General features: G+C 41.7%; 4 protein-coding genes, 1 long non-coding RNA gene and 3 pseudogenes across 10 annotated transcripts; 4 read left to right on the forward strand and 4 right to left on the reverse strand.

Annotated features, from left to right (window-relative positions):
* The first annotated feature begins 29,143 nt into the window (after positions 1 to 29,143).
* Positions 29,144 to 29,660, forward strand: LOC128594077 (myosin regulatory light polypeptide 9-like; annotated as a pseudogene).
* A 15,754-nt stretch (positions 29,661 to 45,414) lies between these two features.
* Positions 45,415 to 45,779, forward strand: LOC128594836 (60S ribosomal protein L36a-like). The gene has a single exon (XM_053603683.1). It carries the CDS (start codon positions 45,415 to 45,417, stop codon positions 45,733 to 45,735), a length of 321 nt encoding a protein of 106 aa, XP_053459658.1. The 3' UTR covers positions 45,736 to 45,779.
* Positions 45,780 to 49,916: 4,137 nt separating this feature from the next.
* On the forward strand, positions 49,917 to 50,799 carry LOC128594080 (serine/arginine-rich splicing factor 10-like). Its single transcript, XM_053602613.1, has 2 exons — positions 49,917 to 50,488; positions 50,722 to 50,799. The coding sequence occupies exons 1-2, from the start codon at positions 50,000 to 50,002 to the stop codon at positions 50,782 to 50,784; spliced, it is 552 nt and encodes a 183-aa protein (XP_053458588.1). The 5' UTR covers positions 49,917 to 49,999; the 3' UTR covers positions 50,785 to 50,799.
* A 19,507-nt stretch (positions 50,800 to 70,306) lies between these two features.
* LOC128594068 (casein kinase II subunit alpha-like) lies at positions 70,307 to 71,736 on the reverse strand (annotated as a pseudogene). The gene has a single exon (XR_008382481.1). The product of XR_008382481.1 is annotated as a casein kinase II subunit alpha-like (transcript).
* Positions 71,737 to 99,036: 27,300 nt separating this feature from the next.
* Positions 99,037 to 127,737, reverse strand: CCDC198 (coiled-coil domain containing 198). Of its 2 annotated transcripts, none has more exons than XM_053603154.1 (7): positions 127,393 to 127,737; positions 126,662 to 126,887; positions 124,283 to 124,365; positions 115,825 to 115,911; positions 110,040 to 110,138; positions 109,132 to 109,291; positions 99,037 to 103,484 (listed from the first exon to the last, which is right to left on the reverse strand). In XM_053603154.1, exons 1-7 carry the CDS (start codon positions 127,432 to 127,434, stop codon positions 103,249 to 103,251), a joined length of 933 nt encoding a protein of 310 aa, XP_053459129.1. In that variant the 5' UTR covers positions 127,435 to 127,737; the 3' UTR covers positions 99,037 to 103,248. The 2 variants fall into 2 exon arrangements, with proteins under 2 accessions (XP_053459129.1, XP_053459128.1); XM_053603153.1 differs by having other exon boundaries at positions 126,656 to 126,887.
* Positions 127,738 to 176,946: 49,209 nt separating this feature from the next.
* Positions 176,947 to 463,690, reverse strand: SLC35F4 (solute carrier family 35 member F4). Its single transcript, XM_053603574.1, has 8 exons — positions 463,325 to 463,690; positions 210,725 to 210,910; positions 206,028 to 206,325; positions 201,702 to 201,921; positions 192,717 to 192,842; positions 183,862 to 184,054; positions 179,338 to 179,427; positions 176,947 to 177,400 (listed from the first exon to the last, which is right to left on the reverse strand). Exons 1-8 carry the CDS (start codon positions 463,425 to 463,427, stop codon positions 177,159 to 177,161), a joined length of 1,458 nt encoding a protein of 485 aa, XP_053459549.1. The 5' UTR covers positions 463,428 to 463,690; the 3' UTR covers positions 176,947 to 177,158.
* LOC128594633 (uncharacterized) lies at positions 248,553 to 278,034 on the reverse strand. 4 transcript variants are annotated; one of them, XR_008382617.1, is made up of 5 exons: positions 277,897 to 277,974; positions 277,002 to 277,107; positions 252,476 to 252,563; positions 251,300 to 251,361; positions 248,553 to 248,893 (listed from the first exon to the last, which is right to left on the reverse strand). It is a non-coding gene; the product is annotated as an uncharacterized LOC128594633 (long non-coding RNA). The 4 variants fall into 4 exon arrangements; XR_008382618.1 differs by having other exon boundaries at positions 277,049 to 277,107; positions 277,897 to 277,968; XR_008382616.1 differs by lacking the exon at positions 277,002 to 277,107 and having other exon boundaries at positions 277,897 to 278,034.
* Positions 463,691 to 475,165: 11,475 nt separating the features above from the next.
* On the forward strand, positions 475,166 to 475,321 carry LOC128594979 (uncharacterized; annotated as a pseudogene).
* The last annotated feature ends 101,395 nt before the right edge of the window (positions 475,322 to 576,716 follow it).

Consider the following 576,716-nt stretch of genomic DNA (forward strand, 5'->3'; position numbering starts at 1 on the left):
TCCCTGAAGGCTGCACAGTCCCAGGTCTCTGTTCCCCGAAGGGTCTGTTAATTGAGGCTTGTTCTCGTGGGTAAAAGTTCATCTGCTACTGTCTCATCCTGAAAAGTGGGTGCTTTGAGAGCTTAGATACCACTGGCTTTGTATGTATCTAGAAGCAGTCTTGTAATTGGGACGCTGCCAGGGGTTTTTTTGAAAAGCACTTCTATGATTGATGGGCTACTAGAGTGTAAAGTTGGCAAAAGCACAGGAGTTTCCAAAGCGACATCTGGGTGGGCATCTGGTGTGGGTGTAGCTGTTGAGAGTTAGCTGAGCCTTGTCCTGAAGGGCTGTGGTGGCAGCAGCATTCCAGAGACGTCTCAGCTCAGAACCACTGTGTGTAGGAACAGCTTTAAATTGACAATAGATTTTAGGCAGGCAACTGCTGTAGCATCTAACCAGAGTTGTCTAAAACAAGCTACCTTCTCTTATCAAGCCTGTATTTCAGATATGAGCCTTTTCAGCTTCTGGGAATCCGTATTGTCATCATTCCTGCCAGATACTGCCAGGAGAATGTTAGCATCAACTGGAATGGCCCCTTGTACTATTCCTAGGACAAAGTCCTCTCCAAGCATCTTCCAGAAGTTTCATCTGTGTATAATAGATGTGTAATATAGTGTGTGATTTATACATTTATAAATAATTTTAATATGTAAATTTCCATTATTTTATTTATTTTTATTTTTTTATTAAGTCATGTACACATAGATCATGAATACATTTATGCATATGTGGGGTACAATGTGTTGATTTTTTTTATACAATCAACATATCTTTTGCCTCATTTACTTGATTATTGTGTTAGGACATTTATGTTCTACACTTGACAGATTTGACTTGTACCCTTGCAATATGCTCCATAGGTGTGGTCCCGCCTTTTACCTTCTCTCTGTCAAACCTCCCTCCTCCCCTCCCTTCTCACTCCATTTCTCTTCTTCATCCTGGGCTATAGTTGTGTTCTATCTTTCCTAAGAAAGTGTGAGTAAATATAAGTTGGTTTCATAGAAGCACTTTTCCTCCACTTTTCCTCTCCTGAGATACTTTACTCAGGAGAATATGTTCCAGGTCCTTCCATGTAAACATAAGAGAGGTAAAGGCTTCAACTTTTTTTAAGGCTGCATAGTATTCCATGGTATACATATTCCACAATTTATTAATCCATTCATGGGTCGATGGGCACTTGGGCTTCTTCCATGACTTGGCTTTTACGAATTGAGTTGCAATGAATAATCTGGTGCAAATATTTTTTTTGCAAAGTGATTGAAAAGACCCAACAAGAAAAGAAAATTATAGACCAATATCTCTAATGAATATTGATGCAAAAATATTCAACAAGATCCTAGCAAACAGAATCCCAGCAACACATCAAACAAATTATACACCACGACCAAGTGGGTTTTCTCCCAGACTCTCAAGGCTGGTTCAATATACGTAAATCTATAAATATAATATATCACATAAAAAAATTAAAAAACAAAAACCATATGATTCTCTCAATTGATACAGAAAAGCTTTTGATAATATCCAGCATCCATTTATGATCAGAACACTTAAGAAAATAGGTATAGAAGGGACATTTCTTAAACTGATAGAGGCCATCTACAGCAAACTTACAGCCAATATTATATCGAATGGAGTAAAATTGAAATCATTTCCACTCATATCAGGAACCAGGCAAAGTTGCCCACTATCTCCACTGCTTTTTAACATTGTAATGGAAGTCTTAGCTATTGCAATTAGGCAAGAGAAGGCGATGAAGGGTATCCATATAGGGTCAGAAGAGATCAAACTTTTACTTTTCACAGATGATATGATTGTATACCTGGAAAACCCCAGGGACTCAACCACAAAACTCTGAGAAGTGATCGAGGAATATAGCAGCATCTCAGGCTACAAAATCAATACTCATAAATCAGTAGCACTCATATATACCAACAATAGTCAATCTGAAAAGACAGTAATGGACTCTATTCCCTTTACAGTAGTGCCAAAGAAAATGAAGTATCTGGGAGTGTACCTAACAAAGGATATGAAAGATTTCTATAAACAGAACTATGAAACTCTGAGAAAAGAAATAGCTGAAGATGTCAACAAATGGAAAAACATACCATGCTCATGGCTGGGAAGAATCAACATTGTTAAAATGTCCATACTATGCAAAGCAATCTACATATTTAATGCAATTCTCATTAAAGCACCTCTGTCATACTTTAAAGATCTGGAAAAACTAGTACTTCATTTTATATGGAAATAGAAAAAACGAATAGCCAAGATGTTACTCAGAAATAAAAACAAATGAGGTGGAATCATGCTACCAGACTTCAGACAATACTATAAATCTATAGTGGTCAAAACAGCATGGTACTGGCACAAAAATAGTGAGGTAGATGTATGGAACAGAATTGAGAAACAAGAGATGAATCCAGACACTTATCGTCATATGATCTCCGTAAGCCCATTAAAAACTTAAATTGGTGGAAAGACTCTCTATTTCACAAATGGTGCTGGGTGAACTGGCTGACAACTTGTAGAGGACTGAAACTGGACCCACACCTTTCGCCTCTAACAAAAATTGACTCTCACTGGATAAAAGACTTAAACCTAAGACATAAAACCATCAAGATTCTTGGAAAGAGTACAGGGGAAACACTTGAAGAAATTGGCCTGGGAGAAAACTTTATGAGGAGAACCCCCCAGGCAATTAAAGCAATACCAAAAATACATTACTGGGATCTGATCAGACTAAAAAGCTTCTGCACTGCCAAGAACACAGTACGTAAAGCAAGCAGACAGCCCTCAGAATAGAAAGGATATTTGCAGTTTACATTTCCAACAAAGGTCTGGATTCCAACCAGAATCCACAGAGAACTCAAACTTATTAATAAGAAAAGAACAAAATTGCATTATTTTAAAAAGTGTTTTAAGGCCTGTTTTGGTAACTTTCTTGCATATTCTAGCTTTCCCTTATTTTTCTCATATTTTCCTTTTTGAAAAGGTACCTGTAGGTAGGCAGATGCATTTGAGAGTCAGTCATTCCAATTCCACAAAGCTTGCTTCTCTCAGAAAAGGATTTACCCCTCTTGTCCTTATATCTACCCATTCATAACCCCTAGAAACTTCTCTGGAGATATGGGCTTTATGAAATTGAATTCCCCTCATATTGAGTACTGATAGGAACAGGGTTGGGGGGATTCCCAACTAAGCTTGCAGGTCTGGCCTCACTCTCCCTCTTCTGACACATTGGTGAGTGCCGTGGGTTTTACGTGTGAGAGTGTGTGTGTGTTAGGAGAGTGAGCACACACACACACCCCAAAAGCAAAGATCCCTCTGAAGGAGCGTTTCCCATTCAGGAAGGAAGGCCACAGCCCTGCCTGCTGCTGGGAGTGGTCCAAGTTTGCGGCTTGTGGGAAAGCCTTGGGTGGCCCCTGGAGACAGTGCACCAGCCAAAGGGCTGCCTTGCTCATGCTTGTGCTCTTCTCAGAGCAGCCCATTGTTGCAGCCTGGTTGACAGAATATGTAAAACTGAGCTGACCTACACCTCTGAAGGGCCAGAGTTCCCCAGAGCGTTGGCCCAACCTTTGTTGAGACTGCTATCAACTCAGCATCCCTCCCTTCTCCACCTGGCTTCCCAACAGCAGGCTGATTGCCTCTCAGGGCCTGCTGCAGCCTGCAAAGCACAGACATGTCTGGAAGGGCTGGGGGTTGCAGAGAGACAGAGGCCTTTCTCATAAACAGCCCCAGTAATAGCCATCTTTGCATTTCTTCCTGTTGGGGACTGATGGGACACAAGAGGCTGCAGCAGGTAAACTGGAGCTGCTGCCAGGGTAGAGGCTTAGGAACAGGGCAGTGAAAGGGCTCAGCACGTCAAAACTCAGTGCAAGGGTGGGGAGCGATGGCTCAGACCTGTAATCCTAGCACTCTGGGAGGCTGAGGCAGGTGGATTGCTTGAGCTCAGGAGTTTGAGACCAGCCTGAGCAAGAGTGAGAACCACATTTCTAGTAAAAATGAAAAACTGAGGCAAGAGGATCCCTTGAGCCCCAAAGTTTGAGGTTGCTGTGAGGTATAAGACCACAGTCTGAGGGCAAAAAAATGAGACTGTCTCAAAAAGAAAGAAAGAAAAAACGAAACAAAACTGAGTCCTGAGGTTGAAACCACTACTTCAGAGTCAGAGGAGAGATTTGAGTTCATATAATGTCTGATTTTTGGATGAGTTATTTAAATACTTTAAAACCTCAATTTTCTTATCTGTAAAATAGAAATAATAAGAGTTAATTTGGCTCGGGGGAGGAGGAGCAAGATGGCGGCCGAGTAACAGCTTCCTTGCAACTGGGCACAGTGAGTCTGGGGAGACAAGACTGCAGCATCTCTGGCTGATGGGATCTGCCCATAAACATCCCTTTGAGGACACAGGGAGTCAGTGAGAGACTTCTGGACCCCACAAGGAGGACAAAAGCAGTGGAGAAGTGGCAAGTGGTTGAGTGTGTTCATTTGGTCAAATCCTGTCAGCAGCTGTAAGTATAGCAGCAGTGAGATTGCACACTGGAAAGGCCTTACCTGTGAGCTGCTTTGATTTTTTTTGGACTTGGCACTCAGTCGAACTACCTTGGGAGAATTTGGGCAAGAGTGCAGAGGACTTTAAGCATTGTCTAGGGTCCAAGACTGAGCCTCTGAGGCAGACAGAGCTAATAGTGTTCAGCTGTGGGCCGCACGGAGCCATTGTGGGAGAAGTACCCTGGCAAGTTCCATCCTCAGGGTCACAGAGCAAGGATCAGGTGGGAGCTAGTAATATAGTGACTGAGCAGCCTAAAGGTGGGGACTGAGACACCTTGCAGCCTTAGCCCTCGGGGCATAAGCGAGATCAGTTTTGGCACACTGCTTAAGTGGATAGCCACTTCAGGAGTGATCCCAGTGACAAGCACTTTCCTGGGAAAGCTTCTGCTTAGCCAAGTTTACCAATTTAAAGTGCCTTTTACATGGGCTAAGGAGAGATTTAGGGTCTTTAGACTCTCCACCCTGGGGGGTTTGAGAAATCAGCAGAGGCCTCCAGTCTCCATCTTGTACAGGTTTATCAGCATTGTGATATCTCATAAACCAGAAGATCACCTGTTGCCCAGACAATATTCAGCAAGAGAAATATACTGCTTCTTTCTTTTTAGCTGTTATTATTGTTGTTGTTGTTTTTTAATTTCAACAATTTTCTCTATAGATTTTTCTTTTCTTTCTTCATTTTTCTAGTTTGAATATAATTTCCCATTGTTGCCTTTTCAACAATTACAACTTCATTTTTGCTAGTGTTTCTACCCCCATTATTTGGTTTTCTCCCCAATTTTATCCTGTAAAGTTTTGGGTTTGCTTGTTTTGGTTTGACTTATAGCATTTTTGTCTTTCCTCTCTACTTGGTGGAGGTGGGGTACTGTGTCTGAACAGGTTAGAGAAAGCTGCTAACCTCAAGGGAACCACCGAACCCGGCACCCCCAGAGGTTGGGGGTTTTTAAGGTTGGGTCAAAGTACCCTACTGTACACCTATATTGCTCTGTCTCCCTCTTTCTGTGCCCCTTTTCTTTTTGTCAATATTGCCGTTTACCCACCCCCTCTCCTTTCTCTTTTTTCCTTTTTTTTTTTTCTTTCTTTTTTCTCTTTTTGCTCTTCAACCTCTTATCCTTCTGGTCCTGTACCAAAAGGACTTATCAAAATCCTGGTCCAGAGGCATGACAACTTAAAGAGCAAGAGGAAGTGAAAGGCAAATTAGACCAAGGAAACAGATAAAGGAAATCACTCATGAGGAAGAATCAGCAGAAAAATCCTGGCAATATGAAAAACCAGTCCAGAGCAACCCCCTCAAGGGACCGTGAGGTAACTACTTCAGAGGATTCCACCTATAAAGAAATGTGAGAAATGACAGAAAGGGAACTTAGAATACAGATGATCAAAACAATGAAGGAAATTATGGAAACTATGAAGGAAACTGCTGATAAAGTGCAAAATAACCAAAAGGAAATCCAAAAACAGAATCAAATAAGAGATGAACGATATGAAGAGTATAAAAAGGATATAGGAGAGCTGAAGGATCTGAAGCAGCCAATTAGGGAACTTAAAGATGCAATAGAAAGTATCAACAACAGATTAGACCATGCAGAAGAAAGAATCTCAGAGGTAGAGGACAAAGCTCTTGAGATAACTCAGATAGTTAAAGAGGCAGAAAAGAAGAGAGAGAAAAGAGACCTAAAAATAGACCTGCCATTCGATCCTATAATTCCTTTACTAGTTTTATACCCAGAAGACCAAAAGTCACAATATAACAAAGACATCTGTACCAGAATGTTTATTGCAGCCCAATTCATAATTGCTAAGTCATGGAAGAAGCCCAAGTGCCCATCGACCCACGAATGGACTAGTAAATTGTGGTACGTATATACCATGGAATACTATGCAGCCTTAAAGAAAGATGGAGACTTTACCTCTTTCATGTTTACATGGATGGAGCTGGAACATATTCTTCTTAGCAAAGTATCCAGGAATGGAAGAAAAAGTATCCAATGTACTCAGCCCTACTATGAAGCTAAATTATAGCTTTCACATGAAGACTATAACCCAACTATAGCACAAGACTATGGGGAAGGGGCCAAGGAAGGGGAAGGGAGGGGGGAGGTTTTGGTGGAGGGAGGATAATGGGTGGGGCCACATCTATGGTGCATCTTAGAATGGGTACAGGCAATTGCACTAATGTACACAGCTATGATTTAACAATAAAAAAAAAAAGGAGAGAGAAAGCAGAATGTTCACTGACAGAATTATGGGACTTTATGACATGTTCAAACATATGAGTTATAGGTTTCCCAGAAGGGGAAGAAGAATGCCCCAGGGGAATGGAAGCCATACTAGATAATATTATAAATGAAAATTTCCCAAATATCACCAAAGATTCTCACATACTCCTTTCAGAGGGATATCGGACCCTGGTCGCCTCAACTCTAAACGAACTTCTCCAAGACACATTGTGATGAACCTGTCCAAAATCAAGACAAAAGAAAAGATTCTACAAGCTGCCAGGAGTAAGTGTCAGTTGACCTACAGGGGCAAATCCATCAGGGTGACTGCAGACTTCTGTAATGAAACTTTTTAAGCAAGAAGACAATGGTCATCTACCTTTAATCTACTTAAACAGAACAATTTCTAACCCAGAATTCTATATCCTGCTAAGCTAAGCTTTAAAAGTGACAGAGAAATCAAATCATTTACTGATATACAAACATTGAGGAAATTCGCCACAACAAGACCAGCTCTACAGGAAATACTTCAATGTGATCTACACACTGACCATCACAATGGATCAACAGCAAAGTAAGAACTCAACAAGTAAAGGACAGAACCTAGCCTCCACACTGATGTAAAAGATAAAACTAAGCAATGGACTCTCCCCAAATAAGATGAATAGAACACTAACACACTTATCAATTACCTCAATAAATGTTTGAATTCCCAACTGAAGAGGCATAGATTGGTGGACTGGATTAAAAAACACAAGCCATCCATTTGCTGTCTGCAGGAAACACACCTAGCTTCAAAAGACAAATTAAAACTCTGAGTTAAGGGTTGGAAGGCAATTTTTCAGGTAAACAGAATTCAGAAGAAAAGAGGAGTTGCAATCTTATTTTCAGATACATGTGGATTTAAAGCAACTAAAGTAAAAAAAGACAAAAATGGTCACTTCATATTGGTCAAGGGACAAATACAACAAGGAGATGTTTCAATTCTAAATATTTATGCACCCAATTTAAATGCTCCCAGATTATTGAAACAGATCTTATTCAGTCTGAGCAATATGATATACTGTAACACCATGATAACAGGGGACTTTAACACTCCTCTTACAGAGCTGGACAGATCCTCTAAACAGAAATTAAACAAAGATATAAGGGACTTAAATGAGACCCTAGAACAACTGTGCTTGATAGATGTGTATAGAACACTCCATCCCAAAGAAAAAGAATATACATTCTTCTCATTGCCCCATGGAACATTCTCCCAAATTCATATCCCAGGCCACAAAACAAACCTCATCAGAATCAAAATAATTGAAATTTACCTTGTATCTTCTCAGACCACAAGGCACTAAAGGTGGAACTCAACTCCAACAAAAACATTCAACCCCACACAAAGGCATGGAAATTAAACAACCTTCTGTTGAATGACAGATGGGTGCAGGAAAAAATGAAACAGGAAATCACTAACTTCCTTGAGCATAACAACAATGAAGACACAAGCTACCAAAACCTGTGGGATACTGCAAAGGCAGTTTTGAGAGGAAAATTTATCGCTTTAGATCCTTACATTTGAAAAACAGAAAAAGAGCGCATCAACAAACTCATAAGCCATCTGATAGAATTGGAAAAAGAACAATCTAAGCCTAAACTCAGTAGAAGAAAAGAAATCTCCAAAATTAAATCAGAGATCAATGAAATTGAAAACAACAGAATCATTCAGAAAATTAATAAAACAAGGAGTTGGTTTTTTGAAAAAATAAATAAAATAGATAAACCTTTGGCCAGACTAACGAGAAATAGAAAAGTAAAATCTCTAGTAACCTCAATCAGAAATGATAAAGGGGAAATAACAACTGATCCCACAGATATACAAGAGATCATCTCCGAATACTACCAGAAACTCTATGCCCAGAAAGTTGACAATGTGAAGGAAATTGATCAATATTTGGAATCACACCCTCTCCCTAGACTCAGCCAGGAAGAAATAAGCTTCTGAACAGACCAATCTCATGCACTGAGATTAAAGAAACAATAAAAAAGCTTCTAACAACAACAACAAAGAAAATTGCCCTCGTCCAGATGGCTTCACACCAGAATTCTATCAAACCTTCAAGAAAGAGCTGATTCCCGTACTGCAGAAATTATTCCAAAAATAATTGAGGAGGAAGGAATCTTTCCCAACATGTTCTATGAAGCAAACATCACCCTGATACCAAAATCAGGAAAAGACCCAACTAAAAAGGAGAATTTCAGACCAATTTCACTAATGAATATAGATGCAAAAATTTTTAACAAAATCCTAGCCAATAGATTACAGCTTATCATCAAAAAAGTCATAAATCATGATCAAGTACATTTCATCCCAGGGATGCAAGGCTGGTTTAACATATGCAAGTCCATAAATGTTATCTACCATGTTAACAGATACAAAAATAAAGACCATATGATCCTCTCAATAGATGCAGAAAAAGCATTTGATAAAATCCAGCATCCTTTTCTAATTAGAACACTGAGGAGTACAGGCATAGGTGGCACATTTCTGAAACTGATTGAAGCTATATGGCAAACCCACACCAGACAAGGTTGTCCTCTGCCACCACTACTTTTCAACATAGTGTTGAAAGTTCTGGCCAATACAATTAGGAAAGACAAGGAAATAAAGGGAATCCAAATGGGAGCAGAGGAGGTCAAACTCTCCCTCTTTGCTGATGACATGATCTTTTACTTAGAGAACCCCAAAGACTCAACCACAAGACTCCTAGAAGTCATCAAAAAAATACAGTAATGTCTCAGGATATAAAATCAACATCCACAAATCAGTTGCCTTTGTATATGTTAATAACAGTCAAGATGAGAAGCTAATTAAGGACACAACTCCCTTCACCATAGCTTCAATGAAAATGAAATACCTAGGAATATACCTAACAAAAGAGGTGAAGGATCTCTACAAAGAAAATTTTGAAATCCTAGAAAGGAAATAGCACAGGATATTAACAAATGGAAGAACATACCATGCTCATGGCTGGGAAGAATTAATATTGTTAAAATGTCTATACTTTCCAAAGCAATCTACCTATTCAATGCCATTCCTATTAAAATACCAACATCATACTTTCAAGATTTAGAAAAAATGATTCTGTGTTTTGTTTGGAACAAGCAAAAAACCTGTATAGCTAAGGCAGTTCTTAGTAATAAAAATAAAGCTGGGGGCATCACCATACCAGATTCTAGGTCTATTATGAGGCCAGAGTGGTCAAGACAGCATGATATTGGCACAAAAATAGAGACATAGACATTTGGAATCAAATAGAAAACCAGGAAATGAAACTAACATCTTACAACCACCTATTCTTTGATAAACCTGACAAGATCATACCTTGGGGGAAAGATTCCCTATTCAATAAATGGTGTTGGGAGAAATGGATATCCATATGGAAAAGTCTGAAACTGGACCCACATCTTTCCCCACTCACAAAATTTGATTCAAGATGAATAAAGGGGGCGGCGCCTGTGGCTCAAGGAGTAGGGCACCGGTCCCATATGCCGGAGGTGGTGGGTTCAAACACATCCCTGGCCAAAAAAAAAAAAAAAAAAAAGATGAATAAAGGACTTAAATTTAAGGCATGAAACAATAAAAATCCTCAAAGAAAGCATAGAAAAATCACTGGAAGATATCAACCTGGGGAAAGACTTCATGTAGAAAACTGCCATGGCCATTGCAACAACAAATTGGACTTAATGAAACTAAAAAGCTTCTGTACAGCTAAGGAGACAACAACCAAAGCAAATAGACAACCTACACAATGGGAAAGGATATTTGCATATTTTCAATCAGACAAAAGCTTGATAACTAGGATCTATAGAGAACTCAAATTAATCCACATGAAAAAAGCCAACAATCCCATATATCAATGGGCAAGAGACATGATCAGAACCTTCTCTAAGGAAGACAGACGAATGGCTAACAAACATATGAAAATATGTTCATTATCCCTATATATTAGAGAAATGCAAATCAAAACCACCCTGAGATACCATCTAACCCCAGTGAGAATGGCCCACATCACAAAATCTCAAAACTGCAGATGCCGGCGTGGATGTGGAGGGAAGGGAATACTTTTACACTACTGGTGGGTCTGCAAACTAATACAATCTTTTTGGAAGGAAGTATGGAGAAACCTCGAAGAACTCAAGCTAGACCTCCTATTTGATCCTGCAATCCCATTACTGAGCATCTGTCAGGAAGGAAAAAAATCCTTTTATCATAAGGACACTTGCAGTAGACTGTTTATTGCAGCTCAATTTACAATCGCCAAAATGTGGAAACAGCCTAAATGTCCACCAACCCAGCAATGGATTAACAGGTATATGTACGCCATGGAATACTATTCAGCCATTACAAGAAATGGAGACTTTACATCCTTTGTTTTAACCTGGATGAAATTTTGATATCAGGACAATTAAGGACACGGTGGGGGTGGGGAAAGGGGAGAGCAGAGAGAGGGAAGGAGGAAGGGGAGTGGGACCTTGGTGTGGCCACAACTTTTGGGGGCAAGACACGATTGTAAGAGGGACTTTACCTAACAAATACAATCAGTGTAACCTGGTTTCTTGTACCCTCAATGAATCCCCAACAATAAAAAAAAAAAGTTACTTTGGCTCGGCACTTGTAGCTCAGTGGTTGGGGCACCGGTCACATACAACGGGGCTGGCAAATTCGAACCCAGCCCAGGCCTGCTAAACAACAATGACAAAAAATAACCAGGCATTGTGGCGGGTACCTGTACCCAGCTACTTGGGAGGCTGAGGCAAGAGCATCGCTTAAGCCCAAAAGTTTGAGGTTTCTGTGAGGTGTGATGGCACATCACTCCACTGTGGGTGGAGTGACATAGTGAGACTCTGTCTCAAAAAAAAAAAGTTACGGGCGGCGCCTGTGGCTCAGTGAGTAGGGCGCCAGCCCCATATGCCGAGGGTGGCGGGTTCAAACCCAGCCCCGGCCAAACTGCAACAACAACAACAAAAAAATAGCCGGGCGTTGTGGCGGGCTTCTGTAGTCCCAGCTACTCGGGAGGCTGAGGCAAGAGAATCGCGTAAGCCCAAGAGTTAGAGGTTGCTGTGAGCCGTGTGACGCCACGGCACTCTACCAAGGGCGGTACAGTGAGACTCTGTCTCTACAAAAAAAAAAAAAAAAGTTACTTCACATATTTGTAGTATGATTAAACAGTCAAATTTATCTTCATTATCATTATTATTATTTGATTCTGGTATGTTTAGAGTCTGTTTCACACAGGGCAAACAAAGGCACTTGGAGGAGGCATCAGCCTGTTCAGCTCTCTAGGATCTGAGACTACAAAGGTAGAACCCAAATGTAAGAATATACAAGTGGCAGTTTCACCCTGGGATAGACCTTGACCCTGTACAGTCAGTCTCCTTGGAGTGAAATGTGGCTCCCAAAGTCTGGCCACTATGGCCTAGATGATAATGTTTTACAACTGGAGAGTTCTACTTATGGGAATGTGTTCCTGGGAGGGAAGCCTGGGACAATATGGGCCTGCAGGCCTGCTTTCAGGAGCCAGGGTCTCAACTCAGTCGCCCAGGCTAGAGTGCAGTGGTCATTATAGCTCTCTGCAGCCTCTAATTCCTGGGCTTGAGCAATCCTCCTGCCTTAGCTCTCCAAGTAGCAGGGACTACAAGTGCCTGCCACAATGTCCGGCTAGTTTTTTCTATTTTTGGTAGAGACAGGGTCTCATTCTTGCTTAGGTGGTCTTGAACTCCTGACCTCAAGCATTCCATCCACCTCAGCCTCCTCGAGTGCTGGGATTACAGGTGTGAGTCACTGCACCTGGTCTTAAAGAACTATTTCTTCATCACCTCCTTTAGGTAAATGCAGAGACTTTGTAGCATCTGAAAGGTTCCTAGAAAAGGAGAGCCAAACAGAGTGTCCTAGAGAAGGAGCATCTGTGCTCAGCGAGCCTAGAGGGCAGGCTGAGGGAGTCCATGACTTTTGTGTCGGAGACCAAGAAACCTTGTGGAAAAGAATATCTCAGGACATTAGAGAGTGGTCAGTTAAGAAATCTGGTCTGAGGACCTGCATGAAGCATCAGCTGATTTTAACAGAGCGTTAACATGTGGTGTTTCTCAGGCTTTTCCTAGGATGGGTTCATGAGCCAAAGCAGAGAGGAGAGGGAAGGAAACCACATCAAGCATATGATTTCTTCTGTATTAAACAGCCATCAACCCCGTTTTCCCGAAAATAAGACATCCTCCGAAAATAAGACCTACTTACAGGAACGATAAGACGTCCCCTGAAAATAAGACCTAGCGCATCTTTAAGGGTATGTGGTGTCTACATCCTTCTCTATATGTCACAATCCCTTAACATTTACGTGGGTCACCATTTCTGTCTTGCCTGCAAATCTAGTAAAACTGAGGTTCTAAGAGTTGTGCCACCTACACTTAGCCACTTTGCAATAGCAGGGAGGCAGCCAAGGGCCTTACACAGGGAGTCAGAACCACAACCAAGGTACCTTTTACTTGCAAAGCAGCTCTTCTTTTTTTTGGTTTTTATTTAGGTGGCTTCCTAAATTTGTTTTCCATTTGGGCACCTGTTGGCACCTGTGGACTCTCCTGAAAACATCATTCTGGATTTTGGGGGGAGCCAGTGCCCCAGTTTGAAGTGCATAGTCTCAGGGCAGGCCTTTCCCCTTATTCTAATTTTAGGTCTTATGGACCTGTGTCCAAGTTACTGATTAGTCACGTAAAATCTCTTTCACCAAAGTGTTCATTTCTTAAATTGAGTTCATGAGAGCTTGAGGATCAGGAGCACTGCCATATTGGTGCAAATGAAGAGTTCTTGTTCCAGATTGGTGCAAGTGAAGTGTTCTTGTTCCAGACTGGTGCAAGTGAAGAGTTCTTATTCCAGACTGGTGCAAGTGAAGTGTTCTTGTTCCAGACTGGTGCAAGTGAAGGGTTCTTGTTCCAGACTGGTGCAAGTGAAGGATTCTTGTTCCAGACAGGTGCAAGTGAAGTGTTCTTGTTTCAGACTGGTGCAAGTGAAGGGTTCTTGATCTAGACTGGTGCAAGTGAAGAGTTCTTATTCCAGACGGGTGCAAGTGAAGTGTTCTTGTTTCAGACTGGTGCAAGTGAAGGGTTCTTGATCTAGACTGGTGCAAGTGAAGTGTTCTTGTTCCAGACTGGTGCAAGTGAAGGGTTCTTGTTCTAGACTGGTGCAAGTGAAGGGTTCTTATTCCAGACTGGTGCAACTGAAGGGTTCTTGTTCCAGACTGGTGCAAGTGAAAGGTTCTTATTCAGACTGGTGCAAGTGAAGTGTTCTTGTTTCAGACTGGTGCAAGTGAAGGGTTCTTGTTCTAGACTGGTGCAAGTGAAGGGTTCTTATTCCAGACTGGTGCAACTGAAGGGTTCTTGTTCCAGACTGGTGCAAGTGAAAGGTTCTTATTCAGACTGGTGCAAGTGAAGTGTTCTTGTTTCAGACTGGTGCAAGTGAAGGGTTCTTGATCTAGACTGGTGCAAGTGAAGTGTTCTTGTTCCAGACGGGTGCAAGTAAAGTGTTCTTGTTCCAGACTGGTGCAAGTGAAGAGTTCTTATTCCAGACTGGTGCAAGTGAAGGGTTCTTGTTCTAGACTGGTGCAAGTGAAGGGTTCTTATTCCAGACTGGTGCAAGTGAAAGGTTCTTGTTCCAGACTGGTGCAAGTGAAGGGTTCTTGTTCCAGACTGGTGCAAGTGAAGGGTTCTTGTTCCAGACTGGTGCAAGTGAAGGGTTCTTGTTCCAGACTGGTGCAACTGAAGGGTTCTTGTTCCAGACTGGTGCAAGTGAAGGGTTCTTGTTCCAGACTGATGCAACTGAAGGGTTCTTGTTCCAGACTGGTGCAAGTGAAAGGTTCTTATTCAGACTGGTGCAAGTGAAGTGTTCTTGTTCCAGACTGGTTGCAAGTGAAGGGTTCTTATTCCAGACTGGTGCAACTGAAGGGTTCTTGTTCCAGACTGGTGCAACTGAAGGGTTCTTGTTCCAGACTGGTGCAAGTGAAGGGTTCTTGTTCCAGACTGGTGCAACTGAAGGGTTCTTGTTCCAGACTGGTGCAAGTGAAGGGTTATTGTTCCAGACTGGTGCAACTGAAGGGTTCTTGTTCCAGACTGGTGCAACTGAAGGGTTCTTGTTCCAGACTGGTGCAACTGAAGGGTTCTTGTTCCAGACTGGTGCAACTGAAGGGTTCTTGTTCCAGACTGGTGCAAGTGAAGGGTTCTTGTTCCAGACTGGTGCAACTGAAGGGTTCTTGTTCCAGACTGGTGCAACTGAAGGGTTCTTGTTCCAGACTGGTGCAACTGAAGGGTTCTTGTTCCAGACTGGTGCAAGTGAAGGGTTCTTGTTCCAGACTGGTGCAACTGAAGGGTTCTTGTTCCAGACTGGTGCAAGTGAAGGGTTCTTGTTCCAGACTGGTGCAAGTGAAGGGTTCTTGTTCCAGACTGGTGCAAGTGAAGGGTTCTTGTTCCAGACTGGTGCAAGTGAAGGGTTCTTGTTCCAGACTGGTGCAACTGAAGGGTTCTTGTTCCAGACTGGTGCAAGTGAAGGGTTCTTGTTCCAGACTGGTGCAAGTGAAGGGTTCTTGTTCCAGACGGGTGCAAGTGAAGGGTTCTTGTTCCAGACGGGTGCAACTGAAGGGTTCTTGTTCCAGACTGGTGCAACTGAAGGGTTCTTGTTCCAGACTGGTGCAAGTGAAGGGTTCTTGTTCCAGGCTGGTGCAACTGAAGGGTTCTTGTTCCAGACTGGTGCAACTGAAGGGTTCTTGTTCCAGACTGGTGCAAGTGAAGGGTTCTTGTTCCAGACTGGTGCAACTGAAGGGTTCTTGTTCCAGACTGGTGCAACTGAAGGGTTCTTGTTCCAGACTGGTGCAAGTGAAGGGTTCTTGTTCCAGACTGGTGCAACTGAAGGGTTCTTGTTCCAGACTGGTGCAAGTGAAGGGTTCTTATTCCAGACTGGTGCAAGTGAAGGGTTCTTGTTCCAGACTGGTGCAAGTGAAGGGTTCTTATTCAGACTGGTGCAAGTGAAGGGTTCTTGTTCCAGACTGGTGCAAGTGAAGTGTTCTTGTTCCAGACTGGTGCAAGTGAAGGGTTCTTGTTCCAGACTGGTGCAAGTGAAGGGTTCTTGTTCCAGACTGGTGCAAGTGAAGTGTTCTTGTTCCAGACTGGTGCAAGTGAAGTGTTCTTGTTCCAGACTGGTGCAAGTGAAGGGTTCTTGTTCCAGACTGGTGCAAGTGAAGTGTTCTTATTCAGACTGGTGCAAGTGAAGGGTTCTTGTTCCAGACTGGTGCAAGTGAAGTGTTCTTGTTCCAGACTGGTGCAAGTGAAGTGTTCTTGTTTCAGACTGGTGCAAGTGAAGGGTTCTTGATCTAGACTGGTGCAAGTGAAGAGTTCTTATTCCAGACTGGTGCAAGTGAAGTGTTCTTGTTCCAGACTGGTGCAAGTGAAGGGTTCTTGTTCCAGACTGGTGCAAGTGAAGTGTTCTTGTTCTAGACTGGTGCAAGTGAAGGGTTCTTGTTCCAGACTGGTGCAAGTGAAGGGTTCTTGTTCCAGACTGGTGCAAGTGAAGGGTTCTTGTTCCAGACTGGTGCAAGTGAAGGGTTCTTATTCCAGACTGGTGCAAGTGAAAGGTTCTTATTCAGACTGGTGCAAGTGAAGTGTTCTTGTTCCAGACTGGTGCAAGTGAAGTGTTCTTGTTCCAGACTGGTGCAAGTGAAGAGTTCTTATTCCAGACTGGTGCAACTGAAGGGTTCTTATTCCAGACTGGTACAAATGAAAGGTTCTTGTTACATAGTAGTGCAAGAAGTTCTAGACCACAGAATGAAAAGGCAGCAGAATATGCCGTTGACAAGGCAGAACACCTGGAAGCACATGTGGGACACCCCGGGACACAACTCTCATACTCATGGAAGAATTAATTCAGAAGGGGTTAGGAGACAAAGTTTACATTATCCTTCAGTTACTGGTGACCCTGATGTGCTTCCGTCTCCCCAGGATGCTATGGATTGAGCACAGAGCACCTTCAACTTCTTTTATGCTCCTAATTTGTTGCAGTGGAAACATTCAGGATATTCTATTTGACATATTCACAAATTCACCTTGGGAAGAAAGCCTGCTGATCAATCAAAAGTCTTAATATGGATGTCTTTAGAACCAGCCTGTCTGTTCTCAGGTAAGCCTGCTACGCATGGCAGCAACCTTGTAGTGAGTTTATAAGGGCCGTAGCTGAGGCAGTGTGATAGCACGGGTTCTGTTCGCTTGTGGGGGATCCTGAGATAAGAAGGGATCTTAAAGAGACTGGCTCCCACCTTCCCTGTTTTACAGATGACAGGGAGAGGTCCAGACTTTGTGATAGTAAATTCTTGGACTGGAGTGATTTCTAGCAGACTTTTCTGCCCTGACACCCTCTCTCAGATCTACTATGGAGGGGATGTAGTTACAATGAAATAATTGCAAAAGAAGAGGGGAAAATGCAATAGTCCTAAGAGAAAACAGCAGTCAAACTTAGACCTAGGATATATACAAATGATACGTATCACATCCAGAGCTGCTCATGACTTATTACTGCTCATAAATGACACATTAAAGTTGGCAAATGCTTCATGAATTAGAGTCAATGACATCTCTCTAACAACGTCACTGAAGGGCTCTTGATTTTGATATCCTTTCCTGTGTAAAAGAGAATTGGATAAGGTTCCAGCTGGTCCTCCAGAAATGAACCAGGAGTATATCACACTGTTAACCGTCATCTACTGAGTATCAAAGCTGAAAAAGTGTTTGAGAGCTCCTGGGAACAGTTCTTTGCAGTACTGCAGTGCCCTGTTCCACTGGACTGAGCCATTGTGCTCCTTAGAGGGGGGTCTTCCACAAGATAGATGCTCATTGCTTGCTTACTTATGGAAATGAAATCTTTCCTTTTATGTTTGACCCACTCTGCAGAGTTAGCACCTCTTCAATAAAGCAAATGGCTGGCAATATTTTTTAAATTAAATTTCTAATTTCTGAGGGTAGAGTGTATATATTTCTTAAAACATTTTATTTTGAAATAATTTCAAATTTATGGAAAATTTATAAAAAATTTTCAAAGTACTATAAATCTCTCCCACCAAGACTTCCCTATTATTAACACTTTACCGCCTTTACCTTATCATTTTTTCCCAATATTATATATTATTTTCCTGAACCATTTGACAATTATAGACCTAATGCCCCAATAACCTTAATACGTCAATGTGCATTTCCTAGAAATAAATGCTCTGTGTTACATAACCACAGGGAACTAATGTCAAATGATACTGTCACCCTCCTAACCCATAGAACCTGTTAAAATTTGGTCAATTGTCCCATTAATATTGTTACAGTTCCACAATGCAAACTGGGATCACCTATTTGCCATTTCTTTTTGCCTTCAGCTTATTCCTTATTAGCCTCTTCAAGCTGGTCCTAGGTCCTGTGACATGTCTCCATCATTCTCTGAGTCCTTACTTTCTTTTTTTTTTTTGGCTGGGGCTGGGTTTGAACCCGCTGCCTCCGGCATATGGGACTGGCGCCCTACTCCTTGAGCCACAGGCGCCGCCCGAGTCCTTACTTTCTGATATAACAAGATATTCAAGGCTTATTTGCAATTTCCCCATCACAGCCCTGGAATCTGTCATTTCTTTTAAGGAGTTCTGGTTCCTTTTAGTGTAGAATGTTACTTAGAAACCACGATCTCAGTGCTCATTGTTCTGGGGTGTCACTGCTTACAGGGCTTCTCAGAAGACTGGGGATATGTTTCTGTACACACACACACACACCTGTGTACATGTACACACCTGTATGTCTGTGTTGAAACATGCTGCCATTAGCCTTAATATGTTGAATATGCTGCCATTGAAATCTGGCTGCCGTTAGCCTTAATATATTTACCTAAATAGCCAATACTTCTGTGTGACCAATGTCACGACCACATAGGCTGCTTTACCCCCACTGACCACAATAACTACACCAGCCAAATTCTTGGCTCTGACTAAGGGAAATGGAAAGGGAAGAGAAGGTGTGTTTTTTCTTTAATTGATCCTAAGTAGAACTTCTGTTACAGCAACATAAAGTGTTTTTCCTATTTAATTTTAATTCAAAGTTTAAAACAGACAAGTAAAACACTAAGAGAGGTTCATAGCCAGTGTCGCCGCTAGTGACTGACATGACAAGTGATCAGCTACTCTGCTTATTCCTATTATCAGACATTGACATAATACCCCATGGAAGTCATTAAAGTCAATCATTTTATTGTATGATGGAAAGATCTACTCATTTGAGTTTGATGTGCTTGATTAAGGTGGTTAGAAAAGCCAAAGATCAGATTATGAGATCTTTTGCCATCAGTTTACATTTCTCAGATTGCACACATTTTTGATCATAACTAATATTTGGGAATTCAGCATTTAAATATACTTACATATTATCCTGGCTGAAAGTATCTGTAGTCTCTATTGTATAAGAGTCCTGACATTTAAGTTCATGAACTCATCCTAGAAAACGTGCTACCTACCTCATTGCTGACTAAGGTCACCTTCAGAGTGCTCTTCTTAGGAAGCTGTGCACCAATGCCAACACCTTGTCCATCCTTCAAAGCAATTTTGGAACTCTTTTCTGGAATGGCCATCAGAGATGTATTTGTATTAACTCTGATGTCTTGAATGTCATTAAAATGTCTTCCTTTAAGTATTTCCTTTATCTTTGGGTAAAGAAAAAAAGTCACTGGGAGCCAGATCAGGTGAGTAGAGAGGGTATCCCAATATTGTCTTTTGTTAACTGACTAAATCCCCCTCACACAGACAGTGCTATGTGAGCTGGTGCATCATCATGATGCAAGAGCCATCAGCAAAAAGATTAGGTTGTTTTTGTCTAACTTTTTCATGGAGACTTTTTAGCACTTCCAAATACTAAACCTGGTTAACTGTCCAGTGGTACAAATTCATCATGAACAATTGTTCTGATAGCTAAAAGGTTAGCAACATCATTTTGACTCTTGATTTGTACTGACAGAAATTTCTTTTTTTTTTTTTTTTTATTGTTGGGGATTCATTGAGGGTACAATAAGCCAGGTTACACTGATTGCAATTGTCAGGCAAAGTCCCTCTTGCAATCATGTCCCGCCCCCACAAAGTGTGACACACACCAAGGCCCCACCCCCCTCCCTCCTTCCTTCTTTCTGCTCCCCCCCCATAACCTTAATTGTCCTCATATCAAAATTGAGTACATAGGATTCATGCTTCTCCATTCTTGTGATGCTTTACTAAGAATAATGTCTTCCACGTCCATCCAGGTTAATACGAAGGATGTAAAGTCTCCATTTTTTTTAATGGCTGAATAGTATTCCATGGTATACATATACCACAGCTTGTTAATCCATTCCTGGGTTGGTGGGCATTTAGGCTGTTTCCACATTTTGGCGATTGTAAATTGAGCTGCAATAAACAGTCTAGTACAAGTGTCCTTATGATAAAAGGATTTTTTTCCTTCTGAGTAGATGCTCAGTAATGGGATTGCAGGATCAAATGGGAGGTCTAGCTTGAGTGCTTTGAGGTTTCTCCATACTTCCTTCCAGAAAGGTTGTACTAGTTTGCAGTCCCACCAGCAGTGTAAAAGTGTTCCCTTCTCTCCACATCCACGCCAGCATCTGCAGTTTTGAGATTTTGTGATGTGGGCCATTCTCACTGGGGTTAGATGATATCTCAGGGTTGTTTTGATTTGCATTTCTCTAATGTATAGAGATGATGAACATTTTTTTCATGTGTTTGTTAGCCATTTCTCTGTCGTCTTTAGAGAAAGTTCTATTCATGTCTCTTGCCCATTGATATATGGGATTGTTGGCTTTTTTCATGTGGATTAATTTGAGTTCTCTATAGATCCTAGTTATCAAGCTTTTGTCTGATTCAAAATATGCAAATATCCTTTCCCATTGTGTAGGTTGTCTCTTTGCTTTGGTTATTGTCTCCTTAGCTGTACAGAAGCTTTTCATTTTAATGAAGTCCCATTTGTTTATTTTTGTTGTTGTTGCAATTGCCATGGCAGTCTTCTTCATGAAGTCTTTCCCCAGGCCAATATCTTCCAGTGTTTTTCCTATGCTTTCTTTGAGGATTTTTATTGTTTCATGCCTTAAATTTAAGTCCTTTATCCATCTTGAATCAATTTTTGTGAGTGGGGAAAGGTGTGGGTCCAGTTTCAGTCTTTTACATGTAGACATCCAGTTCTCCCAACACCATTTATTGAATAGGGAGTCTTTCCCCCAAGGTATGTTCTTGTTTGGTTTATCAAAGTTTAGGTGGTTGTAAGATGTTAGTTTCATTTCTTGGTTTTCAATTCGATTCCAAGTGTCTATGTCTCTGTTTTTGTACCAGTACCAGGCTGTCTTGAGCACTATGGCTTCGTAGTACAGACTAAAATCTGGTATGCTGATGCCCCCAGCTTTATTTTTGTTACAGAGAACTGCCTTAGCTATACGGGGTTTTTTCCGGTTCCATACAAAACGCAGAATCATTTTTTCCAAATCTTGAAAGTACAATGTTGGTATTTTGATAGGAATGGCATTGAATAGGTAGATTGCTTTGGGAAGTATAGACATTTTAACAATGTTGATTCTTCCCATCCATGAGCATGGTATGTTCTTCCATTTGGTAATATCCTCTGCTATTTCCTTTCTGAGGATTTCATAGTTTTCTTTATAGAGGTCCTTCACCTCCTTCGTTAGGTATATTCCTAGGTATTTCATTTTCTTTGAGACTATGGTGAAGGGAGTTGTGTCCTTAATTAGCTTCTCATCTTGACTGTTATTGGTGTACACAAAGGCTACTGACTTGTGGACATTGATTTTATATCCTGAAACATTACTGTATTTTTTGATGACTTCTAGGAGTCTTGTGATTGAGTCTTTGGGATTCTCTAAGTATAAGATCATGTCATCAGCAAAGAGGGAGAGTTTGACCTCCTCTGCTCCCATTTGGATTCCCTTGATTTCCTTGTCTTGCCTAATTATATTGGCTAGAACTTCCAGCACTACGTTGAATAGTAAAGGAGACAGAGGACAACCTTGTCTGGTTCCAGTTCTAAGAGGAAAAGCTTTCAGTTTTACTCCATTCAGTAAAATATTGGCTGTGGGTTTGTCATAGATAGCTTCAATCAGTTTTAGAAATGTGCCACCTATGCCTATACTCTTCAGTGTTCTAATTAGAAAAGGATGCTGGATTTTATCAAATGCTTTTTCTGCATCTATTGAGAGGATCATGTGATCTTTATTTTTGCCTCTGTTAATATGGTGGGTAACGTTTATAGACTTGTGTATGTTAAACCAGCCTTGCATCCCTGGGATGAAGCCTACTTGATCATGATGAATGACTTTTTTGATGATAAGCTGTAATCTATTGGCTAGGATTTTCTTCAGAATTTTTGTGTCTATATTCATGAGTGAGATTGGTCTGAAATTCTCCTTTTTGTTTGGGTCTTTTCCTGGTTTTGGTATCAGGGTGATGTTTGCTTCATAGAATGTGTTGGGGAAGATTCCTTCTTCCTCAATTTTTGGGAATACTTTCTGCAGTACAGGAATAAGCTCTTCCTTGAAGGTTTGATAGAATTCTGGAGTGAAGCCATGTGGACCAGGGCATTTTTTGGTTGGAAGCTTTTTTATTGTTTCTTTGATCTCAGTGCTTGAAATTGGTCTGTTCAGGAGCTCTATTTCTTCCTGGCTGAGTCTAGGGAGAGGGTGTGATTCCAAATATTGATCCATTTCTTTCACACTGTCAAATTTCTGGGCATGTAGTTTCTGGTAGTATTCAGAGATGATCTCCTGTATCTCTGTGTTGTTATTTCCCCTTTATCATTTACCTGTTTATTTAAATAACATTTATCTGTTATTTCCCGTGTTATCATTTATCATTTCTGTTATTTCCCCTTTATCATTTCCCCTAATCAGTTGTTATTTCCCCTTTATCATTTCTGATTGAGGTTACTAGAGATTTTACTTTTCTATTCCTCGTTAGTCTGGCCAATGGTTTATCTATTTTATTTATTTTTTCAAAAAACCAACTCCTTGTTTCATTAATTTTCTGAATGATTCTTTTCTTTTCAATTTCATTGATCTATGATTTGATTTTGGATATTTCTTTTCTTCTACTGAGTTTAGGCTTAGATCGTTCTTCTTTTTCCAATTCCATAAGATCTCTTGTGAGATTGTTGATGTGCTCTCTTTCTGTTTTTCAAATGTAGTCATCTAAAGCGATGAATTTTCCTCTCAAAACTGCTTTTGCAGTATCCCACAGGTTTTGGTAGCTTGTGTCTTCATTGTTGTTATGCTCAAGGAAGTTAATGATTTCCTGTTTTATTTCTTCCTGCACCCATCTGTTATTCAACAGAAGATTGTTTAATTTCCGTGCCTTTGGGTGGGGTCGAGCATTTTTGTTAGAATTGAGTTCCACCTTTAGTGCCTTATGGTCTGAAAAGATACAAGGTAAAATGTCAATTCTTTTGATTCTGTTGATATTTGTTTTGTGTCCCAGGATATGATCAATTTTGGAGAATGTTCCATGGGGTGATGAGAAGAATGTATATTCTTTATCTTTGGGATGGAGTGTTCTATATGCGTCTATCAAGCACAGTTGTTCTAGGGTCTCATTTAAATCTCTTATATCCTTGTTTAATTTCTGTTTAGAGGATCTGTCCAGCTCTGTAAGAGGAGTGTGAAGGTCCCCTGTTATTATGGTATTATCAGATACCATATTGCTCAGACTGAGTAAGGTCTGTTTCAAGAATCTGGGAGCATTTAAATTGGGTGCATAAATATTTAGAATTGAAATGTCTTCTTGTTGTATTTTTCCCTTGACCAATATAAAGTGACCATCTTTGTCTTTTTTGACTTTAGTTGCTTTAAATCCACATGTATCTGAAAATAAGATTGCAACTCCTCTTTTCTTCTGAATTCCATTTGCCTGAAAAATTGTCTTCCAACCCTTGACTCGGAGCTTTAATTTGTCTTTTGAAGCCAGGTGTGTTTCTTGCAGACAGCAAATGGATGGCTTGTGTTTTTTAATCCAGTCAACCAATCTATGTCTCTTCAGTGGGGAATTCAAGCCATTAACATTTATTGAGATAATTGATAAGTGTGGTAGTATTCTATTCATCTTATTTGGTGAGAGTCCATTGCTTAGTTTTATCTTTTGCATCACTGTGGAGGTTAGGTTCTGTCCTTTAATTTCTGAGTTCTTACTTTGCTTCTGATCCATTGTGGTGGTCAGTGTGCAGAACAGGTTGAAGTATTTCCTGTAGAGCTGGTCTTGTTGTGGCGAATTTCCTCAATGTTTGTATATCCATAAATGATTTGATTTCTCCGTTAATTTTGAAGCTTAGCTTAGCAGGGTACAGAATTCTGGGCTGGAAATTGTTCTGTTTAAGTAGATTAAAGGTAGATGACCATTGTCTTCTTGCTTGGAAAGTTTCATTAGAGAAGTCTGCGGTCACTCTGATGGATTTGCCCCTGTAGGTCAACTGGAGCTTACTCCTGGCAGCTTGCAGAATCTTTTCTTTTGTCTTGACTTTGGACAGGTTCATCACAATGTGTCTTGGAGAAGCTCGGTTAGAGTTGAGACGACCTGGGGTCCGATATCCCTCTGAAAGCAGTGTGTCAGAATCTTTGGTGACATTTGGGAAGTTTTCTTTTATAATATTCTCTAGTATGGCTTCCATTCCTCTGGGGCATTCTTCTTCCCCTTCTGGAATTCCTATAACTCGTATGTTGGAACGCTTCATAAAGTCCCATAATTCTGACAGTGAATGTTCTGCTTTCTCTCTCTTCTTTTCTGCCTCTTTTACTATCTGAGTTATCTCAAGAACTTTGTCTTCTACCTCTGAAATTCTTTCTTCTGCATGGTCTAACCTGTTGCTGATACTTTCCATTGCATCTTTAAGTTCCCTGATTGACTGTTTCAGATCCTTCAGCTCTGCTATATCCTTTTTATATTCTTCATATCATTCATCTCTTATTTGATTCTGTTTTTGAATTTCCTTGTGGTTATTTTCTACTTCATTAGCAGTTTCCTTCATTGTTTTCAACATGTGTATTCTAAATTCCCTTTCTGTCATTCCTAACTTTTCTGTATAGGTGGAATCCTCTGCAGTAGCTACCTCATGGTCCCTTGACAGGGTTGTTCTGGACTGGTTCTTCATGTTGCCTGGAGTTTTCTGCTGATTCTTCCTCATGAGTGATTTCTTTTATCTGTTTCCTTGCCGTAATTTTCCTTTCACTTCCTCTTGCTCTTTAAGTTCTCGTGACTGTGGGCTAAGGGTTATAGGACCAGAGGGGTGAGAAGGTTGAAGAGCAAAAAAGGGATGAAAGAAAGGAGAACCGAGTGATAAGAAAAAAAAAGAAAAATAGAGAAAGAAGAGGGGGTGGGTAAAAGGAATATTGACAAAAAGAAGAGAGGCACAGAAAGAGGGAGACAGAGCAATATAGGTGTACAGTAGGGTACTTTGATACAACCTTAAAAAAAAAACACCTTCTGGGGGTGCCCAGTTGGGTGGTTCCCTTGAGATCAGCAGCTCTTTGCTAACCTGATCAGACACAGTACCCCACCTCCACCCAGTAGAGAGGAAAGGCAAAAATGCTATAAATCAAACCAAAACAAGCAAACAGAAAACTTTATGGGATAAAATTGGCTGGAAAAATCAAATAATAGCGGTAGAAACACTAACAAAAATGAAGCTCTAATTATTGAAATAGGCAGCAATGGGAAATTATAATTAAACTGGAAAAATTGAGAAAGAAAAAGGATCTGTATGGAAAAGGTTGAACTTAGAAAACAAAACAACAATCAGCAACATCAAAATAAACAAAAAAAACAACCAAACCCCCCCAAAAAAACACAACCAAAAACAAAGTAGTATGTATATGTCATTGAATATTGTCTGGGCAACACGTGGTCTTCTGGGATATGAGATGTTAATCACAGTTCTGATATGACTGGAGGCTGCTAGTTTCTCAAACCCCAGCAGGTAGACACCCTAAATCTCTCTTCAGCCCACTTAAAAGGCACTTTGAACTTGTTCACTTGCTGAGCAGAAGCTTTCCCAGGGAAGTGCTTGTCGCTGGAATCACTGCTAAAGTGGCTATCCACTTACCCAGTGTGCCAAAACCGGTCTCACTCTGCCCCTGAGGGTTAGGGCTGCAAGGCGGCTCAGACCCCGCCCTTAGGCTACTTGGTTGCTGGGTTACCAGCTCCCACCCAATTCTAGCTCTGCGACCCTGAGGGTGGAGCTTGTCGGGGCAGATCACTCACAATGGCTGCCTGTGACCCAGAGCCAAAAACTGTTAGCTCCGTCTGGCTCAGTGGCTCAGACTGGGGCCCTAGACAACGGCCAAAGTTCTCCGCACTCCTGCTCAGGCTCTCCCCAAGGCAGTTCAGCTGAGTGTCAAGTCCAAAGACACCAAAACAGTTCACAGGTAAGCCCTTTCTGGTTTGCAGTCTTGCTGCTACTGAACTTACTTTTGCGGGCGGGTTTAGATGGATTGAACACATGCGACCACTTGCCGGTTTTCCACTGTTTTAGTCCTCCTCTTGGGGTCCAGAAGTCTCTCGCTGACTCCCTGTATCCTCTCAGGGGTGATGATAGGCAGATCCCACCAGCCAGAGATGCCTGGAGTCCTATCTCCCCAGATTCACGGTGCCCAGGTGCAAGGAAGCTGTTACAGCACAAGGCAGAACTATGCTGGTGCTCATGTAGAAAGTATTTATACCAGCCCTGCCAGAGGGAGATCCTTCATTCTGAAATTCAAGTTCTAGTTAGCCCCATCATTGGCTAACAAAAAGTGGCCTGGGGCCTGAAATAAATTTATAAGGTAATCAGGCCACAAAGGCCACAGTCCTTAGCAATTCCTGCTGCTCTGCTGTTTGGAGCCAGCAGACTTGGGCTGCACATGACCCAGTGAGATACTAGCTGTGGTAGCTAACCCTGTTTTACTCTTCCCTTGACTCCAGACAGTGCAGGAAGGGAGAGTCTTCTTTCACTTTGGGAAAGGAAAAGGAAGAGTTTACAGGACTTTGTTTTGCAACTTGGATACCAGCTTAGCCATAGTAAAATAAAGTACCAAGCAGACTCCTGAAGCCTCTGGACAGCATTTTTGAACCTACTCTGGGCCAGAAAGAAATATGTTACCCTGATGGAAAGGACCAAGTCCTGGCAGGATTCACCTCCTGCTGAGTAAGGAGCACTTGGGCTTTGAATAAACATCAGAGGTAGCCAGGCAGCAGTCACCATAGGCTTTGGGTGAGATTGGCTGACTTTAAGTGTGACCTGGTACTGGTGGCCACAAGGGAGTGCCCACATCACTCCTCCCCTAACACCAACATCCAAGCACAGAGCATGAGGGAAGGAAGTGAGAGACTTTGCCTGGTAGTTCAAGATCACCAGTGTAGTATCACCAGGAACCTGCAAGCATCACAGCATTCCTGGGCTTGGGGTAGCCCCAGGGCTGCTATGGCTACAGTGACCAAGGAGTTAGATTTCAACAATCAATTCCATTTTAATATCTGGAAGGCCTTCTCAAGAAGGATGGGTTCAAACAGGCCCAGACAGTAAAGATTAAAATAAATACCTCATGGTAGCTCATGCCTATAATCCTAGCACTACAGAAGGCTGAGGCAGGAGGATTGCTTGAGCTCAAGAGGTCAAGACCAGCCTGAGCAGAGTGAGACCCCATCTCTAAAAAAATAATAATAATGATAATAAGTAAATAAATAAAATACTGAACTCTTCAATGCATAGGCACCGATGAACATCCATAAGCTTCAGAAACATCTAGGAAAACATGACCTCACCAAATAAAGTGAGGTATCAATGACCAATCCTGGAGTGTTGGAGATGTGTGACCTTTCAGACCAAGAATTCAAAATAGCTGTCCTGAAGAAGTTTAGTGAATTTCCAAGACAACACAGAGAAGGAATTCAGAAGACTATCAGGGAAATGTAACAATGAAATAAAAATAACAACAACAACAAAAACAAAAACAACAAGTAGAAATTCTGGAGCTAAAAAATTTATTTGACAAACTAAGAAATGCATCAGCGTCTCTCAACAGCAGAACTGACCAAGCAGAGGAAAGAATCAGTGAACTCAAAGCAGGCAATTTGAAAATACACGGTCAGAAGAGCAAAAAGAAAAAAGAATAGAAAGAATGAAGCATGACTACAAGATACAGAAAATAGCCTCAAAAAGGGAAACCTGAGAATTATTGGCCTTAAAGAGGAGATAGAGAAAGAGTGATTGGGGCAGGAAGCTTATTAAAAGAAATAATAACAGAAATTTCCAAACCTAGAGAAAGATATCAGTATTTAGGTACACAAAGGTCAAAGACAGCTAAGCAGATTTAACCCAAACAAAACTATGTTAAGGTATTTAGCAATCAACCTCCCAAAGGTCACGTATAAAGAAAAAGTTCAAAGGGAAACAAGAAAAAAGAAAAAAACAACAACATATAAAGGAACATCAATATGTTTGGTAGCAGACTTCTCAGTGAAAACATCAGAGGTAGCCAGGCAAGATTTTCTCAGTGAAAATCTTACAGGCCAGAAGAGTGGCATGACATATCAAAATTGTTGAAGGAACAATCTTAAAATATTATGTCTTACAAAAATATCCTTCATACATGAAAGAGAAGTAAACACTTTCCCAGACAAAGAAAAGCTGAGGGATTTCATTAACACCAGACCTGTCATATAAGAAATGAAGCAAAAGAAAATAGTGTTAATGAACAATAAAAAATTATCTAAAGGCATACAGCTCACTGGTAACAGTAAGCGCACAAACACAGAATATGCTATTACTGTAGCCACATGTATAAACCACTTGTATCTTGAGTAGAAAGACTGAAAGAGAAATATATCAAAAATAACTACAATAATTTTTTGACAGAATTTCTGTCCTTTAGATTTGTTTCTCTTTCCTTGTTTGTTTGTAGACAGAGTTGCCATATGTTTAATATAATTGGTTGTAAAATGTTTTTTGTGAGCCTCATGGTAATCTCAAGTCAAAAAACCTATACCAGATAAACAAAAAATTAAAAAGCAGGCAGCACCTGTGGCTCAAGGAGTAGTGTGCCCGCCCCATATACCAGAGGTGGAGGGTTCAAACCCAGCCCCAGCCAAAAATTGCAAAAAAAAAAAAAAAAAAAGTAAAGAAAAAAAAAAAAAAGAAACCTGAAAAGCAAAAAATTAAATTACACTACCAGGAAAAAAAAATCACTTTTGCTCAGGGTAGATGGATAAGCTTCAGCAAGGGCATCACTGAGGTGCTCAAATTTAATCACCACCATGTCTAGTAAAAGGGAAAAGACCAAGACCACCAAGAAGTGCCCTCAGTGTGTGATATCAAATGTATTTGCCATGTTTGACCAGTCAGATTCAAGAGTTCCAAGAGGCTTTCGATCAAACAGAGATGGTTTCATTGACAAAGATTTGCATGACGTCCTTGCCTCACTGGAGAAAAATCCAGCTGATGAGTATCTGGATATGATGAATAAGGCTCCAGGACCCATCAGTTTCATGATGTTCCTCACCATATTTGGTTGAGACGTTAAATGGCACAGATCCAGAAGATGTCATCAGAAATGCTTTTGTTTGCTCTGATGAAGAAGCAACTAGCACTATTCAGGAAGATCACCTGAGAGAGCTGCTGATAATGATAGGAGATTGGTTTACAGGTGAGGAAGTGGATGAGCTGTACAGAGAAGTACCTATTAACAAAAAAGGAATTTCAGTTACGTGCATCCTTAAACATAAAGCAAAAGACAAAGATAACTGAAAAGAACTTCAAATTCCAGACAAGTATTCTTTGGGTGTTTCTGAGATTTTCTCTTAGAACCTATTGCATGTCCTTAGCTTTACAGCGTTTGCTTTTCCTGTTGTATTTATTCTCAGCCATTTTGGGCATATGTGCCTTTGTAATCTTACTGGGATGGGACTTTTTGTTACTTTCAGAATAGAAAATATAGTAATTTAACTTATAAGCCCCCTAACCCCCATAACTGCAGTCTCCAGAGTCATAATATTTTTTCCAAGAAAGTTATTCACTCAATTTTTTTCTGAACCATAAATAAACCTTACAATAAAAAAGAAGAAAAAAAATTACTTAAAAAAAAAGGAAGACAGGAAGGAAGGATGAAAGAGATGACCACGAACAACCAGAAATCAAATAATAGCATGGCAGCAGTAAGTCCTTACCTATCAATAATAACATTGAATGTGAATGGACTAATTATGTATTTATGAAATACATAAAATGGCTAAATGTATTTTTTTTAAAAGAGCCAATTATATTTTGTTTGCAAGAAATTAACTTCACCTATAAAGACACACATTGACTGAAAGTAAAGGGATGGAAAAAGATATTCCATGAAGATGGAAACCATAAAAGAGTATGCATAGCTCTATTTATCTCAGATAAAATTGATTTTAAGACAAAAACTATAGAGACAAAAAGGCTATTATAGGTTATTATATAATGATAAAAGGGTCAATTCAGCAAGATGACATAACAATTATAAAAATATATGCACCCAACACTGGAGTACTCGGATATATAAAGCAAATATCAGAGCTATAGAGAAAGAGAGGGAGAGAGAGAGAGATAGATATCTCAGTACTATAATTATTGGAGACCTCGACATTCTTCTTTAGCATTGGACAGATCATATAGAAAGAAAATCAAGAAACATTGGATTTAATTTGCACTCTAGACTAAATGGACCTACTAGAGATTTACAAAACATTTCAGTCAATAACTGTAGAATACATTTTATTCTCCTTAGCTCAGGGTCATTCTCAAGGATAGACCATATGTTAGGCCACAAAAAAAGTCTTAAAAAATTAAGAAAAATGAAGTCATATCAAGTAATTTCTCTGATTACAGTAGAGTAAAAATGGAAATCAGTAACAGGAGGAACATTGGGAACTATACAAAGACACAGAAATTAAATAATTTGTTTCTAAATTACCAGGAGGTCAATGAAGAAGTTAAGAAAGAAATTGAAAAATCTCTCAAAGCAAATGAAAATGAAAACACAACATATCAAAACCCATGGGATACAGCAAAAGCAATAAGAGGAAAGTTTATAGCAATAAATTCCTACATCAAAAAGTAGATAATCTTCAAATAAACAACCTAATTATGCATTGCAAAAGACTATAAAAATAATAGCAAACCAAATCCCAAATTAATAGAAATAATAAAGATTAGAGCATAAATAAATGAAATTGAAAGGAGAAAATGTAAATGATCAACAAAATGAAAAGTTGTTTTTTAAAAAAGGTGAACAAAATTGACACATCTTTGGCCAGACTAATGAAGAAAAAAAAAGACCCAAATAAAAGTTAGAGGTGAAAAAGGAGACATTACAACAGACAGTACAGAAATCCAAAGGTTCATTAGAGACAACTATAAGCAAACCATATGCCAATAAATTGTAAAACCTAGAACAAATGGATCAATTCCCAGACACATATAACTACCAAAATTGAACCAAGAAGAAATCCCAAACCTGAATAAACCAATAAGTTTATAAGTAATAAGATAGAAGCCGTAATAAAAAGTCTCCCATCAAAGAAAAACCTGGGGCCTCATGGTTTCACTGCTGAATTCTACCAAGCATTCAAAGAAGAACTAATATCAATCCTCCTTAAACTCTTCCAAAAAATTGAAGAAGAGGGAATACTCCTCAACTACAAGATCTGTATCCCTGATACAAATATCAGGCAAACAAAAGACAACTATAGGCCAGTATCTCTGATGAACATAGATATAAAAATCCCCCTCAAAATACTAGCAAACCAAATTCAATAATGCATTAAAATTATTATTCCTCATGATCAAGTGTGATAGGATGGTTCAACATACACAAATCAATGCAATATATCATTATCAAGAGAATAAAAGACAAAATCCAGAGGGTCATTTCAATTGATGGTAAAAAGCATTTGAAAAATTCACCACCCCTTCATGTTAAAAACTCTCAAATAAGTGGGTATAGCAGTAATACAATAAAAGCCATAAACCATAGTAAGGGTCCAAATGGGAACAAACTGAAAGCCCTTCCTCTGAGTTCTGGAATAAGACAAGGATGCCCACTTTTCCCATTGTTATTCAACATAGAAGTTCTAGCTAGAGCAAACAGACAAGAGGAAGAAATAAAGGGCACACAAACTAGAAAGAAAGAAGTCAAATTATCCTTTTTTAGAGACTATATGTTCTTATATCTAGAGAAACCTAAAGACTCTGCAAAAAACTATTAAAACTGATAAATTCATTAAAGTTGCGGGATACAAAATCAACATATAAAAATCAGCAGAATTTCTATATGCCAACTGTAACCAATCTGAAAAAGAAACCAAGAAAGTAATGACATTTACAATAGCTACAAATAAAAAAAAGTACCTAGGAATAAACCAAAGAAGCAAAAGATCTTTATAGTGAAAACACTCATGATAGAAATTGAATAGGACATACAAAAAGAAAAGATATTCTATGCTTCCAGATCAATATTGTTAAAATGTCTATTCTACCAAAGCAATCTACAGATTAAATGTAATCCTCATCAAAATACCAATGACATTCTTCACAGAAACAGAAAAAAAGTATCGTAAAATTTATATGAAACCACAGACGACATAGAATAGCTAAAACCATCCTGAGAAAAAAGAACAGAACTGGGGAATCACATTACCTGACTTCAAATTAGAGTACAAAAGCTGTAGTAACCAAAACAGCAGGGGGAGGAGACAAGATGGCTGACTGAAGCCAGCTTTCCACAGAGGCTCCCATCCAGAAGGAGGGTTAAAGGACAAAAATTCAGCAAGTAACCTGGTGGATTTGAGCTGCACTAAGAGAGAAGGTTGTAGAACGCACATCAACCCCGCTGAGGTGAGCTGCGACAACAAGGATACAAACAAAAGGTACAAAATCCATCACCAAGCGGACGGGAGTCCCCTCTCCCATGAGAACGGCTCAGAGTGCCCCACAAACAACCGGGCAGAGTGCAAAGGTCCTCCCACTACACTCCACGGGAGAGACCCTCTAAAAACTGGACCTACCTCCCCTACTAGGGTGCCACGGCGTCCTCCTGCCAGGCATAAAACTGTATAAACTGTATATAGTCTCTACCTGGAATTTTGAGCTCCCAGCGCTCCCCTTCACTCACACTGGGGTCTGGAGGCCAGTCCCGGTCGGTTGGCGGAGAGGGGACTGCACTGGAGTGGCAGTTCCCTGAGGCACAGTATGACAGCCATCTTTTGGTTACAATATGGCCAGGCATAAAACTGTGTAAAGCTGTGTATGTTCTCTGCCCACAACCCCAGGCTCCCAGTGCTCCCCGCACTCCCCTCTGCTCTCACTCCAAGGTCTGGAGGCCTGTGCCCCAGGGGTCCAGACTCTTGGGCGATTGCTCGAGGGGTGTAGACAGTGCTGGGCTGTAGCTGGTTGGTGCAGACTCTGGGGTACGGGAGCAGAGAGAGGATGGTTGGCTGGAGGGGAGCTACACCAGAACAGCAGTTGCCTGAGCCACAAAGCAGCAGCCCTCTTTTGCTAGCAATACGGCTCACTACCGAATATTCTGAAGCCACACCCCCTGTCTCCCTGGGCAACCAGACTCTGAGTTTGCCTGAGGCAACTCCAACTTTCAAACCAGGGAAACTCCCAGGGCGGGGCTGACCCAGAGGTCCGCTTTACTAAACCTAAGACACACCTGGCCCTCAGGGGATTGTCAGCCTATAGACAATACAAGAGCAAAGACAAGCTGATTTGGAACTCAATTCAGCTTCTCTTCCCCAGGGGAACCACAGAGTTGTTCTATTCTGTTCTATCAGGTCCAGGGGAGAGACTGGAACTGAATGAAAACCCCTCAACCTTCATCAAGTGCCCAAGGTTGTCAGGCCTCACCTCCTCCTGCTGGAGAGAGGCAGAGCACAGCGGCCTAGCAGACTTCCTAAACACCTGGAGTACGGATTCAATACAGGCAACTGGGTCAGCCAACTGCAGGGCTATCAGTGACTGGATGTGAAGTGGTGCAAGGTGGGGAAGGAGGCAGCAACCTTCCCAGACTGATTTATTGGCTGGGTGGCTTCTCCTGACTCCACGCAGCACTGGAGCAAGCCACACCAGAGTAGTCACCAGACCCCTGTGACCCAGTTCCCAGAGACCTCTTAAACTCTCTCACCCGAGACAGGTGCAGACTGAGACAATTGATTTGGACCTTTTTGAACTGAACCAATTGCCTGAGGAGAAATCAGGTGGTGCCCTGGGTGCACGGTGGTAGGAAGGTTTGATTTTTCTTTTCCGATTGTTTGCCAGTGGGGGGCGGGGTGACTTAATTGCTGATATTTCTCCACAGCTGAGACTTCAATCCAAAGTATCTGTTTCACTAGGGTGGAACAGAAACCAGCTGAAAACAAGACAGAACCACTTAGCACCACCACACCAGACAGGGCCCCAGTTTCTCAGGCCACAACACTGTACAGGCCCTCGACAAAGCCCCAGGGGAAAAAAATCAGAGGGAGTAAAACAACCATGGGGCAGAATCAGCAGAAAAACTCTGGTAACATGAATAACCAGAATAGATCAACCCCCCCCAAGGAAAGACATGGCAGACGTAATTGAAGATCCCGTTCATAAACAACTGGCTGAGATGTCAGAAATCGAATTCAGAATTTGGATTGCAGACAAGATTAACAAAGTGGAATTAGGAATTTGAGGAGAAATTCAAAAGTTGTCTCAAGAATTTAACGAATTTACATCCTTCGTATTAACCTGGATGGAAGTGGAAGACATTATTCTTAGTAAAGCATCACAAGAATAGAGAAGCATGAATCCTATGTACTCAATTTTGATATGAGGACAATTAATGACAATTAAGGTTATGGGGGGGAAGCAGAAAGAGGGACGGAGGGAGGGGGGTGGGACCTTGATGTGTGTCACATTTTATGGGGGCAAGACATGATTGCAAGAGGGATTTACCTAACAATTGCAGCTCCCAGGAGAAAGAAAACCATTACCTTCAAAGGGAAGAATATTATAATGACTGCAGATCTCTCTGCTGAAACTTTTCAAGCAAGAAGAGGGTGGTCACTGACTTTTAATCTCCTAAAGCAAAATAACTTTCAACCCCGGATCTTGTATCCAGCTAAACTGACTTTCATTTATGATGGAGAAATGAAATACTTTAATGACATTCATATGTTCAAGAAATTTGCCATGACCAAACCAGCTCTTCAGGATATTCTCAGACCTATCCTCCATAATGACCAACCCAATCCTATACCACAAAAGTAAACTCACTCAGAAACCTCAATCAAACTCCAATTTCCACACTGGCGAAAGGATTAAAAATGCCCACTGGACTTTTGAAAATCTCGATATCCAAAACTTCACCAGACTTATCAATATTCTCCATTAATGTGAACTGCTTAAACTGTCCTCTAAAGAGGCATAGGTTAGCTGATTGGATAAAAAACTCAGGCCAGATATTTGTTGCATACAAGAGAGTCACATCTTAACTTAAAAGACAAATACAGACTCAGGGTGAAAAGATGGTCATTCATATTTCGGGCAAATTGTGATCAGAAAAAAAGCAGGTGTTGCAATTTTATTTGCAGATACAATAGGCTTTAAACCAACAAAAGTAAGGAAGGACAAGAATGGTCACTTCATATTTGTTAAGGGTAATACTCAATATGATGAGATCTCAATTATTAATATCTATGCACCCTACCTGAATGCACCTCAATATATAAGAGAAACTCTAACAGACATGAGCAACTTGATTTCCTCCAGCTCCATAATCGTCGGAGATTTCAACACTCCTTTGGCAGTGTTGGATCGATCCTCCAACAAGAAGCTGAGCAAAGAAATCTTAGATTTAAACCTAACCATCCAACATTTGAATTTAGCAGACATCTATAGAACATTTCATCCCAACAAAACTGAATACACATACTTCTCATCAGCCCATGGAACTTACTCCAAAATCAATCACATCTTCGGTCACAAGTCTAACCTCAGTAAATTTAAAGGAATAGAAATTATTCCATGCATCTTCTTGGACCACCATGGAATAAAACTTGAGCTGAGTAACAACAGGAATCTGCATACTCATACAAAAACATGGAAGCTAAATAACCTTATGCTGAATGATAGCTGGGTCAGAGATGAGATTAAGAAAGAAATCACCAATTTTTTGGAACAAAACAACAATGAAGACACGAACTATCAGAGCCTCTGGGACACCACAAAGGCAGTTCTAAGAGGGAAATGTATAGAACTGCAAGCCTTCCTCAAGAGAACAGAAAGAGAGGAAGTTAACAACTTAATGGGACATCTCAAGCAACTGGAACAGGAAGAACATTCCAACCCCAAACCCAGTAGAAGAAAAGAAATAACCAAAATTAGAGCAGAATTAAATGAAATTGAAAACAAAAGAATAATACAACAGATCAATAAATCAAAAAGCTGGTTTTTTGAAAAGGTCAATAAAATAGATAAACCTTTGGGCAACCTAATCAGGAAAAAAAGAGTAAAATCTCTAATCTCATCAATCAGAAACAACCTAGACGAAATAACAACAGACTCCTCAGAAATAAAAAAAATCCTTAATGAATATTACAAGAAACTTTATTCTCAGAAATATGAAAATCTGAAGGAAATTGACCCATACTTGGAAGCACATCACCTTCCAATACTTAGCCAGAATCAAGTGGAAATGTTGAACAGGCCCATATCAAGTTTGGAAATAGCATCAACCATACAAAACCTCCCTAAAAAGAAAAGCCCAGGACCAGATGGTTTCATGTCTGAATTCTACCAAACCTTTAAAGAGGAATTAGTACCTATATTATTCAACCTGTTCCAAAAGGTAGAAAAAGAAGGAAGACTACCCAACACGTTCTATGAAGCAAACATCATCCTGATCCCCAAACCAGGAAAAGACCCAACAAGAAAAGAAAATTATAGACCGATATCACTAATGAATATAGATGCAAAAATATTGAACAAGATCTTAACAAACAGAATCGAGCAACACATCAAACAAATTATACATCATGACCAAGTCGGTTTTATCCCAGGATCTCAAGGCTGGTTCAATATTCGTAAATCTATAAATGTAATCCAGCACATAAACAAATTAAAAAACAAAGACCATATGATTCTCTCAATGCAGAAAAAGCTTTTGATAATATCCAGCATCCCTTCATGATCAGAACACTTAAGGAAATCGGTATAGAAGGGACATTTCTTGAACTGATAGAGGCCATCTACAGCAAACCCACAGCCAATATATATTGAATGGAGTTAAATTGGAATCATTTCCACTCAGATCAGGAACCAGACAAGGCTGCACATTGTCTCCATTGCTTTTTAACATTGTAATGGAAGTTTTAGCCACTGCAATTAGGGAAGAAAAGGCGATCAAGGTTATTCCTATAGGGTCAGAAGAGATCAAACTTTCGCTCTTTGCGGATGATATGATAGTATATCTGGAAAACACTAGGGACTCTACTGCAAAACTCTTAGAAGTGATCTAGGAATACAGCAGCATCTCAGGTTACAAAATTAACATTCATAAATCAGTAGCCAACAACAGTCAAGTTGAAAAAACAGTTAAGGACTCTATCCCATTCACAGTAGTGCCAAAGAAGATGAAATATTTGGGAATTTATCTAACAAAGGACGTGAAAGATCTCTATAAAGAGAACTATGAAACTCTAAGAAAAGAAATAGCTGAAAATATTAACAAATGGAAAAACATACCATGCTCATAGCTGGGAAGAATCAGCATTGTTAAAATGTTTATACTACCCAAAGCAATATATAATTTCAATGCAATCCCTATTAAAGCTCCACTGTCATATTTTAAAGATCTTGAAAAAACTTCGTTTTATATGGAATCAGAAAAAGCCTCAAATAGCCAAGACATTACTCAGAAATAAAAACAAAGTAGGAAGAATTATGCTACCAGACCTCAGACTATACCACAAATCAATAGTGATCAAAACAGCATGGTATTGGCACAAAAACAGAGAAGTAGATGTCTGGAACAGAATAGAGAACCAAGAGATGAATCCAACTACTTACCGTTATTTAATCTTTGACAAGCCAATTAAAAACATTCAGTGGGGAAAAGATTCCCTATTTAACAAATGGTGCTGGGTGAACTGGCTGGCAACCGGTAGAAGACTGAAAGTGGACCCACACCTTTCACCATTAACTAAGATAGACTCTCACTGGATCAAAGATTTAAACTTAAGACATGAAACTATAAAAATACTAGAAGACCCTTGAAGAAAACCCTTGAAGAAATCGGGCTGGGTGAGTATTTTATGAGTAGGACCTCCCAGGCAATTGAAGCAGCTTCAAAAATACACTACTGGGACTTGATCAAACTAAAAAGCTTCTGCACAGCCAAGAACACAGTAAGTAAGGCAAGCAAACAGCCCTCAGAATGTAAGAAGATATTTGCAGGTTATGTCTCCAACAAAGGTTTAATAACCAGAATCCACAGAGAACTCAAATGTATAAGCAAGAAAAGAACAAGTGATCCCATCGCAGGCTGGCCAAGGGACTTGAAGAGAAACTTCTCTGAAGAAGACAGCCACACGGCCTACAGACATATGAAAAAATGCTCATCATCCTTAATCATCAGACAAATGCAAATCAAAACTACTTTGAGATATCATCTAACTCCAGTAAGATTAGCCTATATCAAAAAATCTCAAAACCAGAGATGTTGGTGTGGATGTGGAGAAAAGGGAACACTTTTGCACTGCTGGTGGGAATGCAAATTAATACATTCCTTTTGGAAAGAGATATGGAGAACATTTAGAAATCTGAAAATAGAGCTGCCATTCAATCCTGCAACTCCTCTACTAGGCATATACCCAGAAGACCAAAAAGCACATCATAACAAAGATATTTGTACCAGAATGTTTATTGCAGCCCTATTCGTAATTGCTAAATCATGGAAAAAGCCCAAGTGCCCATCAATCCATGAATGGATTAATAAATTGTGGTATATGTACACCATGGAATACTATGCAGTCTTAAAGAAAGACGGAGACTTCACCTCTTTCATGTTTACATGGATGGAGCTGGAACATATTCTTCTTAGTAAAGTATCTTAAGAATGGAAGAAAAAGTACCCAATGTACTCAGCCCTACTATGAAACTAATTTAGGGTTTTCACATGAAAGCTGTAACCCAGTTACAACCCAAGAATAGGGTGAAGGGGGAAAGGGAGGGGAGGGAGGGAGAGGGGGATTGGTGGGATTAACACCTGTGGTGCATCTTAGAAGGGTATATGTGAAACTTAGTAAATGTGGAATGTAAATGTGTTAGCAGAATAACTAAGAAAATGCCAGGAAGGCTATGTTAACCATTGTGATGAAAATGTGTCAAACGGACTATGAAGCTAGTATATGATGCCCCGTGATCATATTAATGTACACAGCTACGATTTAATTTAAAAAAATAAAGAAATATGAAAATCTGAAGGAAATTGACCAATACTTGGAAGCATGTCACCTTCCAAGACTTAGCCAAAATCAAATGGAAATGTTGAACAGGCCAATATCAAGTTCTGAAATAGCATCAACCATACAAGATCTCCCTAAAAAGAAAAGCCCGGGACCAGATGACTTCACATCAGAATGCTACCAAACCTTTAAAGAGGAACTAGTACGTATATTACTCAACCTGTTCCAAAATATAGAACAAGAAAGAAGACTACCCAACACATTCTATGAAGCAAACATCATCCTGATCCCCAAACCAGGAAATGACCCAATAAGAAAAGAAAATTATAGACCAATATCATTAATGAATACAGATGCAAAAATATTCAACAAGATCCTAACAAACGGAATCCAGCAACACATCAAACAAATTATACATCATGACCAAGTCGGTTTTATCCCCGGGTCTCAAGGCTGGTTCAATATACATAAATCTATAATTATAATTCAGCACATAAACAAATTAAAAAACAAAGACCATATGATTCTCTCAAGTGATGCAGAAAAAGCTTTTATCCAGCATCCCTTCATAATGAGAACGCTTAAGAAAATTGGTATAGAAGGGACATTTCTTAAAGCCAAAGTGACCAAAGATATGGACATAATGATAAAAGAGATAGCAGAGCTCAAGGAAATGAGAAAGTTATTTGAGGAGCTCCAAAATACAATAGAATCCCTTAGTAATGCAGTTGACAAGGCAGAAAAAAGTATCTCTGAAAGCAAAGACAAATCTTTTGAAGGTTCCCAAATGCTGAAAGAGGCAGACAAATGGAGAGCAAAAACTCATCATTCCCTGAGAGAGTTGTGGGATCACGCCGAAAGATCAAATATTCATCTTGTAGGAAATGCCTGAAGGAGAAGAGGATGGTCCTAAAGGTACAGATGCTCTATTCCAAGAGATTATGGAGGAGAATTTCCCAAGCATTGCGAGTGATACAGAAATTGAGATAGTTGATAATTTCAGAACCCCAGCAAGTCTCCATCCAAATAAAATATATCCTAGACACATTGTGATTAACCTTGCCAAAGTTAAGATGAAGGAGAAAATTCTGAAAGCATCCAGACGTAAGAAAAGCATTACCTACAAAGGGAGAAATATCAGAATGACTGCAGATCTCTCAGCCGAAATCTTTCAAGCCAGAAAAGGAGGGCCATCAACCTTCTAAAACAAAACAATGTTCAGCCCAAGATCCTGTATCCAGCTAAACTGAGTTGCACTTGTTATGGAGAAATCAAATACTTTACTGACATAAACATGTTGAAGAAATTTGCCATACTAAACCAGCTCTCCAGGATATTCTCAGTCCCATCCTTCACAATGACTGGCACAATGTTCTAACACCAAAGTAAACTCACCCAGGAATTTTAGAACAAAACCAACTTCCACAGTGGTGAAAGGATTAAAAATATTCACTGGACATCCAAAAAACATGACACCCTAAACACTACCAGGCTTATCAATTCTCTCAATTAATGTGAATGGTTTAAATTCTAAAGAGGCACAGGTTGGCTGACTGGACACATAAACTGAGACCAGATATCCACTTCATTCAAGAATCTCATCTTACCTTAAAGGATAAAAATAGACTCATGATGAAGGGATGGACTTCTATAATACAGGCAAATGGAAATCAGAAAAAAGCCGGGGTTGCAATTTTATTTGCAGTTACAATTGGCTTTAAACTCACAAAGATAAAGAAAGATAAGGATAAAGATAAATATGGTCACTACATATCTGTCAAGGGAAACACCCATGATGAAGAGATTTTAATAATTAACATTTATGCACCCTACCAGAATTCTCCTCAATTCATAAAGCAAACCCTAATGGATATGAACAACTTGATATCTTCCTGCACTATAATAGTTGGAGATTTTAACACCCCTTTGACAGTTTTGGATAGATCCTCCAAGAAGAAACTAAACAAATAAATTTTAGACTAGAATAAATGGACTTTACAGACATCTACAAAACATTTTACCCTAATAAAACTGAATATACATTGTTATCAGCCCACAGATCCTCCTCCAAAATTGACCACATCGGTGCCTCATGATCGCATTAATGTACACAACTATAATTTAATATTAATAAAAAATTTAAGAAGAAAATATGTCAAATGGTCTATAAAACTAGTGTATGGTGCCCCATGATTGCATTAATGTACACCGCTATAATTTAATAAAAAATAAAAATAAATTAAAAAAAAACAACAACAACAAAACACAAATTGACCACATCTTAGGACATAAGTCCAACCTCAGCAAATTTAAAAGGAAAAAAATTATTCCTTGTATCTTCTGGGACCACCATGGAATAAAAGTTGAACTCAACAGCAATAGGAATCTTCATACTCAAACAAATTCCTGGAAACTAAATAATTTTAGGCTGAATGATAGCTGGATCAAAGACACAATTAAGAAGGAAATCACCAAATTTTTGGAACAAAATGACAATGAAAACATGAATTATCATAACCTGTGGGTTACTGCAAATGCAGTCCTAAGAAGAAAATGTATAGTATTGGAAGCCTTCATCAAGAAAATAGAAAGAGGGGAAGTCAATAATTTAATGTGTCATCTCAAGCAACTGGAAAAGGAAGAAAATTCCAACCCCAAACCCAGCAGAAGAAAAGAAATAACCAAAATTAGGACAGAATTAAACGAAATTGAAAACAAAAGAATCATTTAGAAGATCAATGAAACAAAAAGTTGGTTTTTTGAAAAGATTAGTAAAATTGATAAACATTTGTCCAACCTAACCAGAAACAGAAAAGTAAAATCTCTAATATTGTCTATCAGAAACAATAAAGGAGAAATAATAATAGACACTTCTGAAATTCAAAAAAATCCTCAAGTATTACTACAAAAAACTCTATTCTAAGAAATATGAAAATCTGAAGGAAATGGACCAATACCTGGAAGCATGCCACCTTCCTAGACTCAACCAGAAAGAATTAGAAATTTTAAATAGACCTATATCAATCACTGAAATAGCAACAGCTATACGACGTCTCCCAAAAAGGAAAAGTATGGGACCAGATGGCTTCACATATGAATTCTATCAAACCTTTAAAGAGGAACTAGTACCTATATTATACAACCTTTTCCAAAGCATAGAAAAAGAAGCAATGCTTCCCAACACATTCTATGAAGCAAATATTACCCTGATCTGCAAACCAGGAAAGGATCCAACAAAGAAAGAAAATTATAGAGCAATATCATTAATGAATACTGATGCAAAAATATTCAAAATGATCTTAGCAAATACAATTCAACAATACATAAAAAAATCATACACCATGATCAAGTTGGTTTTATCCAGGGTTACAGGGTTAGTTCAACATATGCAAATCTATAAATATAATACATCACATCCATAAAATAAAAACAAAGACCATATGATTCTCTCAATTGATGCAGAAAATGCTTTTGACAATATTCAGCATCCTTTCATGATAAGAACACTTAAGAAAATAGGCATAGATGGGACATTTCTTAAACTTATAGAGGCCATCTACAGCAAACCCACAGCCAATATCATATTTGATTGAGTAAAATTGAAAACATTTCCACTCAGATCAGGAACTAGGCAAGGATGTCCACTGTCTCCCCTACTATTCAACATAGTAATGGAAGTCTTATCCATCTCAATCTGGCAAGAGAAGGCAATCAGGGGTATCCAAATAGGGTCAGAGGAGATCAAACTCTCACTCTTTGCTGATGATATGATCCTTTACCTGGAAAACCCCAGGGACTCAACTACAAAACTCTAATAAGTGATTAAGGAATACAGCAGTGTCTCAGGATGCAAAATCAATACTTATAAAACAGTAGGTTTTACATATGCCAACAATAGTCAAGCTGAAAATATAGTCAAGGACTCTGTTCCTTTTACAGTAGTACCAAAGAAGATGAAATATCTGGGAATTTACCTAATGAAGAACATGAAAGATCTTATGAAGAGAATTATGAAACTCTGAGAAAAGGAATAGCTGAATATGTTAACAAATGGAAAAACATACCATGCTAATGGGTGTGAAGAAACAACATTGTTAAAATGTCCACATTACCCAAACTGATCTACAGATTTAATGCAATCCCTATTAAAGCACTGTTGTCATACTTTAAAGAGCTTGAAAAATTAATGCTTCATTCTATAAGGAATCAGAAAAACCTTGAATAACCAATATATTACTCAGAAATAAAAACAAATCAGGAGGAATCTCAGACTTCAGGCTATACTATAAATCTATAGTGATCAAATAGCATGGTACTGACACAAAAAACAGAGAGGTAGATGTATGGAACAGAATACATAACCAAGAGATGAAGCCAGACACTTGTCATTTGATCTTTGATAAGCCTATCAAAAATATAAATTGGAGGAAAGATTCCCTATTTAACAAATGGTGCTAGGAGAATTGGCTGGCAACTTGTAGAAGACTGTAACTGGACCCACATCTTTTACCATTAACAAAAATTGATTCTCACTGGATAAAAGGTTTAAACTTAAGATATGAAACTATAAAAATACTAGAAGAGAGTGCAGGGAAAACACCTGAAGAAATTGGCCTGGGAGAATATTTTATGAGGAGGACCCCCTGGGCAATTGAAGCAACACCAAAAATACATTACTGGGATCTGATCAAACTAAAAATCTTCTGCATAGCCAAGAACACAGTAAGTAAAGCAAATAGACAGCCTTCAGAACGGGAGAAGATCTTTGCAGGTTACACTTCTAACAAAGATCTGATAACTATAATCAACAGAGAACTCTGAGAAAAGAGGTATATTCCTAGGTCTTTTCTTTTTTCTCTTTTCTTTTTTTCTTTCTTTTTTTTTTAGATAGAGTCTTAAATTGTCACCCTGGGTAGAGTGCTGTGGCATTATAGCTCATAGAAACCTACAACTCAAGATCCTCTTGCCGCAATTTTTTTATTTTTAGTAGAGGTAAGGTCTTGCTTTTGTTCAGGCTGGCCTCAAACTCGTGAGCTTAAGCAATCCTCCCACCTCAGCTTCCCAGAGTGCTAGGATTACTAATCAATGAGAAAAGAAGAAATAACCGCATTTCTACATGGGCAAGAGACTTGAACAGAAACTTCTCAGAAGACAGGTGCATACAAACACATGAAAAAAATGCTCATCATATTTAATTATCAGAGAAATGCAAATCAAAACCAGTTTGAGGTATTACATAACCCTAGTAAGATTAGCCCACATAATAAAATCCCCAAACTACAGATGTTGGTGTAGATGCAGAGAGAAAGGAACACTTCTATACTGTTGGTGGGAATGCAAACTAATATGACCTTTATGGAAAGAATTTTGGAGAATACTCAATGTACTAAAAGTAGACCTACTGTTCAATCCTGCAATTCCTCTACTATGTATATACTCAAATGATCAAAAGAATTTTTTTACAACAAAGACATTTGCACCAGAATGTTTATTGCAACACAATTTATAATTCCCAACACATTGAAACAGTGCCCATTGATCCATGAATGGATTAACAAATTGTGGTATATGCACAACATGAAATACTATGCAGCCATAAAAAGATGGCTACTTCACATCTTTTATGTTTACCTGGATGGAATTGGAACATAATTTTCTTTCTTTCTTTTTCTTTTTTCTTTCTTTCTTTTTTGCAGTTTTTGGCCGGGGCTGGGTGTGAACCTGCCACCTCTGGCATATGGGGCTGGCGCCCTACTCCGTTGAGCCACAGGTGCTTCCCAGAACATAATTTTCTTTCTAAAGTATCTCAAGAATGGGAAAAAAGTATCCAATGTACTCAATACTAGTATGAAATCAATATATAATCACCTACACATTCATACAAATGGTAAAACATGACTATAGTCCAGAAAGTAGAAGAGAAGATGAGAGAGGAGAGGCAGGAGGAGGGAGGGTATTTGGGTAGATCTCACCTAATGTGCAGAATGCATTTCAAAACTATTTTAAAAAGAGTATAAGTTGCCGCTAGCACTCGCGCAAACATGGTGAATGTTCCTAAAACCCACCGGACTTTCTGTAAGAAGTGTGGCAAGCACCAGCCCCACAAAGTGACACAGTATAAAAAGGGCAAGGACTCTCTCTATGCCCAGGGAAAGTGGCGTTATGACTGGAAGCAGAGTGGCTATGGTGGGCAGACTAAGCCGATTTTCCGGAAAAAGGCTAAAACTACAAAGAAGATTGTGCTGAGGCTTGAGTGTGTGGAGCCCAAATGCAGATCTAAGAGAATGCTAGCTATTAAGAGATGCAAGCATTTTGAACTGGGAGGAGATAAGAAGAGAAAGGGTCAAGTGATACAGTTCTGATCATCTTTTGTTTTATCATGAAGACAATAAAATCTTGAGATTATGTTAAAAAAAAAAGAGTATAATTGTCTTGCCACAACAAATAAATGAGGTGATGAACGTGTTAATCAGTTCAATGTCAGCATTTCACATTGTATATCAAATCAGTACACTGAACTCCATAAATGCATCAATGTACACAGTTATGATTTAATAAAAAAATAAATTAAAAAAAGATTAGGTGGCTGTAAGATGTTAATTTTATTTCATGATTTTCTATTTGGTTCCAAATGTCTATGTCTCTGCTTTTGTGTCAATATCATGCTGTTTTGATCACTATGGCCTTGTAGTACATTACAGAGTAAAATCTGGTTTGCTGATGCCTCCCCACTTTGTTTTTATTATAAAGAATTGCTTTGGATATATGTTTTTTATTTTTTTTCTGGTTCCATACACAACAAAGTATTATTTTGTTCAAATCTTGAAAGTGCGATGTTGGTATTTTAATAGGGATGGCATTGAATCTGTAGATTGCTTTGGGAAGTATAGACATTTTAACAATGTTGATTTATCCCAGCCATGAGCATGGTATGTTCTTCCATTTGTTAATATCTTCCACTATTGCTTTTCTCATGGTGTTATAATTGTCTTTTTAGAAGTCCTTTACCTCGGGCGTGCCTGTGGCTCAGTGAGTAGGGCACCGGCCCCATATACCAAGGGTGGCGGGTTCGGACCCAGACCCGGCCAAACTGCAACAGAAAAATAGCCGGGTGTTGTGGTGGGCGCCTGTAGTCCCAGCTGCTCGGGAGGCTGAGGCAAGAGAATCAGGTAAGCCCAAGAGCTGGAGGTTGCTGTGAGCTGTGTGACACCACGGCACTCTACCAAGGGCAGTAACGTGAGACTCTGTCTCTACAAAAAAAAAAAAAAAAAAAGAAGTCCTTTACGTCTTTTGTTAGGTATATTCCTAGGTCTTTTCTTTTCTTTTTTCTTTTTTGAGGCAGAGTCTTAAATTGTCACCCTGGGTAGAGTGCTGTGGCATTATAGCTCATAGCAACCTACAACTCAAGATCATCTTGCCTCAATTTTTTATTTTTAGTAGAGATACAGTCTTGCTTTTGTTCATGCTGGTCTCAAACTCGTGAGCTTAAGCAATCTTCCTACCTCAGCTTCCCAGAGTGCTAGGATTATAGGTGTGAGCCACTGCTCCCAGCCAGTATTTAATTTTCTTTGAAGATACTATGAAGAGAATTGTGTACTTATTAGCTTCTCATCTTGGTTGTTATTGGCATACACAGAGGCTTCTGATTTGTCAACACTGATTTTATATCCTGAGACATTACTATATTTTTTGATCACTTCCAGGAGTCTTGGGGTTGAGTCTTTGGGTTTCTCTAAGTATAAGATCATATCATCAGCCAAGAGGGAGAGTTTGACCTCTTCTGCCCCCATTTGGATGCCCTTTATTTCCTTCTCTTGCCTGATTGTATTGACTAGAACTTCAAGCACTATGTTCAATAGTAGTGCTGATAGAGGACAGCCTTTTCTGGTTCCAGTTCTACATGGAAAAGTTTTCAGTTTTACTCCATTTGGTATAATATTAGCTGTGGGTTTGCTGTAGATGGCTTCAATCAGTTTAAGAAATGTGCCACCTATGCCTATTTTCTTCAGAGTTCTAATTAGAAAAGGATGCTGAATTTTATTGAATGTTTTTTTCTATATCTATTTAGAGGATCATATGATCTTTGTTTTTGCTTCTGTTGATACGGCGAGTTATGTTTATGGACTTACAAATGTTAAAGCAACCTTGCTTCCCTGGGATGAAATCTTCTCAATCATGATGAACGACTTTTTTAATGTGTAGCTATAATCTATTAGCTAGGATTTTATTGAGAATATTTGTATTTATATTCATTAGTGAGATTGGTCTGAAATTCTCCTTTTTAGTTGGGTCTTTTCCTGGTTTTGTATGTTTGCTTCATATAACATGTTGGGAAAGATTCTTTCCTTCTCAATTTTTTGTAATAATTTCTGCAGTATGGGTGTAAGCGCTTCTTTGAACGTTTGATAGAATTCTGGTGTGAAAGCTTCTCGATCAGGGATTTTTTTGTTGTTGTTGTGAGAGTTTTTATTATTTCTTAGATCTCAGTTCTTGAAATTGGTCTGTTTAAGACTTCTATTTCTTCTTGATGAAGTCTATGGAGAGGGTGTGCTTCCAGGTTGGTCCATTTCCTCCACATTGTCAAATTTCTGGGCATAGAGTTTATTGTAGTACTCAGAGATGATCTCTTGTAGTTCTGTGACATCTGTTGTTATTTCCCCTTTATCATTTCTGATTGAAGTTATTAGAGATTTTACTTTTCTGTTTCTAGTTAATCTGGCCAAAGGTTTATCAATTTCATTTATTTTTTCAAAAAACAAACCTTTTATTTTGTTAATTTTCTGAATGATTATTTTGTTTTCTGTTTCATTCATCCCTGATTTAATTTTGGTTATTTCTTTCTTCTCTTGGGTTTGGGATTAGATTGTTCTTCTTTTTCCAATTTCATAAGATGCTTTATGAGTTGTTGATGTACTCTCTTTCTGTTTTTTGTTTGTTTGTTTGTTTGTTTGGTTTTTAATGTAGGAATCTAATGCAATAAATTTCCTTCTTAAGACTGCTTTTGCCAGGCGGTGCCTGTGGCTCAAGGAGTAGGGCGCCAGTCCCATATGCCGGAGGTGGCGGGTTCAAACCCAGCCCTGGCCAAAAAAAAACAAAAAACAAAAAACAAACAAACAAAAAAAAAAAAGACTGCTTTTGCCATATCCCACAGGTTTTGGTAAGTTGCATGTTCATTGTTGTTATGTTTGAGGAATTTAATAATTTCCTCTTTCATCTCTTCTTGAACTCAACTACCATTCAGTATAAGGTTGTTTAATTTCCATGTCTTTGTTAGGATGAATGTTTTTGTTGTAGTTGAGTTCCATCTTTATTGCCTTGTGGTCTGAGAATATACAAGGTGTAATTTCCATTCTTTTAATTTTTCTGAGGTTTAATTTGTATCCTAGGATGTAGTTCATTTTGGAGTATGTACCATGGGCTGAGAAGAAAAATGTATATTCCTTAGTTTTGGGATTGTGTGCTCAATATATGTCTATTAATCCCATTTTTTCTAGGGTCACATTTAAGTCCTTTACATCTTTGTTTAATTTTTGTTTAGAGGCGTGGTTCTCAACCTTCCTAATACCATGACCTTTTAATACAATTCCTTATGTTGTGATGACCCCCAACCCTAAAATTATTTTCGGATAGAGGAATGGTGTCTTGGTTCCTAAGGCCATTGGAAATATGTGTTTTACAATGGTCTTAGGTGACCCCTGTGAAAGGGTCGTTCAACCCCCAAAGGTATTGCAACCTACAGGTTGAGAACCTCTGGTTTAGAGGATATGTCCAGTTCTGTGAGAGGGATGTTTAAGTCCCCAACTATTAGTGTTATGGGATATCATATTGCTTAGTCCCATCAAGATATGTTTCATAAATCTGGGATCATTTATGTTGGGTGCATAAATATTTAAAATAGAAATGTCATCTTGTTGTATTTTTCCTTTGACTAGTATAAAGTGTCCATTTTTGTTTTCTTAACTTTAGTTGCTTTAAATCCACTTGTATTGAAAATAATATTGCAACACCTCCTTTCTTCTGATTTCCATTTGCTTGAAACACTGTTTTCCATCCCCTAATGCTGAATTTTGATTTGTCCTTCAAGGCTAGGTGTGTCTCCTAGGGACAGAATATAGATAGCTTGTGATTTTTTATCCATTCAACCAGCCTGTGCCTCTTCAGGTGTGAGTTCAGTCCATTGACTGAGAGAATCGATAAGTGTGGTGGAGTTCTAATCATTTTATTTTCTGAAAGTTTGTTGTGTAGTTTTATCCTTTGCATTAGTGTGGAAGCTATATTTTGACCTTTAACTTCTAGGTGTTTACTTTGCTGGTGGTCTGTGTTGAGAACAGGTCTAAATATTTCTTGTAGATCTGGTGTTGTTGTGGTGAATTTCCTTAGTGCTTGCATATCTGGATAAGATTTGATTTCTCCATCAATTTTGAAGCTTAGTTTAGCAGCATACAGAATTCTCTGCTGAAAATTGTTTTCTTTATGAATGTTGAAGGTGGATGACAATGCTCTTCTGGCTTGGAAGATTTTAGTTGAAAAGTCTGATGTTGTGTATGTCTGAGGATCTCCCACTGGAACTGCGGACGGTTTGCTAAGCCCATTAGTGCCCTGGACCAAGACTCACCCCACGCCATCATGTCCCACTACCTGTGTCCCCCTAACATGTCTCTGTTCATCCAGAACGTGGCAGACAACACCAGGTCTAAAGATTTACGACGTGAATTTGGTCATTATGGTCCTATAGTTGATGTGTATGTTTCACTTGATTTCTACACACGCCATCCAAGAGGATTTGCTTATGTTCAATTTGAGGATGTTCGTGATGCTGAAGATGCTTTGCATAATTTGGACAGAAAAGGGATTTGTGGACGTCAGATTGAAATACAGTTTGCACAAGGAGATTGGAAGACACCAAATCAGATGAAAGCCAAGGAAGGAAGAAATGTGTACAGTTCTTCACGCTATGATGATTATGATAGATACAGACGTTCTAGAAGCCGAAGTTATGAAAGGAGGAGATCAAGAAGTCGATCTTTTGATTACAACTATAGAAGATCCTATAGTCCTAGAAACAGTAGACCGACTGGAAGACCACAGTGTAGCAGAAGCCATTCCGACAATGATAGCCAAGTAAGCAAGAAGAAAAATGAGAGATAATGCTTCAGTGAGAGAGGAAAGGTGCTACATACAGTATGCGCTATTAAGTTGCAACCCAGGGAAGAGACCTGGGAACTATTGTATTATTCTCTTGAAAATTTGGCCCAGTAAGTTGCTATATCCAGTTCAACTAACAAAATCCTGTATACCACAGAGAAGAATAAAGAAAACCAAACTGACAAACATCCTTCTTTTATTTAAGACCAAACTGCAGCTGGAATACCCAGTACAATTCTGCTTACTACACTTCAAGAAAGATCTGAAAGCAGATAAGGAACCAAAGAAGGGCAGTTCAAGCGACCAAAGGGTGGATGGAAGGTGCTGCAGTATGAATACTGTATGAATATTTTGACTCTGGTCTGGAAAGATAAAAGAATGTTATTGAAAACTACATGGAATAATTGAAGTCCCTTCAAGTTTGAAAGTAAGCATTTTAGGACAAATAAAAGGAAATTCAACTTTGTACTTGTGGAAACTAATCCATAAATATGAATAGGTTTATATTGATTCATGGGTAACAGGTCCAAAATAAATTATTGGAAACTAGAATGTCTGGATATCAAGGAAGACAGCCATAGTCTCTTATAGTGTCTCTATTGGTCTGTCTCAAACCGAATTGGGTGGGGAAAAGGTATGGTCCAATATAAACTTTCTTAGTTGTTTCTTAAAAGTCAGTTCTATTTTCACCTTTATTGGCAAATCTTGCCTTTGTTTATTTCGGTGCCAGTGTTTTCACTTAATTATTTGGTTTGTTGGCATCTGAGTTTACTTATACACCACATTCAGTTTACATCTTCCTTAACTACTCTTCCCCAGGTAAATTCCGATTATACCTGACATCCAGCTAAGAGGGCCCATCTCTTCTCAATTTCTAATCAGTATGTTTAGCAAATATTTATTGATCTCTTACTGTGGGCAAAACATTGTACTGGATAATTGGGGAGAAAAATAGGTAATTCCCTTATTCAATAAATGTCTACTAAGCACAATCTAGTGAATCATTATAGTATGGCCTCATTGTTTTGTTTGAGGTGTATTAGTCATAAAAATATTTTATACCGGTCATATCTTGTAATTATAAAGCCCAGTATACTTTCAAAAATAAGTAATTTTGTGGTTATCCGCCATTTAAAAGTATCCAGTGTTTGTTTGCATCCCATTATTACAAATAATGAAAAATGTTTTAATCTGTAATAAACTGGTTTATTGTGCAGTGACTGTAATATACTAGAGTTATATTAAACTGCTAACTCTGCCTTATCAAACACATATTAGGAAATAATCCCAAAATTAAGTATTTAACTTTGCATTAGAGATCACAGAGACACTGGGTGCTATAATTAGATTATTTTGAGGCAGACAGCTGTTGTCCCAACTGATTTAGTATGTTGTGTAATTGAGAAAATGTTCACCAGATTATACTTTTTAGTGATTTGCACATACATTTATAGGGGACATGTTCTGTGTATAGTGAATAAATAATTTTTATAGTATCACACACACACACACACACACACACACACACACGAAAGTCTCATGTCATATTAATGACTCTGCCTCTGTAGTTCAGTTGGCACTTACTCCTGACTGCCTGCAGAATTTTTTCTTTCATCTTGACTTTGGACAGGTTCATTACAATATGTCCTGGAGAGGCTCTGTTTGAATTGAGATGACCTGGGGTTCCATATCCATCTGAAAGGAGTGTGTCAGTGTCTTTAGTAAAACTTGGGAAGTTTTCCTTTATGATAGTCTCTATTAGAGGTTCCATTCCTTTGGGACAATCTTCTTTCCCCTCGGGCATCCTTACTATTCATATATTAGAATGCTTCATGGAGTCTCATAGTTCTCTAAGTGTCTTTTCTACTTTCTCTCTCTTCTTTTCTGTCTCTTTAACTACTTGGGTTAACTTGAAAAAAACTTTATCCTGTAGCTCTGAGGTTCTTTTGTCTCCATGGTCTAACCTATTTTTGTTATTTTTCTACTGCTTCTTTACGTTCCCTATTGTCTCCTTCATTTTTCTTAAGTTCTGCCATATCCTTTCTCCATTTTACATATCTCTCATCCAATTTTTGGTTCTGTGTTTCCATTTTCTCATCCATTCCTTTTATTATCTTTATCATCCATATTTTAAATTCCCTTTCTGTCAAGCCCATTAATTCTTTATAGGTGGAGTCTTCTGCAGTAGCTTCCTCATGTTCCCTTAGGGGAGTTTTTCTATTTTGGTTTTTCATGTTGCTTGTATTTGTTTGTTGGTTCCTCGTCAGATGTTTTTTCTTTGCATTCATCTTCTTGTCCTCCTTTTTACTTCTCATTGCCTTCTATGTTTTAAACAAAAGTCCTTGCTCTTGATGACAGTATGTTGCAATGTGTCAGTGGGACAGCAGGTGGCGGTGTGGTTTTACAGGAGAAAGAGCACAGCCAGGAATCTCTATGGTCCTTATTCCAAACTTAGTTGCCTTTGGTAATCACCTGATTGTTTCCTCAGCATTCAGACCCTGTTGGGTTGGTTTTTTAAAGCTCACAAGAGGCTCGGCGCCTGTACCTCAGCAGCTAGGGCATCAGCCACATACACCAGAGCTGGCGGGTTTGAACCTGGCCTGGGCCTGCCAAACAACAATAGCAATTAGAACAAAAAAATAGATGGGAATTGTGGTGGGTGCCTGTAGTCCTGTCTACTCAGGAGGCTAAGGCAAGACAATTGGTTAAATCCAAAAGTTTGAGGTTGCTATGAGCTATGATGCCATAGCACTCTACCCAAGGTGAATAGTGAGACTCTGTCTCAAAATAAATAAATAAAAATAAAGCTTACAAGAATCTTTAAGGGTAGGTCTCATAGTGTCCCCTGACAACAGTTCCTATGGGGTGCAGGAGTCCCTCAGCCTGTCCCTAGAGTGGAATTCTGACCCTGGAAGGCAGAAATAGACAGCCGTGCTTTAGGTTCCTGCTAAGACCTTCTCCTGACCTCACAATAGCAGCTCTGTGGTCTCCGAGACCTTCTCATTATGGCTGCCTCTCCATCTACCAAACCCATGGCAAGTCCATTCAAACTGGCATTCACATCTGGGTGCCATATACAGATTGAGTCCACTTACTCTTCCAAGCTTTCCATTCAGCACATAGATTTCCCCAGCAACTGCAGACTGGAAAGGCTTCCTCCCATCCTGAGCCCCTGTAGGAAACCAGCTGATACCACTCACATACAATCACTTGCCTAACTCATCAGATTCCCCCTGTTCTAGATCATATGCTGTGTGCAGTCAACACCTCCTCACTGTGCTCCCTGAGCTATGATTCTGCATAAGGTCTCTGCACTAGGTATGGCTGTGTTCTCTCTTTTCCTCCAGTCATTCTAGGACAGCTTAGCTGAAAAATCCTTCTGTTCTGCCATCTTGCTTCACCCCCACCCCCCAAAGTATATTCTTTATCAATCATTTGGTTTGCTATAAAAAATTATGTTTGATTATGTTGCTGAATACCATAGAGTGATTTTTTCCTGCTGTTTATCACTATCCTGTTTGGACTCCATCCCCACACCCAGCTCCACTTTACCCTTCTTTGCTCTTTCCCCCACATTCACAGTTTTTAGAGAGGAGTTCACAGAGCCCTGGGTCTTCACTTCCCACGGTGGGGAGAGAGCCAGTTTTAGTTAGGCAGATTTTAAGCATATTTTATTTCTGAAATAAAATTATTTTATAATTTTTAAAATAGATAGGACCATTTGGGTGATTTCACAAGAAGCTAGGATCAGCCTGCCACCAGAGGAATACGGTAGGACCCATCACTTCCAGTCCAAGCTGCTACTTTAATATATACCCTGTGAGCTCCTTCCAGCTTCTTCCCTCCAGATCTCAGCCCAGGTGCCCTACTGCTGGTGTCAGTGCTCCTTTTGTTCGTGGACCTCAATGGCAGCACCATGTTCCCTGCAACCTCAAACTCCTGGGCTGAAGTGATCCTCTTGCTTCTGCCCCTCGAGTAGCTGGGACTATAGGTGCCCACCACAACACCTAGATAATTTTTCTATTTTTAGTAGAGACAGGAGTCTTGCTGTTGCTCAGGTTAGTCTCAAACTCCTGAGCTCAAGGGATATTCCTGGTTCAGCCTCCCAGAGTGATAGGATTACAGGTATAATCCATCACGCCTGGCAGGTTCCAGTTTTTCTTTTTTGGTGATGGTTGTTTTGTTTATTGTTTTTGAGACAGAATCTCACTCTCTTGCCCAGGCTGGAGTGCAGTGGTGTCATAGCTCACTGCATCCTCCAACTCCTGGGCTCAAGTGATCCTCCTGCCTTAGCCTTCTGAGTAGCTCAGACCACAGGCATGTGTCAACTTGCCTGGCTAACTTTTCTTTTTTTTTGTAGAGAGAGGTCTTGCTCTTCCTTAATCTGGTTTTCAACTTCTTTATCCTTAAATGATTTTCCCATCTCAACCTCCTAAAGTGCCAGGATTACAGGTGTGAGCCACTGCACCTAGCCCAGGAGTTTTTTTTTTTTTTTTTGTCAATTCATTTGGATTTTTCATATTGATTAGCATGCCAGCTATAAACCAAGACAATTTTATTTCTTCCTTCTTAATCTGTATACCAATTCTTGTCTTATTGCATTAGCTAGGTCTTCCAATGTGATGTCAAGATAGAACATTCTTTTCTTGTTCTGATATTGGTGGAAAAACTTCAGGTTTCTCACTATTAAGTTTGATGTTAATTATAAACTTTTTTTTTCTTTTTTTTGCATTTTTTGGTCAGGGCTGGGCTTGAACCCACCACCTCTGGCATATGGGGCCAGCACCATCCTCCTTTGAGCCACAGGCGCCACCCCTAGTTATAGATTTTTTATAGCTGTCCTTTACTAAATTGAAGAAGTTTATTCCTAGTTTATTTCTAGTTTGCTAAGAATTTTTATTATGAAAGGGTAAAGGGTTTTGTCAAATGCTCTTTTTTTTTTTTTGCATCTAATAATATGATTGTGTGGAATTTCTTCTTTAGCTTGAAGATTTACATTAACTGATTTTTTTTTTTTGAGACAGAGCCTCAAGCTGTCACCCAGGGTAGAGTGCTGTGGCATCGCAGCTCACAGCAACCTCCAACTCCTGGGCTCAAGCGATTCTCCTGCCTCTGCCTCCCAAGTAGCTGGGACTACAGGCGCCCACCACAACGCCTGGCTATTTTTTGGTTGTAGCCATCATTGTTGTTTGGTGGGCCTGGGCTGGATTCGAACCTGCCAGCTCAGGTGTATGTGGCTGGTGCCTTAGCTGCTTGAGTCACAGGTGCCAAGCCTACATTAATTGATTTTTAAATGCTGAACCAGCCTTGCATACCTGGTATTAAATCCCACTTGATCATGATATATAATTATTTTCATTCATTGTTAGATTTATTGTTGGATACATATTTGTTAATATTTTGTTGAGGATTTTTAAATCTGTGTTCATGAGAGATAGTGATTATAATTTTCTTGTAATGTCTTTGTCTGGTTTTAGTGTTAGGGTAATAATGGTTTCATATAATAAGAAGTATTCCCTCTGATTTTATCTTTTGAAAGAGATTATCTCTACAATCTCCCTTAAATGTTTGGTACAATTCACCAGTGAATCAATCTGAGCTTTTTACTTTCTGTCTTAGAAGGTTATTAGTAATTCAATTAATTTGATAGAAATAGACCTATTCAGATCGTCTATTTCTTCTTATGAGTTTAGGCAGACTGTAACTTTGAAGGAATTGGTCCATTTCATGTAGGTTATCAAATTTGTAGGTATAGAGTTGTTAAATAATATCCCCATTAGCCTTTTAATGTCTATGGGATCTGCACTGGTATCTCCTCCTTCATTTCTGATATTGGTAATTTGTGTCCTCTTTTTTCTTAGACTGGCTAGAAGATTGTGACTTTTATTTATCTTTTCAAAGAATGAGCTTTTGCTTTCATTGATTTTTCCCTATTAATTATGTTTACAATTGCATTGATTTCTTCTCAATTTTTATTATGTTTTTTCTTCTGCTTGCTTTAGATTTAATTTGCTGTTCTTTTTCTAGTTTTTTATAATGGAATCTTAGAGCATTGATTTTAGATTTATCCTCTCTCTCTCTTGCTCTCTCTCTCTCTTCTTTCTTTTTAGACAGAGTCTCACTCTGCTGTCCAAGCCAAAGTGTCCTATCATCACAACAGGACATCTTATGTCCTAGCTCACAGTAACCTGGGTTCAGTGATCCTTCTGCCACAGTCCCCTGAGTAGTTGGGAACACAGGCACCCACCACAGTGCCAGCTAATCTTTTCTATTTTTTGTAGAGACAGGGGTCTTGCTCTTGTTCAGACTGGTCTCAAATACCTGAGCTCATGGGATCCTTCTGCCTTGGCCTCCCAGAGTGCCCAGCCTAGACCTTTCTCCTTTTCTAACATTTGCATTTAGTAATAGAAATTTCTCTCTAAGCATTGTTCTTTTTGCATCTCCCAAATTTTAATGTGTTGTGGTTTCATTTTTAATTTTTCTGATATTTCTTCTTTGACACCTATGTTATTTAGAAATATTTTGAGATTTTAATGCTATTTTTCTGTTACTGACTTTCATTTCAATTCCACTTTTGAAAGTAAATATTGTATAATTTCTATTCTTTTAAATTCGTTAAGTTGTGTTTTATTGCCCAGAATGTGGCCTTAGTCAATGTTCCATGGGAGCATGAGAAGAATGTGTACTCTACTGTTGTTTGATATAGTAGTCTATAGATGCCCATTATATCCAGTTGATTGATGGTTTGTTGAGACTAACTATGTTCTTATTGATTGTTACTGTTATATATATTTATGATAAAGGGGTACTGAAGTCTTCAACTCTAATGGTGGGGTCATCTATTTCTTCTTAAAGTTCCATTGGTTTATGCCTCAGGTATTTTAACATTATGTTGTTAGGCATATTAAGATTTGACCCCTTTATCATTATGTAATGTTTTTGTCACTATCCTTGCTCTGCAGTTTGCTTTTTCTAAAGTTAATATAGCTATTAATTTTGTTGATTAGTAGCTATATTATATATTTCTTTATCCATTTGCTTTTGATCTATATGTGTCTTTATATTTAAAGTTTAATTCTTGTAGACAACATATAGTTGGGTCTTTTTATTTTTAATCCACTCTGATGATCTCTGGTTTTTTTTTTTTTTTTAGCCTTTAATGGAGAACTTCATATTTTGTTAAGGGTTAGAGTTACTGAGTAGGGTTCTTTTTTTAATACTGAAAGACTCATGCTTCCATTTCTATTCCTCATGTCTTTACTACTAATGATTCAGCTTTTTCTTTGGGAAAGACTAAAACTTTTTCATTTCTGCAGGAGAATGTCACTAAATAATGTATTCTTGCTTGAGATGTGTTTATTTTTTAAGCACTTTGAATGTATCATCCCACTGCCTCTAGCAGGCAAGTTGTCTTCTGAAAAATGTACTTAGTCTAACATACTTTCTTTTGTATATGACAAGTCTCTATTTTCTTGTTACTTTCATGATTTGCCTTTGTCTTCGACTTCTTATGATTTGTTTCTATTATATCCCTTTGTGAGTGTCCTTGGGTATCTGCAATTACAACAGTGCAGCCATGTTTCTTGAATTTGTATATGCAGTTCTTTCCTCAAATTTGGGACATTCAAATGTGATTTCAGTTGTATGTTTTCTCCATATGAAATTTCCATAGTTTGTATATTTTTCCATATGAGAGTATCCCCAAAATCTATACGTGTTTCTTTGCTTTTCATCATTCTTTCTTTTTTTTTTTTTTTTTTTTTTTTTGAGACAGAGTCTCATTTTATCATCCTCAGTAGAGTGATATGGTGTCATAGTTCACAGCAACCTCAAATTCTTGGGCTTAAGCGATTCTCTTGCCTCACCCCCACCCAAGCAGCTGGGGGTACAGGTGCCTGCCACAACGGCCAGCTATTTTTTGTTGTTGTTATACTTGTTTTTGGTAGGCCCCGGGCTGGGTTGGAACCTGCCAGCCCCGGTGTATGTGGCCGCTGCGCTAGTTGCTGAGCTACAGGTGCCGAGCAGCATTTCACATTTTTGTGTTCACCCCTTTTACAGACAAATCCCAGGCTTTTGAATTAAATTACTAAAATTAACCTTATTATATTTTTATTTATTTATTTTTGAGACAAGAGTCTCATTCTGTCACCCTCAGTTGAGTTCTCTGGCGTTACAGCTCCCAGCAACCTCAAACTCTTGGGCCCAAGTGATCCTCCTGCGTCGGCCTCCCAAGTACCTGGGACTACATGCACCCACCACTACGCCCGTCTACTTTTCCTATTTTAATAGAGACGAGGTCTCGCTCTTACTCAGGCTGGTCTTGAAACTCCGAGCTTCCTCCAAAGCTTTCCCGAGCACTGGGATAACAGAGGTGGGCCACACACCTGGCCTAAAATTAACTTTAATATCAAGAACTTTATTGGATCCAATTACTGCCTCACGTCGACCCCCTCAGACAGGTCTCAGTTCCCTCTCAGTTCCCAGAGAGCTCTCTTAGTTCGGCCTCACTGGTGTCACCTCCAAAACCCAGAAAAGAGCCATCGCAAGAACAAAGCAGGGGTGGGAAGTCCCAGCCCGCCTGCCGCCCGGCCTAGAGCCCTGCCCAGAGCCCCGCTTTTGGCCCAACCACTGCGCGTGGGCTCCACCCAGGCCTGATCTCTGTTTTTTTTTTTTTTTTTTGTAGAGACAGAGTCTCACCGTACCGCCCTCGGGTAGAGTGCCGTGGGGTCACACAGCTCACAGCAACCTCTTAACTCTTGGGCTTACGCGATTCTCTTGCCTCAGCCTCCCGAGCAGCTGGGACTACAGGCGCCCGCCACAACGCCCGGCTATTTTTTGGTTGCAGTTTGGCCGGGGCTGGGTCCGAACCCGCCACCCTCGGCATATGGGGCCGGCGCCCTACTCACTGAGCCACAGGCTGATCTCTGTTTTTTAATTGCTGCATGTAGGCTGACATTTACAGTGATTATTGGTATAGCTGGATTAATATTTACCATTTTTGTTGCCTTAGTTCTTTCTTCCTATTTTTGTCTTCCACTCTTTTTGTGTCTTTTGTGATTTTATATGATATTTTCTCTCCTTTCTTAGCTTATCAGTTACACCTCTATTTATTTAGCTTTATTTAGTGGTTGTCCTAGAGTTTGCAATATACATTTACAACTAATCCAAGTCCACTTTCAAATAATACTATACTGTTTCATGGATAATGTGACTATGTTATAATAACGAAATAATTTTAATTCCTTCCTGTTGTTCATTTTATTTATAAATACAAGGTCAGACAATTAAGTTTGTGAATGCACCTTATGAAAAATGCTACATTCCTCACTGTTGAATATAACTATGATCACCAGATGGCCAAGGGGAGTTGGTAGTGACATTCGGCAATGAGGTATGTAGCAATTTTTCTAGAATGAATCCATGAATTTAATGGCCCAATCTCGTATGCATACATAATACACAAATCTATCATTTCAAATAACCAGATTTGTTGTTGCTATTATTATTTTGGATGACTGTTTTCATTTAAATCAATTAAGAAAAGGAAAAAGAAAATATTTTATTTTACCTTCTCTTATTCATTCTCTGATGTTCTTTCTTTCATTATGTCATGCCAAATTTCTGACCTATTTGATTTTCTTTCTGAAGAATTTTTAAACATTTCTTGCAAGGCAAGTCTACTGGCAAAAAATTCCTGCAAAGTTTGTCTGAGAAAGTTTTCATTTCTCCTTAACCCTGGAAGGATAATTTCACAGAGTATCGAATCATAGACTGGTGGTGTTTTTCTCTCAACACTTTAAATAACTTGATTTCATTCCTTTCTTGCTTTTGTGGCTTCCGAGAAGCTGGGTATAATCCTTGTCTTTGCCATTTTATAAATAAAGTATTTTTTGTCTTGGCTTCCTTCAAGTTATTTTCTTTATCTTTGCTATTCTGTGGTTAGAAAATGATTGCCGAGGGGTAGGTTTTTTTTGTTTGTTTTTTTGTCATTAATCCTTTTTGGTGTCCTATGAGGTTGTTAAATCTGTGGTTTTGTCCATGGCATTAATTTGGGGAAAATTCTCAGTCATTATTAGTTCAAATATGGTAGAAAGTTTCTTTCTCTCTTCTCTTTCTGGTATTCCCCGTATATATATTTATACATTTCATAGTTGTCCTACAGATTTGGATATTCTTTCCTATTTTTTATTCCTTTTTCTCTTTGCTTTTCAGTTTAATAAATTTCTATTGTCATCCTCAAGCTTAGAAATTCCTTAGCTTTTCAATTTATTACAGTGTTCTTGATCTCTGGCATTTATTTCTTTCTTAGAATTTCCATATCTTTGCTTAGATTTTCAATCTGTTTTTACATGTCGTTTGCTTTTTTCGTGAGTTCCTAGTCTGATAATTCATAGTTTTAAAAAATTCCTGATCTGATAATTCCAACATTTTTTTGCCATTTCTGACTCGGATTCTGATAGTTGTTCACTCTCTTCAAATGTGTTTTTTTGCCTTTTACTAGGCCTTCGTAATTTTCTGTTGGAAAGAGGATCTGCATTAACAGGCCATCAGTAACACAGCGATGAGGTGCAGAGGAGAGGAGCATGCTGCAGTCCATGATTACCTTCTCAATGTTTCCCTGACCTGCATCCTTGCACCGTGAACTTCACTGGCACTTTGCAGTCCCCTTCACTCATGTAGGACAGGGTGGCTATAGGGGCAGAGGTTGAGTAATTTCCCTTCCCCGACATGGATGGCTAGAGAGAGCTGGATTTGGGTATTTCTCTTTCCTGAGGTAAGATAGGCTCTGATGAAACCCTGTTAGGTCAGGCTCTGGTAAAAATAGTTTCTCTTGAGAGCAGGCCTTGTCAAGAACAGAATGAATTCATATAACAAAATACATCAGGAATACATTTTGACAACGTTTACTTTTTCTGGTCCTCTAGCTGAAAGCATGAGGGTTTAAAAAATTTTTTTTTAAACATTTTATTATGAAAAATTTCAAATATATACAAAGTAAACAACTTTCAAACATCTGCCATTCTTATTTCATCCATATTTGTCTGACTCCCTGTCCTACCTTCTATTTGATTATTATTTTAACAAGTGTTTTTTCACTTTATTTTTTACTAAGTTAAAACACATAATTTACCATTTTACCTTTTTTTTTTTTTTTGTATTGTTGGGGATTCATTGAGGGTACAATAAGCCAGGTTACACTGATTGCAATTGTTAGGTAAAGTCCCTCTTGCAATCATGTCTTGCCCCCATAAAGTGTGACACACACCAAGGCCCCACTCCCTCCCTCCCTCCCTCTTTCTGCTTTTCCTCCCCCCCATAACCTTAATTGTCATTTATTGTCCTCATATCAAAATTGAGTACATAGGATTCATGCTTCTCCATTCTTGTGATGCTTTACTAAGAATAATGTCTTCCACGTCCATCCAGGTTAATACGAAGGATGTAAAGTCTCCATTTTTTTTTTTAATAGCTGAATAGTATTCCATGGTATACATATACCACAACTTGTTAATCCATTCCTAGGTTGGTGGGCATTTAGGCTGTTTCCACATTTTGGTGATTGTAAATTGAGCTGCAATAAACAGTCTAGTACAAGTGTCCTTATGATAAAAGGATTTTTTTTCCTTCTGGGTAGATGCCCAGTAATGGGATTGCAGGATCAAATGGGAAGTCTAGCTTGAGTGCTTAGAGGTTTCTCCGTACTTCCTTCCAGAAAGGTTGTACTAGTTTGCAGTCCCACCAGCAGTGTAAAAGTATTCCCTTCTCTCCACATCCACGCCAGCATCTGCAGTTTTGAGATTTTGTGATGTGGGCCATTCTCACTGGGGTTAGATGATATCTCAGGGTTGTTTTGATTTGCATTTCTCTAATATATAGGGATGATGAGCATTTTTTCATATGTTTGTTAGTCATTCGTCTGTCTTCTTTAGAGAAGGTTCTATTCATGTCTCTTGCCCATTGATATATGGGATTGTTGGCTTTTTTCATGTGGATTAATTTGAGTTCTCTATAGATCCTAGTTATCAAGCTTTTGTCTGATTGAAAATATGCAAATATCCTTTCCCATTGTGTAGGTTGTCTCTTTGCTTTGGTTGTTGTCTCTTTAGCTGTACAGAAGCTTTTCAGTTTAATGAAATCCCATTTGTTTATTTTTGTTGTTGTTGCAATTGCCATGGCAGTCTTCTTCATGAAGTCTTTCCCCAGGCCAATATATTCCAGTGTTTTTCCTATGCTTTCCTTGAGGATTTTTATTGTTTCGTGCCTTAAATTTAAGTCCTTTATCCATCTTGAATCAATTTTTGTGAGTGGGGAAAGGTGTGGGTCCAGTTTCAGTCTTTTACATGTAGACATCCAGTTCTCCCAACACCATTTATTGAATAGGGAGTCTTTCCTCCAAGGTATGTTCTTGTTTGTTTTATCGAAGATTAGGTGGTTGTAAGATGTTAGTTTCATTTCTTGGTTTTCAATTTGATTCCAAGTGTCTATGTCTTTATATTTGTGCCAGTACCACGCTGTCTTGACCACTATGGCTTCGTAGCACAGACTAAAATCTGGTATGCTGATGTCCCCAGCTTTATTTTTATTACTAAGAAGTGCCTTAGCTATACGGGATTTTTTCTGGTTCCATACAAAACGCAGAATCATTTTTTCCAAATCTTGAAAGTACGATGTTGGTATTTTGATAGGAACAGCATTGAATAGGTAGATTGCTTTGGGAAGTATAGACATTTTAACAATGTTGATTATTCCCATCCATGAGCATGGTATGTTCTTCCATTTGGTAATATCCTCTGCTATTTCCTTTCTGAAGATTTCATAATTTTCTTTGTAGAGGTCCTTCACCTCCTTTGTTACGTATATTCTTAGGTATTTCATTTTCTTTGACACTATGGTGAAAGGAGTTGTGTCCTTAATTAGCTTCTCATCTTGACTGTTATTGGCGTATACAAAGGCTACTGACTTGTGGACATTGATTTTATATCCTGAAACATTACTGTATTTTTTGATGACTTCTAGGAGTCTTGTGGTTGTGTCTTTGGGGTACTCTAAGTATAAGATTATGTCGTCAGCAAAGAGGGAGAGTTTGACCTCCTCTGCCCTCATTTGGATTCCCTTTATTTCCCTGTCTTGCCTAATTGTATTGGCTAGAACTTCCAGCACTGTGTTGAATAATAAAGGTGACAGAGGACAACCTTGTCTGGTTCCAGTTCTAAGAGGAAAAGCTTTCAGTTTTACTCCATTCAGTAAAATATTAGCTGTGGGTTTGTCATAGATAGCTTTAATCAGTTTTAGAAATGTGCCACCTATGCCTATACTCTTCAGTGTTCTAATTAGAAAAGGATGCTGGATTTTAACAAATGCCTTTTCTGCATCTATTGAGAGGATCATATGATCTTTATTTTTGCCTCTGTTAATATGGTGGATAACGTTTATGGACTTGCATATGTTAAACCAGCCTTGCATCCCTGGCATGAAACCTACTTGATCATGACGAATGACTTTTTTGATGATAAGCTGTAATCTATTGGCTAGGATTATGTTGAGAATTTTTGCATCTATATTCATGAGTGAGATTGGTCTGAAATTCTCCTTTTTGGTTGGGTCTTTTCCTGGTTTTGGTATCAGGGTGATGTTTGCTTCATAGAATGTGTTGGGGAAGATTCCTTCTTCCTCAATTTTTTGGAATAATTTCTGCAGTACAGGAATAAGCTCTTCCTTGAAGGTTTGATAGAATTCTGGTGTGAAGCCATCTGGACCAGGGCATTTTTTTGGTTGGAAGATTTTTTATTATTTCTTTAATCTCAGTGCTTGAAATTGGTCTGTTCAGGAGCTCTATCACATCCTGGCTAAGTCTAGAGAGAGGGTGTGATTCCAAATATTGATCTATTTCCTTCACATTGTCAAATTTCTGGGCATAGAGTTTCTGGTAGTATTCAGAGATGATCTCTTGTATCTCTGTGGGATCAGTTGTTATTTCCCCTTTATCATTTCTGATTGAGGTTACTAGAGATTTTACTTTTCTATTTCTCGTTAGTCTGGCCAATGGTTTATCTATTTTATTTATTTTTTCAAGAAACCAACTCCTTGTTTCATTAATTTTCTGAATGATTCTTTTGTTTTCAATTTCATTGATCTCTGATTTGATTTTGGATATTTCTTTTCTTCTATTGAGTTTAGGCTTAGATTGTTCTTCTTTTTCCAATTCCATAAGATGGCCTGTGAGATTGTTGATGTGCTCTCTTTCTGTTTTTTGGATGTAGGCATCTAAAGAGATAAATTTTCCTCTCAAAACTGCTTTTGCAGTATCCCACAGGTTTTGGTAGCTTGTGTCTTCATTGTTGTTATGCTCAAGGAAGTTAATGATTTCCTGTTTTATTTCTTCCTTCACCCATCTGTTATTCAACAGAAGATTGTTTAATTTCCATGCCTTTGGGTGGGGTCGAGCGTTTTTGTTAGTTGAGTTCCACCTTTAGTGCCTTATGGTCTGAGAAGATACAAAGTAAAATTTCAATTCTTTTGATTCTGTTGATATTTGTTTTGTGTCCCAGTATATGATCAATTTTGGAGAATGTTCCATGGGGTGATGAGAAGAACGTATATTCTTTATCTTTGGAACGGAGTGTTCTATATGCGTCTATGAAGCACAGTCGTTCTAGGGTCTCATTGAAATCTCTTATATCTTTGTTTAATTTCTGTTTAGAGGATCTGTCCAGCTCTGTAAGAGGAGTGTTAAAGTCCCCTGTTATTATGGTATTATCAGATATCATATGGCTCAGACTGAGTAAGGTCTGTTTTAAGAATCTGGGAGCATTTAAATTCGGTGCATAAATATTTAGAATTGAAATGTCTTCTTGTTGTATTTTTCCCTTGACCAATATAAAGTGACCATTTTGGTCTTTTTTGACTTTAGTTGCTTTAAATCCACATGTATCTGAAAATAAGATTGCAGCTCCTCTTTTCTTCTGAATTCCATTTGCCTGAAAAATTGTCTTCCAAACCTTGACTCGGAGTTTTAATTTGCCTTTTGAAGCCAGGTGTGTTTCTTGCAGACAGCCAATGGATGGCTTGTGTGTTTTAATCCAGTCAGCCAATCTATGTCTCTTCAGTGGGGAATTCAAGTCATTAACATTTATTGAGATAATTGATAAGTGTGGTAGTATTCTATTCATCTTATTTGGTGAGAGTCCATTGCTTAGTTTTATCTTTTGCATCAGTGTGGAGGTTAGGTTCTGTCCTTCAATTTCTGAGTTCTCACTTTGCTGCTGATCCATTGTGATGGTCAGTGTGTAGGACAGGTTGAAGTATTTCCTGTAGAGCTGGTCTTGTTGTGGCAAATTTCCTCAATGTTTGTATATCCGTAAATGATTTGATTTCTCCATCAATTTTAAAGCTTAGCTTAGCAGCGTACAGAATTCTGGGCTGGAAATTGTTCTGTTTAAGTAGATTAAAGGTAGATGACCATTGTCTTCTTACTTGGAACGTTACATTAGAGAAGTCTGTGGTCACTCTGATGGATTTGCCCCTGTAGGTCAACTGGCGCTTACTCCTGGCAGCTTGAAGAACCTTTTCCTTTGTCTTGACTTTTGAGAGGTTCATCAGAATGTGTCTTGGAGAAGTTCGGTTAGAGTTGAGGCAACCGGGGGTCTGATATCCCTCTGAAAACAGTGTGTCAGAATCTTTGGTGATATATGGGAAATTTTTTTTTATAATATTCTCTAGTATGGCTTCCATTCCTCTGGGGCATTCTTCTTCCCCTTCTGGGATTCCTATAACTCGTATGTTGGAACGCTTCATAAAGTCCCGTAATTCTGACAGTGAACATTCTACTTTCTCTCTCTTCTTTTCTGCCTCTTTTACTATCTGAGTTATCTCAAGAACTTTGTCTTCTACCTCTGAAATTCTTTCTTCTGCCTTGTCTAACCTGTTGCTGATACTTTCCATTGCATCCTTAAGTTCCCTAATTTACTGTTTCAGTTCCTTCAGCTCTGCTATATCCTTTTTATATTCTTCATATCATTGATCTCTTATTTGATTCTGTTTTTGAATTTCCTTTTGGTTATTTTCCACTTTATTAGCAGTTTCCTTCATTGTTTCCATCATTTCTGTCAATGTTTTCAACCTGTGTATTGTAAATTCCCTTTTTGTCATTCCTAACATTTCTTTATAGGTGGAATCCTCTTCAGTATTTACCTCATGGTTTCTTGGTTGGGTTGTTCTGGACTATTTCTTCATGTTGCCTGGAGTTTTCTGCTGATTCTTCCTCATGAGTTATTTCTTTTATCTGTTTCCTTGCCCTAATTTTCCTTTCACTTCCTCTTGCTCTTTAAGTTCTCGTGCCTGTGGTCTAAGGTTTCAATGAGTCCTTTTGTATAGAAGCAGAAGGATGAGAAGGTTGAAGAGCAAGGAAGGGATGAAAGAAAGGAGGAACGAGCGAAAAGAAAGAAAAAATAGAGAAAGGAGAGGGGGTGGGTAAAAGGAATATTGCCAAAAAGAAGAGAGGCAGAGAAAGAGGGAGACAGAGCAATATAGGTGTATAGTAGGGTACTTTGACACAACCTTCAAAAAAACCACACCTTTTGGGCGTTCCCAGTTGGGTGGTTCCCTTGAGGTCAGCAGTTCTTTGCTAACCTGATCAGACACAGTACCCCACCTCCACCAAGTGGGGAGGAAGGACAAAAATGCTATAAATCAAACCAAAACAAGCAAACAGAAAATTTTATGGGATAAAATTGGGTGGAAAAACCAAATAATAGCCGTAGAAACACTAGCAAAAATGATGTTCTAGTTATTGAAAAAGGCAGCAATGGGAAATTATAATTAAACTGGAAAAATTGAGAAAGAAAAATATCTGTACAGAAAAGGTTGAAATTAAAAAACAAAGCAACATCAACATCAAAATAAACAAAAAAACAACCAAACCAAAAAAAAAAAAAAAAACACAACCAAAAACAAAGCAGTATGTATATGTTGTTGAATATCATCTGGGCAACACGTGGTCTTCTGGGGTATGAGATGTTAATCACAGTACTGATAGGACTGGAGGCTGCTAGTTTCTCAAACCCCAGCAGGTAGAACCCTAAATCTATCTTCAGCCCTCTTAAAAGGCACTTTGAACCTGGAAACTTGCTGAACAGAAGCTTTCCCAGGAACGTGCTTGTCGCTGGAATCACTGCTGAAGTGGCTATCCACTTACCCAGTGTGCCAAAACCGGTCTCACTCTGCACCTGAGGGTTAGGGCTATAAGGCGCCTCAGACCCCGCCCTTGGGCTACTCAGTCATTAGGTTACCAGGCTCCCACCCAATTCTTGCTCTGTGACCCTGAGGGCAGAGCTTGCCAGGGCAGATCACTCACAATGGCTCCCTGTGGCCCATAGCCAAACACTATTAGCTCTGCTCCCGTGGCTCAGACTGGGGCCCTAGACAATGGCCAAAGTTCTCCTCACTCCCACTCAGGCTCTCCCCAACGCAGTTCAATTGAGTGCCAAGTCCAAAGACACCAAAACAGTTCACAGGTAAGGCCTTTCTGGTTTGCAGTCTGGCTGCTACTGTACTTATAGTTGCGGGCAGGTTTAGACCGACTGAACACACGTGACCACTTGCCAGTTTTAGCCCCCCTCTTGGGGTCCAGAAGTCTCTCACTGACTCCCTGTATCCTCACAGGGATGATTATAGGCAGATCCTACCAGCCAGAGATGCCTGGAGTCCTATCTCCCCAGACTCACGGTGCCCAGATGCAAGGAAGCTGTTACTGGGCCGCCATCTTGCTCCTCCCCCCTAGCATATGACCATTTTATCATTTTTAAGTATACAATTTAGTAGTAATTATACATTCCTATTATTTTTTTTTCCCCTTAATCTCATTATTTCCCCTCACCTTTCAGGTTCATAGGTATTTTTTTTTCCTTTCTTTCTTTTTTTTTTTTTTTATTGTTGGGGATTCATTGAGGGTACAATAAGCCAGGTTACACTGATTGCATGTGTTAGGTAAAATCTCTCTTGCAATCGTGTCTTGCCCCATAAAGGTGTGGCACACACCAAGGCCCCACTCCCCTCCCTCCTTCCCTCTCTCTCGTCTTCCTTTCCCCCACCCCTCCCTCCTTCTTTCTCTCTTTGCTTGCATGAGGGTTTTTTCCCCCCTAATATTTATGGTGAGGACTGTTCAGAGTTCCAGGACGTAAAACTCAAAAGAATATGGTGTTTCATTATGCTTGGGTCCCTTCTGGAGTTTTCAATAACTGGAACTTTGCAAATAATAATAAAACAAAAAAAAAACAAAAAAAAAAAACTGAAGCTAGCTCATAACCAGACAGGTCAACATTGTTTTCTAAGAAAGGGTGATAAGGAATGCCTGGCAGCTGACTCAAACCCCTGGGAAGAAGGAAGGCAGGAAAGAAATGCTGTAGTGGGATAAAACATCCAGGAGCAGAAATCTCAGAAAAAATTTTCACTTTTCCCCAGGCTTTTGTGGTTAATTTTACTCTGTTTTAAACTAAGGAGTACACATAATGAGAATAGTCAGCAGGGGCCCTTCAAGTGAACACAAACACTGTATAATGGTCTTATGGGATCTTTAAGCTTTTGGTTCTTTTTCCTGTAGATCTGTTTTTTAATTTTTTTGATAAATAAAACCAAACGTTTATTTACACCAAAGAATTCCAACACTGGATCTTTCACATATAAAGGACAAAGTATTATATATACACACACAGCAAGAGGTGGAAGGGTTGTAACAAGAGAGTTTATAGTTTTCCCACAATTACAGGTCTACCATTTCAGTTTCACTGGAGATAGTGGCTCTGCTCCTACTTAGGTCTTCTCACTGGATGGCATGTGAAGCAAAGGGAAGGTAGGAGGAAAAGAAGGTAGAAAGCTTAAAATGGAACTCAGTGTGACCACATCTCCCATTAGCTCTTAGATTTGCTAGCATGAACCCTATACAAGACAATGTTTGTTTCCTTTGCAAAAAGTAGTTAAGTTATGCCCAGTAACTAACTGAATTCAAAGTGGTTAAGTCAAAGACAACAAAGATTTTGCCTTCCCCCTCCTGCCAGCTATGAGTCAGCATGTTTGGAGATGAAGGAGAAAAAGACCAAGGTAAAGAGCCAGAGAGGGAAGGTATCAAAATTTTAAAATAAACTAAAACTAAAATCATAAGTGAATGGTTTAGGGACAGGTCAGTAAGACATGATTCATAGTGAACAGAAGGTTTTAGGATCTGTTGGCATTTTGGGTAGATTTTCAACATCTCAATGTAATTAAGACATGCTTCCATTTAGAGTCAACAGGATAACCCCACTGGAGCACTTTTCCAGTAAAATACCAAGTGACTAGCTGTAACTACACTGCTCTATAGATTGGGTCCTCCCTTCCTTTCTTTCTGCCTCCGTCCTTCCCACCTCCCTTGAGAAGCTACATTTTTGTAATCTCTGGAGAAAAGCATGAGATACAACCCCCCCAAGGTCTGGAATGGTGGAGGAGCAATGGTGAAGATGGGAAGAAATCTCCACCCAAACGCAGTAGCCAGGATTGAGGCTTTGGGTTTATCTTTGTTCTTTAGTGATGAGGAACTAAATTGGAAGGGGAGAAAAAAAATCTGTCAGTGAAATATTCCACCTGCAGGTAATTTTTCAGGGAATCCCCTGAGTTATGAAAAGTTTGAGTTAAAAAAAAAGAAAATCAGCCTGTTATGATTTTTTTTAATGACTGAACTAATATAAATCCACGAGCAATAGTTTAGACACGGTGCTTCTGAAGTGTTTCATCCCTCCCCACCAGGCACAAGCTGCATCAAGGAGAGGGTGGACTCCCCCACCTCTGCTCAGGCATCAGGAGACAGATGGGGCCACTACTGTTGGGCACCAGCAGCAGCTGGAACAAGCATCCCAAGGGGGTTGGCAGAAGCAATCACTGGCGAGCCACAGGTCCAAGAGGTGAAGGAGTTGGCACTGAAGAAATCCCTGACATCATGTTGGCGCTGCTGACAGACGTACTGCTCCCTGGCATGCTAGCTGAACCCATTTGAGCCTGGTCCTTCACAACAGTGTAGAAATAAGGATGCTCCATGGCCTCTCTTGTGGTAAGCCGTGACTGGTAGTCATATCGCAGCAGCTTGTCCAGGAAATCCAAGGCTTCAGGGCTCACAAGGTGCTGGTTTTCACTGTGGACAAAGCGTTCCCATCACTTACGAGAATGTCTGCCTAAGATATCATTGAAACGTGGATCTAATTCAATGTTGTATTTGTCAATATAGTCATATAAATCTTCTGTCCCCAGAATCTTGGCTGTCCTCACCAACTGATCATAATTGTCATGTCCATGGAAAAATGGCTCCTTCCAAAAGATCATATTTGCCAGCATACAACCCAAGCTCCACATATCCAAACTGTAATCATACATCTGATAGTCTACAAGTAGCTCAGGACCTTTAAAGTATCGGGAAGCAACTGGGACATTATATTCTTGGCCAGGATGATAGAACTCAGCCAAACCCCAATCTATTAGCGGTAGCTTTCTGTGTTCATGATCAATCATGACATTATGGGGCTTCACATCTCTGTGCATTATTCCCATGCTGTTACAATAATCTAGGGCCTTCAAAATCTCATACATGTAAAATCGAATATCAGTCTGGTATGTAAAATCGAATATCATAGTCTGTTAACGTCTGGTACAACTGCTTGAAGTCTGTGTTGTTTATGTGTTAAAAAACCAAGGCAGGGGTTCATGACACAGGGTCTTTTACAATGTCTGCCAATGTGATGATATTGGGACCTCCTCTCAAATTCTCCAAAATCTTTATTTCACGCTTAACTTTCTTCTTTTTTACTGGCTTGAGAATTTTAACAACAACTTTTTCATTATTTGTGATGTTGACAGCTTCAAATACTTCACTGTATTTACTCCGGCCTAATTTTCGAACTAGCTGGTAGTCATCTTGACTTCCCCATTCCACCACATGTGATTCATAATCCCAGTATTCTCGGGAGTCTGTGCGTATAAACATCTGTGGAAACTCTGGCCCTGCCTGGCACGGATCCCGACATGTCAGACAGGTTGGCGGACAAAGCTGGACTTGATGTTTAGAGATCTGGCAAGTCACCGTGTTCAGAGGCAGCTAGGGGTAAGACCTTGTTTCAGACTTGTTTTCTTCAAACTGTGGTGGTAGCGGCAGCAGTAGCGGCCGCTCTCCCCTCTCCTCACACAGACAATATGGCGGCGGCGGAGGAGACGCACGGCTCGGCCGCCAGCCGCAGGGACCAGAGCTAGTTCTGTTTTTTAAAGAAAAAATAAATAAACCCTGTCCCATCTTACTGGCAATAGTTGCAGAAGGCTACGGACTTCAGTGTACGGCTCTGGCATGGAATTATAATTGTTAGCAGTATTTCTTGGAGAATAAGGTACTTCAGCAAAAGGTCAGTAGGTGGCAAACTTCTACAACCCTTAGGATGAAGGAGGCCTGCAATGAGTAATTCCCACTCCGGAGAAATCCTGGCGGCTCTAAGGACTAGTGGTATTTGGCGCGCGCGCGCGCGCGCGCGTGTGTGTGTGTGTGTTATGTTGTAAAAAATGCCAAATGAAAAGCAAGTCTATTTTCAAATAGTTTTGAAGACATTTAGTAATTAAGCTAAATCAGAGGTAACAAAATGAGTTGGTCAGTCTCTGTCTTGGTCCATATAAGTGCTGTGGTTATTTCAGCCCTTGTGGGAGTGATGGTGGAATCAAAGCTTCCTAAATTCTCCTTCAGTCCCAGAGCTCTGTGATTGGAGGTGTTCTATTTTGACCCTCAGTCAGGCCTCCCAGTGTGCTATGAACTGGAAGTAGGTGTACAGAGTTCTCAAGTTGACATTGGTGGGATTTGATACATTTTAGGGAGAAGTTTTTTGAGGAATAGCTATCCTTAATAGTCATGTGGGATCTTTGAGCTTTTGGTTCTCTTTCTTGTTGAAGGATAACAGGAACATCTAAATAAGTTAATTGGGGTACAAAGGATATAATACTGTAAAACCACCTTCTCTTTTTATTGAAGACCTGGACTTGACGTTAATATTTCTTTCTTCATTCCTGGAATCTCGGAATTTAGGTTTAGGTTGATAAATTCTGGGGCAGAATTATTTCTTTATATCTTCTCTTGATTATTCAAAGAAATTGTTTAGAGAACTAGTCCATACTGAAAACCTCCTGTCAGTCTCCTCAAACCTTGCCGCAATGTTCTTGGGTTGGGCTGTGCTATTGCTATGCTCTACACATGTGCTAGAGAGGTGGCCAGGCCCTTACAGTCATTTGGTGGTGGACACCTGCTGCTTTTATTCAGTGCCCTGGGATTCCTTCTTTGGGAAACTGACCATCAACTCCATGTGATTCCAGCAAGACCCTTAATCACCTTCCCAAACGTAGGGATATGACTCAGGGGAGCCATCACATATTTTCATGCTGGGAGGGCACATGATATGTGATCTTTTATTTTGTCCCTGCTAAATTGGAAAGATATATAACTTTGGCTACTAATGGCAATCATTCCTGTTATATACTCTATAGTCTGCTTTGTCTACTATTGGCAGACCCTCAGGCTTTCTTTTGATTAGTGTCCACGTAGTCCATCTTGTTCTATTCTTACACTTTTAACCTACTTGTGTTTTTATGTTTATAGTGTGTTTCCTGTAGATAGCACAGAGCTTCTGATAACTCTTTTTTCCCCAGTATAATCATGTCTGTATTTGAATCATATTGACCATTTATGTTTAATATGATTATTGATATGATTGGCTTTAAATTTGCCACTTCATTTTTTGCCTCTTCTCTTTTTTCTACCCTTCCTCTTTTTCTGCCTTTTTTTGGGATTAATTTTTTTTTTTTTGAGACAGAGTCTCACTATGTCACCCGCAGTAGAGTGCCTTGGCATCGCAGCTCACAGCAACCTCCAACTCTTGGAGGCTTAAGTGATTCTCTTGCCTCAGCCTCCCAAGTAGCTGGGACTACAAGCGCCTGCCACAATGCCCAGCTATTTTTTGGTTGCAGTTGTCATTGTGATTTAACAGGCCCAGGCCAGGTTCAAACCTGCCAGCCTCTGTGTATGTGGCCGGCACCCTACCCACTGAGCTACGGGCACCGCCCATGGTGTTAAGTATTTTTTATGATTAATTTGATCTCCTCTTATTGGCTTGTTAGTTAACATAGTATTAGCTATGGCTCTTTTATTTTAGTGCCTGAGCCTCCAAGTAGCTGGGAGTACAGGCACCTACTACCATGCACAGCTAATTTTTCTATTCTTGGTAGAGACGAGGTCTCCCTCTTGCTCAGGCTGGTCTCAAACTCGTGACCTCAAGCAATCCTCTCACCCTCGGCCTCCCAGAGTGCTGGGATTACAGGGGTGAGCCAAGATGCCTGGCCCATCTTTCAGTGTTTACCTCTTTCTTTCACATTCTTGAAGAGATTTCCTTAGACAAGTTTTTCATCTCATTAAATTACTCTCCCATATCAATTACACAATTCAGATCATCAATTGAGGTTTTTATTTAATTATTTTTTCATTTTCAACTCTTGAATTATGTTTTTTAACATGTTTGTAATTATAAACATTTGTTTCCCAGATTATTGCTTTTGTAAAATTGCATTGTTTCCTTTGTATTCAAATAATTATTTACATATTTATTTCCTTGGGAATAGCCATATAAATAGAATATTGAGTAAACGGGCATCAAGAAGTTTGAAGACTTTTCTAGAAGTTTCTAGTTTACTTCCTGGAAAAGTAAAATCATGCTATTACCATCTGTCTATTTATTCAAAATAAGAGTAATTGAGTGTATGTTGTGTATGGCTATGGCAGAAATGTCTTTTTGCTGTACTTTCCCCATCACTAAATACTGCTGATTAAAAAAAATCATGCATGCTCTAGCATTTAAATTAAATATTCTCCAAAATAGTCCTATAGAATTTTGTGGTTTTACTCCTTGCATTTAACAGCAAAACATTTGGAAAGTAATACATTTGGAAAATACTTTGCTAGCTGTATGAGATAAAGTTTCTACTTTAAAAATTATATTTTTCATTTTCAAAATCTCAAGTTCTTTTTCGACCAATACATTTGTTAAATTGTGTTTTTTCTTTAAATTTATACTTTTATATATGTAAGACTATATTTTAGAGTTAACTCTTTTTAAATATTGAGCTTTTAGTTCTTATCTTAGTTACTCAAAAATTATTTTTATTAATTCATCTGAAAATTATTTTGTCCTATGAATAGCCAATAACTGTCCATGATACAAAGCTCAAAAGCCACAGAAGCATTTAGTGTGAAAATTTAGTCTTCCTCCAACTTCTATTCTCTGGCTTCTCATTTTTCCTCTTTAGAGTCAACCACTGTAACCATTTTCTTGCATATTTATTCAGGGAAATTCTATGTGTATGAAAACGTATATATTTCATATTTTATAGATAATATATATTATTTCTTTTTCCATCTCTCTTTTATGTAAAAGGTATATACTGTATTATATATGATCCTTGCATGTTTCAGTTTCTCTTAAAAATCTCTTGGTTAGTCTTCTGCAGTTTCATTTTTTATAGCTGTATAGTGTTCCATTATACAAGTGTTTATTTAACTAGTTTCCTGTTGATAGACATTAGGATTATTGCCAATAATTTATGATTGAAAGCAAAACTACAGTAAATATGTTTGAATTTGGCTTTGAATGAATGTCATTTTGTACATGAAAATATATCTATAGAATAGATTCTAGTAAGCAGCCTTACTACAATGAGTATTTGCTCTTAAAATTTGATAGCTATCTCAGAATGTTTCTCATGAAGGATTAACACATTTATGCAGTTTCAGCAGACAGGGCAAGTCCTCATAATTATTTCTACTATAATTCCTTTATACATCCATCTGTATATACTCCTAGATAAATTTAGAATTGTGTTTTCAATCTTCCCTCTCTCCCCAGTCCTGCTGGGGATTGGCATCCTTCAAATATTCTGAATTTCAACACAGGAACTGGTTTTTCTTTCCGTTTGTTCTAATATTCATGTATTTTTTTTGTAGTTTTCTTCACATATGCCTTATGTACCATATTTTTGGTAGCGTTATTCATAAAAAGTTTATGTTCTCCGTTGTTGTTATGAGAAATGTGTTTTCTGCTTTTTCACATGACTGGTTATTGTGGGTCATTTTTGTGCATCTTTCTCATGTGTCCTCCACTGGAAATTCATAAACATCTTCCTCTGAGATGGCCACCTGATTTGTGGGCTTGTGGTCAAGTCCAAAAAGGTCCCAAATGGACCTTCTCCTTCATAAAGGGATCTTTCTCTGGCTGCAAGCTAAGAGATACCATTGGCTTTTTTATTAAATTTCTATCATTTGATCACAAAAGTAATAGATGTTTGATGCAGTGATTTAAATCACACTGAAATACTTAAATCAAAACGAATCATTCCCTCTTAAAGCATAGTGTATGCTGCCTCTGACCCTCCAGTTCCACTTGAATACTTTCTGCTATTTCAGCATGGCCTTTCTTTGGGTGAATGTGTTTATTTCCAATAGCCAACACCAGAGACTTTTCTTCAGAGGGCTTCCTTGACTTCTGGAGCTCTTTGTTCCCATGAATAGAGGCCTTTACTCTCCCCTGAGGCATCCCAGAGCCAGTGACTGTAGGTGGCAGGATTATGAACACCCAACTCCCTGGTGTCAGTCTGGACAACTTTGAGACCTAAATCATACCCTGGCATCACCTGTGAGGCACTTTCTCCTCAGAGAACCTGAGAACTCTTTAGAACAGGCATCCTCAAACTGCGGCCCATGGGCCACATGAAGCGGTGTGAATTGTATTTGTTCCTGTTTTGTTTTTTACTTCAAAATAAGATACGTGCAGTGTGCACAGGAATTTGTTCATAGTTTTTTTTTAAACCGTAGTCCGGCCCTCCAACGGTCTGAGGGACAGTGAATTGGCCCCCTGTTTAAAAAGTTTGAGGACGCCTACTTTAGAACTTTGCCTGAAATTGCACCTTTGTTCGGGTTCTTCCTCTTATTTCTTCTGCCACTTTCCACTTTCTCATTATGTTTTTCTTGGGAACTCTAACAAATCACTTGTTCCCAAATCCTGATCTCAGAGTCTGCTTCTTGGAGACCTGACCTAAGATATGCTTCAAAACCACCCTAGTATAGAAACTGTTAATTTGAAGTATTTACTCTCATTCTTTTGCTTTTGCAAAATGTCTAGACATGAAAAAATGTTTATCCTGTTTTACATATCATCTTATTATATGCCTTCATTTTTGTCATTTAGTAATATAGAAATCTCTTTATATCAATACGTGAAAATGTGAATTCTCTGTTTCTTTTCTTTTTCTTTTTGTTTGTTGTTATTGTGAGATTAGGGTCTCACTCTGTCACCCTGACTAGAGTGCAATGCTATCATCATAGCTCATTGCAACTTCCAACTCCTAGGTTCAAGTGATCCTCCTGCCATAGCCTCCTGAGTAGCTGGGACTATAGGTACCACCATGCCTGGCTAATTTTTGTATTTTTTTGTAGAGACAGAGTCTTTCTATTGCTCAAGCTGATCTCAAACTCCTAACCTTAAGCAATCTTCCTGCTAGGATTACAGGCATGAGCCATCAGGTCTAGCCTGAATTCTCTATTTTAAAAGTTAATGGAAAAACTCATATGCAGAAGAATGAAACCAGATTCCTATTCTTACCACATACAAAAGTCAAACCAAAATGGATTAAAGACTTAAAGGTAAGACCTTAGACTTTGAAACGATTAGAAGAAAACACTGGGATAATGCTTCTAGGCATAGGTTTGTGCAAAGATTTTGGGAGTAAGACTCAAAAGCACAGGCAACAGAAGCAAGAACAGACAAATGGGATTATATCAAGCTAAAAAGCTTCTGCACAGCAAAGGGAACAATCAACAAAGTGCAGAGACAACCTATAGAATGGGAGAAAATACCTGAAAACTTTATCTAAAAGGGATTAATAACCAGAATACATAAAGAACTTAAGCAACTCAGTAGTAGAAAACCAAATCACCTGATGAAAAACTGAGCAAAGGATGTGAATAGATATTTCTCAAAAGAAGACATGCAAATGGCCAACAGGTATATGAAAAAATGTTCAGCATCATTAATTAACCATAGGAATGCAAATCTAACCATGATGAAATATAACCTCAACCCTGTTATAATGGCTATTTTCAAAAAACAAAAAATAACAGATTCTGGTGAGGATGTGTAGAAGGGAGAATACTGTTGGTGGAATGTAAATTTGTGCAGCTACTAGAAAGAAACTATAAGGAGTTCCTCAACAGACTGAATATAGAGCTCCCATATGATTCAGCAATCCCACTGTGTGGGTGTATATATCCAAAAGAAGGGAAATCAGTATATTAAAAAGATACCTGCACTCCCATGTTATTTCAGCACTATTTACAATAGCCAAGATAATCTAAGTGTCCATCAGTGGGTGAACAGATGAACAAAATGTGGTGTGTACACACAATGGAATATTATTCAGCCATAAAAGAAGGAAATCCTGTCATTTGCAGCAACATAAATGGAACCAGAGGGCATTATGTTAACTGGAAATAAGCCAGGCACAGAAAGATGGATACGACATATTGTTACTCATTTGTGGGAGCTGTCAAAGTTGATCTTCTGTGGGCAGAGAGTAGAATTGTGGTAATCAGTGATAAGAAGGGTAGGGAGGAGGAGGGATGAAGAGAGGTTGGTTAATGGGCACAAAAATACAGTGATATAGAAGAGATACATTCTAGTGTTTGGTGACATGGCAGAGTGACTATTGTCAACAATAATTTTTTTGTATGTTTCAAATTAGCTAGAAGAGAGATTTAGAATGATCTCAACACAAAGAAATGATAAATGTTTGAGCTGATGGATATTTCAATTGTTCTGTTTTGGCCATTACACATCGCATGTATGTACCAAAGTGTCACACATGCCCCTTAGGTATGCACAATTATTATGTATCATTAAAAATTAAATCAACTTGATCGAGGTTCTATCATATAGATACAGTTTTTCAATCTTTACTATAGTTTAACATTAACATTGTTTCAAATTTTATGCTGTTGCAATAAACTTGGGACACTACTTTTCTTTTTTTTTTTTTCTTTAATTTTATTGTTGGGGATTCATTGAGGGTACAATAAGCCAGGTTACACTGATTGCAATTGTTAGGTAAAGTCCCTCTTGCAATCATGTCTTGCCCCCATAAAGTGTGACACACATCAAGGCCCCACCCCCCTCCCTCCGTCCCTCTTTCTGCTTTTCCTCCCCCCCATAACCTTAATTGTCATTTATTGTCCTCATATCAAAATTGAGTACATAGGATACATGCTTCTCCATTCTTGTGATGCTTTACTAAGAATAATGTCTTCCACTTCCATCCAGGTTAATACAAAGGATGTAAAGTCTCCATTTTTTTTAATAGCTGAATAGTATTCCATGGTATACATATACCACAGCTTGTTAATCCATTCCTGGGTTGGTGGGCATTTAGGCTGTTTCCACATTTTGGCGATTGTAAATTGAGCTGCAATAAACAGTCTAGTACAAGGGGACACTACTTTTCAATAACCAAAGTCAGGCGCCTGAGAGAGAAGGAGACTTTTGCATTTTGAAAACAGCCTGATGTAAAGTCTCCAACCTGGATGGAAGTGGAAGACATTATTCTTAGTAAAGCATCACAAGAATGGAGAAGCATGAATCCTGTGTACTCAATTTTGATATAAGGAAAATTAATGACAATTAAGGTTTTGGGGGGGAGGAAAAGCAGAGAGAGGGACGGAGGGAGAGGGTGGGGCCTTGGTGTGTGTCACACCTTCTGGGGGCAAGACATGATTGCAAGAGGGACTTTACCTAACAAATGCAATCAGTGTAACCTGGCTTATTGTACCCTCAATGAATCCCCAACAATAAAAAGGTAAAAAAAAAAAAAAAAAAAACTGAGCCTGAAAGTCTTAGAACATAGAGAAAAAAAGATTTAAGTTCTGAACACGGGGTAAAGAGGTGGCCAGATGATGACTTAGGACAGACTTCCTACCACACAGGAGAAATAAAGTTTCTTCTTAGGAAAAAGCTGGGAGACGCACGTGAGCAGACTCAGAGCCCGGCCTGGAGCCTCCTTCCTGCCCTCTTCTTCAGCACCCAGTGCTGGGAGGAGGAGTCAGAGCACAGAAGGGGCCGCAGAGTCTCATTCTGTGTGGTGGGAGGGCTGTGCTGGAGCTGTGGATGGGTTGCTGACCACACTAGGAATACAGTTAAATATTTTGTCTCTCTACTTTGAAGATTTCTTGATTTAAACCCCGAAAAGGTTATGTCTCTGACTGCAGAGTACACAGAGATGTATATTGAATATCTTCTTTAGAAAAATAATAAATTCTTTAGATTTTTATCTTAAGATAGTTTTATCTTTAAGAAAATTAGGCATGAAAACCAATATTTATTAGGAGAAAAGAAGTTTTAAAAACATTATAAATCTTTAAAAGTTCACGAATATCACAGAAACCAGAAAAACATCATGGTGTTTTCATTAATTAACTGCCTGACACGCCACATCCAGACTAGCTTTGGGTGCTATTTAAAACTTTGTTTCTCTTCCGTAGCTACTTGACCCCAGTGCTGGGGCCTCTGGGATAGTTCCTTCTGGGGCGTGGCCGCTGGCCTTCCACCTTTGTCCTATCTCTGGGCACGTCAGTGGGCTGCCCAGCCGTCCTTCTGCATGCTGGTTAGCAGTAACAACTATACGTGGAAGTGGCTGTGAATTGCATAAATTTATCCTTGCCCTCTGCTCCAGCCAGGTATAGCCCCAACTCAGCTCTGCTTTGCCTAGATTCCCAGTAGTGCCTGACAAGGCGGGAAGTGTGATGGAGAAGAAATTGGAGGAGAAAAGCATGGCAGCCTGAACTGAAGTTCCTTTTTATCTTTATTAGACTTTTTTTGAGTTTTAGTTTTAGTTTCAGAGCAAAATTGAGTGGAAGGTACAGATTTCCCACATAGTCCCTGTCCCTACACCCACACAGCTTCCTTCATTATCCTTACTGCCCACCAGACTGGTCCACTATTACGGCACTGCCCCACACCAACACATCACTGTTACCCGAGTCTGCAGCCTGCCTGACAGCTCACCCCGGGTGGTGTGCATTCTCAAGGTTTGACAAACATGTAAGGACACCAATCCATGACTCTAGTAGCCTATGGAATAGTTCAATTTGCGCAGAATTCCTCTGTGTACCACCTGCCCATCCCTTCCTCTCCCCTCATCTCTGACAATCACTGATTTTGTTACTGTCCCCATAGTTTGCCCTAAAATTACTTTTGCACATTTTACAAAAATATATAGCCAAGTTGTAGGAAGATGCCTTCGTCCATCACCTTGCAGGCTTTAATTTGGCCTGGTCTTTGTGAGCATCTGTACCTTGAAGCCTGAAAACTTTCCTCAGCAGATAGATCTGGGAATACATGGCACTTGAGAAGTGCCAGGAACTAATTCACCTTCCCCCAGGCCCTGGCAGTCATTACCAGCAACTGACCTGAGGGTGTGTGTCCCCTCACCCCCACCCCACACACTCCCCTCTGTATGAGGTAATTCCAAGGCATGGAACTCCCTAGTAGAACTAAGCTCCTGGTGCACTGAAGAGCAGCTTTCCTGATCATGGCCCTCAATGGCTGCGTTCCTCGTCTTGTCCATTCCCTTGTTGGTATCTCCTGGAATTGTCTCCTAAATAAACTACTTGCACTCTATTCTTGTCTGCTCCTGTAACTAACACTCATGTAAAGAAATTGCTAGGCCCCTTCTAGGGCAGAGGCATGTGCAAGAAGGTGTTTGAAGCTTTAGTTTCATAAGATTTGTGGCACCTTGCCACCACCTCTTTACTACTTCCGGAGAGCAATGTCTGTGGGTTGCAGAGTAATAATGACAACAAGACATGTTTTGACAGAGAGGGCCTGGGGTGCCCCCCTGCTCCCCACCCTGCAGGTTGTGGAGAATATCTGAAATTTCCAAGGCCTGCAAAGAGGATGGGAGGGAGCTGAGTTCTGAGAGCTGTGGGGACTCTGGCATAGCATGTGGTGTGGACAGCCCATCCTTGGGACTGTAGAGAAAACATAGCTGATTCTTAAAGGATGAGCAACACTCTTTTGAACTGGTGGTTGCCGAGTAGGCACAGGAAAACCACTGAACTTGCTCCGGAGCTGTCATCATACAAAGGAATTTCCCACACCAGGACAGAGCTGTAACAGGCCTCTGTGTCTTTCCCCCAAACGTGGACCCTGGCTAGGGAGGAAAAAAGGGTGTGGGGGAGAACGCTAGGAGAGTGCATTTTAAGCTAGGAACGATGGAAGTACTTTGAACTGCTAAGAAGGCAGTTCTGAATAGTAATGGAAGTGGGTGCTTGAGGGCTAGAGTTATAGAGAAAGAGTATCCCAAGATAGTAGGTACCTTGACACATCTCCCTTCTAATCAGTGCACCCACTGTCCTTGAACATTTTTCTTTGCACATTAATATTATTCTGTTGGATAAATTCTGAAACACGGTTTGCAAAATCTGTTGATTTTAAAATAAATTGCTTTTGTCCAAACATCTATTTAATTCCATTATTAATGCTAAAGATTTCTAGGTGGTTCCTTCAGGTAATTTAGGCATATAATCACATCATCTGTGAAATCATGATAAATTTGTTTTCATGGTTCCATAGTTATATACTTCTGGCTCTTGGTTTCATATCTTGTTGAACTGAACAGACTTCTAGAACCACACACAAATTCTTATTTCATTCCTAATTCCAGTGGTAATAATTACTGCTCACTGACTAATATGTATTGAGTGTTTATTATTGTCAGGCACTGTGCTAAGCAATTTATGGGTATTATTATATTTAATTATCCCACACACTGTGGGGTAGGCATTATCCTTATCCCTGTTTTACAATAAGGATGCTGTGGCCACACAGGCTAATTACCTCAGACAAGAAGCAGCCTAACTGGGATGTGACCTCTACATTAGAACCTGGTGGTCTTTGCCTTAGTCAGGTGTGCTGGTCAACAGTCAAAACCAGCTCTCAGAAAAAGCTTTGATTGGGATGGTGCCTGTGGCTCAAGGAGTAGGGTGCCAGCCCAATATACCAGAGGTGGTGGGTTCAAACCCAGCCCTGGCCAAAAAACTGCAAAAAAAAAAAAAAAAAAAAATACAGAAAAAGCTTTGATTGTAGCATTTGCTAATTTTTGTTGTGTAAATACTCCCAGCATGGTCAGCATGGTATCACTGAACATGGATGGGGAAGAGGTCTTCACAGTCCTTCCAGGAGCCAGGGCTGGCCACTCTGGGTAACCCAGCATAGCCTCTGGGGTTCCACTGCCAGGCAAGGAGGTGGCTGCTTTGGTGAAACAGGTGTTCTACCTTATGGTGCCTATTAGGTGAAACAGAAGTCAGCTGGTGCTGGCCCATGTGGAAGGTGGTATGTAGTCTAAGATACAGTCTCAGAATGAAGCACAGAAGACATTGGCGCCTTGGAGGGGCTTGCCATGGGGCCACATGTGCTCTTCACTTTGTTGCTGCAGGTCAGAGCTCTCCATCTCTGGCCCACAGGGCAGAACGCTGCCTCCCACTGCTCCTGAGCTTCCTTGGTGAGCTTCCAGCCAGTAGCAGAGAGCAAGGCCGGCTCAGTGGTGCAGTCAGCCCCAGTTTGGGAGCTGTAGCCATGTGACTTCCATGGGTATGTTTGCTGTTGTTCATTATCAGATTGGAGATCTCATTCTACACTAGAACTGGCCCTTCTGCCTCTAGAATTGCCCAGTTCTTCAAACCATGTTCCATGGCCCTCTGAGATTCCCCTGCCTGGCCCCTGCCCATCTTCCCAATGTCATCCTTGTTGATCTCCCCTTTGCTCACACTGCGTTCTGGTCTGTGTGCTTGAACATTACAAGCTCAATCTCACTCTCCCATTGTCTAGGAAGCCTGTTCTGTGGATATTCTCATGACTTACACCCTCCCTTTGTTTAGGGCTTGTCCCCAGAGTCCTTCCCCACGCGACCTGGCTCAGACAGTCCCCTGCATCCCTGGCTGTCCTCTTTCCTGCTATCTGCTCATGACCTCCACATGGGAATGTAACCCCTGGGGACAGGTCTTGTCTATGGCCGTATTCTTAGCATCGGGAACAGTGCTTGCCATGTAGTAGACACTCAAAACTCGTTTGTTGAATGTATGATTAAAGGAACGAATGAGTTGCAGGTTTACTATGAAGAGATACCTAAAATGAACATTAACTATTGACGTGGTTTCCAATTATGTTATTATGTATTTTGTACTTCAGTAAGTAGGATTTCTTTAAAAATGAGATGTAATTCAGCTTGGTGCCTGTAGCTTAGCACCTAGGGCACCAACCACATACACCAGAGCTGGCTGGTTTGAATCCAGCCTGGGCCTGCCAAACAACAATGACAACTACAACAACAACAAAAAATAGCTGGTTGCTATGGTGGGTGCCTGTAGTCCCAGCTACTTGGGAGGCTGAGGCAAGAGAATCACTTAAGCCCAAGAGTTTGAGTTTGCTGTGAGCTGGGACGCCTTAGCACTCTACCCAGGGTGACAGCTTGAGACTCTGTCTCAAAAAAAAAAAAAATGAGACATAATTCAAATTTTAATGGTCTGACCTTCCCTAAACTACCCCTCAGCCTACTTTCTCAGATACCTTTCCTACAGTAGTCTAAATTAGTGAGGGCTTTGCAGTAACATCTGGAAATAGGGTTGTTACATGTATTTATTCAAGGCAGGAAATAGTTGACTTTAATTATAATTTGATGACCTGTACGCTTCCTTGGTAAGAAAGAGACCACAAAGGGCTGGTGTTCTATATTCTGGTCTTATGCAGAAAACATTATCCATTAGGCAGAAAACAGTATCCAAAAATACAAGGCTCTGTCATAGATGACTCCTGCAAAAGTCATCCTCAGTTAAGTCCCAGTGCAGTAACTCAGAATTATTATTAAAATAAGTAGATGGGAAAAAATATTTGGAAAAAAGCTGAGAAAAGTATATTGCCTAAGTATACAAGGAAAAAAAAAAAGGTATCTAAAAATTTCAGGACAAGAGGAATATTGTTTTTACAGGAGAAGGTACACATTTGGTCATAGACAAGCTTTCTTTCCAAAGCAGGAAAGAATTTCAGTTGAAGAAAATTGACAACTTTGCCTCTAGGAAGAATTTTATAGTATTCACAAGCAACAGCTGTGTTTATGATGGCTGTACATTGCCCTGAACAAATTCAAGATTAACTATAAGATTGGTGTTCTCAGACAATTACTAACAAAATGAACATTTCTTTTACTCTTTTCTGGAGCTTCAGGCCTCATGTTCTCAGAACTTGTTGTTTTTAAAAATGGAAGTAGATGTGTCCTGGTGAGGGGGACATGCACATTGTTAAATTTCGGCCATAGGTGAACATTAGATTCAACTGGAGAAAAAACCCTACTGACTCAATGCCAGAGCTCTGCCTCAACCCAAGTAAATCAGAAGGCAGGGCCCAGACATCTTGGCTGTTATTTAGGTTTTTTTTTTTTTTTGAGACAGAGCCTCAAGCTGTCACCCTGGGTAGAGTGCTGTAACATCGCAGCTCACAGCAACCTCCAACTCCTGGGCTCAAGCGATTCTCTTGCCTCAGCCTCCCAAGTAGCTGGGACTACAGGTGCCTGCCACAATGCCTGGCTATTTTTTGGTTGCAGCCATCATTGTTGTTTGGCAGGCCCCGGTCTGGATTTGACCCACCAATTCAGGTGTATGTGGCTGGCGCCTTAGCCACCTGAGCCACAGGTGCCGAGCCTGAGTACATTGGATACTTTTTCTTCTTTTCTTTTTTTTTTTTTTTATTAAATCATAGCTGTGTACATTAGTATGATCATGGGGCACCATACACTTGGTGCATAGACAGTTTGACACATTTTCATCACACTAGTTGACATAGCTTTCGTGGCATTTTCTTAGTTATTTTGCTAAGACCTTTACATTCCAGATTTACTAGGATTCACATATACCCTTGTAAGATGCACCGCAGGTGTAATCCCATTAATCCCCCTCCCTCCACCCACCTCCCCCCTCTCTCCACCTCCCTTTCCCCCTTCTCCCTATTCTTAGGTTGTAACTGGGTTATAGCTTTCATGTGAAGGTCCTACATTAGTTTCATAATAAGGGTGAGTACATTGGGTACTTTTTCTTCCATTCTTGAGACACTTTACTAAGAAGAATATGTTCCAGCTCCATCCATGTAAACATGAAAGAGGTAAAGTCTTTCTTTAAGGCTGCATAATATTCCATGGTGTACATATACCATAATTTATTAATCCATTCGTGGATTGATGGTCACTTGGGCTTTTTCCATGACTTAGCAATTATGAATAGGGCTGCAATAAATATTCTGATACAAATATCTTTGTTATGATGTGATGTTTGGTCTTCTGGGTATATGCCCAGTAAAGGGATTACAGGATTGAATGGCAGATCTATTTTTAGATCTCTAAGTGTTCTCCATATCTCTTTCCAAAAGGAATGTATTAATTTGCATTCCCACCAGCAGTGCAAAAGTGTTCCCTTTTCTCCACATCCCGCCAACATCTCTGTTCTTGGGATTTTGTGATAAGGGCTAATCTTACTGGAATTAGATGGTATCTCAAATTAGTTTTGATTTGCATTTCTCTGATGATTTGCATTTCTCTGATGATTAAAGATGATGAGCATTTTTTCATATGTCTGTAGGCCATGCGCCTGTCTTCTTCAGAGAAGTTTCTCTTCAAGTCCCTTGCCCAGCCTGCGATGGGATCCCTTGTTCTTTTCTTGCTAATGTGTTTGAGTTCTCTGTGGATTCTGGTTATTAAACCTTTGTCGGAGACATAACCTGCAAATATCTTTTCCCATTCTGAGGGCTGTTTGCTTGCTTTACTTACTGTGTTCTTGGCTGTGCAGAAGCTTTTTGTTTAATCAAGCCCCAATAGTGTATTTTTGAAGCAGCTTCAATTGCCCGAGGGGGTCCTTCTCATAAAAAACTCGCCCAACCCAATTTCTTCAAGGGTTTTCCCTGCACTCTCTTCTAGTATTTTTATAGTTTCATGTCTTAGGTTTAAATCTTTAATCCAGTGAGAGTCTATCTTGGTTAATGGTGAGAGGTGTGGGTCCAGTTTCAGTCTTCTACAGGTTGCCAGCCAGTTCACCCAGCACCATTTGTTAAATAGGGAATCTTTCCCCACTGAATGTTTTTAATTGGCTTGTCAAAGATTAAATAATGGTAAGTAGCTGGATTCATCTCTTGGTTCTCTATTCTGTTCCAGACATCTACTTCTCTGTTTTTGTGCCAGTACCATGCTGTTTTGATCACTATCGATTTGTAGTATAGTCTGAGGTCTGGTAGCGTGATTCCTCCTGCTTTGTTTTTATTTTTGAGTAATGTCTTGGCTATTCGAGGTTTTTTCTGATTCCATATAAAACGAAGTATTTTTTCAAGATCTTTAAAGTATGACAGTGGAGCTTTAATGGGGATTGTGTTGAAATTATATATTGCTTTGGGTAGTATGGACATTTTAACAATGTTGATTCTTCCCAACCATAAGCATGGTATATTTTTCCATTTGTTAACATTTTCAGCTATCTCTTTTCTTAGAGTTTCATAGTTCTGTTTATATAGATCTTTCACGTCCTTTGTTAGATAAACTCCCAAGTATTTCATCTTCTTTGGCACTACTGTGAATGGGATAGAGTCCTTAATTGTTTTTTCAACTTGACTATTGTTGGTATATATAAAGGCTACTGATTTATGAATGTTGGTTTTGTAACCTGAGACGCTGCTGTATTCCTTGATCACTTCTAAGAGTTTTGTAGTAGAGTCCCTAGTATTTTCCAGATATACAGTCATATCATCTGCGAAGAGCGAAAGTTTGATCTCTTCTGACCCTATGTGGATACCCTTGATCGCCTTTTCTTCCCTAATTGCGGTGGCTAAAACTTCCATTACAATGTTAAAGAGCAATGGAGACAATGGGCAGCCTTGTCTGGTTCCAGATCTGACTGGAAATGATTCCAATTTAACTCCATTCAATATGATATTGGCTGTGGGTTTGCTGTAGATGGCCTCTATCAGTTTAAGAAATGTTCCTTCTATACCAATTTTCTTAAGTGTTCTGATCATGAAGGGATGTTGGATGTTATCAAAAGCTTTTTCTGCATCGATTGAGAGAATCATATGGTCTTTGTGTTTTAATTTGTTTATGTGCTGAATTACATTTATAGATTTATGTATATTGAACCAGCCTTGAGATCCTGGGATAAAACCGACTTGGTCATGATGTATGATTTGTTTGATATGTTGCTGGATTCTGTTTGTTAGAATCTTGTTGAATATTTTTGCATCTATATTCATTAGTGATATTGGTCTATAATTTTCTTTTCTTGTTGGGTCTTTTCCTGGTTTGGGGATCAGGGTGATGTTTGCTTCATAGAACGTGTTGGGTAGTCTTCCTTCTTTTTCTACCTTTTGGAACAGGTTGAGTAATATAGGTACTAATTCCTCTTTAAAGGTTTGGTAGAATTCTGACGTAAAACCATCTGGTCCCGGGCTTTTCTTTTTGGGGAGATTTTGTTTGGTTGATGCTATTTCCGAACTTGATATGGGCCTGTTCAACATTTCCACTTAATTTTGGTTAAGTCTTGGACGGTGACGTGCTTCCAAGTAACGGTCAATTTCCTTCAGATTTTCGTATTTCTGAGAGTAAAGTTTCTTGTAATATTCATTAAGGATTTTTTGGATTTCTGAGGAATCTGTTGTTATTTCGTCTTTGTTATTTCTGATTGATGAGATTAGAGATTTTACTCTTTTTTTCCTGATTAGGTTGGCCAAACGTTTATCTATTTTGTTGACCTTTTCAAAAAACCAGCTTTTTGATTTATTGATCTGTTGTATTATTCTTTTGTTTTCAATTTCATTTAGTTCTGCTCTGATTTTGGTTATTTCTTTTCTTCTACTGGATTTGGGGTTGGAGTGTTCTTCCATTTCCAGTCTCTTGATGTGTCCCATTAAGTTGCTAACTTCCTCTCTTTCCGTTCTCCTGAGGAAGGCTTGCAGTGCTATAAATTTCCCTCTCAGAACTGCCTTTGTGGTGTCCCAGAGGTTCTGGAAGTTCGTGTTTTCATTGTCGTTTTGTTCCAAAAATTTGGCAATTTCCTTCTTGATCTCATCTCTGACCCAGCTATCATTCAGCATAAGGTTATTTAACTTCCATGTTTTTGTGTCAGTATGCAGATTCCTGTTGTTACTCATCTCAAGTTTTATTCCATGATGGTCCAAGAAGATACATGGAATAATTTCTATTCCTTTAAATTTACTGAGGTTGGACTTGTGACCTAAGATGTGATTGATTTTGGAGTAAGTTCCATGGGCTGATGAGAAGCATGTGTATTCAGTTTTGTTGGGATGAAATGTTCTGTAGATGTCTGCTAAATCTAAATGCTGGATGGTTAGATTTAAATCTAGAATTTCTTTACTCAGCTTTTTGTTGGGGGATCGATCCATCACTGCCAAAGGAGTGTTAAAATCTCTGACTATTATAGAGTTGGAGGAAATCAAGTTGCTCATGTCTGTTAGAGTTTCTCTTATAGATTGAGGTGCATTCTGGTTGGGTGCATAGCTATTAATAATTGAAATATCATCATATTGAGTATTACCCTTAACAAATATGAAGTGACCATTTTTGTCCTTCCTTACTTTTGTTGATTTAAAGCCTATTGTATCCGCAAATAAAAATGCAACACCTGCTTTTTTTCTGGTTACCATTTGCCCGAAATATGGATGACCATCCTTTCACCCTGAGTCTGTATTTGTCTTTTAAGTTAAGATGTGACTCTTGTATGCAACAAATTTCTGGCCTGAGTTTTTGTATCCAGTCAGCTAACCTGTGTCTCTTTAGAGGGCAGTTTAAGCCATTCACATTAATGGAGAGTATTGATAAGTTTGGTGAAATTTTGGGTATTGAGTTTTTCAAAAGTCCAGTGGATATTTTTAATCCTTTTGCCATAATGGAAGTTGGAGTTTGATCAGAAGTTTCTGAGTGAGTTTACTTTTGTAGTAGAGGATTGGGTTGGTCATTATGGAGGATAGGTCTGAGAATATCCTGAAGAGCTGGTTTGGTTATGGCAAATTTCTTCAGCATATGAATGTCATTAAAGTATTTAATTTCTCCATCATAAATGAAACTCAGGTTAGCTGGGTACAAGATCCGGGGTTGAAAGTTATTTTGCTTGAGGAGATTAAATGTTGATGACCACCCTCTTCTGGCTTGAAAACTTTCAGCAGAGAGATCTGCAGTCATTCTAATGTTCTTCCCTTTGAAGGTAATAGTTTTCTTTCGCCTGGCCGCTTTGAGAATTTTCTCCTTCATATTAACTTTAGTGAAGTTAATTATGCTATGCCTGGGGGATGTCTTATTAGGGTTGAGTCGTGCTGGGGTTCCGAAGCTCTCTGCGATCTGAATTTCAGGTTCTCTAGGCATGTCTGGAAAATTCTCTTTCATAATTTCATGTACAAGGGCCTCTGCGCCCAGTGAGGCCACTTCATCTGTTTCAGGAATTCCTATGAGTTGGATACTTGCCTTCTTCGAGTTATCCCAGAGCTCTCTGAGAGAGTGATCTATTTTTGCTCTCCATTTCTCTTCCTCTTTGAGAGTTCGGGAGCATTCAAAGGCTTTATCTTCAATGTCGGAGATCCTTTCTTCTGCTTGGTCCATTCTGTTGCTAAGGGATTCTACTGTATTTTTCATATCTTCGAGGGCTGCAAATTCTTGCTTCAGCGTGTCTAAGTCTTTGGTGGTTTTGTCTTTAAATTCGTTAAATTCTTGAGACAGCTTTTGAATTTCTCCACCAATTCCTAGTTCCATTTTGTTAATGTTGTTTGCCATCCAAATTCTGAATTCGATTTCTGACATCTCAGCCAGTTGTTTGTGAATGGGATTTTCAATTACATCTGCTGTATCTTTCCTTGGGGTGGTTGATCTATTCTGGTTATTCATGTTACCAGAGTTTTCCCACTGATTCTGCCCGATGATTGTTTTACTCCCTTTGATTTCTCCCCTGGTGTTTTGTCGAGGACCCGTACAGTGCTGTGCCCTGAGAAACTGGCGCCCTGTTTGTTGTTGAGGGGCTAAGTGGTTCTGTCTTGTTTTCAGCTAGTTTCTATTTGACCCTAGTGAAACAGTTACTCTGGATTGAAGTCTCAGCTGTGGAGAAATACTAGCAAATAAGTCACCCCACTCACCACAGGCAAAAAATGGAAAAGGAAAATCCAACCTTCGTACAACCACACACCCAGGGCACCACCTGGATAGTCCCCAGGTGAGTGGCTCAGTTCAAAACGTCCAAATCAATTGTCTCAGTCAGCAGCTGCCTTGGGTGGGAGATCTCAAGAGGTCCCTGGGAACTGGATCACAGGGGTCTGGTGACTGCTCTAATATGGCTTGCTCCAGTGCTGCGTGGAGTCAGGAGGAGCCACCCAGTAAATAGATCAGTCTGGGAAGATTGATGCCTCCTTCCCCACCTTGCAGCTCTGTCACACCCAGTCGCTGCCAACCCCACAGGGCTGTGACCCAGTCAGTTGTCTGCAGTAAGCAGATACTCCAGGGGTTTGCACCTGCCTAAGTCACAGGGTAGTCTGTGTCTGCTCATCTAGGCCGCTACTCTCTGTCTTTATCCAGCAGGGGGTGGTGTGGCCTGTCAACCTCAGGCACTTGATGGAGGCTGGAGGTGTTCACTCAGTTCTAGCCCCACCCTTAGTTTATGTTACTGGGTGAATGGAACAACCCTGTGGGAGTTTGTTTCTGACCCTGCTAGATTCTTCTGCAGAGGAAAGGCTGATTTGAGTTCCCAGAACCTGGGCCTCAGGCCCTGTCTTTAGTCCTGCGGGTTTGTATTCGCAGCACCATCAGTTGTCAGCTATAGCCTCTTGGCCTCCTTTGTCTATAGGCTGGTGATCCCCTGAGGGCCAGGTGCATCTTAGGCTCAGTAAAGCAGTCCTCTGGATCAGCCCCACCCTGGGAGTTTCCCAGCTCTGCGGGTGTGTTTTCTAGTCCCCGTGTTCCACCCAGGTCAGTGCCACCTAAGGCAAACCCTTTATTCACGGGGCCTGTGTTTCAGTCCCAGGTCTGTTCCAAGGTGGTTGCCATCTGAAGATGCTCGGCCTCATCTGGTTGCCCAGGAAGACAGGAGGAGAGGCTATGGGATATCTGGGGGTGGGCCTTGTTATTGCTGAAGACAGCTGTTGCTCTGCACCTCGGGGCACCACCACTCGAGTGTAATTCCCTCTTAGCCGACCATCCTCTTCTCGCTCCTTTGCTACAGAGTCAGCACTGGCCAGCTGCAGTCCAGGTCCTGTCTACACCTCTCGAGAGTTCACCCAAGAATCTGGACTCCTGGGGGGGCAGGTCTCCAGATCACGGAGTGAGAGTGGAGGGAAGTGTTAGGAGCTCAGAGTTGCAAGTCGTAACACCAAGCTCATTGAGACCAAATGAACAAACAAACAGATAGAAAGGTTACCAGGCACACGGGCCCATAGATACAAAGATAGATGGAAAAACGTAGACATACAGGTAACAGTCACGACAACAGCAATATAAGAACAACTGCAATAAAAATAGTGATAATCATAAAATAATTGAAAGAAAGGAAAAAAAGAGAGAAAAAGTGGTGTTAGTAGGAATGTTAAATGAGGAGAAAGAAGAAATTAAAATTAGAAGACATAGAAATAAAAAATATATCTTTATAAAAAGTAATAATAAAAAATTATCAAAATGGGCAGAGCAAGATGGCAGCCAAGTAAAAGCTTCCTTGCATCTGGGCACCGTGAGTCTGGGGAGATAGGAATCCAGGCATCTCTGGCTGGTGGGATCTGCCTATCATCACCCCTGAGAGGATACAGGGAGTCAGTGAGAGACTTCTGGACCCCAAGAAGAGGACTAAAACAGTGGAAAACTGGCAAGTGGTTGCATGTGTTCAATCCGTCTAAACCCGCCCGCAACTGTAAGTTCAGTAGCAGCGAGACTGCAAACCAGAAAGGCCTTACCTGTGAACTGTTTTGGTGTCTTTGGACTTGGCACTCAGCTGAACTGCCTTGGGGAGAGCCTGAGCGGGAGTACGGAGAACTTTGGCCGTTGTCTAGGGCCCCAGTCTGAGCTGCTGAGCCAGACAGAGCTAATAGTGTTTGGCTCTGGGTCACAGGCAGCCATTGTGAGCGATCTGCCCCGGCAAGCTCCGCCCTCAGGGTCGCAGAGCTAGAATTGGGTGGGAGCCAGTAACCCAGTGACCAAGTAGCCTAAGGGTGGGGTCTGAGCCGCCTTGCAACCCTTACCCTCAGGGGTAGAGGGAGACCAGTTTTGGCACACAGGGTAAGTGGATAGCCACTTCAGCAGTGATTCCAGCGACAAGCACTTCCCCTGAGAAAGCTTCTGCTCACCAAGTGAACAAGTTAAAAGTGCTTTTTAAGTGGGCTGAAGAGAGATTTAGGGTGTCTACCTGCTGGGGTTTGAGAAACTAGCAGCCTCCAGTCATATCAGAACTGTAATTAACGTCTCATACCCCAGAAGACCACGTGTTGCCCAGACAATATTCAATAACGTATACATACTGCTTTGTTTTTGGTTGTGTGTGTTTTTTTTTTTTTTGGTTTGGTTGTTTTTTTTGTTTATTTTGATGTTGTTGATTGTTGTTTTGTTTTTTAAGTTCAAGCTTTTCCATACAGATCCTTTTTCTTTCTCAATTTTTCTAGTTTAATTATAATTTCCCATTGCTGCCTATTTCAATAATTAGAACTTCATTTTTGTTAGTGTTTCTATTATTTGGTTTTTCCAGCCAATATTTATCCCGTAAAGTTTTCTGTTTGCTTGTTTTGGTTTCATTTATGGCATTTTTGTCTTTCCTCTCTACTTGGTGGAGGTGGGGTACTGTGTCTGATCAGGTTAGCAAAGAGCTGCTGACCTCAAGGGAAATGCCCAACTGTGCACACCCAGAAGGTGGTTTTTTTTTTTAAGGTTGTATCAAAGTACCCTACTGTACACCTATATTGCTCTGTCTCCCTCTTTCTGTGCCTCTCTTCTTTTTGTCAATATTCCTTTAACCCACCCCCTCTCCTTTCTCTATTTTCTATTTTTTTCCTTATCACTCGGTCCTCCTTTCTTTCATCCCTTTTTTGCTCTTCAACCTTCTCACCCTCCTGGTCCTGTAACCCTTAGTCCACAGGCATGAGAACTTAAAGAGCAAGAGGAAGTGAAAGGAAAATTAGGGCAAGGAAACAGATAAAAGAAATCACTCATGAGGAAGAATCAGCAGAAAAATCCAGGCAACATGAAGAACCAGGCCAGAACAACCATGCCAAGGGACCATGAGGTAGCTACTGCAGAGGATTCCACCCATACAGAAAAGTTAGGAATGACAGAAAGGGAATTTAGAATACACATGTTGAAAACAATGAAACAAATGATGGAAACAATGAAGGAAACTGCTAATAAAGTGGAAATTAACCAAAAGGAAATTCAAAAACAGAATCAAATAAGAGATGAACGATATGAAGAATATAAAAAGGATATAGCAGAGCTGAAGGAAATGAAACAGTCAATCAGGGAACTTAAAGATGCAATGGAAAGTATCAGCAACAGGTTAGACCATGCAGAAGAAAGAATTTCAGAGGTAGAAGACAAAGTTTTTGAGATAACTCAGATAGTAAAAGAGGCAGAAAAGAAGAGAGAGAAAGCAGAACGTTCACTGTCAGAAATATGGGACTTTATGAAGCGTTCCAACATACGAGTTATAGGAATTCCAGAAGGGGAAGAAGAATGCCCCAGAGGAATGGAAGCCATACTAGAGAATATTATAAAAGAAAATTTCCCAAATATCACCAAAGATTCTGACACTCTGCTTTCAGAGGGCTATCGGATCCCAGGTCGCCTAAACTCTAAGCGAGCTTCTCCAAGACACATTGTGATGAACCTGTCCAAAGTCAAGACAAAAGAAAAGATTCTGCAAGGTGCCAGGAGTAAGCTTCAGTTGACCTACAGGGACAAATCCATCAGAGTGACTGCAGACTTCTCTAATGAAACTTTCCAAGCAAGAAGACAATGGTCATCTACCTTTAATCTACTTAAACAGAACAATTTCCAGCCCAGAATTCTGTACCCTGCTAAGCTAAGCTTCAAAATTGATGGAGAAATCAAATCATTTACGGATATACAAACATTGAGGAAATTCACCAAAACAAGACCAGCTCTACAGGAAATACTTCAACCTGTTCTGCACACTGACCACCACAATGGATCAGTAGCAAAGTAAGAACTCAGAAATTAAAGGACAGAACCTAACCTCCACACTGTTGCAAAAGATAAAAGATAAAACTCACAAAATGAGACGAATAGAATACTACGATGCTTCTCAATTATCTCAATAAATGTTAATGACTTGAATTCCCCACTGAAGAGACATAGATTGGTTGACTGGATTAAAAAACACAAGCCATCCATTTGCTGTCTGCAAGAAACACACATGGCTTCAAAAGACAAATTAAAGCTCCGAGTCAAGGGTTGGAAGACAATTTTTCAGGCAAATGGAATTCAGAAGAAAAGAGGAGTTGCAATCTTATTTTCAGATACATGTGGATTTAAAGCAACTAAAGTCAAAAAAGACAAAGATGGTCACTTTATATTGGTCAAGGGAAAACTACAACAAGAAGACATTTCAATTCTAAATATTTATGCACCCAATTTAAATGCTCCCAGATTCTTGAAGCAGACCTTACTCAGTCTGAGCAATATGATATCTGATAATACCATCATAACAGGGGACTTTAACACACCTCTTACAGAGATGGACAGATCCTCTAAACAGAAATTAAACAAAGCTGTAAGAGATTTAAATGAGACCCTAGAACAACTATGCTTGATAGACGTATATAGAACACTGCACACCAAAGATAAAGAATATACATTCTTCTCATCACCCCATGGAACATTCTCCAAAATTGATCATATCCTGGGACACAAAACAAATATCAACAGAATCAAAAGAATTGAAATTTTACCTTGTATCTTTTCAGACCAAAAGGCACTAAAGGTGGAACTCAACTCTAACAAAAATGCTCAACCCCACCCAAAGGCATGGAAATTAAACAATCTTCTGTTGAATAACAGATGGGTGAAGGAAGAAATAAAACAGGAAATCATTAACTTCCTTGAGCATAACAACAATGAAGACACAAGCTACCAAAACCTGTGGGATACTGCAAAAGCAGTTTTGAGAGGAAAATTCATCGCTTTAGATGCCTACATTCGAAAAACAGAAAGAGAGCACATCAACAATCTCACAAGAGATCTTATGGAATTGGAAAAAGAAGAACAATCTAAGCCTAAACTCAGTAGAAGAAAATAAATATCCAAAATCAAATCAGAGATCAATGAAATTGAAAACAAAAGAATCATTCAGAAAATTAATGAAACAAGGAGTTGGTTTTTTGAAAAAATAAATAAAATAGATAAACCATTGGCCAGACTAACTAGAAATAGAAAAGTAAAATCTCTAATAACCTCAATCAGAAACAATAAAGGGGAAATAACAACTGATCCCACAGAGATACAAGAGATCATCTCTGAATACTACCAGAAACTACATGCCCAGAAATTTGACAATGTGAAGGAAATGGATCAATATTTGGAATCACACCCTCTCCCTAGACTTAGCCAGGAAGAAATAGAGCTCCTGAACAGACCAATTTCAAGCACTGAGATCAAAGAAACAATAAAAAAGCTTCCAACTAAAAAATGCCCTGGTCCAGATGGCTTCACTCCATAATTCTATCAAACCTTCAAGGAAGAGCTTATTCCTGTACTGCAGAAATTATTCCAAAAAACTGAGGAAGAAGGAATCTTCCCCAACACATTCTATGAAGCAAACATCACCCTGATACCAAAACCAGGAAAAGACCCAAACAAAAAGGAGAATTTCAGACCAATCTCACTCATGAATATAGATGGAAAAATTCTCAACAAAATCCTAGCCAATAGATTACATCTTATCATCAAAAAAGTCATTCATCATGATCAAGTAGGCTTCATCCCAGGGATGCAAGGCTGGTTTAACATACGCAAGTCCATAAACGTTATCCACCATATTAACAGAGGCAAAAATAAAGATCATATGATCCTCTTAATAGATGCAGAAAAAGCATTTGATAAAATCCAGCATCCTTTTCTAATTAGAACACTGAAGAGTATAGGCATAGGTGGCACATTTCTAAAACTGATTGAAGCTATCTATGACAAACCCACAGCCAATATTTTACTGAATGGAGTAAAACTGAAAGCTTTTCCTCTTAGAACTGGAACCAGACAAGGTTGTCCTCTGTCACCTTTACTATTCAACATAGTGCTGGAAGTTCTAGCCAATACAATTAGGCAAGACAAGGAAATAAAGGGAATCCAAATGGGAGCAGAGGAGGTCAAACTCTCCCTCTTTGCTGACGACATGATCTTATACTTAGAGAACCCCAAAGACTCAACCACAAGACTCCTAGAAGTCATCAAAAAATACAGTAATGTTTCAGGATATAAATCAATGTACACAAGTCAGTAGCCTTTGTATACACCAATAACAGTCAAGATGAGAAGCTAATTAAGGACACAACTCCCTTCACCATAGTTTCAAAGAAAATGAAATACCTAGGAATATACCTAACGAAGGAGGTGAAGGACCTCTATAAAGAAAACTATGAAATCCTCAGAAAGGAAATAGCAGAGGATATTAACAAATGGAAGAACATACCATGCTCATGGATGGGAAGAATTAACATTGTTAAAATCTCTATAGTTCCCAAAGCAATCTACCTATTCAATGCCATTCCTATCAAAGTACCTACATCGTACTTTCAAGATTTGGAAAAAATGATTCTGCGTTTTGTATGGAACCGGAAATAACCCCGTATAGCTAAGGCAGTTCTTAGTAACAAAAATAAAGCTGGGGGCATCAGCATACCAGATTTTAGTCTGTACTACAAAGCCATAGTGTTCAAGACAGCATGGTACTGGCACAAAAACGGAGACATAGACACTTGGAATCGAATTGAACACCAAGAAATGAAACTAACATCTTACAACCACCTAATCTTCGATAAACCAAACAAGAACTTACCTTGGGGGAAAGACTCCCTATTCAATAAATGGTGTTGGGAGAACTGGATGTCTACGTGTAAAAGACTGAAACTGGACCCACACCTTTCCCCACTCACAAAAATTGATTCAAGATGGATAAAGGACTTTAACTTAAGGCATGAAACAATAAAAATCGTCCAAGAAAGTATAGGAAAAACACTGGAAGATATTGGCCTGGGGGAAGACTTCATGAAGAAGACTGCCATGGCAATTGCAACAACAACAAAAATAAACAAATGGGACTTCATTAAACTGAAAAGCTTCTGTACAGCTAAGGACACAATAACCAAAGCAAAGAGACAACCTACACAATGGGAAAGGATATTTGCATATTTTCAATCAGACAAAAGCTTGATAATCAGGATTTATAGAGAACTCAAATTAATCCACATGAAAAAAGCCAACAATCCCTTATATCAATGGGCAAGAGACATGAATAGAACTTTCTGTAAAGACGACAGACGAATGGCTAAGAAATACATGAAAAAATGTTCATCATCTCTATATATTAGAGAAATGCAAATCAAAACAACCCTGAGATATCATCTAACCCCAGTGAGAATGGCCCACATCACAAAATCTCAAAACTGCAGATGCTGGTGTGGATGTGGAGAGAAGGGAACACTTTTACACTGCTGGTGGGACTGCAAACTAGTACAACCTTTCTGGAAGGAAGTATGGAGAAACCTCAAAGCACTCAACCTAGACCTCCCATTCGATCCTGCAATCCCATTACTGGGCATCTACCCAGAAGGAAAAAAATCCTTTTATCATAAGGACACTTGTACTAGACTGTTTATTGCAGCTCAATTTACCATTGCCAAAATGTGGAAACAGCCTAAATGCCCACCAACCCAGGAATGGATTAACAAGCTGTGGTATATGTATACCATGGAATACTATTCAGCCATTAAAAAAAATGGAGACTTTACATCTTTCGTATTAACCTGGATGGACGTGGAAGACATTATTCTTAGTAAAGCATCACAAAAATGGAAAAGCATGAATCCTATGTACTCAATCTTGATATGAGGACAATTAATGACAATTAAGGTTATGGGGGGGGGAAGCAGAAAGAGGGATGGAGGGAGGAGGGTGGGGCCTTAGTGTGTGTCGCACTTTATGGGGGCAAGACATGATTGCAAGAGGGACTTTACCTAACAATTGCAATCAGTGTAACTGGCTTATTGTACCCTCAATGAATCCTCAACAATAAAAAAAAAAAAAAAAAAAATTATCAAAATCTCCTCTAGGAAAATGGTGAGGAAAAAACAGACAAAAACAAAACAAACAAAAAAAACCACGAAAACCGAAAAAAAAGAACAAAAAAAAAAGGCACCAACTACAAAAATATTCTTGCGTGCAAAAATATACCTATATATAGCTATATGTCTGCTGTAGGGATTAAGTTTCATAGGAATATATTAATACTGCAATATACTTTCTGGACAGCAGGTGGCCCAGTGAGTGGTTCCGAGACTTGTACCTGATTTACAATTTATACTGTTACCATGGTAACCACCTTCCATGGCCCATCGCCATTTTAGAATTTCTGTAAAAGTTTGTCGCCTAAGAATTGTGTAACCTCGGCTGTTCTTTTCCGGACAGCACTTGCGACCGACCTTCCCACTCAGTGCAGGTGTCCACGCTTTTTAAGTCTTTCCACTCTGTTCCCAGGTGCTCCTAAAAATTGGCGACTGCAATCAGCTGTAGGGGCAGTGGTGCTGAGTTCGCGCAGTCGTTGGCGGGCTTGCGGTTTTATCTTCTGTAGCTGGCTCCCGGGGCTGAAGCCAAGTCGCGGCTTTAGCAGCTAAAGCCGGTCCGCCGCTTCAGTAGCTTTGGGGCTTTAGCAGCCAAAGCTGGGTCCACAGCTTCAAGCCGGTTCCCGTGGTTGGAGCATTCGGGGGACTTATTCTGGGTTTTATGGTTCAGAGTTTCCCTTTTGGATCGGCGCCCGCCAGTTCGCAGCGCAGCCTGAACCGCCAGCCCCCTCCAACACCTGGGGGAAAGGTGCCCGCCCTTTTGGGTAGTTCAAAATGTCTGTTACCTGGGCAGGATCTCTTCCCTTCAATTGTCCAACAGTTTGCCCAGCTCCCCGTGGTTTTGAGTGGCTCTCCTTTCGGATGCCTCCCTCAGTTCAGGAATAATTATTTGTCAATTGGGTTTTGTCAGCATTTACAAGCTGGGGACCTCCATAGGGGAGGGGCCTGCTGGCCGGCATGGCCAAGCAGGGAAGAATCTCTACAACAGAGTCTGTGATTTTAAATTACCCCTCATATATAGCAATCTGCCAGTTCACTGGGCGTCTCCAGCTGTCTGTCCACTCCAATAATCCACACACAGGAAACGTCCAGACCACCTTTCCTCTCACCTGATGGCTTGGGAGAGGTGGGCTACACATCCATCCTGTCCGCCATCATGCTCCACCCCCTCTTCCATTCTTGAGATACTTTACTAAGAAGAATATGTTCCAGCTCCATCCACGTAAACATGAAAGAGAAACATGAAAGTCTCCATCTTTCTTTAAGGCTGCATAATATTCCATGGTGTACATATACCACAATTTATTAATCCATTCATGGATTGATGGGCACTTGGGCTTTTTCCATGATTTAGCAATTATGAATAGGGCTGCAATAAACATTCTGGTACAAATATCTTTGTTATGATGTGATGTTTGGTCTTCTGGGTATATGCCTAATAGGGGAATTACAGGATTGAATGGCAGGTCTATTTTTAGATCTCTAAGTGTTCTCCATATATCTTTCCAAAAGGAATGTATTAATTTGCATTCCCACCAGCAGTGTAGAAGTGTTCCCTTTTCTCCACATCCACGCCAACATCTCTGGTCTTGGGATTTTGTGATAAGGGCTAATCTTACTGGAGTTAGATGGTATCTCAAATTAGTTTTGATTTGCATTTCTCTGATGATTAAAGATGATGAGCATTTTTTCATATGTCTGTAGGCCACGCACCTGTCTTCTTCAGAGAAGTTTCTCTTCAAGTCCCTTGCCCAGCCTGTGATGGGATCCCTTGTTCTTTTCTTCCTTATACGTTTGAGCTCTCTGGATTCTGGTTATTAAACCTTTGTCGGAGACATAACCTGCAAATATCGTCTCCCATTCTGAGGGCTGTTTGCTTGCTTTACTTACTGTGTTATTGGCTGTGCAGAAGCTTTTTAGTTTGACCAGATCCCAGTAGTGTATTTTTGAAGCTGCTTCAGTTGCCTGGGGGGGTCCTCCTCATAAAATACTCACCCAGACCAATTTCTTCAAGGGTTTTCCCTGCACTCTCTTCTAGTATTTTTATAGTTTCATGTCTTAAGTTTAAATCTTTAATCCAGTGAGAGTCTATCTTAGTTAATGGTGAAAGGTGTGGGTCCAGTTTCAGTCTTCTACAGGTTGTCAGCCAGTTCACCCAGCACCATTTGTTAAATAGGGAATCTTTTCCCCACTGAATATTTTTAATTGGCTTGTCAAAGGTTAAATAACGGTAAGTAGCTAGATTCATCTCTTGGTTCTCTATTCTGTTCCAGACATCTACTTCTCTGTTTTTGTGCCAGTATCATTGTGTTTTGATCACTATCGATTTGTAGTATAATAGTCTGAGATCTGATAGCATGATTCCTCCTGTTTTGTTTTTATTTCTGAGTAATGTCTTGGCTACTCGAGGTTTTTTCTGATTCCATATAAAATGAAGTATTATTTTTTTCAAGATCTTTAAAGTATGACAGTGGAGCTTTAATAGGGATTGCGTTAAAATTATATATTGCTTTGGGTAGTATAGACATTTTAACAATGTTGATTATTCCCAGCCATGAGCATGGTATATTTTTCCATTTGTTAACATTTTCAGCTATGTCTTTTCTTAGAGTTTCATAGTTCTCTTTATAGAGATCTGTCACGTCTTTTGTTAGATAAACTCCCAAATATTTCATCTTCTTTGGCACTACTGTGAATGGAATAGAGTCCTTAACTGATTTTTCAACTTGACTATTGTTGGTATATATAAAGGCTACTGATTTATGAATGTTGATTTTGTAACCTGAGACGCTGATATATTCCTTGATCACTTCTAAGAGTTTTGTAGTAGAATCCCTGGTGTTTTTTTCCAGATATACAATCATATCATGTGCGAAGAGTGACAGTTTGATCTCTTCTGACCCTATATGGATACCCTTGATTGCCTTTTCTTCCCTAATTGCGGTGGCTAAAACTTCCATTACAATGTTAAAGAGCATTGGAGACAATGGGCAGCCTTGTCTGGTTCCTGATCTGAGTGGAAATGATTTCAATTTAACTCCATTCAATATGATATTGGCTGTGGGTTCTCTTTGTTCTTAAATAAAACTTCTCTTTGCTTTACTGAAGTGGTGCGTGTGACTTTTGCTTCCTATTCTTGCTGCCTGTGTGGCTGCAGTTTTACTCTGTGCCTGCCCACTTTCACTTTTGATTCCCACTGTGCCTGGGGCGAACTTTCTAGTTTTGCTAAGCAATCAAAACAGGTCAACTGGGTTTGGGGAACCAGACCCCAGCACCCAACAGTAAATAAAATAACGTTTGGACTGGACATTTTTGTGATTCCTTTTAAGTTTAAAGAGCTCCAAATTTGACATCATAATTTAAGAAGTATTACCATGAACTTTAATTCACAACAGTCTACATTCTGCCTCTACCGCCTCTATCCTGCAGTTGTTACGGCTAACTCATAAGACAGTGAGTTGTGTCTAATGTACAATTACTGTGACTTTTCTTTAAAAACTCACTTTCATTTGTATCAAATTTACTCTGCCATCTATTTCTTTTATATGATCAAATTTACCTTGTAACAATGTGTTGTGGTTATAGCTCCCCAAGATGTTCTCCAGTGGCCCATCACGTAGTTCCCTTGGCATTCACATAGTTCCCTTTGCACTGACTACAATCTGGCCTGTGACTTGCAGAACCCATAGAATGCAGGGGGAGTGAGCAGAGCCAGTTCTAAGACTGGACTTTAAGAGGATTGGAAGCTTATTTCCTCTTCTTGGGATATTTGTTTTCAGGAATCCCAGTGAAAGAAAACTCACTACTCTGCTGCAGAGGTCATGTGAAGAGGCTCTGAGGCTATATGGAGAGGGGGCAAGGTCCAGCTATCCCAGTGTACTAGTCAAGCCTCCAGGTGACTCCAGTCCTACCTGCCATCTTATTTCAATTACATAAAAGGTTTCAAAAGGGACCATCAGAAGAACCATATAGCTGAGCCCAGCAACTCACAGAAAAGTGAGACAATAAAATAGCTGTTGTTTAAGTGCTTAGGCTTTGAGGCAGTTAGTAATGCAGCATTGGTTAAGAGCATGCAGGACAAACTTGTTAACTGTAAGACTCCAAATAGTATTTCTTTTTGCCAAAGTGAATTGCCTTCCTCAAAATAATTTATGTGTTAGTTTGAAGGATGGTGACAGAAAGCAAATTTCAGAGCACTCAGTATCTGGGGAAGTGAATAGCATTCTTAGAAAAGCATTCTTATTCTTGATCAAAAAACTCATCAAAACGCGGGATTCTTTCTGTCCTGGTCCTCACCAGTGCTCGTGGTCTCTTCTCATCTGTCCCCAACTCATCAGAGTCAGAGCTAGAGCTGTTCCAGAAAAGCTGTCCCCAGGCCTCTTGTTCACGCAGCCAGGTCTCCATTTTGCCCACTTTCTGGGGACAGTGGTCATTCACTGCATGGTGTTCCAAAAATTCTGCATTCTGAGAATTTTCTACAAAAAAGGTAAAAGTTCATTTAATTGAATTTTTTTCCCTAAAAATTATTTGCTTAGTAAATGTCCATTTTTTTTTTTTTTTTTTACAAACACAGAATAATCTCCTTGGTGTACTTTCAAACTACATACAGCATATAGTTTGAACATCCCCCTGGTCACTATGTATACTACGTAAGCCTCACAAACCAGAACCACCTCTACCCGCCTCATCACCATATGACGAATGCCTGGCACCTGGCATGTGTTTATTAAGTATTTACTGAGTGAGTAAATGAATATATGAGTGGACAAACAGTGATCAGAGAATTTTGGAAGACGGGAAGTTGGGAAGTATTGAACCTGGGAAAGGCTTCATTCATTGGGATTTGGGGTGTCAATCATCTCTGCAAATGAGCCAAGAACTATTAACAGCATCACTCAGATTGGGAAGAGGAATTTTCTAGAACATCCAGCTAGCAGAATAAGCTTTGAAACAGAAAGAGAATGTTTGCTAGTGGTGGGATCTAATGTTATATTAACAATGTTATGATAATTCAGGTCTAAAGTTAGTGTTTGAGATAAAATTCACATGTTCAGTTTTATCTTCAAAAATCTGTCTCTTGTCATTCAGAGAGTATTATATACATAGTTTTATGCACATAGTGTTAAAATTTGAGGACTTTCAAGCTAGATGTTTTATTATTTGTTACATTTTTCTAAGTCCCTGTTTAACTCTTTATAGTTTATGGACTTAAAAAAAAATAAAAACAAAACCTCAAAAAACCTAAATGGGGTTTGTATGAGCAAAGTAGAGGAAAGTGTATCCTCTACTCTGAAAAAAAGCCACTGACACCAGCGGGAGAAAACAGGAAGCAATTTAGGTTGCATGAGGATCACATAAAGCATGAAAAATGTTTAATGCTTGGGTATCTTACAGTATGTATTTTAGAAAAATGTATCACTACTGTATCAAACCCATAATTTCACAGTCATTTCACAGACAAAGGTGTGCTTTAAAAAAAAGAACAAAACAAGGTATTTTATAGAAAACTAGTGCAAGTGGCCAGATAAGACCAGAATTGTGAAGGTGAAATTTAAATGGATTTAGGGTGACAGTTCACTGAAGCATACAGTTTTTTTCACTATAAGACATTAATTTCATTCTTCAATTTGTCCTTATTCCCTTATTCCTTCTATGGCAGTTTACATTTTATATGTACTTTTACACATATCAGAATAATTTTTACATAAACCCTATGTATTGATGATCATTTACTCTCATTTCACAGATGTGTAAACTGAAGTTCACAGAAGTTAAGTAACTAAGATTTAGCTGTAATCTCTGCCTATACAGATTATAGACAGAATATATGGGAAAATGTATGGTTAATATTTATCAAGAGGCTGCTATGTGCTAGCAGGCCCTATTCTAGGAACGCGGACAGGTGTCTGCTGTCACGGGAGCTTGCTCGAGGTGAATGCACTGCTGGGACTCAGCGAGGGGCTGTGACTCCAGTGCTCTTTCTATTCAGTGCACCTGTCTCATGGCTTCTGGGCAGAGCAGGAGCCAATAAACACATTAAATGTTCACCAAAAAGAGTGATGTTTGTTTTCTCTATGTTATGGTTAGTTATATGATAGTACGGGTGATTCCTCATACACATGTATGCAAAATATATGTTAAGGCCTGAGTGATTTCCTTTTAAAGAGGCAGCAGGAGATAAGGACTGACTTTGTCTCACGGAGCACTCAGGCTTTCCCTCACCTTCCCACAGGGGAACAGAAGGGGGTGCGGCAATTATCTCACAAGCGGAAATGCTCACCCGGAGCCTTCATGTCTAGACCCACCTGGCAGACTGCTCAAGTCAGGAGAAGCTCTTGGCTACACTCCACTTTTAGGAGAAAGCAGAGCAAATTACTTTCAGAAAACAGGGAAAGAAATCAGAGATGCTCTCTGGAAATAGGGAAAAAGGGATCCTAGCTAGAACCTGAGCCACGTGTGGGGTGAGGTCTGTTGCTTTGGAGTCAGGCGCCCTGTGTGTGCAGTGCTAAGCAGCTTCGCCTCTCGCTGGTGGCTGTGACCTTGTGTGTGACATGGCCTCTGCACCAAGTCTCCTACCGGGCTGCACAATGAGAGTCACAGCACACAGCAGAAGGTGAACAGTGCACATGCTGTGGCCTCGCCACCATCCAGCACATCTCACTTGCCTTCCTTCCGAGTGACCATGACATCGGTAAGAGGCAAAGGAGTTGATGCAGATGTCGCTCCTTCCACTAGAATCTGATTAATTGTGATTTCATCATAATGGGAGGAATTAGAAAGAATTTCCTATCTCATGCTGGCAAAACCTCCCTTTCCTAGTCTCATTTTGTCCTGTCTATACATACACACACACACACAGTCATGACAAATAAAAAGATTCTCATAGAGTTGAAGTGTCGAAAGAGCTCTCAGGGGTTATCTAATCAATCATAGTTGGACCAATCTGCAAAATCACTTGGGGGAATTTTAAAAAGTAGAATTCTTTCACCCCCAGCCTAGAGACTCTGATTCAGTAGGATGAAGTTGGGAGCCAGGACTGGTGTTTTTGGAAAGCTCCCCAGGTGGTTTTGCTGGTGACCCGGGCTAGTCACCACTGATGCAGGGACGCCTCCTGACTGGCACTTGGACTGGCTTCTGCCTGAGTTACTCCTTCCTTCTCCCTCTCCCCACCCCTGTCACTTCCCTGAGGACGTGCACACTGACGTCTGCTCACACGTCCTCTCAGATGGCACCGAGTGGGGCTTACTCTTGGCAGGTGGAGACAAGCGACTTTCCCAGGGCTGTGGTTAACCAAGCCCCAGGTCCTTGGTGTCCCAATAAGGCCACATGGGAGGGCAAGTCAAAAAGACCTACCTCGAACCCTGGCTCTGTCAGCCCAGGCAGACAGTAATCCTGCCGTCTAGGCTGTGTGAGGGTCACAGGAGCTGAGGCATGCTAAGGGCCAACCACAGGACCTGGTTTACAGGAAGCACTTGGCAACCCTCAGCTGGAACCAAATGAAGTAACTTTGAAAAGTGTCAAGACAGCAAACCCCCTTCTCCATGTGACAGACTGTCTTGGTCCCCTCCAAGCCTGGGGTGTCTTCCATAGATCTCACTGATGCTGGTTTTCGTTGGCCTTCTCAAGAGGTGACTCCAACTGTCTAGCTTCAGCTGAGGCTCTTTTTGTGGTGGTTCTGCCCAAATATCTTAAAGGCATTTTTTTTAAATTATGGAAGTTGTTTGTGTGACTACAAAGCATGTTTCATTCTGAGTCTTGGGAGGACAGGTTAAATAGAGGCCCAAGTAGATTTTCAATTATTCAGCCCTTTCTTATTTAATCAGCTTATTGATTAGGCGTCTTGTTCCTCTGCAGGGACTGTGTCTCTTTCAGTGGCGATTTTGCATCTAAGAAGCTCCAGAATTCGAGGCTGAGCAGCGTTCCAGCAGCTTCCAGAGGCCAGTCCAGGCGGCCTCTGTGCGTGACCAAATTCACACCTTTGCAGCTGTCAGTTTGCTCCAGAGGAAATTTCCTGGGGCTCCAACTGGTGGTGAATGGTGGCATGGCGGGGAGGTCGTGGGTCTGAGAGGGCAGGGCAGTCTGGCCGGCTGGAGTGCGGAGCCAAAGCTGCAGCTGGGAGGTGGGCACAGCAAGGTCTGGAAGGGCCTAGAGACCCATAGTTAGGAGTGTGGACTTCGCCTCAGGCTGACGGGGAAACCACTGAGGGTTTTTTTTTTTTTAAGTGGGAGAATGCCATGGGTAGATGTGCATTTTATAAAATTATTCCAGTGTGAGTTTAGTGCTCCCTGAACTTCAGTGCATAGAAACTTGCCTGGGGATCTTGAGAAAACACAGGTCCTAATGCAGGAGGCCTGGGCTGGACCTCAGAGTAGGCTTCTCAAATAAGCTCCAGGTGGTGCCGACCCTGCTGGTCTGTGGGGAAGACTCTGATTCCCAGATAGAGTTCAGAAACACTGCAGGGGAAGTGTTTTTAAACTTTTGGGGTATTTAATCACCTGGAGGGCGATTAAACCCAGATTACTGGGTCTAACCCCTAGAGCAGTGATTTTCAGCGGGGGTGCCGAAGCACACTGGTGTGCTGTGAGAAGATCTTAGGTGTGCCGTGAAAATTTTATCATTAATTAAATTATTTTCAAAAGAAGTTCAAAGCACAGTAAGTATATTCCTTTTTTTACCCTTTTTTTGATCGACATAATTTAAATGTGCTATGCAAGTTTAACTACAGGTTCAAGTGTGGCATGATATAAAAAAGGTTGGAAAACATTACTTTAGAGCAGTGGTTCTCACCCTTCCTAATGCCTGCTAATGCCCTGACCCTTTAATACAGTGCCTCATGTTGTGGTGATCTCCAACCATAAAATTATTTTTGTTGCTACTGCATAACTGTAATTTTGCGACTGTTATGAATCATAATGTAAATATCTGATATGCAGGATGTATTTTCATTGTTACAAAGGGGTCACGACCCACAGGTTGAGAACCCCTGCTTTAGAGTTTCTGATCCAGTCACTCTGGCTGGGGCCCTAACAAGTTCCCAGGGAGTCTGCAGACCACACCAAGAGCCACCAGGTGAAGAGCTGCTGGATGCAGAGTCAGACCTAAGAGGAGAGGCCTCCTCTAGAGTCCTGATGTCAGAGGACGTGGGCGGGACCTAAGGCAGTGCTGCTGGGAATGGAAGGGAGAGGGTAGGTTTCGGTGCTAGGTGATGTCAACAGAACTGGGTGAATTACCACCTGCAGGAAGGGATAGAAGGGCTGAAAAGCCCCCAGGTTCAGGCCTGAGCCACATGATGTGTGGAGGCCTCCCCCCTGTGACAGCAGACACAGCAGCTGGGGAAGCCTGGGGTGGCCAGTGGTGCTGGGCTCACTTTAGACCTTCCAAATGTGCCAAGGCATGTTGGCCTGTGGAAGACAGGGCACGGCAGGGGAGGGGAGTCTGCACAGGGCCCCTCCTGGCTGGCGCAGCTGTGTGGGGTGACCCCAGGAGACCAAACACATCCTGTGTGTGCTTCACTCTCTAATCACAAGATGAGGCTATTTTGCCTTATATCCTTCTGGGGATGAGCCAAGGATTACAATAATGCATGCAAAACATATTAAACCCATAAAAAGAAAGAGACATTTTATTACCAAGCTTAACCTTATGTCTTTTCCTCTCAGCCATCCAAAATTACAAGACAATGTGCCCATGATATTCTGGGAAATAAAATTCCAGCAGGAACCCCAGGCTGTTTGTTGTCTTTTCAACACACCCCCATCCACCCTCAGAGTTTATTTGATGAAGTTTAAAAAACACTATAAATTTTTCAGTTTTTGTTTTTTTTGAGACAGTGTCACTCTGTTGCCCAGGCTAGAGTGTTATAGCATCAGCCTAGCTCAAAGTAACCTCAAACTCTTGGGTTCAAGCGATCCTGCTGCCTCAGCCTCCTGAGTAGTTGGGACTACAGGTGCCTAACTAGTATTTCTATTTTTAGTAGAGATGGAGGTCTCTCTCTTGCTCAGGCTGGTCTCCAACTCCTGAGTACAATGGGTCCTCCTGCCTTAGCCTCCTGCTGGAATTAAAGGTGTGAGCCATAGGGTCTGGCCACTTGAAATACTTTACTAAAAAATGTATGTGACTCACCTGGATTTCTAGTCAAGGTTTCATCAAGCAAGGTGGTTAGAAGGTCATGGTCATTATTCCTTGGGATGCCTTCAAGGATTTTCTTGGCTTTATGATCCCTCAGATTTTGTTTATTAATTCTTGTCTCCCCGTGAAGAGTTTTCTTCAACTCCATTTGGGCCTGCAAATAATCAGCTATAAATGATTAATGTTCTTCCCAAGCCGGCCTCACCAAAATTGATCAGTAGATCAGCCACTTTGCAAGGTGCATGCTTATCTGCAGATGTCTGCAGTCCCCTAATCAGAACATGGTTTGCTTTTTTTCTATTAGAAAGCATGGAGATTTCCTTTGTTCACAGGCTTGTTAGAGGAAAGGCAAGTGTGCCCCAAATCTCAGTTTGGCTCGACTAAGATGAGGACCCTTATAAAAATGTTTTTAGCAGGCTTGCTGATATGTCTGGAATTGCAGAGGACAGTAACTGCAGGTTCATTTACTGGAGGGAGCAACTTGGAGTATGGTGGCTACAGAATATTATTAGTAAAGAGGTCTTATAACTTAATGTTGCCTTGAATTATGGAGAGAGGCGTAGGTATCAAAAAAAAGACCAATTCACCCACCTCCCTTTTACTAAACCAATCTAAATAATCCAGGCCCATTTTCCTATGTCCAGAATGTCATAGGAGCAGCCTATTTTTAAAAAGGGAGACTTTAAGAGGACCAAAAACAGAGTAAAAAGTCAGCAAGGCTGTAAGCAGAAGGGATCTTCCTGATTCTTTCCAACTCTAGTAGTTGAAACTTCAGCTCCACTGAATAAATTTATGCTAAGTACAGGGTGGCTATGCATGTTTGACTATATTCACGTGCCAGGACAATGATTACGCAATGTAAATTTGGGAGATGTGGTGCTCTTCTTTCTTTTCATGTTTACCTCTTGTCTTTTACGGTTCATTTCCAGCATTTGCATCTTATGCAAATATTGCCTTTTCCCAGAAGGATACATTGGAGTTCGCATTTTCTTTTCCAGTTCCTGATATGAAAGATGACACAACCATTAGTACAGGGGAGTTTGCCACTAACTCTGCAATCCACTACCTTAAATCCTTTTGGAACAGAGTGAGAGCTGAGTCAATCAATCATAGTCCACAGAGAGCTCTGTGATGACAAAGGTGGACACGTCCACATCTCACTTTTGTTAATATACCACTTTCCCCATTAACAGCTGCTTGTTACCATCTGATTTGATGTAATCGTCCTCTTTCTCTTGGCCTCTTTTGGCTGATTGGCTGGCTATGCAATGAGAGAGGAGTCATGAAGAGCTGAAGGGACCTAGTTCCATAGAGTGTGTCTCTATATGTCAACAGAAGCCTTGGAAAATGCTGCAGTGGAGGGAGAATTTGAAGTTGATTGTTCGTGACTCTGGTAGTCTCTGCTGGTCTGTCACAAGCTCCAGTGGGACAGTGCAGACAGGCATTGAGGGCAACCCGAGGTGACATACTTTCATTTGTCATTTGCTATTGCCAGGAAAGAGGAGGCGTGTGTTCAGAGATACGTTCAGTGCTGCCCAATGGTCAGTGACTGCAACCGAAGTGAACCTCGGCCGGGGCCATCTCCACAGGTGCTGTCAGCCCCTGAAAATGGCCGTTAGAATATCACAGTACTTGGACACCTTTTACCAAGTCAGCCAGCCACACTGAAGCATTGGGCTGGCTCCAACTGAATTTAGGGGTGGAAAGTATTGAAAATCTACTCCCACTACCATTACCGTTAGAAGGTAGGAACGAAAGGGAAGAGTCATGCTGGATTTTTCACAGATTTAGAAACTTCTAGAATCACCAGTTTCCAAGTAAAATTTCTCTCATGTACATTGCCCTGTTTTCATCATGAAACAGAAAAAGGCCCATGGATGACAGCAATTCCCAACTAGAGGCAGGCATAGGAGAGAAGGGACGGCTGTGAGAAGTCCTAACTCTGAGTCACCCTAACAGTTTGACTTGTCCTTGAACTTTTCTGTGTGGGAACTACATGAGAAGGCCTCTCACCCCAATCCCAGTGACCCCTTACCCCAATTCCTGTGGCCCACTCACCTCAATCCCTGTGGCCCCTTACCCCAATCCCTGTGGCCCCTCACCCCAATCCCTGTGGCCCGCTCACCCCAATCACTGTGGCCCCTCACCCCAATTCCTGTGGCCCTTCACACCAATCCCTGTGGCCCCTCACCCCAATTCCTGTGGCCCTTCACCCCAATCCCTGTGGCCTGCTCACACCAATCCCTGTGGCCCCTCACCCCAATTCCTGTGGCCCCTCACCCTAATTCCTGTGGCCTGCTCACCCCAATTCCTGTGGCCCCTCACCCCAATCCCTGTGACCCCTCACCCCAATCCCTGTGGCCCGCTCACCCCAATACCTGTGGCTCTTCACCCCAATCCCTGTGACCTGCTCACCCCAATCCCTGTGGCCCCTCACCCCAATTCCTGTGGACCCTCACCCAATTCCTGTGGCATGCTCACCCCAATCCCTGTGGCCCCTTACCCCAATTCCTGTGGCCCCTCACTCCAATCCCTGTGGCCCGCTCACCCCAATACCTGTGGCTCTTCACCCCAATCCCTGTGGCCCCTCACCCCAATCCCTGTGGCTCTTCACCCCAATCCCTGTGGTCCGCTCACCCCAATACCTGTGGCTCTTCACCCCAATCCCTGTGACCTGCGCACCCCAATCCCTGTGGCCCCTCACCCCAATTCCTGTGGCCCCTCACCCCAATTCCTGTGGCATGCTCACCCCAATCCCCATGGCCCCTTACCCCAATTCCTGTGGCCCCTCACTCCAATCCCTGTGGCCCACTCACCCCAGTACCTGTGGCTCTTCACCCCAATCCCTGTGGCCCCTCACCCCAATCCCTGTGGCTCTTCACCCCAATCCCTGTGGTCCGCTCACCCCAATACCTGTGGCTCTTCACCCCAATCCCTGTGACCTGCGCACCCCAATCCCTGTGGCCCCTCACCCCAATTCCTGTGGCCCCTCACCCCAATTCCTGTGGCATGCTCACCCCAATCCCCATGGCCCCTTACCCCAATTCCTGTGGCCCCTCACTCCAATCCCTGTGGCCCACTCACCCCAGTACCTGTGGCTCTTCACCCCAATCCCTGTGGCCCCTCACCCCAATCCCTGTGGCACTTCACCCCAATCCCTGTGTCCCGCTCACCCCAATTCCTGTGGCCCCTCACCCCAATTCCTGTGACCCGCTCACCCCAATCCCTGTGGCCCCTCACCCCAATCCCTGTGGCTCCTCACCCCAATTCCTGTGGACCCTCACCCCAATCCCTGTGGCCCACTCACCCCAGTACCTATGGCTCTTCACCCCAATCCCCATGGCCCCTTACCCCAATTCCTGTGGCCCCTCACTCCAATCCCTGTGGCCCACTCACCCCAGTACCTGTGGCTCTTCACCCCAATCCCTGTGGCCCCTCACCCCAATCCCTGTGGCACTTCACCCCAATCCCTGTGTCCCGCTCACCCCAATTCCTGTGGCCCCTCACCCCAATTCCTGTGACCCGCTCACCCCAATCCCTGTGGCCCCTCACCCCAATCCCTGTGGCTCCTCACCCCAATCCCTGTGGCCCCTCACCCCAATTCCTGTGGCCTGCTCACCTCAATTCCTGTGGCCTGCTCACCCCAATCCTTATGGTCCCTCACCCCAATTCCTGTGGCCCCTTATCCCAATTCCTGTGGCCCCTCACCCCAATCCCTGTGGCCTGTTCAACCCAATCCCTGTGGCCCCTCAGTCTAATCCCTGTGGCCTGCTCACAATCCCTGTGGCCCCTCACCCCAATTCCTGTGGCATGCTCACCCCAATCCCTGTGGCCCCTTACCCCAATTCCTGTGGCCCCTCACTCCAATCCCTGTGGCCCACTCACCCCAATCCCTGTGGCCCCACACCCCAATCCCTGTGGCCACTCACCCCAATTCCTGTGGCCCCTCACCTCAATCCCTGTGGCCCGCTCACCCCAATCCCTGTGGCCCCTCAGCCCAATTTCTGTGGCCTGCTCACCCCAATTCCTGTGGCCCCTCACCCCAATTCCTGTGGCCTGTTCACCTCAATTCCTGTGGCCTGCTCACCCCAATCCCTGTGGCCCCTCACCCCAATCCCTGTGACCCACTCACCCCAATCTCTGTGGCATGGTCACCCCAATCCCTGTGGCTCCTTACCCCAATTCCTGTGGCCCCTCACTCCAATCCCTGTGGCCCGCTCACCCCAATCCCTGTGGCCCCTCACCCCAATTCCTGTGGCCTACTCGCCTCAATTCCTGTGGCCCGCTGACCCCAATCCCTGTGGCCCCTCAGCCCAATCTCTGTATCCCGCTCACCCCAATCCCTGCAGCCCCTCACCCCAATTCCTGTGACCGGCTCACCCCAATCCCTGTGGCCCCTCAGCCCAATTTCTGTGGCCTGCTCACCCCAATCCCTGTGGCCCCTCACCCCAATTCCTGTGGCATGCTCACCCCAATCCCTGTGGCATGGTCACCCCAATCCCTGTGGCCCCTTACCCCAATTCCTGTGGCCCCTCACTCCAATCCCTGTGGCCCCTCACCCCAATTCCTGTGACCCGCTCACCCCAATCCTTGTGGCCCCTCAGCCCAATCTCTGTGTCCCGCTAACCCCAATCCCTGTGGCCCCTCACCCCAATTCCTATGACCTGCTCACCCCAATCCCTGTGGCCACTCCGCCCAATTTCTGTGGCATGCTCACCCCAATCCCTGTGGCCCCTCACCCCAATTCCTGTGGCCCCTCACCTCAATCCCTGTGGCCCGCTCACCCCAATCCCTGTGGCCCCTCAGCCCAATTTCTGTGGCCTGCTCACCCCAATTCCTGTGGCTCCTCACCTCAATTCCTGTGGCATGCTCACCCCAATCCCTGTGGCCCCTCACCCCAATCCCTGTGGCCTGCTAACCCCAATCCCTGTTGCCCCTCACCCCAATTCCTGTGGCACGCTCACCCCAATCCCTGTGGCATGCTCACCCCAATCCCTGTGGCCCCTTACCCCAATTCTTGTGGCCCCTCACTCCAATCCCTGTGGCCCCTCACACCAATTCCTATGGTCCTCTCACCCCAATTCCTATGTCACGCTCACCCCAATCCCTGTGGCCCCTCACCCCAATTCCTGTGAACCACTCACCCCAATCCCTGTGGCCCCTCAGCCCAATCTCTGTGTCCGCTCACCCCAATCCCTGTGGCCCCTCACCCCAATTCCTATGACCCACTCACGCCAATCCCTGTGGCCCCTCAGCCCAATTTTGGTGGCCTGCTCACCCCAATTCCTGTGGCCCCTCACCCCAATTCCTGTGACCCACTCACCCCAACCCCTGTGGCCCCTCACCCCAATTCCTGTGACCCGCTCACCCCAATCCCTTTGGCCACTCAGCCCAATTTCTGTGGCCTGCTCACCCCAATTCCTGTGGCCCCTCACCCCAATTCCTGGGGCCCCTCACACCAATCCCTGTGGCCCCTCACCCCAATTCCTGTGACCCACTCACCCCAATCGCTGTGGTGACTCAGCCCAATTTCTGTGGCCTGCTCACCCCAATCCCTGTGGCCGCTCACCCCAATCCCTGTGTCCCACTCACCCCAATCCCTGTGGCCCCTCACCCCAATTCCTGTGGCCCCCTCACCGCAATCCCTGTGGCCCCTCATCCTAATTCCTGTGTCCCGCTCACCCCAATCCCTGAGGCCCCTCACCCCAATTCCTGTGACCCACTCACCCCAATCCCTGTGGTCCCTTACCCCTATCCCTGTGGCCCCTCACCCCAATCCCTGTGGTCCCTTAGCCCAATTCCTGTGGCCCCTTACCACAATCCCTGAGGCCCCTCACCCCAATTCCTGTGACCCGCTCACCCCAATCCCTGTGGCCCCTCACCCCAATGCCTGTGGTCCCTTACCCCTATTCCTGTGGCCCCTCACCCCAATCCCTGTGGTCCCTTAGCCCAATTCCTGTGGCCTGCTCATCCCAATCCCTGTGGCCCTTTACCCCATCCCTGTGGCCTGCTCACCCCAATCCCTGTGGCCTGCTCATTCCAATTCCTGTGGCCCCTTACCCCAAACCCTGTGGCCCCTTACCCCAATCCCTATGGCCCACTCACCCCAATCCCTGTGGCCCACTCACCCTAATCCCTGTGGCCCCCAATTCCTGTGGCCCCTCACCCCAATTCCTGTGGCCCCTCACCCCAATGCCTGTAGCCCCTTACCTCAATCCCTGTGGCCTGCTCACCCCAATCGCTATGGCCCCTTACCCCAATCCCTGTGGCCCGCTCACCCCAATCCCTGTGGCCCACTCACCCCAATTCCTGTGGCTCCTCACCCCAATTCCTGTGGCCCCTCACCCCAATGCCTGTAGCCCCTTACCCCAATCCCTGTGGCCTGCTCACCCCAATCGCTATGGCCCCTTACCCCAATCCCTGTGGTCCTCTCACCCCAATCCCTGTGGTCCACTCACCCCAATCCCTGTGGCCCCTCAGTCTAATCCCTGTGGTCTGCTCACAATCCCTGTGGCCCACTCACCCCAATTCCTGTGGCCCCTCACCCCAATCCCTGTGGCCCGCTCACCCCAATCCCTGTGGCCTACTCACGATCCCTGTGGCCCGCTCACAATCCCTGTGGTCTGCTCACCCCAATCCCTGTGGCCCGCTCTCGTTAACCACCCTTCAGTTCCTGCCGCCACTCACCTGTGCTCTGTGCACCATCCCAGCATCTCTCTGGCTCTGAAGCCTTTTAGAAGTAATTACTTGTGGCAAGTCCATGGGCTCAAGCTTCTAGAAGTTCAACATTTAGATCAGTCAGCATTCCTCATGCCATGAAAAGGTGAAACACAGTAAAGCAGACATTAAACTTCTCGGGTTCTCTGTTGGTCTGTTGCACTGTTGCCAATGACTTACTGAGTTAAAAGACTAAGAATAGTCTTTATAGTCTGCACTGAGGAACCATGTCCAAAGTTACCTAATGGCCAGGGCCTTGGAATATGAGTGATAAAAGAGGTACCAGAATGTTACTCTATTTTACTCATCCTTTAGCCACCCAGGTGAACTGCTCCAGACCTTAGGGCAGTGTCCTGTTTGTAGGATCTCCAAAGCAGCTCCCTCGGGTCTCCTCAGTGTCAGTCACCGTGACTATGAGACACAGTTACGAAGGAAGTGCAGTGTGCTAACAAATCTTAGTGATGTCTTTCTTTCTCCAGCAGGAGCCTGGTTCTATGGGGAGGTCATGCTGGAGACGCCATGGCTCACTGAGAGTGGGCAGCCATTCGTGTGAACAGGTCTGCCTACAGCCCTTCTTACATGATCCGTCAAAGGAAGTGAAAGAATCTGAACAGCTTCAGTTCCTAGTGAGGGAAAGGGTGTCTCAGAATGAGCCTGGGGAGGTTAGGCAGGGACCAGGTCACACAGGGCCTGAGGGGCCATTCCAAAGCTGTTGGTCCCTCAAGGGCAGTGGGAAGTCATTGAAATGTGGTGAGCAGCGGGGTGAGGTGGATATGTTTGCTTTCAGAAAAATGATCACTCTGCTGCAGTGTAGGAACCATATTAGCAAGAAGCAATTATGGATGTGGGGCAATCGGTTAGGACAAAGATGATGGAGTGAGATTGAGGAAGGGAAATTGATGGACTCTACAAATGTCTGAACCTGACCAGATAAGGTTTGTATGGTTGGTAAGAGGACATGGAGTGTCCAAATGACCAAATGACACCCCATCCAAGAGATGATGGTTTTTCATTCCTTGGAATGGGGAGTCCTAGGGGAAGACGTGGTTTAGTGGCACATAGAAAAATATCGAATTTCGTTTGGAGCAGGTTGACTTTGAGAAACCTTTGGGACATGCCAGGGTAGATGTTGAGTAGACAATTAGTCATATAGGCATGGGGCTTAGAGGGGCAGTCTGTGCTGGGTCATGCATGCATGGGGCTCAGAGAGGCAGTCTGTGCTGGGCCATGCAGGCACAGGGCTTGGAGGGGCAGTCTGTGCTGGAGATGTTTGGGAATCATCCCTCGGTATCCCTATAGATTATAGGCAAGGTCAAGAAAGAAGATTAATAGTAGTAAGAGAAGTTGCTTGTTCCCTGGCTCTCAGCTGTACAGGACGTGAAGATGCAGGCGGAGGGGGCCACTGGCATGGGAGGCAGTGGGGGGGGACGCTGTCACAGGGGGGGCACTGGCATGGAAGATGGGGGTGGGGGTACTGGACCAGGAGGTTGGGGGTGGGGGCACTGGCCCGGGAGGCAGGGACGTGGGGGCGACACTAGCATTGGAGGAGCAGCTGTTGCAGCCAGCAAGAAAAAGACTAGAAAGAAAGGGAAGGGAGACTGAGGGGGAGGGGACCCTCCAGACACCTCTGGGAGGAAGAATCAGCTGTGACTGAAGGGGATTCCGAGGTGGGAGAGATGGAGAAAGTGTTTGTCCATCCTCTGAACTAGGATTTGGTTTTGATTTTGCCCATAGGACTTTGTAGCCATTGCTACCTATCATGCCCAAAGTTTTAAATATGTCATCTCATTCGATCCTTATGTGAGCCCTGTAGTCATGATTCCCTGTTTCAGAGAGCCCAATGGCTTGTCCAAAACTGCACAGCTAGAAAGTGTCACCTCCAGGATTCAAGCTCTGGTTTGTCCAGTTCCAAATCCCATGCTCTTTTCCCCACTATTTATTCCCCAAAATGGTTTATCATCAAAATCTCCTGGAATTAAAAAAAAAAATTCTGGGGAATTCACTGGAGATTGAGGTTCAGCAGGTTTGGGTTATGTCCTGGGGATAGATAGTTTGCACAAGTCTCCCAGGGACTCTGAGGAATTCTTTTTAGGTTGGAGTCCATTAACTGCCACAGCGTCGCAAGTAAGTAAAGGAACTACATTAAAACAGACTAACAGAAACTGAGCCTGACAAAACCAAGATTTTTTTAGCTATTTAAAATCATCTAGCCATAATTTCTTAGGCTAGGTTGTTTTCATTTTGATAATCTGAAAATATAATTAATCACAGACCCCTGTCTTCTGTCCTTAGGCTATTTAAATACTGTTCTTACAAGGGTGAGGTGGTAGCTATCTTTAAGGACAGGCAATTGCTTTCTCTTCAGGCTTTTGAAAAGAACTGAAAGAATCACATTATTCCTTCACAAAAGCCACTAGATGGCAGCAACCCACACTGCAAACCTGATCTTGCTGTTAAATCATTTGTACTTGGTCTGAGAAGCACTGCAGAAAAACTGTTGGGAAAATTTGTCTTCAGCTAAATAAACTAAATGAAGTTGCCTCTGAATTCTGGGTTCATATGCATGTTCCTTTTCGCTGCTTGGGAGGGAAGATGCCTCATTTCATCTTCAGAGAGAACATAGGCCAAGGATTTATTAGAGGATCCACAGAATGAGCCCAGTTTTTCATTTCATAATATTAAAAAATGTGTTCTGTAAAGACTTTGGATTATTTGACTTCTCAAACAAAACAAATGGTAAAAATAGTCAGTTGACGTGTCTTCTGACTAAACCAGCCACAGACCGTAAGTTACTGAACTTGGTGACAAACTCTGACCTGAGGTGGTTATTTCTGTTTGCCAGCAAGAAGAAAAAGGTGGGCCAGAGCAACTCAACAAAACAGTAACATTTATCTGGCACCATGGCTTAAAATGGTGTCTTTTAAGGTTCTGAGAAGCAGGGAAAGGTGTCCAGGACTGTCCTGGAGTGAGAAATTACACAGCCAAGGGATTATTGATAAGGCATTGTAAGGAGTTCATATTTTCAGTCATATTCTTTGCTCCAAAGATATGGTCAGGATTTAATATAAAGTAAACATCTCCAGAAAACAGAACAGAACTGAAAATATTTGAGGGAAGCTGATTCATGAGGCACTTAGGGCTCCTGATGGCTAGAAGTTATTACTGCTAGTTAAAGGGGTCCTAAAAATGCTCCACATGGGAGACTAGAGCCAGGCTCATAGCTTGAAGTCAGGGGCTGAGTTGTTTTCCACCCCTCTGCCCAGTAGAAAAGAGATGCATTCAAATGTGACCTTAATAATATGTTATTATTAATAAGCATTATAAGAAAGCTGAGTATAAAGAAGATAAGACTTTATAACAAAGAATTAAAAAATGCAGGTAAGTGGATAATTTCCTGGGAAGATACATATTAGTAAGAAGAAATAAGACACCTAAATTAACTAACAACCATAAAAAATTTTAGTTAGCAGGAAAATTTCTCACTGTCCTCAAAAGTCCAAACAGCCAAAAATATTTTTACCAAACTGTTGAGAAACAGATAAGACCTGTGTTACTGTGAAAAGAGGGAAAGGTAATCAAAATTCACACAACCTTGGTGGCAAAACTGGAAAAAACAGTATAGGAAAGTTACAGCTACTTATTAAAATAGATACAAAAAGCCTTAGCAAACTAAATTCAGCAATGTATTTATGTTCTTATCTCATGACCAAGTACGATTTACCCCAGGAATGCAGATATCAACATCATAAAATCTATTAGTGTAATACATTGTTTCAACTGGTTAAAAAGAAAATCTATGTGATTCTTTTAATGGATGAAGAAAAAAAGCAATAAAATTTACCACTCAGCCTGGAGAAAAACTCTTAGCCCCAAGGAATGAAGGGAGTGTCTACATAGAGGCCTGTGTGAGTGTCTTCGGTTTGTTTCTCCAGATCAACTTGCCACATTTTCCTAGCCTGCTCACTGCCTGTGAAGACTACGCAGCTTTTCTACCGAGAAGCCCTGGCAGGAAGAAAGATAATGAAGTCAGGGTATTTGTTTGTCTACATGCCTGCAAAGTCATATCTGGATAGCTGTGTCCATTTGAAGGTCACTGCTCCTCTCAAAGCAGCTTCCTCTACCACGCTCTCTGCTGAGTTCCAGAAATTTCTCCCTTTCCTAGTTCCTTGAGTGAGAGGTGGTTTACTAGCAGTTATTGCAGTATCTGTTGAGGTTTCCCTAATTCAAACCTCTGTAAATAGTTAACTCGTAAAGAAAACTTCCTTAAATGATTGTATAATTTGAGTGTATAATTTGTGTCCGTTGCCTTTTGAGACTCTGACTGGTACCAACATCTACCCAAATCCTATTGCAAACATTGTACTGACTTGAGCACCAGTCCACCTACTGTTATAAGACAAGGATGATCATTACCATTGCTTGTCTTCAACATTGTAAGGGAAGTTCTAGCCGATGCAAAAGCTAAGAAAACAAGTGCAAGGAACAAGAATTGGGAAGAAAGAGAAAAAAAATTATTCTCATTTATAGAAGCTATTGTCTACATAGCACATTTAGAAGAGTCTACAGATAATTAGAATTACCAAGGTATTTCAATAAAAGTGTAGAACAAAAAATTCAGTATACAAAAATTAATAGTTTTCTTTTTAATCTGTAATAATCATTTGGAAAATTAAATGAGAAAAAACTCATTCAAAATAGGGAGAAAAAAACACTAAGGTATTTTGGTCGTCAGTTTTATGTGCCATTTTGGCTAGGCTACAGTCTTGAGTTATTTTTTATTTATTTTTATTTTTTTATTGAGACAGAGTCTTACTTTGTCAGCCTTAGTAGAGTGCCGTAGTGTCATAGCTCACAGCAACCTCCAACTCTGGGGCTTAAGCAATTCTCTTGCCTCAGCCTCCCTACTAGCTAGGACTACAGGCACCTGCCACAATACCTGGCTGCTGTTGTTGTTGTTGTTGTTGTTTAGCAGGTCCAGGCTGGGTTCGAATCCACCAGCCCTGGAGTATGTGACCAGCACCCTAACCACTGAACATGGGCACCCTGCCAGTCTTGAGTTATTCAAAGACTAATATGGGTATTGCTGTGGAATGATTTTGCTGAATTTAAGTAAGGAAGATTGTTTTACATATTCTAGGTGGGTCTGATTCAATCAGTTGAAATGTCTTAAGAGCAAAGCTGAAGCTACCTTTAAAAAGAAGAAATTTTGCCTGTGGACACAGCCCAATCCCCCAGCCTGCCCTTTATCAGTCCTGGCCTGTGGATTTTGGACATGCCTTGCCAGCCTCCACCATTATGCAAGCTGATTCCTTGCAATGTCTCTTGTCTAATACCTAAAGCAACATAATGAAACTGTTTCAAGTCAGAACCACCCTCCTTGTCTACCAGTAGATTTATACTTGTATTTCTCTCTTCTCCAATTTGTTCATTCACTTAATATTCAACACATACTTATTGATCACCTGTTACATGCCAAGCATTGTTGTAGACACTCAGATACACAGGTGAACACACACACAAATCCCGCCCCCCCATGGGATGGTGAAGAAAGTGCACAGTGGACATAATGGATATGTGTTTGGTATGGTAGGTGGAAGTCAGCCTTCTGGGGAAAAGAAAAGATGGTGGTGGGCCTGGGGCATCATGAGTGCTGCATGAAAGTCACCATCCTCAGGAGGTTGCTCGGAGTAGGCCTTAGAGGGACAGTGGGATTTGAAGAGCTCTTCCGAGATAAGGGGGCTATCCAAGGGGCTAGACTGAGATGGTTTGATGAGTAAGTGACCAGCTAAGGGGACAGTGCTGATCAACTCTCCAGCACAGGCCTAGGCACACTGGATCCAGTTCCCAGGCAAAGAATCAGATCCTCTCAGCACCAGGCTATAGAACGCCAGTCCATGACTCAAGGAGTGGGTGCTCAGGAAGTGGAGAGTGCCAAATATGTGGCTAAGTTATTAGGGTGCAATTAGGTTTGGTTTAATAATTAAAAATACTTTTAGAATTTTGTTAGGCTATTAATTAACATGTCATGAGGACCCAGCATGCATTATTCTCTCAAAAACCCATTTGTAGTGAAAAATGTACTGAGCCCCCGATGCAAAGATAATTATAGTTGATCTCTTTGGGAATATCTGCCAAGTTCCTAGTGGTTTCCCTCTTCTCTGGGAGCCAACTGCACAATCAACAGGGTGACACTGCCCACATATTTATTCCATCAGCATATCCTTTGGCCATAGCTCATTGGAACAAAACTGAAATCATGAGCAAAGCTGAGCCAATGAGATCTTTCCTCCCAGGAATTTGGAACTGGAGCCAAGAGGGTAAGACTAATCTGTCCATTTGACTGAACTGTAAGATGCAAGCTCAGGGTAGCCAGATGCCACCTGAGGAGCACAGAGAGCTGAGAGGCTGGAGCAGACACTTAAGAGTGTTCTTCTGCCTTCTAGATTCTGAGGCACAATTCTTCCTGGAAGTCCAGGTGTCTTCCTGCTTTTGGGTTCAATAAAAATTCCTATATACTTCATAATTAATTGTATTGGTTATTTTGGCTGGTGAATTGGATTTCTAATACAGTGATGTCACAGGCCCACAAAAGAAAGAAAATGCCTTTGAGTGTTTTTCTTCCTCCAGGGGGTTGAATGATCTCATTTTGCATTTACGCATTTATTTCACTCATAAACATTTGTGGGGTACAGATTAAGTGTTAGTGGTGGACGATAGAAGACTAAATAAAACTTGATCTTCGCACTCAGATAATTCACTTGTCTTGATTCTACATTTCTTTTTTTTATTATTTGGGATTCATTGAGGGTATAAAGAATTAGGTTAGACTGATTGCATTTGTTAGATAAAGTCCCTCTTATACTTGTGTCCTGTCCCTGAAAGGTGTGCCATACAAGGTGACCCCCCATCCCCTCCCTCCCTATCTACATTTTGTTAGATAGCCCTTCTCCCCTCTCCCTGCTCCCTCGTCCCCTCCACCCCCACCCTTGGTATCAGCTCATCTACTGCCTTCACACTGGAATTGAGTACACCCGTGATTCTACATTCTTAAGGTGGTGTTTGGGGTGGGTTGGGGTGTAGTTTTTTACTCTGAAATACAAGAGTTTGCTTTTTGAGCTTGATTGACTGAGAGAATCAAAGCCTAAGCTTATTTATCTAGGGTTGATGGAATAAAAAGTTCTTTGTGAACTATAGAGTACTATACAAATATTTTTCACTGGTTATAGTAATACCTTATATTTGAGTTAATCAGCTTAGAGGTTTTAAACAAACAAGCATTAAACACTTCTTGGAAATGAAGCATTTGATTTAGGAACAAAACAAGTTTTAAAATTGTCCATTTAGCTAGATATATACTTAAAAAAATTAAAATTATATCTGTCTTATATTTACCCTTAGATTCCCTTAAAGGGAATTTTTGATGTTTCTCATATTTTGGGAAAATATGCTCTTTGGGGCCCAAAGGATATAATCACCTCAAATAATGATTATGAGCTTCTACATAAGACAGGTAAATAAAAACCAACTAAAACAGAAATAATCCCCAACAAATGAGCTCCAATATCCCTGGGATTGGTCCAGGCATCTAGGTAAATAGTGTAGCAGGTAGGATTTGGTTTCAATTCCCTTTTTCAAATGTCAGAGACAGATACTGCTCTCAGGAGGGCCTAAACCCTCCTTTAACTCATGCTCATTTTCAATGGCCCACTCCCATCTCCTCCCCTTTCTAGGGTGAAAATTCTTAGAATTTATAGCTTCCTAGAGGAAACTCATTAAATGCAGTTAAAGCTTTTGCCTTGCTACCTGGAAATCCAGTGTCCCCTGTTACAATGACTGGTTAACACAGAACAAAAAAAGTTAAGGATGAAAGGACTAGCAGAGATCACTTCTGTGGATGGTTAAGGTACAGACTTTGGAGACCTGGCTGGTATCTGGGGCCTGTGTGTCTCTGGGCAAGTTACTTTACTCTCTGAACCACATGTATAATAAAACAGAGATAATACTGCCTTTCTCACAGGGGGCTAAGGGGATTAAATGAATGACATAGATCAAGTTGCCTACTATAGTGTCTGACTTGTAATAGGTGGTACTTAAACACTAGTAGTAGTTATTGTTGTTATTTATTACAAGTGATTTTCCCATGTCCCCTGACCAGTCAGTGCTATATTCTTGTCGTCTGAGTTCCCTCTTGCCCATGTCCTAGGTACCATACTTGCTTCTTTTGGTGGTGCGTCTTAAAGTTAAATTATTACTAAAAGAAACCCTAAAGTAGTATAATCTTTGCAACTGACAACATTATCTTCAACAACATTCTCATTAACAGCTTGGTCATTATCAATATTCCTCTTTTATGATTCTAGTTTAAAAAAGGCGTGTTACCGTTACATCCAAGAAATTCCTTTTATGAAGCCTTTTAAATTCCTCTTACTTGAAGTCTTTGGGGTGGATGCCTCTTAATAATACTTGTTTCTCCTTGTTCCAGTGGGATGTCAAAATACATGGTTCTGGATGCTTCAAGGATTGGGGGAGAAATAGAGATAAACTACTAAATGCAATTTGCCACTAAGTTAGTTGATTGTTAGTTATTGATGTCGTTAACATGATTTTTGTACTTTTTTAGTTATCACTTTATGTCTAACCAGTGGGTTGAATGTGGGGAGGAAACACAAGAAGCAGGGCCCTGGGTTAATGCAAATGGTTAATGCAGATAATGTTATTTTAGCCTCCTCCTCAAGCTCATATCCAGAAGAAGAGCTGCAAAATAAACATTGTGTTGAAAAATGACAAATGTTACTCAAGCAGGATTTGGCCTGGAAAGTAGAAATCTATTGATTTGTTTTAATTCCATGAAATCTCCTCCGCCCAAATATAGGAAATCAGAAAAAAATAACTTTTAAGAAATGAAAATAAATTACCATCTCAGATGAAATAGATCCTAGGTAGATGGCTAGGTGATCAGACAAAAGGAGGTGATAAAGAAATGGAGGGGCGTGGGACAGCAGTGCAGAACCTGTGATGACAGTCAGTCTCCCCAGCAGAGAAAGCATTTCCGCAACAGACTGCTATTATACAACATACCTGTGTTCTTTTCTGAGGAAACAAGCCAGGGATAGAGTTAAGCTTCTATCAGGAACCAGAGAGGATCTCTGGATTCATTATGCTTTTTAGCTTGATTATCCTGGGCTCTTGGAATTGCCTCCATGAAGAATCATGAATGAAGTTCTTGTCCTTTGCATTTAATCTGGACACAGTCTGATTTCCAGATTGCTGCTTAGACTATGCTACAGTCCCACTTTGCATTTTAAATGGAAAAATCCCTGGGTAATTATGTGTCCTTAAGACATTTAAACGGCCACTTGAAGGACTTTGTTCTCTCCAACTTTCAGCGGATGGAAATTGCATCCCTATTTCCCTTCAAAAGGTGCATATTGAGCAGGGCAGAAGCAGCAACAGCAAAAAACATTGGACTTTAAAATGTGAATATTGTGTCAGTAAATGTTTTCTCAGAAGTCTGACTAGTCCTATTTTTATATGATTTGAGTGATACTGCTCATTATTTAATTAGTTTCTCTCAAAATGGCATAGGCTGTTATTAGGCATTTATTTTTACCCCTGATGATGGGTGAAGAAAATTCGTGAAGTTACTTCCCCAAGACCAAATGATTTGGTCTTTGTGGAGCTGTGATTGGAATGCTCGCCGTGCCTGGTTATTTATTTTTAACATGATTCTGTCTTTTGAAACATAAGCACATTTTCCAGTTGGGACTTCAAAACACTAGAATCAACTTTTATAATTCATTTACAAAAATCTTAAAAGTCTGGATAGGGAGTTTGGATAAAAAAAGGGATTCCTCAATGAAACTAAGAGGAAAATTCCCACTCACATGCTTAAAACTTGGAGACCACAAAGGACAGGAGAATAGCCATATAGAAACAATCAAAGTTGGTCAATCCCTCTAGATGGGAGCCATGAAAATCAGCCCCGGGGAGGATTTCTAGGCACCAAGAGGGAATATACAGCTTTCTGCCCAACTTGTCCACTAAGGGAAACTTATTTGTGTCATTGATTCAGAGTATGAAGAAAGGAGAAAATGACACACGTTAAACACATGCAAAACCTTCCTAACAGATATTTCTCTTTCCAAGTTAGAATGTCTGTTTAATTATCATTGCAGTGGTCATAACACATTTTACATGTCTTATGAAATATTCTAGGATAATTTATAGCCACTTTAGGTTCAGAGCTTCCAATCACAATGGGAAAGAACTCTCTTAGTCCAGCAGATGACCCTGAAGAATGCAGAGTTGGGGAAAGAGTGATTCATCCAATCATCTGTACTGCAACAAAGCAATTCTGTTTAAGATGATTTCAAAATCCATGTTAGAATGAATTCTCTGCTAAAGTGCTGCTCTCAAAACCACAAAGCCTGATGCATTAAACTGTACCAGAGAGAATGATTTAAATTTAAAATCTAACTGAAATATATGATTGTTATCATTTATCACATCCTTATCCATATAATTTTAACGGTCTGGCAAAATAAGCATTGAAAGCAGTATATAAACTATGCCGAAACAAAATGATTTTTCCTTGTCACATGGAACGGTGCAAAACCCTTTATGAAATAGTTCACACATCTATTCTAATGTGCCCAGAATATTTTCAATTAACAAACACTCAATCCCATTGAATGATATTCCTTTACATTTCAGTAATTTTGAAACTTTCTGAGATTATGGAGACAGTCAGGCAAATCACCAGCCCTCCTCCACCCAGACACCCTCCTCCACTGGGTCTTACCTTTACCTGCAAAGTATCTTCCATACCGGGTTTCTCGCAGAGGCGGCAGCCGCCCTTCCAAAGCTTTACTCTGGTCCTGTGGCCTTGCCAACAAGGGTGAACTCTTTCCTTGCAGAGTCTGATTGAGTGTGAAGTCCACGGGGCCGACCACGGGAGTCTCTTCCTCCTTGCTTTGCAAAGGTGCTACTTTGGTCACCCTAGGGCGAGCCTTGGAGTAGCTCAGGCCCATTTCCTATGAGGACATACAGAGGAAGACCACGAGGAAGTAGTGTGGGGGACTTTCACGAAGCTTGTTCTAACCAAGGTATTTCAGAAGTTGGCCCCAGCTCTGCAGAGCAGACATCTCCTTCAGGACGTCTTTCTAGCTCTATTTCATTACAAAGTGGCCTCTCTGGCCACCTCCCGGGAGGCTGGTTTCCATGGAGACCTCCCTTCAGCTCCTACTTTGCCATTTCAGACCCAAAGAATTCAGTTAAACATTGACTTGATTATGCAACTTTATGAAAAACTCAGTGGTAGGAATGGAGAACCCGCTATTGATCATTAAACACTAATCCTGGGAAGGCCCTTGACAGAGTCATAGAGCAGGGGCTCAGAGAAGTCTGACTCTTGACTCTTTCATTGCAAGAAACTTTGTAGGAACTAATACCTGTGGATAGCTAAGTCAGCTTTGTAAATGAGGGGATGCATGCTAACCCTGAAGTCTTGTTAATATTTAATTTGTATAAAGAATTTACCTTCCAAATAGGAAAGGAAACAGTAGAGCACTGAAGCATCATTTTTTTTTTTTTTGTCAATAACTTGAGCTGCCTTAGGAGATGGATATGTTGCAGGAGGCCAGGAAGACAACAGGAACTCTTTTCTGGGAATGAGAGGACAAACGTTTTGAATACATGGTCTAAATAAACTTAGAGTTTTCAAATGTAGCTTAAGCTTATTTATTATGTTTTTAAAAAGTGGGAAAGAAGAGGCGGCACCTGTGGCTCAAAGGAGTAGGGCACCGGCCCCATACGCTGGAGGTGGTGGGTTCAAACCCGGCCCTGGCCAAAAACTACAAAAAAAGAGGTGGGAAAGAAGACTGGAGGGAAATGTGCTGGCATGGTGAGTAGTGATTTCTAAATATTGGGTTATGGGTGATTTTTGTTTTATTCTTTATACTTAGAAATAGGATTCACTCTCAGGTTTTAATTGTTCATGACCAGAGATTATATTTTTACCACATTCTCATAAAGAAATTCAAAGAAATTCATTTTTCATTTTTGCAGAATCCACTTGTGAAGGGGCTAACATGGTATTTGGAAAGTCTTGCTTGCCAATAGCATTCATCTAAAACAATGTCTTTGTTTAGTTTTTTCCTACTTACTATCTTTGCTTATTATACATAATTTTCTCTGCAGCAGAGAGACTTATAAGAAGGACTCATGTTAACAGTATAGACTCGCAGGTGTCCTCAAACTTTTTAAACAGGGGGCCAATTCACTGTCCCTCAGACCGTTGGAAGGCTGGACTATAGTTTAAAAAAAAAACTATGAACAAATTTCTATGCACACTACACATATATTATTTTGAAGTAAAAAAACAAAATGGGAACAAATATCACACTGCCTCATGTGGCCCACAGGCTGCAGTTTGAGGACCCCTGGAGAGTCACTTAATTATAAAGGTAAAAGTACTTCAATAGTACCTAGTTGGATTTATTTTTGTTTTTTTCTCTATTTTCTTTTAAAAATATTTTTGTCTTTGCTCACCATTGCTCTTACCAAAGTCAGATTTATTCTTGAATACAATCAATTTAAGTATTTCTAAGGGCAGTAAACTAACAAATGAACTGGAAATTATACTGAAAACCATGAACTTTGTGGTTCTGGATCAGTGAGAAGGATTCAGCTCTTATTGTTTTGGTATTATTTGATTTTGAAAAATTATATCTGTGGAGAACATTGGTTAGTTGTTGAAGAAATAATGAAAGAAACAAAGATACATTTCTGTGCTTGCTTCTCATTCCTAGCCACTGTCAGGCTTTGTGATCTACATGGATTACTCAGTTTCCTAATCTGTGAAATGGGGTTAGTAATAATACCTCACAAGGAATGAATCTACTGACTCCATTTACAGCTCTCAGAATAATGCTCAGCTGCTGTGAGTCAGTGGACATAGGCCAGCTATCTTCCCTCCTGAGGTGGGAGATGCTATATGTCTACCCGTACATAGGATGGTCCTTGGTGGGAATCCACTAACAGAGAGATATTCCTGCCTAATGGAGATTACACCTAAGTATAGAAAAGACCAATAGGAAAAGGATGAACTGTGTCTATTTAACTGGGAGAACAGTAGCGCTTAGATTTCACAAAATCTTCATAAGCTTAAAGGATTTTATTAAAATGATGATGAAAAATGTCAGGAGAAGAAGGAGAATTTAATCTCACCTATATAGTTAGGTAAAAGATATCATTTCTTAATTACTAGAGTTGTACACCAGTAGAAAGCCCTTACCCACCAAAACCTCGACCACTCCCTAAACTCTTTGTGATAATCACTCTGTAGTTCAAGAACAACAATGAACACACATTATTGTGTGTAAAAATGATAAATATGCTGTTCTTTTTAATAAGTGGAATTTGCAAACATGAAATGAGAATATTAATTTATAAATCTCTCAAGATGAAGCTCAGAAGGGATTAGCAAAACTTTCCTAAAGCGAAGATAGTGGCCAGAGAAAAATTCATTTAGTCCTAGGACACAGAGAAAAGAAAGTTGTGAGGTCCCAGGGGGGATGGCAGGGGCAGGAACTGCCCAGTGTGGATTTATGCAAGTGAGGGATCAAAGTCCCCAACCTGCAGCAGTTCCACAGGCGACATAATAGGACCAGGCTTGCTCAAGCTCAGGGCGCTGGGCCCTTCCTGCCAGTGTAGGGACCTTTTCTGCCAGGTATAGGGACCGTCTTCCTGTAGGGCTACAAGGTGAGCTAGGAGGAAGGGGAGACAAAAGCTACAATCATGCCTTTGGAGTCTCAGCTTCTGTTCTTGGTTCATTTCTAATTAGGGCAAAACCATTAAGCAATCTTGTTTAGGGAATTTAAATTGTAATAGAGAACAGTGGCATCATCATACCTCCCAGCAACCTCTAGCTCCTGGGCTCAAGCGATGAGCACAATGCCCAGCTAATTTTTCTGTTTTTAGTAGAGACGGGGTCGCACTCTTGCTCAAGCTGGTCTCAAACCCTGAGCTCAGGGGATCCACCCACCTCAGCATTCTGGAGTGCTAGGATTACAGATGTGAGCCACCGTGCCCAGCCAAAACAAGATTACATTCTAACTATTCACCTATAGATGTTTTTCTCAAGAATTCACACTAAAATTTAACACGTGGTATCTTTCTGGTCTACACAGTCTCTCAGGATATAGACCTAAATCAAATAATGTGCATTTTTCTCCTAAAGCAAGTAGAAGATCTTACTGATGCTTAACTAAAAACAAACCTTTGCATTTTATCCCTCTTTTTGAGAAATTTAAATTATGGACCCAGAAGTGGAGATGGCAGCTATTATCTTCTAGGTCAGTGCTAGTCCCAGGACAGTGCTAGCTAGAACTCCAGAAATCTCAATTTTCAGCTGTGTGTTTTAAAACACATCAGCTCTGAGTCTAACCAAAATTAAGATGTGTCGCTGCTCTGGGAAAGTCTGTACCTGAATTTTTTTTTTTTTAAGTAGCATTGAGATGAAATTCAGAGGGCACCAAATGAAGAGCCCAGTCAGAAAGGTTTCTCTATCCCTCAGTCCTTTCTTCCTCTTTGTCAAACGCAACCCCAAGCAGTATGGAGAGTCTGCCTTCCTGCTCTGACCCTTTCCTTGCAGTGGGATTATTCACTTGTCCAGGTGGTCCAGTGATGTCAGGTCACTTGGCAATGCAGGGAGGACAGAGGGTTCTCTGTTACCTGTGCCTTGGCTTCTGTAGCCACAGTCAGGTGGCCGCTCAAACCCCATTTACTACCTTCCTCCGGACAGAATTTACGTGTCCATGATGACATCCAAGCCTGACTCTATATCTCTCTTTCCAACTCTGCAGGGAAAGTTCTGCTTGTTTTCAGTTTTGTTTCTTAAACAGAAACAGAAAGCAAATCGGTGTGCTCGCTAAACAAAGGGAGAGAGGCAAAAGAGCTGCTGATTTTAATCTTGCTTCTCTGCTACCAACTTGCAGCCTGGTGTCAGACACAGACCTTGGAGCACCCAGGCTTTGGAGCAATGGAATGATAAAACAGTAGGCTCACTCTGATGATCCCCCCTACTTCTCATGAGAAGTGAGGACAGAGCTGCACAGAAGTGTACAGGCGTCTCAGGTTTCCCCCAAGGACCGTCCACCGTGATACCGGCTTGGACCCAGCGCTGTCTGAAGCAGCGCCAAGCGCAGACTCGGAGCCGCGCCCCACCTGCCTCCCTGCTGACTCACTCCATCGCCGGTTCAGGGGTCCAGCTGCTGAGGAGAGACCAGGGGAGGGCCCTCTCCGCGTCAGTGCCACCTTGTCCCCTTTCCAGGGCTTTCTCAGCCACCCTGCCGGAAGGAGGGCCCCTGAGCGGGGCTCACAGGCAGCCGGATGCTTCGGACGCTTTCTCACACCTTCGTTCGTTCTAGATGTTTCCTGCTGTGTTACTGGCAGGATGCCCGCCGCAGGATTTCGCACTTAGATTTCAGACATCTCCAGGAGAAAGTGACAATTTCTGTGTAACAACTATTTGTTGCGGAGGAGGCTCGGTCGCTTAGGCTCTGCGTGGCAGGGCCTCTGGGGTGGCGCCTGGTGGGCGGAGGTGGGGAGGCTGCCCCCGAGGAGTGGCTGGAGGCGGCCGGCCACGCTGGGCACCCCTCCGGGAGCGTGGGGGGTGAGCACACACAGCACCGACCGACCGGCCTCCTGGATCCGCAGGCGGGATGGAGCTGTTGTCTCTGCAGGGACGTTCGCAGCTGCCTCTGCGGAGTCTCCAACGCTTCCCACTGCCCTTTGGGGCAGACGCAGACTCAGCGACGCGGTTCCTGCTTTGGGTCCCTGGGACACAGCTTTGGTGCAGGCGGTGGTTTGGGAGGTCGTCCCGGGAAACAGAGGCAGCCGGTGGGGTAGCGCTTGGGGGGAAGGGGAAAGAGTAAAGCGGGTGGATCCAGCTTGCTCCATCACGGGTGAGCAGAGTTCAGCCCTGTCATGGGGGTTCAGGAACAGCGTAGACTGTAGCCTTCAGAGGTCTCCCCCCCAGAGGGCCAGGGAGCAGAGGGAGCCACAGCCCACCTCCTGGAGTCACTGAGGGGCGGGGCGGGGCGGGATCTGAATTCTCTGGCCCTGCAGCCAACAGGCCCGAGGTGGGGTTGCTGGGTCCTGGCAGAGCCCTGGAAACGGGTCTGGCCAGGAGACCAGGCGCTGGGCGGGAAGGCACCCCAGGCCCGCCGGCACGCCGCCCCTCTTCCCACACAGCCAGCTGCTGGCTGCTGCTCCGGCCTCCCCACAAACAGCGTGTCCACCAAGGGGTCTGCATCTCAGGAGAGGACCTAGCCCTTGGGAGGGGTTCGGTGTCGCTGTGTGGAGAAGTGGGCAGGACGCCAGCACAGCGGCAGCCCAGGGTGACCTCAGGGACGGCTGGTTTCGGCCCACCTCCAGGGTGGAGCCAACAGCTACAGCGCAGTTCACGAGCACTTAGTATGCGCCACGCGCTGCGCCAAAGGCTGTCCTCTGGTTCCCAATCTCCACAGCAGCTCCGGGAAGCAGAAGACATCATTCTACTTCTGCAGGGAAGGACTTAAATATCCGGGAAGTTATTTTTCTGAGGCCACATGCCTGTGTGCGGTGAAGACAGGTTGTAAACCCCGCTTTTCCCAGGTCTGGGGAGAGGGATTTATGACACTTTAATCTCCAGCCATCCTCCCACTGTTTCAGTGCCACTCACTTGTTGAAGGGACTGTGGAATCCATGTCCCAGGGAAGTCTGGGGATTCGGAGTCCATCTGGTGGACAGGGTGGTGACAGTACTGAGAGCGGTCAGGGTGGTGACAGTCCTTAAAAATATTTTAAAGGAGTCCTTCCACTGCAAGGCTGCACTGGCCCCTGTCAGTCAGCGAGCAATCTGTAGAACAATGTTTCCAAAGCCTGTGCTCCTAACACAACACAACAGGACTAGCTCAGTGCCAACACATCCAATTATACTAAATCCCACATCTGTCCAGGCTCCAGGCCCAAACCAAGATAGTCTCGGACTTCGGACAACCTCTCTTTTACCAAGAAATGAAAGAGAGGCCAGCTGGGTATACCCCTTCACACTTCCCCAGACCTAGCCAGGGTAGAGGCTTTACGACCTTACCTTCTGGGCTCCATGTGGAGGTAACAATTAGGCTCTTGCCAGCTGCAGACATAGAGCAACAAGGAGGCCAAGACAGGAGATGTTGGCACAAAGCTCTCTACCTGAGGACATCAGCCCACAGCTCCTGCCTTCCTTCCTGCCCAGTGTAGGCGCAGCCCCTCATTTCCTGCACTTACCCAGGTTCATTCCAGATGCCACTGAGCACCTCTTGGTTTCTTGTGCCGGCTGCCACCACAGGTCCCACACAAGCAAAGAAACTGCCAGCTTCCATTCCAATTATGTCAAATGAGCCTATGATGCAATCAGATCTGGTGGATCCCCAAATAGACCCCACAGCACCAAGTGATATGAATCCATCCCCAAACACTCTGTTCTCAGAGCCTGGCCTAGGGAGCTGCTCTGGGTCATCCAGGTGTGCCTTAGGGTCTGGAGCTATCAGGGACAGCCCAGGAGCCATAAGGCAGGCTCCTCCAACAGTGCCACCATCACCACATTCCTCTGACATATGGGGCTAGGGCAAAAGCCCATGGGTCCCTTCATTTAAAAAAAGCAAGGTGACCAATAACAATAATAACTGTGGTTTGCCATGAAGGACAAGCACAGGAGTGTGGGGCATTCGAGCTGTCTGAGCCAACTCACCTCAAAAGACTTCCAACATCCCTCCCCTCCCATCCCCTAAACTTGCCAGGGCAGCAAGGGGCATATGGAAATACTTCTAAGAAAGGAAAGTAGTTGCTCAGACTTTTGGTCAAATTTCTGGTCTTCTTTAGTTCCTGAAGTGCGGGCCAAGTTCTGCATAAAAGAGACAAGTTTTAAAGAAATATTTTAAAGGCATATTAAAAATGGAGACTCCCAGGAGAGGGGCAAGATGTTGCCAACTAGAGGCGACTCTTGGCAGAGGTTCTGGCTAGGAGGAAGATTGGAGTGGAGTGAACATGGAGCAGTTGAGTAGATTGCAGGGAGAAGAAATTAAGGCATTCAGCAGCCCCACTGAGATGGACTGTGAGGACAAAGATGAGGAAGAGGAAGGGAGAGAGAAGAGGGTGGTTACAGAATGGACCAGATTCTGAGGAGTCTGGAGCTGAATAGGAGGGGAAGGAGGAAACCTCTCCCTCCCAGGAACTCTCCACATCCAGCAAACCACAGAAACACTCACCCCATGGAAGAGTGCCAGGATGTACCAGAGACCCAGCTTTCCTCCATCTGAGTGTTGTCCCCTCAGAACTCCCCTCCTGCCCGGCAGAATAGAAGCAGTTTTGGTTCCAGTGGCCTTATAGCCACAGACCATTCCCTCTCACCCCTTTAGCAAGAGGCCTCTGCACTGCATGGCCTTGATGGTTGTGAACTAGGAGCGTCCCCCCTCGCTCAATTATGCTGACAGTGGGGAGTCTGGTCCTGGGGCCAAGCATGCCCCCTGTCCTGTGGGATCTGTCCCCACCCTCTGGGGTGATTCAAATGGCCCTTTGCACACTGCATCCAGCCTTGGGACTTCCCCTTGGTGCTGCCCCCAGCCCAGCTTGGAGAGGTGTGAGCCAAGCCTCAGGAGGCAGACTACAAACTGTGGATTCCCCTTCCCCAGTGACAAAAGAAAGCCTTGGGTTTTTGAGTCTGTTGTTGGTGGGGCTGACACTATGGTTGTGTCCAGCTCTCACATTGCTGGCTCTAGCACCACCCTCTGGGGCAGTTAGACCCTCTTTCTGTGAGCTGCCCCCAGCCTAGCAGCATCACTTGGAGGCCCTGCTCCCAGACCCACTTACCTGGCTTAGAGAAATAAAGGCTGGTCCTCAGGGACCCCCACATCATGTATCCCCCAAAGGCAGCTTTTAGAGGCTGTGTGTGGGAAGGTCTACAAGAGAAAGCAGTGGCTCATATAAACTGTCAGTGGTGAAGGGGAATGGTGAGCTCCACATCCTGGGGGTCTCTGGATCTGATTCCAGCCACCAGTTTTAATTTACAAATGGTCTTAACCCCCTGATGAATGTTGGTGTAACAGCAAGCTGGCACATTGCTCTGACAGGCCCTGGAAGTGGCATGGTAAACTCTACACCCCAGGGCCCTTGAAACTGATGCAGCCCACCTGGTTTAGTTTCCAAACAGCCCTAACTGTGTAGCAAGCAGCTACTTTGTTCTGGCAGTTCTTGGAAGGGGTGGGGTGAGCTCAACATCCCAGAACCTCTGAACTTGACATTAGCCCTTCAGATTATGTATGTAACAGTCTCAATAATCTGAGCAGTTGACAGAACAAACAGCCACTTTGTGTCAGATCCTGGAATAGATGTGGACAGCTTTGCCTGCAGGGGCCTATAAAACTGATACTAGTCCACTGGATCAGCCAAATACCCGCTGAGCACCTGGTGGAAAAAGGAGCTGCCACTTCGCACTGGCAAGTCCTGGAAGGGGCATAGCAGGCTCTGTGTTTCAGGGCAGCTGGTGCCATCAGCAATCTTCCTGACTGGGCAATCAAACAGCCCAAGAGCCAGGTGAGCAACACCATTGCTGGAAGACCGCTGTGCCACTTGGTCGGCCTAGGTTCCACCTCCAGTCCCTAACTATCTCCTGTGATCTCCTTTTTTTTTTTTTTTTAGGAGACAGTCTCACTATATTGTCCTTGGTAGAGTGCTTTAGTGTCATAGCTCACAGCAACCTCAAACTCCTGGGCTCAAGAGATTTGGGTTTTTTGGCCAGGGCTGGGTTTGAACATACCACCTCTGGCATATGGGGCCAGTGCCCTACCCCTTTGAGCCAGAGGCACTGCCTGGCTCAAGAGATTCTTTTGCCTCAGCCTCCTGAGTAGCTGAGACTACAGTCACCTGCCACAATACCCAGCTATTTTTAGAGATGAGGTATTGCTCTCGCTCAGGCTGGTCTTGAATCCATGAGCTCAGGCAATCCATTGACCTCAGTCTCCCAGAGTGCTAGGATTATAGGCGTGAGCCACCTCACCCAGTCTCCTGTGATTTCTTTAAGCAAGCCCAACCAGAATATCTCTCAACAATGACTTAAGGACACCCTAGCTTTTTAGTTTAAAATTAAATACATATATACAATAAATTGAAAATATATATGGGGAAGAATCAGCAAAAGAATCCTGGCAACATGAAAATTCAAAGCAGATCAACTCCCCAAAGAGATACAGCTGGAAATGCCATCCATAAAGAAATTGTTGAAATGACAGAAATAGAATTCAGAATATGGATGGCAAATAAGATGAATGGAATTGAAGAGAAGTTAGAAAAAGAAGTCCAATAACTGTCTCAAGAAATCAATGAAATTAAATATAAAGTCACTAAAGATCTGGACTTAATTAGGAAGGATATAATGGAGCTTACGGAATTGAAAGAGGTATTCAAAGAATTTCAAAGCACAGTTATAGAGTAGAACATGGAGAATAAATAATCTCAGAACTCAAAGACAAGCCTTTTGAACTAACCCAATCATTTAAAGAGGCAGAAAAGAAGAGAAAATGAAGAGCAATCTCTTAGAGAGATCTGGGACTACACAAAGTATACAAACATACAAATTATAGGTATCCCTGAAGGAGAAGAGAGTCCTGAAAGCATGAAAAATCTACTTCAAGACATCATTGTGGAGAATTTACCAAGCATTGTGAGAGAAATACAGACACTAGATAGTTTCAAAACTGGATGACTCAAGGCAAACAAATCATCTCATAGACACATTATAATTAACTTGATCAAAATCAAATGAAAGAAAATTCTACAAACATCCAGGTATAACTAATATCTTACCTACAAGGAAGGGCAAAATCATTAAGGTGGAAAAGGACATTTCTGCAGTAACTTTACAAGCCAGAAGAGAGTGGTCCCTTGTCTTTAATATTCCTTTTTTTTTTTTTTATTGTTGAGGATTCATTGAGGGTACAATAAGCCAGGTTACACTGATTGCATTTGTTAGGTAAAGTCCCTCTTGCAATCCTGTCTTGCCCCCAGAAGGTGTGGCACACACCAAGGCCCCACCCCCTCCCTCCTGCCCTCTTTCTGCTCTTCCTGTCCCCACCCCTCCCTCCTTCTTTCTCTCTCTGCTCTCCCCTTTCCCCATCACCACCATGACCTTAATTGTCATTAATTGTCCTCGTATCAAAATTGAGTACATAGGATTCATGCTTCTCCATTCTTGTGATAATTTACTGAAAATAATGTCTTCCACTTCCATCCAGGTTAATACGAAGGATGTAAAGTCTCCATTTTTTTAATGGCTGAATAGTATTCCATGGTATACATATACCACAGCTTGTTAATCCATCCCTGGGTTGGTGGGCATTTAGGCTGTTTCCACAATTTTACAATTTTGGCAATTGTAAATTGAGCTGCAATAAACAGTCCAGTACAAGTGTCCTTATGATAAAAGGATTTTTTTTCCTTCTGGGTAGATGCCCAGTAATGGAATTTCAGGATCAAATGGGAGGTTTAGCTTGAGTGCCTTGAGGTTTCTCCATACTTCCTTCCAAAAAGGTTGTACTAGTTTGCAGTCCCACCAGCAGTGTAAAAGTGTTCCCTTCTCTCCACATCCATGCCAGCATCTGCAGTTTTGAGATTTTGTGATGTGGGCCATTCTCACTGGGGTTAGATGATATCTCAGGGTTGTTTTGATTTGCATTTCTCTAATATATAGGGATGATGAGCATTTTTTCATGTTTGTTAGTCATTTGTCTGTCTTCTTTAGAGAAGGTTCTATTCATGTCTCTTGCCCATTGATATATGGGATTGTTGGCTTTTTTCATGTGGATTAATTTGAGTTCTCTATAGATCCTAGTTATCAAGCTTTTGTCTGATTCAAAATATGCAAATATCCTTTCCCATTGTGTAGGTTGTCTCTTTGTTTTGGTTGTTGTCTCCTTAGCTGTACAGAAGCTTTTCAGTTTAATGAAATCCCATTTGTTTATTTTTGTTGTTGTTGCAATTGACATGGCAGTCGTCTTCATGAAGTCTTTCCCCAGACCAATATCCTCCAGTGTTTTTCCTATGCTTTCTTTGAGGATTTTTATTGTTTCATGCCTTAAATTTAAGTCCTTTATCCATCTTGAATCAATTTTTGTGAGTGGGGAAAGGTGTGGGTCCAGTTTCAGTCTTTTACATGTGGATATCCAGTTCTCCCAACATCATGTATTGAATAGGGAGTCTTTCCCCCAAGGTATGTTCTTGTTTGGTTTATCAAAGATTAACTGGTTATAAGATGTTAGTTTCATTTCCTGGTTTTCTATTCGATTCCAAGTGTCTATGTCTCTATTTTTGTGCCAGTATCATGCTGTCTTGACCACTATGGCTTTGTAGTACAGACTAAAGTCTGGTACCCCAGCTTTATTTTTATTACTAACAACTGCCTTAGCTATGTGGAGTTTCTTCTGGTTACATACAAAACACAGAATCATTTTTCCCAAATCTGGAAAGTAGGATGTTGGTATTTTAATAGGAATGGCATTGATTAGGTAGATTGCTTTGGGAAGTATAGACATTTTAACAATGTTGATTCTTCCTATCCATGAGCATAGGATGTTCTTCCATTTGTTAATATCCTCTGCTATTACCTTTCTGAGGATTTTATAATTTTCTTTTCTTTTTTTTTTTTTTTTACTTTGCCCACTCTTATAACTTTCTTTGTAGAGGTCCTTCACCTCCTTCATTAGGTATATTCCTAGGTATTTCATTTTCTTTGAAACTATGGTGAAGGGAGTTGTGTCCTTAATTAGCTTCTCATCTTCACTATTATTGGCGTGTACAAAGGCTACAGACTTGTGGACATTGATTTTATATCCTGAAATATTACTGTATTTTTTGATGACTTCTAGGAGTCTTGTGGTTGAGTCTTTGGGATTCTCTAAGTATAAGATCATGTCGTCAGCAAAGAGGGAGGTTTTGTCCTCCTCTGCTCCCATTTGGATTCCCTTTATTTCCTTGTCTTGCCTAATTGTATTGGCTAGAACTTCCAGCACTATGTTGAATAGTAAAGGTGACAGAGGACAACCTTGTCTGGTTCCAGTTCTAAGAGGAAAAGCTTTCAGTTTTACTCCATTCAGTAAAATATTAGCCGTGGGTTTGTCATAGACAGCTTCAATCAGTTTTAGAAATGTGCCACCTATGCCTATACTCTTCAGTGTTCTAAGTAGAAAAGGATGCTGGATTTTATCGAATGCTTTTTCTGCATCTATTGAAAGAATCATATGATCTTTATTTTTGCCTCTGTTAATACAGTGGATAACATTTATGGACTTGCGTATGTTAAACCAGCCTTGCGTCCCTGGCATGAAACCTACTTGATCATGATGTATGACTTTTTTGATGATAAGTTGTAATCTATAGGCTATGATTTTGTTGAGAATTTTTGCATCTATGTTCATGAGTGAAATTGGTCTGAAGTTCTCCTTTTTGGTTGGGTCTTTTCCTAGTTTTGGTATCAGGGTGACGTTCGCTTCATAGAACGTGTTGGGGAAGATTCCTTCCTCCCCAATTTTTTGGAATAATTTCTGCAGTACTGGAATAAGCTCTTCCTTGAAGGTTTGATAGAATTCTGGTGTGAAGCCATCTGGACCAGGACATTTTTTGGTTGGAAGCTTTTTTATTATTTCTTTAATCTCGGTGCTTGAAATTGGTCTGTTCAGGAGCTCTATCTCTTCCTGGCTAAGTCTAGGGAGAGGGTGTGATTCCAAATATTGATCCATTTCCTTCACATTGTCAAATTTCTGGGCATAGATTTTCTGGTAGTATTCAGAGATGATCTCTTGTATGTCTGTGGGATCAGTTGTTATTTCCCCTTTATCATTTCTAATTGAGGTTACTAGAGATTTTAGTTTTCTATTTCTCATTAGTCTGGCCAAAGGTTTATCTATTTTATTTATGTTTTCAAAAAACCAACTCCTTGTTTCATTAATTTTCTAAATGATTCTTTTGTTTTCAATTTCATTGATCTCTGATTTGATTTTGGATATTTCTTTTCTTCCACTGGGTTTAGGCTTAGATTGTTCTTCTTTTTTCCAATTCCATAAGATGGCTTGAAAGTTTGTTGATGCACTCTCTTTCTGTTTTTTGAATGTCGGCATCTAAAGTGATAAATTTTCCTCTCAAAACTGCTTTTGCAGTATCCCACAGGTTTTGGTAGCTTGTGTCTTCATTGTTGTTATGCTCAAGGAAGTTAATGATTTCCTGTTTTATTTCTTCCTGCACCCATCTGTTATTCAACAGAAGATTGTTTAATTTCCATGCCTTTGTGAGGGGTTGAACGTTTTTGTTAGAGTTGAGTTCCACCTTTAGTGTTCTATGGTCAGAGAAGATACAAGGTAAAATTTCAATTCTTTTGATTCTGTTGATATTTGTTTTGTGTCCCAGGATATGATCAATTTTGGAGAATGTTCCATGGGGTGATGAGAAGAATGTATATTCTTTATCTTTGGGATGGAGTGTTCTATATGCATCTATCAAGCACAGTTGTTCTGGGGTCTCATTTAAATCTCTTATATCTTTGTTTAATTTCTGTTTAGAGGATCTGTCCAGCTCTGTAAGAGGAGTGTTAAAGTCCCTTGTTACTATGGTATTATCGGATATCATGTTGCTCAGACTGAGTAAGGTCTGTTTCAAGAATCTGGGAGCATTTAAATTGGGTGCATAAATATTTAGAATTGAAACATCTCCTTTGTTTTATTTTATTTTTTTCTTTTCTTTTTTTTTATTGTTAAATCATAGCTGTGTATATTAGTGCAATCGCCTGTACCCATTCTAAGATGCACCATAGATGTGGCCCCACCCATTACCCTTCCTCCACCAAAACCTCCCCCCTCCCTTCCCCTTCCTTGGCCCTTTCCCCATAGTCTTGTGCTATAGTTGGGTTATAGTCTTCATGTGAAAGCTATAATTTAGCTTCATAGTAGGGCTGAGTACATTGGATACTTTTTCTTCCATTCCTGAGATACTTTGCTAAGAAGAATATGTTCCAGCTCCATCCATGTAAACATGAAAGAGGTAAAGTCTCCATCTTTCTTTAAGGCTGCATAGTATACCATGGTATACATGTACCACAATTTGCTAGTCCATTCGTGGGTCCATGGGCACTTGTTTTTTTTCCATGACTTAGCAATTATGAATAGGGCTGCAATAAAGATTCTGGTACAAATATCTTTGTTATATTGTGACTTTTGGTCTTCTGGGTATAGACCTAGTAAAGGAATTACAGGATCGAATGGCAGGTCTATTTTTCGGTCTCTAAGTATTCTCCAAACATCCTTCCAGAAGGAACATATTAGTGTGCAGTCCCACCAGCAGGGTAGAAGTGTGCCCTTTCCTCCACATCCATGCTAACATTTCTGGTTTTGGGATTTTGTTATGTGGGCTACTCTTACTGGGGTTAGGTGATATCTCAAAATACTTTTGATTTGCATTTCTCTGATGATTACGGATGATGAGCTTTTTTTCATGTGTTTGTAGATCTTGCGTGGGTCTTCTTTAGAGAAGTTTCTCTTCAAGTCCCTTGCCCACCCTGAGATGGGGTCACGTGTTCTTCTTCTTTTTTTTTTTTTGGTTTTTGCTCGGGGCTAGGTTTGAACCTGCCACCTCCGGCATATGGGACTGGCGCCCTACTCCTTGAGCCACAGGTGCCGCCTGGGTCACGTGTTCTTTTCTTGTTAATACATTTGAGTTCTCTGTGGATTCTGGTTATTAGACCTTTAGCGGAGGTATAACCTGCAAATATTTTCTCCCATTCTGAGGGCTGTCTGCTTGCTTTACTCACTATGTTCTTGGCTGTGCAGAAGCTTTTTAGTTTGATCAGGTCCCAGTCGTGTATTTTTGATACGCTTCAATTGCCTGGGGAGTCCTCCTCATAAAATATTCACCCAGGCCGATTCCTTCAAGAGTTTTCCCTGCACTTTCTTCAAGTATTTTTATGGTTTCATATCTTAAGTTTAAATCTTTTATCCAGTGAGAGTCTATCTTAGTTAATGGTGAAAGGTGTGGGTCCAGTTTCAATCTTCTAGAGGTTGCCAGCCAGTTTAACCAGCTGCATTTGTTAAATAGGGAGTCTTTTCCCCACTGAATGTTTTTAATTGGCTTATCAAAGATCAGATAACGGTACGTAGCTGGATCCATCTCTTGGTTCTCTATTCTGTTCCAGACATCTTCTCTGCTTTTGTGCCAGTACCATGCTGTTTTGATCACTATGGATTTATAGTACAGTCTCGGGTCTGGTAGCGTGATTCCTCCTGCTTTGTTTTTATTGCTCAGTAATGTTTTGGCTATTCAAGGTTTTTTCTGATTCCATATAAAATGAAGTATTGTTTTTTCAAGATCTTTAAAGTATGACAATGGAGCTTTAATAGGAATTGCATTAAAATTATATATTGCTTTGGGCAGTATGGACATTTTAACAATGTTGATTCTTCCCAGCCATGAGCATGGTATGTTTTTCCATCTGTTAACATCTTCGGCTATTTCTTTTCTTAGAGTGAAACATCTTCTTGTTGTATTTTTCCCTTGACCAATATAAAGTGACCATCTTTGTCTTTTTTTTTTAATTAATTTATTTTTATTGTTAAATCATAGCTGTGTACATTAGTGCAATCAAGGGGTACAATGTGCGGGTTTCATATACATTCTGAAATATTCTCATCAAGCTGTTCAACGTAGTCTTCATGTCATTTTCTTAGTTACTGTATGCAGGCATTTGTATTCTGCATTTAGTAAGTTTTGCCTGTACCCATTCTAAGCATCTTTGTCTTTTTTGACTTTAGTTGCTCTAAATGCACATGTGTCTGAAAATAAGATTGCAACTCCTCTTTTCTTCTGAATTCCATTTGTGTGAGAAATTTTCTTCTAACCCTTGACTCAGAGTTTTAATTTGTCTTTTGAAGCCAGGTGTGTTTCTTGCAGACAGCAAATGTGTTTTTTAATCCAGTCAGCCAATCTATGTCTCTTCAGTGGGGAATTCAAGTCATTAACATTTATTGAGATAATTGATAAGTGTAGTAGTAATCTATTCATCTTATTTTGTGAGAGTCCATTGCTTAGTTTTATCTTTTGCATCATTGTGGAAGTTAGGTTCTGTCCTTTATTTTCTGAGTTCTTACTTTGCTGCTGATCCATTGTGATGGTCAGTGTGTAGAAGAGGTTGAAGTATTTCCTGTACAGCTGGTTTTGTTGTGGCAAATTTCCTCAATGTTTGTATATCCATAAATCATTTTATTTCTCCATCAATTTTAAAGCTTAATTTAGCAGGATATAGAATTCTGATCTGGAAATTGTTCTGTTTAAGTAAATTAAAGGCAGATGACCATTGTCTTCTTACTTGGAAAGTTTCATTAGAGAAGTCTGCAGTCACTCTGATGGATTTGCCCCTGTAGGTCAACTGGCGCTTACTCCTGGCAGCTTGCAGAATCTTTTCTTTTGTCTTGACTTTGGACAGGTTCATCACAATGTGTCTTGGAGAAGCTCGATTAGAGTTGAGGCAACCTGGGGTCCAATATGCCTCTGAAAGCAGTGTGTCAGAATCTTTAGTGATATTTGGGAAATTTTCATTTATAATATTCTCTAGTATGGCTTCCATTCCTCTGGGGCATTCTTCTCCCCCTTCTGGGATTCCTATAACTTGTATGATGGAACGCTTCATAAAGTCCCATAATTCTGACAGTGAACATTCTGCTTTCTCTCTCTTCTTTTCTGCCTCTTTTACTATCTGAGTTATCTCAAGAACTTTGTCTTCTACCTCTGAAATTCTTTCTTCTGCATGGTCTAACCTGTTACTGATACTTTCCATTGTTGCATCTTCCCTAATTGAATGCTTCAGTTCCTTCAGCTCTGCTGTATCCTTTCTATATTCTTCATATTGTTCATCTCTTATTTGATTCTGTTTTTGGATTTCCTTTGGTTATTGTCCACTTTCTTAGCAGTTTCCTTCATTGTTTCCATCATTTCCTTCATTGTTTTCATCATGTGTATTCTAAATTCCCTTTCTGTCATTCCTAACATTTCTTTATAGGTGAAATGATCTTCAGTAGCTACCTTGTGGTCCCTTTGAGGGGTTGCTCTGAACTGGTTCTTCATGTTGCCTGGAGTTTTCTGCTGATTCTTCCTCATGAGTGATTTCTTTTATCTATTTCTTTGCCCTAATTTTCCTTTCACTTCCTCTTGCTCTTTAAGTTCCCATGTTTGTGGACTAAGTTTGTGGACTTTTAATGAGTCCTTTTATTACAGGACCAGAAGGATGAGAAGGTTAAAGAGCAAGAAGGGATAAGAGAAAGAAAAAGAAAGAAAGAAGGAAAAGAAAATAGAGAAAGGAGAGGGAGTGGGTAAAAGAGAATATTGACAAAAAGAAGAGAGGCACAGAAAGAGGGAGACAGAGCAATATAGGTGTAGAGTAGGGTACTTTGACACAACCTTTAAAAAACCCCACCTCTGGGGGTGCCCGGTTGGGTGATTCCCTTGAGGTCAGCAGCTCTTTGCTAACCTGTTCAGACACAGTACCCCACTTCCAGCAAGTAGAGAGGAAAGACAAAAATGCTATAAATCAAACCAAAACAAGCAAACAGAAAACTTTACAGGATAAAATTGTGTGAAAAACCAAATAATAGGGGTAGAAACACTAGCAAAAATGAAGTTCTAATTATTGAAAATGGCAGCAATGGGAAATTGTATTTATACTATAAAAAATGGAGAAAGAAAAGAAAGAAAAAAGAAAAGAAAAAATCTGTATGGAAAAGGTTGAAATTAAAAAAATGCAAAACAACAACAACAAAACAAACAAACAAACAAACAAAAATAACCAAAAATAAAGCAGTATGTATATCTTGTTGAATATTGTCTGGACAACAGGTGGTCTTCTGGGATATGAGATGTTAATCACAACGCTGATATGACAGGAGACCTCTGCTGATTTCACAAACCCCACACGGTGGAGACCCTAATCTCTCTTCAGCCCTCTTAAAAGGCACTTTGAACTTCTAAACTTTGCTAAGCAGAAGCTTTCCCAGGAAAGTACTTGTCACTAGGATCAATGCTAAAGTGGCTATACACTTACCCAGTGTGCCAAAACCAGTCTCACTCTGCCCCTGAGGGTTAAGGCTATAAGGCATCTCAGTCCCCGCCTTTAGGCTGCTCAGTCACTAGGTTACTAGCTCCCACCTGATCCTTGCTCTGCAACCCTGAGGGCGGAGCTTTCCAGGGCAGTTCTCTCACAAAGGCTCCCTGTGGCCCACAGCCAAACACTATTAGCTCCATCAGGCTCAGTGGCTCAGTATGAGGCCCTAGATAATGCCCAAAGTTCTCTGCATGCCTGCTCAAGCTCTCCCCAAGGCACTTCAACTGAGTGCCAAGTTCAAAAACACCATAACAGATCACAGGTAAGACTTTTCTGCTTAGCAGTCTCAGTGCTGCTACTTACAGCTGCCAGTGGGATTAGACTGATCGAACACACGCAACCACTTGCCAGTTTTCCACTGTTTTTGTCCTCCTCTTGGGGTCCAGAAGTCTCTCGCTGACTCACTGTATCCTTAAAGGGATGATTATAGGCAGATCCCACCAGCCAGAGATGCCTGGAGTCTTATCTCCCCAGACTCACAGTGCCCAGTTGCAGAGAATCTGTTACTTGGCCACCATCTTGCTCTCACTTCCCCAATATGTGGTCCTTCTTATGAACTTAATTTTCCATCACAAGCCAGGAAGGCAAATGGAAAGTACACAGGGAGGAAGATGAACTGTGGCAAAGCCTTTGTCATATGAGAGTGACTTCATGGGCTCGCCGGGCGTGAGGGCATTGTCTTTAATATTCTTAATCAAAGCAACTTTCAGCCCAAGATTTTGTACCCCACTAAACTAAGTTTCATCTTAGTTTTTCTCTTTGATGGAGAAATAAAATATTTTACTGACAAGCAAACATTGAGGAAAATTGCCACAACAAGACCAGCTCTGCAGGAAGAACTCAGACCAGTACTATACACAGACCATCACACTGGACCACCAGCAAAGTAAAGACATCCAGAAACTAAAGGACAGAGCTTAGCCTGTAAAGTGGCCCAATTGATACCACTAAGCAACAGATTGCCAAAAAAACAAGGAGAACAGAACTCCATTATACTTATCAATTCTCTCAATAAATGTGAATGGCTTGAATTCCCCACTAAAGAATCACATGGTGGCTGACTGGATAAAAAAAACACAGGGCAAGTTTATGCTATCCTCAGGAATCACATCTAACCTCCAAGGACAAAACAAGACTGGGTGAAGGTTGAGAAAACATTTCAGGCAAATGGAAATCAGATGATTTGCCCACAGCCAAAAACCCCAGAAAGAGTGAAAATCAACAACTTAATGAATCATCTCAAGGAACTGGAAAAGAAAGAGAAATCCAATCCCAAACATAGCAGCAGAAAAGAAATAACCAAAATTAGATCAGAATTAGATGACATTGAGAACAAAAGAACTGTTTGGAATATTAACAAAAAAATTTGGTTCTTTGCAAAGATAAATAAAATCAATAAACCTTTGGCCAGATTAACTACAAACAGAAAAGTAAAATCTCTAATAACCCCAAGGTGAAATAACAACAGATACCACCAAGATACGAAAGATCATCCCTGATTACCACAAAAATTCAATGTCCAGAAGCTTGAAAATGTAGAGAAAATGGACCAATACTTGAAATTACACTATCTCCTCAGACTTAACCAGAAAGAATTAGAACTCTTTAATAGACCACTATCAAGCATCAAAATTGCAACAGCAATAAAAAAGCCTCCAGCAAAAAAAGTACTAGACCAAATGATTTTACACCAAACTTTCAAAGAAGAGCTCATATCTATGTTGCAGAACCTATTCCAAAACATTTAGAAGGAAGGAGCCCTCCCTAATTCATTCTATAAAACAAATATCATTCTATGAAGCAAAACCAGGAAAAAGACCCAAAAGAAAACTATAGACCAATATCATTAATGAATATTGACCTAACAATACCCAATAAAATTCTAACTAATAGAACACATTAAAACAATTACACATCACAATTAGGTGGGCTTTATCCCAGGGATGCAAGGCCGGGTCAAACATATGTGAATCCATAAATGTAATTCACCACATTAGTAGCAGAACAAAATGAATAGAATATGATCCTCTCAATAGACGTAGGAAAACCATTTGACAAAATTCAGCACCCTTTTTTGATATGAACACTTAATAGGCATAGATGTGAAATTTTAAAACACCGATTGAAGCCATCTGTAACAAATCCATACCCAACATCTTATTGAACAGAGTAAAACTGAAAGCATTTCCACTTAAAACTGGAACTAGACAAGGATATCCATTATTTTTTGTTCTTTCTTTTTTTTTCAATTAAATCATAGCTTTGTACATTAATGGGCTACCATGCGCTGGTTTTATGTACAATTTGAAATATTTTCATCACACTGGTTAACATAGCCTTTCTGCCTTTTTCTTAGTTATTGTGTTAAAACATTTATATTCTACATTTTGTATGTTTCACTTGTACCCTTGTAAGATGAACCTTAGGTGTGGACCCACAAATTACCTTCCCTCCACCCATCCTTTCCCCTCCCCTGCCCTCCCTTTTCCCTTTCCCCATATTCTTAGGCTATAATTGGGTTATAGCTTTTATATGAAAGCTGTAAATTAGTTTCATAGTAGGACTGAGTACATTGGATACTTTTTCTTCCATTCTTGAGATACTTTGCTAAGAAGAATATGTTCCAGCTCCATCCATGTAAACATGAAAGAGGTAAAGTCTCCATCTTTCTTTAAGGCTGCATAATATTCCATGGTGTACAGATAGCACAATTTATTAATCCATTTGTGGGTCGATGGGCACTTGGGCTTCTTCCATGATTTAGTAAATATGAATTGGGCTGAAATAAACATTCTGGTACAAATATCTTTGTTATAATGTGATTTTTGGTCTTCTGGGTATATAACTTGTAGAGGAATTGTAGGATCAAATGGCAGGTTTATTTTTAGATCTCTAAGTGTTTTCCAAACATCTTTCCAAAAGGGATGTATTACTTTGTATTTCCACCAGCAGTGTAGAAGTGTTCCCTTTCTCCACATCCACTCCAACATCTCTGTTTTGGGGATTTTGTGATATGGGCCAATCTTACTGGAGTTAGATGATATCTCAAAGTAGTTTTGATTTGCATTTCTCTGATGATTAAGGATGATGAGCATTTTTTTCATATGTCTGCAGGCCGTGTGCCTGTCTTCTTCAGAGAAGTTTCTCTTCAAGTCCTTTGCCCAGCCTGAGATGGGATCACTTGTTCTTTTCTTGCTAATACGTTTGAGTTCTCTGTGGACTCTGGTTATTAAACCTTTGTTAAAGACATAACCTGCAAATATCTTCTCCCATTATGAAGGCTGCCTGCTTGCATTACTTACTGTGTTCTTGGCTGTGCAGAAGTTTTTTACCTTGATCAGGTCCCAGTAGTGTATTTTTGATGCTGCTTCAATTGCTTGGGGGTGGGTGGTCCTCCTCATAAAATATTTGCCCATGTTGATTTCTTTATGAGTTTTCCATGCATTTTCTTCTAGTATTTTTATAGTTTCATGTCTTAAGTTTAAATCTTTAATCCAGTGAGAGTCTATCTTAGTTAATGGTGAAAGGTGTGGGTACAGCAGCCAGTTCACCCGGTACCATTTGTGAAATAGGGAATCTTTTCCCCACTGAATGTTTTTAATTGGCTTGTCAAAGATCAAATAATGGTAAGAAGCTTGGTTCATCTCTTGGTTTTCTATTCTGTTTCATACATCTGCCTCTCTGTTTTTGTGCCAGGACCATGCTGTTTTGATCACTATCGATTTATAGTATAGTCTGAGGTCTGGCAGCATGATTCCTCCTGCTTTGTTTTTATTTCTGAGTAATGTCTTGGCTATTCGAGGTTTTTTCTGATTCCATATAAAATGAAGTATTATTTTTTGAGATCTTTAAAGTATGACAGTGGAGCTTTAATAGGGATTACATTAAAATTATATATTGCTTTGGGTAGTATGGACATTTTAACAATGTTGATTTTTCCCAGCCATGTGCATGGTATGTTTTTCCATTTGTTAACATCTTCAGCTATTTCCTTTCTTAGAGTTTCATAGTTCTCTGTATAGAGATCTTTCATGTACTGTGTTAGGTAAACTCCCCAATATTTCATCTTCTTTGGCACTACTGTGAACAGAATAGAGTCCTTAACTGATTTTTCAACTTGAGTATCGTTGGTATATATAAAGGCTACAGATTTATGAGTGTTGATTTTGTAACCTGAGACGCTGATGTATTCCTTTATCACTTCTAAGAATTTTGTAGTAGAATCCCTGCTGTTTTCCAGATATACAATCATCATCTGCGAAGAGTGAAAGTTTCATCTCTTCTGACCCTATGTGGATACACTTCATCCCCTTTTCTTCTCTAATTGCAATGGGTAGGACTTCCATTACAATGTTAAAAAGCAGTGGAGACAGTGCGCAACCTTGTGTGCTTCCTGGTCTGAGTGGAAATGATTTCAATTTAACTCCATTCAATACAATATTAGCTGTGGGTTTGCTGTAGATGGCCTCTATCAGTTTAAGAAATGTCCCTTCTATACCTATTTTCTTAAGTGTTCTGATCATGAAAGGATGCTGGATATTATCAAAATCTTTTCCTGCATCGATTGAGAGAATCATATGGTCTTTGTATTTTAATTTGTTTATGTGCTGAATTATATTTATAGATTTACATATATTGAACCAGCCTTGATACCCTGGGATAAAACCCACTTGGTCATGGTATATAATTTGTTTGATGTGTTGCTGGATTCTGTTTGCTAGGATCTTGTTGAATATTTTTGCATCTATATTCATTAGTGATATTGGTCTATAATTTTCTTTTCTTGTTGGGTCTTTTCCTGGTTTGGGGATCAAGGTGATGTTTGCTTCATAGAATGTGTTGGGCATTATTCCTTCTTTTTCTATATTTTGGAAAAAGTTGAGTAATATAGGTACTAGTTCCTCTTTAAAGGTTTGGTAGAATTCTGACGGGAAATTTTCTGGTCCCAGGCTTTTCTTTTTAGGGAGATTTTGTATAGTTGATGCTGTTTCAGTACTTGATATAGGTCTGTTCAACATTTCCACTTCATTCTGGCTAAGTCTTGGAAGGTGACGTGCTTCCAAGTATTGGTCAATTCATTTCCTTCAGATTTTCATATATCTCAGAATAAAATTTCTTGTAATATTCATTAAAAATTGTTTGAATTTCTGAGGAGTCTGTTTTTATTTCATCTTTGTCATTTCTGATTGATGAAATTAGAGATTTTATTCTTTTTTTCCTGGTTAGGTTAGCCAAAGGTTTATCTATTTTATTGACCTTTTCAAAGAACCAACTTTTTGATTTATTGATCTGTTGTATAATCCTTTTCTTTTCAATTTAATTTAATTCTGCTCTAATTTTAGTTATTTCTTTTCTTTTGCTGGGTTTGCAGTTGGAATGTTCTTCCTTTTCCAGTTGCTTGAGATGTCCCATTAAGTTGTTAACTTCCTCTCTTTCCATTCTCTTGAGGAAGGCTTGCAGTGCTATAAATTTCCCTCTTAGGACTGCCTTTGTGGTATCCCAGAGGTTCTGATAATTGGTGTCTTCATTATTGTTTTGTTCCACAGCTTTGGTAATTTCCCCTTAATCTCGCCTATGACCAAGCTATCATTCAACATAAGGTTATTTAGCTTCTATGTTTTTCTATGCGTATGCAGATTCCTATTGTTCCTGAGTTCAACTTTTATGCCATGGTGGTCCGAGAAGATGCAAGGAATAATTTCTATTCTTTGAAATTTACGGAGGTTAGACTTGTGACCTACGATGTGATCGATTTTGGAGTATGTTCCATGGGTTGATGAGAAGAATGTGTATTCAGTTTTGTTGGGATGAAATGTTCTGTAGACATCTGTTAAATTCAAATGTTAAATGGTTAAGTTTAAATATAAAATTTCTTTGCTCAGCTTCTTATTAGAGGATCTATCCAACACTGTCAAAGGAGTGTTGAAATTCTGACTATTATGAAGCTGGAGGAAGTCAATTTGCTCATGTCTGTTAGAGTCTCTCTTATAAATTGAGGTGCATTCAGGTTTCATGTTGAGTTTTACCCTTAACAAATATGAAGTGACCATCCTTATCTTTCCTTACTTTTGTTGGTTTAAAGCCTATTGTATTTGCGAATAAGATCGCAACACCTGCTTTTTTCTGTTTTCCATTTGCCTGAAATACAGATGACCATCTCTTCACCCTGCATCTATATTTATCTTTTAAGGTAGATGAGATTCTTGTATTAGCAAATATCTGGCCTGAGGTTTTGTATCCAGTCAGCCAACCTGTGCCTCTTTAGAGGACAATTTAAGCCATTCACATTAATTGAGAATATTGATAAGCCTGGTAGAATTTTGGTTATCGAGTTTTTTCAAAGTCCAGTGGACATTTTTAATCCTTTCACCACTATGGAAGTTGGAATTTGATCAAAAGTTTCTGAGTGAGTTTACTTTGGTGGTGGAGGATTGTGCTGGTCATTATGGAGGTTAGGTCTGAGAATATCCCGGAGAGCTGGTTTAGTTATGGCAAGTTTCTTCACCATGTGAATGTCATTAATTTCTCCATCATAAATGCAACTCAGTTTCGCTGGATACAAGATTCCGGATTAAAAGTTCATGACCACCCTCTTCTAGCTTGAAAGGTTTCATCCGAGAGATCTGCAATCATTCTGATATTCTTCCCCTTGTAGGTTATGGTTTCCTTATGTCTGGCTGCTTTCAGAATTTTTTTCTTCACATTAATTTTAGTGAAGTTAATTATAATGTGCCTGGGGGATGTCTTATTTGGGTTGAGTCGTGCTGGGGTTCTGAAACTGTCTGCTATCTGAATTTCAGAATCTCTTGGCATGTCAGGAAAGTTCTCCTTCATCATCTCATGAAGAAGAGCCTCTGTTCCTTGCGAGGCAACTTTGTCACCTTCAGGGATTCCTATAAGGCAAATATTCGTTTTCTTCAAATTATCCCAGAGTTCTCTGAGAGAATGATCCATTTTTGCTCTCTAGTAATACTTGGGAGACGTCACAGATCTGGTATGTGAACCTAGGCTGATGGCAGAGCCCATGATCTTAATCACGGTGCTACGTATTACAGGCAAAGTGAAATTCTCTCTGTTGCCTTAAATCTATGAGGTGCTCGTTGATAACTGTTCATTGTACATCTTGCCACATTTTTCACGTTCATATGAACATGAGGTTCTTTTCTTTTCTAAATGAAGCATATTAAGTTTTCACTTTATTTCAGCTAACATTTATTGGATGTACATTTTGTGCTTGGCACTGTGCTAGAGATTGGGATGGAATAAAAGTTATGTAGTCCATGCTTATAAAGAGCTCCCAGATTAGTAAATTGAATATCTTGCTTTATTGATGGATATCATCATAAAAACACTATTTTTTCAAAGAATGAGAGTATATACAATGTTAAATTACACTAAAGCTAAGCTTTCCTTTAATGCAGATACCACTTTACGTTCTTGAAATGCCTTTTCCTTTTTAGTATGAACATCATCTATCCTTGAATAATACAGTAAAAAATTCTGTTATTTGAATTTTCAAGTGTGGAGTCTAGGGAAATAAGTCTGCACTATGCATTTAATCTGTCTCTCTGCCAACCTCTCCTTTTAAATACCATCCTCCTTCATGCTGTGCAATTTAATAACAACATTTTCTTGGTCCCAGGCCAGATACCATGTAAAAAAGAAAACCCTAGATAACAACACATATGCTGGTGTGTCTAACTCTGGGACTAGTGGCAAACTTTATGGTCTATTTAGCAGAGATTTTGCTTCATCACTGTTCCCTGTAAGGAAAGAAAGCCTGTTTAGTCAAAGATGAATTGTTCACCCAAGATGGTCCTTGTTTGCGAAGTGTAGAAGAAGGGGAGAAAGTAGGGAGTTCTTGCAATTGATTTGTCTTGAGAACTGCTAAGTTTTTTTCTCACATGCTGGTCAAGTTCATTTAGAGACAGAGCTTGATTTATGGCCATTTTTTACTGAAATTTGAATGTGATTTCTTGTATTGAAAGTAATCAGCCACCTGTAGATAAAAGTACATTTCCTCATTTGTAATCTTGACCCTGTATAGCTTTCCTATGTTTCAAACTTTTGTCTGTTAACAGCAGAAAAGTTATTGATGTGAATCTGTACAGACAGTAAAACAACAGATCAGCCTCTAGTTCTCTATCTGGAGGGTGCAGTATTCTGTTGCAGTGGGTAGTGGTCTGTGTAAGGTCAGAGAATATATCACATCCAACAAAGTGTTGAAATGCAATCTCTTTAGCATGACTGACGTCCCAGCACCTGGGATCATATTCACTGGCCACAGTCACACTCTAGACTGCAGTGGTTCTCAAAACAAGTGGGTCGCACCCTTCGGGGGGGTAGAACTACCCTTTCACAGGGGTCACCTAAGACCCTTGGAAAACACATATTTCCAGTGGTCTTAGGAACCAAGACACTGCTCCTCTATCCAAAAATAATTTTATGGTTGGAGGTCACCACAACATGAGGAACTGTATTAAAGGGTTGTGGCATTAGAAAGGTTGAGAACCACTGCTCTAGAGGCTGCTGTGGAGCAACTGTGATTTCAGTCCATGGGTGATGTGCAAAGAGGGGTGTCCAAGCATGCTGCCACTACAGCTAATGTTCTACTTCTTCTTCTCTTTTCTTCTTTCCTTTCCTTTTCTCTTTTCTTTTTTTGAGAAAGAGTCTCTCTCTCTCTGTCACCCTGGGTAGAGTACCTCAAATTCTTGGGCTCCAGTGATCCTCCTCCCTCAGCCTCCTGAGTAGCTAGGACTACAGGCACTCACCACAATGCCCAGCTAATTTTTCTATCTTTAGTAGAGACAGGGTCTCACTCCTTCTCAGGCTGGTCTTGAATTCCTGAGCTCAAGTGATTCACCTGCCTCAGCCTCCCAAAGTGCTAGATGTGCACTAGCACAGACTGCCCTGGCCTTTTTTTCTTTCTGGATCAAATTTTTGATGTATAACTTACAAACAACAAAATGCATACATTTTAAGTGTATATTTCAGTAAGTTTAGACAAATGTATACATGTGTAACTACAACCCCCATATACAGAATATTTCTATCACCCCAAAGAGTTCCCTTAACCCCACCCTGATTATTATCCTCCCTGTCCCATATGCCCCTGGCCTCATGTCACCCCTGGCTGATGGCTGTAGTCATTTTTGATGTGCTCTTTCTAGAGTTTCTTGTAAATGGAATCACACATACATACTCTTTTGTGTTTGTCTCCCACAGCTCAGCACAGTGTTATTGAGATTCATCCATGCTGTTCCACGTATGTGCAGTTTGTTTCTTTTGGTGTTAAGTCACATTCCATTATGTGAATGTAACACACTTTATTTACTGATTCACCTGCCATCAGTTGTTTTGAGCTGTGTCCCGTCATTGGCTACTATGGGTAGAGCTGCTACATTTGTGCACAAGTAGAATTGCTGAGTCATTTTTTGAGTGTATGTTTAGCTTATTAAGAAAGTGTCAACTGGTTTTCAAAGTTGTTGTACTATTTCCCATTTCCACCAACAATATATGAGAGTTCTAGTTGCACTACCTCCTTGCGAACATTTGGTACGTTAGCTGTTCAAATTTTAGTCATTCTAGTGTGTGTGTAGTGGTATCTCACTGTAATTTCAGTTTGCATTTCCATTTGCTTATTTTATATCTATCTTTTTTGGTGAAATATCCAAATATTTTTTTTCCATTTAATATTTTTTTCCCGATTAAAATTTTTTTTGGCCTTCTTATTGTTGAGTTCTTTACATATTCTGGACAGATAACAGTCTTTTATCAAATATATACTTTGTACGTATTTTCTCCTAGCCTGTGGGTGACTTCTCATTTTTTTTAACAGTATCCTTTGAAAAGCAATAGTTTTGACAGCACAGTGGCTCATGCCTATAATCCTAGAACTCCATGAGGCTGAGGCAAGTGGATCACCTGAGCTCAGGAGTTCGAGACCAGCCTAGGCTAGAACTGGATCCCCCATCTCTAAAAATAGCTCCACATTATGGCAGGAGCCTGTAGTCCCAGCTACTTGGGAGGCTGAGGCAAGAGGATCACTTGAGCCCAAGAGTTTAAGGTTGCTGTGAGCTATGATGCCATGACACTCTAGCAAGGGGAACAAAGTGAGACTCAAAAAAAAAAGAAAGAAAGAAAGAAAAAACAAGCAATACTTTTTAAACTTTGACAAAGCCTAATCTTTCACATTTGTTTAGTTATTTATTCAATGTTTTGAGAAACCTTTGCCTGTTTTACTATTTTAAAACTGTTTCTTTTACTGATGAAAATTAACTATTCATGATTGATATGACCATGTACTTAACAACTTAACAATTATGAGAGCTAATGAGAAAATTAAGTTGAACTGAATGAGATTCAGATTTCAATTTTCTTTCTCCCTCTTCCTTCCTTCTTTCCTTCCTCCCTCCCACCCTCCCTCCCTCTCTTTCTTTCTTTTTCTTTCTTCTTTCCTTTCTTCCTTTATTTTTTTTCAAAGTCTTACTCTGCCATGGCATTATAATTCACAGCAAACCCTCAAACTCTTGAGCTCCAATGATCTTCTTGCCTCAGATTCCGAGTAGCTGGGACTGCAGGCTAGTTTTTTGTTGTTGTTGTTTGTTTATTTGTTTGTTTGTTTTTAGTAGAGATGGGATCTTGCTCTTGCTCAGGCTGGTCTTGAACTCAAACTCCTGAGCTCAGGCAATCCACCCACCTCAGCCTCCCATAATACTAGGATTGCAGGTGTGAGCTACCACGCTTGGCCAGATTTCAGCTTTCTTGTATGTGCATTGGTCAGGGAGCTGGCAGGAAGACACACAAATTCAAAATATGTTATTTATGTAGAGGTGGACAGGGTGCAGTACTAACAACAACAGACAGATATTACTAATCCTAGGCCTGTAGGGTCAAAGAAACTCAAGGTGACTGACAGCTATAGGAGAGGTCTGTGTGACAGGAGCTATGGTCTCAAGTAGAGGACATAGCAGGGAGGCATTAAGAGGCGTAACTCCTTGGTCTCTCTCTCCACCCATCCTTTCACTCTGTCAATCCTCCCATTAGTCAAACTTGGCTGGAAACCAAATGACAAGGAATCCCATGGACACAGCCAATAAAGATCAGCTCTCAGAGCTGACTGTCAGTTCATTGGTGTGGGGAGTCCACATTGACTAGGGGGAAGTCTCAGCTCCCACTTAATAAGAGTTTTACTCTATCGTTGGCAGAACTGCTTCTCCCTTGAATAGGATAGGATGCCTTAAGACCCTTGAGTTCAAGGTTGCTGCATAAACATAAGAAACAAAAATTCCTCTGTGGACTATTAAATCTTTGAGTGGGAGAAGCCATGCCCATGCTGCCTTTTGCTTCCCAGACAGGAGCCTTCCAGCTCTGAGGGATGCACTGGATACTGGCTTCTGGCTTGGTGTGTGTGCTCTAAGTTTAGCCTTCAGGATTAGCCTCTGGGTTTGGCTTTCAGAAATATCAACCCTGGGCTATCAGAGAGATGGTGTCTTTCAAAACAGCTGCAGAAGCTTTCTGATAACATATACAGGTCTTAAGTGGGAAATGTACAAGCCCTAACCTCATCTTTTTTTCCTCCCAGCTTTCCAGCTCTCCTAGAAGCGACCAACCAACATGTAGCACTTAGATTATATTTCCACTAAAATGTTCAATAGAAGCAACTCCTTGGCCACCTGAAGCCTTATGGACACATGGCCCAGGTGACTGTAGACAGCATGCGAGGTTAAGTATGTGTCACTCCATTCAATGGAGCTTCTCTATGCCTCCTACCAGTGGAACATGGCCACTCCACATTTATCCAGATCATAGACCCAGATTCCCCTCCTCACCACTCTGTTCTCCTGGAACCACTTTTGCTGTTAGAGTCAGGCAGGAGAACAGAATCTCTATGAGAATGGTGGGACAAGGGATTCATTATAGGAATTAGATCTTGCATAATTATGGGCAAGACACAGAAGTGAAGACCTGGAAGGAACAGAAGGAACAGAAAAGGGTGACCACTAAGGCCAGGATGGGTAATTCAGACAGTTCACCCCACCTGGTAAGGGAAAGCGCAGTCACACGATTGACAGCAGACATCGTGATGTCCTGCACCACAGGCCACAATCACCTGGCCATGTCTGGTGTTGATGGCAGCGTCAGCAAACAGTTCCATGTGAATGAGGACTCACATTGCACTGACGCTGTCCCAGCTCAAGAACATACCATATGACTGTCTTGTCTCTGTGCTGGAGCCCTCTTCATCAGCAGGGGAGCCCGCAGTACAAGTGCTGCTGTGAGGGCCATGTTGTGAGTTTTGCGTGTGTGTTTGGGAGGATGGGGATGTTAATGCTCTTGGGGGAAGGCAACTAATGGAGACAGAAGCTAGGGCTCATTTGTGAGAAATGTGGAATTATATGGAGAGTAGTGAAGACAGGGCACAAATAGCTTTGTTTCCCCATTCTTCTAGTGAAAACTCTGAGGTCCTTCTGAAGGATTTTCTGAAGGTCCTATGGCATTGCGCCCTCACTGCCCACACTGGTGACATCATATTACACCCCAATGTCACTTTTCCCTCTTTCCCATCTTGCTATCTTCCCTGCACCACCCCTGAATTACCCAGTGTTCAGCCAGGCTCTGTTTTGGGGAAACCTAGACTGAGGCAACAGTCTTTCCAGTTTCCATGCCAAGTGCTATCACCGTCTAAAAACATAGTTGAACTCAACATCCAGCCACAGGGGAAATTGCATCTTGTTTCTCAGTTTGTTTCCACAGTTAAGTCCAAGGCTGTATCAATGAGATGAAAGACATTGTTTCCTTTCCCCTTTCAATCTGCTATGTGTTATTGAATCAGTTCATTCTTAGGCACCTCCTGGTCCAGGAGCTGGAGGATATACCTTATTGAACAAAAGAGCCAAAGTTCCATGCCTTGTGAGTTTTAATAAAGGAGGACCTTAATTGTCATTAATTGTCCTCATATCAAGATTGAGTACATAGGATTCATGCTTCTCCATTCTTGTGATGCTTTACTGAGAATAATGTCTTCCACTTCCATCCAGGTTAATACGAAGGATGTAAAGTCTCCATTTTTTTTAATGGCTGAATAGTATTCCATGGTATACATATACCACAGCTTGTTAATCCATTCCTGGGTTGGTGGGCATTTAGGCTGTAAGAGAGAGGGAGGGAGTGGGGTGGGGCCTTGGTGTGTGTCACACTTTATGGGGGCAGGACATGATTGCAAGAGGGACTTTACCTAGCAATTGCAATCAGTGTAACTGGCTTATTGTACCCTCAATGAATCCCCAACAATAAAAAAAAAAAAAAGAAAAGGAAAAAAAAAAATAAAAATAAATAAATAAATAAATAAATAACCCTGTGATAAAAAAAAAAAAAAAATAAATAAAGGAGGACCACACACTGAGCACTTCAGTTACTACTGCAAGTTAGAGGTGTTGGGAGGGGCTGGTGGGAATACCATGATAGGCCAGGAACCCACAGCCCCAAACTGGGTGTTTTTGCACCTGGTTCTGTGGGGCCCCCACACCCTTACCCACCTTGCGTGGAGTGCCCTGTCTTCACTACCCCCCACATAATTCCACATTTCTCACAAATGAGTCCAAAAAATCTGTCTTTTCTGGGAATTGAGTGTCCCTACCCACTGAGCAATCCACAGTGCCAGCCGCTCTGGGGCTTTGACTGGGCTGGGGCGTGTTCCTGGGCTGAGCCCTCAGCATGGTGGGTATCTCCTGCTTCTGTTATCTTTGCCTCTCTCATGCACACAACATTGGTAGTGTAGCCACTGCTTCTGATCCTGCTTTGCAAATTTACATTTCCCATGGGGCAAATTGCAGGGTGAGTGAAGGGAAGCAGCAATATCTCATTCAACAACAACAACACCACCACCAAAAGCACCAGCTTTCGGGGGAGCAGAGAATGTGCACAGTTGGGAAACAGAAACAGGAATGGGAGCAGAAAACAGATGATGGTGAGGGCAGGGCAGTGACTTGCAAGTGGACACTGTGTGTGCTTCCCTTGGAGCAATTAGTAGGGCTCTGAGTTGGAAACAAAGGGTGATTATCAAAGTATGGATCAAACGCCCTTTCTTTCTTGACTGAAGAAATTAATGTTTTTCAGTTGGTGGGATAAGGGCATGCTCAGTCATGGTTTCAACACATAGGTTTTAGATGCCACACTTCTCAGGCCCCGGGCTCATGGGGTGACAGGGCCTCTGTGTGTTTGCAAGGTCTGGGGGGTTGCACATGGCCCACTGAGGAGAAGCTGTGTAGTGCAGCCTGGAATTAGGCCTTGGGTCTCATGTAGCCCTGTTACTCAGACCCCCATGACTAGGGGCCAGCACCACCTCAAGAGTGTTATCAGTGTGGGGTGGGCTGGGTGGGGCGCCAGGGGGAGCTGACTCAGACCTCAGTGGCTCTCCTGCTTCTAAGTAGATGCAGAGCTTACTAAGGGTGTGGGGCACAAGGCTTACACTTTCTATTGAGTAATTTCTAGACTACTTTCTATTGTGTAATTTCTAAGCTACTTTCCTATTAATAGTGTTATTAATATCTGTAGAGTGCTTTTTAGTGATTATAAAGCACTTCTGTAAGTCAGGCATTGGGGGCTTGCTGGATGAGACCGAGGCTCAAAGAGTCATAAAACATGTACAGAGGATTCAAATCTTTGGCCAAGATATTCTGACCCTCAAGCCTGTGCTGTCTATACCATATCACACTAAATTTTGCCTAATATTTGCCAACCATCTCTTCTGGGACTATTTTAGCCTGGGAGTTTGTTCATAATTCTGGGGTAATGGAAATCTTTTTGTGGAATGGGAGGAAGCACCATACTTTAGTCTTGAATTCAAGTAGTTTGGCTACTAGATGGCTGTGTGACCTGAGCCATTTTCTTAACCTCTCTGGTTAGGTTCTCTTCAACAAGGGACTCTGATGTAATGTTTTTTTCTGTTTCACAGCTCTCTAACTCTCTGGTAAACACCTTTCTCTATCAAGAAAAACCATGCTGATGCCATCAAAAACATCCTTTCTGAAAAACAAGCTCTGATTCTGAGTGTCCCATTAGGGCTTGCCTTTAAGAAAGTCAAAGATTTGGTCTAAGAATCCTGAGGTTCTGGCTGATCATAATTTTGTGTCTCTGGTTTAGTTATCTAGAACCATCTAGTTCTATGCTCCCAACAAAAAGTAGTGGCTTAAAACAAGCAGGATTTAGTATCTTTTCAGAATTCTGTGTGTTGGCTGGGCTCAGCTGCAAAGTTCTTCTGCTCCCTCTGGGGCCATCCAAGTGGCCAGCTACAGCTGGGTGCTGATGTGGGCTAGAATGTTGAAGACAGCTTTTCTCATCTACTGGGGTCTAGCTTCTGGCTATTGGCTGGGATCCCCAGCTCTGTTTAACTTATCTCTCTAGCAGGATAGCCCTGACTTCCTTACATGGTAACTTAAGGCTTTGAGGAGGGTAAAGTTATATAGCATCACTTCTGCTGCATTCTAGTTCTAGTAATCAAAACAAGGTACATGGGGCAATTCCTGAGGCTCAAAGGAGTAGGGCGCTGGCCCCATATGCCAGAGGTGGTGGGTTCAAACCCGGCCCCAGCCAAAAACTGCCCCCACAAACAACAACAACAAGGTACAGCCACCCCACATTCAAGGGGCAGAGTAAATTGACTCCTCCACCTTTTGGTGAAAGTAGTAGCAAGTCCCCCACTGCAAAAGGGTAAGTAGCATGTCAACTTTAGAAACAATTTGCAAAAGGAGAAAGAAAATATCCTTGGGAGAAGGATATTTTCGAGGATCCTTGATTCAAGAGAGTGGCATTGGGTCAGAAGACTCCACAGCTCTGAGTGTGCTCCATCTCTCAAGGGTCTCCTTAGAGTTCACTGTCACTTTCCTGGAGAGGCACCAGTACATGGATTAACTGTTACCACTTGTCTGCCTTAAGCAGCCACCATCACCACATAAGTCCTTCCCCTCTCTTTACCTCAGCTCTTCTCTGCACCATTCTTCCACCTCTACCTGTAACTCTAACTGGCTTTCCAAACCCTGTATTTGAGCTGCATGATTTTTCTGGGGGAAGAAAGTGTCTGGTGAAGCATCTTCTTTATCTGAAACTTAAATACACGTGCACATGCACACTCAAGGCTGCACTTTTTCTGGATCATAAAGAGTGTGCCAAATACTTTGAGTACTTCATAAAGACTTGCATTCCCCCATTGTACCCTTGCATGGGCCCCAATAAACTACTGTTTTACACAAGGTGTCCCTTTTTAATTTATTTCTGTTGTCTTCCAGGCCCCTGAAAGCATTTGGTTTGCCTTTTTAGTTCAACACCCACAAATAATAGGAAAAGGAAACAAGGGCCAAAGATGTGAGTTGATTGACTTTAATCTCTGCTTTCTCACTTATTATCTGTTTTTTTCCTTTCAACAACCCAGTGGTAGAGTTTTCAAATGAGAAAGTCAGTATTTGGGCCATTAAAAAAGACCCCTAGCCCAGATCTCCTGTTCCCGCTCCAGTACACATTTCCACACAGGTGGAAGAAGGCTGGCTTAAGGCGCAAAGGAGGGTGCATTTGCCTAGGATTCAGACGTTACCATCTTAACTCTCCCTAGGCTCAGACAGAGGTACAGAGTAGACTTCATTTTCTGTCCTTGAAAATCCCTAAGCAAATGCAGTTGTTTACAGAGCCCTAGGAATCACTTCATTTGTTATCTTAATGCAAATAATAAAAGCAAATATGAAACCCAAGTGAGTAGTATTACTTGTGCAAACACTGCAGGATAGCCTTTCATCTTGCACTGTAGAGCCCTACAGAGGAAGAGCCATTTATTTGCTCAGCATCTAGAACAGAAGAAAGAAAATAGTGGGTGCTCAATAAATAGTTGAAAGCGTGGATGAACTATTAGGAGCACCATACGTGAGTTTTACCTGAGTAAAACTTCCTTCAGGGATTAGTAGATCTCACACTTGGCATGTAGCCTGCCTCCTCCCCCAACTGGGTCTGTTGTCTGATACAAACCGTCCTAACTTCCCAGGGCCTCACTTTTCCCATCTCTAAAATGAATAGTTCGTAGAAGAATATCCCTCATGCTCTCCTAGGTTTTATAACTCCTTCATATTATATTGATTTAGGAAATGAAAAAGTACTTCAACTAGCATTTTCTAGGTTTCAGTATTTATTTTTCATCTTCTAAATTTTAGGGTTTAAACCTTCCTACTTAAAGCAGAAGCAGCAGCAATTGGTGGTTCTTAAGCAACAGCCTTGGGAAGTGAAGTGTGAGTTTAAGTAACACATTGCCTTGCTATGGTTACTGAGTGTGAGCTCATTTTTTATTTTACACAACCAAACCTTGGAACAAATGAGAATTTTGGGAAGGAGAAAGTCAGAAAGGCCCATGAGTTTATAAAATGGGCCAAGCACTAGAGTATTGTTCATTTGACAAGAACAATTGTCACATTGACAAGTAAAATATGACAAGTTACACCAAGAGATTTATAAACTAGAAGAAAATTATCCCTAATTATTCCTGGGGCAGGAAAATGAAGACTTCCTGCATATCCCACTATGACTATGCAAGGGACCTGGTGCCTGGCATCTAACTGATCCTTGGAAAAGCTCTGCTGAGTGAGCAGAAGTCACATCTCAATAAACAATTTATTCTTCTTTTTTACCGAAATGGGGTTGAATTGATTTGTTTCTTCATTCTTTCTCTTTTCTCTCTCTAGGTTAGAAAGTTACGCATGCTTTTCATGTCTTTCCTCTAGAGAGAGGGAAGTGTAAGTCCCTTTAAATTTGGTTCCCAGGGGAGGGGGGGGTGGGCAGAGGGAGGGAGATTGGTGGGATTATACCTGCAGTGCATCTTGCAAAGGTATATGTGAAACTTAGTAAATGTGGAATGTAAATGTCTTAGCACAATTACTAAGAAAATGCCAGGAAGGCTATGTTAACCAGTGTGATGAAAATGTGTCAAACGGTCTATGAAACCAGGGTATGGTGCCCTATGATCATATTAATGTACACAGCTATGATTTAATAAAAATATAAATAAAAAATAAAATCAATTATGAAATATAGTATGTAAAATAAATAAATAAATTTGGTTCCCAGTCTCCCATCCCACCCAAGAAGGCTGTCGCATACAATCTTGCTATTTTTTCCTGAGATACAGAGGGAGATTGTCCATGTTGCTAATGAAGCTGAAGTTTAGGTCCCTCACTTGCATACTCCAACATTTTAGTTTCTATTTAACAAGTATGAAGTTAATCATTACTTCCATCCTTCTTCCATGAGGGGGTGCAATACACATGTGAAGGATTGTATTTTTTTTTCCTTTTTAGTTTTTATACATAGAAATCTGAAGAATATGTTTAAGGATTTTGAAATTGAGCTGCAATGAACAGTCTAGTGCAAGTGTCCTTATGATAAAATGATTTCTTTTCTTCTGGGTAGATGCCCAGTAATGGGATTGTAGGATCAAATGGGAGGTCTAGTTTTATCATGGAAACAACCTAAATGCCCACCAACCCAGGAATGGATTAACAAACTGTGGTATACTTTTCTTTTCTCTCATTTTTTTATTAAATCATAACTGTGTGTACATTAATGCATCTATGGGGTACAATGTGCTGATTTTATATACAATTTGGAATGCTTACATCAAACTGGTTAACATAGCCTTCACCTCACTTACTTAATTATTGTGTTAAGACATTTATACTTATTAGATTTGACATGTACCCTTCCAATATGCACTATAGGTGAGTTCCCACGTATTGCCCTCCCTCTGCCTGGCATCCCCCCTCCCCATCCTCACCCTCCTCTTCCTCCTTCATCCTGGGCTATAGTTGTGTTTTATCTTTCATATGAAAGTGTGGGTGATTATATTTTATATATAATATTTACATATAATTAATATATAAAATATAATATATATTTATATTATCATAATAGTACTGAGTACATTGGATACTTTTTTTCCATTCTTGAGATACTTTACTAAGAAGAACATGTTCCAGCTCCATCCAGGTAAACATGAAAGAGGTAAAGTCTCCATCTTTCTTTAAGGCTGCATAATATTCCATGGTGTACATATACCACAGTTTATTAATCCATTCATGGATTGTATGCATAATATTCCATGGTGTACATATACCATAGTTATAGGTATATGTATAACATTGATAGGTATTTGTTTAATGAATGAATAAATATTTATGTTGGCAGGACTTGAATTCCTTTCCTTTGGTTCTTCCTTCCATCTGCCTCCCCTGTTCCCACTGAGCACCCACCAAGCTGTTGCTGGGCATGCAAAGAAGTACAGGACACGGTCTTCCCAAGAGCCCCAGACACGTGCTTCAACTACCTTGTTGCACAAGATTTTGGTTGTCAATGGATACCACACATGAGGCAAGACAATTTGACAAAATGACAACTAAATCTTAGTATCATAGGATGTGACTATAATGACAATACAAGCTGTTATGTTTGTGGATCAGGAATGGGTTGTTTTCATGATACATTCCAGCTAACATTTGATTCTCATTTAGAAGAGCCCAACTGGAAGTTTCCTTAGTCCATTCAGATATACCAACTCCAAAACCATATTGAACAGCAGTTTTCCTTGATTCAGAAGAAATTCTAGAACATGCTGGACCCCAAGATCACCAATATGAATGTGGGCTTTCATATCACTGCAGCTGGGGAGAGAGAGGGAGAAGGTGGATAAGAGACACAGAGCTGCCAGAGAGGCTGTTGGAAAAATGAGATTAAATGACAAAAGTCAACATATTATTAAGATTAGGCAATAACAAGGACATCTTGAAGGTAGAACTCTTCCCAGGCCTGGAGTAGGAATAGTTTCCAAGTCCAGCTCAAACATAATGTTAGTATTAGCATTTCTAGGGGAAGGATCCTATCAACCAGAAGAGGCTAACCAACATGAAACAGAAAACACTGCAGGGTCCATTCAGCACAAGTCAGAGATACTGGAGCGCATGTCGAGGTTATTGAAGAAAAGGGGAAGTTTTTATATGGATGGAAGTGATTGTGCTAGTGTTAGCTGACTGAAATGAAATTATTACAAATTAACATATAGGTAAAGTTTAAGAATTACAAGTCATACAGTAAATGAGATCTCATGATCTCACTTATTTTTAGAATCTAAAAATGTTGAACTCATAGAGAGTAGGATAGTGATTACTAGGGGCTGGGGCAGTGGGGGTGATGTTGGGGGATGGCCCAGGATACAAAGTTTCAATAAGAGGGAAGGAATGAGTTCAAGGGATAGATTGTACAACATAGTGACTATGGTTGATAACAATGGATTGTATTCTTGAAGATCACTGAGAGTAGATTTTAAGTGTTCTCACCATAAAAGTGAGGTAATGCATGTGCTAATTAGCCCTCTTTAGCCATTTCACAGTATAGACACGTTTTGAGACAACATATTCCTCAGGACAAGTATGTAAAATTTTTGCTTGATAATTAAATAATAAATTAAAAATGATATAATAATCAGATTATATAGGAGGCTTTATGAAAGAAGATGAAAACTAGAAATAGTAAGATGAATTAATGCCAATAAAAATATAGCAAAGTGGAAATTGTGGCTGAATGTGGCCAGACATACAGAGTGGCCCTAAAGTTCCTGTACAATTTGAAATGATGTGCAATTTGAAATTGCACACAGATTTTATGGTCACCCTGTATAACCAACAAGGTACAAAAGATGGAGAAGTTTTCTATTTCTGCATTCTGGGGATTTTAAGAATGGAGAGGACACCAATGGAAGCAGAGTCTTGGTTCCAGTGTGTGACTTTTAGTTACCTAGATAAGAGGAACTCACATTTACATCAGAACCAGAAAATCCACATGTAAGGGGTGACCATGTGTACTTGCCTGGCCTGTAACCAGCATCTGTAAGTCAAGTGTTGGTGGATCTATGATGTCTGCTTGTTAATGTCTGTCGCTCAGGGGAACTTGAGTCTGGGATTTGGTAGTGGACTGAGTAAGTTGGCTTGGGATGGGAGCAATTGTTCTTCTGCTTCTCACTTGCCATGGTCCAGCCCTGCAAGGGCTGAGCCAGCCATTCCTACAAGGGAGTGGGAGTTGGAACGGAAATTAAAACAGAGGTGAAGGTTTGACACATATATCTACACTTCCTGCTTTGATTTCAGGCTCACTGAGTAGACTTTTCTTTTTTTTTTTTTTGGCCGGGCCTGGGTTTGAACCCGCCACCTCCAGTATATGGGGCTGGCACCCTACTCCTTTGAACCACAGGTGCCGCCCCTGAGTACACTTTTCATTAATGTTTATCTTCCCAGGTAGATTTGCCTCTTAAGGAAAGATTGTACTAGCCTCACTAAGAGATGAGAGATTTGGCCCACCTGGCAGTTCAATTTACGATTATCAATGGCTTCATTTTATGTGTATAGTCCAGAGGTCATTAATTTAGTGGCATTCAAACTTTAGCATGATTAGAATCACCAGATCCACCTGAACAGGTGCATGGTTAACAGCAAGTAGGCCTTGTTAAAACCATATTGCTTGGCCTCAGAGTCTACTTCACTAGGTCTGAGAGAAAGCTAAAAAATTGCATTTCTACCAAGTTCCCAGGTACAAACTGCTACTGGTTTAAGATCTACAATCTGAAAATAACTGTGCCAAGTTTTTAGGGGCACTAAACAGACTTGGTTTCTGGTCCGTGGTTCAAGACCCCAAACATCATTGACTTCTGGGTAGATGCCATCTTAGGGAGCTTCTTGATGGCTAGCTAGCTAGCTTGTCCCTGGAGACTGTCTACTCTGAGGGAACATCTTTTATTTTTTTTAAGTTTTATTTATTGATTTTTTTTTTTTTATTGTTGGGGATTCATTGAGGGTATAAGAAACCAGGTTACACTGATTGCATTTGTTAAGTAAAGTCCCTCTTAAAATTGTGTCTTGCTCCAAGAGGTGTGTCACACACTGAGACTCCACCCCTACTCCCTCCTACCCTCTCTCTGCTCTTCCTTTCCCCATCCCTACATGTACTAGGTCACTAATTGTCCTCATATCAAAATTAAATACGTAGGATTCATGCTTCTCCATTCTTGTGATGCTTTACTAAGAATAATGTCTTCCACTTCCATCCAGGTTAATACGAAGGATGTAAAGTCTCCATTTTTTTTAATGGCTGAATAGTATTCCATGGTATACATATACCACAGCTTGTTAATCCAATCCTGGGTTGGTGGGCATTTAGGCTGTTTCCACATCTTGGCGATTGTAAATTGAGCTGCAATAAACAGTCTAGTACAAGTGTCCTTATGATAAAAGGATTTTTTTCCTTCTGGGTAGATGCCCAGTAATGGGATTGCAGGATCAAATGGGAGGTCTAGCTTGAGTGCTTTGAGATTTCTCCATACTTCCTTCCAGAAAGGTTGTACTAGTTTGCAGTCCCACCAGCAGTGTAAAAGTGTTCCCTTCTCTCCACATCCACGCCAGCATCTGCAGTTTTGAGATTTTTGTGATGTGGGCCATTCTCCCTGGGGTTAGATGGTATCTCAGGGTGATTTTGATTTACATTTCTCTAATAATTAAGGACAATGAGCATTTTTTCATATGTTTGCTAGCCATTCATCTGTCTTCTTTAGAGAAGGTTCTATTCATGTCTCTTGTCCATTGATATATGGGATTGTTGGCTTTTTTTCATGTGGATTCATTTGAGTTCTCTATACATTATAGTTATCAAGCTTTTGTCTGATTCAAAATATGCAAATATCCTTTCCCATTGTGTATATTGTCTATTTGCTTTAGTTGTTGTCTCCTTAGTTGTACAGAAGCTTTTCAGTTTAATTAAGTCCCGTTTGGTTATTTTTTGTTGTTGTTGCAATTGCCATGGCAGTCTTCTTCATAAAGTCTTTCCCCAGGCCGATATCTTCCAGTGTTTTTCCTATGCTTTCTTTGAGGATTTTTATTGTTTCATGCCTTAAATTTAAATCCTTTGTCCATCTTGAATCAATTTTGGGGGGTGGAGAAAGGTGTGGGTATATTTTCAATCTTTTACGTGTGGATATCAAGTTCTCCCAGCACCATTTATTAAATAGGGAGTCTTTCCTCCAGTGTATGTTCTTGTTTGGTTTATCAAAAATTAGGTGCTTATAAGGTGTTAGTTTTATTTCCTGGTTTTCTATTTGATTCCAATTGCCTATGTCTCCATTTTTGTGCAAATACCATGCTGTCTTGACCACTATGGCCTTGTAGGGATGAGTGTTCTATATATGTCTGTCAAGCACAGTTGCTCTAGGGTCTCATTTAAATCTCTTATACCTTTGTTCAATTTCTGTTTAGAGGATCTGTCCAGCTCTGTTAGAGGAGTGTTAAAGTCACCTGGTATTATGGTGTTGTAGGATATCATATTGCTCAGACTAATTGAGGTCTTTTTCAAGAATCTGGGAGCATTTAAGTTGGGAGCATAAATATTTAGAATTGAAATGTCTTCTTATTGTATTTTTCCCATGACCAATACGAAGTGACCGTTTTTGTCTTTAGTTGCTTTAAATCCACATGTATCTGAAAATAAGATTGCAACCCCTCTTTTCTTCTGAATTCCGTTTGCCTGAAAAATTCTCTGTCAACCATTGACTCTGAGTTTCAATTTGTCTTTTGAGGCTAGGTGTGTTTCCTGCAGACAGCAATGGATGACTTGTGTTTTTTAATACAATCAGCCAGCCTCTTCAGTGGGGGAATTCAAGCCATTAACATTTATTGAGATAATTTGATAAGTGTGGTAGCATTCTACATCTTATTTTGTGAAAGTCCATGGTTAGTTTTGTTCTTTGCATCATTGTGGAAGGTAGTTTCTGTCCTTTAATTTCTGAGTGCTTACTTTGCTGGTGGTCCATTGTGATGGTCAGTGTGTAGAAAAGGTTGAAGTATTTCCTGTAGAGCTGGTCTTGTTGTGGCAAATTTCCTCAATTTTGCATATCAGTAAAAGATTTGATTTCTCCATCAATTTTAAAGTTTATCTTAGTGGGATATAGAATTCTGGGCTACAAATTGTTCTGTTTAAGTAGATTAAAAGTGGATGGCCATTGTCTTCTGGCTTGAAAAGTTTCATTAGAGAATTCTGTTGTCACCCTGATGGATTTGCCCCTGTAGGTCAACTGGCGCTTATTCCAGGCAGCTTGCAGAATCTTCTCTCTTGTCTTGACTTTGGACAGGTTCATCACAATGTGTCTTAGAGAAGCTCTGTTACAGTTGAGGCAACGTGGGGTCCAATATCTCTCTGAAAGGAGTGTGTCAGAATCTTTGGTGATATTCTGGGAGACAGGAGGAATAAAGGTGTACATTAGGGTAATTTGACCCAACCTTAAAACCCCCCAACCTCTGGGGGTGGTGGATTGGGTGGTTCCCTTGAGGACAGCAGCTCTTTGCCAGCCTGTTCAGATACAGTACCCCACAAATAGAGAGGAAACACAAAAATACCATAAATCAAACCAAAACAAACCGAAAACCTTACATGATAAAATTGGGGGAAAATCCAAATAATAGAGGCAGAAACAGTAGCAAAAATGAAGTTCTTATTATCAAAGAAGGCAACAATAGAAAATTATATTTAAACTAGAAAAATGAAGAAAGAAAAAAAGAAAAATTTAGCAGGAAAATGTTTAAATAAAACAAAAACAAAAGCAAAGCAGTATATATATATATATATATATATATATATATATATATAGCTGAATATTGTCAGGGCAACAGGTGATCTTCTGGGGTATGAGATGTTAATCACAATGCTGATACAGCTGTATGAGATAGAGACTGGAGGCCTCTGCTGATTTTTCAAACCCTGCAGATTTTGAGAAATCAGCAGAGGTCATGATTAGACCATACTAAATCACTCCTCAGCCCCCTTAAAAGAAACTTTAAACACTTAAAGACCTTGGCTAAGCAGAAGCATTCCCAGGAATGCACTTGTTGCTGGAATATCTACTGAAGTGGCTGCCCGCTTATCCAGTGAGCCACAGCTGGTCTCAGTCTATGCCCCGGGCTGCAAGGCATCCCTGTTACTGCCACACACTGAAATCTCCGCTCTTCCCCAACATCTCAGTCTCAGCCTTTGGCACTCTCAGTCTCTAGTTCACTCACCCAAGTTCTCCCAGCCAGAGTGTCACTCTGCAACCCTGAGGGTGGAGCCTGCAGGGGGCAGTTCTCCCACAATGGCTACTGCACTGCCCACAGCCGAACAAAAATATTAGCTCAGCGGCTCAGTCCAGGTCCCTAGACAACACTTAAAATCATTCACACTCTTGCCCAAGTTCTCCTAAGGTAGTTCAACTGAATGCCCAAGTCCAAAAAAATAAAACAGCCCAGAGGGAAGGCCTTCCCTGTTTGTAATCTCTCTGTTGCTGTAATTACAGCTATGGCAGCCATGGCCTCAGATCCAACAAATGCAACCACTTGCCATTTCTCCACTGCTTTTGTCCCCTGGGTTCTAGAAGTCTCTTGCGGTCACCCTGTGTCCCCAAAGGGATGTTTCTGGGCAGACCCCTGAAGACAGAGATGCTTGGAGTCTTCTCTCCCCAATCTCACCACGACCAGTTTCAAAGAAGTTGTTACTCGGCCGCCATTTTTCTCCCTCCCTGGGAGCACCTTTTAATCATTGACTAGAGTTAAGGTATTACCTACAGGCAAAATCTGTTCTGATCTTAGGATTTGTGTCAGAAACTGTTTCATAATGCCTGATTTTCACCTACATTACTTACTGTTTTCTAATGTTATAAGAGCAGGCAACCCTATTGCCATCTAAAGAACACAACCTAGTTTCTCTTCTGCAAATTAATTCCAATATCTGAAGGTCAAATATAATAATATTTTCTCTTTTGTTCTAATTCCGATCATATCTTTTGGCTCTCCAGAATTTAAAGTAGTGTATCTCACTTCAGCATCAGTAACGGCTGGCAGCAGATGCAAGTCCCTGCTGGTTTTGACCCATTCATCCTTCTGGCCCATCACAAGGTTTTCAAGTTGGTTTCAATAATCAGTATTGACTGATGAAAACTGACCAGGTAGTTGTTTCTTTCCAAAGGTGTTCCACCCTCTTAAATTTATCTCTGCTCTGTCTGTATCCCTCAGCTATGGCCTGGATGTTTGTATGTTGAAATCCTAATCCACGGGTGATGGTATGAGGAGATAGGTCCTTGTGGGAGGTGATGAGATCATGAGGACTCCACCCTCCTGAGTGGGACTTGTGTCCTCACAAAACAGACCTGTGGGGCTCCTTTGTCCCCTCTGCCATGTGAGGGCACATCAAGAAGACACTTTCGTTGAACCAGGAGGTAGGTCCTCCTGAAACACGGAATCTGCTGACTCCTTCCCCTTGAACTTCTCTACCTCCAGAATGTGAGAAATAAATGTTTGTTTTTTAGACTTCCCAGTCTATATTTTGTTATACCATCCCAAATGGACTAAGATATACTCCAAGCAAGAGATTCTTCACCTGTTAGAACAGTGTTGTCTCGTAGAAATACGATGTGAGCCACAGATGCAAATCCATTTAGATAATGTAAAAAGTTCCAGTAGCAGGCCAGGTATGGTGGCTCACGCCTGTAATCCTAGTACTCTGGGAGGCCAAGGTGAGAAGACTGCTTGAGCTCAGGAGTTGGAGACCAGCTCTTGCAAGAGTGAGATCTCATCTCTAAAAAAAATAGTTGGGTGTTGTGACTGTGGCCACTGACAGTCCAAGCCACTTGAAAGCCTGAGGCAAGTGGATCACTTAAGCACAAGAGTTTTAGGTTGCTGTGAGCTGTGACACCCTAGCACTCCACTGAGGATGACAAAATGAGACTCTGCCTAAAAAAGAAAAAAAGAAAGAAAGAAAAAAAAAAGAAAAGAAAAAAGTTCTAGTACCTATATAAAAAACTAAAAGAAACAGGTGAAATTGATTTTTATAATACATTTTGTTTAACCCAGTATGTCCAAAGTGTTCTCATTTCCATATGTAACAAGTATGAAGCTAGTAATAAAATAGCTTGCATTCTTTTTTCATACTAAATCTTCAAAATGTGATGTGTTTGACACAGCACGTTTCAGTTCACACTAGCTGCATTTCAACAGACATAGGTGGCCAGGGCTAATGTCCAGGACAGTGTGGCTTTGGAGCCTCTGAATCCTCTGAATTTATCCTTTCAGAATAAAGCAGCAAAGTTCTCAGTATTTTGAAAACTCTGTTGGGGTGTTCTTATAACAGCACGTACAGTCCGTCCCTGCTGCTCAGGTTGAGATTCTTGCTCTTAAGATTCTTCAAGCTCCAAAGGCACGAGGTGCTTCCGTCCTCAGCAAACAACAGTGAAGTGACGAGGCAGCCTTTGCCTCTGTAAGGGACGAGTGGGGCATCCCAGCTGGTCAGAGCAGTGAGGTGTGGGCTTCTGCTCTGTCTGCCTCCAGTTCTCGTGACACAGCATCACCCCTACACTCTACTTGGTCTTACTTCACCTTCCATTGCTATGGAGGGGGAGGAGAAAAGAAGAAAATCTAAATTAATAGAGGCTTCTTGTTCTGGCTGGCCAGATTAACGGGCATGGCCTGTACTAGGTGTTCTTGTGACAGGGGTTTATGGATAAGTCAGAAAGAGGATTTGTACTCAAATATCAGAAACACTGTGGTGCCTGGCCAGTTATACTGTGCGCACTTTCATCTCCCACGTCATCCTTCTCCAAATCATTTGTCCTCTGGTGGATTTTGACAAAGCACCTGCACAAAATTAACAGGCACACAAGCCTGGATGAGCAACACTGATTTGCCTATAATCTGTTTGTGAAGAGATCAGGACGTGGTTGAAGTGATTTTAATTTCAGAGCCCAAGTCACTAGTCTATCTTTTTGTCAGGCAATTAGTTCCACCGGCTAGGCAGGAACGCGGGATGCAGAGTGCCCCAGGAACCAGGAACAGAAATAGCACGTGCTTTTTTGCTTTCTCAGACTGTTCCTCATGCAGGCTTCCTTTCTTCCTCTACTTTATTTTGGGTACAATTTCCTGCTCAGCACTAGGCTTCGTGACTTCCCTAAGGCACAGTGCTATGACAGCAAGACACAGGCATGTAGATGCCAGAAGGACAGGCCAGATCTGTGTGGGTAAGGACCCAGAGGGAAGCCAACGGTTACAGAAAATCCTAACTGTAGTTACCACTTCTGAACCATCTGGTAGTGTGTTAATACCTTCATGTGTAGAATTTCTTTTTTTTTTTCAATCATCCCAAATGATAATTATTAATATCCTCATTTTGCTGATGATGACATCGAGGGGCAGATAGAGGTTAGTCATTTGCCAAAGTCACATCTAGAAGAAGTGCAGAGTCAGGGTTGAGACAAGGTGCTCTGTGTCCTGCACTATGCAGGCCACTCAGCAGCCCCGGGACTTTGGGAAGGGACTAGGTGTGGAGTAAGGAAGCAGGACAAAGCACTTCCACTCACTCAACAAGGACTTTGGCTCTGGTCAGCTCCCTCCATACCCACGGCCTCTGACTCGTCCAAGGACAACGTAGATGCAGAGAAGACACCACTGTAACCCCATCTGATTCACAATGACCACGAGAGGAAACAAGGAGAGGTGTCCTCTTCTTTATTCATAATTACTTTACCTGAATGAAAGCTGATTAAAGTAAGTTTCTAAGTCATTTTAATCATTGGGTGACAACTCACCTGCAGAGATCGCACGCTCCTGAAGCTGGGACCATTTTCATGCGTTGTTACATCTATTTCCCACAGCACAGGTAGAGAACATTTTTGTGAGCACAGAAAGTTCTACGGACAGCACTGCTCTGAGGCAAGTGGAACCAGTTGGAAACAATCTAACAAAATATTCTTTGAAGCTGGAAGTGGAATTTAATAAGTTTTGAATGAATGCCACCACGGAAGTATTTTCTTTCTTTTTTTTTTGCAATTTTTGGCCAGGGCTGGGCTTGAACCCGCCACCTCCAGCATATGGGGCCAGCTCCCTACTCCTTTGAGCCACAGGCACCACCGGAAGTGTTTTCTTAATATAGGCTGAGATAGTTACAGTGATCAGTCTGAGGCTGAATTAGTGCTTTCCATGGCAGCTGATTCCCTATTTCAAAATGAATCATCAGAAAAGAAATGAATAATTCATTTCTTAAAGAAGTCAAGGTTCAATTTTAAATGTTGTGTCAAGTGATGGCAAGATGCTAGAGTGGGTTTGTCAATGATTTCCACTATTTAGCAGCCATTTAGAAGCAAGGCTAGTGAAATATTTGTACAAATAGGGCATTTAAACAGTCAAAACTAACTCTATTTAGAGGATGAATTGATGCATACTTACTGATAACACATTTTATCTATTTTGTACCATTTTTCATGGAGCTTACCCTGTATTGTGATCATTATTTTAATTAATATCATGTCATCTGTTTATGCCAGGAGATTGGCATCGCATTTCAAAAAATGATGGAGAAGTCAAAGGCTCAACACATTTAAGCTTTTATTTCACCCTGATATCCAGCCAGGAAGTATGATATTCTGAGTCCCTTTTTCTTGCCTTGTGCTGGTCTCACCTATACTTTTAGGGACAGTTGAATAAAAAAGGAATAGTGAAACATTCCACAGAGGCCTGGCTTCTTGTCTCCCCTCCAGGTACTAACTAGGCTCGATCCTGCTTCCCTTCCAAGATCAGACAAGATCGGGTGTGTTCAGGGCAATATGGCCATGGACAGTGTTGTCTTCTTGTACTAAATCTTCCAGAAAGTGTGGAGTGTCTGCAATTGCTAGATGCCCTAACCAGACTCTTGGGGAAGGAGCATGATTTATTCGTTCAGCATTTTGGTATTCTACAGAAGCATGGCAGAGACTGTGGTATGTGTAACTCTGTTTGTGTAAATCCTTACTCTCAGCAGCCTCACCACTGAGAATGCCTGTCCTTCACTAAGACTGAGCCAACACGGTGGGTTCATTCATTTATCGGGTGTCTGTCAGTGCTAGGCACCAGTAACACGGTGACGCGGTGACAAAGGGGCCACGTTCCTGCTCCAGGAGGTCATGATCTCCTGGAAGCTCAGATGAGCAGACCCAGGATAACCACAGAGGTGATCCTCAGTGGGGGTGGGGGAGAGACTGCTGACAGAGCCGTGTCATTCAGCCTATGGGACAAGAAAAGGCTTTCCAGGAAAAAGTAATAAATGACGTCATAAAGCTTAGATAAAGGTCAGTCAGGTGATAAGGGAAGGAAAGAGAGTACAAGAAAGACAGCAGGGCTTGACTGGGACTATGGTGGAAGTGAGTGTCACTTAAGGGCAGAGATTCTGGACACAGAAGTCGGTGTGGTAGGAAAAGGGGCTGGAGCTATGGTGAGCAATGTAGTTACTGAGAGCCACATTTGGCTGTTTAATTTGATTTTAAGTGGATTAAACTTAAATAAAATGAGAAATGCCATCCCTCAATTACACTAGCTATATTCAAGGGCTTAGTAGCCTGGCTACTATACTGGATGCAGATATGGAATATTTTCACCATCACATAAAGTTCTATTGCACATGGCTGCTCTGGAGGCTGGCAGGGGCCAATTGGTGATAAACTTTGAATTACATGTCAAGGTGTTCGGACCTTATTTTGAGGACAACAAGATGCCACTGAAGCATTTTATACAGGGGGGCAGAATGATCAAACTTGTAAGCAAATAGGTCATTCCATAGGGCACAAAACAGAGGAGAGAGAGACAAGGCCAGGAATTAGATCACTAAAGAGAGGATTGTGTTAATCAGGGCACAAGATGGTGGGGAGCTGGAATGGGTAAGAGAAGAGTGTTTAGACCCCAGAAATACCAAGAAGTAGGATAAACAAGGCCTATGAACCAATAGAGAGCAGCATCTAAACAGATGTGTGGGGTAAGGAGGCGTGACACTATTCCAGGCACGGGCAGCGAAAGAAGGTGCCATTAACCTAGACGGGGAGCAAGGGAGAGAAGTGGTGATAAGGTCAACTTCGCTTTTGCTATATTTGAGGTGCACAAGGAGGCACCCAGGTGGCCTTCAGAAGGCATTTGAGTAGTCAGAGCTGAACGACCAGGGAACAAATCTGGGCTGAAGATAAAGATTTTGAAGTTGCAGCAGGTGGATGGAGTTGAGGCCATGGGAGTGGACAGGTTCCTTGAAGGGGGACACACAGAGCGAGGTGCTGAGAGGGCTGGGGACTGAACTCAGAGGCCAGCCCAGGAAGAGCAGCACAGGGAGTAGCAGTGAGCTAGAAAGAGACCCGGAGACACTGATGAGGTCCGAGGAAAACGAGAATTTTAGGAAAAAGGAGAGGTCTTTATGTCAAATGCTACAAAAAGCACACAGGGTAAGGGTTGGAAGGTGTAGATGGTTGGTGACTTTGGGGACGGCACCTGCAAGGAAGACAGGGGCAGGGGATGAATGCAAGTTGAAGAAAAAATGACAGCAAATATTAACAACTCTTTCAAGAAGCTTGGTGGTGAAGGGCATTGGAGGTGGCTGATGTCTCTCCACATCCTCTGTGCCATCTTCAAGCCTCACGCTGGGGCTGTGAACTGTCTGGGCACTGCTCTAGGCACGTTGCAAGTACAGATGGGCTGTCGTGTCCTTAACATCTTTCTCGTTCTGGTGAGGGCCGTACAGGTGGAAAATGCTCTGTGGACATTTGTTTCATGACTTCCCAGCTTTTAAATGTTAGGGCTCTTATTGGACTTAAATAAGTAAGTGTATAAAGTGTGTATATTTTCACGTGGTTTCCTCTTTGACAATTTTCTCATTTTCTGGTTGAATGACAAGGTCTCACTCAGTTCTAGCTGAGAAATGATGGTAAGTCCATTGATTTCATTGACTCTCATATTTCTAGGAAATTGTGTGAGCAGGCGGGGGTTAAAAAATCAAGAGAAATATAACAAGGACAAATACATGTTAATAAAAAATTTTATTATGAGTATTTACACCAACTCCTTGATAAGCATAGAAATGTAAACTTTTATTGTTGGCATATTTCACATATGATTTGTCCAAATTCTGAGCTAATGCTGTCGTTTGAGTGTGAAGGTAGTGAGAAAAGTTTGTTATATTCACAGAATATACACACGCGTGCACTGGACACGTGTCCCTCCCTAAGCCAGTGGTATAGACACCGCGCCGTTGGCCCTGCTTCTGCCTCGCAGGTGGACGCTGGGCTCCATCACATCATCCGCGTGCTCCTCACTCTTCTTTTCCTTCAGACTGTTGATGAACCTGAGGGTAATTTCATCCCACTCTTCAGGCAGCAGCATCAGCAGAAACCCAATGCAGATAATGATGGTGGCGGCCAGGCGCACAACGTTGAATATCACCTCCTGCTTCAGGAGGTCCACAGCTAGGGAGGAAGCATCGAGTCAGTCACAGCAAAGTCACTGTTACTTCTAGAGATTTTTTATTCTCTCAGGCTGGTGTTTCCTTTTCCTGCATCACTGTCTAGATTTGCTTTCCATTCCTTCTCTCTGAATCAGATTTATCCTTCAAGGCTCAGTTCTAATCCCATGAAATCTGACTTAGTTACCCCTCCTAATTTTCTCTCCTCATACTTTTGCTCTGCACCCCTTCACCAGTTCTCTAGTTTCACTGGACCATTGGAGATTTTTCAATGAGACAGATTAGTTTGGGTCGAGATCTTTGTACAGTCTGTTCTTGTTCAAAGTTTAATTGTGGTGAATTACATCACTTCAAAATAAAGTGCCCTGCCTATTAAGCAGTTAGTTATTCCCAGCCCCTCACCCCAACTCCCTAGTCCCTGGCACTTCCCAATCTGCTTGTTTTTTGGTATGTGTTTATCTATTTCATATACATGGAATATTTTATATTCTGGATGTTTCATGTAAATGGAGTCACAGTATGTAACCTTTTGTCACTGACTTCTTTCACTTATCACTTGCAATGTTTTTGAGGCTGATTGATGTTGTAGATGTGTCAGAACTTGGCCCCTTTTCATGGCTGAATAGTATTCCACTGTATGTATAACAGTTTGCTTGTCCATTCATCTGCTGATGGACACTGGGTATTTCCCCCTTTTGGCTATTGTAAATGGGGGAGTATACACACAGGTATGGAATTATTGGTCATCTACAAACTGTTCTTTTTGCATTAGATTCCTGTCCCTCCTAAAATCCCACATTAGTTATCCAGCCAAAACCTCCCTTAGATGTCTGTTTATCCTTCTTGCAGAAGGCCTCTCCCAGGGTTCTCATAGCAGCCAGTATTCACTCTGTCCAAGCAGCCCTCTCTGTATTGAATCACTTAATCACTTCGGGCTCCCTCTCTGCACTACATGGTCCTGAGACAGAAGTGGGCCTTATTCATGGTCTGTCATGGGTGCTAGCACAGTTCCTGGCATAGACTAGTGCTCAGAAATCCTTTGTTGAATGAATGAATACATGAGTGAATGTGTAAACCCCTGGAAACTCCCCCCAACTCTGGTGTTCCTTTGCTCTGAATGTCATACAGCCTCTGGAGTCTGTCTCATGCAACTTGTCACTTAATAGTAAATTATTCTGTAATGTTCCAGGTTGGTCCTTTCCAGATTCAAGTGTAAGAGTCTTAAGGGAACAGCAATGCGATTTTTTTTTTTAATTTTGTTTTCTTTTACAGCCCTGACCACACATTCACTATGTGCTTGGTAAACATTTCCTGATTGTTCTAGAGGAAAGAAAAGTGGCTGGCTATTCAAGACCTGAAATCAGAGAACTTTAAAGTTAGGAGGGCTGTACATTATCCAGATGATCCACTTTCACTGCATGTTTCAGTGGCAGGTTCCATTGGAAACAATGTCCTTGAGTCCCTGAAGCAAGCAAAATTGCTGTTTCTTCCTAGAGGACCATCTGCTCTGCCCCCAGGAGAAGCTTCCACTACCCCCAGGGGTGGTCTGATGGGGCCACACCCTGAACACCTCCTACACTTTCATTAGTGACGTTTACTTGTTTACTTGTGAGTCTTGTGTTGGGTTGTCTTTTGTTACCATAGGGCTTCTTCTAAAAATACCATGAAATTAGGTTGTCAGGGAGATTACATGAAACCCAAATGATATATTTGGTGTTTAATTCTAAAAGCACATCCAAGTAAAAACAGCGTTTCTGTAACTGCAAATTTTAAATCTGCTGCACAGCTATTCTGTTGTCTGCCACCTTCACAGTATTTGAAAACATCTTCTCAGGCAAGGGACATAATTCACTATTGCTAGAAGGAACAACTCAGGGCATAAAATGAACATGGTAGGGACAGTGGTGGTCGGAACCTACACATGTCCAGTGATCTCTGTACCTGCATTTCCAGGAACACTGAGCACTGTCCCAATGGAGATGAGGATTGGGTACGTCAGCGCCACACCCACGTTCACCAGGATGTTGAAGGCTGCAAAGTAAAAGAGCACACAGAGGATGGAGGGGGGTCAATGTGCTGGGTGCTTTTCTTCTTACTGTACAAGAATCAGCGTCTTTGCCAAACATGACTTCTAAACTGCATCGCTGGCCAGTTAACCCTCTAAATCTGCAGATGGAAGCAGATGTTCTTGCCTGAATTAGTTGTTGTCTTTGAATCTGTTCTGTCACCCTGGTTGCCAGTTGCTGGATAAAGGTGCATGGAACAAACGAAAAGAGGTAAAATTATCATACACTACTCTGTTTTCAGCATGTGAAGTAGTGCAGAGCCAGCCAGAGGTTACAAGCTGGTGACTGATTGAAGTTTAATGCTTTATCTCTTTATTACTTTGCTGTTAAAGGGCTCTCATGTTACTGCCTAAAGGAAGGTCTATCCAATGACGGCCTAGGCCATTTTATCCCCTCTCTTGGGGAGAACATCATATGGGCAAATGGGAGGGGGTTCAGTTTAATTCACTGAATTCCACAGGGAACTGTGCACAGGTAACCAGGAGGCAGCTCTGCTGAGCCAATGGCAGGTATGGCTTTAATTAATACCTTTGGCTCTGATTATTAATTATAAAATTACTTGAAATAATCATCTATCTTCTTCAAAAATTGTCAAAAATACATGTTTTCAGAGAGAAAAAAATTGTAAATGACAGCATTATTTTAATGGAGTTCAGATGTTAGAGAGATGAATATTAATAAGTATAAAAGGAAAAGGGAACACTTCTACACTGCTGGTGGGAATGCAAACTAATACGTTCCTTTTGGAAAGATGTTTGGAGAACACTTAGGAAACTAAAAATAGACCTGCCACTCGATCCTACAATTCCTCTACTAGGTATATATCCACAAGACCAAAAATCACATTATAACAAAGATATTTATACCAGAATGTTTTTTGCAGCCCAATTCATAATCGCTAAGCATGGAAGAAGCCCAAGTGCCCATCAACCCACAAATGGATTAATAAATTGTGGTATATGTACACCATGGAATATTATGCAGCCTTAAAGAAAGATGGAGACTTTACCTCTTTCATGTTTACGTGGATGGAGCTGGAACATATTCTTCTTAGTAAAGTATCTCAAGAATGAAAGAAAAAGTATCCAATGTACTCAGCTCTACTATGAAACTAATTTATAGTTTTCATATGAAAGCTATAACACAATTATAGCCCAAGAAGAAGGGGAAAGGGAAGAGGGAAGGGAGGAGAGGGGGCAGGATGGGTGGAGGGAGGGTAATTGGTGGGACCACACCTATGGTGTATCTTATAAGGGTACAAATGAAATTTACTAAATGTAGAATATAAATGTCTTAACACAGTAACTAAGAAAATGCTGTGAAGGCTAAGTTAACCAGTTTGATGAAAATATTTCAAATTGTATATAAAACCAGCACATTGTACCCCATGATTGCATTAATGTACACAGCTATGATTTAATAAAAAAAGTCATAAAAAATAAAAAAAATTAGTATAAAAAGTTCTCAATTCGGAAAAGATCTGTATGAAAATGACTCAACCGTCTTGCTGGTATCTCTGTAGCAGCAAAGAAAGTTCTGGAACCATTCCAGTGAGGATGCTGTGCATTCTTCTGTTGTCATCTATAATTCCTGCTTTAATTAAACTCACCAGGGTCACTGGAGCTGGGTGGTTAGAGACAATGGGCCTGACTTTCATAAGCCCTGGGCTACTGCGTAGGGTTCGCGGTGCAGTGAGGACAACCAAGACACAGGGCCTCCCTGAGTTAATAACAGCTCCTCCTCCTTGGCAAAGCTACATCATGAATGAATATTCCAGCACCTTGACCCTCTCCGTAGACTCAGTGAGCCACCTATGGCGTGTTCTAACAAACGAGGAATTTATTAAGCACAGCACAGGCTCAGCTAACTCCTCAGCCATCCTGCGGCTGCTCTGGGAATGTCAGCAGGTGCGTTGGGAGCTTTGGTATCTGGGGGGAATCTGGCCGTCACTTCCCAGGCACCGGTGGCTTCCCTGAAATGTGCTGTCTGTTGTTTGCCTTCGTTTTTTAGCCAGGACACTTACATTCTGACAACCTCTGGAAAAGAATGTCAGTTTGTCTGCAATTTGGACCCGCAGGTGAGTGGATGAGGCCAACCTGCGTTTGGGGGAAAGCACTGTCAGGAAGACAGGTCAACCTGGGAGCAGGAGCAGGGCGAGGCGACCCTACGCGAGCAGCGAGCCACAGCTGCAGGAGGTGTGGGCGTCCGAGGGCAGGCTGTCCCTCGGTCCGCTCCCAACTAGATCGCATCTAGCTGGGATGCGATCGGATGGAAATATAAGCCTAGGGGTGGCAGCACTGGAGGTTGTAGGACTCTGTGGCGTGTAGCGGTCAGGAGAAAGGTTGCCTCCTAGCTCTGTCCCAGAGCAGCTCCAGCACAGCGACTCTGCAGCCCCGGGGCAGGGCTTGTGGAGGCGCTGCCGCCTCGGGGCAGGATTCCGGGTGCGGCTGGCAGGTGGCGCTGGGCCCTGCAGGCTGGCGGAGGAGCGCTTGTTGGACACGCGGGGCGGGTCTACCCTAACGGAGGTCGAAAGTCCCCGGTGCCCCAGGGGACAGAGGGTCAATGAAATTGGGGCTTATGCTTATTCCCAGCTCGGTTGGTTTTGGCCAGAAAATAATCTAAGCACTTCTAATGAGAATGTTTCTGTAGTATGGAAACACTGTTATTGATGAAACTTAGCAGAGGCTATGAGAGGTGATAACCGTCCATTTTGGCCTTGAAAAGTAGAACTCCCCATATGACAGAGGTGGCGAGTTCAAACCCAGCCCCGGCCAAAAACTGCAAAAAAAAAAAAGAGTAGAACTCAAGGGACCAGCAGTTCACGTTTAACCATTCTCTTGAGTGTTTCTGTTTAAAACCTCCCCTTCAGGGCCTGGGCCAGACTAGGAAAAGATGGCCCTATGCACACCTCTGTGGGAATAAAAATAAAGACACTTTCTCCCAGGAATTGCGGTGCTGCCGCTATTTCGATTTACATCGATTTACGATTTACGTCTGGGAGAGAGGCCCAGTTGGGGCCGGCAGGCGTCCTGCAGGTGGAGGGCGGTGGGAAAACGTGGAGCCAGAAGAGGGGGCTGGAGAGAGGAGAGGGAAAACGATTTGGATCTGGGTAAACAGCAGCCGAGTCAGCCGGCTGCTGCTGACTGTCGCCTGCGTGGTGACGGAGGAGCAGGCTTGTTATTTCCCAGACCCTGTCGCATCAAGGGAGAGGAGCAGCACAGCTCGCAGCTGGAACCGCGCTCGGGGAGGCGGAACGCGGGGAGGCAGACGGCCCCGGAGCTCTAGTGAGCTGGAAGGACACCATTAAAGGGACCCCAGGTGACTTTTTCTTGGCGCTGACTAGGGACAATCTAGTCAGCCAGGACCACCAAGCCAGTGCAGGCTGCCTTCTTGCCCTGCCTGCAGAGGGCTTCCTGTCCCAAAGTCGTCCGGCGTAGGGAGCCAGATTGAGCTGCCCAATGTGCGCATGTGCACCTTAGGGTCATTAAGTGGGTTTTAACTCCAAACACTTCTGTATGGCTTTCCTGCCCCCTCATGACCTGCTTCACTCCTAAAAATCATCTCTTTTCTTCCTGCCTCTTTCTCTAAACCCCCCATGTCCCTTTCTCTTAAATCTAGTGTCCCCACCGTTTGAGTCGTCCTGCGTTGCACCAATGCTGCCCTCCGCTCTCTCAGCTCTGCGCGACACGCGGCAGCGCAGGTGGGCGAGACTAGTGGGGTTCAGTGCCAGGGAGGACCCCAGGCTGCGCTAAGGCAGGGGTGGCCTGAGCCTCCACCCACGAGGGGCACGCTACAGGGTGTCCTAAAAGTTGCTCGACAGTCACCACACATAGGTAAAATGGGGGAATTATAGCTAAATGCACCTTCATTTACAAAATAGTCATTACGAAATTTTACAAAATACAGAGGGTACCAAAACTGTGTTAATTGTGGTACTTGAGTCACGTCTGATTTCTGCAATTGCAAGAGGTGCTCAACATGACTTGTATTCATCTTTTGTTATCCATATTATTATTACAGTCTTAATAGTGTTTTCCTTTCTTAAAATGTGTTTATATATTTTTTGGCACCCTCTGTACTTAGAAAATATTCTCTATCTGTCGGCCACCTTATTATAAAATTTTGTAGCAAATATTTTGTAAATAAAGGCACATTTAGCTATAATATCCCATTTGTCTTATGCCTGACAACTTTGGGGCGACTTTTAGGACACCCTGTAGTTGGACAGCTCTGATCTAATCAACTAATGCCAAGAACCTTCTAACCATCCGACGACATTAAATAATGTAAGTTTGGGAAACAGGGCAGGGCCCCCAAGAGAACAATCCTGTTAGCTAATCTGATTATCCGGAGGAAGTGGAGCCATAGGCAACAGAAGGAAAGCTCTGAGGCCACTTACCCAGCCATAGTCCTGCCATCCCGCAGAGACAGCCCCATGGCAGGGCCGCCAGCGAGGACCAGTGCTCCACCTTGGTGACGAACAGGACAACTGGGGTGAAGGAGATGAAGATCAAATTGAAGAAACCCAAGGTGGAGACGAAGTGTGCGGCTTCTCCAAAGTTGGCAGTTCCAAGAAACATCTTAAACAAAACCTGGAGTGGGAAAGACACTCTTCAGTCACACAGGAGCTGGAGCAGAAAGATGAATTCTACTGACCTACACTGTGAACTAAGCAACCCAGACTTTATTGTCCTTTCTGCCTGCCTTGACATCTTCATGGCATTGAATGGGCTGTTGAGATAAGGAATGAAAATGTCCTGTAGCCTTCATGTGAAATAGCAAATGCCATAAAACGAATTCCTTGTGCTGCTGGAAACTGCTGGGGAGGGTGCATTGTGTTAAGTGCCACCGTCAGGATGGGTATGGGGTGAAAGGTAAGTTAGAGCACAGAGAGGCTCAGAAAAATCTGCTGGGATTGACATCCCAGCATTCCTTCCCCCAAGCATGGGATTCATTCATCCTTATCTTGAAAGATACTGAAAATGAAATTGGACAGAAAGACCCTGTCATTACATTGAGACAAATAATAATGATGCCGCAGATTTATAACCAATATTCTTTCTGAGCTTAAAATGTATTCACAGACATTGTGTTTATTCCCCAGGTTTGAAAGTGACAGTTTTTTTCTGGATTACAAAACCAGCGTACAGAGAAAGAGGGAAAACAGAGGCCAGTGGTTAATGTACAGACACAGGACAGGCCGGGGAGGAAGTCAGGTCTCCAGTCCGTATTTCTTACCTTCTTAACCCCTTTTCTCCCTATGTGAACCCTTTAACAAACAACATAGAATGGAGTAGATCTTTTCTGCTTGGAATTAGGGTGCAGATGTGATTTTGTGCATGTCAGAAATATTACCACTCTCAGAATGAATATGTTGTGTAACCTGGTCAGGAGAATTGTCTCTGTAAAATCCATGCTGGTCACCTAACAATCCCAGGGACTGCTTTTATTATTTTTTTGTATTATTTATTTATTTTTGTTAAATCATAACTGTTTACACTGATGCATTTATGGGGTTCAGTATACTGATTTGATATATAATGTGAAATGTTACATTCAACTGATTAACACACCTATCACCTCACTTATTTGTTGTGGTAAGACAAGTTATATTCTTTTCTTAATAGTTTTGAAATGTACCATTGCATCACGCACATTAGGTGAAGTCTCCCCAAATATCCTCCCTCTTCCCAACTCCCCCCACTCCCCCTTTTCTTCCCTTCTACTTTCTGGGCTATAGTTATGTTTTACTATTCGTATGAATGTATAGGTGATTATCTATTGATTTCATAGTAGTATTAAGTACATTGGATACTTTTTTTCCCATTCTTGAGATACTTTACTGAGAAGAATATGTTCCAGCTCCATCCTGGTAAACATAAAAGATGTGAAGTCTCCAACATTTTTATGGCCACATAGTATTCTGTGGTGTACATATACCACAATTTGTTAATCCATTCACAGGTTGATGGGCACTTGGGCTGTTTCCGTGTCTTGGGAATTATGAATTGGGCTGCTATAAACATTCTGGTGCAAATGTCTTTGTTGTAAAATGATTTTTGATTAACTGGGTATATATTCCTAGTAGAGGAATTGCAGGATCAAACAGTAGGTCTACTTTTGATTCCTTGAGTATCCTCCAAACTTCTTTTCAAAAAGGACATATTTGGTTGCATTCACACCTGCAGTGTAGAAGTGTTCCCTTTTCTCCACATCCGCACCAACATCTATAGTTTTAGGATTTTGTGATGTGGGCTAATCTTACTGGAGTTAGATAATATCTCAAAGTGGTTTTAATTTGCATTTTTCTGATGATTAAAGATGATGAGCATTTTTTCACGTCTCTGTAGGCTGTTTGCCTGTCTTATTTCGAGAAGTTTCTGTTCAATTCTCTTGCCCACATAGAAATGGAATTATTTGTTCTTTTCGTATTGATTAGTTTGAGTTCTGTGTGGATTCTAGTTATCAGACCTTTGTCAGAAGCATAATCTGCAAAAATCTTCCCCCATTCTGAAGGTTGTCTGTTTGCTTTACTTACTATGCTCTTGGCTGTGCAAAAGGTTTTTAGTTTGATCAGATCCCAGTAATGTATTTTTGGTGTTGCTTCAATTGTGGGGGAGGGGGGGAGGTCCTCTTCATAAAATATTCTCCCAGGCCAATTTCTTCAAGTGTTTTTCTTGCACTATCTTCTAGTATTTTTATAGTTTCATGTCTTAAATTTAAATCTTTTATCCATTGAGAATCAATTTTTATTAATATTGAAAGGTGGGGGTCCAGTTTCAGTCTTCTATAGGTCACCAGCCAGTTCACCCAGAACCATTTGTTAAATAGGGAGTCTTTCCCCCACTGAATGTTTTTGATCAAAACACAGATCAAATGATGATAAGTAGCTGGGTTCATCTCTTGGTTCTCTATTCTGTTCCATACATCTACCTCTCTGTTTTTGTGCCAGTACCATGCTGTTTTGATCCTTATAGATTTATAATATAACCTTATGTCTGGTAACATGATTCCTCCTGATTTTTTTTTTCTGAGTAATATATTGGCTATTTGATGTTTTTTCTGATTCCATGTAAAACGAAGCACTATTTTTGCAAGCTCTTAAGGTACGACAACAGTGTTTTAATAGGGATTGCATTAAATATGTAGATTACTTTGGGTAGTATGGATATTTTAAGAATGTTGTTTCTTCCCAGCCAAGAGCATGGTATGTTTTTCCATTTGTTAACATCTTCAGCTATTTCTTTTCTCAGAGTTTCATAATTCTCTTTATAGAGATCTTTCACATCCTTTGTTATGTAAATTCCCAGATATTTCATCTTCTTACTACAGTAAAGGGAATAGAGTCCTTGACTGTATTTTCAGCTTGACTATTGTTGACATATATAAAACCTACTGATTTGTAAGTATTGATTTTGCACCCTGAGACACTGCTGCCTTCCTTGATCACTTCTAAGAATTTTGTAGTTGAGTTCCTGGGGTTTTCCAGGTATAGGATCATATCATCAGCAAAGAGTGAGAGTTTAATCTCTTCTAACCATATTTGGATACCATTGATCACCTTCTCTTGCTTGATTGCGATAGCTAAGACTTTCATTACTATGTTGAATAGCCTTGGAGACAATGGGAATCTTTGCCTAGCTCCTGATCTGAGTGGAAATATTTCAATTTTATTCCATTCAATATTATATTGGCTGTGGGTTTTCTGTAAATTACCTCTATCAGTCTAAGAAATGTCCCTTCTAAGCCTATTTTCTTAAGTGTTCTGATCATGAAAGGATGCTGGATATTGTCAAAAGCTTTTTCTGCATCAATTGAGAGAAACATATGGTCTTTATTTTTTATTTTGTTTATGTGATGTATTATATTTATAGATTTGTGTATGGTGAATCAACCCTATAACCTGGAATGAAACCAACTTGATCATGAATTTTTAGATGTGTTGTTGAATTCTGTTTACTAAGATAATATTGAATATTTTTGAACAATATTCATTAATGATATTGGTCTATAATTTTATTGCTTTGTTGGATCCTTTCCTGGTTTGCAGATCAGGGTGATATTTGCTTCATAGAATGTGTTGGTAAGTATTCCTTCTTTTTCTATGCTTTGGAGAAGGTTGTATAATACAAGTACTAGTTCCTCTTTAAAGGTTTGATAGAATTCAGATGTGAAGCCATCTGGTCCAAGACTTTTCTTCTTTTGGGAGATTTTGTATTGTTGATGTGATTTCAGTGATTGATGTAGGTCTATTTAAAATTTCCAATTCTTTCTGGTTGAGTCTAGGAAGGTGGCATGCTTCCAGGTATTGGTCCATTTCCTTCAGATTTTCATATTTCTGGGAATGGAGTTTTTTGTGGTAATCATTGAGGATTTTTTTGAATTTCTGAGGTGTCGGTTGTTATTTCTCCTTTATTATTTCTGATAGACCAGTGGTTCTCAACCTGTGGGTTGTGACCCCTTTGGAGGTAGAATGACCCTTTCACAGGGGTTGCCTTATATCATATATTTACATTATGATTCATAACAGTAGCAAAATTAGAGTTATGATGTAGCAATGAAAATAATTTTATGGTTGGGTGTCACCACAACATGAGGAACTGTATTAAAGGGTTGCAGCATTAGGAAGGTTGAGAACCACTGTGATAGACAATAGTAGAGATTTTACTTTTTGGTTTCTGGTTAGGTTAGTTAACGATTTCTCAATTTTATTAATCTTTTCAAAAAACCAACTTTTTTTTTTGGTTGATCTTCTGAATAATTCTTTTGTTTTCAATTTCATTTAATTCTGCCCTAATTTTAGTTATTTCTATTCTTCTGCTGGGTTTGGAGTTGCAATGTTCTTCCTTTTCCAGTTGCTTGAGATGTCCCATTAACTTATAGGCTTCCTCTCTTTCTGTTCTCTTGATGAAGCCTTTCAATGCTATAAATTTCCCTCTTAGGACTGCCTTTGCAGTATCCCACAGGTTTTGATAATTCATGTCTTCATTGTAATTTTGTTCCAAAAATTTGGCGATGTCTTTCTTAATCTTGTCTTTGACCCAGCTATCATTAAGTCTAAGATTATTTAGTTTCCATGACTTTGTTTGAGTATGAAGATTCCTGTTGCTGTTCAGTTCAACTTTTATTCCATGGTGGTCCCAGAAGATACATGAAATAATTTCTATTATTTTAAATTTGCTGAAGTTAGACTTGTGTCCTAAGATATGATCAATCTTGGAGGAGGATCTATGGGCTGATGAGAAGAATGTATATTCAGTTTTATTAGGATAAAATGTTCTGTAGAGGTCTGTTAAATCCATTTGTTCTAGGGTCAGGTTGAAGTTTAATATTTCTTTGTTTATTTTACTCTTGGAGGACCTATCCTAAACTGTCAAAGGGGTGTTAAATTCTCCAACTATTATAGTGCAGGAAGATATCAAGTTGTTCATATCCATTATGGTTTGCTTTATAAATTGAGGAGCATTCTGGTAGGGTGCATAAATATTAATTATCGAAATCTCTTCATGTTGGGTGTTTCCCTTGACAAATATGTAGTGACCATCCTTATCTTTATCTTTGTTGGTTTAAAGTCATTGGTATCTGCAACTAAAATTGCAACCCCTGTTTTTTTCTGATTTTCATTTCCCTGTATTATAAATGTCCATCCCTTTATCCTGAGTCTACTTTTATTCTTTAAGGTAAGATGAGATTCTTGTATGCAGCAGATATCTGGTCTGAGTTTTTTTTTATACTGTCAGCTAACCTGTGTCTCTTTAGAGGACAATTTAGACCATTCACATTAATTGAGAGAATTTATGATCCTGCTAGCGATTTGAGTGTCATGTTTTTTGATTGTCCAGTGGACATTTTAATCCTTTAACCATTGTGGAAGTTGAGTTTTGTTCAAAAATTTCTGAGTGAGTTTACTTTGGTGGTAGAGCATTATGCTGGTCATTGTGAAGGATGGGTCTGAGAATATCCTAGACAGCTGGTTTAGTTTTGGCAAATTTCTTCAACATGTGTATGTCATTAAAGTGTTTTATTTCTTCATCACGAATGAAACTCAGTTTAGCTGGATACAGGATCCTGGGCTGAAAGTTGTTTTGTTTCAGGAGATTGAAGGTTGATGACCATCCTCTTCTGGCTTGAATGGTTTTGGCTCAGAGACCTGCAGTCATTCTGATATTTCTCCCTCTGTAGGTAATGCTTTTCTTACATCCGGCTGCTTGCAGAATTTTCTCCTCATCTTAACTTAGGCAAAGTTAATCACAATGTGTCTAGGAGATGTTTTATTTGGATGGAGTCTTGCTGGGGTTCTGAAACTGTCTACTATCTAAATTTATGTATCTCTTGCAATACTTGAGAAATTCTCCTCCATAATCTCTTGGAGTAGAGCATCTGTTCCTTTAGGACCACCCCCCTCTCCTTCAGGAATTCCTACAAGATGAATGTTTGAGATTTTGGAGTGATCCCATAATTCTCTCAGGGAATGATCAGTTTTAGCTTTCCATTTGCCTTTTTGAGCATTTGGAAATGTTCAAAAGCTTTGTCTTCAGTTCCAGAGATCCTTTCTTCTTCCTGGTCAATGCTTTGGTGAGGGATTCTACTGCATTTCAGAGCTCCTCAAATAACTTTTCCTTGAGCTCTTCTATCTCTTTTCTCATTATGTCTTTGATGACTTTGTCTTTGAATTCATTAATTTCTTGAGACAACTTTAGAACTACTCTTTGGCTTTCAATTTCTAACTTTTCTTCCATTCTAGTCATCTTATTTTCCTTCCATATTCTGAATTCTGTTTCTGACATTTCAGCCATTTGTCTATGCATGACATATTCAGTTGTATCTCCTTTGTCATTCCTTGGGGGGTGGGTGGATTGATCTACTTTGGTATTCATGTTGCCAGAGTTCTTCCATTTCCACGCTATGTTTATTTTCCATCGTTTGGTTATTAGAACTGGTAGGGTAAGATTGAATTGGGGTTCCCAGGTAGTAGAGATAATTATTTCCTTACCAAAGTGCTAGGCTTTATAATTGTGGCTTATCCCCTACAACCTTACACAGGCCCCTTTCAGAGTTTTGGCCAGAGATTCTGAAGATCTACTTGGTGAGATAGTGCAAGCTGGCTCTGTTTTGAAATCAGCCAACCTCTGTCCTATCCTAACAAGGCATGGTATTAGGTTTAAATCTTGGCTGTGGAGAGATACAGACAGCTGTGGTCCCCTACCCCCACCCTTCAGTTCTGTCCATTATAGAACTTCCAAGGTCAACCTCAGAGAATCCCTGGGTGGACAGCCCCAGACACAAGTCCCAATCAAATTTTCTTGGGCAGTATAAATGCTGCTCAACAGAGAGGTATCCAAGGGTCTCCAACAGCATTTAGAGCTGGGGGTCCACACCCCCTCCTTCCAGACTCAGTCCACACTGGAGTCTGCTTCTCTGCTTGCCAGCCCATTTGGAGTCAGGGGACCACATTATTGCCCCCAGGTCTCAGTCCACACCCAGGAAGCTTCTGCTTCCCAGCCCAGCTGGAGCCAGAGACCAGCCCCACCCATCAAACTCAGTCCACACTGGACAACAACTCTCCTGCTTACGGGTGCCATCAGAGCCGGAGGTTCTGTACCCCCTCCTGCCAGACACAGCCTGAGGGTCCATACCACCCCTGGTGGGGCATAGTCATAACCAGGGGACTGCCCCTTCTCCTACCCTCTTTCTTCCCCACTAGTCACAGATTCCTGATGTTCGGTAGTCCACACTATGCCCAGATCTCTCAGGAGAATCCCAAACACTCTGTGCTCTGCAGGGGGCAGAATCTCAGACCGCCATGTGAGGGGGGAAGGGTGGACTAGGAGTTTGGAATTGTGGGGGAAAATATTTGTTCAATTTTATGCCCTGGAGGGTGGTGTCTAGAATCATAAGAGAGAGAAAGGGACCTGGTGTTTAATAGCTCTCTCCAGTGAGGTAAAATGAGAGGTCTTTTGTTTCCTGCTCATTTGCAGAGACCATGGGGGCCTTCCACCAGGGGGAGGGGACTCCCATCCTCTAATCTATACGCTTTGTACCTGTAATTTGTTTTCTTGAATGCTCTTCCTTGGAGTCACAGCTCACTCAGCTCTGCACCTTGGCTCAGCTCTGCACCTTTGGCTTCATAGAGTCCGATTCTCTCCAGTTTGTCTCCCTCTTGTCAGGGCCCTCTGCTGAGGGCCCTGACTAGTTGGCCATCTTCCCAGAATCCCAGGGACTGCTTTTAATGTCAACTGAACTTAGTATTAATATATTTTCTCTTGAGAGACTTAAGAGAATTTGAACATGAGCAGTCTGTAGTCACATCAGACATCTTGGTGGAATCTCAATTGGGGAGCAAGTTAGACTAATGGCCAGTGAGTGAGCACTTGTCAGGCCTGTCACACAGAACCCATGGGCCAAAAGATGTCAGTATGGAAACAGACTTCCTCCCCTCTGAACCACAGCATTGGTGAATAATCAGAATAGGCATCCAGGAGGGATGAAAGGGGTATTTCCTGCCTTTTAGAGAGCATGTTTTCTCATTGAAACACCAGGAGAGGTGAAATCAGAATAGCTCTTTAATACATGGAGAAAACTGGCTTTTAAAAGCAGAGCTTTGGGGAGTAACCCTGTACATCTTAGTCTCTGCTTCTGAAGTCAGGTGCAATAGAATTTTCACTGATGGAAGGGAACCCAGTGGAGAAAGAGTAGCAAGTAAACACAGTGTCCATCAGAGAGAAAGGGATTCTTCTCTTTGCTGGTAACATGAGCTTCTGCAGCCTGGGGTTAATACATAGTAAGTACTGACTGCTCAAGTGACAGCTGGTTCCCTATTTCTCATACCTCTTTGGATTTAAAATTAAAGAAACACAGAAAGAGGAGACGGCTTTCTAACTTTGCTGCTAACTACCTGCTTCTTATGGGGCTGGAGTGTAGCATATGGGCTTAGGAATGGTTAGTCTGAAGTTTAAATCTTGGCTCTATCACTTCTTGGCTGTATGACCTTGGGCAAGTTACTTAACCTTTCAAAGTCTCAGTTTCCTCATCTGGAAAATGAGAATAAGTATTTATGCCTCATACAGCTGTGTTAACACAGGCAAAATTTTCTGGCAGGTGCCTAGCATACTACAAGTACTCAATAAATGGTACTAATATTTCAACAAAGTATTTTTTTTTTGAACCAAAGTTTTCATTGTCTTCCTTACTTTATTACTTCAGTCTGAGCCATAAGTGACGGTTGACTATTCTTTAAAAAAGTGCACAACATACCTTATATAACGCAGATGTAGAGGCTGAGCCCACTGCAAATGCCACTCCTATAATGGAGTCAGCATGGAAGTTATCTGCGTACGCCATCATGACGATGCCAGTAATTGCCATTATTGCAGCAACTATCTGTGGAATAGAATAGGAAACAAAATTGATGCCTCTGTATCTCAGAGGAAGCAATCCAGGACTTAATGAAAGTCCTTTAAACCAAATTACCTCTTGTACATTGCTGCACAATCATAGGAAGGATCAGTATTAGAAATAAATCAGGATGCTCACGAGACACCCAGGCATTGAATATAAAAGCTGCTCACATTCTAAGGAAGAGTTAGTAGTTTTATTTTTTATTTACATTTTTTAGGGTTATTAATTTTAGTTTAATTTTTTGACTCAAATTTCTAGAGGTTAACATCCATATTGGTGAAATACGTTTAATAGGAAGTCACTGCTAAACATTTTTCATCTATTCTCCAAACAATTCATCATACATTTTAATTAGGTCCTTGGATCAATGTTTGTTTATGAAAATGTCCACATAACTGGGACTTGCTTAAGGAGACATAATATTGATACAGCCAAGAGACAAAATTTAGCCCAAGGGAAAAAAAGACAGGGAATAACCTGTCACAGTGGTTTGCACAGGAGCAAGCTAAGTCTCTGTTGTCACTTGGAATGTCAAATGGAAACTGGTTCCTCCTTTGGTTTACATGCAAATTAATTCCATTTTTAAGGAAAATCACTGAAGGATAATTTAATTATTCTACAGCACTAACTGCATAATGGGAAATAGTTATAATTCAACTGAAGTCATAATGGTTAACTGTAAATTGATAGGAATCTTGGTATATTCAGAACAGTGTCCACTCCCTTAGTGAAATGTAGGTTTGCATCTGTCTCTTTTGTCCTGAACTGGTTCTACTAGAAAACATTTCAAAGCGCGGCAAGCAGTAAAATAACAACCCTGGTACAGGGAACAATAAGTATGCTATTTCATTGTGAAATAGTCTCACTGATTTTAAATCAAATAAAAAATTGTGAGAAATTTAAACCTACATGGTATAAATTTTGTTAAGCTTCAGTTCTGAGTATTCCCAACTAAATAAATTCTTCTTTAGAATAGCTCTTTCATATATGTGATTTATCTTTGGACTTTCTGAATTTATAACAAAATGGAGATCTTTAACATGTCAGTCTTTTGTTAATGGTCACCCAATCCAGCTCCTGCCTGGTTTCAGAGTAGCTCCAGACTAACGTGTCCTTTATGAGAAACAGCAAGAGTCCTTGAGAACAGATGCCAACATTCTAGCAGTGAAAAACCACCTTCATAAAATGTTTTCCAGGAGGCTTCTTGATGGGAGGTGTTTTTCTTGCTGAGTGAATATCATAATCTCTGAAGCTGCCAGGCATGTGTGCTGGTTGGACTCTTAAATTATAGGGAATAGAACTTAATACACTACGAGATGCCAAGGAAATTGTCTAAACATGAAGTAACAGACTCATGAATAAACATTGGTAAGGGGCTTATCTAGACCTGGAAATTCTGTGAAGGTTATCATTTTCCTTGATTTGAAGTTTATAAGTCAGCTAGGAATTTGCAACAATTCTTTGGGTGGTCTGATTTCAGACAAAAAGTCACATTAGATGCTGGCATTTTCTGATTTGTTTTTGTGTTTAAATAAAATTCATGGGTTAAACTGTGCGTGTGCACACATAGATTTCCCTCAGAAGACTGGACTTATAAAATAATAATTTGAATTAACATTTGTTCTCTTTTGGCCAAACATCAGTTGTGGTTTCTTGTTTAAATAAACTGGTGGTTACTTTAATATAAGATCAACAGAACATGGTGTGAATCCTAATGAATTTAACAAAATGAGCTATTTTGCATTTAAAATTATTGAAGGTACACTACAATCTGTAATATATGGGTTTAGGCAATTGTGTAAAGTATGTAATTCTGGGTTTAAGAAATTATGAAAACAAATAGTCCATTTAAAAACAAAACAAAACCAGAAGCAAAAAACAAAAACATCATTGGAAAATGATGAGCATTAAATACAATGATCCCGAGGATATGACCACAGGTGGGAACCATTTCTTTTCTAAGTCAGCCATTAGTGTATACATATATATATACATATATATATATATGCATAAAATTTCTCAAGGTAGGAATTAATAAATTTTCTCAAGGTACGAATTAGATATGGCTGAAGATGACATAATTTCATACCAATTCAAAATTATAATGATAGTGAGCCTCTTAAAGGTCTTCATTACTTATTCTATTCAAGTGCTTGTGAAAATACTAGCCTGGACCACATAAATTGACAGATCTATTATACCAGTGTCTCTTTCAATTGCCTTCAGGTAGAGAAACATTTTTCACTTTCAACAGACAATGCTATTGGTTAAGTTCTGAAGGTGTGAAAATCTGAATGTTTGAGATGTTAAAAATTCTTTTCCATGGTATGAGCAATGTTTTATAAGTTACATGCTAGGCTCCTGTAGGGGTGATAGATAAATTAAATTGTTTGGCACATTTTCATTTAAATTTCACAGCTACCTGGTAGGATAAATTCCCTATGGCCATGTTTTAAGAAATTTTCATTGTATTTCTTATTTACACAGTTGGAACTAAAGGAAAGGATCTCAGCTAATTTTGTAAATGCAAGAACATGTTAGGTCCAAGGCCTATTTAGAGTGGTCTTCTAGAAGATCCCGGAGTAGCTCTGCTTGGCAACATTGGTTTAACTTTAGAGGGACATACTCATTAAAAATATGCAGAGAACAAATGACTTAAGCACAGATCTGAGTCAGACACCCTTTCAGAATCAACCAGTCACCAAAGAAGGGTTAATAGTCTGTTCTTCTCGACAGAAAAACACAAAAGGACTCTTTATGGGCTCAGCAACCTGGAAATACATCTGTAGGAAGCCAGCACCTAAAATCCTGTGTCAGAAATGCTCATCTATGCTTATTCACAGGATGGCAGCCACAAAAATGCTCCCAGGACAGGGCAGTGTCCATGTGGAGACCTCTCCCACTGACTGGGCATGTCCAGTGGTGGTGGCTTCTTGGCTTCTGAAAGATATGGCTTTCCTGACACCCTAATCTAGACTCAGCCTCTTAACCAACCAGAATTGTCTAAATAAGATGGGGACACCACCATTATCATGATCTGCATCTGGCTTGGGGGACAGTGTTACTGCCAATGGCTACATCTCACCTCTCTAAAGCTCTCCAGACTGTCCCATCACATGTGCCCACATTGCCTTGGCATCCACGTGAGGGGCAGGGCCTCCAGAGCTGGCTCCCTTCTACAGGCTCAGGCTGTCAGAGAACCCTGTGTTTCAACTTGCAGGGCTGGAGGTGGACTGTGAGGACATTTGAGCCTGTTCCTCAACCCCAAGGAAGGCTTTACTGGTAGACATTAGGTGATCTCATTATGTTAAATACACCTGTGATCCTGCACAAAAGCTATGTGTCTTTTACTTTTCAAAGAATTAGTTCATACAGATGAAGGCTAGAGGGGCATCTGGCTTTTGGCTGTCTTTGTTTTCTCGTATCTTCACTTTTTCCTCTTTGGGCTCAAACCCTCAAAAGCCACATGGGTCAGGTCCTCTCTGACTCTCCATGGGGCTTTACCAGCATCTTCCCACTCACTGTTTCCCCCTCGTAGATGTTTCCATGATTACTATTCACATAACAACACTGTTTCTTTCAGAGTCCAAGGCACGGAAATGAACCTTCAATTGCTTCTCTTCCTGTAGTGGTCCCTCAAGATACTAAAGGTCTAAGTGAGTTATTATAACCCAAATGTTTTTCTTTACTTTGCCTCAAGGCTAATCCTGTTTCCTGAAGTTGAGTGAGTATGAAGACACCTCCTGGTTCACAGGGGACCCTTGAATCCCAAAGCGTACAGCATCCCCAAAAATGCAGATCTCAATACTCAGGTTGAAGGCTATCGGTCACCAATTGAGGTTAGAACACACATTAATAAACTGACCCACAGGAACCACTCAAACAATTGCCTTTCTTTATGAGTGGATTCAAATAGCATCCATTTTTCAAAGAACCATGGCTATACAGAATCCTTAAACTTCTGCACGTGTTATATTTAAAGTTCTGTAAAGAGCTGTCTCTTTTACTAGAATCCAATCAAGTCAAACTAGAGCTGAAATATGAGAAATAAAGAGGGAGGCTGGGCATGGTGGCTCACGCTCATAATCCTACCATTCTGGGAGGCTGAGGCAGGTGGATTGCTTGAGTTCAGGAGTTCAAGACCAGCCTAACCAAGTGCAAGACCCCATCTCTACTACAAATGAAAAACTGAGGCAAGAGGATGGTTTGAGCTCAAGAGTTTGAGGTTACTATGAGCTATGGAGCCATGGCACTCTACCAGAGGGTGACACAGTGAGACTCTGTCTCAAAAAGAAAGAGAGAGAGAGAGAAGAGAAGAAGAGAAGAGAAGAGAAGAGAAGAGAAGAGAAGAGAAGAGAAGAGAAGAGAAGAGAAGAGAAGAGAAGAGAAGAGAAGAGAAGCAATCTATAGCTGTCCAGATGTAGTTGGATGGGGGAGGAAATACCCAGGATAGCAACAAATCCAAGGGTGTTGGAGCTCAAAACACCTCCTTTCTTATACACATCTTTCTTTATATGAATTAAATCCATTTGAAAATGATCTCAAAGGGAGACCTGGATGGCAAAGAGGGAGAGAAATACCAGAAAGGGAGAGCAAAGGATGCATGTGGACGGTAGACATGTGGGCTCCACCTTTTTGAAGGGGCTATGGATTCCTGTGACCATGCACTCTGAGGGCTCTCACAGCCCAGCTTTCTCCTCTCTTGGCTGTATCTATAGGTTGTTGTCCCACCAAGAGGAGGATGAAAGGGATGGGTCCATCCTCCATTGCTTCCCCTAGGAAGCATGAAGGTTCTGGGTGGAGAATTCTGTTTAGACATGAATGAACAGTCATGAAAGGCAACATAGAAGCAACAGCTCATCTTGAGTCTTATCTTAATGTGTGACATCAGCACAAATCAGAAACATCCCAGCTCCAGTGTCCTGGTTAGCACACTCTTGGGCCCAATTTGAATTCAAAGAAGTGGTGATGCAATGAAAGATTTGGTTTAACTGGCATACTCCAGGCAGCCCTTGGTAGATCTCAGAAGATCTCTGGAGCAGCCACAGTTTGTGAGGCTAACAGCATGGGGACTCATGTAGCAGGAAAATCTGTGGCTGCCAAGCTGGAGGAACGCAAATTCACTTCATAATCTGCCTTCTACCAACCATCACCAACCATCAATTGTCTCCACACTATCAAGGAAATTTAAAAATGAAGGAAAACTTTGAATTAACAATACAAAAAATAAGGAAGGGACAAGACCTGAAGGAAAAATTTCTAACATTCTAGTCTTCCATCTACTTTCCACTGGCATGAAACAGGCACCAAGGAGGCAGAAGGAAACTCCCGGCCAGTGGTGCAGTGCCCGTGAGAAGACCTTTCTGGTGTTGGGTGGTTTCTCTGGGTTCCATGAATTTAAGACCTTTAAATAAATATGACAGGATCCAAAGATGGGAAGACACCCATCTTCAAAGCTGCAAGAGCTAGATCATTACTTTCCAACATTTTTGTAATTAAAAAATACTTTCATTTAAAGAAGTTTATTAATACATGGATGGTCATGTATTAGCTGTGAGCAATTGCACAAGAAAGTGCTTTTTAAATTTTTTTTCTTTTTTTCTTTTTTCTTTTTAATCGCCCAGCCCCAAATATCAGGTAAAAAGGGGTTTTCAGCACACAAAAGGCTTCCAGTAAGTTGGCTGAAATAATTTCACAATAGAAAACTAAAAGTACAAAAGATTGACTTTCCATCTATAATTCAATCAGTATTCAAAAGAAAAAAATACTGAGTTCTTCATAATACATAACTCATTTTTACATGAGCATTACCGCGTATGCTCTGGAGGCCCAGACAAATCTATATTTCCTAACATTATTACTTAAGGCATCCTCCCTTCTGTTCATGGTGTTATTTTGACACGAAAAACTAGAACAAGGGAAGGCCACGCTTTTCATCTAAACATGACCATTCCTGGGGGCAAGCAAATGGGAATTAAAATCCAACAAACATCTGCTTCCAAACTACTGAAACTTTAGCAGGAGCCAGGAATATACATCTAATCTGATGACTGACAGCTTCCCTTTAATTTTTTTTTCTTTTGCCTAAAAAGCAATCCCGTGGGTGACATCTGGATGGTGTGCTTCAGACTGTTCTCTGCTGTGGCCACTGAGATGCTGCCTGTGCTCTGCCCCCTTGAATTTCTCAGATGGCCTAATTATACATATTCTCACTATGTCTTGGGAGGAAAGGAGTTGCTGATACTGTTAAAAGGCAAAATGCTAAATACATTTTGGTGCATCTCCCACTCCAAAGCCTGACAACATGCATCATGCAAACGGCAATTCTGGAACGTGACTTCCACAGTCAGGAGGGAAGCCCTTCCCACCACTTGAAAGAGACATGTCTGACTTTTACCAGGATGCTGGACACTAAGGCTTACTATTTCATCATTTGTGAGGTCTGAACTTCTGTACATATTTATTACCACCTACTTACTGGTCAGTTAACCTTCTACCAGGTCTTATTACTTATTGATGCCACATTGGTTTCCTGAGGTCACTGCAACAAATTGCCACACACTTAGTGACTCAAAATAATAGAAATTGATTCTCTCACAGTTCTGGAGGCCAGAAGTTTATAATCTAGAAGGAATCATGGCATCTCTGGGGGAGTGTGGGTTCCTCACCTGTCCAATGGTGGGCCCTGGCACACCGGGCTGGCGCCCACATCACTCCCATTTCTGTGTTTGTGGTCACACTGCTGCCTCCTCTCTGCATGTCTGTTCTGTGCGATTCACTCACAGGGACACTTGTTGGTGGATTTAGAGCCCATCAGATAACCTGGAATGGTCTCTTCTCAAGGACCTTAAGTTAATAATATCTGCAGAGATGCCTTCACTACCTAAGGTCACATTCCCAAGTTTTGGGGATTAGGATGGGGGCAGATCTTTTGGGGATCCACCACTCAACCCACTGCAGCTGCCAAATTTAAAATGGCCATGGTTAGTAACCTCTAGGCGGATTTCTTAAATCTGCGGTTTAAATGTAAATTACACAGCTGTTACGTTTCCTCTAAAGCACCTCAAATAAACAGTGTATCTTTTTTTAAAATATAAACTCTTGCATCAGTGAGGTCCTTGGTTAAATGCATTCATCATGGTAATATGACTGATTTTCTCACTGGTAAATCTAATAGTAAATGTATGGGTTTTCTTCTGGTATTTATACATCACCAAAAGAACAGAACAGCCCTCAGATTGCCTCTCCTTTTCCCTCTTCTGTCTGACAAGACCCTCCAGATCCTCACAGGTGGTCCATGGCAGTGAAAAATAATAAAGAGAAAGACCTGAGGAGTGTGAATTCATTTGTTATATCCTCACATGCCACTGAGCCCCTTTCTTGGTGGCCTGCATTTCTCCAGGCGTTGGATATAGAGGTGGATTGCCTATAGGGAGCATGGCCTGAGTGGCATGGAGGACCCCACACTTAGACCCACACCTGTTGCCTTCTTGAAATTATTAATATTTTTTTAATGGAAGCCCTGCATTTTCGTTTACCACTGGGCTCCACAAATGATGTAGCCCACCCCACATGGAGCAGCCAGCACTATGAAGAAGGTCCTGTGAGGGTCCCTGGTGGGATGGCCCTGCGGCACTCCAGGTATAAGTACACCACGCTGTGCCCTTGGGGGCCAGATCTACAGTTAGCCAGTGGGGAATGTGGATTTATGGGCACCGTACTTTAACCGCATCACAGCCTGACTCACAGTTTCTGATTTTGTCTTCCATCAGAACTTCCTACTCACTGTTCACATCAAGCTTCAGTTCTCAATTTCTGAGCATCTCCCAGGATAAAAAAAAAAAAAAGAATTTTCTAATTGGCTGTTTTTTAAATGTAAAAGCTACTGGGGTTAATGACCTTCCTAAACTAGCTCTCTAATCCAGGCATTTATTTCAGCATTTTGGAGGGGGCAAGGAGCTTGTAATCATTGCCAACAGAAGCGATGTTTGGGTAGAAAAATACGTTTCCAACTCAATCTTGGATATATCTTTCAGAGAAGATATATCTTTCTATTGTGTTGTGTTGCTACTTCGGGACAAGGCTGTTTGTTTGTACCTCCTTCTAGAGAACTGTCTCAGTATTTTCATCACAGTGGCATGCCACAGCAGAGGGATGAGAGTGGGCTCCTTAAATCTTCATGCTCCCAAGCAATCTACTTCTAACATAGAGCAAGCACACATGCAAAAAAGCTTTTAAAAATTCACGCTGCCCTCAAAAGGAACAAACTCACAACTGAACAGTTTAGTTAATGATTTGTACCCCAAAGAAAAAGCTTTTGGTTCCATTTCCAAATTAGTTACACTGGATATACAGCCACTTTTAACAGCATTTTGCCATTACCAGCGACTTTAATTAGTGTTTGCTAATCCCATCTACTTACACCAAATATTAATTAAATCCATCTGGCAGGGGACATGAGGGAGTTGTCTCAACATATGTTGATTGAAAAACAGCAAATCATAATCTTTACTGTGGCTAATTTTCTCAGACCCTTCTTTCCTGAGGACAGAAGGAGTGGATTGCATCATTAATTCTAAAAACCAATCCTAAAAAAAGAACTTATTTTCTCTGTTTTAGTGCCTCTTGTTGGAATCAGCTCACTAATCAGTGGAAACCATGTCTTTATCCTCCCACGATGTTGTAACTGCCTGGGCTTCCTAATGCATCTTCGGATCTCAGTTTGTACTCAGAACCAGTGGGAAACGTTTCACAGAAACTCCACAAAACAAAGCAGCTCTCGTGATGTCAAGGGCTTATGATTAAGGGAGGCGACGCGCATCGAATCAAGTGTGCCATTACCCTCACTCCCATGAACCTGTCTTTCAGCACGATCCAGGACAGCAGGAAGACAAAAGCTTTGTTACAGCAGAAGAGAGCAGAGACGTCCGTGGCTGTCAGCTTCTTCAAAGCCAGCAAATATAGATAATTAGTCAAAGTCCATAGGATAGAAAAAGGAGCAGTTCTTTTAAGAAACAGCTTCAGTGTCAGACCATCTTCACCAAAAATCCGACTACATTCCCTAGGAAAGAAAAAAGAAGTTAATATCCAGGTACTAATAGGGACACATCTTGTCTAACTCATCACAGCCATTTTCAGGCAAAAGCACAAACACTCAAAACTATCATTCATCTGGGGAATATATTGAGCCCAGTCCTGCTACCTCCTCCACGCTTCAGGGAGATATGGGGTTCCTGGACATGAGCGCTGGACACGAGCCCCACACACAGAGCTCAGCCTCTTTCCACATCACAAGGGCAGCTGTTCTGCTGTTCCTGGACATGCTCAGAGGAGGCTGACAAGATGCAGAAATGGGCAGCTGCTGAGATCACGGGCTCTTAGAAGAAGGACACGACTCTTCCCCCCAGGGGAGGAGGTGGGGTCAAGGTGGCTGTAGTCCTGGGAACAGACTGTGAACAACTCACAGAATTTTGCAGGACAGGTGCCTGCCTATGTCTGGGAAGCCACACGCATCTTGGGATTTCGTTATTTCTGTCTAATATATCCGCCCAATTGTCTAATTTCTTTTCTTGCTATCACTTTGAAGGCAGAAACAGGAGGAAAAGCTCCATGATAACCCCCAAATAGTGAAAACTAAATAGGGAACTCAGATTGTATTTATACATAAAAAATTTGGCAATTTTGGAGGAACTGTCTGAATTTAGTGTGTGAAAATGGCCACTTCAGTTAAATCTTTGGTTTGTTTGATTTCCAGTTGAATTAGCTATTTAGCCCAAGGGGCCATTTTAATAAAAATGCTCCCACTAGGGTGGCGCCTGTGGCTCAGTCGGTAAGGCGCCGGCCCCATATGCCGAGGGTGGTGGGTTCAAGCCCAGCCCCGGCCAAACTGCAACCGAAAAATAGCCGGGTGTTGTGGCGGGCACCTGTAGTCCCAGCTGCTCGGGAGGCTGAGGCAAGAGAATCGCTTAAGCCTGGGAGTGGGAGGTTGCTGTGAGCTGTGTGAGGCCACAGCACTCTACCGAGGGCCATAAAGTGAGACTCTGTCTCTACAAAAAAAAAAAAAAAAAAAAAAAAAAAAATGCTCCCACTAGTGACAAGTGCAGGCAATAACGGAAGTGACACAGTGACAGTGCCTGCATGACTGTGGAGTAAAAACAGATTTAGCACTGGGGGAACTGAGCTCTTTTTTCTCAGTCACTCGTGAACATTTAAGTATTTACCGGACAACTATCATGTGCCAGGCGTTGTGTTTCCAAAAGTGGTGTCAGTAATCTTGTTCAAAGTCATAAGTTATTAATATCTGCACGTTTACAATGTTTATAATGAATCCATTCCCGTGACTGTGGCAGTGCTAGTACTACTTTCTTTTCCAGTGTTTGCTGGAGAGAAACCACTGTGCCTCAAAGGATGGTAAGCCCGATAAATTCTGGCCGATGTTTGCCCCACCTACGTGAAGCAACTTGCCCCACTGAAGGCCCAGAGGGAGGAAGCCCCAGACTCAGGGAGCGTGGCCTCACAGGCCAACCTTCCTGCTAAATGTTGCCTTCAGGCAGCTGTGAGCGCTGGGAGTGTTGGGTCAGTGACTCCAGGGAGGCTGGAGATGTGCACTACACACAAAAGCTCATATAGAAACCTGTTTACTTACAGGTGGGACACAACCCAAACCAAAGGGCTTTCCCAGTACAAAATGAGACTTCCCCAAAATAAATCTTATCTTTGAAGATACAAAACTTCAAGGAAGGGAGTAAAGAACCTAAAGTCTTCTGCAAGGTAAACAGAATTATACTTGCTGTTTAAGCATTAGGTGCTAAGAAAAAGTGAAACCTGAAAACAATAAATACATTTTTAAGTGGATTTCTCCTTGAGATGTTGAGATCCAAATTTCCGGACAAGAGGCATTGACAGGTGGCAAAGCTTGAAATGAAACTTAGAAGTTGAGGGATACCGTTCATTATGTTCATCATTGTAACAACAGCTACTACTTGTTCAACCCTTTCTGTATGTCAAACAGCCTTTCGGAGATGCCTGACATAGGTAAATGTATCTTTGGCTCTAATTCAACGCTTTACAGAGATTTTTTTCCCTAAGAAAAAAACACCCTTATTAATACTGTGGTATATAATTTTTTCTTCCTAAAATTCAAATTCACCTGAGGTCATTGAATATTCTTGGTATTATATAAATAGAATTATTAAATCGTCAAAAACTACTTCCAAATAGATAACCCCCACCATCTAGATCTGATACTTTGTTGAAAATTCTTTTGATGTTAGTGATAAGAGAGAAACTGAAAATGCTTTTATACCATTCAAGAGAAAACAGTCAGAGGCCGCAGCTCTGTGGGACAAGTCCCATCTCCCGCCTTACTCAGTAACTCTATTTTTCCCTCCTTCAGCCATGAGAACTCTGGGAGTAATGTCTTGGCATACAGTGTTAATGAGTCTGCAGGGAAGAAAAGATCAAAGATCTAAGAACTTTCGGACAATTTTTACCCCTCATATGGAGAGGGTCACTGGAGAATGAATATTCCCTTCAAAGACAGTGTTTTCTGCTTGACAATAAAAACTCTTTGATTCTATTTCAGAAATGGCCACCATCACTCTGCGCACACTAACAGGTGAAGATGTCTTGGCAAATCACAGATTTTGTAAAGTTCAGAGTGAGTCTGACGTGACAGATGTAGAAAAGCTCATTCCCCAAAGTGCATTCCTTCCAGCAGCAGCCTCTTCTTGTAAATCACTCTCAAGTTAAAATGATTGTCGTGCTTTGAGGTATTCTTAAGGAATTCATTTTTATACAAAACTTTATATTGTTTTTAATAAATATTAGCATCTACAGGATAGAAGCATTCAAGTAGAACATACAACTATATGGGTTAAGACAAGCATTTACAATTTTGGTCCTGTAATCATATTCCCCTGTGATGGCTTATTAAATACTGTCACTAGAAAAAACTTATACCCCAAGATCATGTCTATTTTAATGGGAATAAAATACAAAACATCTTTACCATCACAGATAGATATAGGGCTTTCTTCTTTCCCCAAACCAGAAAACATTTGTTCTTTTGACTTGTTTTTTATTTCTTAAATTATCATGAGTTTTCACGACTCATATAGAAAATTCACCCATGGTATGATGTTAATCTCCCAAACTAGTAATAAAAAATGGAAGTTGAAGATCAACCCTTCACAGTTTGTCAAGTGTTTAACAATGCACCAATTAGAATAGTTTTGGCTCCGGCCAGACAGATGTGTTCTGCTAAGAAACCACACCCTGGAGTGGACGGCCGTGGCTCTCTCGTCAGTTCTCTTCTGAGGTCCCTGACTACTGTCTGTTCTTGGGGATCAGAGCAGTTGTCCTAGAAGTTATTCCTTAGTGTTGGGGTTTTTCTTTTTGAAGACTGTCCACTAGCAAAGGTACTTTGCCCCACACACTGTTTCTGCCCTCCTTGAGCACTGTGCCGGGCTGTGTGACATCAGCCTGCTCAGCTTCCTGAGCTCTCTGAGACGGGGCCGTGGAGCAAGGCTTGGCACAGAACTCCCCCTACAGTCACAGGACCCCCAGGAAGCCCACCCACCACTCCTCAATGCTAGTGAAGACTCAGACATGTGCTTCTGGCCAGCAAAGCATGGCAGCTTTTAAAGTTTCCAGGGCCAAACTTCCCATGACATGGAAGCAGGTCTGTTTGGGCATCACAGTATCAAGAATGTTGAACAAATGTTTATGTAACAATTAATCCTGCTAATGTAGCTTTCCCCCATCCCCTGGGTTCAAGACACTAGAATGTTCTTTTGAAACATGATGTTCAAAAATAAATAGATCTGGGTTCCACTATTCGTGGGTGTTACCTTGGGTGAGTCACTTAATTTGTCTGAATCTGTTTCCTCTGTGTTAAATTGGGGATAACAACCCCTCTTTAAAAGGTGGGTGTTACCATCAGTGAGGATGAAATAAGATCAGAAATGCAAAAGCATCAGTATAGTGTAGACACAATTTTTTAAAGGTGGGCTGACTCTGCTTTTTAGAGTTTATCCCCTTACTTAGACTCTGCTTCTCTGCCTCCCCAGAACTCAACGCATTATATTCCCAAGAGAATAAAACATGCATAGTTGCATAAAACCTATTTTTAAGCCTCTCCTCTTGACCATTTGATATGAAACTTACCTGAATTTTTTCATTGGAGATTGCTTTTCTTGTGCAGTGGCCAGATGACCAGAATAATAGACAGGGAAAAACATAATGTTCCAGTTTGTCGAGAACCAAGTCATGAAAAATGGGCAATAGAAGTTCTTATAGGTAATTTTTACAATCTGCGTGGTTCCAACCCAAGATGATGATACTGACAAGATGATTAAGAGTCCCCAGATGGCCTTCAGGATCACAGCCGTGCAGGACAGGCAGCGTGCCTTGAGTCTGTTTTCTTGGCTGCTGTTCTCAGAATGAGCCTGTGTCCCATCATCCACTGAAAATAGGCAAGGAATACAAATGTGTGGAAATCAGGTTATAAAACAACTATCAAATGTGTCAGCTCGTTAAGAAAGACAGATGAACAAAACAGGCAGATAGCAGAACCACCAGTATTTTTCTTTTCTACAGTCATTTGAAGAGATTAATGACTCGGGTTCCTTTTATCTCTGGTGTCTCTGCCCTAGAAGGTACAGTATGTATCTAAGCCTCCTTCAGACCGTGAGGATGCTCATGAACTTGGTGGACACTATACTGTTCTCCAGTGTGCCCTACCTCCTTCCTCATAAGAGTATTACACATGTCAGCCCCAAAGACTGCCTTGGATTTCTTTAGCCAAATGTGAACAGGTGTGAGGCCTGCCACCTCCCAACAGGACTTCAGGATGGGCCCAGCACCCCACCAGCTCTCTTGCTTTCTCCTCATGCACTGAAATATAAAATCCCAAATCCAAATGTCCTTTCTGTCTCTGTAGGGGAATGAGCAGAGCCTAGCCAAAGCTGTTCAGTATCTGCCAAAATGAAGAGTGAGAAATAAATATTTGTTTTTATATTCCATTGAGTTTTTTTTAATTGCAGCAAAGATAATTATTAAATTGAAAAGCAAAATGTCCCAAGAACAGAGCAAGTCCTGATTACACAAAGCCATTTCCTATGTTGCAACAAATTACTATTTAATGTGCCTCCAGGAACACAGTAAGTTCTGCTTTGTACCTCTACATTTACTAAGAGAATTTAGTAGCAGTTTCTTTTCATTTTAAAATAGCCAAAGCTCTCTGAAAGCAACACTCATAGAGAGGCCTTCTCTCTACTGGAACCACAAGTTCAACATGATGAATTCGGGCACCTATCAGGAAGTTAAACAGGGCAGAGGTCACCCTGCGTCCCCAGACAGAGATCCCAGGTGGTAGACTCCTTGGGGGAAGAGGCAGAGCTGGCTGTAAGCTTTTCTGCCATAAGCCACCTCCCATAAGCATGGGGTCTGTTCTGAGGGTTAAGAAAGTGGTGAGTCCACAGATTACAAATGGTGGTGGATGGAGCATCTCACTGGGCCTCTCTAGAACCTCTGGCCTGCCTGCTGAATGTGCTCCTACTGTTTAATGAGCCAGGTATGACGGGCCCATTGTACTAAAAAATGTTGCCTAGTTAAGGCTTTCTGATAGAATCATTTTGGGAGAAGGAAGAAGCAGGTTTTGAAAGTGAATTCTTCATTAGGCAATACACGTGTAAACCAGGTAACTACGAACACAACAAGTACTACATGACTTCTAAGTCATATAAACAATACTGAATGCTCAGGGCCTAGGGTCCCAGAAGATCAGAACTGGAATTCTTTTATTCATTTATTCAACAAAATCTTATGGGGACACTACCAGGAGCCAGTTAGCTAATTAGGTCTTAGGGGTTCAAAGATGAAAGATTTGAGCTCACAGTCTAGCAGAAAACCAGCAGACACATCCAGACCCATGTGGTAAGGCCATGTGAGGCAGAGAAACACTTGCGAAGGAGGATGGGGGGTGGAAAATGCTCAAAAGAAACTTTCAGAGCACAGCGACATTGAGATGAGTCTGGAAGCATGAGCGAGCAGGCTCCTCACTATGTACAGGTGACACCTGCTCTTGGTAACAGCTCTGCAAATTGCCTGTGTGGCCATGTGCCTCATGCAAAGAATAGACGGATAGAATCAGGATAAATGACGGGAGAGAATGAGAGACTCTCGTGTTGAGAGGCCGGGAAAGGAACACAACCTATCCCATTAAGAGGTATTGTCATACCCACTTTACAGATGAGAAAGTGAGACTTGTCCAAAGCTGACCCCAGCCCAAGTCAGTATGAGCCCACCAGCAGCCCAAAGTTTATTCTCAATACTCGTTTGTTTCAGGTTTCAGCCTTTAGCTTTCCATGCAAGCACTGGAACTTCAGAAATGATTGAGAGAAAAAGTTTTGTTTCCTGGCAGAAAAATTTTTATTTCCTAGCTGAGATTTAAGGAGTGATGCTTAAGAGAAAGCGCACCGTCTATACTTCAAATCTTCTTATATCCAGGGACTATCTCACATATGAGGAATAATTTTACAAAGATTTTAAGTATCCCTTGAGGCGGCAACTGCCTTTATCATCACTATCTTTGAAAACTGCATCTATACCACCATCATGCCATGGGCAGTAATTTGAGGGTACCAGTAACCACCTAATATCGCCTCATTCTTTCATAGTATCGCCTCTTTTTCTGTAAACTAGACTAATTGGCGCTGAGTTTTAATTTTACAGAGCATAGAAAGATTGCCTGCCCAGAGCTCTTTTATTTTTCTCACCACTTTAAACACAATTTTCTATAGTCTTGCTTAGAGTTATAGTTTAGTATATATAGATTAGTTTAATTAGTTTCCATTTCTATGAAACTTTATTGGAGTCATGCAGATTCTCAGTAGAGGTCACTGAAATTTGGAAACATGAATTTAAGTCCTAACTCTTGCCATCACGTGGCTCTGAAAACATGTTTTATGCCGGTCTTAGCTTCTTTGTCTATGGAACATGATAGTATGTTATGTCGTGGGGTTCATTCTGAGATTGAGTACAGTGATGTCCGTGAGAGCCTGGCGAGCTGCTTTCCAGATGAGTCTCCCCTTCTCTCCTTCCTTGGGTGCACTACAAAGTCCCCAAGAGCTTCTAATAGTCACAGGAAGAGTCAACTGTGTTCCAGTTGCTCTCTAACAGCATGGCCTTTGAAATTTGTAGTCGAATATGACAGACAGAGCACATCATTGTTAACAAGCATACTTAACTGGAGCATTTTGTTTCACAAACAACAGGGATAACAGGAATATTGCTGTAATTTTTTACAGCCAATTAAAAACTTTCTGAAGATATAAGAGGATTTTCCTCACTTAAAAAAAAGTGTTTTAGCTTTGGAGCTCTTACAGTTGCTGAGAGCCCTTTTCAAAACACTATTTTTGAAAATACCTTTTTTATATAAAAATCTATTCTAAAATTAATAGGACACCAGAAGAGGCTTTCACGGCTCCTCTAATCCATCGTTTACCCCCTACCCCCAGTTGAATCCTCTCTGAATTGCCTCCCAATTTTTTCTTTTCTCAAAGCCGTTTTTCTCAGAGTTCTGGGGTTGTTGTTTGGGTGTTTTTATTGTTATTGTTACTGTTCTTAAGGATAAAAGAGGTTCCAGTATACTGACGGCCAAGCCCAGGAAGAAGCGAGGGGGAGGCGCTGAAAACAGGTAGAAGAGATGCAGGGGGTGGGGGGTGCTCAGGGCTGGTGGAGAGGCTGACTCAGGAAGGCGGGAAGACACAGCCATAGGTGATCTCTCAGTAATGGCGACGGGTGAACAAAGGCACAGAGAAATTCTGAGGCAGAGAGGAAAGTGTTTGTTAGCAAACAATTATTTTGCTCCTTTTGGAAAGTGGAATGTGGCCACATGGGAAGAGGAGCTGAATATGAACTTGAGGCTTGAGAGGATTCTTTGGGGAAGGCAGGGCCAGCTCCACCACCATAAAGAACATTGGGCAGCAGCCCAGTGGACCCAGCTGAAATGAAAAATTATACATTTTCTGGCTCAGCACCAGCCACATACTCAGGGGCTGGCCAGTTTGAACCTGGCCCCAGCCTGCTAAACAACAACTACAACAAAAAATAGTTGCCCTTGTGGGGTACCAGATGTCCCAGCTGCTTGGGAGGCTGAGGCAAGAGAACCGCTTAAGCTCAGGAGTTTGAGGTTGCTGTGAGCTGTACGTCACAGCACTCTACTGAGGGCCACATAATGAGACTCTGTCTCAAAAAAAAAAAAAAATTATACATTTTCTAAGAAACAAATTGCTCATAGAGATTGATCAATTTAGCAATTCTGGTAACCTAGGAGTTGGTGAGTTGTCTCCTGGATGTGTGGATTGATAGGAAAATGCTGATGAGGGAGGCTGGGGAAGTCGCCAAGACCTAGAAGGGAAAAACTAGAAGGGTTCAAGGGACTGGGAGCACAGACAGGACAAAAGCAGGTGCTGTGGTCTTGCCATGACTGAATCCCCGGGCTGAGACCAAAGATGTTGAGTTTTGACATTTTGAGAGAAACTAGCAGTAGCAGTCATTGCGCAGTGACTGGCTAAGTTCCTACACCCCAGGCTCTGTGGAAGAGCACTTTGTTGTGGTGCCCAGTGCTGTCCTGTGCACCGCCAGGAGACCGGAGCCAGGCAGTGAATTCTTCCTGTGCCCTCCCTGGATAAACGTTCCCGCACCTCGAGTGGGAACCCATGCAGAAACCCTGCACTGTGCCCGGGCTCAGCTGTCCCGCACCTCGAACGGGAACCCATCCCGCCCTGTGCCCGCGCTCAGCTCTCCCGCTGGCTAGAAGGCACCAGGACTGACCATCCCCCCAGGGCTCCCGCGCGTACCTGATCTGTTCTGCCTCTCCACTCCGTGTGCGCAAACGCCCGAGGACCCTCGGCTCTGCAGTTCGAGAATTGGAGCAGAGGAATCTTCTGTGACGGAGAGAGGGGACAGTTGTCTGCTGATGCCACTGTGTGAACTGGGGCAGTTGGCTCCTGATTTACATCGAGTGACAGATGATCTGGAGGTACCTGGAAGACAAGAGTTCAAACCAGATTGAAAATCTCTTGGAGGAAAAACTGGAAGCAGATTTTAAATGCGCGGGCAGGAAAACATTCAGCAGCAGCAGGCACTGTCCTGAAAAAGGGGCTCCCGAAGAGAAAGTGCTGTGTTGATGAGGCCGTGTCCCTGAGATCAAGAGCCTCTAGGTAGGAAGTGAACATTAGGAGACAGTATTGGGGTTGCTACTTGGCTGTCTCAAAAAAGAAATAAAAAAATGGTTAACACAGACAAATGGTTTAAGTCAAGGGAAACAGAGTGTTACATCATGCTGCAGCCCTCCTTTTCTTTTTAACGGTGACTGTCTCCCCAATTCCTGACTGGTAAGACGCCAGTCTCCTGTCTAATGGACTGTATAGGTTTCCACGCGGTCACTGAAATCCGATTTTGTTGTGTGTCCCCAGGCAGCTCTGGCCCCCAGGCCCAGCCCCTCCTATTCTGACAATCAGCACCCCCTGTTCCGGCGCCCCACCCCCGTGGCGCGTTTGTCAACATCCAGGGATTAACGCTGGCTCTGTGCTGGTACCGACACACCAAGCTCCCTGCGGGTTTTGGGTTTTATCACTGGTGACCTTTTTCTACACCAGGACCCCTTCCAGGACAACGCAGGCATTTTGTCACCATCTCCCGAGAGCCTGTGACAGTCTGTCAGTCCTTCCTTGCTTTTACTGACCTTGACCTTTCTAGAGAGGTCATTTTGTGGAATGTCCCTCAGTCAAGGCTCACTGGGAGTTCTCCCTCGTGGATCTTTTGGGCTCCGGGGTTTATGAGGAAGAACACCGCGCAGGTGAAGGGGCCTTATCACCTAGGGCCGAGGGTTCTGTGCCTCCGGGGGTGCCTGTCCTGCTGACACTCGCTGTGGTCACCTGGGCAGGGCAGGGTTGCCACATTTCTCTGCCCTTCCCATGCTCTGTGCTTGTGGAGGCCTGTCACTGTTCTCTCCACTCTCTAGAGGGAGGGACCGGGTGCAGAGGTTCACCTCTAGAAGAGGAGTGTCTGCACATATTAGGAATTCTTTGGTAAAGGAAATCGGGCCTTTTCCTTCTCATATTTATTTAACAATTGTTTATTTATTTACATTTATGGGCTCAGGCTTCGGGTTAGGATCAAAGCTGCATCATTTACTCTTTTCTCAACTTGCTCCTGCGCTGGCTGTGGGGGGCTCCTGCAGACTGGTTGCTGAGCTCCACTGACAAGTCCCTGGCTTTGTTCATCGGTTTGCTTGCTGGCTTTTGAGCTCCTCCTTACTTCCATTACAAGATGCTCTAGGCTCATCTTCTATTTTCCCTGACTCACTCCTAGAGTTAATCGTTTCTCCAAGGATTTCTATTTCTTTAGAGAAGAGTTATTTAGAAACTAGTAACTGGGCATGGGTAAACGGTGGCTGTGGGCACCCCTGAATGTGGGCCCTCTCAGTGGTCAGAGCCAGAAAATATGTGTATCTCAACTCACGCCTGTACGGACAGCCCTAATTACATACATATGTATCCTACACTCTTCTCATGATTCTTAAGAACCAGCAAAAATGTTCTAAACCTAGTGGGACCTCAAACAAGACTTGCTGACTCTGACGCAGATCAACTAGGGTGATTAGTTGCAGAGCACCAAAATGGACGTGGACACTGATGGGTAAACTGCTTTGACCACTCTGAGTATTCCTGCTTGATTTTCCTTGTGGGTTATGAGTTCCTTTATTCTCACCGATACACAGTGGAAAGTAGAGGCTATCATCCGCTCTGGGTCATGGAGCCTTTGCCTCAATGTGATGCTTCTGAGCTGGTAGATAGGAGATAGAAAATGTCACATGAAAACGAAAATCTTGAAATATCAATGCTATCCTGGCTTTAATTTGGCATGAGATCCATCACATTATGTACCAGGTGAGAAATCACTTGAAGCAATCAAATCAGGACCTCAAGACAGTGATGTCCATTAGAAGGAAGCTTGAGTTCCTGAGCCATTAAGAACTGAGCAGAACAGGGCAGCCTGAGATGCAGGGCTGGCTCCACAGTCAAGACCCGCCTCTCCATGGCAAAAGCTTCTCTTGTTTGCATCTCTCTTTTTCTTCTTAATCTTGGGAAAAATAAGTACAGGTCTACAAAAATACATTCATCTGTACCATCTATTATTAAATGTCTTACATTGAGCTAATTAAAATTTATTATTTAATTTTGAATTAAAAAAATAAAAATGTACAGCTATTCAAAAAGTCAACAGAAGCATCACATACTGATTACTATGCTTCAATGAATGGTTTGTTAATATTATTATGAAAGTGTCAAAATACATATTTTATTTTAAATACCCAGATCATTTGCTGTACCATGCACAACTATTTCCAGTTGCGTAAAAGGAGGCTGTTTGAAATTCAGGGAACTCTAAATTATTTATGGTCATCAAAAGAGGCTGATGCTCAGATGCTCCAAGAGTCTTTTTAAATTTATCTTTCAACTATCTTCTAAAATTTATTTTGACATGAGATGTGCCTTCTTATCTTTTCTTAGGTTAATATCAGGGTTCACTTAGTGATTCCTTGGCAGTTGTGGGTGTGAAGGAGGAAGTTCAGAACTAGACTGAGCAGCAGGTAGAGATTGGATCAAGGTAAAACATTGTCCATAGTTAGCTAAAAAGTTGGCAGCTTGTGTGTAACTACAAGTGTTGAATTCCCAAAAGACACCAGCGATTTATCTTACTTTCTTGTTCTAACTAAAATACTATGTCCTGGCTTCTGTACCTCCTGTCTCTTACCCAATGTACCTCAAAGCCCACTGCCTGCTGCCAGCTGCCTTGCACTGGTCACTCTGTGAAAGAGACTAGAGAATAGTTAAGCCACAAGAGACATTGTAGTCGCTGTCCTGAAAAGGCAGACTTTAAACTTCAGCCAGGCCTAAAGGCACATGTAGGCCGCAAAGTCATTATCTCTCTTCCTGGGAATGAAGATGCTATCTCATCCTCCCATGGTCTTGTACCATTCGGGCTAAAGCCATCCCTGGAAAATATATATGTTCAGAATTTTGCCTGAGATGCAGTCAAGGATCATAAATAAATCATCTCTGTTTTCTATTTTATATGCCACAGTGAGTGCCCGAGTGGAAGCAGGGATTGCAAATTGGGAGTAAGTTGTCTTAGGAGTGATGGGTTGGAAGTCTCAAATTAGTCACACCAGATGGTCCTTCATGGCTCTTAAAGACATCTGCTCACCTGGCCCATAGCAGTAGGACCATCGGGGCATATTTCTTGTTCAGGTAAGAGAATATAATTGCTTTGTTGGCGATGGTTTGGTTTGGCATGCTCCTGAATTCAATTTGAGTCAACAAGTAGCTACTGAGCACCTATGATGGGGCAGGGTTTGCGTCAGGAGCAGAGGGACAAATGAAGACTGTGCAGTCCATACGTATGGAGTTCTCAAGTTAGTACGGGGCTGACATGTGAACAGCTAACAGTAATTTAACATGAACTTGGGAGCAGGAAGAGAGTGGGTGATTCATTCAGAAGCCTGAAGCAGGGAAGGCTTTATGGAAGGTCACAGCAAAGGTGGCTTTGAAGGAAGAACAGGACTTAATTGGGCAGGGGTTTAGGCTGAGGGATAGGCAATGCAGCCAGAGGGAACAGCAGGAACAGATGCTCAGAGAGAGAAAGTGCACACTGGGAAACTTAGTATTAGGACGATCCACTCAAAGATGTTGAAATCTGAGTGCAAGGAAGCATTGGGAATCCTGTTCTTCTGTCCTTGCCTGTTACTTGAAAAGGAGCTATCTAACCGAGATTCAGGCAGTGTAGAATGGTTAAGGACCCAGGCCGCCCAGATGTGGGAGACCTAGCAGGAATTTGGGCTCTGCCATGAGCAGCTGCACAGCCAGAAGGGGCTGTGTGAGGTCTCCGCTTGTTTCCTTCTCTGTTAAACTCCCCTCTAGGAAGGGCTCAGTAACTTCAGACCATTATAACTAATAACGAGCAGCTAAACAAAAATGACTATTACTGGCACCTTACGTATTAGAGCACTTGACTTCATAAGCGAGGTGGGGAGTTTTTTGGAGCTTAGCAACCTGAGATGGCCCTAACCTCAGGAACAACTGGGTCTGATGCGGCCAGACAACCTTCCTCTCTCTCCATCTCTCACTACTCGGCACCAGCTTCATTTCTTCCCACTTGGCCACTGCTAGCCTTTCTTGTAGAAAGTCTGGATGTTCTAAGCTTCTAAATTTTTAATCTCATCATTCAGCTGTCTGAGAGAAATCTAATTGCCCACCATAAAAACTCTGAGGAGGAGACTTGCGTGTTCTACTGATTCCCTGTCTAATTTCTGGGACTAGTGGTGGGAACGTTGCAACAGACGGCAGCTCACAGGAAAGGGTGGTGGGTGTGCGTGAGCAGATGGTACCTTGGGTGTTCACTCTGGGAACTCCAAAACAAAAAGGGAAAAGAAGAACTGCAGCCACTGACCAAAGCAACTGCTTTGACGGAGTGAGTGGAAGGTGTAAGATTCTCAGATAACAACTTGAAACTCCAAGCTGAAAGAGGAAAAGGGTCTCCCCAGCACTGTGGGTGAGACGCAGAGTCAGGTAAGTCTCCGTGTGAGGTGTAAGATGGTTTGGAAGACACAGCTAGATCAAACTCCCAGCTATCATTCAAACAAGGGCCCTGCCACAGACTTTTATCTCCTATGGGCACAAAAGGCCAATGAGACATCTGGCTTTACTAAGTACTGAGCTAGAGACTCTAACCCTACTAGATGCAGGAGGTAAATACCACATGGAGGTCTGGTGCCCGGACCTGGAGGCAAGGCTAATGGGTATGCAGAAGACACCTGACACGCATGTGTGTGGGGAGGGGGTTTGCTCCATAACGAGAGGTAGCACAGTATCCCAGAAAGGCAGGATGCCAACTGGCCATATCACCTTTGGTGAATCATGTGCCCTCTCTTTGTGTACATTCTTTCCACTCTGAAATGAAAGGATTAGACAAAATGATTTCCTAAATCCCTACAGATTTCTTTTTCCACTTGAATATTTTTCAAAAAGTACCTACAAATCACATTTAACCATAAGAAAAAACAAACTTTGTCTACATTCAACTGATTTTTATAGCCATTTATAGTAGTCAGAAGGCAGAGAGGGAAAACTTAAAGCAGGATAATTTACAAAAAAGGCAGTCAAGATATAGAGTAGTGGTTCTCTAAGCCCCCACCCCAGCATCTCTTGGAAACTTCTGAGAAATATGAAGTCTGAGTGCCCACATTGGACCCACCAAATCAGAAATTTTGCGGTGGTGTAACTATGGTTCAAGGAGCCCTCCAGGTGATCCTCGTGTAAGCTAAAATTTGAGAAACAGTTTACGTGAGAAATCATAGGGGCTAGCACAGTACTCAGCTCTAAGCAGAGCGAGCACTTACTATACTGAGGCCTGAAGAAACAAGGGAACGGAGAGCTAAGGAGAGCCTTGCCCGCCAGCACTGCCTGCCTTGGACTGGGACCTTTAATCAGGCAGCAGGCACCCAGCCCAGGACTGAGAACACGGTTCTCCTTCAATATTTTTCAGGAATTCAATCAACCAAAACCAGGAGACCAGGCAGCCTTTCTTTAGTCTGTGTGGGTCTAGCTCCTAGAGAAAGTCAGATGGAGAAGGGTGGAAAGAGGATCCAGAAAAACAAAGAAAAGGGCATTCCATATACCATGTGCCTACAAGAGTATGGTCACAAAGTTGGGTTAGACGGTGTGCTCCTCTAAGTCCCTACTAGCTTTAAACTTCTTTGATTGATGATTCCTCCAATCAAGCTCTTGAAAACTACACCTTGGCCATAAAACTAGCTGAAACTATTTTTCCGTTAATCTTTTATAGGTCTTAAATTAATCCTTTAAAGATCCTTTAAAAATAGAATACTATTTTTCCGTTAATCTTTTATAGGTCTTAAATTAATCCTTTAAAGATCCTTGACCTTTCCCATGACTATGTTATAATTACTGAAAAAATGTTGAAGACAGAAATGTAATTGTGGATTTTTTACTTATGTTCATTGGAAACCATAATTATTGCTGTCATGTTTTACTTGCAAAAAGAGATATTAATAATCCAATAAAATATTATATGAAAAGCTATAATTTCAGTTTATTATTATTATTTTGAGACAAAGTTTCACTCTGTCACCATGGCTAGAGTGCTGTAAGCATGATAGTTCATAGCAAACTCAAACTCCTAGGATCAAGCAATTGTCCTGCCTCAGCCTCCCAAGTAGCTGGGACAACAGGTGCCTGCCACAACAGATTATTTTTTTAAACTCACCTTCCATTGAATTACAATGGCAAGAGATATTCCCTTATAGTAAGATTATATATTACCATCAGCTTTGGTTTGGTTTTCATAGCTGCCTACATGCAATTTGCCTAAGGGTTACTCTGACTCTCTTCTTAGGCAAACATACAGCCTTAGAATGACTGGAAGGGGTCTGTTAGGTGGATAGTGCAATTAAAAGTTTCCATTTCAGTCGGTGGCACTTCATTCTCTAAAAGCTGAAACCTCTCAGCACAGTTCCATTTTACTCACCAAGTACTATTCACCCTTTGTAACTGTGAAAACTTTTAATTCATTTCATAAATACCTTTTAAAATAACCTATGTTTGTACATTTCATATTAAAAAGTTTTCTTAAGACTTGCTAATTATGTTCTTACAAATTACCTAAAATCTCGATTTTCAAAACTTAAATATGAAATATTTGGGTGCTTTTACACATACATATTAATGTGACTTTAAAAATCTTTTAATAGATAATTCATTTTTTATTTTTCTAAAATATGCATTTGAAAGACAGGACTACTAATTGTTATAGTTGTGCTCTAAATATCTCACACCTAAAACCGTGTTAATTTATTCTGTTTGGCATACAATTTATCTTTTCTATCTATAACTGACTTTAAAATTGGAGTGCATCATTGCTACCTATTTTTACAATTTAAAAATAAAAATACCTAGCATTGGCCAGGTGCGGTGGCTCACGCACTCTGGGAGGCTGAGAAGGGTGGATTGCTTGAGCTCACGAGTTTGAGACCAGTTTGAGCAAAAGCAAGATCCCATCTCTACTAAAAATAGAAAAACTGAGGCAAGAGGATTGCTTGAGCCCAAGAGTTGGAGGTTCCCCATGAGCTACGATGCCACGGTGCTCTACCCAGGGGGACAGCTTGAGATTCTGTGTCTCAAACCCCCACCCCTAGCATTTATTTAATACCTACTGTGTACCAAAAGTATATGAGCTCCAAGCCTCACAACAATGCTGCTGGGTGGATTTTACTATCTGCATTTTATAGACAAGGGAAGTGACTCTCTAATAGGCCAAGTAAGGATTAAAATTCAAGTGTGTCTAGTCCCAAGCCCATAGTCTCTCTGGAGTGTCTGACTGCTTTTTCATCTCAGTTGATCAGCTTTACTGATCTCCTTCTGCATGCAAGAAGGCAACAAATCTTGTTGGGAAGATAAGACAATAAATATTTCCAAAAATGCCTACAAAATGCCTACAAATATTAAGGGAAGCAATTCAGTGGTGGTACAGAAAATAAGGATGATTATTGTTCAGAAAGTGGAAAGAGTAGCTTCCCACAAAGGAAAATATGGAGTGGCCTTTAATAGTGGAGAGCAAATGAGGTGTTTTGTAGAGGGTTGGTGACTGAAAGCCAAGTTTCAGAAAGGCAAAATTGGTGAGAGAGGGACGGACACATAGCTCAGAGAGAATCTGGAGGGAAGGTATCTATTTGGAAGTTTTCCATCAAAACATACTCTTTATAAATGTGTACTCTGGGGGGGAGAAGTGTCTTTCTTTTCCCTGGCTAGGATCCAGGCATTCATACAGTAATGGCGGAAGGAACATCAGCAGTAATATTAAGATTGATGGTGATACATGATGATAGCACCATGGGCTATAAGTCAGTCACTGTTTATTCTTCCCAGCCATGACCATGTGCAATGCAACTGTAGAGCCCTGACCCTGGGTCTGCATGGGCCAGAGGAGCTCCACTTCACTGAGGAGACTCTTGTCAAGAACATGTTCTGGATTTATATTCCCACAGAGGGTTTGAGGTCAAGATGCATTTCCTCTGGTTCCCTTCCCCAGATAAAATATCACCTTTTTTTTCTTTTTTCTTTTGCAGTTTTTGGCCAGGGCTGGGTTTGAACCCAACACCTCCAGCATATGGGGCTGGCACCCCACTCCTTTGAGCCACAGGCGCTGCCCAAATATCACCTTTCATACTGGTTTGTTTATATCCTTTCTGGCCCAATCTCTCCTTCCAGTAGCAAGCTTTAGATAACACTGTGTTTTATTGTCTAAAGTTGTTTTCCTAATTCCAGCTAACTCTCCCCTTGTCCAGACGCAGACTCTGTCTCCTCAGCCCTGTTACTCCCCATACCTTCTATCATCTGCAAAATTAGACTATGGGGTAACATTGAGGATTTCTGCTGAATTGTCATAGAAATCTGAAATGGATTTTTAAGTATTCCCAAGGTAATTTAGAAAAAAATTTTGAATCTATTTTGCTGACCCTAGATATGAATCAGCAGGAACACCACAAAATTGCCATTGAAATGCTTTTTTGCTGATAGTCTAAGTCTTAAATAATTTCTCAGGTAATAGAAAGTGCCTCTTCATTACAGAAAACAAATGGTAATTTAAAATATCTCTCAGCCCAGTTGTTAACTCTCTAAATGCTTTCAAAATGCATACTTGACTCTCTGTCCAGTTTAGCTGCCTGGCACCAAATCCCCTGACCATTTAGGAGGAGTCCCCCTCCTTCACTGGGAAACCCTCACTGGGAAACAGTACCTCCAGCCCCATTCCTCAAAGGGAGCCAAAGTAAGAGAAATAACTCTCCCTGCTCCTGGCACAAGGGTATAGGCGAGACTTGGTTTCAGACAAGTAGATGCTCCTATCCAGACTTTGAATCTCCTGGAAGGTAAGGATGATTGATACCTCACAAGCAGCAGTGGGGACAGGGTGTTAGGTACTGATGGCAAGAGCAGCATCCCGGCCAGATTGTTGCAGCTTCCTGGCTCTGAAGGCCTCTCAGCTGCTGTATCCTTTCCAAGGTTCTGTGATGTCTGTCTCCACCTTGGAGCAAGTTGCTTCCCCACCCCCAGGTAAGGGTACAAGGGTTGGATGCACCAACCCCACTGGTCTTCCATATCACCCAGTCAGTCACTCTAATGCTAGCGGGAAGGGCAGATTCATTCCCTACAGTGAAAAGGCTCATCTTGATGGGTCTAAAATATTCACCTGTGGCTCAAAGGAGTAGGGCGCCAGCCCCATATGCTGGAGGTGGTGGGTTCAAGCCCAGCCTTGGCCAAAAACTAAAATATTCACTTTAACCCAATAAAAGCAAAAGAAATTTGGGATTGACTTTGCAATATTTCTCAAAAAAATTAGTTCACAAAATTGAAGGAAAATAGATAAGAAAATTATCTGCTATATGAGGAAAGCAAAACAAAGTGTCATCCTGGATGGTATAAGTCTCTAGCTCCTCTGCTCTTAGAATATTAAGTGATGTTCTGGATGTTGAACCTTTGAATAAGTACTTCTTTCTTTTAGGTAGTAAGAAGCTGGCATTAGTACTATACAACTACTATGCTTTTTATAATACCATATACTCTGTATACACCTTTCTAAAACACACTCATATTAACTTACTGGTGTTTATAAAATCATATTTTAGATGCAGTGGGAGTGCTTGAAATAATCTTTTATTCAAATAACCAACTTACTCTAATTTTTTTGTTTGTTTGTTTGTTTTGAGATAGAGGTCACTATATCACCCTCAGTAGACTGCCATGGCATCACACCTCACAGCCACCTCAAACTCTTGGGTTTAAGCAATTCTCTTGCCTCAGCCTCCCAAGTAGCTGGGAGGTGCCCACCACAAGGCCTGGCTATTTTTGTTGTTGTTGTTGTCATTGTTTTTAGCAGGCCTGGGCCAGTTTTGAACCCACCATCCCCGGTGTATGTGGCCGGCACCCTAACCACTGAGCTATGGGCGCTGAGTCCTAATTTTTTTTCTAATTTGGGATTTTCATATGGAGCTTGCTTCCTTGAATCACCCTTTCATTAAAGTTTCACATCATTTTTTTTCTATTTGAGTCTTTGTCCCTTCTCCACCAAAGTCCCAATTTCCTTGTAACTTGAACAAGGTTATTCACCCATATGTAGGTGTATATAGCAGGTACAAAAATCCTATGTACCACGTAACTTCACTGATTCTCTGACAACCTTGGTAAATATTATCTACTGACTATAGATACCCTCTACTTATGAATTCCTCCATGGTAGGCTCTTCTAGAAAACATTCTCTTCTAAATAGCCCTGGTGAGTTTCTTTTCTGTTATTTTTTAAGACAGAGTCTCACTTTGTTCCCCTCGGTAGAGTGCCATGATGTCACAGTTCCCAGCAACCTCAAACTCTTGGGCGTAAGCGATTTTCACAAGCGATTCTCTTGTGGTGGGTAAGCGACCCACCACAATGTCCAGGTATTTTTACTTTGTTGCAGTTGTCATTGTTGTTTTAGCTGGCCCAGGCCAAGTTCGAAACCACCATAGTGGTTGTGCCCAGCGCCCTACCCACTGAGCTACAGGTGCCACCCTCCTGATGAGTTTCTTGACTGATATATTTTGACAAAGCATTAATAAGGCAGTGTCATAATTTATTACCATTCAAAACTGAATTCAGGATAAAACCACCTGTGGCTGTCAGCCTAGTTCTGTGAGAACTCATTAATTAATACATTATTGATGCCTATTATGTTCCTAGCAGTGGATAGCCCTCTGCTAAGTGCAGGGAAGAGCAGGAAGACATGGAGCTTGTCCTCATCTTCTGTGGTCCAGGAAGGGGAAAGCCAATTACACAAGCAATTTCTGCAAAGAGCACTAAATGCCAAGGGGGTGGGCCAGCCAGCCTTTCCTTTGGGAGCTGATGCAGTGCACAGCCCCTTGCCAGGGCAAATGGTCCCCAAGTATCTTCCCCTTTGGGAACTGGGCTTTTAAACTATAAGCCTTGGATCAGTACACAAAATATTTATGCCTGTTCATTAGCAGAAAGAAATAAATGGGCAGATGAGCATGCCAGGGTACAGCTAATGCTGTTCGCATACACATTTGTCACCCAGGGGAGGACTGCCAGCCAGACTGGCAGAGATGGCTGCCCAGGCAGATTTGCTGTGATTTAAGCCACGATCTAAATAAAACTATTTGCAAGTTTCTGCCTTCAGGAATGTGGGAAAAGCTAAACAACCACTATCAGGTCATTTTTACAAATGGGGGACTGAAGAGGTCCTTGAACCTAAACCCACAATGATAAGTCCCATCTCCACACTCATAGAAGCCTCTTCCCCATGTACCCAAATCCTGCCCTCCCTTTAACATCCAGTTCAAGGTCCAAAACCAGTGATCTGGGCCCGATGTCTTTTTCCAAGATGCTCACTGCCATTTGAAGAGATTTAAGTAGGGAAATGGAATGATCAAATTTAGGTTTTCAGACAGTTGCTCTGCAATGTGGAGAATAGACAGAGAGGAGGTAAAATTGGAGATGAAATGACTTGAACTCTTTGGAGTGGTCTGGGGTTGAGATTATAGTGGCCTTGCAGAGGTGGCAGTAATGAGGTCAAAGGTATTGCAGAGAAGGAATGGACATACTTGGTAAATGATTGAATGTGAGCATAGAAATGAGGGTGAAGTAGCAGTTAAAAATAAGTATCAGTTTCTGTCTGGGACAACTGAATCATTAAAACACCATTTACAACTGAGAAGGAGGACCTGGTTTGCAGGAAGGGTGATGAATGCAACCTCAGACAGATTGAGTTTAAATTCATGAAACTCATCCCAGGAGAGCTGGCCAGTGGGCAGTGGACACACATGTCTAGAGCTCAGAAGACAGGTTTGGGATGGAGACACAGATTTAAGAGTCATCAGTACATGGACAAGTCACTGAAGTTATGGGAGGGGTTGTGAGTTGAGATCCCTCCTTTCCTTTCTCTCCTCTCCCAAAGTTACATGTTGAAGTTCCAACTCCTCAGTACCTAAGAATGTGCCCTTATTTTGGGACAGAACATTTACATAGGTAATTGAATTAAATAATCATTAACATGGGCCCTAATCTATCTCTCTCTCTCTCTCTCTCTCTCTCTCTCACACACACACACACACACACACACACACACACACACACACACACACAGACACACATGGAGAACACCATGTGAAGATGAAGGCAAAGATCAACTTGATGCTTTTATAAGCCAAAGAAATGCCAAAGATTGCAGGGAAAAAACCCTACTAGAATCTAGGAGAGGGGTATGGAACAAATCCCCTTTCCTAGGCCTCAAATAAAGCAACCTTGTGGACACTTTGACCTTGGTCTTCTAGATTTCAAAACTGGGAAACAATAAAATTCTGCTGTGTAATCCAGCAAGTTTGTGGTACTTTATGACAGCATCCCTAGCAAACTAATACAGGAAGGGATATGTTTACCCACAAAGAAAACTTTGAGAAATGCAGAAACTAGAGCTGAGACCCAAGAAAGCCAATGACTACAGGGTTATGAACCTGTAAAGCAACCAGTCAAAAAGGTGGGGTACACTACCAGGAAATGTAGCAATATGGAAGCCAAAAGAATAGAATTGGAAAAGCAGGTCATGGCACACAGTGTGACTTTGATGACAGACTTTGGGAAAAGCAGTGTTGCTGAAGTTGTAGGGACACAGGTTGGATTGGCATTTATCAAGAAACACATGGGACATGGAAAAGCACATACAGGAAATGTAGACAGCACACAAATGCAAACAGAAGGGAAATATTTTTCTATACAGACATTTTGAAAACACAGACGCTGGGTTAATTTAAGCAGTGGATAAAGCATCCCAAATCTGTTAAGTGGGAGGTGGGGAAGGACACCTACATAGATGGATGGATGGATAGGTGGATGGTAGTTTTAGAAGGAAGATAATTTTTTATTCACAGTGCAAAGATTCATAGAAATCAGGCATGGCTTTGTGGTTTAATAGGACAAAGTGTGAAACTGTCTTTAAGCTCTAGAAATCTTTCTGCCCAGAATTCTGGGATGCCAATTTGGCCTGTTTATCCCCTTGCTGTTCTCATGGTTGTTGCAAACCTTCGATCAAAATCTCCACCATAGAGTCATTTCTTGGCTAAAGGTGAGGGGAAAAATACATTAAAGTATTTGTTCTGGAATTTGGGGTGGGGGGAAAAGCTAGAATGAGTGGGGAAAAGAGAGAACACAGCCATAACTGGCACAGAGGCCTTACCCAGAGTTATAGCTCAGAGAGAACACTGAGGAGGTGGTGAGCTGGTACAGCATATGATCCAGAGGGGTGGAAATCTGATGAATTAGGCATATGATTGGAAGAAGCTGGGATTGGCTGGCCACCACAGAGGTCCAGGAAGCCTTTCTGGAGTTTTCAGTTGTTGGGGGAAGCTGCTCAATGAGTGGAAAGCTTAGAAGAGTGCATGGACTCAAACAGTATACAGCAAGTAGATCTGAATACCTGTTGGAGTGGATTTGCCATAGATTTGGTGACTGAAGAGGCAGCTATACTCAGAGGCCAAAAGGTCTCAGTGGCCTTTTGGGAAGGAGGCTGCCATTTTGGGAAGGTCAGGAGAAAATCTTAGCAGGAGCCTGAAGCGCGGCCATCTTAATTCCACCTGCTAGGATCAGAACTCCACTCTTGGGACAGGCTGAGGGACTCTTGCCCTCCACCCCCCACCGGGAACTGTTGTCAGGGGGCACAGTGAGACATGTCCTTGAAAGATTCTTGTGAGCTTTAAGAATGCATGGTCTGAATGCTGAGGAAACAATCAGGTGATCACTGAAGGCAACTAAGTTTGGAATAAGGACCACAAAGGTTGCTGGCTGTGCTGTCTCCTAAAAACTCCCCACAGTGCCACCTGGTGTCCCAGTGACATATTGCTACATACTGTCACCAAGAGCAAGGACTTCTGCTCAAAATAACGGAGACAGTGAGAAGGAAAAAGGAGGACAAGGAGGTGAACAAGAAGAAAGAACACATGAGGAGGAGCCAACAGAAAAATTCAGGCAACATGAAAAAACCAGAACAGAGGAAATCCCCCAAGACGCCATGAGGAAGCTAATTTAGAAGATTCCACCTATAAAGAATTAATGGACTTGACAGAAAGGGAATTTAAAATATGGATGATAAAGACAATAAAAGGAATGAACAAGAAAATGGAAAGACAGAACCAAAAGTCGGATGAGAGATATGTAGAATATAGAAAGAATGTGGCAGAGCTTAAGGAAATGAAGGAGACAGAGAATGTAAAGAGGCAGTAGAAAGTATCAAAAATAGGTTAGACCATGAAGAAGAAAGAAACTCAGACCTAGAGGATAAAGTTTTCAAGTTAAACCAGGTAGTTAAAGAGATAGAAAAGAAGAGAGAGAAAGCAGAAGAGGTACTTAGAGAACTATGAGACTCCATCAAGCTTTTAAAAATATGAATAATAGGGATTCCTGAGGGGGAAGAAGATTGTCCCAAAGGAATGGAAGCCCTACTGGAAACCATCATAAAGGAAAATTTCCCAAGTTTTACTAAAGACCCCGACACATTCCTTTCAGATGGGTATGGAACCCCTGGTCATCTCAACTCAAACAGAGCCTCTCCAAGACACATTGTAATGAACATGTCCTAAGTCAAGATGAAAGAAAAAACTCTGCAAGCAGACAGGAGTATGCACCAACAAACCTGCAGAGGCAGAGTGATTAGGATGACAGCAGACTTTTCAACTGAAACCTTTCCAGCCAGAATAGCATACTCTTACACCTTCAACATTCATAAACAAAACAATTTTCAGCATAGAATTCTGTATCCTGCTAAACTAAGCTTCAAAATTGATGGAGAAATCAAATATTTCACGGATATACAAGCACTGAGTAAATTTGCCACAACAAGACCAGCTCTACAGGAAATACATAGACCTATTCTCAACACTAACCATCACAATGGACCATCAGCAAAGCAAACATCAAGAACCTAAAAAAGCAGCTGCCACGATGGTGCAAAGGATAAAGCTACACAATGGACTTTCACAAAATGTGATGAATGGAACTCTACCACACTTATAAATTCTCTCAATAAATGTCAGTGGACTGAATTCACATCTGAAGAGGCACAAGCTGGCCAAATGGATAAAAAGTACAAACCATCTATATGCCGTTCCCAGGAAACACACATACCCTTGAAGAACAAATCAAGACTCAGGGTTAAGAGATGGAAAACAGTACTTCAAGCAAATGGAAATCATAAGAAAGGAGGGGGTGCAATCTTATTTTCAGATAAAAGCAGATTTAAAGTAACTAAAGTTAAGAAAGACAAAGATGGACACTTTATACTAGTCAAAGGAATAATACAATATGAAGACATTTCGATTTTAAATATTTATGCATGCAACTTAAGTGCTCCCAGATTTATGAAACTGACCTTGATGGGTCTGAGCAATTTGATATCCCATAACACCATAGTGTCCAGGGATTTTAACACCCCTCTGACAGAACTGGACAGATCCTCTAAACAGAAACTAAACAAAGATACAAAGGACTTAAATGTGATCCTAGAACAAATAGGATTAATAGACACACAGAACACATCCCAAAACTAAGGAATATACATTTTTCTCAATTGTCCCATGATACATACTACAAAATTGACCACATCCTAGGATACAAATCAAGCCTCAGCAAAATTAAAAGAATAGAAATTGTACCTTGTATCTTTTCAGACCATTAAAGGTAGAACTCAACTCCTACAAAAGCATTCATCCCCACACAAAGACTTGGAAATTAAATAACCTTATGATGAATGATAGTTGGGTTCAGGAAGAGATAAAAAGAGGAAATCATTAAATTCCTCAAACATAACAACAATGAAGACACAATTTACCAAAACCCGTGGAATACAGCAAAAGCAGTCTTATGAGGGAAATTTATCACATTCAATGACTACATTTGAAAAACAGAAAGAGAGTGCATTAAGAAACTCAAGAATCTTCTTATGGAATTGGAAAAAAAAAAAAGAACAATCTAATCCCAAAACCAGCAGAAGAAAAGAAATATCCAAAATTAAATCAGAGATGAATGAAATTGAAAACAAAAGAATTCTTAAGAAAATTAACAAAACAAAAAGTTTTTTTAAATAAATAAAATCAACAAACCTTTGGCCAGATTAACTAGAAACAGAAAAATAAAAATCTAATAACCTCAATCAGAAATGATAAAAGGGAAATAACAACAGATGCCACAGAGATACAAGAGATCATTTCTAAGTACCACAAATAACTCTATGGCCAGAAATACGACACTGTGGAGGAAATGGATCAATAACTGGACTCCCCTCCCTCTCCCTAGACTTCATCAAGAAGAAATAGATGTCTTGAATAGAGATTGAAGAAACAATAAAAAATATCCCAATAAAAAAAGTCCTGGTGCAGATGGCTTCACACCAGAATTCTATCAAACATTCAAAGAAGAGCTTATACCCATACTGCAGAAATTATTATAAAAAATTGAGAAGGAAGGAATTTTCCCCAACATATTCTACAAAGCAAACATCATCCTGATACCAAAACCAGGAAAAGATCCCACTAAAATGGAGAATTTCAGACCAATTTTACTAATGAATATAGATGCAAAAATTCTCAATGAAATCCTAGCCAATAGATTACAGGTACACATTAAAAAAATCATTCATCACAATCAAGTAGGTTTCATCCCAGGGATGTAAGGCTGGTTTACTACATGCAAATCCATAAATGTAATTCATCATATCAAAAGAAGCAAAAACAAAGACCATATGATCTCTCAATAGATGCAGAAAAAGCATTTGATAAAATTCAACATCCTTTTCTAATAAGAACACTTAAGAATGTAGACAAAGGTGGCATATTTCTTAAACTGATCACAGCCATCTATGACAAACCCATAGCTAATATTTTACTGAATGGAGTAAAACTGAAAGCTTTTCCACTCAGAACTGGAACCAGAGAAGGTTTTCCTCTATCACCACTACTATTAAACAGGGTGCTGGAAGTTCTAGCCAATACAATCAGTCAAAAGAAGGAAATAAAAGGCATCCAAATGAGGGCAGAGTAGGTCAAACTCTCCTGCTTTGCCAACAACATGATCTTATACTTAGAGAACCCCAAAGACTCAACCTCAAGACCTGGAAGTGATCAAACAATACAGCAATGTTCCAGGAAATAAAATCAATGTCCACAAATCAGTAGACTTTGTATACGCCAATAACAGCCAAGATGACAAGCTAATCAAGGACACAATTCCCTTCATAGTAGCTTAAAAAAAAAAAGAAAGAAAGAAAGAAATGCCTAGAAGAAAAGAAATAACCCAAATTAAATCAGAGGTGAATAAAATTGAAAACAAAAGAATAATTCTTAATTCTTTTAAGAATAACATAACAAAAGAGGTGAAGGAACTCTACAAACAAAATTACAAAACCCTAAGAAAAGAAATAGCAGAAGAGGCTCAGTGCCTGTAGAACAGGGGGTAGGGTTCCAACCATGTATACCAAGGGTGGCAGGTTCAAACCTGCCCCAGGCCAGCTAAACAACAATGACAACTGTAACAAAAAAATAGTTGGGCATTGTAGCGGGCACCTGTAGTCCCAGCTACTTGGGAGGCTGAGGCAAAAGAATTGCTTAAGTCCAAGAGTTTGAGGTTGTTGAGAGCTGTGATGCCACAGCACTCTACCAAGGGCCACATTGTAAGACTCTGTTTGAAAGAAGGAAGGGAAGGGAAGGGAAGGGAAGGGATTAACAAATGGAAGAACATACCATGCTCTTGGCTAAGAATAATCAGCATTGTCAAAATGTCTATACTACCCAAAGCAATCTACAGATTCAATGCAATATCCATTAAAATACCATCATCATACTTTAAAGATTTGGAAAAAATAGTTCTTCATTTTGTATGGAACCAGAAGAAAGCCCATAAAGCCAAGGCAATTCTTAGTAGCAAAAATAAAGCCAGGGTATCACCCCACCAGACTTTTGGCTATACTACAAGGCATACTGATCAAAACAGCATGGTCTTGGCACAAAAATAGAGGCATTGACATTTGGACCCATGAGATGAAACTTACATCTTACAGCCACCTGATTTTTGATAAATTAAACAAGAACATACCCTGGGGAAAAGAATCCCTATTCAATAAATGGTGCTGTGAGAAATGGATAACCACATGTAAAAGATTGAAACTGGATCTGCACTTCTCACCACTTACAAAAAATGATTCAAGATGGATAAAAGATCTAAATCTAAGGCATGAACAATAAAAATCCTCGAAGAAACTGTGGAGAAAACACTTGAAGATATTGGCCTGGGGAAAGATTTTATGATGAAGACTTCTGTGGCAATTGCAACAAGAACAAAAATAAACAAATGGGACTTAATTAAACTGAAAAGCTCTGTACAGCTAAGGAAACAACAACCAAAGCAAACAAGACAAACTTCAGAGAAGGGGAGCAGCTAAGGGGAGTGACAAGGAGAGTGGGTGTGGCTGAATGGAGGTGCTGAGGGCAGTGGGAGCCGGTAAGGACCAGGAGTAGGATCCAGGTTACATATAGCAGGTACTGCTTCCAGTCAGAAAGGATAGTGAGACGCCACCAGTGACCTTACACTGACCTGGGCCCTTTGGATATTATCATATTATTAAAATTGCAAATTTAGATCCTCCTGGGTTCTTTGGGAAGGTCTGGGGAAGACATGAGGGTATTGGGAAGTTTGTTATGTGACTGCAACCTGCCAACTATCCCAAAGGTAGGAGGTGACAGCTTGTTGAACTGTAAAAGGTGATGTGTATCCACACTTCTGTGTCTCCTCCTCATTCTCGGAGAAGGTCCTGTTTTGCTCTTGGAGATGCATGGGTTTTCTCCTATTCTCCTTATAGCTTGTTTGTCTTTGTTCGTAATCACTTTGTGTTTGTGATCACTCTGTCATCAGCTGGGCACTGGGAGCCAAGAACCAGGGGAACATTTTCATCCAGAAGGATCTAGTATTGGAACTAGAGATTGGGCAACTTTTATTCATTTGTTCACAAACACTTACTTGGCAGGTCTCCCAGGTTTCAGACATTGAATTAGGCTACGTGGACTGTAAAGAGGGTGAAGAGCAAGTTCGTCTTCAGTTCACAATACACAGGGACAAAGACATTGGACAACAGGTGAATTAAAATCCCACATGGAAAGTGCTAATACAAGGACGTGTCCTGGGCTGAACAGAAGTGAGGCTCTGCAGGGCTCTGAGCCTGGAGGTGCAAGAAACTGTACAAGCCCAGAAGCAGGAACAGCACCAGAGAGCAGCTACTTCTTGGGAAACTAGTCAAAACCATCAGGAAAACAGCCTGATGACTGTTTGTGGTCTGTGGAGCCAACTGTGCCATCTGGACTCAACACTGGAGAAGCTAAGCCATAAGGAAATGTAATTTGGGCCATAAAACAAACTGGTTTTCAGCTTTAGAAACTCTGTAACCAGCTCCTTTTCTCAAAGCTCATCCCACAGAACCTAACTCCCTAGTTTCTCTTAGTTCAGTATTCAATTTGTCTCAGAAACTTTATTAACATGTGAACCAAAGCTTGTAGGCGCATGGAAGGGCACGACTGAATCTCAGCCTCAGTGCCCAGCTCAGGACACTGCAGCAGAGGAGCTTTCTGTAGAGAAGAGATGAAGAGTCTGATTATGAGCTCACTAAGGCCATTGACAAATTTACTTACTGGGTATGTTTACTGAGTACTTACTCTGTGCCAGGCACTGTGATAGGCATTTATCACAAACAGACCCAAGCTGATGAAACAGACAAGGTCTCAGTCCTTGTGAAGCATCAAGTCGGTGAACAAACACATAAACACATAAGTAAGCATGAGTAAGCAAATGGACCAAGCAGTAACCATATGCTGTGACCACAGTGAAGAAAGCAAGGGGTGGGAGTCACTCGATGGAGAATAGATCAGTTTCTACTTCCTTTGAATCTCTTATGCCCTCATGAAAGGATGCTGGGCACATACTAAATATTCAATAAAATATTTGTGAAATTGAGTGATTAGCAGGAAAGTCAGATTGCAGACGCATCAAGAATGGCCTCATATTTGCATCTTGGAGGCATGAGCATGGAAGGAAACCGCACAGACAGTGACCTTCAGCTCTCTCATGAGCACCGCATGCCAGCAACTCTAAGAGGCTATCACATTTAAGATCGGGGGAGCTAGGACCAGGGTGCTCCGGAGACCCCACTTCAGTCTTATGAGAGAATTGAGAGTGACTGGTCACTATCTTGGGAAGATGTCTGCATCCCCCTTCTGGATGGAAACCACTGGTAGACATGTTGCATTGGTCTCATTAGCAGGTACATGGAACATATTTTGCTCTCAAGGCTTTCTGGCAAATCTTAATAGACTAATTATATAATTTATTGTGTGTCTGACTCCATCAGGAGTTTAGATCAAAATGAAATATCTCAGGCTTGATATTGACAAAGGAAAGTCTTTTTGACACAAAAGAAAGCCTGTTATTCACTCCCCTGAGAGGGTGGCCATCTGGGTCCCTCCCTACACTCCCTTCCCTCCCCAACAATAAACCTCGCACACTCATAAGCTCCAGCATCTCCATGTCCTCCCAGAGTTGCAGTTGCTCTGAGGATACTTTTTGATCTCTCAATAACTTGGGATAGCACTCACTAAGAGGTATTTCTGAGGCAGCAAGAGTCAGAGCAAAGTTTTTTTCCATTTGAGATTTAGCACAAATTCTTATCTTTCCCGGAAGCTGCTGACAGCACAGCTTCTGAAGATTTCTGAAGGAGCAGCTTGGCTTTCTGCACGCCCTCCTTGAGCATGATTTCTGCACCACAGCACTGCTGGAGGAGGCCAGCACTCAAGCAGCCTAGGATGTGATGCCAGCTCTGCCTTTCAACAGCACTATGATCTTGAGCAAGTTATTTTTCCTCTTCAAACCTCAGTTTCTTCCTTGGCAAGGAGGAAGATAATATCTGCCAGATAAGGTTGTTGTAAGGACTAGATGATACGATATGTCTCCTTGTTGTTACTGTATTTTATTTGCAGAACACTATAGCACCTGGGTTGGAGCCCTTCACTCAGAAGGCACTCAAAAACCACTGATCAGATTTCACTTAAATTCAAGGCACATGTCATAGGCAGTCTCTGCCTTATAAACTGGAGTTTTTCCAACTCTAAATGTGTTTCCCAACATAAAGTTATAAACTGTGGTTTGACTGCAGATTGGTACCAGAATCCCATTCAATGCATAATATTGCTAAAATAGTGTGCATTTGCAGTGAGGAAGCACATAAAATAAAATCAGTCACGAAGAAAAATGATAAAACATTGAATAAAAACAATTTCATATTTATCTTGAAAGTTTTTTTTGTTTTTTTATTGAATCATAGCTGTGTACATTGATATGATCATGGGGCATCATTCACTAGCTTCACAGACCGTTTACCAAGTTTCACATATACCCTTGTAAGATGCACCGCTGGTGTAATCCCACCAATCCCCTTCCCTCTACCTACCTCCCCCCTCCCTCCCCTCCCTTTCCCCCTTCCCCCTATTCTTGGGTTGTAACTGGGTTATAGCTTTCATGTGAAAACCCTAAATTAGTCTCATAGTAGGGCTGAGTACATTGGGTACTTTCTCTTCCATTCTTGAGATACTTTACTAAGAAGAATATGTTCCAGCTCCATCCATGTAAACATGAAAGAGGTAAAGTCTCCATCTTTCTTTAAGGCTGCATAATATTCCATGGTGTACATATACCACAATTTATTAATCCATTCGTGGATCGATGGGCACCTGGGCTTCTTCCATGACTTAGCAATTATGAATTGGGCTGCAATAAACATTCTGGTACAAATATCTTTGTTATGACGTGATTTTTGGTCTTCCGGGTATATGCCCAGTAGAGGAATTACAGGATTGAATGGCAGATCTATTTTTAGATCTCTAAGTGTTCTCCATATCTCTTTCCAAAAGGAATGTATTAATTTGCATTCCCACCAGCAGTGCAAAAGTGTTCCCTTTTCTCCACATCCACGCCAACATCTCTGGTCTTGAGATTTTGTGATATAGGCTAGTCTCACTGGAGTTAGATGGTATCTCAAAGTAGTTTTGATTTGCATTTCTCTGATAATTAAAGATGATGAGCATTTTTTCATATGTCTGAAGGCCGCACGCCTGTCTTCTTCAGAGAAGTTTCTCTTCAAATCCCTTGCCCAGCCTGTGATGGGATCCCTTGCTCTATTCTTGGTAATGCGTTTGAGTTCTCTGTGGATTCTGGTTATTAAACCTTTGTCAGAGACATAACCTGCAAATATCTTCTCCCATTCTGAGGGCTGTTTGCTTGCTTTACTTACTGTGTTCTTGGCTGTGCAGAAGCTTTTTAGTTGGTGGTTTAAGGGAGCAAATTTAATTTAAGGAGAAAGAAGTCATAGATAATCACTGGAGTAGATCTTCAGAAAAGCTTTTGAAATTTTCCTCTACTAGGTGTATATCCAAAAGACCAAAAATTACTTTACAATAAAGATATTTACAGCACATTGTTCATTGAAGCTCATTCATAATTGCCAAGTCATGGAAGAAGCCTAAGTTCCCATCGACCCATGAATGGATTAATAAATTATGGTATATGTATACCATGGAATACTATGCAGCATTAAAACAGATGGAGGTCAGATACCGCTTTTATGTTTACATGGATGGAGCTGGAATATATTCTTAGTAAAGTATCTCAAGAATGGAAGAAAAAGTAACCAATGTACTCAGTACTATTATGAAACCAATTTATAATGACTTACACTTTTATATAAAAGATAAATTAAAATTATAGCCCAGGATGAAGGAGGGAAGAGGAGAGGGATGGAAGGGGAGGGGGAGGTTTGGTGGAGGGAGGGTAAATGGTGGGACTATACCTATGGTGCATATCTCAAGGGTACATGTCAAATCTATTAAGTATAGAGTATAAATGTCTTAACACAATAATTAAGTAAATGAGGGGAAAGCTATATTAACTAGTTTGGTGTAAGCATTCCAAATTATATATAAAATCAGTGCATTGTACATAAAAGCATTATTGTATACTCAATCTATGTGTATATGACTTAATAAAAAAAAATTCTTGGTGTTGATACCCCGGATATTTATTCTGTTTAGTTTCCCATCAAACTCTAGGACTGTTTTCTTTGATACAGGTCTCCCATTGAACGGGGTCTCTTAAAAGCAAAAAGCAAGCCTTATTATTCAGAGGGGATCGCTGAAAAGCAGGGAGCAGTCCTGAGAGAAACAGTTAGAAATCAACAAAAGAGGTGGGAGAGCAAGATGGCAGCCAAGTAACAGCTTCCTTGCATCTGGGCACCGTGAGTCTGGGGAGATAGACTCCAGGCATCTCTGGCTGGTGGGATCTGCCTATAATCATCCCTTTGAGGATACAGGGAGTCAGCGAGAGACTTCAGGACCCCAAGAGGAGGACAAAAGCAGTGGAAAACTGGCAAGTAATCACGTGTGTTTGCTTGGTCTAATCCCGCCGACAGCTGTAAGTGCAGTAGCAGCGAGACTGTAAACCGGAAAGGCCTTACCTATGAACTGTTTTGGTGTTTTTGGACTTGGCACTCAGTTGAACTGCCTTGGGGAGAGCTTGAGCGGGAGTGTGGAGAACTTTGGGCATTGCCTGGGACCCCAGACTGAGCTGCTGAGGCTGAGGGACGGAGATAATAGTGTTTGGCTGAGGGCTGCAGGGAGCCATTGTGAGAAAACTGCCCCAACAAGGTCCGCCCTAGGGGTTGCAGAGCAAGGATCCCACAGAGTGAACGGTGCTGTGTCCAAGACTGATTTTAGAATCACCATCTTCCACAACAGGTGTTAATCTTGCACCAGGATCTTATTTCAAGTGCCAGCCAGGACCAGGGTAGGAGACTGATGCTCCCCAGCAGCACAGGCTTTGAAGGATTCGTAGGAGGGTGGAGAGGGGGTTGCTGTGTCTGTGCAGTTTGGTTTCTGGCCTGCTTTCCACCCCATGGGGAGCAGTAAAGATGTAAAGATTGAGAAAGAATATCACATTCGATAAAGGTAGCTTTAAGGGATATAAGAAGTAAGGATTTGAGTAGAGGTTGGCAAGATGTTTCTGCCACCCCTCTACTGTTGAGCCTTGCCCTAACTTTGTAGAGCTTCTTTTGCGTCTTTCAATACACTATGACTACTCTAACATGGTTGTACTCTTTATTTCATCCTAGTTATCCCCTCACTCTTAAGGGGTGTGTCAACTGAGAGCCTCTGGCCAGGGTTCTCTCTGGTGTGGCTTGAAGAGCCTCCCTAGAAGTCTGTGGATGGATTGCCCACGAGGCTGGCAAGCAGGCTTTTCTCTGGCTCTCTCTTCTTCAGTGAGAATGGCCCATTCTAGTCTGTTTTTGTGGCTCTGTGTTCATTAGTGGTGTGTATTTCAATTCTTTGTCTGACTACCCAAGAACTCCCTGTTCAAAGCTCCAACACAGTTTCACCATTAGCATCATTGTTCTGTTTATCAATGAGGATGGACATTTCTTTAGGCTCATAAATGGTAGAGTTTCATGAATAAAGTTATTTCTCAAGGAATAGAAAACTGACAAAAAGGATAAATGAACAATAGAGAATTTTTATAATAACTAAAAACATAAGTTAAAAAGTTGAAAAAGAATGGAAACTTAAAAGTAGGTGCATGTGACAATTTTTCCTCAGCACTCATCTAATGAAGGGAAGAGCTATCATAGCAGAGAACAAGGGCAGAAGAGGTCTCTCTCTCTCTCTCTCTCTCTCAGAAGTGGGAGTGGTGGGCATGGGATTCCAGACCAGAGTGCTCCCCAGTATGTAGGCGAAGCTATGTGATCTGCGGGTGATCTTTCTAGATTTTGGTGTTCTCATCCATAAAATGAGAAGGTAGGACCAGGAAGTCTATGGGAAACTCCAGTTTAAAATTTTACGAGGACCTTGTGAGTTCATATCAGCTAGTGCTGCATTTCCAGCTAAGTGCAAGTTAAAATCATGGACTTTGCCTGTGAAGCCCAATATGTTTCTTCACCTTTGCTTCCTTTAAAATGTATTTTGCATCACCGTGATAATTGAGAAGAGTTTCCTCAAAGAAAGGGCTTCCCAGAAGTATACCTAGGGTCAGGATAGGACACTTTCTATAATATATCAATACACTTGAAACTTTCCTGGGAGCAAAAAATCTAAGTGAGAACTACCCTTCAATGCAAAAAATAAGGTTGAGCCTGGAGGCTCAACCTTTCAAAGGAAGAGCTGTTATAAACATTACGCATTTGGCAGATCTCCATGGAAGGGTAAAAGGTCACAGGCACCTGCAAAGGACTTCCCCCACAGATCATTCTAAGGAAACTCCTTTCTAGCCTCTCCTCCATAAGCGAGTCAACTTTGGATCTGAAGGCTCTGGCAACAAAAGTGTGTTTGATCCCACACTACAAGGGTTGACTACAGCTTTATCTTCCCAGGTGCAGAACAGAGACAAGATCCAACATTCTTCCACTCAGGGACATCTATCTACATAAGTGGGGTTTCCTTAGCTTCCTTTTTCTCTTCTAACAATCACCATTTCCTATTTAAAATGTAGATTTCTTGGGCTTCACAAGAAGTAACCATTTATCTCATCTCTTTTTTTTTTTCTGCAACTTCCTGAATTCCCTTGGAAAAACAATCACAGTTTTGTCTGTGGTTTGTGTTTTTCCTGGATGGGTTCTCAAACTTTTGCTTAATAAACCTTCATTGATTGAGACCTTTGCCTCAATCACTTATTTTGGATTGTGAGTATAAAAGCTGCTCACATGTTGCAGTGTTAAGTACTGCTTGAAGGAGTATATTTTCAAGAAAAAAATTCAACAGATTATATGATACATTTATTAAACTTACATACAAAGTTTTTACCAAAGGAGGCAGTTTTAAAAATCCATTGTATATATTGTGAAATTGATGATCTTTACAAGACAATAATTATGAGGCCTCTTAGAGTCTTAGTTATACATATAGAAGGGATATAAGAAAGACTTTGGAGGTTTGCCTGAAAAGAAATTATACCAGAAATTAGGATCCCAGGGTTTAGTGGCTTGTTTAACCACCAATTGAGCCTCTGACCCCAGATGTTTCTTTTGTTGTTGTGTCTCTTGATTTTCTAATGTGAGACTAGAAAATAACCACCATTTCCTCATATCAAGCTCTTACTATTATTCTCTTATCTCTTATGTTTTTATTGTGATAAACTTTACATAACATAACATAAAGTTTATCATTTTAACTATTTTAAGTGTATATAGTCCAGTGGCATTAAGTACATATTGTTGTCCAGGTATAACCAACATCCATCTCCAGAATTTTTTCATCTTCTTAAACTGAGACTCCATACCTATTCTTTTATTTTAATAGTATTTTTTCTGATCTGCTTGCAGGGGTCCTCAAACTTTTTAAACAGGGGGCCAGATCACTGTCCCTCTGACCATTGGAGGGCCGGACTATAGTTAAAAAAAAAACAAAAAACTATGAACAAATTCCTATGCACACTGCACATATCTTATTTTTAAGTAAAAAATCAAAACAGGAACAAATACAATAACACCGCATCATGTGGCCTGCTATAAGAACCAATAGTTCTTATAACATGCACAAACTTAGTGTGGGATTAAAAGTATAATTTTACAGAATATTCAGAGTAAATTGAATCCTGAAGATTGGCTAGCTTGATGTCAGATGGGCTACAAGGCTTACGTATCAAATTGTGATGATGTGAACCCCTAGGGTTACACTCAAAAGATGTGAGTGTTTGAACTCTATGATGTATCAATACATATTCCACTTGTGAAAAATACACCAAGAGAGCTCTTGCCCCATTCAGTGGAAAACACTGAGAATCTCCTAAGAAGAGGAGAGAGTTAAATATCTCCTGAGACCAGCCTTCTAGGGAACTAGTTGAATGAGGTGAGCTGGCTCCATTGTGCCTGGGATTTTCTCCAGGTGCTACCTCTTACGTAGCTGTCTTCTGTCTTTATTCCTGGCTGTTCATTTTGAATCCAATTCTTCCCCTGCCTTTCTTTGCCTGTATAGCCCAGTCCCTCTACCCCTCAACCACTTAGGGCTAGCAGTTGGGCCCTGCCTCATCTTGGAGAAGGATCAAGCTCCCTTTTGCTCAGCCCCCTGCCCTCTCCCTGCAAGTAGATCGGCCTTCCCCACCCACTAGCTGTAGCCCCTCTGTCCCTCCCTCAAGTGTCCCTCCCTCCCAACCAGAGCCACAGACATTGCATTGCACATTTTGAAAACATAAATTTCTGTTTCTATTTACCAAAGCATCAATATTAAATCATATGATTAGACTGAATCACAGTTTTCTGATGTTTTATAGATTAGATTGCCATGCCAGGAAACCTCATACTGGAAATCTGAGTTTCTTTTAACTTAACTTATTCTTAAAAAGGAAAAGAAATTTGACAGAGATATTCAATCAGAGATACCTTTATATACATGTTACTCATTGACTTACTCATCACTCCATAGCCATTTACTCAATAACCCACATATGCCAAGCACTGTTGGGAAAATAGGTAGGAATAAAAATGGCCTTGCCCTCACAGAGTTCAAAGTCTTCAGGAAATACAGACCAGAAAGTGGACAGTTATAATAGCATGAATACACACGGTGATAGGGGGCAGAGTGGGCCTGTCTGAGTCATGAAGGAGGTGCCTCACTCTAAAAGATAAGCTTTCCTGGGCGGTGAAATCTATACAGGTGATATTGGAGGAACGAGCCTCTGACATCAGAGGGGTTAGCCAAGCAATGTAATAGGCAGCCTGGGATACCCTGAATGCCATTTACTTACTATCATAGTTTAGTTTTTCAAAAATTAAGTGTTTCTGTTATTCAAAGAAAAAAACAAACTTGTACCTAATGTGTAGGCAACAGAGAGGACTTTAAAGATGCTATCTAAGTATAGCTCATCCTCCGTCTGTCTTACAATGAGATTTATATTTCTTTTGCATTCCAGTAAAAAAAATCATAAGAAGTATAGGATCCAAGAGAAGATTTTAAAAATAGCCCTAAGTGTTTCCATCTGGCATTTGTAATTTTTTTTTTTTATTAAATCATAGCTGTGTACATTAATGTGATCATGGGGCACCATACCCTGGTTTCATAGACCGTTTGACACATTTTCATCACACCGGTTAACATAGCCTTCCTGGCATATTCTTAGTTATTGTGCTAAGACATTTACATTCCACATTTACTAAGTTTCACATATACCCTTGTAAGATGCACCACAGGTGTAATCCCACCAATCTCCATCCCTCTGCCCACCTCCTCCATCCCTCCCTCCCTTTCCCCCTTCCCCCTATTCTTAGATTGTAACTGGGTTATAGCTTTTATGTGAAAGCCATAAATTAGTTTCATAGTAGGGCTGAGTACATTGGATACTTTTTCTTCCATTCTTGAGATATTTTACTAAGAAGAATATGTTCCAGCTCCATCCATGTAAACATGAAAGAGGTAAGGTCTCATCTTTCTTTAAGGCTGCGTAATATTCCATGGTGTACATATACCACATTTATTAATCCATTCGTGGATCAATGGGCACTTGGGCTTTTCCCATGACTTAGCAATTATGAATAGTGCTGCAATAAACATTCTGGTATAAATATCTTTGTTATGATGTGATTTTTGGTCTTCTGGGTATATGCCTAGTAGAGGAATTATAGGATTGAATGGCAGATCTATTTTTAGATCTCTAAGTGTTCTCCATATATCTTTCCAAAAGGAATGTATTAATTTGCATTCCCACCAGCAGTGTAGAAGGGTTCCCTTTTCTCTACATCCACGCCAACATCTCTGGTCTTGGGATTTTGTGATTTTTCTCTAATCTTACTGGAGTTAGATGATATCTCAAAGTAGTTTTGATTTGCATTTGTCTGAGGATTAAAGATGATGAGCATTTTTTCATACGTCTGTAGGCCGTGCGTCTGTCTTCTTCAGAGAAGTTTCTCTTCTAGTCCCTTGCCCAGCCGCGATGGGATCACTTGTTCTTTTCTTGCTTATACGTTTGAGTTCTCTATGGATTCTGGTTATTAAAACTTTGTTGGAGACATAACCTGCAAATATCTTTTCCCATTCTGAGGGCTTTTTGCTTGCTTTACTTACTATGTTCTTGGCTGTGCAGAAGCTTTTTAGTTTGATAAGGTCCTTATGCTGAATGATAGCTGGGTCAGAGATGAGACTAAGAAGGAAATTGCCAAATTTTTGGAACAAAACGACAATGAAGACATGAATTATCAAATCTTCTGGAATAACACAAAAGCAGTTCTAAGTGGGAAATTTATAGCACTGCAAGCCTTCCTCAAGAGAACGGAAAGAGAGGAAGTTAATAACTTAATGGGACATCTCAAGCAACTGGAAAAGGAAAAACATTCCAACCCCAAACTCAGTAGAAGAAAAGAAATAACCAAAATTAGAGCAGAATTAAATGAAATTGAAAACAAAAGAATTATACAACAGATTAATAAATCAAAAAGCTGGTTTTTCGAAAAGGTCAATAAAATAGACAAACCTTTGGCCGACCTAATCAGGAAAAAAAGAGTAAAATCTCTAATCTCATCAATCAGAAATGACAAAGACGAAATAACAACAGACTCCTCAGAAATTAAAAAAAATCCTTAATGAATATTACAAGAAACTTTATTCTCAGAAATATGAAAATCTGAAGGAAATAGACCAATACTTGGAAGCACGTCACCTTCCAAGACTTAGCCAGAATCAAGTGGAAATGTTGAACAGGCCCATATCAAGTTTGGAAATAGCATCAACCATACAAAACCTCCCTAAAAAGAAAAGCCCGGGACCAGATGGTTTCACGTCATAATTCTACCAAACCTTTAAAGAGGAACTGGTACCTATATTACTCAACCTGTTCCAAAAGGTAGAAAAAGAAGGAAGGCTACCCAACACGTTCTGTGAAGCAAACATCACCCTGATTCCCAAACCAGGAAAAGACCCAACAAGAAAAGAAAATTATACACCAATATCACTAATGAATATAGATGCAAAAATATTGAACAAGATCCTAACAAACAGAATCGAGCAGCACATCAAACAAATCATACATCATGACCAAGTCGGTTTTATCCCTCAAGGCTGGTTCAATATTCGTAAATCTATAAGTATAATTTAGCACATAAACAAATTAAAAAACAAAGACCATATGATTCTCTCAATCAATGCAGAAAAAGCTTTTGATAATATACAGCATCCCTTCATGATCAGAACACTTAAGAAAATTGGTATAAAAGGGACATTTCTTAAACTGATAGAGACCATCTACAGTAAACCCACAGCCAATATCATATTGAATGGAGTTAAATTGAAATCATTTCCACTCAGATCAGAAACCAGGCAAGGCTGCCCATTGTGTCCACTGCTCTTTAACATTGTAATGGAAGTTTTAGCCACCACAATTAGGGAAGAAAAGGCAATCAAGGGTATCCACATAGGGTCAGAAGAGATCAAACTTTTGCTCTTTGCAGATAATATGATTGTATATCTGGAAAACACCAGGGATTCTACTACAAAACTCTTAGAAGTGATCAAGGAATACAACAGCATCTCAGGTTACAAAATCAACATCCATAAATCGGTAGCCTTTAAATATACCAACAATAGCCAAGTTGAAAAAACAGTTAAGGACTCTATCCCATTCACAGTAGTGCCAAATAAGATGAAATATCTGGGAGTTTATCTAACAAAGGACATGAAAGATCTCTATTAAGAGAACTATGAAACTCTAAGATTCTGGTTAGGTGAAAATGTTAACAAATGGAAAAACATACCATGCTCATGGCTGGGAAGAATCAACATCATTAAAATGTCCATACTACCCAAAGTAATACATAATTTTAACACAATCCCCATTAAAGTTACACTGTCATACTTTAAAGATCTTGAAAAAATAATACTTTGTTTTATATGGAATCAGAAAAAAACCTTGAATAGCCAAGACATTACTCAGAAATAAAAACAAAGCAGGAGGAATCATGCTACCAGACCTCAGACAATACTACAAATCGATAGTGATCAAAACAGCATGGTACTGGCACAAAAACAGAGAAGTAAAGTCTCCATCTTTCTTTAAGGCTGCATAATATTCCATGGTGTACATGTACCACAATTTATTAATCCATTCACGGATCGATGGGCACTTGGGCTTCTTCCATGACTTAGCAATTATGAATTGAGTTGCAATAAACATTCTGGTACAAATATCTTTGTTATGATGTGCTTTTTGGTCTTCTGGATATATGCCCAGTAGAGGGATTACAGGATTGAATGGCAAATCTATATTTAGATCTCTAAGTGTTCTCCATATCTCTTTCCAAAAGGAATGTATTAATTTTCATTCCCACCAGCAGTGCAAAAGTGTTCCCTTTTCTCCACATCCGCGCCAACATCTCTGGTCTTGGGATTTTGTGATATAGGCTAGTCTCACTGGAGTTAGATGGTATCTCAAAGTAGTTTTGATTTGCATTTCTCTGATGATTAAAGATGATGAGCATTTTTTCATATGTCTGAAGGCCACGTGCCTGTCTTCTTCAGAGAAGTTTCTCTTCAAATCCCTTGCCCAGCCTGCGATGGGATCCCTTGTTCTATTCTCGGTAATGCGTTTGAGTTCTCTGTGGATTCTGGTTATTAAACCTTTGTCAGAGACATAACCTGCAAATATCTTCTCCCATTCTGAGGGCTGTTTGCTTGCTTTACTTACTGTGTTCTTGGCTGTGCAGAAGCTTTTTAGTTTGATCAAGTCCCAGTAGTGTATTTTTGAAGCTGCTTCAATTGCCCGGGGGGTCCTCCTCATAAAATACTCGCCCAGCCCGATTTCTTCAAGGGTTTTCCCTGCACTCTCTTCTAGTATTTTTATAGTTTCATGTCTTAAGTTCAAATCTTTGATCCAGTGAGAGTCTATCTTAGTTAATGGTGAAAGGTGTGGGTCCACTTTCAGTCTTCTTACAGGTTGCCAGCCAGTTCACCCAGCACCATGTGTTAAATAGGGAATCTTTTCCCCACTGAATGTTTTTAATTGGCTTGTCAAAATTAAATAACGGTAAGTAGCTGGATTCATCTCTTGGTTCTCTATTCTGTTCCAGACATCTACTTCTCTGTTTTTGTGCCAATACCATGCTGTTTTGATCACTATTGATTTGTAGTATAGTCTGAGATCTGGTAGCGTAATTCCTCCTGCTTTGTTTTTATTTCTGAGTAATGTCTTGGCTATTTGAGGTTTTTTCTGATTCCATATAAAACAAAGTATTGTTTTTTCAAGATCTTTAAAGTATGACAGTGGAGCTTTAATAGGGATTGCATTGAAATTATATATTGCTTTGGGTAGTATAGACATTTTAACAATATTGATTCTTCCCAGCCATGAGCATGGTATGTTTTTCCATTTGTTAATATTTTCAGCTATTTCAAAGACCATATTTTTAAGAGCCGTTTTGGGTTCACAGAAAAATTGAGTGGAAGGTACAGAAATGTCCCTTGTCCCTCATGCCCCCACATGTGTTCAGTCCCCCCACGGTCAGCGTCCGCATCATCCTGACAAAATCACCCTCACCCACAGTCCGTAGTTGACACTGGGGCTCATGCCTAGTGCTGGACGCCTTACAGGTTGTGAGTAACGTATAATGACACGCATCCACCCTAACAATGTCGTCCAACAGCTGATCTTCCTCACTGCCCCATGGTTTGCCTTCTCCAGCATGTGGCACACTTGGAATCATGCAGTGTCCCACCTTTTCACATTGGCTTCTTTCACTTAGCAATATGCATTTTAGTTTCCTCTATGTTGTTCCATAACTCAGTAGGTTTTTGTTTTTAGTACTGACTACTACTGTGTTGTGTGGCTGTGCCATAGGGCATCCATTCACCTACTGGAAAGCATTTGGATTGCTTCAAAGTTTTAGCAATTATGAATGAAGCTGCTATGTACATGTGAGGGTTTTGGGTGGACATACGTTTTCAGCTCCTTTGAGTGAACACCAAGGAGAGAGATTGCCAGATCATATGGGAAGAGTGCGTTTGGTTTCGTGAAAAACAGGCAAGCTGCTTTCCAAAGATGCTGTGCTAGTTTTGCATTCCCACTGCTCCACGTCCTCCCCTGCATCCGGCATTGGCAGTGTCCTGGATTCTGGCCATTCTAATCGCTGTGGAGTGGTATCCCATCATTGTCTCAGTTGGGATTTCCCTGATAACACATAACGTGGAAGAGTACTAACTTTTAAAAAACTTTCTATTTTCAAATAATTTTAGGCTTATATGAAAGTTGCAAAACTCAGAGACTTCCAGGTACACTTACCCCAGCATCTTATCACACAGATGGATTTGCGTGGTCACCACCATGACCAGGACACAGAACAATCACCCCTAGCAAACCCTCTCATGCTTTCCATTCTAGTCAATAACCTCCCTGCACTACCCCTAGACCCTGGCAACTGCCCATCTGCTCACCATCACTGCATATTATTTTAAGACGCATAAATGGAATCGTACAGTAGGCAACATTTAGACATTGGCTTTCTTCACTAGGCAGAATGTCCTTGAGATGTAGCCAGGTTGCCATGTGTATCCATAGCTGGATCCTTTCTGTTACTGAGCAGTGTTCCACACATGAATCTACCACTAACTTTAAGGGACCGTGAATAGAAAAGGAGCCCACATGTGAGAATGAGAAACATGGGGCCAAAGAAAGGGAAGCAGGAGAGTAGGCCCATGCAGAGGAGGGTGTGCCGCAGCAGGCAGTGCTCGGCCATGGCAAAGCTTCTGCACAGCATAAGCACCTGGAACCTTGCAGCAACAGCCATAGCCCATAGTGGCACCTACCTTGTGCTAGCAGCATGCTAGGTTCTGGGAAGGAAATGGAGAGCAAATGCAGAGTGGTCCCTACTCACATTGAGAGGCACATGAAACTGCACAGATAATCTCACTAATAAAACGGAGCTGAGATAAGTGTGGTTGGAGGCAAGGAAACACTGCTGTGAGGATGTGTAGCAGAAGGGCATGGCCTTGTCTCGGGTTCATTCCTTCCTCCCTTGATTCTTATATTCAGCATACAAAGTGTGAGTGTTTCACGTGTGCCAGCTGTGTGCTAGGTTACAGGGAAACATCGGTAAACAAATGTGGGCAGGTTCCTCTCCTGGTGGTACTTAGATCTGAGGGTGTGGAGTAACATTTGAGCTGCGAGATATGAAGGGCAGGCAGGAGCACAGTGGATGGAGGATGGTGGTCCCGCAGGAAGGGAGGCAAGTGCAAAGGTCCTGAGGTGGGACGAAGCTGCACCTTCCCTGGACAGACAGAAACTCCATGGCAGGCATGCAGAGAGTGAGTGAGGAATTCACAGGTGTGAGACGAAACTGCGAAGGCGGGGGCCAGAGACTGCCTCAGCAGGGGCATGAAGCTGGGAGGGTATTTTCCCTAAGCAGAATGGAAAGCAGGAAAGTCTGGTGCTGCTGCTGTTGTTTGTGGTTTGAAAAGATTACTAGGGTCACTGTGCGGGGAGAGGACTGATGTGGGGAGAGCTCAGGTGAGAGGCGACTCAGACAGAGTGTGAAGTACATGGGAACACTAGTAGCTAGAGCTGAGATGACTCTGGAGACCTGACACATTTGGAGACTTAATCCATTCCAAGCCAAGAGAGAAATAGAAGGCAGAAGACAGGGAAAGAAAGTGTTAAGAGAAATACCCCAATATCTGGCTTGCATGTGGGTGGATACTGGTGGCGTCCTTTACTGGACAACTGAGAAAGAAAAAATATGGGGAAGGGAGGGACCCACTGCATTAGGGAGAGGGGAGGGAGGGAGACTGTCACTGCAGACGTGTGAAGGTGTCCAAGAGGGAGTGTCAGGAAGGCTGCTGGGTTGCACAGCCTCATCACACTGGGCTGGAGGAAGATGGAACTGTCAGCAGAGGGATGTTTTAATGGTCACTGGTTTTGGTGCGATCGGTTCACACAGAGAACTCCAAGAGAAATCACACCAAGCTCCGAGACCTCCACCATTCAGAGATGGGTTGATGTGCAGCCAGGAAAGGAGGCGGATGCTTAATAAATAAGTGTTCTATGAAGCTGAAAATCCAGAAGGCCTCAGGCATGGTAACTCAATATGCCAAACTTGAAATGCCACGAGAAATTATTTTCCAGGAATTACAAATGTATATTCTTGGAAGCTAATGAGCTGTTTTGATTTCTGAGAACAAATTTGAATAAGTCTGAGAAATTGCATCAAACAATTTATGCCAGTGTATGTAATTACGCCAATGCACGTGGCACCTAGGAACCACTCGCTTTACCAGCACATGGAAATGCTAGCAAAGTGAGGGAAAACGGAGCCTTAACCGGGGGCTTTGCACATGTCTTCAACAGATGCTTCAAGAACATCATCCAGAGGGGCCACAGCAAACCTCAGTGGTCGCTTCACAGCCACCACTGGGATTAGACAGCTGGGATGCGAGAGCATAGAGGAAGCAGTGGGAGGTGGGCACAGTTAATTCCCGGCAGAAACCCATCCAAGTTAAACAGTGGGCACTACCTCCCCGGGGTAGAAATGGGAGCAGGGGCTGTTTTTAGTATACTGGACTCAGCAAACATGGAGCTCTAATTAAAGCATTTTGGAACCTTCCACTCCTCACTGTGATGGCTACACTGAACACACCCCGCTCAGCAGCTCTGCTCCCTCTGTGGGGCTGACAGCTTGCAGACTGCAGATACAGAACTTGTCATATACCCCAGCTGGGTTATGTAACTGTTAGGCAGTTACCACTGTCTTTGCTTAAGGAGGAAACCAAAGTCCAGAACCGTTGCTAAAAAGCAATTTGTCACATGGGCAACCATTTTCCAAATACTCTACTGACTGTTTTATTGCAGAATCATGTTTTAAGCACTTACTATGGGTCAAGCTTTCTGCTAGGATCTGGAATTTTAGAAACAAAAAAGTTAGATAATGATTTCTGTTCGCAATTTCCTCATACTAATTAGTTGGATTGCTGGACAAAATCCCATGCACTATGTAGGATAGACTTAAAAAGTTATTTGTTGTTGATCTGATTCAAGTTTAATTGAGCACGTGGTTTTCTATTTGCAAAAGCTGGCAACCCTATAAGCTATTAGAGACTTTTTCAGAACCCCTGAGGCTAAGAGAGCCCTTCTCGTTATTTTTATTTATTTATTTTTTTGCAGTTTTTTGACCGGGGCTGGGTTTGAACCTGCCACCTCCGGCATATGGGGCCAGGGCCCAACTCCTTTTGAGCCACAGGCACCGCCCCTTTCTTGTTATTTCTAAATAGGAAAAAGTGACTCCGAATGTTTTATTATTGTGAAAAATTGTATCTGCCAACAAAATGCAAAATACAAACTAGTATTTATTAACCACAGTGACAAGCAGTATTTATCAAACTAGTATTATTAACCAGACAAGCAGTTACAAGGCTCCACCCAAGGAGAGCTTAATCCTTGAACTCACTATTCTCTTTAGCTTACACAAAGAACCTTTGCATCCATTATCTTAGGGAACCTTAGAGCAAGTGGTATTAAGTCCAATTTATAGATGAGGAAGCAAAGGCTAAGAGAGGCCAGGTGACCTGCTTGTGGGTGAACAGTAAATCAAGGGGGCTTTGAAACTACTCAACAACTTGAGAGCTCAAGGGCATCTTTGCCTACAGGATGCTGGATGCCAGTGACAGTAGCAATGGCTAATACAGAATCCTAAAACCGAATTCTTCCTTCCTCAGTTTTAGATGAGACCATAAAGGCCGAGAACAACGCAAAAGGCTTCAAGTGTCCCTCAGAACCCAAAGTCAGGGTGCATCACCTAAACCCACCTGTAACAGAGATTTCCTCGAGTGGGCTGTGTCATGGCAGCCTGTCTCCTTGCCCTTGTGGTGGTAGAGAGGGTGCCTTCCCCTCATTTCAGATGAAGGGGCAACGCAGGTCACTTGGGGTGCTTGGCGTGTGCCCACTGGGGTCTGGGCTCACAAGCGCTGTGCCCTGAGTCCCACAAGTGAAGTTCAGAGGTGGAGTTCTGTGGTTGGAGGTGTGCCCTGTGACAGCACAGCAGAGAAGGCACTGGGAGCAGGTGGCCCTGTTCCAGTGATGGAGACACGTGCTGGGGACCAGCCAGGGGGCTGGCCTGATGGGCTTAATAGCAATCCTGTCAACAACAACTGTCAACAGGGGGATGAGCGCAACAGGAGGTGGGCACCAGAGACCCAGCATCTGAGGAAGGGGCCGTTATAGTTAGCCAGGTGTGCAGGAGTGGAGGAGAGGCAATTTCTGGGAACTCTTGGCAGTGCTTTATATAATCAACTTGTTAATTGTCACCACAATCCTGTGAACTGAGTACTGTGATTAGGCCACTTTACAGACAAAGAAACTTGAGCACATGTGCAGGTGAAATTACCTGCCAGGCTTCACACAGGTGATGGATGGAATGGGGAGATAAATTGGGGAAGGCTAACCCTAGAAACAGACTCGTAAGCTCTCCTGATTTTACCAGTTTTATTTTATTTAACCTGCAAACAGCCCGATTATTTCCCTATGGTTATTTTCATCTGGGTCAGTAGGATATGAGGTGAAAAATTCTCAGCAAACTATTAACATTGTTGTAGAAAACAAAAAAATTAACTTTTCATGATTTTCCACCACCACGTGCTTTGGAAGGAGATGTCATACAGAAGTTTTATTCAAGTTATGAACCATTTGGGACATACCCCCCATTCTCTGCTACCCAGGGCTCCAGAGCTCATCCTGCTGTTCAACACGATTGCCGTAGAAACGCTGACCTGGTGTGCAACCTCCGGCCATAAGCTCCTAGTGTCCCATCACTGGCAACAGGTAGGAAGAAGTGAAAAGATAGTAACTGAAACTTTGACCTTACCTGGTGCAATGCAATTTTTAGTTCATAAAAGCCTGCCGTCTTATGCATTTAAATGGAAACACATGCAAATGTGTAAGTACCTAAAAGGGGATCCTTCCTGAGGGTAGTTTTAGCTAGGACTGATGTACTGAAAGCAGGTTCAATCTTCCCAGCCAATTGATGGAGGTAATAAATGTCACCTCTAAAAGGAATTGCCACCATGAGAACTATACCATTCAACGTATTCTAAACTACCATTTAATAGAATTTAACATGAACATTTATTATAAATACTTTCTGAGGAGACTAAGGCATGAAGCCTGCTTGTTCCATGTTTCCCATGTGGGACTAAAGCAAGACTTAGCCTTTCTGATATGAGAAAGGTGACTGCAAAGAAAGGCTGGAGGGAGCAGAAGCTGCTCTTTCCTGTCCCAGAGCCTTCTTCTGGATGACAGTCACAGTTTGCTCATGAGGAACCACTTCTGTTCCACTCTTAAGTGTATACAGTTCCTCTGCTCCTGAGCCAGGGTGGGCACAGCCCTGCTGACCCATCAGGCTCAAGCTGAACCAGCAGTGCTGGCCCCAGAATATTGTGGGAAAGATACTCTTTAAATGTTGGATAGGATGCCACCTTTAAATGTTGGTTAGGATGCTAGCCTGGCTAGACACAAATTCCTCACCATTTTGGCACTCGTATCAAGCCTTACTTGAGGTCAAACATCTCCTGGACTTTTCGGTTAGATGAGGCAATAAATTTGGGGTTTTGTTTGTTTCTGAGCCCTGTTTGAGTGAGGGACCTGCCACTTGTAAAGGAGGCATCAGGACTATTATAATGGCCCAAAGCAAGAGAGGCTGATGACCTTTTGACCTATCAGCTATTGTCTAGACTTAGAAAACAATTTGAAAAATAACCTCATTAGCTATATCAGAAGATTAAGTCAATTACATAGTTTGACCTTACAAGGGATAATGAGATATGACCCCTAATTACCACGCTGCCTGTTTGCTGCCCTCAATCCATCCTGTCTCATTAGTGACACAAGCTATCCCACTCCTCATTTTTCTCTTGTGAAACCACTCTCTTGTCTTTTCACATCCATGTGTATAAATTAAACATACCTGAAATTCCTTGAGAAGTTTCCATGTTCCCCACCCTCAAGTTAATTGTTTTATGCTTGAGATCACCTTGGATCTATAAAGTTTTGTGTTGTTTCATTATGATGCCCAGTTCATGGTTCACCAAAACTAAGAGCCATGGGCTCTCTGCTCCAATAAAGAGCATATTTATTCATTTCATCAGTGCCACATAAAACTTTGAAATATGATCTCATATTGAAGTTCTCATGATTCCACCTTAAATTAATTCCAGGAATATTTTTGCTTTCTTGGTGATGGGCCCAATCATTTTTTTAGGTTATGTGATGGAGGAAAGGTATTTACCCCAAGTTCTTCTACAAATAACAGTACATAGGTCTGTTAATCCTGAATCTACTAGTACCTCTGACTACTATTATTTCTACCAGCAGAACTGCCTTGGGAATGCTGATCTCCATGCTGTTCTGGACCAATGAAGGGAAAATACAGGGTGACCAGTCCAAATAATCTTAAGAAACTCTTTTTAGCTCATGGCTTCATCAGCATCATGGGTGTGTGAGGCATCATCTCAAATTCAGTTTAAAGAAACAAACTTTTCCTTAAAGCTGAAAAATGCCAGTCTCTCTTTCCCGGTTAAAAATCTTGTCTCTCTTCTCAACACAGCCAATTCCTTTGAATATAACAACTTACATGTGGTAATAAGTTACTTGCTCCCTAATCTAGAAAGGCAGTGCAGCGCAGAGGGAAGGTTAATGTTTCTCTCCAAGGGCCGCTGTTGGCGTTCTTATCTCCTGATGTGCACTGTAAACCTTCCAGGCAGATCTGTGTGCTCCCAGCACCTTGGCAAATTCTGTAAATCCCACCCACCCAATAGGGGAAAGATAAAGAACCCATCTCTACCCATTTAATTCCTAATCACAGAAAATGCCAAGAAAAACAGAAATATAAATCCCCCCAGGCCTTAGAAAGGAAAAACAAAATGTAAGAAAAGTTCAAGCCAAGAAAACACATAGACACCTGGGGCTTGAACCAATTGCAGCCTTGGCCATTTTCTACCTCTTAAAATTGTGACACAGAGTAACTCCCTCATTTTATTTGGGTAAAAATACCCCACACTCAACAAATTACAGGAACACTTTTTACATGTGGCAAATACTACTTCACAATATTGAAAAGAACATTTTACTTGCCCCTTATTACCACTATTTCATGGATGAAAAAAATTGAGATTCAGAGAAATAAAACAGCTAAAGATTATACAGCAAGAGCCCCGACCTACCATCTTGGAGAATATATTTCCATAAGTTTGGTCCACACAGACTATCTCTATCAAAAGAGAACCTAGAAAAAAATAAATATTTTTATATTCAGTCCCTAAAAATAGCCAATCAAGATGAGAAAGAAATCAACTGAAGTTTTATAAATGATATTAATCTAAAAATAGAGCTCACATAGAACTGATTGAATTCAGACAGCTGATATATCATGAAATTTGTGAAAATAGAAATTTATGTGAGCTATAAATTAGTTGATAAATGGTGGCTGACTCTGCAGATCAACATAATGGCTTTCTGGTCTTTTTAACAATTCACTTTTTTTTCTTGCTAGAAAGCATATCACACAAAAGTGAAAATCAGTAAGTGTTATAAAGAAACATATGTTTTATAAAGAAATACTAACTATGCTTAGAGAAGAAACAAAGATAATATTTTCTGAAATATTAGAAATACCTGCTGCATTGTAACTATTTACTCAGCGGGAAGATGAGCAAAGACAGACATGTTACTATAACTTTAAAAATAAAGAGCACTTAAAAATAAGTGGATAAATAAGCGATGACACTGTCTCCCAGGGTCACTGAAAATTTTACCAAAACCAACAATAATGGTCCCAAAAATTAGATGTCAGAGACTGGGACCATCAGGTGAGTCTCATCTCTCTGGGCTTTACTTTCCTCATTTTAAGGTAAGAGTGTTAGAATGGATGGCCATCACCAGCAAAAAACAACAGTGAAACAAAACATCCCCCCCCCCCCGAGAATAGCGAAGGAGGAAACCTAGATACATTTTCTAGTGAATATTTGTAATTATCCAGTTATAATCATGATCTATTTTAAGAAATCGCAATACTTAAGCCTCCAGACACACAAAGTGAATAAAGCAGAAAATAATTATCTATATTAATAAAAAATTCATGGTGTGATTCTTTTAAATGTCAATATTCCATGGTATAATTACAAAATGATTTAATTAGAGAAAAAGGAAAAAGAATCTATTAATTTTTTTTTTTATTTTTTCAACCAGTTAATATGAGGGTACATATGAGTGGTTACATTGAATCTGCCAAGTTTTAGTACCAAAGCAATTACATAGAATAAGACACTTCATACCAGTATTAATAGGTAACAATTATCTTTGTTTTCATAGACATATTTACAAAAATAAGCAGCACTCACCTGTCTAGAGTCACTGAGGAAGAGTGCAGTCTTAACAGAGAGGTGGGTATGAGTCACTTCTAGGCTTGTGAGTCTCTTTTCCTAAAGCCTTTGTTTGGGAATGATTAAAGATTACATTACTTGGACATAACATTGGGGATTGCACAATCAACTCTAATCTATGAACACAAATAGTTTTATTAATACAAATTTAGCCTCAATCTTTGAAATGTCTGCATATCTGGAAGGCATGGCCCTAAAGCTTCATTAGAGTGTAATTACCTTATTTCATTTGATTAGTTTGTCCCACAATTACCCATTAATAAATATAATAGCAATGAGCCCATTTTATAAGGTGAGATGGGGAGGTTTTTTTTTTTTTTTTTTTTTTTTTTTTTTTTTTTTATTGTTGGGGATTCATTGAGGGTACAATAAGCCAGTTACACTGATTGCAATTGTTAGGTAAAGTCCCTCTTGCAATCATGTCTTGCCCCCATAAAATGTGACACACACTAAGGCCCCACCCTCCTCCCTCCATCCTTCTTTCTGCTTCCCCCCCCATAACCTTAATTGTCATTAATTGTCCTCATATCAAGATTGAGTACATAGGATTCATGCTTCTCCATTTTTGTGATGCTTTACTAAGAATAATGTCTTCCACTTCCATCCAGGTTAATACGAAGGATGTAAAGTCTCTATTTTTTTTAATGGCTGAATAGTATTCCATGGTATACATATACCACAGCTTGTTAATCCATTCCTGGGTTGGTGGGCATTTAGGCTGTTTCCACATTTTGGCAATGGTAAATTGAGCTGCAATAAACAGTCTAGTACAAGTGTCCTTATGATAAAAGGATTTTTTTCCTTCTGGGTAGATGCCCAGTAATGGGATTGCAGGATCGAATGGGAGGTCTAGGTTGAGTGCTTTGAGGTTTCTCCATACTTCCTTCCAGAAAGGTTGTACTAGTTTGCAGTCCCACCAGCAGTGTAAAAGTGTTCCCTTCTCTCCACATCCACGCCAGCATCTGCAGTTTTGAGATTTTGTGATGTGGGCCATTCTCACTGGGGTTAGATGATATCTCAGGGTTGTTTTGATTTGCATTTCTCTAATATATAGAGATGATGAACATTTTTTCATGTGTTTGTTAGCCATTCGTCTGTCGTCTTTAGAGAAAGTTCTATTCATGTCTCTTGCCCATTGATATAAGGGATTGTTGGCTTTTTTCATGTGGATTAATTTGAGTTCTCTATAGATCCTGGTTATCAAGCTTTTGTCTGATTGAAAATATGCAAATATCCTTTCCCATTGTATAGGTTGTCTCTTTGCTTTGGTTATTGTCTCCTTAGCTGTACAGAAGCTTTTCAGTTTAATGAAGTCCCATTTGTTTATTTTTGTTGTTGTTGCCATTGTCATGGCAGTCTTCTTCATGAAGTCTTCCCCCAGGCCAATATCTTCCAGTGTTTTTCCTATGCTTTCTTTGAGGATTTTTATTGTTTCATGCCTTAAATTTAAGTCCTTTATCCATCTTGAATCAATTTTTGTGAGTGGGGAAAGGTGTGGGTCCAGTTTCAGTCTTTTACATGTAGACATCCAGTTCTCCCAACACCATTTATTGAATAGGGAGTCTTTCCCCCAAGGTAAGTTCTTGTTTGGTTTATCAAAGATTAGGTGGTTGTAAGATGTTAGTTTCATTTCTTGGTGTTCAATTCGATTCCAAGTGTCTATGTCTCTGTTTTTGTGCCAGTACCATGCTGTCTTGAGCACTATGGCTTTGTAGTACAGAGTAAAATCTGGTATGCTGATGCCCCCAGCTTTATTTTTGTTACTAAGAACTCCCTTAGCTATACGGGGTTTTTTCCGGTTCCATACAAAACGCAGAATCATTTTTTCCAAATCTTGAAAGTACGATGTAGGTACTTTGATAGGAATGGCATTGAATAGGTAGATTGCTTTGGGAAGTATAGACATTTTAACAATGTTGATTCTTCCCATCCATGAGCATGGTATGTTCTTCCATTTGTTAATATCCTCTGCTATTTCCTTTCTGAGGATTTCATAGTTTTCTTTATACAGGTCCTTCACCTCCTTCGTTAGGTATATTCCTAGGTATTTCATTTTCTTTGAAACTATGGTGAAGGGAGTTGTGTCCTTAATTAGCTTCTCATCTTGACTGTTATTTGTGTATACAAAGGCTACTGACTTGTGGACATTGATTTTATATCCTGAAACATTACTGTATTTTCTGATGACTTCTAGGAGTCTTGTGGTTGAGTCTTTGGGGTTCTCTAAGTATAAGATCATGTCGTCAGCAAAGAGGGAGAGTTTGACCTCCTCTGCTCCCATTTGGATTCCCTTTATTTCCTTGTCTTGCCTAATTGTATTGGCTAGAACTTCCAGCACTATGTTGAATAGTAAAGGTGACAGAGGACAACCTTGTCTGGTTCCAGTTCTAAGAGGAAAAGCTTTCAGTTTTACTCCATTCAGTAAAATATTGGCTGTGGGTTTGTCATAGATAGCTTCAATCAGTTTTAGAAATGTGCCACCTATGCCTATACTCTTCAGTGTTCTAATTAGAAAAGGATGCTGGATTTTATCAAATGCTTTTTCTGCATCTATTGAGAGGATCATGTGATCTTTATTTTTGCCTCTGTTAATATGGTGGATAACGTTTATGGACTTGCGTATGTTAAACCAGCCTTGCATCCCTGGGATGAAGCCTATGTGATCATGATGAATGACTTTTTTGATGATAAGCTGTAATCTATTGGCTAGGATTTTGTTGAGAATTTTTCCATCTATATTCATGAGTGAGATTGGTCTGAAATTTTCCTTTTTGCTTGGGTCTTTTCCTGGTTTTGGTATCAGGGTGATGTTTGCTTCATAGAATGTGTTGGGGAAGATTCCTTCTTCCTCAATTTTTTGGAATAATTTCTGCAGTACAGGAATAAGCTCTTCCTTGAAGGTTTGATAGAATTCTGGTGTGAAGCCATCTGGACCAGGGCATTTTTTAGTTGGAAGCTTTTTTATTGTTTCTTTGATCTCAGTGCTTGAAATTGGTCTGTTCAGGAGGTCTATTTCTTCCTGGCTAAGTCTAGGGAGAGGGTGTGATTCCAAATATTGATCCATTTCCTTCACATTGTCAAATTTCTGGGCATAGAGTTTCTGGTAGTATTCAGAGATGATCTCTTGTATCTCTGTGGGATCAGTTGTTATTTCCCCTTTATCGTTTCTGATTGAGGTTATTAGAGATTTTACTTTTCTATTTCTAGTTAGTCTGGCCAATGGTTTATCTATTTTATTTATTTTTTCAAAAAACCAACTCCTTGTTTCATTAATTTTCTGAATGATTCTTTTGTTTTCAATTTCATTGATCTCTGATTTGATTTTGGATATTTCTTTTCTTCTACTGGGTTTAGGCTTAGATTGTTCTTCTTTTTCCAATTCCATAAGATCTCTTGTGAGATTGTTGATGTGCTCTCTTTCTGTTTTTCGAATGTAGGCATCTAAAGCGATGAATTTTCCTCTCAAAACTGCTTTTGCAGTATCCCACAGGTTTTGGTAGCTTGTGTCTTCATTGTTGTTATGCTCAAGGAAGTTAATGATTTCCTGTTTTATTTCTTCCTTCACCCATCTGTTATTCAACAGAAGATTGTTTAATTTCCATGCCTTTGGGTGGGGTTGAGCATTTTTGTTAGAGTTGAGTTCCATCTTTAGTGCCTTATGGTCTGAAAAGATACAAGGTAAAATTTCAATTCTTTTGATTCTGTTGATATTTGTTTTGTGTCCCAGGATATGATCAATTTTGGAGAATGTTCCATGGGGTGATGAGAAGAATGTATATTCTTTATCTTTGGGGTGGAGTGTTCTATATACGTCTATCAAGCATAGTTGGTCTAGGGTCTCATTTAAATCTCTTACATCTTTGTTTAATTTCTGTTTAGAGGATCTGTCCAGCTCTGTAAGAGGTGTGTTAAAGTCCCCTGTTATGATGATATTATCAGATATCATATTGCTCAGACTGAGTAAGGTCTGCTTCAAGAATCTGGGAGCATTTAAATTGGGTGCATAAATATTTAGAATTGAAATGTCTTCTTGTTGTAGTTTTCCCTTGACCAATATAAAGTGACCATCTTTGTCTTTTTTGACTTTAGTTGCTTTAAATCCACATGTATCTGAAAATAAGATTGCAACTCCTCTTTTCTTCTGAATTCCATTTGCCTGAAAAATTGTCTTCCAACCCTTGACTCGGAGCTTTAATTTGTCTTTTGAAGCCAGGTGTGTTTCTTGCAGACAGCAAATGGATGGCTTGTGTTTTTTAATCCAGTCAGCCAATCTATGTCTCTTCAGTGGGGAATTCAAGCCATTAACATTTATTGAGATAATGGATAAGTGTGGTAGTATTCTATTCGTCTTATTTGGTGAGAGTCCATTGCTTAGTTTTATCTTTTGCATCAGTGTGGAGGTTAGGTTCTGTCCTTTGATTTCTGAGTTCTTACTTTGCTGCTGATCCATTGTGGTGGTCAGTGTGCAGAACAGGTTGAAGTATTTCCTGTAGAGCTGGTCTTGTTGTGGCAAATTTCCTCAATGTTTGTATATCCGTAAATGATTTGATTTCTCCGTCAATTTTGAAGCTTAGCTTAGCAGGGTACAGAATTCTGGGCTGAAAATTGTTCTGTTTAAGTAGATTAAAGGTAGATGACCATTGTCTTCTTGCTTGGAAAGTTTCATTAGAGAAGTCTGTGGTAACTCTGATGGATTTGCCCCTGTAGGTCAACTGGCGCTTACTCCTGGCAGCTTGCAGAATCTTTTCTTTTGTCTTGACTTTGGACAGGTTCATCACAATGTGTCTTGGAGAAGCTCGGTTAGAGTTGAGGTGACCCGGGGTCCGATATCCCTCTGAAAGCAGTGTGTCAGAATCTTTGGTGATGTTTGGGAAATTTTCTTTTATAATATTCTCTAGTATGGCTTCCATTCCTCTGGGGCATTCTTCTTCCCCTTCTGGAATTCCTATAACTCGTATGTTGGAACGCTTCATAAAGTCCCATAATTCTGACAGTGAACGTTCTGCTTTCTCTCTCTTCTTTTCTGCCTCTTTTACTGTCTGAGTTATCTCAAGAACTTTGTCTTCTACCTCTGAAATTCTTTCTTCTGCATGGTCTAACCTGTTGCTGATACTTTCCATTGCATCTTTAAGTTCCCTAATTGACTGTTTCAGTTCCTTCAGGTCTGCTATATCCTTTTTATATTCTTCATATCGTTCATCTCTTATTTGATTCTGTTTTTGGATTTCCTTTTGGTTATTTTCCACTTTATTAGCAGTTTCCTTCATTGTTTCCATCATTTCTTTCATTGTTTTCAACATGTGTATTCTAAATTCCCTTTCTGTCATTCGTAACATTTCTATACTGGTGGAATCATCTGCAGTAGCTACCTCATGGTCCCTTGGTGGGGTTGTTCTAGACTGGTTCTTCATGTTACCTGGAGTTTTCTGCTGATTCTTCCTCATGAGTGATTTCTTTTATCTGTTTGCTTGCCCTAATTTTCCTTTCACTTCCTCTTGCTCTTTAAGTTCTTGTGCCTGTGGACTAAAGGTTACAGGACCAGAAGGGTGAGAAGGTTGAAGAGCAAAAAAAAAGGGGATGAAAGAAAGGAGGACCGAGTGATAAGAAAAAAAGAAAGATAGAGAAAGGAGAGGGGGTGGGTATAAGGAATATTGACAAAAAGAAGAGAGGCACAGAAAGAGGGAAACAGGGCAATATAGGTGTACAGTAGGGTACTTTGACACAACCTTAAAAAACCCCACCTTCTGGGGGTGCCCAGTTGCGTGGTTCCCTTGAGGTCAGCAGCTCTTTGCTAACCTGATCAGACACAGTACCCCACCTCCACCAAGTAGAGAGGAAAGACAAAAATGCTATAAATCAAACCAAAAGAAGCAAACAGAAAACTTTACAGGGATAAAATTGGGTGAAAAACCAAATTATATCGGTAGAAACACTAGCAAAAATGAAGTTGAAGTTATTAAAAAAAGCAGCAATGGGAAATTATAATTAAACTAGGAAAATTGAGAAAGAAAAAGGGATCTGTGTGGAAAAGATTGAAATTAAAAAAACAAAAGAATATCAGCAACGTCAAAATAAACAAACAAAAAAAACAACCAAGCAAAAAAAGAAAGAAAAAAATACACAACCAAAAACAAAGCAGTTTGTATATGTTATTGAATATTGTCTGGGCAACACGTGGTCTTCTGGGGTATGAGATGTTAGTCACAGATCAGATACGACTGGAGGCTGCTGATTACTCAAACCCCATCAGGTAGACACCCTGAATCTCTCTTCGGCCTACTTAAAAGGCACTTCGAAGTTGTAAACTTGTTGAGCAGAAGCTTTCCCAGCTTTCTTGCTGGAATCGCTGCTGAAGTGGCTATCCACTTACTCAGTGTGCCAAAACCGGTCTCACTCTGCCCCTGAGGGTTAGGGCTGCAAGGCGGCTCAGACCCCACCCTTAGGCTACTTGGTTGCTGGGTTACCAGCTCCCACCCGTTTCTAGCTCTGCGACCCTGAGGGCGGAGCTTGCCGGGGCAGATCGCTGACAATGGATCCGTGTGACCCACCGCCAAACACTATTAGCTCCGTCTGGCTCAGCGGCTCAGACTGGGGCCCTAGACAACGGCCAAAGTTCTCGCACTCCCGCTCAGGCCTTCCCCAAGGCAGTTCAACTCAGTGCCAAGTCCAGGGACATCAAAACAGTTCACAGGTAAGGCCTTACTGGTTTGCAGTCTCGCTGCTACTGAACTTACAGTTGTGGGCGGGTTTAGACGGATTGAACACACGCTACCACTTGCCGGTTTTCCACAGATTTAGTCCTCCTCTTGGGGTCCAGAAGTCTCTCGCTGACTCCCTGTATCCTCATAGGAGTGATGATAGGCAGTTCCCACCAGCCAGAGACGCCTGGAGTCCTATCTCCCCAGACTCACGGTGCCCAGATGCAAGGAAGCTGTTACTCGGCTGCCATCTTGCTCCGCCTCCTTTTTTTTTTTTTTTTTTTTAAGGGTGAGACAGACTCTAGTGCCCTGGAATCACAGCTCGTAACAACCTCAAATTCCTGGGCTTAAGCGATTCTCTTACCTCAGCCTTCCAAGTAGCTGGGACTACAGGTGCCCGCCACAATGCCTGGCTATTTTTTGGTTGCAGTTGTCATTGTTGGTTAGCTGGCCCAGGCTGGGCTGGAACTGGCCAGCCTTGGTGCATGTGGCCGGGGCCATAACCACTGTCCTAAGGGTGCCAAGCTGGGGAGGTGATTTTTTTAACCTTATCTAGACAAATTCCTAATTAAGCTTTGTTGCAATCACTAAGTTCTGTGCTTAATTGTCACTGTTGCTGGTTTAAAGCCTGAGTGATGGCAAAAGGGACACCGTCCTTCAAGAGTGGTGTCATAAAAACAACAAATTAACTCATGCTCATGTGACCTTTTTCTTCTCCACAAGAACACAGCTATTTGGCATATGTAAGATTGTCATAGTAACGGTGATCACCCTGTTTCATAAGATACAGATTTTTTTTCATACTTAACACCTCCACTATTGCACATTTGTCTTAGAGTTAATGGTTTCTTACAACCACTGTTAGCTGATTTGAGGGGAGGTCATTGTGTTTCAATGTGTGAACTGCATAGCAATTCCTACTGGACAACTTCAGCTCCTCAGTGGTTTAGTCTATAAACTCTTTAAGGGTTATCTGAGGAAGGACCATGAACCCTGACTGTTGTTTGGAAATCTTCCACCAGTACTGACAAGGACTCTTTGACCCTAGGGTAGTCAGGCTCCTGACCCTTGTCTTAGACCCCTCTGCAGCACTTCCTTGTAAAATCCAGTTTTAGAACGAGCGATGCTCAGCCAGCTTAGCCAGGACCCCCATCCTCTACATCTTATCACCCTCAGTATGTAATCAGGTTCTCTGTCCTCTGCCATCCCCCACCAGGGGATCACCTTGGCCTGTCCTCAGCAAGAACCCTGCAGGTCACATTAGCCAGTACCCACTGCTGTTTCCTCTCAGTAATTTCCACTGACCCCCACCCTGCCCTTGACTAGAAATTCCCACTTGCCAGTACTTGTTTGGAATTGAGTCCAGTTCTACATGGAGGCCTCTTTCCTTCTTTTGCAATAATTCCTGGATAAAGTCTGGTTTTAGTGTGTTAACTGTTTTCCAGCTTTGGTGTTTTTTGACAATACCTTCTGGTAAAATAAAAAAATTGTATATTGCACTGCATGTATCAAAAGCTTAGAAAAACATTCCAGAGGCAACAATGGGGAATTATTTGAAGAGCCATGCAGCATCACCCCCATCACACATGGAGGATGTCATGGCACAGAAAACACAGCCAAGGGATGAGAAGGATCTGGGCATCTAACTGTTCATGTATTAACAAGAGGGATAGTCAATTAAAAACAAAATAATAATAGAAACCAAGAAAGATAGCTGATAACACTTAATATAGAAATTAGCCTGAAAGAGCTCTTTCAATAAACATAAAATAAAAATTAAAAAATATAAAAACAGAATGTGTCATAATTTACTGCCATTGTTTTCTTGTGGCTACATAAAACATTAAAATCCTAGCTGCGAGGACACGCGTGGGTTGCGGCTGGAGGCCACCAGCAGCGGGTCAGTGACCTCGCGGGGGAAGGGGGTGACCAGAGCTGGGGGAGGGGGGAGGGGGGAGCGACCTGGCCGCTTTGCTTCCAGTTCAGCCTGTCCCTGAAACTCCTCCTCCTTTTCTTAATTCTTCAATTAAAAATAAAAATATGGATGGTTTATGACCAGCAGCGGCGCCCTGTGAAGCCTGTGCACCTGACCAGCACGACACTGTGGCTGGGGCTCCCCTCCCCTCACTTCCCAGGCCCCCTTCCCCCCTCCCCCACCTCCCGCACTGCAGCTTGGGGTTCCCCTTCCCTCCTCTCCCCTTCCAGCACCCCCCCCCCACTTTGCCTCCTTCTGCGAAGCTGCGTTCCCACATCCGGCCTCCCGACCCCTCCCGTGGTCATCACCTATAGACAGACTTGCCCTCTCCTCTCGGCCAGCAGTTCTCACCTCGGGCTTGAGCATCGCCACCAGTTATCAAGTGCCACTGACCATTTGTCACTCCTAAGAAGGTGCCACCAGTTACTCACTTCCCTAGTTGGGGCGGTCACTTCTTCAGTGCCCCGCCTCTCCGTCTGCGTCCCAGGGTTGTGACCCCCTAATCTCTAGTCCACCAGGAGCATCCCCGAGGGATAGGAAGAGGCGGTGCTGCCTACGGCTGCCAGGCGAGTTTTCCTGGGGCACAAGGCTGTCCCCTTCCTCTGTCCCAGCCTGCCCAGGCCTCAGCACAGAGCCGGCTATGCGCCTGCATGCCCACCTGCTCCACGGACCGCGTCCTCTGTTGCCCACTCCAGTCTCACCGTCCAGCCACGTGGGACTACTGGGTCTCTCTCTGTCTCTCTCTGGGTCTCTCTCTCTCTCTCATTCCTGTGCCTGTATTATTACTGTTCTTTCTGCTTGATATCCCTGCCCCAGACGTGGGCCAAAACCGGTCCACTTCCCCGAAGAATTTAGCCTCAGCATCTGTGCTTCCGCGACATTTGTCCTGCCGGTGACTTAGCACAACTTAGTAAGTCGTCATGGCTGCAGAGCCTTAACTAAGGGGGGAGACGCTGCCAACGAGCTGAAAAGCACAAGCCCGAGCCGGTTTGTCAGCTACCCTGACCCCTCTCTGCCCAGGTCTTCCACACAGATCCAGCTCCCCACTGCCAGTGTGTCCCCACCCCGCCTCCCTCTTTTAGGGGTGATGGGGGAGAGGGCATGAGACTCCCACGGTGGCTTCTGAGTCCCTTTTCCTGGGCTCTGAGCTCGTGCGGATGCTGTCTGTGCTGGACCATGCTGGACAAAACTTTGCAAGGCGGATCCTTCTGATACATCAAACTAACCTTCAACTTAGAACTGAGGGCCTCTTACGCTAGGAGTTGGTTATTTTTTCATGAACTTTCTGTTATCTCAACGTGTGGTCCTTGGTGATTTCTATTGTTTTTGGTGATATAATTTACCTTATCACTTCAGACTAAGTGTTTCTAGACAGATGGTCACAATACCATGCATTCATTATTTCCCCCCAATTTAGGGTCTGTGCTGTCTCCCCCTGGCCACCCACTGCATTCCCCGGGAGATTATACAGTCAGCTGTGGGAGCTCATCCTACTGCTTAGGCTGGACTGTCCTGCTCCCCACAGATGGCAGCCCCAACTCAGGATCAAGTCCTGACCAGCACGTTAACGCCAGTGGATGATTCATTATTCTGGGGAATTTGAGGTCTAGGAAGGTGCCTGAAGAGAAATATTTGAGTTCTGTGTTTGTCACTAATTCACTACATACAGCATAGTGGTATGAATTGGCAAGTTACTGTCTCACTTTAAGGAAGTTTCTTAATGTCTCTGAGTGTCAATTATTGCACTTGTTCACAGAATTACTGTAAGAATCAAATAAGAATGTGCACAAACCATGCCAGCAGTGTCCCTGACACACAGCAAATGCCCAATAAGTAGCTATTATGATTGTAATTATGGAAACCTGGGCAAGTTGCTTTTCTCCTTGGTAATTTCATTTGTCCTCTTCAAAATAGAGAACATAGTTGTGATTTACTGTCATCTGGTAAAAGTTTTAGATAATTTAATATCCATTAAGTATGCTAACAGTCTCAGATAAAAGCTTCTCTATGAAGGGAAAATTTATGCTATTTTTCAGAGAAGCAGTTAGCTATGATATAATGTGAAATATTTGATTTCCTAATACTGTATTAATAAAATTGGTGCCAAATATGTAAGCTTTCTAAATACTCCAATTCATTATTTTAAGTGCCTCTTTATCAAATGGAAACATCTGTGTTGAAACAACTTTGATTCAGTGCCCGTCACAGTGACAGTGGTATTTGTCAGGTCTACAATAAATTTCTTTCCATGCTTGCCTGTATTTGACATGCTCAACAATTAATTAGAGAAGAAAGGAGCTCCTTTAATAAAAATAAAATAACAGACATAGAAAGAGGAGCCTTTGTCACGTTCCAAGAGACTTTCTGATTGCTCTTTATTTTTAAACTTAAGGGCACATATCATGGATTCCCAATTCAAACACCAATTCCTAAATTGAGACCCCATTTGAAACCAGAAATGGCTAAGGTTGCCCAGATTCTTTGGAGCAAGGCATGAGCCTGATTTAGTGGGCCATGCTCTGTAGACACAGAGATGTCACCTTTTCTTACTACCCCAGCCTCAAATGCAAAGAAGATAGGCCAAAAAAATCCCAGAACAGTGTCTAACACATAATAGACATTCAATATACACTTCCAGTGAATGAATAAACTCATTTCTACCCCTTTCCACGTTAGGATATTTGAGATTACAGTTTAGAAGTAGAATCTTTGAGGAGGAAGAGGTCAGCAAGACCCAGACAAGAGGCACAAGGCCCACAGTCACCCTCAGGAAAGAAAGGAGACACAATGGCTGGACACTCAGGCCAATCATCAGGGAAGCTGAGAGGCTAAAGAACAGGGTCTTAAACCACAAGAATTCAAGAAGATTCCTCTGCTTTTTACTTCCCAGGCATGGATTTCCTCCACTGTAGTTAGCAGAGAACTCACAGTTAAGAAGGACGGTGTGCCTGGCCTCTAGGACTGGAGGCTTCCTACCTTCTAGTTGGTCACAGGTGAAAAGGAACCCCAAAGGATAGGGTGGTCAGTGGCAGTAACTAAGGAAAGGAAGGCAGGAACCCCACAGTTGTGGCTAGGGAGAAGAGGACACACACAGATCGCCGAGCCCAGGGAAGCACCCCTGAGGTCTGAGTGTCAGACTGTAACCTGCTACATTGAGCTGCCTCTGGGCCACCCAGAGACCTCAAAGGGAGCAGCTGGGATTAAATAACAACAGCGGCTACTGCTTGTGTGGTGCCTTCTGTGTGCCAGGGACTGTTTGTAGGTAGCTACTGTTAATGTTCCCACTTTACAGATGAGAAAACCAAGGCACCGAGAAAGCAGTGATTAAGTATCTTGCCCAAGATCACATAGCTGGTAAATGGTGGACTCAGGATTTGATCCTAAGTGATCTAGCCCCAAATATTTAACCACCACATTAATTCCTCCTCTGGAAAGAGCAGGTAGCTGAGGGTGCCTCTCAACTTTAACCATCATTATTTACATAAATTCAAGAGCAAGACACAGTTAACATCTTAGCTTAACAAACTTTACCTCCTCAAAATAAAAGTGTTTTGGCAATATTATTATTATTTTAATATTATTTTAAAAAAATACTTCCATGACATGGCAGACCTACCATAAAAATTCAAAAGTAAGTCCAAGAAGCCCAGGAAGAAACTTGAAGGGGCGAGCTGGTAAATTGTAAGCACAGGTCGGCAAAATAGTACCTGTTGACTCAATCCCAGATCACAAGGAGACAGGTCTGCAAGAAGCGTGAGGAGCTGGGTCTCTGCTCAGCTCTGCTAACCCTTAACTACTGGAAGGTTCGTGGTGGTTTGACCTGCCTATTTTATAGTGAGAGGTTGTCAAGCATCCTCTAAAAGTGAGACCCAGTGAGAGGGAGCACGTGTGGCTAAAAGGGCAGAGGAAACGTGATTTGCACAGTTGATTTGGCTGGCAGCCTTTGCAGCCCTGTGCCCAGGCATGCAGGTGAGTGTGCATCAGCTGGTCCTCAATGCTGTGGCAGTAGACAAACAAAATGACAAAAAGTGGGATCTCGAATAGATTCAAAAGCATCACAATTAGCAAAAAAAGCTTTGGCTCGTGAGCCGCTCCTGCCATACCTACATGTGTAGCTCACAGCTGTTCTGGCACCTGCAGTGTCAGGCTCTGGGAAGCAACTCCTTGGCAGCAGCCTGCCCACCATGGTGGCCTCCCAGATGGCCCACCAGCCTTCTGTCTCCCAGTGCCCATGCCCTTGTGTGGTCCCACAGCCCACATTGTGATAGGGTTGGTCTGTATGCCCAGAATGATATGGTCGAAGTGACAGCGTGCCACTTCTGCAATCACCTTACAAAAAACAGTCTGTGGCTCATGCTATTTTACCAGCGTATGTGCTCTGGGGCAGCCAATGACTCTATTGTGAGCATCCCTGAGGAAAGGCCCATGCAGCAAGAAAACAAAGCCCCCTGCCAGCATGAGTGAGTTTTAAAGCAGCTCCTGCAGCCCTGTCAAACCATCAGACACCCTGTCTGCTGCTGAAAGGGAGACCTAGAGCCACCCACCCAAGCTACTCCCAGATTCCCAGCTCTCAGAAACCACAAATGCTTATTGTTGTAAAGTGTATGCTTTCAAATGGTGTGCTAAGTTTCAACAAAGAACTAATGTACCCACTCTGCCTACGACATCTGCCAGCTTGGCCTGTTCTGTTTCTTCTGCTCTGCAGAGGGACTCAGGTAATAGTTCCAACCAAAATTACATTGGAAAGACCAATCCTGTCACCACATGAACACAGTTACAGGATATCGAAGCAAACCCTTGAGGACTATCATTTTTAGACTCAAATATGAGAGTAAAATGCTGTGTCCATGAGGCCCAGCCAACTTCAGAATCCTTACCTTTCAGACACTCCAGACCAATCAGGAGCTTCTAGGCATACAGCTACTATTAGGGGTGGCAGCCTGGGAACAGGACTGAGCAGAAGCCGAGAAACCCTTTGTCTCTTGAGGTCTTATTCTGGCCTACAAGGCACTATTTCTGTGCATCCCTCATGCCCCATGGGTCATGCTATCAAGCTTTTAGAGCTCTGAGGATGTTTTATTAGAGTATCTTTTTTAGCTTGATCTGGGGAAGCCAGTCATCTGACATGACAATAATGATCTGAGTCATTGCTGACTGCTGGCTCCACTTCCACCTTTGATGGACTTTTTGGCCTTGGCAATACAATGATCTTAAGTCAGTAAATAATTGTAGCAATGATTATTCAGGGGAGGGGGGAGGATGGGCAGAGGGAGGGTAATTGGTGGGACCACACCTACAGTGCATCTTATAAGGGTACATGTGAAACTTAGTAAACATAGAATATAAATGTCTTAACACAATAACTAAGAAAATGCCAGGAAGGCTATGTTAACCAGTGTGATGAAAATATGTCAAATAGTATTTAAAACCAGTGTATGGTGCCCCATGATTGCATTAATGTACACAGCTATGATTTAAAAATAAATAAAAAAGAATCAATTCTAAGTTGAGTCAGGGCATCAGGTTGATGGTGACTGTGTGTGAGGAACACAAAGCCTGAGACCCATATGATAGGACAGTAAGGGGCCTGAGCTCCAGAGCTGAGACTTGCAGGTTTCACTGGGCATCAGGACTCCCAAGAGGTTTGTTGAAACAGTCTGCTTGTCCCCACTCTGAAAGCATTTGATTCTGAAGTTGGCTCTAACAATCTGCACCTGTAACAAGCTCTCAGGCCGTAATGGCCACACACTGAAAAGCACTTCTCTGAGGATTAGATTTAGGGTCACAAGCCCCAGGGTGCTCAGCAGTCAGGCAGTGACATGACAAGTTGGGTGTAACCTTAGAGAGTGGTGAGACCGGTGGCCATCCTTGAAGTGTATCCATGATTTACTTTTAAAGACAGTGCAAGAAGGCAGATGTCTGGGACCCTGGCTGAAGGGTCCCTGTGCCATCGTTCACTCTAACTGCTCCAAAAGCATCCTTTGAAAAAACATAGAAATCAATCTCATAATTAAAGTTCTTTAACTTGGGCTCCACCTCCCTTTTGTAGAGAAGTTGTAGGTCACTAATTATTATGGAATTAATTACCTAATACTCATTGTAAACCAGGTGAAATTGCCCATTGGGAAATGCAATGCAAGCACACTGTGGGTTGGAAATGGTTGTTCCTCCCCAAAACCCATGCAGGGCCAGGACCAGTACAGTGAAGTCAGAGGGGGCCATTCAAGAGGTGGGCCCTTATTGTAGAAGCCTGTTAGCTCTCAAAACCCCAGCCCCCCACCCCTGGGTAGATTCCAAGAAACAGCTTCAGAACTAGAAAGCACAGAGGGTCCCCAAGTTCCCGAAACCCCTCTAGTTCCCAGTGAACAAACAATAGTAAACACTTACTCAAGCTGTGTTTCTCAAGCTATAGTTCCCAGTGAACAAACAATAGTAGAAACTTAGTCAAGCTGTGTTTCTCAAGCTTGAGAAACCCCGCTTGTAACCCCGCCCTGAGCTAACTGCAGTATTCCACTTCTATACTAGGTTGCTTGCCATGTGGCACAAAAAAAGTATAAAAATCAACCTGTCCTCCACTTTAGGGCCGCCTGCCTTTGGGAGCAGTGGTCCTCTGTACAGGAGTGATAAAAATCACCATCTGGTTTTACCAAAGTGGGGTCCAAGTCTATCTTTACAGGCTGCCACGGATACAACATTTGGAGGCCCCAGCGAGATCCTTGCCCTCGAACCCCTACCTGGGCCCACGGTGGGCTGACAGCTCCAAGGGAAGGCCTTGGAGAGACATTCTTCTTCCCCAGAGCCCTCAGACACATGGATTTGGGGCACAGGTTCCAAATTTTCTGTTCTGGGTGACTCAACTATGGCACCCTGGGTAAGTCTGTCTGGATCTCTAGAGAATTTGGGGGAACTTGACTAGCTGGATGCAGCTGAAAGTTGATTCCTGAGACAGAAGAGAGATGTCTATCTGTCTCCTCAGGTTGTCAGTTTTCTGTGTCATTGTTTTTGTTCGTCTTTGTCTGTCAGTGTCCGCTTTATAATTTGTTTGCAATGGTAGAGGGACCATCCACCCCACTAACTCTTTTAGTATGTCTCCTTAATAATTTTTCTGATTTCAGCCATCATGCCCAAAGCTACGGTGAGAAAGTGAAACTGGGCACTCTGCACACCCTGTGTGAATTGGAGTGGCCCTCTTTCAATTCTGGCTAGCCCCCCATTGGCTCTTTTAACCTCTCTCTTCTTTCCAATATTTGGACCATTGTTTATGGTGAGCCTGGCCACCCTGACCAGATCCCCTACATCAGTGTTTGGATTGACATCACCTCCAAAGGGCTGGCTTACACCCCAAAGTGCAGCAATCATTTAACCCCTTCTCTTGTCCTTTTGGCCTCCCCACCAGGTCCATCAAAACCGTGCTGCTCCAAGACCCAGACCCAAAAAGCAGAAGGACAGGGGTCTGGGACTCCTGTATTGCCCCCTCCCCCCGAAGACCCTGTCCTGGATCTTCCCCTCCAGCCCCATTCTTTGTACCCACCTCCATAGAACCCCACCCAGAGGCACCAGCACCTTTGGCTCCCCCAGCGCTGCAGACCCAGGGAGCTACGGGGGAGCTTCACAGACCTGGGGAGGAACCACATACCAGCCCCCCCAGCCCAGATTCCACTTCTACCCTGAGTCCCCTGGGAGCAGAACACTCTCCTCCAGCAGCTCCCATTTTACCTTTGCGCCAATTAGCCCCCACCCCGGTCTCAGGGGGACAGCTATTCATGATATATGTTCCCTTTCCACCAGTGATTTGTACAATTGGAAAACCAACCTCCCCCCCTTTTTTTTTGGAAAAACCACAAGGACTAATCTCTCTTCTTGAAACTATCTTTTTCATCCACCAATTCACTTGGGATAACTGTCAGCAACTCCTCCAGGTTCTGTTAACTTCTGAAGAGCCTGAGCTTATCCTGAGGGCAGCCCAGAAAGCTGTTGAAGGACCAGATGGGCAGCCCACCACCAATGTGGCTCTCCTCGGGGCTTGATTCCCAAGTGACTGACACCCATGGGACCCTAACTCTGATGAAGGTAGAAGAGCTCTCCTTGAGTACCGCCAAATTCTAATGAAAGGCCTCCCGGCAGCTGCTAAGAAGCCAACCAATTTATCTAAGGTTAGTGAAATCATACAGGGACCCACAGAAAGCCCTGCAGCTTTCTTAGAATGGCTATTAGAGGCCTATAGAACTTATACTCCCATTAATCTGGAGGCCTCTGAAAATTGGCGGGCTATAAATGTAGCCTACATTGCACAGTCAGCCCCTGATATCAGGAGAAAGTTGCAGAAACTTGAGGGTTTTGAAGGGAAAAATCTCAGTGAGTTGGTGGAGGTAGCTCTGCAGGTCTTTAACAACCGGGAGTCCATGGACGTGGCCACCACAAAATGGACAACCAAAGTCATTATAGCCACCCTCCAGGAGCACCCCCGAGCCCAAGGAACTCCACAAGGCAGGGGATCTAGACTCCCCCTAAAGCCAAATCAATGCTCCTATTGTAAAAAAATGGGACACTGGAAAAATTAATCCCCTGGAGGGCAGCTAAGGCACGGACACAGACACTGGCTAAAATCCTCATTGGGAAGATGTCGATTGAGGGAGTTGGGGCTCCTTCCCCTTAGGCCCCTAAAAGCCCATGATAACCTTACAAGTCGGGGGCCACCCTGTGGACTTCCTAATAGACACAGGTGCAACATTTTCAGTTTTAAAGAAATCTCAAGGACCCATCATGAAGCAAAGGGTGACAATCGTGGGCGCCACCAGAGAACCCCAGGCAGAGTCCCCTGGACCACAGCCTGCATAACTGACCTGGGTAGGGGCACTATCACCCACTCCTTTTTGGTCATGCCGGACTGCACATACCCCTTGTTGGCGTGAGACCTGCTGCAAAAACTCCGTGCCACTGTCTCCTTTGGACCAGCTGGAGCCATCCTGATGGTACCTGATAGCCCTGCCCATATCCTATTTTTCACCCCTCTTGGGAACTCAACTCCTGTTGAGTTCTTCAAAGGACTCAACAGGATTCCAACTCAGGAAGAGCATCTCCATGTTTAGAGGTCACTAATCCCGCAGGTATGGGCTGAGGACAATCCCCTAGGACTGGCAAGCCACCAACCACCAGTGGTGGTGCAGGTCTCTAGTGGAGCCACCCCAATCGGAGTCCACCAATACCCCCTATCCTGGGAAGCCAGAACGGGCATTGCAGTGCACATAACCCAACTCTGAGAAGCGGGCATACTAGTCCCTTGCAAATCGGCCGGGAACACTCCACTCCTCCCCATTAAAAAGCCTAGTACAAATGACCTGTCTAGGACCTAAGGGAGGTGAACACCCAAACAGACAAGATCCACCCTGTCCTGAACCCCTACACCTTGCTCAGCCTAATCCCCCCTTCTAGGACTTGGTATTCAGTTCTCGACTTGAAAGATGCTTTCTTCACAATTCCACTCTCTCCTGCTAATCAACCTATTTTTGCTTTCGAGTGAGTGGACCCAGAGAGCGGGCAAACCAGACAGCTGACTTGGACCCGCCTACCCCAGGGCTTCAAAAACTCCCCCACCTTATTTGATGGAGCCCTGAGTAAAGACCTCCTCCTGTTTCGGGATGCTCATCAGTGTGTCTCCCTTTTGCAATATGTCGATGATCTCCTGTTAGCTGCTGAGACGGAGCCAGAGGGTGAGCATGCCACTATCAATCTCCTCTGAGAGCTGGAGAGACTGGGATACTGTGTCTCTGCCAAAAAGGCACAGCTGTGTACCACAGTGGCAACTTACCTGGGGTATGAACTACAAGGAGGCCAACGTGCCCTTTACAAGAGCAGGATCAAAGCCATCCTCCATATCCCTCCACGGGCTACCAAGAGGCAAGTACGCGAATTCCTGGGGGTGGTTGGATACTGTCGTTTGTGGATCCTGGGCTTTGCAGAAATAGCCAAACCCCTATACGCCAGCACAGGGGGAGGCAACAAGCCCCTCAAATGGGGACAGGCTGAACAGGACACCTTCAATCAGTTCAAACATGCCCTTGCTTGTGCACCTGCCCTAGCCCTGCCCGACATCACCAAGCCCTTCCAACTCTTCATAGCCAAGACCAAGGGCATGGCAAAGAGAGTCCCTACCCAGACCCTAGGCCCCTGGAAGACACCTGTTGCCTACCTCTCCAAGCGTCTAGATCCAGTCGCCTCTGGATGACTGGGTTGTATGCGGGCTGTCGTCGCTATGGCTGTACTAGTCAGAGAAGCAAAGAAACTAACCCTGGGACAGGACCTGCAGGTCATCGGGGGCCACACCATGAAAACTCTCCTCCATAGTCCCTCTGACCAATGGATCTCCAACTCCCATGTCACTCAGTACCAGGTATTGCTTCTTGACCCACCCTGAGTAATATTTCTCTAGACAGCCATCTTAAACCCAGCCACCCTCCAGCTGGACAACGACCTGGCACAGCCCATTCATGATTGCTTGGACACACTGGATACCCTTTCCTGCCTGCGACTGGACTTAAAAGACACACCCCTCCAGACGCCCGATTTTGACCTTTTCCCAGACGGCAGCAGCTACATCCATGAAGGTAAACTTGTAGTTGGGGCAGCAGTTACCTCTCTCATGGAGGTCCTTTGGGAGCAGGCGTTGGGCCATGGGACTTCAGCTCAAAGGGCAGAGCTTATCGCCCTCACACAACACTTGCAATTAGCTGAGAGAAAAGCGGCCAACATATACACAGACAGCCAGTATGCGTTTGCCACCACCCATGTCCATGGAGCCCTGTATAAAGAAAGAGGACTCCTAACTTCTAGTGGAAAAACATCAAAAACAGAGATCCTGGCCCTACTGGAAGCTATCTGTCTGCCAAAACAACTCGCCATCATTCATTGCCATGGACACCAAAGAACAGACTCCTCCATCACAAGGGGAAATACACTGGCTGATCAAATGGCCAAGGCAGCTGCCCTAAGACCAGTGGGGCCCACCCACATTCTTCCAGTCTTACCAGACTGCCTACTGCCACCATCATCAGTCTACTCGGAAAAGACCAAGAAGAAAGTAAACGCCTGGGTTGCCTAACAGGTCCCCGAGACTGGCTCATCTGCCCAGATGGATGCCCCTTCCTCCTAGAGATGTTAGAACGACAACTCGTTAACCAACTACACCAGGGAACCCACCTTGGAGCCACAAAACTCAGCCAAATCATCTCCAAACACCTGTACTTTCCCCATCTCTGCAAATGGAATAAGGACGCAGCTTCCAGATGTCTCCCATAAAGTAAGGTAAATGCAACCTGGGTGCCTCACCACATGGGGTTGTGCCTCCGGGGCACCAATCCAGGGGAGCACTGGGAACTCGACTTCGCTGAAATCAAGCCAGGGTGATATGGATATAAATATCTCTTAGTCTTAATTGATACCTTGTCAGGATGGCCAGAAGCGTTGCCTTGTAAAAAAGAAACAGCCTTAACAGTAACAAAACACCTTCTCACTGACATTATTCCCTGATTTGGATTGCCTCTCATCCTGGGGTTCGACAATGGCCCGATGTTCATTGCCCAGGTCTCTAAAAACCTGGCAACTGCATTATACATTACTTGGAAGTTACATTGTACTTATAGAGCCCAAAGTTCAGGACAGGTAGAAAGAACGAATAGAACATTAAAGGAAACCTTAACCAAATTACATATAGAAACTGGTGGTAACTGGGTAGACCTCCTCCCTTTGCCCTTTTATGGGCCCAATGCACCCCCTACTTCCAAGGTTTAATACCCTTTTAAATAATCCATGCAACCCCGCCTCCTATAATCCCCAGACTAACTGATGAGCTGTTAGCCCCCATCCATATCCATAAACTTTTGAGCTCATTACAGGCCCTGCAGAACTACACATGGACCTCCAAGATGCAATTCAGCCAACCATGTCTGAGCCCACCAGCACCACACCACTAGAGCAACTTCACAACCTTCAACCTGGAGATTGGGCTTGGGTAAAGAAACATAACCCAGAAATCTTAGCCCCCTGATGGGAGGGTCCTTACTTAACTACCCCAGCAGCCATAAAGGTCGGAGGGAAGAAGCCGTGGCTCCACTACACCCACCCCAAGAAGGCCTCTGAGAACCATATCCCCCAACATGGCACCTGGAGCCCACCGAAGACCCTCTAAAACTTCGACTGTGCAGATCTCCCTCCTCATCTTCAGCAGCCTGCTTCATGCCAGCCAAGGAGCCAGCAGGAGGGGATAATACTACAACCAACAGCGACTCACCCCCCACGATTGGATCCTCTCCCGTACCAAAGATGGCACAAGGTCGCCTGCACTTCAGCAACAAACACCCAACCAGCCTTCTACTTTGACCTCTGTTCCATATTCACCCTGCACCCTGACGACAGGTGGAGAAGAACACCATCAAGGTATGGACGACCTTGGGACTGTATAGGTCAGCGGTCAGCAAAAAAACTCAAAAATATTGATTTCTATATATGCCCTGCAACTGTGTTAGGGTTCTCTTCAGACAAACAATCTTGTGAGGAGGCAGGGGAGTACTATTGTAAGAACTGGGGCTATGAAACTTTAGCATTGTGGGGAATAACCAAAGATCCACAGATAGTATTCCATAGAAATGGTCCAGACACTTGTACCCAAAGTAGAAACTGAAATCCTATCAAGCTATTTATAAAAGACTGGTGGAAAGAAAAATGGAGGACGAGCTTAACATGAGGGATCAGGCTATATGTCAGTGGACAAGACCCTGGTCTTTTGTTTAGCATCCAGAAGCCCCCCGGCCACCTCCTATCAAACCGATAGACCCACATCCTATCCTTAATCCAGAGGCCCCCGAGAGTCCCCCACCAGCCCCAATCCCCCCATCCCAGACCAAACACCATCTCCTGTCCCTGCCACCCCCACTTCTTCATCCCCTATCTTTATACTCTTTTAGATGCCGTGTTTACATTTGCAAATAGCACAAATACCGATCTAACAAATGATTGCTGGCTCTACTTAAACTCAGCCCCACTGTACTACGTAGGAGTAGCTACAAATGCAACCCTTGGGTCTTCCCAACCCAGATATTGAACGCCTCATCAAATGCCTTACAGCAAAACAGCAGCATATGTACATGTGGCTCCACACCCACCTTAACCTTAGGAAATCTACAAGGACGAGGACTGTGTATTACATCCCCAGGATACCCCTTAGAAAACTCCCCTTACCAAGATAACTGCTTAGAGGTCATCAAACTCTCCAACTCCACCCGCCCCCCGGCCCCTTATTATTTAGTAGCCCCCAGAGGAACTTGGTTCACATGTTCCATTGGTTTAATTCCTTGTGTTAATTCCCTAACCTTATATACCACCCCCCAAGTCTGTGTCCTGACCCATATCATCCCTCAAGTCTACATCTATTCTGGAGAAGGGGGACGAGAACATCTCTTCTGCTTACAAAGACAAACTAGAGCCCCCATTTTCATATCCCTACTTGTAGGCATAGGATTAGCAGACACCACAGCCATGAGTGCCATGGCCCTGGCAACTGGGCCCCTTAGCCCAAGTTTCAAAGCACTCACAACTCAAATTGATTCAGATCTCCGAAACCTAGAAACTTCCGTCGCCCACTTAGAAAAATCTTTAAACTCATTAGTGGAGGTAGTTCTCCAAAACAGAACGGGTGTAGATTTACTATTTCTAAGACAAGGGGGACTTTACATGGCCCTAGGGGAAACATGTTGTTTTTATACCAACCACTCTGGACAGCTTAGTCCTAGTCAGAAAAGGTCTGCATGAGCGGGAGGAGCTACAGAAAGAAAACAATAATTGGTATGAAACATTATTTAACTGGTCCCCATGGCTAACCACCCTCTTATCAGTTAAAGCCGAACCATTCCTGCTTCTTCTAATTGGAGTTACATGTAACTCCATCATTTCAACCACCTCATAGCATTCATACAACAAAGACTCCAAACCATAAAACTAATGGTAATGTATACCCACTATCAAGCCCTTCTCAGCGATTCAGATGAATCAAGGGTTTGATTCCCCAAGAAGACCAGTGGGGAATGTAAAAGCCTGTTAGCTCCCCAAACCCCAGCTCCTCCCACCCCCGTAGAGTCCGAGAAACAGTTTCAGAACAAGAAAGCACAGAGAGTCCCCAAGTTCCCCCAAACTCCCCTAGTTCCCAGTGAACAAACAATAGTAAAAACTTACTCAAGCTGTTTCTCAAGCTATAGTTCCTGGTGAACAAACAATATAGTTCCCAGTGAACAAAGGATAGTAGAAATTTACTCAAGCTGTGTTTCTCAAGCTGTAGCCCCACCCTGAGTTAACCGCAATATTCCACTTCTGTACTAGCTTGCTTGCCACACAGCACAAAAAATGTATAAAAATCAACCTGCACTCCACTTCGGGGCCGCCTGCCTTTGGGAGCAGTGGTCCCCTGCACAGGTGTAATAAAAATCACCATCTAATTTTACCAAAGTGGGGTCCGAGTCTATCTTTACAGGCTGTGACAGATACAACATTATAATTATGTATTTGATATGGATTAATGTCTTTCTCGTGGGATTAGGTTAATTCTTATGAGACTAGCTGAGTTCTCCCAAGAGCAGGTTGTTCTGAAGCAAGCCCAGACCCTCACACTTTCCCCTTTCTGAGCTGATTCCCCTCATGTCTCTGCCATATTATAACACAGTGAGAGGCCCTCGCCAGAAGTGGACCAGATATTTGGCCCTGGCTGAACCTTTGTATTTTGTTCCTTTCAAACACTCCTTTCAATCACCCCCATTGAATGTATCAGGTGTCCCTACCTGGACCCGACCTAATTCACAGTTTTACTGGAGAGATGTAGAATATACCTTGTATGTATCAAAGTTTCATAAGTCAGTTTAGTGGCAACAAAGCATATATGAGAACAGTGGTCATTTGACTGTTGGTAAAACTAAATATTAACTGTTACCCAATTGCAGAATTAACATTTTTTACTATAAAGTGCCAGTGGGCATGCCAGTTCTAGAGCCCAGGTTCAGGCTCAGTATCAGCCTTACCTGGAAGGATCCTATTGCAGCGCCTTGTAATTGTCAGCTATTATTACCAAGGGACTCTCTACTCATAGCCTCTGAGCATCAGTGGGAGCCACTGCACGAGAGACTTGTCCTGAGAGCACAGGGACCAGTGAGCCAGCACAAAGCTGCATGCCCCTGACATCCCAACACAGCTGTTCAATCTTCTCCAGGTTGTCAGTGACACATTTGGGACAAACACCAACCCTTTAGTTTCATGGGGTTCTGACAACGGAAAATGCCACAGGTAACTAAGAGCAGAACTTAATGATCCCAGCAAATTGGTCTGTTGGTGAAATCAGCCTCCATATGAGTGACAGGTCAGTATCCCTTCCTTGTCCGTGACAAGAAAATGCAAACTATCCTGGGCCACCAGGCAAAGCCACAGTGAGAGACCGGCTTCGTGAGAGACTCCAAAGTGGCCTCTCACGGGTACGTTACAGTTGGCACAAATAGTGTGTTTGTTTTTTTCAGCTAATTGCCAACATTCCACATTTGGGAAATTTTATATAAAATTAGGATCTTATGTTTTCATGGAAAAGAAATTCTCATGGCAGTACAACACTGTACACGGAGCAGAACCTGGGTAACCGCAATGGAAATATCAACAGTGAGATGATTCAAGGCTGCCCATCACCTAGCAAGACATTTGCTGACCCGCTGATGCCAGGCAGCTACGGAGACAGGTGTCAGAGAGCACACCCATAGGTCAGCCTGGGCTTCATCTAGCACACTACCTGTTGTTTCAAAATTGCTGAGGAATGTCTGTATCCTGCAGTATTACCTCTTCTCCTTTACCAGGGGAGACACCCATTCCATAGCCAGCAGGAGGGCAGGCCAGCTCTGAATGCAGAATACACAGGATGCAGAGTGAGAACCAGGCCCTCTCTGAGTGGCAACAAATGTACAAGCTACTAGGAGGTGTCTGCCCTCCAAACCTATCCTACTGACCTGGAAGGACAAGGCTGTGGTGGGACATGAGACTCAGCCCAGCAATGAGAGTGAGCAGTGACGTCAGCTTCCCAGGGAGGCAGGAGACAGGGGCTGTGTGCTCCTCCTTCCTTGGGGGCTGATGTAGCAACATGCTTCTGTTTCAGACAGGGCTGAGTCATTCAGTGACCTTCTCCTATCTTCCCCTAACCTCCCCCTTTGTCATCACCCAGTCCTTAAGTACACATGTGTGCAAATATACACGTGCACACTACATGACTTGCAGACAAATGCATGCTCCCCATCTCTGTGTGAGTGTGTGTGATTTGGGCGAGGGCCCAGAGAGGGAGACGTGACTTCTCTGGATTGCACTATACACACTGTCCCAGTGTTTTTAAAGGGAGTGAGCTTCGAAATTGAGAGCACCTTGCAAAGCATTTTACAGGCTTAGTTCTGCTTTTTCTTTGTGAAGAACAAGAAGATCCGGGGATACCCTCTTCTATTACATCACATCTAATGTTTTCTAATCCCAGAAAGACTGTGATTCCACAGAAGCTACAGGGACCCTGGACATTGCTGTTATCCCATCCCTTCCACAGGCTCATATGTCCATTCTCCAGCACCTGACCTTCGATGCTTGCCCTCAGACACTGGAGCTGTCCCATCCACGTGGAGAACCAAAAGTGTTGGGGGGTTACTTACCACATCCTGCATCCCAGGGCCCCCAGCTAGTAGCCAGTGGTATGGCAATGTGACTGTCTGGTGCCAAAGCACAATACTTGGTCTCTTCTCCACAAAGCAGGGCAGAGCCAGTGCAAGGACACTCCATCAGCATCTCTTTCAGAATCAGGCTGGGCGGGAGACATCAGATGAAACCACGCCCTTTCCTGGCCTCTGCCCTTCCTAGTACTGCTTCCCATTTCTAGGAAATCACAATAAATCTCCTGCACTTGGATGCTCAGCCTAGGACCTCTCCAGGAGAACATAACTTACGAGAAAAGAGATGTAAAAACATCCTGTGGCTTCAGACAGGTGGTGTTTGGTTGCACTTTGTAGCTTAGTGACCTGTTTTGCCCTGCAAACATATCTAAAACATTCTCCAAGGTGCACTGAGTCCCCATGTCATGGTCACTCTCTGAGGCCACATCCTCCTTCCTCCACCCACTATCACCACCATCACACAGCTGGGCAGCTCAGCCAGGCCACTGTGGACAAACAGCCCACTGGACACATTGCACTTTACCCCGGAGGGCCCTGTGGCCCAGCTCTGACACTCACACTTAAAAGTGGAAAATCAATATTATAACCATATACAGTGATGTCAGCAAGAAGTTGGATAGGAACAATGGTTCCACACTCTAACCCCACAGTCATCTCACAGTGACACACATCACAACCTGTTCACTCCCTAATGGTTTATTAAGGAGGGAGAGTTCAGCCCCCTGCCCTTTCTCCTTACTAAGCTCAGAAAAATATTCTATGAATCCCCATGACACATGTTAAATCAGGGCAATATTACCACTACTGCCATTAATTGTCTTTCCCAGGATCACACACTTTGTATTCATTTATGCTTATGAGCTATTTAAGAAAATTTGTATGCTTTTTAGAATTGGAAAAAGAGAAAAAGTAATGGATAATATGTGTCTTTATTTTGATCCTTATCAAAATAGGAGAGAGATCTGGAAGATAAACTTAATTTTCAGTGAGAATTAGAATAGCAATTGAGCTAGAACAGAAAAGTGGCAAAGGCTGAATTCATCTCTGTGAAACAGAGATCTTTCACCACTCTGCCCACCACCAAATATTTTTCACAATTTCACTATCCTAATAAAATTTTTCTTTAAAAAAATAAATTTAAATCAGCCATAAATAGTCCTTTAGGAAAAGGCAGCAAAGGGCTTCAAATCTGAGTCAGCATGAATTATATAAAGACTATAAATTATAAATGTTAATTATCACATGAATTACTTGACAAATATGAGTCATATTCCAATATGTCACTTTACCATGTAGGACAAACTAATTAAAAAACATGAACAAACAACTGGGAGGCACTGGAGGGTCGCAGTGGTGACAGGGAGACTAGAGGAAGGTTCTATAGTGACTATGACAACGGCTTCCCTGAGCACTGAACAGGACAGTGTGGGCTGGTGGAGTGGTCATGAGCAGTGTTGGAATCAGGAAGGCACAAGTCTGGTTCCTAGCTCCAGCACTGTGTTACCTCCCTCTGTGAGCCTCATTTACCAGATCTATAAAACAAACCCTGTGGGAGTGGGGTATGAAACAAAGGTTGTGTGTGTGTGTGTGTATATATACATATACGTAGTTAATTGCCTGACAACTAAGTTCCTGAACTTGCCACCTCATGCTTACATCAGCAGCACTTTACAAACAGCTTGGTAAGGTCTCATAATCTTAGCGTCTGACAGTTGTGTTTGTGTCAAAGTGTGGCAGTGTCCTGCTTAGTGGTGTTTATTATTGTTGTGTATTTTTTAGTGGCATCATAAGAATGTCAAAACTCAAACTAGAGCAATGAACAAACATTTAATTTCTTATTAAACTTGGCAAGAGTGGAAGTAAAATCAAGGACATGTTAGTCCAAGTTTATGGTGACAATGCCATGAAGAATATGGCAGTGTACAAATGGATTAAATGTTTTTCTAAGGGGAGTGAAAGCCTTACTGATGAAGTGAGATCAGGGCAGCCAATAACAAGCAGAAGTGACAAGAACATTGCAAAAATTCACAAAATTGTTCATCAGAATCACCAGCTGACTGTGAGAAGCACAGCAGACCAAGTAAACATCAATAGAAAAACAGGAAAACATTCAGTGAAAATCTTGCTCTGGCCAACAACTCATGGCTTTTGCATCATGACAATGCACCAGCTCTCTCAAGGTCTGTGAGAGAGATTTTAGCCAGTAAACAAATAAGTGTAGTGGAACACCCTCCCTCCTCACCTGATCTGGCCCCCAATTACTTTTATCTTTACCTGAAGATAAAGGGAATAGTGAAAGGAAGACATTTTGATAACATTCAGAAAATCAAAGGCAATACAATGACAGCTCTGATGGCCATTCCAGAAAAAGAGTTCCACAATTGCTTGGAAGGGTGGACTAGGTGCTGGCGTCTCAGAGGTGACCTTAGTGATAGTCAGCAATGAGCAGTGTATCACTTTTTCTAGGATGAGTGTGAGAACTTAATTGTCTGACTTCGTATACATTTTGTCAAAACTCAGTGAACATAGATGTAAGATATGTGCATTACATTTTAAGTAAACTTTATATTACAAGGAAAAATTTTAAACAAATACATACTGAACTCAGAAGCTAATGGTATGCATGGCAAGGTATTTAGAGGGGATACATACCGTTCTGTAAGTTACTTAGAAAAGCACCAAAATAAGGTGGATTAATGGATTGAGGAAAGGGAAGAACTGATGTATGACTATACATAAAACAAATACAGTAAAATGTTAATGGAGACTCTAGATCAGGGGTCCTCAAACTGCGGCCTGCAGGCCACATGAGGCGGTGTGATTGTATTTGTTCCCATTTTGTTTTTTTAGTTCAAAATAAGATATGTGCAGTGTGCATAGGAATTTCTTCATAGTTTGTTTGTTTTTTTAACTATAGTCTGGCCCTCCAAAGGTCTGAGGGACAGTGAATTGGCCCCCTGTTTAAAAAGTTTGAGGACGCCTGCTCTAGATGGTGAATATACAGGTGTTCTATGTAAAATTCTGTCAACTTGCTGTTTGAAACTGTTTATGATTAAAGTGTTGAAGAAGTAGTCTATGTATAAGAATAAGATAAAAACATAGGTACATGAAAGGATGGTCTTTGCAAAACCATAAAAGGAAACAAATTGATAGAGATGACATCATAATTCTTCAACTTTTATATTGGCAAAATGGCCCTCCCCACACACACACATGCACCAAATGAGAGGGTAAATAACACACTGTGGAAAATATTTACAATGTATTGGATAGCTGAGTTGTTAAAATTGAATTCTCACAACTCAAAATGAAAATGATTTATTTACAACAATAGGAAAATGGGCAAAAGTCATGAACAGGCAATTTACCAAAAAAAGATAAAAATTAATAACCTATTACAAACTAAATGTGCAGCATCACTGCTAATGAAATAGATTCCAACTAAAATGTCAATAAGATGCCACCTTTGCCTACTTACTTGGCAAGGAAATTTTAAATGATCATGCCCAGTTTGGCATGGATATGAGGTAGACTTAACTGGCCAGACCACATGAGTTGAAATCCTAGCTCCTTCTCTTAACAAGCTGAGTGTCTTCAGGCAACGTACTTAATGTCTGAATGTCCTCATCTATAATATTGGGAAAATAATAGCATCTAACAAGTTAACACAATACACTTCCCTTTTTGTGAGATAAAGTATCACTCTGTCACCTCTGGGTAGAGTGCAGTGGCATCATCCCAGCTCACAGTAACCTCAGACTCCTGGGCTCAAGTGATCCTCCTGCCTGAGCCTCTCCAAGAGCTGGGACTGCAGTCATCTGCTACAACACCCAGCTAGTTTTTCTATTTTTAGTAGAGACGGGGTCTCGCTCTTGCTCAGGCTAGTCTCCAATTCCTGAGCTCAAGAAATCCTGTCTCAAGATAACGGGCGTGAGCCACCACACCCTCAACCAATGCAATGCATTTCAACAGTGGGCACAAGAATAGGGCAATTGCCCAAACTCTCCACCCCATTCCCCTTAAAAGGAAGTCAGTCTGTAGATGATTAATGGGCAGTTCAGAGCACGGTACTGACCGCGTCTTAATCTTGAACTCAGTCACTATGGGAGAGACTCTGCCGTGGTGAAAATAATACCTCAGGTATTCTTCAGATAAATGTATAGCTACCGCTCATATCAAGATCAGCTGGTTTTCTAGAGAGCTTACAGCCAACTCATCTTTTAAGGAGTCTAAATGTAAAACTGCTTCATTAACTTATTTATTTTTTTTTTTGCAGTTTTTGGCCGGGGCTGGGTTTGAACCCATCACCTCCAGCAATGGGGCCAGTGCCCAAGCATTATCATTATTATTCTCCCCAGAAATAAAACATTTACTAGAGCTGGCAGAAAGGAATGCACATCATGCACATACCTTTGCCAAGTCACGTTCAAATTTTTGTTTCTTTTGCTTTAACAGGCAAAATGGAACAGAGATAATCAAAATAATTTCAGCCAGTTTTTTTTTCCCCCTACCACTGTGGCAAGTTAAAAAATATACAATGAGAGAAAAGGAGAAGACATTTTAAAAGCTGAGTTTTTTTAAGTTCTAAATTTAGAACCTCTCAGAGGCAGAGCAGTACTGGGCCTGGTTCCAGGATCACCTTTTCCCCTCAGTCTTCACAGCTCTGGAATGTGGATGCCCAAATCCAATGGCTGCTTCTTCCTACATGGCTGGGGCTGGATATAAACACCTGGCTGGGGGCCTGAGCATCTACTCCTACTTAGAATCACAGATACCTTCTCCCTTTCCAGCAAATGCCTGGACATTTTAAAACACTGCTTTCAATGTCCCACTTTTTCTATCCTTCAATGACAACTATTTTGTCACTTTTGATTTTAAAGACTGTCCCCTCCAATTAGAAAACATCCATCTAACACCTGATTCACGGCCCCAGGCCTCATCATAGACTAGACTAGGGGCTCACTGGGCTTCCAGCAACGAGGGGGCTGCGGGCTGCCTCTGAGAGTTCCCCTCCCGCTCCCATCTAAGCACAGCTCTTCTAGGCTGGTGTAAGAGATGAACAGAAGGGGAAGAATCTTCTTACACAAGGACGGCCAGGTGAAGGTGGAAGTTGTCACTTGGTACTATGTGAGGCTGGTGGGAGGCTTGCAGGGCTTCTCTGAGTGGCGTTCCTTTTCCTTCCAGGTCCCTGCACCTGCGCCTCCTTATAACTCCTCCCTCCATTATTCTGTATCTCTCTGGGAAGCCAAGAGGACTCAGCCTCTCCCCCTGACACCCTGCCAGTGCCAGGAGCTGACTGGGGCAGAGGGTGGTACTGCCACCTTCCCCGCATCACACCCCTTTGCCTGGCTCAGGTTGCTCCTGGAGCCTATCTGGACCATAAGCAGCCACAGTCCTTCTGTTCAAGCCCTCGCCCCAGCGTCCTAGCAACTCCCAAGGAGCTCCTTGCCTCTCTCCTAGCAAACAAACTCACTGTACGTTGAGTGAGACACCACAGGCCTGTCTGCCTTCTAGAAGGCACCCTCAGTCACCACCAGTGAGTCTCCAGGAGTCCCTTCACCTCACTTGGCTCCAAGGAGTCAGGTACTCTGTCAGGAGGCAGAGAAGGTTCCTTGGCAGATTCTGCAGCTCCTTAGCTAGCTGTCTGGGGGAGGTGGAGGTGGTCCAGCCTCCAGCCAGTCAAAGGCTCGCAGGATAATTAGCTCTATTTGTTTTGAGCTTTAGGCCTTAATTATACATCAGAACACTATGAAAAGTCCCATTTTATACTACATGTGGCATGTATATTTCTTCCAGAACTGTGATAAAAGCATACAGACAGGCAGCATACATTCTGCACCTCAGCATGCTGTAGGAGGTGGGTTAGCTTTGTGCTTACTGCAAGGAAGGGTGAGCTGTGCTATTCTTAACTTTGAGCGGAGTGAAGGCACTGAATCAGACCCTTACGCCTACCACCCCAGCTGGCTGCACTTGCTGCATTTGTGTTACCCTCCGATTAAAAGGTCACCATCACGTAGGAAATTAAATGCAGTCAGCTATGGCCTCAAAGGAGGGGAGGGGGCCTTCGCTTGGTCTGACCATTAGATAGAAGACACCCAAGTTTATCTTGGTGACTTTGAGGGGAATTGAAGATGAAAGCAGATAAGTTAGAAATGAGCAGTAACCATAAATCTGAGGCTTCAGACATCATCAAACATAAGTGGGTAATTTTCCCCACGTAGCACAATTGTTAACCTTTTTCAGTACGAAAGCCTCTTGTATTTTTCCTTTCTTTTACTCTTGTATTTTAGTGTGTTTTATTGGGATTAAATATTTCCAGAGCAATCTTATTTATAGTCCTAAACAGAGTATACTGATTACCTTTCATGCTCCTTAATTATTCAAGGTCACCATTACAAATCCAACTTGTTGTTTAAGGATTAACAGTGGCATACTCAAAATTCATTTGACTTGAGCAGGCTCTTTGGCCCCCACACTCCACAATCCCCAAATTCACTCTTTTTTTTTTATACTGCACTTTATCAAATGTTTATTTCTGTCTATCAAGATTACTGTGTGATTTTTTCCCCATTTTTTTCTGTTCTTACAATGAAGTAAATTTATACCATGAATTAATTAAAATATGAATGGTAAACCACACTTGCCCAAATACTCTTGAATTGTTTGTTAAGGACTTTTCTAAAATTTCCCTGTGAGTGGCCAGGTGACTCCTGCACAGCTGCCCACAGTCCATGGAGTCTTTATAATTCTATGCTTGTGGTCTTTGAGCCTAAAAACAGTTAACCTGGTTCACTGGAACTGCATGGAGGCTACGTGCAATGAGTCTTGCAAGTGAGTCTCAGAAGGTCACCGAGAAACCAAGAGCACAGTCTTCAGGATGTGTGGCATCAAGGTTTGCTGCACGGGGACCGTCGATGGTCATTTCATGGTTCTTGGCCGTGTTTGGGATCAGAGAGGTTACCAGATGCCTGAATTCCAAGTACGTAGTCATTTCTCAGTAGAAATTTAGAGGCGGCATCTCGATCACTGTGTCATCATTGTTTCAATAAAGGTCTACCAAGGGATGAAAATAGTTGGGACATCTTTGAAAAATGCCTTAATGTTACCAAGGAGTCAGGTACTTACTCACCTGGCCCACATCTTGAAATTAATTCATAATGCTATTTCTACTATGTGGGCTGTCCCTGGAGCCACACTTTAAAGGATGCTATTTCCAGCAAAAGCTCAGTCATTCAGGCAGTATCCTGGGGTTTTCAGTTCAAAGAAATCAAATTAGTGCAGCTGGGCTGACTACCAAAAGCCATTAGACGTCTTCAGCTCCCGTTTTAACAGCTCCCTCCTCTCCTGCACCCCTCCTGCCTCAGAGCAGCAAATGCTCTGCGTGAGAGCCTTCTTCTCTAAACTGCTTTTGGTACAAGCTGCAGGCAGGCAAGTGTGTAGTTAGAAGCTCATCCAGAACCAAAGTTAGGTGACAACATTGATCTTGGCTGCAAAAGGCACAAGGAGAGACCTACTTTGGCACAGGCCTTTTCTTCTGACCCACATGGATGATACTCACTTACCCTTGATAACTTCATTTCAGTGTTAAATGTGGATCTCAAAATAATAAAAAGTGATCACTAGAGTTTTTATCAATTATATGTTGGAATCCTAACACCCAGTATGTCAGGATGTGACTGTTCAGAGACAGGGTCTTTAAAGAGGTGGTTAAGTCAAAATAAGGTAATTAGGGTGGACTCTAATTCAATAGACTGGTGTCCTTAGTAGATAAGGAGATTGGGACAGACAGAGAGGGAGGTCACTACATGTTGAGAGAGGAGCATGAGGAGAAACCAGACCTGCTGGCACCGTGGCCTGGGCTTCCAGCCTCCACAACTGGGGGAACACACTTAATTGCCTTCCTCACTCTGAACAAGTTTCTCCTCTTCTAGATCTGATGAGCTCTTTCGAATTCCAGGTTTTGTGTCCCTGCTAACATCCTCCCTCTCCAGGTCAGCTAACTAGCCTCCCCCCACCTCCTGCAACCGTGTATCTTTCAACTAAAAGTGGAGCCTTTCCTGCAGGACTGACATACAGGCAGGTGCTGCTTTTCAACCCTTTGTGTTTATCTCCTTTACTGGCTTTGACTTGGTCTACCGAGAACTAATCAGCCATGAGTACAGAGTCCTTCTTTACTTACACAAGAGAAAAAAACATGCACTAAAATGTAATTTCTGAAGAATATAAACAAGAGAACCCCAACTTGAGGACAAAGTGTTTTCAATTATATATGAAACCAAAGGAGCTTTGCATCCAGGGTGAAGTTGTGGCCCTGGAGTATAAATCATCACCCTGCGAGGCTGTGGGGCCATCAGTATGGACATGCTTTGAAGGAGTTCTCAGCTCTGAGCAGACATTCCTGTTTGGAGAATTCTAAGAGATCTCATTCACAAACAGCCTGAGGTAATCAGGGTGTGGTAGGGCACGTTTCTTGGTATTTCAAAAAACATGCACATATCTGCCAGTTTGAGGATGGGTCTTTAGTGAGGGAGAGAGAGAGAGGGAGGAGAGAGAAAGAGATCATGAGACAGAGATTGAGAGATGAATGGCGAAAAATGGCATTCGTTTAGTTTTTGCTCCTAACTATTAGGTACAAACCTTCAGGACCCAGTGTTTCCTTTGCAAACAAAAATTGTGTTTGGCTGCAGCTAAGGGCATCATATAAAGACCCTGGAAAAACAACTCAAATCGTTACATTGCAGAATTAATGTTAACTTTAACTATGGCACCACCATGAGAAAGCTTAATAAGCTGCTTGGTACGACGATGGGTTATTTTCATGAAATTATGGTTATAGCGTCTATTGACAAGATCTTAAAGACAGTCAGAATGAAATTAATGATGATTACATCTCCAAAGTATGTTTTCATTGCAGTGAAGTTGATATGACCCCTTAATCTAGGCAACGATATTTAGATGTCAAGGTGAGCAGGATTCCATCTATATGTACCCATCGTCTGCTCCCCAAATGCACCCTAGGTCTCCCTTCTATTCTTTCTCACAGATAATACTCATTTGTTGACCTTGTTGAGTTCCTCAAGCGACAAATACCATACTTGAAAATTTACACAGGATTGTGAGTTATTACGAAGAGTGCCTTGTTATTTACCATTGTAAATTAATTTTAATTTTTCAATTTACATTTTGCAACACAAAAAACCTGATTAAAACAGTGCTATGGCAATGTAATGTTTAGTACCAGGGACAGTTAACAAGCACAGGAAATTGGCTGAGATGACATCAGAGTTACTGGATACCTATTGTTAGTCAGCTACGACAAGGAATCTCTTCAAAAATATGTAAAATGGAAGCACACCCTCAAGAAACCACAGTGGGTCCCCTCTTTCTCTATCTGAATATCCCATGAGGGCTTCACATTCAGCATTGTTCAAAGTGAATTACTTTCCCTTCATGTTAAAACCTGCTGGCTCTGCCTAAATTCTTGACCTCAGTTAACAAGGAAGATCTTCAATCAAATCAGAAATCCCTGGACACCATGGACTCTTCTCCTCCTGCCCCCAGCCCACCCTCCCTGTCCTGCAGTTCAACTTCCTCATTTCCTCTTGAGTCTACCCCACCTTTCAGCTGCGGCCACTGCCTTCCCTCAGGTCTACACCATTACTTGCCCAGAGAGGGCCAAGAGTCTGCCTAGGGAGTGCCAAGCCATGTCAGCTGCTCAAATGCCTTTAGGAATGAGGCAGCTATTAAAGCAACAAAGACAACAGCCAAGAACACAGTAGTACTAGTTAGACCAGAGAACTCCCTGCCCAGGGTCTCACACACTAGAAGCCATACTCCATAACATTAATGGAGGAAACTTTTGAAAATAAAAATTGAATATATCATTTCTTTGCTTAGATCTTTCAATGGCTACCTACTATCTTAAAGATACAGCTTGAATTTCTTACCATTCTAATCACTTCACCCCTGCCTAAACCAGATGATTCCATTTTCTTTTCAAACTGTGCCCTCTCCCATGTCTAAATATTTGCACATTCTACTTCCATTTTCTAGAATACTCTTTCCCATTCCCTATCTCTAATCCTAAACTTTCTACCTAAACACTTTTAAGCCTACAATATTGCCACCAGCCCAAGCCAGTATTTTTTGAATGAGTTAGTTGTTTCTTCCCATCAGCAGCCCTGACATTTGGTACAAATCCCCATTGTAAGCTGTTAATAAACAGCTAATAAACAGATTACAATGTGCACATTCTGTGTGCTGGGTGCTGGGGATACAGTGGCAAATAAGAAAGGTGAGGTCAATGTCATCATGGAACTAATAGTCTAATGAGGAGAAACAGTTAATAACTAAGCAAAAAGAGCAGTATCTGTGGTGATTCAGAACAGAAATCCAACTGAGATAGAATGAGGGGAGAACAGAGGAGACAGGGGACATAGTGTATTTTGAGGGTTTTGGTTATTTTCATGTCTGTCTTGTCCTCCAGACTGTGACTTACAAAACAGCAATGATATCTTATTTATTGATGTAAGTGAAGGCACAGTACAGTATCTGGCTGTAAATGTTGGATGAAGCAATAAATGTTGGATGTAAGAAAAGGATGGAAGGGAGGGAGGAAGTGAAGGGCAGAGAGAGAGGGAGGGAAGGAGGGAAGGGGAGAGAGACAGGGAAGGAGGGAAGGAGGGAGGGAAGAAATGAGTAGATGGAGCTCATGCTTAGCTTCTGCCACACCAGCTTTTGGGTAACAGTAAAGAAGGCAGAAAGGCTAAAGTTAGCACATCATATATTCTTTTTTTTTTTTTTTTGGTTTTTTTTTGGCTGGGGCTGGGTTTGAACCCACCACCTCCGGCATATGGGACCGGCGCCCTACTCCTTGAGCCACAGGCGCCGCCCAGCACATCATATATTCTAACCGTGATGGATAGAAATCTAACTTGTTTTTATACATTGAAGGTCAAAGGGAACTACAGTCCAAAGGTGGGAGTTCAGGGGTAGTTAAGAATTTTATAGATTTTACTGAGTCAGATCCAGAGCTGGCACATGTAAATTGTAGACATGCTACTTAGGAAAATTAAGAACCCAAAGTGCTGGTTATAATCTTGGAGAGACTAAATCAACAGAAAAATGAAGCTAAGCAAAAGTAATATTAATTTCAGTCATTTATGTGAACTGCTGACCATTTATGTTTATTTACCTCGTAACACAATGATAAATTTTATTTATATAACATTACATTTCAAAGGTTACCTTTGTTTATGACCTTAACAGCTAATATTTATGTAGTTACTGCTATGTTTTTTTAAATTTCAGAATATTACAGGGGTACACATGTTCTGGTTATATAGTTTGCTTTAGCATATTTTAAGTCAAAATAATATTTTTGCCCCTCACCAAGGAGGCATGCAATGTGCTAGTTGGATGGGAATTTACTGATCCCATTCTCCCCCCAATTTTCTTGAATTTTACTGAGTTTTGATTCCATATGAGCACAAAAGTGCTGATCAACTAGTTCCAATTAAGTATTGAGTACATGTGGTATTTATTTGTTATTCCATCCTAGGATACTTCACTTAGGAGAATGATCCCCAAATCCATCCAGTTTGTTACAAAAGATACTACTCACCATCTTTTTTGTGGCTGAATAGTATTCCATGGTATACATAGGCCACATTTTATTGATCCTTCCACTGACAGGCACTCATGTTGTTTCCACATCTTTGCAATTATGAATTGTGTTACTACAAAAATTTGACTGCAAGTGTCTTTTTTACAAAACGTAGTGGCTGCCATATTAGAAACATTCAGCTGGGTTCTGTGACGGGCTTTGCAAAAGTTCAGAGAACAGGCCACTTCTTCTAAGAAGTTATACTCTAACAGGTGAAACATGTCAAATGTGATGGATTTTTTATGAGATAAACAAGGACATGTGAATAGAGGTCCTTACAAAGGAGGTCCCAATGGATATTGGTTTGGAAGGGTGTGATAGGATTGGGCTAGATCAAGAGAGTGAGAGGAAAGCACGTTATAGAGTGAACAAAGTTCTCGTGCGGAACACTGGGTTACATGTCCAGGAAACTGAAGAATACAGTCTGACAGAAAAGTGTAGTGTGCAAAGGGCTGAAATAGGAGGAAAGACTGTAAAACTAGACTGGGATGAGATCATGATGGCCCAGTAAAGAATTTACATCTTACGCATTTCCTTAGAAATTCCCAGAAAAGGCCCAACAGACTACATTTGGAATTATTCTTATTCTTGATCAAACCTTTAGGACAAGAAAGCTCCATCATGGAACAGGTCATACCTAGTAAATCCTTTCAGTTTTTACTAAGTAACTACCATCTGGTCCTTTGGTCTCCAACATCAAATTATAACAAACTTGTACTACATATGGACGATAGAACCACTTAAAACTTCTCACACGTTTATTGCCTGTATCTGGTTGTCTACCAATTTTTAATTTATTATCACTTTACCTTAAAGAAAATATTTTGAGACCGATTCTCACTATTGTTTGGAAAATGAGGTTTGTTTAATTAATTTATCAATAATTTATTTCTCTTCACTGCTTAAATGGACAAGTTCCCTGCTCTGAGTAGTCAAATTCCATTCACTACTCATTTCAGGAGATTCCCTAACATCCCCACCTGGTGAATGACCAGAGTTTCTCTTTGCTCAGACCTGAACACCAGCAAGGAGATTACAATTTGACAGAGAAATCTTCACTTACAATTTGAAAACTAAGTAACTGTATTATGTATTATGCTGGAGTTACTCATTTTTCATATTATTTGTGTGCTAATCTCTGCCTACAGGTGGCGCCAGTGTTCTAGGAAGTCACTGAAATGCAGCTAGGTCTATTGAGATAAATGCTCAATACACAAAGTACCACACGCCAGTCTTGCTAAGTACCTGAGTACTGTAAACATGACAAAAATAAGAAAATCTTGTATGTTTCATTATTGCAAAGACAATTTTATTAATTAAAGATTTTTTTCAACAACGAATATAGGAATCAGTTCTGCTTCTCCAAGACCAGACCATTCACAAGAAATAAACACAGGTGGTTCTACAGCACTTTATTTTCTATTATTTTCCCCCCAACACATTTTTCTCAATCTGTGTAGTCTCTATTTGCCCACTCAGCAGAGTTGCTTAGAATCCCAATCAGAATCTGAGCACAGACCAGACATAAATCTTTTCCCAAGAACTTTAACTGGAATATTTATGATGTTTGGGCTCAGAGTTAAACTTCAGAAATGAAGAACTCAACTTCTTCACTTTTTACAATCTTGTTTTAAAACTATAGATTATAAAAGATTTAAAAGAGTAAACAAACTAAAGATGTAACATTCAAGTATTTATAACAAAGGGGAATAGCATGTAATCACTTTCAAGGTCAAGAAATACAACATTGAGAGCACCAAAGAAGATCTCTGTACGCTCTCTCCAAACCCTCCCTTCTAGCTCCATTCCACATCATTGGTTTTCTTTATAGTTTGGCCACCAAAGAATGCATCTCTAAACTCTATTAACTAGTTTTACCTCATTGTAAAACTTTATATAAATGAGATCACCTAGCATTTTTTGTGTGCCTTGCTTTTTTTCATTCTAGGCTCATATAAACATTTTAACGTAGATCTAATGTATTCATTTCCATTGCAGAATAGTATTCCATTGTATTAATATGTCATAGTAAATTATCCATTTTAGTGTTAATAAAAATTTTTTTTCTATTCTCAACCAAAACTTTTTAATTGTAACTATCAAAAATAGTTGGGAGTTCAATAGGGATTTCACAAAATCTATCAATCAGTTTGGGGAAAATTTACATCTTTACATTATTGAATTTTCTAATCTATGAACATAGTATATCTCTCCATTTATTTCTGCCTTGTTTGATTTCAACAATATTTTATAGTTTTCTGGTATAGAGGTCTTAAGCATAATTTGTTAGTTTTATTCTTAGCTATTTGATTTTTTATGCTAGTGCACACAGTATTTATTTTTCCCACTTATTACTGATATATGGGTCATTATGAAAGTTTTGAGATACACAAAAATCAAGAAACAAAATCTTCATGGACAGAAACAAATGAGGCCTTCCTAGCAAAACTGATAAGCCAAGAAAATTGAAACTTCCATAGGTGAATCAGAAAGGACGCTGTTGACTGTATTTCTTGGAGGTGAAATAATGGACCATAACACGGTCTGTCTCAAAACTTTCATTGAGACCCACAGATACAGAATTGTAAATACCTAATTATATATTTCCAATATAGCAGCCTTCATAAATTCTCATATTAATTTAAAAGTCCTTTGTAGATTCTTTTGGATTTTCTAGGTACAAAATAATTTCATGTAGAAATAGTGAAAATTTATTTTTTCCTTTTACAATTCTTGTAGTTTTCATTTTCTTTTCTTTTTTCATTGCACTGGCTAGGACCTCTACAACAATGTGAGTAGAAATGGTAATAGAGACATCCTTACTTAACCCTCAGTCTCAGGATAGAGAGAAAGCTTTAAACTTTTCACTATTTCTATGATGCTTGCTGTAGGTATTTTTGTGTAAAGTATTAAACAGATTATGAAAGTTGCAGTTCCCTTTTTTTTGAAAGGATGTCACTCTGTCGCTGAGGCTAAAGTATATCATAGCTCACTATAATCCTCCACCTCAAACTCCTGAGTAGCTAGGACCATATAGGCAGGTGTCACTACACCGAGCTAATTTTTAAATTTTTGTGGAGATAGAGTCTTGCTATGTTATTCAAACTGGTCTCAAACTCCTGGCCTCCCGTGATCCTCCTGCATCCACTTCCCAAAGTGGTAGGATTATAGGCCTGATCTACCATGCCTGACCTCATTTCCTATTTCCCTAAGTGGGCAGTGCCTGTGGCTCAAAGGAGTAGGGTGCCGGTCCCATATACCAGAGGTGGTGGGTTCAAACCCAGCCCTGGCCAAAAACTGTTAAAAAAAAAATTATGAGCAGATATTGAATTTGATCAAATAAACTGAATTGGTAGGCAAAATATTTCTCTTAGTACTTCCACACTATCAAAAATATAAAGCTTAAGACTACTTTACCAAAGTTTTAGCAAACCTTTAAGAAGTGGGCACTGCCTGTCTTATACAAGGTCCTCAGGAAACTAGATGCTAATGGTTTCTGCATCTGTGTTCATTAACGATATTGGACCATAGTTTTCTTTTTCTGTTATGTCTTTGGGGTATCAGGGTGATTGAGGCCTCAGAGAATGAGTTTGGGAGTATTCCCTCTTCCTTGATATTTTTGGAATAGTTTAAGTAGGATTGATATTAATTCTTTGAAAGCTTGGTAGAATTGAAGCAGTAAAGCCATTGGGTCCTGGGCTTTTCTTTGATAGACTTTTTATTACTTCTTCTATCTCATCATTTGTTATTTGTTTATTCAAGTTTTGGATTTATTTATGGTTCAATGTTGAAAAGTTTTATTTGTGTAGGAATTGATCCATTTCTTCTAGGTTTTCCAATTTACTGGTGTGTAGTTTGATCATAGTAGTTTCTAATGATCCTTTGGGTTTCTTCAGTGTCTGTCGTAATGTCTCCTTTCTTTATTTCTGATTTTATTTACTTGAATATTCTTTCTTTTTTTCTTAGTTTGGCTAAACATAAGAAACACTTGTTTCATTAATCATTTTTTTGCTTTTTTGGTTCAATTTCATTTATTTGTTTTCTGATCTTTTTTATTTCTTTTCTTCTATTAATTGTGGGTTTGATTTTCTCTTGTTTTTGAGATGCATCATTAAGTTGTTGAAACTTTTCTACTTTTTTCATGTCAGCACTTATTGTTATAAACTTTCCTCTTATTATTGCTTTTGCTGTATCATATAGGATTTGATATGTTGTGTTTTCATTTTTATTCATTTCAAGAAATTTTTGAAATTCCGTCTTAATCTCTTCACTGACCCACTGGTCATTCAGAAGCATATTGTTTAATTTCCATGTGTTTGTATACTTTCAAATATTCCTCTTGTTATTGAGTCCCAGTTTTATTTCATTGTGGCCAGAGAAAATATTTAGCATGGTTTCCATTTTTGTTATTTGTTAACATTTATTTTGTGGACTAACAAATAGTCTATCTTTGAGAATGATCCATGAGCTGAGGAATGAATTCAGCAGCTGTTGGATGAAATGTTCAATAAATATCTATTAGGTCCATTTGGTCTATTGTTCAGATTAAGTTCAATGTTTCTTTGTTGATTCTCTATCTGGGTGATCTATCCAATGCTGAAAGTGAACATTAAGGTTTCCAATGATTATTGTATTGGAGCTTATCTCTCTTTATCTCTGATAATATCTGGGTGCTCTTGTGTTATATGCATATATATTTACAATTGTTAATCCTCTTGCTGAATTGACTCCTTTACCCTTAAACAATGACCTTCTTTGTTTCTTTTTACAGTTTTTGTCTTGAAATGTATTTTATTTGATAGACATAGTTACTCCTTCCTTTTTGTTGGGGGGGTATTTCCATCTGCATGAAATATCACTTTCTGTCTCTTTATTTTCAGTCTGTGTATGTGTTTATAGGTGAAGAGGGCTTTTTGCAGACAACATGTAGTTGGCTATTATTTTTTATCCACTCTGCCATTTTATTGGAGAGTTTAGTCCATTCCCATTCACTGTTATTATTGATAGGTTAAGACTTAATGGGTGTTGGGCGGTGCCTGTGGCTCAGTGAGTAGGGCGCCGGCCCCATATACCGAGGGTGGCAGGTTCAAACCCAGCCCCGGCCAAACTGCAATAAAAAAATAGCCGGGCGTTGTGGCGGGCGCCTGTAGTCCCAGCTGCTCGGGAGGCTGAGGCAAGAGAATCGCGTAAGCCCAAGAGTTAGAGGTTGCTGTGAGCTGTGTGACGCCACAGCACTCTACCCGAGGGTGGTACAGTGAGACTCTGTCTCTACAAAAAAAAAAAAAGACTTAATGGGTGTTGATGAAATCCCTCAGCTTTTGTCTGGGAAAGTCTTTATTTCAGTCTTTTACTTTCAGTCCTAAAGTAAAGGACATTAATTCACAATAAGAAATCTTCTGAAAGTATAGAACTCCTGGTAATAGTAAGTACACAAATACAGAAAAACCAATATTGCTAAACTATGGGCATAAACCATTCATATCTTGAGTAGGGAGATTAAAAGACAACCCTATCAAAAACACAACTTTTTGAGACACAATATAAAAAGATATAGATAGAAAAAAGTGGGGGAATAGAATTAAAGGGCAGAGTTTCAGTTAAATTTCCCTTGCTTGTTTTATTTGTTTGTAAGTAGAATTGTCATATGTTTAAAATAATTGGTTATAAAATGGTTTTTTGCAAGCCTCAAATCAAAAGTCCTACAACAGATACATAAAAAATAACTAGCAAGAATTTAAAACACACTTCCAAAGAAAATCATTTTTAACAAAGGAAATCAAATAACAACAGCTTTTGTCTGGGAAAGTCTTTATTTCTCTTTCATGTTTGGAGGATATTTTTGTAGGAGATAATATTCTAGGGTTAATGTTTTTTTCTTCTTGAGTATGTGATGCCATTCTCTTCTGGTCTGTAAGGTTTCCACTGAGAAGTCTGGGTCAGTTGCCAGACGTACTGGAGCTCTTTGAAATGGTGTGTGTGTGTGTGTGTGTGTTTAATTTGTTTGTTTGTTTGTTTTTTGCTTGCTTGCTTCCCTTAGGATCTTTCCTTTTTCTGTGACCTTTGGGAACTTGATTATTAAATACCTGGAAGTAGCCTTATTTGGGCTAAATCTGCTTGGTACGTCTTTCTTTAGGTTTGGAAAGTTCTCTGCTATTATTTCTTTGAATATACTTTCTACCCCAATCTCTCTCTCTCTCTCTTTACCTCCTCTTTAAGAATGATAAATATTAGATTTGACCTTTTGAGGCTATATTCTAGATACTATACATGTGCTTTATTTTTTATCCTTTTTTCTTTTTGCCCTTCTCACTATATTTTCAAATTGCCTGTCTTTAAGCTCACTAATTGTTTTTCTTCTGCTTGGTCATTTCTGCTGTTGAGAGACTCTGGTGCATTTCTCAGCTTGTCAATTGAATTCTTAAGCTCCAGAATTTCCACTTGATTTTTTAAAAATTACTTCAATCTCTGCTACATTTCTCTGACTTCTGAATTCCTTTTCTGTGTTGTCTTGAAGTTCACTGAGCTACTTCAGGACAATTACTTTGAATTGTTTGCCTTGGAAAGTCACACATCTCCATCACTCCAGGACTGGTCACTGGCATCTTATTCAGAGATGGCAAGGTTGTGTCTTCCTGGATGTTATTGGTGTTTGTGGATACTTGTCAATGTCTGAGCATTGAAGAATTAGGTATATATTTTAATATTCACAGTCTGGGCTTGTTTGAATCTGTTCTTCTTGAGAGAACTTTCCAGCTATTCAAAGGGAATTGAGTGTTATTATCTAAGTCATTGGTCACTGCAGCCACATCAGCACTATGGCTGCCCAAACCCAGTAATGTTGTGACTCTTGCAGACCTCTGGTGGTGCGACCTTGGTGAACTTGGGTAAGATATGGAAGAGTTACCTGGATTACAAGGAAAGGTCTCTAATTTTCTTCCCTCCCTCCCCAGGCAGGGCTGCTAGAGTTGGCAGTGGAATGACATAGCCAATGCCTTGTGACCACAAGTGCCAAGTCACCCCTAAAGCCAGCCCAATCTCCCACAGTGCTATTGATGATTGTTGCCTAGATACCTCTGATGTTAATTTAAAGTCCAAGGGCTCTATAGCCAGCAGGTGGCAAATACTGCTAGGACTAGCTCCCTCCCTTCAGAGAAGCATGTTTCTTTCTGGCCCAGCATGGGCCCAGAAATGCCATCTAGAAACTAAGGCCAGGACCCAGGGGCTCTAGGCATCTGCTTGGTATTTTATTTTACTGTGGCTAAACTGGTCCCAAGTTGCAAAACAAAGTCCCCTTTCCTTTCCCCAATTGGAATAAGACTCTCCCTGAGCTGTGCTGCCTGAAGTTGGGAGAGTGGTGATATAAGCACTGGCTTGGCTGCCACTCTTGATGTCTCACTGGGTCACATGCACCCTAAGTCCACTGGCTCCAAGCCAGCACAGCCGCAGGAATTGCCCAAGGAGTGCGACCTTTGTGATCTGACTGCCTTATGAATTTAGTCCAGGCCCCAGGCTGGTTTTTGCTAGCTGGTAATGGGGCTAGCATGAACTCAGGCTTCAAGGAGGAGAATTTCCCTCTGTCTGAGCTGATCTAAGTGCTCCCTCAGCAGGCACTCACAGAATTCTGCCCTATGCTGTGTTCCCCCATGCCAGAGAGGCACAAAGTGAGTTTCAAGGTAAAGCCCCACAATCACTTCACTTTCTCTCTGTGGGACACATAGATTCTTTCTCTGCTTGGAGTCCTGGGGGCACTACCAGGGGTGGAGCAGGGGTGTCTCCTGGCAATGCAAGACTGTCTTTTCTGCCACTTTCAGTGCTTCTTTCCTTGATATTACATGAAAATAAGGTAGTGTTATTGCTCACCAGCTTTTGTGTTGCTCTGAAGGTGCTGTATGGACACTTGTTGAATTTGGTGTCCATGAGGAGGGATAATTTCTGGGTGTTTCTATGTAGCCATCTTGCTCCACTCCCTACTCAACATTCATTTCTTTTTTTTTTTTTTTTATTAAGTCGTATATACATAGATCATGAATACATGTATGCCTTTGTGGGATTCAATGTGTTGATTATTTGTACAAATTGGAGTGCTTACATCCTACTAATTAACATAGCTTTCACCTCATTTACTTAATCACAGTGTTAAGACATTTGTGTTCTATACTTGATAAATTTGACTTGTACCCTCGCAATATGCTCCATAGGTGTGGTCCCACCATTAACCCTCCCTCTATTGAACCACCCCCCTCCCTTCCCATCCTCATCCGCTTCCCTCCTTCATCCTGGGCTATAGTTATGATTCATCTTTCATATGAAAGTGTGAATGATTATAAATTGGTTTCATAGTAGTTCTGAGTACATTGGATATTTTTTTCCCATTCCTGAGATACTTTACTAAGAAGAATATTTTCCAGCTCCATCCATGTAAACATAAAAGAGGTAAAGTCTCCATCTTTTTTTAATGCTGCATAGTATTCCCTGGTATACATATACCATAATTTATTAATCAATTCATGGGTCAATGGGCACTTGGGCTTCTTATATGACTTGGCAATTATGAATTGACCTGCTGTTTGATCCTGCAATTCCTCTACTAGGTGTATATTCAAAAGACCAAAAATCACTTGGCAACAAAGATATTTGCACCAGATTGTTCATTGCAGCTCAATTCAAATTTCATTTCTTTTCTTTAATATTACCCTTTTGTCCACTTGATTTGGGGTTTAATGTGCTTTTTAAAAAAGGATTCTTAAGGTGAAACTTAGATCATTGCCTTGAAATTTTTCTTATTTTATAATATAAATTATTCTCTAAGCAGGTTTGATTTTTTATTTTCTTATTTTTTTGAGACAGAGTCTCACTTTATCACCTTCAGTAAAGTGCTGTTACGTCACAGCTCACAGCAACCTCCACCTCCTGGGCTTAGAAAATTTTCTTGCCTCAGCCTCCTCAGTAGCTGGGACTACACGTGCCTGCCACAATGCCTGGCTATTTTTTTTGTTGCAGTTTGGCCAGGGCCAGGTTTGAACCCACCACTCTCAGTATATGGGGCCAGTGCCCTACCCACTCAGCCACAGGCACTGCCCTCTAAGCAGGATTTAGTTTCATCCTACAAATTTTGTTTGCTATGTTGTGTTTTTATTTTCACTACATTGAAAATATATATATATATTTTTTTATTGTTGGGGATTCATTGAGGGTACAATAAGCCAGGTTACACTGATTGTAATTGTTAGGTAAAGTCCCTCTTGCAATCATGTCTTGCCCCCATAAAGTGTGACACACACCAAGGCCCCACCCACCTCCCTCCTTCCCTCTTTCTGTTCCCCCCCATAACAATAATTGTCATTAATTGTCCTCATATCAAAATTGAGTACATAGGATTCATGCTTCTCCATTCTTGTGATGCTTTACTAAGAATAATGTCTTCCACGTCCATCCAGGTTAATACGAAGGATGTAAAGTCTCCATTTTTTTTAATGGCTGAATAGTATTCCATGGTATACATATACCACAGCTTGTTAATCCATTCCTGGGTTGGTGGGCATTTAGGCTCTTTCCACATTTTGGCGATTGTAAACTGAGCTGCAATAAACAGTCTAGTACAAGTGTCCTTATGATAAAAGGATTTCTTTCCTTCTGGATAGATACCCAGTAATGGGATTGCAGGATCAAATGGGAGGTCTAGCTTGAGTGCTTTCAGGTTTCTCCATACTTCCTTCCAGAAAGGTTGTACTAGTTTGCACCAGCAGTGTAAAAGTGTTCTCTTCTCTCCACATCCACGCCAGCATCTGCAGTTTTGAGATTTTGTGATGTGGGCCACTCTCACTGGGGTTAGATGATATCTCAGGGTTGTTTTGATTTGCATTTCTCTAATATATAGAGATGATGAACATTTTTTCATGTGTTTGTTAGCCATTCGTCTGTCATCTTTAGAGAAAGTTCTATTCATGTCTCTTGCCCATTGATATATGGGATTGTTGGCTTTTTTCATGTGGATTAATTTGAGTTCTCTATAGATCCTAGTTATCAAGCTTTTGTCTGATTAAAAATATGCAAATATCCTTTCCCATTGTGTAGGTTGTCTCTTTGCTTTGGTTATTGTGTCCTTAGCTGTACAGAAGCTTTTCAGTTTAATAAGTCCCATTTGTTTATTTTTGTTGTTGCTGCAATTGCCAGGGCAGTCTTCTTCATGAAGGCTTTCCCCAGGCCAATATCTTCCAGTGTTTTTCCTATGCTTTCTTGCAGGATTTTTATTGTTTCATGCCTTAAATTTAAGTCCTTTATCCATCTTGAATCAATTTTTGTGAGTGGGGAAAGGTGTGGGTCCAGTTTCAGTCTTTTACATGTAGACATCCAGTTCTCCCAACACCATTTATTGAATAGGGAGTCTTTCCCCCAAGGTATGTTCTTGTTTGGTTTATCGAAGATTAGGTGGTTGTAAAATGTTAGTTTCATTTCTTGGTTTTCAATTCGATTCCAAGTGTCTATGTCTCTGTTTTTGTGCCAGTACCATGCTGTCTTGAGCACTATGGCTTTGTAGTACAGAGTAAAATCTGGTATGCTGATGCCCCCAGCTTTATTTTTGTTACAGAGAACTGCCTTAGCTATACGGGGTTTTTTTCCGGTTCCATACAAAACGCAGAATCATTTTTTCCAAATCTTGAAAGTACGATGTTGGTATTTTGATAGGAATGGCATTGAATAGGTAGATTGCTTTGGGAAGTATAGACATTTTAACAATGTTGATTCTTCCCATCCATGAGCATGGTATGTTCTTGTATTTGTTAATATCCTCTGCTATTTCCTTTCTGGAGATTTCATAGTTTTCTTTATAGAGGTCCTTCACCTCCTTCGTCAGGTATACTCCTAGGTATTTCATTTTCGTTGAGACTATGGTGAAGGGAGTTGTGTCCTTAATTAGCTTCTCATCTTGACTCTTATTGGTGTATACAAAGGCTACTGACTTGTGGACATTGATTTTATATCCTGAAACATTACTGTATTTTTCAATGACTTCTAGGAGTCTTGTGGTTGAGTCTTTGGGATTCTCTAAGTATAAGATCATGTCGTCAGCAAAGAAGGAGAGTTTGACCTCCTCTGCTCCCATTTGGATTCCCTTTATTTCCTTGTCTTGCCTAATTGTATTGGCTAGAACTTCCAGCACTACGTTGAATAGTAAAGGTGACAGAGGACAACCTTGTCTGGTTCCAGTTCTAAGAGGAAAAGCTTTCACTTTTACTCCATTCAGTAAAATATTAGCTGTGGGTTTGTCATAGATAGCTTCAATCAGTTTTAGAAATGTGCACTATGCCTATACTCTTCAATGTTCTAATTAGAAAAGGATGCTGGATTTTATCAAATGCTTTTTCTGCATCTATTGAGAGGATCATGTGATCTTTATTTTTGCCTCTGTTAATATGGTGGGTAACGTTTATAGACTTGCGTATGTTAAACCAGCCTTGCATCCGTGGGATGAAGCCTACCAGATCAGGATGAATGACTTTTTGATGATAAGCTGTAATCTATTGGCTAGGATTTTGTTCAGAATTTTTGCGTCTATATTCATGAGTGAGATTGGTCTGAAATTCTCCTTTTTGGTTGGGTCTTTTCCTGGTTTTGGTATCAGGGTGATGTTTGCTTCATAGAATGTGTTGGGGAAGATTCCTTCTTCCTCAATTTTTTGGAATAATTTCTGCAGTACAGGAATAAGCTCTTCCTTGAAGGTTTGATAGAATTCTGGAGTGAAGCCATCTGGACCAGGGCATTTTTTAGTTGGAAGCTTTTTTATTGTTTCTTTGATCTCAGTGCTTGAAATTGGTCTGTTCAGGAGCTCTATTTCTTCCTGGCTGAGTCTAGGGAGAGGGTGTGATACCAAATATTGATCCATTTCTTTCACATTGTCAAATTTCTGGGCATAGAGTTTCTGGTAGTATTCAGAGATGATCTCTTGTATCTCTGTGGGATCAGTTGTTATTTCCCCTTTATCATTTCTGATTGAGGTTACTAGAGATTTTACTTTTCTATTCCTCGTTAGTCTGGCCAATGGTTTATCTATTTTATTTATTTTTTCAAAAAACCAACTCCTTGTTTCATTAATTTTCTGAATGATTCTTTTGTTTTCAATTTCATTGATGTCTGATTTGATTTTGGATATTTCTTTTCTTCTACTGAGTTTAGGCTTAGATTGTTCTTCTTTTTCCATTTCCATAAGATCTCTGGTGAGATTGTTGATGTGCTCTCTTTCTGTTTTTCGAATGTAGACGTCTAAAGCGATGAATTTTCCTCTCAAACTGCTTTTGCAGTATCCCACAGGTTTTGGTAGCTTGTGTCTTCATTGTTGTTATGCTCAAGGAAGTTCATGATTTCCTGTTTTATTTCTTCCTGCACCCATCTGTTATTCAACAGAAGATTGTTTAATTTCCATGCCTTTGGGTGGAGTCGAGGATTTTTGTTAGAGTTGAGTTCCACCTTTAGTGCCTTATGGTCTGAGAAGATACAAGGTAAAATTTCAATTCTTTGGATTCTATTGATATTTGTTTTGTGTCCCAGGATATGATCAATTTTGGAGAATGTTCCATGGGGTGATGAGAACAATGTATATTCTTTATCTTTGGGATGGAGTGTTCTATATGCATCTATCAAGCACAGTTGTTCTAGGGTCTCATTTAAGTCTCTTATATCCTTGTTTAATTTCTGTTTAGAGGATCTGTCCAGCTCTGTAAGAGGAGTGTTCAGGTCCCCTGTTATTATGGTATTATCAGATCATATTGCTCAGACTGAGTAAGGTCTGTTTCAAGAATCTGGGAGCGTTTAAATTGGGTGCATAGATATTTAGAATTGAAATGTCTTCTTCTTGTATTTTTCCCTTGACCAATATAAAGTGACCATCTTTGTCTTTTTTGACTTTAGTTGCTTTAAATCCACATGTATCTGAAAATAAGATTGCAACTCTTCTTTTCTTCTGAATTCCATTTGCTTGAACAATTGTCTTCCAACCCTTGACTCGGAGCTTTAATTTGTCTTTTGAAGCCAGGTGTGTTTCTTGCAGACAGCAAATGGATGGCTTGTGTTTTTTAATCCAGTCAACCAATCTATGTCTCTTCAGTGGGGAATTCAAGCCATTAACATTTATTGAGATAATCGATAAGTGTGGTGGTAGTATTCTATTCGTCTTATTTTGTGAGAGTCCATTGCTTAGTTTTATCTTTTGCATCAGTGTGGAGGTTAGGTTCTGTCCTTTAATTTCTGAGTTCTTACTTTGCTGCTGATCCATTGTGGTGGTCAGTGTGCAGAACAGGTTGAAGTATTTCCTGTAGAGCTGGTCTTGTTCTGGCGAATTTCCTCAATGTTTGTATATCCGTAAATGATTTGATTGCTCCGTCAATTATGAAGCTTAGCTTAGCAGGGTACAGAATTCTGGGATGGAAATTGTTCTGTTTAAGTAGATTAAAGGTAGATGACCATTGTCTTCTTGCTTGGAAAGTTTCATTAGAGAAGTCTGTGGTCACTCTGATGGATTTGCCCCTGTAGGTCAACTGGCGCTTACTCCTGGCAGCTTGCAGAATCTTTTCTTTTGTCTTGACTTTGGACAGGTTCATCACAATGTGTCTTGGAGAAGCTCGGTTAGAGTTGAGGCAACCTGGGGTCCGATAGCCCTCTGAAAGCAGTGTGTCAGAATCTTTGGTGATATTTGGGAAATTTTCTTTTATAATATTCTCTAGTATGGCTTCCATTCCTCTGGGGCATTCTTCTTCCCCTTCTGGAATTCCTATAACTCGTGTGTTGGAACGCTTCATAAAGTCCCATAATTCTGACAGTGAATGTTCTGCATTCTCTCTCTTCTTTTCTGCCTCTTTTACTATCTGAGTTATCTCAAAAACTTTGTCTTCTACCTCTGAAATTCTTTCTTCTGCATGGTCTAACCTGTTGCTGATACTTTCCATTGCATCTTTAAGTTCCCTGATTGACTGTTTCATTTCCTTCAGCTCTGCTATATCCTTTTTATATTCCTCATATCATTCATCTCTTTTTTGATTCTGTTTTTGAATTTCCTTTTGCTTAATTTCCACTTCATTAGCAGTTTCCTTCATTGTTTCCATCATTTCTTTCATTGTTTTCAACATGTGTATTCTAAATTGCCTTTCTGTCATTCCTAACATTTCTGTATAGGTGGAATTCTCTGCAGTAGCTACCTCATGGTCCCTTGGCAGGGTTGTTCTGGACTGGTTCTTCATGTTGCCTGGAGTTTTCTGCTGATTCTTCCTCATGAGTGATTTCTTTTATCTGTTTCCTTGCCCTAATTTTCCTTTCACTTCCTCTTGCTCTTTAAGTTCTCATGCCTGTGGACTAAGGGTTACAGGACCAGAAGGGTGAGAAGGTTGAAGAGCAAAAAAGGGATGAAAGAAAGGAGGACCGAGTGATAAGAAAAAGAAAAGAAAAATAGAGAAAGGAGAGGGGGTGAGTAAAAGGAATATTGACAAAAAGAAGAGAGGCACAGAAAGAGGGAGAAAGAGCAATATAGGTGTACAGTAGGGTACTTTGATACAACCCTAAAAAAAAACCACCTTCTGGGGGTTCCCAGTTGGGTGGTTCCCTTGAGGCCAGCAGCTCTTTGCTAACCTGATCAGACACAGTACCCCACCTCCACCAAGTAGAGAGGAAAGACAAGAATGCTATAAATCAAACCAAAACAAGCAAACAGAAAACTTTACAGGATAAAATTGGCTGGAAAAACCAAATAATAGCGGTAGAAACACTAACAGAAATGAAGTTCTAATTATTGAAATAGGCAGCAATGGGAAATTATAATTAAACTAGAAAAATTGGGAAAGAAAAAGCATCTGTATTTAAAAGGTTGAATTTAAAAAACAAAACAACAATCAACAACATCAAAATAAACAAATAAAAAACAACCAAACCAAAAAAAAACACAACCAAAAACAAAGCAGTATGTATATGTTATTGAATATTGTCTGGGCAACACGTGGTCTTCTGGGGTATGAGATGTTAATTACAGTTCTGATACAACTGAAGGCTGCTAGTTTCTCAGACCCCAGCTGGTAGATACCCTAAATCTCTCTTCAGCCCAATTAAAAGGCACTTTGAACTTGTTCACTTGCTGAGCAAAAGCTTTCCTAGGGGAAGTGCTTGTCGCTGGAGTCAGTGCTGTAAGGGCTATCCACTTACCCTGTGTGCCAAAACTGGTCTCCCTCTGCCCCCGAGGGTTAGTGCTGCAAGGCGGCTCAGACCCCGCCCTTAGGCTACTTGGTCGCTGGGTTACCAGCTCCCATCCAATTCTAGCTCTGCGACCCTGAGGGCGGAGCTTGCCAGGGCAGATGGCTCACAATGGCTGCCTGTGACCCAGAGCCAAACACTATTAGCTGCGTCTGGCTCAGCGGCTCCGACTGTGGCCCTAGTCAAAGGCCAAAGTTCTCCGAACTCCTGCTCAGGCTCTCCCTAAGGCAGTTCAGCTGAGTGTCAAGTCCAAAGACACCAAAACAGTTCACAGGTAAGGCCTTTCTGGTTTGCAGTCTCGCTGCTACTGAACTTACAGTTGCGGGCGGGTTTAGACAGATTGAACACACGCGACCACTTGCCGGTTTTCCACTGTTTTAGTCCTCCTCTTGGGGTCCAGAAGTCTCTCGCTGACTCCCTGTATCCTCTCAGGGGTGATGATAGGCAGATCCCACCAGCCAGAGATGCCTGGAGTCCTATCTCCCCAGACTCACGGTGCCCAGATGCAAGGAAGCTGCTACTCGGCTGCCATCTTGCTCCGCCTCCCGAAAATATTTTTAATTTCCTCTTTGATCCACTGGCCATTTACAAGTGTGTTATTTAATTCTTCTAAGTGTTGAAGGGTATTTTTCAGATGTCTTTCTGTTGTTAATTTCAAGTTTGATTCATTTATAGTCAACGAACATATTTAGGATTATCTTAATTTTTAAAAATTAAGGCTTTGTCTAATGGCCCAAAACATGATGATTATGGAATATTTAGAGAATTCATATAAGCAAAAGCAACATATTTTTAAGCAACATTTTAAAAAGTCTACTGTCAGAATAACTTAAAAGCTCAACACATATTTTTTAATTCTTTTCACTACACCCTTACACACACTTGCACAAATTTACAGAGGGCACCAAAACCATGCAAACACATTTTAAGAAAGGAAAAAACTGTATTAATCGGGCATGGTGGCTCACGTCTGTAATCCTAGCACTCTGGGAGGCCGAGGCGGGTGGATTGCTTGAGCTCATGAGTTCAAGACCAGCCTCAGCAAAAGCTAGACTCAGTTTCTACTAAAAAAATAGAAACCCTGAGGCAAGAGGATCACTTGAGCCTGAGTTGGAGGTTGCTGTGAGCTATGACACCATGGCACTCTACCAAGGGCAACGGCTGAAGATTCTGTCTCAAAAAAAAAAAAAGGAGAGACAAGATGGCGGACTGAAGCCAGCTTTCCACAGAGGCTCCCGTCCAGAAGGAGAGTTAAGGGACAGGAATTTAGTAAGTATCCGGGTGGATTTGAGCCACACCAAGAGAGAAGGTTGAAGAACGCACATCAACACCGCTGAGGCAAGCTGTGATCACAAGGACTTAAACAAAAGGTACAAAATCCACCACCAAGCAGATGGGAGTCCCCCTCCCCCATGAGACCGGCTCAAGAGCCCCACAATTAAACAAACGGGCAGAAATTAAAGGCCCTCCCACTACACTCCACGGGAGAGACCTTCTAAAAACTGGACCTACCTCCCCTACTAGGGTGCCATGGCATTCTCCTGCCAGGCATAAAACTGTATAAAACTTTAAAAATCCTTTGCCGGCAAACCTGAACCCCCAACACTCCCCTCCCACTCACTGAGGTCTAGAGGCCTGTTCCCCAGGAATTCGGATTCTTGGGTGTTTTTTTAAGGGGAGTGGACAGTCCCCGAGCTGCAACTGGTCAGCACTGACTCTGAGGCACATGAGTGAGGAGAGGGCACCCAGCTAAGGGGGAGTCATGCCTCGGCGGCACTTCCCTGCGGTGTGGTGCAGCAGCCCTCCCCGGGCAACAATACGGCCAGGCATAAATCGGAATGAAACTCTAGCTTCCCCACTGAGCTCTCAGAACTCCCCCCCACTCTCACTTGGGGTCTGGGGGGCCTGTCCCCCAGGAGTTCGGATTCTTGGGTGATTTCTCAAGGGGAGTGGACAGTCCCCAAGCTGCAACTGGTCAGTGCTGACTCTGAGGCATGCGAATGAGGAGAGGGCACCCAGCTAAGGGGGAGTCACACCCCGCTGGCACTTCCCTGCGGTGCGGTGCAGCAGCCCTCCACGTGCATCAATACAGCCAGGCATAAAACTGAATGAAACTCTAGCTTCCCCGCTGAGCTCTCAGCACTCCCCCCCACTCTCACTCGGGGTCTGGGGGCCTGTCCCCCAGGAGTTCAGATCCTTGGCTGATTTCTCCAGGGGAGTGCACAGTGCCCGAGCCGGGACTGGTCAGCGCTGACTCTGAGACACGCGAGTGAGGAGAGGGCACTCAGCTGAGGGAGAGTCACGCCTTGGCGGCACTTCCCTGTGGTGCGTTGCAACAGCCCTCCCCAGGCAACAATACGGCCAGACATAAAACTGAATGAAACTCTAGCTTCCCCGCTGAGCTCCCAGCACTCCCCCCAACTCTCACTCGGGGGTCTGAGGGCCTGCCCCCCAGGAGTCCGGATTCCTGGGAGGTCTCTCGAGGGGTGTGGACAGAGCATAAACTGTGGCCGCTCAGTGCTGACTCTGGGGCACAAGACAGAGGAGAAAAGCATCAGCTAGGTGACCACACCAGAGTGGCAGTTCCTGGAGGCAAATCAACAGCCGTTTTTTCTTTAACAGCAAAACGGCTCATTTCTGGATATTCTGAAGTCACACCCCCTGTCTCCCTGGGCAACCAGAGCAGGCCACCAGTGAGCAAAGGATTTGCCTGACACTGCTCACAAACCCGGGAAGCTTCCAGGGCAGGGCCGACTCAGAGAGGTAATCGGACACAAACCTCCAGCAGCAAAGATGTTTGAACTCAGAACAGCTCGTCTTCTGTAGGCGATTTTAGCAGAAACAGAAACAGAACCCCGCAAAATTGTCTGTTCTGTTCTGTTAGCAACATCAATCAGGGACGGGGCTAAGCCTGAGTGAACACCTCCCTCCCACCACCTGCATCAAGTACTCAAAGATGTCAGGCCCCATCTCCTCCTGCTAGATAGCGGCAGACTACAGGAGCCTGGCAGACTTCCTTGCAATTCAGGCAGGTGCAAACCCCCGGAGTATCTGTTCACTACAGGCAACTGGGTTAGCCATCTGCAGAGATACCAGTGACTGGGTCCGACAGAAGGGCAAAGTGGGGAACCTTCCCAGCCTGATATATTTCCTAGGTGGCTCCTCCTGATTCCACGCAGCACTGGAGTAAGCCATATCAGAGGAGTCACCAGACCCCTGTGATCCAGTTCCCAGAGACCTCTTGAACTCTCCCATCCAAGACAGGTGCCAATTGAGACAATCAATTCGGACCTTTTGAACTGAACTAATAGACTGAGGACTTTTCAGGCGGTGCCCTGGGTATGCGGTTGTAGGAAGGTTTCATTTTCCTTTTCCTTTTCAAATTGGTGCCAGAGGTGGGCGAGGTGACTTAATTGCTGGTTTTTCCACACAGCTGAGACTTCAAGCCAGAGTAAACGTTACAATAGGATTGAACAGAAACCAGCTGAAAACAAGACAGAACCACTTCACCCCACTACACAAAACAGGGCCCCAGTTTCTCAGGCCACAACACTGTACAGGCCCTCGATAAAGCCCCAGGGGAAAAATCGAAGGGAGTAAAATAACCATGGGGCGAATCAGTGGAAAAACTCTGGTAACATGAATAACCAGAATAGATCAACCCCCCCAAGAAAAGATACGGCAGATGTGATTGAAGATCCCATTCATAAACAACTGGCTGAGATGTCAGAAATTGAATTCAGAATTTGGATTGCAGACAAGATCAATAAAATGGAATTAGGAATTCGAGGAGAAATTCAAAAGTTGTCTCAAGAATTTAACGAACTGAAAGACAAAATCACCAAAGACTTAGACACTCTGAAGCAAGAATTTACAGCCCTCAAAGATATGAAAAATACAGTAGAATCCCTCAGCAACAGAATGGAGCAAGTAGAAGAAAGGATTTCTGACATTGAAGATAAAGTCTTTGAACGCTCCCAGTCTCTCAAAGAGGAAGAGAAATGGAGAGCAAGAACGGATCATTCACTCAGAGAACTCTGGGATAATTCGAAGAAAAGCAATATACGAATAATTGGGATTTCTGAGAATGATGAAGTGGCCTCAATGGGCACAGAGGCCCTTCTGCATGAAATTATGAAAGAAAATTTTCCAGACATGCCTAGAGAATCTGAAATTCAGATAGCAGACAGCTTCAGAACCCCAGCACAATTCAACCCCAATAAGTCATCCCCCAGGCATACCATAATTAGCTTCACTAATGTTAATATGAAAGAGAAGATTCTCAAAGCAGCCCGGTGAAAGAAAATCATTATGTACAAAGGAAAGAATATTAGAATAACTGCCAATTTCTCTGCTGAAACTTTTCAAGCCAGAAGAGGGTGGTCATCGACTTTTAATCTCCTAAAGCAAAATAACTTTCAACCCAGGATCTTGTATCCAGCTAAACCGAGTTTCATTTATGATGGAAAAATTAAATACTTCAATGACATTCATATTTTGAAAAAATTTGCCATAAGTAAACCAGCTCTTCAGGATATTCTCAGACCTATCCTCCACAATGACCAACCCAATCCTATACCACAAAGGAAACTCACTCAGAAACTTTGGATCAAACTCCAACTTCCACACTGGCGAAAGGATTAAAAATATCCACTGGACCTTTGAAAAACTCGATACCCAAAATTCCACCAGACTTATCAATACTCTCCATCAATGTGAACGGCTTAAACTGTCCTCTAAAGAGGCATAGGTTAGCTGAATGGATACAAAAACTCAAGCCAGAAATTTGTTGCATACAAGAGTCACATCTTAAGTTAAAATACAAATACAGACTCAGGGTGAAAGTATTGTCATCCATATTTCAGGCAATGGTAATCAGAAAAAAGCAGGTGTTGCAATTTTATTTGCAGATACAGTAGGCTTTAAACCATCCAAAGTAAGGAAGGACAAGAATGGTCACTTCATATTTGTTAAGGGTAATACTCAATCTGATGAGATCTCAATTATTAATATCTATGCACCCAACCAGAATGCACCTCAATTTATAAGAAAAACTCTAACAGACATGAGTAACTTGATTTCCTCCAGGTCCATAATAGTTGGAGATTTCAACACTCCTTTGGCAGTGTTGGATAGGTCCTCCAGCAAGAAGCTGAACAAAGAAATCTTAGATTTAAACCTAACCATCCAATATTTAGATTTAGCAGACATCTACAGAACATTTCATACCAACAAAACTAAATACACATACTTCTCATCAGCAAGAAGCTGAGCAAAGAAATCTTAGATTTAAACCTAACCATCCAATATTTAGATTTAGCAGATATCTACAGAACATTTCATACCAACAAAACTGAATACACATACTTCTCATCAGCCCACTCCAAAACTGACCACATTTTAGGTCACAAGTCTAACCTCAGTAAATTTAAAGGAATAGATATTATTCCTTTCATCTTCTCGGACCATCACGAAATAAAACTTGAATTGAGTAACAACAGGAATCTGCATACTCATACAAAAACATGGAAGTTAAATAACCTTATGCTGAATGATAGCTGGGTCAGAGATGAGATTAAGAAAGAAATCGCCAATTTTTTGGAACAAAACGACAATGAAGACACAAACTATCAGAACCTCTGGGACACCGCAAAGGCAGTTCTAAGAGGGAAATTTATAGCACTGCAAGCCTTCCTCAGGAGAATGGAAAGAGAGGAAGTTAACAACTTAATGGGACATCTCAAGCAACTGGAAAAGGAAGAACACTCCAACTCCAAACCCAGTAGAAGAAAAGAAATAACCAAAATTAGAGCAGAATTAAATGAAATTGAAAACAAAAGAATAATACAACAGATCAATAAATCAAAAAGCTGGTTTTTCGAAAAGGTCAATAAAATAGATAAACCTCTGGCCAACCTAATCAGGAAAAAAAGAGTAAAATCTCTAATCTCATCAATCAGAAACAACACAGACAAAATTACAGCAGACTCGTCAGAAATCCAAAAAATCCTTAATGAATATTACAAGAAACTTTATTCTCAGAAATATGAAAATCTGAAGGAAATTGACTGATACTTGGAAGCACGTCACCTTCCAAGACTTAGCCAGAATCAAGTGGACATGTTGAACAGACCCATATCAAGTTCAGAAATAGCATCAACGATACAAAACCTCCCTAAAAAGAAAAGCCCGGGACCAGATGGTTTCACGTCTCAATTCTACCAAACCTTTAAAGAAGAATTAGTACCTATATTACTCAATCTGTTCCAAAAGGTAGAAAAAGAAGGAAGACTGCCCAACACGTTCTATGAAGCAAATATCACCCTGATCCCCAAACCAGGAAAAGACCCAACAAGAAAAGAAAATTATAGACCAATATCACTAATGAATATAGATGCAAAAATATTCAACAAGATCCTAACAAACAGAAACAGCAACACATCAAACAAATTATACATCATGACCAAGTCGCTTTTATCCCAGGGTCTTAAGGCTGGTTCAATATATGTAAATCTATAAATGTAATTCAGCACATAAACAAATTAAAAAACAAAGACCATATGATTCTCTCAATTGATGCAGAAAAAGCTTTTGATAATATCCAACATCCCTTCATGATCAGAACACTCAAGAAAATTGGTGTAGAAGGGACTTTTCTTAAACTGATAGAGGCCATCTACAGCAAACCCACAGCCAATATCATATTGAATGGAGTTAAATTGGAATCATTTCCACTCAGATCAGGAACCAGACAAGGCTGACCATTGTCTCCATTGCTTTTCAACATTGTAATGGAAGTTTTAGCCACTGCAATTAGGGAAGAAAAGGCGATCAAGGGTATCCATATAGGGTCAGAAGAGATCAAACTTTCACTCTTCGCAGATGATATGATTGTGTATCTGGAAAACACTAGGGACTCTACTACAAAACTCCTAGAAGTGATCAAGGAATACAGCAGCGTCTCAGGTTACAAAATCAACATCCATAAATCAGTAGCCTTTATATACACCAACAACAGTCAAGTTGAAAAAGCAGTTAAGGACTATCCCATTCACAGTAGTTCCAAAGAAGATGAAATAGTTGGGAATTTACCTAACAAAAGACGTGAAAGATCTCTATAAAGAGAACTATGAAACTCTAAGAAAAGAAGTAGCTGAAAATGTTAACAAATGGAAAAACATACCATGCTCATGGCTGGGAAGAATCAACATTATTAAAATGTCCATACTACCCAAAGCAATATATAATTTCAATGCACTCCCTATTAAAGCTCCACTGTCATATTTTAAAGATCTTGAAAAAACAATACTTCGTTTTATATGGAATCAGAAAAAATCTCGAATAGCTAAGACATTACTCAGAAATAAAAACAAAACAGGAGGAATCATACTACCAGAGCTCAGACTTTACTACAAATCGATAGTGATCAAAACAGCATGGTATTGGCACAAAAACAGAGAAGTAGATATCTGGAACAGAATAGAGAACCAAGAGATGAATCCAGCTACTTACCGCTATTTGATCTTTGCCAAGCCAATTAAAAACTAAATTTAGTGTGGAAAAGATTCCCTATTTAACAAATGGTGCTGGGTGAACTGGCTGGCAACCTGCAGAAGACTGAAATTGGACCCACACCTTTCACTGTTAACTAAGATAGACTCTCTTTGGATTAAAGATTTAAACTTAAGACATGAAACTATAAAAATACTAGAGGAGAGTGCAGGGAAAACCCTTGAAGAAATTGGTCTGGACGAGCATTTTATGAGGAGGACCCCCCCGGGGAATTGAAGCAGCTTCAAAAATACACTACTGGGACTTGATCAAACTAAAAAGCTTCTGCACAGCCAAGAACACAGTAAGTAAAGCAAGCAAACATCCCTCAGAATGGGAGAGGATATTTACAGCGTATATCTCTGACAAAGGTTTAATAACCAGAATCCACAGAGAACTCAAACGCATCAGCAAGAAAAAAACAAGGGATTCCATCACAGGCTGGGCAAGGGATTTGAAGAGAAACTTCTCTGAAGAAGACAGGCGCACGGCCTTCAGACATATGAAAAAATGCTCATCATCTTTAATCATCAGAGAAATGCAAATCAAAACTACTTTGAGATATCATCTAACTCCAGTGAGACTAGCCTATATCACAAAATCTCAAGACCAGAGATGCTGGCATGGATGTGGAGAAAAGGGAACACTTCTGCACTGCTGGTGGGAATGCAAATTAATACATTCCTTTTGGAAAGAGATATGGAGAACACTCAGAGACCTAAAAATAGACCTGCCATTCAATCCTGTAATTCCTCTGCTGGGCATATACCCAGAAGACCAAAAATCACAACATAACAAAGATATTTGTACCAGAATATTTATTGTAGCCCAATTCATAATTGCTAAGTCATGGAAAAAGCCCAAGTGCCCATCGATCCACGAATGGATTAATAAATTGTGGTATATGTACACCATGGAATATTATGCAGCCTTAAAGAAAGATGGAGACTTTACCTCTTTCATGTTTACATGGATGGAGCTGGAACATCTTCTTCTTAGTAAAGTATCTCAAGAATGGAAGACAAAGTACCCAATGTACTCAGCCCTACTATGAAACTAATTTGGGGCTCTCACATGAAAGCTATAACCCAGTTACAACCTAACAATAGGGGGAAGTGGGAAAGAGAGGGGAGGGAGGGGGGTGGTGGGTAGAGGGAGGGGGGATTGGTGGGATCATACCTGTGGTGCATCTTACAGGGGTATTTGTGAAACTTGGTAAATGTAGAATGTAAATGTTTTGGCACAGTAACTGAGATAATGCCAGGAAGGCTATGTTAACCATTGTGATGAAAATGTGTCAAATGGTCTATGAAGCGAGTGTATGATGCCCCATGATCATATCAATGTATACAGTTACGATTTAATAAAATAAATAAATAAATAAATAAATAGTTTTGGGGCAGCACCTGTGGCTCAAATGAGTAGGTCACTGGCCCGATATACCAGAGGTGGTGGGTTCAAACTCGGCCCCAGCCAAAAATTGCAAAAAAAAAAAAAAAAAGAAAGAAAGAAAGGAAAAATCTATATTAAATTTGTGATACTCAAGTCACATTTGACTTCTGCAATTATAAGAGGTGCTCAACATGACTTGTATTCGTCTTTTTTATGAGTATATATTGAATATTACAATTTTAGTACAGTTTTCCCTTCCTTAAAATGTGTATATATTCTGACATCCTCTGTGTATACACTTGAGTGTGTATGTTTGTATACATGTGGACACACAGTTACAAATGGAGAACCATGCTGTACAGACACTTTGTAATCCAATGTCTGTGAGGTAGGATAAACATGAGGTATGAAACAGTACTGCTTGCATCCAAATCTGGGTTTCACCACTTACTGGCCATGTGACCTCAGAGGTCACCACTTACTAGTCATGTGACCTCAGGTAAGGCCCTTCAATGCTTTCTGCTTCAGTTCTTCATGTGTAAAGTGGGGATTATAATAATGGCTCCTATCTCACAGTGATCATCATGAGCATTGTCTGAATTAATATAAACAAACAACTTTGAGCAGCACCTGGCATCTTGTTAGTATTATGTAAGTGCTTACAATTTTCTATATTACTTTCCCCTGTTGACTGCAGAGAAATGTTTTATCATGATTTATTTAGCTTGTACCCTAGCAATGGGCATTTAGATTACTTTCAGTATTCTCTATGACAAACCACTGTGATAAGGTCCTTGGTAGGGCACGCTCACAATTATATTCTCCCTTATGATGAATTCATAAAAGTATGATGGCTAGTTTTTAAAATGAGCATAGTTTTAAAAGTTCTTACTGTTTGTTTGCTGTTTTTGTTGTTGTTGTTGTTATTCTGCCCAAGACCCAGAGAAAGTTTCGGTTTTGTTTTTTAATTCATTTACCAATTCAAAGATATACAATGAAGTATGAGAACATGTCATCAAGATATATTCCTGATGAGGGGAAAGAATCGAAGAAATTCTATTCCCTTATAGTAAACAAACCACCTAACAATTAGCTTCTTTAAGAAGCTGACCTACTCTAATGGCACACAGATCCAGGGAACTTGAAAAATGAGATCCAAAAAATTTTATTTATTTAAAAAACACTCTTTTTTTTTTTTTGAGAAAGAGTCTCACCGTGTCACCCTCTGTAGGGTGCTGTGGCATCACAGTTCCCAGCAACCTCAAATTCTTGGGCTTAAGCGATTCTCTTGCCTCAGCCTCCCAAGTAGCTGGGACTACAGGCACCCATCACAATGCCCGGCTTTTTTTTTATGGTTGTAGCTGTCATTGTTTGGCAGGCCCAGGTCAAGCTCGAACCCGCCAGTTCCCGTGTATGTGGCTGCCACCCTAGCAGCTGAGCTACAGGTGCTGAGCCTAAAAAGCACTCTTTAATAGGAATTACAAATGCTTCTAAAATGTAATCAAAAGCCCAAGGTTAACTTTTCTTTGAGTCCAGAGTCTAACAAGATCTTTGTGTAATATCAAAGTCCAATTGCCCAGAATAATGAAGTTATCACAATAATCTCCTCCTTATCCATGGGGGACACGTTCCAAGACCCCCAGTGGCTGCTTGAAACTGTGGGTAGTATAGAACCCCATGTACACTATGTTTCCTCCTATGCAGTCGTGTGTCTTAATGACAGGATATGTTCTCAGAAATGTGTCATCAGCTGACTTTGTCTTTGCTTGAACATCACAGGGTGCACCTGGGCACACCCTAAGTTCTAGCCTGCTGCTCAGCCGGCTGCAAAGCACAGCCTACTGCTGGGCATAGATCGCAGCCCCACACAGCACTCACTGTGCTCATTGCCCTCGGCAGCTGCACCACAATGTGAGTGAGTGTGTATCTAAACATATCTAAACATAGAAAAGGTGCAGTAAAAATATAGTTTAAAAGACCTGGGCAGCGCCTGTGGCTCAGTGAGTAGGGCGCCAGCCCCATATACTGAGGGTGGCAGGTTCGATCCCGGCCCCAACCAAACTGCAACAAAATATAGCCAGGCGTTGTGGCAGGTGCCTGTAGTCCCAGCTACTCTGGAGGCTGAGGCAAGAGAATCGCCTAAGCCCAAAAGCTACAGGTTGCTGTGAGCTGTGATTCTACAGCACTATACCAAGGGTGACAGAGTGAGACTCTCTCTCTTAAAAAAAAAAAAAAAAGATTTAAAAACTGGTGCCCCTGTGCTGCAGGCTGGGAAGTTGCTCTGGGTGAGTCAGTGAGGGGTGAGTGAAGGGGAAGGCCCAGCACGCTACTGTGCACTGCCATGGACTCTATATACGCCGCATGCTTAGGCTGCGCTAAACTCGCAAAACATTTTATCTCTTTAATAATACATTAACCTTAGCATACTGTGTTTTTACTTTATAAACTTTTCCATATTTTAATTTTTTGACCCTTTATAATAACAGCTTAAACCACACATTGTAAAGCTGCACAAAAAGTATTTTCTGTTTTTATGTCCTTACTCTGTAAGTTTTTTCTATTTTTAATTATTTTAACTTTTAATTTATTTTTGTTAAAAATTAAGACACAAACATACACATTAGCCTGGGCCTGCACAGGGTCAGTATCAATATCACGTCTTTCCCTCCACAACTTGTCCCACTGAGGCCTTCAGGGGCCAAAACACACATGAAACTTAAGAGATTAACAAGAATAAAACAGGACACTTTTAACAATACACTATAACAAAAGTTATGTGAATGCGAGCTTTCTTTCTCACTCAAATATCTTATTGTATTATACTCCTCTATTTCTGGACCCGGTTAACTGTGGGTAACCAAAACCACGCAGTGCAAAACTACTAGGGGCGGCTACTGTAAATCTTCAGTATTCTAAGAATGTGAAACAGACAAAATTTGCAATGGGCATGTGAGGGACACAGCCTGGAGAGAAGCTGTGTCCTCGAGAGTGATCAGAGGGCGGTCTTCTGGGAAAACAAGGTGCTTTGTTGAAAATGGGTATCAGACCTAAAACTATTCTATTCATTTTAATCGCTCCTATTTCAAATAGTATTCTGTTACCAGCTATGACTGGATATGTCTGGACATATGACAGGTCTTCATGTGAAGATTCCGTGTAACTCCCTGGCACCTTCAATTTAGTTGAATAAAAGATTTCATTCTAAAAAAAAAAAAAAAGAAAAAAAAATGATTTCATTCTACAAATTGGCAATGGTAGTTTATCAAAACGTTTTCTCTGTGACCTTGTGCACATATTAACAGGAACCATGAAAAATATGTCAACTCCTCACCTAATTTAAACATCTCAACACCAACAGAGATTTCAAAGCTAATTTGTTCTAGGCCAGAAAATTACAGCACCAGCAAAACACTTTTCAAAGTGCTTTTCCATTATTAATCACTTTATCTGCACAGCCTGCCCTGAGCCTCCCAGCCACACCCCTGCAGTGGGTGAGTGCCTCGGGGCACCTGAGATCACCGCCACCTGCTGAGGCCACACACAGGGGCCACAGCCCATGCGGAAGATAATTTTCTGAGTCCTAACCCTGTATTTTCTGTGGGTTGTTGGGATACATTGTCTTTATTTTTAAAAACACACATACACATGCTTTATTTGAAGCTACAGTTTAGACTACTTTTTCACAAATAGATATGAAACAAACCACCAGCTGTTCAGCTGAGGCAGATGGCATGGCAGAGTAACAGGAAACTAGAACTCTGGAGTGAAGCGGACTGATTCAAATCTTGGTTATGCCACCTACCAGCTGTACAGACCTCTCTGAGTGTCACTGCCGTGAAAGGGAGCTAACAGCATCGCCTTCACTCAGAGGTGATGAGATACAGAGCAGGTGTGTGCTCAGTAACTGGCCGTAGTACATGCTGGGATATCTGTTTCCTTCTTTCTTCCTCATCTCATTAGAAGAATACAGTAGGTGGCAAATTTAATCAAATCAGTGTCCTTTGCCACTTGCCCTGAACAAATAACAGGTTACAAGTTTGCAGTGTGCGGCTCTCAAACAGCACAGGGAAGGGCTAAGTGAGATGGTGAGTCTTAAACAAGCTGCTCGCAAGTGGCCAACAGACAAATGTGAGCAATTTTCTCATCCTTGACATCATCTGCTTTGTCCAAAGGGCTAACGGTGGTGGCAATTGCCCACAGTGGAAGAGGAGAGCCATTATGGGCAGGGTTCAGCCCAAAGCAGGTCATTGGTTGAATCTGTGTACAGCAACCTCCTCCTTAAATACTTCTTTCCCTTGGACACTGAACTCAGCATAAGCAAGCTACCCTCACACTCTTTTTTACTTATTAGTGTTAGGTTGAAAAACTACTCAGGAAAGTCTTTGCCATTTATTTTAAAGATGATCATTCTAAGAAGCTAAAAATACCAAGATATCTTTTCAAATCACCTTAAGCAGTTTCAATGCTAGTGTGAAAACAAGTGCCTTAAACAGTTCTTTGCTTTCTTCAAAAGGACAGGCTATGTCCAGTTCTCTGGGGAAAAGACCACTAGTATGATGTGGTGAGCCACAGGAACCCCCCTCCTAAAGACCTTTAGGGTTCCCTGCTGGAAATGCCCACTGCTGCCATTCCAGATCCAAAAACTAGAACCTTGACCCAGAAGTATTTCTGCTCCCCTTTCCTATATCAAGGAACTATTTCTCTAGGCAGGGCTTAGAGCTAAAGAGTTCAAAACAATTTTATCTTGGTGTGAAGAAATGTAGAGACCCAAAACTTAGTTGCATGGAGGTAAGTGTTGTGATTGCTCAGAGCTACAAAGGGGCTAGTAGCAAGTTTGGCATCTTGACCACATGTAAGTGACCGGGGTGATGGACACCACTGGACCTGCAGCTGGGAAGCCTGGACTCTGGTCCTGGTCCTGATAACACATGTGTGGCATCTAAACTTGTGTAGTTTTAGCTATTTACGAAGTAAGAATCAATGCCCAGACTGTGATTATTGCATTTACATAGAGTCTGATCAAGGCTGGACTGTCCTCTCAGAAAACACTCATGTCACAAAGATTGGCATAAAATGCCAGAAGGTGCTCCAGCCTCTTCGAGGACTCCATGATGACCATTCTTAAGCACCCTGATGAGATACAACACTATGATAAATCCCCAAGGAAGGGTGTCCTCTGTCCCAGTGGCCCCTGTCACTCTAGTTGCAGGACACAAAGAACATTGGATGGAGAAGGCCAAGGAGAGATCTCGGCCAACAGTTTATGTACACCACTCTCCCTGCACATAAACTCAGGCCTCTGTGCAAAAACAGAGCTCACATCTGTGGCCCTGAGTACATTTCTGCAGTTAAGCAGCTCAAATGCCTCATTTATGGCTGACGCTGCTTGCAGGCGAGAGAGGGTACTCACCTGTAATCACGCCTTTCCTGGAGTTCACAGGCAGAAGCTCGCTCTGCACACGGACTGCCCACCAGGGCTTCTTGCAGCAGGAAGAAGTTGGAAGTGCCCTTCAGCCACTGTGTCCTTCCCAGTTAGAGCAGCCACCAGTACCCCTGTGGTAGCAGCAGGGGGTCACCAAGGGTACCTCAGTGCACAGAGGATTAGGATGAAGAATTACATGTGTCAAATGGCTTATGAAGTGAGTGTATGATGCCCCATAATCATATCATTGTATACAGTTATGATTTAATAAAAAAAAAAAAGAAAAAAAAACAAAAGCTGGGCATATTCATGAGTGTCATTTATTCAGTTAATACATGTTTATTGACGTCTACCATGTGGCAGGCCTGTGGCAAACATGGAGGACACAGCAGTAGGCAGGACAGAATTGGTCCCTATCTCTGAGGATCTTGTGGTGTGACTAAGTCTGTGAATATGAGAAGTGTCATGAAGAAGACATTCAGATGCCACCTGAACATGAGACAGGGGCCAGACTCACCCTGGGTAGTCCAGGAAGGCGTCTTTGAGGAAGCAAAGTTTAAGCTGAGCCCTGAAACACTGGCATTGGCTACCTGAGTGGAGAAGGTGGAGCAGGTGGGAGAATGATGGAAGAGCATGTGGGAAGACCAAGAGAAAAGGAACTAAGACTGTGTGCAAGGAGCTAGAGCCAGGTGGCTCTGTAGCAAGAGTACAGCAGAGGCTGGAGCAGGGGCCAGGTAAGGCAGGACTTTGTAACTAACTTAAAAATGTGAAGCTAAGTAAGGGGCTTTAAGAAGAGTCATTACCAAGTTTTGAAAAGATCTCTCTGGCTATAGTAGAAAGGATAGTATGACCAACAAGGGCAAGAATGGATGTGGGAGACTGGTTTGGAGGCTGGCGCATTTAAGTCAGGCAAACAATGACCCCAGTTCAAACCAAGAGAGTGGTAATGATGGAGAGAAGTAGTGGGATTCCAAAAATAATTGAGAAAAAGAATCAGTAGGATTTTCAAATGGTGGTGAGAAATGCAAAAAACAAAGTATGATGCAGTTTCAGTAACTCCCTGTTATTTGGGTTGTGTAGATGGATGATAAAGATGCCAATTCCTGAGATAAAAGAACACAGGACAAAGCCAGAGCTGGAGGCCTGGGAATGCTGTCCACTGGACTTAAATGTAGAAAAAAATGGGGAAGACCCACTGAGTTAAACTACAAGTCAAATCATATGAATTGCTGATATCAGACTATTCTTTGATGTATAATAATGGAAATTTAATTTGGCCCAACCTCATAGCAATTATACGGACAAAGAGATTCTCGTCCAGGGTTAGCATAATGATTAAAGAACCACTGTTTGATTGTGGCGTTCTGTGAGCCCTTCCTCAAGACTAGGTAAGGAAGGTCTGTGATCACAGTCAACAACAAGGGAGTCAGAGCACACATCGACATGTGAAAAGGTGCAGGCTTGTCAAACCTAAGTGAAGAAGATGAAGCTGTCTACAGCACTGCTGTAAGATCAAACAAATCCAGTCTCCCCAGAGCTATTTCAGAACTGTCAGAAAACACTTATCCAATTAACTTACAGCCTGCAGTGAAGTCAGATTTTAAAACTGGTGCACACTTATTTACCATAATACCAGGGAAAGCAGGCAAGAAACGTGCTGTGCCTGCTTCTAATTTTAAACCTGAATCCAGGTTTCTCACTCTGTAAGTGACTTAGAGAAACAGGTGCCTAGTGCAGCATACAGAGGTTCCATCCCAGACCTTGGATCACTGTCAGTCCCATCCCTACAGCGCCCTGCAAGGCTGCAATGCAGATCAGTGCAGAGAGCTGCCCAGGGACTATTACCCAGGGGCTAGCCCGCCTCGCTGCATTTCTGAGAGGAGTATGCCACCACCTCAGGCTGTGTCCTCTGCTACTGAACCCCAAGATTCTGAGACTATTTATCTTGAAGCTGAAAGGACCAAGCTAACTGCATTTTGTTAAAACTAACTCCATTTTGTCTCACAGCCTTCACTGACCCCACTTTGCCCCACAGCCTTCAATTTGCAGCTGCATACCAAAGGTGATAGTCAACCTGCTTCCTCCCTCACCCCCAGTTCCAGTATGTCTGCCCTGAGTGATAATGGCACCCACCCTGGGCCCCAGTAGTAGTAAATCCTTTCCCTAGGCTAATCAGCCCACATCAAACATTGTCCAGTTCCCTAAGCCCCCATCTCCCCTCCCTTTTTCCTTTCTGTATCCTTAAAACTGCTCTTCCCTCTGCGGTCAGGGCTTCTTTGCTCTCCTGCTGCATCAGGAAAGGAGAAGCCCAAGCCCGAGCTTGTGAATAAACTACCTCTTGCTTTTGATTGGACTTGATCTTTGGGTGATTTATGAGGGGTACCCCGTGACCTGGGCACAACATTTGGGGGCTCGTTGGGGATTTGCTCCCCCAAATCACCAAGAACCTACTCTGGAGGTGAGTGCGTGTGTGCCAGCATTGTCTATTTGTCTTGTCCTATTCTGTGTTGGTTTCATTTGTTAAGTCTATAGTCGGGATGTGGAACCCCTGACAGAGTAGGAGAGGAAACGCCCCGTGGACCAGAGACTGGGACGTGGAACCCCCAGTCCCTGGTCAAGAAAACCAGGCAATTCCTCTGAGAGAGAAGGTGGGTCACGACTGCCAGGTGAAATTACACCGTTGTCTCATTTTCAGTTTTGCCTAGAAACCCGCAAGAGCAGGCTCTTGCTTTCTGGAAGTATCTTGTGTGCTTTTTGATGTGTGTGGGTCTTGTTATATTTAGAGGGCGACATGGGACAGACACAGAAGACACCCCTTTCCCTAACTTTGGCTCATTTCCAGGATTTCAAAGACAAAGCCCGAGAGTACAGTTTCAACGTGTCTAGAAATAAACTTGTGACTCTTTGCAGAAATGAATGGCCGGCATTACATGCCAGATGGCCACCGGCTGGCACTTTTCATCTCCCCATTATCTTTCAGGTCAAAGATATAGTCTACCGATCTGAGACCGGGCACCCAGATCAAATCCCATATATAACTGCTTGGCAGGACCTCTTGGAGGACCCGCCATCATGGTTAAAACCTTTTCTTTCCCCACCAGACAAAGAAGTGGCCAAGCTCCTAGCCTTCAAGGAGAAAAAGGAGAAGTCTCCTGAACCCACTGCCCCTTCCCCAGTCTTCCAAGGAGGAACCGATCCAGAAGTGTTTTTTCTCCCTCCTTATCAACCCTCACCTCGGGGGGCACCTGTCCCTCCAAGTCCACCAGGCAACAAGGCCACTCTAGCCCCAGGTCCAGGGATTAATCTCCAGAGCCCACCCCACTCCTGCCATAGAGCCCTGCGTGATCTGGCGGCAGACTCCACCGTGCTGCCCCTTCGCGCAGTGGGTCCCCCCGATAGAGCAACCCCCCCGAACCAAGAATATCACTATTGGCCCTTTGCCACAAGTGATCTTTATAACTGGAAGATGCAGAATCCTAAATTCTCTGAAAAACCTACTGCTTTGAATTCTTAAACTCAATTCTTTTTACTCATCAGCCCACTTGGGATGATTGTCAGCAGCTCTTACAGGTCCTTTTCACCACCAAGGAGCAGAACCACATCATGGCTGAGGCCAGGAAGGCCATTGAGGGTCTGAATGGGAACCCCACTACCAATCAGGCTCATAGATGCAACCTTCCCCCTCACGCGTACCAAGTGGAATTTTAATATGGGAACAGGTCAGGTGAAACTCCAAGCCTACCGCCAGACTCTAATGAGGGGTCTCCGTAAAGCGGCTAGAAAGCCGACTAATTTGGCCAAGGTAGGTAATGTGCAACAGGAAAAGACAGAACCCCCCTGGAGCTTTCTTTGAAAGAATCATGGAGGCATTCTGCATGCACACTCCCCTAGATCCTGAAGCTGTAGAGAATAGAGCAGCAGTTGTCATGTTCTTCATTAACCAGTCAGCTCCAGACATTAAACAGTTGCAGAGAATAGATAGACTGGGCGAGAAGTCCTTACAGGATGTCTTAGAAGTTGCTGGAAAAGTCTATAACAACTGGGAGTCTCCTGAGGAAAAGCAAAATGAAGGCGGCTAGAAGACAGACCCAGGAATTGGCCAGGATCATCCTAGCCTCCATGGCCATGACTCCGGATGAAAAAGAAAGGAAGACTGTGCTGACTGGCAGCAGGAGATAAGAAGGGCTCCCCAGGCAGGGAAAGACTCCGCCTCCCGAAGGACCAGTGCACCTATTGCAAGGAATGTGGACACGGGGCCCATGAGTGCCCCAAGAAACAGACCCCCAGGCCTTCATACCGCCTCTCAGTGCCAGTCTTAGAGCTAAGCGGGCTCAAAGGATAGGGAGGTCAGGGCTTGTCACCCCTCCCCAAGCCCCAGGTAACTCTCAGAGGGGACCCCAATAAATTTCCTAGTGGATACTGGGGACCAGCACTTGGTCCTGACCCAGGACCACAGCCCTATGGATACCTGAAAATCATGGGTCCAGGGGGCCACAGGCATCAAACAATATTCATGGACTACACGAAGAACTGTGGACTTAGGCATGGGCCGGGTATACCACGTGTTCATGGTTATCCCAGACTGCCCCTACCCCCTCCTTGGGTGAGACCTCCTAACTAAAGTAGGGGCTCATATCATCTTCAAAGATGAAGGACCCCTTGTCACAGATCAGTATGGGAGTCCATACAAATACTCACCTTACAACTTGAAGATGAGTACAGACTGCACCAGCAGCAGCCTAAGAGCAATCAGCTGACAGATAATCACTGTATGGCTGAAAACCTATCCACTTGCCTGGGCTGGAGGAGTGGGGCTAGCTTCCCATCAACCACTGGTCATCGTAGAGCTCAAGTCAATGGCTGAACCTGTACGAGTATGGCAGTATCCCATGTCTCAAGAAGCCCGGCAGGACATCACGCCTCACATCTGGAGACTTTTTAAGAGCGGGATACTAGTGCCCTGTCAATCTGCATGGAACACTCCCCTGTTGCCTGTAAAAAAGCCACTGACTAGCCGGGCGTTGTGGCAGGCGCCTGTAGTCCCAGCTGCTCGGGAGGCTGAGGCAAGAGAATCACGTAAGCCCAAGAGCTGGAGGTTGCTGTGAGCCGTGTGACGCCACGGCACTCTACCAAGGGCAGTAAAGTGAGACTCTGTCTCTACAAAAAAAAAAAAAAAAAAAAGCCACTGACTAATAACTATAGACCAGTCCAGGACCTAAGAGAGGTCAACAAGCGGGTATTAGACATCCACCCCACCGTCCCAAACCCTTATACACTATTAAGTGCTCTCACCCCTGATCGAGTATGGTACACTGTTCTTGACTTAAAAGATGCCTTCTTCAGCCTCCCGCTACCCCCCAGAGCCAGGCAATGTTCGCCTTTGAATGGAACGATGAAGAGCAAGGGATCCATGGTCAACTTACCTGGACCCGGCTGCCACAAGGGTTCAAGAACTCCCCCACCATCTTCGATGAAGCTTTACATGAAGACCTGAGTGAGTACCAGCAGCAACACTCTCACCTGACTCTTTTACAGTACGTAGATGACATTCTGATTGCAGCTGAGACAGAAGCAGAATGCCACCAAGGCACCCAGGACTTACTGACTGCATTAGAAGCTCTGGGGTACCAGGCCTCTGCCAAGAAGGCTCAGATTTGTCAACAAACTGTGAGTTATCTGGGGTACATCCTTAAAGATGGGCAGCGGTGGCTGTCCCAGGCAAGAAAAGAAACAATTCTGAAAATCCTGCACCTCCCCACCTCCCCTGACCACACAGCGAGGAGTGCGGGAATTCCTTGGGTCAGCTGGGTTCTGCTGTCTGTGGATTCCAGGGTTTGCGGAGATAGCAAAGCCCCTCTATGAGGCCACTCAGGACAGCCTGCCTTTCCAGTGGAGCGCAGAACAAGAAAGAGCCTTCCAGGCCCTGAAACGAGACTTGCCCGGCCCTAGGACTCCCAGATATTACCAAGGCCTTTCGTCTGTATATAGATAAGCCTGGTACCCCAGAGCTTCTAATGCAGTCAGTAAGTCCTGGGTGCCTTGGTGGCATTCTGCTTCTGTCTCGGCTGCAATCAGAATGTCATCTACATACTGTAAAGGCATAGCAAAAGGAGTGCTTGCTCAATCACTTGGTCCCTGGACCCGGCTGGTCGCCTACCTGTCAAAGAAATTAGACCCTGTAGCAGCAGGCTGGCCCCCATGCCTACGCATCATTGCAGCCACTGCGTTGCTGGTTAAGAAAGCAGATAAATTGACTTTAGGGCAGAAGCTGTTGATCATGACCCCTCATGCCATTGAGGGAGTCCTCAAACAGCCACTGGATCAATGGGTTAGCAATGCCCAGCTCGCCCACTACCAGGGCCTTTTACTAAATCCTCCATGAATCCAATTTCTGCCAAAGACCTCTCTCAATCCAGCGACCTTACTGCCAGACCCAGACCTAGATGCCCCCCTGCATGACTGTGTAGACATCCTGGCCCAGGTCCACAGTGTACGCCAGGACCTCATGGACCAGCCTCTCCCTGATGCAGAAGCCACTTGGTACACAGATGGGAGCAGCTTCATACAGGATGGATGCAGGTATGCAGGGTCAGCAGTGGTGTCTGAGACTGAGACTGTTTGGGCAGAGCCCCTCCCGGCTGGAACATCGGCTCAAAGGGCTGAACTTATAGCCCTAACACAAGCTATGACCTTGGGAAAAGGCCTGAGACCTAACATCTTTACTGATAGCTGATATCCTTTTGCCACTGCCCACATACATGGGGCAATCTATCAGAAGAGAGGGCTCCTCACGGCAGAAGGAAAGACTATTAAAAATAAAGAAGAAATACTTAACCTCCTAAAAGCCTTATGGCTTCCCCAGAAGCTAGCTATCATCCACTGCCCTGGCCATCAGCGGGGCGATGCCCCTGTGGCCAGAGGCAACCGGCAGGCTGACCAGGTCGCCAAAACTATAGCCACTTCAATTACCCAAGAGCTTCCTACTACCATGTTGCCAGACCCTGGGCCCCCAACACTCCCACTATCTCCAGAGTATACCCCAGAGGACTTACAATGGATAAAGCAGATCCCACAGGCCCATTCCTCTGAAAAGTACAACGGATGGTATGTCACCTGTGATGACAAAGTGCTTGTGCTGGCAAAACTGGGACAGGAAATCCTCAATAGAATCTACTCCACCCACCTGGGGTTACGCAAAATGAAAGACTTGCTGCACCACGCCAAAATCAAGATACGAAACCAAAATGCCAAAATTGATGAAGTTATAGCTTCATGCAAAGTATGTATTATGACTAACAGTGTATTTAGCCCCCACAATCCAGGGTCCAGGGAGCGTGGAACAGAGCCAGGTGCGTACTGGGAAGTGGACTTTACTGAAGTTAAGCCAGGTAAATATGAATATAAATATCTCCTTGTTTTCATAGACACTTTCTCAGGATGGGTAGAAGCATTTCCTACCAAAAATGAGACTGCACAGGTAGTAGTAAAGAAGATATTAGAAGATATAATGCCTTGGTTTGGAATCCCTAATCAGATAGGGTCAGATAATAGCCCAGCCTTTGCTTCTCAGATAGTGCAGAGTTTGGCAGAAGCCTTGGGGACTAATTGGAAATTGCATTGTGCTTATCAGCCCCAAAGTTCAGGGCAGGTAGAGCGGATGAACCACACTCTAAAAGAGACCCTGACCAAATTAATCAGGGAGACTGGCGGTGACTGGGTGTCTCTCCTCCCCTTTGCCCTATACTGGGTGCAAAACTCACCCTACTTGGTAGGGAAAACTCCCTATGAAATTCTCTTTGGAAGGCAACCCCTATAATCCCTAAGGTATACTGCAAGGCCCTTCCCTCAGAGGATCCTAACCTTAAAACTTGGAAAGATTATGCAGTAACTTTCCATTTTTACCAAAAGGCACAATGAGCTGATTGGGAGAGACTCATAGCCCTCTACTGCTCAGGACCTGTCCCTGAACTGCACACTTTCCGACCTGGAGACTGGGTGTATGTGAAACGTCACTGGCAAGAGGCACTGGAGCCCTGGTGGAAGGGCCCGTACACCGTGGTCCTCGTCACCCCCACCGTACTCAAGGTTGACGGCATTACCTCCTGGATACATTACATGCACGCTTGCCTAGCTGACCCGTTCATCACCAAAAAGGACTCCACCCCCAAGTGGAAACTCTGCTGGGACACTGACAATCCACTGAAACTCAAGCTGCAGAAATGTCAGGACCCCTGAGGTTACCGTATGTGTATTACTTACTGACTTGCTCTGCCTTATTGTCTATTTCCCTCACTACCAACCCCCATCGTCCCATTCAAGTAACATGGCTAATTATTCATGCTGGCACAGGAACCATGCTCAACCGAACCTATGGAATTCACCCTAAAGGTACTTGGTTCCCGGAGCTTACGGTAGACCTCCATGATTTACTAGGCATCACCAAACTTTGGTGTCGTCCTAGAATGACCAATGGATTTATATCTGCCTCGGGCACCTTCCTGATAATTGTGGAGGAGCATATTACTATTTCTGTAAGTCATGGGACTGTGTCGCCCCTGGGCAAATATGGTGCCCCCCCCCCCCAGAAAAGGAGACTTGACTGAAGTAAAGCAAAAACATAAATGTCCTCCCATGAAGTCAGGGACCTGTAACCCAGAAGAAAACCCCAGATGTGATAAGCTTAGCATCAACTTCACTGAAAACAGTCAGTGGAATGGGAACGTGGCAAATTGTGGGGTATACAATTGTATGACTCCGCTCAGACAGACCCAGGTGCTGTTTTCCAACTCAGAGTCATATACATCCCAGTTAATGACAGGCCCACTGCAGTAGGCCCCAACGTGGTATTTAAACCTCCCCCTGTAGCCACACCTAAGTCCCACGACTCCCCTAGCTCCCCAGGCCAAGCACTCAGTACTCAAGGTTTGATTCTAAACCACACCTTTGCACCTACCTCAGATCCTGATCCACTTTGGAAATTGGTTGCTGCTATGTACCAGGTTTTAAATACTTCCAGACCGGACCTTACTAAGTCTTGTTGGTTCTGTGTAGAAGCTAAACCCCCCTATTATGAGGGAATTGCCCTAATAAGTAAACCTAAAGTCAGCTCCCAAGCTAGTGACTGCCACTGGCAGCAGTCCAGGCCACGAGTCACCTTACAATCCATTCTAGGACAAGGAACCTGTATAGGTCAAACATCCCCCCATACCAGCATTTATGCAATCAAACTTTCTTCTGGGATGGAACGGGGTATGTGATTCCTGCCAACAATTCCTGGTGGGCTTGCTCTACAGGAGTCACCCTGTGCTTACATGGGGCAGTTCTTAACCTAACTCGAGATTTTTGTGTATTAGTATAGCCTATCCCAAGCTGCTGTATCACTTGGAAGAAGATCTGTACCGAGCATATGAGCCAGTTATGAGTACAATTAATAGAATTAAAAGAGAACCGGTCACTGCAATAACACTAGCCATGCTCATGGGACTTAGCATAGCAGGGGCAGGTACAGGAATCTTATCCTTAGTTCTCCAAGATAAAAACTATGGTGCCTTGCGTGCTGCAATAGAGTTAGACATAGAAAGAATTGAAAATTCCATCTGAAGTAGTGCTCCAAAACAGGTGGGGGCTGGACTTAACTGTTCCTTCAGCAAGGTGGATTGTACACAGCCTTAAAAGAAGAAGGCTGTTTTTATGCTGATCACTCGGGAGTAGTTAAGCAGTCAATGGAATTAGTAAGTGAACGTCTGCATAAAAGGAAACTCAAACAGGAACAGTCCCAGAGCTGATATGAATCTGTGTTCAGCAAATCCCCCTGGCTCACAACCTTAATTTCAACTACAGCAGGCCCACTTGTAATCCTATTACTACTGTTAACTTTTGGTCCCTGCATAATTAACAAGTTACTAGCCCTCATCCAATCCAGGATCAATGTGGTTCAAATAATGGTTTTACGGGCACAGTATACTCCCCTCAGCTCTGGATTCACTGGTGATAGAGCTAGGGCCCGTAAAACCTGCTAAAGACCCATGATTGGATCTTCTATGCACTAGAAAAGGGGGGAATGAAAGGACCAAGCTAACTCCATTTTGTTAAAACTAACTCCATTTTGTCTCACAGCCTTCACTGACCCCACTTTACCCCACAGCCTTCAATTTGCAGCTGCATACCAAAGGTGATAGGCAACCTGCTTCCTCCCCCACCCCCAGCTCCAGTATGTCTGCCCTGAGTGATAATGGCACCCACCCTTGGCCCCAGAAGTAGTAAATCCTTCCCCTAGGCTAATCAGCCCACATCAAACATTGTCCAGTTCCCTAAGCCCCTATCTCCCCTCCCTTTTTCCTTTCTGTATCCTTAAAACTGCTCTTCCCTCTGCGGTTGGGGCTTCTCTGCTCTCCTGCTGCATCAGGAAAGGAGAAGCCCAAGCCCGAGCTTGTGAATAAACTACCTCTTGCTTTTGTATTGGACTTGGTCTTCGGGTGATTTATGAGGGGTACCCGGCAACCTGGGCACAACAAAGGCAAATCACAGCTGTCACATGGGGTGGCATCAGTTGCCCACACAATGAGAGGTTGCCTTTCCTGTATACAGCTTTATCCTGAAGGTCATTCCAAATTAATGAGTCACTTCACTCTGCTTCTATCTGGTGTCAGCACATCACTCATGATTACCAGGGAAGTATCCTGCTGGGGGAAGGCAAAACTGCATATTTACAAGACTCAAGCCTAATACATTAGCTACAGCTCAAGTTAATGTAGCCTGGAGTCTTCTGAGTATTGATATTAACAACTTGGTTTCTCACATATAATATTTTCCATGTGAAGCCTCATTAGCAGGTATATTTTGGTGTGGGGGTTTCCTTCATTGCCTCTAGCCATAGGGGTATATTTAATTACCTTTTCTGCTTACTTTTATTTCTGAAATGTTTTAACAAATAGATGGGCTTTCTTTGTAAAGTAGGAAAGGAGTATTTTTGAATTTACATAACTTTTGTTAGTTTCTCTCAAGAAAACAATGCATATTTATATTTCATAATTTTAAAAGAGCTTTTAAATGCCTGCCAAAAGTGAAAGAAGTTGGAGGTGGAGCAAGATGGCAGCCGAGTAACAGCTTCCTTGCATCTGGGCACCGTGAGTCTGGGGAGATAGGACTCCAGGCATCTCTGGCTGGTGGGAACTGCCTAGCATCACTCCTATGAGGATACAGGGAGTCAGCGAGAGACTTCTGGACCCCAAGAGGAGGACTAAAACAGTGGAAAACCGGCAAGTGGTCGCGTGTGTTCAATCCGTCTGAACCCGCCCACAACTGTAAGTTCAGTAGCAGCAAGACTGCAAACCACAAAGGCCTTACCTGTGAACTGTTTTGATGTCCTTGGACTTGGCACTGAGTTGAACTGCCCTGGGGAAGGCCTGAGCGGGAGTGCGGAGAACTTTGGCCGTTGTCTAGGACCCCAGTCTGAGCCGCTGAGCCAGACGGAGCTAATAGTGTTTGGTGGTGGGTCACACGGAACCATTGCCAGTGATCTGCCCCGGCAAGCTCCGCCCTCAGGGTCGCAGAGCTAGAAACGGGTGGGAGCTTGTAACCCAGCAACCAAGTAGCCTAAGGGTGGAGTCTGAGCCGCCTTGCAGCCCTAACCCTCGGGGGCAGAGTGAGACCGGTTTTGGCACACTGGGTAAGTGGATAGCCACCTCAGCAGTGATTCCAGCGAGAAAGCTGGGAAAGCTTCTGCTCAGCAAGTTTACAAGTTCAAAGTGCCTTTTAAGTGGGCTGAAGAGAGATTTAGGGTGCCTACCTGCTGGGGTTTGAGAAATCAGCAGCCTCCAGTCGTATCAGAACTGTGACTAAAATCTCATACCCCAGAAGACCACGTGTTGCCCAGACAATATTCAATAACATATACAAACTGCTTTGTTTTTGGTTGTGTATTTTTCTCTTTTTTTTTGGTTGTTTGGATTTTTTTTTCTTTGTTTCTTTGACGTTGTTGATGTTCTTTGGTTTTTTAATTTCAATCTTTTCCATACAGATCCCTTTTTCTTTCTCAATTTTTCTAGTTTAATTATAATTTCCCATTGCCGCCTTTTTTAATAACTACAACTTCATTTTTGCTAGTGTTTCTACCCCTATCATTTGGTTTTTCACCCAATTTTATCCCTGTAAAGTTTTCTGTTTGCTTGTTTTGGTTTGATTTATACCATTTTTGTCTTTCCTCTCTACTTGGTGGAGGTGGGGTACTGTGTCTGATCAGGTTAGCAAAGAGCTGCTGACCTCAAGGGAACCACCCAACTGGGCACCCCCAGAAGGTGGGGTTTTTTAAGGTTGTGTCAAAGTACCCTACTGTACACCTATATTGCCCTGTCTCCCTCTTTCTGTACCTCTATTTTTTCGGTGAATATTCCTTATCCCCACCCCCTCTCCTTTCTCTATCTTTCTTTTTTTTCTTATCAATCGGTCACCCTTTCTTTCATCCCTTTTTTGCTCCTCAACCTTCTCACCCTTCTGGTCCTGTAACCCTTAGTTCACAGGCATGAGAACTTAAAGAGCAAGAGGAAGTGAAAGGAAAATTAGGGCAAGGAAACAGATAAAAGAAATCACTCATGAGGAAGAATCAGCAGAAAACTCCAGGCAACATGAAGAACCAGTCCAGAACAACCCTGCCAAGGGACCATGAGGTAGCTACTGCAGAGGATTCCACCTATACAGAAATGTTAGGAATGACAGAAAGGCAATTTAGAATACACATGTTGAAAACAATGAAAGAAATGATGGAAACAATGAAGAAAACTGCTAATAAAGTGGAAAATAACCAAAAGGAAATCCAAAAACAGAATCAAATCAGAGATGAACGATATGAAGAATATAAAAAGGATATAGCAGAGCTGAAGGAAATGAAACAGTCAATCAGGGAACTTAAAGATGCAATGGAAAGTATCAGCAACAGGTTAGACCATGCAGAAGAAAGAATTTCAGAGGTAGAACACAAACTTCTTGAGATAACTCAGATAGTAAAAGAGGCAGAAAAGAAGAGAGAGAAAGCAGAACATTCACTGTCAGAATTATGGGACTTTTTGAAGCGTTCCAACATACGAGTTATAGGAATTCCAGAAGGGGAAGAAGAATACCCCAGAGGAATGGAAGCCATACTAGAGAATATTATAAAAGAAAATTTCCCAAACATCACCAAAGATTCTGACACAATGCTTTCAGAGGGATATCGGACCCCAGGTCGCCTCAACTCTAACCGAGCTTCTCCAAGACACATTGTGATGAACCTGTCCAAAGTCAAGACAAAAGAAAAGATTCTGCAAGCTGCCAGGAGTAAGCGCCAGTTGACCTACAGGGGCAAATCCAACAGAGTGACCGCAGACTTCTCTAATGAAACTTTCCAAGCAAGAAGACAATGGTCATCTACCTTTAATCTACTTAAACAGAACAATTTTCAGCGCAGAATTCTGTACCCTGCTAAGCTAAGCTTCAAAATTGACAGAGAAATCAAATCATTTACGGATATACAAACATTGAGGAAATTCGCCACAACAAGACCGGCTCTACAGGAAATACTTCAACCTGTTCTGCACACTGACCACCACAATGGATCAGCAGCAAAGTAAGAACTCAGAAATCAAAGGACAGAACCTAAAATCCACACTGATGCAAAAGATAAAACTAAGCAATGGACTCTCACCAAATAAGACGAATAGAATACTACCACACTTATCAATTATCTCAATAAATGTTAATGGCTTCAATTCCCCACTGAAGAGACATAGATTGGCTGACTGGATTAAAAAACACAAGCCATCCATTTGCTGCCTGCAAGAAACACACCTGGCTTCAAAAGACAAATTAAAGCTCCGAGTCAAGGGTTGGAAGACAATTTTTCAGGCAAATGGAATTCAGAAGAAAAGAGGAGTTGCAATCTTATTTTCAGATACATGTGGATTTAAAGCAACTAAAGTTAAAAAAGACAAAGATGGTCACTTTATATTGGTCAAGGGAAAACTACAACAAGAAGACATTTCAATTCTAAATATTTAAGCACCCAATTTAAATGCTCCCAGATTCTTGAAGCAGACCTTACTCAGTCTGAGCAATATGATATCTGATAATACCATCATAACAGGGGACTTTAACACACCTCTTACAGAGCTGGACAGATCCTCTAAACAGAAATTAAACAAAGATATAAGAGATTTAAATGAGACCCTAGAACAACTATGCTTAATAAACGCATATAGAACACTCCACCCCAAAGACAAAGAATATACATTCTTCTCATCACCCCATGGAACATTCTCCAAAATTGATCATATCCTGGGACACAAAACAAATATCAACAGAATCAAAAGAATTGAAATTTTACCTTGTATCTTCTCAGACCATAAGGCACTAAAGGTGGAACTCTACTCTAACAAAAATGCTCGACCCCACCCAAAGGCATGGAAATTAAACAATCTTCTGTTGAATAACAGATGGGTGCATGAAGAAATAAAACACGAAATCATTAATTTCCTTGAGCATAACAACAATGAATACACAACTACCAAAACCTGTGGGATACTACAAAAGCAGTTTTGAGAGGAAAATTCATCACTTTAGATGCCTACATTCGAAAAACAGAAAGAAAGCACATCAACAATCTCACAAGAGATCTTATGGAATTGGAAAAAGAAGAACAATCTAAGCCTAAACTCAGTAGAAGAAAAGAAATATCCAAAATCAAATCAGACATCAATGAAATTGAAAACAAAAGAATTATTCAGAAAATTAATGAAACAAGGAGTTGGTTTTTTGAAAAAAATAAATAAAATAGATAAACCATTGGCCAGACTAACTAGAAATAGAAAAGTAAAATCTCTAGTAACCTCAATCAGAAACGATAAAGGGGAAATAACAACTGATCCCACAGAGATACAAGAGATCATCTCTGAATACTACCAGAAACTCTATGCCCAGAAATTTGACAATGTGAAGGAAATGGATCAATATTTGGAATCACACCCTCTCCCTAGACTCAGCCCGGAAGAAATAGAGCTCCTGAACAGACCAATTTCAAGCACTGAGATCAAAGAAACAATAAAAAAGCTTCCAACTAAAAATTCCCTGGTCCAGATGGCTTCACTCCAGAATTCTATCAAACCTTCAAGGAAGAGCTTATTCCTGTACTGCAGAAATTATTCCAAAAAACTGAGGAAGAAGGAATCTTCCCCAACACATTCTATGAAGCAAACATCACCCTGATACCAAAGCCAGGAAAAGACCCAAACAAAAAGGAGAATTTCAGACCAATCTCACTCATGAATATAGATGGAAAAATTCTCAACAAAATCCTAGCCAATAGATTACAGCTTATCATCAAAAAAGTCATTCATCATGATCAAGTAGGCTTCATGCCAGGGATGCAAGGCTGGTTTAACATACGCAAGTCCATAAACGTTATCCACCATATTAACAGAGGCAAAAATAAAGATCACATGATCCTCTCAATAGATGTAGAAAAAGCATTTGATAAAATCCAGCATCCTTTTCTAATTAGAACACTGAAGAGTATTGGCATAGGTGGCACATTTCTAAAACTGATTGAAGCTATCTATGACAAACCCACAGCAAATATTTTACTGAATGGAGTAAAACTGAAAGCTTTTCCTCTTAGAACTGGAACCAGACAAGGTTGTCCTCTGTCACCTTTACTATTCAACATAGTGCTGGAAGTTCTAGCCAATACAATTAGGCAAGACAAGGAAATAAAGGGAATCCAAATGGGAGCAGAGGAGGTCAAACTCTCCCTCTTTGCTGACGACATGATCTTATACTTAGAGAACCCCAAAGACTCAACCACAAGACTTCTAGAAGTCATCAAAAAATACAGTAATGTTTCAGGATATAAAATCAATGTCCACACGTCAGTAGCCTTTGTATACACCAATAACAGTCAAGATGAGAAGCTAATTAAGGACACAACTCCCTTCACCATAGTTTCAAAGAAAATGAAATACCTAGGAATATACCTATCGAAGGAGGTGAAGGACCTCTATAAGGAAAACTATGAACTCCTCAGAAAGGTAATAGCAGAGGATATTAACAAATGGAAGAACATACCATGCTCATGGATGGGAAGAATCAACATTGTTAAAATGTCTATACTTCCCAAAGCAATCTACCTATTCAATGCCATTCCTATCAAAGTACCTACATCGTACTTTCAAGATTTGGAAAAAATGATTCTGCATTTTGTATGGAACCAGAAAAAACCCCGTATAGCTAAGGCAGTTCTTAGTAACAAAAATAAAGCTGGGGGCATCAGCATACCAGATTTTAGTCTGTACTACAAAGCCATAGTGCTCAAGACAGCATGGTACTGGCACAAAAACAGAGACATAGACACTTGGAATCGAATTGAACACCAAGAAATGAAACTAACATCTTCAACCACCTAATCTTAGATAAACCAAACAAGAACTTACCTTGGGGGAAAGACTCCCTATTCAATAAATGGTGTTGGGAGAACTGGATGTCTACATGTAAAAGACTGAAACTGGACCCACACCTTTCCCCACTCACAAAAATTGACTCAAGATGGATAAAGGACTTAAATTTAAGGCATGAAACAATAAAAATCCTCAAAGAAAGCATAGGAAAAACACTGGAAGATATTGACCTGGGGGAAGACTTCATGAAGAAGACTGCCATGGCAATTGCAACAACAACAAAAATAAACAAACAGGACTTCATTAAACTGAAAAGCTTTACAGCCTAGGAGACAATAACCAAAGCAAAGAGACAACCCACACAATGGGAAAGGATATTTGCATATTTTCAATCAGACAAAAGCTTGATAACCAGGATCTATAGAGAACTCAAATTAATCCACATGAAAAAAGCCAACAATCCCTTATATCAATGGGCAAGAGACATGAATAGAACTTTCTCTGAAGATGACAGACGAATGGCTAACAAACACATGAAAAAATGTTCATCATCTCTATATATTAGAGAAATGCAAATCAAAACATCCCTGAGATATCATCTAACCCCAGTGAGAATGGCCCACATCACAAAATCTCAAAACTGCAGATGCTGGCGTGGATGTGGAGAGAAGGGAACACTTTTACACTGCTGGTGGTACTGCAAACTAGTACAACCCTTCTGGAAGGAAGTATGGAGAAACCTCAAAGCACTCAACCTAGACCTCCCATTCGATCCTGCAATCCCATTACTGGGCATCTACCCAGAAGGAAAAAAATCCTTTTATCATAAGGACACTTGTACTAGACTGTTTATTGCAGCTCAATTTACAATCGCCAAAATGTGTAAACAGCCTAAATGCCCACCAACCCAGGAATGGATTAACAAGCTGTGGTATATGTATACCATGGAATACTATTCAGCCATTAAAAAAATGGAGACTTTACATCCTTCGTATTAACCTGGATGAAAGTGGAAGACATTATTCTTAGTAAAGCATCACAAGAATGGAGAAGCATGAATCCTATGTACTCAATCTTGATATGAGGACAATTAATGACAATTAAGGTTATGGGGGGGTGAGCAGAAAGAGGGATGGAGGGAGAGGGGTGGGGCCTTAGTGTGTGTCACACTTTATGGGGGCAAGACACGATTGCAAGAGGGACTTTACCTAACAATTGTAATCAGTGTAACTGGCTTATTGTACCCTCAATGAATCCCCAACAATAAAAAAAAAAAAAAGTGAAAGAAGTTATTTATAATCCACTTGATGGATTATTTTTTAAAAAATCTTACAGACCTGTGTGAATTTAGTGGTGCAGCCAGTTAGGGCAGCAGCCCTGCCGTTGAGGGGCTTCAATACCCTGCTGCTCTGGTTTGACATTATATGTCATACCACCTCCCCCTTCTCAGAAATGGCCCATAAACCTTCACATAAGCAATCTAATCCAGGCACCTACAAAATCTGCTGAATTCCTTCTTTTCCTTCATCCAACTCTCTCCTCAGATTCAATCAAGTCCCCAAGTTTTGCTCATTCTCCTCCTTAAATATCTTTCTCATCTCTCCCCACCACTCCACCGTCACAGCTGTTGCCTTGATTTAATCCTTTATCATCCATCACCTGAACAGCATGTAGTTATTCTTCCCAGTCCAGCACAGTCCAACGCAGCTCAGCCGTTCTGAACATAGTTCTGGCCAGTCCCTTTCCACTAAACCCTCCTTTCACTACCACTTCCCTGTAGAATGAAGCCCAGTGCTCTTGGTGGTGGCAGATAATTGGGGCTTCTTCTTTTTCCAGCTTTATTTCCCCTCCCGCCAACACCCTTGTTTATGCACCAGCCATGGCCAAGTACTTGTAGGTTCCTAAATATGAACTATACTGGTTCACCCCTTTAAACCACCCTAAAGTTATTCTGTCCACAGAGGAATTTCCTCTGCCATCACCAAACTGGGTAAATACTGTGTCTCTACTTTTGCATTACCACTGTACAGTGATTTGTCTCCATGGTGAACTCCCTGTTGAGCACAAGAAGGGCAGGAGGTTTGCTTACCCACTGTACCCCTGCCAGTCCTGGCCTGGTGTCCTACCCATGGTGTGTGCTCAGTGAATGAGTGGGAGAGGGGTTCGATGGAATGTGCTCAATTTTTAAAGAATTAAATTAAGGATCACTGTTTTGCTATAAAAAAATAGGAAATTCCCTCAGCTACATAAAGAATTTGTAAAATGTGGCCCCACCTGCACTGACCTGCTATTGTTGTGGGCCCACCTCCCTGCTTCCCTCTGCTCAAAAGTCACACAGAATCTCTGATTCCCAACCACAAAATATTTTTGTGAATAATGGCTAGGGAAAAATGTGTCACCCACAGAATAAAAAACTTGACATAGTATATTGAGCAGAGATAGCAGCAGCTCTTTGTATTTATTGACAGAAACGTAGCATTTGAGAGGAGAAATGCCTAGTCAGAATCAAGGAATAAATGGCAATCTTTCTCTATGCCAAAACAGTTCTTTGAAATTATTATTTTTTGTCCCACTCAAAAAGAAAGGGTTCTTCCAAAATTGTTTAATTCCTATAAGGTCTGACAATTAAGCTTGTAAACTTTCCACTGTGTGCTTATGTCGATAACATTATAGAAACAGCTCAGAAAGGTTTCCTAACCTTGTATATCAGCTGTGTTCATGTCAATGTGTGGTGGTATCTTGCTGAGTGTTGTTCATTATTGTTGTTGCCTGTTTTTGTGTACCTTTGCAAAGATGTTGGAGCTTGAACTAGAGTAATGAGTAAACATTACACTTCTTGTTAAATTTGGCAAGTGTGGAAGTGAAATCAGGGGCATATTACTCCAAGCTGATGAAGATAATACCATGAAGAAAATGGCAGTATACAAATGAATTAAATGTTTTTCTGGAGAGATAGAAAGTATCACTGATAAAGGGTGTTGCGTCTCAGGTAGCCAGTAACGAGCAGAACTGATGAGAATATTACAAAAGTTCTTTGAGTTGTGTGTCAAAATCATTGGCTGACTGTGAGAAGCATAGCAAACATTGATAGAGAAACAGGAAAAGTTTCACTGAAAATCTTGGCCAACAACTCATGGCTCTTGCATCACGACAATGCACCAGCTTACACAGCACTGTCTGTGAGGGAGGGGTTGGCCAGTAAACAAATAACTGTACTGGAACACCCTCACTACTTACCTGATCTGGCTCTAAGTGACTTTTCTTTACCCAAAGATAAAGGAAATATTGAAAGGAAGACATTTTGGTACACTCAGGACATTCATGAAAGCTTTGGTGGCCATTCCAGAGAAAGAGTTCCAAAATTGCTTCGAAGGATGGACTAGGCACTGGCATCAGTGCATAGCTTCCCAAGGGGAGTACTTAGAAGGTGATGGTAGTAATATTCAGCAATGTAGTATGTAGCATTTTTTCTAGAATGAGTTCATGAACTTAATTATCAGCCCCGTGACCTGACAATAATGCAGCCACACTGTAAGCCAGAAATTAAGAGAGTTTCGCATCAAAACATAATATAAAGATTCCAAGGCCTGAGTAATGTTTTAATTTACTGTCCTTTTTCTTCCCTTCCCTCCTTTCCCCTTCTGTTCCCCTTTGAACTCCCTTCCCTTCCCTTCCTCCCCCCAGGTTGGAGTGCAAATGGTGTCATCATAGCTCAATGCAACCTCTAACTCCTGGGCTGAAGCAATCCTCCTGCCTCAGTTCACTCTTTTAAGATGTTTAGCCAGACCAGCTAAAATGTGCTTCCCCGATGAAAATCTTAAAAATACAGTTTAAACTTAAGAACTTGTCAAGTCAAAAGGGATCATTTGGGGCAACATCTTCATTTTACTGAAGAAAGGATGACAACCAAGAGGTTTGGATTTGCTGACAGTAGAGACCCTCTGAGACTGTGAAAATAAGACTTCCCTCTGGTGGGATCAAAGCCCTACTTCCCCAGCCTCTTCTTTAATAAATGGGTACCAGGTCATGCCTTCACACTGGGAGATGACATGGATCAGAGGTTTCCACTAACCTCAGCATGATTATCATGAACACTATCGTTTACTGACCTCCATACATTATTTCCTAAAGTACTCTGATTCCTTTTGTAGAATCACCTCATTCTTGCTGGGAGAGGTCTTGGTATAAGGATCATCCAGACACCTGTCCTTCCACTGTGGAAGCGAAAGCAGATGGAGTTTCTTTTGCCAGAGGTCTTTTCTCCCACTCACAGCAGCCAGGGGCAGCCAGGCTTATTTTCAGTGTATAGTGTTTCTGGCAACAGAACCAGACAAGCTTGTCAGCTGGTCAGTTCTTGCTCCCAAGACTTAGTACCTACCTCTCCCCAGTCTGTGTTTTGAGTTCTGCTTTTAATCCAGGGACTTTCCCGTATCTCTGCAATAAAGTCTCATTTATGTTAAGTTAAAGCCAACATGAAAATCCTCTTGAAGGAAAAGACTACAGAAGTATGAGGGATAGTGAGACTTTAACTAATTCTGAAATTAGATACATACGTTAAAGGTTGTCCTTTAATTAAGCATTCCCAGCTGTGGCACAAGCAGAGAAAAGCTACAAGTCTGCTGAGATCTGAGTATAAGAAGATGATAAAGTTTTGATGTCATATCAGTATTATCTTGGGGTTAAAATTATTGAACATAGAGCCTTTTAGAAGAACAAATTTCAATTCTGAGATAAAATTTAAGACAAATTAGAAGCAATACATAATGTCTGGCTAAGCCAGGCTTAGATTAAAATTTAAGAGGTAACAGTAAAATCAATGTGAAAGGCCTTATCCATATTCAGATATTTATTTTTTTAAGTTTTCTCCATGGTTATTTAAATTCAAAGTTTACTAGTTTCACAATATTAAATTTTCCATTTTGAAAAATAACACAGAGGGAACAAGGAGGTAAAATGGAGGAGGAGAATCCCAGGCAAAATCATCTCTATAGCTTAGCTGTACTGTGTCCATGACTTAGGTATGATCGCCTCCTTGTGGTGGCATACTCCAATTACAGGTTTCATTTCTCTGATGCATAAATTCTTTGAAAGACTGAACTTATAACTCAAAGTATTAAAATTAAAGCAATAAAGTCATGATTTGTATATGAATTTTAGAAAAAAACACTACACTTAACATGATAGAAAAGGTTTTTATTTCCAAAATGCTGTGGGAGTGAAAGTTCTGGTTGATAGTAATTAAGGTGAGATAAATGTTCAATCAGATTGCTCTATGTGTCAATTCCTAATACTTCTAAATCAATATGTTGAGCCAACGATATTTGACAGCAAAATCTGAGCCCTTCAATTGTAGTAACCAGGCAGATGGCACTACAAATACTTAGACAGCTGAAATTGGAGAAACAGGTAGGACTTGCTGGGAAAGATTCTACAAGTCTGTGTGAGGAAAACTTAGACTGTGCTAAACTGAGTGATGGTAATGCAATAAGAAATACTCTTATCTTAGTTGGAAGGAAAAATCTATCCACATGAAGGGTCATCCAGAATATCATATATCAAACTGTTTGTATAAGCAGAGAGAAGCCAACATGAATTTCTAACATTTTAAATAAAACCCTTTTCAAAGACTGCATGGAAAATAAAAGATTTTACTTCAAAAATCATACTGCCTTTTGAAAACAAACCATCTGTTGTTTATATAAAAAGTGCTGAAGATTTTGAAGAAAAGGATATGAATTGAGCTTCAGAACTAAAGGTGATAGGAAGGGCAGTGATTCAAATGTTCGTAAATATGTAAATATGAAAAAATAACACCTTCTGGATTCCTAGAACATAGATGATTTATTATCAGCAATTACTAACATCAGGACCTATGCTGTTTTGTTTTCGCTACTGTTAATATTTAGCTTGGGCCTCGGTCCAACTGCCATATTATAGGCTTGTGTGGGCAGTGTCAGAAATACTAGCTCTTCAGCCTACTGATTGGGAAAGTATGTACATTGAAAATGTAAATTTTATATTCAGAACTCAAGAGAGAAATTTGACTATGGATTTTTAAAAATGTATATCTGCTGAAAGGAGTGTCCATGTTCTTTAAAAAAGAAAAAGAAAAAACTCAAGCAAACCAAAAACTGGTCATAACTTCTTTTTTTTTTTTATTGTTGGGGATTCATTGAGGGTACAATAAGCCAGGTTACATTGATTGCAATTCCTAGGCAATGTCCCTCTTGCAATCATGTCTTGCCCCCACAAAGTGTGACAAACACCAAGGCCCCACCCCCCTCCCTCCATCCCTCTTAGTGCTTTTCCTCCCCACCCATAACCTTAATTGTCATTAATTGTCCTCATATTAAAATTGAGTACATAGGATTCATGCTTCTCCATTCTTGTGATGCTTTACTAAGAATAATGTCTTCCACTTCCATCCAGGTTAATACCAAGGATGTAAAGTCTCCATTTTTTTTAATGGCTGAATAGTATTCCATGGTATACATATACCACAGTTTGTTAATCCATTCCTGGGTTGGTGGGCATTTAGGCTGTTTCCACATTTTGGCGATTGTAAATTGAGCTGCAATAAACAGTCTAGTACAAGTGTCCTTATGAAAAAAGGATTTTTTTCCTTCTGGGTAGATGCCCAGTAATGGGATTGCAGGATCAAATGGGAGGTCTAGCTTGAGTGCTTCGAGGTTTCTCCATACTTCCTTCCAGAAAGGTTGTACTAGTTTGCAGTCCCACCAGCAGTGTAAAAGTGTTCCCTTCTCTCCACATCCACGCCAGCATCTGCAGTTTTGAGATTTTGTGATGTGGGTCATTCTCACTGGGGTTAGATGATATCTCATGGTTGTTTTGATTTGCATTTCTCTAATATATAGAGATGATGAACATTTTCTGATGTGTTTGTTAGCCATTCCTCTGTCATCTTTAGAGAAGGTTCTATTCATGTCTCTTGCCATTGATATATGGGATTGTTGGCTTTTTTCATGTGGATTGAGTTCTCTATAGATCCTAGTTATCAAGCTTTTGTCTGATTGAAAATATGCAAATATCCTTTCCCATTGTGTAGGTTGTCTCTTTGCTTTGGTTATTGTCTCCTAGGCTGTACAGAAGCTTTTCAGTTTAATGAAGTCCTGTTTGTTTATTTTTGTTGTTGTTGCAATTGCCATGGCAGTCTTCTTCATGAAGTCTTCCCCCAGGCCAATATCTTCCAGTGTTTTTCCTATGCTTTCTTTGAGGATTTTTATTGTTTCATACCTTAAATTTAAGTCCTTTATCCATCTTGAATCAATTTTTGTGAGTGGGGTAAGGTGTGGGTCCAATTTCAGTCTTTTACATGTAGACATCCAGTTCTCCCAACACCATTTATTGAATAGGGAGTCTTTCCCCCAAGGTATATTCTTGTTTGGTTTATCGAAGATTAGGTGGTTGTAAGATGTTAGTTTCATTTCTTGGTTTTCAATTCGATTCCAAGTGTCTATGTCTCTGTTTTTGTACCAGTACCATGCTGTCTTGAGCACTATAGCTTTGTAGTACAGACTAAAATCTGGTATGCTGATGCTCCCAGCTTTATTTTTATTACTAAGACCTGCCTTACCTATACGGGGTTTTTTCTGGTTCCATACAAAACGCAGAATCATTTTCTCCAAATCTTGAAAGTACGATGTTCGTATTTTGATAGGAACAGCATTGAATAGGTAGATTGCTTTGGGAATTATAGACATTTTAACAATGTTGATTATTCCCATCCATGAGCATGGTATGTTCTTCCATTTGTTAATATCCTCTGGTATTTCCTTTCTGAGGATTTCATAATTTTCTTTATAGAGGTCCTTCACCTCCTTCGTTAGGTATATTCCTAGGTATTTCATTTTCTTTGAAACTATGGTGAAGGGAGCTGTGTCCTTAATTAGCTTCTCATCTTGACTCTTATTGGTGTATACGAAGGCTACTGACTTGTGGACATTGATTTTATATCCTGAAACATTACTGTATTTTTTGATGACTTCTAGGAGTCTTGTGGTTGAGTCTTTGGGGTTCTCTAAGTATAAGATCATGTCATGAGCAAAGAGGGAGAGTTTGGCCTCCTCTGCTCCCATTTGGATTCCCTTTATTTCCTTGTCTTGCCTAATTGTATTGGCTAGAACTTCCGGCACTATGTTGAATAGTAAAGGTGACAGAGGACAACCTTGTCTGGTTCCAGTTCTAAGAGGAAAAGCTTTCAGTTTTACTCCATTCAGTAAAATACTAGCTGTGGGTTTGTCATAGATAGCTTCGATCAGTTTTAGAAATGTGCCACTTATGCCTATACTCTTCAGTGTTCTAATTAGAAAACGATGCTGGATTTTATCAAATGCTTTTTCTGCATCTATTGAGAGGATCATGTAATCTTTATTTTTGCCTCTGTTAATATGGCGGATAACGTTTATGGACTTGCATATGTTAAACCAGCTTTGCATCGCTGGGATGAAGCCTACTTGATCATGATGAATGACTTTTTTGATGATAAGCTGTAATCTATTGGCTAGGATTTTCTTGAGAATTTTTGCATCTATATTAATGAGTGAGATTGGTCTGAAATTCTCCTTTTAGGTTGGGTCTTTTCCTGGTTTTGGTATCAGGGTGATGTTTGCTTCATAGAATGTGTTGGGGAAGATTCCTTCTTCTTCAATTTTTTGGAATAATTTCTGCAGTACAGGAATAAGCTCTTCCTTGAAGGTTTGATAGAATTCTGGTGTGAAGCCATCTGGACCAGGGCAGTTTTTGGTTGGAAGATTTTTTATTGTTTCTTTGATCTCAGTGCTTGAAATTGGTCTGTTCAGGAGCTCTATTTCTTCCTGGCTGAGTCTAGGGAGAGGGTGTGATTCCAAATATTGATCCATTTCCTTCACATTGTCAAATTTCTGGGCATAGAGTTTCTGGTAGTATTCAGAGATGATCTCTTGTATCTCTGTGGGATCAGTTGTTATTTCCCCTTTATCATTTCTGATTGAGGTTACTAGAGATTTTACTTTTCTGTTCCCCATTAGTCTGGCCAATGGTTTATCTATTTTATTTATTTTTTCAAAAAAACAACTCCTTGTTTCATTAATTTTCTGAATGATTCTTTTGTTTTCAATTTCATTGATCTCTGATTTGATTTTGGATATTTCTTTTCTTCTACTGAGTTTAGGCTTAGATTGTTCTTCTTTTTCCAAATCCATAAGATGGCTTGTGAGATTGTTGATGTGCTCACTTTCTGTTTCTCGAATGTAGGCATCTAAAGTGATGAATTTTCCTCTCAAAACTGCTTTTGCAGTATCCCACAGGTTTTGGTAGCTTGTGTCTTCATTGTTGTTATGCTCAAGGAAGTTAATGATTTCGTGTTTTATTTCTTCCTGCACCCATCTTTTATTCAACAGAAGATTGTTTAATTTCCATGCCTTTATGTGGGATCGAGCATTTTTGTTAGAGTTGAGTTCCACCTTTAGTGCCTTATGGTCTGAGAAGATACAAAGTAAAATTTCAATTCTTTTGATTCTGTTGATATTTGTTTTGTGTCCCAGGATATGATCAATTTTGGAGAATGTTCCATGGGGTGATGTGAAAAATGTATATTCTTTATCTTTGGGATGGAGTGTTCTATATGCATCTATCAAGCACAGTTGTTCTAGGGTCTCATTTAAATCTCTTATATCTTTGTTTAATTTGTGTTTAGAGGATCTGTCCAGCTCTGTAAGAGGAGTGTTAAAGTCCCCTGTTATTATGGTATTATCAGACATCATATTGTTCAGACTGAGTAAGGTCTGTTTCAAGAATCTGGGAGCATTTAAATTGGGTCCATAAATATTTAGAATTGAAACATCTTCTTGTTGTATTTTTCCCTTGACCAATATAAAGTGACATCTTTGTTTTTTTTTACTTTAGTTGCTTTAAATCCACATGAATCTGAAAATAAGATTGCAACTCCTCTTTTCTTCTGAATGCCATTTGCCTGAAAAAATTGTCTTCTAACCCTTGACTCGGAGCTTTAATTTGTCTTTTGAAGCCAGGTGTGTTTCTTGCAGACAGCAAATGGATGGCTTGTGTTTTTTAATCCAGTCAGCCAATCTATGTCTCTTCAGTGGGGAATTCAAGTCATTAACATTTATTGAGATAATTGATAAGTGTGGTAGTATTCTATTCATCTTATTTTGTGAGAGTCCATTGCTTAGTTTTATCTTTTGCATCAGTGTGGAGGTTAGGTTCTGTCCTTTAATTTCTGAGTTCTGACTTTGCTGCTGATCCATTGTGGTGGTCGGTGTGCAGAACAGGTTGAAGTATTTCCTGTAGAGCTGGTCTTGTTGTGGTGAATTTCCTCAATGTTTGTATATCCGTAAATGATTTGATTTATCCATCAATTTTTAAGCTTAGCTTAGCAGGGTACAGAATTCTGGGCTGGAAATTGTACTGTTTAAGTAGATTAAAGGTAGATGACCATTGTCTTCTTGCTTGGAAAGTTTCATAGAGAAGTCTGCGGTCACTCTGATGGATTTGCCCCTGTAGGTGAACTGGTGCTTACTCCTGGCAGCTTGCAGAATCTTTTCTTTTGTCTTAACTTTGGACAGGTTCATCACAATATGTCTTGGAGAAGCTCAGTTAGAGTTGAGGTGACCTGGGGTCCAATATCCCTCTGAAAGCAGTGTGTCAGAATCTTTGGTGATATTTGGGAAATTTTCTTTTATAATATTCTCTAATATGGCTTCCATTCCTCTGGGGCATTCTTCTTCCCCTTCTGGAATTCCTATAACTCGTACGTTGAAACGCTTCAAAAAGTCCCATAATTCTGACAGTGAACGTTCTGCTTTCTCTCTCTTCTTTTCTGCCTCTTTTACTATCTGAGTTATCTCACAAACTTTATCTTCTACCTCTGAAATTCTTTCTTCTGCCTGGTCTAACCTGTTGCTGATACTTTCCATTGCATCTTTAAGTTCCCTGATTGACTGTTTCAGTTCCTTCAGCTCTGCTATATCCTTTTTATATTCTTCATATCGTTCATCTCTTATTTGATTCTGTTTTTGAATTTCCTTTTGGTTATTTTCCACTTTATTAGCAATTTCCTTCATTGTTTCCATCATTTCTTTCATTGTTTTCAACACGTGTATTGTAAATTCCCTTTCTGTCATTCCTAAGATTTCTTTACAGGTGGAATCCTCTGCAGTAGCTATCTCATGGTCCCTTGGCGGGGTTGTTCTGGACTGATTCTTCATGTTGCGTGGAGTTTTCTGCTGATTCTTCCTCATGAGTGATTTCTTTATCTGTTTCCTTGCCCTAATTTTCCGTTCATTTCCTCTTGCTCTTTAAGTTCTCGCGCCTGTGAACTAAGGGTTAGATGAATCCTTTTGGTACAGGACCAGAAGGGTGAGAAGGTTGAAGAGCAAGAAAGGGATGAAAGAACGGAGGACCGAGTGAAAAGAAAAAAAAAAGAGAGAAAGGAGTGGGGGTGGGTAAAAGGAATATTGACAAAAAGAAGAGAGGCACAGAAATAGGGAGACAGAGCAATATAGGTGTACAGTAGGGTACTTTGACACAACCTTAAAAAAAAACAACCCACCTTCTTGGGGTTCCCAGTTGTGTGGTTCCCTTGAGGTCAGCAGCTCTTTGCTAACCTGATCAGACACAGTACCCCACCTCCACCAAGTAGAGAGGAAAGACAAAAATGCTATAAATCAAACCAAAACAAGCAAACAGAGAACTTTACGGGATAAAATTAGGTGAAAAACCAAATAATAGTGGTAGAAACAGTAGCAAAAATGAAGTTCTATTTATTAAAAAAGGCAGCAATGGGAAATTATAATTAAACTAGAAAAATTGAGAAAGAAAAAAGATCTGTACGGAAAAGGTTGAAATTAAAAAACAAAACAACATCAACAACATCAAAATAAACAAAAAAACAAACAAACCAAAAAGAAAAAGAAAAACACACACACAACCAAAAACAAAGCAGTATGTATATGTCGTTGAATATTGTCTGGGCAACACGTGGTCTTCTGGGGTATGAGATGTTAATTACAGTTCTGATACGACTGGAGGCTGCTGATTTCTCAAACCCCAGCAGGTAGACACCCTAAATCTCTCTTCAGACCACTTAAAAGGCACTTTGAACTTGTAAACTTGCTGAGCAGAAGCCTTCCCAGGAAAGTGCTTGTCTCTGGAATCACTGCTGAAGTGGCTATCCACTTACCCAGTGTGCCAAAACCCATCTCACTCTGCCCCTGAGGGTTAGGGGTACAAGGCGGCTCAGACCCCACCCTTAGGCTACTTGGTTGCTGGGTTACCAGCTCTCACCCAATTCTAGTTCTGTGACCCTGAGGGCGGAGCTTGCCGGGGCAGATAGCTCACAATGGCTCCCTGTGGCCCACAGCCAAACACTATTAGCTCCGTCTGGCTCAGTGGCTCAGACTGGGGCCCTAGACAACGGCCAAAGTTCTCTGTATTCCTGCTCAGGCTCTCCCCAAGGCAGCTCAACTGAGTGCCAAGTCCAAATACACCAAAATAGTTCACAGGTAAGGCCTTTCCGATTTGTAGTCTTGCTGCTACTAAACTTACAGTTGCGGGCGGGTTTATACCCATTGAACACACGCGACCACTTGCCAGTTTTCCACTGTTTTAGTCCTCCTCTTGGGGTCCAGAAGTCTCTCGCTGACTCTCTGTATCCTCACAGGGTGATGATAGGCAGATCCCACCTGCCATAGATGCCTGGAGTCCTATCTCCCTGGAGTTACAGTGCCAGATGCAAGGAAGCTGTTACTCGGCCACCATCTTGCTCTCCTCCAAAACTGGTCATAACTTCTAAAATCAGCTTATTTATCCAAAGAAGGATGTTTAACTAACAATAAATTTACATATATCTAGGAAAACATTATTTTTTTCATGCCATAAACAAAAGGAAACACAACTGAGTGTAAAAACTATGTTGGTTGAAAAAAAACACATACATTTCAGGAGGGTCATGTATTGAAAATACTGGTACTTTTTTCACTGGCATGTGTATAACATTAAAGAAAAAATGTTCATATTATAATGGCAATACTGAATTTTAAACATTTTTAACCTTTCCTTTTGGAAAATTTCAAATGTATACAAAAGTATAAAGGATAGTATAATGAACCTCCAAGTGGCTTTCAAACAGTTTTAGCAATTATCTATTCATAACCTAGGAATTACAGAGCCTAGGAATGTGGACAGCCACCTCAGTTTCTTGTACAGGACAACACTTTCAAGTTATTTTCCAAAATACATGCTTACTCTATTCCATGTAGAATTTAGGACACCACCTGCATTTTTGAACTTAGCTACTATTTTCAAAATATGAACATATTTTTGCTATTTTAGGAATGAAAAAACAGGTTGAAGGGGCCTTAGAAATCATCATCTGTTCAGCCTATTCCCACTTAACTCAAGATCCTCTTACCTAAGATCCTCATATAGTACAAGAAAAGGTTTCCTAGAAGTAATAGGAATCATTAAGAATTTAGGAAAGCTGCCTTGTGAAGAAGCAGGTGCCCTATTCCTGGAAAGATTAAGATATAAGCTGGAATTCAGAAAACACTTCACATCACGGTATGGTGGAAAGTGTGCATGTGGAAGACAGAGGGACCTGAGTGTGAATCCTGGTCGTGGTGCTTCCTGTCTGAGCCCCAACCCTTTCACCACAGGGCTACTACTAGCACCCAATTAAGTAACATAAACAAAATGTCTAGCACATAGGAGATACTTCATGGACATGTCTTTCTTTCATTTCCCCAAAGTAAGTTGTTCATAATGACAGAGAAAGCATACACAGAAAGATAAAAAAGTATTTTATTAAAGAAGTCACATAGCATATAATTTTTCAGTCACTGCCTTATTATGAAATAACATAAAATTTCCCCCATGTCTAGACTTTTTTCTGTGTACTCCATGTGTAGGAAGGATTGGAGAATAGAGTGAATTCATATTAGTATAATAAGCTGGGACAACACAAGGTAAATCACTGCAGAGATTTATAGCAATAAGTACTAAATCAATTTTTCCTTTTAGTCTCATTTTTATATTATAGAGATTATATCAGATTTGGAAAAATTGTTTAATAGGAAGAGAACCTAATTAAAAGGAAATAGAAGCTGAGAGAGGGAAGGAGGGAGGAGGGTGGGGCCTTGGTGCATGCCACACATTCGGGGGCAAGACACGATTGCAAGAGGGACTTTGCCTAACAAATGCAATCAGTGTAACTTGGTTTATTGTACCCTCAATGAATCCCCAACAATAAATAAATAAATAAATAAATAAGGAAATAGAAAATAAATCTTAAAGTAGATAAAATTCTTAATTACTCCTTTTCTCACTAGTTTAATGGCCAGGTCTAGCAGTGCAATATTTATGCTGGTGACTTCCAGATGGCTTTATTGCCTATGAAACTTCAGGGTAAAATAGTCCCCAGTTAGCCCTGCGCCTGTGGATCAGCATCTCTCTGGGGAAGGCTGACTCTAACTTCCAATACTCAGCCTCAGAGTGGGAGATTTTTAACAGCTACCTGAGGCATCATTTTTCTATAAGGAACCTTAAAGGAGCTGACACCTGATGAGTGCTGACATCTGTGACATGTACATATGACGGGTCACAGCATTTGAGAGTCTCTGGATTTTAATTCTCATCTATGATGCACAGGGTTTTGATGACTTATTGCAGGGTTTTTTTCCTTCTTGAATATTATGCATTGTATCCCTCTTTGCACAGATGTCCTATAGTGCCAAAGTAAAGACGATTTATTTTAAAAACCTAAGTATTAAAATTATATACTAAGGGTGTTTTAGTCAGCCTATACTGTGTAACAAATTAGCCCCAAACTTGTTGGCTTAAAACAGCAGTGCTTTACTATGTCTTATGATTCTGCTCGGTGGCCAGGCACTTCTCTGCTGGATTCTCTGACTCACTCACGTAGCTGGAGTCAGCTGAAGAGTTGGCAGGGCCAGAAGGTTCCAGATAGCTTCTCATGTCCAGCAGTCGATTCCTGCCATGAGCTAGTGCATCTCAGCTCCCCATCTACTTAGTGACTCGCCCTCCAGTACACCAGGCGAGCTTTCTCACCTGACTGTCTCAGAGTACCCCTTGTGTCCTTCCTAAGTGGTCTAAAGCAAAAAGTGCAATGGCCCTTAGTCTTAGAAGCTGCATAACGTTATTGCCAGTACCTTCTACTTGTCAAAACATCAGACCGTATTTACGGGATGGGGAAAACAGACTCCTCCTCTTAATGGGAGAAGTCACAGTCACAGTCACAGTGCAAGAAGGCTTGGGAAGGAAATGTTACTGGCAACTTTCCAAGCAATCTACCACAGAAGGATTTGTAAGAACTAAGCTTGTCTTCTCTAAAACTCAGGCACAAGGCAAGGCCTCTGCCTGTGGGCTCCTAAGTTTTTTCTTAGAATTGCAACTTATCTCTCAGTGTTCTTGCTGCATTAATAATCCTTCTACTCCACCTGCAGATAGAAGTTTGAAGACGGAAATTTCAAAGGGGGTGGTTCTTGTACAGTAACTATTTTTCCCCAAATGGGAAGAATAATGTGGAAAAAAATCCTGCAACTTAACAATACCAGCAGCTGATGTGTCTGGAGGATCCATGAAGTAAAATATTCAGGGTCCACCTGTGGATAACCAAACTGTGCTAGTACAGTGACCATTAGCGCTCCCAGGATGTCACGGCCAGCACAGGGCCGCCTCCCCATGTGATGTCACAGCAAGCAGGAAGCCACGTCCCCCGACGCAAAGTCACAGTGAGCACAGAGCCACCTTCCCACATGACATCACAGTGAGCACGGATCCACCTCTCCACGTGACGTCACAGGGCGCACAGAGCTGTGTCCCCCCACGCAATGTCACAGAGAACACGGAGTGGCGTCCTAGCACACTGAACAGGCCGCAACAATAATCCAGAGGCAGCTGAACGGCAGCAAGTGGATGGGTCACACCTGGACTTGCGCTCAGAGATCTGGAGTCAGCTCTAACCGCCACCGTCCCCACAAGTTGTTATCTGGCCACAGACCTGTGTCTCCCTGTTGGCAATATTGCAACTGCCCACGATATGCAGAAAGCATTTTCCCCAAATGTTGGCTATGTCTAACAATGAGACTCTTTAAGAGACTGGAATGCAATTTGGAAAAATAAAACCACTAAGTTATATAGAGTGTTAGAAGCTGAAATTTGGTTTCATAGTCATTATACTGAATAATAATGTAAAACACTGTTTAAAGGTTTTTCTATGAATCAGTGATTAATATCTGCCTTCTTAGATTTAATGGAAGATAGTTCAAGATGTCAGATGCTTACTCAATGTTTTTGCCAGATTCACATTTTGCTCTACTAAAAGATACAGGAAAATGACCTTCTCTCTCCCTTTTTCTCTCTTTTCTCTGTGTTGAGAGAGAGAGCTCTCTCTGTCTTCTCTCTCTCTCTCTCTTTCTCTCTCTCTCTGCATTATGTCTGCATTAAGAGAGAGAGAGAAAGAGAAGACAGATTCATGGGTGAGGCACCCCCAAAGGAATAATTTCATCTAATACCAAGGCAATCTGTTTTTCTATTGACTGATTGTCAATCTTCTGAATTTGTTACAGTCAATGATTAGAAACACCAAGGATGACATATCACGGCTGTGAATCTCCTTCCTTCCAATCTGGCCCTGCTCCTTACCTGCTCAGATGATACATTTATCACTTCAAAAGGATATAAGGCATGCCATCATCTCACGACTCTTGACTGTGAATCATGGCACTTATAGTATGTACAGTCCAGAACTGTGAACAGGTAACTGGAAAGGAGCTAGTACCAAGACTGCAACAATGATTTAAAAAATTTTTTTCTTAGCTGTCAGGGGTTAAATGTAAGCTGCAGACAGCAGTACTCACCAAAGACTCCAATTTTAGAATGCTCAAGTTCAGACCTCAGATTCTGACACATTCTCCTCTCCCTGAACACTCCTGCAGCATCTTCATGTATATCTTATTACTGTAAGCCATGCTACACTGGGCTTTCTCAATGATGATGAAATGGTAACAGCTCCAACAGAATGTGGGAGAACAATTGGAACAAAACCACAGACAAGCAGAAGCTTGGCACTCACCGCCTCCAAGGGCAGAGCAGTTAAACTAATCTTTTCCAAATGCAGCTAATTGGATCTTCCCCTCCAAAGTAAATAGAGATAAGGCTTATTAGATTACAATATTCATGAATGGGGAAGGTTCAGTAAGTACCAGCGGTGTCTAGAAAAATGAAATACCATTAGGACAAAGATAAGACACGTTGACTCTTTAGCAAAGGGAAAAATAGCTGATTTTCACAAAAGGTTTTTTGAGAAGTGTCCTAATTATGTCTGCAAATGAAGGTTCCATAACCTATGAAGTTACTTTCTCACTCAAGAAATACGGGTACATTCCTGCCCCCAGAGACCATTAGGACTCCTCTGATCCCTGTGGGCACCGCCTTATCAGCTCTCATTTGTTGATTCCACAAATTTTTGTTAAGAGCTTAACAAATTAACTTTTTAAAATTTCTCAAACTCATTGAATGTCTGCCTAATTCCATTATATTTATTATTTCAAATTCATTAGTACCTATAGATAAACTTTATTTCATAAATGTTTGGACTTTCATATACACCTCCAAGTGCACACTTTTTTTTTTACACACATTTTAAGGCTGCTTTTGATGGTATAATTCAGGAGAAAGCTGGGAATTATGTTCTGGATAGTGAACCTCCAGACTGGATACAAAGAAACAACTTTCGCTCTCTCTTCTCAACTAAGAAAAATAATAAAAAGTTTCTTTTGTTATCAGTTCACTAATGGTGGCCAGTCTTTATGTGTGCAATGTTAAAGAGTTAATGACTGTAAAGGCCAGACTGCCTGGGAACACGCGTAGCTTATGCCTGCTACCAAGCGGTGGGCATTCTGGCAGCCACGGATAGGACTTGGGAACAGTCTTGGGGAAGAGAGTCCTAAGGGTGCCTCTAGGGGTGTCATAAAATCTTCATGAAACACTACACCACCATTCATCAGAAGGTCCTACATTTGAGATACTCACGTTCCAGGATTCCAAGGAGCCCAAGGAGCAGAAGGACTCCCAGAATATAGAGGTTCAGCATTTACTAATTACTTTCTCTCACCCTTCCTTTGACCACTGGAAGGGTTCTTTGGGTAATAAGAGTGAAACAATACAGCATTGGTTTACTGAATTACTTATTCCTAACCACACAATTCCTAAGTGTAATTGGGAAGTGAGTGGTTTCCACAAGCAATCAGAATAGGTACTATTGAATGTATAATTTTTTTCTGGTGAGCAAAAAGCCAGAAGACAAAGATCCTCCCTTCTTGGATCAAACTGTCCCTTGTGGGTTGTGTTGCGGAATGAGCCTTGCAGGGATGGCTGGGGAGTGAGATTTAGTAGGCCCTCTCAGTGCAGCCTGGGCTTGAAACCTGCCCATGCCATTATTATGTTCCTTCACCTCATTGAGTTTCCTTACCCATGAATCACAAGTAATAATTCCTGCCTGACAAGTTCAGTGCCAGAGAAAAATAATCAGTGCGGGGCACCTAGCACAGATCTGGCTCTGAGCAAACAGTGGCTATTGTCATTTTTAAGTTAAAGTACAAGACAATGATAGCCTGTCCCCTGGGAGACTACCTTATCTATTTGGAATAATGTATAAAAAGTCAGAATTCTATTTTTAAGAAATTAAAAAAGAAACAAACCTATGATCACCAGTCATATACTTTATTTTCCAAGTACTCACTGACATATTTTGAGCCATTTTATTTTAGGACTATGGGAAAGTTAATTTTTTTTCTATTTTTCCAATTATCTACATATTTTATCTCCACATAGGCTAAAACTCTAAAGCTGCTTAAACTTTACCCACAGGAAATTCTCAAGGAATATTTGCTGCAAGAAGCACAAGGCTTAGTAATTTTAGTGTTTTGTTTGTTTTGTGTGTGTATGTGTGTGCGTTTGATTGGTTGTTTTTGTCTTTGAAGGCTTTCTGCATGTCACATTGACTCAAGGGACACCTAATCTGTAAGTACTATCCATTAACCAGAAATGTAAAGATTGGGAACACGTGTTTTTTAAAAAAAGTAGGGCTGTAATGAAGGGGTGCAGGGTGCAAATGGGAGTGCGTAGGCCTCTGAGTTTAAGTCTGTTTCTGAGGGCTCCACAGCGACTCAGTTTGGGCAGTCTGGCCTTTACCTGCCTTCTCCCACCCCTATATGGGGAAGGACCCAGGAAGAAATCATGAGCACAGAAGCTTTTGAGATAGTCCCCTCTTCTAAATGAACTGAGATTTTAAAAAATATGCATTATCCATTCTGTTAGGATCTTCAGAGTCTTGGAGCCTTCAGGGTGTTGTCCAGCAACAAAACAAAAGGAAATAAGTATGTCAGTAAGGTTGCCCCCTAAAATATTTGTCTTGCTCTTTTGAAGGTTACCTCAGAACAAGGATCTCGATGTTATGCTACACATAAATAAAAAGCCCAGTCACACAATTTGAGAGCCTTAGAGGGCAAATGCTTACTGTGCTGGACAGCACTGGACACCGAGTGGTCAGGACCCTCTAAAGAAAATCAGTGTGTACTTCCCCCACGACAGATCGAATGAAAATATGCAGTTTCTCCTGGGTTAGCCCACCTTTCCGATCAGCAGAACCAAAAGACTGGGCTTTGTCTTACGTATATCACTGAGGCTGCTTCTAATTTTGACTACCTCCTTTTTGAACATAGTCACATGAAACATTTCTATGAGTTATAAAAGTTAAGAAAATGATGTGATGAGCCCCTTGGTACCCGGTTTAGCAGTCCAGGGCTAATGACTCAATCTACATGCCTTCCTTCTTCCCTGCCTCTGAAGCAAATCTCACTTCATTATATCACTTGATCCATAAATATTTCAGCATGTATCTTTAAAAGATTAGAATTCTATTTTGATATTTAACCATGATACTATTATGGCACCTAAAAACATTTGTGGTGATTGCATGACGTCTTAAATCCCCAACTACCTTTTGCGTAATTTTATACACGTTAACTGTACACAAGCTGAAAACAGCAGTTGCCTTAAGTAGAGCCCTAAAACCTCTGAGCATTTTTAGATTTAATTTATTGATAGAAAAGAGAATCTAGTCTAAGCTTCAAAAACAAAAGTCTATTTCAGTACAGAAACAGATCTACTTTGGGGAGTGTTTGCTCTCCCAAGTGCACTTAAACAGTATGTTTAATCCAGCCACTTAACTAAAAATGACAGAGTGCTGGCACACGGATGCTGAAAGCATTTTATCTTTATGTTCAAGTTGTAGAACTCTCTACCTGACCAAGGAATCTTATGAAGCCAGCTTGACCAAGCCAGAGGTTGGCTAATTTGTCAGTTTATTAAAGAAATACTATCTGATTTTTTCACTGGAAGGCAAGAAAAACCAGGAATATAAACTATTGCTGGACAACACCCTGAAGGCTCAGATGGAACATTAACAGGTGTGTGTATGTGGTTCCGTTTCCTCACACGGGTAGGTTCACAGATCTACCACTACAGCAAGATAGAACAGTTCCACCCTGAGGATCCTTTCTGTACACCTTGACAGCCACAGTGGATTTTATAAAATGTGTGATTCATGAATTGCATTGAAATCATGTGGAGGTGGGGCTGGTGTTGATCACAAGATCCAGGGCCTCACTCAGAACAGCTGAGTCATGAGTCACGCATGCCAAAGGCTGTGTCTGGAATCTGCATTTTCAGAAGCTGCCAAAGAAACGTTTATTTATATAGTACTAAATTTTAAGAACCTTTGTCATATTTCAGTATTCTGCCTAGAGTATATATTTTACTTAAAACTAGGCCTGACGATATCCAGAACTTTTAAATTAAGATACAATTCAAAGTGCTACATCTAAATATAATGAATCTAGTCCAAGCTCAAATGGAAAAGCTATTTTGGATTTGGGGGAGAAAAGCAATGTGTAGAGTTGTGCATGGAGCCAGCCAAAACTGTAAAATTTATACTGTAAATCCCCAAATATGCAACATCAAACAAACTCTTTGCTAGCTCCCACCTGGGCAGTATATGAAGCACTTTACAAACACAAAGTATTTAACTGCCCTCATAATTCTGTTGTGGCTCTGCAGGTTCACATTTTACAGATGAAGAAACAGAGACTCGGAGAAAAACTTGTCCAATAGATACACAGCTAGTGAGCAGCTGAGCTGGGACTCAAATACACCAACAGGTGCTCCTAACACCAACAAGCACACTCTTTCCATGATGCCAAGATGTATAAATAACATGCAGGGAACCTGAGTTAGGTCGGTATGAATACTTTCCATTTCTACTTTGTGATAGAAATTTTATCATCATTAAATTTCACTGTTGTTGCTGTCATCCTTTCTGTTTGGGGACAGAAACCTAATAGCATAGGGCAGCACCCACTAAAACACCTGCTACCAGACTGCAACTTAAGTGTACAGATTGGAACTGACCTTGAGAAAGTTTCACAGCAAGGTGACACCACTGTGACAGCCAAGTGAGTGATTTGTAGACTTGTCTCAGGGAACAGAGCCACCTCAGAATGCCCGCTACTCAGGGTGAGCCCTGCATGGCTTCAGTCACAGACTGACCATGTGCAGTAGGACCACACGTTGGATTCTTCCCCACTTGTAGTTTGAAAGGCACTGGGCTTTGTAGTTGAATGTTCTCAGGGTGTAACAGATGGACTTTGCTTCCCATCCACTCATAGCACAGGGCAGATGTGCACTGACCAGCCTCTCAGAAGTTGCCTACACCTTAAAGAGCCCAGTGCTGCCACCCTGGTGATTTAGGCTTCCTTAGACTGGTGTGACCGCAACACTGACTACGTTCCACAATGCGGTCTTTTACCAATGTCAACTTTCAACGTCTGATCATCTCACAGAACTCAGGGGGTGGGAAGGGGAGGAGAGCACAGGAGGAGTGATCAGAACACAGCATTCATAGCCTGGTCCCTCATGCACGCCTAACACTGCCGCCCGTCCCTATGTGAACTCTGATGTTGATGCAGAGCAGTTTGTCTTGTTGTGATGGTTAGTCCTTCACAAAGGTGTATTTGGACTAATTTGATTATTAGTCCCCAGGCCTTTTGATCTGCAATCTGACGTCCCTTGTCCCACCTGCCCAGTGCCTCTGTTTCTACTTGGCTTACATTACTCAGAGTATCAGCATTGTCACAACAGCCACAGCACAAACCTTCATGACACATACCCAGCAAGGGGCTTCATATAAATTATTTCATTCAACTCATAAAAAGTACATATAGGATATACAATTATCCCAATTTATCATAAGAAGGAACCAAAGCTTTAGGAAGTTCGCCTCCCTGAGTAGCTAAGAAGCAACAGGACAGAGATTTGATTTCAAAGCCTGTGTTCTTGACTGCTCTCAGTAAATAAATACTGAACATTATCAATGTCTCCACTAGTCAGTAGCAAATGTCTCTACTTTAAGGATGAAGAAACTGTTGTGTAGACAGGGGAAGAGATCCAGTAATAAGTTCTCCTGACTCAGAGTGATGAACTTCAGACTTACACTTATTTAGTGCTGGTACTTTTCCATTTGTTACTGCTGTCCACACATGTCCTACCTTGCCAGCTCAAAGTCATTCTTGTACTGTATAAATAGAGATTTACTTGAGCTGAATAGCTCAGAAAAGGCGGCAGCAGAACATATCCTTTCACTTAAGGCTATGAATGCCTAGAGCTATAGGTTTTTATTTTGGTTAATATTTGATTTAGTTTCCTTGTAAATTAAGGCAAAATGAGGCTATATACAATGACAGAAAATGGAGCGGGGGCAGAGGCAAGATGGCTGACTGAAGCCAGCTTTCCACAGAGGCTCCCGTCCAGAAGGAGAGTTAAAGGACAGAAGTTTAACAAGTAACTTGTGGATTAGAGCTGAGCCAGGAGAGAAAGTTGAAGAACACACATCAACCCTGCTGAGGTGAGTTGCGACACCAAGGATACAAACAAAAGGTATAAAATCCATCACCAAGTGGATGGGAGTCCCCTTCCCCATGAGAATGGCTCAGAATACCCCATAAACAAACAAGCAGAGTTCAAAAGTCCTCCCATTATATCCCACAGGAGAGCCTCTCTAAAAACTGGACCTACTTCCCTACTAGAGTGCCATGGCACTCTCTTGCCAGGCATAAGACTGTATAAAACTGTATATATTCTCTACCTGCAATTCTGAGCTCCCGGCACTCCCCTCCACTCTCACTCTGAAATCTGGAAGCCTGTCCCCCAGGACTCCAGATTCTTGGGTATTTTCTTTAAAGGAGTGGACAAGGTATGGACTGCTGCTAGTCAGTTCTGATTCTGCAGCATGTGAGTAAGGAGAGGACGGCCAGCTGAGAAGGAACCATGCAGGAGTGGTGGTGCCCTGAGGCACAGAGCAGCAGCAGCAACAATAGGGCTCAGCCCTGGATATTTCAGAGTCACACTCCCTGTCACTCTGGGCACCAGAGGAGGCCAGGCATCTTCTCTGGTGGTAGCCACTGGCAGAATAGATCTGGCACAGAAATGCAGGCCCTGTGAGTAAAGGATTTGCCTGAGGTGGTACTGGCATGGACGGAGCACTGGGACTAGAATACACAGGTGCAATTCCCAGGGCTGAGCTGACCCAAAGGACCACTTTACTGAGCCTAAGATGCACCTGGCCCTCAGGGGATCATTATCTGAGACAAAGGAGGGCAGGCAGAGGCTGGAACTGACAGCTAACCATGCTGCTCCAATACGAACTGCAGCCGAGACCGGGCAGAGGCACAGACCAGGCCTGAGTCACAATTTCTATGAACTCAAACACTGTCTGATCTCAAGGGGAATATAGCTGAGACAGAAATAAATTCTATAAAGTTGTTCTGTTCTATCAGTAACATCAATCAGGCATGGGGCTGGAACTGGGTGAACAACCCCAGCTTCCATTAAGCACCCGAGGTTGTCAGGCCTCACCTCCCCCTGCCGGATAGTGGCAGAGACCACTGGCCTGGTTGAGGAGACATAGATTTTCCTGTGATTCAGGTAGGTGCAAACCTCTAGAGTATCTGCTCATTGGAGGCAACTGTGTCACAGCCCTGCGGGGTTATCAGTGACTGGGTGTGACAGAGGTGCAAGGTGGGGAAGGAGGCATCAACCTTTCCAGACTAATATATTTGCTGGGTGGGTCCTCCTGACCTCACAGAGCCCTAGAGTGAGTCATATTTGAGTTGTCAACAGACCCCTGCAATCTAGTTGTCAGAGACCTTTTGAACTCTCCCACCTGAGACAGGTGCTGACTAAGAAAATTGATTTGGACCTCTTGAAATGGACCAATGACCCGAGGACTATCCAAGTGCTACCCTGGGTGTGTGGTTGTGGGAAGGTTGGATTTTCCTTTTCCAATTGTTGGGGTGGGGCAAGGTGACTTAATTGCTAGTATTTTTCCACAGCTGAGACTTCAACCCAGAGTAACTGATTCACTAGGATAGGACAGAGACCACCTGAAAATAAGACAAAGCCACTTAGCCACACCACACCAAGCAGGTCCTCAGTTTTTTAGGCCATAGCACTGTACGGATCCTTGGCAAAGCTCCAGGGGAAAAGGTACAGACACCAGTCCCAGCTTTTGGGCAAAGGGCTGGTTAATCACTACTCCTGGAGCCCCCAAACCAACTTCTCTTTATCTGCTCATCTGGTAAAATGGTGTGAAATAATCATGGGGCAGAATCAGTGGAAAAACTCTGGTAACCAGAGTAGATCAACACCCCCAAGGAAAGATATGGCAGATGCAAACTGAAGATCCCATTCATAAACAGATGGCCAAGATGTCAGAAATCGAATTCAAAATTTGGATTGCAAATAAGATTAATAGAATGGAGGAGAAGTTGGAATTAGAAATGCTAGGAACAATTCAAAAGGTGTCTCAAGAATTCAACTAATGTAAAGACAAAATCACCAAAGATTTTGACACATTGAGAAAAGAATTTGCAGCCCTCAAAGATCTGAAAAATACAGTAGAATCCCTCAGTAACAGAGTGCAGCAAGCAGAAGAAAAGATTTCTGACACTGAAGGCAGAGCTTTTGTACACTCCCAAACTCTCAAAGAGGAAGAGAAATAGAGAGCAAAAATGGATCATTCTCTTAGAGAGCTCTGGGATAATTCGAAGAAAGGCAATATTCACCTCATAGGAATCCCTGAAAGTGACAAAGGCACAGAGGCTCTTCTCTAAAAATTATGAAAGAGAATTTTCCAGACATGCGAAGAGATTCTGAAATTCAGATGGCAGACAGTTTCAGAAACCCAGCATGACTCAACCCAAATAAGACATCTCCCAGCACATCATAATTAAGTTCACTAAAGTTAATATGAAGGAGAAAATTCTGAAAGCAGCCAGACATAAGAAATCCATTACCTATAAAGTGAAGAATATTAGAATGACTGCAGATCTCACTGTTGAAACCTTTCAAGCCAGAAGAGGGTAGTCATTGACTTTTAATCTCCTAAAACAAAATAACTTTCAACCCAGGATCCTGTATCCAGCTAAACTGAGTTTCATTTATGATGGAGAAATTAAATACTTTAATGACATTCACATGTTTAAGAAATTGGCCATAACTAAACGAGCTCTCCAGTATATTCTCAGACCTATCCTCCATAATGACCTCCATAATTACCTCCACAGTCCTCCTACCACAAAAGTAAACTCACTCAGAAACTTTTAATCAAACTCCAACTTCCACAGTGGCGAAAGGATTAAAAATGTCAACTGGACCTTGGGAAAAATCGATACCCAAAATTCTACCAGGCTTATCAATATTCTCCATTAATGTGAATGGCTTAAATTGTCCTCTAAAGAGGCACAGGTTGGCTGACTGGATACAAAAACTCAGGCCAGATATCTGCTGCATACAAGAATCTGATCTTACCTTAAAATATGAATATAGACTCAGGGTGAAGGGATGGTCGTCTATATTTCAGGCAAATGGAAATCAGAAAAAAGCAGGTGTGCAATTCTATTTCTAGATACAATAGGCTTTAAAGCAACAAAAGTAAGGAAGGATATGGTCACTTCATATTTGTTAAGGGTAATACGCAATGTGATGAGATTTCAATTATTAGTATTTATGCACCCAACCAGAATGCGACTCAATTTATAAGAGAAACTCTAACAGACATGAACAACTTGATTTCCTCCAGCTTCATAATAGATGGAGATTTTAACACTCCTTTGGCAGTGTTGGATAGATCCTCCAATAAGAAACTGAGCAAAGAAATTTTAGATTTAAACTTAACAATTCAACATTTGGATTTAACAGACATTGACAGAACATTTCATCCCAACAAAACTGAATACACATTCTTCTCATCAGCCCAGGAAACATACTCCAAAATCGATCACATCTTAGGTCACAAGTCTAACCTCAGTAAATTTAAAGGAATAGAAATCATTCCTTGCATCTTCTCAGACCACCATGGAATAAAAGTTGAACTCAAGTAACAACAGGAATCTACATACTCATACAAGAACATGGAAACTAAATAACCTTATGCTGAAGGATACATGGGTCATAGACGAGATTAAGAAGGAAATTACAAAATTTTTGGAACAAAACAACAATGAAGACACGAATTATCAGAACCTCTGGTATACTGCAAAGGCAGTCCTAAGAGGGAAATTTATAGCACTGCAAGCCTTCCTCAAGAGAATGGAAAGAGAGGAAGTTAACAACTTAATGGGACAGCTCAAACAACTGGAAAAGGAAGAACATTCCAACCCCAAACCCAGTAGAAGAAAAGAAATAACCAAAATTGGAGCAGAATTAAATGAAATTGAAAACAGAAGGATTGTACAACAGATCAATAAATCAAAGTTGGTTTTCTGAAAAGGTCAATAAAATAGATAAACCTTTGGCTAACCTAACCAGGAAAAAAAGAGTAAAATCTCTCATTTCATCAATCAGAAATGACAAAGAAAGTAACAACAGACTCCCCAGAAATTCAAGAAATCCTTAATGAATATTACAAGAAACTTTATTCTCAGAAATATGAAAATCTGAAGGAAATTGACCAATACTTGGAAGCACATCACATTCCAAGACTTAGCCAGAATCAAGTGGAAATATTGAACAGGCCTATATCAAGTTTGGAAATAGCATCAACCATACAAAATCTCCCTAAAAAGAAAAGCCTGAGACCAGATGGTTTCACGTAAGAATTCTACCAAACCTTTAAAGAGGAACTGGTACCTATATTACTCAACCTGTTCCAAAATACAGAAAAAGAAGGAATACCACCCAACACATTCCATGAAGCAAACATCACCCTGATCCCCAACCCAGGAAAAGACCCAACAAGAAAAGAAAATTATAGACAAATATCACTAATGAATATAGATGCAAAAATATTCAACAAGATCCTAACAAACAGAATCCAGCAACACATGAAACAAATTATACATCATGACCAAGTGGGATTTATCCTAGGGTCTCAAGGCTGGTTCAACATATGTAAATCTATAAATATAATTTAGCACATAAACAAATTAAAAAACAAAGACCATATGATTCTCTCAATGGATGCAGAAAAAGCTTTTGATAATATCCAGCATCCTTTCATAATCAGAACACTTAAGAAAATTGGTATAGAAGGGACATTTCTTAAACTGATAGAGGTCATCTACAGCAAACCCACAGCCAATATCCTATTGAGTGGAGTTAAATTGAAATCATTTCCACTCAGATCAGGAACCAGACAAGGCTGCCCATTATCTCCATTGCTCTTTAATATTGTAATGGAAGTTTTAGCCATCACAATTAGGGAAGAAAAGGCAATCCATATTCATATAGGGTTGGAGGAGAACAAATTTTTACTCTTCGCAGATGATATGATTATATATTTGGAAAACACCAGGGGTTCTACTACAAAACTCTTAGAAGTGATCAAGGAATATAGCAGCGTCTCAGGTTACAAAATCAACATTCATAAATTGGTAGCCTTTATATATACCAACAATAGTCAAGCTTAAAAAATAGTCAAGGACTCTATTCCATTCACAGTAGTGCAAAAGAAGATGAAATATTTGGGAGTTTATCTAACAAAGACCATGCAAGAACTCTACAAAGAGAACTATGAAACTCTAAGAAAAGAAATGGCTGAAAATATTAACAAATGGAAAAACATACCGAGCTCATGGCTGGGAAGAATCAACATTGTTAAAATGTTCATACTAACCAAAGCAATATACAATTTTAATGCAATCCCTATTAAAGCTCCACTGTCATACTTTAAAGATCTTGAAAAAATAATACTTCATTTTATATGAAATAAGAAAAGACTTTGAATAGTCAAGACATTACTCAGAAATAAAAATGAAGCAGGAAGAATCACGCTACCATACCTTGCTACTATAAATAAATAGTGATCAAAACAGCATGGTACTGGCACAAAAACAGAGAGGTAGATGTATGGAACAGACTAGAGAACCAAGAGATGAACCCAGCTACTTACCATTATTTGATCTTTGACAAGCCAATTAAAACCATTCACTGGGGGAAAAGATTCCCTATTAACAAATTTAACAAATGGTGCTGGGTGAACTGGCTGGTGACCTGTAGAAGGCTGAAACTGGACCCACACCTTTCACCATTAACTAAGATAGATTCTCACTGGATTAAAGATTTAAACTTAAGACATGAAACTATAAAAATACTAGAAGAAAGTGCAGGGAAAACTCTTGAAGAAATCGGTCTGGGCAAATAGTTTATGAGGAGGACCCCCGAGGCAATTGAAGCAGCATCAAAAATACACTACTGGGACCTGATGAAACTAAAAAGCTTCTGCACAGCCAAGAACACAGTAAGTAAAGCAAGCAGACATCCCTCAGAATGGGAGAAGATATTTGCAGGTTATGTCTCCAACAAATGTTTAATAACCAGAATCCACAGAGAGCTCAAACGTATAAGCAAGAAAAGAAAAAGTGATCCCATCGCAGGCTGGGCAAGGGACTTGAAGAGAAACTTCTCTGAAGAAGACAAGTGCACGGCCTACAGACATATGAAAAAATGTTCATCATCCTTAATCATCAGAGAAATGCAAATCAAAACTACTTTGAGATATCATCTAACTCCAGTAAGATTAGCCCATATCACAAAATCCCAAGACCAGAGATGTTGGCGCGGATGTGGAGAAAAGGAAACACTTCTACACTGCTGGTGGGATACAAACTAATATGTTCCTTTTGGAAAGATGTTTGGAGAACACTTAGAGATCTAAAAATAGACCTGCCACTCGATCCTACAATTCCTCTACTAGGTATATACTCAGAAGACCAAAAATCACATTATAACCAAGATATTTGTACCAGAATGTTTATTGCAGCCCAATTCATAGTTGCTAAGTCATGGAAGAAGCCCAAGTGTCCATTGATCCACAAATGGATTAATAAATTGTGGTATATGTACACCATGGAATATTATGCAGCCTTTAAGAAAGATGGAGATTTCACCTCTTTCATGTTTACATGGATGGAGCTGGAACATATTCTTCTTAGTAAAGTATCTCAAGAATGGAAGAAAAAGTATCCAATGTACTCAGCCCTACTATGAAACTAATTTATGGCTTTCATATGAAAGCTATAACCCAATTATAATCCAAGAATATGGAGAAAGGGGAAACGGAGGGTATAGGATGGGGGAGGATGGGCAGAGGGAGGGTAATTGGTGAGACCACACCTATGGTGCATCTTACAAGGGTACATGTGAAACTTAGTAAATGTGGAATGTAAATGTCTTAGCACAATAACTAAGAAAATGCCAGGAAGGCTATGTTAACCAGTATGATAAAAATATGTCAAATGGTATATAAAACCAGTGTATGGTGCCCCATAATCACATTAATGTACACAGCTATGATTTAATAATAAATAATAATAAAAAAGAAAACTGAACTACATTACAAGGAATAGGATAAATACAAAAGGATATTAGTTTTCAAAAATGATGGTAAATATGTTAAAAATTCTGTGTTCACAATCAACATATCATATAGCACTTACAGGGACACTGGCAGTCTTTGGAGGCAGAATTCAGCCTTCACTACATTTTTAATAAGTCAATATGGAATACTGAATCCCAAACTGTGATTCTAAAAATAAGCCCTTACAGACATTTCCTGTGTGTGTGTGTGTGTTTTCTTCACAGCCAGGCAATCCTTCCCCCCAACCCCCAAATCCTTGGGTAGAGAAAGCAAGATCGCCAAATTAGCCCTTCTATCTGGCCCCCAAAAGAATTCCTCTTTGTCCTCCCAGGTCTGTCAATCTTTCTGAGGAAGCCAAGATACTTAGTGCAATCCCTGGGCAGCATCTCTAGAAAGAAGAATTAAGTTTTCTGAGGAGAGGGGGGGACAGAATTTCCTACATTTGAAAGATTTGTTTTTATAGCTCTAATTTCTAACCTTTCATGGCAATTCACTGATGTAAGCATTCCCTTGACTTATGTTCAAGGTATAACTTGAACTTGTTCTCTCCAAAGAGGACTCCTCACGCTTATTAACACTCCCTCTGCCCTCCCTGGCATCAGTTCCCTGTCTGGAAGAAAGCAACTTGAGTCCAGCTAGTAGCTCTGCCAGGGGCACACTTGACATTGAGAAGGAAAGCCTGCTTCTCATAGGGACCCCAAGTGGTCTTCACCCCTAGGCCATTCTCTGCTTTCTTTAGGAAACCCTGACACTTCCGGGAAGCACAGAGGGGCCTGCTGTGGCTACAGTAGAAGTGGAGAACAGGTACATCCCCATACACCTGACCAGAGCTGCCCAGCAAAGGCTGGTCACACAACAGGGGCCCCTCCACCTGACTCCTGCACGCTCTTCATTCCTCCCATCAGGTGCCAGCACCCCAGGGGTTTGTAGCAGCATTGAGCGCTTGCTGGGGGAGGTTTTGCTTTCCTGGTGGAGCCACGTGCTCATGCTTGAGCCTTGACCTTGGCCTCATGATGATGTGCACAGTTTCTGGTATGTGCCGGGAGCCGCTGATGAAGTGACAGTTTCTGCAGAAGTGGTGCGCACAATCTCGGAACAGTGCTCAGCTGCAGCCAAGCCCCACTATCACTAGGACTCCCCCAAAGGGGCAGCCCTGCCCTCCTTGGCTGCCATAGGTGTATGGAGCCCTCCTCCTGGTTATTTCCCAACACTTGGCCCAACAGCTCCTGGGCAGCCCAGCCCCTGGTTCCTGGCTCTCTACCAGCGTCCATGAGCCCTGCCAGGGCCACTTAGGCCCCTCAGGGTTGTCCTTCCAAGTGCTCTGGGGCTGAGGACATGGTGCAGGGGTGGGGTAGGTGCTTCTCCTTTATTTTACCATTGTCTTTTCAACCCTGTTCCCACGATCTACCCTACTGGGCCTTCAGACAGCTCTAGACCAGGTGGTCTGCTCTCCGTAAACTTCAGTAAAACCACATTAACTGCCCCTTTCCACCAAAAGTTCTCTCACACACCACCCTGAGGGCAGCACCAAGAAGGGACTGTGAGGGCTGTGCTCAGTGGGCGTGCAGCCAGCTCCTTCTTCCAGCCTGTTCATGATTCCCCATCTACCCTCTACCTTGGGGTCAGGGGGGAGGACAGTGCCTATTTTCCATGGAGACCGACTCCAGGGTCACCTACTTATGTTTGACCCTGTCCCCATATTGTCCAGGGTGGAAAGGGCCTGCACTAGTTCTAGAGTAATGGGCATCTCTGGGTGGACTTGAGAGCAAGCTGTAGTTCCTCACAGGTGGCCAGCTCATGGCCAGTGCCATGGGTTTAGAATGCATGTGACAAAGATTTCCCAGGTGGCCAGCTCATGGCCAGCACTAGGGGTTTAGAATGCATGTGACAAAATCTCCCTTCTCTCCCACCTTTTGTCATGTTTCCAGCAACACAGGAAAAGCCTCTCTAAGCATCCTCCACACTGGGATAAGATCCTTTATGGTTATTAAACAATAATAAAGTTTTTGCAGTTTTTTTTTTCTTTCGGCCAGGGCCGGGCTTGAACCCACCACACCCTGTATATGGGGCCGGTGCCCTACTCCTTTGAGCCACAGGCGCCGCCCACAGTAATAAGGTCTTAGTGTCCCTTGCATCCATCTTCTTGCAAGGGTGACCCCAGGGTAGAAAAGAGCTCAGACTCAGGACTAGTCTGACAGGAGCCCAGGTTGTGCTCAGGAGCCAGATCTGCTAAATGCCCACAGGTCCCTTTCAGCTTCAGGAGTGCACAACCAGTGCCTGGAGTCTCCTTAAATTCTTAATAATATTTGAAGAAGGAGCCGTGCATTTCCATCCTGCATCAGGCCTGGTGGATTTCTACTGCTCCTGATAGCACGTACCCCCCAACACTGGCCTCATGACCTCCTGTTGGAACAAAGATAAGAAGCAGTAGAAGAAAGAAAAAAGACAAGAAAAATCTACATTTTCTGGTCAGAGAGAACCAGGAGACAGGGGCACACATAAACAACGTGCCTGGTCAGCAGCATGTGTCCTGCTATCTTCTGAATCCCCTTCTTTGGACAGATCCCAGAGTGGGAGGAGGGTTAAATAGGTGTGGAGGGGCTGGGTGGAGAGAGACATTAACTCCCAGTACTACTCAGAAACCTGGCAAGAGCCTTGTCTCCAAGGGGCCCAAGCCCAGCTATGCAAACTCAGTGGTGTGGTGTGGGCAGATGTGCAAGGCTGCTGGTGGACCCAGGCCCACTCCAGGGCTTACTGCACTGACACGGTTCCTGCCAGATGTGGCCAAGACCTGCATAGGGTCCCATCAGCCAGCACCTGACCAAGGAGTCCCAGCTGCCAGAATCTAGACGCCAGCATGGGGCGGGTCTGAGGACCCTGTGAGATGGGACCCTCTCCCACCAAAATCCAGACACCATGTCAGAGAGGAGGGCCCAGAGGTCCTAGAGGAAATCACACCCTAAAGGGTGAGTGTTGACTTTAGTCCCATCAGTTTAATGTGGGGTTGGCAGCTGCTTCTTCCTCACTTCTCCTTGATGGAGTGGGAATTTATGAGGAAGACCAGATTAATTATAAACAAAAATAATGGAATTACATTTCCTCTGCAGATCTAGCCTCACAGCCCTGCTGCATTTTCTGTTGTCCCAAGTCCTACACTGAAATTTTAATTATCCATTATAAAAACTCCCCATAATGATGGCACCTATAAGGAAATCCACACATATCATCCTCACCCTGCAGTTTAATAATTCCAAACTCCTCCTTACCAAGCTTTACACGTCACATTTTATTGCAGTTTTACATCAATTGCTTTCACCTGCATTATTATTCTATCTCACAGCAATCCTGCTCCATAGGCAGGAAAGATACCACTGTCCACATTTGCAGGGGACTCAAGGATATTAAATGGCTTGTCCAAGGTCCTAGAGCCATTAAGAGGCGGTACTAGCCTGGAAGCCAGGTGGGACTCCCTGAGCTCTTTCTACCCCCCGTCCCCCAATTCATGCCTGTGTGACGCCCAGCTGCCAGATTGTTCCGAGGGATGCCTTCCTCTGTCTGTGTTAATGGGGGGATGCCTTCCTCAGTCCATGTTAATGGGGAGATGCCTTCCTCCATGTGTGTTAATCAGGGATGCCTTCCTCCATGTGTGTTAATGGGGAGATGCCTTCCTCCATCCGTGTTGATGGGGGGATGCCTTCCTCCATGTGTGTTAATGGGGAGATGCCTTCTTCCGTCTGTGTTGATGGGGAGATACCTTCCTCCATGTGTGTTAATCAGGGATGCCTTCCTCCATGTGTTAATGGGGGAGATGCCTTCCTCCATGTGTGTTAATGGGGGGATGCCTTCCTCCATGTGTGTTAATGGGGGAGATGCCTTCCTCCATGTGTGTTAATGGGGGGATGCCTTTCTCCATGTGTGTTAATGGGGGGATGCCTTCCTCCATGTGTGTTAATGGGGGAGATGCCTTCCTCCATGTGTGTTAATGGGGGAGATGCCTTCCTCCATGTGTGTTAATGGGGGAGATGCCTTCCTCCATGTGTGTTAATGGGGGGATGCCTTTCTCCATGTGTGTTAATGGGGGAGACGCCTTCCTCCATGTGTGTTAATGGGGGGGATGCCTTCCTCCGTGTGTTAATGGGGAGACGCCTTCCTCCACGTGTGTTAATTAGGGACGCCTTCCTCTATGTGTGTTCATGGAGGGATGCCTTCCTCGGTCCGTGTTAATGGGGGCAGGGGGAGCGCCTTCCTCTGTCTGTCTGTGCTAAGCTACTTTTCTTCCTTGTCGGGGAGCTTTTCCAAGCTCTGTTTTCTATTTTATTGATTTCGACTGTGACTTTTATTATTTCCTTCCTTCTGCTTACTTTGATTTTATTTTCCCCCCCTTTCTTCCCCAAGGCATTTAAGATGGAAGCTGAGGTCTTTGATTTGTGACTTTTTTTCTAATAAGCCTTTAGGGCTATAAATTTTCCTCAAAATAATACTATAGCAGCATCACACACATCTTGTGGTGTTTCATTTCATTCAGTTCAAATTTCATAGAAGAAACCCTTGACCTATATTTTTAAGTGTGTTATTTGTTTCCAAGTATTTGGGGGATTTTCCAGATAGCTTTTTCTTATTTATTTCCAATTTAATGCTACTGAGAACAGCAAACATAGTCTGTATGATGTAAATCTTTATAAATTTAAGACGTTTTTGTATTGCTGGAATATAATCTATCTTGGTAAATAGTCTCTGTGCTTTCTACTGGTTTGTGTATAATGTTTACGAATATCAATTAGGTCAAATCTTCTATATCCTTACTGATATTTTATGTACATGTTCTCTTAATTATTTAGAAAGTGGTACTGAGATATTCAACTGCAATTATGAATGTTTTGATTTCTCTTTGCAATTCTATCAGGTTTTGTTTTTGTTTCATTTCAGTTTTGTTTCGTCAATTTTGTACTTTAAAGTTTTTTTATTAGGTGCTCAAACATTCAGGATTGTTCTTTCCTCTTGTTGAACTGATTCACTGGGAGTCTTTATAAAATGAGCCTCTTTATTCCTAGTGTCATTCTTTACTCTGAAATTTGGTCATTGATGTGTGTTCTGAGTTTTCTTTTGATTAGCATTTGCTTGGTATGTGTTTTTTTCATACTCTTACCTTTAATTTCTTTGTGCCCAAGTATTTAAAGTGAGTTATAAATTTAGGCCTTGCTTTTTTTCCAATTGTACAATCTTTCTTTATAATTGGGGTTTTTAGACCATTTACCTTTAATGTGTGTATTTACAATGTTTAAATCTTACATCTTGCTGTTTTTTATTTGTCCCATTGGTTCTAGGTGCTATTTTCCCCTTTTTACAGCCTTCTAGATGAAGTGAGGTTTTTTTAATGATTCCATTTCATTTTCTTTCTTGGCTTATTAACTGTAACTCTTTGCTATTTTTTTTTTACCTATTTCTTCAGGGTTTACAGTACATACATATTACTTATCTTAGTCTTTGAGCAATAAGGTGACACATAAGTATATTAAGAACCTTACAGTATACACCTCCATATCTTTTCTACCAAACTTTGTGCTGTTTTTATCATTCTCCTTACTTCTACTTTTGTTATAAATAACCTCAGACTATCCTGTTATTTTTGTTTTTAACTATTATATGTAAAAAATTTAAAACATATTTACTCACATAATTACCATTTCTTATACTCCTCATTCTCTTACGTAGATTCAGATTTCCATCCAGAATCATTTTCCCTTCTGTAAAGTTCCCTGTGATGGTTCTGTTGATAAATTCTGTCAGCTTTGATCTGTATGAAAAAGTCTTTATTTCTCTTTCATTTAGAAACATTTTTCCCTGGGTACAGAATTCTTGATTGTTTGTATGTGTGTTTTGTTTCAATGCTTTAAAAATGTTGTTCTACTGCTTTTCACTTGCATTGTTTCTGGCAGGAAATCTGTCGGCACTCTCATTTCTCTGTACATAATGTGTCTTTTCTGTCTGGCTGCTTTTAGATTTTCTCCTTATCAATGGTGTTGGATGATCTAATTATGGTACACCTTCAGGATGTTTTCCTCATGTTTCCTGCCCTTGGAATTTGTTGAGTTTCTTGGTTTGATGTGTTTTGACACAAATACATTTATCTACACACACACACACAGTGGCCATAAAGTTCATGTGCAATTTTAAATAGCATACGAAGTTTATGGCCACCCTGTATATGCTTCTTGAAGGTATTTCACAGTTCAGTGATAATCTGTTAATTTCTTTTTCATAAAAAATTTTTTTTCTTGGTCTTTTTTCCTGTGTATCATTTCGCATAGTTTCTATTGTTATAACTTCAAGTTCATAAGTATTTTGCTTTGCAATGTCTTACAGCCAATATTCCCATTCAATTTGTTTGTCTGTTTGTTTTTAACTGAGATACGTGTATTACAGGTTTTTCTCTAAGTTTGATTTGGGATATATTTTACATTCTCACTAACAATTGTACCTTGTTAGTGAGAATGTAAAATATATCACAATTTCCAATTTATTCAAATCCTCAGTAACACTTGCAATCTTTCATTTTTTTAAATCATAGTCATCCTGGCTGTGTGAGGTAATATCTGCTTATGGTTCTGATTTGCATTTCTCTGTTGATTAGTGATATATCCACTGACCATGTCTATGTCTTCTTTGAAGAATATTTAATCAAGTCCTTTGGTAATTTTCAAATTAGGTTTGTTTGTTTTTTGTATTTTTGCTATTGAATTCTAGGAGTTTCCCTCATATTTTGTATATTAACCCTGTATCAGATATATGGTTTACAAATGTGTTTCCCTATTTCTTTTCACTCTGTTGATTGCTTTGATGTGCAGCTTTTTGGTTCAATGTTGTCCTATTTGTTTTTCTTTTTCCTTTGGTAGCCTGAGCTTTTGGTGTGATCTCCAAAAAATTATTGCCACAGCCATCGTCAAAGATCTTTCCCCTCTAGTCTTGTTTGGGTCTTTTATTCATTTTGAGTTGATTTTGTTGTTGTGTATGGCATAATGGTCCAATTTCATTATTTTGCATGTGCAAATCTAGTTTTCCCAACACCATTTGTTGGAGAGACAATCCTTTTCCAAGGTATATTGGTTTATTTCTTTTTCTTTCTTTCTTTCTTCTTTTTTTTTTCTGAGACAGAGTCTCATTATGTCACCCTCGGTAGAGTGCCATGGAGTCCCAGCTCACAGCAACCTCAAACTCTTGAGCTTATGCAATTTTGTTACCTCAGCCTCCCAAGTAGCTGGGACTACATGTGCCTGCCACAATGCCTGGCTAATTTTTTTTTATTGTTACAGTTGTTATTGTTTAGCTGGCCCCGGGCCAAGTTCAAACTTCCAGCTTCAGTGTACATGGCTGGTGCCCTAAACACTGAGCTACAGGCACCAACCCAATTTATTTGTCTGTTTTGTTCCATTGGTCTATATGTTTGGTTTTATACTAGTATCATACTGTTTCTATCATACATATACTAGTATCATACTGTTTTAATTACTGTACCTTTGTAATACATTTCAAAATTAGGATATGTGAGGCCTCCAGCTTTGTTCTTCCTCAAAATTTCTTTTGCTATTCGAGGTGCTTGGTGGTTCCATGTGAATTTTAGGTTGTTTTTTTTTCTATTTCTGTAGGGTGCCAGATATTTTTGTATCCCTACAAATATAGTTAAGCTTGTCTTCTGAGACATAGTTCATCCTTATTTTGCTCTTGTTTTTGAGATGTGTTATGGAGGACCAGAGCAGCTTGAAGTCTGGGGATAATTATTTCCTGCTATTGAGAAAAGACCCTAATAAGTGATTTCTCAGTGCCCTATGAATTATGAGATTTTCCTGCCTGGGTGGTGTGAATAAGCGCTATCCCTAGTCCTGCATGAGCCGCCATTACCATTAACCCTTTTGGAAGGCTCTTTCCCTGGTCTCGGGTAGCTTCTTCACATGTTTATATTGATCAGTACTTTTTGAACACTCAAAGAAGCCCCTATGAAGGTCTCTCAGGTTTTCTCTCCCTAGAGCCCTCTTCTCTCATGCTCTACTCTTTGACATCTAGCCATGTTGGTTTCTCCACATTCTGGCTCTGTCTCCTCAGTGCAAGGAGTCCTTTGTCCTGGCCCTGCAGATAGGAAACTCTCCAGGCAGCAAGCTGGGTTAAATGTGGGGACTTAGCTCATCTGCTTCTCATCTTTCAAAGGCCACTGTCCTCCACTGCCTGAAATCCAGTGCCTTAAAAACAGTGGTACACATATTTTATACAATCTGTAATTGTTTCAGTCAGAAGAATAAAGTTAGTCTTCATGACTTCATCTTGGTCAGAAGCAGACATACTTGCCCATCGTTCTTGATGAATGTATCTGCCTGTATTCTCTTGGCAGGAGAAATGGTTACTTTCTAGAATATTCTGACATAACTGAGATATTCCCTATCTCTGTAGGATTTAATAATGTAGATTTTTTTTTTAAAGACACTTACCATTAGCACATACTCTTACCCAGAGAGTAAAAGGAATTTCCCTTTAAATAAGCTACAAAATTGATATAAGTTCACCACAAAAGATCTTGTGAAGGGAACTGTTTCCATAGGAGAGGACAAACATTGCTTTCAGTCTAGGAAACTGGGCTGAAAGGAAGGAATTTGAGAGATTCGAGCCATAGCTAAGGCCTGCCGGAGGAGCAATTTGGTTGGTGGGGCACAGCTGGCAAATCCTCTATGACCAGTGAAATGAATTCAAACCAGTGTCACTTCTTTATTTTACTAAATCACATTTCAAGGTCTTGGGCAAGAGTGTAGAGGGGCCAGATCTAATTCATGTGCCTGAATCCCTGCTGCCAGGGTTCAGAGACAACATGAATTTGCCTGCCTCCAAGACTCTCCCAGCTGAGCAAAAAGAATGGGTTCAGATGCTGAGCATCAAATAAAACAGCAAAGGCCTGCCGTATCTGTCTTTGGAGACTTTCATTTTTATTCTGTTTGGGAAAATCAGCCAAGACTGGAGCACAGGGCAGAGGGACACTGAGAGCCCTGCCGTGCAGTGGTGGTGCTGTCTTTCAGGGCTGCCAAGGCATGTCTGGTTTTCTAGGGGTTTGTGCAAGTTGTAAGACAACTTGCTGTTGATTAGGATATTTCACAAGTCTGGCAGGATAGGTGTCAACTATAGATACAGAGTGATGTAAACTGCTGTGGTTTGAATGACCCCACCAAAACTCATGTGGAAATTTAATTCCCACTGTGACAGTATTAAGAAGGGGGACCTTTAAGTTGTGATTAGGCAATGAGGGCTCTGCCCTTGTGAATGGACAGATGATATCACAGCAGGAGCAGGTAAGCTGTCCCAGATGAGTCTGGCCCTCCCTGCCTCATGCAGGCTTCCTCACCACGGGATGCCTCCTGCCATCTCTGAGGCAGCAAGAAGGCCCCCACCGGATGTGGTCTCTAGTGTTGATTTCCCATCCTTCAGAACCATGAGCCAAATATACTTCTCTTCTCTGTAAATTCCCCAGCCTGTGGTATCCCATCACAGCAGCAGAGACAGGACTACAACACAAATGATTCTTATCTCTCCAGTGCCAATGAATTAGTAATAATAATACAAATAATTTTTACTTAAAGAAAAGAAAACCATGGCGTTGCAGTTTTATTGTCCTGAAGTAAACTAACCACTTTTTAAAATCTGAATTATCAATCTAATTAAAACATCCCTTACCAGTGGATATAAACATTACAATTTTTTTCTATTCTCTTTGAATTATTAGACTTCCTATCTTTCTAGTTCCATCATTAGTGAGTTATGTAAGTTTTTGACATGCATTCACTTTATATGTGTAGGAGTCTTGTTTTTAACTTTTTGAAATTTATACTTTGATAATGCTTTCCACTAATATCAACAGATACCTTCATATTCCACCTCTCTCTTGCTCATTTGTGGACAAAAATTACAGAGACAAAGAAATTTGTCCTTAGTACAACCAAGTACACACTAGAGAATTTTTTTTAACTTAAAAAATCTAAGGTAAAAAGCATATCAGATATTCGGGGAAGTTTGCTATAGTGATTAAGAGTACAAACTCTAGAGCCATAATAGCTATTATTTACTGAGTTTGTCACTTAAGATTTCAAGTTACTCAAACTTTCTTTGCATCAGTTTCCTCTTCTGTAAATTTCTGATAATATCTACTATCCGTTATGAGGATTAAATGACTTGGGGCCTTCTGAGAATAGACCCAGTGATACTTCTCATCCCATCTGCTACTTTTGAACATAACCTTGGCACACCCTTATCAAGAGGTGGTATCTAATAACCTTGCCATTAAGGCTAGGCAGGCCTTAATGACTTGCTTGACCAATGGAATGTGGCAAAAGTGACATTTTACAATTTAGGGGTCAGGTCATAAGAAGCATTGCAACTTCCACCCACATATCTTGGAATACTTGCTGTAGGGATGCTCCCTCTTACCATCCAGCATCCATTTCCTGAGAAGTCCAAGTCTTAGTTCCCAACCCCACAGCCAAGCTCAACTGTCAACCACGTGATTAAGTTATTTTGTGTGTTCACCTTCCAGGTGAACTTGAACCTGCAGGAGAGGTCCCAAGCAAGAGCCTCTCAGCTAAACCCAGCAACCCACAGACCCCTGAGACATAATAGTACACTGCTATTTTAAACTCTTAGGCTTTGGGATGATTTGTTATGCACAAATAGTCAACTAAAACACACTCCCTGTTGGTGTCCCTGCCATGGGTTCTAAGAATAAGAGCCATCTCGGTTTATCTCATCTGTAAGGTGATCTACCAAAACCTTATTTTATAAGCAAAACCAAACTAAAATTCTAGCTATTTCAAACCATCAAGTTCTCTTGGACATAATGTATGTTCATGGGTCATTTATAGTAATTTTCAGCATAACTAATTAAAAATAAGTATCTTTGAAATGTCTTTCAAGTGTGCCATGACTTCAGGAATTCTAAATAGTGTTTTTCCCAAAGTAATCCTAATTGCTATTGATTTCCAAGATTTTTTAAACCTTACATGAGTAAAAACACACACAAAAATATACAATGTAATAGTTACAAGTAGTTTAGGAGAGTGTAAACACTTGATTTTCCTTTTTGTCAGATAAGCCCTTCATTTAGAGCAAGAAAAGCTAATGGACCTTCAATTATGAAAGTATTGCAAAAAGTCCTTTCTGAAAACATGGAGGTTTGAGGCCTCTAATTTAAGGAACTGAGTGTTCTGTACAACAGTGTAAAGTTCCATCCTATGGAAAAGCAGAGCCATAGCTTTGTAGAAATTTTTTAAAATTTTTAAATATTAAGGGGGTGCAAATTTTTTGTTACATGGATTTGTTTTATAATGCTTAATTTGGGGCTTTTAGTGTGCTCATCACCTGCATAGAGTTCATCGTACTTGATAGTTACGTTTTACCCCTTCCTTCTTCCTGATTTTCAGTGAACCTTACATCTCTTGTGCCTATGTGTGCCCACTGGTTAGCTCCTAATTATTAGAGAGTACATATGGTTTGTGTTTGTCCTTTCCTGAGAGACTGGAATTTAGTCTCTCTCCTCTATGGAAAACAGTATGGAGATTCCTCAAAGAAATAAATAGAGACCTGCCATTCGACCCAGCAATCCCACTACTGGGTATCTACCCAGAGGAAAAGAAGTCATTTTATTAAAAAGACACCTGTGCTTGCAATGTTTGTTGCAGTGCAATTCACAACTGTAAAGATGTGGAACCAATCTAAGTGTCCATCAATGAATTCATGAGTGTATTAAGAAAATATGATAAGGCTTGGTGCCCATAGCACAGTGGTTACAGCGCCAGCCACATACACCAAGGCTGGCTTGTTCAAATCCAGCCTGGGCTACCTAAAACAACAATGACAACTGCAATCAAAAATAACCAGGCATTGTGGCTGGCACCTGTAGTCCCAGCTACTTGAGAGGCTGAGGCAGGAGAACCGCTTAAGCCTAAGATTTTGATGTTGCTTTGAGCTGTGATGTCACAGCACTCTACCGAGGGTGACATAATGAGATTCTGTCTAAAAAGAAAAGAAAAGAAAACATGATAACATACACACACACAGTGGAATGTTACTCAACCATGCAAAGGAATGAAATAATGTCTTTTGCAGCAACTTAGGTAGAACTGGAGACCATTACCCTAAAGTACCTCAAGAATGGATACAGATACTGTTGTTTTTAAGGTAGTAACTCTCAAACTTGAAACCACTTCTGAAAGAAAAAAACTACTGTAAATTATTATCATTCTGTTAAATTAGACAATTATTTAGATATGTACAAACATAGCAGAAATATGCAACTGAATGCTTGAATGTAGGCATGACCAACAGATACATCAATGTCCCTGAACTTACTGTGGAGTTCACTTATTTTCATCAGCCAGACCACTTATTTTCTACACATGGTATTATCCATGTGTAGCAAAATACAGATTTGGAGAAATGTACTAATGTTACACCATTATAATCTGCTATCTTTGGATACATGTCTAGACAGGAATGGAGATTCCCTGAAAGGACTGTGGCTGTTATTTGTCCTGGAAAAAGGCCAAACCAGGGTTCAGAAATGGGGATTTAGAAGGCAGGCTTTGCAGGTAAGGTAAAGGTATCCTCTCTCCAGGTTCCTGTGAGTCAGATCTGACTTCTGAGGCAAAGCCCATTCTGGATTGGGAAGCACAGACAGAAGCAGTTTAAGAACCTATAAAAAGGTTTGAAAACTGGAGAAAAATTATTGGCTCCAAAATATGAAAACTGCTAACTCAATATAAATATATGTTTAATTAAATGCCTACAAAATGTATGTAACATTATGTCAACAACATTGTTAAAAATTATTATTCACTAAAATGTCATTACATTTGGAAATAATTAATGGGTCAGATTATCTCATTTTGCAAACATTCTCTGTGCACAATTGCTAAGAAATCACTGCCAATCATAAACTGAGTTGCCAAACAATTTCTAAAGGAAATTTATAAAACTCCATTTATTTAATCAATATTGAAATAATAGGTGATATGGGTGTATGTCAATGTGACTGACAGGAAGTAAAGTATGGTCTCTAAGTCTGAGACTTTGCAGACTTACTTAAATGCTAAGCAAAGGTCTGGTTTCCCAGAGTCCCCTAAGCCATTGTGGGTGCTTTCCTAGCCATACTGGAACAGCCAGGCACCTGGTGAAGGGCCACCAGGGCCACCTGAAACCCACATAATGTCTCCATATGATCTAGGAAAAGTTGCCCCTTTCCAGGCAGAAGGCCTCAGCCAGGGCGAAGAAGTCGCTGAATTAGGAGGACACTGGATCACAGCACCTGCAGGCCTCCTGGATGCAGCCTGCCCATGGTGCTACAAAGAGGGTGTGGTGACAATGTTTGAGTCTCCGTAGTGACTGTCAGCTTCCCTGTGCTCTATTCCCTTCCATTGTACTGAAACCTTACTCAGGTGTTCGTGGAATCTTTTGGCCTTGTCACTGCTTTGCTGTGCGAGGTACACTTTGCTATGCAAGGTACACTTGGTACACTGTTGTTACACCCCTGGGACAAAAAGAAGAACAGAGTCCCCTTCTCTTAAGTTGGACTGGTGTGCAGCAAAACAGGCACATGTGAGGGTCATTGTCAGGTGTGAGGGTCACTGTCAAGTGTGAGAGTTGCTGTCAGGTGTAAGGTCTGCTGTTAGGTGTGAGGGTCACTGTCGGGTGTGAGGTTCGCTGTCAGGTAAGAGGTCACTGTCAGGTGTGAGGGTCACTTCCAGGTGTACAGCAGAGTCAGCACCTGTAAGGGCCACAGCCTAAGAGCCTGCAAACCCATTCCTGAGCACCATACTGAATGCTCTTGAATCCTTAGAGTGACTGGAGGACACACGTGACCAAGGAACATGATCATCGGTGATTGGCACCTAAGCTCCACATGTTGGGTACTTAAAATAAAATCCACATTTATTTTGTAGTCACAGATTTGTGAGGCCAAGATACAAGGGCTATATATATATATATATATATATCTTCTTTCCTTCATGGAAGTTCTAGTCTAATAAGAAATCCAAGCAGAATAAGAGACTGTTCAATAAAATATAAAAATAAAAAACAAAAGTTGCCTACTCAACTTAAGCTCTAACATATCAACAATCACCTTGAATGTGGATAGTCCAAATACACATATCAAAAGACAGAGAGTGTCAGAGCAGATGGTAAAACACAGTCCATCAATATCCTGTTTACTAGAAATTCACTTCAAATTCAATAAGGAGGACTGCGTGTACTAATATCCAACACAGTAGACTTGAGGGGAAAGAAAATGACTAAAGACCTCCCAGTCATTATAAGGGCAGTCATTATAAGAATATTAAGGGAATATCACCAAGAAAGTATATGCACATACATTTAACAATTTAGAAGAATTGATGAATTTTGAGGAATTTAACCAATTCCTCAAAACCTGTAAACTATCAAAACTTAACTTAGATAATATAAACAGTTCCTATTACCATTAAGGAAATTGAATTCATTCTTTGAAAGTTCTTAAAAAATAATCTTTAAGTCCAGATGTTTTCAGTGGAAAATTCTAACAAACGTTTAAAGAAAAATGAACACCAATTTTGCACAGTCTCTTCCAGATAACCGAAGAGGAGGGCCTCGTTTTGTGAGGCCAGTGGTGTCTCGATGCCAAAGGGGACACAGACAAGACAGAGAGGATGAAATATGAATTTCTCAGGATTCTTTTCCTCAGTTTATTCAACAAACACAGAGATACACTTTTTGAAGTGAATTGCCTTCCCAGTTTAGTCTCCTAGTCCCACTTTTCAGAGGAAACAATTTCTAAGAAAATGCAATGAGCATCCAGTTTGTTTTTGTTTTGTTTTGTTTTGGGTTTTTTTGGTTAAAGAGGCAAGGAAGGAGATACCTTTCCCGCATGCGAGGATGTGCCCCAATGTCCACAGAGCAGTGAGCAGTGAAACCTACCGGGTGGGAATTCACAGCAGCCATTTCTTACCTTTGGGTGGTATTTCTCATGAATTCACCCACCAATTTCCCATGAACCCCTCCTTCAAGTCCAATTTCTCAAAGTAATTCTTTCCAAGGGAAACCCTTTACATCAACAGCAGGTCACAATTTTTCTCCATTTACTTGTGTTTGGAATTGCCATAAATTATACACAGAGTGACAGAGGTAAGGGAGATTCAAGTATCTCAACCATGGGGAACACTTCCAGTTGCTCTAAGGAATTAGCGGAGAATGTTACCCTCAACTTGAGAGAGCAAGGCAGCTAAACTCTCCCAGGAAGGCCAGCAAGTGCCCTGATACTAACAGCAACCCTGAAAAACCACATGCAGCCTCTGCTAGCAAGCCACTTTGCTTCTCTGCATAGCTACCTTGTAAATAGACCCCAGTCCCTCTCTGGACTTCCTCTCCCATGAGACTAAGCATCCATCCTTTGCAAAACACAATTGCTTTAAGCTCCGCTACAAGAGGAGCTACCTAATGAGCACATTTTCCTTGAAACTGCCACTATACAAAACCAAGTAAATTCGTTCTCCGAAGAGCACATGCCAGAATGTTAAATGGAATGTTAAAAGGAATACAAAATTGGGTTCTGAATCTGTGCGGACACAATCAGCCCAAATTCCAGGACTTCAGGGCCACAGTTCCATCACGTTGGCTGTTTCTTTGAACATGTAATGAGTAGAACCTGTCTTTCTCATTTGGGAAGGCAACTTCATGGATTCTAGTAAGAACTATCTATCATCTCTGAACAGAGGCTGCACAGTTTCCCAAAGGCATTCAATGGGGAAAAAAGTCAGTGCTGGGAGGGCCACAGTGTCCCCTGCTACGGGACCCCTTTGCAAAGTCTGGAAAAGCCGACAGAGCACTCCTGATGCAATGCCAGCTGGGTGCTTCGGGGTGCAGTAACGGTCCCTAACTTTACCTTTTCAGAGATGAAAATTGACTTTCTGTCTATTTTTTTCTAGGGCTTGATGTCACATAAATGTTTTTAATGGATTTTCATAATTTCCCATAGCCACAGGGTGAGCCTTTCTGAAAAGGGACAGTCATATTTTCAATATTTTACTGATGCTTTGCATTAATCATTTTAAAACACCATCTGCCTCCTTTGCCAAAGGCCCGAGTTATGAATTTAGAAGGTAAAGGACAACAACAACAACAAAAAACCCACAGAGGCAAAAAATTAAACTACGCAAAAAACACTAACCCAGAGATAGCTCGGTGCACAGTGGAGGGGAGTCCCAGGGGACCCTTTGGGGTTGAGGAGCACCTCTCCACCCAGCGAGCCTGGTAAAAGTGGCTGGTCAGCGGCAGGGAAGGGCACTTCTGAGGGCCGTGCCAACAGAAAGCCCTTACCACCTGACAAATAGCAGCACTGCCAGGGTGAGCATTGCTAAATGACAGAGCATCTGTCTTTTTGCCTACAGTGGAATGTGGCAGTTTGCCAAGTTGTAACATTTGGGGGTTTTTGTGTATATGTCATGAGGGCAGAGGGGTTGTTTGGCATAGTTTGTTTTGCTTTTACAGTTAAAAAGCCAGAAATATTGTATATTTCTACCTAGCCAACATCATTGAGGTAAGTCATATTATCTCAATGACCAAGGTTCCTAGAAAAACAAAGCATAAAATCAAGGACTCTGAAGGCTAGGTGGGGAAAAGACAAGGTCAAGGTTTAAACTCTTGATGTGTTTTCCAGCTTCATGGTCTCTCTTTTCTATGAAGTGGGCGTCTCTCTGACTCAGGGTATTTTTTTTGGCCGGGGCTGGGTTTGAACCCACCACCTCCGGCATATGGGACCAGCGCCCTACTCCTTGAGCCACAGGTACCGCCCAGGGTATTTTTTTTTTTTAATTAGAGTAGTTTTTATTTATTGTACAGACTTTGTTTTTTTTTTTAATTAAATCATAACTATGTACAATTATAGGGTGGGATTGCAAACTAATACAGTCTTTTTGGAAAGAAGTTTGAAGCATTCTCAAGGAACTAAAAGTTGACCTACCATTCAATCCTCCAATTTCTCTAGTAGGTATCTACCCAGATGATCAAAAATCATTTTTACAACAAAAGCATTTGCACAAGAGTGTTTATTGCAGCCCAATTCATAATTGCTAAGTCATGGAAGCAGCCTAAATGCCCATCAAACCATGAATGGATTAGCAAATTGTGGTGTATGTATACCATGGAATACTATGCAGCCATAAAAGGGATGGAGAGCTTTTGTGTTTACCTGGGTGGAACTGAAACAAATTCTTTTTAGTAAAGTATCTCAAGAATGGTATTTTCTGTCATTGTAGAAAGGACAATTAAAACTTAGTTCCGAAGTAAAGCAAGCAAACAGCCCTCAGAATGGGAGAAGATATTTGCAGGTTATGTCTCCGACAAAGGTTTAATAACCAGAATCCATAGAGACCTCAAACGTATAAGCAAGAAAAGAAAAAGTGATCCCATCGCAGGCTGGGCAAGGGACTTGAAGAGAAACTTCTCTAAAGAAGACAGGCGCGCGGCCTTCAGACATATGAAAAAATGCTTATCATCTTTAATCATCAGAGAAATGCAAATCAAAACTACTTTGAGATACCATCTAACTCTAGTAAGATTAGCCCATATCACAAATTCCCAAGACCAGAGATGTTGGCGTGGATGTGGAGAAAAGGGAACCCTTCTATACTGCTGGTGGGAATGCAAACTAATACATTCCTTTTGGAAAGATGTTTGGAGAACACTTAGAGATCTAAAAATAGATCTGCCATTCAATCCTATAATTCCTCTACTAGGCATATACCCAGAAGACCAAAAATCACATCATAACAAAGATATTTGTACCAGAATGTTTATTGCAGCCCAATTCATAATTGCTAAGTTATGGAAAAAGCCCAAGTGCCCATTGATCCACGAATGGATTAATAAATCGTGGTATATGTACACATGGAATATTATGCAGCCTTAAAGAAAGATGGAGACTTTACCTCTTTCATGTTTACATGGATGGAGCTGGAACATCTTCTTAGTAAAGTATCTCAAGAATGGAAGAAAAAGTACCCAATGTACTCAGCCCTACTATGAAACTAATTTGGGGCTTTCGCATGAAAGCTATAACCCAGTTACAACCTAACAATGGGGGAAGGGGGAAAGGGAGGGGAGGGAGGGGGGAGGTGGGGAGAGGGAGGGAGATTGGTGGGATTACACCTGCGGTGCATCTTACAAGGGTATATGTGAAACTTAGTAAATGTGGAATGTAAATGTCTTAGTACAATAACTAAGAAAATGCCAGGAAGGCTATGTTAACCAGTGTGATAAAAATATGTCAAACGGTCTATGAAACCAGGGTATGTTGCCCCATGATCACATTAATGTACACAGCTATGATTTAATAAAAAAAAAAAAAAAACTTAGTTCCACAAGCATAGAATCTGCTATAAAGTGTTTTTCTGAAGTTAGAGATTATCACTTTATGAAACTGCCCAATGTTTTCAAAAAATGTAATGATATTTTTCTAGATAAGGGTATCCATGCTCCCCAGGATGTTCTTATAATTAATTTCACTTTGCACAGCATGTGTTATCTTTGGCTCTACAATCCCTTTCCAGTCCCCGTGTCTCTATGCACAACTACACATAGAAGGAGGAAAACCTATCTGCAGAGCAACGTGAAGGAAACACACTCAAGGCTCACACAACAGGCTGGGCCACATGCCAGATCAGCCACTTCCCCACTACCGGAAGCAAAACCCCCAGAATGGTGACTTGGCAGGATGCGGGAAATTTTCCTCAAATTTTCTCTCCTGGATCAAGGCGAAAAAATGTAATGATCAAGTTAAAATTCAGGGAATAATTTCCGGAATGAAAACTGTATAGTGAAACCAGATAACTTGCTGCTTCCCTGCAGCTAATTACACATGCTAAATAGCACCAAGCCGTTTTTGTTCATGTGCTAGACACATGCTGTGCACACACACCACATACCTACGGGAATGTACTGAAGACTCATCCCCTGGATGAGGCACAGGCACCAGGCTGTCAAAGGCTTACTGTTAGTGTGGCACAAAGCCAGTGAACTGTCAAGCCTAACACTTAGTACACAGCCTTCAGAGCTGAGGGAAATGCAAAAACACCTAATGGTGCAGCCGGACGCCCCCAGACACTGCGCTCGAGCCCGGCCCTGGGTGAGCATGCCAGGAGGACCATTAAGGCTCGCGCTACACAGTGCTCTACGGAAAGGACAGTCCTGCGGTGGAAGGGAGCCCAGACCTGACACGGACATCCAGAAGAACCACACCACCGAAGATGCCAATATTGCTGTAGAAAAATCTGGGAAAGCCATGAAGCCCAAACTTTGACAAAGGTGAGCACTTCTGAACTAGCACCAGGTAAAGAGGTAGATTTAGAGAAAACAAACTGATATTAGATGATCTGGCCAAAGGGCTCTGATGACGCGGACTGCACTCCACTCCCTCAGCATGGCCCTTCTCTGATGGGGGCATGGAAACTGAAGCAGACGGTGCACAGAGGATTGCACCATATGGAAACATTTTAGGGAAATGAAAAGCAAAATGTCAGATGGAAATTATGATGCCTTTCCTGAGGTCACACAGAGTGCACCTGCGTCTCCAGCCTCCCCTTCCATGACCTCTCCGCCTCTGTCACTCCAGAGGCAGCAAGACCAGCCTCCCTCCGCCTCCTGCCCAGCTACTCAACATGAAAACGAGGATGAAGACCCTTATGGTGATCCACTTCCATTGTACTTTCTCTTCTGTATGATCTTAACATGTTTTTCTCTACCTTACTTTACTGTAAGAATACAGCATGTAATATATATAATGTACAAAATATATGTGAGTTCATGTTATTGGTAAGATATTCAGTCAACCGTGGGCTATTGATAGCTAAGTGTTGGGGTATTAATAGCCAAAACAATACACAAATTTTTGAGCGTGTTCAAGGTCAGTGCCTCTACTCCCAATGTTGTTCAAAGGTCTACTGTAGTTTAAACTTTTGACGATTGAAAAATTAAGTCTCAAGTTCCCTGGGGTTTATTCTACATGAAACTATAACAATGCCAGATCTCACAATTTAACCTCTCTGGTGGTAGTGATATCACACTGACTCCTGGCCCAAGGCAAATTCTCCTGTCCTTGATGCTAGACAACTCAGCCCTTCGTTGTACAATTTCCCTGCTTACTTTCCCTGACAATGAAATGAGAAAATCGTGTAGAAATTGCTTTTCAGAAATACTCAACAAAATCAAGGCATGTGACATACAAAGCAAACAAACAAAAAGTGAGAAACCAGTGTCTGCCAAACAGAGAAGAGAATTCTCCAGAGGCCTCTCCTCATCAACTGCAAAATTTTCCAGATCCTGAAAATATGCCCAGGCTCCTCCGAGTAACAGAATACAAATAAGTTAATCATAAAAGGTAAACTTGCAAAAAATCACATTTCTCCTTTTCATGCTGATTTTAAAACTTTCACTTCTTTTTCTACTTTCTCTTTTCTAGTAAGCAGCCTTGGCCACCTCACCAGAACTGTGTGGGTTCATTGTTTCATTTTAATTCACCCTTTGGGCTTGGACTTCCTTTACATTTCCAATTTCATTCACCATTCTGGCCTCCGTGGGACAAAAAGGCCTCTTTGGGTATGTTCTGTGAATGTTATGACTACAGCACTCCACAAATAATATGTAAATAAAACTACTCAAGATTTCATGCTTTGTGTAAAACATACTTCTGGGAAAAAATGACCTTTTAAGTATTCAATGATCATACACACTAACATTGGAGATTAATGAAAAGACCAGAAATCTTGAAGATGCTGCCAGAATTTGGAAGATTGTGTTTTTTTTTTTTTTGTAGAGACAGAGTCTCACTATACTGCCCTCGAGTAAAGTGCCGTGGCACAGCTCACAGCAACCTCCAACTCCTGGGCTTACGCGATTCTCTTGCCTCAGCCTCCCAAGCAGCTGGGACTACAGGCGCCCGCCACAGCGCCTGGCTATTTTTTGTTGCAGTTTGGCCGGGGCTGGGTTTGAACCTGCCACCCTCGGCATATGGGGCCGGCGCCCTACTCACTGAGCCACAGGCACCGCCCGGAAGATTGTGTTTTGAATGCCTGCTACACCACTTACTAGTTATATAATCTTGAATAAGTTACATCATCTCTGCAAACCAAATTTTCCTCATCTGGCAATTAGAGATAAAATGAGCTCCCTTCCTCAAAGAGTTGTTACAAGAATTTAAACGAGCTAATGTATGCCTATTGCAGACCTTGGCATTTTGTATGTGTTCAATAAAAGTTAGTTGCTAATATTGTCAGTAAACATAATTGTACCCTTCCCTAGTCAATTTTTTTATATGGATAAGGTTGAATCTTTACTAGGTTTGGATCAATAATAAAACAAAAAAGAATAATCTTGGCAAAGTATTGTATTTTTGTCTGTGATTTGCATTATGTACTAAACCCTCAAGTTTCTCTCAGATAGTCTAAAAGAAGCTCAAAAGGCTTTTATTTAGGAAGTATTCATGGAGTCTCCAGTGTGTATAAAGGAGAGAAAAAGATTCAACAGTTTGCCACCCATGATGAGGTCATCAGAATTTCTCACCAACTTTACACATTCAAATGATTTAGCCAATCTGACCCTCTGGTGATCCAATGTAGTAAACAATTCTAAATTATCCATGGTAAAGCATTATATAGTCAGAACTATTCTTTACAGGGAAGTCAACCAGATATCAATGGACCAAAACCCTCCAGATGGAAAAGACCAAATCTCATCTCTTTGCAAAAGTAACACAAGGAGATGTTGAGGTTGATTTCCAAACAATTAAATAAATGAAAGAGATACCATAACTTAATGTTTGATTATATTTCTTTGTTTTGCTATCAAATACAGCAGGACCTCCATGGTTAACCACCTCCCTACAATAACCATCTTCTTAACTTGACCTACACTTCATACACCAGACACGCACCACATGTACATATCAGCATAGTAGGCCTAGCTCCTTATGTTGACCACCTCCATATGTTGACGAGTATGTTACAGTTCCCTCAGTGGTCAACTAACAGAGGTTCTACTATATGTTCATTCTATCTATCTATCTATCTATCTTTCTACCTATATTTGAACCCATTAATCATTTTCACTTTATCTCTCCCTCCCTACTACCCTTCCCAGCCTCTGATAACCATCATTCTACTCACTGTCTCCATGAAATCAATTGTTTTTGTTTGTTTGTTTGTTGTGTTTTGTTTTGTTTTTGTTTTGTTTTGTAGAGACAGTCTCACTTTATCGCCCTCGGTAGAGTGCCGTGGCATCACAGCTCTCATCAACCTTTAACTCCTTAGGTGATTCTCTTGCCTCAGCCTCCTGAGTAGCTGAGACTACAGGCACCTGCCACAATGCCCGGTTATTTTTTTTTGCAGTTCAGCTGGGGCTAGGTTCATGGGGTATATGGGGCCGGTGCCCTACCCACTGAGCCACAGGTGCTGCCCAAAATCAATTGTTTTAATACTTATTTAGTTCCCAAATATGAGTAAAAGAAAGTGATATATAAATTATAGCATAAAATATTTTTATAGTGAACTTATGATATTAAAGAATTAATAATCAAAATCTTTAACTTTTCATTTCTTCTACCTCTATATTGCAGGGTGGGTTTTGTTTTTGTTTTTGTGTTTTTGAGACAGAGTCTCACTCTGTCACCCAGGCGAGAGTGCTGTGGCATCAGCCTAGCTCACAGGAACCTCAAACTCCTGGGCTCATGCCATCCTCTTGCCTCCACCTTCCCAGTATCTGGGACTATAGGTGCCCGCCACAACACCCAGCTAGTTTTTCTATTTTTTAGTAGAGATGGGGGTCTCACTGTTGCCCAGGCTGGTCTTGAACTCCTGAGCTCAAGGGATCCTCCCTCCTCAGCTACCCAGCGTACTGGAATTGCAGGTGTGAGCCACCTTACCGGCTGGTATTGCAGGATTTTATACCTGAGGAATAGTCCTAATTTACTGTCATCCTGTTCATGGAACAGTGCTTGATCTCCTCACCTGTGAATAAGCTGCTGCTAATTCTAGTCTATGAATTAACATTTTCATACAACTTTTTTACAGTCATAGTCAGAAGAGATTAAAATTGGTATCAGGTAAAATGAAGATAATGTATTTCAATCTATGCAACTGGTTTCAAATTGACATGAACATAACATGCCAAAGCCCATCAACAAAAGCGTTAAGAACTGACTGGCAATAAAAGGGATTTCTCAGTCAGCAAAAAAAAAAACAACAAACTGAATTTTGGTTCTTACCCTACATTTTTTTTTTTTAATTCTTGTATGAATAGTGTCACTCTAATGCATTGTATGTGCACAATGACACAGTGTGAATAGTGTTGCTCTAACGCAAGTAGGCACAGCTGGCTCCTAGCCACAGCAGGTGGAAGGAAACAGGTAAACCAGTTGAACATCAGGCTGAGAGGCTCCATATGCACACACATGGATGCTCCATAAATATTATCTGGTGTGGAAGTGCTCGGTTCCTTTGGGAATCGCATACACTAGGTGATGGCATGAATTAAAATATTAACAATTTTATAAACACCACCAAGGTGGACGTGCTCTTGCCACAGCTAAAATATTTTATGCACATTAATTTGCACTTGGACAGATCATCTAAAGCTTGCTAATTTCATGGCTCTTTCCTGCTCAGAAGGGCTTCTAGAAGTGTGCCTCCAAATATATCTCACTATAAACACTCAGCAACTTCCAGGATTCACGAAACTGTAACCTTCACATTCAAAAGATCTGTGAATCATATCTAGAGTTCAGCAGCCCTGTGTGCTGTCACCTCTGCTAGTGGAGGAGAGATGTCTGCTGCCCGCTGGGAAATTTGCAGGCTGGACTCTCTCAGTTCCCTCTGCCCCAGGTAATCTATTATTCTGTTTTTAGCATTTCCACTGTGAGCAGACCAGCTGCCTTCCTCCTGGGAAGTGGCACTGGGATTATTCATGGGGCATAGAATGAGACAGGACATCTGAATCAAGAGGGAAAGGAATTCTACAATGTCTTCCTCCCCATCTTGACCATTAAAATACATTGTCACTGACTAGCTGTGTGTTCTTGTGCAAGGCACCAAATCTCTTTGGATGTCAGTTATCTGTAAAATGATAGAATTGAAACTGTAAGGTACCTTCCAATTCAAACACTTTATGAAAAGTGGCTAGAGCGTCTGCCATGCCAATACAACTTATGCAAAGCTTCTGAGGAAGAAGAGTCTGTGATGAAAAATGCACAGGAGAGACCACTTGCCTTATAAAAATGAAAACCAATACAGAACAAGCAATGTGCAAACCTCAAAATAACATAGTCAACACTGGGCAGCAAATACAATCAGTGGCCTCAATTTGTCACTCCCCTGTAGTGGTTTTATATTAGATGTCTTTGATTGTGAACTTGGCCATGGAACTCGCTTTGACCAACAGGGCATGGGTGGAAGAAATGCAAAGCAGAGATTTAAAACATGCTTGTGCATTTGGGCTGCTCTCCTGAGTTCCTGTCATGGCCAGAGGGAAAATACACACAGGCAGCCACAACCCAGCAGCCTGAACCCTGGAAGAAGAGACCCATGAGCTGTCCTGAGCCAGGCCTGCAGTCTGAAGCCACAGCCCACTGAGCCCAGGTGACCACTATACAGCCTGCAGATCCGTAAGTACACACACAAAAAGATTTTTTTTGTCATAAGTCACTGAGAATTAGGGGTCATATATACAAGGTCATTACAGAAAAAGCTGACTAGTCCACTCTGTAAGGAAATCACATATGGAAAATGAAGAAAAGACTTCGAGGACCTGAGGAGCTAAATACCTATTGAGGTAGAAGGCGTCACAGACCTAAAATGAAGTCTATACAATGTGGCCACAAGTGCGTCAAAATGACAGTGATGGTGATTTGAAAACCACACACAAATTACAAAAGGATCCTATATACCCAATTAAAAATGAACATAATTCATGACCATATGAAGTTCGCTTGATGACAAAATCAGGCATTTAGTGGGTAGGAAGTAACACTATAAAAAAATCTAAACAATCCTGAAACTTTGTTGAGAACTCTTGTTCTCACAAACTACATGTTGACTTTTCACTTTTAGCTCACAGGGAAGGCTGCAGATGTGTGTCACAAGCCATCATGCCACCAAGCAGGCACCTGCTGATGGGACCCAGAAGCTGCTAAATCTGAGCAAATCAGCTCTACGGTCAATGTGTGCATACTGCTCTGTGATTTAATGACAAAAGTCTCCAGCTGATTTTGTGCTACTCTTTCTCTTTTTTTTTTTTTTTGCAGTGTTTGGCCAGGGCTGGGCTTGAACCCAACACCCCCAGCATATGGGGCTGGCGCCCTACCCTTTTGAGCCACAGGTGCCACCCTTGTGCTATTCTTTCTAATGGAGTCAGGGCGAGGTCCTGCTCAGCCAACTTTGGGATTTTTATAGTAGATGCAACAAAGTCTTAGCTTTAACAGCTTAGTTTTGTTTAACAGACTACACTGAGAAAATCAACAAGGCAGAAAAGATAAGCTCCCAAAACTCTGTCAATATGAGAGCACAACTTCCACTAATAAGAATGAAATATCTGGGCGGCGCCTGTGGCTCAGTCGGTAGGGCGCCAGCCCCATATACTGAGGGTGGCTGGTTCAAACCCAGCCCCAGACAAAACTGCAACCAAAAAATAGCCAGGCATTGTGGCAGGCGCCTATAGTCCCAGCTACTCAGGAGGCTGAGGCAAGAGAATCGCTTGGGCCCAGGAGTTAGAGGTTGCTGTGAGCTGGGTGAGGCCATGGCACTCTACTGAGGGCCATAAAGTGAGACTCCGTCTCTACAAAAAAAAAAAAAAAGAATGAAATATCTGTCATTTTATACCACTTGATAATAAAGTATATAGCCATTTTTTTAAAAAAAGTTTGTGAGGATTTGTAATCATCTATAAATTGTTGATATAACATTAAATAAAAATGCAGCATACAAAGTGGCATCCATAATAAGAACACAAAATGTAAAAAGAAAAGGCTCTAGAAAACCAGGTTTGGAATATTCTCAGAATCATTAACATACTGCCTTTGAGTGATGGAATACCTGTGAGAGAGGATACCCGAGAAGGGTGAGGCCTAGAAGAACAGGTCTTCTCAAGGAGACCACAAGGATACACATGCAGGTCTTCTCCACGGTGACTCAGCTTTTGGGAATTTGTAAACTTAACTTCCTGAAACTTGGAAATTTCCAAGTTCTGAGAAATCCTGTAGTTCTGTGGGGGTGGGAATAGCATCTCCTGCTTGATTCAAACAGGCCAATGAGAAGGATACCTGTGGGGTGGAACTTTTTGACTGTCAATAAAAAGGGAAAGATCAGGACAGTTGGGGAGCATGGCCATTTGGAATTCTTCTATGCTGTAAGCTCCCTGCTGGTGAATAAAGCCCTTCCTCTTATAAACGTGGTGTTTGGGTGCTCTTTCTCTCTGTTGGGTCTTGTCTTCCTGCAACATTTTGGTTCCCTGACCTGGAAGCGAGATCACCCCTGGAGAGAACAGGCACCTAGTAATTGCTGCCAATCCTCTGGACACCCATGTGGGGGCCCCTAATCGGCCTGGGTGACATGAACCACTGAGCGTGCCAGGGAGACAGTTTGGCCTCCCTGTGTGGACGCCTCGACTAGGCTGAGAAAGGACTCCATCGGTGGTTCTTCAAGGAGTCAAACGCCAGGAGGAACTGGCATGCGGGAACAGGTACCTACACAGAAGACATCTAAGGCAAGGTATGATCGATCTGGGGGTCCCACTACAGTTTTAGTGGAAGAGGAGCCTGATCAACTCCTTGGGCATTAGATCGCCAGCAGGTCTGTTGAGAGGTGTGTGAGAGTGGATGTGGTGTGACCGAGAGAACTCTGAGGGTGGAGTTGGACCTCCCTTCACAGGGCCTAGGGGACTGTTGGTTTGCCTCCTATGGCTAAGTAGCAGCTCGAGTGGGAAATCGAGGCTGCCCAGGTTAAGAAATGAGTTGGAACTGTGTGCATGTGAATGCTTTGAGAATGACTGAGATGGGTAACCTAGGTGGGGTTTCGCACCCCCCCCATTTATGGGATGAACCGAATGTGTGAGTGTGCCCTTCTTCCCTGCTCCAACTTTGCCCCCTGGATATTCTGAGAGAAACTGGAAGTTCCAGGTTTTCTGCTTTCTGCCTTTGGTGCCAGCCACGTGGCCATGTGGGACTTGGGGGGAAATGAAAAGACATTAGAAAGAATATTTGTTGTAGTTTTGTTACTGGAATTTCTTCAGTGAGTGTTTGGTTTCAGGAATTTGAGAATTGAGACTGCGGGCCACAGAACAGTGATAAAATGGCATTTTGTTGGACTCAGGGGCATGCAGAGAGAGTGGAGAGTGCCAGAGCTATTGGCAGAGGGGCTGTGCCTTGAAAAGTGTTGTGGTTCAGGCAGTCCAGTGAGCTCTGGATGGCCCTTGAAAATCTGGAGAAGAGAGTGTAACTCTCGTGCTGGTCGAGGCTGTATCCACATAAGCAACAGGTCTCCAAGGTGAACAGCCTCTGGAAGAGGGGGAGGCCCAGATCGGAGGTTTCCTGCATAAGTTTTTTTCCTAGGGGTAAATAATTGGCCCTGAGAGATATTTTGGCCAGGACTTGGTAGATGAAAAAATACCTTTACAAACTGAAGGGGTGTTCTAGCAAATGTATGAATGCAGCGCCTCATCTTGGACAAGGTTATTAGGTCTTTGCTGCAGTTTTTGTCTAGGGAGGGGATTAGGGTGTGTGCTCCTTAGTCAGGGTGGAGCCGTCCAAAAGGTTTCAGGTTGCTTTGTCCATGACCTTGCTGGGGCTCAGAGGGTTTGTGCCTAAAGATGGGAGTCTGATGTCTAAGCTCACCTGAGTCTGAAAAAATGGGGGTTCCCTGTCCAGCCCTGAGTGAAAAAATCTTCTATCAATCTTATATCTCATAAAATTTCTCTCATTTGTAAAATGTAATAATTTGGTTGTTTAAGTTGTTGGGGAAACTGAGTCTTTGTCAAAGGATAGGATTCTTGCCTTTTAAACCTTCTAGTTATCAGTTTGGCTGAGTGAATAGGTAACCTCATAGTAAACTGGGATCCTGTTTTGTGGGAAGTGAGTTTTTGAGAGTAAGAGAAATTAGACAGAAAGGAGAATGGCATTGTGTAAAGAAAGAATCTTGTGTGATAAATTTTGTCCTGAAACAGAATGGTTGTGTAAGAAAGTGAAAGGCAGGGCAAAAGTTAAAGAAAGTTTAGAATGTTTGTAGATGGTCTGTGCAGGTTAAATGAAGCTCATAAAAGAGAATTTGTGAAAGAATTTACACGTGAACCAGTTGACTATGTATTTCCTTTAAAATCTTTTGGCTTGTAATTTTCTTTAAACAAATGTTTTAGGCCTTTGATATTTGACAAACCTTCCAAAATAAAAACTCTGAATCTGGGGCTTGGCACCCGTAGGGCAGTGGTTGCATCGCTGGCCACGTGCACTGAGACTGGCGGCTTCAAACTTGGCCCAGGCCAACAACAACAACAAAAAAAACACAACTCTAGGTTTGGTCTTCTTGAAATATTAATACCACTGAAAGTCATGGTAAAACAAATTAAACTTATTTGATTTATTAAAAATATATAGGAAACATTGTCAAATATGAAATGGTGATTAATTTTGTGTGGGTCATGGTTATATATATGTTCCAATATTAAAAAGCATTTGTCTGTCCTAATGCATAAGACATTGGTCTGTCCTAACATATATTGTTGGTAATAATTTTAATTCATCTAAAAAAAAGTATTTTTTATGTAACTGGCTGACTTCAAAGTTTATCTAAAAAGAAAAAGAAATATCAAGAGAAGTTGATGAATTCTCTCGAATTCAAATTACTGATGTCTTTGGAAATTGAATACCTTCAAACTAAAAGCAGATTTTTAGAACTTTCATTGGAAAGTTAACATGTCTATGAGTATTGCTAAACTAACTTCAATAGAACAGAAATCAGTTACACAGAATTGGGCTAGTTTGCAATGGCTTTTTGTTCAGAATATTGTTGATTCTTTCTATGTTCTGTTTTCCAGAAGTCAAGAAAATAATTTTCTGTCTTCTGAGCTATTAATAGCTTTTCAAGAAATGTATGTACTTATGAGCAGAGTTTGAAACATGTATTTTTCTCTCTCCTTGATTTCTCTGGCATTTGAAAGCCATTTGTAAGTATTCTTAATTTCTGACAATACAGTTATTTGCATAAGTTCAATAAGAATCTGTTTTGTTCTATAGGACATGATGAAGGCACTGGTTATTTTACCAAGGCTTTGACTGGAATAGCATTTCCAGAGGTGTCCAGACTATGTTAAGGAATTAAGGTTGACTTTATAAGGCCAATAAAAAAGCCCTTTGGAAAACTGGCCAAATACCCATCGTAACATTTCCTGATCTGTGGTAAGTAATGAAGGTCACTTGCTGACGGGTCCGGGAATTGAAATGTGCTTGGGGACTCAAGAGAAGAGGGATTTACCCAATGCATACAGGTATCTAATGGCACAGATGAAACCTGGGCTCTGAAAGGCTTTCAAAAAGTCCAGCCTGAGATTCCTTATAAAATGTTCCAGCAAAGCCAATTTTAAAGAAAAGAAGAGCCTAGATAGCTAATAATTAATTATTCTTACTGCACTTTATGCAAATAATCAGACCCCGTATATTGAAGGTACAGTTTATTTTTGGCAAATAAGTTAGTTCTACTATAATTTGCCTTTAGTAAAGAGGGAAAATGGAGAGAGAAAAATATTTTAAAAGGAGGAAAAAGAGGCTGTGGTCCACCTGTATTTAGATCCCTTGTCTGGACTGTCAACTCATAAAATGAGACGTAACTGTTTTACTCAATTGATGTGTTAAATGGGACTAAGAGACTGGCCAAAAGTATAGAATTATACACAGTAATTATATACTCTGAAGCCTTAAGACTCAACAAAGGTCACCTGTTGGCCACACTGGAAAAACTTGTGCAGTATTAAATGTTATCTAGAATTTCCCAGTAAATCATGTAACTGTAACAGTGCATCCTACTCTGCTGAATCTGCTGCCAGCAGAAGCCAAATGGCCTACTTGTCTGGACTTAAAAGATGTCTTTTTTAGTATAAGCCTGGCTCTGGGAAGCCAGAGGCTGTTTGCTTTCCAGTGGGAGAGACCAGACATGGAAACAGTACACATGGACCAGGTTGCCATAGGGGTTCAAAACACCCATGATTTTTGGAGAAGGTCTGGCTCATGACCTCCAGAAATTCCTGGCTGAGGAATTAGAATGTGTGCTGTTCCAATATGTTGATGACCTCCTTTCAGGACACCCTACCCAGGAGGGCTGCGCCAGAGGCATGGACTGTCTTTTATGACATCTAGAGATATGTGGCTATAAAGTAACCAATGGAAGGCCCAGATTTGCCAGCAGCAAGTACGTTATCTAAGATTTACTATCCAGCAGGGGTAGAGGTATCTAGGCATGAAATAGAGGCAGGTCATTAATTGCCTCCTCAGTCCCATGAGCCAAAAGCAGGTTTGGAAATTCTTAGGCCTGGTCGGCTTTTGTTGTCTTTGGATCCCCAACTTTGCCATCTTAGCTAAGCCCTTGTATTAGGCAACTAAGGGAGAGGAAGGAGAGCCCTTGGAGTGGGGAGGAGGACAGGAACGTGCCTTCTCCCAGCTAAAGATGAGGCTGATGGCTGCACCTGCATTGGGACTGCCAGACTTGGCCAAGCCCTTTACTGTGTATGTCTCAGAGAGAGATAAAATGGCTGTGGGTGTGTTAACCCAGCTGGTTGGGTCCTGGCCAAGGCCTGTAGCCTCCCTCTCTAAGCAGTTGGATGGAGTGGCAAGAGGATGGCCACCCTGCTTACGGGCTCTAGCCGCTACTGCTCTCCTTGTGCAAGAAGTTGATAAGCTGACTCTAGGGCAGGAACTCAGAGTGAAAGTACCCCACTCTGTGGTCACTTTGATGAACATAAAGGGACATTTCTGGCTCTCTAATGCAAGAACACCCTGAACCCAGCCACACTCCTTCCAGTCAGTGGAAGAGAAACTGAGCATGACTGTGCGGAAGTCATAGATAATGTGTACTCTAGCAGACTTGACTTGCGTGACCAGCCCTGGACAGATGCAGACTGGGACTTGTATGTAGATGGAAGCAGTTACGTGACAGCACAAGGTGAGTGGTGGACTGGGTATACAGTGGTCACCTTAACAGAGACTGTGGAGGCTAAGCCCCTACCTCAAGGGACATCTGCTCAGAAGGCTGAGTTAACTGCCTTGACCCAAGCCTTAGAATTAAGCCAAGGAAAAAGTGTAAATATTTACACTGACTCTAAGTATGCTTTTCTGACTCTCTAAGCGCATGGGGGCATTATACAAGGAAAAGGGACTTTTAAACTCTGGGGGAAAGGACATTAAGTATCAGCAAGAAATACTTCAGTTACTAGAGGCAATATGGAAACTCTGGAAGGTAGCAGTGATGCACTGCTGTGGACATCAAGGAAATGCCTCCACTATTGCTAAGGGGAACACTAGGGTTGGTACTGAGGCAAAAGAGGCTGCATCCCAGCCATACCAGGTGTCACAAGTGGCTCCCCTCATCCCATGGGTTCCAGAGCTCACCTCTAGCTACTCCTGGAAGGAGAAGGAATGGTTGGCAGGGGAAGGGAGCCAGGAAGCAGAGGGAGGATGAATAAAGATGCCAGATGGATGAGTAGCAGTCCCCCAGATTCTAGGAGCCACCGTGGTGACAGGAGTGTTTGATGAAGTTGCTGGGCCAGTACTTCTACATCTCCCACCTGGCAGCCCTGGCCAAACAGTCAGGCTACAGTGTGTCACCGGCAGCCAGTTCAACGCGTGCCAAGAACCAGTGGTACCCCTAGGAATCCAGTCATATGGAGCAACACCCTTCAAAGACTTCCATGCAGACTTTACTGAAATGCCCAGGTTTAGAAAGAACAAGTATTGGCTGGTGATGGTCTATCAGACTTGGAATAGATAAAAGCCTTCCCCACTGGGATAAAAAGGACTCCTAAAGTAGTAAAAATATTGCCCTGAGAAATCATCCCATGGTTTAGGTTGCCACTCTGTTTTAAATTTGACAATGGGCTAGCCTTCATAACAGAACTAGTGCAAATAATAAGCTAAAGCTTTGAATAATTTATAGGCCTCAAAGCTTAGACAGGGTAAAGTGCATAAACAGGACCATAAGAGCAGAAATTGGTAAACTCTGCCAGGAAGCAACGCTTAACTGGATGCAGGCCTTGCCACTGGTGTTGTTCAAAGAGGCTTCTGTCAATTCACTGCAATTTAGCAGAACTCCTAAAAGAACTAGAAAAGATTGAACTGAATAGACAAAAACCCTAGAAAGACTAACAAGGAAAATCTCCACTGGGGTAATTAACTGTGTTCTGTTTAGTCTTTTGTGTCTGTACATCTTTTCTCTCTGGAAGATCAAGGGGACCAAGTCTAGGTCTGGAATCAGAACCTGGTCCCCTTGAAACCAAGGTAGAAAGGACTTTACACCATCATTCTGACCACATGCACAGCAGTGAAAATGGAAAGAATCCTCACATGGAGTCATCACAGCTGGCTGAATAGGGCTTCACTGCCCCTTGAAAAGTAAAGGTAACTTTTAAGACAATCAACATGCCCTGCTCCAGCCACATACTGGGAGCTGGCTGGTCAACACATGGCTGAAGCCTGAGGAAACTCCTCGAGGGACTTGTCTTAACTGGACTTTGAACTTTGGGAAAAGGGGGGAAATGTCACAGAAAAAGTAAAAACTCGTATGTATATTAGCCCACCACCATGGTACTAGTAAGGCCTGAGTAGAGAACCCAAGAAGAGTCACAATCCCTAAAACCTCAGTGCTGAAAAGTAATGAATATTGGCACCTGCAGAAAGAAGCTGATAATGAGACTCCAAATTAAAATATATTGGAGTCTCAAAAGGGGGGAATGAGAGAGGATACCCAAGAAGGGTGAGGTCTAGAAGACCAGGTCTTCTCAAGGAGACCACAAGGATACACATGCAGGGTCCTCTCCACAGTGACTCAGCTCTTGGGAATTTCTAAACTCAACTTCCTGAAACTTGGAAATTTCCAAGTTCTGTGAAATTCTGTGGTTCTATAGGGGCAGAAATAGCCTCTCCCGCTTGATTCAAACTGGCCAATGAGAAGGGTACCTGTGGGGTGGAACTTTTTGACTGTCAATAAAAAGGGAGAGACCAAGGCAGTCGGGGAGTGTGGCCATTTGGAATTCTTCTATGCTGTAAGCTCCCGGCTGGTGAATAAAGCCCTTCCTCTTATAAACGTGGTGTTTGGGTGCTCTTTCTCTCCATTGGGCCTTGTCTTCCTGCAACACTTGAATGAATACATTTTTTTATTTTTATTTTAATGTCTTGTCCATACTTTTCATATTGAATATGCACGGCTTAAGTAAAATACCATTTGAAATTACTATTCCTAAATGACAATTCTGTTCCAAGTGTTGTTTTCCTTTTGGATAGACGTTTTCCTTTGGTTTTCTCCCACAAAAAAGGTGTAAATATGAATTAATATTGTAATAGAGCTATATTCTTTTCAAAAGTTTTGTAATTAGCAACACAAATATTTGGTCCCACAGCTAAAAAATTACAACAGCATTTTTTTTAAGCATTGTGCTAATAAGAGCAATGAAATGTTAGAATCTCTGCAAATGAGTTGACAATGCCTTACAGGGTAGGCATTATAAATGAAGGTGCCATTTCATTATTGTAAAACCAAGGAAATTCTGACACCACATCAAAGGACATGAAGATACTGTGCTCTGAAGACACACCAATCATATCTCCAAATTTGTAATTATTTTCAACCAAATAGCCCAACCTAACTCAAAAGTTATATCTAAATAAATTGTGTAATCTCAAAAAAGTAAAGAATTATCATGTTCATTATTTCAGAGAGACTTTATAGAATATTATGATCATTACTTCTTCAAAGACATGTGGAATACAGAAATGTGGAATGATTTTTCTTTTTTCTTCTTTTTGAGACAGTCTCATTTTTTTCACCCTCAGTAGAGTACTGTGGTGTCATAGCTCACAGCAACCTCAAATTCTTGGGCTCAAGTGATTCTCTTGCCTCAGCCTCCTGAGTAGCTGGGACTACAGGCGCCTGCCACAAGTTTTAGAGATGGGTTCCCACTCTTGCTCAGGCTGGTCTCCACCCACCTCAGCCTCCCAGAGTGGTAGGATTATAGGCATGAGCCACCACACCTAGCCTTAGAATGATTTTTCTAAGGTCACACTGCATAAAATATAATTGTAATGGACACTTATTGATTTATGAATATTTCCTGAGTGCACTATTAGAAGCTTGAAAATATGTTAACACTGGGCTATATAAAGAAAATGATGTCTTTTTTAAATCAAAATTACCATACTGCAAAAGTAATTTTGTGTACACCGATATTTGAAAAAAATAAAACTACTTCCCATTTGGCTTTGTAATTGCTGATAACTATTGCTAAAGTTCACAAAAATACAATTTCTGATTTCACTGCCTGATGATAAAGATTGCAGTAGACTAAAGCATAAATAAATAACTCTAAGCTATTGCTTTTTGGCTTCAGAAAATAGCACACACATTTAATAATTGAATATTTTGGGCATTTATAATCTAGAAACAGTCATTAAAATTAGTTTTATTTTATATCATAAATAATAAAAGTATACCTTTAAAAGCACAGAAAATAGATTATTGGCACTTTGTAAAATTAGCAATGGAAGACTGTCTCACTAATAACCTAAATTTCTAGGAAAGCTCATGAACAATTTTGGGAATTTGCTGAATGTATAAATTCTCTTATCATATGTAAGGGCCAAGAAACAGCAAAAATGACTTCCTATCAGTTCCAACACACACACCAGTTACATGAGAGCTGGTAAGATCACCCATAAACTGATTTTTTTTTTAAAGCAGAAGCTCCTTAATGTAGTTTTTTCTACTCCATAAAGAGAAGATGCCTTAACCTGCCCCAGGTCGTCTATGGGGTAGGGAAACAGAAACCTCATAAGGATGAGTGGGAAGAATGATGCCACGGAGAATATCAGACGTGTTTCATTAAGACCAAAGAGCCAGGCTGACATTGTAGGTCTTGATATTACAAAGGAGACCAGTCCACAGAGCACCCTAACAGTCTGGGGCTTTATTAGAGAGAAACAGCTTTTCTCCCTCCACAAAAAGGAGTTTTTCCTAAGCACATTCTCTGCCCATTTTATTCACTTTATCCCCGAGGAAAAGGAGTAACAAATGGGATTGGTAAATTTGGCGGGAATGGAGTGAATGAAAAGGGCCCTGCCTGTGTAGCTCCACGCCCTTCACCTGGGGAGCGCGTGCTCTCCGGCTCCTGCCAGCCCCAAGCCTTCTCTGAGCAGCACCCTCCTGGAGGCTTTCTGCTCAGCACTACGGCTACCTGGGGCAGGCCGGATGGTTCTATCTGCGTTTCCCTCTCAGCACCCAAATGACCAGCAGAGCTGGTCTCCTGGCTTCTGGCAGGAAGTAGGGAACATTTGGTCCTGTCTTTACTTTGATTTATAGCTCAACTTGCTCAGAAACCAAGCCTCTCTGAGTATCAGTTTTAGGGTGCTTTCATTCCAATAGTGCTATAGGAAAACACTGTGCTTAATCTCAGAAAAAAAGAGCTTTCATTCATTATTGATTGATCTGAAAAAACTCCAAGCCAAATCGACCACTTGATTTATAAGGAAGCCATCAATTATCCCATAAGACAGTGAGTCCACATTTTAGTAATTTTCTTGGCAACATTGCAATGCTGCCATATCATTCCACTACTTATTATTTATTAATGTTTTTCTTTTAAAGGCTCATTGTTGCTACTTTAAAATATTATGCCAAAGGAAACACTTTCACCACTGTGAAAGGAAAATTGACACCAAAAATGTCCACAGTACTTAGGATAGGCCAGGCACCATTGTAAGTGCTCTGTAAATATTAACTCTTCTCTCTCAACAGTCCTGTTAAGTGGGTGCTATCATTGCTATCATTTCACACATGGGAGAGATTAGAAAATTTGCTCCAAGGCAGGCAGCTGGTGAGGGTGAGACTAAAATCTGCCCCACCGGTCCTGGCTGGACAGTCAGCTGCGACCTGCCACACATACAGAAATGGCAAAGGCAGACATAGGGGATAAATGCTGTCACATTCTAAAAATGAAAATGAAAGGCAGAACATAATACCAACTGATTAACAGTAATTCACACCTGGAAATTCTGGGGCATTTACATAAGAAATAACTGTTCATGACCAGTTGATGATAAAATGAAATATAAAGAATAATAGCCAGTTGATTTATAAAAATCTCCTGAAAATTCTTCCTCATGTAAGAAATTAACTGTTGGTTTTGGTCAGTAATAAAAACTTCATTTTGAGTAGCTTTATGTTAAGTCTAATTAGACAGAATTGCTCCTCTTTTTCTGTGTCCTGTGCAGAAATCCACAGGAGGCTGAACAGCCCTGGATCACTCTGAGTTTACATAATAGCATTTTTTACCCACCACATTTTTTATGGGTGGTGACTTCCCTGCTATCCCAGCCACCTCTTTCCCCCCTCCCAGAAACCTGCCTTCACATGATTCACATGGTCAGCAGGATGTGAATTACTGTTCTTGGCTCTGCCACTTTAGTTTCATCCAAGCAGTAACACATGGTCAAGGATCTGATGGGCCATTCTCACAAAGTGTGCATGTAAGAGAGACATCTTTCATGCTCCTCCTTCCCCTTGCTCCCCAGTCACACAGCCCGGACACAGTTTCCAAACTCCCTTGCAATTGGATGGGTCATGTCCGCCGACTTCAGAAGCAAGGAGACTGGAAGTGATTCAGGGCATCTTCCATCCTGGCCTCTAAATAACTGCCTGGGGACCCCCATGCCTTCTTCTTCTCTAGAGGCTAGAAGCAGACTCAAGGACCTAGCACCTACAGCCCCAAATGGAAGGACTCTGAATGACTGTGGGACAAAGGACCACAGGGAACCATGATGTGAGGTGAGAAATCACTTTTTAGTTTGACTTACTCAGATTTTGAGATAATCTATATTACTGCAAGTAGTTTATGCTAATTAATATAAAACATTATAACGAGTGCTTAACTCTCAATATCTGAAAACTCTTCATCTTGTATCCCTTAAAATTACCACTGTTGAGTGAACACTGTCATAGGAGACACCGCCCTACCTAAAAAGCTGGATGGTTCTTTCCTTACAGCAGGAAATGTGCTTCCAGAAGCTGACAAAATTAATGAAAGGCTGCATCCTTCCAAGTCATTTTCTATGTGCTGTGAGTTAATGGGTTTTCTTTTCATGCCAATTCCTCCCATAACTGGACATTAAATAAGTAGGGCTCATGGGGTTTGATCACAATACTGGTATTTTTCCACTATCTCTTTTAACCTGGCCAGGTCCTTCCCTGAACCCTAACTTTCATGGTCATGCTTGGTAAAAGAACAATCTGCTGTCATTTAAAAATCACAACAGTAGTCTCAATTCAGTACTGGGAGGTCACCAGTGGAATGTCAGTCATCAATCACCGTTCACAGTGAAGATGTCTCTTGCCACGTGGCCCCCTCCATCCGAGTCAGCAGCATCTGCTCCCCATCTTAAGGAAGGGGGGGCATGGTTAACATCTGTATTAAATTCTTTCTCCCCCATTTATCAGCAGCTATTTCAGACCTGTGCCCTGTCCCAAGTTGGAGCTGTGAAGGGATGGGGTCAAGGGTAGGGAAATCCTTACCTGACAGCACTGCAGGACACAGCCCCCCCCCCTTTCCCATGCTGGTGGGCATTTGAAGCTGATGTGCTCTCTTGTAGGTTTCTCTCTGGGTTCTCATCATTTTACTTTTTGTTTGTTTACAGTAGTTTAGGAAGGGTGATGGGGATTCTGAGGCAGGGAGGATCTCAAAATTATCCTTGATATCTCCACTGACTATCCCCAATTTTAGCCTCTGCTCTCACCTGTCCTAGCACCAACACCTGAAGTTTTTCATGCAAGCCCCTACTTCCTACAGCAAGGCATCAAGTGCTGGCAGCTGTAAGATTATCCATAGAAAGTCACTGTCCCAGGGGAAAAGCTACAGCCCCTCTCTGACCCTTACCAGAGCAGCTCTGGGCTTAGGCAGTATTCCAGAGAACACTGTGCCCAAGGGCCAGGCCTCGGCTCGGGGGTGAGAACTCTGAATTGCACAAGTCTAGACTCAAAGGAAAAGGCTCGTTCCACCCCAGAGAGAAGTGAGAGGGACCCTTCTGGCTGCAGCTGGAGATGGGGTAGGCAGGTCTTACTTTGGGTGCTTTGCACAGTATGAGGCAGTCCTAATACTGTCAGGTGACAGAAATTGCTCTTCCAAATCCCAGCTTTTAAGATAATAAAAAAAAACAGATTTTTTCCAGAAACATCCTGACTTCAGAGTAGAGGCAGTGGGGTGGCAGAGGCAGGTCTGGCAGAGCTAAGCCAGAGAGGGGACTTGTTGAAGTCTGGGGACCTGCAACCGCAGCGGAAGCATTACTTGCCTCCTGAGTTGGGTGATTTTCCCTCATTTCTCACCATGGGTGGTTCAGAGAGGTGGGGAAAGGTACAGTGGAAAGAGGGAAAGACCCCCGAGTGCGGTGTGAGCTCGGGTTCCGGTTCTCCACTTACCATCTGTGTGAACTGGGGCAAGCTAAGGCATCTGCTGAGCCTGACGGTCTAAGCTCCAGAGTAAGAACAATAGTCCTCAGAGTCCTTATGAGAATTAAATAAAATAAACGCCAAGAGCCTGCAGCAATCAGATTTTTTCCAGAAACATCCTGACTTCAGAGTAGAGGCAGTGAGGTGGCAGAGGCAGGTCTGGCAGAGCTAAGCCAGAGAGGGGACTCGTTGAAGTCTGGGGACCTGCAACCGCAGCGGAAGCATTACTTGCCTCCTGAGTTGGGTGATTTTCCCTCATTTCTCACCATGGGTGGTTCAGAGAGGCGGGGAAAGGTACAGTGGAAAGAGGGAAAGCCTTTCCAGCGCCCGGACTGCACAGGTGCTGGGTGGGCACCGGGCCCTGGAGCGCTTGTAAGCGCTTTTAACTTTCACAGCACTTTTGCAGCTGTTTTCTTACTTTGTTGTTGTTTTTTTTTTCCCCCTATTAAAAAGAGGGAAGGAAGAAGTGAAGAAGACAAGACAGGCAGAAAGAGGGAACTCTGAACGAAGCACTGGACACCCCATAACCCAGACGAGAGGCTGCCGGGTGTCTGACGAAGCAAGGGGCGAGTAAAGGTTTTCACCAGACAGGTCGGCCCAGCAGTGACAGCTGTGTCCGCAGTGAGGGTTCTCCAGCTAAAATACCAAGTCATAGGTCTGAGTTGCTTGCAAATTTGGCCTAGAAATTAGTTTGGGGGAAGAAAAATGTCTCGCTGTTGTAACTGCGGGCAGGTGGAGCCACCGAGGCGCTCGGCTGTGGTTTCCAGGGATGGGGGGGAGGGGAAGCCCATGGGACAACCTCCTGCGACGGTGCCTCTGTCCTGTCATTTTTGCTTGACTCTTTTACATCTCAACATTCGAACTAAAGACAAATCTGCACTGCAGATAAAACGGGGGCCCAGCGGGGGACCACACTGTGCCCGGCTCCTCCCCTCCTCCCTCTTGGGAGTCCACTTACAAGGAGATATTGGGGGACCACCAACATGCAGATCATAGCCAACCAGGAGCCATCAGCCCCACCCTGCCGGCCCCCAGCACCGACCTCTGGCTTTTGACTAAGTCCTTGGGAAAGGGCAGCTGAGGGAGATATTTCACAAATATACCTTCATACATATGCCAGGGACTTGGCCACAGCAGACAGACAAGTTTCGGGGGCACATGACAAAATGAGACCAAGAGTGGGGAAGAGGGGCTATCCCACATCACTGGAGAAAACAGTGTGGCAAAGTCACCCAATGGTCAAGTGTCCTGGGGCGGGAGGGATTCGCATTTGAATCCCAGCTGAGCCATTTTCTAAGGGTGTGACCTGGGGCGAGATTGTTAGCCTCAGCAGCGTCTTGAAATGGTCATGAGAACAGAACCATCTCTTAGTCCTTCTGAGGCTAAACACCACCAGGTAAAGCAGTGCCTCCTGGCTTTTCTTAAGTCATGGCAGTCACAGTAAATAACATGTGCGTTATGACCCTATGACATAATGCACTGTTTGACCCAGGTGTGCACTGGAGGTTGTGTGAACACAGGCCTAAAGGCTAAGGAATAACAACAGCGTCTGTGTCAGCCCCTACCTGCAGGTGCTGTTTTAAGTGCTTTGCATGATTAATTCAGTTGACTCTCAAAGTAATCTACAAAAGGGGAGATTATTATGGTCCCTACTTCACGGGTAGGGAAACTAAGGCACAGAGAGACTAAGTAATTTGCCTGAGATCACTCAGCTGTGAGTGTCAGGGCCAGGTCCAAGCCAGGCAGTTAGATCCGGAATCCCACCCTACCATTATGCCACAGGCTCCCTGGATATCACCGGCCAACTCCATTGAGACATGGCACCCCACTGGGGCACTCTGGCTGCAGCCGCTCCACACGGCACCTATCAAACATTAATATTTGTAAACACCAGCACAATGTGTGAGATGGGTGCCCCAACCAGACCCACAGTGTCAATGGGTTTGACAGAGTAGGAAGGTCCAGGGCAGCAGGGACTGGCCAGGTTGGTTATGGTGGGAACCACGGAGATCCTCAGCAGCCACACCAGGGTGGGGGAAAGAGGATGGAACCGGTAGACTCCCCATGGTGGTGAGTGCTATGGGCTTGTATCACTGTCAGGACGTCTGAGGGGCTAGAAGTCCAGCATTAGTAGTAGGAAATAGATCCATCCTATTTTTAACTGCAGGCATTAACTGTTACAGCCACCCCTGACAGCCCTGGCCTGGAGCAGCACAGGCTGCAGCTGTGAGTACCTGCCCAATGCTAAATGCACATCTTGCTGATTATAAGTTGCAAATTCTTCAAAGGCAGAGAATGTGTCTCTTGCATGTCGTAGCCTGAAGCATTTGTCAAAAATCTTGTTTTTCACACTGTAGGCCATCAATAAATGTGAAATAAAGTCAATCAAATATGTACTATAATGAATACAGATTTATCATGTAGGGCTAAGGAGAGGCAACAGCATAAATCAGTTTCTCTGCTCCAAGTTTAAGAAACAATAGGAAAACTCATGGTAGCAAAACTTAAGAGCTGGCCCACACTGACCCCATTCACAGCACACGACTCCATGCAAGACTCTCTTTAATGGTACAGCAGAATTTTTCCTCTCTGTAGAAAAGAATGCCTAAAAATAAAAATAAATGCTATCTGCAAACTCAATCATTGTGCTTCCCCTAAGTCAAAGAACTCAATCCTTTTTTGTTATTATTTTTTTGATTTTTTTATTAAGTCAAATACATAGATCATGTATACATTAATGCATTTATGAAGTACAATGTGCTGATTGTATATATAATTTAGAATGCTTATATCAAACTAGTTAATATATCCTACACCTCTTTTACTTAATTATTGTTAAGACAAAAGAACTCATTCCTAACAGTACCTTTCCCTCTCTCCCTTTCTTTACTTTTTCTAACACGTTAACAGTACTGAGTACACTAAATCAAGTGTTAGTTGATCAAATAGTTGCTGCTATGACTCAGAGAAGAAGATTTGCTGCTCTTTAAGTAAATGGTTTTCAAATCCATAAAGGTGGCTTCAAGTCAGTTGGAAGTGCTGATTGTCATGTCTGACCATTTGGACCCCCCATGTGGAGTGGAACGGTGGAGAATGTGATGGAGTGAGCATAAATTAAATGAGGCTGCAGTTTCTTACGTGGAACCCTTAGAGATGCTTGCCATGGAAACCGAATCCCTGCTCAACCAAAAAAAAGATGTGGTTTAGGAATGCTCTGCCAGATAACAACATCTCAGTGACAATTTAGAACAGGAGCTGACAAAGAAGAGCTTGTGAGCCAAATCCTATCAACCTCCTGTTTTTGTAAATAAATTTCATTGAATACCAGCCGCAGTCATTCAATTATGGATGGTCTGTGAGGCTTCAGCTGCGGAGTGGACTAGTTTCAAAAGAAACCAAACGGTCAGCAAAGCCAGAACATGTACTGCCTGGACCTCTACAGAAATTTTGCCAACCCCTTATTCAGAACAACACCAAATGTCACAGATACAACATCTCAGTGACAATTTAGAATAAAATCAAAATTCATTTCGCCAACCCCTCCTAAGACATCTGAATTTAAGTTGGGCGCTGATGTGTTTGTAAGGGTTTGCACATTTACCCCTTGTATTGTGGGTGCTGCTACTAAGGAGAGGCCATAAGGTGGTAACAGGGGAAAAAGATGTGGATTTTACCCTTGGTATCAGCCAATAGGCATCTAACTAAGGTACAGAAAATTGTATTTGTGGTTCTTAGTGCATTTCCCAACATAAGGGAGTATCTTACCTCTTAACTTTGAGGACTGGGACAAACTCTAAAACAGTAAGATGCATAAGTAAGAAATATAATTTAAAAAAATCAATCCCTTCATCCTTAAGATGTGACACTTTTTTTCTCCTTTATGCTTTCCTAGCTGTGGTCTGGTCAGGTTGGCCACACAGCCCCCTGGCCAGGCAGCTCGTGCTCAATGATGCTGGTAGCCCCTGCAGATCCCCTCCCCAAGATGCGGCCACACCCCCCTTCCCTCATCATCCCAAACTCCCCGCAATACCACCTCTCCCAGGATGCACTAGCAGAAAACAGCAATGTTACCATTTTTTTCAGCAGTAAGTTATCTTCCATTCCTCCTCCTGAGCACACATAAAAGTGTAGAAAAAGGGAAATTTAAGAAATAAAAAAGACAATAATGGGCCTGGTGCAGTGGCTCAGCCTATAATCCTAGCACTCTAGGAGGCCAAGGTGGGAGAATCGCCTGAGCTCAAGAATTTGAGACCAGACTGAGCAAAAATGTTTGAGCAAGAGTAAGACCCCTGTCTCTACTAAAACTAGAAAAACTAGCTCAGCATGGTGGCAAGTGCCTGTATCCCAGCTACTTGGGAGGCCAAGGAAGGAGTTTAAGGTTGCTGTGAGCTATGACGTGACAGCACTCTACCCAAGGTGACAGAGTAAGACTCTGTCTCACAAAAAAAAAAAAAGGTAATTATGAAAAGTCAAGTAAAGGAAAAGGTTATTGTTAAAGATGAAAGAAGCATGCTAGACCACCCGAAAGGCAAAAACATATCAAAAGAGACGCAACAAAGAGCCAGACTGTCACAAGAGAGGTGTCTTGCCTGACGCGGTCACTTTGCTCACTGGAGACACGCTGTCTCAGAGAGGATGTGCCTGTGGCTGCGTTTCGCACTTGTGTCGTCAGAGGGAGGCCTACAGTGCGGGTGGCACATCTCTTTCAGGAGCCACTGGGCCAGGTGTGTGAACTCGTTTCCACAAACGTCACAGCACACCGTGATGCCTCTGTTTTCCTTCTCTGTGACAGAGTCGAATGGCTGCACTACAGAAAAGGCTCCTGCCTATTGACAGCCGCCAAGCAAGACCAGAGTCAATGCCGCCACATGGGCATCTGCCCAGCCCCACTCCTCTAGCCTTCCAGGCAGGAAACGAATCCCCCTAAATTCCATGTTCCCACTATTCAGACACCTCAGCTCAGGGCCTGGCTGATTTGGGGCCCATCACTCCAAACCCCCAACAAAGCATCTGTTTACTTCCTCAGAACCAGAAAACATACAGTGCCTCTTCACATTGAGACGATGCCAATTTCTGGTAGTGAATTTACTTATTTATTTAATTCCAGGTTATTGTGAGGGTATTAATAACCAGTTCACCACTTTGGAATTGGTTAGGTAGAGTCCCTCTGGTAGTTGTGCTCCACACCCAAAGGTGTGCCATACACCCCTGCCTTCTGCTCTTTAAATGGGAGCACCTCAATCCTCCCTCCTCTCCTCTGTCCCTCATTCTGGAATAGAATTAGGTTTTTCTCCTATGTTGGTGTGTGTTAGCTCATCTACTGGCTTCATAAATAAAATTAAGTACAGTGAATTCTTGCTTTTCCATTCTTGTGAGACTTTACTAAGAAGAATGTGTTCTACCTCCATCCATGTTAATATGAAAGATGTAGTCACCATATTTTCTTATGGCTGAATAGTATTTCATGGTAAACATATACCACAGCTTGTTAATCCATTCCTGGGTTGGTGGGCATTTAGGTTGTTCCCACATCTTGGTAACTTTAAATTGAGCTGCAATGAAGTCTAGTGCAAATGTCCTTATGATAAAAGGATCTTTTTTCTTCTGGGTAGATGCCCACTAATGGGATTGCAGGATCAAATGGAAGGTCTATTTTTAGTTCTTTGAGGATTCTCCTTACTTCTTCCCAAGGAGGCTGTATTAGTTTGCAGTCCCACCAACAGTGTAAAGTGTTCCCTTCTCTCCACATCCATGCCAGCATCCACAGCTTTGGGACTTGGTGATGTGGGCCATTCTCACTGGGGTTAGATGACAGATATCTCAGAGTGGTTTTGATTTGCATTTCTCTGATGATCAGGGATGATGAGTATTTTTTCGTATGTTTGTTAGCTATTTGTCTGTCTTCATCAGAGCCGGTTCCGTTCATGTCTCTTGCCCAGTGGTAGATGGGATTCTTAGCTCTTTTCTTGTTGATTTGAGTTCCCTATAGATCCTAGTTATCAAGCCTTTGTCAGATTTGTAACATGCAAGTATCTTTTCCCACTCTGAAGGTTTTCTATGTTTTTAAATGTTGTGTACTTAGCTGTACAGAAGCTTCTCAGTTTAAGTCCCATGTGTTTATTTTTGTTGTTGTTGTTCTTCAGAAAAATCTTTCCCTAGGCCAACATCCTCGAAAGTGGTTCCGATACTTTCTTTTAGGATTTTTATCATTTCATGTCTTAGATTTAAATCTTTTATCCATCTTGAGTCAATTTTTGTAAGTGGTGAAAGGTGTGGGTCTAGTTTCAGTCTTTTACATGTAGCTATGCAGTTCTCCTAGCACCATCTATCGAATAGGGATTTTTTCCCCCACTGTATGCTTTCGTTTGGTTTAGATGGCTATAAGAGACTGGTTTCATCTCTTGGTTTTCTATTTTGTTCCATGTCTATGTGCCAATACCATGCTATTTTGATCACTGTGGACTTGTAATATAGCCTGAAGTCTGGTAGAGTGATGCCTCTGGGATTGTTTGGTGGTGAATTTGCTGATGTAGTTAAAACAAAAAATACAGTAGATTCTACTTTATAGACATTGAATCCTATATATTTAGCGACTGGGGGGGTGAGGGGGGCAGGGCTGGCAGACAAATGAGCCCAGCCCAGAGCTTGGAGCACATACTGAAGGAGGCACTCAGGTTCACTGCTGTGTGAGTACAGAGCTGCACATCTCTGACCAGCGGGGTGGAGTTTGTCAGTTTGTGGATCAACACTTCACCCTCCCATCCCCGGAGCTCCACTCTACAGGCACACACAAGGGTGACTAGTGCTGGGTGGCCCACAGCAGTGAATTCTTGATAATAAATCTTTCATTTGGCTTTCCCTTCCTTCCCTATTTCATTCTTTGGAAACTTATACCTCAGTTCCAATGGAGTCTTCTCTCAACAATCACTTTCTTACCGGGAACACCCAAGCTGAGAGTGTCGGGATTTGCTGGGGAAGCATACACTCAGAATGAGCTCTGGAAATGGGGACTCAACAAGTGGGAAGGAGGCACAGGTGGAAGGCAGATCGCTGGTTTCTGCACCTGAACCACAGCAGCTAGGGGTTATGGGGCTGGCTGTCTCTTAGTTAACTGCAACCATAGGACAGACTGTATCAAAAATTAGGTTCAGGATTTCTTATTTAGAAAGCAGAGCTCCAGAAGTCTCTGACAGATCTCTTATGTCTACACCAAGGCTCTGATAGGGTAGGAGTGGGCCCTTGGGTCCTAGATGCAGACAGGCCTGAGAATCTTGAATACCTGGAATCCTTACACCAGGGTAGTTCCCTGCCCTGAAAGCAGCAGCACCCTCCTTCTTGCTAGCAAACAGCTTCCCCTCAACTGAGACCCTGCAGAGGCTTCAACTGTGCCAGGTGCTTTACGTGATAAGGCTTGTCCGCTTTAAGAGAGGCCACACTTTCCCTTATCAGCCCACAGTGGGTTCCAGCATGGCCGGTGGAAAGGAACAAATTCCCTGCTCCAGCAGGTACATGCTGATGCCACAAGGCCTGCGGATGTGTGCTAGGGACGGGACAGCAGAGCCTGCAGATGTGTGCTAGGGACCGTGGCACAGAGCATTGTAAGAGAAAGGATCTTTGGGGTTTTAGTCCAGGAGACAGAAAATACATCTGGGGTGTGGGAGAATTTCTTGATGTCGCATGATTTGAGAGCTTAATGTTCTGGGAAGATCACCTGAGACTGGCCCAAAGATGTAGCAGAACAACCCCTTAAGGCTGACTAGGACAGTAGCCTACAGTCAATGAGGTAGAGGTTACAGAATCGTTTCAGCAGGGCAGTGAGGTAGGAGGCAGAAGGCTGTTGGGTGAGAACATTAGAATGGGTTGGAGGGAGGCTGGAGCACTTACCACCAAATGTATTCCCCAGAAGGGCTGGAATCATTCCCTTCATCAAGACAGTAGGAAAAGCACACGGGAGAGACAGGGCAGACACCTGAGGAGGTGGGTGCGGCCGACCTGTAGGTTAGAACTGCTGCTATAGAGTTGGGTTGCTGACGTCCCTCTCTGTACCTGCGGGGCTGGTGGAACTTGCACATGGCAGAGGCCAGATGGGCAGCACTTAATCATCAGAGATGAGGTGGAAATAATTGCCCTCACGGCATCAAGGCTGGAGGAACAATGAGGGCTCTGCCTGCAGTAAGTAGAACAGGATTTAGCCCTGGTGGCATTCCCCTCCATGACCCTCTTGCTGAATGTGCGCTTCTTCTCTGCAACCTTGGGGTCGGTGAGTCTCAGTTCACAGGGAGGGGGAGCTTCTACCAGAGGATGCAGCCGGGACCTTGAACTTGAAGATTTAACAACCAGTTGTGCATATGGGCTCCTCATTCCAGTAGACCAACAGGCAAAGAAAAGATCACTGTAAAGATGGGAGCCATTGCCCCTGATTAAAATAGAGATCTGCGTTTGGTGCTACACAGCAGGTGAGGAAGGAGAGTGTCTGGACACCAGGGAATTCACTGGAGTGTTTCATGGTGCTTCATGAAAAGCAGTGGTCAGTGCCCTGTGGTCACATTAAATGGAAAAATCACAGCAATTATGATCCAACAGGTGTTAAAAATAAGCAAAGGTTCAGACCTCGAAGGGATAAAGATCTGGGTCACTGACCAAGCAAGCAACTTGGAACTGCTTAAGCACAGTTTAAGCATGAATGAACTCCAGAATGGGTTCGGAAGGGTGTGATAATGAATATCAATTACAGCCTCAGGTCTAGCTGCAGCATGAGGACTGCAGCTTGTTCCGATAACCCCGCTGTCTCATAGTTGTCATAGGATTGCAGTGATCCTGCTGATAGCCTGATAAAGAGACTTTTACCAAAAATCTATGGCAAACATCACAGTAAGTGCTAAAGCTTTAGAAACATTCCCTTTAAATTCAGCTTCAAGACAAGAATCCCTGCTATTAAGGTAGTAATTAATATCCTTCAGACATCTTAACCAATACATTGTCAAAAAAAAAATTGAGAGGAATAAGAATTAGAAGAGAAATAGTTGTCCTTGATTACATACAATATTACTGTCAATATAGAAAATCCATGGCTGCGCCTGTGCCTCAGTGGGTAGGGTACCGGCCCCGTATACTGAGAGTGGTGGATTCAAACCCAGCCCCTGCAACAAAAAAATTAGCCAGGTGTTGTTGTGGGTGCCTTTAGTTCCAGCTACTTGGGAGGCTGAGGCAAGAGAATCGCCTAAGCCCAGGAGCTGGAGGTTGCCGTGAGCTGTGTGATGCCATGGCACTCTACCGAGGGTGATAAAGTAAGATTCTGTCTCAAAAAAAAAAAAAAAAAAAAAAAAATTGAAAATCCAAGAAATTCTGTAAGTAAATTATTAGAGCTGATAAAAAGATCGGCCAAGCTGTGAAATACAATATACGTATTCCAAAACAAATAACACTCCCTTATACTCATAATATTAGATTCAAAAATAAAATTTCACTACAACAATATATGTAAAGATAAGTCATATGAAGAAAACTACAAAACGTTATAGGGAAACATAAAATACATGAATAAAGCAAGAGAGATACAGTGCTCAAGGATGAGAAGAATCTCTGAATTAATCCATGAATCAAATGCAATTTAAGTAAAAATTTCGACAAGGTTTATGAAATTTGATAAGCTAATTCTGTAATTCACCTGGAAGATCAAAAGGCCAAGAGTAGCAGAGATAATGTTGGAAAAAAGAATAGGAGAACTAGCCCTACTAAATTTATCAAAGCCTCTCATAAATCTATAGTAATTAGGACAGCTGGGTACTGGTGAGGGAATTAGAAAATTGGCTACTGGAAGGGAGGACTCCGGAATAAACAGACCCACGCCTATATGAAAACCCAATATCTGGGAGGGGTGGAACTGCACATAACTGAGAGAACAGATGGATGAATAATAAATAAATATACTAGGACAACTGGTTACCTTTTTGGGAAAATCAATAAATTTGGATACCTATGCCATACCATGGGAAACAACTAATTTTGGGTATATTAAAAACCTATTCATGAAAAACAAAATTTGAAATGTTTAGAAGAAAATATAGATTTTTTTTTCTTACCTCTTGCCAGCAAAGAATTTCTGTAAATACACACACACACACACACACCAGCACAGAGAAATCATAAAAGAAATAAAGAATAGCTCAGTGTTCAGGCAGAATATAAACATTTCCATATATGGAAATTGTTAGTGCCACTTTGTTCTAAATAAATGTGGACAATCAAAAGTAGGTTGCAAGTGTTTTTGGTACAGGAGTTGAAGGGAAAATTTGAGACCAAGTAAATAAGAGAAGAATGGTATACTTCCTGCGAGGGTTACAACTCTCATACAGAAAGCAAGCCCTACGGACAGCACTTACTTACAAGCCAACACACGATGCTCTTCTCACCCATGATCAGAGGAGATTCGAATGCTGTATGTATTTCAGTGATTGTTTTCTTCTGAACATCAATTAATTTTTTTTTTCAGAGTACCTATAATGGAGCAAACTAAGTTATTTCATTTTTGTTTCCTATTTTTTTTTATTAAATCATAGCTGTGATCATGGGGCACTATACACTTGGTTCATAGACCGTTTGACACATTTTCATCACACTAGTTAACATAGCCTTCCTGGCATTTTCTTAGTTATTTTGCTAAGACATTTACACTCCACATTGACTAAGTTTCACATATACCCTTGTAAGATGCACCGCAGGTATAATCCTATCAATCCCCCTCCCTCTACCCAGTCCCCCCTCCCTCCCCACCTTTCCCCCTTCTCCCTATTCTTAGGTTGTAACTGGTTATAGCTTTCACGTGAAGGTCCTAAATTAGTTTCATAGTAGGGGTGAGTACATTGGGTACTTTTTCTTCCATTCTTGAGACACTTTACTAAGAAGAATATGTTCCAGCTCCATCCACGTAAACATGAAAGAGGTAAAGTCTCCATCTTTCTTTAAGGCTGCATAATATTCCATGGTGTACATATACCACAATTTATTAATCCATTCGTGGATCGATGAGCATTTGGGCTTTTTCCATGACTTAGCAATTATGAATAGGGCTGCAATAAACATTCTGGTACAAATATCTTTGTTATGATTTGAATTTTGGTCTTCTGGGTATATGCCCAGTAGAGGAATTACAGGATTGAATGGCAAGTCTATTTTTAGATCTCTAAGTGTTCTCCATATATCTTTTCAAAAGGAATGTATTAATTTGCATTCCCACCAGCAGTGCAAAAGTGTTCCCTTTTCTCCACATCCACGCCAACATCTCTGGTCTTGGGATTTTGTGGTATAGACTAGTCTCACTGGAGTTAGATGATATCTCAAAGTAGTTTTAATTTGCATTTCTCTGATGATTAAAAATGATGAGCATTTTTTCATGTGTCTGAAGGCCGCGCACCTGTCTTCTTCAGAGAAGTTTCTCTTTGTTTCCTTTTGAAAGTCTTTGCCAAGTGAAGGTAAATAGAGAGGAGAGGAAACTTCTTTTTTGGTTACCTGTAAACTTCTCAGGCTTCAGAGTATGAAACGAGTAACCCCCCAAGGATCGTATTTTTAGTGTCAGATCTCATGACAAGGCTTCTATGAGGATCACCCATTTCACAAGTTTGTTTGTTTTTTTTTTTTGGCCGGGGCTGGGTTTGAACCCGCCACCTCTGGCATATGGGACTGGAGCCCTACACCTTGAGCCACAGGCACCGCCCCATTTCACAAGTTTAAATTGATTGAACTAATAAGAACCCCTGGCAAAGATGCAAATCTCAAGTAGAGAAAGGACTGAGCCGTCTAATCATACAGCGGACAAGAAGAGAAAGCCTGCTGCCCTGTAAAGCTTATAAAGCACCCTATCATTCTTTCATGTGACCTAAATTTTTCAGTTTGATTTACTTTATCATTATTAGTACTGTTTCATTTCTTGCTTTCTTCCCATTTCATATTTTTAAAGACTGATTCACTGAAAACTCTGATTGCTGTTGCTGCCTAATCTGTCATTTTCCTCTTTGGTTCCTTAGGTCAGGCAAAGGTGAAACAGCGCAATTTCGGCCACAGTTTCCAAGTCAGACATACAGCTTCCTCCTGGGGTTTTGGATTTTCATGATCGTTCAAGTTATATGAGAATCCAGATTCTGAAGGTGGCTCTTTTGGCACATAGTAATTACAGTTCAGTATAGAAATTCACTTTGTAGCTCACTCTACCACTAGACATACATCAATTTTAAATTGCCAATAGGTTTTCGGTGTAAATGCTCACGCACCACATTAACTACAGCAGCAGGTAAGAAGGGCATTCTGCAAACTGACATGAGATGGTAAGGAGCCAGGAGGAAGCAGCTCAGTGAGGAAGTCCACCTCTGGACTTCTGTTCACGGGCTGTGTATCTGAGAACAACCACATGCCCCTTAAGGATAGTCAACTTCTTTGTCTTTCACTGAGGTTGGAAATGGTTGGTTAAATCAAATATTCTGGTCAGCTGCAATGTTAGAGAAATTAATTTGTAGAAAAGAACTTGGGGAAGTTGAAAGCCTGGTTCTGGTCTGAACAACCAGGGATGCCTAGAAATTGACCTGATTGCACTTGGTGCTTAAGTTATCACTCAGAAACATGCTGGATTGTTCTGCATCAGTCCTGCAGCCCTCATGGGGAGGCTAGAATTCAGGAAACCCAGAAGAACATGAAGGGGCTGGAAGCAGAGCCAGAACAGAGGTGGCCAAGGAGGTGCAGGTCTCAGCACTGGCCCTGCCTCTGCAGGCATGAATGCCTCCCTTGACTTCCCTCACCCCCTGCCCTGGAGACCGGCCCTGCCTCTGCAGGCCCCTGAGCATGGGCACCTCCCTTGACTTCCCTCACCCCCTGCCCTGGAGACTGTGAATGGGCGAACCAGACCTAAGTCCAAACCCAGTGAGGTCCCCGGACTAAACTGATGCTTCTCTGACACCTCAGTCCCTGTGGAAGCTTTGGGGAGCTGAGAAGCCTTGGCTTTGGTCTTGGAGCATGTTGTATTGCCCGATTTCTGCAGTTACCTGCTCAGAGGAAAATTTCTGTTTCCGTTTCCCTTGCCTTCTACCCTGTATCCTCTTACTGAGTCTCTTGGCACCTTTCCATCAATTACATCATCATCCTGCAGTGTCCCCTATGCAACACTTCACTCTAAAATAAGATCTAAATCAAAGTGGGAAAGAAACACAAGGTCAGCATTGTGAACAGTGCCTGTGCTGCAGGCGTAAGGAGTTACAATCGCAGACCTCCAGGAAGCAGGCTCAGTAAACTAGGCTATTCTCTACAATCACTTACATTCTGGATATCAGTCATTTGACAGTTTCTTAAGTAAGTGTTTTTCTCTTTTTTTTCTTTGCCTCTTATATGCTAATAAAAGAAGAAATCAATGTGTTACTAGGCCCAAATAAAATGGTTAATTCAAATACCAACAGAGAAACAACATTGTTGCTCATATGCAAAGAGCCATGTGTTCTTCTGCCTAAGGACAGTACCTGAATGTCTAAAGCAGGGGTCCTCAAACTACAGCCCACGGGCCACATGCAGCGGTGTGAATTATATTTGTTACCATTTTGTTTTTTACTTCAAAATAAGATATATGCAGTGTGCATAGGAATTTGTTCATAGTTTGTTTTTTTTAAACTATAGTCTGGCCCTCCAACGGTCTGAGGGACAGTGAATTGGCCCCCTGTTAAAAAAGTTTGAGGTCGCCTGGTCTAAAGGGTCTTCTAGGGTTCTGGTTATCTGTTGGTGAATAACCTACCCTAAAATTCTACAGTTTACAACAACACCCCTAGTTTTCTTCTCATTTCAAGGTTGATTTTTTTTTCTCCATTACTTTTGCAGCTGTCTCCTTCTATGCCAAATTTCTAAAGTCTGGAACACCCTTGAGTGTTCCCATGCATCAAAAAATCCAAATAGTGATATGTGTACACTCCAACTTAGTATCGCCCGTCTGAACTTCTTTTGGAAATTCCAGGCTCCTGTTTCTGGCTGCCCATTCAACGGCAGAGACATCTTCAAACAGAAGCAGACCGTGACATTCTCCTCTCTCCATTAATCAGAGATTAGTCATTATTATTTTTTTTTTGTAGAGACAGAGTCTCATTCTGTTGCCCAGGATTTTGGCGCCATCGTGACCCACTATAACCTCACACTGCAGGGAGCAAGTGATCCTCCTGCCTCACCCTTTGGGTAACTGAGACTAATGGTGCCCATCACCACACCTGGCTAATTTTTAATTTTTTATAGAGACAGGGTCTTGCTGTATTGCTCAGGCTGGTCTCAAACTCCTGGCCTCAAGTAACCCTCTCATCTCTGCCTCCCAAAGTGCTGGGATTACAGGTGTAAGCCACTTCAGGTGTAAGCCACTTACAGGTGTAAGCCACTTCTGGGTGGTTTTAAGCCTGGGTGGCTTAAAACCACCCACAACCACCTCTTCACTGAGAGCACCAGGTCACTCCTCACATCCCAGCCCTCTGTGAGTCGGCCCAGCAACATGGCACCTTGTCTAGCTACCCCCACCTCATGCTCAGGCTCCGCCTTAAATGACACAGCCAACCCCATCCTCATAGCTTCACAACATCTCTCCTCAGCTCATTGTATTTCCCTCTAGAAACCAAGCTCCACGAATGCAGGTTAGTTCTACTAGACGGATCCTGGATCCTACTCCAGGGAGCAGCATGATCTCAGCCATGCAAAGACCCGAGGCCTGTGGCCTTGTTTGTCCCTGCCTCCTCAGCACCCAATGGGGCATGTGGCACCTACCTGGCAGCCAATTAGTATCCTTCAGTGAAATAAAGAATGAAATAATGACTCTGGACCAATGATTCTCAAAGTCGTGGGAGTCGTAGGAAGCTTACAAGTTGATGTCACATCTGTTCTGCTCTCAATAGGTGTGTGTTTATTACATAGAAACTCAAAGTGTGATAGGGAATGTCTATATTTTTAAAATTCAGTGCAGTTTTATAATCAGTTAAAATATTACCTGACTAAACTATATACAAAATTTTAAATACATACATGAAAAATTAAGAAAATAACCAATAATCTTACCATTCAGATGGATAACGTATTAAACATTATATTTTGTTTTCTTATACCTTCTGAAAAATTTTTTTCTACGCTGTAGACATTTCTCAGTATGGAATTTCAGCTAATTTTATGTCATTTTCCCCCCAGAATCCTAAAATAAAGAACAATATGCTAACAACTGGCAATCATTCAAGAAAGCCTGGAAGACCATTTTGATAATTTCAGATCTTTACTAGTCTACTGGAATACATAATGTCACTTAAAACATATGTAATCAGTTAATCAGCAAAGCATTACTCTTAGAATCCAAAATTCTGTTTGCACATATCACAAAAGTTTGGTAGCTAGATCAGAAGTTTGAATCACTAGAGCTAAAAACTGACCATCATTCCATGTTCAATCAACAAATGCTTATAGGGCATCTGCAGCATAGAGCTGGACCCTAGCAACACCACAGTCACGAAAGTTGCTACTTTCCCAGAGCGTGGTCCATTCAGAAGACACTAGATGGACAGTAGAAAGTAAGTAGGCAGGTATCTAGATGATAGAGAGGTAACTGATAAATGAATGACACATAAATAGACGAGATATGTTTGATGATGACAAATGCTTTGGAGAAAAACATGGCAGGAAGGATAGACAGGTTATAGTTTCAGTTTTTCATTGGAGCTATCAAGGAAGGCTTCACTGATACCTGGAAGAGGTGAGGGAACCAAACACAGGGATATGGGGGAAAGTGTTCCAGGCAGAGGAACACCTGCCTCAAAGGTTCTGAATTGGGAAGGAGCCTTATTTGTTTTAGGAAGAGTACAGGTCAGTGTGGCTGGAGCTGGGTGAGCAGGGGCGGGAGCAGCAGATCATGTGGCCATGGACGAGTCAGATTATTCAGGGTCTCAGAGGCTGTTATAAACCTTACGAATTTTATAGTGAGTGGAACAGATCTCCATGGGAGAAGTGGGGCTTCATGTTAGAAGGAGCCCTCTGGCTGCTGTTTGAGGAATAGAAGAGTCAGGAGTCCAGCTATATTTGAAGAGGAAAAAAGACTTGGACCATGGTGGGGCAGTGCAGGTGGCAACAAGGTCATATTTGGGATATATTTTAATGGTAGAGCTGACACCAGTGGAGGATTGGGAGGTGGGGTACATATGGAGCACCCCTAAATCTTATCCCTGAGCCACTGGAAGGATGGAGTTGCCATTTACAGACAAGAAGACCATGGGAGCAGGAGCTTTCAGGGGAATATTTGGACCATCCAAGTAAAAGAGGTTTTCTTTTTTTATTTAAACAACAAAAATGTTTAAGAAATGTCTGGGAAATAATTGTTTGGCTACATTAAAGGGGAGAGTAGGAAGAAAAGTGACTGATGAGGATGGGGGCACTTAAAGGGTAGTACAACAAATAAACGGGACAACTTGAGTCTGTTCAAATGTATTTCTTTTTAAAGGGTCTCTAAGCAGCCATCAGAGGGATGTGACACTCCCTACCTTCCTCTGTAGAACAGCATCGTGGAACAGATCAATTCACTGAGCAATCAAATACACTCTACAAGCTTTACAACATGTTCAGTAACAAGAAAGCAATTACTGATTTTTCTCAAGAGGAAGTTATTTTCTGTCCTCATCAAATATTTCCCCAGATGTCTATAAAAATGGAGGACAAGAGGATCCCAGACTCCTGCAGCGTGAGCTAACTGGCAATCCTCTGACAGTCGCCGGGAGAAGACTGAAGAGTTACGTGGGAAATCCCCACAACGGGACCCCCTAGAAGACAAAACTTGCTGATTTTTTGGTAAACTACCTTGTTTAATGTACAATTATAAGGCAGCCCTTCCCTTTACTTCTTACTTTTTTAAAAAAACAGCAAATAAACAACTTGTTTCTCCGGCATTTGGATGTGTTGTTTCTCTAAATGCACAAATGATGTCCACAAAGTATGAATAAGGCTTTCAACTAATTACCTGCATCTACGTTTGTTTAGGCCATGAAAAAGTTTTAGGATGAATACCAAATCCCTCTCATTATCTCTTCTCCCACATTTCTTCTCACATCACTTCTGTAAAGGGGAGACTTAGCAGTAACTACCAAGTCAAGCAGAAATTACTACAGCTGCCCACCACCAGGGCCCACGCCTCCCAACACGCTGCAGCTGTGGGCCCAGGGAACCCGGATCAGTGGTCCTCAACTTTAGATGCACATTTGAATCTTGTGGGGGCTCTTTAAAAAAAATGCCCTTGTCCCAGAGTCAGTGCCAAAGATTTCAATTTAAATAGCATGGGAAAAGGGTGGAAATTATTTTTAAGGCTGCCCACATGGTTGTAATGTGCACCCAGGACTGTTAACCATCTTGTTAGAAGTCATGAGCACAACCTGCTTTGCGAGGAATTTCAATACTAATAGAAAGGGAGAGTGTGTGTATTGTAATAATAATACTTGATAATCCCAAGACACACTGTGCCAAATTCTCATGTGATAGAAAAATTTGGGGGATTAGAACATGCAAGCAATAGGCATATTTAAATTTTAAAGAGGTAAAAAGATCATCTTTTTATGGCAGTATTATCCTTCCCAAACATCCGTCCGGAATCCTTTCAAATTAATTTTCTTTTAAATCCCATATAAGTGGTCTATGCTTCCTGCCAAATTCTTAAATACGCATTAAAAATCCATTGTGTCACAGACGTTGGCCGGAACCACTCCTCGTCTCAGCAGCCAGCACCTTCCACACATGGCTGGTGACCCAGAGAATTGGCTGGGAGCTGGGTACCGTCCTACAGCAAACTCTCCAGGCAGCCCCAAGTGTGTCGTGGGGTTGGGATTCAGAGATTCCTTCTTATAAAACAGAGGCAAGCAGAGCTCCATAATGGCTTCTTGAAAATGGGACAATATTATGCAACAACAATAACAACAATTTCTCCATAGCCCAAGTTCACCCACAGGAGACCTTTTAGCGGTTATACAACCAGTGGCTTTTCAGCAACCATCCTCATGATGCCCCTTACAGGGGGATACACAATCCTGAATAGGTTTTGAATGCCCTCAGAGCAAGATTTCTGGGCACCTTTTATGCACATACTCCTTGGCTTCTGCAATGGATCCAAGATAGAATAATTGGGCCTGATTCTCCACTGCGACTTTGCTGAACCAAGGGCAAGCACACAAAGGCCTGGACGTCCAAGGGCTAAGCGAGCCACACAGACAACCAGGGTTTGAGGAGTTCGGAACAGGAGACCCCCAGGGCAGAGTCATTACGTGGGAATTAGACAAGGTTGTGAAGTGTGGTTAGAAGGAGAAGGTACCCGGCCTCAGGGACCACCATGAGCCAAAGTGCCCTGGCCAGGGGCAGAGGTTGGGGCAGAAGAGAGGGCAGCTACTAGTGATGTGGTTCAGAGAGGAAGCAGGTCCCCTCAGAAGTGACTCTCAACATGTGCGCTGCTGTCATACTTTATTAAAGGGGAAAAAATAGCTTTGCTACCACTGAGGAAAGCTATTGTTCCCTTAGTGACAGACGCAAGCTGACAGCGCTGTACAAAGCAGGTCAAAAACTTGCTGTGACCAAGAGGGCAGCCAAGTCTGCAAGAAACAGTGTGTCACTCTAGAATCTGAGAGGCACTTTTCTCTGAAGTACGCAGGAGAGCACAGCCTGCAGCACAGTGCGGAAGAACAGCCCAGAGGACGAGGGTGCCCATCCCTGTGTCTGCTGACGGGAGCCGTGCCACCGCTTGCTGCTGCAGGAGGGGTCGTGTGGCAATGATTGCCGGCTGGTGTTGTGTGTGTGTGTGTGGGGGGGGGTGTGTGTGTGATTCTGAGTCTCTTAATCCCTTCAGGCATGTGGTGAAAAATTCTAGTATTTCAAAGAATGCTGTGAACAAAGAATTCAAACATTGAGGCTCTCCAATAGAGAAGTCGAATTGCACTTTGTAAGCACTGGGGAGTCACTGATGGCTTTTCTACCAGGAACACGACTTTAGCTTTGGGCAAAGTATTTTGTACAGCCCCAGAGTGACTTGGTATGTGCCCCAAATATGAGGGTTACAATTCAATGTGTGGTTTTACCATGGAAATCCTAAGAGATATCTCTAGGAAAATCTGCAGTCTACTATTAGGAAAATTGAGGATTTAAGGGGAGGGTGACTAGAAACTCACTTAAGAAACCAGCAAGTTAAAACCTCATTATCGACTGAGCCACTGTGGCTCTTTATGGTTCTGCTCAGACCTTAGTTACCATCTGTCTTCTGTGGGAAAATAGCACCAGAGATTCGCCCTGACTGAATACGACACCCGTTTCTGCACAGACTACCTGTAGAGTTAGTTCAATAGCTCTTGTATAGAGAACACCAGCCACTTACTTCCTGCACTGGGGGTGCAAAAAATGGACAAAAAAAAAATCCTGCTCTGTAACTTCCTGTGGGACATTGTACACAGGGTCTGTCAGAATTTATCATCTTTCTTCCCAACTCTGACTTCTTCCCCATGGTCCTATTTCTGTTTCTACACCAATCACTCCAGCCAGAGCTGGGAGATTATCTTGGATCCATCCCATTCCTCTCCTTACTTCTTACAGGTGTCAAGTTCTTCCCCTGCCCTTCCACAACAGCTCTAGTATCTTTCTCTCCCTACGATGTGAGGACACAGCAAGAAGGCAGCCGTCCACAAGCCAGGAAGAGAGTCCTCATCAGACACGGAATTTGCCAGTACCTTGATCTTGAACTTCTCAATTCCAGAATTGGGAGAAGTAAATGTCAGTGTTTAAGCCATGGGATCTGTGGCACAGCCTCCCAGGACAGAGGAGGGAGGGGAGGGCAGAAAGTGAGGGACAGACTGCAGCCACTCAGCATAGCCTGTGAGAGACAAGCAGGGGGGAGCTCGGCAGCAGGCTGCTTCTCAGACCACCACACTAACAATCCAGTCTGTGTTAGTGTTTTCTATTGAATTCTCAGGCAGCAAGTGGGAATATTACCATGCAATCATTTCCCTTTATTTCAATAATTTAAAGAGTGAAAACCTTTTCTTTTTCTCCTCAAGAGACCAGAGTACATTCGTGAGCCCAATAACATCTTTGCAAAACAGAAGAAACATTAACTGTATCTTTATATTACCCAGGCAGAAGAATGCATTCTAATAAGCAAATGAGTGAAAAACCCTACTGTGAGTGAATTTAGTTTTCCAGAGAAATGCAGGAAATAGTCATGAATGTTTTATTAAAGTGCTTCCTAATCATAAATGTATATCCATTTCTTCACAAACACACATTTTTACCTCTGGAACTCTCCAAGCCAGCAAATAATTCTGTAAAATTTTCTTTAATCCCTCACAAATGACTAAAGAGTCCCACCGAGGCTTTCACACACATTATTTAGTAAACCTGTGAATCTGAAAGCCAGAAGATGTGGAAAGCCATAGCAACCTGGGTGAGAATGGTGAGCTGGCCAGGTTGGAAGGCCAACACCAGGAGGGGTATACAGCCTCCACCAGGTACTCTGAAGCCCCTCACTCCTGGCCACCTCCCTGAACTCCACCCTGCCCTAACCACACTTCTCTCTCCTGCAGACTCAGACTCAGCATGGGAACTTGCAGCGGAATGGGTGTCTAGAGTTGAATGGTCTAATTCCTTGCTTTCAGACAAATTATTAGCATTTCATACATGAGGAATTAAGACCCAAAGACTTTAAGTGTCTTTTCCAAAGTCCAGAGCTAATAAACAGAAGAATATGTAGGATGAACAAGTCAAGATCTAATGTACAACATGAGGACTATAGTTAATAAAATTTCATTGTGGTTGGGGTTTTTGTTAAATAAGTAGATTTTAGATGATCTTGTCACAAAAAATAACGATGTGAGGTGATACATGTATTAATTTGCTTCACTATAGTAACCATTTTGCTGTCTACATGCATCCCATAACATCATGTTGTAAACCTGAAATGCACAAAATAAAATGTATTAAAAAAGAAAGAACTAGAACTAAAGTCCTGATCCTCCTAGCACAATGCTTTTACCAACTCCAATTTTTGCAAGGTTTGGTTCTGCACATGGGATGAAGGAAAAGGTAACATAAGTTTCCTGTACATCTCTGATAACAATAAATATAGCTGTTGAAAATAGCATATGGAACCTAAAATTAATGTATATATTTACACTCACTGGTAAAGAAATTTCGTATTATAGCAAATTTACCCTTCAGAAAACACGGTGAAATATTTCAGGTATGGTTTTCTGTCAGCAGAGCCAAGAAAGACCCAGGGTACTATTATTCTTTCCAATTCCTCATACTTGTTAAAGAATTTTTTCATTTGGTGAATGAAGAATGCAGTAAGAACCTGATGGCAGGTGTCCACTGAACACCATGTATTAAGCAGACAAAAATCATATATGCACAGAGAAGAACAAGCACAAAAGTCCTCTACCAGGAGCTAATAAAAGCACGACTGGTGTAATGTGGCTTATTGCCACTTTGTCTTTGAGTTCATTACCATCACCATCTAAGTCAAGGCGATCCCACCAGACAGAATTCTCACTCACATTCTTTCCTAACTTCCCTGATAAGTTTCCACATAACTTCACCACAACCCTAATCCTAGCTCTGCACATCATATGAAATGATGCTTGTCAAGGACCATCCCTGCTAGATAATTCTGGTGTTTTCTTTCTCTTGTGAACATGAACACAGATTTCCCAGGCCATGCACCCCCAGAGGATCTGAGTCAGGGTTCTGGGATGGAGCCCAGGCATCAGAATGTCATAAAAGCTCCCCTGGTGATTCCCTTGAATCAAAACACAGGTGCCTGGGCTCCATCCCAGAATGACTGACTCAGAATCTCTAGGATTCAAGGTCTGGGGGACCCTTATTTTGAAAGACCTCTCCCGTGTGACTCAGAGGCAAACCTAGAAGTAAGAAATGCTTTCTTCAATTGATGAGCATAAATCTCTCCACGCCCTCAGGAGAATACTCTGAAGCAAAGACCTGTGTTAAAGGAGCATTTGAATATGGACTCTAGCCATGCCCACAGCTAACCTCCAACTGGCTGTCCCATTTGGATAAATGCTAAATTTGCTCCTTCGGGTGGCTGTGGAGTGTATTTAAATACACCACGGAGACCGTATGCTCCCCGTGATGCATCTCTTCTCTTTCCACATATTCACAAATCACCTTTATGAACACAGGCTTTGCACCAAATAATAAAACTGCATATTAAACAAGAACAGGAATCAAGCAAAAGCCTCAATTTGAAAAAGTGTTTCATTTTACCACAAGAACCTTTTTGTTCCCTTTCTTTTCATATGTTAAAATAAAACTGAATCTATTTACAAAATCTTGTGTTGAATTAAGTCAAACATAAACAAAACAACACTCATTACTTACTAAAGTCTATAAATTAAAACGATAACAGAGGCAGCCTTCAAACTCCATCTAAAATGAGAACAACCTGACATTTCAAGAGGAAACACGTTTGCAGAGAACAAGTCCCCAAGCATGACACCTTAAAACTCCTGAGTACAAAATGTCAACATGGAAAGGACTGAGCTAGAAAAACTGAGAATGAGTGGGTCCTGAGAAGTCAAATCTATTTCAAATAAAACAAACTCCTGCAAGATTCTGTACTCACTGAGCGGCTGCAGCACGTCCCCCTGCTCATTCTTACAGATTCGTTCCCTCTGCCTCGTAGGAGTCCTACAAAAATGTCATAAATTATGGAGTGCAAATAGTGTAAAAGCCTACACTCACAGGGCCAGCCAAAGTGGTAATCCTCTATTCTGCAGTTTTAAATACAAAGGAAAACATGCTTTTTGCTTTCAAAGTCAAATGACGACAAGTGAAAAACATCCCAGTAGAGCCAGTCTCTCATCTCTGCTGCCAGGGAAGGGAGGGCAGAGCTTAGGATGGGAGTCAGGGCAGCTGGTCTCACCAAACCATCACTCAATTAATGGCAAGTCCCAGTTCAGTGGAAAAGAAACATTGTACTTACTCCAACTACAATCAAACCGAACCCATCTTTTTTTTTTTTTTTTGGTAGAGACAGAGTCTCACTTTACCACCCTCGGTAGAGTGCCATGATGTCACAGGACTCACAGCAACCTCTAGCTCTTGGGCTTCCGCGATTCTCCTGCCTCAGCCTCCCGAGCAGCTGGGACTACAGGCACCCGCCACAACGCCCAGCTATTTTTTGGTTGCAGTTCAGTGGGGGCTGGGTTTGAACCCGCCACCCTCCGTATATGGGGCCGGCGCCCTACTCACTGAGCCACAGGTGCCACCCCAAACTGAACCCTTCTTATTCCGCATTTCAATGCAGCTTCTCAATGAATCAATATAGTCTGGTTGAAGCCTTAACAGACCAATACAGATACTGCTCTTTGCTACAGAAACTTTTCTGAAAACAGAACCATTATTATTGACTGTTTTCATAGGGCAACCCAGGCATGGAGAAAAGGGCCCATTCCACCTCCCTCAGATGCCGTAATCATATTGTTCCTACTTCTTGAAGATCAACTTATTTAAATAGCTCCAAAGTCCAGGGAGGTCCTATAGGATGTCTCTAAGTTAGGTCCCGTAGTTCACAAGCCATGGAGAAGCCACGTGAACTACAGTGACTTACCAACAATCTGAAGTCAGACAAACTAATGGGTGGGGGTATAATCATCGGGACTGCAGCTGTAAGGGACAAGTTCACACCCTGACAGTTTCTAGCTCTCCCAGACCCTGGAGACTTTCTCAAGGCTCCTACAAAGCAGCAGATGACTGACTCGCATTTCACACCATCTCCCTCCTTTTGTGCTTCCTTGTTGTGAGCAGAATGTGACTGACAAGAACAAGAAAGAGGAGCAAAAAGATTCTATAGTATTTCTGCCATGTAATTATCTACTAAAGACTCAAGCGTTGGCTGGAGACAAATGGTCCCTTCCCAGTTCTATTGATGTTGACATCGTGGCATCCTGGAGGAAAGCCAGATTCAACATACTGAAGACCTCACTCACTACTGATCATCCTGGACACCTCCCTGTTGAGCCACCTTGTCCATCTGAGTGGCTGTCATTGTGCCACTAATGCCTTACAATCACCCAGGGTTCCTCCTTACCCTGACAGCAAGCCCCATCTGTCTTCTGGGGATTTCAAGTCCTTTCTTCCTTCAGAATCTCTTGGAATGCTCCTTTGTTTTCACTTCCATTGTTTGGGCTGAGAGTTAAAGGATGAGTAGGAATTTTCTAAGCAAACACAGTTGGAAAACATTCTGAACAACACAGCAGTTTGCATCAAGATGCAGGTTGTGGGTGTGCAGAAAGCCAGGAGCTCCTGGTGATCCAAGAATGCCGAGGTCCACAGAGGCAAGAAGGGAGGTGGAAAAGAGCTCCAGCAGGAAGGACCTTGGATCCCTCGGTGAGAAACTTCCACTGTTCCCAGCAGTCAGGGTTTTTGAGACTTCAGTAATTTGACTAACGCATTGTCAACATACCACAGATATGCCTCTTATTTGCTTAATAGTTTTTGTGTGAATTGACTTATTTTTCCATATCAATCTATTTAGCATTGAAATTTTAAGTCTTAAGTATTTCATTTTTAAAACGTTCACATATCTACAACAGAGACAACACTATAATAAATCTACAGGGACTCAGCACAGCAAATATCAACCGTGTCTAATCTTGTTTCCCCTACACTCCTGGAGCACCGTCACCTCCGCCAGCACACTGGACACTCAGGCTAAGTTACCATCAGCAGATCACAGACACTGTATCTTTTCAGCTATACATGCCTGTGTGTCTCTAAAGAAGAATAACCTATACTTGAACATAACTGCAATACCATCATCACAACTAAAAAATCAACAATAATTCCTAAATATTATCTGATATCTAAGGCATTAAAACTTCACATCACTGTCATATATAAAAAACTGAAATAATTTGCCATAATTAAAAAAATAATGTTATTAAAATTATGGCATGATATGCTTATAATTGGAACACTTAGCTTGAGGGCTATTCTCCTTATTATAAATGGAGATTAGAAAGTGTTAGATATACTAGTCTTACATTGTGCATTTCCTTATTGTCAAAGACAGAAGCACTGAAAGGGAATTAAAATGGAACAAATTTCTCACTGTGTAATTTAAGATTATTTAATGCCATGTCTGTGAACCACTTAAATCATCTTTCATTTAACCAGGAATACTTGTCTCACATTTCAGGAAGCATTATTACAAGGAACAGAGAATCAGCCAAGAATTCTGGGTTTGATGGAATTCATGATTAGGGGAAATTGATCTGGCAGCAGCAAGAACAGAAGGAAGCTATGATGGAGGAGCAGATAGCCTCTTGCTGAGTCCCCAGCTTGTCACGTTGCCTCATACTTACCCCTAGTTGGGGTAATTCTCTTAGTGCTGTAGTAGGGAAGCACACTTTCCTCTGGTTGGAAAGGCTGTTTGCTTTGACTGATGTCACATCTCCTGGAAGAGGAGTGGGAAAGGAAGAGACACAGGGAAGGAAGGCACCCGGCCCAAGCCACCAGCTGAATCACACCTGACAATCAGTGAGATGATCGGGGCCACAGCCAGATGGTCTTCACATCCACACCATCACCTCCTGTGCCTTCACTGTCACCCAGTTGATTCCCACTTCTCAGAGCCAGCTTTCCCTGGGAGGGGCTTTAGTGCCAGGCCCCAGAGCCTCCTTCCTCATAAGCACTCTCTTCTGTGCACAAATTACCACGCTTTCAAGAAATGCCAAAATATAACATTTTCCAGAATATTTCTCATGTCCCTCCATATAGTCAAATACCTCCCATGGAGAAACCTCACATTCTTGGACATGCTTTTCTGTTTTATGGTTACCGTCATTTGCCCCATCCTGCAGCTACAACTTGAATTCCCGGGTTTTAGTAGCTGGTCAGCACTTTCCACAGGCAGAGTCCTATGCTTAATGCCAGGGCCAACACGACTGCTAAGACAAAATCTATGTCCCCAGCAGTCCACAAGCCAGTGGGAGAAATAAATGAACAAACATAGGGATACAAAGCAATCTTCTGTATAGAGATTCCAAGAAGTCCAGGTGAAGGAAGAACCCGCTTTCCCAGAAGAGGGAGTGGGGGATGGCAATGAGGCTTCAAGGGCAACTGGGAGCTCACCAGGCAAGGGGACAGAGAAAAAGAAAGCATCTCCAAGAATAAACCCAAGAATCCCCCAAACCTAGCTTGTTCCCTAAACATTCTGTGCACTTGAACCATCTTCTAGCCAGGGACGGGCAATATGTATGTCGGTGCATTTCAACAAAAACTTTGATCAAAACCCATAAAGATTACTTAGTTCAATGTAAACACTTCACATTGTATATTGAAGCAGTACCCTAAATCCCATAAATGCATCAATGTACAAAGTTATGATTTAATAAAAAATAACTAATAAAAAAAATAAAGGAAAAAGTCAAAAGAAAAATGGGGTCAAACTAGCCTTTTTACATCTTTATTGAGCTCTTGTGTGAAATACAATTTAATACAGTCTCTGCCTTCAGAGTCCAATGTTTGTTTAAGTGTCGTCTAGCTGAGGAGCTATATAAATATAAAAGCGAGGACAGTTCAATCTCACAACAGGAAAAGAGACACAAGTAGCAAATGATAAAGCACCAAAGTAAAGGCAACCAGGAGCATCATTACTGCTTTTCAAAACAAAGGAAGATCGCATCACATTGTAGGTTGGGTGAAGATTATAGATGTATACAGAGAAGAAAGAATATGTGTAAAATGAAGGCAGAAAAACACAAGAGTAATTGAGGGATTAGTAAATCAATCTACGTGATTGGAATAGAGATTTGGGGTGGGACTAGCATGAATAAAAGAACTAGGAAAACAGGTACAGATCACTTTGGGGAATTCCCCAGGAGAGAAGCAATAGCAACTTATTGGGGACCTATTATCATACAGGTGCTGAAAAGTTACCTAATTAATTCTCAGATAAGAACACATGGATTTAGAGACCTTAAGTAGTTCATTTACGTTCTAGAGATATCTAAATGCAAAAGACAGATGTGGTCCCTAACTTCTAATCTTGTGTGCACAGAACTAGTGAATGAAGGATCTGGATTCAAACTCTGGACCCCAGGCCCAGGCTCATCATTCACCACCATTTCTGTTCCTAGTTAGCACCAATATAGATCAAATGTTAGAAAACTTCACTCCCTCTTCACTTCACATCCCTTAGTTGATCTTTATATAATATTGATGAGCTAGAAGAGCTGCACGGCAGAAGCAGGCTGGGCAGGGATTTGGGGCTCAGCCTGAATCAGAATCACCTGTTGAGCCTTTTAAAAATGCATTCACCCATGGCCCCGCTGTAGAGGCCTGAATTAAAGCCCAGGTATCTACATTTTTTAAATATTCCATAGGAGATCCTGATACACAGCCCGAGTTAAGAACTTAGTAGATACTCGATAGTCAAAAACATGCCCCAAATTTCTTACCTAAGATTTAAATGAAATTTAAATTTAAATGTACACATGTACACTTTAGTTTTCGACAGGCAACCCAGATTAGTGATCTAATGATGATGCTAATAATAGTTATAACATTAATACCTACTTGGCCCCCACGCACTGTGCTAAAAATTTTTTACATGTGTTTTCTGATTTAATTCCCACAAAATACAAAAAGGAAAGAACTTTTAATATTCTATGTCTAAAGTCCCAAAGCTAGACAGAAGAGCTGGAATTAAAACCCCAGAGCACAATGGTGCACAAATCAACACTTTTCCTCACCACTCCACTACACTGCCTCCCCAAACTGAGAATAATCATTAATTCACTGAATGATTTGATGGTGGACACCATCAAATGAATGCCAGGCTAGGCTGTGCCCTCAGCATAAATCAATACTCACACACTTCAAAGTAGCAGCATATTTACTTGAGCGCCAATAGATTAAATTTGTCATAGAGACTATACCAAATAGGCTAAAAATAGAATGAACAACAAGCTTGGTTACCCAGCAACTTAATAAAGTAAGGATTTCACTATCATAAAACCGGGTTTTCAAGAGAGGGGAAAAAAATACAAACTATCATTACAGAAACACTTAAAGGCTTTGGTAACGGGCTTTGACTCTGATTCCCAAGGGTCTAAGTCCTCAAAATCTGAGTCCTTCTCACCTCATTCATTTCAAGCAGCTGAAGGTCAAGCGTCAGATCACTTAATCATTATTAATTTCAAAACAGAGTCCCTGCACTCACGATTGAAGACGAGATTAATATTTCTCAATACACTGCAATATAATACTCAGATATCCCAAAAGAATGTTTTTTAAAGAGCAAATTACAGGTTCCTTTCTTACCCATCCATTTTAAGCCTGTTTATCAATCTTTTGAGGACCACCCTGAAGAAACCTCTCGGAAAACTTTACACCAGTCCATACTCATATTCTTAGGTTAAGGATCTCTCATACAATGAACTACTTCATTTACTTCTTTTTAATTTAACTTTTAAAAATGAAGGGTTGCTCTTTCAGACACTGGGGGCAGTATGGTAAGTCCAAGAGATAAACGTCTTCTCCCCATGAAACTCATCTAAGTCCAGTGGTCTTAGTTACTACCAGGCTTTGCAAAAGAAAATATAGAAGAAACCATTTTATCACTTATCAGCAACATGTACATCATGATTGCCTAGCTAAACCTGGCATAGCTAACACCCGACACCAGCCAGAACACAGGGCTGAGCAACATATCAAAGGCGTTTGAGTCCCAGATGATGGGAGAAGATCCCAGAAGGATCTTCTGTGGTCTTGAATGTGTCAATAGATAGTGATGACCAGGCAAGGGCAGTGTGGTTCACTGGCAGGTCTCTAGTCCCTAAGATCCGGGCTGGGGATTAAGACATAGCACCAATCCCAGGCCTATGAGGCAGGAAACCTAAACAGGCACTGATACGGTAGGTAAGTGGAAACACAGCTTCATCTTACAGAGCCTGACTCACTCACTCACTGTTTGACAAGCAAACAAGATACTGAATCTGGGGCCACTGGCCTACCTCTCAGTTGCACCCCATCCCAGTACCCTGCAGGTGGAGAAAAGATGCCAGAAACCATGGGGAAGTGCGGTCCTGTCAGTGAGGGTCAAGTGCTCAAATTCAGCAGACACCTAAAACTGTAGAGATTAGAAGCCAAGATTGCTGTAGGTAGTAACCACATTGCACAAGATATCACACTGAAAGTCTGGTTTATGAGTTGACCTAAAGAGGATGGAAAGCTAGAATAAAACATCAGCCCAAATATCAAAAATTTTTTGTCTACTGAATTTCGGGCATTGTGATATTTGCAAATTAAACAAGGGAGAACTTTGGAATATTAAATTTTTGTTATGCCCCATGAGAAGTTGGCAATAATAATGATCTATTTTCTGGTTAAAGTGAATTCTTCACAATAGGTAATTCTATATATACTGAATTGTTTCTCTCATCCCTCTCTCTACAACAGAAATGCTGAGCTATATGTGGTTTATACAGAGAGTGTGGGAAAGAGTAGGAAAATTACCACGTATTTAAAAGGTAATAAATACTCTATTAAGAAACAAATGACATGAGTGGTGCCTCACTTAAGCCATTAAGAAAAGATTCACAAAATATTTTTTGCCTTCACATTTTCATTCATGCTCTCAGGAAATCTGTCATTTCTCCCATGGAATTCCACTCTGGAATTAGGTAGAAAGTCAAGCCAGCTAAACCTAAAAGAAGCAGAATAAGAAAGGAAATATGCTGGAGAGCTGGAGATGCTCTGCTCACCTCTTCAGATCCATTCTCCAGCCTTCCCTACTCGACTCTGCACCCTACAGGCTGAGCTACAGCAGCTCTAGTGATGGGACTCCCATCTTTTGATTTCCATGACGTTCACCCACCTGCAGCAAGTGAAAAGGAGAGAGGAAAATGAGCTATCTGTACCCCAAGTGCCCCCTGGCAGGTCATGGCAAAATGCAGATGTCCCCCACTTGACACAGTTGTTGTCAGATGGCCCTCTCCACACAGCCGTGCTCAGGAATTTCTCCCTCACCTTGCTTGAAGTCCACTGCTACCAGCCCAAAGGCATCTAATTCTTTTGGTTTTTCTACACCCTTCCCATCCCAGGGCCTCCAATTACCCCAGTTGAGCGTACATCTGTTTCCCGCCAAGGTCCTAACTGAATATTATCATTCCAGAGTCACTTCTCTGGGACCTAGTGTCGGAGGATGATGTGACTTCCCTTGGCAATTCTGTTTGATGTCACAAAGTTTTGTCCTAAAAGTACATGGGGGAAGGTTTGTTATTTCTACTTGGCCAAGCACCAAGACCTCCCCCATCTCTAAATCAGGTCAACAAGCTGAGAGTGTCTGAGTATTGTGAGGAACAAAAACATCATCACACCTAAACCACCAGCAGCTCCCCGAACGGGGCAACCCAGAGGAAGGTCTAAAAGGCTGAAGTGAAAAGGTCTGGAAGATGAACTTATCCCCCTTGAGCTTTTTCCTAATGTATTAAAAATACATTAGGATACATTCCCTTAGTTGTATAATAAATTTTTAAACTGAATTAGTACTTTTTATGATACTCCTGCAGTTCACTCAAACCCCAAAACAATTTGAATTGCTCTGCAGGATGTTGTAACTTCCTGGCATCTTCTTTTAAGTTCAGTTTTTGTTTTTGGTTTCCATCCAGTAGTTAGAGACATCATGTTCAATTCTCATTGAAGAGAAGAATAGGCAGGAAGATTCATTTTAAAAAGTAAATGGCTACCCATTAGCATAAATACAAGTTATTTAACATTTTTAAAAACCCACAAATCTTGATCATGCTACATCTGAGAAACTTGGAAAGGCCCAGCTAGAGACATCCATCCAGAAATATCAGAAATGATTTGTTGACAATGGAGGTGGAACTAAGGATGCCCTACTCCAGATGGAAGGAGGCATTACTACAACCACACTTGCATTTCCAAGTGATTGTGCAGAAGTCTCAGCCATGTGAGGAACAAAGGGCAAGACTATGAGACCATGAGGGTCAATACTAAAACAATATTGGGCTTCTTTGTTTGAAAAGGACATCAACAACACTAGTTAACCACATTCCCGTGATGTAAATATAGCTGTGGAAATTCCCTTTGGTATTCCCACTTACAGCTATAACTGGCGTGCGATTATAATTCCACAAATACTATTCGCTTATACTATGCCAAGCCCAAATGACACAAAACTATAGAGAGCAATAATTGGCCACAGGCAAAGACAACTTCTTCCTTCTATTCCCTGAATAGGTTTATTTCTTGTTAACTACTGGATGCAAGAAACAGAGAATCAGAGCCTTCACAAGAGAGAAAGTTCCCTTTTGGAAGAAGCAGTTTTCCTCAGTCTTCCTAGAACATTCCCTGAGAATACCCAGGTACCTTGGAGGAGTAACACAACACATACCCCATCTCAAGGGTTCCAAAAAGAACCTTCAGGTACAGAATCTCATAAAAAGTGAAATGCAGACTTGGGGGATAGGAAGGTGTTCCACCTAGGCCCTAAGCAAAGACCTCTACTAGAGCTCTGCCCTGCAAGTGAAGTGTTCCCTGCTAAAAACAAAGTGAGGAGGAGAAAGAGCTGAGCAATTAGAAGATCTGAATTTTACCATTTTAGGGGAGAGTGTGGGTTTGGGAAGTAGGCAGCTCTGGGTTCAGATTCCAGCCCTGATACCTGGTAGCTGTGCCCTAGGCCAGGTGACCTCCCCAAGCCTCCATTTTCTTATCTGTTACATGGTGATGATAATACCTGCTCTCAGCATGGCTATTGAGTTTCAGGAAATTATACACGCTACTGCTTTGTATAATATAACATGCATACAGCCGTCAGACAGAGGCTGGAGTATTCTTCAGAATTCACATCCTGTATCCTGTGTGCTATGATAAGATGCCTGAGATTTCTTTCAGTGAGTTTGCTTTAAGTCTCATAAACATTTAATCCTTACTCCAGCAGTTCTCAAACCGTGGGTCACGACCCACAGGAACTGTATTAAAGGGTCACGGCATTAGGAAGGTTGAGACCCACTGCCTTACTCAGTCCTCAAAAATTACTCTGCGAAGAGTTCAGCCTGACCTTGGTTCCCACTATGACCGTACATAGTACCTATTTGGGTATAATTTTCTATTAAAAGCTACAGGAAAGTTAACTCTTTGTAAGTTATAGCATAAGCTGAGATTCTTGTTCCCAATTTTCTTTCCTGATAAGTCTTCATGAGCCAGGTGCTCTTTGTGCTGAAGTTTTACGTGCAGTGTGAGACTTCAAAGAAGCCAGAACTCTAAACAAGTGTTTCTATACTTTGCCTCTATTTTCTATCCTTTATCAGTAACCAACTTGAGAGAGATATCTAAGTCCAAACTCACAGGACACATCCCCCTTTTCTTCCTGCTTTTTTCCCTGGGAAAACAGTCCAAACAGACTCCCTGGGGAGCCACCATGAAATTCTGTGCTCTCAGCAAATATAATCAGGACATAACAGAGGTCAAGATAAGTATAAGGCCCTTGAAGACAGCTTTAGGAAAGACTGCACAGGGCCCAAGAGTGGAATTAACATCTAGAGTTAATCCAATTGCATCACCATAAGAATAAACCCCAAAGAGGAATGGGTGACATGTCCAAATCAGAACACTCCACTGAGTCTTCCCAAGTTCCTCTTCAGGATGTCAGTCCCACCAATTCCAACCCTCTTTCCCCTTTCCATGTTTTGTAAACCTACTGTGATTTCTTCTACTCGGGCACATTTCCACTTTGCCTGTATATCGGGCCACATGTGTAGGGCAGGAGATTATTCAGTCCCGCGAAAACAACAGGGAGCACCCCACCCCCACATGCCTCTGAGTGAAACTCCAGGTGTCTTTCAGAGACTCCAGGCCAAGTCATAGGACAATCTTCATTGTTTTTGGCATATGATACAAAATCATTGGGATCAAAAGGCATTTTTGGTCCTAAAAGTCTTTAGTGGATTTTTTCCCTGCAATTCACTTGCACATACAGCATACAGATTAGATCCACAGCTAATAGACTTAAGGGCACATGCTAAGACTTTAGTAATCAAGAATTTTTCCTGAACATAGCTGATGGGAAACAACAGTTGGAAAAATCTCCAACAAACTCAAGAGTTATTAATAATGATTTTACCAATGTTTTCAGAGCTCAGAAATGTGTCACAGTGAGGTGAAATGTGTCATGGGCTACAGAGAGTGAGTGGGCACACACGCTCCAGGCCCCAGCCTAAACCCTCCTTAGTCTCCAACAAGACTTTCCACAGAGCACAGAGGACAAGGACACCCAGCTTGCATGAGGAATGGCAGAGATCACTCCCCAGCCAGCACACCTCCAAGTGGACTCTGCAAACTGATCCTAGCCAGTCTACAACAAATATAGAAATTGAGAGTAAGCATTGAGTGATCTTCATAGCAAGATGATGCTACTGTAATATTTCAGTAAATAATTATTTTTCTGATATTTTGTTTTTATTGTTTTTTTCCAGATGTTTGACCTGTAATGAGTTGGGAGTTTAAAAATACAGACTCAGCCAGGCATGGTGGTGGTGTGGACCTGTGGTCCCAGCTACTTGAGAGGCTTAGTTGGGAGAATCACTTTGTCTAGGAGTTCAAGACCAGCCTGGACAACATAATAAGATCTTATTTCTAAACAAATATAAATAAAGAAATAAATAAATAAACAAATGAACAAGCAAACCCATTCAGTAAAGAACCAGATAATTTGAAAAGTACTGCCCTAGACCCTTGTTTATGTTTGAGCTATTTGTTGGAATCGCGTAGGTAGCTTTAAAAGGTACTGATGCCAACATGTTATCTTTTTAATTGCTATGAGATGCAGCCTGGGCATTGGCATCATTTTTATTTGTTCCTTTGTTTGTTTTTAACTCACAGGTGTTTCTAATATGCAGCAAACATTTTGAGAACCATTTTCTCTATGCTACGAGGGAATTATTGGATGCACTTAGGGGCCAGAGAAATGGGAACACCAACCAATGTTATTCTTTATCTTCTCTCACTTTGAAAACTGGAAAAATATTTTGTATTTCAAATTAAGTTATAGTTGGGTGTTCCACTACAACTAGGGTAAAGTGGACCAGCATACTATACTATGTAGTTGTGTGAAGTGCAATTTTTAATGTAAACTTTTTATTGCAATATAACATGCATATAGAAAAGTGACAAGCTTTAAGTGTATAGCGTGAAATTTTTCATAAAGAAAACACATCTGTGTAAACAACATGCAGAGCAAAAAACAGATAATCACAATATTATTTGCCTCCATGTTATGACATCTAAAATAGCTTCCCACTGAGAGAAAATAAAGATAATGCACTCTGCCACTATGAATATGCCATTTATCTTGGTTTAAAGCAAATCTAGTTCAAATTGGAAGATTTCAAAAAATAGAAGTAGAAACTACAATAACTCTTTCTGGTAAAGATGGCAGATTGAATATACACATCTGTATTTGCTTATTCAGAAAATCCTACCAAATTAACAATAAACAAGGTTTCTTTAAGGCATAAATCCACAAGAATGAGAGAGTAAGAAGAGAACATAATTATAAAATTTTAGAAGTTAAGAAGTAGTAAATGACTTGTCAGGTTGAGAAAACTGAAAGCTAAGCTGAAGGTAGAGAAAATGGAAATTAGTACAACTTATAATGCAGAGTATTCCAAAGTCTGGGAATTTGTGGCACCAGTTACTACATAGGAGGGGCAATAGTGGGGCTCAAGTCAGCAATCTTGCTTATGTCTATTAGTTCCCAGCTTCATTCAGCATTTCACTATGCCTCCCCTCACTCTGGCAAAGGCTAAAGGTTTATTCTTTGGAGAGGTTCAAACAGAAGTCTATGGAGACACCAGGTATGGTTGGGGAATGGAGCATCAACATTGTGAAAAAGTTAATTGAGGGCAGAGCAAGAAGGCAGACCAGAAGGACTGTTCAGCTGAACTCTCCTAGAACAGATGGGGGAAAAGAGAGAAACCAGCCATACTTACTGCAGGGATCTTACCCAGAGTCATAGCTCAGAGAGCACAGCGAGGAGGTGGTGAGTTAGATACAGTGTATGATCTGGGGCAGTGGAAATATGATCAATTAGGCAAGTATTGCAACCGGCTAGGATCGCCTGGCCCTGCCATGAAGGTCCAGGACTGGAGGAAGCCTTTCTGGAGTTTTTTGTGGTTGAGGGAAGCTGTGCATTGAGTGGAAAGCTTGGAAGAGTGGACAGACTCAAACAGTATACAGCCACCAGATTTGAATGCCAGTTGGAGCGGATTTGTCATAGCTTTGGTGGCTGACAAGGCAGCCATACTGAGAAGGTTTCCACAGCCAGGGAACTGCCATTGTAAGAGGATTGTGAGGTCTTAGCAGGGGCCTAAAGCACAGCCATCTTGATTCTGCCTGCAAGTATCAGAACTTCACTCTTGGGATTGGCTGAGGGACTCCCACACCCAATGGGAACTAGTTTCAGGGGCAATGTGAGACCTGCCCCTGAAGGATTCTTGTGAGCTTTAGAATCCCAACCCAGCAGGGTCTGAATGCTGAGGAAATCAGCATTTGGGTAATTGGGTAATCGCCAAAGGCAACTAACTTAGGAATAAAGACCACAAAGGTTGTTGGCCATGCTCTCTGTCTCCAAAAAAAACCACAGCACCACCTGGTGTCCCAGTGATATATTGCAATGTATTGTCATCAAGAACAAGGATTTCTGTTTGAAACAAAGGAGGCAGTGAGAAGGAAAAAGGAGGACAAGGAGGTGAACGAGAAGAAAGAACACATGAGGAAGAACCAACAGAAAAATCTGGGTAACATGAAAAACCAAAACAGGGAAATCCCCCAAGTCTTCAGCTACTGCAGAAGACTTCACCTATAAAGAACTAATGGACTCGACAGAAAGGGAATTTAAAATATGGATGATACAGGCAAAAAAATGAATGGACAAGAAAATGGAAAAACAGAACCAAAAGTCAGACAAGAGACATGTAGAATATAGAAAGGATATGGCAGAGCTTAAGGAAATGTTGTAAAGATAAAGTAGAAAATGTCAAAAATAGGTTAGACCATGGAGAAGAACGAACCTCAGAGCTAGAGAATAAAGTGTTCAAGTCAACCCAGGTACTTAAAGAGGCAGAAAAGAAGAGAGAGAAAGCAGAGCAGGCACTTAGAGAACTATGAGACTTCACAAAGCATTCAAACATATGAATAATAGGGATTCCTGAGGGGAAGAAATTTTCCCTAAGGGAATGGAAACCCTACTGGAGACGATCATAAATGAAAACTTCCCAAGTTTTACTAAAGACCCAGAAACACTCCTTTCAGAGGAACATTGAACCCCCTGGTCATCTCAACTCAAACAGAGTCTCTCCAAGACACATTGTAATGAACCTGTCCAAAGTCAAGATGAAAGAAAAAATTCTACAACAGCCAAGAATAAACACTAACTATCCTACAGAGGCAGAACCATTAGGATGACAGCACCTTTTTCAACGGAAACCTTCCAAGCCAGAAGTACATGGTAATCCACCTTTAACATGCTTTAAAAAAATAATTTTCAGCCCCAAATTCTGTATCCTGCTAACTAAACTTCAAAATTGATGGAGAAATCAAATCTTTTGTGGATATACAAGCACTGAGGAAATTTGCCACAACAAGACCAGCTCAATACTGACCATCACAATGGACCACTAGCAAAGTAAACACCAGAAGCTAAAAAAAACTTAGCTTCTACAATGGTGAAAAAGGATAAAACTACGCAACAGACTTTTAAAAGATGAATAGAACTCCACCACAATTATCAATTCTCTCAATAAATGTCAATGGACTGAATTCCCCACTGAAGAAGAATAGGCTGGCTGATTAGATAAAAAAAGCTCAAGCCATTTATATGCTATCTCTAGGAGACACACCTAGCCCTGAAGGACAAATCAAAACTCAGGGTTAAGGGATGGAAAACAGTATTTCAAGCAAATGGATATCAGAAGAAAAGAAGGGTTGCAATCTCATTTTCAGATACAAGATGATTTAAAGCAACTAAAGTTAAGAAAGACAAAGATGGACACTTTATACGGGTGAAAGGAACAATGCAACAAGAAGACATCTCAATTTTAAATATTTATGCACCCAACTTAAATGCTCCTAGATTTATGAAACAGAGCTTGAAAGGTCTAAGTAATATGATAACATATGATATCTCATAACACCATAATTTCTGGGGACTTTAAAACCCCTCTGACAGAACTGGAAAGATCCTCTACACAGAAACTAAACAAAGATAAAAAGGACTTACAGATGACCCCCACAACAAATGGGGTTAAGAGACATATACAGAACCCACCATCCCAAAACTAACTCCAAAATACCCCAACCACATTCTAGGATACAAAAATTAAAATAATACAAATTTTTACCTAATATTTTCTCAGGTCACAAGGCAATAAAAGTGGAACTCAACTCAAACAAAAACGTTCATCCCCACACAAAGACTTGGAAATTAAACAACCTTGTGCTGAATGATACTTGGGTTCAGGAAGAGAAAATCATTAAATTCCTCAAGCATAACAACAATTAATACACAAGTTAACCAAAACCTGTGGGATACAGCAAAAGCAACTTTAAGAGGGAAATTCTTTGCATTAGATGCTTACATTTGAAAAAAGGAAAGAGAACACATCAAAAAAAACTCATGAATCATCTTACTGAATTGGGAAAAGAAGAACAATCTAATCCTAAGCCCAGCAGAAGAAAAGAAATAACCAAAATTAAATCAGAGATGAACGAAATTGAAAACAAAAGAATTATTCAGAAAATTAATAAAACAAAAAGTTGTTTTAAAAATAAATAAAAATCAATAAACCTTTGGCCAGATTAACTAGAAACAGAAAAGTAAAATCTCTATTAACCTCAATCAGAAATGATAATGGTGAAATCACAACAGATGCCACAGAGACACAAGAGATCATCTCTGAGTACTACAAAAAACTATGCCCAGAAATTTGACAATCTGGAGAATATGGATCAATACCTGGAATCATAACCATCTCCCTACACTTATTCAATAAGAAACAGATATCTTGAACAGACCAATTTCAAGAACTGAGATTGAAGAAACAATAAAAAATCTCCCAAGAAAAAAATGCCCTGTTCCAGATGGCTCAAACCATAATTCTATCAAAACTTCAAAGAAGAGCTCATATCCATACTGCAGAAATTATTCCCAAAAATTGAGAAGGAAGGAATCTTTTCCAAAACATACAAAGCAAACATCACCCTGAAGCCAAAACCAAGAAAAGACTCAACTAAAAAGGAGAATTTCAGACCAATTTCACTAATGAATATAGATGCAAAAATTCTCAATAAAATCCTAACCAATGGATTACAGGTACACATTAAAAAAAAATGTTCAAGTATTTTTATAGTTTCATGTCTTAGGTTTAAATCTTTAATCCAGTGAGAGTCTATCTTGGTTAATGGTGAAAGGTGTGGGTCCAGTTTTAGTGTTCTGCAGGTTGCCAGCCAGTTCACCCAGCACCATTTGTTAAATAGGGAATCTTTTCCCCATTGAATGTTTTTAATTGGCTTGTCAAAGATCAAATAACGGTAAGTAGCTGGATTCATCTCTTGGTTCTCTATTCTGTTCCAGAAATCTACTTCTCTGTTTTTATGCCAGTATCATGCTGTTTTGATCACTATAGATTTGTAGTATAGTCTGAGGTCTGGTAGCGTGATTCCTCCTGCTTTGTTTTTATTTTTGAGTAATGTCTTGGCTATTTGAGGTTCTTTCTGATTCCATATAAAACGAAGTACTGTTTTTTCAAGATCTTTGAAGTATGACAGTGGAGCTTTAATGGGGATTGCATTGAAATTATATATTGCTTTGGGTAGTATGGACATTTTAACAATGTTGATTCTTCCCAACCATGAGCATGGTATGTTTTTCCATTTGTTAACATTCTCAGCTATCTCTTTTCTTAGAGTTTCATAGTTCTGTTTATATAGATCTTTCACGTCCTTTGTTAGATAAACTCCCAAATATTTCATCTTCTTTGGCACTATTGTGAATGGGATAGAGTCCTTAATTGTTTTTTCAACTTGACTATTGGTGGTATATATAAAGGCTACCGATTTATGAATGAAAACCCTTGAAGAAATTGGGTTGGGCGAGTTTTTTATAAGAAGGACCCCCCGGGCAATTGAAGCAGCTTCAAAAATACACTACTGGGACTTGATCAAACTAAAAAGCCTCTGCACAGCCAAGAACACAGTAAGTAAAGCAAACAAACAGCCCTCAGAATGGGAGAAGATATTTGCAGGTTATGTCTCCGACAAAGGTTTAATAACCAGAATCCACAGAGAACTCAAACGCATTAGCAAGAATAGAACAAGGGATCCCATCGCAGGCTGGGCAAGGGACTTGAAGAGAAACTTCCCTGAAGACAGGCGTGTGGCCTTCAGACATATGAAAAAATGCTCATCATCTTTAATCATCAGAGAAATGCAAATCAAAACTACTTTGAGATATCATCTAACTCCAGTGAGAGTAGTCTATACCACAAAATCCCAAGACCAGAGATGTTGGCGTGGATGTGGAGAAAAGGGAACACTTTTGCACTGCTGGTGGAATTGCAAATTAATACATTCCTTTTGGAAAGTTATATGGAGAACACTTAGAGATCTAAAAATAGACCTGCCATTCAATCCTATAATTCCTCTACTGGGCATATACCCAGAAGACCAAAAATCACGTCATAACAAAGATATTTGTACCAGAATGTTTATTGCAGCCCTATTCATAATTGCTAAGTCATGGAATAAGCCCAAATGCCCATCGATCCACGAATGGATCAATAAATTGTGGTATATGTACACCATGGAATACTATGCAGCCTTAAAGAAAGATGGAGACTTTACCTCTTTCATGTTTACATGGATGGAGCTGGAACATATTCTTCTTAGTAAAGTGTCTCAAGAATGGAAGAAAAAGTACCCAATGTACTCACCCTTATTATGAAACTAATCTAGGACCTTAACATGAAAGTTATAACCCAGTTACAACCTAAGAATAGGGAGAAGGGGGAAAGGGAGGTCAGGGAGGGGGGAGGTAGGTGGAGGGAGAAGGATTAATGGGATTACACTTGCGGTGCATCTTACAAGGGTATATGTGAACCTTAGTAAATGTGGAATGTAAAGGTCTTAGCAAAATAACTAAGAAAATGCCAGGAAGGCTATGTTAACTAGTGTGATGAAAATGTGTCAAACAGTCTATGAACCAAGTGTATGGTGCCCCGTGATCATACTAATGTACACAGCTATGATTTAATTAAAAAACGTAATTTAAAAAAATGTTCATTATAATCAAGTAGGTTTCATCCCAGGAATGCAAGGCTAGTTTAACATATGTAAGACCATAAACATAATTCTCCATATCAACTGAATCAAAAACAAAGAACCATGTGATCCTTTCAATAGATGCAGAAAAAGCATTTGATAAAATTCAGCATCCTTTTCTAATTAGAACACTGAAGAATACAGGCATAGGTGGCACATTTCTTAATCTGATTGAAGCCATCTACTACAAACCCACAGCTAATATCATACTGAATGGAGTAAAACTGAAAGCTTTTCCCCATACAACTGGAACCAGACAAGAAAGTCCTCTATCACCATTACTATCCAGCATAATTCCAGAGGTTCTAGCCAATGCAATCAAGCAAGAGAAGGATATAAAGGGCATCCAAATGGATGCAGAAGAAGTCAAACTCTCACTTTTTGCCTACGATATGATCTTATACTAGAGAACCCTAAAGACTCAACCACAAGAGTCCTGGAAGTGATTTAAAAAAAAAAAATACAGCAATGTCTCAGGATATAAAATAATGTCCCAAATCAGTGGCCTTTGTATATACCAATAACAGCCAAGATGAGAAGCTAATCAAGAACACAATTCCCTTCACAGTAGCTTCAAAAAACAAATGAAATATCTAGAAATATACATAACAAAAGAGGTGAAGAAACTCTACAAAGAAAATTATAAAACCCTAAGAAAAGAAATAGCAGAAGATATTAACAAACAGAAGAACATAACATGCTCACTGCTAGGAAGAATCAACATTGTCAAAATGTCTATATTTCCCAAGGCAATCTACAGATTCATTGCAATCCCCATTAAAATACCATCATCATACCTTCAAGATTTGGAAAAAATAATTCTTTGTTTTGTACAGAACCAGAAGAAACCCCATGTAGACAAGGCAATTCTTTGTAATAAAAATAAAGCGAGGGGTATTACCCTACCAGACTTTCAGCTATACTACAAGGCCAAGACATTGACACATGGAACAATGAGATGAAACTAACATCTTACAGCTATCTGATCTTTGATAAACCAAACAAGAACATACACTGGGGAAAAGAATCCCTATTCAAGAAATGGTGTTGGGAGAACTGGGTAACCACATGTAAAAGATTGAAATTGAACCTGTACCTCTCACATAAAGATATCAGCCTGGGATAAGATTTTATGAAGAAGACTTCTGTGGCAATTGCACCACCAACAAAAATAAACAAATGGGACTTAATTAAGCTGAAAAGCTTCTGTACAGCTAAGGAAACAACTATCAAAGGAAATAGACAACCTTCAGAATGGGAAAAGATATTTGCATATTATGAATTGGACAAATGCTTGATAACTAGGATCTACAGAGAACTCAAACTAAGCAACATAAAAAGAGCCAACAATCCCTTATATCGATGGGCAAGAAAGATGAATAGAACCTTCTCTAAAGAAGACAGACGAATGGCTAACAAACATGAAAAAAATGCTCATTATCCCTAATTATTAGAGAAAGAGCTCACCCTGAGATATCACCCAACCCCAGGGAGAATGGCCCACAGCACAAGTCTCAAAGCTGAAGTTGCTGGTGTAGATGTGAAGAGAATAAAACACTTTTACACTGCTGGTAGGACTGCAAACTAATGCAACCTTTTTGGAAGGAAGTATGGAGAACCCTCAAAGAACTCAAATTAGACCTCCCACTTGATCTTACAATCCCATCCCTAGGCATCTACCCAGACTAAAGAAAAAAATCCTTTTATCATAAGCACATTTGCACTAGATTGTTTACCACAGCTCAATTTATAATTGCCAAAATGTGGAAAACAACTTAAATGCCCACCAACCCAGGAATGGATTAACAAGCCGTGGTATGTGTATAACATGGAATACTACTCAACCACTAAAAAAGATGGAGACTTTACATCTTTTGTATTAACCTGGATGGAGATGGAACACCTTCTTCTTAGTAAAGCATCATAATGTACTCTATTGTAATATGAAGGGCTGGGTAGGGGAATTGGAGCAGGGAGAGGGGAGGAGTGGGGGATGGGGGGTCACAGTGTATGGCACATCTCTTGGAGGTGGGGCACAATTATATGAGGGACTTTACCTAACATGCAATCAGTGTAACCTAACTCTTTGTACCCTCAATGAATCCCAAACGATAATTAAAAAGAAAAAGTTAACTAAACCTCCTGCTCACTGCAATGCCCAGGCTTCTTTCCCACTTGACTCTGAAAATGCCAGTGGTCAGCCAAAAAATTGGAAAATGCTTCAACAACCTAACAGAACAGATATAAAGAAATTCCCAAGGAAAAATCCCAGGTGTCTGACAGTACAGTTGTAGTAAATTAGACCCTGTTCAGAGTCAGTTCTCCATCGTCTCTCTTTGGTGTCTACATGCCACATGCAGGTGCTGACAGCTTTTTCTTCCAGGCTGCCATTTCAAGGGCCTGTATAGTGAACGTGTGTGAAAGATAGAGATAAAATGTCCCTCAAGAATAGAAGTCAGGTTAATTTGCTAACATCTCCCTATGGGGAAAAGGTTGGGTAGCTTTCTTTGTAGGCCATTATAAATGATAGGGATTATCTAAGCTCCGGATTCCTCAGCTGTGATACAAACATTCTAGATACTGAAGATCCATCTTGAATGCTCCATATTGTCTCTGTGGAACTCAGGGAGCAAAGGGAACCAAAGCGAACTGAAGTTCATGTCGCTTACCAGACTGTAAGCAAGAAAGGCCTTTGAGGCTGACCCAGGAACCTTGTGTCTTCTGCAAGCACCTATGAAATAGTGCTGTGCTTACTTGTTCCCTTGAAAGTAGGTAAAATCCCTGACCCTCCATGATTATTGACCACCCCAACCACTTTCGCAGACTCCAGTTTTTGATTCCTGCTGTCTAGAACATGAGCAGATAAAAAAGAATTGCAAAATACCCAAGAATATCGGCTAATAACAATTTGTTTAAAGCAACCTGGAGGAAACAACCCATTCAAGAGAAGAAAACTTAAAAAATATGTAGTATTAAAATCCTCAGGGACAAGAAAAGCTATTATGTTCATAAAACTAGAACAAAATACTATATTTTTAAAAAGAAATATTCAGCAACAACAACAAAAATAAACAAATGGGACTTCATTAAACTGAAAAGCTTCTGTACAGCTAAGGAGACAATAACCAAAGCAAAGAGACAACCTACACAATGGGAAAGGATATTTGCATATTTTCAATCAGACAAAAGCTTGATAACTAGGATCTATAGAGAACTGAAATTAATCCACATGAAAAAAGCCAACAATCCCTTATATCAATGGGCAAGAGACATGAATAGAACTTTCTCTAAAGATGACAGACGAATGGCTAACAAACACATGAAAAAATGTTCATCATCTCTATATATTAGAGAAATGCAAATCAAAACAACTCTGAGATATCATCTAACCCCAGTGAGAATGGCCCACATCACAAAAATCTCAAAACTGCAGATGCTGGCGTGGATGTGGAGAGAAGGGAACACTTTTACACTGCTGGTGGGACTGCAAACTAGTACAACCTTTCTGGAAGGAAGTATGGAGAAACCTCAAAGCACTCAAGCTAGACCTCCCATTTGATCCTGCAATCCCATTACTGGCCATCTACCCAGAAGGAAAAAAATCCTTTTATCATAAGGACACTTGTACTAGACTGTTTATTGCAGCTCAATTTACAATCGCCAAAATGTGGAAACAGCCTAAATGCCCACCAACCCAGGAATGGATTAACAAGCTGTGGTATATGTATACCATGGAATACTATTCAGCCATTAAAAAAAATGGAGACTTTACATCCTTCGTATTAACCTGGATGGAAGTGGAAGACATTATTCTTAGTAAAGCATCACAAGAATGGAGAAGCATGAATCCTATGTACTCAATCTTGATATGAGGACAATTAATGACAATTAAGGTTATGGGGGGGGAGCAGAAAGAGGGACGGAGGGAGGGGGGTGGAGCCTTAGTGTGTGTCACACTTCATGGGGGCAAGACATGATTGCAAGAGGGACTTTACCTAACAATTGCAATCAGTGTAACTGGCTTATTGTACCCTCAATGAATCCCCAACAATAAAAAAAAAAAAAAGAAATATTCAGAAAACAAAAGATAGTTATTAAAACTTTAAGTGAAAAACTTACAATTTTGAAAATAAAGTCAAGAAAATCTTCTACAAAGTACAACACATAGACAAAGAGATGGAAAATAGCGGGAAAGGTTAGAACAAGGGCACTTGATTATTCCATAAGCCATTATGTCAGAAACTCCACTTCTCCTTTTACCATTATACAAGAGAATAAATTTCCTTATTGCTTGAGCCAATGTAAGTTGAATTTTCTTTACTTGCAGCCAAAATCATTCTAACAGATTGTTAAGCAAAGAATAAACCCATATACCTGGGAAAACTTTGAGAAGTAGTACATCTTTGTAAAAGATAAACTGGTTTGTGGTCTGGAGCAGAAGAACAAAATCAAAATAAAATCCTCTCCCAAAACTTTCTCATTTGCCATGATTTTGACACAAATATTGAAGACACCAGCAGCTATGCTGTTGTCCTTCAGCAAACAACTGGATATGTTGGATATGTCAGAGTGCTTCCAACCCCTGGTTTTTTGTATGCATATATAAATGACATTGAAGGGGAATGGAAAGCCTATTCCGAGAGCCATTTGGGGAACATGGAAAGTTGTGATGCCAAGCAGCACTTGGCTTGCAGAGAGAAGTAGGCTGTGCTGCTTCAGTGGTGAAAGTGGCTTTACACATCAGTGTGACTCTCTACCTTGGACATCAGCATGTAGTTGCACCAGAACTATCATTGATAATCCTTCAAGAAACATATCCTGCTGTGGAAGTCAACTCTATCAGGGACAGGGTCCAAATTATTACCTTCTCAAGAATTTTTTTGCCAAGAAAAGTGAGCAAAATATGGAGTTCTCCTGACTCCCTGGAAGCTGTGAATATTTGAATGATATTTGGGAAGATATTTATGTCATCTTTCAGAAAAAAGGGAAGGGTCAACTCAGTAAAGAGAAGCTCATTCCTGGCTTTGCTTACTTTGTAGATATGAGCATGATACATCGTTTTTCATATAAAGCTTTACAGTCACCATTAGGATGCAGCTGAAAGCCACCAGTTCTGGCAATCCAGCTCCTCAGGAAAATAAGGATCCAGAGTGACAACATATCATAAAATGTCTCTGTAAACAAACATTGGAAGGTACCTAGATATTCTTCAGACGTATTTGAAGGCTAATTCTTCCTGGATGACCTTACAACTGAAACCTCCATTTATCACCTTCTCCTTGCTGACAAAGACAGCAAGAATGGCACAGAGCTTTCCCCAAAGATGATCTCATTGATTAGAGTAAATGAAATGATGTGACACTAATTCAATTTGAAGAGTCTTCAGAAACCTGGTGTTTCCCGATATAAGTCCATCCTCTTCCTGTAAAATAAGCTATGAGATCTCTAATTTCATTTGCTAACTCATATCCTTGTGAGTTGAAGGTCTTAGGGGTTATCATTTCCATCACATTGACATCACCTGGATGTCAAAGATGAGGGGTGTGCTGCATGCCTGAGGCCACTCCAGAATTTCAGCTTCTCATTCAATCCATTGAATTGGTTATCTCATTTAACAAATTTAAAATATTTCCATTTCCCCTACATTATCATTAAATTTTATACATTGTTATGAAATAAAAAAATGAATAGAATTCAGTGGAATTATCATTTTCACAGCCTATACCTGTGAAGTAAATTTTCAGGGGTATAAAATAAACTGCATAAAATGTATATTTGTGCATTTGGGAGTATAGGGGGTAATTTATAGCTTTATCTAAATTTTTGAAGATTTCTGTGTCCCCTGAAATGTTAACAAGTAGAAATGCTGCAAACCACTGCTCTACACATAAAATAGTCTCTGAGATGGTATGCAATTACACTGTGAAGTCATAGGTCACTTCTAACACAAATCTAATCCCCTTGAAAACTAGTGGTCTAATTTTTAAATGTGAGCTGATCCAAGCCCTGAAATATCTACCTGGAAATGCCTGTTAAATTAAAAGCCCACCTGAGAGACAAGACAAGTAAATGCACTATGGTAACCCAGATTGGTCCTAGAATAGAACGAGAGCCTTAATGGAAAACTGGTGAAATCTAAATGAAGTTTGGAATGTAATTAATAATAACATAGCAGGGGGCTGGGCAGGGTGGCTTATGCCTGTAATTCCAGTACTTCGGAGGCCAAGGCAGGAGGATTGCCTGAGCTCAGAGGTTTGAAACCAGCCTGAGCCAGAGTGAGACCCCATCTCTAAAAATAGCCGGGCATTGTGGCAGGTGCCTGTAGTCCCAGCTACTTGGGAGGCTGAGGCAAGAGAATTGCTTAAGCCCAAGAGTTTGAGATTGCTGTGAGCTATGATGCCACAGCATTCTACCAAGGGTGATAAAGTGAGACTCTGTCTTCAAAAAATAAAAAATAATATACCACGGTTGGTTTGTTTCTTAGCTTTAACAAATGTACCAGGGCAATGTATTGTGTTAACCACCAGGCAAACAGTGAGAGGCAGAAAGCACCTCTCTGTATTATCTTCCCAAATTTTCTATAAATCTAAGAATCTTCCAAATAAAACATTTATTTTTTTTGGTCCTACGATTCAGATTGCAAAATAAACAAATAAGTAAATAAATAAATAAAAACAAAAGGCTTATTTTTGAACAAAGCCTACTTGAAATGTGTAACATGTCTTAATCACTCATTGGACAAATGCTCCTGGAGCGCACAGGGGCCGTTCTTTGTCTGGACACACAGTGCTGAGCAGAATGATCCATCCTTAGGATCTAAGAGGCTAGCAGGCAAGAAGGCACCAACAGTCACAAAAATGAACATACCTTGTAACTGCAGCTTGTAGTACATGCTATAAAGGAAAAGTACATGAGACGACAGAAATGCAAAGCAGACAGCTCCTATTTAAGGCGGCGACACTTTACAGGAGACCCGCAGGGCGATAAGGAGACAAACAGGGGAGAGCAGTGGGAAGAGGGCACAGCCATCACCAGCCGGGAGGAATGGAAAGGTCCAGAGCAGGAGCCAGCATGACCAGAGCACAGTGAGGGCGTGAAGTGTGGGCCAGCAGAGAGCCAGGCCAAGACAGACCTTGTAGGCTGGCTTTTATAGTTTTCCAGAGACACATGGGTGGCCCCTGGAGACTTTAACCAGAGGAGAGATCAGCCTGGCTGCTCCATGGACGTGGACCAGAGAGGGACAGCCCTACTCACAGGTGGTGTTTGAAGTTCTCAACTGCTAAGTATCTTTGTTCTAAAAAGTCTCTGGGAATCACAATGTCATTTTAGATGTGTATACAACTTCTGTAGACCCTGTCACCCGGTGCTCCAAATGGTTCCCAACTCACTTGTCCTGAATCTTTCCTCTAGAATGCCTAAATTTCAACTTAGATGTCAACAAAAACAAAATAGATGCCAAAGGTGCATGCCTTAGATTTCAGAAAGGTACCAACAGCAAAAACCTGCAGACTCTAACACCCTTAGGAATCTCAGCTTTCATGAGGCATAAATAATTCCAAGCATGCCTGGTTTTCAGAAGCATAAAGGCATTATTGACACCTCACTAATGCCATCCTGCCATTAGCCCAGGTCTTAGTATAGCAGTTGCCTCCCAAACTACATAACAGTATAATTTTCAGTCCCTACTTAAAATGTGCAATGTTAAGTGTCATCCTCAGTCACTGTACGTTGAGTCTGAAGGACCTGGTGTGTGTTGCCCTATCTGACCTAGAGAAAGAAGTGTGTCTCCCAAACTTGACATAAACAGTGGCTTGAACAGCAGTCTGCAGTGCTGGTTGGGTTCTCTTAAACAGAACAGGACTTACCACCTAGATTGTCTCAGTTTGTAGGATGTGTAACCTCACTGAATATGCTCTACAACCACTCCAAGGGCTATCAGGACCAGAAGGAAAAGCAGATTGGCTCTTGACTGAGGCCTACCATTTGCTATAAAAAAATTTTATGCAAAGCCCTGTGAACTAAATAGCTATGAAGCTGATGCTCCTTTTCTCTGGAAACTACCTCTTCCCCCACTGTTAACAGAGTAACAGGGAAGATCCTCTGGCAACCACAATTGGATAACTTGGCCCTTCCCAATCAAGCACAGCCAGCAAATTGGAGTGTGCCCATGACACAAAGTGGGCCAAAGCGTCCCATTCCCCAGGAATCTGAATTTAAAAATAAGAGATTCTCCCTCAATCTGTCTGCTCTCTTGAATAGAGGACACTTAAATGCTGGAACTGCTGGCGGTGGCTATTTTCAACCATTTGGACAAGGAAACAGAGAAAGCTAGCCTGCCGCAAGAGACAGGGATGGAGACTACGCACCAGAAACAAAGAGACAAACGATGAGGAAAGAGGCTTTCTGGATTCCCTGCAACCTCCAAATCCGAGTCCGGCTTACACCAGTTCATCACCACTTTTAAAACCCGACAGGGATCTGCGAGTACCCTTTCAACAGCTTCCATTTTGCTTAAGCCAGTTCAAGTGGAACCCTGTGACTAGAAACCAAACAAAGCACCACTAACACTCCAGGTGTCTTCATTTTAGCCTCACATAACATAGAACCAGCTTGACCAAATTAGTTAAGCCAAGATCTCGGAAAGGAGAATCCAATTCCAACCTTCAAAGCAGATAAATGAAAAATGCTTATCCTGAAACGTTAGGTGGAAAAAGAGCAGCCACAAAAATCGTAGATAGATAGATAGATAGATAGATAGATAGATAGATAGATATCAGAATTATGACTACACTGTGGTTTATATTTATCAGTAAATCAGGAAGTGAAGTCATATATGCTTAGGAAAACTGGAAAGAAATTAACTAAAATAAAGGTAGTTGCATCAGGATAACAAGATTATTTCCCTTTTTTCTTATATTCTTCTGTGTCTGAAAGTAGTTAAATGCTTTATAACTTAAAAAAACTGTAACACTGAAGTCTATGTAGAAACATGCAAATGTGTTTATAACATAATGATATATTTTCAAAAATAGAATATGAAATAGCCTGTTATGTTTGCTGCTATGTAAATAGCCCAAAACAGAAACATCCCTTTAATGCTCCACATGTGAAAGGAAAAATGCTACTTCTAACAGACCATTCCCAAATCAACCCTCAGCCTTCGCTTCCTCACCCCACCCCAAGCTGCCTGTCTCTGGCTGGCATTCTACCCTTCCCTCCCCCCTACTGTCTTCCTCATCCTCACCCCTGTGGGGCCTGCTACCTACATCTCCAGACATGGAAACCCTTCTTGTCACTCACTGGCTCTAGATCTATCTCCTCTTTTGGGGGTTAGCCCATTTAGAATGACCTCATAACGAATGGCTTCCAGCTCATTTTAAATAAACTGTCCCCAGGGGCAGTTCAGGAAGAAGTGCCACTTTTTGGTCACAGCACTGGGCAGGTCAGATGCAGGTGAAGAGAGAAGGCAGCGTCCAAAAATAAAAACCACCATGAACTCGGACACTTGGTGAACGGTCTTCCACGTTGCTGTAACGTGATTTTTAATGATAACCATTCAAAATATAGTGTTGGACATAAAGAAAAAAATAAGTGGGAAACCATTTTACTTCCAAGGAAAAAGCAAGCAAGTCTCTCTCAAATCCAAAACTATTCTATTTGATTCTGTTGACTTCCTCACACCCACATCATCATTGTAGCTGCCGCACACTGAAAAGGTCATTGGGCCAGACACCCAATATAAATTCTCTTACATAACCCTCCCAACTACCTGTGATGTAGCTATTATCATTTCTACTTTATGGGAACAAAATTGTTAATTTGAGAGGTTAAGGTTCTTATGCAAATTTAAAAGGCTGCCAAGTAGCAGAGGAGCTTCTTGTCGCCCCATCTCACATCTTAGGCAGGCTCTCCAAAGAAAATGTATCTGCAACTTGTTAAACCCAACTGTTAGCTAGTAGTAGTAGCATTTGGTAAGAAAAATGCCCAGTTTGGGGCGGCACCTGTGGCTCAGTGAGTAGGGCGCCGGCCCCATATGCTGAGGGTGGCGGGTTCAAACCCAGCCCCAGCCAAACTGCAACAAAAAAATAGCCGGGCGTTGTGGCGGGCGCCTATAGTCCCAGCTGCTCAGAAGGCTGAGGCAAGAGAATCGCTTCAGCCCAAGAGTTAGAGGTTGCTGTGAGCCGTGTGACGCCACGGCACTCTACCCGAGGGCGGTACAGTGAGACTCTATCTCTACAAAAAGAAAAAAAAAAAGAGGAAGAAAAATGCCCAGTTTAAGTGTAAGTTTATATTTTAAATGCAAAATACACATCAGAATAAACATTATAAAGACTACCACATCAATAATATGTACAATGATATTCAGTATCAACATAGCTCTTTTTATATGTTCTAATTCAAAACTATATTGCAAAATATTTCTCAATACTACATATCCATGGTACTTATTTGTAACAGTTTACAAAACACTACTTATCATTCATAGAGAAACCTAAATCTTACTCTCAGGATATAAACAGAACATGAACAGCGATAAATATTTATTGCATTCATTTTACTAGAAAGAGACAATTTCAGAACTTACTCCAGTAAGAATGCTTGAGAGTTATACAGTATTAACACTGTGCCACGAAGATTGAGATGGTTTGGATGTTGGGTCCCCTCAAACCCCATGTTGAAATTTGATCCCCGGTGTTGGGGGTGCCTGGTGGGAGGTGTGTGGGTCCTGGGGGTGGATCCTTCATGAATGGCATGGGACCTTCCCTGCCTTAATGAGTGAGTTCTCAATTTATTAGTTGAGTAATAAGCTGGTAATTTAAAACTATTTGGCAACACCTCCTCTCTGGCCATGAGCCTTCTCCTGCCATGTGACACACCTGCTCCCACCCCACTTTCCACCTTGATTAGAAGCTCCTGAAAGTCTTCCCCAGAAGTAGATGCTAGCACAAGTTTTCTTGTACAGCCTACAGAACCATGAAACAAATAGACCCACTTTTCTGTATAAATTACTCAGCCTCTGCCATTCTCTTTATAGCAGCAAAAACTGATAGTAAACATTTCAAAAGAGAAAGGGAAGAACTCACATTTTCTTTCCTATGATTATAATAACTTCATATTACTCTGCAGGTTTTAAAATTTGTTTTACCCCCATTGAAGTACAGAAACCGTAAGAAGGAAATAAGGAAACCCAAATGCAGAAGTTACAAGGGAGGTGCAATGACCATAAAACACCATTTAGCACATTCTCATCCATAATTAGACACAATCTGATTTATTCACCGCTGTTTTTTTTTTATTTTTATCCAACTACTACCATCATGTACTCTTTTTCCATGAAAATAATTAACTGTGCAATTTCTTCAAAGGAAACTAAAATTGTTCATTTACTAGTACAACAAACTTTACTGAGCACCAGATGGGACCAACTTGCTTAGGTGAGAAAGTTTGGTGCAAAGCAAACAGGGATCACCTGAGCTCAGGAATTTGCAACCAGCCTGAGCAGGAGCGAGGCCCCCATCTGTACTAAAAATAGAAAAATTAGCCAGGCGTTGTGGCAGGAACCTGTAGCCCCAGCTACTGGGGAGCCCAAGAGTCTGAGGTTGCTGTGAGCTGTGATGCCACAGCACTCTAGCCAGGGTGACAGAGTGAGACTCCCCTGAAAAAACAAGCTGCTTGAGGAGGCTATGTATGACCAGTCTGTGGGGAGACCATATGGGAAAGGAGATTAAAAAAAAAAAAACATTAGATTAAGAATCCAACAACTGGTGATTGGTTAAGTAGATTAAGGTGCTTTTATATATGGAAAACTCTACATACATTAAAATTAAGTCATTAAAAATATATAGACCAATGAGAGAAATGTCCAGTGCAAAATAAAAAAGCCATTAGTATGAGTCTCTGGGCATAAAAAAGACTGAAAGGATACACATACCAAAATGTTAACACTAATCACCTCTGGGTGATGGAAATATGAGCCTTTTCGTTTTAATCTCTGTTCGCTTCTCTGCCTTCCAGATTTCCTGCATTACTCATGCATTACTGTGGCAATTGGGGACTGGGGGAGGGGCTGTGTGCTAAAATAGAACAATGTAAGCTGGGCTCAAATGTGGCATGCTAAGGAGTCTGAATTTTATTCCACAGAAAATAAAAAACTCTTACAGGTCCTTGATGACGGATGTGACTTGCCGACGGATGATGACTCAGCCGACTTGCACTTTGAGGAAGTGAATGTCCTAGGCATGCATGCTGGACTGGGGGGACTCAGGCCTGGGAAAAGGACGGGACAGAGGGAAGGTGGGATGGGACGCATCTGCTAGGAGTGGAACAGATCGGACCCAATATCTGATTATGAGGCAAGGGAAAAGCGCAGAGCTCAAGGGTAACTCCAGGTTTCTGGCTTGGGCGACTGGTTGGATGCAGATATCAGAAGATGAAGCATAATAAGAAGGAAAAGACACACTGAAGGAGAGTATGATGAATCTGGGATAACATGTGACACGTGTAGGTGGGAATGCTAGCGGGAAGCTCGAAATGTGGGTCTGGATTCAGAAAAAAGGAGAAATGCAGAAGCACAGAAGACGGTAAAGCCCTGGCGTTACAGGAGCTCGCTCAGGAGAAGCAGAAAGTGACAGGACATCGTGAGCCTGGAGCCTTGGGAAGTGCTACGTCATAGCAGCCATCTGAGCACTCAGAGCCAGAGTTCATTATGGAGGAGACGGTCAGAGCTGGTATCAGAACATGGGGGATAACAAATATTAGCTACCAATAGAAAACATAGATGCTGGCCACTGATAGAATATAGAAAAAAGAAAAAGCCAATGGTGCCAAGGAATGGAAGGAAGAGAGGCAACTGGTCGTTAGCTCAGATCATAAGGCAGGTGAGGAAAGGCACGTTAAAAGTGCTAGTTCACTGAGTGCGATTCTTCCCTAGAGGGTGGGAGTTTTTTGGAAGCTGTCAAAGCTGGCCTACTGCATGACTATTCTCAGACAGTGATTTTAGCTGTCTTTTTGACAAATGAGGAAACTGATATCCACAGAGAGGTGTCCCAGGTTTCAGAGGAAGTTGCTGGCAGGTTTAAGACTGTTATCAATTTCCAAACCACTACGGTTTAGTTCGCTATATGTCAAACACACTGCCTCCTTATACAAAAGCAAAACATAAGGCTTGCCCCCAAAATATCAATACTGGAATACAACATAAATGAATTTATTCTTTCCACTTGACTTATGGAAATGAGTAAATTCTTACAGCATACACGCTCTGACTACTACCTCTTACCTTTCCAGTGAACTTCTCCTCGAGTTCAACCCTACTCAGACTCCCAGTCCATTCAACCTACCACCTCTTCACTGTCCCTAATTATCATGGTGTCCTCTTGTCTCTGCTTAGCAGGTTTCAATTCTAGGGACAATGGTTAAAATGACGCCTTCCTTCTATCGGACTCCCTTACCCCTATTCATTTATCATGCCATTGGACAATCTGCACCTCTGGTTAAATCCTTCTCTTCACTTGCTCCATGCCTTCCTTCTTAATGCCAGTAAATAACACAGCTTACTGTCTGGTCTTATTTTGAATCCGTGACCAGAAACTTTAATGGACACTTACGGCTGCCGGATAACCTCAGTGTACTTCCCAAGTCCCTTCACAGCCCTGCCTCCTCCCCTGCCTCACTGTCAGCTGATGACCTTGCTTCTTGATTGGAGAAGATGAGAGCAGCTGCAGAGCTTCAGCAGACTTCCACCATCCCAGCTGCCCACCGTCCAGCGGAGCTTCAGCAGACTTCCACCACCTCAGCTGCCCACCTTCCAACGGAGTTTCAGCAGACTTCCACCATCTCAGCTGCCCTTTGGCCGATGTCCACGTTACTGTCTAAGGCAGTGTCCCTTCTCTCTGGCCCCAGATTCCATACCCTACCTCTTCAGCTTCATTAGTTTTTCTTTCCCTAGTGAATCACTCTCATTTGCATACGAATTGTAATTTCTCCCATCTTTAAAGCGAAAAAATTTTCTTGACCCTATCACCTCCATTTCCTCTGTTCCTTTTACACAAAAATCCTTACAGAATCATCTATACTCAGAGTTTCCCGTTTCTTCCTCTAATTGACATTGTATCCTCCCTTACCTGCTCTTGTGACCATTCTTGTCAGGATCACCAGTGGTCCTCAGTTGTCAAATTCACTGGTCAGTTGTCAGTCTTCATTTTACTTGACTTTCAACAGCACAGGACTCAACTTTCTCCTTGAAACTCCTTCTTTCCTGGATTCCACAGTATCACGTGCTCCTGGTTTTCTCCTGCCTCCCTGGCAGTTCCTTCTTGGTCTCTTTCAGTGGTTTCCCCTCTTCTCCCCACCCTTGTAATATCAGAGTGTCTCTTCTCTGTGCACATTCACTCCTCGGAGATCCGGTCTTAGGCCTTAAATACTATCCAGATGCTGGTAATGCCTAATTTATATCTCCAATCAGAACTCCAAGCTTACTCTAAATCTCCAACTACTTTTAACATTTCCAAATGTTATCCTTATCCTCTGACTCTCTCCCCAGCCCCAACCTTCTCTACTTTGAATACTCTGTACTTCAGCTGATGGCAACTCAAACTTGGCAAAACTAGAAAAGATGGAGTCATTTTTTTACTCTTCTGTTTCTTAAAGATACCATATCTAATCTATCAGAAAAGCCTATTGGCTTTAATTTCAAATACTGTATAACCTCTGTAAGTTGACCACCCAAAGAACCGTAACTAACTGGTCAACATAGAGAGGTAGCCAGCATGTGGAACTAGACCTACTGTGCTGACACGTACATGTGGTACATGTCCGGCCTGTGAAAATTAGGTCAACTTAAGGAAGTGGTCAGTACAGACAAGTGGTCAGCTATGGAGTTTGAACCTGCCACCTCCTGTATATGAGCATTATCAAAATCTAACCATTTTTCACTACATCTACTACTATCATGGTTCAAGCCACCATCATCTCTCACCTAGGTAGTAGCCTATTAACCAGGTGTTTCCACTCCTGCCCCAATAGAGCAGTCAGACTGATCTTGAAAAGTAAGTCAAGTCACATCATTATTCTTTCAAACCCTACAAAGACTCTCCATGTGATCAGAACACAAGAAAGACCTACAGTGATCTGTAAGGCACCACATCATCTGAGCTTCTGGATCCTGAGTGACCTCGTCTCCAACCATTCTCCCAGCTGTCACTCCGCACCCACCATGGCGCCCTCCTTTTGGTAGCATGCCAGGTGCACTCGACCTCAGGACCTGCAATGTCTTTTTCCTGGTGTCCACATGGCCAATTCCCTCCCATCCTCCAAGTCTTTGCTCAATTTTTACTTCCTCAGTCAGGCCTCACCTGACCACTTTACTTAAAATTGTGACAATCTCCATCCTCCATAACATGTTACCCTTTTTTGGTGTTGTAATTTTTCAAAAAGCACTTATCACCTTGAAACATACTAAATTTATTTATTTATCATTGTTTATTATCTTGCTTCCTCTCAGTAGAACTTAAACTCTAAAAAGGAAAATATTTTTGTCTGTTTTGTTCACTGATATATTCTTGGCACATAGGAAGTGCTCAACTAACATAACACTTGTTGAGTAAATGAATCTATTTCCCCTCCCTAAGTAATATATACCTTGCCTTCACATGTTATATATTCATCATTGTAGCTTTTTCTTAATTACATTTCTCCAGATTTCCCCCAAGTTTTGCTCACTCCCAGGAATGGCTAAATCAATTGTGCATATTATACTGGTTTGCTTCAGTGTGTTTGTTTACTAGTCGAAGCCTGCATTAGGACAGGAATACTTCATGGTGCCTGGTTCCAGCTTCCTCCTCTCCCAATCTCGCACTGTGCAAATATATATGTTTTTTTTTTTTTTAGAGTTTTTTAGCCAGTGCTGGGTTTGAACCTGCCACCTCCTATATGGAGCCAGTGCCCATACAGCGCCCTACTCCTTTGAGCCACAGGCACTGCCCCTGTCTATATTTTAATCATCTCTGTACCCTGATTTATTATATCAATAACTCAATAACTATTCATTAAATTGAATAGGATAAATAAAACAAATGGCCTAGTGATCCATAAAAGTACTTTCATTTCTCTGAGTTGTATTATATTTCTTTTTTACATAAGCCTGACTACTAGAATTTTCTGGACAATGTACAAGAAATGGCAGCAGGATGCATACACCAAAGACTGATCTTTGATGCATTTTCTCAGAGATGAGTCCTCATCTACCTGCAAAAAGGCAAATGGCGCTGATATCAAGAGATCATCCCATCCTGAAGGCTTCGTATGTAACCATTCAGAAAATGAGAAAATCACCTTGCCTTCACATGTTATATATTCATCATTGTAGCTTTTTCTTAATTACATTTCTCCAGATTTCCCCCAAGTTTTGCTCACTCCCAGGAATGGCTAAATCAATTGTGCATATTATACTGGTTTGCTTCAGTGTGTTTGTTTACTAGTCAAAGCCTGCATTAGGACAGGAATACTTCATGGTGCCTGGTTCCAGCTTCCTCCTCTCCCAATCTTGCACTGTGCAAAATAGCAATCTCGCTCTACCTCAGAAAACACCAACATTCCGAGAGTTGACTATCACCTAATTCTACTCTCTTGTGACATTGTCCACCTTCACTGTTTGAACTCTTTAACCTGAAGGCAAGTGAATGTATCACAAATAAGCAAGCCAAATACATCCGTGTCCCTTTAAGCCTCTGGTACAGCCTTGCACAATGTTCTTCCCCTTTTTAAAATTTTTTTAGTCCTGTTATCGTACTGCAAATGAAACATGTGCAGCTATTTGAGCAAGTACAAAAATACAGTACGAACATGTTCTTATCTAAAAATGTCACTTTTTCTGCATTCTTCTCGGTTTGTTCTTTATTAACCGAAGTGCCACTGTCATAAAATTATAATAATAAACTACCTTGAGTCTTGTAATTTCATAGACTGCTTCAACCTTCTCTAAACGACCAAAATCCCATGGATCCTAATGTAAAAAATCAAAGGTGAAATTCAGGTATGGTATATTAGTGCCTACAGTTAACTTTCTGGGGTTGAAAGGAAATTCTTTGCAGACAGGAAAGAAAGAAGTTTTTACGTCTTTAGTACAGAGACGTCAAAGAGCAGTCCAATAGTGTGTTATTTTCTTTCCAGAAAATTTTAACACTATATAATTACGTTCGTATGAAAAATGAATAATGTAAGCCTCTAATGTTAAAAACAGCTAGACCAAAGCCATCCAACTCAAATAGGCCTTTCCTGAAAACAAATGAAATATTATACCAGAAAATATCCATGTGAGAACAGCTCATGGAACAAGCTCTTGGTAGGGGAGAAAGTTACATGAAAAATAAAGTATTTTCTCATCGATATGCCATAGTTTGTGTGAGCCCCCTATTTCGCAGGAACGTTGACTGCACCCCAAAGTGTCACAGAAAAATACCAATCAGAAATGCATCTAGGAGCTTCCATGGCTTCTGGCAAAAACAACAGCAAAAACATCAATTAAGCTCCATCTATGGAGACAGAAATGCATTGATAAAGAAAAAGCAAAATCCCACCTACAGGGAAATTAAATAAACCGCAGCTATTTCCAAGCCCTCCCTCCAATTCAGAGAGAAAACGAGCTTCACTTCAGTCTCTGGCAGAACTGATCCCAGCAAACACAGCCAGTGTTTGCGCGTTGGGGGAAGGGACCTGCGGCCATAGCACACCTCTTCGCCGTCCCCACCAAAACTGGTCCAGAAACCTGAAAGCAGCCGCACCGCATAACCTCGCTTAGCCGGAAGAAAGCGGGTGCCGAACAGAACAGCCTCCCCGGCTCCGAGGTGACCGCGACGTGCGGCGGAGGCGGGAGGCCCTGTCGCGCCTCCCTCTCCCACCCTCCCCCGGGTGTCTGGCTCCAATCTCTGGGACTCGGAGACCTGAACCGGTTCTTTTTTCTGCCCAGGGGGGAGAACCTCCAGCGACGTTGTTTTCACAGGAGTAATTCCCGCGCTGGCAGTGTCTCAACAGCCACCAGCCAACAAGCCGACCTGACCCGCGCCGGGACCCTTGTGCAGGTCTGTGGCCCCCGCAGCCCCACCCCCTGCCTCCCCAGCCTGCGTACCCCGCGGGCCGCAGCCTGGCGCTCGCGAGCGGGCGGGGGGGGCGGTTCGGGGGCGTGTAGCCCTGGGGCTGACTTTCCGCTAAGTGAACAGCCATGTTCGCCTTCTCCAGGCGAAAATCAACCGCGGTTGAGCTGGCCAACAGCCGTCAGGAGCGCTCCCAGGGTCCCCTCCGCGGCGACTGTTTCCAAACTCCTGGGCACAATCGGCCAGGGCCCTCTCGCTCTCTCCCGGTTCAGCACCGAGGACAGCGGACACACTTTTTGCCCCAGAGGTCCCGGCGGCCGCGAGGGCTGCAGGTGTCCGGACCGCGCGCCCGCATCCCCGCGGCACCCTGCGCGCCCACCTCCCTTCCGCGCCTGGCTCAGGGCAGCCCCGGGCGTCTTACTTTTCTGGCTGGAGTAACCCGGGTAATAGCCATAGTAGCCGGTGATCCGCAGGATCCGGTCTTCGATAGTGGCCACCCCGTTGGGGGCCGCCTTGACATCCATAGAGAACTTGGGGCCGCGGCCCCCGGCGCGGCGGGGCGGAGAGCGCAGCGCGGGGCCCGGGAGCTGGTGCAGGTGCCGCCGCCGCCGCCGGTGCTGATGCTGCAGCTCGTGCTCCCGCGCCCGGGCTCTGACTCCACCGCCCCGCGCGGCGCGGGCTCAGCATCACAGCGGCGGCGGCGGCGGCGGCGGAGCGGCCCCCACTCGGGCCGCCTCTCCGTCAGCCTGGCAGCGCTCCCGCCCGCCGCCAGGCGCACTGCTGTCCGCACAGCGCCCCCGCCTCCGACGGCCGCCGCGCCCCGCCCCGCCTGGCCTCAGACCCCAGTCATTAACCCTCTCGCTCTCCTGCCTGAAGCCGAGACACCCCCAACCCCACCTGATGGAAGGGATCTGTGGTCCATGGGCGTGGGAGAAAAGGCGGCGGGGCCCAGGAAGGATGGGTAAGGGAGGGAGCAAGGCGAGTGGAGCCAAGGACTGTTTGTTAATGCGAAAGGTGCACACTGGAGCGCGGGGAGACCGCGCCGCTGGGGCCCTCGGGGCGCGCACCGCGCGGGGCGTCGACACCACTCCGGGTCTGCTGATCTGCGCGTTCCCTGGCGTTAATCAGTTCTTGCAACTCGCCTATTATTTTTCTTTCTTAAGAATTGAGCCTCCGGTAGGTGGGAGGTGGAGTGATGATCTAAGTTTTACGAAACAAAGACTTTATGAGAGTTCAAACCCCCAAGTCTGACCGCCCTCGAGGCCCCTCCCCCTTCCCAGTGAAAACACCAAAGGCTCGGGGAACTCAGCTGTGCACCGAACGTTTATCTTGCTAATTTCAAGAGCTCTAATAAGAGATGATTTTCTCCTTTATTGCCAAATATATCAGGAGGGAAGCCCTTCAAACTGCAAATATCTGGACGGGTGAAACGTTTAGCTGCACTCTAGAAACTTCGTATCTGAAGCTGTGCTGAGGGAGAGCACCCTCCCCTCGGGTGTGGCTCTTCCGCTATGGCCTGAGACCCCCGGGTCACGGTAAGTGGCAATGGAGACGATTACTGTATTCTTTATCTGTAGTCACAACATCCTAAAGAAAAGTCTCCAAAGTTTCAACTCATAAAGGAAGGGGAGGGGTATTGGTGAGGGGGTCGCTTACCAGCTTAGAGGTCACTGGTCCGCCTTCCAGGCGGAGCGGCTGTGAGACCTCTCTGCCTGTCCCATGTTTCTAAAGCTCGCGGGGGAGGCAGACGGAGACACCTGAGCCACCAACACGTTCAACGCCCCCACTCGGAAACCTCAGAAGAACCAGTTTCACCTTCTGCCTCCAGGCGTTTTCTACATTGTGGGGAAGTGGGGCTTTTAAGATGGAAGAAATATGCAGACTTTCTTTAAAAAGGTAAATTAGGTCTAAGCATCTGAAAATGTACCATTAAGTTTCACAATGTGCTGAGGGTTTTCGCGGGATCTTGAGAAGGGAGCGAATCTGAGATGACTGTGGCTGGGAGGAGAGTTCTTAGAGAAACCAATTTCCTCCCACACCTGCCTTCTGGGCTGGAAGAGACAGCCGGGACCCCCTTCCTGGGTGCAAGGAACCAAAAGGTCAAAAGAAACTAAAAGGAAAAAGCACTAGGGCCGTCATGGGGAGCTAATACCATTTTAAAGCAAAAATGAAAGGTTTACGCTTTATATCTGGAAGTAATTTTCAGCACACTTTCATTTGTTTCATTATTTCTGTGGCAAACGTTATATAAATTGCATGCGTTGTTCACAATAAAATACGTTGGTGGCATTAAAGTGTCTCTTTTTTCCAACGTTTCTGTAAAATATAACATTTCCCACATTACATTTATTAGGTACTTAATAACATTCATCATAATCCACAGCAGATTGATATGTTCGTTCAGTAAGAGAGAAATTAGAAAACAATTCAAGTAAAAACCTCCCAGTGTAATAGGTATGTGTACAGACTTTAAAGACAAGTAGTTTTGTCCCATTAATGTTTGTAATTTATCTTGCCATAATTAGTGTATTTAAATTCCAAATTATACTTACTGTGTAAGTTGTTGCCTTCTTCCTGGTTTTGCTTTGTTTTTAGAAATTGCCAGAGAAGTAGATGGATCTGGATCTGATCATTTATACAAGCAGCAAATTCAGCATATATTTAAGTTAAATACTGCATTGTAAACAATTCACAAGAGTCTTTTTCTTTTCTTCTTTCTTTTTTTTTTTTTTTTTTTCAATTTTTGGCCAGGGCCGGGTTTGAACCGGCCACCTCCGGTATACGGGGCCAGCGCCCTACTCCTTGAGCCACAGGGGTCACCCACAAGAGTCTGTTTTCTAAAATAAAATTTAAAAATTCTCAAACTGACCTGAAAAAAATTTAAAATATCAGAGTGTGTACAAATGTCTCTATAATAGGATGACTAAAACCCCAAATGCCAGCAGATGCTCTAATCTAGGACACTTTTTTTTTATGGAAGGAAATAAAATCCTACAACTATAAATTGATAAACAGTAAAAGGTAAATTTCTGCTGCTAATAAGCACACTTTGGCATAAATGATAAAACTCTCTTTAGCCTTTCAAAATATCTTTTTAGACATTGTCAAAAATTTATAGAAATTATTTTAAGTGAGAATTTTTAAAAACATTTTTATGTGTTTGCATGCTCTACCAGTTTTCATGAACCAAAATACAAAAATTCAAATTTATAAAGTATGCTTTGCAGTGTTCCTCCAACCTATTCTGCAGGAACAAGGGAAAAAATATAATTTTCAAAAATGCAGATTGACTCACAAAATGGTTCATTTGATTCATGAAATGGTTCATCATGGTAGCCCCTCACATGGCCACTTTCCCTCATATTTATAAGTCGTAACTCCATTTACAAAAATTTGGTTCAAGTGAAACTTTTTAGGAATATTTTTAATGCATTAAGTACAAAACATCTGTCTGTGATTCCTGGTGAGTTTTTAATATCTGAGCCACATTTATTTTGACCATCTGATTGAGTCAGATTTATATTCGTTGCATTTATAAAAACTAGCTATTTTGTTGTTAAAAACATCCAACTCATGTGTAAAATAGTTTGTGTGATGATCACTTCCAGGCCTTGTGTCTGATGTTTAAATAACTGCCCTAAGTAATAATACTAAAAAAAAATATGTTCACTAGTTATAAATTCTATTGAAAGATGTGCAGTCTGTTGTAAAATCGTTTTAAAATACCACAACAGCCTTTACACTTTTGGAGAATTAGTAAAATAAAATGCATGGAATTTAGTCTTTATTCTGATTAGCAGCTGAGTATCAGAAAAGTTTGTCTTTAGTCCTCTTTCTAAGACAGAAACAAGTCACTTAATCTTTTTGTCCACCTGTTCAAAGTTGCCACTGAAAGATGCTGAAAGAAGGAAAATGATCTTTTTTGTTTTCCTCTGGGAGATTAATATAGTGTCCCTACCTCCTTGGACTAAGTGTAACTTGGCTGCTTGGAGAGCCAAGAATATTTAAGCTTTCATACCCAAGGGGCAACATTACTTTGTACAAACATAAGGGCTATTTGCAAAGAGTTGACCTCAAGTATTATAGTTTACAGTCTTCATGTTTAAAAGCATCTGGCATCCAGCCAAGAAATAGCACCTGGGAAGGAAAAATCGTGGTCTTAATGTTCTATTTTCAGGAAAGCTGTTTTGAGTATTTAACTACCAAGTCATCAGCTGCCCCACTGGACTGCTGACACAGCCTATCTACTCCAATCATAAGCAATGGCAGGCAATTTTAATTTATCTTGCAGCTGAAAGGAGTTAGGGACCCAGCATGATGTGTCTCTCTCTGGGAAGTCAGGACAAAGTTCACTCTTCATTTTTTTTTTTTTCACATATACATGTGTTCATTAGGCTTCCACTTTTTGCCTTCACAAAATTAAAAAGGCTTAAAATTTAACAATAATAACAATGTTTAAGATAGGGATCAGAAACAAAAACCTCGCAAAGAATGAACGAAGACAAATACATTCAGAAAAGAAATCAGACAATTGCTACAACGAAGTATTAAGCAATAATAATAATAGTAATGCAAAGAAAGTAACATTCACATTGTCAAGTTAGAGTATGTCTATTATAGAAGGCTTTGACTCGGAGGTTCAGTATGGAGTCATCAATTAACTTGATGAAGTTAATTGAAGCTAAAAGTTCACTCTTCATTGACCTCAGTTGCCAGGCTCTATCCCAGGACTTTTTCTGAGGCTAAGCCTTGGAAATGCATGGAGCTTCTTGGAGAAAGTCTTAAGTAAGTAATTTCAAGACTATATTCCAATTTTAGAATTTGTCTCTGACCTCTCTCTGCCTCTGTCTCCCTCTATATGTATATCTCGCTCCCTGTCTCTCTTGTCTCTGTCTCTCACTCTGTTCCTTTCTCTCTCTCTCTCTCTCACTCTGTTTGTTTCTCTCTCTCTCTCTCCCCCCCAGTCCCCAGCAGCATACCACAGTGGCTTACAGCGTGGACTTTGGAGCCAGACTGCTAAGGGTCATATCTGACCTCACAGTGTTCTAGCTGTGTGACCTTGGGTGAGTCTTTTGAACTCTCTATGACTCAATTTTCTCATCTTTAAAATTGTACCCACCTTGTGAAGCTTTTGTGAAGATTAAGTGAGTGTATATTCATAAAGAGCTTCTGTCACTGACTGGCGTTCAATAGCATCATAGATATTAGCTGTCTTCATTACTTTGTTCTATGCATACAGAGAACCTCTGAGCTTCAGTTTCTTCCTCTGTAAAATGGGCTCATATTCTCTGCTTCCTAGCATTGCGATGATGGTGAAGTGAAATAACACAAAAATGTCTTACCAAGGCCTGGCGCACAGTGTTTACCAATCACTATTCATTTCCTTCTCCCAGCCCCACCCCGCTCTATCCCTTATTTATTGCTAGTTACTAGTAATACACACATAACGCTTCATGCACATTATTTGGAATTTCACTGTGGCATTCGTCTCCATAGGTCTCCTTTAATTCTTTCAGCCATGATACTAATCACATGCAGTCGGCTTCCTGTGCCACAGGTGCAATAGACGAGCTCAGAGGTAAGTGCTTTGCAGAAAGAGAAGCTGCTGAAGGCCAGCCATTCTTCCTGTTCTTGGAGGAGACATGAGGACAGGGACAGTTAGCTTAAGACTGGAGAAGGGACAAAGGCTGGGGGTCTCCAGGTTGAGAGGGACTCAGGTACTACTTGGTGACAATGGCCTAGGGGAGTGGCAGCCTCCCTGAGTGCAGTGCAATGCCTTGATGGGGGCTGGGCATTAAGCCCCTGTGCTTCCCAAACTGAGCAAAGACTCTGGTGCCTGCCGGCTTGTCCAGAAGCAGCAGAGCCACCAGGTCCCAGAGGATCCCATGTAGACTTGACTAACATACACCTCAGTGATGCCCAGTGGGCTGAAGACCAGAGCACCTCCGAAATGCTAGAGCTAGACACAGATCTCCCGGTGGAGTAAACTGGAAGCAGGGGAGCTCTAGCCAGACTGAGACTGCCTCTCCCACTATTTTATGGGGAATGGGGACTCAGAGTAAGATTTACAGTAATTTAAAGCAAATAAAGTTTTTTTTAAACCTTTTTGAACAGCTGTGTTGGTGGTTATACATTCGAACTTGCTACATATTCATTTTATAAATAAGCCTTTCTGTAATTTAAATGTATAAAAATGCCATACATGCCACAGCCTCAAACCTGCTACATCTTATTTGTCATACAGACTTTCTGTAACATTAACTGCTAAAAATGTCCACCCTGCTGTGATAGTCATTGAGGCGGTTGGCCAAATATTCATGGTTTTTCCTCTTTTACACTTACGGTAGGGCTGCACATCCTGCCCCCTTGTGGTTGTGGGGGACGGAGTGTTGGGGACTAGTGCTGGCTGTGAACAGAAAGGACAATTAAGGTCCTAAACACTCAGGGTTCTCTCTTTCCCTCTGTCTGTCATCATGACGGTCAATATTCAAGACGACTTTGATATAAAAAGTGAAATTACTAAAAAAAATCAAAAGGAGCTTGAATTCCTTCCATAAATGCTACATTTAATTTTCAAATCTTGTTCTTTTTATTCTTTGTTTTCCAAAGATAAGTTATGTGTAAGCACTACTAGTTCCTAAAACAATTTATCAATAAAGCATATGAAGACAAAATAGTTAGAAAGAAACATCATGAGTGTCACACAAAATCTGAGAGAACAGAAAATTCAAAACTCATTAGATGGCATTGATAAGACAGACAGTCCAGAATATATGTTCAATACTCTCACATCTTCAATGATAACTATTGCCAAAAGCCATTTCAGGAATGACTTTCCCTTTAATTTGCAGGAAATCTATTCACAAGGTTTTATTTCAACGTTATTTTCAGGGTCCATGATTCCTATCAATAGAACTTGCTCTTCAAATACCCTGAAAAAATACAGGCGTATTTAAATGGACATGTTCCTCCCCCTTTTGACTACCCAGATGATGGTAGAGAGGTTCCTAGCTTATGAGAAAAAGCATAGCTCTCAAGAAAGAAGGTAAAAGGCTGAAAGAAGGTAAAATGCCTTATATGCTGCAATTTGTTTTCTCATGGCATATCTTTGCAGTGACCCTATCTGCACAGATTCCCATCAACCTTACACAGAATAGCCAGATAGCACCGCACCTCATGCTGACGCTGAACTGTTGGTGTCAAGACATGAAAGTGCATCTGCTTGGCTCAAGCATGTTCAGCCTGAAAGTTCAGGAGACAGATGCAGCATTTGGCAAACCTGTGGTAATGCGAGGTACGGATGGGGCATAAATTCCTCTCCATTCTATTCTGAAGGGACTACCCTGAGAAGCTGTCACTGACACAGCCTCTTGTCCCCAAGATTGAGTAATATGTCTCACTGGTCATTCTTAATGCCCAATTACGAGTTAAGTAACATGCTTTCAGCTCTATTTCCTAGAGAACACAGGTTAAGACATTCATTTTCCCAGTTGCCGAGCTCTACACATCACATCACTCACACCAGATTTTCAGTTAGAAGCTAAGGGCGAAACCATGGGCCATGTCAGCCACGGACCAGCAGTAGCTTTCCCTTGTTCATGCAGGGACCTTGGATGTGCAAACGTTAGGCTGAATATTTCCATTGTATAAAGGACAAATTCAATTCTCCCTTGTTATACATAAATCTATGACAGAATTTGGTGTGTCCCCAGAGCTATCAAACAGCATTATCCTAGGGAAGGTCAATGGCATTGTGGGTATCTATCACAACATTATTGACAATTAAATAATAGAATCAGTGCAAATGTTCAAGAAATAGAAAAATAGTAAATCACAGTGCATCCCTTGGATAGAATATTCTGTAGGTCTTAAAATTATGGTTATGGTTATAAAGACGATGGAGCAATGAGAAAATCCTGAGGAAAAAAAAAATCAGAATTCCAGATTGTACATGGACATCCACTGTGATTTCATATTTTTTAAAGCAGGGAAATGATTGTTAACATATTCAAAATTCAAAAAGTGGTCATGAGAATAGTGCAATTATGAGTAATTTTTCATTTTCCGAATGTTCTGCAATGTAACTGCTGATGTTAACATGAATACACATACCAAACCCTAAACCCTTTACCAGCTCCTTATTCTCCAGTGTGACCTGTTCCATGTGCAGTGTGCCAGAGTGTGTGCTTGACTGCACATTAATTTTAGCAGTAATTGCAATTATCTCCTTTCCACGGAAGGTGATGAAGTCTGACTAAAGGTCTCTAATTCTGCTGCTCTCCATGTTCTTATAAATAATAAAACAGGGCTCCATGACAACGAGTACATAAAAGGTTTTGTAAAATCTCAAAGTAGTCCTAAAATCTGTAGCTTCTTAAGTAATAAAGTGCTCAAGGTACACAGTTGTCTGGACAGAAGTCTTACTGCTTCTCTGAAGCAGAACCAAGTCATAAGAACACCTGTGGTTGGTCAGTCCTTACAAACGCTTCTGCATCTGACTACTGCCACTCCCGCTTCAGCTATTTCTAAAGCAATTTCTCCTCTGGAAAGCTTTCTGTGATTACCCAGTCCCCCTTCCTGGAAGGGCCAGGCATTTGTCTCACAGAACTCTTTCCCTGCTGTGGGGGTTGCATAATTAGGTTCCTCAAAGGTAGGGGCTGTGTTTTGTTCAGGATTATATATATGGCTGGTGATTCTCAGAGTGTCTGGTGCATACCAGGCAATCAAATCATGTAATAAACAAAAGCTTTCATTAAAACCTTCGAATCACTTTTTCAAAGTATGAATAACCACAGACATTCAGAATAAAGACTTATCTAGGGATCAGAAATGTAATAACTGGCCCAATGCAAAGTTTATAAATGAGGAAACTGAGGCTTGAAAACCTAAGCCAGTGGTTTTGAACTGCCGCCTGTGAGTCTTTGACAGCCCTCGTCACACTCAGTGGTCATCCTTTCCCTCACACAACACAATGCTACCTTCTCCCATGTGGCTTTCTGACTGCTCCTTATGTGCAATCAGATCAAATGCTCCCAGGTCTTCATCCATTGCCTCCTCCTTTCAGGGCAGCACGCGATCTGGTCTGGAGGGACTCAGCACACAGAAGTAACACCCATCAAGGGCTCTGATAAATTAAATTGAAACCCAAGAAGATGTCTATTTTCCAAAATTATACTTTTGGCATAATCAGTACCTGGTTACTTCTCCAATGTGGCATTCAGTAGAGTTGAACTGTTATTCCTTATCTTTGGGGGGTGGGGTGGGGATAAATAAATAGTTTGAGTTTTCTATAATGTGAGTAAATAGATGGAATTATACATCTTCTTGTTATAGGCTTGGTATTTTCAACCTTCACTGCCAGAAATAAGATGGGCTCAATTTGACAAATCTTTTGGGGATCTTGATTAATTAGGAGGTAATTAATCAATTAATCCTCCCTTATGTGTAATCTTCTGCCGTAATGTTCAGGAGATGTGTTTCTTCACTGATGATGTAAAGACATCATCAACTGGGCATACAGAAGGTGGGTACCACACATTCCTCTTCTTCCCTTTTCCCTAACTCCCTTCCTTCCTTCACCCTCCTCTGTCCTGAAGTCCACTAGGACCTGCTTCTACTGCAGTAATCTCAAATTGCACTCCTGGTATCTAGACTTTACCAAACAACTTCAAACCCCAGTGGCTTAAAAGACCAACCATTTATGACATCTCATGATCTATTGGTCGAATAGGTGGTGCTGCTGAGCTGTCCAGGCTTGGCTAATCTTGGCGGGGCTCGCTCATGCATTTGTGGTCAGCAGGCAGATCAGCTGGGGATTGAATAGTCTACGATGGCCTGTCACATGTCTACTGGATGGCAAGGCCAGGACAACTGGGTCACATGTCTTACCCAGAAAGCTAGCCTAGGCTTGCTCACAGCAGCAGCAAAGTTCCAAGAATGAAAATCAAGTATGAAAGACCTTTTGAGACCTAGAACTTACCTCTGTCATGTTCTATTAGTTAGATTAAGCCCAGATTGATGGGGTGGAGAAATAAATTTTGCCTCCTGACAGGATTGCTGCAAGAAACTGTGGTCATTTTGGGGTTTTACAACATCCGACCAATGTAAATCAATGCCAGTGTTGTTAAGAAGATTAATTGGAGAGATTCGATCAGAGTGTCCTTTCTGCAAAATGTGTCCTTTAATAGAATTTCTGACTCTAGATCAACAAAGCAACCTTCCAATTATAGGTTAAGAGGAGCAATGTGGAAGTAACTTCATTAAGCAAAATCTGCAGTAAAATGTTCCCTCCACCTGTGATATTTGATGTGAATAGAAACCATAGCCTTTTGCATGACATGCCATTCCAAACCCTCTGAAAATGGGGAGTAAGCAGTCGGACACCCACACATGCTGGGTCTGCATAAAGTTGGTACAATCAGGCATAACAGAACAAAGAAACACTGCCAGTCTGACTCATCAGGCTGCTCACAGCCAAAGTAAGAAGGAGAGCCTGGGAAGTCGGGACATTCACTGTGCCTGCCTTTCTGAGTGCATTCATCTCACCACAGACAAAGATCTGACTAACTTCCATCCCTACTGTATTCCTGGTTTCTTAGAAACATGAATAAATCCTTTAAATCTATATTTTTGCATATAATACAGTATCTGTTGAAGAAAAAGAGGGGGATGGAAATTCTGGGAAGATGGCCGACTAGTAGCAACCCTCAGCAGAGGCTCTTGAGCAGAGGAAGAAAAACTAAACAGAATCAGACTCTATAAAGCAAAAGACGGGGAGCTGAGCCAAGAAAGAAGTTCGGCAAGCTATAACTCCAAGGAAGAGCATTCAAGAAAACAAATTACAGGTACAAAGCCTATCCACTAGAGGATGGGAAACCCCTCCCCCAAGCAGGGGGCCTGTTGCCAGCTATCTGCAAATGAGCAGGGAACAAAAGACTTCTCATTTTACCTTGCTGGAGAGAGCAGCTAAACTCCAGGTCTCTTTCTCCAAGGAGGTCCCACTTATGAACCTAGACACCACCCTGCCAGGCATAAGATTGAAAAGATATTTTCCCCTGCAAGTCCAAACTCCCAGTCCACCCTTTCCCCCTCACATGGCAGACTGAAGTTCTGCCCCCTGCAGAGCACAGAGTGTTTGGTCTTGTCCTGAGAGAACTGGGCATAGTGTGGATCACCAACCATCAGGATGGAATCTGTGAGTAATGGGGAAGAAAGAGGGTGTGGGAGAAAAGGACACTCAACAGGAGGAGGAGCAGTCCCCTGGTTATGACTATGCCCAGCCAGTGGTAGTGTTGACCCTCAGTTTGGGCTGTGTCTGATGTGATGGGAGGCAGAACGCCTGGCTATGATGGCACCCATAGTGGAACAGTGGTTGCCCATGTGAACTGAGTTCAGCAGACAGGGCTGGTCCCCAGCCCCTGCTGGGCCTGTGAGCAGAGGCTTTATAGGTGTGGACTGTGACCTGAGAGCAAGGATCTGGTCCCCTGACTGCAACAGAACCCTCGAGCAGTGGCTTACTGAGTGTGAACCAAGACCGGAGGGCTAGGACGTGGCCCACTGTCTCCAGTGGGGCTGGTGAGCAGAGGCTTACCAGGTGAGGACTGAGACCTGCAGCTGGAGTGCAGTACCCTGACTCCAACAGAGCCTGTGAACAGAGGCTTGCCAAGCAGTGGACTGAGACAGGCAGGCAGGGGTGTGGTCCCCTGACTCCAACTGGTCTGGCAAGCAGAAGCTAGTTGTGGGTGGACTGAGACCAGAGGGCGGGGTGGTGCCCTGACTTCAACAGAGCCTGCAAATAGAAGCTTGTAGGCAGTGGACTAAGACTGGCAGGTGGGGGTGTTGTCCCCTGACCCCAACTGGTCTGGCAAGCTGAGGCTAGCTGGATGTGGACTGAGACCAATGTTTGAGGGTGTGGCCCCTTGCTCCAGCTGGGCCTGTGAGCAGAGAAGTGAACAACAGTGTGGACTGAGTCTGGCTGGTGGGTGTATAGGTCCCTGGCTCAAATTGTTCTGTTGGAGACCCTTCAATCCCTCTCTGTTGGGCAGGGTTTGCACTGCCTGAGACAATTTGGTTGTAACCCGTGTCTGGGGCTGTCCACTCAGGGGCATTCTGAGGTTGACCTTCGAGTTCTGTAGTGGAAAAGAACTGAAGGGTCAGGGCTGGGTGCCACAGCTGTTTGTATCTCTTCATAGTCAAGATTCAAACCTAATAATGTGGTTTCTTAGGATAGGGTAGAGGTTGGCTGATATCAAAACAAAGCTATAGCTTTGCTCAGTGACAGTATTGTAGCCAATGAAGTTTATCCAAGGCTCAATTATTGCTAATTGAAAACAGAGCTAGCTTATGCTATCTCATCAAGTAGGTCCTCAGAGTCTCTGGCTAAAATTCTGGAATGGGACTTTGTAAGGTTGTAGAAGACAAGCCACAATTACAAAGCCTAGCACTTTGGTAAGGGGCTATCTCTACTACCTGGGAAGCCTCAACAATTCAATCTCACCCTACCAGCTCTGATAACTAAATGGTGGAAAGTAAACATGGTGCAGACCCAACAGAAGAACTCTGGCAACATGAATAACCAGAGTAGATCACCCCCCCACCCCCAAGAAATAACAAAGGAGATACAACTGAAGAGGCCATGCACAGACAAATGCAGCAATGTCAGAACAAATTCAGAATGTGGATTGCAAATAAGATGAATAGAATGTCAGAATGTGGATTGCAAATAAGATAAATAGAATGGAAGAAAAGATGTAAATTGAATTCCAAAGAGTAGTTCTAAAGTTGTCTCAAGAAATTAATGAATTCAAAGCCCAAGTCACCAAAGATATGGACATAATGAGAAAAGAGATATCAGAGCTCAAGGAAATGAAAACATTAGTCGAGGAGCTCCAAAATACAAGAGAATCCCTCAGTAATAGAGTTGACCAGGCAGAAGACAGGATCTCTGAAACTGAAGACAAAGCTTTTGAACATTCCCAAACACTCAAAGAGGCAGACAAATGGAGAGCAAAAACTGATCATTCCCTGCGAGAGTTGTGGGATCACTCCAAAAGATCAAACATTCTTCTTATAGGAATTCCCAAAGGAGAAGAGGACGGTCCTAAAGGTACAGATGCTCTACCCTAAGAGATTTTGGAGAAGAATTTCCCAAGCATTGCGAGAGATACAGAACTTCAGATAGGAGACAGTTTCAGAATCCCAGCAAGACTCAATCCAAATAAAGCATCTCCTAGACACATTGTGATTAACTTTGCCAAAGTTAAGATGAAGGAGAAAATTCTGCACGCAGCCAGACATAAGAAAAGCATCACCTACAAAGGGAGAAATATCAGAACTACTTCAGATCTCTTAGCCGAAACATTTCAAGCCAGAAGAAGATGGTCATCGACTTTCAGTCTCCTAAAACAAAACAACTTCCAGCCCAGGATTCTCTATCCAGCTAAACTGAGTTTCATTTGTGATGGAGAAATCAAATACTTTAATGACATAGACATGTTGAAGAAATTTGCCATAACTAAACCAGCTCTCCAGGATATTCTCATACCCATCCTCCATAATGACAAGTGCAATGCTCTACATCCAAAGCTAACTCAACTCAGAAATTTTTTAACAAAATCCAACTTCTGGGCGGCGCCTGTGGCTCAAGGAGTAGGGTGCTGGTCCCATGTACCAGGTGTGGTGTGTTCAAACCCAGCCCTGGTCAAAACTGCAAAAAAAAAAAAAAAAAACCTTCCACAGTGGTGAAAGGATTAAAAATGTCCACTGGACATCTGAAAATCATGACACCCAATATACAACCAGGCTTATCAATTCTCTCAATTAATGTGAATGGCTTAAATTGTCCTCTAAAAAGGCACAGGCTGGCTGACTGGATATATAAACTGAAACCAGATATCTGCTGTATACAAGAATCATACCTTACCTTAAAGGATAAAAATAGACTCAGGGTGAAGAGATGGACTTGTATAGTACAGGCAAATGGAAACCAGAAAAAAAGCAGGGGTTGCAGTTTTAGTAGCAGATACAATTGGCTTTAAACTGACAAAGATAAAGAAAGATAAGGATGGTCACTACACATGTGTCAAGGGAAACACCCAACACGAAGAGATTTCGATAATTGACATTTATGCATCCAACTAGAATGCTCCTCAATTTATAAAGCAGACCATAATGGATATGAACAACTCAATATCTTCCTGCACTATAATAGTTGGAGATTTTAACACCCCCTTGACAGTTATAGATCCTCCGAGAATAAACTAAACAAAGAACTATTAGACTTAAACCTGAACCTAGAACAAATGTACTTTACAGACCTCTACAGAATATTTCACCCTAATAAAACTGAATATACATTCTTCTCATCAGCCCATGGGTCATCCTCCAAAATAGACCGTATCCTAGGACACAAGACTAACCTCAGCAAATTTAAAAGTATAGAAATTATGCCTTGTATCTTCTTGGACCACCATGGAATAAAAATTGAACTCGACAGCAACAGGAATCTTCATACTCAAACAAAGTCATGGAAGCTAAATAATCTTAGGCTGAATGATAGCAGGGTCAAAGATGAGATTAAGAAGGAAATCACCAAACTTTTGGAACAAAATGATAATGAAGACACAAATTATCAAAACCTGCGGGATACTGCAAAAGCAGTCCTAAGAGGTAAATTTATAGCATTGGAAGCCTTCATCAAGAAAACAGAAAAAGAGGAAGCCAAGAACTTAATTGAACATCTCAAGCAATTGGAAAAGGAAGAACAGTGCAACAGCAGAAGAAAAGAAATAACCAAAATTAGGCCATAATTAAATGAAATTGAAAATAAAGAATCATTCAGAAGATTAACAAAACAAAAAGTTGGGTTTTTTGAAAAGATTAATAAAATTGATAAACCTTTGGCCAACCTAACCAGAAACAGAAAAGTAAAATCTCTAATATCATCTATCAGATACCATAAAGGAGAAATAACAACAAACACTTCAGAAATTCAAAAAATTCTCAATATTACTACAATAATCTCTATTCCCAGAAATACAACAATCTGAAGGAAATGGACCAATACCTGGAAGCACATCACCTTCCTAGACTCAACCAGAAAGAATTAGAAACCTTGAATAGACCTATATCAACCACTGAAATAGCATCAACAATACGAAATCTCCCTACAAAGAAAAGTCCAGGACCAGATGGCTTCACATCCTAATTTTATCAAACCTTTCAAGAGAAACTAGTACCTATATTATACAATGTTTTCCAAAGCATTGAAAAAGAAGGAATACTTCCCAACACATTCTATAAAGCAAATCAGGGAAGGGATCCAACAAAGAAAGAAAATTATAGACCAATATCATTAATGAATATTGATGCAAAAATATTCAATAAGATCTTAGCAAACAGAATTCAGCAACACATCAAAAAAATTATACACCATGATCAAGTTGGTTTTATTCCAGGGTTACAGGGTTGGTTCAACATATGCAAATCTATAAATATAATACATCACATCAATAAAATAAAAAACCAAGACCATATGATTTTCACAATTGACACAGTAAAAGCCTTTGATAATATCCTTTCGTGATCAGAATTCTTAAGAAAATAGGCATAGAAGGGACATTTCTTAAACTAAGAGAGGCCATCTACAGCAAACCCATAGCCAATATCATATTGAATGGCATACAATTGAAAACATTTCCACTCAGATCAGGAATGAGGCAAGGATGCCCACTGTCTCCACTGCTATTTAACATAGTAATGGAAGTCTTAGCCACCGCAATCAGGCAAGAGAAGGTGATCAAGGGCATCCAAATAGGGTCAGAGGTGATCAAACTCTCACTCTTCACTGATGATATGATCCCATACCTGGAAAATCCAAAGGACTCAACTTCAAAACTCTTAGAAGTGATCAAGGAATACAGCAGCATCTCAGGATACAAAATCAGTACTTACAAATCAGTAACTTTTATATATACCAACAATGGTCAAGCTGAAAAAACAATCCAGGACTCTATTCCTTTTACAATAGTGCCAAAGAAGATGAAATATCTTGGATTTTAGCTAACAAAGGACGTGAAAGACCTCTGTAAGGAAATCAGAAAAAACCTCAAATAGCAAATACATTACTCAGAAATAAGAACAAATCAGGGAGGTATCACAGTACCAGACTTCAGGCTATACTATAAATCTATAGTGATCAAAACAGCATGGTACTGGCACAAAAACAGAGAGGCAGATTTATGGAACAGAATAAAGAAGCAAGAGATGAACCCAGCTACTTATCGCCATTTGATCTTCAACAAGCCTATCAAAAATATTCAGTGGGGGAAAGGCTCTCTATTTAACAAATGGTGCTGGGTGAACTGGATGGTGACCTGTAGAAGACTAAAAAAACTGGACCCCCATCTTTCACCATTAACAAAAATTCATTCTCACTGGATAAAAGATTTAAGCTTAAGACCCGAAACTATAAAAATGCTAGAAGGGAGTGCAGGGAAAACACTTGAAGAAAGTGGCCTGGGAGGATATTTTATGAGGAGGACCCCCCAGGCAATTGAAGCAACACCAAAAATACTTTACTGGGATCTGATCAAACTAAAAAGCTTTTGCACAGACAAGAACACAGTAAGTAAAGCAAACAGACAACCTTCAGAATGAGAGAAGATTTTTGCAGGTTATGTTTCCAACAAAGATCTGATAACTAGAATCTAAGAAAAGAATAAATAACCCTATTTCTATGTGGGCAAGAGACTTCTCTGATGAAGACAGGTGCATGGCCTACAAATACATAAAAAAATGCTTATCATCCTTAATCATCAGAGAAATGCAAATCAAAACCACTTTGAGATATCATCTAACTCCAGTAAGATTAGCCCATATCACAAAATCCCAAAACTACAGATGTTGGCATGGATGCGGAGAGAAGGGAACAACTTCTACACTGCTGGTGGGAATGCAAGCTAATACAACCTTTTTGGAAAGAAGTTTGGAGAACACTCAAGGAACTAAAAGTAGACCTACCATTCAATCCTGCAATTCCTCTACTAGGTATATACCCAGATGATGAAAAATTATTTTACAACAAAGACATTGGCACCAGAATGTTTATTGCAGCCCAATTCATAATAGCCAAGACATGGAAACAGCCCAAGTGCCCATCCACCCATGAATGGATTAACAAACTGTGGTATATGTACACCACAGAATACTATGCAGCCATAAAAAAGATGGAGACTTCACATCTTTTATGTTTACCTGGATGGAGCTGGAACATATTCTTCTTAGTAAAGTATATCAAGAATGGGGAAAAAACTATCCAATGTACTCAATACTACTATGAAATCAATATATAACCACCTATGCCCTCATACGAATGGCAAAACATAAGTATAGTCCAGAAAGTAGAAGGGAAGAGGAGAGAGAGGGGAGGGGAGGGGGGATATGGGAGGATGAAGGGCATTTGGGGGGACCTCACCTAATGTGCATGATGCAATGGTGCATTTCAGAACTATTAAGAAATGAGTATAATTGTGATGGATGTGTTACATAGTTCAATGTAAGCATTTCACATTGTATATCAAAGAAGTACACTGAACCCCATAAATGCATCAATGTACAAAGTTATGATTTAATAAAAAAAAGAAAAGAAAGAAAAGAAAAAGAGAAGGTGAAAGAGTTACTTCCATGACTCAGAAAAAGACTAACCCAATATAACCCACATTTACATTTTAAAATGTCTGTTTCCAACCAAATAGTCAAAAATTCCACCATATGAAAAATTATAAAATTACTAGGTGACGACAAGTTACTTCTTACAAAAACACAAAACACTGCTATTCAGCGTAAATCAGAACGAAGAAATTGGTGACGCTGAAGTTATAATCCAGAGGAGAGGGGACTAAAAATGCATGTTTTTGCTTAATAACTGAAGAAAAGCCCTTTGGTTTTTAATAGCTTTCATCTAAATTTTTAATTTACAATTACACACGTGAGCGAGTACGTGTGCGAGTTTGTCCATTGTTAGCTTCCCGACTGTCTCTGGTGCAAAGATCCAAGAAGTTCTTCTTTTTACGTTATAATTATTTATACTCAATCTCATTCCAAAAATCAATTGAAGTGGCTTATAAAGAAAAGACATTGCAAGATTCAAGATCATAATTATAAGCAACTAAGGAACTGGGAAGAAAGTAACATTACAAATAGAAACCAGACAATGGAGCCTCTGTGTGGCTGGCAAGTGCTGCAGGGGTGCTGCAGGGGCCGACATGCTGCTCCAGAGCAGCAGCCGTTTGTCCTGAGGCTTCCAAAACGACAGCCCAAGAGCAACTTGTGGTCTCCAGAACTCCTTGTCCTGGTCAGAGGCTCAAAGCAAAATCAGGACAGGCAAAAATTATTCCTGGCATAAACTGGGAGAAAGTTTTCTCAGGCATGTTCCTAAAACAGATTCCATGTAACGTTCCAAGCAACAACCTGAAGAAACTCCCGAGAAGATACAAAAACCTAGAGCTCGATGAAACAATGTTAAAACATTATTTTGTAAAATAACAGTGGGATGTCCATGGTTTTGGCTTCTCTGATGCACGATGGAAGAAAAATTGTCTTGGGCCACACATTAAATACACAAACACTAACAAAAGCTGATGAGCCAAAAAAAAAAAAAGTCCATGCATAATTTTGTTGAGATCCAATACCACAGATAATCCAAACAGGCATCACATAATCTGCATGTGGCCCGTAGGCTGCAGGTGGGACACTGTCCAGCACCCTCTCATTCTTAACTAATTCAAAACAAAAATTTGGAGAGTAGCAATCTACCTATCCTTCAAGAGAATCTTCATAAATACTGATTCTTTCAAATGAGAAACTGGTAAATATCACCAAATCCTGCAGCTAGTTCCCAAGAGGTCCTTTCTTTCCTTTTTCAACACTGCTCCCCAAAGTCAAATGCCCCTTCTTTTAGCCTGGATTACCACACAGCCTTCTAACTGATTCTGCCCTGTTCTCATGTTTCCCCAACCATGGCCAAAGCACGTTCTCTAAAAGAAGGCTCTCCCGAAAACCCCTGAATGGCTCAACAGGGCCCTGGCACAAATCCCAGGCTCCCTAATCACTGAACACAGACTTTGGCCTCAGACTCCAGCCTCAACTGTGCAACCATTCACCTCATCCCAGCATCCAGAATGAACTTCTTCAAGATGTGTGAAGAGCTGTGTGCACACTCCTCTCTGGGTTTCTTAATGTGTTATTCTGGCTATCTGCAGCACTCTCCCCCTGTCCCTCTGCTTTGTCTGGGGTCTCTCCTTCACACCTCCACTTGCAAGCTGCTTTTTCAAGAAAGTCCTCCTTGTTTGCCCCTCTCTCCAGGCTGTAAGCACCACTCACCTCTGTTTCCCCAATATCTCGCACAGCGCCCAGCACATGGAAGGCACTGAGCAGATACATAATTAATTGCTCGATTAATACTGTTATTACAGACAAATCTGTGGAGCCAAATACTTTGTTTTACTCCTTAAAGGAAGATCCATTTACCTTCTTTAACAAGCAACAAGTCTAAAGATATTTTTGATGTTGTCATATGAATATTCACAAACCGGCATTTTGGCCACATTGAAGAACACACGATCGGTGACGTCTCCATCCAGGCAGGATTTGCCTCAGAAGATGGGTCATGACCCATTTCTGAATAAGAGCACATGGGCAGTTAGGGTCATTTTATGACCTTAGGACATGATCATAATTTTAGTGTGAGAAACACTTTAAAGTTGGTGCTGCCAAATCTTAGATTCCAAGGCGTCTTGCAAGGTATTCAGCATTGTACTTTTCAGAAAGTATTTGGAGTCTGAGGATCTTATCCCATCCTGCAACAGTAGGAAGGGTCAGCAGACCTGGGCGTCCTGCTGTGACTTATTCCTTTCCCCAGAGCTGCACAGTTTAATCCTTCTGCCTTAGGTCTACCTCTGCCAAGGCCTTAGCAATCAAGCCTGAGCCCCAGAAGTCCCCAAGAACTGCCACAAATGCAACATGGCTCCCTGCTGTCATCTCCACACTAGCTTGAGGACATCACTGTCACCCATCCAGGCGTACACTTCAGCCAAGCTGACCAGATGCTTCTAGCTGTTTCTTGCTATCCTTTGCAGCTCCTTTTGCCCAGAAGATTCCTATTTCCCTGCCTCCTCCCAACACTACCATCTTTCCTTGCCAGGAGAAGTGCTCTCAAGTCTCAATTCAGGCGTGTCCTCCATTGAAACCTTTCCAAGTCCCCTGGTGGCATTAGAATCACTCTGCTTTGTGTCCCATTGGTCTGGCACCTACTTCTCTCATCTGTGGCAGTCTGTTGTCTTATTATTCACATGTTTATCTCCCCTACCATATGGCAAGCTCTAAAAGGCAAAGACTGAGTTGTATTCCTCCTTATATCCCCATCACCAAACACTGTATCTAGCACAGACTAAACTGGAAGGGAGAGAGGGAGGGGGAAGGGACACTGGCCAATAGGACCTTTGAAATATCATCATGGTTTCACAGCTTCCACAGTTTTCTCATTTGTAAAATGGGAATAAAAACACAACTCCCCAGAATTGTTGTGAGGATAAAAAGAGACTAAAGCAATTTGCATGGCATTTGCATGTGATAAGAATGCAACAGTATTATAGTATTACCACAAATGCAGCAGTATTACCACATGGAAATAGGATGCCATGTGTGGAACAAGACCTGAGGCCCTTTAAGCAATTTAAGGGGCACACTGCAGGGGTCCCAGCTGTGTGCAGGCAGAACACCCGTATATATTGGATGTTCACCATGTCTCTACATGATCTCTTTTTTTCTTACAGTCTAGGGGGAAAATAATTTATTACACATATTTATAAAAAGTGTTCTGAAGAAAACTCTGGCAGGCTATAGGAAAACATTCATAATAACATCTCAGCATAAGATCTTAAAACTTTAAAATAAAAAAAGTGCAAACAACCCTCTCTATAAGTGGGCAACTTATAGAACAGAAACTTCCTCGAGGATGACAGATGAATGGCCAAGAAACACATGAAAAAATGCTCATCATCTTTAATCATGAGAGAAATGCAAATTAAAACCACCCTAAGATAATCACCTAACCCCAGCAAGATTAGCCCACATCACAAAGTTCCAAAACACTAGATGCAGGTGTGGATGTGGAGAGAAGAGAACACTTCTATACTACTGGTGGGATTGCAAACTAATGTAGCCCTTTTGGAGAGAAGTATGGAGAATCCTCAAAGATCTAAATGTAGACCTTCCATTTGACCCTGCAATCCCATTACCAGGTTCTACCCAGAAGAACAAAAATCATTTTACCACAAAGACTTTTGTACTAGAATGTTTATTGTGGCTCAATTCATAATTGCCAAGTCATGGAAACAATGTAAGTGCCCATCAACCCATGAATGGATCAACAAACTGTAGTATATGTATACCATGGAATATTATGCAGCCATTAAAAACGATGGAGACTATATAAATCTTTTACATTTACCTGGATGGAGTTGAAATACATCCTTCTTAGTAAAGTATCACAAGAATGGAAAGATAAATATCTAATGTACTCCATACTAATATGAAATCAATATATAAACAATGACATGTTCCTAAGAAAAATAAAACACTATTATAGTCCAGTTCCAGGGTAGAGGAAAGTGGGAGGGGGGAAAGGGGAGGATGATTTGCAGAAGGAAGGTGGGCAGGAGGTAGGATCTCACCTAATGTGCACATTGTGAGTGTGCATAGCACACCCCCTGGGTGAGGGGCTCTTCTACAAATGGAACTTTACCCTGGAAGTGAGAACAATAACCTAAATATTGTACCCTCATATTAATTTGAATAAAGTTTTTTAAAAAGCTTAAAACTTTAAGAATTTAATTTCTGATTTACAAAGGGACATATGAGTACTTAGACTTGTTTTAGACACAGGGGTGCCCAACCTTTTTTTCTTTACCTCAGATTGGAAGAGTAAGGCTTGTCTTGGGCCACACATTAACTACCAAGCACTAGTGAAAGCAAAAAAGGTCCATTCATATTTTTGGGACATCAGACACCACAGATAAGCAAAATAAGTCCTCACAAAGTCAGCATATGGCCTGCGGGCTGCAGATTGGACACCCCTGTTTTAGAGAGATTCTATTTGTAAACCAGACATCAGGAACCATGGAAAGAAGTGGCTGCTGTTTTTGTCACGCATCTTTACAAAACTCAAATCATTCCCCTCTGGAGAGATGGGTCAGCATCAGTATCTCCTGGGTGAAAAGGAAACTAAATACCAAAGAGTCTCCAATCCATTTTGAACATTTTAACCACCTGCTACACTCAGTGGGTATTTGGAGAGGAAGCCGCCAAAGGAAGTGGGGTTGCATTTATTTATTTTTTATCATATGACTAAACATGCTCTACTGGTTAATTTCATACGTGACTAAGACCCAGAATCTTCTGAGGAAGAGCTGAGGCCCTGATTGTCTTTATCTCTGTCTAATCGGATGGTTGAGAATAAGGAGCAGAGAGAAGAGCTGTGGTTGATGCTTCCACACAAAAGTATTTAGGAGCTGTCAATATTATCAAAGGCCAAAGAGGCATGAGGGTGGTTGCCAAATTTTTAAAAAGCTGCTTAAATAATAAGGGAACCTGGGGCTATAATTTGGAATTTATTTTTATCCGATACTATTATTAACTATCACCTGATCTGTTCGCTGGAGAAGTTTCTTCTTTCCTGGCATTTGTGATTCTCAAGTTTAAAATTAGAGCTTGTAAATAACACAGACAAGCAAATACTGTACAAAAATGTAGAAAGGGTTATTCAGTAGAAAACAGATGAGTCTACACAGGCTAAAAGCTAAACAACTGCAATGAAACTGTGTTGGTTCTTCAGCGGTGTCTAGGGAGGAAGACGAGGCAGTTCATACAAACCTGCCTGGCTGCACGTTAGACTTCCCAGAGAAAATTTAACAGAGACCAAGGATGGGCTCCCCCACTAGGATGATTAAATCAAAATTCCACAGGGTGGATATTCAGCCAAAATAGAGAGAGCTTATTAGAACTTATATCTAAACCAGTATCTCTTTAAATCGCATAGCTGATAATACAGTTAAAAATTGGCTTCTTTCGGAGGGGGAGACAAGATGGCGGACTGAAGCCAGCTTTCAACAAAGGCTCCCGTCCAGAAGGAGAGTTAAGGGACAGGAATTTAGTAAGTATCCTGGTGGACTTGAGCCTCACCAAGAGAGAAGGCTGAAGAACGCACATCAACACCGCTAAGGCAAGTTGTGATCACAAGGACGCAAATAAAAGGTACAAAATCCACCACCAAGCAGACGGGAGTCCCCCTCCCCCATGAGACCGGCTCTAGAGCCCCACAATTGAACAAACGGGCAGAAATTAAAGGCCCTCCCACTACACTCCACGGGAGAGACCTTCTAAAAACTGGACCTACCTCCCCTACTGGGGTGCCGTGGCGTTCTCCTGCCGGACATAGGGCTGAATAAAACTTTGGGAATCCTTTGCCGGCAACCCTGAATCCCCGGCGCTCCCCTCCCGCCCACTGAGGTCTGGAGGCCTGTCCCCCAGGACTTCGGATCCTTGGGTGATTTCTCAAGGGGAGTGGACAGTCCCCGAGTTGCGACTGGTCAGCATTGACTCTGAGGCGCGCGAGTGAGGAGAGGGCACCGGGCTGAGGGGGAGTCACGCCTTGCGGCACTTCCCTGCAGTGTAGTGCAGCAACCCTCCCCGGGCATACGGGGCCCAAGACTGAATCAGACTCTGGCCTCCCCGCTGAGAGCTAAGAACCCCTACCCTCACTCGGGGTCTGAGGGCCTATCCCCCAGGAGTTCGGCTCCTTGGGTGATTTCTTGAGGGGAGTGCACAGTGCCTGAGCTGCGTCAGGTCAGCGCTGACTCTGGGACACGTGAGCGAGGAGAGGGCACTCTGCTGAGGGGAAATCAAGCCTTGGCGGCACTTCCCTGCGGTGCAGTGCAGGAGCCCTCCCTGGACCGTAGTATTGCGTGAAACTGAATGAAACTCTAGCTTCCCCCCGCCCCACTCCCAATCGGGGTCTGGGGGCCCATCCCCCAAGAGTTCTGATTCTTGGGGGATCTCCTAAGGGGTGTGGACCCAGCACAAACTGCGGCCGCTCAGTGCTGACTCTGGGGCGCGGGACAGAGGAGAAAAGGGTCGCCTGAGTGCCCACACCAGAGCAGCAGTTCCCTGGAGGTAGATCAACAGCCGTTTTTTCTTTAACGGCAGAACGCTCACTTCTGGATATTCTGAGGCCACACCCCCTGTCTCCATGGGCAACCAGAGGAGGCCACCGGTGACACGGCTCACAAACCCGGAAGCCTCCAGGGCGGGCCGACCCAGAGAGGTGTTCAGACGCAATTCTCCAGCAGCAAAGACGTTTGAACTCAAAACAGCCCGTCTCCTGTAGGCGACAACAGGAACAGAGACAGAACCTCACAAAGTTGTCTGTTCTGTTCTCTTCTGTTAGCAGCATGCATCAGGGACGGGGCTAAGCCTGAGTGAACACCTCCTTCCCATCACCTGCATCAAACACTCAAAGATGTCAGGCCCCATCTCCTCCTGCTAGATAGCGGCAGTCTGTGGGGGCCTGGCAGACTTCCTTGCGATTCAGGCAGGTGCAAACCCCTGGAGTGTCTGTTCACTGCAGGCAACTGGGTTAGCCATCTGCAGAGATACCAGTGACTGGGTCCGACGGAGGGGCAAAGTGGGGAAGGAGACGTCAACCTTCCCAGACTGCTCTGCTTGCTGGGTGGCTCCTCCTGACTCCACGCTGCACTGGGGTGAGCTGTGTCAGAGGAGTCACCAGGCCCCTGTGATCCAGTTCCCAGAGACCTCTTGAACCCTTCCACCCGAGACAAGTGCCGATTGAGACAGTTGATTCGGACCTTTAGAACTGGGCTAATAGACTGAGGACTCCTCAGGCGGTGCCCTGAGTGTGCGATTGTAGGAAGGTTTGATTCTCCTTTTCCAACTGGGGCCAGAGGTGGGCAGGCGGGGTGACTTAATTGCTGATTTTTCCACACAGCTGAGACTTCAAGCCAGAGTAGAAGTTGCAATAGGATCGAACAGAAACCAGCTGAAAACAAGACAGAACCACTTTGCTCCACCACACCAGACAGGGCCCCAGTTTCTCAGGCCACAACACTGTACGGGCCCTCGATAAAACCTCAGGGGAAAAACCAAAGGGAGTAAACCATGGGGCGGAATCAGCGTAAAAACTCTGGTAACATGAATAACCAGAATAGATCAACCCCCCCCAAGAAAAGATACGGCAGATGTGATTGAAGATCCCATTCATAAACAACTGGCTGAGATGTCAGAAGTCGAATTCAGAATTTGGTTTGCAGACAAGATTAATAAAATGGAATTAGGAATTCAAGGAGAAATTCAAAAGTTGTCTCAAGAATTTAACGAATTTAAAGACAAAACCACCAAAGAATTAGACACACTGAAACAAGAACTTACAGCACTCAAAGATATGAAAAATACAGTAGAATCCCTCAGTAACAGAATGGAGCAAGCAGAAGAAAGGATTTCTGACATTGAAGATAAAGTCTTCGAACACTCCCAATCTCTCAAAGAGGAAGAGAAATGGAGAGCAAAAACGGATCACTCACTCAGAGAGCTCTCAGATAATTCGAAAAAAAACAACATAAGGGTTATAGGAATTTCGGAGAATGATGAAGTGGCTGCCAAGGACACAGAGGCCCTTCTACATGAAATTATGAAAGAAAATTTTCCAGACATGCCTAGAGAATCTGAAATTCAGATAGCAGACAGCTTCAGAACCCCAGCACGATTCAACCCCAATAAGCCATCTCCCAGACATATCATAATTAGCTTCACTAAAGTTAACATGAAAGAGAAGATTCTCAAAGCAGCCCTGCGAAAGAAAACTATAACGTACAAAGGTAAGAATATTAGAATAACTGCAGATCTCTCTGCTGAAACTTTTCAAGCAAGAAGAGGCTGGTCATCAACTTTTAATCTCCTAAAGCAAAAAAACTTTCAACCCAGGATCTTGTATCCAGCTAAACTGAGTTTCATCTATGATGGAGAAATTAAATACTTCAATGACATTCATATGTTGAAAAAATTTGCCATAAGTAAACCAGCTCTTCAGGATGTTCTCAGACCTATCCTCCACAATGACCAACCCAATCCTATACCACAAAAGTAAACTCACTCAGAAACTTCGGATCAAACTCCAACTTCCACACTGGCGAAAGGATTAAAAATGTCCACTGGACCTTTGAAAAATTCGATACCCAAAATTCCACCAGACTTATCAATACTCTCCATCAATGTGAATGGCTTAAACTGTCCTCTAAAGAGACATAGGTTAGCTGACTGGATACAAAAACTCAAGCCAGATATTTGTTGCATACAAGAGTCACATCTCAACTTAAAAGACAAATACAGACTCAGGGTGAAAGGATGGTCATCCATATTTCAGGCAAATGGTAATCAGAAAAAAGCAGGTGTTGCAATTTTATTTGCAGATACAGTAGGCTTTAAACCATCAAAAGTAAGGAAGGACAAGAATGGTCACTTCATATTTGTTAAGGGTAATACTCAATATGACGAGATCTCAATTATTAATATCTATGCACCCAACCAGAATGCACCTCAATTTATAAGAGAAACTCTAACAGACATGAGTAACTTGATTTCCTCCAGCTCCATAATCGTTGGAGATTTCAACACTCCCTTGGCAGTGTTGGATCAATCCTCCAGAAAGAAGCTGAGCAAAGAAATCTTAGATTTAAACCTAACCATCCAATATTTAGATTTAGCAGACATCTACAGAACATTTCATCCCAACAAAACTGAATACACATACTTCTCATCAGCCCACGGAACTTACTCCAAAATTGATCACATTTTAGGTCACAAGTCTAACCTCAGTAAATTTAAAGGAATAGAAATTATTCCATGCATCTTCTCGGACCATCATGGAATAAAACTTGAATTGAGTAACAACAGGAATCTGCATACCCATACAAAAACATGGAAGTTAAATAACCTTATGCTGAATGATAGCTGGGTCAGAGATGAGATTAAGAAAGAAATCACCAATTTTTTGGAACAAAATGACAATGAAGACACAAGCTACCAGAACCTCTGGGACACTGCAAAGGCAGTTCTAAGAGGGAAATTTATAGCACTGCAAGCCTTCCTCAAGAGAACGGAAAGACAGGAAGTTAACAACTTAATGGGACATCTCACGCAACTGGAAAAGGAAGAACATTCCAACCTCAAACCCAGTAGAAGAAAAGAAATAACCAAAATTAGAGCAGAATTAAATGAAATTGAAAACAAAAGAATAATACAACAGATCAATAAATGAAAAAGCTGGTTTTTTGAAAAGGTCAATAAAATAGATAAACCTCTGGCCAACCTAATCAGGAAAAAAAGAGTAAAATCTCTAATATCATCAATCAGAAACAACAAAGACGAAATAACCACAGACTCATCAGAAATCCAAAAAATCCTTAATGAATATTACAAGAAACTTTATTCTCAGAAATATGAAAATCTGAAGGAAATAGACCGATACTTGGAAGCACGCCACCTTCCAAGACTTAACCAGAATCAAGTGGAAATGTTGAACAGACCCATATCAAGTTCAGAAATAGCATCAACTATACAAAACCTCCCTAAAAAGAAAAGCCCGGGACCAGATGGTTTCACGTCAGAATTCTACCAAACCTTTAAAGAGGAATTAGTACCTATATTACTCAACCTGTTCCAAAATGTAGAAAAAGAAGGAAGACTACCCAACACGTTCTATGAAGCAAATATCACCCTGATCCCCAAACCAGGAAAAGACCCAACAAGAAAAGAAAATTATAGACCAATATCACTAATGAATATAGATGCAAAAATATTCAACAAGATCCTAACAAACAGAATCCAACAACACATCAAACAAATTATACATCATGACCAAGTTGGTTTTATCCCAGGGTCTCAAGGTTGGTTCAATATACGTAAATCTATAAATGTAATTCAGCACATAAACAAATTAAAAAACAAAGACCATATGATTCTCTCAATTGATGCAGAAAAAGCTTTTGGTAATATCCAGCATCCCTTCATGATCAGAACACTCAAGAAAATTGGTCTAGAAGGGACTTTTCTTAAACTGATAGAGGCTATCTACAGCAAACCCACAGCCAATATCATATTGAATGGAGTTAAATTGGAATCATTTCCACTCAGATCAGGAACCAGACAAGGCTGCCCATTGTCTCCATTGCTTTTCAACATTGTAATGGAAGTTTTAGCCACCGCAATTAGGGAAGAAAAGGCGATCAAGGGTATCCATATAGGGTCAGAAGAGATCAAACTCTCGCTCTTCGCAGATGATATGATTGTGTATCTGGAAAACACTAGGGACTCTACTACAAAACTCCTAGAAGTGATCAAGGAATACAGCAGCGTCTCAGGTTACAAAATCAACATTCATAAATCGGTAGCCTTTATATACACCAACAACAGTCAAATTGAAAAAGCAGTTAAGGACTCTATCCCATTCACAGTAGTGCCAAAGAAGATGAAATATTTGGGAATTTACCTAACAAAAGACGTGAAAGATCTCTATAAAGAGAACTATGAAACTCTAAGAAAAGAAATAGCTGAAAATGTTAACAAATGGAAAAACATACCATGCTCATGGCTAGGAAGAATCAACATTATCAAAATGTCCATACTACCCAAAGCAATATATAATTTCAACGCATTCCCTATTAAAGCTCCATTGTCATATTTTAAAGATCTTGAAAAAACATTACTTCATTTTATATGGAATCAGAAAAAACCTCGAATAGCCAAGACATTACTCAGAAATAAAAACGAAACAGGAGGAATCACACTACCAGACCTCAGACTTTACTACAAATCGATAGTGATCAAAACAGCATGGTATTGGCACAAAAACAGAGAAGTAGATATCTGGAATAGAATAGAGAACCAAGAGATGAATCCAGCTACTTACCGCTATTTGATTTTTGACAAGCCAATTAAAAACATTCAGTGGGGAAAAGATTCCCTATTTAACAAATGGTGCTGGGTGAACTGGCTGGCAACCTGCAGAAGACTGAAATTAGACCCACACCTTTCACCATTAACTAAGATAGACTCTCATTGGATTAAAGATTTAAACTTAAGACATGAAACTATAAAAATACTAGAGGAGAATGCAGGGAAAACCCTTGAAGAAATTGGTCTGGGTGAGTATTTCATGAGGAGAACCCCCCGGGCAATTGAAGCAGCTTCAAAAATACACTACTGGGACTTGATCAAACTAAAAAGCTTCTGCACAGCTAAGAACACAGTAAGCAGAGCAAGCAGACAGCCCTCAGAATGGGAGAAGATATTTGCAGGGTATAACTCTGACAAAGGTTTAATAACCAGAATCCACAGAGAACTCAAACTCATCAGCAAGAAAAAAACAAGGGATCCCATCGCAGGCTGGGCAAGGGATTTGAAGAGAAACTTCTCTGAAGAAGACAGGCGCACGGCCTTCAGACATATGAAAAAATGCTCATCATCTTTAATCATCAGAGAAATGCAAATCAAAACTACTTTGAGATATCATCTAACTCCAATGAGACTAGCCTATATCACAAAATCTCAAGACCAGAGATGTTGGCGTGGATGCGGAGAAAAGGGAACACTTCTGCACTGCTGGTGGGAATGCAAATTAATACATTCCTTTTGGAAAGATATATGGAGAACACTCAGAGATCTAAAAATAGATCTGCCATTCAATCCTGTAATTCCTCTGCTGGGCATATACCCAGAAGACCAAAAATCACAACATAACAAAGATATTTGTACCAGAATGTTTATTGCAGCCCAATTCATAATAGCTAAGTCATGGAAAAAGCCCAAGTGCCCATCGATCCACGAATGGATTAATAAATTGTGGTATATGTATACCATGGAATACTATGCAGCCTTAAAGAAAGATGGAGACTTTACCTCTTTCATGTTTACATGGATGGAGCTGGAACATATTCTTCTTAGTAAAGTATCCCAAGAATGGAAGAAAAAGTACCCAATGTACACAGCCCTACTATGAAACTAATTTGGGACTCTCACATGAAAGCTATAACCCAGCTACAACTTAACAATAGGGGGAAGTGGGAAAGGGGGGGGTGGGTAGAGGGAGGGGAATCGGTGGGATCACACCTGTGGTGCATATTACAGGGGTATTTGCGAAACTTGGTAGATGTAGAATGTAAATGTTTTGGCACAGTAACTGAGATAACGCCGGAAAGGCTATATTAACCACTGTGATAAAAATGTGTCAAATGGTTTATGAAGTGAGTGTATGATGCCCCATAATCATATCATTGTATACAGTTATGATTTAATAAAAAAATTAAAAAAAAAATTGGCTTCTTTCCCTGTCTCAGTTTTAGTCTCCAATCCATCTTTTCTCACCTAAATTAAGTCTTTCCCACTTCTAGAGGTTAAAAACACTAAAATAATAATAGTACTTCATTTCTAGAGGTCAAGTGCTCTGGTGACCATGGTATTTTAAGATGAACTTCATTCTGAGAGTATAAATTTTGCATGACCAGCCTACTGAAGGGTGAGCACCTTGGGGGGTTGTCACCGCCTGGCAGCCGCGGCAGTGTGCCAGAATACTCTGCACATGGCTGCAGGGAGGCAGCCCCACTTCCATCTTCCATCAGCTGGCTCTTGCCACAACAATGTTGTGTGACAAACGGATATCACAGACATGTAACAAGCACTCACTTCTCTCACACTGTGGTCACCTGGGGGCTGCCTCATCCATGCTGGACTCCGCATCAAGCTTCAGGCCTGGGTGTGCACTGTATCTAATTCTTCCTGATGAGTGCTGCCCTGCTGCTGTTTCCATCTCCTCCTCCTTCTCCAAGGGCAGAGGGGGTGGGCGGTGTGCCCCAGGCTCCAGCTTATGGCATCCTACTAGCCAAATCAAGTCACAGCCAGTTTCAAAGTCAAAAGAGAGGGGAAGACCACCCAGGCTCTCCGAGCTGCAGTACTACAGTGCCACACGGCAGGAAGCAAGGCTGTGGGGAAGGTGAGTTCGGCCAATAAGTCGATCCTTAAAATCATCTTTTATTACAACCTTTCACTTCTGATTCCATCCTAGATGCTCACCACCCAAGGGCAAAGGAGGGTAGAAACGTGACTCTTAAGAAAATGGGTTGGAAAACCATCATTTCTGGAGAGAGGATTTTCTTAATTACACTGTCTTAAAAACAAAACAAAACAAAACAAAAAAACAAACCTAGGCCTGATGAATCTAGATTGTAGCACTTTTCCCAAGTGTAGCCAAGATGGCCTCTCTGCCTGGTGTGTCTTGGTCTTCATAAAGAGTAGCTGTGATGTCTGCAAAGTAAAAGGAAAGCCCACTTTCTTCCATGCTGGGGCCTAGTGAGAATGAGCGGGAGAGAGACTTACAGGATTGCAAAGCAGGATGGGTGTGTCTGGTCCTCCTGTCTTGCAGGAATCAGGTAGCAGGTGGGAGGCAGAGAGACTTCTTCCTGATCTTGATTTAGTATCTGAAAAGGATCTTGGAGCAGCTGCCCTGCCCCATCCATATGGCAGCTATAGATACACTGAAGGGGAGGCACAGTGTCACCCGCAGACAATGGCTGTGATGCTGAGCGTCCTTGGAGGCGCTCCTTCTTGGGTGGCTGGGAAAGGACTCTGCAGTTCCTATGATTTCTCTAAAGGGCTGGGGAATGGCTCCAGGAGGAAACCGAGACCAGAGCTGGCTCAGCAGTGGCTATAGGAGGACTTCTCAGCCCTGGTTGGATGGAGGGTACGTGGGGCCCTGAAGGTGGGCAGAGACCCAGTAAGAGCCAGGAGAACTCCGCACCTTCACTCTGTCAGGGAGGTCACAAGCCAGGTTCCTCCCGCATATACCCAGATGCCATCTTAGTGAGAAACTGGGGAGGAGGCATGGAAATAAGGGAGATGAGTAATTATTGCTGAAGATTCAATGAGACCTATCAGGACTATTTAAATTATTTGTTTTATTAAGCTTTAAACCAGACCGGGCCAAGTCAATGTTTTATAAACTCTAAGTCCATGTGGTAGGGGCTCAAGAAGGAAACCAGAGTGCTTATAGACAAAATAAAAAACATTTTCTTCTGTATATCTGAGTTGCATAAGTAAAATTTGCAACCCCATTACTGAAATAAATGTCAGAATTTTATTAAAGGGAAGGGAATGAATATTTAGCAGTCGTTCTATGCACGGGGCTTGTTTTTCTTGTTTAATCCTTGCAACAACCCTTTCAGATAAATATTACTATCATAGAAGTGGAGTTAACTTTCTCAGTCATACAAGAGGCACAACAGAATTCTAGTATATCAATACCACGCCCCTTATTACACACATACGTGAGACACTTCACTTATTTGAAAAGATGTGTGTTGCTTCTAACTTTGGTTCACAACAAAGTCCTGGTAGAGGGAGGTATTGGAAGGAGGCGTCTACAGAGAGGGTGGGAGAGTCTGAAATTTCGGGGGAAATCAACTCATCAGAAGTTCAGATATGTGCAAAAGGCACTTCAAATGCAAATCGTTTCTCAGGTCAGAACATTAAAGTGTAGATAACTGATTAATTAATGGTACGAACAGATTCAAGGGGGAAAACAATCTGTAAATTCCAAGCAGGCTCTAGACAGATCCGAGTAGAGAGGGCATCTGTTCGTACCTTTGGGCTGTCCTGCATTTCAGGGCATCCCTTGTCTTTGCTCTGAACCTGCTCATATGGTATTTTGACTTCCTCTGTGGATCTGCATGTAGGCTGAGAGCGTGCAGGTCATGACAACTGGTGCATTCGGTTCAGCCGTGTTCCCCATTATAAATGAGTCTTTGGTGGCCCAGATTATTCATCAGGGTGGTTTGTAGCGTGAAATGTGAATTCCTCTTCAAGGAGCCTGCTTTGCTCTTGACGTGCCAACAAACTCAAATTTCTACACCTGAAAAGTTGGGACTCAATCTCCGAAACACAGGGGAACACCGAGGTAATGCCACCCAGAGAGACCTCTGGACAGCCCTGTCAGCATCCTCCTAGACGCAGTCTGAGCTCATTTACACATATAGACACTTTAAATGATGTTTTACTGTTTTACTTAATGTACAATATTAATGTACAAAAATTAATTGTCCAGGTGATATAACTTCAAAGCAACTTGGTTTGTAAAATGCTAGATTTTAAAATATAATGGGCTACTTTGGCATCAATGAATCCCCAAATAGAGAGAAATAATAACTTCAACCTGGGACCCACTATCTTTTTACCCATTTAAAGTGAGAACATCCAGGTGACTCTCCGGATTACGCTAGGAGATCTCCTGTGACAGCGATTTTATGGCTTCTTCCTTCCACTGTTTATCCCTTTAATTCCTACACAGTCTTCATACAGATGTGTAACCATTTCTTCTTCAGTGAATCCTTCCCTGACCCAAGCCACTATTCGGACCCCCTGTATGTCCTCCCATAGCCTGCCAGAGTTATCTTCAGAACACATTTGATAAATATATGTAATTTATTTTCCCACTAAGCTGTAAGATAAAAGAGATCCTGTAGGCACGTGGTGAACACCCAGTGTATATAGTTGACTGTGAGAGGAATGTGCAAATTTCTTACTGTTTCGGCAGCTGGCACCTGCCATGTGCTCGCTGCATGCCAGGTACTGTTCTGAAACCTTTGCACGTTTGTCTCATGGCAGGTGCCTGTACCAGTTATCTACTGCCACATAACAAATGGCCTAAAACAATGCATACATATTACCTCGCAGTTTCTGGGGGTCCGGGATCAGGCACATGTTAGCAGAGTCTTCTGTTTAAGTCTAAGGCCACAGCCTCATTGTCAGAGGGTGGAGTTCTCTCACCCAGAGCCTCATTTGGGGGAGAATCTGCTTCCAAGCGCACTCCGGCTGCTGGCCTGAGTTAGTTGGAGTGGGTAACATCCTAAACAAACTCTGCCCGTGTCCTAAACCTAGGTAGGAATTTTTAAAAGTCAACATCTTAGTGTAACTCAGAGATGTGGGATACAATTTTATTCCTGGGGGCTTCTTTTAAACAGCAGGAAGCACAGGGGCCAAAGGGTAAGGGAGTTTACCTGAAGAATGAGACTTTGCCGACTTGAGGGGAGAAAATGTGCCTTCCGAGTTCCGGCTGGCCGCTGGCTCTCAGGACAACAGGTGGGGTCCACACAAGGTCAGGTCTGTCAGCGCGGGAGCAGGGCAGGGGACCAGCATGGAGCGGGGAAGGAGATGTGAGCGGCTGACTCCAAATGAACCAGGCCTGGTAAAGAAGGAGTAACTGGGCGTTGCAGGTCCAGCTAGGAAGTGAGGAGAGGGAGAGAGAGCACTCCTAACAGGGCGGGAAGCTGAAAGCATATTCCGGGGGATAATGGTCGAGACCCTTGGGAAGGGCACCGTTCCTGAGAAGGTCCTCGCCTTCCATGTCCTTATGTTACCCTGTTCCATGCTGTTATAACGTCCCTCTGCTGCCCACAACCATCGCTAAGTCAGCACTCAGCAGCCTTCACTGAGGGAATCTGTGGGAAATTTAAGGATAAGGGAGTGAAGGAAACATTGATTCCACTGAGGGGGCAGAGCAGGCGTCTGCAGAGGGCTGCACGGAGGCTCAGGCAGTCCTAGAGATGCTAAAGGGGCAGGTGGCCACCAGTGGGCCTGTCGCCCTTTTCAAGTGCAGTAGCAGAAGGTGACCCTGGGAAGGAGGAAGAAGGCAGACTCCTGGGCTACACCTGAGCTTCCTGAGCCCAGGGTGTTTTCTTCTGCTTTATACAGCAGTGTCATTGCTAAGTCAGCTGCCCCCAGCTAATGCAGACTGTTCGCTGCCACAGTCACACTGAACGTGATAAATGGGTGCCGTTCCATTACCTTGGGACTCGTGCGCCTGCTAAGACTAAAACTGAGAAACAGAGCCTCTCACTGCCCTCTGACAGAGCAGCCTCGCTGTGAGTGACAAACATGACTCTGAGGGTGTCACTTTGAAGGATGAGCATCGTTACCTTAGTGAGGAGTTACACAGGGATCAGAGAACTGCAGGCTTGGGTCGCTTTTCTCTACTGCTGTCAGAGCCTCGGCAACCGGCTCCATCTAGGAAGGGGTCAGAGGCAAGATAAGGGTTAACGAAGCTACTGGCAGCCTGCAGGCTCTCCTGGGCATTGTTCTCAAGAGGGAGCTGCAGCACACCACGGTCCCCAGAGAGACACAACCAACATCATGTCAAACTCTGCAAAGTTTGCGGTTTTCTGCTTCTTGGGTGTCAACTGACAGCAGCACACACACCAGTTTATGCAAGATAATTCTCCTGCAGTAAACTGTAGCAGGCATCTTCACTGTCCCATGGAGATGCCGATGGCGCAGATCGCCAGGACCAGAGAGACACTGTAGGCTCTGGCATCTCCATTAAATCCCTAAAATGTCTCCCGTGGAATTCTCCACTGAAGGAGACCTACTCTGCCTCATTAACTCTGCTGCAAATGTTATTACATCTCTCCTTATGCTTACTTACTCAAGGCAGAGTCCAAGCCGAGAAAGACTTTAGAGGAAAGGAGATTTAGATTCTTCCTGGAGTCAAACCAAACTAGTAAGAAACACCTCCAGGCCACAGATCAGAAGACAGGAAGGGGAAGTACACAGAGGCACCCCTCTCAGCTGGCACTGGACGTCTGCATGCCTTTCACAGGGCAGTGAGGAGGGCTTCTGTCCTGCAGTCCCCTCCCATGTAGGGAGCATAGTAGTAAAAGGCACAGACTCTAAGATCAGGAAGACTAGTTTCCTCTTCTGCTATCTGAGAGTTGGGAATAATAATAATACGCTGCACTTCATACTTTTGTTTTAAGAATTAAATGAAATAATGAACGTAAAACACTTAGCACAAAGTCTGGTGCATAATAAATGCTCAATAAACACCAGATTTCACTATTATATTACTGCTGTTGAGAGAACCAGACCAATGCCATATTTGAGAGAACCAGACTGACACCATCTTAAGGTTCAGAGCCATTTTGTCTAAAACTGATGAGTCACTGTGAATTGCTGGTTTTTGAGTCATTGGCGTCCAATCAGAAACTGCCTCCTGGAATGGACAATATGGCAGGACCAGTGGCAACCAATCCAGAAGCGATCCCTTTGTTTAACTTGTATACGCCTACTTTGCTGTGCTATCCCTGTTCCAGGGCTACAAAAATACCCCTGTTCCAGGGCTCGGAGCTCCTGGCTCGGATCCGTTGTAATGGAGACCCCAGGAGTCCGAGCTTGAACTTGCAATAAAATGGCTCCTTTGCTTTTGCATCAGATTCGGCTCCTTGGTGGTCTTTGTGGGGGATTTCAACTGGGCACAACATTTGGTGCATTGGCCAGGAATATCCCTCAGAACCCCCGAGGACATCCGACCTGAAGAGCCAATATGTGGTAAGTGTTTGTCTTGTCTATTGTGCTAATTTTTGAGGATTGAAGGTCTGTGCATGGTGTGGTCAGCGTAAAGTCAAGGTGGATGCGCTGGAGGCTGCCGGCCAGGAGAGCCACAGAGACGTCCTGGCCTCTTTGGAAGTGCGAAACTCAGTGTATGTTGTAGAGGTAATCCCACCAGACTGGGATGAGGATACCCCAGGGTGTGGTGTGGAAGAAGTGGTTTTTGTGCCCGGGCAATTTCACGGGTTGCTCCCGCAGTACAGTCAGAGACTGTCAGATTACTTTCGGTTTTGTTTCTGCGGACAGTCTGTCTGGTTTGTCCTTAGTGTGCTGTGGTTGTGGTTGGCCTTGACAGGGCGACTCTGACTTAGACTTTAACATGGGACAGACTCAAACAACCCCCCTTTCCCTTTTCCTTGACCATTTCTCAGACTTCAAGTCCAGGGCACAAGACCTAGGACTCATGGTGAAAAGAACTAAACTGATTACTTTTTGCAGCAGTGAGTGACCAATTTTCAATGTTGGCTGGCCTCCCGAGGGAACCTTTCACCTTCCCATCATTTTTCAGGTTAAGGACATTGTCTACCGCTCATGGACCATTCATTCTACCAGGTTCTGTACATTACCACTTGGATGGATTTGGTGGAAGATCCCCCTCCTTGGCTAAAGGCTCTTTTGCCTCCAGCAGATAATCACTGCAACAGTATGGAAGTTTTTGCCGTATGCAAAAAGCCCCTCACTGAGAAACCCACTGAACCCAAACCCAAACCCTCTGCACCACTTTACCCTGTGTTACAGGACAGTACGGACCAGGGTTTCTTTTGTCCTCCTCCATATTGTCCTCTCGCCCCTCCACAGGTTGCTTCTCCACCTCCTGGAGAAGCAGCAGCAGGGGAGCCGGCTGCAGAAGCCGAGGCTGCAGCTAGACCTGGCGCTGGGAGCCAGCCATACATGAGGCAGCGGGCCCAGCGAGAGGCGAATGCCAACTCGACTGTCCTTCCTCTGAGGGCTGTAAGCCCCCCAGATGCACATGGGGCACAAGATTTTTATTATTGGCCCTTTGCCACAAGTGATCTGTATAACTGGAAAATGCAAAACCCTACCTTCTCTGAAAAGCCTAGTGTGTTAGTTAATCTTTTAGATTCTGTTCTCTTTACTCACCAGCCTACCTGGGATGATTGTCAGCACCTTTTACAGGTGCTCTTCATTACAGAAGAGAGGGAAAGAATTCTGTCAGAGGCTTGGAAGTCGGTCGTGGGTGCAAGCAGGGCTGTGACTACTAGCCCTGCTGAGATTAACGCTGTTTTCCCCCTTACCCGCCCTGATTGGGACTTTCATACAGGGGATGGTCAGACGAGTCTCCGAGTCTACCGCCAGACTCTAATGAGGGGTCTCCAGAAAGCGGCCCATAAGCTGACTAATTTGGCTAAGGCAGGGAATGTGCAGCAGGAAAATAATGAGTCTCCCACTGCCTTCTTATAGAGGATCATGGAAGCATTCCGTACTTATGCTCCCATGAATCCTGAGGAAGATAGTAGCAGGGCTGCAGTGATCATGGCCTTTGTTAATCAGTCTGCTCCTCATATATGAAAGAAGCTTCAGAAAGTAGATAGATTGGCTGAGAAAAATTTACAGGATTTGCTTGCAGTGGCTGAGAAGGTTTACAATAATAGAGAGACACCGGAAGAAAAACAGACTCACACTCGGGCCAAACAAACTCATGATTTGGCTAAAATCCTGCTGGCCACCACAGCTGCCAAACCTAAAGATTGGCAGGCTGGACTAAAGAGACTGACCACTGAAGGTGAGGAGAAACCCTGGGAGGGGGACACAGACGCTTACAGAAAGACCAGTGCGCCTACTGTAAGGAGATAGGACACTGGACCTGAGAGTGTCCTAAACGGAGAGCTGGTAAGCCTGTCCCCCGTGGTGAAGCCCGCATCTTGGGGATGGGGGAATTAAGTGATTAGAGGGGTCAGGGTTCAGCACCCCTCCCTGAACCCAGGGTAACCCTCAAAGTGGAGGAGACACCGATTGATTTCCTTGTGGACAACGGCACCCAGCATTCGGTGCTTTTAAGAGACCAAGGAAAACTAGATACAAAGAAATCTTGGGTCCAAGGGACAACTGGGATGAAGCAATATTCATGGATTACCTGAAGAACTGTAGACCTAGGCACAGGCCAGGTATCCCATGCATTTATGGTTATTCCAGACTGCCCATACCCCTTACTTGGAAGAGACTTATTAACCAAAATTGGGGCTCAGATATCTGTTAGGCAGGATGGCCCCCAGGTTACAGATGGGCAAGGATGACAAATACAAGTCCTGACAGTTCAGTTAGAAGATGAGTACGCACTCCACAAAACACTACCTGGAGCCCCAGCTGACATGAGCTCCACTGTTACCAGTTGACATGGGCAGAAACAAGAGGGATAGGGTTATCCCTTCATCAGCCTCCTGTCTTAGTAGAACTTAAGCCAGGAGCAGAACCCATAAAGCAGAACCCAATATCCCATGGCTGTAGAGGCGAAGAGGGGTATAATCCCACACATCAGACGCCTCCTTCAGGCAGGTATTTTGATCCCCTGCCAGTCTGCTTGGAATACCCCCCTGTTGCCTGTTAAGAAACCCCTTACAAATGACTATCATCCAGTACAAGATTTACGAGAAGTAAATAAGCGGGTAGTAATGGACATCCACCCCACGGTACCTAACCTGTATACACTTCTCAGTGCTCTGTCACTGACTCAAAAATGGTACACAGTACTAGATCTAAAAGATGCCTTTTTGAGTCTGCCTTTAGCCCCACAAAGCCAGGCTATATTTGCTTTTGAGTGGAGCGACCCAGAGGAGGGCATCAGTGGACAATTGACCTGGACCCGCCTGCCCCAAGGCTTTAAGAACTCTCCAACCATCTTTGATGAGGCTCTACAGGCAGACTTAGGTGAGTTTCGTAAATATCACCCCAGCTTGACCCTTCTTCAGTACATAGATGATATATTAATAGCCGCCGCCACAGAGCACGATTGCCTGCAAGGAACAAGACATCTGCTTACTACCCTGGGAAACATGGGATATTGCCCATCAGCGAAGAAAGCCCAAATTTGTCAACAAAATGTGACTTATTTAGGGTATGTGCTTAAAGATGGCCAGAGATGGCTAAGTGAAGCCAGAAAGAGCACTGTGCTTGGAATTCCTGTTCCCACTACTCCCAGGCAAGTACGGGAATTTCTGGGGACGGTTGGATTTTGTAGACTGTGGGTGCCGGGGTTTGCAGAAATGGCTAAGCCCCTCTATGAGGCCACTAAGGAAGGACAGCCCTTCCAATGGACAGAGGAAAGAGATCAGGCATTTAAAAATCTTAAGACTGCCTTGCTAACCTCCCCTGCACTAAGTCTCTCTGATATCACCAAACCTTTCCATCTATATGTGGATGAGCATAAAGGGGTGGCAAAGCGGGTACTAACCCAGACTCTGGGACCCTGGACCCACCCAGTAGCTTACTTGTCTAAAAGACTCGATCCAGTTGCCTCGGGGTGGCCCCCTTGTCTACGTATTATAGCGGCTACTGCTCTGCTAGTGAAAGATGCCGATAAGCTCACCTTGGGGCAGGAACTGTTAATAACAACCCCTCACACCATTGAGGGAGTTTTGAAGCAGCCCCAGATTGGTGGATGAGCAATGCACGGCTAACTCATTACCAAGGTCTTCTTCTGAATCCACCGAGGATTCAGTTCTTGCCCATTACAGCTTTGAATCCTGCCACTCTTCTGCCCAACCCAGATGCGGAGGTACCACTGCATTACTGCCAAGATATACTGGTGCAAGTCCACAGCCTCTGCCAAGATTTGACCGATCAGCCACTGCTGGATGCTGAGGAAACCTGGTACACGGACGGCATCATCTGCATGAAAGACGGACACAGGTATGCAGGGGCGGCGGTGGTTTCAGAGACTGAAACGTTGTGGGCTGAACCTCTTCCAAGTGGAACTTCTGCCCAACGAGCAGAACTTATAGCCCTTACTAAGGCCTTAGTACTGGGAGGAGGGAAGAAGGTCAACATCTATACAGACAGCCGTTATGCGTTTGCCACAGCCCATATCCATGGGGCCATATACCGAGAGAGGGGATTACTGACGGCAGAGGGAAAAACGGTAAAGAATAAGCAAGAAATACTAGACCTCCTGACAGCCATCTGGTTGCCGAAAAAGTTGGCCATCATTCACTGTCTGGGCCACCAGAAAGGAAATTCCCCAGTGGCCAGAGGGAATTGCCGAGCTGATGAAGTAGCCAAGGAAGTGGCCCTTAAAATGGCCCAGGAGCTAATTCTCCACTTGCCAGATCCAGGGGCGCCATTGTTACCTGAAAAACCCAAATATTCCCCTGAGGACCTGGCTTGGCTCCGCACCATTCCTCAGGCCCATTGCCCAGATGAATATAATGGCTGGTGGCGCACTGCAGATGGCAAGACTATTCTCCCGGTGCAGTTAGGAATGGAAGTGCTCCAACACATGCACCAGGCCACTCACATGGGTAACAAAAAGTTAAAAGATCTAGTCTGCCATGCAAAAATTAAAATAGAGCACCTAGACAACAAGATAGACCAAATCATCGGGGCCTGTAAAGCCTGCCAACTCACGAATGGCAGAGCAGGCCCTGCTGCTCCGGGAACCTGAGAATGAGGAGACAAACCTGGTGCATATTGGGAAGTGGACTTCACAGAAGTCAAACCAGGTTGGTATAGATATAAATATCTTTTAGTCTTCATTGATACCTTTTCTGGGTGGACTGAGGCATTTCCAACGAAGTATGAAACCGCCCAGGTAGTGGCGAAGAAACTGCTAGAAGACATCTTCCCCAGGTATGGACTACCAGCCCTGCTAGGCTCAGACAATGGCCCTGCCTTCGTATCACAGGTAATGCAGGGGGTGGCTACAGCTCTGGGAACTACCTGGAAGTTCCCACCAGCATTTATGTAATGCTACTAGCCCATGGAATGGAACCGGGTATCTGATACCCACGAGCAATACCTGGTGGGCTTGTTCAACAGGTTTGGCTCCGTGTATACATAAGGGAATTTTAAATCAGAATAATGATTATTGTGTCCTGGTACAGCTTATACCAACTATAATCTGTCATAAAGAAAGTGAAATACTTCAGAAATATTCGGGTACTTTGAGCCCAGCCCCACGCAGGAAACAGGAGATAATCACCACTCTCACTATTGCTACTTTATTGGGGCTAGGGATAGCAGGGGCTGGGACTGGATGTTGGCCCTAGTCCTCCAGAATAAGAATTATGGTGCCCTCTGGGATGCAATTGATCTAAATATTCGGCAATTAGAGAAATGTATTACTCTCCTCCAAGACTCTTTGACTTCTCTTTCCGAAGTAGTCTTACAAAACCAGAGGGGACTGGACTTACTGTTCCTCCAGCAAGGTGGGCTATGTGCCACCCTAGGGGAGGAGTGTTGTTTCTACACTGATCATTCAGAGGTCATGAAAGAACCTATGGCACTTGTGTGAGAAAGCCTGCACCAACCTAAAATAGAAAGAGAAATGGTCAGAGCTGGTATGAGTCCCTATTCAATTGGTCCCCCTGGTTAACAACACTGATATCAGCAGTGACAGGACCTCTAATAATATTACTGTTACTCCTAACTATAGGCCCCTGTATTATCAACAGGCTTATTACATTTGCGAGAGAATGTGTAGGGACTGTACAATTAATGGTTCTTAAAGGCCAGTACCGGCCCTTAGCAGAACAAGAAATTATGGACACACCGGTGTAGGGGCAAGGCCCATGATTGGGCCCTTTAATTTACAAGTGGAGGGGGGAATGAGAGAACCAGACCAATTCCATATTTGAGAGAACCAGACTGACGCTATCTTAAGGTTCAGAGCCATTTTGTCTAAAACTGATGAATCACCGTGAATTGCTGGTTTGGAGCCTTGAGTCATCGGCATCCAATCAGAAACTTCTCCTGGAATGGGACATATGGCAGGACCAGTGGCAACCAATCCACAAGCGATCCCTTTGTTTAACTTGTATACACCTACTTTGCTGTGCTATCCTATAAAAATACCCCTGTTCCAGGGCTCAGGGCTCCTGGCTTGGATCCGGATCCGTTGTAACCGAGACCCCAGAAGTCCAAGCTTGAACTTGGAATAAAACAGCTCTTTTGCTTTTGCATCTGATTCGGCTCCTCCGTGGTCTTTGTGGGGGATTTCGACTGGGCACAACACTGTCACCATCATTGTCATCACTTTAAGTGGCATGACTTATTAAGAAGGAACGTTGGGAAATGGGAGCCCTGATAAAGAAGTTAGACTGTGTGTACTTGGTTCCAAATTGGGCGGGGGGGGGGGTCAGGAAAGTCATTCTACATTACCAAATACTAGATGGTGCTCATAGGTGACAGTCCCTGCTCTGAACTTAGAACTTACTGCATCAAAATAACCTAATTTTAAATATCACTAATTTGAAAACACCTACATTATAGCATATTAAAGAATTTATTTTAAAGCCAAATATAGACAATTTGGAGAACGCATATGTTTTTTTCCTTCATACAGCCAAAGAATCCTAGCTGAACAGCTGCCATGAGCCAGTCTTGATGCTGGTCCCTTGGACGACAATGTCAACCACGGCAGACAAGTTAACTGCCCCAATTTACATTTTGTTGAGGTCTTTCATATAATCACCCTGTTTTTTTTTCTTCCTTGCATTTCAATCTAGTCCAAACTGAAGATAGTTCTACCACTTATTTAGCCACTGGTTTTATATCTGCCCTAGATAAACTATTGCATTTCCTGGGGCAATTCATCAGTGACCTCCAGAAGCAGCCGTTAACATGGTAACCAGGAAAGAGCATTAACACTGCCCCGTGATACACAGCTGCTCAGGCTCAGCTTCCTAAGCCAGTACCAGGACCTGCCAGGGTTGGGCAACAAGGAAGATAACTGGGTACACAGCAGGGCAACTAATGGGGTGCAGAGCAAACACTTGAAATGCTCCTTGCCTCACAGCTTCAGGCCCTGTGGCTCATCTGTTCAGGGCCACAGCACACAGGAAGTCGGCCTGCAGTGATCACCACCTGGTGATTCATGATCAGCCAAAGCATGGTCTGGTGGGGACAGGCAGATCAGGGGCAGAACAGCTCACTGCAAGGCAGGCTCTGCCACTACTGCAGGTCTCAGGACACCCACAGGTTACCCGTTGGAGGAGGGCCTTTTGGCCCCAGTAATACCACACAGAGTGTGCTGATGAGGACACTTTGGTAGAACAATCACAAAGGACATGTGAATATAGACATGTGAACATATTCTTGCATATGTTATATGTCAATACCTTAATACAAATTGTGTTATAAATTTTTAAGTATCTTTTATTAAAATGAATGCCTTTGTTACCAAGAACATTTCTTACCCTGGCCATTAACACTCTTTTTAGTCTGCTATTGTTGGGTCTATATTATTACCTTCCTCATTCATTCATTCATTCATTTCACAAATGTTCACTGAGCTACAATAGATGTCAGACCCCAGGGATGCAGTGCTGAGCAAAACAGACAGAAATCCTGAGCCCATGTAGACTTTACGGGGTAATAATTTATATCGCCATTCAGCAAATATTTACCCCCTGCCTCATCTCACTGTGAGTTTAATATCCTTCTTTACCCCCAATGATATGGACTTGGAAGTGTGAATTGCTTTAACCAAAAGAATACTAGCAGATGTGAGCAGAGGCCATGACTGAGCTTGCCTCTTGCCCTTCTGCCCTTATTCATGAGAACAAGGTGCTTTGCGTCCCAGGAGGATGAAAGAGCATATGGAGTAGACACAGACCCACCGACATCCTGGAGACAGACAAGCTCAGGTGACCAATGGCCTAAGCGAAGCTGCCTAGTTGAAGCCATCCTTGATCCACTGAATCAGCCAAACTGCAGGTGGGCCAGCCGTCCCAGGGGTGCTGAGAGCAAGTGTCTGTTTAGTAAGCTTCTGAGCGCAGGAATGCTTTGTTACACAACATAATTGCAGCAATAACTCTCTATACAGAACCAAACAAAGCAGGAGCATTTCCAATATTTCAAAAGTTTGGTGTTCTATGACAGAAAAATCCTATCTCAGTGGAGACATTTTGGAGAATGTCAAGCTTCTTACCCTTTCTCTGTGGTTGTGAGCCCCTCCCCTCAGCCACATCTGCAGAGGGGTTTCCTCTATCAATATCCCCTTTACTGGATGTGAATAAAAGGGAAACTAGGCCCCTCTGAAAAGCACAACCTGTCTTTTCCCAATGCACATGCCATTGTAGGCCCAGTTTTATGGATTCATATTTTAAGCAAGCTGTGAAGAAAATGGAGATGATTTGGGGAAAAAACGAAAAACGTTTTCAAAAGCTTTATAAATAAGGCATGAAACTGTGGGAAAGCAGAGTGTTGGGCCTATAACTGAGTGTCTGCAGATGCTATTGATTGATGTTAGAAGAGAAAATAGAGGATATGAATCTAAAATATATTGACAAATTAATCTTTCTTCTGCATTCAAGAGCAAATGAAAATAAGCAGGATCTTTGCACAGGCATGGCGTTAGATTAGACACAGAGGAAATGAGTATCAGTTGGAACAGGCTTCAAAGGCAGACGGAGCATCTCCTCTCCTGCTTAAGGTGAAGGCAAGCAAAGGACGATTACCCTGACCAAAGCCAGAGGGACAGGCCAAGTCACGAGTCCTCAGTATTTCCAGATTGTGTGTTTCTTTGGTGAGGTGAAGAATTTCAGAGAAATTACATTCCCGATGTAATTCATCCAGGAATTACATCCCCAATGGCTCCTGTAAGGACCAAAAAAGTTTTTAAAAACTCACTAGGTCATATGGCAAAACTGAAGTTGCCTTTCCTCACTAAGATCTTGTCTAAAAAATAATAAATGCTTATTAATTCCTTCAATGAAATATCTAAACATTTCCTATGTGCCTGGCATGTTTTATATCGTTATGATACTGCAGAGACGTAAACGAATCACCAGAGTTTTCATTCACAAATGTGACAAACTCAGCTTAGAAAGAATAACATAAGTACAGTAAATTTGACTGCTTAAGACTCTTTCCAGGTCTATAGTTCTTAGACTATTGTATAAAAGTTCTGTGTATTTATGATTTCTTATACATATCATAGTAAAGGTAAATAATTCCCAGAGTTTTGAAAAGAATTCTTAGAGTTTTAAAAAAGAAGAATATGAGCATGGGAATCATCTTTCAAAGGCCTATGTGTTCATTCATGACTCAGAACATTGTAAGTTTTTCAGGCAAAGTTAGTTTGGACGTTTTTTATGTCCTTGGCCAAGTGCATCCTTCTTCTCTTCACTTCTAATCAATGAGAAAAGAGGTGGGGGAAACGCGGCTTGAACAGCTCGTTGCAATTGTATAATGCCATATTGCAGGGAGGGTCTGAGAGTAAGTGTGTACACTGGGCTTCTCATTTTGGAAAGGACGCTGTCTGGACACATTATCCAGATGACACTTTCAGTCTCACAAGAATGTGTGTCCTCAATATCCTTTCCACACCATCTCCCAAAGGACTCTAGGAGTGACAGTCTGGCTGCACAGCTGGAGTCGGTGTGCGAGGGTGTGGCTGCCTGTCAACTAAGTGCATTAGCACACTGCAGGCAGCAAAGAGGTGTGCCAAGAATGATTTCACTCTTTCATCCACAGCTCCCAGAACCACTTGACAAGAGAGAAATGCTCCCGGCAGATGTTATAGAACAATTCATTCAAAGTTTACAAGACCCGTTATGGTCATCAATACCCAATCAATCCTTCAAGTTGGGGATAGGCACAGATTACAGTTATTAGCTTGGCATCTGAGAAACAAAATGACCTGGATTAGCGCCTTGATATTAGAGGTTGATCCAATATTGATATTTTTCAGGAAAGTCATGAAACCATCCTGATCTCCCAGTGAACGCATGCCCAGCAGCCAGGAACTCCAGGTCACCTTCCTTTCCCACAAATAACAAAAAGTTCTCCCTATGCACTCTACTCAGGATTTAGCAGCCTACAAACCTATGGTAACAAATATAGCCTTCTAAAATTTGACTTGTAAAAAAAAAAAATCTGTGAGTAGATTTTTATTATAGGTTATATTTAGTTTATATTTCCCTACTTCCTGCTTAAAAGACAGCAAAACACTCTAGAACTGGACATTTTTGAAGACAGAAAAAAAGTATGGCTCTAAATTATTTTTATCATTTGGGAATCCCAGCTTAGATCTCTGCCACCTGCTTATGGAAAATTTCTGGAAGGACCACAGAGGGGAAACCAAGGTTTTTGTCCTCTCCTGAAGCCACCTTGGCAGGATATAAAAGCAGCAGCCCCCATCCCCACCGCCTCTTGGCAAGTCCTTGCTGCCTTTACTAATCCGCTCCAGGTCGTCACCCAGGGAAGAATGACAGCAGCTAACAGGGAATGGCTGCCATCTGTCAGGAGTTGGATACCTAATTTTAACTCAGGAATTATTCTTTGAGGTAGACTTGATTCCCATTTTTCATGTTGTTGAAGAGAGACCAAGAATCTTCTCCAAGGCCACATAACTAGTAAATGAAAAATGAAGGATTCAAACCCAGTTCTGCCGACCTCCCGAGCCCATGCTCCCTACCATCACACCAGGTTGTCCCCCAAGAAGGCACATTTATTTCAGAAACATGATCTCTGCAAAACCTGCAGACAGCTTGTGGGGAACTCAATTCAAGCCCTCTCCATCCAAATTCCTGCCTCATCATTCATGGCTATCTTCTGCACTCATTAGAGGCCTCAGCTCTTGGTAGCTTTGCCCTTCTGAAAGGATGAGGCTGTGTTGTTCTCAGCCAACATGCCCAGGCGTGCGCCTCCCTGGACCACAAGACATTACCTACCACACTTGCAAGACAGGGAGGCGTTAAGGCTTTAAGGCTTTGCTTTTTAGGTGACCTGTTAACTCTCTGCTCATTAAAGAGATAGATGGAGGGGCGGCGCCTGTGGCTCAAAGTGGTAGGGCACTGGCCCCATATGCCGGAGGTAGAGGGTTCAAACCCAGCCCCGGCCAAAAACTGCAAAAAAAAAAAGAGAGAGAGATGGAGTTTTTGGTTTAACGAGATCCTCTTCTTCATAACAATAAAACAAACCAGCCCCTTAAAGTAGGTGCTGAATGAATTCAACTTTAAGTATGTTACAGTTCAAACCCTTTCCCAAACCAAAATAATACTAGGATGATTTTTATTTTTTATTAAAATTCAAAAGTATTCTGGTTTAATGTTAAATTCAGACAACTCAACACTAACTATATCATACATCTACAACCTTAAATACAGTTAGAATATGTCCCTGCATTAATTTGGCAAAGTTACATTAGCCAAATCACAATAGATAATGGGTAGAGATGAACACTTTCAAGTCCGTTATGCAAATGTATTTAAAAACATAAAACCCTGTGTTTAGCATTAGTATACACATTTACATAAGTCTTATTCAAGGTACTATACAATGATATTGTAGCAAGCAGTATAAAATTGAATAAAAAGAGCCTTAAAACAATTTATGTCTTTGAAATGAATAATTTCATGTTCAAAAAGAAAGAAAACAATTGTACAAATAGTCTTTTTGAAGTACTATTTAAATAGCAAAAGGATGAAAACTCAAGTGCCCAACAATTGAAGAAACGACTTCACAAGTTATATCTGTAAACATGATAACATTTAAAAGAGAGACATTTGGCTTCTATTAGTGCCTAGTTATATAAGATAACATTAAGTGAAGCAAAAACAGGAAAAAACAATAACAGAATGCTATCTATGTAAAGCATATACAGCTTCTCAACTTTGCGCTGGCAAATAAAAGACTATTTGAGAGTTTAAGGGCTAGATAGACTCACCTGGCATCATCAATTAAAGAAAAAAATGTCTCCTGGTATAATTTAAGGAGCCCAAGAATTATACTCTCCTCACTATCTATTCTAAGTGGGCAGATGCTTCAAATGCTTCACTGCCAGGTCCACCCGTAGGTATACATTCAGTGCCTAATTTGTGCCATGTGCGGAACACAGTTGGAAGCTAAAGAGCTGCAGATGACAGGAAGGGAGGCTAGCTGGGTACCCAGTGATGCCACCTGGCAGTGCTATATCGGTGGGGGTGACAGTGTTCAGGACCTGGCTCTCCATGTTTCTGTGTCTGAGCTCGCTCCTGCTTGGCAGACAGAATTGGCTGAGCTCACAAGGGGGACTCCTACCGGCCAAGCACGTGACACTCCAATTTGTGATCCCGGAAGCCAGTGCACCATGCTAACAGTGGTGTTCTAGACTGACCCGCTTCTGCCTCCTACTGAGGACTCTGTTCAGAGATCCATGTACCTTGGAAGGCAATCGGTAATTGGAAGGCTTCTCACTAAACGTGGCCTCCAAGTCAGAGAGGAGAATCCTGAGGAGAGCGTCATGCTCTTGTGATCCCCGTATCTGGTGTTCTGCTGCAGTGAACAGCCCATCACTCAGAGGAGCTGATGGGTGTACACAGTTGTCTTCCCGTGAGCTTCCTATTCCCTCTCAAAACGTGGGAGCCAGGCCTTAGATGCACAATAAATGTGTACTTAATTAAAATTGTTAAATTGGATTCTCTTTATCCCCAAATGGAGCCCAGACCGGTCAGAACACCAGTGCTGGTCAGACCCAGCAGGCACCCCCTCAGAACAGAGAAAATCCTCCTGCAATGGAATGGGGGGAATCAGAAGATGAGAGAGGTGCCAGCGGACCAGTGAAGCAGCTGTCGGTACCCTGTTTCCCCTGTTTCCCCGAAAATAAAACATCCTCCGAAAATAAAACATCCTCCGAAAATAAGACCTACTTACAGGTTTCCTTCTGGGTGAAATATAAGGCACCCCCCGAAAATAAGGCCCCCACGGCTCTGTCTCGGAATGAAAATTTACCATAAACTGGTTGCTAGGGCCGCCCCAACTGGCGTCTAGCAACCAGTGAGGTATGCAGAGTCCTGAGGTCACTGCTGTGTGGAGGCGGAGCGGAGGTCGGAGTGAGCGGTGAGCGCCGGGCGGGAGAGAGGAGGAGACTTTCGCAGATGCGTGTGGACTAACAGGAGGATCAGAGCAGAGGGGTGGCGGCGAAGGTGGTGAGTGCTGGTCTGTCTCTGGTGACACTGCCTGATGCTCGCAGCCGCCCTCATGATGACTGAAGGTAGGATTCACAGTTTGTCTGGTTTGTGTTGACAACTACTGTACTACCGCACAGTATACAGGTAATAAATTTCCTTTATTTTCATTTAACAAGAAATGCGTACTGTATTCTTCTTCATGGAAAAATAAGACATCCCCTGAAAATAAGACCTAGTGCATCTTTGGGAGCAAAAATTAATATAAGACACTGTCTTATTTTTGGGGAAACAGGGTACTTCAGACAAGAAATGACTATGGATGGACAGATAAGTGTTGTATATTCAGGTAGTGAAAAAACTACACAACAGTGAAAAAGAAAAATTATTGATCTACACAAGAACACCTATGAGTTGCATAATGTTATGAAGCCAGACCCCAGAAATGAAACACACAAATGATCCCTTTATGCTCAGCTCAAGGACAGGTGAAGCTGAGCAGCAGCAACCGGGGGTCAGGCACCAGCTGGGAGGGGACACGAGAAAACTCTCTAGAATGCTGGAAACGTTCCCTATCTTGATTTAGGAAGTGCGCACAGACATGTATACATACATGCACTTAAAATGTGGGCTCTTGATTGCACTGTGATCTTTTCTGTAAATTCTTTATTTTATGTAAAAAAAAGTTTTAAAATATTTTTGATGGGCTGGCCTAGGGTTGTGGCAGTAGAGATTGACGGAGTGAATAGAGACTGAAGAAATATTTTAAAGTAAAATTGGCAAGAAGTGAGCTAAATAAAGTCTGTGTTTAGCTCAGCACTGGGAGTGCAAAAGATCAGCAAATGTTTTTCATGATTCTTGTCATTTCCAGAAAAGGGTGACAAGTGGATTAGGTTAAAGAATGTGTGTAGGTCCCTGTCTGGAATATACTAAATTTTCAGTAAATTGTAGCTTTCATTTTTTAAGTGATTAGACTGTAAGCTCTTCCCACATTCATTCTGCCTTGCTAGGCCCCATACTTCTTGCCATTATCTGGAAGATCACCTGTACCCTCCTGAGTTATTTACAGAAAATTCACTTCATCCCCTGTTCTGGACTTTATAACAGTAATTTAACTAAATGCACCACCATAGCCTCTTCATGTTGACTCCTAGGGGACCCTGAGAAGCCCCTTATCAAAAACCTCAGCAGAAGCACTGAAGGTGACACCTGCAAAGTTGACACATGGACACTTTCAATCTCTTTCCGGTTGCTACTTTGTCACTTCAGGGTTAGCACCGTTTCTTGCAATAGTGTGTCAAGAGCCTCCCTGATAGGGTTAAAGTTCTTTAGCACTGTGGGAAAGGCCATCCCAGCACCATCTGCCAGGCCTGCAATTCTACTAAACTGTCAGCATGAATAATGACAAAGAGTCGGCATTGAGGAGGAAGTCTACGGTGAAGCACTTTGGTCATAAACCAAGAAGAACCAAAAAGGATTTAGGACAAGTATACAAACCATCCTTTATAATAAAATTTCCCTTGCAAAGAGAGAACAAAGAGACTGAACTATAAACTCCTGGGTTTAAGCAGAAAGCGGTGATACAAGCAGTCATCCCTCACCGTGATGTGTGGCTCACAGATCAGCGGTGCAGGACCCACCAGCTCCAGCTCTGCTTGCCGCCAAGCTTCTTGCGACTCAGTGAAAACACACCTTGCTCACTTTGTCCAAGAGCTGGCATTTCAATAGCTGGCTACTCTGTGCATCCCTTTTGCTTACAAATAAATAAATAAAAACTATCTCTGGGGCGGCGCCTGTGGCTCAAGGAGTAGGGCGCCGGTCCCATATGCCGGAGGTGGCAGGTTCAAACCCAGCCCCGGCCAAAAAAAAAAAAAACTATCTCTGGAATGGAAAATAATTTGGTTGCTGCTCTTCAACTACAAATTATCTCCAGAGAGCCATCACCAAGTGCATGCTGCCCCGCTGCTAAATTTAGCCCCCCCAAATGACATCATCTGTAAACAGAGCACAGGCCATCAGTGTCTGAATATTTGGTGTAGGAATGAGCTCCAATGAGTCTCACTTAGGAGTCTCTGGGTAAAAATGCCATTATTAAAAATAATGCTGATTCTGGACGCAAACAGATGACTTTGAAGTGCAAAGAAGTTAAAACGGCTTTGAATATACTTTCTCAGGTGGCAATGGAACTGGTAGCAATGGAATCATGAATAGTCTCTATACATTTCCAGACACATCCCTGGAGAGTGAGTGTCCTTGACAGGAGTTTCATAGCCACTCAGTAGTAACAATTAGTATCTACACACGCAGAGCCTTGAGTTTTCCTGAAAACTTAGCTAGTGAAGCAAGGTGGTGGGACAAGTCTTTATGGCTGGATCAGGCACAGCAGGTCCCCAATCATGCTGCGTCTCTGCGTCTTCTGTGTTCTGCGTCCCCACACAGAGGTGCTTAGATGTGGCAGATAAGACCCAGGGGGGTTCGTTCTCCACGTTAGCTTTGGGGCAGGCATTGGTTTCCTCTGGAAAGGGGATATTGGTGTGCTTTATTGCCTTGGAAATAGAAAGTTAAACAATGTGGATGCTTCAGTCTGATCGTTACTTGGGCAAAAACCAGAAGAAAACAGAGGTGCAGGAAATACATCTAGGACAACAGCCGACTCCCCAGCAGGTGGGAGTACAGGGCAGTTTCCATCCGTTGGGAGGGGCGACAAGCCCTTAAGATATGTGTCATTGTTCTGGCTACTCACTCAGCATATTGATGTCTCTCTTACATTAAAGGAAAGAGAAGTGAGGCAGCAACTACCGTAAAGGCTGTCTGGTTTTGCCAACTTATTCAATATGGAAATAAATATCCAGTTACTTAATATTAATAGAATTCCCCTTGTGTTGCCTTATTGATTTGGTTTATCTTTGTTACAGATTTTCTTAATAGGTTTTCTAGGAATATCTTGCACTATTTCTATAAATCAGAATTTACGGCTTAAAACCAGTGAGGGAAAGGACTGGAAGGCTCCAGAAGAGCTGCAGGCTGGTGCCCCCGAGGACTTTGTTCCTCTCTTGCTCTGGAGCGCTGCCAGGACACTTCTCTACTGCTGCGCAGCCCTCAGAGTTCACAAAGCAGGTGCTCAGGGTAAGAGGCAGGGTTGTGTAGTGTGTGGTGTGTAGAGAAACACTGGGCTATGGCCTGGTTGGGTCAAAGCACTAACTCTGCCAGCTCTGGGAATTATAACACTAGTTCTCCTGTCCCGTCTGTCTGTCTGACACCCCTGAGTGCTGTGCTGAGCACGCTCCCGTGTCAGCTGGCCCTCTGGAAACCCCCTTGCCAACATTACCTGCCCAGTTTTTTCAAATAAGTCCAATGTTCAGAGAAGGTGGTAACTTGTCCCAGGTCTCAAGGAAGAAATTCCCAGGTCAAACCTGAGGGCTAATCTGGCTCATAACCACCACACACTGTCCAGGGCTTTCACCTTTGAAAGTGCATCATAGCACCTGCCATAACCACTTGTGTGACACTGGTGCTGTGAGACCAGCAGCTCATCACTAGTTATCTCTTCAAAAGAAGAAAAGTCATTTTACCACAAGGACATTTGCAGTGGAATGTTTATAGCAGCTCAATTCACAATCACAAAGATATGGGAACAACCCAAGTAGCCACCCCCCGACAGAATGGATTAATGAACTGTGGTGCATGTACACCAAGGAGCACTATTCAGCCATAAAAAAGAATGGAGACTCTGCATCTTTCACATTTACTTAGAGAGATTTGGAGAACATTCTTCTAAGTAAAGTATCAAAAGAATGTAAAATCAAGCATCCCATGTACTCAATGTGGGTCTGACCCCCACTTCTTCCTGCTCTAGCTACATTCTCAAGATTTCTGACCTCTCCTCCCACCAGGAAAAGGAGAACATTCTGGGTGCTTTAGCAAATGGCTGTGTAGAGCACTCGAGACAACACAGCCCCATCTTAGAAGACTCCATCTTACATGTTAAAAGCTGTCACGCAAGCAGGGACCAAATGCTCACCTAAGTGACAAGCCTACAGCCAACCAGATTAGGGCATATCCTCTGCTGTCAGTCCTCACCCCAGGACTCGGGGGCCATAAAAAGAGCAGAACTTCACGAGCTGGATGCAGCTGTCTCTTGCTGTCACCTCTGATCAGCACCCAGCATCTGCCACTAAAGGCCCTGCTCAAATCCTTGTGAGCCATGATGACCATGGGATCAGTCCAGGACAGTCTCATCCTCATCACTCTCCTCGGACTACTCATTCACTCCTTTTCCTGTCCGCTTCCTCTGGAAGTTGAAGGTTACTTTGCTCGATGTGGACATTTCAATCTCTCACATTTACATACTGATTAGGTGTACCACATGTATGGTTTGCAGTATTAACTGACTTGTGGACTGGCTTGTGCCTGTGTGCCTGTGGCTCTGACTAGCCAGTGGATGGGTCTCACCTTGGAGAACTGCCTCCTTGGGAACTCCACGTAGCCCATGACTTTTAAGACTGAATGTGCTGCAGTGAAAGTCCAACCTGTGAAAAGACACAAACCTGCGTGGACCTGTTGTGTCTGACCTTGAGCCCCTCACAACAATATCCCAGGATCACTTCTGATTCTATCATAGGCCCACCCTGAAGTAACCAGTGGGGCAGGGTTGAGCGATGTACTGTGGGTTTAGGTCTGGGTTCCTGCTCACCTCTGGAGCCCAGTGCTAATAAATCAGCTTCCCACAGAAAACCTAGACTCAGGGGAGGGGTGATTCCCCAAGGAAACTGGAGTTCTCTTCCCAGAAGAGAAGAGAGTGAATACTGGGATGCCACACAGAAAAACATCCCCTAAAATATTTTAGCAAAAACATGGTGCTTCATATTTGCATGTAAAATAACTACAGAGAATGCTTAGTAAATAATATTAGCCAGACAATATATGTCCAGACTCAAGAGACTCAAATGCTTTCATACAAGCTGTATCATTTTGTTCTCATTATATCCTTATCATGTATAAATCAGTCTCCAAATAAGCAAACTGAGTCTGGTCAATTAGGAGACTCACCAGGCCATCCAGCTGTTTAGAAGACAACCAGGAGCCTGAATGTGGATCTTCTGATCTCAGATCAGCACTCAATGCCTCCCTCTCCTGAAATCTCTGAGAGGCTGATTTGGATTTAATAGTGTGGATTATGATTCATGTGCCCTGGAAGCAATTTTGCCTGAAAGAAGGTATTAGTAACCATAGGAGTTCAGGTGGCAACACCTTTCTGCCCTTTATGCTGGAGAAATATTAAACTTTCCTTTGTGTGTTGACATTCGGAACAAAACATGTTCCTCCAAGGAGTCTTTACTATGCCGTGCTCTATTCTGTGCTCAGACATTGCTGGTGGTGATGTAAATTTTGGTCCACTTCTTTTTTTTCCCCCTTATGATGTACTTACTTATATTTTTATTGATACATCATAGTTATACATATTTAGAGAGGTACATGAATTATTTTAATAATGTATACATTGTTAGTGATCAAGTCAGGGTGGTTGGGATAGCCATCACTGCCAGTAAACTTTTTCTATGTGTTGGGAACATTACAATTCTGGTCTAGTATTTTTTAGTCGATATATAATATTTGTACATAATTATAGAAAATGTGATTTTTTTTACATGCCTATAATGTGTAATGATCAAATTAGGGTGTTACTTGAGCATTTATGATTTCTATGTTTGGGGAATGTTTTAAGACTTCCCTCACAGCTATTATGAAATATGCAACGTATTGTTCTCAGCTACAGTCTGTAGCTGAGACTTACTGTACTCTGCTGGACTTACACTCCCTCTAACCTCATGCTCATCCCCACTAGCCCACCTCTCTCAATCCCCCCACATACACACACACACACACACATACACCAGCCCTGGTAACTATCATTCTATTCTCTACTTCCATGAAATTAATTTTCTCAGCTCCCACGTTGTGGCAAACCAGCATGGGGAAGAGGAGCAAACCAGAGTGGAATTGGTGGGGACTGAGAAAAATACAGCATAAGAGAAGACACGGAAACAAAGGATGGGATCGGGAGGTCTGACTGAGCTGATGGCTGCAGCCAGCACCAAAGCGCAAAATCAGCTTTATTTTATAGTATCTGTAGAGGGTGGTACAGGGGGAGGTAGCATAAACAATATGGGGAAATAACATAAACAAAAGACATAGTTTTGGTCTTACAGTACAATAGGAAAATGTAAATAACTTTGACAAAGACAAACCATCTTGTTAATGGTTTCTACTCAACTTCGTTAACATATGACAAGAAGTAAGAAGGGAAAGATCAGGAGGATCCCAGCATAGTCAACAAAACAAAGGAAGAACTATGTGACTTAGTGGTTACTACTTAACTTTGTTAGCATATGACAAGGAGAAAGAAGGGAAAATCTCAAGGGTCTCTGCATAGTTAACTAGACAAAGAAAGGGCTACATGAGTTCTGGTAGAGGGAGCAGGAAGAAAGGAATGTGGCTGTTTTGGGAACAGAGGAGAAGCAGTTGGGGGGTTATTCTCTGAAGATTCCCCAGGCTGGAAGGGCCCTGCCAGTCTCACAGCCCGCTCTCCACACCACATGAGTGAGAACATGTGAAATTTGTCATTCTATACCTGCCTTATTTCACTTAACATAATGACTTCCAATTCCACCCATGTCATTGCAAGTGAGAGGATTTTGTTCTTTTTTAATAGTCAAATAATATTTCATTTTCTTCATCCATTCCCTGGGTTGATGGACACTTCCATGGATTCTATATCTTTGCTATTGTGAACAGTGCTGCAGTGAACATGGGGGTGCAGGTTTTCCTGTGAGGTGCTAATCTCCTTCCCTTTGGATAAATACCCAGTAGTGGAATTACTGGATTACATGGCAGTTCTGTTTTCAGTTTTTTTAGAAATCTCCATACTGGCAGTGCTCAGTGGGAAGGGCACCGGCCACATGCACTGCGGGGGCAGGTACAAACCTGGCCAGGCCAGCTAAAAACAACAACAACAATAAAAAAAAAAAATAGCCAGGCATTGTGGTGGGTGCCTGTAGTCCCAGCTACTTGGGAGGCTGAGGTAAGAGAATCACTTAAGCCCAAGAGTTTGAGGTTGCTGTGAGCTGTGACATCACAGCACTCTACCCTGGGCTACAGCTTAACACCCTGTCTCAAAAAAAAAAAAAAAAGAAAGAAAGAAATATACACACTGTTTTCCATAGAGGCTGTACTAATATACATTCCCACCAACATGAGTCCCTTTTTCTCTAGATCCTAGGCAGCATCTCTTTTTGTCTTTTGGATAGTAACCTTTCTATTTGGGTTGAGATGATATCTCATTGTAGTTTTGATTTGAGTTGGCCTGGCAATCAAGGATATTGATCATTTTTTCATACATCTATTGGCCATTTGCATGTCTTCTTTTGAGATGTTTCTATTCATCTTTGTCCACTTTTTAATGAGTTTGGTTTGGGGGTTGTTTGGGGGCCAGGAAAGGAAGGGGTTTGCTATTAAGTTGTTTGAGTTCCTTGCGTATTCTGCATATTAGTTCCTTGTAAAATCAAAAGTTTGTAAATATGTTCTTCTGTTAAACTGGTTGCCTATTCACTATGTTGATTATTTCTTTTGCTGTGCAGAGGCCTTTTTTCTACTTTTGTTTTTGTTGCCTGTGCTTTTAAGCTCTTAGCCATGAAGTCTTTGCTAGACCAATGTCCTATAGTGTTTCCTTATTTTTTTATTAGTCTTATATGTTTATTTTTGGGTTTTAGACTTCAGTATTAATCCATTTTTAGTTTACTTTTTTATATGGTGAGAGATAGGGGTCTAGTTTCATTCTTCTTCCAATGGATATGTAGTCTTCCCAGAACCATTCATTGACACAGGTGATCTTTCCCTAATGTACGTTCTTGTTCCTTTGTCAAAAATGAATGTACTGTAAATGCGTGGATTTATTTCTGGGTTCTCTATTCAGTTCCACCAGCCTCCATGTCTGTTTTCCTGCTAACCCCATGCTGTTGGTTTACTACAGTCTTATAGTACATTTTGAAGTCAGGTACTGTGATGGCTCCAGCTTTGTTCCTTTTGCTCAGGATTGTTTTGGCTATTCGGGTTCTTTGGGCGGGTATCTATATAAATTTGAAGGGTTTTTTTTACTATTTCTATGAAAATGTCGGTGGTGTTTTGATAAGGATGGCATTGAGTCTGTAGATTGCTTTGGGTAGTATGGCCATTTTAACGATATTAATTCTTCTAATCTGTGAGCATGAGCTGGCTTTCCATAGGTTTATGTTCTCTTCAGCTTCTTCCACCAGTGTTTAGTCGTTTTCCTTAGAGGCCTTTCACCTCCTTGGTTAAATTTATTTGTCTTCTTGATTTGCCTTGTTGATTTCTTTCTCAGCTAGTTCAATATTATTGATTTTTCTATGTGGATTTTGTATACTACAATTTTACTGAATTTGTTTCTTGGATCTAGGTGTTTTTTGGTAGAGTTTTTCTAAGTATAAGATCATGTTATCTGCAAAAATGAAAAATTTTATTTCTTTTTTTCCAATTTGGATGCTTTCTATTTCTTTCTCTTGTTTAATTACTCTGGCTAGGACTTCTAGTTCTGTGTCAAATAAAGCAGTGAAAGTGGGCATCCTTATCTTGTTCCAGATAATAGAGGAAAAGCTACCCAGTATTGTTTTAGTTGTGGGTTTGTCATATATTGCCTTTATTATGTTGAGGTATGCTCTTTCTATGGTTTTTTGAGAGTCTTTAAAATGAAGGGATATTGAATTTTATCAAATGCTTTTTCTTTCTTTCTTTTTTTTTGAGACAGAGTCTCACTTTGTCCCCCTGGGTAGAGTGTCATGACATCACAGCTCACAGCAACCTCAAACTCTTTGTCTCAAGCAATCCTCCTGACTCAGCCTCCCAAGTAACTGGGACTACAGGCACCTGCCACAACACCTGGCTAGTTGTTATATTTTTGTTTGTCTTTTAGAGACAGGGGTCTCACTCTTGCTCAGGCTGGTTTCAAACTCATGAGCACAAGTAATCCACCTGCCTCAGCCTCCCAGAGTGCTAGGATTACAGACGTGAGCCATTGTACCCGGCCCAAATGCTTTTTCTATACCTATTGAGATGGTCATGTAATTTTTGTCCTTTATTCTCTTGACATGATGTATCATGTTATTGATTTGTATATGTTGAACCATCCTTGCCTCCCTGGGATAAATCCCATTTGATTAGGGTGTATTTTTTTCATGGGCTATTAAACTTGGTTTGATATTTTATTGAGGACTTTTGGATCTATGTTCATCAGGGATATTGGCCTGTAGTTTTGTTGTTGTTGCTATGTTCTTGTTTTTGCTATCAAAGTAATGTTGGCCTCACAGAATGAGCTAGGGAGAATTCGTTCCTCTTCAATTTTTTTTAAAAAGATATAATATAGTTCTTCTTTATAAGTTTTGTAGAATCTGGCAGTGAAGTTATCCAATCCTTCGTTGGGAGGCTTTTCTTTGTTAGGAGATTTTTTATTACTAATTCAGTCTCATTACTTGTTATTAGTCTAGTTCAGTCTGGGTAAGTTGTCCAGGGATGTATCTATTTCCTCCCAGTGTTCCAGTTTGTTAATGTGTAGTTGCTCATAGTAGTCTCTCATGATCTGGTATATTTCTTTGGTATCAGTTGTAATGTCACCTTTTTCTTTTCTGATTTTGTTTGTTTGGGTCATCTCTTTCTTGGATAGTATAGCTAGTAGTCCATCAGTTTTGTTTATTTTTTCAAAAAACCAACTTTTCATTTTGTTGATCTCTGGATTTTTTTAGACTCTATTTCATTTAGTTCTGCTCTGATCTTTATTTCTTTCCTTCTACTAATGTTGAGATTGGTTCATTCTTGATTTTCTAGTTCCCTGAGGTTCATAATTAGGTTGTTTATTTTAAAGTGTTTCTACTTTTTTGATATAGGCATTTATTATGATAAACTTATCTCTTAGTGCTGCTTTTTCTCTGTCACATAGGGTTTGGTATGCTGGATTTCTATTTTCAAGAATTGCTTCAAGAAATTTTTTATTTCCATCTTAATTTCTTCATTGATAAAATGATCATTCAGGAGCTTTTTTTTTTAAATTTCCATGTATTTATACAGTTTCCAAAGTTCCTCTTGTTATTAATACTCCACTGTGGTCTGTGAAGATACCTGATATGATTTCAATTTCTTTTTTTTTTTTCGAGACAGCACCGTAAGCTGTCACCCTGGGCAGAGTGCTGTGGTGTCACAGCTCACAGCAACCTCCATCTCCTGGGCTTAAGCGATTCTCTTCCCTCAGCCTCCCAAGTAGCTGGGACTATAGGCACCTGCCACAACGCCCGGCTGTTTTATGGTTGTAGTTGTCATTGTTGCTTGACAGGCCCGGGCTGGGTTCGAACCCGCCAGCTCCGGTGTATGTGACTGGTGCCTTAGCCACTTGAGCTACAGGTGCCGAGTGACAATTTTGATTTTTAACAATGTGTTGAGATTTGTTTTTTGGCCTAACACACATTTTATCTTGGAGAATGTTCCACATGCTAAGGAGAAAGATGTGTATGCTGTGGCTGTTGGATAAAATGTTCCATAAATGCCTCTTAGGTCCATTTGATCTAAAATGCAGTTTAAAACTAGATGATCTGTTTAGTTCTGCAGCAGCATGCTGAAGTTCCTAAGAAATATCACATTGGAGTCAGTTTCTCCCTTTAGGTCTAGTGGCATTTGCTTTATTCCTCTGGGAGCTTTGGTGTTGGAGGCATATCAACTTAGAATCGGCATATCCTTGCTGAATTGATCTATCACTAGATAATAACCTTATTTAGCTCTTGTTGTTTTTGACCTAGAGTCTGTTTTATCTTATATCTGCTAACTTTTGCTTTCTGTTTGCATAGAACATCTTTTCCCTTCCTTTATTTTCAGTCTATGCATTTCGAGTGAATTTCCTATATGCAGCATATGGCTGGGTCATGTTTTTCTACATGTGTATCCATTCAGTTAGTCTATATCTTTTAAGTAGAAAATTTAATCCATTTACATTCAAGGTTATTATGGATATGTGAGAATTCATTCCTTCATTCTATTGTTTTCTGGGTTATTTTGTATGTCCTTTGTTGTAGGATATACTATATATGTTATACACACACACATAGACAGAGGGTGCCAAAAACATTTACACATTTTAAGAAAAGAAAAAAACTGTCTCAAGTTTGTAATATTCAAGTCACCTTTGACTTCCACAATTACAAGAGTTGCTTGATGTGACTTGTTTTCATCTTTTGTTATCTGTATACCTTGAGTATTATAATTTTAATATAGCTTTTCCTTCTTAAAATATATATACATTGGGCAGTGCCTGTGGCTCAAAGGAGTAGGGCGTGGCACCATATACCAGAGGTAGCAGGTTCAAACCTGGCCCTGGGCAAAAAAAAATATATATATATATGTATATATATATATATATATATACACACATTTTTGGCACCCTCTGTACGTGTGTGTGTATGTGTGTGTATATATACACACAGTATATATCTCCTAGTATTTCTGTTATTTTAATTGAACCCTGACTAATACAGAGGCTATCTGGGTAAGGGCTGACATTGTCTGCCAATGTCTATTGTGGGTTAATTTTTTTTCAAAAACATTAAAACCTTTACATCATGAAAACCTAATGTTGTCTAATTGACATCTAATTTAAGTAGTAGTCCACTGCCATATGACAAAGTTTATAAGCAAAAGTCTAAAGTGCAATAGCAGAAAATTCCTGGCAAAACAAAAATTATGAAAAAACCTATTTACTGAAATATTTACTATTACTATTTTACCTATTTACTGTAAAATGAATGCCTATTGGTGACACTGGAGACCTATCCTAATCGAGTAGTTTAAAACTCATTCCCACACATCTTCTTAGAACTCAACAACAGATTTTCCCGAGTACATCAATTTTCATAAATCTTTTGATTCTGTCACTTGATGTGACTTTGACGAGTTCTATCCCTGAACAACATAATTAGCTGGTAGGGAAACTGAGGGATAGCCTCACAAAGAAAAAGAAATGCTGCCTTTATAGCTCAAGTTATTAGCTTGGGAATGAGGAATCTCAGTAACTGCATAAAGAATCACTATAAATATTTAGTAGCTTGTGTTCTGACGCAGCTCTGCATCAGTCTGTCACACTGATAGATCCATTAACAATTTAAGCCTGGAAAGCTCTGAATTATTCATTTTGCCATCATGCTGTGCTAACATCTCTAGAAGGTGTATCTGCTGGTGGTAAAGTTCCACTAATGTGCATTTATATTAGTAGCAGGAAAAACAACAAGAAAAACCGCCGTGTCTCTCTCATGCTCTGGACTAGACAAAATGCTCAGTCTGTAGAGAAATTTCCATCTTTATAATGAGAATCTGAATGGTGTTGCTATTCACGAAGGATCCCTTCAACATTCTCGGGTTTCTGCTCATTTGCTGTAATAATGACAGCAATCACTTGGACTCCGCCATTCCATTCCAACATGAGGACACTCACACCAAAGCAAGACAATGAGTGAGCGATAAATTTAATCACAAAGCAAAATCAAACTGAATTCAAATTGTCAGCTTCATATACATCTGGCTATAAAAACAGCTCATGTAAGAAGCCTTGAGGTAGGATTTCTGCCTTCGCTATCGAATCACTTTGCCTTTTTGAAAGCTGGCATTTATAAGGATTTTCTCTGAGTCATGATCTAGGACAATTTTTCTATCTATATCACATTTAACCCCCCACCCCACTCTGCTGAGTGGATGTGCTGGGTGTATGTGCTGGGCGAGTGCCATTATTCTCCCTCATTTTAAAAATGAGAAAAGTGAGGCTCAGAGTCGAACAACTTATTCCAAAGTCACTGAGGAAAGGATGGTGCTGGGATGTGCACTGACACTGCTCCAATGTCCTTAGTTACCGCTCTAGGTAAGGTCAACTTTGCAGAGAGTAAGCATAAGAAGACCACAATAAGAATGGCCACTTCATTCCACGGTTCTTGTTTTAGTCACCACTGCTGTAAAACAAATCAACCTGAACTTGGTGGTATATGGCAATAAGAATCATTTTTATCTCATGATTTCATATACATAGGTCAAGAATTGGGAAGTGGCTTAGCTAAGTGGTTTTGGCTCAGTCTCTCATGAGGCTTCAGTTAGACGTCCACTGGGACTTCAACCAGCTGAACCTTGAATGGGGCTGGAAGATCTGCTTCTTCCAAGGTAAATTGCTCAGAAGTTGCCAGAATGGTCCTGGCTGTTGGCAGGAGGCCTCAGTTTCCCTCAGATTATGACTTCTGAAGAATTCTATTGATCACAGAGGTCAACCCTGCTTTGGTGGGGAAGAGACTATCCAAGGGTGTGAGTACCAGGAGGTCAGGATGGGGGCGGGGGCTCTTGGAGGCTGGTCATAATAGTCCTCGCCATTCCCCTGGCACTTAGTAGATTACATTCTTCCAGCAACAATGTTTCAGTTGCCTCTGGCCAGGAAAGTAAGAAAGTCAGGAATTCACTGCAGCACTGCAGAACCTAATAGTATCTGTAGCCTGAGGGATGGATGCCAGCAGCTGAAAGCAGCACTCAGCTCCAGCAGGTGAGGGGGTGGGGTTCCACCCTGTCTGCAGTGGGTGGGTGGCCACAGTAAACAACAGCCATTAGACAAAGATGCTTCTAGAAGATGGAATCATGAAGGGGGGGAGGAGAAGAAGGTAAGCATTTTAAAAAACACATGAAGACTAGAGTGTAGAGGAAGTGTGGACTACAGAAGGGAGGAGAAACACAAGGAAGATGGGAATGGGGGAATAGTGTGGGCAGGAGGAAAGCAAGTTCAAAAGGTTTGAAGCAAAGGCATCAAATTCTAAAAGACTGAGGCTGGAACAGGGAGCCGGTGGGTAAGGAGGCCTGGTCCCCAGGGCTGCCTGCACAGTGAGGGCGGGAGAGCAGAGAGGAGCCACGCCCGGCACTGCAGGCGTGAGGGGCATGCTCTTCCATGCTGACCAATGCTAAGCCAAACCTCAGCAGGGTGTGCTTTCAAAAAAAAAATTATTGCAAGAGTAATATATGTGTTGAAAATTCAAACAGTCAGAAGTAATAAGAACAGAAGGTAGAAATCCACCATGCCCTGAAGATGACTGCCACTTACAGTTTGATGTATGAGCTTTTAGACCTGTGAGACTGCAGCCACATGGAGAAATACAGATTTCCCTGCATGGATTGTGCTGTGCTTGCTTTGTTCACCCCATAGCAGATTTGCCGTCTTTCTGTATCACTCAGCGCTTGCGGAAATGCCTGCTCTTTCCAAGTTTCTTGGTATCTTGTCTTATAATTGTTGCACTGGCTCATTTGCCAGTCCCCTCCCAGAAGACATTTTAATTATTTCTAATTATTCACTACTACAAACAATGTTTGAGGAAACATCTTTGTACAAATATCCTTACATATTTGTGAAAATATTTCTTTTTTAACTTAATTTTTATTAAACCATAACTGTATGGTTTATGGGGGTACAATGTGATGATTTGATATACACTGTGGAATGCTTAGATCGAACTAATTAACATAACCATCATTTCACTTACTCGTTTTTTGTGGTAAGACACTAATAATATACTCTTAGTTGTTTTGAAAAATTCCCAGAAGTGTGATTGCCAGATCAAATATTATGCCCATTCAATTTTTAGTAGATATTGCCTTCCTGAAAAGTTGTACCAATTTGCATACACATATTTTGCATTAGCTATCCATGGCTAATTTCCAAATAAATTTAATGATAAGCTTATTTATAATATTGTTAAATGGTTCTTAGCCTAGCAAAACATGGTAAAAATTCCCCGGATTCAGAAAGAATCATTACATTTTGAGGGAAAATATATCTGATGAGCAAGGCATTATACTTACTAAAGTAAGTACGTGTGTGTTTCCACAGATTTTTTTTTTTTTTTTTGTAGAGACAGAGTCTCACTTTATCACCCTCGGTAGAGTGCCATGGCACCACACAGCTCACAGCAACCTCCAACTCCTGGGCTTAAGCGATTCTCTTGCCTTAGCCTCCCGAGTAGCTGGGACTACAGGCGCCCACCACAACTCCCAGCTATTTTTTGGTTGCAGTTCAGCCGGGCCAGGTTTGAACCCGCCACCCTCGGTATATGGGGCCAGCACCTTACCGACTGAGCCACAGGCGCCGCCCCACAGATTTGAGATGTACACGTTAAAAGCTTCCCACCTACAGTATAGTTCCAAAAGCCACAATGTCTCTTTGACTTACCTGGTGCTTTCCAATTCCCAGTATTTTTCAGGAATTTCTTCCATTAAGAAAAAATATCTGACAAGCCAGTGTGTATTGGCTTCATTTGTGACCCTTTATGGGAATATTCGAATTTAACATCAAGTGCAGAGAATTAATTTATAATGGTATTATTTCCATTGGAAGTGGTGAAGGGTGATTCAAACAAATAGAAAGGGAGATGAAGGTCACTACAGACAACTTCACAGTTGCCTAAGAAACTACTCCAGGAAGTGAGATGATGTGGCCACTATTCACTCCTAAATGTGTCTGACAGCATAAAATTGTGGTTCCAATCAATACACCAGCATCTGCTATGAAAGATTTTCCATTTTCTTGGCAGGTCCAAAATAGTTACTGCCAGCCACACTTCTTTCCTCCCCTCCCCTCCGCTGCCCCTCCATATGCTGGGGCTCATATGCTGGGGTTCACCTCGGGGAAAAAAGCATGGCTGGCAGGGGTCGCCCTCCTTACTGCCCCATGGAAGAGCTATTCACTAAGTGCAATCAACCTCCCCCAAAACTTACCCCAGATCACCCCCCAGATGCCTTCAAGGCTTACAGGAGATGAAACGTGCCTCTGCCTCGCTGAGAACTGAGGACGAGTTCATAGGGTGACAGTTCATTTGGGTCAGGCTTCAGACTGATGGGGTAACTTTTCACAATATTAATCTCTTCTCACAAATGGTTTTTGTACTTCTGTCTTACCTAGTCCCCTGCCTGGTCATAGATGATGATGTTAAGTTTAGGCAGACATTAAAGCACATATTCAATATCCATGAATCTCTCTCAGAAGGATCACTACTATTTCTCATTTCCCTGCCCTCAGATCCCACACCACAGCACCCAGGCTCACAGCCACCATCAGTGACTCCAGCTTAGGGGAGAGACAGAGGGACTCTGAGATGCCCAGCTCTGGGACAGTGGCCAGGCAGGCCCAGGTGCTCAGTGGCAGATCAGCTAGGATTCTTACAGAGTGATTCATACCACCCCAGCCCAAGATATGAAACCAGCATACTTAGTTACACTCCTAAATAACTACAGCACACCTCATTTTATTGTGTTTGCTTTGTTGCACTTCACAGATAGTACATTTTTTACAAATTGAAGGTCTGTGGCAACCCCACGTCAAACAAGGCTATTGGCACCGTTTTTCCAACAGTATGTGCTCACTCTGTGTCTCTGCCTCAGATTTTGGTAGTTCTCACAATATTTCAAACATTTTCATTATTATCATATTTGTTATGGTGGTCTGCAGCCGGTGACCTTTGATGCTACTGTTGTGACTGTTTTGGGCACCATGAACCAAGGCCATACAAGACTGTGAACTTTATCAGTAAACACTGTGTGTGCTCAAGCTCCACTGAGCAGTCGCACCCTCTGCTCTCTTTCTCTCTTCAGGCCTCCCTATTCCAAGACACAGCAATATTGAAATCAGGCCAATTTACAATCCTACAAAGGCCTCTCAGTGTTCAAGTGAAAGAAAGAATCACATACCTCTCACTTTAAATCCAAAGTTAGAGACAATTGAGCTTAGTGAGGAAGGCATGTGGAAACCTGACACAGCCGTGAGCCAGGCCTCTTGCCACAGACAGCCAAGTGGTGCATGCAAAGGAAAAGTTCTTGAAGAAAATTAAAAGTGCTCTTGTAGTGAACACATAAATGATATGAAAGCAAAACTGTCTGATTGCTGATACGGAGAAAGTTTTAGTGATCTGGGCAGATCAAACCACCTACAATATTTCCTCAAGCCTAAAACTTATCAGACCAAGGTTTCACTCTCTTCAATTCTGTGAAGGCTGAGAGAGGTGAGGAAGCTGCAAAAGAAAAATCAGAAACTAACAGAGGTTAGTTCATGGTATTTAAGGAAGTGAGGCTGTCTCCATAACATAAAAGGAAAAAGTGAACCAGAAAGTGCCAAGTAGAAGCTGCAGCAAGTTATAAAAAACTGGCTAAATAATTGACCAATGTGGCTGCACTAAGAAACAGATGTTTCAGTGCACACAAAACAGCCTTCTATTGGAAAAAGATGTCATCTAGGACTCTCACAGCTTGAGAGGAGACATCAGTGCCTGGCTTCAAAGCTTTAAGGGACAGAGCGACTCTTGTGTCTGGGGTTAATGCAGCTGGTGGTTTTAAGTTGAAGATGGTGCTCGTTGGCCATTCTGAAAATCCTAAGTGCCCTTAGAATTATGCTAAATCTACTCTACCTGTGCTCTATAAATGGAACAGCAACGCCCAGATGACAGCACATCTGTTTACAGCATGGTTTACTGAATATTTTAAGCCCACTCATGAGACCTACTGCTCAGTAAAAAGAGATTCCTTTCCAAGTATTGCTGCTCATAGACAATCATCTGGTCACCCATGAACTCCAGTGGGGATGGACAAGGAGATTAATGATGTTTCCATGACTGATAACACAACATCCATCCTGCAGCTCATAGTTCAAGCAGTAAGTTGACTGTCAAATCTTATTATTTAAGCATAAGGTTACAGCTGCCATAGAGAGTGATTCCTCAGATGGATCTGGACAAAATAAGTTGAAAATCTTCTGGAAAGGAGTCACCATTCTAGATGCCACTGAAAACATTCATAATTTATGGGAGGAGATCAAAATATTAACAGGAATTTGGAAAAAGTTGATCCCAACCTTGAGGCATTCCAGGCTTCAGTGGAGAACTGCAGATGTGGTGGAGACTGCAAGAGAACTAGAATTAGAAGTGGACCCTGCAGATGGGACCGAAGGGCTACAATCTCTTGATCCAACCTGAATGGGTGAGGAGTTGCTTCTTATGGATGAGCAAAGAAGGTGGTTTCATGAGATGGAAGCAACTCATGGTGAAATGCTGTGAACATTGTTGAAATGACAAGGAAGGATTTAGAATATTGCAAAAACTTAGTTGATAAAGCAGCAGCAGGCTTTGAGAGGGTTGACTCCAATCCTGAAAGAAGTTTTACCCTGAGTAAGGTGCTATCACATGCTACAGTGAAATGTTTCATGAAAGGAAGAGTCGATTGATGCAGCAAATGCCATTGTTGGCCTATTTTAAGAAATTGCTACTGTCACCCAAAAACCTTCATCCATCACCACCTGACCAGTCATCAGCCATCAACACTGAAGTAAGATCCTCAACCCAGCAAAAAGATTATGGTTTAGGTTTAAATAATCATCAGCATTTTTTGGCAATCAAGTAGTTTTTAGTTGTTGTATATTTTTTAAAGATAATGCTATTGCGTGCTTATAGATGGCAGTGTAGTGCAAATATATATGACTTTTCTACACACTTGAGAAACCAAAGACTTCTGTGGCTTGCTGTATTGCAACATTGATTTTATTGAAGCTATGTGGAGCCAAACCCAGAACAACTCTGAGGTATATACCTGTATCTACTCCAGGTAGGAGGAAAGCGAAATGCATTCTTTGGTTGCCAGGAAAAAGGAAATCCTTTTCCTTGTAAACAGTGACTGGGAAAAACACATCAAAAGCAGTGTTTTATGTGAAGTGAGTTCAAAGAACATGGGTTGGAATGGCTTTCTTATCTTGGGTACTAATCATCCCTGTGTTCTTTGGGGGGCGGGGTGTGCATGGGTTAGTCAGTGAAGAAAATGTTTAGAACCTTTATATCAATTTCCCTTGGATGCTGGTAAGCTGCTAATGCCTGCTCGTTCATTCCACACATAGTTATGCGATCCTGTATGAACAAGGCTGTATGAAAATTACTGTGGGACTGTCCCAGTTACTAAAAGAAATATTAATACAAGCATAACCAGAAAATTGTCTTTTTATATTTCAGGTTAATATGAGGGTACAAACAACCAAATCACAACATTTGAATTTGTTAGGTAGAGTCCCTCTTGTAGCTATGTCCTGCACCCAAAAGATATGCCATACACCCCTACATTGTGCCCATTCAGTCATTTTTTAAAAATTGATAAACTTCCCTTCCCTCTCCCCATTCCACATATTCTTAGGTTATAACTGGGTTATAGCTTTCATATAAAAGCCAAAAATTAGTTTCATAGTAAGGCTGAGTACATTGGATACTTTTTCTTCCAAGGAAGTAGGGGGCAGGATGGGTGGAGGGAGGGTGATTGGTGGGATTACACCTGCGGTGCATCTTACAAGGGTACATGTGAAACTTAGTAAATGTAGAATATAAATGTCTTAACACAATAACTAAGAAAATACCAGGAAGCCTATGTTAACCAGTGTGATGAAAATGTGTCTAAATGTTTATAAAACCAATGATCGCTTTAATGTACACAGCTATGTTTTAATATTAATAAAAAATATTAATAAACTTTATTTTAGAGCTGTTTTGAATACACAGTACAATTGAGTGGAATTCCTGCATATGTCCTGTTTCCACACATGCTCAATCTCCCACTCCATCCACATCCCACCCTACTATGATGCTTTAGTTACAATCAACGAACCTATGTTGATGCATCATTATTACCTGAAGTCCGTGTTTATATTAGAGGTTTGGTGTTTTACATTCTGCGGGATTTTACAAATACCTTGTGTCCACTATTGCAGTATCATACAGAATAGTTGCGCTGCCCTGGAAAATCCTTTTCTGTTCCACCAATTCATCCTTCCTTCCCCTTGAACCTTAGCAACCACTAATCCTTTTACTATCTGCATGGTTTTGCCTTTTCCAGAATGTCACACAGCTGGAGCTGTACAACATGCAGACTTTACAGACTGGCTTCTTTCACTTAGTGATATGACTTAGAAGTTTCTTTCATGTCTTGCAATGGCCTGATAGCGCTTATCTTTTTAGTGCTGGGTAATATTCCACTGTCTGAATATACCACAGTTCACTTGTCTGTTCACCTACAAGAGGGTATTTTTGTTGCTTGCATATTTTGGCAATTATTATTAAGCTGCCGTGAATATCTGGAGGTAGAGTTTTGTGTAGACTAGGTTTTCAATTCATCTAGGTAAACACCAAGGAGTATGATTGCTGGGTCACCTAGTAAGAGCGTTTATCATTCTCTAAGAAACTGCCTGTCTTCTGACATAGCTGTACTGTTAAGTACTTGGCATTCCCACCAGCAAGGAATGAGAGCTCCCATCATTGCTCCACATTTTCACCAGCAGGCACTGTTTGTTATCCGTGCTTTGGACCTGAGCCATCCTAACAGGCAGGCAGTGATGTCTCATTGTTGTTTTAATTTGCAACTCCCTAATGATATGTGATGTTAAACTTCTTTTTTGCTCTTCCTTGTCATCTATATATCTTCTTAGGGGAGTTATCTATTCAAGTCTCTTGCCCATTTTTAATAAGATTCTTCATTTTCTTATTGAGTTTTAAAGGTTTTTTGTATATTTTGTATATCATTCCTGTATCAGATGTGTCTTTTGCAAATATTTTTGCCAGTCTTTGATTTGTGTTTTCATTTTCTTGACATTGTCTTTTATAGAGCAAAATTCCTTTATTTTGATGAAGTCTGGCTTATTGATTATTTATTTTATGGATAATGCCTTTGGTGTGTATCTAAATAATTATCACCATCTGTGAGGTCATGAAGATTTTGTCCTATGTTATCTTCTAGGAGTTTTATATTTTTGCATTTTGTATTTATGTCTATGGTCCATTTTTGAGTTAATTTTCATGAAAGATGTAAGATCTGTGTCTGGAGTCCTTTTTTTTTTTGCTTATGGCTATCCAGTTGTTCCAGCATCTTCTGTTCCACAGACAATCCTTGATCCATTGTATTGCCCTTGCTCTTTTGTAATAGATCAGTTGACCATAGTTATGTGGTTCTATTTCTGGACCCTGTATTCTGTTCCATTGATCTATGTATCTACTCGTCTGCTAGTATCACACTGTTTTTATTACTATAGCTTTCTCCAACTTTGTTATTTTCCTTCAGTATTATATTGGCTTATCTGGCTCTTTTGCTTCTTCATATAAACTTTAGAATCAGTTTGTCAATATCTACAATTCCTTTGGATCATCTACAGATAAGTTGCTAGGATATTAATTGGGATTGTGTTGAATCATTGATATTTGAAAAATTGGTATCTTGACAATATTGCAACTATTCCTATCCATGAACACAAAATTTGTCTCCACTTATTAGTTTTGCTTTGATATCTTTTGTCAGAGTTTTATAGTTTTCCTCATGTAGATCTTATCCATATTTTGGTAGATTTATACATAAGTATTTCATTTTAAAATAATGTGTTTTTAATTTCATTTAATTTAAGTACTAATGTATTTTTAATTTTCCTTGTTAATTGTTGGTCTATAGAAAAGTAGCTGACCTGTGTATATTAATCTTGTATTCTGCAACTTTGCCATAATTGCTTGTAAGTTTCAGGGACTTTTTTGTTTTGTTTTATTGTTTCGGATTGTTTTATTTTTTTTATTTTATTTTTTTCACATGACCTTTTTTTATTTTTTTTTTATTAAATCATAGCTGTGTACATTGATACGATCATGGGGCATCATTCACTAGCTTCACAGACCATTTACCAAGTTTCACATATACCCTTGTAAGATGCACCGCTGGTGTAATCCCACCAATCCCCTTCCCTCTACCCCCCTCCCCCCTCCCTCCCATCCCTTTCCCCCTTCCCCCTATTCTTAGGTTCTAACTGGGTTATAGCTTTCATGTGAAAACCCTAAATTAGTCTCATAGTAGGGCTGAGTACATTGGGTACTTTCTCTTCCATTCTTGAGATACTTTACTAAGAAGAAGATGTTCCAGCTCCATCTATGTAAACATGAAAGAGGTAAAGTCTCCATCTTTCTTTAAGGCTGCATAATATTCTATGGTGTACATATACCACAATTTATTAATCCATTCGTGGATCGATGGGCACTTGGGCTTTTTCCATGACTTAGCAATTATGAATTGGGCTGCAATAAACATTCTGGTACAAATATCTTTGTTATGATGTGATTTTTGGTCTTCTGGGTATATGCCCAGTAGAGGAATTACAGGATTGAATGGCAGATCTATTTTTACATCTCTAAGTGTTCTCCATATCTCTTTCCAAAAGGAATGTATTAATTTGCATTCCCAGCAGAAGTGCAGAACTGTTCCCTTTTCTCCACATCCGCGCCAACATCTCTGGTCTTGGGATTTTGTGATATAGGCTAGTCTCACTGGAGTTAGATGGTATCTCAAAGTAGTTTTGATTTGCATTTCTCTGATGATTAAAGATGATGAGCATTTTTTCATATGTCTGAAGGCTGCGCGCCTGTCTTCTTCAGAGAAGTTTCTCTTCAAATCCCTTGCCCAGCCTGCGATGGGATCCCTTGTTCTATTCTTGCTAATGCGATTGAGTTCTCTGTGGATTCTGGTCATTAAACCTTTGTCGGAGACATAACCTGCAAATATCTTCTCCCATTCTGAGGGCTGTTTGCTTGCTTTACTTACTGTGTTCTTGGCTGTGCAGAAGCTTTTTAGTTTGATCAAGTCCCAGTAGTGTATTTTTGAAGCTGCTTCAATTGCCTGCGGGGTCCTCCTCATAAAATACTCGCCCATCCTGATTCCTTCAAGGGTTTACCCTGCACTCTCCTCTAGTATTTTTATAGTTTCATGTCTTAAGTTTAAATCTTTGATCCAGTAAGAGTCTATCTTAGTTAATGGTGAAAGGTCTGGGTCCACTTTCAGTCTTTTACAGGTTGCCATCCAGTTCACCAAGCACCATTTGTTAAATAGGGAATCTTTCCCCACTGAATGTTTTTAATTGGCTTGTCAAAGATTAAATAACAGTAAGTAGCTGGATTCATCTCTTGATTCTCTATTCTGTTCCAGACATCTACTTCTCTGTTTTTGTGCCAATACCATGCTGTTTTGATCACTATCGATTTGTAGTATAGTCTGAGGTCTGGTAGCGTAATTCCTCCTGCTTTGTTTTTATTTCTGAGTAATGTCTTGGGTATTCGAGGTTTTTTCTGATTCCATATAAAATGAAGTATTGTTTTTTCCAGATTTTTAAAGTATGACAGTGGCGCTTTAATAGGGATTGCATTGAAATTATATATTGCTTTGGGTATGGACATTTTAACTATGTTGATTCTTCCCAGCCATGAGCATGGTATGTTTTTCCATTTGTTAATATTTTCAGTTATTTCTTTTCTTAGAGTTTCATAGTTCTCTTTATAGAGATCTTTCACGTCCTTTGTTAGATAAATTCCCAAATATTTCATCTTCTTTGGCACTACTGTGAATGGGATAGAGTCCTTAATTGTTTTTTCCACTTGACTGTTGTTGGTACATATAAAGGCTACTGATTTATGAATGTTGATTTTGTAACCTGAGACGCTGCTGTATTCCTTGATCACTTCTAGGAGTTTTGTAGTAGAGTCCCTAGTGTTTTCCAGATATACTATCATATCATCTGCGTAGACTGAAAGTTTGATCTCTTCTGACCCTATATGGATAACCTTGATCGCCTTTTCTTCCCTAATTGCAGTGGCTAAAACTTCCACTACAATGTTAAAAAGCAATGGAGACAATGGGCAGCCTTGTCTGGTTCCTGATCTGAGTGGAAATGATTCCAATTTAACTCCATTCAATATGATATTGGCTGTGGGTTTGTTGTAGATGGCCTCTATCAGTTTAAGAAATGTCCCTTCTATACCGATTTTCTTAAGTGTTCTGATCATGATGGGATGCTGGATATTATCAAAAGCTTTTTCTGCATTGATTGAGAGAATCATATGGTCTTTGTTTTTTAATTTGTTTATGTGCTGGATTACATTTATAGATTTACGTTATTGAACCAGCCTTGAGACCCTGGGATAAAACCAACTTGGTCATGACATATAATTTGTTTGATGTTTTGCTGGATTCTGCTAGTTAGGATCTTGTTGAATATTTTTGCATCTACATTCATTAGTGATATCGGTCTATAATTTTCTTTTCTTTTTGGGTCTTTCCCTGGTTTGGGGATCAGGGTGATGTTTGCTTCATAGAACGATTTAGGTAGCCTTCCTTCTTTTTCTACCTTTTGGAACAGGTTAAGTAATATAGGTACTAATTCCTCTTTAAAGTTTTGGTAGAATTCAGACATGAACCATCTGGTCCCGGGCTTTTCTTTTTAGGGAGGTTTTGTATGGTTGATGCTATTTCCGAACTTGATATGGGCCTGTTCCACTTGATTCTGGCTAAGTCTTGGAAGGTGACGTGCTTTTAAGTATCGGTCAATTTCCTTCAGATTTTCATATTTCTGAGAATACAGTTTCTGGTAATATTCATTAAGTATTTTTTGGATTTCTGAGGAGTCTATTGTTATTTCATCTTTGTTGTTTCTGATTGATGAGATTAGAGATTTTACTCTTTTTTTCCTGATTAGGTTGGCCAAAGGTTTATCTATTTTATTGACCTTTTCGAAAAACCAGCTTTTTGATTTATTGATCTGTTGTATTATTCTTTTGTTTTCAATTTCATTTAATTCTGCTCTAATTTTGGTTATTTCTTTTCTTCTACTGGGTTTGGGGCTGGAATGTTCTTCCTTTTCCAGTTGCTTGAGATGCCCCATTAAGTTGTTAACTTCCTCTCTTTCCGTTCTCTTGAGGAAGGCTTGCAGTGCTATAAATTTCCCTCTTAGAACTGCCTTTGCAGTGTCCCAGAGGTTCTGATAGTTCGTGTCTTCATTGTTGTTTTGTTCCAAAAAATTGGCGATTTCTTTCTTAATCTCATCTCTGACGCAGCTATCATTCAGCATAAGGGTTTTGTACAAGCATGTTTTTGTATGAGTATGCAGATTCCTGTTGTTACTCAGCTCAAGTTTTATTCCATGGTGGTCCAAGAAGATGCATGGAATAATTTCTATTCCTTTAAATTTACTGAGGTTAGACTTGTGACCTAAGATGTGATCGATTTTGGAGTAAGTTCCATGGGCTGATGAGAAGTACGTGTATTCAGTTTTGTTGGGATGAAATGTTCTGTAGATGTCTGCTAAATCCAAATGTTGGATGGTTAGATTTAAATCTAAGATTTCTTTGCTCAGCTTCTTGTTGGAGGATCGATCCAACACTGCCAAAGGGGTGTTGAAATCTCCGACTATTATGGAGCTGGAGGAAATCAAGGTGCTCATATCTGTAGAGTTTCTCTTATAAATTGAGGTGCATTCTGGTTGGGTGCATAGATATTAATAATTGAGATCTCATCATATTGAGTATTACCCTTAACAAATATGAAGTGACCATTCTTGTCCTTCCTTACTTTTATTGGTTTAAAGCCTATTGTATCTCCAAATAAAATTGCAACACCTGCTTTTTTCTGATTAGCATTTGCCTGAAATATGGATGACCATCCTTTCACCCTGAGTCTCTATTTGTCATTTAGGTTAAGATGTGACTCTTGTATGCAACAGATATCTGGCCTGAGTTTTTCTATCCAGTCAGCTAACCTATGCCTCTTTAGAGGACAGTTTAAGCTGTTCACATTGATGGAGAATTTTGATAAGTCTGGTGAAGTTTTGGGTATCGAGTTTTTCAAAAGTCCAGTGGCCATTTTTAATCCTTTCGCCAGTGTGGAAATTGGAGTTTGATCCGAAGTTTCTGACTGAGTTTACTTTTGTGGTGTAGGATTGGGTTGGTCATTATGGAGGATAGGTCTGAGAATATCCTGAAGAACTGGTTTGGTTATGGCAAATTTCTTCAACATATAAATGTCATTAAAGTATTTAATTTCTCCATGATAAATGAAACTCAGTTTAGCTGGATACAAGATCTGGGGTTGAAAGTTATTTTGCTTTAGGAGATTAAAAGTTGGTGACCACCCTCTTCTGGCTTGAAAAGTTTCAGCAGAGAGATCTGCAGTCATTCTAATATTCTTGCCTTTGAAGGTGATGGTTTTCTTTCTCCTGGCAGCTTTGAGGATTTTCTCCTTCATATTAACTTTAGTGAAGTTAATTATGATATGCCTGGGGGATGTCTTATAGGGGTTGAGTCGTGCTGGGGTTCTGAAGCTGTCCACTATCTGAATTTCAGAATCTCTAGGCATATCTGGAAAATTCTCTTTCATAATTTCATGCAGAAGGGCCTCTGTGCCCAGCGAGGCCACTTTATCTGTTTCTGGAACTCCTATGATTCGGATATTTGCCTTCTTCGAATTATCCCAGAGCTCTCTGAGAGAGTGATCCATTTTTGCTCTCCATTTCTCTTCCTCTTTGAGAGTTTGGGGGCATTCAAAGGCTTTATCTTCGATGTCAGAAATCCTTTCTTTTGCTTGCTCCATTCTGTTACTGAGGGATTCTACTGTATTTTTCATATCTTTGAGGGCTGCAAATTCTTGCTTCAGTGTGTCTAAGTCTTTGGTGGTTTTGTCTTTAAATTTGTTAAATTCTTGAGACAACTTTTGAATTTCTCCTCGAATTCCTAATTCCACTTTGTTAATCTTGCCTGCAATCCAAATTCTGAATTCGATTTCTGACATCTCAGCCAGTTGTTTATGAATAGGATCTTCAATTGCATCTGCCATATGTTTCCTTGGGGGGGTTGATCTATTCTGGTTATTCATGTTACCAGAGTTTTTCCACTGATTCCGCCCCATGGTTGTTTTACTGCCTCTGATTTTTTCCCCTGGGGCTTTGTCGAGGGCCTGTACAGTGTTGTGGCCTGAGAAACTGGGGCCCTGTCTGGTGTGGTGGGGCTAAATGTTTCTGCCTTGTTTTCAGCTGGTTTCTGTTCCACCGTAGTGAAACAGATACTTTGGATTGAAGTCTCTGCTGTGGAGAAATATCAGCAATTAAGTCACCCCGCCCCCCACCGGCAAACAATAGGAAAAGAAAAATCAAACCTTCCTACCACCGTGCACCCAGGGCACCACCTGATTTGTCCTCAGGTAATTGGTTCAGTTCAAAATGTCCAAATCAATTGTCTCAGTCTGCACCTGTCTCAGGTGAGAGAGTTTAAGAGAGGTCTCTGGGAACTGGATCACAGGGGTCTGGTGACTACTCTGGTGTGGCTTGCTCCAGTGCTGCATGGAGTCAGGAGAAGCCACCCAGCCTATAAATCAGTCTGGGGAGGTTGCTGCCTCCTTCCCCACCTTGCACCATTTCACACCCAATCACTGATAGCCCTGCAGTTGGCTGACCCAGTTGCCTGTAGTGAATCGGTACTCCAGGAGTTTGTAGCTGCCTGAATCACAAGGAAGTCTCCCAGGCCGCTGCGCTCTGCCTCTCTCCAGCAGGAGGAGGTGAGGCCTGACAACCTCAGGTGCTAGATGAAGGTTGAAGGGTTTTCACTCAGGTCCAGTCTTGCCCCTGATTAATGTTACTGACAGAACAGAACAGAATAACTCTGCGGTTCCCCTGCAGAAGAGAAGCTGAATTGAGTTCCAAATTAGCTTGTCTTTGCTCTTGTATTGTCTATAGGCTGACGATCCCCTGAGGGCCAGGTGCATCTTAGGTTTAGTAAAGCAGTCCTCTGGGTCAGCCTCGCCCTAGGAGTTTCCCTGGTTTGCAAGTTGGAGCTGCCTCAGGCAAACTCAGAGTCTCTGGTTGCCCATGGAGACAGGGGGTGTGGCTTCAGAATATTCTGTAGTGAGCCATATTGCTAGCAAAAGAGGGCTGCTGCCTTATGGCTCAGGCAACCGTTGCTCCGGTGTAGCTCCCTCCGGTCAACCGTCCTCTCTCCACTCCCGTATCCCAGAGTCTGCACCGACCGGCTGCAGCCCAGCACTGTCTACACTCCTCAAGCAATTGCCCAAGAGTCTGGACTCCTGGGGGACAGGCCTCCAGACCTTGGAGCAAGAGCAGAGGGGAGCGCAGGGAATGCTGGAAGCCTGGGGTTGCAGGCAGAGAACACACACAGCTTTACACAGTTTTATGCCTGGCCATATTGTCACCAAAAGACGGCTGTCGCACTGTGCCTCAGGAAACCGCTACTCTGGTGCAGTCCCAACTCTGCTGACGAACTGGGACTGGCCTCCAGACCCCAGTGTGAGAGAAGGGGAGCGCTGGGAGCTCAGAATTCCAGGTAGAGACTATATACAGTTTATACAGTTTTATGCCCGGCAGGAGGATGCCGTGGCACCCTAGTAGGGGAGGTAGGTCCAGTTTTTAGAGGGTCTCTCCCATGGAGTGTAGTGGGAGGACCTTTGAACTCTGATTGGTTGTTTGTGGGGCACTCTGTGCCGTTCTCATGGGGGAGGGGACTCCCGTCCGCTTGGTGATGGATTTTGTACCTTTTGTTTGTAGCCTTGTGGTCGCAGCTAGCCTCAGCGGGGTTGATGTGCATTCTACAACCTTCTCTCTTAGTGCAGCTCAAATCCACCAGGTTACTTGCTGAATTTTTGTCCTTTAACTCTCCTTCTGAACGGGAGCCTCTGAGGAAAGCTGGCTTCAGTCAGCCATCTTGTCTCCTCCCCTGTTTCAGATTTTTTTTTTTTTAATCAACTCTTTTGGATTTTCTACATATATAATCATGTAATCTGAGAAGAAAAACAGTTTTAACTTTTCTTCCCAATCTGATGCCTTGTATCTCCTCTTCCTGTCTCAGTGAATCAGCCAGGACCTCCAGTATGATGCTGGAAAACAGTGGTGAGAGGAGACATCCTTTCCTTGTTTCTGATCTTATAAGGAAAGGCCCAAGTCTCTCACTGTTAACTGATGTTAGCTATGGGCCTTTTGGAGATGTTCTTTATCAATTTGAGGAAGTTCCCTCTATTCCTACCTGGCTGAGAGTGTTTATTATAAATAAGTGTTGGATTTTATTAAATGTTCTTCTCCATCTATCAGTAGGATCATGTGATTGTTCTCCTTTAGCCTATTAATGTGATGAATTAATTGATTTTCAAATATAGAACCAGCCTTTTATACCTGAGGTAAATCCCACCTTTTCATGGCATGTAATTCTTTTTATACACTGTTGGATTCAATTTGCTATTATTATTTCCACTTAAAGGTCCTATCTCTCAAAACTGTTGTAATGGCAATAAAATTTCAACACGAGTTTTAGTGGGGACATTCAAATCATAATATTCTGCCTCTGGCCCCCTAAAACTCATGTCCTTCTCTTATGCAAAATGCATTTATTCCATCCCCAAACTCTTAACTCATTCCAGCATCAGTTCAAAAGTCTGAAGTCCAGAGTATCACCTGAATGAGATATGAGCAAAACTCAAAGCACAGTTCATCCTGAGGTAAATTCTGTCCAGCTGTGAGCCTGTAAAATCAAAACAAGATATCTACTTTCAAAACAGAATGATGGGGCAGCAATAGAATGGACATTCCTATTTCAAAAGGAAGAAAAGTAGAAAGAGGGACTTCTGTGTTTAATTGTTTTGAATTTTTTTAATCAACTCTTTTGGATTTTCAAAATCCAACCCATTAAGTCCAAAATCCGACAAAGAAAACAACATAATGTCCTAAAGCTGGAAAATAACCTCCTTCGGCTCCATGTCTCACATCCTGGCTGTGCTGGCTGCGCTGGGCTCCCACTCTGCAGTTCTCACAGACGGGAGTTGCCCACTGTGCTCTACATCTGGGTTCTGGTGGGGGCAGCTCCATTCTCGTGCTCCACTAGACATTACTTCTGCAGGGACTCTGAAGTGGCTCTGTCCCTGCAATAAATCTCTGCCTGGACCCCCAAGACATCTGTGACATCCTTTGAAATCTAGATGAGGGGAGGCATCGAAATTAATGAGTCAAGTTTTCCTACCCCAAAATAATTCCTCTGGAGGTTTCTATTCTGATAAGTTGTCTGTGTCTCCAGCTTGTGGGGCAGTAGTTTGCGCTGTGACCCTCACTTCTCTGTCAGATCTGAGAAGAGCTGCTGATTTTTCGGTTGTTATGCTTTTACTTGTTATTAGGATGGAGGGATGACTTCTAAGGTCCTTACATGCCAGACCAGAAACTGAAAAGCTGACATTTTTAAAAATTTATTTATCAAAGCCCACGGGGGAAGAAACAAACATATCATTTGCCAAACTTGTAACTGTCTAGAGGAAAATTACAGGATCAGTAAAGGATGGGAGAGCTGTGGGCAGTGAACTGCAATAGCCCATACCACACCCTGCCAGAGCTGTCAAAGGCTTGGCTTGGGGGTTGTGGTAGAAACAAGACAGCACTTGGCAGGGCTGCAGGTTACCCCAAGGAAAGCTTTGGAAACCCTGCATGCTAGAGTGGAGTGCATCAATTAAAGGGGTTAGGAATGTTACCACCCATGTAAAATGGTTCTCATGGGGAGGAGACAAGATGGCTGACTGAAGCCAACTTTCCTCAGAGGCTCCCATCCAGTAGGAGAGTTAAAGGACAAAAATTCAGCAAGTAACCTGGTGGATTTGAGCTGCACTAAGAGAGAAGGTTGAAGAATGCACGTCAACCACTCTGAGGCGAGCTGTGACCACAAGGATATAAACAAAAGGTACAAAATCCATCGCCAAGCGGACGGAAGTCCCCTCCCCCATGAGAACCGCTCAGAGTGCCCCACAAACAACCAGGCAGAGTTCAAACGTCCTCCCACTACACCCCACAGGAGAGACCTACCTAAAAACTGGACCTACCTCCCCTACTAGGGTGCCACAGCGTCCTCCTGCCAGGCATAAAACTGTATAAACTGTATATAGTCTCTACCTGGAATTCCGAGCTCCCAGTGCTCCCCTTCACTCACACTGAGGTCTGGAGGCCAGTCCCGGTCTGCGGAGAGGGGACCACACTGGAGTGGCAGTTCTCTGAGGCACAGTGCGACAGCCGTCTTTTGGTGACAATACGGCCAGGCATAAAACTGTGTAAAGCTGTGCGTGTTCTCTGCCCGCAACCCCAGGCTCCCAGAGCTCCCCACGCTCCCCTATGCTCTTGCTCCAAGGTCTGGAGGCCTGTCCCCCAGGGGTCCAGACTCTTGCGCGATTGTTCAAGGGTTGTAGACAGTGCTGGGCTGCAGCCTATGGTCAGTGCAGACTCTGGGGTACAAGAACAGAGAGAGGATGGTTGGCCGGAAGGGAGCTACACCGGAGCAGCGGTTGCCTGAGCCATAAGCAGCCAGCAGCCCTCTTTTGCTAGCAATACGGCTCACTACCGAATATTCTGAAGCCACACCCACTGTCTCCCTGGGCAACCAGAGACTCTGAGTATAGGATTTTCCTGAGGGAACTCCAACTTGCAAACCAGGGAAACTCCCAGGGCAGGGCTGACCCAGAGGACTGCTTTACTAAACCTAAGACACACCTGGCCCTCAGGGGCTCATCAGCCTATAGACAATACCAGAGCAAAGACAAGCTGATTTGGAACTCAGTTCAGCTTCTCTTCTGCAGGGGAACCGCAGAGTTGTTCTGTTCTGTTCTGTCAGTAACATTAATCAGGGGCGAGACTGGACCTGAGTGAAAACCCTTCAACCTTCATCTAGCACCTGAGGTTGTCAGGCCTCACCTCCTCCTGCTGGAGAGAGGCAGGGCGCAGAGGCCTGGGAGACTTCCTTGTGATTCAGGCAGGTGCAAACTCCTGGAGTACCAATTCACTACAGGCAACTGGGTCAGCCAACTGAAGGACTATCTGTGACTGGATGTAACAGTGGTGCAAGGTGGGGAAGGAGGCAGCAACCTTGCCAGACTGATCAATTGGCTGGGTGGCTCCTCCTGACTCCACGCAGCACTGGAGCAAGCCACACCAGAGTAGTCACCAGACCCCTGTGATCCAGTTCCCAGAGACCTCTTAAACTCTCTCACCCGAGACAGGTGCAGACTGAGACAATTGATTTGGACCTTTTGAACTGAACCAATCATCTGAGGACAAATCAGGTGGTGCCCTGGGTGCACGGTGGTAGGAAGGTTTGATTTTTCTTTTCCAATTGTTTGCCTGTGAGGGATAGGGTGATTTAATTGCTGATATTTCTCCAAAGCTGAGACTTTAATCCAGAGTATCTGTTCCACTAGAGTGGAACAGAAACCAGCTGAAACAAGACAGAACCACTTAGCCCCACCACACCAGACAGGGCCCCAGTTTCTCAGGCCACAACACTGTACAGGCCCTCGACAAAGCCCCAGGGGAAAAAAATCAAAGGGAGTAAAACAACCATGGGGCAGAATCAGTGGAAAAACTCTGGTAACATGAATAACCAGAATAGATCAACCCCCCAAAGGAAAGACATGGCAGATGTAATTGAAGATCCTATTCATAAACAACTGGCTGAGATGTCAGAAATCGAATTCAGAATTTGGATTGCAGACAAGATTAACAAAGCGGAATTAGGAACTCGAGAAATTCAAAAGTTGTCTCAAGAATTTAATGAATTTAAAGGCAAAACCACCAAAGACTTAGACACACTGAAGCAAGAATTTGCAGCCCTCAAAGATATGAAAAATACAGTAGAATCCCTCAGCAACAGAATGGAGCAAGCAGAAGAAAGGATTTCTGACATCGAAGATAAAGCCTTTGAATGCTCCCAAACTCTCAAAGAGGAAGAGAAATGGAGAGCAAAAATGGATCATTCTCTCAGAGAGCTCTGGGATAATTCAAAGAAGGTCAATATCCGAATCATTGGAGTTCCAGAAGCAGATGAAGTGGCCTCGCTGGGCACAGAGGCCCTTCTGCATAAAATTATGAAAGAGAATTTTCCAGACATGCCTAGAGATTCTGAAATTCAGATAGCGGACAGCTTCAGAACCCCAGCACGACTCAACCCCTATAACACATCCCCCAGGCATATCACAATTAACTTCACTAAAGTTAATATGAAGGAGAAAATCCTCAAAGCTGCCAGGAGAAAGAAAACCATCACCTTCAAAGGCAAGAATATTAGAATGACTGCAGATCTCTCTGCTGAAACTTTTCAAGCCAGAAGAGGGTGGTCACCAACTTTTAATCTCCTAAAGCAAAATAACTTTCAACCCCGGATTTGTATCCAGCTAAACTGAGTTTCATTTATGATGGAGAAATTAAATACTTTAATGACATTCATATGTTGAAGAAATTTGCCATAACCAAACCACCTCTTCAGGATATTCTCAGACCTATCCTCCATAATGACCAACCCAATCCTATACCACAAAAGTAAACTCACTCTGAAAGTTCAGATCAAACTCCAATTTCCACACTGGCGAAAGGATTAAAAATGGCCACTGGACTTTTGAAAAACTCGATACCCAAAACTTCACCTTATCAATATTCTCCATTAATGTGAATGGCTTAAACTGTCCTCTAAAGAGGCATAGGTTAGCTGACTGGATAAAAAACTCAGGCCAGATATTTTTTGCATACATGAGTCACATCTTAACTTAAAAGACAAATAGAGACTCAGGGTGAAAGGATGGTCATCCATATTTCAGGCAAATGGTAACCAGAAAAAAGCAGGTGTTGCACTTTTATTTGGAGATACAATAGGCTTTAAACCAACAAAAGTAAGGAAGGACAAGAATGGTCACTTCATATTTGTTAAGGGTAATACTCAATATGATGAGATCTCAATTATTAATATCTATGCACCCAACCAGAATGCACCTCAATTTATAAGAGAAACTCTAACAGACATGAGCACCTTGATTTCCTCCAGCTCCATAATAGTCGGAGATTTCAACACCCCTTTGGCAGTGTTGGATCGATCCTCCAACAAGAAGCTGAGCAAAGAAATCTTAGATTTAAATCTAACCATCCAACATTTGGATTTAGCAGACATCTACAGAACATTTCATCCCAACAAAACTGAATACACGTACTTCTCATCAGCCCATGGAACTTACTCCAAAATCGATCACATCTTAGGTCACAAGTCTAACCTCAGTAAATTTAAAGGAATAGAAATTATTCCATGCATCTTCTTGGACCACCATGGAATAAAACTTGAGCTGAGTAACAACAGGAATCTGCATACTCATACAAAAACATGCTTGTACAAAACCCTTATGCTGAATGATAGCTGCGTCAGAGATGAGATTAAGAAAGAAATCGCCAATTTTTTGGAACAAAACAACAATGAAGACACGAACTATCAGAACCTCTGGGACACTGCAAAGGCAGTTCTAAGAGGGAAATTTATAGCACTGCAAGCCTTCCTCAAGAGAACGGAAAGAGAGGAAGTTAACAACTTAATGGGGCATCTCAAGCAACTGGAAAAGGAAGAACATTCCAGCCCCAAACCCAGTAGAAGAAAAGAAATAACCAAAATTAGAGCAGAATTAAATGAAATTGAAAACAAAAGAATAATACAACAGATCAATAAATCAAAAAGCTGGTTTTTCGAAAAGGTCAATAAAATAGATAAACCTTTGGCCAACCTAATCAGGAAAAAAAGAGTAAAATCTCTAATCTCATCAATCAGAAACAACAAAGATGAAATAACAATAGACTCCTCAGAAATCCAAAAAATACTTAATGAATATTACCAGAAACTGTATTCTCAGAAATATGAAAATCTGAAGGAAATTGACCGATACTTAAAAGCACGTCACCTTCCAAGACTTAGCCAGAATCAAGTGGAACAGGCCCATATCAAGTTCGGAAATAGCATCAACCATACAAAACCTCCCTAAAAAGAAAAGCCCGGGACCAGATCGTTTCACATCAGAATTCTACCAAACTTTTCAAGAAGAATTAGTACCCATACCACTCAACCTGTTCCAAAAGGTAGAAAAAGAAGGAAGACTACCTAACACTTTCTATGAAGTAAACATCACCCTGATCCCCAAACCAGGAAAAGACCCAACAAGAAAAGAAAATTATAGACTGATATCACTAATGAATATAGATGCAAAAGTATTCAACAAGATCCTAACAAACAGAATCTACCAACACATCAAACAATTTATACATCATGACCAAGTTGGTTTTATCCCAGGGTCTCAAGGCTGGTTCAATAACGTAAATCTATAAATGTAATCCACCACATAAACAAATTAAGAAAAAAAGACCATATGATTCTCTCAATCGATGCAGAAAAAGCTTTTGATAATATCCAGCTTCCTTCATGATCAGAACACTTAAGAAAATCGGTATAGAAGGGACATTTCTTAAACTGATAGAGACCATCTACTGCAAACCCACAGCCAATATCATATTGAATGGAGTTAAATTGGAATCATTTGCACTCAGATCAGGAACCAGACAAGGCTGCCCATTGTCTCCATTGCTTTTTAACATTGTAATGGAAGTTTTGGCCACTGCAATTAGGGAAGAAAAGGCGATAAAGAGTATCCATATAGGGACAGAAGAGATCAAACTTTCGCTCTTCACAGATGATATGATAGTATATCTGGAAAACACTAGGGACTCTACTACAAAACTCTTAGAAGTGATCAACGAATATAGCAGCATCTCAGGTTACAAAATCTACATTCATAAATCAGTAGCCTTTATATATACAATATATATATTTATAATAATATTTACAGTTATATAGCCTTTATATATACAATTGTATATATTGTATATATAGTATTTATAAATTGTGTATATATATTGTATATATGTATATATATTGCATATATAATAGTCAAGTTGAAAAAACAGTTAAGGACTCTATCCCATTCACGGTAGTGCCAAAGAAGATGAAATATTTGGGAATTTAACAAAGGACGTGAAAGATCTCTATAAAGAGAACGATGATTGTAACTGGGTTATAGCTTTCATGTGAAGGTCCTACATTAGTTTCATAATAAGGGCGAGTACATTGTAAACTTTTTCTTCCATTCTTGAAACACTTTACTAAGAAGAATGCGGTGCATCTTACAAGGGTATATGTGAATCCTAGTAAATGTGGAATGTAAAGGTCTTAGCAAAATAACTAAGAAAATCCTACGAAAGCTATGTTAACTAGTTTGATGAAAATGTGTCAAATGATCTGTGAACCAAATGTATGGTGCCCCATGATCATACTAATGTACACAGCTATGATTTAATTAAAAAAATAAATAAATAAAATTGAAGAAGAAATAAAGAGAAGTATGAAACTCTAAGAAAAGAAATAGCTGAAAATATTAACAAATGGAAAAACATACCATGCTCATGGCTGGGAAGAATCAACATTGTTAAAATGTCCATACTACCCAAAACAATATATAATTTCAATGCAATCCCTATTAAAGCTCCACTGTCATACTTTAAAGATCTTGAAAAAACAATACTTCCTTTTATACAGAATCAGAAAAAACCTCGAATAGCCAAGACATTACTCAGAAATAAAAACAAAGCATGAGGAATTACGCTACCATACCTCAGACTATACTACAAATCGATAGTGATTAAAACAGCATGGTATTGGCACAAAAACAGAGAAGTAGATGTCTGGAACAGAATAGAGAACCAAGAGATGAATCCAGCTACTTACTGCTATTTGATCTTTGACAAGCCAATTAAAAACATTCAGTGGGGAAAAGATTCCCTATTTAACAAATGGTGCTGGGTGAACTGGCTGGCAACCTGTAGAAGACTGAAACTGGACCCACACCTTTCACCATTAACTAAGATAGGCTCTCACTGGATCAAAGATTTAAACTTAAGACATGAAACTATAAAAATACTAGAGGACAGTGCAGGGAAAACCCTTGAAGAAATCGGGATGGGCGAGTATTTTATGAGGAGGACCCCCCCCCACCCCGTGCAATTGAAGCAGCTTCAAAAATACACTACTGGGACTTGATCAAACTAAAAAGCTTCTGCACAGCCAAGAACACAGTAAGTAAAGCAAGCAAACAGCCCTCAGAATGGGAGAAGATATTTGCAGGTTATGTCTCCAACAAAGGTTTAATAACCAGAATCCACAGAGAACTTAAACGCATTAGCAAGAATAGAACAAGGGATCCCATCACAGGCTGGGCAAGGGATTTGAAGAGAAACTTCTCTGAAGAAGACAGGCGCGCGGCCTTCAGACATATGAAAAAAATGCTCATCATCTTTAATCATCAGAGAAATGCAAATCAAAACTACTTTCAGATACCATCTAACTCCAGTGAGACTAGCCTATATCACAAAATCCCAAGACCAGAGATGTTGGCGCGGATGTGGAGAAAAGGGAACACTTTTGCACTGCTGGTGGGAATGCAAATTAATACATTCCCTTTGGAAAGAGATATGGAAAACACGTAGAGATCTAAAAATAGATCTGCCATTCAATCCTGTAATCCCTCTACTGGGCATATACCCAGAAGACCAAAAATCACATCATAACAAAGATATTTGTACCAGAATGTTTATTGCAGCCCAATTCATAATTGCTAAGTCATGGAAGAAGCCCAAGTGCCCATCGATCCACGAATGGATTAATAAATTGTGGTATATGTACACCATGGAATATCATGCAGCTTTAAAGAAAGATGGAGACTTTACCTCTTTCATGTTTACATGGATGGAGCTGGAACATCTTCTTCTTAGTAAAGTATCTCAAGAATGGAAGAAAAAGTACCCAACGTACTCAGCCCTACTATGAGACTAATTTAGGGTTTTCACATGAAAGCTATAACCCAGTTACAACCTAAGAATAGGGGGAAGGGGGAAAGGGAGGGGAGGGAGTGGGGAGGTGGACAGAGGGAGGGGTATTGGTGGTATTACACCAGCGGTGCATCTTAGAAGGGTATATGTGAAACTTGGTCTGTGAAGCTAGTGAATGATGCCCCATGATCATATCAATGTACACAGCTATGATTTAATAAAAAAAAAATAATAATAAAATAAAATGGTTCTCACCCACATAAGATAGCACAGTGTAATAGAGACGGCTGGATGACACCTCAGAATTTATGCTGCCCCTTCTATAGTGTGAATTTACTGGAAAGTGACTGCCAACCACAGACTTATTTCCCAGTACTCCTTGCTACTTCCCAGGTGTGGCCATGTAACTGATTCTCATCAATGGGACGTGAATAGTAGTAATGTGTCCCATTCCAGAACTTTCCATTCCCTAGAAGCAGAAGACAGAGGAGCCACAAATCCAAGCATCTGCATTACTGGAAGTTGAAAAGCTTCCTGCGAGCAGACTTACACAGACTTTTACATGGAGAAGAAATAAAGTTCTCCTGTGCTAAGCCACTAAGTGTTTATAGTTTGAGGATTAAACTCATGGAACCAGGTACAAGAATCTACTCCCTGTATGGTGCTGTTAAGGAAACAACCAACTGGAAGTTTTCTGACTCACAACACTTATAAGGAAAAAGCAGGTGGGAAAAGTATTTTAAACAGCAGCTAAGGCATGCCAGGCTGAGCAGGAGCAGGTCGAGGGCCTCAGAAGAAATGGCCCACTCTCTGCTTTCCCATCACGTCTGACTTCTGCAGACCAGGAGCGTTTAAAGAGCAGGGAAGAGAAAGCAAGCTGATCTGAGGACAGGAGCTTTGCATTCCTGGGGTGGACCAGTAAGTAGGGCCAAAGATCAAGTTTTAATTACATAATCTGAGGGTGGGAGATGGTGGTCAAAGAACTTTCCTCAGCAGGCAGAAGGAGCTGACACCCATGTGTGAAGGGGAAGAACTCACAGCCCTCAGGCGGGTCATGGAGGGCTGCAGAGCAGAGGGCACTGGAGATGTTTTCTGAGGACAGAGTTTGATTTTGATGGGGGGACAACTTTCACATGGAAAAAGGCCCAGTGAGGAAGCAGAGATTCTTTCTGGAAGGGTCATTCTTTCCATATGTAAACCAGGTCACCACCTTTCAGATCTCATCCCCAAGCCTTACTTTCTGCATGTTTGCTTACAGCCTGGCAGGTGAGTCCCCCAACTCACGGCAAACAAACAAAAAACCACATTCCTTATTTTATAAAATGTGTATGTTCAAAAAGCCACCTGTATTTATTTAACTGCTAGCTCAATTGAATTATGGCACTACCAGGCGGCTTATTCTGAATTCGCCTTTGGTCATAAATTCTTCTGACTTTGTATTTCCTGATTCCGATATAAATCATTTATATGAACACATATATAAATCAGACCTCTTACTTCCCACTGGGTCAGAAACCTTTGGAGGCCTCTTTCCAGCTAATCTAGTAACTGCTTCCCCTCTCCAAGGAGCAGCCTTGGATTTTAGGTCAAGTGATAAGAGCTGTAAACACTACCAGTCAATAGAAGTAAGTGCAGCCAAATGTCAGGACCAGGGCTGTGGCCACTGTGGGTACTATCTAGCACTATGGGCTTGCGTTTGGAGGGTCCCACAAGCAGCAAGAGGCTTGAGAAGGAAGAACAGCAGCTGAAGTGTCTGGGAACATTTTTACACCAAATGGATGGATTATAAAGCTCTTGTTTTTATAACAAGTAAACTGTGATTTACACATAGTTATAATAGGCACATACATGCAGAGCCCATTGAATGGAAGACAAATAAAGGTGATTTCATTTTCATTTGTTCCCCTAGTATTTTGGGCACTGACCATCTTCGGAGCAGACTTCACTTCTTTCATGTTTTCAGTTACTATAACATTTATTTCAGGAGAGTGTTCACCTCACTGAACCAGGACACCATACCCACAGGTAAAGATAAGTTCCTTAGCACCCATGGCAGTGAAAGCCCAGAAACTAGGAAAACCCAGAGCTGGGTTGGCTGCTGGCCATTAGAACTCAGGTCAGCACGGTGTGCCTTACAGAGGGAATGGGAGGCAGGAAAGGCAAGTTAGGGTCAAGAAGTTGGAAGTGATTCCACTGCCCTTCCCGTGAGAGGCAATTAATTCAGCCAACTCAAGCTCAGAGAAGGGCTGAAGGGCAAACTTGAGCTTTACCCTCATCCTGAAGTGTGAGGGTTCTACAATCATGGGAGGTTATTGAATCTTTCTACACTGTGAGCCCTCTTATCTCTAAATTTAGGGAAGATGATAGTACCTAAGATCCTTAGACCAGTATATTAGTTAGCTGGGGTTCCCATAACAAAGAAGCACAAACTGGTTGCTTTAAAGAATGTATTGTCTCACAGTTCTGGAGGTTAGAAATCTGAAATCACAGTGTTGGCAGGGCTGGGAAGGGTTTGGTCCAGCCTTTCTCCTTGGCTCTGTCATACTGCCCTTCCTTTACATGTCCTATGCTGTGTCCCAACTTCCCCTCTTGTTCAGCTGTGGGCCGCAATCCCAGCCATTATGGGAGAAGTACCCCTGAAGAACTACCCCTGCAGGTTCCACCCTCAGGGTCACAGAGCAAGGCTCGGGGTGGGAAACTTTGGGCAAGTGATCTAGTAACTATGAGCAATACCAAAGGCCATAACTGAGGTGGGGGAAGAGTGGAACTTTTGGTGTTTGGCAGTGGGAGGCTGCCGTGCAACCTTGGCCCTCAGGGGCCAGATTTGGCACACTGGATAAGAGGGCAGCCACTTCAGGAGAGATCCCAGCAACAAGTGCTTTCCTGGGAAAGCTTCTGCTTAGCCAAAGTTAATGGTTTAAAGTGTCTCTTAAGCATGCTGAGGAGACATTCAGGATCTCAATCCTGCAAGGTTTGAGGGCAAAGTAGTCAATAGAGGCCTCCAATCTCCATCTCATACAGCTGTATCAGCTCTATTAGCATCTCAAACCCCAGAAGATCACCTGTTGCCCAGACAATATTCAGAAGATATATATACTGCTTTGTTTTGGGATTTCTTTTTTAATTTTCCTCCCTAGATATTCTCTCCCTTTTTCTTTTTTCTTTTTTTCTTTCTTCATTTTTCTAGTGGAAATGTAATTTTCCATTGTCTTCTTTAATAATAAGAATTCATTTTTGATAATAAATTTTAATAATCTTATTTTTAATAATAAGAGTTAATTTTTGCTAGTATGTCTGTCCCTGTTATTTGTTTTTTTTCCCACAATTTTATCCTGTAAGGTTTTATTTTTGTTTGTTTTGGTTTGAGTTATAGTATTTTTGTCTTTCCTCTCTATTTGGTGGATGTGGGTACCATGTCTGCTCAGGCTAGCAAAAAGGTACTGACCTCAAGGGACCCCCCGCAACTCAGAGGTTAGGGGTTTTTAAGGTGTAGATCAAAGTACCCTACTGTATACTTTTTTTACTCCTGTCTCCCTCTTTTTGTGCCTCTCTTCTTTTTGTAAATATTCCCTTTTACTCCCATCCTCTCCTTTCTCTTTTTTCTTTTTTTAAAATCTTTCTTCCCTTCTTGTTCTTCAACCTTCTAATCCTTTTAGTGCTGTACCAAAAGGACTCATCTCAACCTTAGGCCAGAGGCACAGTAACTTAAAGAGTAAGAGAAAGTGAAAGGAAAATTACAGCAAGGAAATAAATAAAAGAAAACGCTTATGAGGATGAATCATCAGAAAAATCCTGGCAAAGTGAAAAACTAGTCCAGATAGTGGACCATGAGGTAGCTACTGCAGAGGATTCCACCTATAAGGAAATGTTAGAAATGACAGAGGGGAATTTAAAATACAGATGCTGAAAACAATTAAGGAAATTTCTGAGAAAGTGGAAAATAACCAAAACCAATGATGGAAATTGCAGAGAAAGTGGAAAATCACCAAAAGGAAATCCAAGAACAGAATCAAATAGGACATGAATAATATGAAGAATATAGAAAGGATATGGCAGAGCTAAAGGAATTGAAACAGTCAATTAGGGAACTTAAAGAGGCAATAGAAAGTATCAATAATAGATTAGACCATGCAGAAGAAAGAATCTCAGAGGTAGAGGACAAACCTCTTGAGATACTCAGATAGTTAAAGATGCAGAAGAAAAGAGAGAGAAAGCAGAACATTCACTGACAGAATTATTGGACTTTATGAAGCATTTAAACATATGAGTTATAGGTATTCCAGAAGGGGAAGAAGAATGCCCCAGAGGAATGGAAGCCATACTAGAGAATATTATAAATGAAAATGTCCCAAATATCACCAAAGAGTCTCACATGCTCATTTCAAAGGAATATCAGACCCCAGGTCACCTCAACTCAAATAGAACTTCTCTAAGACGCATTGTGATGAACCTGTCCAAAGGCCAGACAAAAGAAAAGATTCTGCAAGCTACCAGGAGTAAGCACCAATTGACCTACAGGGGAAAATCCATCAGGGTGACTGCAGACTTCTTTAAGGAAACATTTCAAGCCAGAAGACAATGGTCATCTTCCTTTAATCTACTTGAACAAAACAATTTCCAGCCCATAATTCTATATCCTGCTAAGCTAAGCTTTAAAATTGACAGAGAAACCAAATCTTTTATTGATAAGCAAACATTGAGAAAATCTGCCACAACAAGAGCAGCTCCACAGGAAATACTTTGACCTGCTCCACACACTGACTATGACAACAGACTACCAGAAAAGTAAGCACCCAGAAATTAAAGGACAGAAACTAGCTTCCACAATGATGCAAAAGACAAAACTAAGCAATGGACTTTCACAAAATAAGATGAATAGAATGCTACCACACTTATCAATTATCTCCATAAATGTTAATTGCTTGAATTCCCCACTGAAGAAGCACAGATTGCCTGATTGGATTTAAAAACACAAGCCATCCATTTGCTGTCTGCAGGAAACACACCTAGCCTCAAAAGACAAATTAAAACTCAGATATAAGGATTGGAAGACAATTTTTCAGGCAAACAGAATTCGGAAGAAAAAAGGGGTTGCAATCTGATTTTCAGATACAAGTGAATTTGAAGTAACTACAGTCAAAAAAGACAAATATGGACACTTCATATTGGTCAAGGGAAAAATACAACAAGAAGACATTTCAACTCTAAATATTTATGCACCCAACTTAAATGCTCCTAGATTCTTGAAACAGACCTCAATTGGTCTGAGAAAGATGATATCCTATAACACCATGATACCAGAGGACTTTAACAATCCTCTTACAGAGCTGGACAGATCCTCTAAACAAAAGTTAAACAAAGATATAAGGGACTTAAATGAGACCCTAGAACAACTGTGCTTGATAGACATATATAGAACACTCCATCCCAAAGATAAAGAATATACATTCTTCTCATCACCCCATGGAACTTTCTCCAAAATTGATAATATCCTAGGACACAAAACAAACCTTAACAGAACCAAAAGAATTGAAATTTTACCTTGTATCTTCTCAGACCACAGGCACTAAAGGTGGAACTCAACTCCAACACAAACATTCAACTGTACACAAAGGCATGGAAATTAAACAACCTTATGCTGAATGACAGTTGGGTGCAGGAAGAAATAAAACAGGAAATCAGTAACTTCCTTGAGCATAACAACAATGAAGACACAATCTACCAAAACATGCGAGATATAGAAAAAGCAATCCTGAGAGGAAAAATTATTGCTTTAGATGCCTTCATCCAAAAAACAGAAAGAGTGCACATCAACAAACTTACAAGCCATCTTATGGGACTGGAAAAAGAAGAACAATCTAAGCCTAAACCCAGCAGAAGAAAAGAAATATCCAAAATTAAATCAGAGATTAATGGAATTGAAAACAAATAATCATTCAGAAAATTAATGAAATAAGGAGTTGGTTTTTTGAAAACATAAATAAAATAGATAAAGCTTTGGCCAGACTAACTAGAAATAGAAAAGGAAAATCTCTAGTGACCTTAATCAGAAATGATAAAGGGGAAATAACAACAGATGCCACAGAGATAGAAGAGATTATCTCTCAATGCTACAAGAAACTCTATGCCCAGAAATATGACAATGTGAATGAAATGGATCAATATTTGGAATCACACCCTCTCCCTAGACTTAGCCAGGAAGAAATAGATCTCCTGAATAGACCAATTTCAAGCACTGAGATCAAAGAAACAATAAAAAAATCACCCAATAAAAAAAAATGCCCTCATCTGGGTTGCTTCACAACAGAATTCTATCAAAACTTCAAAGAAGGGCTAATTCCCATACTGCATAAATTATTCCAAAAAATTGAGGAGGAAGGAATCTTCCCCAACACGTTTTATGAAGCAAACATCACCCTCATACCAAAACTAGGAAAAGACCCATCTAACAATGAGAACTTCAGACCAATTTCACTAATGTATATAGATGCAAAAATTCTCAACAAAATTCTAGCCAATAGATTATAGTTTATTATCAAAAAAGTCATACGTCATGATCAAGTTCCAAGGATGCAAGGCTGGTTTAACATATGCAAGTCCATAAACATTATCCACTGCATTAACAGAAGCAAAAACAAAGACCATATAATCCTCTCAATAGATGTAGAAAAAGCATTTGATAAAATCCAGTATCCTTTTCTAATTAGAGCACTGAAGAGTAGAGGCATAGGTGGCACATTTCTTTAACTGATCAAAGCCATCTATGACAAACCCACAGCTAATATTTTGCTGAATGGAGTAAAATTGAAAGCCTTTCTCTGAGAACTGGAAGCAGACAAGGTTGTCCTCTATTGCCCCTACTATTCAACATAGTGCTGGAAGTTCTAGCTAATACAATTAGGCAAGAAAAGGAAGTAAAAGGCATCCAAATGGGAACAGAGGAGGTCAAACTCTTCCTCTTTGCTGATGATACAATCTTATACTTAGAGAACCCCAAAGACTCAACCACAAGACTCCTGGAAGTCATCAAAAAATACAATAATGTCTCAGGATATAAAATCAATGTCCACAAGTCATTGTAGCCTCTGTATACGCCAATAACAGCCAAGATGAGAGGCTAATTAAGGACACAACTCCATTCATCACAGCTTCAAAGAAAATGAAATACCTAGGAATATACCCAACAAAAGAGGTGAAGGACCTCTATAAGGAAAATTATGAAACCCTAAGAAAAGAAATAACAGAGGATATTAACAAATGGAAGAGCATACCATGCTCCTGGCTGGGAAGAATCAACATTGTTAAAATATCTATACTTCCCAAAGCAATCTACCGATTTAATGCCATCCCTATTAAAATACCAACATCATCATCTTTTCAAGACTTGGAAAAAATAATTCTTCATTTTGTACGGAGCCAGAAAAAAAACCCATATAGCTAAGGCAGTCCTTAATAAAAACAAAGCCAGAAGCATCAGCATACCAGACTTTAGGCTATACACAAGGCCATAGTGGACAAAACAGCATGGTACTGGAACAAAAATAGAGACATAGACATTTGAAATTGAATAGAAAACCAGGAAATGAAACTAACATCTTACAACCACCTGATCTTCAATAAACCAAATAAGAACATACTTTGGGGAAAAAACTCCCTATTTAATAAATCGTGCTGGGAGAACTGGATATCCACATGTAGAAGACTGAAACTGGACCCACACATTTCTCCACTCACAAAAATTGATTCAAGATGGATAAAAGATCTAAACTTAAGGCATGAAGTGAAAAACATCCTCAAAGAAAGCATCAGAAAAACACTGGAAGATATTGGCCTGGGAAAAGACTTTATGAAGAAGACTTCCGTGGCAATTGCAACAACAAAAATAAACAAATGGGACTTAATTAAACTGAAAAGCTTCTGTACAGCTAAGGAGACAACAACCAAAGCAAAGAGACAACCTACACAATGGGAAAGGATATTTGCATATTTTGAATCAGACAAAAGCTTGATAACTAGGATCTATAGAGAATTCAAATTAATCCACACGAAAAAAGCCAACAATCCCATATATCAATGGGCAAGAGACATGAATAGAACCTTCTCTAAAGAATATAGACAAATGGCTAGCAAACATATGAAAAAATGTTCATTGTCCCTAATTATTAGAGAAATGCAAATCAAAACCACCCTGAGATACCATCTAACCCCAGCAAGACTGGCCCACATCACAAAATCTCAAAACTTCAGATGCTGGAGTGGATGTGGAGAGAAGAGAACACTTTTACACTGCTGGTGGGACTGCAAACTAATACAACCTTTTTGGAAGGAAGAATGGAGAACCCTCAAAGAACTCAAGCTAGACTTCCCATTTGATCCTGCAATCCCATTACTGGACATCCAACCAGAAGGAAAAAAATCCTTTTACCACAAGGACACTTGCACTAGACTGTTTATCTGCTCAATTTACAATCACCAAACTGTGGAAACAGGTAAATTTCTGCCAACCTAGGAATGGATTAACAAGCTATGGTATATGTACACCATGGAATATGATTCAGCCATTAAAAAAGATGGAGACTTTACATCCTTTGTATTAACCTGGATGGAAGTGGAACACATTATTCTTAGTAAAGTATCACAAGAATGGAGAAGCATGAATCTTATGTACTCAATTTTGATATGAGGACAATTAATGACCTAGTACATGGTGGGAGTTGGGGAAAGGGGAGAGCAGAGAGAGAGAAGGCGGGCGGGGGTGGGGGAAAGGAAGAGTAGATAGTGGGAAGGATGGGGGAAGGAGAAGGAAGAGTAGAGAGAGGAAAGGGGGGAAGGAGGTGGGGTCTCAGTGTGTGACACACCTTTTGGGGGCAAGACACACATATAAGAGGTACTTTACCTAACAAATGCAATCAGTGTAACCTGGTTTCTTGTACCCTCAGTGAATCCCCAACAATTTTAAAAAATGGTAGGATAGTGTGCATTCATGCTCTGTCAACAGGATAATCTGTGTCACATGACAAAGTGCATAGACACACTTGGCTGTTGTCACAGCACTGACACCCAGTGCAGAGCACCCTGTATGGCAGGCCTCACACCAAGTTCACAGTCCATATCAGGAGTGTTCACCTCTGTCTCCCTCTCCCTCTCCTAGCTCTCCTTCCTCTGGCACCTGCCACATCCTACTCACTCCCTTAGCACTCTCCTGTTTGCTCACTTGTTTCCTTCTTTTCCTAGAGGCACCACGGTATATACAGATTCGTTTTATACTTGAATATCATTATTTACTAATTCTGTAAACATGGACAAGTTCTTTACTATCATTAAGTATCAGTTCCCGCAAGTGTAAAACAGGCATATTTTCCACTACCTTGGAGAATGATTGAAAATATCAATTAAGTCAATGTTACAAAAGCCCTGCCTGTCACACATCACTCCCAACAGGCCAGCTATTGCTTTTGCTATTAAACCCTAAAGCCCTGGGGGCCAGGCCTGTGTCACTAGCCTTTTCACACCCCAGTACATTTGGCATGTGACCCACACATGCTTGCTGTTAAAGGGGTCTGGCTGCAGCTGTCAGGATATTGCAACCATTTCTTGATGGGGGGTGGGCAGAGTCTCACTCTGTCTCCGTGGGTAGAGTGTGATGGCGTTATAGCTCACAGCAATCCCAAACTCTTGGGCTCAGGTGAATCTCCTGGCACAGCCTCCCAAGTAACTGGGACTACAGGTGCCTGCCATAATGCCTGGCTAGTTTTTTTCTTGGGTTTTTTTTCTTATTTGTTTGTTTGTTTGTGTTTTTTCAAATGGGGTGTGTCTATAAAATGTTAACATTTTGTTTTTATTTTTTTCATGTATACATTAATGCATTTGTGGGGTACAATGTGCTGATTTCATAGAGAATTAGGAATGCTTATATTGCACTGGTTAATATATACATCATCTCGTTTACCTAATTATTGTGTTAAGGCATTTATACTCTATACTAATAGATCCGACATGTAGCTTTGCATTTCTGTTTTTAATAGAGATGGGGACTTGGACTCCTGACCTCAACTGATCCTGCCTCCTCAGACTCCCAGAGTGCTAGAATTACAGGCACGAGCTACTGTGCCTGGCCCCAACTGTTTCTTTAAAAAGGAGCTGTGTTGCTTACTTTACTAAGGAAATTCACAAGCAGATGTCCCATGGAACTTCATGGCATCACTTACACAGTCATGCAAACACACTCACAGACTTTTCCACTTCCAGCTGAGACTTATGCACTGCTGGCTGAGACTTATGCACATGTAGTAAGAGGAGAAACAACTTTCCAAAGATTAAGGCACTGATGAAAAAGAAAGCTGATGCTACCCTGTTTCCCCGAAAATAAGACATCCTCCAAAAATAAGACCTACTTACAGGAAAGATAAGACGTCCCCTGAAAATAAGACCTAGTGCATCTTTGGGAGCACACCTTAAAATAAGACACTGTCTTATTTTTGGGGAAACAGGGTAGCAAACAAGTTGGGGAACAGATACGTATGGAGAAATAACTGGGTGGGTGCACACGCACCTCTGTCTCACATGGCCTTGCAAACCAGAGGTAGAGTATAGGGAGATTACCTTCTGTTGGGAACACATTCTTATCATTTCTTTTTTTTTTAAACAACAAAGTAGAATGGAGGATAGATATATATAGCCAAAGGCATGGTGACTCCTCAGGGCAGTGGTTCTCAACCTTCCTAATGCCCTGGCCCTTTACTACAGTTCCTGTGGGTTGCAACCCACAGATTGAGAACTGCTGCCTTGGGGAAAGAGAAGTTGAGTGACTCCACATACGTAGCCTCCTTTGAGATCACCAAGGTTCCCAAATGATGGGGACAATTGTATCCTGCCTGGGCCTGAAGTGGAGACTGGTCATGCCCTGCTGTAACCCTGCAGCTGCCCTCTGGCCCCCTCTTCTGTCCCACTGAGTAGAAAAAGTGTGGTGTTAAAATGAGCCCAGGGCTTAGAGAACAGAAAGAAGCACAGTCAAGGGTCCAAAGGTGCAGCAGATATGACCTGCCTCAGAGATGGCCCCTGCAACACTACAGGAAGGTCAAGCTTGGTGAGCACCCCCCCCACACACACACACCCCATGGATCAAGGCTTTGCAGTCTGTAAGCTGTCCTGTTTCTGTGGAAGGCACAGGCTTCCCAGAAGCGGGGTAGCTATTAGCACTTGATCATGATAAAGCCTTCCCTAGGGATAAGCCTGGAGTTTTAGAAAGGTGCTCTTATGCACACTTCCTTGTTTCTCAAAGGACCTGTGCCAGAACCATAGCCTTCTCCTGGTGGTTCAAAGGGACCCCAGCTTTAGAGTCATGGACCTCGCAGCCTCACCTCCAGAATTTCTGGCTAATTACCTTAGCAAAACTTGTGCCTTCTTTGTCTGATTGACTAGATAGGGTTCTTTTTTCTTATTGAGGTTTTTTTATTATTTTAAAACAACTATACGTTCATATGCAATTGTGAAAATAAAATAGATCTCCTATCCCTTTACCCAGTTTCCCCAAGTGGAACACCTTGTAAACTGCAGTACAGCATCACAACCAGGATCTTGATTTTGAGATGCTCAAAATACAGAATGTTTCCATCACCACAAGGATCCCTCACCATTGTCCTTTGATAATCACACCTACTTCCTACCCCATCTCCTCCATAGCCCCGAGAACCATTAGTCCATCTCTACAATTTTGTCATTTCAAGAATGTTCTATAAGTGGAATCAGACAGCATGAAATCTTTGGAGATTGGCTTTTTTCACTTAGCATAATTCTCTGGAAATTCATCCAGATTGTTGTGTGTATGGATCATTGCTGCCTCCGTATCGTGGAGTAGCATTCCGCAGTAGGGGTGTACCAGTTTCTTTAATCACTCACCTACTGAAGAATCAAGGTAGTTCCAGATGTGGGCTATTGCAAATAAATATACTCTAAGCACTTGTGGGCAGGTTTCCATGTGAAGATAAGTCTTTTTTTCTCTTAGATATATGCTTAGAAGTGAAATTGCTGGGTAGTACGGTTGTTGCAAAATTATTTTTTTTAAAAAATTGCCAAATTGTTTTCCAGAATAGCTGCCCCCATTTGACGTGTCTACCAGCAGTTCACAAGTGATCCAGCTTCTCCATAGCCTCACCAGCACTTGATGCTGCCATTGTATTTTATTTCAGTGATTCTGACAGGTGAGTAGGGCATCTCCTAGAGGTTCTAGTTTGCACTGCTTTAAAGGCTTACAAACAAGGTTGTGCTTATTTACCTACTGTAGTATGTCTTCTTGAGACTTTCATTTATTTTCTAACTGAATTGTTTGCCTTTTTTACTGCTAAATTTTGAGAGGTTTTAAAAAATGTCTTCTGTAATAGATACTATTTTTTTGGTGGATGTGTGGTTTGCAAATACTACCCTCAGTCTGTACCTTGTCTTTTTAGCCTCTCAACAGCATGACAGAAGAAATTTTGAAGTTTGATGCAATCCAATATATCAACGTTCTCCTATTATCAGTCATGGCTTTGGTGTCCAGTTTAAGAACACTTTGGCCTTAGATCCCAAGATTTTCTCCTACTTGATTTTTAAATAATTTTTTTTTTTTTAAGTTTTAGGCTTTACTTTTAAATTTGTGATCAGGCGGGATACAGTGGCTCGCTTTGGGAGGCCAAGGTGGGAGAATTACTTGAGGCCAGGAATTTGAGACCATTCTGGGCAATACAGCAAGAACTTGTCTCTTAAAAAAAAAAAAAATAGCCAGGCACAGTGGTGCACACCTGCACACCTATAGTCCTAGCTCATGGGAAGGCTGAGGAGGGAGGATCACTGGAGCCGAGGAGTTGAGAGGCTGGAGTGCAGTGGCTTCATACCTTTGATGATGCCACTGCAGTCCAGCCTGGGTGACACAGCAAGACCCCTTCTCTAAAACAAACAAAAAAAATAAATAAATTTGGGGTCAAAGGCAGAAGACTTTTAGACAATAACTATTTAGTCTGGTGTAACACCACAGACAATAATTGTGGCCCCTTCCTCACTCATAGCAGCAAAATCCAATGGACAGTCTGGATGTTGATCGTCACTAGCCTGTAATGAGGCACCCCAATAACCCCACAAGGGTGACATGAGACATGGATAAACAGGCAGCCAGGACTTTTGTCCTTGCTGGTCAGAAAGGAACCTGCTGTCTCCTCTCTCCTCAGTGAAGACAATGTGGCAAGCCTGTATGGATACCCCCACCAGGTGGTGAGGAGGCACTTGTCTTTTTCCCCACCTGGGCAGTGACAGAGGCACTGTGTGGAGGCAGGACTGTCACCATCACTCAGTGGTGACAAGGTCCCCCTGGCTGCAGTGTCAGTGAACACTACACATATAGCTGGAACTCCACCTCCACACAGCAGTAACAAGGAATCCTTTTTCCTCGGGTGTTAACTAAGATTTACTAGAAAACATGTCTTCTGCCTTTGACCACTCCCTCCACCTGGGGTACAGAGGTAATGCCCTCCCTTCCCCTGCCAGTGTGGTTGTCAGAAAAACTCAACCAACTTCAGTTAAAATGAGGGTTTAAATAAGATTCAGCATCACATAAACATCCAGGAAAACATCCAGGTTTCAATAGAAAATCACTTATCATATCAAGAAAAATATGAAAATCATATCAGGGAAAATCTCAAGCCAAGTGAAAAAGGACAATCAAAATGTACCAACATCGAGATGACAGGGATGTCAGGATTATCTGACAAAGATTTTTAAACAGCTTTGATAATAATGCTTCAACAATAAATTATGCTTGAAATAAATAAAAAATAAAAAAAACTCACTAAGAAGAAGACATTTAAAAAACAAAATAGAAATTTTAGAATTGAAAAAATATTGAAATAAAAGGCTCAGTAGATGGATTTGATGACAGAATGGAGGGGGCAGAGAAGAAATCAGTGAACGGGAAGACAGGGCAATGGAAATTACCACATCTGAGCATTAGAGAGGAAATAGGTGGGAAAAAATGAACAGATCCAAACTCGCATGGGGAGAAACATTGAAATGTAAGTAGCATAGAGGTGTAAGAGGTTGTGAGCCCATGTAGGCCAGGACTGCAGGGGCTATGGTGATTACAGGTCTAGAAGATGAGCTTCTATTTCCCATCTCATTTTTTTTTTTTATTTCCCATCTCATATGTCCTCCTCACTGGACAAAAGTTCTGTCAAATGAATTATCTATTACCTTGGCCTCTCCTCGTCCTGTAGACAAAGTAAAGTAATTTATGAAAGGCAAGTAGAAAAAAAAATGAAAATGTAGTACTTTTCATATTAAATGTGGCATCTGAGCTTGACAGGATCAAGTTCACCAAGAAGGAAAGAATCACTGGCATGCAGATAATACTGACACTAGGATCTATGACAGCTGAGTAGGCTTCCCCAGGGTCTGTGACAGCTGAGTAGAGTTCCTTAGGGTCTGTGACAGCTGAGTAGGGTTCCTCAGGATCTGTGACAGTTGAGTAGTGTTCCTCAGGATCTTGGACAGTTGAGTATGATTCCTCAGGATCTGTGACAGCTGAGTAGGATTTATCAGGGTCTGTGACAGCTGAGTAGTGTTCCTCAGGATCTGTGACAGCTGAGTAGTGTTCCTCAGGATCTGTGACAGCTGAGTAGGGTTCCTCAGAAGCTATGACATCTGATTAGTGTTCCTCAGGATCTGTGACAGCTGAGTAGTGTTCCTCAGGGTCTGTGACAGCTGAGTAGGGTTCCTCAGGATCTGTGACAGCTAAGTAAGTTTCCTCAGGATCTGTGACAGCTGAGTAGGGTTCCTCAGGATCTGTGACAGCTGAGTAGTGTTCCTCAGGATCTTGGACAGTTGAGTAGGATTCCTCAGGGTCTGTGACAGCTGAGTAAGGTTCTTCAGGATCTGTGACTCTGAGTAGGGTTCTTCAGGATCTGTGACATCTGAGTAGTGTTCCTCAGGATCTGTGACAGCTGAGTAGGATTTCTCAGGGTCTTTGACAGTTGAGTAGGGTTCCTCAGGATCTTGGACAGTTGAGTAGGATTCCTCAGGGTCTGTGAAAGCTGAGTAAGGTTCCTCAGGATCTGTGACGTTGAGTAGTGTTCCTCAGGATCTGTGACAGCTGAGTAGGATCTCTCAGGGTCTTTGACAGTTGAGTAGGGTTCCTCAGGATCTTGGACAGTTGAGTAGGATTCCTCAGGGTCTGTGAAAGCTGAGTAAGGTTCCTCAGGATCTGTGACAGCTGAGTAGGATTCCTCAAGGTCTGTGGCAGCTGAGTAGGATTCCTCAGGGTCTGTGGCAGCTGAGTAGGGTTCCTCAGGGTCTGTGACAACCGAGTAGGATTCCTCAGGGTCTGTGACAGCTGGGTAGGGTCCTCAGGATCTGTGACAGCTGAGTAAGGTTCCTCGGGGTCTGTGACAGCTGAGTAGGGTTCCTCAGGATCTGTGGCAGCTGAGTAGGATTCCTCAGGATCTGTGACAGTTGAGTAGTGTTCCTCAGGATCTTGGACAGTTGAGTAGTGTTCCTCAGGGTCTGTGACAGCTGAGTAGGGTTCCTCAAGATCTGTGACAGCTGAGTAAGTTTCCTCAGTATCTGTGACAGCTGACTAGGGTTCCTCAGGATCTGTGACAGCTGAGTAGTGTTCCTCAGGGTTTGTGACAGCTGAGTAGTGTTCCTCAGGATCTGTGACAGCTGAGTGGGTTCCTTAGTTTTGCATCCAACTATTTTAGAATCCTCTCACAGTTTCCATTTCTTTAGATTTGATGGACACCATTTTCTGCAAATTTCCTTAACCACTTCCATTGCCATAAGAGTCAAACTTCTTGTAAGGCTGTAAAGTGAATTATGAAGAAAGAAAAAGACACCCCATAATCTACCTTCTCCAGAAGCAATCACATATTATAAAATATAAGAAATATATAAAACAAAGACACACATAAAATATGTGAAAATTCCCCTCAGCCAGCACAGTGCTGAAGAGGAGACCCCGGCTTGCACCTGCTACCCTGAGCTGTCACGAAAGCTCCAGAATGGGTGCAGCAACACTGATGGAGAGTCCAGGAGCTTTTTTTTCCTTCACAGAGACTAGAGTTCTTTTAGAAAGAAGCTATGTTTCTTGAGTTTTTAAGAGACAGCATGTTTCATTGAGCAATGGGGGAAGATTTGCCGATTCTTTACCTCTAAACAATCTTCCTCTCCAAAATGGTGGTATCACCTGAATGCCCTGTGCAGAACATTTGCTTTTTGACTCTACTTATAGATCTGAAATTCAGGAAAAATTGGAAATAGACTCTGGAAGAGCCACAAGTAAGTGTCACACATTAATACAGTGACATCCTTTCTTTCCTTGTCATTCTCAAGTGATCACTGAACCGGGACCTGTACCAATTTCACACAAATTAATGTCCAGAGACCCAGGCCAGGAAAAGTGTGGTTCCTGGGGATCCTAAGTACCTTCTGATTTCCTGGGTCCCCTCTGCCACCAGTAGCATTTCCAGTGCTCCATTAGCCTCTTAGCCATCCCCACCCCAGTATAGATTTGTGAATGTAACTCACTTCTCTGCTCTGTGAAACTTACCCACTGTCTCTTTCCTGGCCCAAGGAACTGCTCCTTAGGTTGGTCAGTTCGCCAACTCATTGGGGAAATCCAGATAAATGTATTGTGATGAAGCTGAAACAAGCTAACAGGGTGCTTGGCCCAGGGTATATGTGTATTAATAGAGTGCAGGTGCCTTATTTGCAGGAAATGAGCCCCCAAGGAGGGAGGTTTAGGTTATACAGGAAGACAATGTGGGAATAATTGGGGGCAGCAACTCAGCTCACACTTGAAAGGCTCATGATCTGCTCACGCTTCAAACCTGCCACTGTGTGCCAAGAATGTGAAGAAGGGAAGAATACGTGCCCAAAATGATGCATCTTTCAAGAAAACTCTGAAGTGGCAATCGGAGGAATAAAAGAAGGAAAAAAATTGGATGGGAAATCAGGAAAATATGTGTGTGATTTTTTCACCTTGTAAGAAAAACAAAATATTGGAATCATACACCATACATCACCACACCTGAATTCTGAATTTGTTGCATTTCAGTTCATCCCCTTCTATAAAAGAGGCTCTCTAATTGAAGTCAACAAAATTCCATCTGACCAAGATCAGTCTAAAAGGAAGGACGCAGGGCTAGGTATGTTCTCAAAAAGGCAAGTGCAGATGTGACCAGCTGGCTTGGGGGTCTCAATTGGGAAACTAGACCATCAGAGATAGGGAGCTATAGTACAAGTCATGTAAAAATGAAATTAGTTCTTCCCACTGGGGAAAAGAACAATCCACTGTACCCAACAGATTGGTAACACACTTTCCTCCCCTTCCAATGTTATATCACATCATCCTGCCCAGGAGAGCTCTAGCTGTGGAGCTCCGTGGCTCTGCCTCCACCCTCATCACTTGCAGGTTGCCAATTATCTCACAGTTTCTTCTTTATCAAAGAAAAAAACCCCAACTCCACTCTGTCTCTACATTAAATGAAGCACAAGGCACAGTCCAATGGGGGACCAAAATGCCCCAAGGAATTAATAGTTCAAGGTTGGGATAATAGTCAGCATTCATCTTCCCAGCTCATCATGCATGTCATCTGCAGTTCAGACAGGAAGCAACACAGGAATGGGGTCAGCAACATTCCCAGATTTACTCTAGACAGTCACCTATGTCCTGGAAGGAGATCTCAGTATCTGGTCCATCTCACCACCTTGCTGGCTTTGTTAGAAAATGTGTATCTTCTGTGGGGAATCTCCTTTTAACATCTTCCACTGATTTTCCATTCATATAACTTAAAGGTAAAGACAGTAATGGTAACTTGCTAGCACTTCACGAAATTGTTTTATTTGGTGTGGTTTTTATTTGGTTGATTTTTTGAGCAAAGCTTTCCACAATTTGTATAATGAAGGTATTTCTAAGTCTTGTTCTCTGTTGAGTTCTCTCATCTCTTTTTCCCCTTTCAAAACACTGCCATTCCCAGAGAATTCAACAGAGAAGTTGGCTTCAAATCATGATCTGCAGACAGTTTGACCAAATGTTCTATTTATACACTATTAGACAACTCAGTTTTTTCATAATCATTGTTTTTACACATTTCCATATCAATGTATACAAATATGTAGGTAGGATGACCATGTACTTTATCCAGACAAAGACACTTTTTGAATGCCAGGGTGCTATTAATAACTCAGTGGGGCAACAGGCATAAACTAGAAGTGTTCTGGGTGAATAACAACACTTACTTACAGTATCTTTAGATCTTGATTTGAAGTTGACCTCTCTACATATAGATTAGAGAGAAGCTTTGCACCTCTGATAAAATACATATTTCATCCTCTTTTCTCTGAAGATTTAAAAACTCAACTACCATGGGAAAAAATAACATTTCTCTCGTATTCCTGCCAAAATCAACCTCAAAAGGTTGATGAGGCAAAGTTCTCTTCTATTTACTTCTGAGATTTAGAAGAACAGATTCGGTATTTCATCCACAGACTCCAGAAATTGTGGAGCAGCACTTGGCTGACAGTGCAGATCTCCTAAGCACACCCCTAGTAGGTAGTGACTAAGCAAGGACACCACGCAGTGACCTGGCTTTCTTGTTAAATTGGTGAGGGTGTCTGCCTTTTGGACACAGATTCTTCTCTTTATTGCAAGAAGAAAAAATAAAAGAACAAAGCTGATAGCAGTCAGTTGAGTGGCTAAGTCAGCCAAGAAGAAGTTGGCAGAAGATTCCTTTCTGCTCTGGCTCACTGCCATTTGTTTGCGAAAGGTCGCTGGAGAGCATCTCCTTGTTCAAATCAATGCAGATGGCTTAACACAAATATTGACAAAATGAAAGAGAACCAAATGGGAAAAAAAAACTTGGGGGATTTTAAGCATAAATAATCAATACTCTGTTAAAGCCTTCCTTTCAAAATTGCGTTAAGTGCAAAGAATAAAATGAATCAGGAAGAAATTGCACCAATTATCTCTCATTGAGTGCACCTACAGCAAGAAAGAAAGTCTTTTCATAAAAATATAATTTAAACGTCTTAACAATTCATGCAGGATAGTCTCGTTTAAAGAATGTGATTTTTAGTCCTAAATAAATAATAAGCATAAAGATTCGTTCTTTATTTATATCATTGTTTTATTGCTACAAATTCAAATCAAAGTCCAATGGCATGAGTGATGAAAGGTCATTGATTCATTCTAGCAAAGAATTAGCAAAGAAGATGAGTGTAAGGTGTGGGACTTCATGACAATGTCCTTGGTGAGCTGGCTCCACTTGGTGAGCCCTCAGGGCATCCTTATTAACTCCTTCCCAAGAGGCTTAAAATGAGATGATTCCCAAGACATGTAAATAATTACTACATCAACCTCTTATCAGCCTTTCTGTGGTTGCAGCACCAGGTATGTGCGGAAAAGGAGCCAGATTCTCCCAGGGTCTTTGTCACTCCCTAATTGCTGGATATTTGTGATCTTTGCAAACAACCCTTAAGCAACCAGGATGCTGTTCAAGCGCTGCAGCAGGAAAACACAAGCTGGCCCCGATATTCTTTGGAGTCAATAATCTCACAGGCGGGCTTTTCCTATTTTAGGTCTCACCTGTGCTAAAGTATGGGGGCGAGGAAAGTTTATTAAGCCTCCCCAGCTCCTACCTCTGCCAAATGGAGGTAAGAAATGTTCTATCAGTGCAGTCCAGGCCCCGCCTTGAAGGAGTGTGGAAGGTGCTTCTCGGACACATCCTCTCCTGGCAGTCTTTGGATTGCTCTGTCTCCATCTTCTCAGGACTTGTTCTTCTGGTCATTTGGGTCTCAGCTCAGATGGCCTTTCCTCAGGGTGGCCTTCCCCCATGCCCCCACCCACCGCTCACTGCTAAGTGAGTCATCCTCACACCTTGGGTTTGTTTCCCCAATGGCAAACCCCAAGGCAAGGATTCACACGCAAGTGAAATTGTAAGAACATGTGTCCTGGGGAAACCAGGAGAGGAGGAGGAACAGAAGAGAAGCGGCAACAGCCACACAAGAGTGAACTGGTGCAAAGCGCAGCCTCAGCCTGACCCTGCAGGGGCTCTGGGTGTAAATCAGACCTAAGAGTATGTCTGGATTCCAGGCAAGGGAACTGGGCTTCCACGCTCCTGCTCCACAGTCAGTGGGCAAGGCTGGCACAAAGAGGGTGAGGGGGACATAAACCTCAGGCACTACCATTCTCCACACCTGCCTATGAACAGCTCCAGCCCTCCAAAGGCAGGCTCTGAGGAGCCCAGGGTGCAGGCTGCCTGGGGCAGACTGCTCAGAGTCAGGGATGGGCACACACACCCAGCAAAACCTCAACATCCCCTCAACACCAGCCCCATCATTCTCAAATATGTACGCAGCCTTGCTTGCTTTTGTGAGTGCACTTACCACTATCTGAGACTGTCTTTTTATCAGCTTGGCTATTATCTGTCTTCTCAACAAGAATAAAGTTTCCACAAGAGCAAAGATAAGTCTGTTTTGCTCACTGCCTATCTCCAGGAGTACAACCAGTACCTGGCACACAGAAGAGTTTTAATAAATATATGTTGAAAAAAATGAATGAACCACAGGATGACACACCACACAGCAGCCTTGGACCCCCAAGAAGGGGCTAACCCTTGGATTGCATCCTGGAAGGCAGAGGGGAAACTGTGATAAATGAGCACACAATCTGGGGCCAGGAAACCCAGCTTTAGGAGCTCAGGCAGATCAGGTCATCATGTCTCCTTAGCCTCTGTTTTCTCGTGTGTACATTAACAGTAAGTGCATGAAGTCTTAGCTACAAGGATGTTCAGTACAGCTAATCATTGGAGAGAATCTAAACCTTCAACCCTGGCAGAGTAGTTCTGTCCACCCAGTGGAATACCAGAGATGGCAGAAACAATGTGGTAAAAATACTACCTAGTGACGTGAAATATTTCCAAATTATATTGTTAGATAAAAAAAAAATAATAAGTGGGCTTCAAAGCAGTTTATGTAGTACAACCTGATTTATTTTTATTTTTATTTTTTGTTGATTAATTTATTTTTATTGTTAAATCATAGCTGTGTACATTAGTGCAATCAAAGAGTACAATGTGCGTGTTTCATATACAATCTGAAATATTCTCATCAAACTATTCAACATAACCTTCATGGCATTCTGCATTTAGTAAGTTTCACCCGTACCCATTCTAAGATGCACCATAGATGTGGCCCCACTCCATTACCCTCCCTCCACCAAAACGTCCCCCCTCCCTTCCCCTTCCTTGGCCCTTTCCCCATAGTCTTGTGCTATAGTTGGGTTATAGTCTTCATGTGAAAGCTATAATTTAGCTTCATAGTAGAGCTGAGTAACTTGGATACTTTTTCTTCCATTCCTGAGATACTCTGCTAAGAAGAATATGTTCCAGCTCCATCCATGTAAACATGAAAGAGGGAAAGTCTCCATCTTTCTTTAAGGATGCATAATATTCCATGGTATACATGTACCACAATTTGCTAGTCCATTTGTGGGTCGATGGACACTTGGGCTTCTTCCATGACTTAGCAATTATGAATTGGGTTCCAATGAACATTCTAGTACAGATGTCTTTGTTATATTGTGACTTTTGGTCTTCTGGGTATAAACCTAGTAAAGGAATTATAGGATCGAATGGCAGGTCTATTTTTAGGTCTCTAAGTATTCTCCACATATCCTTCCAGAAGGAACGTATTAGTGTGCATTCCCACCAGCAGTGTAGAAGTTTGTCCCTTTCTCCACATCCACGCCAACATCTCTGGTTTTGGGATTTTGTTATGTGGGCTACTCTTACTGGGGTTAGGTGCTATCTCAAAGTACTTTTGATTTGCATTTCTCTGATGATTAAGGATGATGAGCTTTTTTTCATGTGTCTGTAAATTGTGCGTCTGTCTTCTTTAGAGAAGTTTCTCTTCAAGTCCCTTGCCCACCCTGAGATGGGATCACGTGTTCTTTTCTTGCTAATACATTTGAGTTCTCTGTGGATTCTGGTTATTAGACCTTTATCAGAGGTATAACCTGCAAATATTTTCTCCCATTCTGAGGGCTGTCTGCTTGCTTTACTTACTGTTTTCTTGGCTGTGCAGAAGCTTTTTAGTTTGATCAGGTCCCAGTAGTGTATTTTTATAGTGTTTCAATTGCCTGGGGAGTCCTACTCATAAAATATTCACCCAAGCTGATTCCTTTAAGAGTTTTCCCTGCACTTTCTTCAAGTATTTTTATAGTTTCATGTCTTAAGTTTAAATCTTTGATCCAGTGAGAGTCTATCTTAGTTAATGGTGAAAGGTGTGGGTCCAGTTTCAGTCTTCTACAGGTTGCCAGCCAGTTTACCCAGCACCATTTGTTAAATAGGGAATCTTTTCCCCACTGAATGTTTTTAATTGACTTGTCAAGATCAAGTAACGGTAAGTAGCTGGATTCTACTCTTGGTTCTCTATTCTGTTCCAGACGTCTACTTTTCTGCTTTTGTGCCAGTACCATGCTGTTTTGATCACTATCGATTTACAGTACAGCCTCAGGTCTGGTAGCTTGATTCCTCCTGCTTTGTTTTTATTGCTGAGTAACGTTTTGGCTATTCGAGGTTTTTTCTGATACCATATAAAATGAAGTATTATTTTTTCAAGATCTTGAAAATATGACAATGGAGGTTTAATAGGAATTGCAGTAAAATTATATATTACTTTGGGCAGTATGGACATTTTAACAATGTTGATTCTTCCCAGCCATGAGCATGGTATGTTTTTCCATCTGTTAACATCTTCAGCTATTTCTTTTCTTTTCTCTATTTGTACATTCTTGCCAGAGCACATTTATTTATGTTTTCTGCATTTCCTTTTATGTAAATTACTCTCTTAATTGTTTTGTTCTTTCTTTTTTTTTTTTTCACAGAAACTTTTTTTTTTTTATTGTTGGGGATTCATTGAGGGTACAATAAGCCAGTTACACTGATTGCAATTGTTAGGTAAAGTCCCTCTTGCAATCATGTCTTGCCCCCATAAAGTGTGACACACACCAAGGCCCCACCCCCCTCCCTCCATCCCTCTTTCTGTTCCCCCCCATAACCATAATTGTCATTAATTGTCCTCATATCAAAATTGAGTACATAGGATTCATGCTTCTCCATTCTTGTGATGCTTTACTAAGAATAACATCTTCCACGTCCATCCAGGTTAATAGGAAGGATGTAAAGTCTCCATTTTTTTTAATGGCTGAATAGTATTCCATGGTATACATATACCACAGCTTGTTAATCCATTCCTGGGTTGGTGGGCATTTAGGCTGTTTCCACATTTTGGCAATGGTAAATTGAGCTGCAATAAACAGTCTAGTACAAGTGTCCTTATGATAAAAGGATTTCTTTCTTTCTGGGTAGATGCCCAGTAATGGGATTGCAGGATCAAATGGGAGGTCTAGCTTGAGTGCTTTGAGGTTTCTCCATACTTCCTTCCAGAAAGGTTGTACTAGTTTGCAGTCCCACCAGCAGTGTAAAAGTGTTCCCTTCTCTCCACATCCACGCCAGCATCTGCAGTTTTGAGATTTTGTGATGTGGGCCATTCTCACTGGGGTTAGATGATATCTCAGGGTTGTTTTGATTTGCATTTCTCTAATATATAGAGATGATGAACATTTTTTCATGTGTTTGTTAGCCATTCGTCTGTCGTCTTTAGAGAAGGTTCTATTCATGTCTCTTGCCCATTGATATATGGGATTGTTGGCTTTTTTCATGTGGATTAATTTCAGTTCTCTATAGATCCTAGTTATCAAGCTTTTGTCTGATTCAAAATATGCAAATATCCTTTCCAATTGTGTAGGTTGTCTGTTTGCTTTAGTTGTTGGCTCCTTAGCTGTACAGAAGCTTTTCAGTTTAATGAAGTCCCATTTGTTTATTTTTGTTGTTGTTGCAATTGCCATGGCAGTCTTCTTCATGAAGTCTTTCCCCAGGCCAATATCTTCCAGTGTTTTTCCTATGCTTTCTTGGAGGATTTTTATTGTTTCATGCCTTAAATTTAAGTCCTTTATCCATCTTGAATCAATTTTTGTGAGTGGGGAAAGGTGTGGGTCCATTTCAGTCTTTTACATGTAGACATCCAGTTCTCCCAACACCATTTATTGAATAGGGAGTCTTTCCCCCAAGGTATGTTCTTGTTTGGTTTATCAAAGATTAGGTGATTGTAAGATGTTAGTTTCATTTCTTGGTTTTCAATTCGATTCCAAGTGTCTATGTCTCTGTTTTTGTGCCAGTACCATGCTGTCTTGAGCACTATGGCTTTGTAGTACAGACTAAAATCTGGTATGCTGATGCCCCCAGCTTTATTTTTGTTACAGAGAACTGCCTTAGCTATACGGGGTTTTTTCCGGTTCCATACAAAACGCAGAATCATTTTTCCAAATCTTGAAAATACGATGTTGGTATTTTGATAGGAATGGCATTGAATAGGTAGATTGCTTTGGGAAGTATAGACATTTTAACAATGTTGATTCTTCCCATCCATGAGCATGGCATGTTCTTCCTTTTGTTAATATCCTCTGCTCTTTCCTTTCTGAGGATTTCATAGTTTTGTTTATAGAGGTCCTTCACCTCCCTTGTTAGGTATACTCCTAGGTATTTCATTTTCTTTGAAACTATGGTGAAGGGAGTTGTGTTCTTAATTAGCTTCTCATCTTGATTGTTATTGGTGTACACAAAGGCTACTGACTTGTGGACATTGATTTTATATCCTGAAACATTACTATCGTTTTTGATGACTTCTAGGAGTCTTGTGGTTGAGTCTTTGGGGTTCTCTAAGTACAAGATCATGTCGTCAGCAAAGAGGGAGAGTTTGACCTCCTCTGCTCCTATTTGGATTCCCTTTATTTCCTTGTCTTGCCTAATTGTATTGGCTATAACTTCCAGCACTACGTTGAATAGTAAAGGTGACAGAGGACAACCTTGTCTGGTTCCAGTTCTAAGAGGAAAAGCTTTCAGTTTTACTCCATTCAGTAAAATATTGGCTGTGGGTTTGTCATAGATAGCTTCAATCAGTTTTAGAAATATGCCACCTATGCCTATACTCTTCAGTGTTCTAATTAGAAAAGGATGCTGGATTTTATCAAATGCTTTTCTGCATCTATTGAGAGGATCATGTGATCTTTATTTTTGCCTCTGTTAATATGGTGGATAACGTTTATAGACTTGCGTATGTTAAACCAGCCTTACATCCCTGGGATGAAGCCTACTTGATCATGATGAATGCCTTTTTTGATGATAAGCAGTAATCTATTGGCTAGGATTTTGTTTTCAATTTTTGCGTCTATATTCATGAGTGAGATTGGTCTGAAATTCTCCTTTTTGTTTGGGTCTTTTCCTGGTTTCGGTATCAGGGTGATGTTTGCTTCATAGAATGTGTTGGGGAAGATTCCTTCATCCTCAATTTTTTGGAATAATTTCTGCAGTACAGGAATAAGCTCTTCCTTAAAGGTTTGATAGAATTCTGGAGTGAAGCCATCTGGACCAGGGCATTTTTTGGTTGGAAGATTTTTTTTTTCCTTTTTCTTTTTTTTTTTATTGTTGGTGATTCATTGAGGGTACAATAAGCCAGTTACACTGATTGCAATTGTTAGGTAAAGTCCCTCTTGCAATCATGTCTTGCCCCCATAAAGTGTGACATACACTAAGGCCCCACCCTCCTCCCTCCATCCCTCTTTCTGCTTCCCCCCCATAACCTTAATTGTCATTAATTATCCTCATATCAAGATTGAGTACATAGGATTCATGCTTCTCCATTTTTGTGATGCTTTACTAAGAATAATGTCTTCCACTTCCATCCAGGTTAATACGAAGGATGTAAAGTCTCCATTTTTTTTAGTGGCTGAATAGTATTCCATGGTATACATATACCACAGCTTGTTAATCCATTCCTGGGTTGGTGGGCATTTAGGCTGTTTCCACATTTTGGCAATGGTAAATTGAGCTGCAATGAACAGTCTAGTACAAGTGTCCTTATGATAAAAGGATTTTTTTCCTTCTGGGTAGATGCCCAGTAATGGGATTGCAGGATCAAATGGGAGGTCTAGCTTGAGTGCTTTGAGGTTTCTCCATACTTCCTTCCAGAAAGGTTGTACTAGTTTGCAGTCCCACCAGCAGTGTAAAAGTGTTCCCTTCTCTCCACATCCACGCCAGCATCTGCAGTTTTGAGATTTTGTGATGTGGGCCATTCTCACTGGGGTTAGATGATATCTCAGGGTTGTTTTGATTTGCATTTCTCTAATATATAGAGATGATGAACATTTTTTCATGTGTTTGTTAGCCATTCATCTGTCGTCTTAGAGAAAGTTCTATTCATGTCTCTTGCCCATTGATATAAGGGATTGTTGGCTTTTTTCATGTGGATTACTTTGAGTTCTCTATAGATCCTAGTTATCAAGCTTTTGTCTGATTGAAAATATGCAAATATCCTTTCCCATTGTGTAGGTTGTCTCTTTGCTTTGGTTATTGTGTCCTTAGCTGTACAGAAGCTTTTCAGTTTAATGAAGTCCCATTTGTTTA

Source organism: Nycticebus coucang, chromosome 9 (assembly GCF_027406575.1).
Source record: "Nycticebus coucang isolate mNycCou1 chromosome 9, mNycCou1.pri, whole genome shotgun sequence".
In the NCBI taxonomy this organism is placed as follows: domain Eukaryota; kingdom Metazoa; phylum Chordata; class Mammalia; order Primates; family Lorisidae; genus Nycticebus; species Nycticebus coucang.

Coding starts and splice junctions, on each gene's coding strand:
- CCDC198 (XM_053603153.1), bottom strand. CDS start 127,434: ATGATGCTTCAGTGCTCTACTGTTTCCTTTCCTATTTGGAAG. Junction 124,366..126,655: donor AAGATACTTTGCAGGTAAAG/GTAAGACCCAGT, acceptor CAATCCTTGAAG/CATCCAGAACCATGTATTTT. Junction 109,292..110,039: donor TGAACCGTAAAAGACAAGAG/GTAAACATGAAA, acceptor GATTATTTGCAG/GCCCAAATGGAGTTGAAGAA.
- SLC35F4 (XM_053603574.1), bottom strand. CDS start 463,427: ATGGATGTCAAGGCGGCCCCCAACGGGGTGGCCACTATCGAAGACCGG. Junction 201,922..206,027: donor TCTCCAATGAAAAAATTCAG/GTAAGTTTCATA, acceptor TTTCTTTCCTAG/GGAATGTAGTCGGATTTTTG. Junction 192,843..201,701: donor ACAGGTTCATGGGAGTGAGG/GTAATGGCACAC, acceptor TCTATTCCACAG/ATAGTTGCTGCAATAATGGC.
- LOC128594836 (XM_053603683.1), top strand. CDS start 45,415: ATGGTGAATGTTCCTAAAACCCACCGGACTTTCTGTAAGAAGTGTGGC.
- LOC128594080 (XM_053602613.1), top strand. CDS start 50,000: ATGTCCCACTACCTGTGTCCCCCTAACATGTCTCTGTTCATCCAGAAC. Junction 50,489..50,721: donor GAAGCCATTCCGACAATGAT/AGCCAAGTAAGC, acceptor TTCTTTTATTTA/AGACCAAACTGCAGCTGGAA.